Genomic DNA, 576,716 nt, shown 5'->3' with positions numbered 1-576,716 from the left:
AAGGGTCTAATTCTTACTTTCTTCTCCGAATACAGTTTGTAATGCTTTTGGGAAAGGGTGAATCTACCATTGTCTTATGGGAGACTATCATTACCTACATGTTATAACAGGGTCCACTTCCAGGTGCAGGGCGGGAAAACACCAGAGTAAAGGGAGACAGCTTCATTAAAGTGACAGCGTACTGCTGGCTAACAGAGGAGCTCTTGACAGCAACGACTCCATCCTTCACCCAGGCTTCTCTCTGAGGTCCCAAACTCTGTCCCAACCTTGCTGAAGGATGAAGCAAGGTTGGGTCAAATAGCCTTCTGAAAGACAGAGGAGTGTCCATGTCAGTGGCTGGAATGAGGACTCAGCTAACCCCTTGTCTTTTAAGATGCCTCGACTCGACGGCAGCGGGTATTTAGCGGGTACGGCACCTCTAAAGAGACAGCAGCAAGAATTCATTAAAACATGTTATCACAAGAGAACAAGAGAAGTTCAATTAGTTCTCTATAAAAAAAAATTTTTTTTTTTTATTAAGAAATGGTGGGCCATGCCACTTATTTTGCTCTTTGAGTCATCAACCATGAAATTCAGCCAACACTGATTTAACAAACTAGGCTATTCTGTCTACCAACCCTCAAACTCAGCATCCATGCAAGGTATCAAAACTTATGATCCTTGATTCCCCGGAAGACTCTCACGAAAGGATCCAATTTCTTCACCTATTCTAAGAGACAGTTGTATCAGGTAATGTTATTGCCAGGAGCAAATGGATCACAGCTTTTTATTAGATTCAGTAGTCTTCTCTTAGTGCTTACAATATTTTCCAGCTTGAAATTTACACTCACTTTTACGCTGGATTCTGGGAAACAGATTCAATCTTTTTGCCTGTGTAGAACTTTTATTACATATAAACAAAAACAGGCTGATGAATCCACGCCCCTTAAGAAAGTAAAGCATCTGCAGGCCTCTAGCGGCAATTATCTTTGTTTAATAGGACACTATATGGATCCTGTGCTGTTTTATGTTAGTCAAGAGTTTGTTTATATTTTAATGGCTTATTGTTGGAGCTTTTTTGGTTGTTAAGGATTTCAGTGTTCCTATTTGTTAGCACTGTTTCCAGCACATTAAATTTTATCATTAAGTTATGTATGTGAATTTGGAACTTGGCATAATCATTTTTATCTTGGGTATTTCTTTTCTTTACAATATCTAATTTCAGTAACTTTTTCTGTTTTTAATTGGAAACTTCTATACACAAAATCTTAAACTGGAGAGTGTAAGTTCTGTAAGTGATTTATGTAAGTCTGAATAAAACATGAATGAACTGGAATTATTTGGGAGCAGGGAGATTTTGCAATTGAGTCTTACAGTGGGACATTAAATTAAGAAGGCAGGCTCAACGTTCATGAAAAATTGGAATCCAGAGTGTTAAGCACCAGTGTTTCACATGATTATTTGTATTATATGTACAGATCCAAACTATTACTCTCTGTACGATGATATTTACATTATAATTTTGCTACCGAACTCAGAAGTTCATGTCCATAAAATTATGTGCTGTTAATATTAAAAAGATCCACAAAGATGTATATTTATGGCAAAAAAAATTTTTTTAACATCAGTGGTAAGTGGATTCAAAAGGAGGGTGTTAACGTGTGTTGCGTCTATAACCTGTAACCAAACCCGTTGCCGTGGAAAGGATTCTGACTCATAGTGACCCTACAGAACACAGCAGAACTGCCCCATACGGTTTCCAAGGAGCGACTGGTGGAATTGAACTGCCGACCTTTTGGTTAGCAGCTGTAGCTCTTAACCTCTAACTCATGAGGGTTAAAAAAAAAAAAACCTAACTCTTTACGTTTAGGCTCCTGCAGGTCTATTTTATAAGCCAGATGAATGTAATGGAATGACACCTCAAGCATTCCCAGAAGAATGAGGGCTAAAATGTCAGGCTTTTCCAGCAGATATTCATAGTACAGTTACCTGGCATGTCTACATAATTTGGTTTTTTCAGATGAGTTGGGCTTATTCTTACCCCAGCCGCCATGATGATGCTAATAGAAGTGGCTGACAAACAGCACAGGGTATCCCAGATTCCTGGTCAGCTTTAGTCTAAAGGGGTTCCTGGTCATTCTTCACTCTCCCCCTACATCACTGGTAATTAGAGGACATTTTATTAAAAGCATCAGGGCAGCTGGAGTTCTGACTCCAGTAGTGAAAAGGAGAGAAGGAAAGGGTTGGTATTTCCACTTCCTTTTTGACACTCCCAGTCTTAAGTATCCTGCCCAGATGGAATCAAGCCCCTGAACTCAACCTTGTCGGTGACAAGATTTCAACAGTTTGTCCAGCTTTTGGTGGTGGTGGTGGTGGTGGTGGTGGGATGAGCAAGGGCAGTGCCGAATCCTTCAATCCTTCTAAGCTGACAGAAGCATTCTCTGCCAGTCCCAGCAGTGCACCTGTCTACCTCGGGGAGTACATTTCTCAGCTGCAGCCCCTGGAGGTCAGGAGCCTTCAGGTCGGATCCTGGGGCTGGGAATGTGGATCCAGGGTCTGAGGGGAGCTAGGGAGGCCCGGATGGCCAAACCCTGGCGCTGGCTCTCCCCAGACCAAACCTAACAGGAAAGTCCGAGGTTTGGAAGACCGACCCCTGCGGGAGGGCGGCGGCCACCTTGTCCTGCGTACCCCACAGACACACCCCCGGGGGTCGGTGCTGCAGCCCCTCACCCCTCTCCAGGGTGGGGAGCAGCGCCCGCCTGGGCGCCGTCCACAGGGGAAAGTAAACAACACCCCCAAGTGTCTGGGAACAAAGGGCAAGTTGTCTTTACGCGGTGCGGGAGCCGTGTGCCTCTTCTGAAGAATAACAGCTATTATTTTTCTTACTCTCTTTATTTTCTTTCTTTCTTCTTCCCTTTTTTTTTTTTAAGACAAGTTTTCTTCTAAGGGAAATAAACAGCAAAGGTAGAATTCCAAGGAAATGACTCACGGCGTTGGCAGGGCTCTGGCGAGGCTGGCCCGGGCCCCGCGCTCCAGTCCGCAGCAGACGCCGGCCCGGCCCTCCCTCCCTTGCCGGCCAAGTCCACTCAGAGTCCGCGGCCACGGGAGCGCCCTTCGCGCCCGGAGAACCGGGGCCCGAGGAAGCTGCCCGCGCCGCCCGCGGGCATCCGTCCTGTCCCCGCCACCCGCAGCCCCGGCCGCTCTCCCCCCATCCCCGCGGCACCGGCGGGCATTCCGGAAAGTTGCTGAGACCGAGGAGGCGGGAGGGAGGAAGGGAGGAGAGAGGCGGAGGCGTGGACCGGCGGGCAGCAGCCTCAGCCCGCCGGGGAGGTGAGCTGAGGACAGAGAAGCCGCCGCCGCCCGCAGCGCGGCTCGGCTGACGGGGAGGAAGGTGCGGGGGCGGAGGTGGCGGGGGACAGAACGTGTCAGCTTCTGCAGCGATTCCTTTTTCTTGCAAACGCGCGCTCCTGACATCGACCATCCCTCCCTCCCCACCTGCTAATCGCCGCGGCGTCCAGACCTAGGGGCATCCCGGATACGGGCCCCCGTCCGCTAGGATGGGGGACTAGGGAGACCGAGGTCCCACCAGAGGTGCGGTTTCCACCCGCCCCTAGACTCGGCTATGTCCGCGCGGGCAGCAACCGAAGCAGCCCTCAAGGCGGCGGCGACTCCTGCCCGGGAAAGGCGCCACGGCGCGCGCCGGCCCAGGGAGAAACCCAGGCCGCCCCCGGCCCCGCCCGGGCTGGTGCGAGTCCACGCGGTGTCTCCGGCGCAGCGCTGGGGGCAGGCGCGCGGGAGGCCGCGTGGATGTCGGTCGGCACGAGCCCTCACCCCGGGGACCGGCCCTCGCCCTCCGCCGCTCCGGCCTCCTGCCCCCGCGGCCCGCTCCCGGCCTGTCTCTTACCGCGGGGTCAGCGAGGAGGCGGCGGCCGCAGCGCTCCAGCTCCCGCTTGTCCGCTCTGGGCGCGGCACCAGCCGGCCGCCCGTGCGCTCGCGCCAGTCCCCGCGCGGCGGCCGGGTAAGAGGTGGCGGTTGGTGCGCCCAGGCGAGCGTCCCGGCAGGTCCCGCCGCCGCGTCTGGGGCGCCGCGCCGCCGTCGCTGCAGACGGTTACGGTAATGAGCGGCTCTGTCTAGCGAGGAGCATGTGAAACCCGTCAATCCTGTTTGCCATTTCCCCGTGGATTTCCGAGGAGAGGTTCTGCAGGATGCCCCCAGGGCGAGAGAGGGAACATGACAAGAGAGCCCGCTCTCCCTCCCTCCCTCCGCTCCCGCCGCCGCCGCCGCCGCTCCTCAGGCAGCACACCGGGCGCCTTCCCCTCACCCCCACCCCAGCCCGCCCCCTGCCTCCTTCCCGCCCTCCCTCCTCTCTCTCCTCCCCTCTCCTCCCGGTGCCCGGGGACACGCCGGCCCAGCTCCAGCCCGCAGACCAGACCCCACGCGCTCCAGGGCTCCAGCCCTAGCCCTGAAGGCTTGGCCTCAGCCAAATAATGTGTTCACTCTGCAACCTTCTGGGATGTCTTTTTTTAATTTGGTCTAGTTTTGGGCCGTGTGTGTGTGTGTGTAAAAAACTGGTGTGTGTGTGTGTGATTAAAAAAAAAACTGTGCCTTTCCCACCCTTTGCAAAAGACTTTTCTTCTCCTTCGCCACAGCAAACGGAGATGAGAAACAGATGTCTTTGCAGGACCAAACAGTTACTCTCCCCTCGCCGCCTGCCCTCGCCTGCTCCCCTCCTGAGCTGCGTTTGTATAAAGAAGCAATCTTGGTCCTGCTGCAACTTGAATTGGCAAATCTTTCTGGGTGGGGAGCCTCCAGGGAAAACCGCCCCCCCCCAAAAAAAAAGTAATAAAGGAGGTTGTCTTTTGTCAAGGGAAGTGTAATTTAAGCCCTGGGATCACATTAGTTTGCAAATAGTTATTCTCCCTTGAACTGGGCTCAACTGGGGTTTGTTTTCTGAAACATTAATTCATAACTTCTGTCTAGGGACCCCTCCATAGTCGAGATGGGTCATTTCAGGTGTAATGAATGCAGAGGCTTAGAAGGCATAAAAAAAAAAAAAAGAAGGCATAGACCTAATAAAGTCAGGGGAAGACACCTGCGCAGAAGTGTTTCAAAGACTATAATGTTTGTTTACTGCTACTATGCCAGATGTGCTAAATATAACACTTCTTTAAAACAGTGATCCTCCGACTGTGAAAAATCCAACCTCTTGCTGCCTGGCACCCTAGGAATCAAGGAGACACACAGACTGAAAACCAGGGAGGAAAGGAATGAGATCAAGGATGAGGATTAGCATCTGCAAATTGAACTCTATCTAATTTGCATGTTTATTTCTTAGAATTGTAATTAAATTTGCGTAATAAATGTTTTCCATTTCATTTGTACACTTAAAATTTGGGAGACTGACATACAGTTAAGTGAATTTTTTTTTAAAGCACGTGGTTTATTCAATAACACAGCAAACAAATATTAAACGTAATTAGAACTAATCTGTTTTGAAGTTATTTTTGTTGAACTTTGTACATTAAAGACTCTCAAAGGTTTTCTGGGTATTAGAAAGCTGAGAAAAGGCAATTATGCTGCAAACCGACTAACCCGACAGACTTTCAGAAGCATTATTTCATTTTTTCCAGAAGACATTCCAGGGTTGCATGTCTAAAATTGGGAATTGGGCATCTTGACTTTATTCTGAGCCATACTAAATTGCATTGGCCCATGCACCATGTAGGCTGATGGATTAAGAATTGCAGTGATGCCATTTTGTGCAATCAATGGGAACTCCGTGCCCTGATTTAGGGTAGAATACAATCCTCATATTGTGGGTAAGGAGGGTAAGAAAGGGCACAAGGGCATTTAAAGCAGGGCAAGTACTTGAAAACCAAAATCAGTATCTAAAACTAGTTAGTGTCTAACTCAAATAAGGAAGTAAATATTTGGGCTTAGAGGCATGGCTTATTACTGTTTTTATCTCTCTATATTAAAGTTTTATGGCATTTAAAGGACTATGGGGGACATCCCCACATACACTTACTTGGCTATGTCAAAATACATAAAACCAAAAGGAGCAAATTAAGCATAAAATTGAGAAATAAGATGAGACTAAGTAACAGCATGGGTTGCACTGGCATCTTTGCAGCTTTGGCTCTGAGAAACAAGCCTTCTGGGAAATTGCATTGCCCTTGGGTGGGAGGACTCTGCGCTTTAATGTTATACAAAATGACATCATAACACAAGTATCAAATCATTGTACTTCACAGCACCCTTGTGGATCTGAGTATGAACTTGACCCTATCCTGTTTGGATACCTTAGGTTAGCATGTTTTATTGATAGCTTTCCCTGCCCTGCTTTTAATCTCAGGCTTAATGTTTTCTGAAATTCAATGCCCAACTGTTGACATCATGAACCCGTGTCTACAAGTAGAAAAGGCAGTTAAGTTTTCACTGAATGAGAAACATCATTTAAGCATTTAAGGTGAGTTGGCAGTGGTTATGGCACAGGAAAAGAAATAACTAAATCAATAATGAAATGTTTGAAATGAGTGAATGCAATTTATAATGAAGTTACGATATCCAACCTGAGAACTATGAGGTCATTACCTTGGGATATGTTTGCATATGTGTGTGTAGGAAGTTCTGAGATAGAAGTTTGATTATAAAACTTAAAATAACTTGATCTGCAGATTCACGGAAGGTAGTGATTGTTTTTCTTCAGTGAACAGAGTGCCAGACTTAAAACTGCTGAAATACATTTTGCAAAAATGTTTTATCATTGGAAAGGGGCATTTAACAAGAAAAATTTTACGTAAGCAGACTGATGAGGACATGATGCCCATTTGGATTAATGAAAAGCCTGAATTTCTAGCTTTTTATTTGAAAATGTGCAACCTCTTTACAGCAAAAAGAGTCATCTATACTCAATCTCTCTTATTCCTCTTCTCCCCATTCTCGGACCCTCTCCATTTAGGCTTTCATCCACCACTCCATCGAACCTGCCATTGTCAATGTCACCAATGATCTCAATTTTGCTAAATTCAAAGGTCATTTATTGGTTCTCATCTTACTTGACCTGTAAGCAACATTTGATCCAGTTGATCATTCCAGTCAAAACAGTGAACTCAAGCATACCATTGATCCTGAAGATGGTGCAGGACCAGGCAATGTTTTGTTCTGTTATATATAGGGTCACCATCATAGCTGATTCAGTGGCAACTAACAACAACCTACCTATCCCATTGCCACTGAGTCAATTCCGACTCATAGCAACACTATAGGACGGAGTAGAACAGCCCCTTAGGGCTTCCAAGGCTGTGATCTTTACAGAAGCAGACTGCCACATCTTTCTCCTGTGGAGCAGCTAGTGGGTTCAAACTGCTGACCTTTCAGCTAGCAGCCAAGGGGTTTAACCACTATGCCACCAGGGATCCCTAACAACAACGAACTCCTTGAAACACCTTTTACTCTTGTTTCCAGGCCAGCATACCTACCTGGGTTGCCTCCCACCTTACTGGTTGTTCCTGCTCAGTCTCCTTTGCTGGTTCCTCCTCTTCTCTGGAACCTCTTAATGCTGGCATGCCTCCAGCTCAGACCTTGAACCTTGCCTCTTCTTTATAGAATGCTGATACCCATTCTTATGGCTTCGAACACCATCTATATGTTGCTGACTCGCAATTTGTATGTCTAGCCCAGACCTCTCTCTGGATCTCCAGGCTCCTCTGGGATGTCTAATAGGTATCACAAGTTTCACAGACCTAAAATTGAACTCCTGACTACCTATGTCTCCTTCCACCCCCAGCCTGTGCTTTAATATTCTCCATCCCAGTCAATCAACCACACTATTTTACTAGTTCCCCAGGAAAAAAAAACACCTTGAGTTATGCTCAACCCTCTCTCTCTCTCTCTCTTTTTCTTCTTCACACCCTGCATCTAATACATCAGAAAATCCTAAAGTCTCTACCTTTAAAAATTTTCCAGAACCTGTTCACCTCTTCACATCTCTACTACCACCCTGGTCTAAGTCACTATCACCATCCCTTGCCTGGATTATGATAAGAGCTTCCGAACTGAGCTCCCTGCTTCAGCTTTTGGCCTCCTCTACACTTCAATCTCAGGCACCCCTGGGGGGTGTAACTGGTTAAAAACCAAAAAAACCAAACCCACTACTGTCGAGTTGATTCCAACTCATAGCAACCCTATAGGGCAGAGTAGAACTGTCCTGTAGAGTTTCCAAGGAGCGCCCGACAGATTTGAACTGCCGACCTTTTGGTTAGCAGCTGTAGCACTTAACCACGACACGACCAGGGTTTCCGTAACTGGTTAAGCACTCAAGAAATGTTGGCTGTTGGAACCCCTTCAGAGGTGCCTCAGTGAAAGGCCCAAAGGGTCACAGCTTTGAAAACCCTGGGGAGCTCAGTTTTGTCCTACATACATTGGGTCACCACGAGCTGGAATCTATTAGGTGCCAACTAACAACAACAACCTTAAGTCTACAGTTTATGTGTTTATGTTACTTACCATTTATCTTCTCCCTCTTGAAAGTAAGAGCCACAAGGGAAGGGATTTTTGTCTTTTTTATTCATCTCTGTATCCCCAGCACCTAGCACAGCGCCTGGTACTCTGAAAGCATTCAATAAATATGTGTTGATTGATCAGTTGACCTGATAGTTTCACATACGTACAGAAATCGAAACAAGACTAAAATAGACCAACCCCAGCCAAGCACACACAGAATGGTGGAGCAGGTGGTTAGTTTTATCACCACTCATTTGCCTGTTCTAGAATTCCCTGGTCCAGTGTTCTGATCAGCCCTGCAGCATTCCTGGACCTGAAGACATTTCCAAGATCCCCAGGCATCCAGTGGTTTCATGCTGGCTGCCCCTGCCTGCCTGAGAGTCCTTAGGACAAGATTTCATCCAAGTGAGTGCTGATACTCTGGACCAGCCCTCCTTTTCCTCTTTCCTGGATTTCCATTCATTGCCAAGATGCTTTTCCCAAGCTACGGTCAGAAAAAATTATAAACTGTGTAAAGTTTCTCTCCAGGACCCTGTAATGTTATATCTTGGCAAAACCAACCTTTCACTTCCTCACTGTCTTTCCCATCCTCCTTCAAAATTCCTCTGAGACACTTCAATAATTATGTGCACTTTATATGCAAGACTTGAGCTAGACACTGCAGGTAGAGATAAATAAGACACTTGAGTAAGTCATCTCCATTGACTTAGGGAGTTGTCAATATAGTGGGTAGCATAAGACAAGCATAGGAACAACGGTACTATATAATAATTCAGAGCATAGTAGGTACCATGGGAGTTCATGAGGGTTCAGTAGGACAGGTCACATCCCACTGAGGCGGGGGGGAGGTGGCAGAGACAGAAAGACTAATTTAGGAAAGTAAAATTGAAGCTGGTCTTGAGGGGTAGGTAGGCTCTGAATAGGTGGAAATGGAGAGTGGATGGAAAGTATTACAAGTGGAGGAAACAGCGGGAGGGAAAGTGCATAGGCTGGGAAGCAGAGACTGTCTTTAGAGAACAGTGAGTATCCCAGTTTTGCTAAAGAGCTAGGATATGTGAAAGTAGAAGGTAGATGAGGCCTTGACATAATCAACACTGAAGAACACAATGAGTTTGTTTTGTTAAGCAACGAGGAGCATTAAAGGTTTTTGAACTGGAGAATGACAAATCAAAGCCAAGCTTTAGGAAGAGTAACATGAAATGGAGATGCTGATTGGTTTAAAGTCAGGAAAGGTGTGCACCAGGGTTGTATTCTTTCTCCATACCTATTCAGTCCTCACAACTGGACCAGTGAGCAACATCATGATAAACGGAGAAAAGCTTGAAGTTGTCAAGGATTTCGTTTTACTTGAATCCACAATCAACAGCCATGGGAGGAAGCAGCAGTCAAGAAATCAAAAGACGCATTGCATTGGTTAAATCTGCTGCAAAGGACCTTTTTAAAGTGTTGAAGAGCAAAGATGTCACCTTGAAGACTAAGGTGCGCCTGACCCAAGCCATGGTATTTTCAATCGCATCATATGCATGTGAAAGCTGGACAATGAATAAGAAAGACCAAAGAATTGACGCCTTTGAATTGTGGTGTTGGGGAAGAATATTGAATATACCGTGGACTGCCAAAAGAATGAACAAATCTGTCTTAGAGGAAGTACAACCAGAATGCTTCTTAGAAGCAAGGATGACGAGACTGTGTCTTACATACTTTGGACATGTTGTCAGGAGGGATCAGTCCCCGGAGAAGCACATAGTGCCTGGCAAAGTATAGGATCAAAGGGAAAAGAAGAAGACCCTCAATGAGGTGGATTGACCCAGTGGCTGCAACAATGAGCTCAAGCATAACGATTGTGAGGATGGCACAGGACTGGGCAGTGTTTCGTTCTGTTGTGCATAGGGTCGCTATGAGTCAGAACCAACTCAACAGCACGTAACAACAACAAGGTAAAGGCAAATGCCAATCTGTGTTAGGTGGTGACAGCTGGATGGGAAGAAGGAGAGGTATAAGATACTACCTACTTGAAATCCTTGGGATATAATCACTGCTTGGTTGTGGGCAGGCAGGTAAGAATGAAAGATGACTCTGAAGTTTCCATTTGAGTTCATATGCAAGCAAGTGAGCCCATAAGAGAGAAGATGCAGGTCTGAAGAGAATATTAATATGTTTGTTCTGCGTATATTGAGGATGAGCTGTTTATGGGACAGGTGCAGATGTCTAATAAACAGCTGGATATTTTGGTCTAGTTTAGGACAGAATTTGAAAGCAAATTATAAAAATTTAGGATTATTTCAATAAATATCGAGGTCGAAGTCTTAGGGCTTAATGGAATTATGGAAGATATTACAAAGATAGAAGAGTGAAGGACTTGGATCAGGACTTTGAAGAATCTGACAAATGCATTTATTAAGAGGTGAAAATACGTTTTAGGCTAACATATGACCTCTTTCATGGGTATTGTACAAAGACCCTTTTGGAGTAAATATAAGAGAAAAATGTGGAATGGTGGGGTGGGTTTTTGGTAGCAGCAGTCTCTCCTAACTGTTCTGTAATCACAACACAGAAGTGGTTATGGGCTCATGGGGCTGAATTTACCCATTTACTTTCCCAGGTGAAAAGCATTTGATATTTCATCAGATATTCTGAGATAATCTCTGAAAAGAAATAAGTCATTGATAAGGAGCTTGCAGTGTTAGCCCTCATAGGGATATTTGTATTTTAATAACAGTCTCCTAAATGCCACAAAAATTTTAATCAAAGGAATTAATAATTCGTGACATTTCAACATAATGCAAGCCAATAAGTATTATTTCTGGATGGATGTGTTTTTGGAGTCCCTGAAATTACTTAACATATATGGCCCCTTGTTCAGGGTACTATTTGAGGGGGGGAGTACCTCTCATTAGTGAATAGGTAGGATTGCTTTGTAGTAAACAACAATTATTGTAAGTAGATGTTATTCTGACAAACTTGATATTTTTTTTTCAATTTAAAAATAATTGCCATTGAAATATTTTTATGCTATTAATCTTGAATTAGCTAAAACAGTGTGGTAACCAGGTGCCCATCAACTCCATCCTGTACCCAAAGTCTTCAGGCAAAAGATAGGTCATAAATTAGGCATGAATGTTGGGGTGGGATATGGGTAACCAGAGGGGAGGAGAGAGAGAACGCTTCATGGGGGGAGTTGGGGGATAAACTCATTGTCCGTAAATTCATTAGTACACATGTGGGCAAAGGCGTGGAGTCCTGTGGGGATGGATGAGGGCGCTGGATGAATCGACACTAACTCTAAGGCTTAAAATCTAGATATTTGGGATGATGGCAGTGCTACTGTCAAGCACAAAAGGTGCAAGGAAGAATGGGAATTCCAGAACACTTAATTGTGCTCATGTGAAATCTATACATAGACCAAGAGGCAGTTGTTCAAAGAGAACAAGGGGATACTGCACAGTTTAAAACCAAGAAAGGTGTGTGTCAGGGTTGTATTCTTCCATCAAACTTATTCAATCTATGTGCTAAGCAAAAAATCCTAGAAGCTGGACAATATGAGGAGTGGGACATCAGGATTGGTGGAAGACTTATTAACAACCTGCGATACGCAGATGACACAACCTTGCTTGCTGAAAGTGAACAGGACTTGAAGCACTCACTGATGAAGATCAAAGACCACAGCCTTCAGTACGAATTACAACTCAACATAAAGAAAACAAAAACCCTCACAACTGGACCAACAAGCAACATCATGATAAATGGAGAAAAGATTGACATTGTCAAGGATTTCATTTTACTTGGATCCACAATCAACTCCTATGGAAGCATCAGTCAGGAAATCAAGTGACATATTGCATTGGGCAAATCTGATGCAAAGGACCTCCTTATAGTGTCCAAAAGCAAAGATGTCACTTTGAGGACTAAGGTTCACCTGACCCAAGCCATTATATTTTCAATCACCTCAAATGCATGTGAAAGCTGGAAAATGAATAAGGATGATCAAAGAAGAATTGATGCCTTTTAATTATGGTGTTGGGAAAGAATATTGAATGTACCGTGGACTGCCAGAAGAACAAACAATTTTGTCTTGGAAGAAATACAGCCAGAGTGCTCCTTGGAAGCGAAGATGGCGAGACTTCGTTTCACATAATTTGAACATGTTATCAGGGGGACTAGTCCCTGGAGAAGGACATCACACTTGGTAAGGTAGAGGGTTAGTGAAAAAGAAGATGACCCTGGACAAGATGGATTGACACAGTGGCTGCAACTATGGACCGAACCATAACAACGATTGTGGGGATGATGCAGGACTGGGCAGTGTTTCGTTCTGTTGTACATAGGATCACTATTAGTTGAAACCAACTCGACACCACTTAACAACAACAGAGCAAGATAGCACATGTATTCCTGCTAGCCTTAAGCCTAACTAAAAATTTCACATGTAACAAGGGCAGGCTTCAAAAACCAAAATGTTTCCATCCTATTAAATAAGGACATAACCCAAGGGAAATGGGACCCCAAAGAAAGGCAGTCTGTGGAGAAACTGTAAACTCTAAGTCAGTCTATGTGTGTCAGTGTAGAACTCTGCTTCACAGGGTTTTCAATGACTGATTTTTCCACAGTAGATCACCAAGCCTTTCTTCCAAGGCACCTATAAAACCCATATAGGTAGACTCAAATCACCAACCTTTCAGTTAGCATCCAAGCATGTTAACTCTTGGCACTACCCAGGGACTCTGGAGAGACTGGAGCTACTCCTAATTTGATTTCAAAATCCTTTTCCTGCCCCATTTGCCTGTTCCATCTATTATTATGAAATAGGTATTTTATGACGTCAATATCAGAAGGGCAGGGTATATTTATGATACTGAGCTTATCGGCACAATCAGGAAGCACTTAATACCATGTGCAAGTGAAACGCGTGTACTTTTCATAAGCATGTTTGATTTTCACAGGTCAAACATCTTATAGTGGAGATCGCGGACAAGTAAATTCCTATTGTGAAGCATAAAGCCGTAATTAGAATGACAATATAAAGGAAACCTAGCACTGGCTAAGCGTTCTTCCCATCTGTGAGCATTAGCCTTGCCTTGACTTAGAGCCACCTGATAAGTGCACAGGCAGACAATGGAAATGCAGCCAGCACCTACTGTCAGGAGAAGGGAGGTACCGGGAGAAAAATTCATTTTCAAGCATTTCATTTTGTATTTCTATCTTCTGAGGAGTATAAAGTGTGTAGGCATATCAAAGTTCATAACAAAAACTTCGTATACCACTAGGAAGATGTATTTATTTTCAACAATGTAAAGGGAAACGCATAAATTGGGGTGGGGAAAAAAAGGGAGAGCAGGAGAGAGAGCCCTGTGGCAGACATCACCTGAGTGGGAAATTACACACCCTGCACACACACGCACGCCCGGCACACACACGCGCGGAATTCATCTCTGACAATTTAATTGTTTAATGGTAGGACTAACAAGGAATTCTTTCTAAAGTAATGGCATATAAAGGCTTCCTAGTGAAGTTAATATTCCTGCTGCATTTGATGGGTGTTTCCCATTTGTGCAGTCTGCCCTCTCAGACTCCTGGTGTTTGATGGGGGGAGGCAGGAGACGCGGTGGTGTCTGTATTCAAGAACAGAATCTGGAGAAGGCCTTAGCCTGTGACCTTAGCCATTAAAGCAATAAATCCGAGGCCACGATTGGCAGCAGTGCAATTGCGCACATCGGTTGTAATGCCTTGGCTTACAGTCCTAGATCTGGTCTCCTGGGCGGGAGGCTGGAGGTTTTCAGTACACAGTCCTTGCTTGCATAGTTGTCTGTTTTCTCTTAGCTCACTAGAAGCAGGGTTTGGCAGCCATTTGTGCTGAGGTGGCAGGACTTCAATTTGACCAGACTCCTAGATGAGGAAATGCATGATGTCTTTGAAGCTATCTTTTGAATTCTCACCCTGGGGTGCAGCCTCCTCATATTTCCTTATCTCTCAACCTTGCTCATATCTGGGCTTTAGTTGGACCCCTGTGTGGCCTGCCTGGTACAGCAGTGCACATATGTTTCTTGGAAGAATAGCTATGTCTCAAGAAACAAAAGTTCTCAACACAGACCCTACAATGTTCTCAGTTTGTATTTTCCATTGTTAATACGTTTTACATTTATTACTCTGATTACTTAGCTTTGGGGGAAAAGCTTCATTGCCCGCATCAGAGTAACCCAGTGGAGGTGCTGCGATGGAGTTTGACCACAATGGAGAAGTTCATTTGCTCGGGAGCACAATTTGCCTTTGTCGTGGAGTGGCCCCCATGTGGCAGCTGCTCCTCTCACCGAAGCAGCATCTGTGTCTTTCCATCTAGGAAAAGGCTTAGTAGACAGAGTTGAAAATGACAGACTATTTTTAACACAAGCTTTATATCCCACAATTCTGGTTCTTACTTCTATTATCATTACTTATTCATAGACTTTTATTCCCAAATATCATCACCCTTTACAGTAATAGGATCAGAAAAGCAGCCACTTAAAACAAACACAGGAATCCAAGTCCCGCGCATGGAAGCTTTCTCCCCACAATCTGCCAGCTCTCTACCTCTCGTTGACTAGCTGGGAGGGAAGTAGTTCTTATCAGTCACTTAGAAACCCTGCTGCTTCAGAAAGGGCAGTGTAAGGACAGGGGTTTGGCAGTGGGGAAGGCAGTCTAAGAGGACAGGAAGGAGGTAATGAAATCCAAGAGAAAACAAGGGTGGAAGAAGACAGGAGGAGGGAGAAAGACTAAGGGGAAGATATACAGTATGCATTCCCTAAGTTCATTGTCACCAGAGGATAACTCATCTAACAGATCCCATTTAATTTACAGTGACACTAAAGTGGGCCCTTAGTTATTGCCTGTTAATAACAATAACTATGACTTATTGAGAACCTTCTATGGCCCAGATGTTTTCTGTATGTTACTTGACTTTCACAACCTTTAATATTGGGTATGATTATCTCAAGGTCCCTGGGTCACACAGTTTATGCTCAACTACTAACATAAAAATTGGCATTTCAAACTCATCCTGCAGCACTGTGGAAGAAAGGCCTGGCAATCTGCTTCTATAAAGATTACAGCCAAGAAAACCTATGGAACAGTTCTATTCTGAAAACATGGGGTTACCCGGATTCAGAATTGACTTCACAGCATCAGGTTTAATGATCGTCAGCATTGTAATGATAAGGGAACTGAAGCTTAGAATGGCTAAGTGACTAGTCTAAAATCATATGCCTTGATTTGATGGAGCTGGAACTTAAACTTAGCTCTTATGGGTCCAAAAATTGTGCTCATAATCATTACAATTTTTTCATACTGACTCCCATGGTGTTACACTGGCTCGTGTTTTATTCACTCGTTTGTCTCTCCATTCATGTATTTATTTACTTATACTCGTTTGACTCTCCATTCATGTATTTATTTACTTATACACCATCTTGCTCCACAAATGATATCAGATGGTGTAAATGCCTTGCAGCTATACACATAGCTAAGCAACTAGCACATGATTAGTACTTTCTACGCATTTGTTGATTGACTGAGCTGTAGAACATCAGTAGACAAGAGTTCAGAATACTACACTGTGGAGACTCCTTCATTTTTTTCTTAATTTTTGAAAGTAGACCAGACAGAAGCCCATCTGTGCAGTATGGTTGGGAGCAGAGACAGGACTAACTCATTTCCCCAAATTTCTTCAAAACCAATGCTTCATAAAGCACTCTGCTTTATGAGAATTATTTAGAAAGATAACAGTGAGTAGGCAGGGGTAAAAAAGCAACTTTGTAGTGGAGAAACCTGACAAACACAACGTGATAGCCAGGCTGTAGAGGTCAACATCACAGTGATGAGTCATACTGATAGCATGTACCCTTGATAAGATGTACTGAAAATGGCACTTCACCTCTGCAGTGTTCTTCCCCAAAACCCATAACCCCAGTCTAATGATGATAAAGAAAAACGCCAGGCAAATTCCAATAGAGGAATATTCTACAACATACCTGACCAATACTCCTCAGAACTGTTGAGATCATCAAAAACAAGGAAAGTCTGGGAAGCTGCCACAGCCAAGAGGTGCATAAGGAGACGTGATGACTAAATGTAATATGGAGTCCTAGATGGGATCCCAGAACAGGAAAAGGGTATTAGGTAAAAACTAAGGAAATTTGAATAAAGTGTTTACTTAATTACAATCTATCAATATTGATCATTAATGATAACAAACATACCATATTAATGTAAGACATTAATAATATGGGAACCGGCTGCAGAGTGTATGGGAACTCTTGGTACTATTTTTACAATTTTTCTTTAAACCTAAAACCATTCTACAGGAATAAAATACATAAAAATATTTTGGCACATGTGTGCGTGTGTGTGCATGCACACGCACATGTAAGTAAACTGGCCAAGAAAGACCCAATGGCATGACTAGAAGTAGAATACTTGTCTCTGTCTTGAAAGGCCTGATCCAACAATCAAGATGAGTAGCTTTGTCTGACTCAACGTAATTTTGTTTCCCATCTGTCTCTGGATTTTTATTCTCGTCTTTTGAATACCTGAGGATAGCCCAAAGCTGCTGAGGAGGGTGTCCACTTAGCTCCTGGCTCCTAGCAGATTATGTTTGTCTACTGAATAAACATCACTGCAACATACACTTATAGATCTTTCCAGGCTTTAAGATGCATATAACCCAGAGGGATTTCAGACTTTCTGTGATGATAGCCCCTGTCCATTTCCAAACAACCCCAAGGTTTTAGTCTAGCTCTTCAGATCCCCACAAGAATTCCTCAATCATTCCAGAAACTGATTATATAATTACTTCAATTTGAAACTCAAATGACAATGCTGTTTGGATTAGTATTTATTGGGAACTCCCAGTGTCTTATCTGTGCGATACTAGTGACTTTGTCACCAACAGGAAGCACAGATATTTGCATATCACATCACAGTTGTTGCAGATATCTAGAAATATCACTGCTTCGAAAGTATGGTAGTCAATAGATCTGCTACTGAATCTTGTTATTTAATGCATTAATAAAGAAGCACCTTACTACTGTATCACAGACTTAAAAATATTTTAATAATTGTATTTTAGTATAGTAGATATCCTTTTCAATCCTATGCTGTTTTAAAAATACATTTAAAAACATTAACTGAGAAGGCTTCCAAAGACTTCCCCAGATTCTCAGAGAGGCTTATGGCACAAAAAAGGTTAAGAATCCCCTAATGTAGTAGAAGGAAGTCCGAAGAAGTGTGGCACGAATGGTCAAGTGCTCAGCTAGTAACCAAAAGGTTGGTGACTCAAGTCCACGTGGAGGCAGCTTGGAAGAAAGGTCCACCAGTCTACTTCAGCTATTAAAAACTGTATGGAGCACAGTTCTACTCTGAAACACATGGAGTCACTGTAAGACTGAATTGATCTGACAGCAATTGGTTTGGTTCGGGTTTTGGTAATGTGGTAGAAAGAGCAGTAAACCAGGACTCCTGAGTCCAGGGTTGCATAATCTCCATCCAGCCCCTTGACCTCTAGGATCCTCATTTTTCTCACTGTTGCCCACTTCAAAGTGGGGGGCAGGGAGAAGAAGCAGAACAGATCAAATCAGAGAATGCTTGGGGAAATCTCTGGACACTGCAAAACTACGTAACTGTAAGAAATTACTACTATTATTTGTTGTTTGGCCATTAGATAAAAATGAGTTTTTCCAAGATTTTAAGTGCAGTTTATTGCTAAGAATATTTCTCACCAAATGATTTAGACCATGATTACATGAGAAAAATGAAATAGAAATTCGAGTCAATTCTCTGGATAAAAATTCATGTTAATAGGTCCCTACATTTTCCTACAACTTCCATATAATCAGAGAAAATGTGTTTCTAACTTGAATTATCAGCACAGCTTACCACAATTCTCAACTGTACTTTGAAGGCATAGAGTCAAGTGCCAGAATTGAATTCTTCTTAATACGAAGAGGAACAAAACTTTTTCAGGGCCCTATTCTAGAGATACTCCGAATGTGCATATTGAGATAGGTCCTGTATTCTAGAGACATCTGTGATTGATGTGCATCAAGACTCGTACATACCAGTGATTAGAGATTTCGTCTGTGTTTGATAAATTTTGTATTCATCTGTCCTTAAATCACCTAAAATTATGTGTAGTATACATGCCTTAGAACAGAGAATGTTTTAAATGGAAAGGCAGATTTACTCTTCCGTTACTGAGTCCCTGGGTGGTGGTGGTGTTGTTGTTAGGTGCCGTTGAGTCAGTTCCGACTCATAGCGACCCTATGCACAACAGAACGAAACACTGCCCGGTCCCGCGCCATCCTTACAATCGTTGTTATGCTTGAGCTCACTGGTGCAGCCACTATGTCAATCCACCTCGCTGAGCGTCTTCCTCTTTTCGCTGACCCTGTACGCTGCCAAGCATGATGTCCTTCTCCAGGGACTGATCCCTCCTGACAACATGTCCAAAAGTACATAAGACGCAGTCTCGCCATCCTTGCTTCCAAGGAGCATTCTGGTTGTACTTCTTCTAAGACAGATTTGTTCGTTCTTTTGGCAGTCCATGGTATATTCAATATTCTTCCCTGACACGACAATTCAAAGGCATCAACTCTTCTTTGGTCTTCCTTATTCATTGTCCAGCTTTCACATGCATATGATGCGATTGAAAATACCATGGCTTGGGTCAGGCGCACCTTAGTCTTCAGGGTGACATCTTTGCTCTTCAACACTTTGAAGAGGTCCTTTGCAGCAGATTTGCCCAATGCAATGCATCTTTTGATTTCTTGACTGCTGCTTCCATGGCTGTTGATTGTGGATTCAAGGAAAATGAAATCCTTGACAACTTCAAGCTTTTCTCCGTTTATCATGATGTTGCTCATTGGTCCAGTTGTGAGGATTTTTGTTTTCTTTATGTTGAGGTGTAATCCATACTGAAGGCTGTGGTCTTTGATCCTCATTAGTAAGTGCTTCAAGTCCTCTTCACTTTCAGCAAGCAAGGTTGTGTCATCTGCATAATGCTGGTTGTTAATGAGTCTTCCTCCAATCTTGATGCCCCGTTCTTCTTCATATAGTCCAGCTTCTCGTACTATTTGTTCAGCATACAGATTAAATAGGTATGGTGAAAGAATACAACCCTGACGCACACCTTTCCTGACTTTAAACCAATCAGTATCCCCTTGTTCTGTCTGAACAACTGCCTCTTGATCTATGTAAAGGTTCCTCATGAGCACAATTAAGTGTTCTGGAATTCCCATTCTTCGCAGTGTTATCCATAGTTTGTTATGATCCACACAGTCAAATGCCTTTGAATAGTCAATAAAACACAGGTAAACATCCTTCTGGTATTTTCTGCTTTCAGCCAGGATCCATCTGACATCAGCAGTGATATCCCTGGTTCCACGTCCTCTTCTGAAACCAGCCTGAATTTCTGGCACTTCCCTGTCTATATACTGCTACAGCCGTTTTTGAATGATCTTCAGCAGAATTTTGCTTGCGTGTGATATTAATGATATTCTTCTGTAATTTCCACATTCGGTTGGATCACCTTTCTTGGGAATAGGCATAAATATGGATCTCTTCCAATCGGTTGGCCAGGAAGCTGTCTTCCATAGTTCTTGGCATAGACAAGTGAGCACCTCCAGCACTGCATCTGTTTGTTGAAACATCTCAACTCATATTACATCAATTCCTGGAGCCTTGTTTTTTGCCAATGCCTTCAGAGCAGCTTGGACTTCTTCCTTCAGTACCATCGGTTCCTGATCACATGCCACCTCTTGAAATGGTTGAATATTGACTAATTCTTTTTGGAATAATGATTCTGTGTATTCCTTCCATGTTCTTTTGATGCTTCCTGCGTCATTTAATATTTTCCCCATGGAATCCTTCACTATTGCAACTCAAGGCTTGAATTTTTTCTTCAGTTCTTTCAGCTTGAGAAACGCCGAGCATGTTCTTCCCTCTTGGTTTTCCATCTCCAGCTCTTTGCACATGTCATTATAATACTTTACTTTGTCTTCTCCAGAGGCCCTTTGAAATCTTCTGTTCAGTTCTTTTACTTCATGAATTCTTCCTTTTGATTTAGCTGCTCAACGCTCAAGAGCAAGTTTCAGAGTCTCCTCTGACATCCGTCTTGCTCTTTTCTTTCTTTTCAGTGACCTCTTGCTTTCTTCATGGATGATGTCCTTGATGTCATTCTACAACTTGTCTGGTCTTCGGTCACTAGTGTTCAATGTGTCAAATCTATTCTTCAGATGGTCTCTAAATTCAGGTGGCATATACTCAAGGTCATATTTTGGCTCTCGTGGACTTGCTCTGATTTTCTTCAGTTTCAGCTTGAACTTGCACACGAGCAATTGATGGTCTGTTCCACAGTCGGCCCCTGGCCTTGTTCTGACTGATGATATTGAGCTTTTCCATCGTCTCTTTCCACAGATGTAGTCAATTTGATTTCTGTGTGTTTCATCTGGTGAGGTCCATGTGTATAAAAAAAAAAAAAAATAGTCGCCGTTTATGTTGGTGAAAGAAGGTATTTGAAATGAAGAAGTCGTTGGTCTTGCAAAATTCTATCATTCGATCTCCAGCATTGTTTCTATCACCACGGCCATATTTTCCAATTACTGATCCTTGTTCTTTGTTTCCAACTTTTGCATTCCAATCACCGGTAATTATCAATGCATCTTGATTGCATGTTTGATCATTTTCAGCCTGCAGCAGCTGATAAAAATCTTCTATTTCTTCATCTTTGGCCCTAGTGGTTGGTGCGTAAATTTGAATAATAGTCGTATTAACTGGTCTTCCTTGTAGGTGTATGGATATTATCCTATTACTGACAGTGTTGTACTTCAGGATAGATCTTGAAATGTTCTTTTTGACGATGAATGAGACACTATTGCTCTTCGAGTTGTCATTCCCAGCATGGTAGACTATATGATTGTCTGATTCAAAATGGCCAATACCAGTCCATTTCAGCTCACTAATGCCTAGGATATCAATGTTTATGCGTTCCATTTCATTTTTGACAATTTCCAATTTTCCTAGATTCATACTTCGTACATTCCAGGTTCCGATTATTAACGGGTGTTTGCAGCTGTTTCTTCTCATTTTGAGTCATGCCACATCAGCAAATGAAGGTCCCGAAAGCTTTACTCCATCCATGTCATTAAGGTCGACTCTACTTTGAGGAGACAGCTCTTCCCCAGTCATCTTTTGAGTACCTTCCCACCTGGGGGGCTCATCTTCCAGCACTATATCAGACAATGTTCCGCTGCTATTCATAAGGTTTTCACTGGCTAAAGCTTTTCAGAAGTAGACTACCAGGTCCTTCTTCCTAGTCTGTCTTAGTCTGGAAGCTCAGCTGAAACCTGTCCTCCATGGGTGAACCTGCTGGTATCTGAATACCAGTGGCATAGCTTCCAGCATCACAGCAACACAGAAGCCCCCACAGTATGACAAACTGACAGACATGTGGGGGCCCTGGGTGTTACAAATAGTTAATGTGCCCAGTTGCTAACTAAAAGGTTGGAGGTTTGAGTCTACCCAGAGGTGCCTCAGAAGAAAAGCCTGGTGATTTACTTCCAAAAAACAAGCCACTGAAAACCCTATGGAGCACAGTTCTATTTTTACACATGTGCTGTCCCTATGAGTAGAATCACCTTTATTGTAACTGTTTTTTTTTTCACAGTGTATAGACCCTAAGCAATCTATACATAACTATGCAAATTCATTGATCTTGTAAGAAAACTTACAAACCAAGTGTAAACTGAAACGACTTGAATTAGAAAATCAGATAAGTAATGCAACTGAAAAATTTTCAAGAGTTTGATCCCTTCCACTCACTGATATAAAAATAAATTTATTTATTCAGTCTAAGGAAATCAGGAATCACAGTTTCTTTCTCTGCTATCTCCTTCCAAAGCTTTTTGTACACAACTATGCAAATATAGCTATTACGAGGAATTTAATTCAAATGATGACATAACTATACTGGGAAGAAATACTACAATTATATTGACCCTCTGGATAGTATTTGCAAGGAAAAAAATATTTTCTGAGGAATAGCCCATCACTTAGTAGAAAAATCACATTGCACACACATTAAGTGTTTAAGGGGACATTGGTGGTTCAGTGATGGAATTCTTGCCTTCCAAGCAAGAGACCCGGATTTGATTTCTGGCCAATGCACCTCATGCACAGCTGCCACCTGTCATTGGAGGCTTGCATGTTGCTATGATGCTGAACAGGTCTCAGTAGAGCTTCCAGATAAAGACAGACTAGGAAGAAAGGCCTGCAAAACTACTTCAGAAGTCAGCAATGAAAACCACATGGATCACAACAGTCTGATCTAATGATTGTGGGGATGGTGCAGGACTGGGCAGTGTTTCGTTCCATTGTGCATGAGTTGCCATGACTGGGGATGACTCCACGGCAGCTAACAACAAGTGTATTTGACACAGTGCACTGAAAGGTAATACACCTGTGAAAAGCTGGAGAGGCATGCGCTCCATAAAAGGAAAGACAATGCCTACAAGGCTCTAATGCTCGCATAACCACCTGGAACTTCAGCGGCTGAAGTGACCCAAATATCTTTCCACCCTTAAAGTAACTTCTCCTAGCAGCAGTTCTTCATTTTTATTCTGAAATATGTCTAACAGCTGAGAAAAATGAGCACATTTCCTGAAGTTTCATCTAGAAATGTGTTTGAATGCTCCACTACCCTCCATAATGTAGGTCAGTTTTCTAAGATAAAGGGGAGATTTAAGTTAGTCACCCATGGGTAACATGAACTCCTGCAACAGTGGGTGATGGTTATATTGTATTTTCCCTTTCTTTCTGACACACTGTGGTTTTGCTTATTATACAATTTGAGGAGTGTCCAAGGACCTCGTGCTTGTGGGAGAATGCCAAAGCACGGAACTTGGACCAACTTTTAATTGAAATAACACATTAAAATAAAGTGTTTAACATGGTGAAAGAATGTGTTTAACCTAGACCTAAGTTCCCACTCAAGCTTAAGAACTTCTCCTTTACTACTTATTTTTTTCCAAATTTTTATTGAAAATATCTCTAGACATAGTTTAAAAAATCAAAATCCTGTAAGTCTTATGACTAAAACCAACAATCCTCATCCCGTGACTCCCCATCCCAATTAATGCTACCCAGAAACAATCATTTATGACACATTTAGTTCTTACTTTGGTACACCTTCATATTTCTAAACAGCTTTTTCATAATGTTACTTCATTGTATTTCCCATTTTGGTCATTATCTATTGACATTTGAACATGTAAGGCAAGGCTTTGATTCTCTCTTATCTCCTTTCATTCTTCCCTCATTCTCACTTCATCTCCTTAATACAGCACGGTTTTTGCATAGTTGAATATTCTATGTTTGGATTTTCATGATGATTTGAACAGATTTCACAACTAGCCTTGTAGTGAACTACAATTACTTTTCCATTTTTTGTAAAATGTTTTGTTTTCTCTGGGGTTAATAATTGTGAGTTTTTTTATTTGTTTAGTTTTCTACGTACCTATCAGTAACTCTCATTCCCATTCTAGAATGGGAATTCCGGAACACTTAGCTGTGCTCATGAGGAACCTTTACATAGGTCAAGAGGCAGTTGTTCGGACAGAACAAGGGGATACTGATTGGTTTAAAGTCAGGAAAGGTGTGCGGCAGGGTTGTATTCTTTCACCATACCTATTCGATCTGTATGCTGAACAAATAATACAAGAAGCTGGACTATAATAAAGAACTACAGGGCTTCAGGATTGGAGGAAGGCTCATTAACAACCTGCGTTATGCAGATGACACAACCTTGCTTGCTGAAAGTGAAGAGGACTTGAAGCACTTGCTAATGAAGATCAAAGACCACAGCCTTCAGTATGGATTACACCTCAACATAAAGAAAACAAAAATCCTCACAACTGGACCAATGAGCAACATCATGACAAACAGAGAAAAGCTTGAAGTTGTCAAGGATTTCATTTTCCTTGGATCCACAATCAACAGCCATGGAAGCAGCAGTCAAGAAATCAAAAGATGCATTGCATTGGGTAAATCTGCTGCAAAGAACCTCTTGAAAGTGTTGAAGAGCAAAGATGTCACCTTGAAGACTGAGGTGCGCCTGACCCAAGCCATGGTATTTTCAATTACCTCATACGCATGTGAAGGCTGGACAATGAATAAGCAAGACCGAAGAAGAGTTGATGCCTTTGAATTGTGGTGTCGGGGAAGAATATTGAATATACCATGGACTGCCAAAAGAATGAACAAATCCGTCTTAGAAGAAGTACAACCAGAATTCTCCTCAGAAGCAAGGATGGTGAGACTGCGCCTTACATACTTTGGACATGTTGTCAGGAGGGTTCAGTCCCTGGAGAAGCACATCATGCTTGGCTAAGTATAGGGTCGGCGGAAAAGAGGAAGACCCTTAACGAGGTGCATTGACCCAGTGGCTACAACAACGAGCTCAAGCATAACAATTGTGAGGATGGCGCATGACCAGGCAGTGTTTCGTTCTGTTGTGCATAGGGTCGCTACGATTTGGAACTGGCTCGATGGCACCGAACAACAACAACATCATTAACTCATCTTCAAATTCTCTGTCAGAGTATAAATGTCCTTTCAATATGTTCAAACATATTCTCTTTCTTTTCTTTTATTCCTCCCTTCCTCCTCTTTCTCTCTCTCTCTTTCCCTCTCTTTCAGCATTGCTCCTGGAGTCCTCTCTCTTCCTGCTCCAATCAGATATCAGTTGCTCCCTAGGCCTTCTTTACCCAGCTGTCTTCCTGGATCTCCCATTATTATCATCCTAGGTAGAGGGTCAGTGAAAAAAGAGGAAGACCCTCAACAGGATGGATCGACACAGTGGCTGCAACAGTAGGCTCAAGGATAACAATAATTGTGAGGACAGTGCAGGACTGGGCAGTGTTTTATACTGTTGTACATAGGGGTCAGTATAAGTGGGAACCAACTCAACAGCACCTAACAACAATAGGATTCATTTTACCTCTCTCCTGTGATAGATCCCCTATCTCTTCCTTTGGAATCCCATATAGCCTTCTTTCCTAATTTAATTTACTTCCTTTGGGTGGATCACAATTTGAAAGGGCATATAGGAAGTAAATTTTCTAAGCACTTGTGTGCCAGTTATCAACTTATCGTCTCTCCACTCTCTTGTCCTTCTTAATGATACTGGTGCTGGACCCCATAAACCTTTGTCCCTTGCCAGCTGGAATGATATTAAAGCCATGCAGTCAAGTGGATTCCAACTCATAGCCACCATATAGGACAGAGTAGAGCTGCTCCATAGGGTTTTCAAGGAGTGGTTGGTGGATCCCAACTGCCAACCTTTTGGTTAGCAGCCGAACTCTTAACTACTATGCCACCAGGGATCCGGAATAATATTAGGCTTTCTCAATAGAGGGCCTGGAAAGACACTGCAGGGCACAGCAGAGAAAGGGCTTCTCTCTCTTTTTTTTTTCTTTTTTTTTAAGAAAAGGTAAAGACAGATTTATTATGTACACTGCCTAAACACACGAGCCGAGTTCCCGGGGTCCCATTTAACGGAGAGTGTTGAGAGTCCTAGTCCCAGGCCTCGTCATCTGATATGTCAGTGCCACTGGCATCTGCCTCTGCGTCCTCCAGTTCAGCTGCACACACGCTCCTCCAAGGAGAGAAGGGGCTGGAGCTGCGGCCCTGGGAGAAAGGCTTCTCTTTTTTGCTCCAGTGTGCCTTTTTTTCTTCCTTCCGTAGCACAGCTGCTTACAGGCATGCAGGGGAGTCAATGGCTTTTGCCCTCCAACAAGTTACTCTGCTCAACCTCCAGTGGCTTTCTCTAGTTCTCCAAACAGTGAGTCATGTGAGCCAGCTCCAGTTCACTCCATTGGGTGGGCCCCCTGCCCACTGGCTCCAGTTCACAGCACTCCAGCGGGCACCTTCCTGTGGACCAAGCTCTGGTGGCGTGGTGGTGAAGCTTTCAGCTACTAACCAAAATGTCGGTGCTTTGATCCCACCTACAGTTTTGAGGGAGAAAAGAGCTGGCGATCTTCTCCTGTAAAGATGACAGCCTAGGAAGTTCTATGGGGCAACTCTACTCTGTCATATAGGGCTGCTATGAGTCCAAATTGAATCAATAGCCCACAACAACAACAAAATATTCTTCAGGGTCCTCTTTTGCCCCTTTTGTCCTGGGTGGTGCAAAGGGCTACTGAACTTAGATGTTAACCAAAAGGTTGGTGGTTGGAGTCCACCCAGAGGCTCTTGGAAGAAAGGCCTGACAATCTACTTCTGAAAAACCAGTCATTAAAAACCCCATAGAGCACAGTTCTACTCTGACACACGTGGGGCTGCCATGAGTTGGAATCATCTTGACAGCAACTGGTTTGCCCCTTTTAGTAATTAATCATCTTTTACTAACTAAACATTCTTCACATTACATTTTCCCCGTATCAGTCAGTATACTTTTCATATCTCAAAATGCCTTTATTCTATCCTCTTACTTGGATGAACTTTTGGCCTGCTAGAGCACTCTGGGTTGAAAATAATTTTCCTCAGAATTTTGAATACTGTTATTTTTTAAATGCTATTCTGACTCCTGACCTAATGTATGTATATATATAAAATAAATATAAAATCTTTGGACGGTTTTAGGGCCTCCTATTTATTTCAAAGGGTTCTGATGTTTCATGATGTGCCTTGGAATGGATTTTATGCTGGGCATAATCTGTAAACTCATATCCTTTAGTTTTAATACACTCTCTTGTATTATTTCTTTAATAACATCCTCCCCTTCTGTTATGGGTTGAATTGTGTCCCTCCAAAATGTGAATTCCTGGCCTTTGTGCCTTTGGAGCCCTGGTGGCACAGTGGTTAAGGGCTCGGTTGTTAAATATAAAGGTTGGCAGTTTGAATCCACTAGTAGGTCATTGGAAACCCTATGGGGCAGTTCTACTCTGTCCTATAGAGTCGCTATGAGTTGGAATTGACTTGGCGGCAAGGATTTGGTTTTTGATTTTGGTGCCTGTGGATATGATCCCGTTTGGAAATAGGGTTTTTCTTTTGTTATGTTAACAAGATTATACCAGTGCAGGGTAGATTGTAAACATAGTCACTTCTGAGTTATAAAAAGACCAGAATAGACACAGACACACACGCACAAGGAAGGACAGACACCACATGAGGACCTTCTGTAAGCCAAGGAGCCAAGGAATGCCTGGCTTACCAACAAGGAGGGAAATCTACACAGCGGAGACCCTGATTTGGAATTTTGGCATACAGAACAGTAAGAAAATAAATTCCGTTTTTTCAAAGACACTTACTCGTGATATTTGTGTTACAGTGTTACAGCAGCACTAGGTGCCTAAGACACCTTCATTTTCTTTCTTCATTCTTTTTGGAGTTTCTATACATGGATATTGGACATCCTACATTGGTAGGAATCAACTAGACAGCTATGGGTATACATTGGTACTCTAGTTTTCTAAATTTGCTTTCCCATTTTCCATCTCTTTTTATTGCTTTTTTTTTTTTTTACTGGTAAATTAACACAACTATATCTTACAAGGAAACCCTAGTGGTGTAGTGGTTAAGAGCTACTACTGCTAATCAAAAGAGCTACGGCTGCAGTTCAGATCCACCAGATGCTCCTTGGAAACCACATGCGGCAGCTCTACCCTGTCCTATATGTTCGCTATGAGTCGGAATCAACTTAACGGCAGCAGGTTTCGGTTTTGATATCTCACAAAGGAGACCTGGTGGTACAGTGGTTAAGTGGTAGGCTGCCAGGAACTTTCCTTGAAGTTACAGTTTTCTCTCAGTATTTTCCCACCCACATTCCAAGCACAATTGTGAAAGTTCTCGGTTGCTGACCGAAAGGCCAGCAGTTTGAATCCACCAGCTACTCCGTGGGAGAAAGATGTGGCAGTCTGTTTCTGTAAAGATTACAGCCTTGGAAGCCCTATGGGGCAGTTCTACCCTGTCCTGTAGGGTTGTTATGTGTAGGAATTGACTCTACAACAATGGGTTATATCTCACAATCTTCATCTGGTATTGTGTATTTAATTTCAGAGCAACGCATTAAGAAAGGGAGTGGAAGCCTTTGTGTGAGTGGTTGGGATGTTTGGAATGGTGGTCTTCACCAGAGGGTGGCATGGCTGGGCCTTGTCGTAACAGCCCTCAATAGCCAGTGTCTGGGAGTCTTTTCTTCTGGGCTGGTCAGTTTCACCAGAAAGGAATCTTCCAACCTTCTGCTTGGGGATATATGCCTGGCTGCCAGCATTCCTGAGAGCCAGAAGAGGGAAGGGAAGTAAGATTGTCCTCATTCATATGTAGACTTTCATTTTCTGTCCTTGGCTGTTCCTGGTGACTTGTGTTTGAGCCAGTATGGTGCAGCTATTCAGAGAGTATTTTATGGTAATAGAGAGGTAGTTGCTATGTGGCTGGGGGAGGGGAGTCTAGGGGTTCTAACTGCTTCTTATACAGATTTACCCTACCATTCCATGCTTAGCCCTATCTAACCAGCTAAAAAGATAGATGATAATTGCAATTTCTGAGCCTTTCTGGGATCCTGTAGACTTAATTGTCTTGCTTCTGGCCTACCCCTCTTTGCCTCACTGCAGCTTAAGTTTTAGCTTTCTCTTATCCAGTAACTTATCACTCATCCATCTGCTTTCTAAATTCTAACATGTTCTGCTGTCATCTCTTTCTTTCTCGTTGCGCTATGGGTTTATATCTTTTAGGGAATCTCTTTATATTCACATTAGTGAGGTTCGGGAAAAAGTGGACTTAAACATATGTGCTCAATCTGTCATGTTTGATCAGAAGTCTGTCGTTTCGTAAAGTATCATTCTAAGGTTCGAGAAAGAGGAGAAAAATCTGCCATTAGGCCTATGGGATGATCTAGGCTACTACATTTTCCACATGCAAAGCCTACTACTCGGACAACATAAAATTTGAACCCAGATATCCTATATGAACATAGATATCCTGTATGAACATAGACTTTTAAAATCATAACCATCAACATTTACAGTAAATTAGAAATTCATTAAGTTTATAGAGTAAAAAAAAATACAAAGGATTGCCAAAAATAAAAGGAATAAATATATCTCATAATAAGTAGAAAATATATTTTTTGATATCGATGGAATACATGAAACATTAAAACTCCTGAAAGATGATATTTGGAAACAGGGAGTTATGCCCTTGATGTATTTGATTCAGTTTATAATTTCAATTATTCATCAAAGAGAAAATTGGCTCATAAACAAATTTCTTCCTCAATATTCTTCATATTTGGAGAATTTCTATCTGTTATCGTTTCTCTTAATTTTAAGACAAAGAGAGGAGCAGAGAAGTAGAGATGAACAGAAGGAAAAAGGTTACAAGCATAGTAGACACACTTAAACCTTAGATTTACTCAACAAATTTATATAGCCATCAGCAATATATGAAAACAATGTATGGTGAAGTCTACATTTCCTTACTCTCTTCAGTAGCCTAAGCTAATTTTAAATTCCTTAATTCTTATTTTTTTTAATTTTTATTGTACTTTATTCTCATAAAAAGACCAGACTTAATGGTCTGACTGAGACTAGAAGGACCCTGGTGGTCATGGCCCCCAGACCTTCTGTTGGCCCAGGACAGGAACCATTCATGAAGCCAACTCTTCAGACAGGGACTGGACTGGACAATGGGTTGGAGAGGGATGCTGGTGAAGAGTGAGCTTCTTGGATCAGGTGGACACTTGAGACTATGTTGACCTCTCTTGCCTAGAGGGGAGATGAGAGGGTAGAGGGGGTTAGAAGCTGGCGAAATGGACATGAAAAGAGGAAGTGGAGGGAGGGAGCAGGCTGTCTCACTGGGGGAGAGCAATTGGGAGTATAGCAAGGTGAAAGTTTACAAATCAAGTCAGTCTGTCACACAAAAACTTATATACACCTTGCTATACTCCCAATTGCTCTCCCCCAGTGAGACAGCCTGCTCCCTCCCTCCACTTCCTCTTTTCATGTCCATTTCGCCAGCTTCTAACCCCCTCTACCCTCTCATCTCCCCTCTAGGCAAGAGAGGTCAACATAGTCTCAAGTGTCCACCTGATCCAAGAAGCTCACTCTTCACCAGCATCCCTCTCCAACCCATTGTCCAGTCCAGTCCCTGTCTGAAGAGTTGGCTTCATGAATGGTTCCTGTCCTGGGCCAACAGAAGGTCTGGGGGCCATGACCACCAGGGTCCTTCTAGTCCCAGTCAGACCATTAAGTCTGGTCTTTTTATGAGAATTTGGGGTCTGCATCCCACTGGTCTCCTGCTCCCTCAGGGCTTCTCTGTTGTGTTCCCTGTCAGGGCAGTCATTGGTTGTAGCCAGGCACCATCTAGTTCTTCTGGTCTCAGGATGATGTAGTCTCAGGTTCATGTGGCCCTTTCTGTCTCTTGGGCTTGTAATTACCTTGTGTCCTTGGTGTTCTTCATTCTCCTTTTCTCCAGGTGAGTTGAAACCAATTGATGCATCTTACATGGCCACTTGCTAGCATTTAAGACCCCAGATGCCACTCTCCAAAGTGGGATACAGAACGTTTTCTTAATAGATTTTATTATGCCAATTGACTTAGATGTCCCCTGAAACCGTGGTCCTGGAACCCCCGCTCCTGCTATGCTGGCCTTTGAAGCATTCAGTTTATTCTAGAAGCTTCTTTGCTTTTCTCTTAGTTCAGTTGTGCTGACCTTGCCTGTATTGTGTGTTGTCTTTCCTGTCACCTAAAGTAATTCTTAATTAAAAAAAAGTTCTTATCTACTATTTAATTAGTGAATACCCCTCTCCCACCCTCCTTCACTCCTCACTGTCACAACCATCAGAGAATATTTTCTTCCCTCTTTAAGCTGTTTCTTGAGTTCTTACAATAGTGGTCTTACACAATATTTGTCTGAATAATTTAACTCAGCATAATGCCTTCCAGATTCCTCCATGTTACGAAATGTTTCACAGATTCATCACTGTTCTTTATTGACGGGTAGTATTCCATCGTGTGAATATACCATAATTTATTTATCCGTTCATCCATTGGTGGGCACATTGGTTGCTTCCATCTTTTTGCTATTGTAAACTGTGCTGCAATAAACATGGGTGTGCTTATATCCATTCATGTAAAGGCTCTTAATTTCTCTAGGATATATTTCAAGGAGTGGGGTTGCTGGATCATATGGTAGTTCTATTTCTAGCTTTTTAAGGAAGCGCCAAATCGATTTCCAAAGTGGCTGTACCATTTGACATTCCCACCAGCAGTGTATAAGTGTTCCAACCTCTCCACAGCCTCTCCAACATTTAGTGTTTACTGTTTTTTGGATTAATGCCAGCCTCGTTGGAGTGAAACGAAATCTCATTGTAGTTTTGATCGGCATTTCTCTAATGGCTAACGATCGCGAGCACTTCCTCATATATCTGTTAGCTACCTGAACGTCTTCTTCAGTGAAATGTCTGTTCACATCTTTTGTCCATTTTTTAATTGGGTTATTTGTCTTTTTGTAGTTGAGTTTATCCAGTATCATGCAGATTTTAGAAATCAGGCACTGATCGGAAATGTCATAGCTAAAAACTTTTTCCCAGTCTGTAGATAATCTTTTTACTCTTTTGGTGAAGTCTTTGGATGAGAATAGCTGTTTGATTTTTAGGAGCTCCCAGTTATCTAGTTTTTCTTTTGCATCGTTAGTAATGTTTTCTATACTATTTATGCCATGTATTAGGACTCCTAACTTTGTCCCTATTTTTATTTCCATGACCTTTATTGTTTTAAATTTTATATTTAGGTCCTTGACCCATTTTGAGCTCGTTTTTGTACATGGAGTGAGGTATGGGTCTTGATTCATTTTTTTGCAGATGGATATCCAGTTATGCCAGCACCATTTGTTAAAAAGACTGTCTTTTCCCCATTTAACTGTTTTGGGGCCTTTGTCACATATCAACTGCTCATATGTGGATGGATTTATTTTTCTGGATTCTCAGTTGTGTTCCATTGGCCTATATATCTGTTGTTGTACCACTACCAGGTTGTTTTGACTACTGTGGCAGTACAATAGGTTCTAAAATCAGGTAGAGTAAGGCCTCCCACTTTGTTCTGTTTTTTCAGTAATGCTTTACTTTTCCGGGGCCTGCTTCCCTTCCATATGAAGTTGGTGATTTCTTTCTCCACCTCATTAAAGAATGTCGTTGGAATTTGGATCGGAATTGCATTGTATCTATAGATTGCTTTTGGTAGAATAGGCAGTTTTATAACGTTAAGTCTTCCTATCCATGAGCAAGGTATGTTTTTCCACTTATACAGGGCTCTTTTGGTTTCTTGCAGAAGTGTTTTGTAGTTTTCTTTGTAAAAATCTTTTACATCTCTGGTAAGATTTATTCCTAAGTATTTTATCTTCTTGGGGCTACTGTAAATGGTATTGATTTGGTCATTTCCTCTTCGATGTTCTTTTTGTTGGTGTAGAGGAATCTAACTGATTTTTGTATGTTTATCTTGTACGCAAGTACTTAACTTTTGCTGAGAGAACTGTTTTTCTCTGTTTCCGGAGATGTGAGCCTGCTGTGCAGCTGGTTGTTTCTCCCTGAAGAAACGGCAGCTGAACACTAGTACCAGCCTGCCACCATGGCTCCCAGGAATGGTGCCTGAGGGCTCCCCACGATTCAGGTCTGGTAACTCCTCTCTACTTCTGAACTGTCTCTTCCTTCCCCTGCCCCTCAGTTCGTTTTCTAAGCTTGCCTTTGATGCTCAGGGCTCCTAGCTTGTCATAAATATACTCGTTTCACTTGTTTTTTCGGGTCTTTGCTGTAACGAGGGCTCGCTGGAAGCTTCTGTCTATTCCACAATCTTGGCTCTGCCTCTAAATTCCTTAATTCTTTTTGTTTAAAATTGGCTTTTTAAATTTTCATATTAATAAGAGATATAATAACTTAAAATTATTAAACTAATGTAGTTTTTAATTTCCCTTAATTTCTGTGGTTTTTATAGAAGCAGTATTTCATTGCTTTAGAAAGGCGGCAAATGCCAGGTAGGATAACAAAGTTATTGCTTAGTTCTGACTGTCAATTTTTTTTTTTTTTTTTTTGAGTCCTCAATGAGAAAAGTCTTGAAAGTCAGGCTTTATTGGGGAATTTGTCCTCTATTTCACTGAGTCTGTCTTCTTTTGATTCAGTTCTACTCTTATGTCTTTCCACTGAAATTTTCAAAAATTTCCAAAGTTTTATTGTTAATCTTCTCGATTTCTAGTTGCTGTTTTTGTATAGTTTCTAATTATCGATTTTTTTTTTCATTTTGTTCTTGTATTGTTTTCCTGAATTATTCTAGAGATTTTTATGTATTTTCCTTGATTTCTTTCATGACCTCTTGGAGGATCCTATATACAAGTCTTTTTAATTCCTTATCAGGTAGTTCCATTACCATTTCTTCTCCAGGAAGGTTTTCTAGCCTTTTATTTTGTTCACTTGCTTGAAGCGTCATGTCCTGCTTCTTTACGTGATTTGATATTGTTTGTTGTTTCCCAGGCATTAAGCTGTTATTTTATTTATTTACTGATTGTATGCTTCTTTGCTATATCCTGGTTTTTTGTTTTGTTTTGATATATTTGGGTGTGTGACCTGGGCATGCTATGTTGGTCGCTAGTCTGGTAGCACTGGGGCATGCTTCATCTGGTTCCAGGTGGGCAGGGCAGTGGCAGTCAGGCTTTATTAAAAGAGAAAATGCCAAACCTTCCCTTCATAAATCAAAATCAAAGCTTGGAGATCTGAACATAAAGTTCTGCATAAGAGAACTGGAAATACAACATTAAGCAGTGTCGCCTCACCTAGAAAGGAAGTGGATGGCCCTGTCAGCTGAAGGATGGAATGGCAGGGAAGGAGGAAGGCTCAGGAGCTGTGAGGCTATGGTGAAGACACTACTGAATCCCTGAGGAAGGGCCCAACAATCACACTCCCCTGCCTTGGCAGAAGGTAGGAGGTGTGCATGAGATATCATAGAAACCTTCAGAGAAACTCCAGATGGGTTGAAGGAGACTCTAATAATCTCCACTGTGGCACTTTGGGTTATGAAGGATAAAGATCAATCTCTTTCCCACTGAGAGTAAATAAGGCACAACCAACAACCAGTTGCCATCTAGTTGATTTTGACTCATGGTAACTCCCACATATGTCAGAGTAAAACTGTGCTCCACAGGGTTTTCAATGGTTGATTTTTTGAAAGTTGATCACCAGGCTTCTCCCCTGGGTGGACTGGAACCTCTAACCTTTCAGTTAGCAGCCCAGCACATTAACTATTTGCATCACCCAGATAAGCTACACCATCTGCAAATAAGTGGTGCCTTGCAGTTTTGTCTTGTATTCACAATCTCCTGTTTTAAATAATAACAGGTAATTTTTCAAGCTCTTTTTATGGGTCTGGCATTATGCCAAATACATAGATTACCTATTTTTTCACAGTAGTCCTATGAGAGATATCCTTTCACAGAGGGGATGTGAAGATTTAAAGAAGATAAATACCTTGTCCATGACTACATGTTAGTGTTGGAGCTGGGATAGGAACCAAGATCTGGCTGTCCATGCTTTTAATACCTATGCATTGCTACCTCCCTCCTGCATCTTCCTCTTCTCTTCTACCCATATACCAAGCATCTAATGCCTTTCTGGTGTCCTCATTTTCTTCCCAAACAAAAGACGTTAAGTTCTATAACCATTTGTGCTAGTTCAGAGATTGATTGATGGTCCTTAGCTTGAAACTCCTTCATATTAACCTGTTCCCTCAACCAGGCACTGAAATTGTTTTAAAATTTATTAGGATATTATTCACATACCATGAAATTTAGCCATTCTAAGTATACAATTTAATGATTTTTAGTAAGTTTACTGAGTCATGCAACTATCCCCACAATCCAGAGAATATTTATTTTTATCACCTGCATAAATCCCTCCTGCCATGTACAGTTAATCCCAATTCCCATCTCAGTCCCAGACAACCACTAATAGACTTTCTGCCTCTGTAGTTTTCTTTTTCTAGATTTTTCATAACATGAAATCTCAATGTATGATCTTTTGTGTATGAATTCTTTAACTTATAATATTTTTGAGATGTTATAGCACGTATTAGTTCATTCTTTTTTATTGCTGAATAGTATTCCATTGTGTGGATGTGCTAGATTGTTTATCCATTCTCCAGTTGATAGACACTTGGGCTGTTTCCATTTTTAACCTATTATGAATAATGCTGCTATGAACATTTGTGTGCTAGCCTTTGTGGACATATGTTTCTATTTCTCTTGAATAGATACCTAGCAGTAGAATTGCTGGGTCATATGTTTATGTTAAACATAAATTTATGTTTAATTTTTTAAAAAACATGTACTTACATTTTAATATAATGTAACTGTAAAGTTTTTCTCCTTAATAATTTCAACCATCATTAGGCAACTGAAAGATTTATAAAGTTGTAGGGACAGTAGTTTCCCACTGAAGAAAACTCTGACTTCATTCTTTCAGGGTTATCTGGAGCATGCCTGCAGTCCTCACAGAAGATGGGCCATGTTCTTTTGGTACAAGATAGTTCCTTTGTTTTAAAAAAATAATATTTTATTGTGTTTTTGGTGAACATTTATACTGCAAGTTAGATTCTCATCTGACAATTTGTACACAAATTGTTCAGTGATATTAGTTACATTTTATACAATGTGTCAATATTCTCTCTAATTGCATTCTGATTATTTTGTTTCCAGTGCTCTAGTTTTCCTGCCACCTTATCTTCTCATATTTGCTTTAGAGTGATTGTTGATCTTTTGGTCTCACACAGATGGTTTTTTAATGGAGCACTGTACTCATTGGTAGTATCCTTTATTTTGTGTGCCAATCTGTTACTTTACTAAAGGCGACCTCAGGGGATAGTTTTGATTCAAAGTTTAAAGGGTATCTCAGGGTGATAGTCTCAGGGGATCCTCCAGCCTCAACTGGTCCAGTTTGGACTTTTTAAGAATTTAAGTTCTGTTCCGCATTTTTTTCCTGTTCTATGAGGGTTCATCTTTTGTGGCCTTGATCAGAACGGTAGGTAGTGATAGCCATGCGCCCTAGTTCTTCTGGTCTCAGGGTGGATCAGGTCGTGGCTTGTGTGGCTATTAGCCCTGTAGACTGGTTTCTTCTCTGAGACTTTGGGAAATAGTTCCTTTTTATTTTGGAAAAATTGGCACATCCTGCTAGAGGTCAAGCCCTGGGCATTGTGAGGATTGAAGAAGACTTTTCTATAAGGGTTAGCACTCTGCAAGAGATCTGCCAGGAAGACCTCCTAGACAAACTGGAAGCCTACAAACTGAATTCAGCCAGCAGATATGTACTGTCAGCCTACACGAAATTAAAAAAAAAAATGACCAAGTGAGATTTATCTTGGGAATGCAAGGCTTAGTCAAAATTTGAAAACAATCAGTGTAATACACTATGTCCTTGAGTGGCACAAACTATTAAGTGCTCAACTACTCGCCAAAAGATTGGTGGTTTGAAAACTCACAGAGTCACCTTGGAAGACAGGCCCACCAATCTGCTTCCAAAAGGTTACAGCCTTGAGAACCCTATGGAGCAATTCTACTCTGCACACATGGGGTCACCATGAGTCAGAATTTGCTCAATGACAACTAACAACAATAATTCACAATGCCAACAAATTAAAGAAAAATAAAACAAAACTATGTGAAAGTTGCCTTTGCTACCTAATGCTGCCAGAACAAAAAATACCACAAGTGGATGGTTTTGAAGAAAAGAAATTTATTTTCTCACAGGTTCAGGAGGCTAGAAGTCCAAATTCAGAGCATGGCTTTAGGAGGAGGTCCTTTCTTTTCAGTAGCTCCTGGTGTACTTTAGTGACTGTCTTCCCTCTGTGTCTATTCTGGTCTTTTAATAACTTAGTAGTGATTATATCTGGGATCCACCTACTCAGGTATGACCTGTTTAACATAACAACAAATCCTGTTTCCAAACATGATCACATCCACAAGTGTAAGGGCCAGAACTTAAATGCATATTTTTGGGGGACACAGTTCAATCCATAACAACCAGATGCAGAAAAAAACATTAGAAAATATTCAACATACATTCATGATAAAAACTCTCAGCAAACTAGGATTAGTGAAGAACATCCTGAACTTGATAAAGGGCATTTTAAAAAAACCTACAGTCACTTCATATTTAATGGTGAAAGACAAATGCTTTCCCCCTGAAATCATGTACAAAATTAGGGTCTCCCCTCTCACTACTCCTATGCAATGTAATACTGGAGGTCCTAGCCAGTGGAGTCGGGCAATAAAAAGGAATAAAAGGCACACATGGGGCAGATTAACCAGCAAGCAGGACCTGTGGGCTGACAGTAAGCAAGGTACACAGGGGTTTAATTGTGTTTATTTACTAATCTGCAGTGAATAATTTCACATCTTTGATGTGCTGAAAAACAGATGAAATTGTGCACTACAGATTAGGAAGTAAGTACAAGTAAGCCTGTGCATACCTTACTTATTGGGTAATCCATCCCTGGGCATACAGATTGGAAAGCAAGAAATACAACAGGGATGACATGATTATCCACACTGAAACTTTCCCAGAATCTACAATAAAGCTACAAGAATCAATAAGTGAGTTTAGCAAGCTCACAGGATACAAAGTTAATATACAAAAATCAATCATATTTCTATATATTAGTAATAAACAAATAGAAATTTATTTTTTGGAAGTACTGTTTACAATAGCACCAGAAAATATGGAACACTTAGGTATAAATCTAACAAAATATGTATAAGATCTGTGTTGTGAAAGCTATAAAACCCTGATGAAAGAAATACAAAAGATCTTGTAAATGGAGATATACACTCTGGTCACAGAGTGGAAGACTCAACGCTGTTACAGTATCAGTTCTCCTCAAACTGACTTATAAGTTCAATGTGATCCCAGTAAAAATTCCTGTAGAATTAAAAAAAAAAATTGATAAACTGATTTTAAGAACATAGAATTAGAATAAAACAATTTTGAAAAAGAACAAATCACACTACCTGATTTCAAGACTTACTATCAAGTTACAGTAACCATCTTAGGCTGGGTTCTCTAGAGAAGCAAAGCCAATAAATTGTATACAAATATATACAAAGAGAGATTTATAGCAAAGAAATGGCTCATGTGGTTGTAGAGGCTGGAACTTCCCTAATCCATGGGTCAAGATAGAAGCTTCTCCTAATTCATGTAGCCTCAGGAGCTGGTGAACCCAAAATCAGCAGGTCAAAGAGCAGGGCTCTTGCTCACAGGCAGAGAAGATCAAAGAATCCCAAGATCGGCAGGCAAGACCTCAGGTTAGCTGCAAGCTCAAGTCCTAGGAACCAGAGGTCAGATGAACAGGAGCCAGCTGCAGGATACAGAGGGAGTAAAAGCCTACAAGCCTTGCCAGAATGTCCACTTATATTTGATGCAAGCCACACTCCCAAGGAAACTCTCTTTCAATTGATTGGCTACTCACAGCAGATCCCATCATGGAGGTGATCACATTATATCAAATCTCATCATGGAAATGATCACAACATCATACGACTGTCAAAGTAGATCATAACTGTGAAACCACTAAGAATCATGACCCAGTCAAGTCAAGGCACTGAGAATCATGACCCAGCCTTAACCATCACAGTTCACCCTATGTCAGCTTGGCACCTGTACACATCTCCTTAAATCATACATAATCTCTGAATAAAGACAATTATAAAGTCACACTTGTGCCTAACATGATACAATGAACACCCATACAACCAAAAATGCACTAGCCCAGTTTACATCTTATATTTTATAAGTGAAGAAAACAAAGATATTTTATGCACACATATGAAGCAGAAATACTCATAACAATTACAGTCCTTGTTTCTGCGACTGATCACATGGCCATAACTGGTATTTAGAACTACCTTCCTCCACCATCCGTTCTGTATTCCCTTTGCCCTCAGCAAGCACTTCTGCTGGACATGGTTCTTTGCCTGGTGGGGTGACCCAAACCTTCATTCTTGAAGGGTCTGGGCCATTAGTAGTCATGTCAGAATTGGGTTGCTGTAGTTTTCCATTGACTTTAATCACAGAACAGGGTAGTACTAAGAGATACCCTAAGGGATCTCCTGCATTCCACACATACTCTTCTTTACCTCTATTAAGTAATATCAATCTGATTTCCTTTTGGTAATCAGTGCCAATCACTCCAGCCAATATGGTAACTCCCTTCTTTGTCTGTTGATCCAGAGGTATGAGGAGCCCAAGTGGCCAGGTGGCATTCTTAACTTTCAGTTCAGTGGAATCATGAGTGTGTCTCTAGGTGGAAGTATTCCACCCTTTGGAACTAAGACCTCTAGACCTGCAGAGTATGGGGTAGTGGAGAGAAGAAGGAAAAATTTTGCGAGTGGGTCACTCCTGGCTATGGGAGAAATGAATCCTGGCTATGGGAGAAACAGCACCATACATTGGTCACTGGTTTAGAGCATATACAGCCTCTTGGAGAACATTGCCCCAACCCTGAAAGGTTTTTCCACCTAGCTGTTCCCATACCTACGTCTTTTGAAGGTCATTCCATCATTCTATCAAGTCAACTGTTTCAAGATAATGGCGAACATGATAAGACTAGTGAATTTCATGAGCTTGGGCCCACTGTCGCACTTTATTTGCTGTGAAGTGAGTCCCTTGATTCAAGGCAATGCTGTGTGGGATACCATGACAGTGGATAAAGCATTCTGTAAGTCCACAGATGGTAGTTTAGGCAGAAGCATTGTGTGCAGGGAAGGCAAATCCATATTCACAGTGTCTATTCCAGTAAGAACAAACAGCTGCCTTTCCATGACAGAAGTAGTCCAACGTAATCAACTTGCCGCTGGGTGGTGGCTGATCACCTTGAGGGATGGTGTTATATCAGGGCTCAGTGTCGGTCTCTACTGCTTGCAGACTGGGCACTCAGCAGTGGCTGTAGCCAAGTTGGCCTTGGTGAGTGGAAGTCCATGTTGCTGGGCCCATGCATAACCTCAATCCCTGCTATCATGGTCACTTTTTTCATGAGCCCACTGAGCAATGACAGGAGTGTCTGGTGAAAGAGGATAACTGGTTTCCACAGAATGCATCATTCTATCCTCTTGATTGTTAAAATCCTCCTCTGTGGAAGTCGCTCTTTGGTGAGCAGTCACATGGCACACAAATATCTTCACCTCTTTGGCCCATTCAGAGAGGTCTATCCACATACCTCTTCCTCATACCTCCTTGTCTCCAATTTTCCAATCATGTTCCTTCTAAGTCCTTGACCATCCAGTCAAACCATTGGCCACAGCCCATGAATCAGCATACAATAGCACATCTGGCCATTTCTCATTCCGAGCAAAGTGAACAACCAGTTGCACTGCTTGAAGTTCTGCCCACTGAGAGGATTTCCCTTCACCACTGTCCTTCAGGGAGGTCCCAGAAAGGGGCTCACTTTTGAGAGGTGCCTGTATATCGTGCAGAACCATCTGTAAACCAGGCACAAGTTTTCTCTTCTTCAGTCAGCTGATCTTAATGAACTCCTCATGAGGCCATAGGTGCAGACTGGGAGGTGGAAGGTAATATGACAATGGGCATTTGGGCCACTTCCTCAAGCAACTTACTTGTACCTTCAGACCCTGCTGAGGCCCAATCTCGTATATACCACTTCCATTTAATGATGGAGCGCTGCTGTGCACGTCCAAATTTATGACTCTGTGAGTCAGACAACACTCAGTTCATGATGGGCAGCTCAGGCCACGTGGTGACTTTGTAGTCTATGGTTAAGTGTTCAGTCTCTGCTAAGGCCCAGTAACAAGCCAAAAACTGTTTCTCAAAAGGAGACTAATTATCTGCAGAGGATGGCAGGACTTTGCTTCAAAATCCTAAGGGTCTGCACAGTAATTCAGGAATAAGGACCTGCCAAAGACTCCAAACAGCATCTGTATGTACCACTCACAATTCAAGCACTGCTGGATCAGCCGGATCATACGGCCCAAGTGGTAGAGTGACTTACACAGCAGCCTGAACCTGTTGCAAAGCCTTCTGGGTCTCTCTCAAAAATAGCAGCTTTTCAAGTCACTTGATAAATAGGCCGGAGTAGCACACCTAAATGAGAAACATGTCACCTCCAAAATGCAAAGATGTCCACTAGGTGTTGTGCCTCCTTTTTAGTTGTGGGAGGGGCCAGATGCAATAACTTATCCTTCACTTTAGAAGGAATATCTCTACATGTCTCACACCACTGGACCCATAGAAATTTCACCGAGGTCAAAGGTGCCTGAATTTTTGTGGGATTAATTTCCCACCATCTAGCATACAAAGTCATTGAAACATCTTCCATACTAGGTCCAATCAGCATAATGTCATCAGTGTAGTGGACCACTATGACATCTTGTGGAAGAGAAATGTGATCAAGGTCCCTGCGAACTAAACTGTGACATAGGGCTGGAGAGTTGATGCAGCCCTGAGGTAGGCAAGTGAAGGTGTATTGCTTGCCTTGACAGCTGAAGGCAAACTGTTTCTGATGGTCTTTTGAAACAAATATGGAGGAAAGGCATTACCCAGATCAAGAGCTGCATACCAGGTCCCAGGAGATGTATTAATTTGCTCAAGCAATAAAACTACATCTGGAACAGCATCTGCAATTGGAGTCACCACCTGTTTAAGCTTTCAATAATCCACTGTCATTCTCCAAGATCCATCTGTTATTTCCACAGGTAAATAGGCAAGTCGAATGAGGATTTGGTGGGAATCACCACCCCTGCATCCTTCAAGTCCTTGATGGTGGCAATAATCTCTGCAATCCCTCCAGGAATACGGTATTGCTTTTGGTTTACTATTTCCTAGCTAAGCATAGTTCTAATGGGTTCCATTTGGCTTTTCCTTCCTTAATAGCCCTTACTCCATTTGTCAGAGATCTAATATGGGCGTTCTGCCAGTTGCTGGCTCTATCTACTCCAATTGTGCATTCTGGAACTGGGGAAACCACTACAGGATGGGTTCGCGGACCCACTGGACCTACTGTGAGATGGACATGAGTCAAGACTCCATGAATAACCTGACCTCCATATACCCCCCACTTTGATGGGTGGGCCACATTGATGTTTTTTGTCTCCTGGAATTAATGTCAGTTCAGTGCCAGTATCCAGTAACCCCCAAAAGTCTGATTATTTCCTTTTCCCCAATGAATAGTCGCTCTTGTAAAAGGCCACACATTCCTTTGGGGAATGCTGGGAGAAAGATTAACACTATAAATTTTGGGGAGTGTATTGTAGTCCTCCCTCAAGGGGACCTGGCCTCCCCTTCATTCAAGGGTTTGTGGGTCTTTAAACTTGTTCAAGTCTTGGAATTGACTGAGGTGCCATGACTCTCTATTCTGACTACCAGATTTAGACTGCTGTTCACTGGACCTAGAATTCATCTGCTTGTACAGATTGACTAATTATTTAGTAGATTTCCTATCTATTTCTCTATTTCACTCCTAGGAACATCATGACTAAGTTGCCAACGCCGTGAGTCCATACAAGTCAGGCTATGCTGATTACTGCTTTGATTCTACTCTCCATTAAGGTAATGATGCCCACCTTGCCTTTGTCAATTGAGTGCCATGACTTGGCCCTACCACAACAGGATCCAATCAGCCACACTGTAGTTAGGTGTCTTAATTCAGTTAGGGCAGCTCCCACTGTCAAGTCTGACTTACATAAACTAGCAATCACAGCAGTCTTCAAGGATGTTGAGGCTCCCTTCACAAATTTGTTCCTCACAGTAGGTCCAGACAGAAGAGTCCAGAAATAGACATATTTTTTTATGGTTAATTAGGCTTTGACAAGCTGCAAAGACAATTCAATGAAGGAAGGATAGTCTTTTCAAGAACTGGTGCTAGAACAATTGAACAACGATATGCCAAAAAAAAAGAAAAAAGAAAATGAAAAGAAAGCCACAGATTGGGAGAAAATATTTATGAAACATATCTGCTAAAGGACTAGTAACCAGATTACATATATAAAGAATTCTAAAAAAAAAAACTCAATAATAAGACACAAATAACCTAATAATAGGCACTTGACTGAGGGCTGTGGGGACCATGGTCTCAGGGAATATCCAACTTAATTGGCATAACATGGTTTATAAAGAAAATGTTCTACACTCTCTATGGTGAGTAGTGTCTGCAGTTTTAAAAGCTTGTGAGCAGCCATCAAAGACACCCCACTGGTCTCACCCTTTCTGCAGCAAAGAAGAATGAAGAAAACCAAAGACACAAGGGAAAGATTAATCCAAAGGACTAATGAACCACAGCCTTCACCAGACTGAGTCCAATACAACTAGATGGTGCCTGGTTACTACATCGACTGCTCTGACAAGGATCACAATAGAGGGTCCTGGACAGAGCTGGAGAAAAATGTAGAACAAAATTCTGACTCTCTCTCTCACACACACGCACACAAAAGATTACACTTACTGGTCTGACAGAGACTGGAGAAACCCCAAGAGCATGGCCCCCAGACACCCTTTTAGCTCAGTACTGAAGTCACTCCTGAAGTTCACCCTTCAGCCAAAGATTAGGCAGGCCAATAAAACAAAATGAGACTAAATGGGCACACAGCCCAGGGGCAAGGAGTAGAAGGTAGGAGGGGACGGGAAAGCTGGAAATGAGGAACACAAGGTCAAGAAGGAGACAGTGTTGACATATCTTGGGGTTGGCAACCAATCTCACAAAACAATGTGCATATTAATAGTTTAATGAGAAACTAGTTTTCTCTGTAAACTTTCATCTAAAATGCAATAAAATATAAAGTACAAAAAAAAGAAAACAGGCAAATTATGTGAACAAAAACTATACAAAACAAGATATACAGATGGCAAATCAGCACATTAAAAGATGCTCAACATTATTACTCATTAGAGAAATGCAAATTAAAATCACAGCAAATTACCACTATACAACTTTTAGAATGGCTAAAGTTGAAAAAAAAAATTTTAATACCAAGTGCTGGCTAGGAACTTTCATACACTGCTGGTAGGAATGTAAAATGTTACAGCCACCTTGGAAAACAGTTTGGCAGTTTCTTATAAAGTTAAATACTTACTATATGACTCAAAAATTCCACTGCCAAGTATTTCCCTAAGAGAAATAAAAATTTATGTTCATACACACAAAGAATTGTACATGAATATTTATAGCTGTTTTATTTAAAATCATCTCAAGAGACTTCCGGTGAATGTGGCGCCATAGACAGAAGCACCACGCAGTCCTTCCAGAGGCAGTCCCTCCAGAGCAAAGACCTGAAAAACTAAGTGAAACAGAGATAAACAACATTCCTGGAACCCAAAGTGCCAAATGAAGAGATAAAGAACTCAGCCAAACACTGAATGGAATAAGAAACTGACAGAGAACAGAGAGTAAGGAGGGATACATGTGGAGTTCCCCTATCAGCTAATGCAGCACAGATTTGCCATCTTAGATTCCTGTTGGCAAGCCACAGACGGGGGCATGGGAAAGCAGCTTCATGGAGCTCCCAGTATAAGACAGAATACCTGGTAACCAGCGGTATACACTTTCCCACCCCCATTCTCTCCCTACTGCTCTACCTCCAAGCTTCCTGGCTGGCAGTGGTGGCTTGGCTGGGTGGGAAGTGCGTGTCTGTGCTGCTTGGATTTGCCCTGACCACACTGGAGATCGGTGGACAGGGAGTATGGGAAAGCAGCTTCACGAAGTTCCCAGCAGGAGACAGAGCACCTGGTAACCAGTGATATATGCTTTCCCACAGCCTACTCTCCATCTCCCCTCCAGGCCTCCTCTTCTTCCCACCAGCCACAGTCTCTTGGCCAGAAGGCAACGGCTTTGGCCCCAGGCCGCTTGGATTCATCCTGCCCACACTGGCCAGCTCCCTGAGTGTCATTTGTCTGTTGATGATATTGCTTTTTTCCTTTTCTTTTCATTTCTTCTGTGCCTCCCACCACCTCCCCCTCCTTTCTCTTGAACACCTTGCTCCATGTGAGATCTTCGCTTCTTCTTAAAAGGCTGTGAAGCACCACTCAACTGGGGTACCACTCCCCCAGCCTGCAACACCACGGTGGTAGGATCCCTGGGACTTTAAAAATTTTTTTCTGTTTTGTTTTGCTTTGCTTTGTTCTTTTCTGTTTTGTTTGTTTTCTTTTTCCTTTCATGGCTTGGAAGCCCCTTCTAGCTGGGCTGCACTGCACAGCTTAGGAGCTACTTCCCCAGTTTGCACAGCCCCTGGGGGCATTTCTCTTTTTCTTTCTTTTTATTTTCATTCTCTTTTTTCCTTTCTGTCTTTCTTCATTTCTCAGTTCTTGTCTCTCTATACTTACCTTCTTTTCCTGTCTCCTGAATACCTGGCAGTGTGTGACATCTATACCCCCTCTGGCCAGGCTATACTGCACAGCCTGGGAGCTACTTCTCAGGTCTTCACAGCCACACCAGTGGGATCCCTAGGGGCTTTTCTTTTCTTTTTTTTTCCAAATTTTTATCTAGTTATTTTTTCCCTTTTTCTTTTTGTTTTTCTCCATTTCTCAGTTTCTCATCTCTTCATTCCAACAGAAGCTCCCTTAGCACTCTTTTGTTTGCTTGTTTGCTTTTGGTTTAAAATGATGGAAGACAGGATCAGCAATATTGAAGACAAATACTTAGATAAAACTTTGAGGAAAAATCAGAAAAAAGAATGAAGAAACACAAAACTCTGAGAATTATGTGGCATACAATCAAAAGCAAAAATATGTGAGTGATCACAGTTCCAGAACAGGGGGAGAAAATGGAAAACACAGACAGGATCATTGAAGAATTGCTGACAGAAAACTTCCCTAATAACATGACAGATGAAAACCTGACCATCCAAGAAGCTCAATGAAACCCATATAGGATAGACCCCAAAAGAAAATCACTGGGGCATATCATAAAAATACTAACTAAAACCAAAGACAAAAAAAAAAAAATCCTGACAGTAGCTTGAGAAAAACAAAAGTCACACACGGAGCAGGAACAATAAGACTAAGCTCTGATTATTCAGCAGAAACCATGCAGGCAAGAAGGCAATGGGATGACATATAAAGAACCTTGAAAGAAAAAAATTGCCAACCAAGAATTGTTTATCCTGTAAAACTCTCATTCATATATGATGGTGAAATTAGGACATTTCCAGATAAACAGAATTTAAGGGAATATGTAAAAACCAAACCAAACTTACAAGAATTATTAAAGGGAGTCATTTGATCTGAGAACAAACAACATCAGACCACAGCCTGAATCTAGGATGCAAGATTGTACCAGCCAGATACCAACCTAGGAAATGAACTCTCAAGGACTATTGAAAACTGAAAGAATTGCAACAGGGAACCAGACAGGTTAATCTGTAAATGACAACAACATCAGAACAATAAAAGAGGGAATAAACATTGTAGGTATAGAACTTTCTAATGGAGAGGAAGGCAAGGTGATAAAATATATATATATATATATTTTTTACCAAGTAATAATAGACTGGTTCAAACCTAGGAAAATAAGGGTAAATTCCAAGGTAACCACAAAGAAAGTTAACAAACCTTCATCAAAATAAAGAAGAAAAACAGCAAGTCTCAATAAAAACAAAAGAAATGAAATACACACACACAAAAAAGGAACTCAGTACAGGAGAGTAAGGGAAACAAAGAAAATGTCAGCACCACACACACAAAAAAAGCACTACAAAATGACAGCAATAAACTCGCACCTATCAATAATCACACTGAATGTAAATGGCCTAAATGCACCCATAAAGAAACAGAGTGATGAAATGGGTACAGAAATAGGATCCATCAATATGCTATCTACAAGAGACACACCTTAGAAAGAAAGACATAAATTTATTAAAAATCAAAGGATGGAAAAATATATATTAAGCAAGTAACTACCAAAAAAGAGCAGGAGTGGCAATACTAATCTCAGATAAAATAGACTTCAAAAAAAAAAAAAAAAAAAAATCCACCATAAAAGGCAAAGAAGGGCACTATGTAGTGATTAAAGGAATGATCAGTTTTGAAGACTTAACCGTAACAAACATCTACACACCCAATGACAGAGCTACAAAATACATAAGACAAACACTAACAGCACTAAAAAGAGAAATTGACTGTTCCACAATAAGAGTAGGAGACTTCCATACGCCACTCTCGGTAAAGGACAGAACATCTAGAAAGAAACTCAGCAAAGATACAGAAGAGCTAAAGGGCACAGTCAGGCAACTTGGCCTCATAGACATATATAGAACACTCCACACAACAGCTGCAAAGTACACATTCTTTTCTAATGCGTATGGAACATTCTCCAGAATAGACCATATCTTAGGCGACAAAGCAACCCTCAATAATATCCAAAACATTGAAATAATACAAACTATCTTCTCTGACTGCAACACCATCAAAGTAGAAATTAACAACAAGAAGAGCAAGGAAAAAAAAATCAATTACATGGAAACTGAATAACACACTGCTTTAAAAACACTGGGTAGTAGAAGGAATCAGAGATGGAATAAAAAAGTTCTTAGAATCAAATGAGAATGAACACACGTCATACCAAAATCTTTGGGACAGAGCAAAGGCAGTCCTCAGAGGTCAATTTATAGCAATAGATGCACACATCAAACAAGAAGAAAGGGACAAAATCAAAACATTAGCCACACAACTTGAACAAGTAGAAAGACAAAAGCAAAATAAGACCACAGCCACGTGAAGAAAGGAAATAGTAAATATCAGACCAGAAATAAATTTAAATAGAGAATAGAAAAACAATAGAATCAACAAAACCAAAAGATGGCTCTTTGAAAGAATCAATGATATCGACAAACCAAAAGCCAAATCGACAAAAGAAAAATGGGAGAGGATGCAAATAACCCAAATAAGAAATGAAATGGGGGACATTACAACAGACTCAACTGAAATAAAAAGGATCATAACAGAGTATTATGACAAACTATACTCCAACAAATTTGAAAATCTAGAGGAAATGGACAAATTTCTAGAAACAGACTACCTACTCAAACTAACACAAAATGATGTTGAAAATCTGAACAGACCCATAACAACAGAAGAGATTGAAAAGGTAATAAAAAAAAATCCCAACCAAAAAAGCCCTGGCCCAGATGGCTACACTGGAGAATTCTATCAAACACTCAGAGAAGAGCTTACACTAGTACTACTCAAACTATTTCAGAACGTAGAAAAGGAATCAATACTTTCAAATTCATTCTATATAGCCAGCATAACCCCGATACCAAAACAAAGCAAAGACACCACAAAAAAAAGAAAATTACAGACCAATATCTCTCATGAATATAGATGCAAAAATTCTCAACAAAATTCTAGCCAACAGAATTCAGCACCATATCAAAAAAATAATACACCTCGATCAAGTAGGATTCATATCAGGTATGCAAGGATGGTTCAACATTAGAAAATCAATCAACATAATCCACCACATAAATAAAAGGAAAGAATCACATGATCATCTCAATTGACGCAGAAAAGGCATTTGACAAAGTTCAACACCCATTCCTGAAAAAAACTTTCAATAAAATAGGTATAGAAGTGAAATTTCTCAACATAATAAAGAGCATATTTTTTCCACATGCAAAGCCAATGGCCAACATCATTCTTAATGGAGAGAGCCTGAAAACATTCCCCTTGAGAAACAGGAACAAGACAAGGATGCCCTTTATCACCACTCCTATTTAACATTGTGTTGGAAGTCCTAGGTGAAGCAATAAGGCAAGAAAAAGAAATAAAAGGCATCCAAATTAGTAATGAAGAAGTTAAACTGTCCCTATTTGCAGATGATCTGATACATAGAAAACCCAAAAGACTCCACAAGAAAACTACTGGAACTAATAGAAAGATTCAGCAGAGTTGCAGGATACAAGATAAACAAAAAAAAATCAGTTGGATTCCTATACACCAATAAAGAGAACGATGAAAAGGAAATCAGGAAAACAATACCATTTATAATAGCCCCTAAAAAAAAAAAATAAAATACTTAGGAATAAATCTAACTAGGAACGTAAAAGAGCTATAGAAAGAAAACTACAAAACACTACCGCAAAAAACCAAGAGAGATCTACATGAATGGAAAAACGTACCATGCTCACGGATAGGTAGACTCAACATTGTGAAAATGGCAATTCTACCCAAAGTGATTTACAGATACAGTGCAATACTGATTCAGATACCAACAACATTCTTTAAAGAGATGGAAAGGCTTATCATTAATTTTATATGGAAAGGGGAGAAGTCCAGGATAAGTAAAGCACTACTGAAGAAGAATAATGTAGGAGGACTCACACTACCTGACCTCAGAACCTGCTATACAGCTATGGTAATCAAAATAGCCTGGTACTGGTACAATGACAGATACATTGATCAATGGAACGATTGAGAACCCAGATGCAAATCCATCTAACTTTGGTCACCTGATCTTCAATAAGGGTCCAAAGTCCATCAAATAGGGAAAAGACAGCTTTTTTAACAAATGCTGCTGGCAAAACTGGATGTCCATCTGCAAAAAAAAAAAAGAAACAGGACCCATACATCATACAATATACAAAAACTAATTCAAAATGGATCAAAGACCTAAATATAAAACCAAAAACTATGAAGTTCATTGAAGAAAAAATAGGATCAACCCTAGAGGCCCTAATACATGGCAGTAACAGGATACAAATCACAACCAACAATACACAAACTCCAGAATATAAGCTAGATAACTGGGATCTTCAAAAAATTAAACACTTCTGCTCATCAATAGACTTCACCAAAAGAGTGAAAAGAGAACCTACAGACTGGGAAAAAATTTTCAGCTATGACAAATCAGACAAAGGTCTAATCTCTAAAATCTACGAGAAAATCCAACACCTCTACAACAAAAAGACAAATAATCCAATTAAAAAATGGTCACGTCAAATAATGTCACCAAAGAAGACATTCAAGTGGCCAACTGACATGTGTGGAAATGCTTGTGATCAGTAGCCATTAGCAAAATGCAAAATCAAAACCACAATGAGATGCCATCTCACCCCACCATTACTGGCATGAATCAAAAAAACAGGAAATAACATATGCTGGAGAGGCTGCATGGAGATCGTAACTGTTATGCACTGCTGGTGGGAATGCAAAATGATACAACCATTTTGGAAAACGATATGGTGCTTCCTTAGAAAGGTAGAAATAGAAATACCATATAATTCAGCAATCCTACTTCTAGGAATGTATCCTAGAGAAATAAGAGTTGTCACAGGAATAGACGTATGCACACCCATGTTTATTGTAGCATTGTTCACAAGAGCAAAAAGATGGAAACAACCTAGATGTCCATCAGCAGATGAAAGGATAAACTGTGCTACATACACACAATGGAATACTATGCAACAGTAAAGAACAAGGATGAATTTGAATTTGTGAAGCATCTCATAACATGGATGAATCTGGAGGGCATTATTCTGAGTGAAATAGGGACAAATATTGTATGAGACTACTACTGTACTTAAAAGGTTTATGCACAAAAAGAAACAATCTTTGATGGTTATGAGGAACGGGAGGGGTGGGAATAGAAGAACGCTAAATAGACAATAGGTAAGTGGTAACTCTGGTGAAGGTTAAGACAGTACACGATACCGGGGAAGCCAGCACAACTTGTCCAAGGCAAGGTCATGGAAGCATCCAAACTCCCTGAGGGACCAAATTGCTGGGCTGAGTGCTGTGGGGATCATGGTCTCAGGGAACATCTAGCTCAATTGGCATAACATAGTTTATAAAGAAAATGTTCTACATTCTCCTTTGGCGAGTGGTGTCTGGGGTCTTAAAAACCTGTGAGCTGCCATCTAGGATGCTCCACCGGCCTTACCCCTTTGGGAGCAGGGAGGAATGAAGAAAACAAGAGATACAAGGGAAAGATTAGTCCAAAGGATTAATGGACCACTTCTACCATGGCCTCCCCCATACTGAGGCCAATACAACTAGATGGTGCCTGGCTACCACCACTGACTGCTCTAACAGGGATCACAGTAGAGGGTCCTGGACAGAGCTGGAGAAAAACGTAGAACAAAATTCTAGCTCAAAAAGAAAGATCAGACTTGCTGGCATGACAGAGACTAGAGAAACCCTGAGAGTATGGCCCCTGGACACCCTTTCACCTCAGTAATGAAGTCACTCCTGAGGTTCACCTTTCAGCCAAAGATTGGGCAGGCCCATAACACAAAACAAGACTAAATGGGCACACCAGCTCAGGGGCAGGGACTAGAAGGCAGGAGGGGACAGGAAAGCTGGTAATAGGGAACTCAAGTTTGAAAAGGGAGAGTGTTGACATGTTGTGGGGTTGTTAGACAATGTCATAACCATATGTGTACTAGCTGTTCAGTGAGAAACTAGTTTGTTCCGTAAACCCCCATCTGAAGTACAAAAAAAAAAAAAAAGTTACCTCAAACTGGAAACGACTCAAATGTCCATCAAGCAGTGATTGGATAAACAAATTGTGGTTCATCCATGCCGTGAAATACTAAACTCTTTGCCCTGGAACTGAGTTTGACTTATTGTGACTCTACAGGACAGACGAGAACTGCCCCGTATTGTTCCCACGACTATAATCTTTACAGAAGTAGGCTTCCACATCTTTCTCCCTTGGAGAGGGTTCAAATCGCCAACATTTCTGTTAGCAGCCGAGGGCTTAACCTCTGTGTCACTAGGGTTCCTTAATACTACTCCACAATAAAAAGGAACAGACTACTAATAAACACAAAAACATGGGTAAATCTAAAATGCATTTTGCTAGGTGGAAGAAACTGGACTCAAAAGCTTAGATACTATATGATTCCATTTATTTTACATTCCTAAAAAGGCAAAACTATAGAAAAGATTTTGGCAGTTACCACCGGCTGAGAGTGGGGGAAGGGGTTGAATACAAAGGGAACTTTCTTGGGGTGAGGGAGTTGTTCTATATCTTGATTATAATGGTGTTTAGTGACTGTATATGAGTTTGTCAAAACTCATAGGGCTGTACCAGACCAAACCAAACCCATTGTTATCTAGTCAATTCCAATTCCAGCACCGCAGGTTTTACAAGAGTAGAACTGTGCTCCATAGGGTTTCTTGGCTGTAATTTTTTTTTTTTTTTGAGAATATACACAGCAAAACATGCACCGATTCAACCATTTCTACATGTACGATTCAGTGACATTGATTGCATTCTTGAGTTGTACAACCATTTTCACCCTCCTTTTCTGAGTTTTTTTTCTGAGTTGTTTCTCCCCCATTAACATAAACTCACTGCCCCCTAAGTTCCTATCTAATCTTTCAAGTTGCTGTTGTCACTTTGATCCCATAAAGATAGTTCTTAAAAAAGCATAATGCTCAAGGCAGACATTTTTTACTAGTTAACCTAAACTATTGTTTGGTTTTCAGAAGACTTCAGGGGATATTTTTGGTTCAAGTTTTACATATTATCTCAGGTCAATAGTTTCAGGGGTTCAACCAGCCTCCGAAGGCTCCAGAAATTTTGGGGTCCATGAGAAATGGAAATTCTGTTCTATACCTTCTCCCTTTTGATCAGGATTCTTCTATAGAACCTTGATCAAAATGTTCAGAAGTAGTAGCTAGGCACCATCCAATTCTTCTGCTCTCATGGCAAAGGAGGCAGTTCTTTATGGAGGCAATTAGCTACACACATTCAATACCCTTCTCCTATTCCTCAGTCTCTTCTTCCTCTGTTACTCCAGGTGAATAGAAACTAATTGTCCTGCCTTGGATGGCCACTTGTAAACTTTTAAGACCCCAGGCACTACACAACGAACTAGGAGGTAGAACAGAAGCAATAAAGACGTTATTAGGTCAATTAACTGGAATGTCCCATGAAACCATGACGTTAAACCACCAAATCAAGGAACCAAATCCTTTATATAAGCAGTGTCAGCAGCTACTCTTTTTTTTTTTTTTTTTTGGTCTTTGTTGTAAATAAATTTATCACACAACTTCTTCAATTCAACTTTTTGCAGGTGTACAACTTATTGACAGCAATTACAAAAATAGGCTGTGCAAACCTACCCTTAGATCAGTGCGATTTTTCCTTTTCTGCTAACCCTCCCTTCTCTCCCGGTTCTCCTTCCCTGATAACCATAATAAACTTTGGCCTCTATACATTTGCCTTTTCTTGTCTTTTTATACAAGTGAGGTCACACAATATTCGTCCTTCTGTGATTGACTTATTTTACTCAGCGTAATGTCCTCAACGTTCATCCATGTTGTAACACATGTCAAGACTTCCTTTCTCCTATTGGCTCAGCAGTATTTCATTGTATGCATATACCACATTTTGTTTATCCATTCATCTGTTGATGGGCATTTAGGTTGTTTTCACATTTTGGGTATCGTGAATAGTACTGCAGTGAACATTGGTGTGCAAGTCTCTGTTCGAGTCTCCGCTTTTAAGTCTTTTGGGTGTATATCCAGGAGTGGAATTGTTGGGTAGTTCTATATTTTTCTATTTTTGGTTTTTTGAGGAACTGCCACACTGTTTTCCACAACAGCTGTACCATTTTGCATTCCCACCAGCAATGGATGAGGGTTCCAATTTTCCCACATCCTCACCAATATTCGTTATTATTATTATTTTTTTTAATCTTAGCCATCCTAGAGGAAGTGAAATGGTATCTCATTGTGGTTTTGATTTGCATTTATCTGATGGCCAGTGACGCTGAACATCTTTTCATGTGTTTAGTGGCTATTTGAATTCCTTCTTTGGTGAAATGTCTATTCAAGTCCTTTGCCCATTTTATGATTGGGTTGGCTATAATCTTTATGGAAGCAGGTCACCAGGCCTTTCTTCCATGGTGCCAATGCGTGGGTTTGAACTGTTAACCTTTCAGTTAGTAGCCAATCGCAAACCATTTGCCCCACCTAGGGACCTGGTAGGACTTACACACTATACACTAAAAACAACTAATTTTACTGTATGCAAATTTACCTCAATAAAACTGAAGGAAAAAAAAAAAGCCTAGAGTGTTGCGTTCAGCTTTGGGATGTATAAGATAGTAACCCTATTGTTCCAGGTAATCATATAATATGGAAAAGGTATGCCCTTTTTTTGACTGATTATTAAGTATTCGGTTTGAGAAGAGGGAGTTTACCAAATTCAGCTTGTACAGAAGCAGCTCACAATTGGGAAGTATTCTTTCAGCAGAAATCTAAATGAAGTTTTCTGGCCATATTTATAAACATGCTTGCATTTTTGCCTCCCTAATATTTTAATATATATATATTTTTTAATATTTTAATATAGCTGTCGATGGCACTGGGTTAATACAGCTGTTAAGAATATGAAATCTTTCCACTTTCCACTTCAACTGTAATTATTTTTCATTTAAGTTGCCTAGTGTGCATGCAGTGTAAATTCTGTTGCGTCATTTTACACCTTTTGTTGCTTCTGACTGCTGCATTTGCAAATCATGTTTAATTTTGTTTGCCCAGAATAACAATGAAATGCTAATATATATACACACACACACATTCTATTCACATATCACACTCTTATAGTAACAGAAGAGCCTTAACGCACTTTTTGCCGTCCTCTGAGGAAGCGTAGAGTAAAACAAGAGAAACATTATGAATAATTAAAAATATGATATTTACTCCAGGAGAAAGATAAATCTTTGAACAATCTCTGCTGGCAGAAAGCTTTACAGTCAGGTTCCATATCCTTAAAAATAAATTGCTAGTCTTTTCAGGCATCAAGGGATTTCACAGTCAGATATTAATGAAATAAAGACGCTCAACTTGATCATTAAGGAGGGGGGAAGAATGAGGATTGAGTTACTTCTGGTTAATTCTTATCATTCTTCATTATTACCTAACAAGTAGGTACCAGATGCTTAGCACTGTCTCCAAGCTAGAGCTATATAAAAAAAAAAAAAAAACCTGGTTGCACAATGGTTAAACACTCGGCTGCTAACAAAAAGGTTGGCAGTTCAAACTTGCCGAGCCTCTCCATGGGAGAAAGATCTGGCGATCCGTTCCCATAAAGTTTACAGCCTAGAAAACCCTACGGGCAGTTCTGTCACTTGGGGTCCCTGTGAGTCAGAATTGACAGTACCCAACAACATGGATCAACATGGTAAAATTTCATATTTAGTGATAAAAAAGGGGGAAAAAGTACACTGCATTGCATAAAAATAAATAAATAAATAATTTTACAATAAGTGGGAGCCTGGACTAAAGGAGTTTATTCTGAGAGATTCTATAACAAAATAATCAGACCTCGGGAAAATTAATTTTTCTTCCTCATAGAAATCTGATATTTTTTAAGTGACTGGCCATTGTTTTACGTATTATTCAGAAAAATCTATTCTCCAGGTGAGGAATTATGATCAGTTGAAGAAAGGAAGTGGTCAGCAGTCAATTCATTCAATCAGTGGATATTGAAGTCAGCTGAGATTCGATAGACTTGGACTCCAGCTCCAGAGATGATGTTAACTAGCCGTATGACTCCGGACAAGGCACTTAACCTATCTGGGGCCTCAGTTTTCTCATGTGTACAAAGATGCACTAGAATTTGATAACCTCTAAAACCAACTACAGCTCTAAAATCATTACTGACTCTGCATGCAACTCCTTTTGCAAATTACATGCATATAGCATACTAAAAGTGTATTAAATATAATTAAATCTTTGATAATTCAGAATGCATTTCAAAATACTGCATGCTTTAGAGCCATCTTGATGAACAGCATGGCGAAGTTCTGGCTAAATAGAAGTTCCAGACTGATGAAATCCTGGTTAGATTAGCTTTTAAGAGTGTTTTTCAAATATAAAATTTCAACCATATTGAAAAATTTACCCTCATTTTAATAAAATAAAATATAACTCTGCAAATTACCAGGAAAGAAAGAGAGGTAAGTCCCATGTATATGGGTTGAAGTGGTTTACATATAACATTTTGACAACTGTCAACTTGTCCAGGCCCTTTAATAAAGTACGTATTATTCTCTCATATTTTTTAAAAGTTTAAACAACAAAGCATTTTCTGAGGGACTCCAGGCATCTGCAACGTGTTCTATGTGGGTTTTTATTATAGCCAATTGATTTAGAATTCAACAAATTAATAAAAAATAACGAATACATTTAATACGATTGCGTTAATTGAAATTTGTGATACTTCCGCTAACTACCAAGCTGTTTACATTTTCTTCGTTCCTTTCATTAACTCCAGCCTTCCTTCAAACGGCGTTTATTGAATGGTTACAATACCAAACTTTGCTTGCAAGATATTAAAAACCAAATAAAACAAAAATCCCTATCCTTAATGAGGGCCACAACCCAGCAGGCAAAACAGATAAATAATTTGATAATTATAAAATAATGTGACAATTTAGTGATGGAGATACAAACAGGCTCTTAGGGGAGAACTTGTTTACTCTGGCACTGCCACCCACACAGAAGGGTCTGAAATGACCATTCCATATCAAATTTCGAAGAAAATCTTTCAACCATTCTTAAGCATTAGATTTACATACAAATAATTCTTGTCGTTTTTTTGAAAGCAGATACAAGAACCCATACTTTAAAAAAACTTATGCTTTTGTAGTTGCTATTAGTAGCAGACATTGAAAGTAACAAAACCACATTTCTATTTTACATAGAATGGTCGTTTGGTTTTGGTGACAATGAAGAGAGGCAGGCATTATCCAGGGATTTCTGGTTAAGAGTATAAATTGGTACAACTTTTCTGGGGAGCAACAGAGCGTGACATATCAGAAGGTTTAAAAATGTACATCTGTACATTGTTGTTAGGTGCCATGGAGTCAGTTCCGACTCACAGCAACCCTATGTACAACGGAACCAAACACTGCCTGCTCCTGCACCATCCTCACAATCTTTGCTAAGTTTCTGCTCATTGTTGCATCCACTGTGTCAATCCATCTCACTGAGGGTCTTCCCTTTTTCAGTGATCCTCTACTGTACCAAGCATGATGTCCTTCTCCAGGAACTGGTCCCTTCTGATAACGTGTCCAAAGTGTGTGAGATGAGTTCTCACCATCCTTGCCTCTAAGGAGCATTCTGGCTGTCGTTCTTCCAAGACAGATTTGTTTGTTCTCCTGGCAGTCCATGTTACATTCAATATTCTTCACCAACACCATAGTTCAAAGGCATCAATTCTCTTTTGGTCTTCCTTATTCATTGTCCAGCTTTCGTATGCATAAGAAGCAATTGAAAATACCATGGCTTGGGTCAGGCACATCTTAGTCCTCAAAGCGACATCTTGGCCTTTTAACACTTTAAAGAGGTCTTTTGCAGCAGATTTGTCCAATACAATGTGTTATTTGATTTCTTGACTGCTGCTACCAGGGGCATTGATTGTGGACCCAAGTAAAACAAAAGTCTTGACAACTTCAATGTTTTCTCCTTTTATTGGAGTTTATGGTCCAGTTGTGAGGATTTTTGTTTTCTTTATGTTGAGGTGTAATCCACACTGAAGGCTGTGGTCTTTGATCTTCATCAGTAAGTGCTTCAAGCCCTCTTCACTTTCAGCAAGCAAGGTTGTGTCATCTGCATAACGCAGGTTGTTAATGAGTCTTCCTCCAATCCTGATGCCCTGTCCTTCTTCGTATAGTCCAGTTTAGGATTTTTTGCTCAGCATACAGATTGAATAAGTACAGTGAAAGTATATACCCCTGACCCACACTTTTCCTGAATTTAAACCATGCAGTATTCCCTTGTTTTGTTTGAACGACTGTTTCTTGGTCTATGTACAGATTTCACACAAGCACAATTGAGAACTCTGGAATTACCATTCTTCACAATGTTATTCATAATTTGTTATGATCCACACTGTTGGATGCCTTTGCATAGTCAATAAAACACAGGTAAACATATTTCTGGTATTCTTTGCTTTGAGCCAAGATCCATCTTACAATTTTTCTGAGTGCAGCTTGAATTTCTGGCAGTTCCCTGTCAATGTATTGCTGCAATTGCTTTTGAATGGTCTCCCACAAAATTTTACTTGTGTGTGATATTGTTAGATAATTTCCACTTTCTGTTGCATCACCTTTCTTTGGAATGGGCACAGATATGGCTCTCTTCTAGTTGGTTGGCCCAGTAGCTGTCTTCCAAGCAGAATCACACCGACTGTCGCTGAATAGCGTCGAATCACAGCGTTTTGTGTCAAACCGTGTCGAATCGCTTCATATCGTGTCGAATTGCGTCGAGTGTCGTCGAATCACAGCGAATCGCGTCCTGTCACGTCGAATAACTTTGAATGGCGTCCAATCTCATAGAATTCTGCTGAATCTCACTTGGCATAGACAAGTGAGCGCCTCCAGTGCTGCATCCCTTTGTTGAAACATCTCAATTGGTATTCCATCAATTCTGGAGCCTTGTTTTCACGAATGCCCTCAGTGCAACTTGGGCCTTCAGTATCATTGGTTCTTGATCATATGCTACCTTCTGAAATGGCTGAACGTCAACCAGTTCTTTCTGGTACAGAGACTGTGTATTCCTTCCACCTTCTTTTGATGCTTCTTGCATTGTTCAATATTTTCCCCATAAACTCCTTCAAAATTACAACTTGAGGCTTGAATTTTTTCTTCAGTACTTCCAGCTTGAGAAATGCCGAATATGTTCTTCCTTTTTGGTATTCTAACTCCAGATCTTTGCACATTTCATTATAATATTTTATTTTGTCTTCTTGAGCTGCTTTTTGAAATCTTCTGTTCAGCTTTTTTACTTCACCATTTCTTCCATTTGCTTTAGCTACTCTACCTTCAACAGCAACTTTCTGAGTGTCTTCTAACATTCATTTTGGTCTTTCTTTCTTTCCTGTCTTTTTAATAACCTTTTGCTTTCTTCATGTATGATGTCCTTAATGTCATCCTACAACTTGTCTGGTCTTTGGTCATTACCGTTCAATGCATCAAATCTATTCTTGAGATGATCTCTAAAATAAGATGGGATATATTCAAGGCCGTATTTTAGTTCTCATGGACTTGTTCTAATTTTCTTCAACTTCATCTTGAACTTGCAAAAGAGCAATGGATGGTCTGTTTCGAAGCTGGCCCCGGCCGCGTTCTGACAGATATTGAGTTTTTTTTGTCATCTCTTTCCACAGATATAGTCAATTTGTTTCCTCTGTATTCTGTCTGGTGAGGTCCATGTGTATGGTAACTGTTTATGTTGTTGAAAAAAGGTATTTGCAGTGAAAAAGTCGTTGGTCTCGCAAAATTCTATCCTGCGATTTCTGGTGTTTCTATCACCAAGGCCATATTTTCCAATTACTGATCCTTCTTATTCATTTCCAGCTTTTGCATTCCAATCACTAGTAATTATTAATGTATCTTGATTGCATGTTTGACCAATTTCAGACTGCAGAAGTTGAAATCTTCAATTTCTGCATCTTTGGCCTTAGTGGTAGGTAGGTGAAAATGTTCTTTTTGACAATTAATGAGACGCCATTCCTCTTCAGTTTGATATTCCCAGCATAGTAGGCAGATTGTCCAATTTAAAATGTCCAATACCAGTTCATTTCAGCTCACTAGCATATAGATCTTTATGCTTCCTTAGATTCAGCAAAGTTTCAGCTATAAGTGCATACATGTGTCAGATTTTTTTGTGGGTGTGTGTGAATCAACCCTTTTATGATTATGTAATGTCCTGCTTTATTCCCCAGCACAGTGGGCAGAGTTAAGATTCTGACAGCTGGTCAGTGGAGGGATACAAATAAACACTGTGTTAAAATGTGGAAGTCTGGAAAATAAAATTTTAAGCTACTATTGGAAACAGTTGCTTAGATTCTGCTTTAGCCTATCAGGTACGTGTTAAGGATAACGTGTTTGGAGAAATAATTTTTGATTATTAGTAGTTGACTTGCAAGAATTTTTAATTAGGTATGAAAGAAGCATTAGTAAACTTCTCACATTGTTCCTAATCATACATGGGTTGACTATGATCTAAATTGTTTCTGTAAAATTCATATCATTTATCATATAATCCCATTGGTTAAATTTTATCACTTCCCTGTGATTTTGTACTTTGTTTGTCTTAATATTTTTGAGGACCCCTTTGGGTTTATGGATACCCTGTGCGTAGTGGTTAAGTGCGACAGCTGCTAACCAAAAAGGTTGGTAGTTCAAATTCACCAGGCGCACCTTTGAAATTCTATGGGGCAGTTTTACTCTGTCCTATAGGGTCACTATGAGTTGGAATTGACTCAACAGCAATGGGGTTTTGGGGTTTATATCACAGCATTTTAAAATCATCAGTACTAAATGACTAAGCAGAATTCCTAACATGAGATAAACTAAGTTACCTCGCTGTCTTTACAGCAAATTCTGCCTACCCATTATCTGTATGATGAGAATTAATTGAGTTCAAGGTTGTGCTGACACCTGGTGTCTAAATATACTTGATAGAAATTTTGCAAAGTTAAAAAGAATCCACATATGATACCTAATGTGTAGCTAGATCTACTGCTTCACTGCAGAGTTCTATCAATCTTTCAGAGAAGAGTTAACACCACTACTACTAAAGGTATTTCAGAGCATAGAAAAGGAAGGAATACTATCAAACTCATTCTATGAAGCCACCATATCCCTGATACCAAAATCACGTAAAGACTCCACAAGAAAAGAAAATTATAGACCTATATCCCTCATGAATGTAGATGCAAAAATCCTCAACAAAATTCTAGCCAATAGAATTCAAAAACATCAAAAAAATAATTCACCACGACCAAGTGGGATTCATACCAGGTATGCAGGGATGGTTCAACATTAGAAAAACAATTAATGTAATCCACCATATAAATAAAACAAAAGACAAGAACCACATGATTTTATCAATTGATGCAGAAAAGGCCTTTGACAAAGTTCAACACTCATTCATGATAAAAACTCTCAGCAAAACAGGAATAGAAGGAATATTCCTCAACATAATAAAGGGCATTTATGCAAAGCTAACAGCCAACATCACCCTAAATGCAGAGAGCCTGAAAACATTCCCATTGAGATCGGGAACCAGACAAGGATGCCCTTTATCACCACTCTTATTCAACATTGTGCTGGAAGTCCTAGCCAGAGCAGTTAGACTAGACAAAGAAATAAAAGTCATCCAGATTGGCAAAGAAGTACAAGTATCTCTGTTTGCAGATGACATGATCTTATACACAGAAAACCCTAAGGAATCTTCCAGAAAACTACTGAAACTAATAGAAGAGTTCAGCAGAGTATCGGGTTACAAGAGAAACATACAAAAATCAGTTGGATTCCTCTACACCAACAAAAAGAACATTGAAGAGGAAATCACCAAATCAATGCCCTTTACAGTAGCCCCAAAGAAGATAAAATACTTAGGAATAAATCTTACCAGAGATGTAAAGGACTTGTACAAAGAAAACTACAGTACACTTCTGCAAGAAACCAAAAGAGACTTATATAAGTGGAAGAACATACCTTGCTGGTGGATAGGAAGACTTAACATTATAAAAATGTCAATTCTACCAAAAGGGATCTATACATTTAATGCAATTCTGATCCAAATCCCAAGGACATTCTTTAATGAGATGGAGAAACAAATCACCAATTTCACATGGAAGGGAAAGAGGCCCCGGATAAATAAGGCATTACTGAAAAAGAAGAACAAAGTGGGAGGCCTTACTTTACCTGATTTTAGAACCTATTATACCCCCACAGTAGTCAAAACAGTTGGTACTGGTACAACAACAGACACATGGACCAATGGAACAGAATTGAGAATCCAGATATAAATCCATCCACATATGAGCAGTTGATATTTGACAAAGGCCCCAAAACAGTTAAATGGGGAAAAGATAGTCTTTTTAAAAACAAATGGTGCTGGCATAACTGGATATCCATCTGCAAAAAAATGAAACAAGACCCATACCTCACACCATGCACCAAAACTAACTCAAAATGGATCAAAGACCTAAATATAAAATCTAAAATGATAAAGATCATGGAGGAAAAAATAGGGACAACGTTGGGAGCCCTAATACATGGCATAAACAGTATACAAAACATTGTAAAGAATGTAGAAGGCAAACTAGATAACTGGGAGCTCCTAAAAATCAAACACCTATGCTCATCCAAAGACTTCACCAAAACAGTTAAAAGATTACCTACAGACTGGGAAAAAGTTTTTAGCTATGACATTTCTGATCAGCGCCTGATCTCTAAAATGTACATGATACCGCAAAAACTCAACTGCAAAAAGACAAATCACCCAATTAAAAAATGGGCAAAAGATATGAATAGACACTTCACTAAAAAAGACTTTCAGGTAGCTAACAGATATATGAGAAAATGTTCACAATCATTAGCCATTAGAGAAATGCAGACCAAAACTACAATGAGATTTCATGTCACTCCAACAAGGCTGGCATTAATCCAAAAAACACAAAATAATAAATGTTGGAGAGGCTGTGGAGAGATTGGAACACTTATACACTGCTGGTGGGAATGTAAAATGGTACAACCACTTTGGAAATTGATTTAGCACTTCCTTAAAAAGCTAGAAAGAGAGCTACCATACGATCCAGCAATCGCACTCCTTGGAATATATCCTAGAGAAATAAGAGCCTTTACACGAACAGATATATGCACACCCATGTTTATTGCAGCATTCTTTACAACAGCAAAAAGATGGAAGCAACCAAGGTACCCACAAATGGATGAATGGATAAATAAATTATGGTATATTCACACAATGGAATACTACACATTGATAAGGAACAGTGATGAATCTGTGAAACATTTCATAACATGGAGGAACCTGGAAGGTATTATGCTGAGTGAAATTAGTCAGTTGCAAAAGGACAAATATTGTGTAACACCACTATTATAAGAACTTGAGAAATAGTTTAAACTGAGAAGAAAACATTCTTTTGTGGTTACGAGAAGGCGGGGTAAGAGAGGGGCATTCACTAATTAGATAGTAGATAAGAACTACTTTAGGTGAAGGGAAAGACAGCACACTATACAGGGGAGGTCAGCACAATTGGACTAAACCAAAAACAAAGAAGTTTCCTGAATAAACTGAATGCTTCGAAGGCCAGCATAGCAGGGCAGGGGTCTGGGGACCATGGTTTCAGGGCACATCAAAGTCAATTGGCATAATAAAATCTATTAAGAAAACATCCTGCATCCAACTTTGAAGAGTGGCATCTGGGGTCTTAAACGCTTGCAAGCAGCCATCTAAGATACATCAATTGGTCTCAACCCACCTGGATCAAAGGAGAATGAAGAACACCAAGGACACAAGGCAATTACAGGCCCAAGAGACAGAAAGGGTCACGTGAACCAGAGACTACATCATCCTGAGACCAGAAGAACTAGATGGTGCCCGGCTACAATCAATGACTGCCCTGACAGGCAGCACAACAGAGAGCCCCTGAGGGAGCAGGAGAGCAGTGGAATGCAGTCCCCAAATTCTCATAAGACCAGACTTAATGGTCTGACTGAGACTAGAGGGCTCCCAATGGTCATGGCCCCCAGACCTTCTGTTGGCTCAGGACAGGAACCATTCCCGAAGCCAACTCTTCAGACAGGGATTGGACTGGACAAGGGGTTGGAGAGGGATGCTGGTGAGGACTGAGCTTCTTCAATCAGGTGGACACTTGAGACTATGTTGGCATCTCCTCCCTGGTTAGAAGCTGGAGAAATGGACAGGAAAAGGGAGAGTGGAGGGAGGGAGGGGGCTGTGTCATTAGGGGAAGTGTAACTGGGGGTGTGTAGCAAGGTGCACTTGGGTTTTTGTGTGAGAGACCGATTTGATTTGTAAACTTTCACTTAAAGCACAATAAAAATTATTTTTTAAAAAGTTAGCAGTCTTAATAGAGAGAGCGAAGAAATAAAACTGAGGATGATGCAAGGGCAGCAGCACAATATAGGCAAGGATCAATGGAGGTGGACAGGCCTGGTTTTAATTTTGGCACTACCATTTGCTAGCTTCTTAGGCTTTGGCAAGTTTACTTAATCTCTGAGTTCCAGTTTCCCCTTCTGTAAAATGGGATAATAAATACCTTTATTTGAAGAACCTATAGATTAAGTGAGAGAGAGGACAAGAGAGGGTGACTTGAAAGATGTATCATACAATCACAATGGATATACTTTATTTTGATCCTGATTCAAACAAGGACACTTAAAAAGAAATGACAGCAGTCACACACACAAAATTATGAGACTGTCAAGGAAACCTGAACACTGCCTTGATGTTTGAGATTAACAAATAATTTTACAATAATTTTTGTATGACATGACCATGTTAAAAAATGTACTCTTTTTTTCTTAGAGACACTGAACTCTTCATGAAAAAAATTATACCATGACTGAGATTTGCTTCAAAATATGGCTTGGAGCTGGTTTGTTCTGGTTTGAACCACTTACTGAGAATTTGCATTTCTACCCCAGATACACTGAATCAGAATCTACTTTTGAACAAGATCCCCCACATAGGTGATTCTTATGTATAACTTCCTGGGAACTTGTTAAAAATGCAAATTCTCCACAAGGAACTTGTTAGAGATGCAAATTCTCATCAGGAATTCAAACCCAAATGAATCTGTCTGAAGCCCTGCTTCAAAATAATCATCAAAAATGTTTAAGCATACATTGACAATTATTGACCCTGAGTGACAGGTACATGGGCGTTTTAATGGCATTTTACCTGTGCAACTGTATATAAATTATGTATTTTCTACAATAAAAAGTTTAAAAAAATTCTTAAAAAAAAAGTAAATCACTTAACATATTTGAAACAAAAGGTGTTACAAACACTTCCCACTTTTTCTCTTTCTCTTGAACTCAATAACTATTTAGGAAATAACCATTTCAAAAGTTCATCTGCTGGTTTAGAAGCTCATTGAGAGTAGGAATCACATCTTTTATTATAATTCTGTACAAAATTTAGCAAAGTTTCACACGTATGTAATTAGTTTTGTAAAAAAAGTTTCAGAGAACTAACATTTACTAAGAATCTACTGTATAATAAGCACCATTCAATGTACTTTTCAAACTTTATCATTTAATAAATAACATTTGTATTATATATGAACCCTCCATCAGGCACCAGAAGGTGTCTGTACCTTTGCTACATTTTGAGCTAGCTCAGAAGCAACATACAGGCCTAATCTGTCTCTATTTGAGGTCTTTGACTTTGACTGCTAAATCTTTGAGAGTTCATTCTTTAAATACTCTTGAGAAGCTTCAAGAGTAATTATATATACAGTAAAACCTGTGAAAGCCAGAGCTTGTGTAAGGCAGAAACCTGTCAGAGAAGGAAAACTCGCTGGGTGTTTTTGAGGTAGGATTCTCAATAGAGAGCAATAGAAAAGTGGTAAGCACCCTCTGAAAGGCGGAAAATTTGTATGACCCAGAAAAAGGCAGTCCTGGCTTCCACAGGTTTAAATGTATAACTGACACTTGGTCTTAGTTTTCACTTACCTCTGTGGGTAGATGGGAAATGACACCATTCTTCTGGAAGATCAATTTAATACCTATTATCCATCTGATACAGGGTCCCTGCTGGCACAAACTGTTAAGTGCTCAACCACTAGCCTAAAGGTTGGTGGTTTGAACACACCAAGAGGCGCCTCAGAAGACCTGGCAATCTGCTTCCAAGAGGTCACAGCCTTGAAAACTCAATGGAGCCATTCTACTCAGTACACATGGGGTTGCCACAAGTTGCAATCAATTCTGTGGCAACTAACAATTGTATAGCTCTTTTAGTTCATAAATACACAGACACGTTACCTCAAGGTGGTATCAAGCACTAAGGAAAAGTGGTTTGGATGATTTCCTTTATCAGCTGTACTAACCAGCAGCTTTCCCACTGAACTCTGGGCCTTGGTGCTGAGTAGCGATTGTGGGTTCAAACAACCTTATTAGTCAAATGCAGAGAACAAAATTGACTCTTGCTTATAGAACTTGTGGAAGAACTGAAGAAAGAGACTCTAGGGTGAGCTTCTAGAAATGACCTCAAATCCACCACGGAGCTGGCTACCAAGGGACCACCAGCCTCTGCCAAGATCAAGAAGCTGTCACTCAGAAACCTTCTGTGCTACAGCTTTTGGCTCTAGAATCACTCGGCCTTGGCCACAAATCAAGAAGCTACCTGCTAAACTGCCTTGCTGCCCAAATTGGTTTTCTAATGCTGCATAACAAAGTTCCACAAACTTAGTGGCTTAAAGCAGTATTTTCTCTCAGCAAAAATCTCAAAGTAAGAAATGGCATCAAAGCAAAGGAATTGTTGATATGGGTCTGGCTGGATTTCATAATTATTTAGCACCAGTGATGGCTCTGAACGTTTTGTTCTTTCCTTCCTGATTCTGAATCACAGCCCATATTGCTGTTATCCTATCTCTGTGTCACCTTTGTATGATAATATATATTTTTTATCATACAAAGGTGACACAGAGATGGAGGGAGGTATTGTGTATGTGGGGAGAGGCAGATAACTTGTATCTTTGTTTCACAGGTCTTCGTACCTGGAGGATCTGAAACAAGGAAATGCAACATGGAGCCTCATCCCAATTTATGTGATGAGATCCTGAACTTTGGCCCAATGCTGAAATAGGATAAGACTTTTGGGAGACTTGGGAGAGGGCAAGTGTATTTTGCATGTGGGATAATATAATTTGTGGCCAGAGGACAACCTGCAGGGGATTGAAGATGGCTGCAAATTCTTTGCTACTCCTCCCATTGAGAGGCAGGGTCTAATCTCCATCCCCTTAAATCTGGGCTGGCCTTAGTATTTACTTGACTAATAGAATGTTTCAGAAGTGATGTTCTAGGAATTCTGGGTTTGGTCATAAGAATCCTGCAGCTTCCACATAGACCTCTTAGAACACTTGCTTTTGGAGCCCTGACTGCCACGTAAGAAGTCTGACAACTCTGAGGCTGTCATGCCTTGAGGATGCTCATGTTGCTACTGGAGAGAGAGATAGAGAGATGGCTGGGCAGCCCCTAGGTGTTCCAGCCCCATAAATTTGTGAATTCCAACTGAGACCCCAGATACTGCAAAGCATAGATGAGCCATCCCCCACTGTGCCCTAACCCAATTCTTGATTCACAGATTCATGAGAAAAATGACTACTGTTGTTTCAAGTCACTTAGTTTTATAATTAAAACATCACTTTTTCCTATTTCTTAATATCCAGTCTTAGTTTGGCCCTACCCCAGTTCATCAGGAACTTTATTTTTACATCTCACTGGAGGGTAGAGTTATACTCTCTTCCCATTTTCCATCAAGAGAAACTCTTCAGCCCACATATAAGTCACTGGATGCAAAGAGATACAATAATGGAAGTTAAGATGACTGAATTCAAAGTTCAGTAGCTCTGAACTTCATCTCAGCCCAAAGAAGATTCTAGCAGTGACAGAAGAGAATACTAACTTGTCATGGATTGAATTATGTCCCCCTAAAAATGTATCAACTTGGTTAGGCCGTGATTCCCAGTATTCTGTGGTGGTCCTCCACTTTGTGATTGTAATTTTATGTTAAGAGGATTAGGGTGGGATTGTAACACCACCCTAACTCAGGTCACCTCCCTGATCCAGTGTAAAGGGAGTTTCCCTGGGGTGTGGCCTGCACCACCTTTCATCTCTCAAGAGATGAAAGGAAAGGGAAGCAAGCAGAGAGTTGGGGACCTCATACCAGAGTATGTCCTTTGGACCTGGGGTCCCTGTGCCTGAGAATCTCCTTGACAAGGGGAAGATTGAAGACAAAGACGTACCTCCAGACCTGAAAGAGAGAGAAAGTCTTTGCCTGGAGCTGATGCCCTGGATTTGGACTTTTAGCCTACTTTACTGTGAGGAAATAAATTTCTCTTTGTTAAGCCATCCACTTGTGGTATTTGTTATAGCGGCGCTAGATGACTAAGACATTACCCTAGAAGAATATGAGTTCCAGCCCAAATAAATGTCCTATTATAAACAATTATATTAAATGAACACACACATAAATTACTGGAAAAAAAATTACTGGAGCAATCTTTAAATGATATTCAATGTATAATAAATTTATTTTAGGTCTACAGTAACATTAAAGCCAGGCAACATTTTTTAGACCTCCTGAGATGACATATTAATTCAAAGCCTTATGATTCTTGAGAGTAGATTCTGCACTTGTCTACGTCCAAGCTACTTCAGAAGAAAGATTTATAGTGATTTTTTTCAGACGAAGGATTCAAGAAGGGTAACGTTACAAAGTCGAGAAAGCTGATGCATAGATTCAATCATGAGTTACTCTGTTGGCCTTAAAGGTAAATATAACTGAAATGTAGGGGTGCCTTCAGATGTATCTGTGAGGATGAAGCCTGAAAATTTGTATATTTTTCAAGACCCTCTTTCCAGGTGACTCCTAAATATATGAAAGTTTGAGAACCTCTGTGACAAAAATCGAAAAGTCTGAGTTTTTTACCTACCCACCCCCCCGGAACCTGTCCTCCCAAATGACCTTCAAGACATTTTACTCTGCTGCTGTGAAGGAGAGATTCATTTAGAACAAAATCAAAATCAAGGAGAAAAACAGAAATAACTTAATTGGGAACAAAGTGATTACATTTGTAGTCGCAATAGAAAGCAAGGATGATCATTTACTGATAGGTTTCAAGAAACAAAGACTAAAACACCTTGGGTAGTCCAGATGGTTTTCCTGCTTTTTCTTTGCTCAAGCCCTAATCATATCGCTATAGTGTTTAGTGAATTTGGCATTATTTTAATTAGCATTTAATTTTCATACCATGAGGCCCCATGTGACATCTTAAAATGTTTAGCCCTGTGACTCATATATTATTTCATCCAAGGATTTTTACAGAAGATACCTTTTTCACTTAATATTACTACATTCAGAGCCCCCATGAATACAATTTGCCAGGCATTTTATTTCAAAATTATCATATGGGGCAATTTGCCCTTTAAGACCCTGTTGCTGTCAAAGAGACCCATTTAGAGTAAAATAAAAATGAAGAATCAGAAATAACTTTATTGGGATCAAAGTGATTGTGCTTTTAGTGGCAATAAGAAGGCAGTGTTAATCATCCACTAATGAGTTTCAATAAATAAAGACTAAAAACCTTGAATAACAAGAATAACCAAATTCATTTTCACCTTTTAAGGTTTCTTATATATATTTTTATATATTATTGATAATATGTACAGTGCCAAAGAAGTTTTCTTAGCTGGAAAATGTTCTCAGTAATAAATAGAATCAAGTGAAGAATCAATGAAAAGAGAAGACCATATGACTTTGAAAACTAGGTTAACGCTTAAAGGTAGGGGAGAAAGACGAGGTGCTGTAGCAACTTTCTGAAGGACAGCTCACAAAACGTAAATAGGAAAATCTCCTTTCTGTTTTTCTCTAAAATAATGCTTAAATTGTATTTTTAAAAAAATTACTCATGAACCTTTCTAAGGATTAGCTTTGCAAGTATGATACTCAAAAAGTTGTGTGTTTCTTTCCTTCGGCAACTGGGGTAGAGCAACACAAATGGTAGTGGTGTCTTGGTGTCTTTGTTACCTATTGCTGCTGTAACAGAAATACCACAAGTGGGTGGCTTTAAATATGACAAGAATGTATATCCCCAATAATTGATGATTAATTTGTAGTTCAAAGGTTTCAAGAGAAAAGGCATTTTCTCTATCCATAAAGAATATTCTTTTTAATAATTTATTTTATTTTGTTGTTTATCAATAATTCAAGTTTCTACGTGTACATTTAAGTGACAGTGATTACATTCTTCGAGTTGTGCAACCATTTTCACCCTCCTTTTCTGAGATGTTCCTTCCCTATTAACATAGAACCACTGCCTCTTAAGGTTCCTGTCTAATTTTTGAGTTGCTGTTGTCAATTCGGGAAACCCCGGTGGCGTAGTGGTTAAGTGCTACGGCTACTAACCAAAAGGTCAGCAGTTTGAATCCACCAGACGCTCCTTGGAAACTCTATGGGGCAGTTCTACTCTGTCCTATAGGGTCGCTATGAGTCGGAATCAACTCGATGGCAGTGGGTTTGGTTTGGTGTTGACAATTTGATCCCATAGAGATACATCCTAAAAAAGCATAATGTTCAAGGCAGCCCACAGATATCTTTAATACAATTGGGTGCCTTAAATATAACAGAAAGGATTACAGATTAAGTACTTTTCAGGGATTTCCTTAAAAGTCTGTGTCAGTTATGGCCTCCTTTGTATATAGAGTACAGCAAAAGAGCTCCTTAGAATCAACATTTAAAAGATGATTTCTTGAAAGAACTAAGCATACAATTAGATTGTTACATACCTCTGGATTATATTCACTGGAGAGCATATAGGATTTGATTATTTTCATAGAAATATGCTAGTGGGAAAGAAAAATCAAGCATGTTAATAATACCAAAGGTTTCATAGTATTTTCATAAAATTATTGGAAAGCGTTGGGGAGCTTGAGGAATCAAGTAGTCTACCCTTTGCTGCAAAGTTTAATTCTCGTCTTGATAAGTAATCTAATTTTGTACAATTTGTACATATAACCTAACCATTATAATTCATAGTCACAGTGGATAGTACATTCAATTACACATATAATGATCTATTTTAAAGGGCTAATCATTAAAATTATACACAAGTTCAAACAGTCTTGCTAATGATGATTTCTTTGTTTAAAATATTTTCAAAATTCTTTTGGAATTTGAAAGCCTCTACCTCATTCTTTTCACCCAGAATTAGACAAACTGCAAAGTTAGAGGTCACAGTCCCTAAGATTGCCCTCAATTCTGATACCGACTGCAAGTTCAGGGGTTCTGAAAACCATTCTCAGGTTTAATAATTTGCTAGATGTACTCATAGAACTCACTAAAAGCTATCACAGTCATGGTTAGTTTATTATAGTGAAAGGATAAGGATTAAAAATCAGGCAAAGGAAGAGACGTGTAGGGCAGACTCTGGGAGGGTTCCAAATGTGAAGCTTCCCTTGTCCTCTCCCCATGGAGTCAGGATGCATTGTCCTCCAGGAACTGATATGTGACAATACACATGGAGTATTGCCGACCAGGGAAGTTTGTCTGAACTTCTGTGTCCAGAGTTTTTATTAGGGCTTTATTACATAGGCATGATTGATTGCTCACTTATGTGGTTAAACTCAATCTCCAGGTTGACTGATACCATGTGATCAAAAGCCCCCACTCTGAATCACATGGTTGGTCCTTCTGGGGTGGCCAGCTCCCAGCTTAAGACTATCAGGTATGGGACAGGCAGGCCAAGATGGAATAGTCAGAAGTTTCATGTCTTCCCTTTGTGTCAGCCCAGCTGAAGCCTACTTATTACAGCCAAGTGGGGGCTGCAGACCTGTGGCATTCAACATTGCCCTGCTGCTAAGATGGTAGTTCTCTGCCTGGTCCGAGATGCCTGCCCTATCAGCAAGCCACTAGTGCAGGGGATTTGTGGACTTGCAGTGCCCTCCATCCCATGATCAGCCACATCAGCACCTTTCTGGTTGAGCCAGCACAGCACGTCCACACTGGGGCAAGGCAGGCAGTGCACCCAATTGAAGCCCACTTCATCTGCAAAACCCAAGCAGGAGCTGAAGACCTATGGCATTCACTAGTACCCCACATCCTAAGAGGGGACCTCAACCACCCATGCCAGGAGCCTGAGGGCCAGTGTTACTGCTCACTCTATCAAGCTGCCCATGACAGGGACCTGAGGACAAGTGGCACCACTCAATCCCTCCAACGAGTGGCACTGGCACCCGAGGACCAGCTGCATTACCCCCCTCACTATGTGCTCTAGTGGACAGGGGCACATCCTACAACTGGGCACCTGTGAGCAGCCAACAGCCCCCTGACTTACCCCCCAAATCACGCCCACTGCAACGAGAGACTTGTGCCTGCTCCGAATATCCCCATTAAACCCTGCCCACCTAGGACCATAGATGAGAGTCTCCACATCGCACACTCTGTGACCGACGACCCAGGCAACTTCATGCTGATCATCCGGCAAGTTTTGTCAAAGCGCACACACAACACCCAACCCAATGACCAGAGAGAACAGCAGCTGCACCCATGGCCAGGTGACTAACAGGACAGATACATTACCTCAGAAAAAATGCCAACTATATCCTCAGCAACCCCACAACAACAGTGAACAGAGTCCTGTACTCACACACTTAGTACCTGCTCCACCCACCCAGACACCAGAGGTGAAAGCTTCAATGTGGCCAACCGGAGTAGCATACACACCCAGCCTACTCAGATATATCAAAACAGAACAAAACATAATTCAGGACACAGTGAAGAAACATACAATAAACAAATAAATATAATAACCTCTTGATGCCTCGGAGACAACAGTCAATATCAAAACACTAAAGAAGCAGGACAGGAAGGCTTCAGCAAATGAACAAAATAAAGAAACAAAAACCTTCCAGAGGAAGATTAGGCAATGGAACTACCTGATAAAGAATTCAAAAGACTAACATACAGAGCTCTCCAAGAGATCAGGGAAAAAACAAACGATATCAAGGAAAATACAAAGAAACAGAAAAATTCAGAAAAACAATAAAAGAACAAAACAACAGAATAAATAGGCTACTAGAAACCATACAAAAATAGCAACTATAAATCCAAAAGATTAACAATAAAATTTCGGAATTAGACAACTCAATAGAAGGACATAGGAGCAGAATTAAGACAATGGAAGACAGAATTAGTGAGTTTGAAGACAAATCACTTGACACCAATTTGTTTAAGGAAATTTCAGAAAAAAAGAATGAAGAAAAATGAAGAAAGCATAAGAATTATGTAGGATACTATTAAGAGGAAAAAACGTACGTGTGATCAGAGTTCCAGAAAAAGGGGTGGGGGGTAGTAATGGAAAACACAGAGAGAACTGCTGAAGATTTGCTGGCAGAAAACTACCCTGTCTTCATGAAAGATGAGAAGATATCTATCCAAGAAGCTCAGTAAACCCCATAGAGGACAGACCCCAAAAGAAAGTCACCAAGACATATTGTAATCAAACTTGCCAAAACCAAAGACAAAGAAAGAATCCTGAGAGAGGCTAGGGAAAAACAAAAAGTCACCTGCAAAAAAGAACCAGTAAGACTAATAAGATTACTCAGCAGAAAATATGTGGGCAAGGCAGCAATGGGATGACATATGTAAAGCCTTGATGGAAAAACACAGTCAGCCAAGAATTATATATCCAGCAAAACTGTCTCTGAAATATGCTGGCAAAATTAGGTCATTTCCAGGTAAACAGAAAATATGGGAGTATGTAAAAATCAGACCAATATTACCAGAAATAATAAATGCAGTCCTCCATTTCGATAGCTAACAACATCAGACAACAATCCACAACTAGGACTCAGGACAGATCAACCAGATACCAACCCATATAGGGAATTCTCAAAAACAAAGCCAAACTAAAAGACTGGAAATAGGAAATCAAAGATGTCAATACGCAATGACAATGTCAAAACAAAAAAGAGGGAATACATGGTGTAGTTATAGAACTTCCATCTGGTGAGGAAGTCAAGGAGATATCAAGAAATAAAAGACTTGTTTAAACTTAGGAAAATAAAGGTAAATTTCAATGCAACCACAAAGGAAGAAGAAAAACACAAAATCAGCAATAATGAAAGAAAAGAAAACTCATAAACAAAAAGAACTAAGTTCAGAAATTAAGCAGAACAAAGACACTGTCAACACCACACAGACACTCAAAAATATAACAAAATGACAGCAGTAAACTCAAATCCATCATTACATTGAATGTGAATGGCTTAAATGCACCAGTAAAGAGAGAGTGGCAGAACGGATAAAAAAGCATGATTCATCTATATGCTGTCTACAGAAGACACACCTTAGACACAAAGACATAAATCAAAACTCAAAGGATGGGAAAAAATATATCAAGCAAACAATAACCAAAAAAGAGAAGGAGTGGCAATATTAATCACCAATAAAATAGATTTTAAAGCAAAATCCACCACAAAGGATAAGGAAGGGAACTATATAATGATTAAAGGGTCATTACACCAGGAGGACATAACCATAATAAATATATAAACATTCAATGACAGGGCTTTAAAATACATAAACCCTAATGGCATTGAAAAGAGAAACAGACAGTTCCACAACAATAGTAGAAGATTTTAACACACCACTTTCAGTGAAGGACAGAACATCTACAAAGAAATTCAGTAAAGATGCAGAAGATCTAAATGCCACAATCAACCAACTCAACCTCCTAGACATATACAGAACTCTCCAGTCAACAGCAGCAAAGTATACATTTTTTTCCAATGTACATGAAACATTCTCCAGGATAGACCAATTTTAGGCCACAAAGCAAACCTTAAAATCCAAAACAACAAAATAATATAAAGCATCATTTCTGAGTAATAGAATAAATCAAGGATGGAATAAAAAAGTTCATAGAATTAAATGAGAATGAAAACACATCTTACCAAAACCTTCGGGACACAGCAAAATCAGTGCTTAGAGGTCAATTTATAGCAATAAATGCACACATCAAAACAGAAGAAAGGTCCAGAATAAAAATATTAGCCCTAGAACTCAAGCAAAAAGAAAGAAAGAAACAAAGGAGCCCAGAGGCACCAGAAGAAAGGAAATATTAAAGATTAGAGCAGAAATAAATGAAATAGAGAACAGAAAAACAACAGATTCAACAAGATGAAAAGTTTGTTCTTTGAAAAGATCAACAATTGACCAACCGTTGGCCAAAATGACAAAGAAAAACAAGAGAGGAAGCAAATAATTCAAATAAGAAGTGAGATGGATGATTACACAACAGATTCAACTGAAATAAAAAGATCATAACAGAATACTATGAAAAATTGTACTTGAACAAATTTGAGAACCTAGAGGAAATGGATAAGTTTCTGGAAACACACTACCTGCCTAAATTAACACTGAGGTAGAAAAACTAAACAGACCCATAACAAGAGAAGAGATTGAAGAGGTAATAATAATAAAAAAAAAAACTCCCAACAAAAAAATAACCCTGGCCCAGATGGCTTCACTGGAGAAGTCTATCAAACTTTCAGAGAAGAGCTCACACCAATAGTACTCAAATTATCTACCAAAAAAAAAAAAAACAAAAAACAAACCCAGTGCCATCAAGTCAATTCTGACTCATAGCGACCCTATAGGACAGAGAAGAACTTCCCATTAGAGTTTCCAAGGAGCACGTGGCGGATTTGAAATGCCAACCCTTTGGTTAGCAGCTGTAGCACTTAACCACTATACCACCAGGGTTTCCTCAAACTAAGAACATAGAATAGGAAAGAATACTCCTGAATCCATTCTAGGAAGCCAGCATAACCCTGATACCTAAGGCAGACAATGACACCACAAAAAAGAAAACCACGTGCCAATGTCCATCATGAATACAAATGCAAAAATTCCAGATAAAATTCTAGCCAATGGAATTCAACAGCATTTCAAGTAATAATAATAATACATCATGACCAAGTGGGATTCATACCAGGTATGCAAGGATCATTCAACATTGGAAAATGAATCAACATAATCCACCACATAAATAGAACAAAAGAAAAGAATCACATGATTGTCACAATTGATGCAGAAAAGACATCTGACAAAATCCAACACCCAGTCCTGATAAAAACTCTCAGCAAAATAGAAAAAGAAGGGAAATTCTTCGACATAATAAACAGCATTTATACAAAACCAACAGCTGACTTCATTCTCAGTGGAGTGAGACTGAAAGCATTTCCCTTGATCATGGGAACCAGACAAGGATGCCCTTTATAACCATTTTTTATTTAACATCATGCTGGCAGTCTAGAGCAAGAAGGCAAGAAAAAGGAATAAAGGGCATCCAAATTGGTGAGGAAGAGGTAAAACTATCCTTATTCACAGATGATATGATCTTATATGTAGAAACCCTCAAAGAATCCACAAGAAAGCTACTGGAACTAATAAAAGATTTCAGCAAAGTAGGAAAAAACAAGATTAACATACAAAACTTAGTTGGATTCCTCTACATCAACAAAGAGAACTTTGAAAAGGAAATCAGCAAACCAATACTATTTACAATAGCCTCCAAGAAGACAAAATCTAACCAGGGATGTAAAAGAGCTATACAAAGAAAACTACAAAAAGCTACTGCAAGAAACAAAAGGAGACCTTCATAAACTGGAAAAATGTACCACGCCCACAGATAGGAAGACTCAACATTGTGAAAATGTCACTACTACCGAAAGTGATCTACAGATACAATGTAATCCTGATCCAAAATTCAACCACATTCTTTAATGAGATGGAGAAAAAAATCATCAACTTTATTTATTTATTTATTTATTTATACAGATTTTTGGTGAGGGTTTACAGAGCTAGTTTCTCATTAAACAATTAATACACATATTGTTATGTGACAATGGTTGCCAAACTCCTGACATGTCAACATTCTCCCCTTTTCAACCTTGAGTTCCCTGTTACCAGCTTCCTGTCCCCTCCTACCTTCTTTTCCTTGTCTCTACGCCAGTATGCCCATTTAGTCTCATTTTGTTTTATGGGCCTGTCTAATCATTGGCTGAAGGGTGAACCTCAGGAGTGACTTCAGTGCTGAGTTAAAAGAGAGTCCAGGAGCCATTCTATTGGGGTTTCTCCAGTCTCTGTCAGACCAGTAAGTCTCGTCTTTTTTTTTTTTTAGTTAGTTAGAATTTTGTTCTACATTTTTCTCCAGCTCTGTCTAAGACCCTCTATTGTGGTCCCTGTCAGAGCAGTCATTGGTAGTAGCCAGGCACCACCTAGTTGTGCTGGATTTAGCCTGGTGGAGGCTGTAGTACTTGTGATCCATTAGTTCTTTGGACTAATCTTTCCCTTGTGTCTTCAGTTTTCTTCATTCTCCCTTCCTCCAGAGGGGGTGAGACCAGTGGTGTATCTTAGATGGCTGCTCACAAGATTTTAAGACCCTAGACGCTACTCACCAAAGTGGGTTGTAGAACATTTTCTTTATAAACTATATTTTGCTGGTCGAGCTAGATGTCCCCTGAAACCATGGTCCCCAGCCCTCAGTCCAGTTATTCGGTCCCTCAGGGAGTTCGGATGTGTCTGTGGAGCTCCATGACCATGCCTTGGTCAAGTTGCTCTGGGTTCTCCAGTATTGTGTACTGTCTTACCCTTCACCACAGTTACCACTTATCTACTGTCTACCTGGTGTTTTTTCCTCCCCGCCCCTCCCCTCCCTCTTAACCATCAAAGATTGTTTCTTATTGTGTGTAAACCTTTTATTGAGTTTTTATAATAGTGGTCTCAAACAATATTTGTCCTTTTGCAAATCACCAACTTTATATGGAGAGAGACCCCGGGTAAGTAAAGCGTTGTCGAAGAAGAACAAAGTGGGACACCTCACACTACCTGATCTCAGAACCTATTATACAGCCATGGTAGTCAAAACAGCTTGGTCCTGATGCAACAACAGACACACAGACTAGTGGGACAGAATTGAAAACCCAAATGTAAATTATTCCATCTGTGAGCAGCTGATATTTGACAAAGGTCCAAAGTCTATTAAAAGGGGAAAAGGCAGTCTCTTTAACAAATGGTGCTGGCATAAATATGCCATCTCTAAAAAAATTAAACAAGATACATACCTCACATCATACACAAAAACTAACTCATAATGTATCAAAGACCTAAATATAAAACCTAAAATGATAAAGATCATGGAAGAAAAAAAATAGAGACAACGTTAGGGGCCCTAATTCATGGCATAAATACAATATAAATCATAACAATGCACAAACACCAGAAGACAAACTAGATAACTGGGAGCTCCTAAAAATTACGCACTTACGTTCATCAAAGGCTTCAGCAACAGGGTAAAAAGAGAACCTGCAAACTGGGAAAAACTGTTTAGCTAAGATATATTTGACAAGGGTGATTCTCTAAAATCTATGGAATACTTCAACATGTCAACAATGAAAAGACAAATAATCCAGTTAAAAAATGGACAAAGGATATGAACAGATATGTTACCAAAGAAGACATTTAGGTGGCTAACACCATGAGGGAATGCTCGAGATCATTAGCCATTAGAGAAAATGCAAATTAAAACTACAATGAGATACCAGCTTACCCCAACAACACTGGCACTAAAAAAAAAAAAAAAAAAGACAGAAAACAACAGATGTTGGAGAGGATGTGAGGAGTTTGGAACTCTTACACATTGCTGGTGGGAACGTAAAATGGTACAACCACTATGGAAAACAATATGGTGCTTCCTTTAAAAGCTAGAAATAGAAATACCATAGGATCCAGCAATCCCACTGCTTGGAATATATCCTAGAGAAATAATAGCCATCACATGAATTGACATATGCACATCCATGCTCACTGCTGCGCAATTCACAATAGCAAAAAGATGGACACAACCTAAGTGTCCCTCAACAGGTGAATGGATAAAACAGTTATGGTACTTACCACAATTGGACACTATGCAAAGATAAAGAACAATGATGAATCTGTGAAATATCTCACAACATGGATGAATCTGGAGGGCATTATGCTAAATGAATAAGTCAATCACGAAAGGGCAAATATTGTATGAGACCACTATTATAAGAACTCAAGAAAAGGATTACACACAGAAAAGACATTTTCTGATGGTTACAAGGGTTGGGCTGGAGGGGTAGGGGAAAAAAACTATATAGTAGATAAAAAAAAAAAAAAAGAAGTGTCAACTTTGGTGAAGGGAAAGACAATGCATAATACAGGGAAAGTCAGCACATCTGGACCAAGGTAAAGTCATAGAAGTTTCCTAGACTCATTTAAACACCTTGAGGGATCAAGCTGCTGGGGCTGAGGGCTGGGGACCGTAGTCTTGGGGGACATCTAGGTTAATTGGCATAACATAGTTCATAAAGAAAATATTCTACACCCTACTTTGGTGAGCAGTGTCTGGGGCCTTAAAACCTTGATAGTGGTCAGCTAAGATACATCTGTTGGTCCCATCCTGTTCCAAGCAAAGGAGAGTGAACCAAAGGCAGAAGGAAAACATTAGCCCAAAAGATTAAAGGATTACATGAACCACAGCCTCCATCTGCCTGAGCCCAGAAGAACTAGATGGTACCACTGATCTCTCTGACAATGATCACAACAGACAGTCCAGGACAGATCAGGAGAAAAATGTAGGACAAAATTCAAATTCACAAAAAAAGACAAGACTTACTGGTTTGACAGAGACTGGAGGAACCCCTGAGACCATGGCCCCCCAGATACTCTCCTAACTCAGAACTGAAACCACTCCTGAAGCCCACTTTTCAGACGAAGGTCAGACAGACCTGTAAAACAAACAATAACACACGTAAGGATCGTGCTTCTTAGCTTAACCAAATATAAAAGACCAAACAGACAACTCTTGCCCAAAAGCAAGACAAGAACGCAGGAAGGGACAGGAACTGGATGAATGGACACACAGAACCCAGGTTAGAAAGGGAGAGAGTGCTGCCACATTGCAGGGATTGCAACCAATGTCACAAAACAATATGTGTATAAATTTTTGAATGAGAAACTAACTTGAGCTGTAAACTTTCACCTAAAGCACAATAAAATTAAAAAAAAGAAAAGACTTTTAGGTATGGCATGTCTCACCCTAAAATCCCATGTGGCCAGCCCCCACCCAAAACAAAGACACTCCTATCAAGTATGACAAAAATTACCTTCCAGAAGCCTAGGGCAAAGTCCAGACCTCTCTTTGGGCAAGGAGAAATGTGTTTATATTTTCAATTATGGTTTATTGAAAATGAGTTTGATCTTCAAAAATAGCGAAAAACAAAACCAAAAATTGGAACCTAGTCTTTTGAATAACATAAAGGTTAAAATAAAACTAAACAAAGCACTTAATAGGAGTGTGGCAGATTTTATTTCACAAAGATATCCACCACAATATAACCCATCTCCAGACTCTTACAATGTGACATGAACATTCTTCTCACCATTTGTCTCCTCCACTTGTATCTGGGCAAACCTTTCTGTCAATCAATAGAGAATGGAGGAAGTGACACTATGTGACTTCTGAAGCTAGGTCATATATCATGGATTGAATTGTGTCTCCCAAAACTATGTGTCAACTTGGCTAGGCCATGATTCCCAGTAATGTGTGGTTGTCCTCCATGTTTTTATCTGATGTAATTTTCCTATGTGCTGTAAATCCTAATTTCTGTCTGCGGTTAATGAGGCAAGATTAGGTATTGTTAACGAGGATTCGAGTGGGATGTAACACCCTTACTCAGGTCGCAGCCCTGATCTGATGAAAGGGGAGTTTCTCTGGGGTGTGGCCTGCATCACTTTTTATCTCACAAGAGATAAAAGGAGAGAGAAGGGAGCAGAGAGATAGGGGACTGGATACCACAATGAAAGAAGCACCAGGAGCACAGCGTGTCTTTGGACCTGGAGTTCCTGTGCTGAGAAGCTCCTAGACCAGAGGAAGATCAATTAAAAGTACCTTCCCCCACAAGTGACACAGAGAAAAAGCCTTCCCTAGGAGCTGGCACCCTGAATTCAGACTTCTAGCCTCTTAGGCTGTAAGAGAATAAATTTGTTTGTAAAAGCCATCCACTTGCAGTATTTCTGTTATAGCAGCACTAGATAACTAAGACAGAATTTGGTACTGGGAGTGGGGTGCTGCTCTAACAGATACCTACAATGTGGAAGCAGTTTTGGAATTGAGTAATGGGTAGAGGCTGGAAAAGTTTTAAAGTGCCTAATAGTAAAAGCCTAGATTGTCTTGAAGAGACTGTTGGTAGAATTATGGACATCAAAGACAATTCTGGTGAGGGCTCAGAAGTGAAGAGAGCTGTAACACTGGAGACAGCACAGACTGAGAAAAGCAGCAGCAGAACCAGGAAACTGGTGTGAGATGACACAGGAGCCAATCCTTGCATTGAGAGAGCTGAGTGCCTTTAGGTGGAGGCTTACTGGTAGAGTGGGGTTCTTCCAGGGACTTACTGGTAGAGCTGAAGAGCTTTGGAACACTTGCCCAAGCAGGGTAGACAAGGCTGGCCCAAGAGGCCCAAGGGCCAGAGGAGCTGAGAGGCCAAGAAACCAGGAAGCAGAAGCTGAGGAGATAAGGAGCTCAGGAAGCAGACCTGCCTCAGTCCCAAAGGTAGGGCCACGACCTCTTGGGGTCTCAAAGGGTGGAACCACAACCTGCTGGGCCTCAAATGGTGGACCACAGCCTCCTAGTTTTCAAAAAGATCTTCACCAACTTGGTCCTGAAGTGTGGGGCTGCCTTTCACAAGTGTCGGTGTGATGGGGCTGGATCTGCTGCCCAAAGCTGAGGAGGTGGGGCTTCCATGCCCAAGAAGCAGAATGATGGGGTCTGCCAGGGCCAAGGGGGTAGGGTTGCCACTCAGACAGATTAGGAGAATGGGGCCACCCAAATCTGAGGGAGTAGAAGTCCCAGTGAGCCTGGAAGGTGGAACTGAAGCTTAGGGCTGAGGGGCCTCCACCCAGAATCCAGAGAGTGTGGCCAACACCCAGAGTCTGGAGGACAGGGCCATTACCTAAATGGTCTCAGAGAACAGAGGACTATTTTCAAGCCTTGAGAGTTAATGGAATGTGCTATGCTGACTTGCTTGGTGACTGTTATTTTTTCTTTCCCTCTAATTTCTCCCATTTGTAATGGAAATATCTAGCTTGTGCCTGTTCCACCATTGTACTTTGGAAGCAGATAACTTGTATTCTAAATTTCACAAATGAAGAGCCATTTTGACCCAGGATGGAATTTGGACTTGGAGTTGACTTAAGACTTTTGTGGTGATATGATGGGGTGAATGTGTTTTACATGTGGTAAGGACATGAATTTTGGGGGGGCCAAAGGGTGGGATGTGATGGATTGAATTATGTCCCCCTAAAATATGTGTCAACTTGACTAGGCCATGATTCCCAGCATTGTGTGGTCATCTTCCATTTTGTGATAAGATGTAATTATCCTGTGTTTTATAAATCCTGACCTCTGCCTGTGGTTACTGAGGCAAGAGTAGGTTATGTTAAAGAGGATTAGGGTGGGATGCAACACTCTTAGGTCACAGTCCTGATCTTATGTAAGGGGAGTTTCCCTGGGGTGTGGCCTGCATTACCTTTTACCTTACAAGAGATAAAACGAGAGAGACTTGAGCAGAGAGATAGGGGACTTCATACCACCACAAAAGAAGGGCTGGGAGTGGAGCGTGTACTTTGCACTGAGAAGCTCCTAGACCAGGGGAAGATTGATGACAAGGACCTTACCCCAGAACTGACAAAGAGATAAAGCCTTCCCTGGGAGCTGGTGCCCAGAATTTGGACTTCTAGCCTCCTGAGACTGTGAGAGAATAAATTTGTTTGTTAAAGCCATCCACTTGTGGTATTCCTGTTATAGCAGCACTAGATAACTAAGACATCACATAAATATTATTTACTTCCTTGTTTTCTTGGGATGTTTCCTTTGGAACCCAGCCACTACACTGTGGGGACACTAATAAGGAGAGTTCATGCGTCGATGTCCCAGTCGACAGCCCGTATCAAGGTATGCAAGCTTTCAGGTGATTTTAGCCCTTACTCATGGAGTCATTTCCAGCCTTTGAGTTACCACAGTTGATGCTGAGTGGGGAAGAGATAAGGTGTCTCTGCCAAGCACTGCCCAAATTGTAGATTCATGAGAAAATTAAATGAATGTTGGTGTTTTAAGCCAATAAGTGTGGAGAGGTTTGTTATTCAGCAATAGAGAACTAAAACAGGTTCCGGTATTGGAGATAGAGTGCTGCTGAAACAAAAACCTAAAATATGTGGATGTGGGAGTGGGTGGTGGGCAAAAGCTAGAAGAGCCTAGAGGAAAGTATAAGCAGAGGCCTTCAGGACCTGGAAGCAGCTGTCACTGAGGGCTGAAAAGAACTGAGAAAAATGTTATTGGAAGCTGGAGGAAAAAATATTTTTGTTTTATAGTGGTGGAGAGTTGTCACTACTCTCACCAGCAGTAATGTGAAAAATAGGAGATATACCTAACGAATTCAATAATCTAGTTACGAAGATTTGTAGGTAGAATATTGCAAACATCACCTGGCTTCTCACTGACTACAACAAAAATACAGGAAAAGAGAGATAAGAGAAAGAACAGTTAAACGTAAGAAGTCAGGACTTGTTGGATTCAAAAATCAAATGGTTTCTCATTTTCAGCCTCTCCAGATGGTAAATGATGCTCAAATTAAGAAATGGCTTCTAGGCAAATCAATGGATCTGCAGAAAAATGTGGTCTTAGTATGAAGCCAAGGGAGTGACTGGAAATCTCTTTGTTAAGATCTCAGAGAGATTTAAAGTGGTGTTGTACAGTCCTTTTCAAATAAAACCTTTCCAAGGATCTTAAGCTAGTGCTTCACAGAGTGTCCCTGTTAAATAATGGGGCATCCAAAGATCTTAAAGGTATTGTCCCATAGCAACCCACAGAGATTGCTTGGTAGAGAAGGACTTATCTTGAAGAGATTTGCAGGTCAAATGGACTGGCTTGAAAATTGATACACAAACCTACAAGATTAAACAAAAATTATACTCTTGGACCAAAAGGAACAAAGGCAATACAAAATGAAATGAGAACATTGGTCCTCCAAACTTCTATGGAAGGAAGTAGTCTGATAAAATTACTTGGCTGAAAATATGGGCTGTTTTTTATGGAAAAGGAAGGAATACTTGGAGGGCAGAACCATTTTTGGACAGCAGTGACTACAATGGTTATATTTTGCCTGTCCCATCATTGTATGTTGCATGTATATGGGGCACATAAATTGTTTCTTTAGTTCACAGTTCTTCCAATCTCAACTCAAGGAGCTGAATTCAAGGGATTTCACCGAGGGGCCTCATGCACATGTAGACATGATTTACGTGATGAGATCCTGGACTTTAAGTTAATGCCATAATGGTAAGAGATTTAAGGCTCTTAGAAATTGAGTGTATTTTACATGTGAACTATGGTGGTCAGAGTGTGGACTGTAGCAAATTGTATTGTCCAAGGATGGTGACGATAATATATCCTTCCATATGTTCTTACAAAGTGACATTGACGTTCTCTGCATCAAATCATGGAGTCTAGGCTCTATTACTCTGAACCTAGACAAACTTTGTGACTGTTGACCAATAAAACATAAAGGAAGTAACACTATGTGACATCAGAGGCTATGCCATAAAAACGCCACAAACTTCTGCCTTGTTCTCTGGTGATGCTTGTTCTTGGAATCTAGCTGCCATTCTGTGAGGAAGCCAAGAATCTGACAGCCAGCATCAACAACCAGACATGTAAGTGAGTCTTCAGATGACTCTAGCCTCTCACCATTAAGTCACCTCTAGCCTTTGAGCCACACCAGTTGATGTTGTATAGAACAGAGAGATGCCATCTCGGCCATACCTTGCACAAAGCACAGATTCAAAATAAATGGTTGTCATTTTCTTAAGGGACTTAATTTTGGTGGGTTTTATGCAGCAGTAGAATACTGATATATGCAACAATATGGATGAATCTCACAGGTCCTACGCTGAGCACAGGGAGTTGGACACAGGGTACATACTGTATGATTCCATTATCTGAGTTCTAGAACGGGTGAAATTAATCTCAGATAATAAATTAAATAGTGGTTGCCTCTGAGTGCAATAGATCAAGAAGGGACACAAGAAAACTTTCTGGGTAGTTGGAAATAGTCTATAACATGATAGAGGTGTGGGTTACAAAGGTGTGTCCATTTGTAAAAATTGCACAGCTAACATTAGTGCATTTCAACATGTGTATATTTGTTCTATGTTTCTGTAATGATCTCGAATCCCATAAGGTATAAGTCACTATATGCTTTCAAAATATGTATGTATAAGCACTCCTAATATGAATTTAGAAATAGAAATATGTATACCTTTGTGAGACTCTCTGATGTTAACTGTAAGTCACTAGTAACCTGCAAATCGTAAGAAAGTTATTTAGAAAATTTCTGAACTTAGACATAGAAGCATGTGAAGTATGTAAAGAATGTAAACAACTTTTAAGCTCACTTTGACCTGGCCTGCCTGACACAAGAAAACATAACATAAATCTAAACAACCTCCCTAATCTCTAAACTGGCTAATCTCTAACCTTGCAGAAAAGACACAACATACTAGGCTTTGACATCACACTGGCCTTCACGTGTGGATCCAAGGTGACAAATTCACATATAAATCCTAAATTTCTGCCAAATGCAGTTCCTAACACAGAGTAAGCATCCAATAACTATTTGCTAAATGAATCAAAATCTAAGAAAATATGGCTATCTTTGATACTCTACGTTTATGAAAGCAAGCAAAAAATAAATAATAATAAAAATCAGAGCAGAAGTCAATGACATTAAAAATAGGAAATCAATTGAGAAAATCAATGAAACACAAATCTGGTTCTTGGAAAAGATTGGTAAAATTGACAAACCTCTAGCCAGTCTAACCAAGGTGAAAAGAAAGAAAGCTCAAATTACCATATCAGAAATAAAAGAGGGTCCATCACTACTGATTCAATGGACACTAAAAGGATAATAAAGAAATTCTAAGAACAGATTTAAGGGCATCAAATCTATGGGTTATCAAATTTGATAGCCTAGATGACGTGAACCTATTTCTTGAAAGACTCAAGATAACAAAACCCACAGAAAAAGAATAGATAATGTAAATAAGCCTAAATCTTTTTAAAAATGAATGAATAATTAATAACTTCCCCCCAAAAAAGCACCAGACTCAGATGGTTTCACTGATGAATTTTACCAAAAACTTAAGGAAGATATTATACAAATTCTCCACAATCTCTTCTAGAAAATAGAAGCAGGGGAAATATTTCTTAACTCGTTCTATGAGGCTAACATTACCCTAATACCCAAAACCAAAAACACCTCACAAGAAAGGAAAACTACAACCAATATCTCTCATGAATACTGATGTAAAAATCTTCAACAAAATATTAGCAAATTGAATCCAACAATGCATAAAATGGATTACATGCCACAAACAAGGGTAATTTATTCCAGGTATGAAATGCTGGTTCAACATTTGAAAATCAATTAATGTAATCCACTGTATCAACAGCCTAAAGAAGAAAAATTATTTAATCATTATCAAATACTGCAGAAAAGGCATTTGACATAATTCAACATCCATTCATGGTAAAAACTCTCAGCAAACTAGGAATAGAAGAAAACTTTCCTAACTTGATAAAGGACATCTACAAAAAGCCTACAGCTAACATCATACTTAATGTTGAGAAACTAGACACTTTCTCCCTAAGACTGGGGAAAAGGTAAACGTGTCCTGTTACCACTCCCATTCAACATCATAATGAAAGTCCTTGCTAGTCCAATAAGTCAAGAAAGGGAAATAAAAGGTATACAGATTGGGAACAAAGAAATAAAATTGTCTTTGTTCACAAATTACATGATTGCCCATGAAGAAAACTCCAGAGAATTAACAACAACAACAAAAACTCCTGGAATTAAGAAGTGAGTACAACAAGGTCAAAGGATTTAAGGTAAATATACAAAGGTCAATTGTTTTCATATATATATAGCATATATACTCAAATTTGAAATCTAACAAAATATGTACAGGATCTATGTGGAAAAAAAAACAAAACTATTATGAAAGAAATAATCTAAAGATCCAAATACATGCAGAAATATTCTACATTGCTGGATTAGAAGACTCAATATTGTTAATACAGCAATTCGTCCTAAATTGACCTATAGATTTGACATAATCCCAATTAAAGTTGCAACAAACTCTTTTGTAGATATCAACAAACTGATTCCAAAGTTTATATGGAAAGGCAAAAGACCCAGAATAGCTAACACAATATTGAAAAAGAACTTTTCAGAGGATTGATAATACCAGACTTCAAGACTTACTGTAGACGTAAAGCAATTAAAATGGTGAGGCATTGATGAAAGAATAGACAAACAGATCAATGAAACAGAATACAGGCCAGATATAGATCTATACAAATAGAGTCAACAAGTCTTTGACAAAGTAGCAAAAGCACGTCAGTAGAAAAAGTATAGTCTTTTCAACAAATGATACTGGAACAAATGGACATCCATATGCCAAAAAAAAAAGAACCTAGACACAGACTTAATTCTAAAAATTAACTCAAATCAATCATAGACAAAAACATAAAATGCAAAACTATAAAACTTCTAGAAGAAAACATGGGAGAGAATCTAGATGACATTGGGTTTGGTGATGAGTTTTGTTTTGTTTTTAGATACAACATCAAAAACATGATCCATAAAAGAAACAAATGGATAAGTTGGAATGTATTAAAATGAAATACTGCTCTGTAAAAGATATTGTTAAACAAATGAAAAGGCATGCCATTACTGGGAGAAAATGATTGCAAAATACATATCTGATAAAGGACTTGTATCCAAAACATACAAAGAACATTTAAAACTCAGCAATAAGAAAACAAACCAACCAATTAAAAAATGGGTGAAGAGCTGAACAGACAACTTACCAAAGAAAATACACAGATGATAATTGTATATCACATCTGTAGGGAACAACAAAGTAAAACAACAGTGAGATACCAATACATACCTCTTAGAATGGCTAAAATAAAAAATTAAAACAACTGACAATATCAAATACTGGCAAGATGCAGAGCAACAGGAACTGTCATCCATTGCTGGTGGGAATGCAAAATGTGCAAACACTTTGGGAGACAGCTTGGCAGTATCTTACAAAGCTAAACATAGTGTTAACATACAACCCAGCAATTGCTCCTAGGTATTGACTGAACTGCCATGAAAATTTATGTCCATATAAAAACCTGCACATAAATGCTTACAGCAGATTTATTCATAATCAGCAAAAACTAGAAACAACCAAGATGCCCTCAAATAGGTTAATGGATAAACAAACTGTGGTATACCCACACAATAAAATATTACTGAGTGATAAAAAGAAATGAACTATCAAGCCAAGAAAAGACATGGAGGAATCTTAAATTCATATGGCAAAGTGAAAGAAGCCAGTTTGAAAAGGCTGTACACTGTGTGACTCCTCCTTACATGACATTCTAAAAAAGGGGGAAAAAAAAAAGTGATGGTGAAAAGATCAGTGATTGCCAGGGTCTTGGAGAGAAAGGGGAAGGTTTACAGGTGAATCACAAGTCCTTTTTTTTTAGAGTGGTGAAACTATACTGCATGATGCTGTAATTGTGAACACATGACACTATGCATTTGTCAAAGCCCATAGATCTTTATAGCACATACAATGAAACTTAAAAGTATAAATTTTTTCTTAAAGTTTTTAGGAGGCAGGGGAATTGGATGGAATGCAGAATGTGACAAAACAATCTGACTTACAAATGTAAACAGCCTCACTGGGGCAGGGGGTGGGGGAAAATGTGTTGACCTAAGTAACTTTGGAAATTAGTGGAGACTATATGGATGAAGGCAAAAAAAAAAAAAAAAAAAAAAAAAAAAACTGTAGATAAGCACAAAGTTGTTTCCCAAAAGACACATAGTTAACAATTCTGGTATTACACTTATACGGAAATTGAACAATTAGTAAATGAAACCAGGTTTCTCACAGTTGGAGCAGGAGTTTACAGATATGCAAGGAAAAGAGGCTAGAATGATCCATGTGGCAATACATTAGAGTGGGAGACATAAGTATGAACTCATGTTTAGCTTAATATAGAAACAGATTATTACATATAGAAGTATTTATAGATATGTGTATATACACAGCTAAGTATACACATGTATTTCTTTGCTGTCAACTGTGAGGGCCTAGAAGTAATACTATGCCAGTGGCAATGAGAACACCTAGATCAATCAACCAAAAGTAGCCTACCATAAAACGAAACGAGACTAAAGGGGAGCAACAGCCCAGGGGCAAGGACTAGAAGGCAGGAGGGGACAGGAAAGCTGGTAATAGGGAACCCGAGGTTGAGAAGGGAGAGCATTGACATGTCATGGGGTTGTTAACCAGTGTCATAAAACAATATGTGTACTAACAGTTTAATGGAAAACTAGTTTGTTCTGTAAGCCCTCATTAAAAGTATAATAAAAAGGGGGTGGGAGAGGGAAAAAAGAGGAGCCTAAAGATATATTTACAACAACTGCAAAAAAAAAAAAAAGAGTAGTTGATGAGATTGCCTATGTACAACCAAAAGCCTCATGGGATTTTGTTCCTAGATGCTGGTTTCTAATACAATTCTCCAATAAAAGGAAACAGGGCTCCTTGGAGGAATGGCTGATTCTAGGACTGGGGCAGTCAACAATACACCAGTTGAGTCTGAAGCTTCTTGTAGTACTAGGAAGTAAAAAAAAGAAAAAGGAAGTAAACAAGTGATAAAACAATACAAAAACAAGAACATACAAAGATATGTCAAAAGGACACAGAAGCCAAATGAAAGAGCTCCCAATGGCCAAAGTTGAATAATTTGAGTAACAAAATAAATACAGTAGTATCCCAAAGTATAAAATAACCATGAGTTCATACTGATACAAATAAATGTTCAATAAATAAGAAAATGGGGGAAAAGAGACAAGTCTCCCATGCAAAAGAATTCCAAATAATTTTGTAGACACTCTGCCCACTCGCCACTCCTTAAGTGTGGGCTGCACAGAAATGACTTCCTTCCAAAAATACAGTATACAAAAAAGAGTAACTTTGGAGTGGAAATACCTGACAAATACCACCTCGGCCAAATGACCAAGGTCAACATCAGCAGTGATAACTCATGTCAATAGTCTGTACACTTGGTAAGATGTGCTGAAAATGGCACTTTACCTCTGTGGTCTTCCATCCACAGTTTAATCATAAGAAAAAGATCAGACAAATCTCAATTGAGGGACATTCTACAAAAAACTTGGCCACTACTCCTCAAAATTGTCAAGGTCATCAAAAACAAGGAAAGTCGGAGAAACTGTCACAATCAAGAGGAGCCTGAAGATACATTAACAACAATGGCAAAAAAAAAAAAAAAAAGTAGCCGCTGAGACTGCTTCTTGTTGTTAAGCGCCTTCGAGTCAGTTCCGACTCATAGTGACCCTATGTACAACAGAACGAAATACTGCCCCACCATGCCATCCTCACAATCATTGTTATGCTTGAGCTCATTGTTGTAGCCACAACAATTCATCTTGTTGATGGTCTCCCTCTTTTTCACTAAGCCTCTACTTTACCAAGCATGATGTCCTTCTCCGGGAACTGACCCCTCCTGATAAGATGTCCAAAGTATGTGAGACATAGTCTCACCATCCTTGCTTCTAAGGAGCATTCTGGCTGTATTTCTCCCAAGACAGATTTGTTGGTTCTTTTGGCAGTCAATAGAATATTCAATATTCTTTGCCAACACTGTATTCAAAGGTGTCAACTCTTCTTCCATCTTCCTTATTCATTGTCCAGCTTTCGCATGCATGTGAGGCGATGGAAAACACCTTGGCTTAGGGCAGGCGTACCTTAGTCTTCAAGGTGCCATCTTTGCTTTTTAACACGTTAAAGAGGTCTTTTGCAGCAGATTTGCCCAATGCAATATGTCGTTCTGATTTCTTGACTGCGGCTTCCATGGGTGTTGACCGTGGATCCAAGTAAAATGAAATCCTTGACAACTTCAATCTTTTCTCCATTTATCACAATGTTGTTTATTAGTCCAGTTGTGAGGATTGTTGTTTTCTTTATGTTGAGGTGTAATCCGTGCTGAAGGCTGTGGTCTTTGATCTTCATCAGTAAGTGCTTCAAGTCTTTTTCACTTTCAGCAAGCAAGGCTGTGCCATCTGCACAATGCAGACTGTTAATGAGTCTTTCCCCAGTCCTGATGCTACGTTCCTCTTCATATAGCCCAGCTTCTCAGATATTTGCTCAGCATGCAGATTGAACAAGTTTGGTGAAAGAATACAACCCTGAAGCACATCTTTCCTGACTTTAAACAATGCAGTATCTCCTTGCTCTGTTCGAACAACTGCCACTTGATCTATGTACAGATCCTCATGAGCACAATTAAGTGCTCAGGAATTCCCATTCTTCGCAGTGTTATCCATAGTTTGTTATGATCCACACAGTCAAATGCCTTTGGATAGTCAATAAAACACAGGTAAACATCCTTCTGGTATTCTCTGCTTTCAGCCAGGATCCATCTGACATCAGCAATGATATCCCTGGTTCCACGTCCTCTTCTGAAACCGGCCTGAATTTCTGGCAGTTCCCTGTCTATATACTGCTGCAGCCGCTTTTGAACGATCTTCAGCAAAATTTTACTTGTGTGTGACATTAATGATATTGTTCAATAATATCCACTTTTGGTTAGATCACCTTTCTTTGGAATAGGCACAAATATGGATGTCTTCCAGTCTGTTGGCCAGGTAGCTGTCTTCAAAATTTCTTAGCATAGACAAGTGAGCATTTCCAGTGCTGCATCTGTTTGTTGAAACATCTCAGTTGGTATTCTGTCAATTCCTGGAGCCTTGTTTTTCGCTAATGCCGTCAGTGCAGCTTGGACCTCTTCCTTCAGTACCACCAGTTCCTGATTATATGCTACCTCCTGAAATGGTTGAACGTTGACCAACTCTTTTTGGTAGAGTGACTCTGTGTATTCCTTCCATTTGTTTTTGATGTTTCCTGCATTGGCCAATATTTTCCCCGTAGAATCCTCAATATTGCAACTCAAGGCTTGAATTTTTTCTTCAGTTCTTTCAGCTTGAGAAACGCCAAGTGTGTTCTTCCCTTTTGGTTTTCTAATTCCAGATCTTTGCACATTTCATTACAGTACTTAACCCTGTCTCCTCGAGCTGCCCTTTGAAATCTGTTCAGCTCTTTTACTTCATCATTTCCTCCATTTTCTTTAGCTACTCTACACTCAAGAGCTAGTTGCAGAGTCTCTTCAGACATCCATTTTGGTCTTTTCTTTCTGTTCTGTTTTTTAATAACCTCTTGCTTTTATCAGGTATGATGTCCTTGATATCATTCCACAATTTGTCTGGTCTTTGGCCATTAGTGTTCAATGCATCAAATCTATTCTTGAGATGGTCTCTAAATTCAGGGGGGACATACTCAAGGTTGTACTTTGGGTCTCTTGAGCTTGTTCTAATTTTCTTCAGGTGCAACTCGAACTTTTGTAAGAGCAATTCATGGTCTATTTCACGGTCAGCCTCTGGCCTTGTTTTGACAGATAATATTGAGCTTTTCCATTATCTCTTTCTACAGATGTAGTTGATTTGACTCCTATGTATTGCATTTGGAGAGGTCCACATGCATAGTCGCCATTTATGTTGGTGAAAAAAGGTATCTGCAATGAAGAAGTAGTTGGTCTTGCAAAATTCTATCATTCGATCTCTGGCATCGTTTCTATCACCAAGGTAATATTTTCCAACTACTGATACTTCTTTGTTTCCAACTTTTGCATTCCAAACAGCAGTCATTATCAGTGCAGCCTGACTGCATGTTTGGTTAATTTCAGACTGTGGAAATTGGTAAAAATCTCCAACTTCTTCATCTTTGGCCTTATTGGTTGGTGCATAAATTTGAATAATAGTCATATTAACTGGTCTTCCTTGTAGGCATATGAATATTATCCTACCACTGACGGTGTTGTACTTCAGGATACATCTTGAAATGTTCTTTTTGACAATGAATGCAACACTGTTCCTCTTCAAGTTATCACTCCCAGCATAGTAGACCATATGATTGTCCAATTCAAAATGGCTTATACCAGTCCATTTCAGCTCACTAATGCCTAGGATATCTATCTTTATGCAATCCATTTCATTTTTGACAATTTCCAATTTTCCTAGATTCATACTTTGTTCATTCCACATTCCAATTATTAATGAGTGTTTGCAGGTGTTTCTGCTCATTTTGAGTCATGTCACATCAGCAAATGAAGGTCCCGGAAGTTTGACCCCATCCACATCATTAAGATTGAATCTACTTTGAGAAAGCAGCTCTTCCCCAGTCGCCTTTTGAGTGCCTTCCAACCTGAGGGGCTCATCTTCTGGCACTATATCAGACAATGTTCCACTGTTATTCATAATGTTTTCACTGGCTAATTTTTTTCAGAAGTAGACTGCCAGGACCTTCTTCCTAGTCTGTCTTAGCCTGGAAGCCTAGCTGAAACCTGTTCACCATGGGTGACCCTGCTGGTATTTGAATACCTGTGGCATCACTTCTATGCTTCTAGCATCACAGCAACATGCAAGCCACCACAGTACAACAAACTGTTAGGCATGCTGTTGTTATTTGAGACTGCTTATGTATAACCAAAAACCTCATGGAATTTGGTTCCTTTGTTTAGTGGTTTAGGGTCATGATTTCATGGGACATCCCAGGTAATTGGCTTAATATTGTGTTTAGTGCTTCTATTCTAGTTCCTAGTTCATTGTGTAGTGGCTATGGTCTCAAAAACTTGCAAGTGGTCAACCAAGGCATGACAGTTGAACTATATTTGCCTGCAGCAACAGAGGAAAAAGGAGAGTCAGGAATAGGAAGATATGGAATGTGTGGCCAATTGCCTCCACGAACAACTGCCTCCTTTATCATGAGACCAGAACCAGATGGATGGTGCCTGACTACCATTACTGAACACTTTGATCAAAGATTCCGTAGAAGAATCCTGATTAAAAGAAGGAAAATGCAGAAGAGAATTTCAAATTCTCATGGATTCTTGACTTTCTGGAGCACTGGATGTTGGATGAATCCCTGAAACTATGGCCCTGAGATAATCTTTAAAACTTAAACTAGGTGGCACAGCCGACATGTCATTACAGACGGAAGTACTATACTGTCCGTCTGCAGCAAAGACCTGAAAAACTAAGTAAAACAGATACAAATGTCAATCCTGGAACCCTAAGCATCAAATGAAGTGATAAAGAGCTAGACCAAGTACTGAATGGAAGACAAAACTGACAGAGAACCGAGAACAAGGAGAGCTATGAGCAGAGTCCCCTGCCAGCTAACATGGCACAGCTTCACCACCTTGGAGCACAGCCAGCAACAATCCCACACAGAGAGTATGGAAAGGTAAGTTCATGGAGCTCCCAACAGGAGACAGAGGACCCAGAAACCAGGGATACAAGCTTTCCCACCCCTAATCCTTCTGCTTTGTGCGCTGCCTCCACCACTTCCCAATGGATCACAGTTACTTGGCTGGAGAGACAGTGTGGCTCGCTGCCGCCCCGAGTCTACCCCACCCCCACCAGCCAGATCTCTCTGTCATGTTTTTTTTCTTTCCCTTTTTCACTTTTCCTTCTTCCTCCCACCTAGCCCCCTGCACTGTCTCTGCCCCTTCCTAACAGGCTGTGCCATACAGCCTGACGAAACAAACTCCAGCTCACCATCACCCTGGTCCTGCACTGCACCAAAGGTCAGTTCCCTCAGTGCTATATTCTTTTGTTTTTGTTTCTTTTCTCTCTTTCTCTTCTTTCCTTTCCTTTCTCCCACCCACCTATCTCTGTGCACCGCCTCCATGCCTCCTCGATGGGCTGTGCCACACCACTCGGTTACAGAGCCACCAGCACACAGCCTCTCCAGTTCTGCCCTGCCCTGCCCTGCCCCTCCACCAGCTCCTGTTGTGCCACCATTTTTTTTGCTTTCTTTTTTTTCTTTCTCCCCCCCACCTAGCCCCACACATCACATCCTGTCCCTTACCTCCTGTCTCTCTGCACTGCCTGCCAATTGCCATGCACCTGAGCCATACCAGCACAGACTTCTGGACCCCCCAGCACCCACCCCATTCTACCCCCGGCCCCACCCTGCTAAGCACTGTGCTTAGTGGCACTGGCACAGACCCCTGGGCTCCAATTTGTGTCACACTCTAGCCCCACCCCACCTAGCACCACACACTTGAGTGACACAGGTGTGGACCTCCAGACTCCCAGACCCTATCTTGTGCCACCTCCGACCCCACTCCGTTGGATGCCACACTCCTCAGCCATACTGGCACTTACCTCTGGACCCTGCCCCCTGTTGCCCCCTAACACCACTCTGATGAGCACCGCACCCCTGAATGGGATGAGCACAGACCTCCGGACCCCTGGACCTCACCCTCTGCTGCTCCCTGGCCGCACCCCACCGAGGGGTGCACCCCACACTGCTGAGTGCCATACCCCTGTGCAGGACTGGCGTGGACCTCTGGAAGCCTGGGCTGCCCTGCCACAAGGCCAGCAGACCTGCACTGATGGCCATGGTTTGTGCTGAAGACAAATGACCCACCCCTGCCCCTCCCCAATGCTGGATGTGTCCTGCTGTACCCTAGTTGAGCAACTGGCCCTGCCCATCTGGACAAGATGGTGAGAAATATCGTGCCTATAGATGAGCAAGCAACAAAACATGGCCAGCCCACCTGCCCAGATATAACAACAACAAAAAGTCAGATGAAACAAACCTACAATCAATAAATGAAGAAAATAATTCCTGAGTGTCTCAGAAACAGAAGACAATATCAAAATATACAAAAAACAGGACAGGATGGCTCCAGTAAGTGACCAAAATAAAACAACAGATCGCCTTCCAGGAGAAGAAAAGACACTGGAACTACCTGATAGGGAATTCAAAAGTCTAATAACCAGGGCTGTCCAAGATATTAGGGAAGAGATCAAGAAAAACACAGACAAAACTAAGGAAAAAATAGACAAAATCATGGAAAATACAGACAAAATCAGGGAAAACACAGACAAAGCAATGGAAGAACTCAGGAAAATAATACAAGAACAAAATGTCAAAATAAATAAAATGATTAGGAATCACACAAAAACAGCAATTAGAAATTCAAAAGAACAAAATTTCAGAAATGGACAACACAATACAAGGTTTTAGGAACAAATTTGAAACAATGGAAGTCAGGGTCAGTGAAATTGAAGACAAATTTGTGGATACTACTTTGAGAAAAAATCAGGAAAAGAATGAAGAAAGCCTAAGGACTATGTGGGATACAATCAAGAGCAAAAATTTATGTTTGATCAGAATTCCAGAACAGGGGGAGAATATGGAAAACACAGAGAGGATCACTGAAGATTCACTAAGAGAAAACTTCCTTAATATCATGAAAGATGAAAAACTGACCATTCAAGAAGCTCAAAGAACCCCATATAGGAAAGACCCCAAAAGAAAGTTGCAAAGACATATCACACTCACCAAAACCAAATACAGTGAAAGAATCTCGAGAGCAGCTCGAGAAAAATGAAGTCACATACAAAGGGGAAACGATAAGACTAAGCTCTGATTACTTGGCAGAAGTCGTACAGACAAAAAAGGCAATGGGATGACATACATAAAACCTTGAAAGAAAAAATTGCCAACCAAGAATGCTATACCCTGCAAAACTTTTGCTCAGATATGATGGCAAAATTAGGACATTTCCAGATAAACAGAAATTAAGGGAATATGTAAAAACTAAACCAAACTTACAAGAGTTATTAAAGGGAGGCCTTTGGTTAGAGAACCAACAACATCAGACAACAAGCTGAGTCTAGGACACAGGACAGCATCAGCTAGACACCATCCTATGTAATGAACCCTCAGGGATAAAACAAAACTAAAAGATTCACAATCAGGAAACAGAGAGGTCAATGTGTAAATGACAACAATGTCACAACAATAAAAGAGGGAATAAATGGCATAGGCATAGAACTTTCAAATGGAGAGGAAGTCAAGGCAATATCCAGAATAAAAGACTGGTTAAAACTTAGGAAGATAGGAGTAAATTTCAAGGTAACCACAAAGAAAGTTAACAAAACTACTCATCAAAATAAAGAACAAAAACATAAAGACGCAGTAAACACAAAATCTAAAAAAACCAAAGAAATGAGAAGAAATTCCACAAACAAAAGGAACTCAGTCCAGGGGAATAAGAGGAACAAAGAAAACGTCAGCACCACACACACAAAAAAAAGGACTACAAAATGATAGCAATAAACTCAGACCTATTGATAATCACACTGAATGTAAATGGACTAAATGCACCTGTAAACAAACAAGAGAGTCACAGAATGGATAAAAAAAGACATGACCCATGAACATATTTCCACAAGAGACACATCTTAGAAATAAAGACATAAATACATTAGAAATTGAAGGATGGAAAAAAAATATATCAAGCAACCAAAAAAGAGAAGGACTGGGAATACTAATCTCAGACAAAATAGACTTTAAGGCAAAATTCATCATAAAAGACAAGGAAGGACGTTATATAATGATTAAAGGGACAATCCACCATGATGACATAAGCATAATAAAAATCTACACACCCAAAGACAGAGCTCCAAATACATAAAACAAACTCTAACAGCCCTGAAAAGAGATATTGACGGTCCCACAATAATAGTAGGAGTCTTCAATATTCCACTCTTAGTAAAGGACATAACATCTAGAAAGAAGCTCAACAAAGATACAGAAGATCTAAAGGTCACAATCAACCAACTAGATCTCATAGACGTATATAGAACACACCACCCAACAGCAACAAAGTATACATCCTTTTCCCACGCACATGGAACATTCTCCAAAATAGGCCACATCTTAGGTCACAAAGTAACTCTCAAAAAAGTCCAAACTCTGAGATAATACAAAGCATCTTCTGTGATCACAACACCATAAAAGTCGAAATGAATAACAAGAAGAGAAAGGAAAAAAAACCAAATACATGGAAACTGAAAAACACCTTTCTTGAAAACCACTGGGTAATAGAAGAAATCAAAGATGGAATAAAAAACTCCTAGAATCAAATGAGAATGAAAACAAATCATATCAAAACCTTTGGGAAACAGCAAAAGCAGTGCTCAGAGGTCAACTTGTAGCAATAGATGCACACATCAAAAAAGAAGGGATAAAATCAAAATGTTAGCTTTACAAATAGAGAATAGCAAAAGAAGCCCACAGCCTGCAGAAGAAAGGAATTAATAAAGATCAGAGCAGAAATAAATCAAACAGAGAATAGAAAAACAATAGAAAGAATCAACAAAACCAAAATTTGGTTCCTTGTAAGGATCCACTAAAATCAACAAACCATTGGCCAAACTGACAAAAGAAAAACAGGAGAGGAAGCAAATAACCCTAATAAGACACGAGACAGGCAATATTACAACAGACAGAACTGAAATTAAAAGAATCATATCAGATTACTATGAAAAACTATACTCAAATTTGAAAATGTAGAAGAAATGGATGAATTCCTAGAAACACACTACCTACCTAAACTAACACAAACAGAGGTAGAAAAACTAAATAGACCATTAACAAAAGAAGAGATTGAAAAGGTAATCAAAAAACTCCCAACAAAAAAAAGCCCTGGTCCGGATGGCTTCACTGCAGAGTTCTACCAAACTTTCAGAGAAGAGTTAACACCACTACTACTAAAGGTATTTCAGAGCATAAAAGAGGACAGAATACTCCCAAACTCATTCTATGAAGCCACCATATCCCTGATACTGAAACCAGGTAAAGACACCACCAGAAAAGAAAATTATACACCTATATCCCTCATGAATGTAGATGCAAAAATCTTCAACAAAATTCTAGCCAACAGAATTCAAAAATATATCAAAAAAATAATGCACCATGACCAAGTGGGATTCATACCAGGTATGCAGGGATGGTTCGACATTAGAAAAACAATTAATGTAATCCACCACACAAATAAAACAAAAGACAAGAATCACATGATTTTATCAATTGATGCAGAGAAGGCATTTGACAAAGTTCAACACTCATTCATGACAAAAATTCTCAGCATAATAGGAATAGAAGGAAAATTCCTCAGCATAATAAAGGGCAGTTATGCAAAGCCAACAGCCAACATCACCCTAAATGCAGAGAGCCTGAAAACATTCCCACTGAGATCCAGAACCAGACAAAGATGCCCTTTATCACCACTCTTATTCAACACTGTGCTGGAAGTCCTAGCCAGAGCAATTAGGCTCAATAAAGAAATAAAGGGCATCCAGATTGGCAAGGAAGAAGTAAAAGTATCTCTATTTGCAGATGACATGATCTTATACACAGAAAACCCTAAGGAATCCTCCAGAAAACTACTGAAACTAATAGAAGAGTTCAGCAGAGTATCGGGATACAAGAGAAACATACAAAAATCAGTTGGATTCCTCTACACCAACAAAAAGAACATCGAAGAGGAAATCACCAAATCAATGCCATTTACAGTAGCCCCCAAGAAGATAAAATACTTAGGAATAAATCTTACCAGAGATGTAAAAGGCTTATACAAAGAAAACTATAGTATAGTTCTGCAAGAAACCAAAAGAGACTTACATAAGAGAAAGAACATAACCTTGCTCGTGGATAGGTAGACTTAACATTGTGAAAATGTCTATTCTACCAAAAGAGATCTATACATTTAATGCAATTCCAATCAAAATCCCAAGAACATTCTTCAATGAGATGGAGAAACAAATCACCAACTTCGTATGGAAGGGAAAGAGGCCCCGGATAAATAAGGCATTACTGAAAAAGAAGAACACAGTGGGAGGCCTCACTCTATTTTAGAACCTATCATACTGCCACCGTAGTCAAAACAGCCTGGTACTGGTACTACAACAGATACATGGACCAATGGAACAGAATTGAGAATCCAGACATAAATCCATCCACATATGAGCAGTTGATATTTGACAAAGGCCCCAGAACAGTTAAATGGAGAAAAGACAGTCTTTTTAAAAATGGTGCTGGCATAACTGGATATCCATCTGCAAAAAAATGAAACAAGACCCATATCTCACTCCATGCACAAAAACTAACTCAAAATGGATCAAAGACCTAAATATAAAATCTAAAACGATAAAGATCATGGAAGAAAAAATAGGGACAATCTTAGGAGCCTTAATACATGGCATAAAAAAGTATAGAAAACATTATAAATAGTGCAGAAGAAAAACTAGATAACTGGGAGCTCCTAAAAATCAAACATCTATGGTCATCCAAAGACTTCATCGAAAGAGTAAGAAGACTACCTACAGACTGGGAAAAAGTTTTTAGCTATTACATTTCTGATTAGCGCCTGATCTCTAAAATCTACATGACACTCCAAAAACTCAACTGCAAAAAGACAAAACAACCCAATTAAAAAATGGGCAAAAGATATGAATAGACAGTTCACTAAGGAAGGCATTCAGGTAGCTAACAGATATATGAGGAAATGTTCACGATCATTAGCCATTAGAGAAATGCAGATCAAAATTACAATGAGATTTCATCTCCAACAAGGCTGGCATTAATCCAAAAAACACAAAATAATAAATGCTGGAGAGGCTGTGAAGAGATTGGAACACTTACACACTGCTGGTGGGAATGTCAAATGGTACAACCACCTTGGAAATCGATTTGGTGCTTCCTTAAAAAGCTAGAAACAGAACTACCACACAATCCAGCAATCCCACTCCTTGGAATATATCTTAAAGAAATAAGAGCCTTTACACGAACAGATATATGCACACCCATGTTTATTGCAGCACTGTTTCAATATAAAAAAAATGGAAGCAATCAAGGTGCCCATCAACAGATGAATGGATAAATAAATTATGGTATATTCACATGATGGAATACTACCCGTTAATAAAGAACAGTGATGAATCTGTGAAATATTTCATAACATGGAGGAACCTGGAAGGCATTATGCTGAGTGAATTTAGTCATTTGCAAAAGGACAACTATTTTATGAGACCACTATTATAGGAACTTAATAGTTTGAACTGAGAAGAAAACATTCTTTGGTGGTTACGAGAGGGGGGAGGGGTTGAGGGTGGGAGAGGGACATTCACTAATTAGATAGTAGATAAGAACTACCTAGGTGAAGGGAAAGACAGCACACTATACAGGGGAGGCCAGCACAATTGGACTAAACCAAAAGCAAAGAAGTTTCCTGAATAAACTGAATGCTTCCAAGGCCAGCGTAGCAGGGGCATGGGTCTGGGGACCATGGTTTCAGGGGACATCTAAGTCAATTGGCATAATAAAATCTATTGAGAAAACATTCTGCATCCAACTTTGAAGAGTGGCGTCTGGGGTCTTAAACGCTTGCAAGCAGCCATCTAAGACGCATCAATTGGTCTCAACCCACCTGAAGCAAAGGAGAATGAAGAACACCAAGGACACAAGGCGATTATGAACCCAAGAGACAGAAAGGGCCACACGAACCAGTGACTACATCATCCTGAGACCAGAACTAGATGGTGCCCGGCTACAACCGATGACTGCCCTCACAACAGAGAACCCCTGAGGGAGCAGGAGAGCAGTGGGATGCAGTCCCCAAATTCTCATAAGATCAGACTTAGCGGTCTGACTGAGACTGGAAGGACCCCGGTGGTCATGGCCCCCAGTCTTTGTGTTGGCCCAGGACAGGAATCTTTCCCGAAGCCAACTCTTCAGACATGGATTGGACTGGAGAATGGGTTGGAGAGGGATGCTGGCGAGGAGTGAACTTCTTGGATCAGGTGGACACTTGAGACTATGTTGGCATCTCCTGCCTGGAGGGGAGATGAGAGGGTGGACGGGGTTAGAAGCTGGCAAAATGGACATGAAAAGAGAGAGTGGAGGGATAGAGCGGGCTGTGTCATTAGGGGGAGAGTAATTGGGAGTGTGCAACAAGGTGTATATGGGTTTTTGTGTGAGAGACTGACTTGATTGTAAACTTTCACTTAAAGCTCAATAAAACTTATACAAAAAAAAAAAAAAAACCCTTTGAGTACTGCTGGCAGGCAGTGTTCTTGAGATCTATTACATTGCTTCGTTTTTTCCCTCGAACATTTACTTTTCAGACCTTGTCTTTTCTAATACTGTTCAGAAGTTTTGTTCTTTTGCTATAGTAGTAGTACATAGTGCCATCAAGATATTCCTCCATTGCTAACTTGGAATTCAGAAGCTTACCTATTAGTATAGGCAATGTGATGCAGGAACAAAATAGACCCAGAATATCTAATAGCTCAAACACTCAATGGAAGTTTATTTCTTGCTCAGATAACACTCTGAAGAATATTGGCTGGTGTGCAGATGATGTCTAAGCAGTGATTAAAGGACCCAGGCTCCTTTCAGTTTGTGGCTCCACCATCCCCTAGGGTACTCATCATCATCTGTAACCAGCTCCTGGTTGGAGAAAGAACATGAAGGAGGTGTTTGGCCTACAAATGGTGTATATCACTTCTACTCACATTCTGGTTGGCTAGAACCGTGCCACATATGTAAAGTGTTTGCAAGAGAGACTGGAAAATGCAATCTAGCTGTGTGTTCGAGAAAAGGAGAACAACTTTGTTAAACAGCTTACATTTTCCCTAAGGAAAACAATCTCAAATGCTGTCCAGTGACTCAGTTACTGCAACCATTTCAGTCCATTGTCTCTGGTGATGCACTGTCCTTTCCATCATGTCCAGAGACCTGTGAACTTAAAAATGAATTATCTGCCTCCCACCTTCCACTGAATATACAGCATAGAGCAGGAAGATGGTAACTGCAATTAAAATCACCACCTGAAAAGGGGTAATGTGTGAAACACGTAGCAATCATTGATTCATAACAGTGAAAAATGTCACCTCCCTCTCAACAGAGGCAGTGTTTGATTCTGGATCCACTTTCTAAGAGGAGCTTCCTCAGCCATTATTTTCCATTGTCTTCTGTTCTGACTTCTGGGAGGTTTTTCCTTGTCCATTATATTCTATGGTCTCATTTGAGGTAAGTTTTGAGAATTATGTCCTTCTTGGGCACTACACAGCTTTCACAGTTTGCTTACGAACCTGCAAGTTTACCTTGAGTTCCTCTGAAATGAGAGGCAACCCCTCTGAAGATCCGATCTTTACCACACGGCGGAGTCCCTCTGTTTAGTTCAGCAGTCTTAATGGGCTTTTGCTACTCAAAGGCTTTTTCAGTCTTGCATCTTAATTCTTGGGGTTTAGAAGGGTCTCCAAGGAGCCCTGTGGTGCAGTGGATAAGCACTTGGCTGCTAACTGAAAGGTTGGCGGTTCAAACCTACCAGCCGCTCCGTAGGAGGAAGATGTGGCAGTCTGCTTCCGTGAAGATTACTGCCTTGGAAACACTATGGGGCAGTTCTACTCTGTCTTAAGGGGTTGCTATGAGTTGGAACCGACTTCACAGAGTTGGAATTGACTCAACAGCAACTAACAACAACAGCAGCAGTAGACTCTTCCCACACTTAAAGCATTTAATCTCTGGGTTCTCTCCATTGCTTTCTATCTCTGGTTGAAAACCATTAAATTCTTGCCAGAGTTCACTGCTTTCTCATGATACCTTTCAGCAAAAAGCATCTCGAATACACTGTAACTGTCTCTTTTCTAACCATTTCCCTAAACTACAGGTTCAGTAGTTATAATGACTGCCTTCCAAGTATAACAAGCAACTGTTTTATCAAATGTTATGCCACTGCATAATAAGGATTATAGTTTTTCAGCCAGCTATATCTATTACCTCACTACTGGCTGCTTGGCTGCTAAGTGAATATAACACGTTTTAGGTTTTCATTCTGACAAAATCCCATTTCAAGTTTCCAATATTTGTTTTAATTTCAACTGTCTGCAGTAACAAATGGACTCCAAAAGTTATAATGGCTCAAAAACAAGAGAATGTTAACTTCCCAAGGCGGATATAGCTGGTTCTCTTTTTTGTGTGAGGCAGTTCAATGACCCAGGATCTTTATAGCTTGTGGCTCTACCATCCCCTAGCTTTTCATTTGCCTTTGTATCTAGCCAGTGGTAACCAATTACAAAGACACATTTCTTTCTCACAAGCCTTCTGGAATCACCTCTGATCATATTCCATTGGCTAGAACTTAGTCATATGGCCTTCCTAACTTCAAGGGAGCCTAAGAAATATAACCTAGCCGTATGAACAAGAAGAAGAGAAAAAGATAGGTTTTGGTGATGAGCTGGCAGTATACACCACATACTAAAAGTATTGTTTGGAAGGTTTCCTCTTAGATATATTTTGCTGTTAACCAGGAATATACCTTTTTTCTTTTCATCATTAATGTAAGTTTATAAGATACTTAATTTGTCTCCATTTGTTTGACATTTATGTAGAAGCATTTAGTATATTATTATACTATTATAATTCACTACAAAGTACTAATCTAACAAAATTTTCCACATATTTTACTGAGATATTTTACTTTTAAATGGGGAATGACTGTATTTTTAAATGTGAAACATCATCGAATATTTTGATAATCTATGGGAAGAAAAAAATTGTATATTATTTTGCATATCAGAGATCAAAAGAGTTACAATAAATTTCAATTTAAAAATAATCTTAAGTATAGTAACAGGGCGTGATGAGAGTCCTTGTGTAACAATAGGAAATGGTCACAATGATTTGGCAGCGAGAATGCAGACATGCCTGCTTTCTGCTGTCATTTCCCTTCACAGCAATTGTAATTCTGTGAAAGACAAGAAACCAAGACCTAGATGAAAACTACTTTTTTCAGAGTAAGTACGAAATAACTAGAAAATCCTCCATAATTCAATGCATTGTGACAATACAGAATAATTTTTTTGTGAACACTCATAAGCAATCTGTTATTTTTGCTTCTTCAAACTTAAATATCTTCATAATGCAAGCAAAAAGCATTTGAGAGAAGGGGAAGAAACCAGCAGCAGAAACTGGGAAAGGACACATTTCCACGCTGTGGCTGAAGACGAAATTATGAACCAATTCATTTTAAGCAGAAGTGTTTCATGTTTTCATTCTACCTTTCAGTAGGGACTCACTGTTTTTAAAAAGAAAAAAACAATTAAAACTGACCAATTGGCACTGGTGTTTCATTCTTATAAGAAAGTTAGCTAAACTTTTATGTTGATACTTGTGTTAATTTATGGAACTAAGGATTCAATGACAGAGATTAGACAACGTAGCAACTTTAATTTCTGTCAGTTTTAGAGTACCAAAAGTTTAAATTCTTTTTCATCTGCAAAATATTATTTGTGAAGTCTGTTATTATAATTTTTTGTTGCTGGAAATAAGAAATGGACAAGGTAATGAACTATGAAAAATACCTAACCTCAAGGTCTCTGGAAAACAATTACCTAATTAAAAATAATTAAAAATCAATAAACTACTCTTACCAAATAGAAAATGATTTGATAAACAGAATGACAATGCAGGTATGAATTATGACAAATTTACATAACTGAAAGAGCTAGACACATAAGTGTGTACATATTCATATTCCAGCTAAAGATGTTGAGATCATTTTAAAACTACTTAGTTTCATTCTTGATTTATGAATTTTAAAGATTATCTTAAAATGTTTAAATCTGTCTGCAGTCTATGATACAAACATTTTGATAGCAACATTTTTAGCACATTTAAATGAGATCCCTTTCAAGCCTGAGATCTTAGTAACACTGAGATACATACATTCGATATTTGCTTATGTAACTGGCAGTCTTGTCTTACTGTGTAACAGTCATGCTAACACCTACTTGTCAATGATGAGAATTAGGACTACTTTTTGTGTGCCATCATCAGAGAAGTCAGATGCTGACCCATTCCAGGTGAGTACTAACAATGTGAAGAGACTTCTCATAGGAGGTGAACAAAAGTAGCTTTTAACCGACACAAAAATTTATTCTTTGAAAAATTAAACTGCCATTTTGGAACAATAATTTTCACATTTTTTACACTGTTTACACAGAAGTCAGCAATTTCTTTATGTAATACAATTATACAAAAGGAAAAAGGCACCGAGACAATCGATGTATAGATAGTAGAAAAGTTAGAATTCTAAGTAAAATGCAACATACAGCACATTGTCAATTGCATGAAAATGATTAGATATATGCCCCTTCTAAAAAATGGATTTCTTCACACACATCTGTTTATATTTTTGACTAAAGATGCAAATTAATATGTGACAATAATACAATACTACTAATAACCAGACAGACACTTGTATATATTAGTAAGATCCATTAATGGTTTTAACCAGCAAATATACTGGAGACAATTTAAGACTAAGAAAAATGTTAATCAGCAGTATATTTCTTCAGGTTGTTTGAGAGAGTTTTGCTCACAGAGCATTTAAACTTCATCATACTGTTATATCCATTATTAGAAAAATAAGTAAGAAAGCTCTGTAGAAACTATACTATTAAGGAAGCTTCTTGCCTCAAAAAATATGAATGAAATAAGGGAAGGAAGGAAGGAAGGGAAGAAGGGAGGGAGAGAGGGAGGGAGGGAGGAGCAAGCAAAATAAGGAAATATTGAATATAAGATTATACTAATTGTAATGAAAATCACATTATTTTGAGAAATAAAACACAATGCAAGAGTACTGAAGCAGTAATGAGCTTCTTAAGTTTTAGAAAAACAGTAGATCCCAATATTTATCAAGACCTTTAAAATCATATAACTGTTCATCCTCAAGACTAATGTTAACTGAAAAGTAATACTCATACTTGCTTATTTCAAAATTCTAGTAAAATTCTAGCCAAAGTGGTTGGCCCCTCTATGACAGCTTTAAAGATTCCTCAAAATTGTTGTCACTATATTATTTTCACCACCAAAATAAGTCATTGCAATAAAATCATGCAGAAACATTATAAATTGTGTAATGCAAGCTGCTGATGGAATTTTTCTCTTGATAAACTTAAAATAATATTTATAATATCAAAATGCTGTTGGAAGTGTCACCATTAATTTCCAGTTGTGCTTCAAATAATTGTTCAAGTATATTGGAGTACTAAGACAACCAATTTATATGCAAAAGCTACCCTGGACTTCTCAGACAACAAAGCTGACATAATTACAGAATACTGCAAATATTCTCAGTATTTATCTGAAAAGACTGCCCCAAACAAACAAATAGCACTGCCCCCTCAAAAAAAACACAAACAACAAAAAACCCTCCTGCGACTCTGTGGTATTTATGTCATTTTTCTATTTTGTGAAATTGCCTGGTTAAATCAACATGTGAAAAAAAAATTAAAACCAGGCTTTTTTTTTTTTTTTTAGATCTTCTTACAAAATTAAACAACAACAACAAAAGAGCCAGAAGGATGGGGGGAGACCAAAGGAGAGACTGTGACACAATGACCTACCATTCTTCATTCCCAAGAAAGTGGCTTCTACCCCATTATGACTGAAATCACATGTAGGCACTGCAGGTACCATCCTCTGTCAGGACTCTGAGACACTGACCCTTTTTACACTTTAGGGTCTTTTCCCCTATCAGGGCTTATGTCTGACTTTCATCAATGTTAATGGGGGTACTGACAGGAATCACCATGAGGATCTACCTTTGAGGGTATAAAAGGTTTGGCAGTTACTGAAAATGACACCATGAGGAGGAAGGTCGCACACTCAGAAGCTGACAAATGAAGTGTTATTAACAGGTTCACAGCCAACTTCCTTCATCCCAATAGGAAAAACAAAAAGAAATAATAAATCACAGACAGAAGAAAAAATTCCTATTTCTGCACTGAATAAAATAGTTTATATTTAATATTGACTGCTTAGATTTATGGATATAAGCATGCTAGCAATATAAACTAATTTCAGAACATTACTTTTGCAGCATACAATGTAGTATTATATTTCATCTGTTGGGTATTCATTTTAAACACAGTGTCAGGTGAGACATCACATGCTGAGGAATAAACTGAAAAGTATTTAGGGCTTTTCAAGTAACCTTGAATACTTAAAAGACAAACTGAAATATCAAATAGTAAAAGTAGGTTTATTGACAATCGTAATCATACAGAAGAGGGGAAAGAAGGGCCCCAAAATAATAAGACAGTTTCAGATACAGACTGTCAAACTGATACTGAAAAAATGTCAAAAATCTCACACAACTATTGCCACAGCAGTGACTTTGTTCTCATAATTATTTATAAATTTTATGTACTAACTGAAATTCTACAATAAAATTATGTCAAACTTTTGCTAGATTAACAGTCAGTTCCCTAATTTGCTCCCACCCATACAACGTGATTTGAAGGTACTTCACACTGTTCAGGATAAGTGTATAACAAAGATAAGTGTATAACAAAACCAGGCACAACTGTAACAATAAACCTTTCATGATTAAAGAGTATTATGCACTGTTTTTTCTACAAAGTCTCCAAGAAAGCCAATCTGTCTGCCCTACCAACCAGTTCATATGATTAAGGTAAAACGTCAGGGTATCACTTGACAGGTATTATTCAGCTTTGATGAACTAATTCTGAGAACTTGTGTAAATGTGTACAGACAGGAGTGCCGAGAAAAGGCAGGGAAGAATAATATTAACCAGACCTCGAGCCATGACCAGATCAAACAGTGATACAGCACCAGCCACGAAACAGCCAAATTCTGTAAGCACATTCGTTCAGATACCCAAATAACTTCATTTTTCAGTGGATTAATTTAGTGATCTCTGGCCTTAGTGGGGTGGGGAGGGGGGGAACCTTTCAAAATGCAAAATATTACACCAGAGAAGGAAGTATGGCTACATTTGAAATGAGTGAAAACAGAAACTCAGGGCTGCCTTATCTACAGCACCTATCTTTAGAGAAGAGGAGGACCTCAGGCTGCGGTATTAACTTGCTATTCTAAATAAAGGACCCCCCTGAAAGAACAAAGCAATCAAGGAAATATAGATTAGAGCAGAGATGACAGAAATACTGTGTTGCTAGTGAAGAATCCAGGACTGAAGTTCATCTGTTGAGTGTGATGACAATGAAGCCATTTAGAATAAGGAGAAAGCAAGAAAGCTTACTACACACAAGATTGCAAAAATGCTACTGCCTGTGGCTGCTGCTATACCTTTGCTCAAAGGTCAGGCTTATTTCATTAAGAATATGACAGGGTTACACTGATCTTGTCAGCCCATACTTAGTTTGTCAGTGTGGACCTGGACGCCATGGTTTTCCCAATAATCTTTCCTACTTTTGACCAGGATTTTCCATTTTGGTGAGGGTGAGGGGAGAGAAAGGGAGAATGAACTGACATAATGTACCTTTGCTTTGCTAGCTCATTTCAGAAATTTTGGAAGCTATAAAGGAGGCAATATGACTCTAGCAAGACCGAGTTGTTTACCAACAATTTTTCCATCTCTGTACTATGAAAAGCATTACAGGCTTTCTTTGTGTGTGTGGAGAAATGACAATTGTTAAACCAAGTACTGAGCATCCAGGATTGTGCCAAACACTGAAGGGAATACAAAGAAGTACATGCCACAGGTTCTTCCATTAATGTGATTTTATGTGCAACCGCTTCAAAAACAAAAACAAACCCACTGCTGTTAAGTTGATTACAACCCATAGCGACCTTATAGGAAAGAACAGACCTGCCCCATAGGGTTTTCAAGGAGCACCTGGTAGATTCAAACTGCTCAGCTTTTGGTTGGTAGCCGAACTCTTAACCACCATACCACTAGGGTTTCCAATGTTTCTTCAATGAGCATGTGGAAATACATTCAATTTTCGAAAGCCTTCTAAGATAGGAAGGAATTCTGATTCCAAATTTGGAGGATTTGTTGGGGTTTGATAATATGTTCTTGGGCTTTCTATTATTTTAGAATTGGCTTCCCTCAATCTTTTCCTCCAAATAAAGCTACTATTAAGGTGCTTTGTCTTGTTTGATCTTCATTGCCGCTCAGTGAAGAGGCAATTATCATCCCCATTTTATAAATGAGAAGGTGGCCTGAGAGAGATTATTTGGCTATTGAGCGGCACAATTTTAAAGCAGAGCTGTGATTCAAACCCTGCCATTTGGTATCATACTTCATTGTGGTCTTTTCCTGACAAGAAGCAGCTTAGTTATAAAAGTAACATCTAGATGACAAAACTATAGGAACTATAACAATACATCTTGACTTGAATATAAGAGATGAATTAAGAAAATAAAAGAGATTACCCAAATACCTTTAAATTTGGTGAGGTGTGCTTTCCCCCTCACCCCCCCAAAATTATGATAATCTATATGCTTACAAAAGAATTTCAAACCAAGGTTTTTAACTCTTCATTTGGTATGATTCATCTGAACTCATAAACAGTAGGGGGCAGAAACCTCACTAAATGATTCAAATAGAAAGCAATGTTGAAAGCATCAATGAAAATAAAAGTTCTTTTTTAAAAAAAGGCCTAAATCACAACCATACTATGAGCAGTGTTTTCATACTATGAGTAGTGTTCATTTTCACACTATGAGTAGTGTTGGCTGACGAGAATAAGTGACGGGGGAGGAATAGGGGTGTCTGCCATTACTTCGTTTTTAAAAAATGTATTAAAAATCTCCTACCTAAAAGGTAACTTTTTTCCCTTCATGGTAAAAAAAAAAAAAAAAAAAAAAAAGATGTACTGTAGTTTATTGGAGCCCTGGTGGTGTAGTGGTTAAGAACTTCACTGCTAACCAAAAGGCCAGCAGTTCCAGTCCACCAGCTGCACCCTGGAAACCCTATGGGGGAGTTCTACTCTGTCCTATAGGCTTGCTATGAGTCCTAATCAACCTGATGGCAAGCGGCTTGGTAGTTTATTGTTAAAGCACTTTTAGAGTGATCCTTTTTCTCTTTCTTCAACATGGAAGATGTGACTCTGCTACGGGACTTGTCTTTTAGATAAATATCTTCTCAGACACTATTTGCTTGTATACCTATCATCGTAAAGACAAGCTGGAAGGAAATATTTGACAACAATCCAGAGAAACTTTCAGGAATCATAAAATCAACATCATATGGTTATTACATCAAAGAACACTTTGAAAAAGAGTTATGTTGAATACGAACATACAGGAGCTTGTAATTAAATATCTTTTTCTTTTTTCATTAAAAAACTTTTTAAGGAAGCACAAGAATAAGACCAAGGACACTAACTCTAGGCTTAATCTCTTTCTTCTTATCAGAGCAGCATGTAAATGTTTGCTCACAGGGGTGGTGGCTGGGCTTGAGGAGCTGTGGCTGGGAATCAAACCTGGGTCTCTAGACTCTCTTATTTATCACTATAACTCACTGTAACACTCAAAGATACAACTTATGGACACTAGAACACTGCTATAGGTAACTCTATACAATGAGCCCAATATTCTCTACCAACATATCTCAGACAGCATTTTCTGGGGAAATTAAAGAGATTCTTGAGCTCCACCCCAGACAAAAGGAAATAGAATCTCTGGAGGTGGATCTGTGGAATACAAATTAAGTTCTCAAGATAATTCTTTCAGCACACAAAAATTTGGGAACCACTGTTTTATATTTTGCCCTTAGAAAGAATATGTGTTCTGGAGTTTTATGGGCGTCTAACCTGTTTTTTTCTTTAAGACCCAGTTCAGCTTGTCTCTTCCAGGCGGATTTTTCTGAGCTCTGTGTTGTATTCCTGTCCTAAATTCCCTGAGTGATCTGTGCAGGCCTTTATCCTGACACTTAGTTATTCTAGACTGAATGACATCATTCTGTGGCTATCCTCCCACCTTAGAACATAAACTCCACGAGGGCAAAGACATCTATCAAATTTATTATCTCTGCATCTCTAGTGGAAATCCTGGTGGTGTAGTGGTTAAGAGCTACGGCTGCTAACCAAAAGGTCAGCAGTTCGAATCCACCAGGTGCTCCTTGGAAACCCTATGGCGCAGTTCTACTCTGGGATAGGGTCGCTATGAGTCGGAATCAACTCGACGGCAGTGGGTCTGGTTTTTTTTTGGTTTGGGATCTCTAGTATTTAGAGCAACACAACGCACATAGTAGGTACTCTTAAATATTTATTAAACAAAGGAATGAATAAATCCACGCATAACACAGGATTCATAGAAATTAAGACTCGTACAAAAATATTATTGATTTCTTCCACAGAGAATTTGGTTCAATATTTATTGTGTGCCTACTATGAACAAAAGGGCGCATAAAGATAAGACAAGGAATTTACTACTACCTAGGGGGAAATATCCTAGGTAGTAGTAAATTCCTTGTCTTATCTTTATGCGCCCTTTTGTTCATAAAAAAAAAAAAAAATTTTTTTTATGTTGGGGGAAATATCATAGTTGCCCTATAGGACAGAGTAGACAGGGTTTCCAAGGCTGTAATCTTTATGGAAGCAGATTGCCACATCTTTCTCTCAGAGGGGCTGGTGGATTCTAACAATGACCTTCGGTTAGCAGCCAAGCATTTTAACCACAGTGCCACCAGGGCTCCTCTATAAGGTCAGTATGAGTCAGAATTGACTTGATAACAGCAGGTAGGACAGTTGTCATGGAGTCCATTCTGACTCCTAGCAACCCTATAGGACAGAGAACTGCTTCATAGGGCTTCCAAAGAGTGGCTGGTGGATTTGAACTGCCAGCCTTTTGGTTAGCAGCTGTAGCTCTTAACTACTGGTCCACTGCAGGGCCAGGGGAAATAGAGAACTATGTAATCAAACTAGCTGTAATTCCAGTCCAATCTTACAATGGGTATAGGAGAAACATAAATAAATAGCAAAGGGAGCACAGAGGAAAACGAGAGTCTTCCCTTGCCACTGACAGGGGTAAGCTATGGGCTAACAGGCACCAGCTATCCAATTCACAGGGTAGAAAGGTGATCATGTACAATTAAAATATCCTGGACTCAGAAAAGCGGTCAAGGAACAGAACAAATTGATTAATATACTTTCAGAATATAAATTAATTGAATAAATTAATCCCCAACCTTTGAAAATCAAAGTCATCTACAAAGTATGACACAAAAGTACATTTGTGCCCCAAAGGGAATCTCTGATCTTTCTTCTCTTTTATTGCTCATTCCCAGAGCTCTGTTTTGTTGTCTTCTTCTTTTTCTAGCTCTGCCATGCAATGTTGTTTATGGTGGGGAGGATCATTAATGACTACACTGTTGCTCTAAGTGTTTTTCTTGCAGTTTGTAAAGCTGGACACAACTGCACTAGCAGAGTGGGCAGGGGCGTGGGTATTAAGGCAGTCTCCACCGTGTTCTAACCCTAGCCCCACGACTTACTTTCTGGACAACCTCGGGCAAGACAGGTTAGCCTCTCCATGCTGCAGTTTCTTCATCTGCAAAATGTTGATGATATTATACCAACTACAGGGTGTTGTGAGAATTAAATAAAACAGTGCATTAATGTGCCAGATCTCAGTAAATGATGGCTGCTACCATTATGATAAACTTTGGTGGGCACAGGTAATGTTTTAAACACCCTTAAATGACTTTGTGCTCAATATTAAGTTCACTTGATGATGACAACACTGATGCCTACCTTTAGTGTAGGCCATGGATGAACTGGGGATGGTGAATGGAAAGGAAAAAAACCCAAAAAACACTTGTGAACACGTAATACCAAAACTGTTGCCGTGGAGTCGATTCCGACTCATAGCAACCCCATAGGACAGAGTAGAACTGCCCCCACAGAGTTTGCAAGAAGCACGTGGTAGATTCCAACTCCTGACCTTTTGGTTAGCAGCCATAGCTCTTAACCACTATGCCATCAGTTACTATGCCAACTTGTGAATAGTAACTATCAATGTGCGAATTCTCTATGAAATGACTATCTAGTTTACCTAGGCAAATGACAATTTTATGCAAATAAATTTTTCCTTTCTATTTGTATCTAGATATGAATCTTGAAAAAAAAATGGTTGGTGCCTACTCTTCTCACTATCTCCCACTAAGCATACACCTTCAATGTACAGCCTCTGTCTCCTCTCGCTTGAAAGGCCACGCTGTCCGTCGGCCACCATTTGCATCCTGAAGAACACACTCACTTGTACACTCCTTTCTGTCTTAGTGCTAGCTCCCTTTGCGATCATTGATTCTGCTGCTGATTCACTTCATAAGAAAAATGAAAATGATGGTAATAAAAAAATCCATTTAGTTTGTAGCCCTTGGCATCTGCACTAGGCTAGAAGAAATTGCCTATAAAGCCCTACATTTAAACATGTATATATTAACCAGGGGGGCAGGTTGGGGTTTAGTGGTAGAATTCTTGCCTCCCGCGCAGGAGATTGGGCTTCGATTTCCAGCCAGTGCACTGCATGGGCAGCCACCACTCATCTGTCAGCTTATGTGTTGCTATGATGCTGTACAGGGTTCATGGAAGCTTCCAGACCAAGACAGACTAGGAAGAAAGATCTTGTTATCAATTTTCCAAAAATCAGCCAATGAAAATCCTACAGATCGCGACAGATCCTGCTGTGCGTGGACTTGCCATGAGTCTGGGCTGACCGGATGGCAGCTAACAACATATTAATTGGGGTAGTTCAGATACTTTCTCACGGGTTTTTCCTTTTTTAAATTGTGATCCAATTTATTATTTTTGTCATTAAATACAACATTATTGAGGATTCAGTGAATGCCTAGTAAGATAATATGCAAATTTCACATAAAATGTAGACAGTGCTGAAGACACAAAGTTATGTAAAAAAGCTTCTAGAAGGTAAGAGGAATATTATACTGAACAAATTCTTTACTGATTTGAAATACTGTTTCCTGGACAGTAATAAACTACATTTCGCAGCTCATCTGGGAGACAAAGCCTGTAATTCCAGGCTCAGGAGCTCACATAAATCCTAGTCACTTGCCATGTTTGGACTATCTTATTTTATTATAAAACTTAGAGGATTTTCACAGAACAATAAGAAAGTGGGTTGTCTTTCTCAAGTTTCTGAGCCAACACCTGCTGCCCACCAGTGGGCCCCTATTTGCTATAATTACTGAAATACAGGATTTTGCCTCTAAGCTTTCATGCAAATTCAAGCACACAAAAGCAGTAGTACCGTCTTGTACATTAGATTCAGTAGAGTGACGTGAGTCTCTTGAGCCCTATTTAATCCTTTTCTAAAAGAACATTTTTTGGGAGTAATTACTCTAAGTTGTGTCAATCCACAGGATAAAAAGAAGTGTATTTTGCTGTGTGTGAAGGAGATGGCAGCAGATAGCACCCCAAACCAAATACAATTCCTAAGTATAAAAAAAGTATACAGAGGAGAAAATGATCCGTAAACTGAAAAGCCAGGGCATCTTCACTTAAAAAAAAAAGTCTTTAAAAAATATGTTGTGTGTATACATGTGTGTGTGCATCTCACTGTACACACACACGTACATACACAAAGACAGATAATTCATAATCACTGAGGACTTGGCCGCTGGGGTGGAGGTAGGGTCTTTCTTCGTTTTTCTTTAATTGTTGATTAATTTTTAAGCCTAATTGGATTGGATTCTTATTCCAGATAAAACCCTAAGGATACAGCAAAGCACACACACAGTTCTGGGCATAACTGGAAGAAAAGTAGTTTAACAAATGACATCAGTTGCGTCTTCTTCTCACTAAAGCTGAAAGCACCACACTCATCTTATTAACATGTTTGATTAGGCTTTGTTACAGCTACAAATAAGACTGATAATTCTTTTTAAGAGGATCCCAGTTGTTAGCAATGTAGTCAGTGGTCTCAAAGCCAGAAAAGGTACTTGTAGCGTAAAACACCTAAATCCAATTTCTCACTAAATTCTGTATCTCTTCCTTCAATCTTTTTCCATGTTGTTGCTAAAAATGCTTAAATAAGGCATTACGCCTTTTGATTCATATTTTAACTCTATTAACTAACTCATGTATAAAAAACTCTGGAAAAAGCTCATTGGTGTAACAATAAAAGAATAGATTTTCCCCTTTAATGTAACTCCTTAACCAACATTCTTAAACTTCACGTCACCCAACATAGCACTTGTATTTTTTCTTATAATTTATGGGTATGAATGTGTAGAGCTGCCGTTTTTAAACTAAAAAACATTAGGAGCTCACTGTCTTTTTGGATTTCTCTTTAAGGCCTTTTAGTACAGCCGAGCTAAAGTGATAGTATCTATGCATGGTTTTGTTACTATGATAATAACAAGTTTCAGCTTAGAATAATATACAGGACTTAGCTGGGACTAGGAAAAAAGATAGGCTGCTTTTTCGTAATTGGTAAATAGAACATTTTAGTCTAGTTTAACTAGAAAGGAGAAAGAGAAAAAAGAAAATATTTTTCATATATATAAAAGATAGACTAATAAAGTATATGCATAAAATTATATATCGGGTAAGAAGCAAAATTAAAAAGAAAGTAGGTTATAATATTTCTGGTTCATCAGAGTTCCTAAATACAAAGCGACAAATGAAAGTACCATTAAAAAAAATCAGTACATTATACAGCTTCTACATAATCCTGAGGAAACAAAAACACTGGGACACTGTTATAATCTTTACATTTATAAAAATTGAAGGCCTGATTTTGCAAATACAACTTTCAAGCTGTATGAGCAAATTCAACTTACATGAAAGGCACAGGATGACATCACGTTGAAGAACGTACCTGTAAATTTCATAAAATCTAGTCACAAGTCACTAGAAGCTTCAGAAGGATTTTCAGAACTGTTTTTATCATAATGTTCTGACTCAAACTGAGAACTGGGTAGTCTTGATATTACAAATATAAATTGTTTGAAGTAAGAGTGAGTAAGATTTAGAGAGAGAACAATTTATTTTGAATGCTATCTGCATTATGTCGTGCTGGTTACTAAAAATACTCAGAGCAGATAATTAAAATTTTCTTTAAATTGTTTTCAATTTTCAGCAGCTCAGCTACTGTATCTTTCAGTTTGTAAAAAACGTTATTTTTACATTACCACAATTTTAAAGAGTCAATCATTCAAAGAAATTGTAAAGTCCTGCTCTGTTAGCTTCCTACATTGGAATACAAGAATACAGGAAGTGCTTTCAACAGAAAGTTACATAGTCCTACAGTACAACCTGTCTAACAGACTTGCAAGGGACCAGTACAGTGACCTGGTCTCTTTGGATCAAGCAAAAGCGGAAGCAAATAAAGAAATGGACTTTTTTGATAACATGTAAAAAATTTCCTTTGTGAAAATGAAGACTTGCTTGCACTTAGATTTAGTGCCACTGTGAAAGACAATGAAACTGAGAGCACAGAGGGGAGACATCTGAAATAAAACAACGTTCAACATGTTTGAAACTCTTAGATGTGACATCTGATGATAAAATTGGAGAACTGCTTTTTCATATTAAAGAAGATTATAAACATCAGGGACTGGCCGGTCAGAACATGTTCTATGGAGGGTGTAGAGTGGTACTAAAATAGTGTTTTACAACTAAAATTATGATTTTTTTTCACTTAAAATTTTGATTTTTAATAAAATTACCAGACCTTCCAATAAAGTGAAATAAACCTCAAACCATGTTATTAAATCTCTGAAGGACTGTTAACTGAACAATGATGATATAAGTTTCTCATTTTTCCCAAACAGGCTCTGACAGAGACATATCTTTTCTTCATGTATGTAAGCATTAGATGTTCTTTCCACAAAATTTAAAGCATTTTGGTAGAATGTTGAAGATGATTCTTCAAAGAGCAGATCTTTGAATGGTAGCTAAATAAAAACAGTGGTGTTGTGATCAGAAACAATGCTGCCTTGGATTGCGATTGCTCCTTTATCCTATTCATCACGACTCCAGTAATGCATGCCATCTACAGATTTGCTGTCCTTTGGACTCTTTCATTTCAGTCCAGTGACTGAGTTCCTCTTCTCCAGAACTGTTCAGACCTAATGCAATCCAGCCTACCATCTCTTTTCTTTTCATGCTGCGTTTGTTGTACACAGATAGTATGAGTGTCACATCAGAAAGTTGAAATAGGGCCACTTGGAAAACAAAGGTTTCCTTGTATACCGGATTGGGCTGCCCTCTGCGGATGGATGTCTTGCATTTGGACATCTCTTGGCCCATGGAATTCAGTAGAGTTAACTTAACATATGTATCTACAGAAAAAAACAACAATATACCACAAACGTCATTTGAAACAAGCTCAAAACAACTCTCTTGCAACATTTCCTAAGAAGATTAAGTATTTACACTTGATAAGGATATGGTGTATACCATGCTTAATGGAAATTCAACCAATTCCATTTTGATGTAGTTGCTTAAAAAAAGGTGACCAGTACAGAGAATGCTAAGTAGCCAGATAATATTTTGGGGATAATAATACCTTAACCTCACTATTTCTACATCATAGTTAGAATTTAAAGGTATACCTCATAATCCTTCCTCCGCCCTCCACCCCCATCCTTGACCTCCCACTCCCACTCCCACCCCTGCCCATTCCCGTTTAGCTTCACTAAGCGGACATCAGAGCATTAATAAACACTTAGCAAGCTTAATTAGCCACAACACTGGAAAGCATTCCACTGTGTTTTCAGAGAATAAGAATAAACAAACAAACAGAAATGATGGCAAATGGTGAGGAGGAACAGAGGACGACAAGGATGCAGTGACGTAAAACAGCTCAGGATGAGATGTTAAAACATCTCTGCATGGATGTGGTTTTTAAGTACATTTTTAAAACAATTAAAGGGCCCAAATGAAGCCAAATACATTAAGGGCTCAAAGTTTAGCAAACCAAGTAAAACTTTCTCCTGGTTTCATGTAAGAGTACATTTACTGTGTTTTTTGGCAAATTAAAATAAATAGTATAGGGTTTCTTTTTGGCACAATTTAAAGTGAAGTTTTAAATATGACATCTTGAGTATTTTCATGAAGTATTAAAAAAAACTGATGTGATGTTTAGTGTACAAAGTGAAATGTAAAAGCTCATTGTCTCATTTTTTTGGAGATAAATCCTCTTTAAGATTACATTTGCAAGTTTTGTAGACTCACGCAAATGATATTCAGCACTTTGATCCATCATATGTACTTCATTGCAAGATTTCAATTAATTTTAAAGAAAATTGCAATATTTCTCAAGAAATAGCTCCTTTATTTCTGTTGTATAAATCAAAATATAATGAATGAAAAAATAAAAACTTTTATTTTAAAAAGTTTTGCTTGTTTTATAGATATTCTGAATACCATCATCCATAATCAGAGATAAATTCTCAGTTAGTTTTATTTAAAGTACCACAGATAATAAATATGCAGTTTTTAGGAAACCAACATGGTGGACAGCTTCGCTGCTGGCAAGTTTTAGGGTATCTTGTTTTTGCATGAAAAGACAACATCCAATTAGCCTCTACAGGAACTCACCTCGGATTATATAAACCTGTCCACCTATCAAGTGTTTTAGACAACAGAACAGTCCATCTGACAACAGGGGGTGGAAAGCAGTAAAAGAAATAATGACCAGATGTCAATCGTTGGGTGAGAGAGGGTCAAAGGTTAGAATTAAAGAGGAAACGCTGCTCACTGGAGTGGAAGAACACAAAACTTTAGCATTTCAATTCAGGTAGAGGGTTGAACAAAAGGATTGTTGAGTAAATTTCATGGAATGAGAATTTTTAAGGTCATTGTGTAATCTTAAACAAAAATTACTTTTTAAAAGGGGACTTCTTTATAATGATATCCTCTTGGTCTAAAGCACATTGAACATGAATCAGGCAAATTATCAGGCTATAAAAGACTGAATAAAAATCATTATAGGATCGTTCTTCTAAATTTTAATTTTATCCATATAATATTTAATATTTTAAATACTTTTGTTATTCACAATGTAATATAAAATTAAGTTATACAAAATAAAATATAACTATCAAAATTTTTGCTCTTAAATGTTGCTATTGTTTCTTTGGATAAAATTGGATTATTCAGTATATAACACAGTTCAAAAACTTACAATCTAGGTATATACAAAGGGTCACAATCTTAATATACACAGTTTAGAACAAATTGATAAGCTCGTCTTATATGTTACTCTATAAAGACTCCACATTCATACAATCATTTTTAAAGCTGACTTACATATATTCACTAGTTACCTTCCAGACAACACCATTAACCATTTGATACTGAAGATCTCATCCCAAAATAATGGTGATTGTGATAACCTACTCTTTAACCTGAAAGATCCATTCCATGTTGTATGTGTTAAACCTTCTAATGTCTTTATCACAGCTTAGTGAATTCTTGGGTATTTGGGATAATATTATCTATTCCTGTGACAAGTCATTCTTCCTTTACTGGCTTATTATCTGCCACTCCCCCTTCCCATTTTAGTTCTGATTAGCATTTCTCTGTTTCCATCAGAGTGGCTACAGTAGGGGCAAAGGGGCAAACATACCATTTCTTATCTATGTTTTAGCATATTCAGTTAAATATTTAGTCATTTAAAAAAAATTAAACTGTAGCTAAAGCAAGAGTGGCAAACTGCTAGAGCCTGTGGCTAAATGTGACCCCAAATAATGTTTTATCTGGTACAGTGTACAAATTTTTTTTACTCTGAATGTCTTCAGGCAGTCTACACTCTTGAGTTTGTCAGATGCCTCACAGCACTACTTATTTTTCATCTGCAAATTTTGCTCATTTAAGTTGCCTCCCAGGCCAATTGAGCTTGCATTCTAAGTGTGTGTAAATGAAGAGAATCAAGTCACTGTCAAATCTGTTTATTACAGTAACTGCTTCTTTTTCTTCCTCTGAATTTTTCCTTCTGAAATGAGAAGGGGGACAGTAAGAATTCATTCTTGTTTTATGTACCTTTATCTGATTTGAGTCACATGATAATCCTGGAGAGACATGGCCTTACTTTTACACATAAAAAACAGACTTAGGTCACTTGTCCAAGGGTAGAACTATGAATATAGTTTTAGCCTTCTGACTTGTAATTCAGGTACAGACACATTCCATGAGGTATGTAAGAGTAAGGCTTCTGATATTACTTGGGGCAAACCAAATACATTTTTTGACTTTTCATCTTTATTGAATAAAGGACAATTTACACCTAGAAGTTTTAGGATGCTTGGATGTAAGTAGGGTAATTTTATTTCAAGAGTGGAAAAAGTTTCCCCTCTTTCAGTAATTATTTGATACCTGGACTAAAAGACTGCTTTACCCAAGTCTGTGAGAAATCTTTAAGCAAACTTAAAGGACATTATTATTCAAGATTTTCTTTAAAATTTTTAGTTTAGGAAATTAGCAGCTTTGATTTTAGAGAAGTATAAAGAAGTGGCTACTTTCCCATTTTCTCTCTCACAGGTATCAAAAGTTTTGGAAGTACACTGGGTCACAGTTTCCTTATATGTCCATAATCCACTCCTCATTCCCCCTGAGCTGAGAGAAACATAAGGAGAGTGACACACAGGGTGGGGCCTATCATCCAGCTTTCCCTTCCTAGCATCCAGGGGAAGCAGCACATGTTCCTTGCTCCATCCTGGCAAAGGCAAAGGATACTCCATTTAGAAGTCTCTGCTGGTAGTGCTGGTTTATAGTTTTAAAGTAGGAAAAATGTGAAGAAACAGTTTCTTCTTAAAAATTGTTAAAGAAGGAAAATATAGAAGTAAACACATTAGATCACAGCACTGCAGGCAGACAGGAAACAGCAACAATCTTCAGTCAACAAGAGTCAGCCACATTCCTGTTAACATTTGAGGAATATTATTCACTTTTTAAAAACACTAACTTTTTCTAACATTCGAATGTAATGGCTAGATGGGGGCAACTTATTCTGCAGTCACCATGAAAAATTAAAAGTTCTGTCACCTTACAATTAAGATTTTGAATTCCAAGTTTTTCTACTTTCCAAATGACTGGAAATAGAAAACATGAAATGGATTAGCTGATTATTACACCATTTCATTTTGCCTGATTCAGACTAAATGACAGAACTGAGGCCCATAACTCTCAGAGCCCCACAAGGCAGAAAACAACAGAATTAAAAATTTGTTTTCACTCACTGGGTGGTCTGTTTGCTGCCAAGTTTTTGAAGTGGCTGCCTTTTATCACTTCTGTCGAAAGTCTTCCAGTCGTGGCATTATAAAGCAAGCCAATGAGAATTTCTGGAACTGAGCCGTGTTCAAGAGACTGACATGAGGAGGTACTTTCACTACAGGACATTTCTGACATGCTCATCTGGGAGCCACAGCCCTGTAAGCAAAAACAAAATTTTATAGTATCTTGCAAGAGAGGTATATTAAGAGATGCGTGGTTTATTGGCATTAGATAGGTAAATCACAATAAAGAGAGTTGCAAGCCAAATTCCCCAAACACCAGATTAGAAATATTTCCCTTAGTGTATTTTAATCCCTGGATCTCTATTCATTATACAGCAGTCACAGAAATAATAGAAGATGGAAGGTTTCATAAATCTCTGCATACTTATAGTCACATAAGAGAGGATAAACTCAAAGCTGTTAATAAACTGTTTACTTTCTGAATTCGAAAGCTTATTATTTAAAGAATGACCTTAAAACACTGATATAGATTTAAACTCAATTACTTTAAATGTAAATGTCCTAACCTTGCCTTAAAGAAAAAGACTGCTACACGTGATTAAACAATATAAAGGTATCTGCTATTTAAATGCCAACATGTAAAACACAGAGATACAGAAAAGTTGAAAAAAAAGGGTTGGAAAGATATATGCCATGCAAAAAACGGGACGGGGAGGAGGGAGGAAGGAGGACATTACTGCATATTCTATAGACATTGAAAAGATAAAGGGGTAGCACGAACAACTTTCTTCCAAAAAAATTTTGAAAACTTGGAAGAAAAAAACATATTCCTACAAAAGTAAAAGTAGCCAAAACAAGCATAAGTAGAAAGAGAAAATATGAAGTTTTATAATAACTACTGCAGAAACTGAATTTGTAATTAAAAACATTTCCAAAACAAAACAAAACAAAAATAAAATACTTCAGTCCAGTTGACTTCAGTAAATTCTAATAAATAATGTTAATCTACACAAACTCTTCCAGATAGTGGAAAAATAGGAAACACTCCTCACCTTCCTCTAAGAATCTAGCAAAACCCAACAAGGACATTACAAAAAAGAAAAATTACAGAATGCTGTTGGTCATAAACTAGACTCAAAAATCCTAGCCCGAAATGAACTATTAGCAAACCAAATCCAGCAGTACATAAAAAGTGTATTATATCACAACTGTCAGTTGCCGTCAAGTCAATTCCAACTCATGGTGACCCCATATGTGTCAGAGTAGAATAGAACTGTGCTCCATAGGGGTTTCAATGGCTAATTTTTCAGAAGCAGATTGCCAGGCCTTTCTTCTGAGGTGTCTCTCGATGGACTTGAACTTCCAACCTTTTTGTAGCCATGTGCGTTAACTATTAAATTGGGGTAATTATAGAAATGCAAAGCTCATTTAAGATTTCAAAAATCAATCAATATATTCACCACATTAACTGGAAAAAAGGAGAACAAAACATGATTATCTCAGTAAAAGCAGATAAAATTCAACATTCACTCATGAAAACAGGAATAGAAAAGAATGTCCTTAGTATAATGAACAATGCCTTCAAAAACCCTTTAGCAATGTGAAACACACTAACAGAACCAAATAGAAAACCCCACACATAGGTCTACTGTACTTTTACGTAAATAACGCGCACCACCTGCATTTGTTTGCCAACTGTACCCTCGGTATTTTTGTAAGTTCCACAATGCCAATTTTTTTTTTTACATGTTGCTGTAAAAAATTCGCATAGCCTGTTTACAAAAATACCTCTCGGAGGGAGGGCACAGTTGGCAAACAAATGTAGAAGGTGTGTGTTAGTCTTGTAAAGATAAGGTATATATATATATGGATACGTGATTTACAACAAAGGTGAGGCTACAATGCAGTGAGGAAGGACAGTCTTTTTAAAAAATGGTGCTAGAATAATTGGTTATCCACACAGAAATAAATGAAAACTAACCCCTACCCCAAAATACACCAAATACTCGATTCTAGATATAAATGTAAAAGGTAAAACAATAAATATCCTGTAAGTTAACCAGCAGTAATATTTTTATATTCTCAGAGTAGTGAAAGACTTCCTAAAAAGGACACAAAAGAACTGATCATAAAGGAAAAGGTTGGTTAATGTTACAACATTAAAATTAAGAATTTCTGATCTTCCACAGAAACTTTTAAGACAGTGAAAAGGCAGACAACCATGTAGGAGAAGATATCTGTAATACACAATGAGCTCATATCCAGAATATGTAAAGAACACTTACATATCAATAAGAAAAAGACAACACAGCTGTACCAGCTACTTCAGTCAATAAACATATGAAATGATACTTAATCTCATTAGTAAACAGGGAAATGGAAATTAGAACCATGAGAGAATCCTACACAACAAATGGATGGGCTGAAATTAAGAAGTCTGGCAATACGAGCTGTGGTGAGGACACAGCGCAACGGGAACTCTCATATTCCCCTGGTGGGAACATGACGTGGTACCACTTTAAAAAATGTTAAAACAGACATACCCTATGCTACTCTGCACACATGGGGTTGTCAAGAGTCAGAATTGACTCAATGGCAACTAAGAACAACAACAAAATGACCTGGCAATTCCACTCCAAAGTACATACCCATCAAAAATATGTGCAGTGTTTATCAAGAGACATGTAAAGGCCGTTCATAACAGCATTATTCAAAATGACCCCAAACTGGAACAACCCACATGTCCATAAACAGTAGGATGGGTAAATAATTGTGGTCAGTTTATCATGGAATACACCACCAGGGTTTCCCATACAGCAAAATAAAAGCCAATTACAACTACATTTACAAACATGACTGAGTGAAAAATGCTGGACCCAAAAGGATACCTAGTTGAATAATTCCATTTATTTAAGGTTAAAAAAAAAAAAAAGGGCCTGGCAAAAGAAAACCATAGTGTTTGAAATGCACAAATAGGTGGTAAAACTACAAAGAAGAGCAAGAAAGTAATTGACATAAAGGTCACAGTTCTGGTTACCTCTGGGGGTGGGGAGAGAATGAATGGTGACTGGGAAGGGGCATGAGGGTGCTCCTGGAGATGTTGATGGTGTTCCATTTCTTGACCTGGATGGTAGTTACACGCCCTTTGTTTTGTGATAAATAAATGAACTGTACATTTCCATTTCTTACTTTCCTGATGTGTGTTGGGTTTCGCAAGAAAAAAAAGTTTTAAAAGAATTACATGACGCAAAGGCACAATACACACAAATAAACACACAGTGATAAGAATAAATATTTGCCTTTGAAGATTCCTCAAGGGATTCACTGGGTTTTAAAAAAAAAATCTATAACATTATTCCCTGATAGGACATGTAATTTGAAATTTAAAAATGATTCATACAAATATTCGAGTTTAAATCTACTGTTCGCTATACAAGTGACGAAGAATTACTACATATCTGGGAACTGAATTAACTCATTGGACTTATATTCAGAAAGATGAAATCTTGTATTTTCAAATCTATCTCAACCAAAGAGTAGAAAGCCAAAAGGAACATGCGTCTTATATTCCTAAATCAGGGGTACACAGAACACTTAGTGTGGTATGTTTTCATGAGAGCTGGGGGAGAGACCATCATTTTAGTAAGCTTCAGTTAGGATACACTGTCACGTAGGAAAACAGTGTCAAAAAGCTGCGCGGGCACACTTGGTACGTTTGTTCCATCAGGATACTCTACTGGCAGCACGTTAGAAAACTGTGAAATACATTTTTCATAATGTTGTATTTTGCAAATTCAATAATTTAACTTACTGTCAGGTAATAGGATGTGAACCTAATACTTTCTTATGAACACTGAGGATAAAATGCCAATTTTGAGCAACAAAGCGATGCCCCAGCTCAGGGAAAGGCCTTCCTTGCTTGTGGGAAAAGAAGGTCACTTTTCTCCCCACTTCACGGAAAAATGCACTCCTCTCCAAGTTCAACAAGAAAACAAGAGTGATAAGATCCTTGGTAATCATGTTCTTTTTTTTAAACAAATCTTTGATTTATTTGAAGCAATTTGGTTTCAAAAACTTTAAGTTACCACAGTCACGGAAAAAACAGGGAACAGTCAGAAACAGTGAAATAATGATCTAGAGTACTGCTTTTTTCTCTGTTTTTAACACTGTCACAGCTTGATTCAAATCACAGTTGCACAAAAGTACTAAATTCAAAGTTTTTTAAGGAGAGATTCTTGAGGAACTTAATACACTATATACACACTGCCATACAATAAGACACATCCTATTTTAGTAAGCCTTGAGGAAATAGAGTAAGGTTTCAGTGACAGGAAGAGAGAGTGGTGGGGGCTTGGCAGGAGTAGACCCTGCTGGTGAGGACCTTCTGGAGAGTGGGTGCATCCTGAAGGTACAGCTCCCCAGAACCTTAATGGCTCCCAGCCCCCAAGAGCATTACCGGTCACCAAATAGATTCCATTACTGCTTTTTCTTGGTGTACTGGTGCTACTTGGCTACTTTGCAGTTCATCCATTCCTCCCGAATTAAAAACAATAGAAGGATAGTTTGATTAATATTCAAATACAAAAGGAAAAGCCCAAAGTGGTGAATGAAATAAACTTTGAAGATTTGTGTCTTAGTAAATCATTTTATTTTAAGTGTTGGCGTTCTAAGACGGTTTCTGCTTGCGATGATTCCCATAATAATAAACACAGTGAACTGGCAGGAGACAACGTGGGCCCACTGAGAGTAAAGAAGAAAGAAGTGTCATTGTATAGAATAGTAATGAATTAGGGTCGAATTCAAGTGTGTGCTGTAAAATCCTGTAACAATATTTTCATATTGTGTATAGAAAATCTTTGAAATGGTGGTCTTAATTGTTATAACTGAATAATTATTTCTGCCAATTTACTTTCTTGTTACACTACTGTTTATATTTGGTACTTTGTGTAAGTCATTTATATATAAAGTTGTGCAAGTCTCTCATTATGACTTCTGAAAATTAATGTATCTTCCCATAATAAAATCAACCCTTCTCAACACTTAATGAGAAAACCTAAATTACTGGCAATGGGTCCAAAGCTCTTTGTTTGAAAATCAATATTTTCAACAAAATGTATACTTAGATTTTCACCTCCCACATTGTTAAATATATTATTTTTCAGATCTCTTTTGATCATTTGAAGTGATTTTCCTCTTTTGGCCTTTCATATGCCATTTTTTTTTTGGAATAAGAAAAATATTGTTATCAATAATTACATGAGTTTTCACAGAGGTAAACTCAACTTTATACAGATTATTGTCTAATTAATATGAATATCCCAATTTCAGGAAAGAAGTAAACTGAATATAAAAATTTCCAGGAGGAGCAGGTATTTACATTATAAAAGATTTGTTTAGTTTACAAAGGCTTGATTATATCTGTTTAAGTGTGCTTTCGTGTATGTGTGTGTGTGTATCTTGAGCTGTTTGACTCAGTAATGGGGTGGGGCAGGGTGTGGCGGCAGCACTAAGAGCTGAACTCACAGGCTGCTGCAATCTGAGGATCAACTGGAAATCAACAAAGTATATCTAAATTCATATTAAAATGATAATAGTTTGGTATTCAAAACTGTAGTTATACGAACATTTTTTCTGTTTAAAGCAGTATAAACCATAAAAACATAAAATAAAAAAAACTTGGAAGCCAGAGCCAAGATGGCGGAATAGACAGATGCTTCCATCAAGCCCTCTTTACAACAAAGACCTGAAAAAACAAGTGAAACGAGTATATTTGTGACAAGCTGGGAGCCCTGAGCATCAAAAGCAAGCTTAGACAATAACCTGAGGGGCAGGGGAAGGAAGAGACCATTAAGAAGCGGAGAGTTGTTGCCGGACCTGATTCGGGAGGAGCCCTCAGGCACCATTCCTGGAGCGGCAGCGGTGGCAGCGGGCTGGTACTAGCTTTCAGCTGCAGTTTCCTCAGGGAAAAGCAGCCAGCCACATGGCCCATTCACACCTCTGGAACCTGAGAAGAACGGTGTTCTCGGCAAAAGCTAAGTACTTGTGTGTATTTTACTGCGCCCCCCCCACCCCCAAGCCAGCATCAGTGGCTGAATCCCTAGGCCTGAGATAGACTCTGGTGAGCACCTGGAGCTGTCCTCCCAGCCTTGGGGAAGGAAAAATTTGCAACTGGGGGGAAAAGATAATTTGCTAGCTCCATTAACTGGGGGAGCTCAGGACAGAAGCGGCACCTGTCCAGGCATAAACCATGCATGGACCTTGAGCACCTTTCCCTTCTGCGTGGACCTCTGTGGGCCTATTTCGGGAGAATAGGCCCTTGTTGGCAAACTCCAACCATTTCAGTGGTGCGGTGCAGAGGTGGGTGTTTGATGTTTGACATTGCTTTGCCTATTAAACAAGGTCCTCACCTACCCACAACAGGCGCCTAAGGAATGGTGGCTCCACTTGGGTCACCCAGCAACCCATGACAGGGGTCCAGGGATAACTGGTACCTCCCAGTCCTTACAAAAACAACTTTGAGTGCCAATGGTCCCTCTGCAGAGCCCACCCACCAGCATGCTCTAGGGAACAGAGACGTGTTTTCCTCAGAGACACCTGGGGGTCGGTTCTCAGCCCCCCGCCTTGTTCAGAAAGTGACCGCCTGCTGCAATTGGATATCGGTATATACACCAATCACCCCTGCCCCTCTAAGACTGTTGGACAGAGCCTGTACCACAAACTTGATATCAGCTACCTGGAAACTTGAGCTGAAGTCATACAAGAAAACTGAATGGACTCCTAGACTGATATACCTGATAACAGCTCTAGCCAGCTGGGGACAGGACACCAGAGCTCCAAAGGCAAAAATAATCAAGCTAGCTCACTCAAGCAACCCATGGGGTATACCAAAACAAAACAAAGTAAGCAGCTATGACACAGTAAGCAAGCATAAACTAATACAATAACTTATAGATGGCTTGGAGACAACAGTCAATATCAAGTCACATAAAGAAACAGGCCATGATCACCTCAACAGGCTCTCAAAACAAAGAATCCAGGGATCTTGTAGATGAAAGTGCATTCCTGGAATTCTCAGATGCAGAATACAAAAGTTTAATATACAGAACCCTTCAAGACATCAGGAAGGAAATGAGGCAATACGCAGAACAAGCCAAGGAACACACAGATAAAGCAACTGAAGAAATAAGAAAGATTATTCAGGAATATAATGAAAAGTTTAATAAGTTGGAAAAATCCATAGACAGACAGCAATCAGAAATTCAGAAGATTAACAATAAAATTACAGAATTAGATAACTCAATAGAAAGTCAGAGAAGCAGAACTGAGCAAGTAGAAGCTAGAATTTCTGAACTCAAAGAAAAATCACTTGGCACTAATATATTTGAAGAAAAATCAGATAAAAGAATTAAAAAAAATGAAGAAACCTTAAGACTCATGTGGAACTCTGTCAAGAGAAATAACCTACGAGTGATTGGAGTACCAAAACAGAGAGGGATAACAGAAAATACAGAGAAAAATGTTGAGGATTTGTTGGCAGAAAACTTCCCTGATATTGTGAAAGATGAGAAGATATCTATTCAAGATGCTCATCGAACTCCACGTAACGTAGATCTTAAGAGAAAGTCACCAAGACATATTATAATCAAGCTTGCCAAAACCAAAGATAAAGAGACAATTATAAGAGCAGCAAGGGATAAAAGAAAAGTCACCTACAAGGGAGAGCCAATAAGAATAAGCTTGGACTACTTGGCAGAAACCATGAAGGCAAGAAGGCAATGGGATGACACATTTAAAAAAATTGAAGGAAAAAAATTGCCTACCAAGAATCATATATCCATTAAAACTGTCTCTTAAATATGAAGGTGAAATTAAGACATTTCTAGATAAACACAAGTTGAGGGAATTCGTAAAAACCAAACCAAAAGTACAAGAAATGCTAAAGGGAGTTCTTTGGTTAGAAAATCAATAATATCAAGTATCAACCCAAGACTAGAACACTGGGCAGAGCAACGAGAAGTCAACCCAGACAGGGAAATCCAAAAAAAAAAAAAAAAAAGCCCAATACAGGGTAACGGAAATGTTATTATATAAAAGAAGACAACATTAAAATAATAAAGAGGAACTAAGAAATGTAATCATACACCTTCCATATGGAGAGGAAGATATGGCGATACAAAGAAATAAAAGTTAGTTATAAATTTAGAAAAATGGGGGTAAATAATAAGGTAACCACAAAGGAGACAAAGTATCCTACTCTTCAAAATAAAATACAAGGGAAAAATACATACTCAGCAGAAACAAAACAACAAATTTGACAAAAGGATAATATACAAAGAAAACCTACTCAGCACATAAAATCAAGTGGGAAAAAGAAACTGTCAACACAGAAAAAAAGACATCAAAATGATAGCACTAAATTCATATCTATCCATAACTACCCTGAATGTAAATGGACTAAATGCACCAATAAAGAGACAGAGAGTGGCAGAATGAATTAAAAAACAAGATCCATCTATATGCTGCCTACAAGAGACACGCCTTAGACTTAGAGACGCAAAGAAACTAAAACTCAAAGGATGGAAAATAACATATCAAGCAAAGAACAATCAAAAAAGAGCAGGGGTGGCAATATTAATTTCTGACAAAATAGACTTTAAAGTTAAATCCATCAGAAAGGATAAGGAAGGACACTATATAATGATTAAAGGGACAATACACCAAGAAGATATAACCATATTAAATATTTATGCACTCAATGACAAGGCTGCACGATACATAAAACAAACCCTATCAACATTGAAAAGTGAGATAGACAGCTCCACAATAACAGTAGGAGACTTCAACACACCACTTTCGGTGAAGGACAGGACACCCAGAAAGAAGCTCAATAAAGACACGGAAGATCTAAATGCCACAATCAACCAACTTGACCTCGTAGACATATACAGAACACTCCACCCAATAACAACCAAGTATACTTCCTTTTCTAGTGCACATGGAACATTCTCTAGAATAGACCACATATTAGGTCATAAAGCAAGCCTTAGCAGAATCCAAAACATTGAAATATTATAAAGCATCTTCTCTGACCATAAGGCCATAAAACCGGAAATCAATAACAGGAAAAGCAGGGAAAAGAAATCAAACACTTGGAAACTGAACAATACCCTGCTCAAAAAAGACTGGATTATAGAAGACATTAAGGATGGAATAAAGAAATTCAGAGAATCCAATGAGAATGAAAACACTTCCTATTAGAACCTTTGGGATACAGCAAAAGCGGTGCTCAGAGGCCAATTTATATCAATAAATGCACACATACAAACAGAAGAAAGGGCCAAAATCAAAGAATTATCCCTACAACTTGAATAGAAAAAAAAGAGAGCAAAAAAGAAATCCACAGGCACCAGAAGAAAACAAATAATAAAAATTAGAGCTGAACTAAATGAAATAGAAAACAGACAAACAATTGAAAGAACTAACAAGACCAAAAGCTGGTTTTTTGAAAAAATCAACAAAATTCATAAACCATTGGCCAAACTGACAAAAGAAAAACAGGAGAGGAAGCAAATAATAACCCGAATAAAAAATGAGAGGGTCGATATTACCACAGACGCAACTGAAATTAAAAGAATCATATCAGATTACTATGAAAAACTATACTCAAACAAATTTGAAAACCTAGAAGAAAGGGATGAATTCCTAGAAACACACTAACTACTTAAACTAACACAAACAGACGTAGAGCAACTAAATAGAGCCATAACAAAAGAAGAGATTGAAAAGCTAATCAAAAAACTCCCAACAAAAAAAAGCCCTGGTCTGGATGGCTTCACTGCAGAGTTCTGTCAAACTTTCAGAGAAGAGTTAACACCACTACTACTAAAGGTATTTCAGAGCATAAAAGAGGACGGAATACTACCAAACTCATTCTATGAAGCCACCATATCCCTGATACCAAAATCACGTAAAGACACTACAAGAGAAGAAAATTATAGACCTACATCCCTCATGAATGTAGATGCAAAAATCCTCAACAAAATTCTAGCCAACAGAATTCAAAAAAATAATGCACCATGACCAAGTGGGATTCATACCAGGTATGCAGGGATGGTTCAGTATTAGAAAAATAATTAATGTAATCCACCATATAAATAAAACAAAAGACAAGAATCATATGATTTTATCAATTGATGCAGAAAAGGCATTTGACAAGGTCCAACACGCATTCATGATAAAAACTCTCAGCAAAATAGGAATTGAAGGAAAATTCCTCAACATAATAAAGGGCATCTGTATTTCTTTACAGAAAGCCAACGGCCAACATCACTCCAAATGGAGAGAGCCTGAAAGCATTTTCCTTGAGAATGGGAACCAGACAAGGATGCCCTTTATCACCACCGCTCTTATTCAACATTGTGCTAGAGGTCCTAGCCAGAGCAATTAGGCTAGATAAAGAAATAAAGGGCATTCGGATTGGCAAGGAAGAAGTAAAATTATCTCCATTTGCAGATGACATGATCTTATACACAGAAAACCCTAAGGAACCCTCAAGAAAACTACTGAAACTAATAGGAGAGTTCGGCAGAGTCTCAGGTTGTAAGATAAACATACAAAAATCACTTGGATTCCTCTACATCAACAAAAAGAACATCGAAGAGGAAATCACCAAATCAATATCATTCACAGTAGCCCCCAAGAAAATAAAATACTTAGGAATAAATCTTACCAAAGATGTAAAAGACCTATACAAAGAAAACTACAAAGTACTACTGCAAGAAACTAAAAGGGACCTACATAAGTGGAAAAACATACCTTGCTCATGGATAACAACATGGATAGGAAGACTTAACATAGTAAAAATGTCTATTCTACCAAAAGCCGTCTATACATACAATGCACTTCCGATCCAAATTCCAATGACATTTTTAATGTGATGGAGAAACAAATCACCAACTTCATATGTAAGGGAAAGAAGCACCGGATAAGTAAAGCATTAGTGAAAAAGAAGAAGAAAGTGGGAGGCCTCACTCTACCTGATTTTAGAACATATTATACAGCCACAGTAGTCAAAAAAGCCTGGTTCTGGTACAACAACAGGCACATAGATCAATGGAACAGAATTGAGAACCCAGAGATAAATCCATGCACATATGAGCAGCTGATGTTTGACAAAGGCCCAGTGTCAGTTAATTGGGGAAAAAATAGTCTTTTTAACAAATGGTGCTGGCATAACTGGATATCCATTTGCAAAAAAATGAAACAGGACCCATACCTCACACCATGCACAAAAACTAACTCCAAGTGGATCAAAGACCTAAACATAAAGACAAAACGATAAAGATCATGGAAGAAAAAATAGGGACAATGTTAGGAGCCTTAATACGAGGCATAAACAGAATACAAAACATTACTGAAAATGATGACGACAAACCAGATAACTGGGAGCTCCTAAAAATCAAACACCTATGCTCATCTAAAGACGTCACCAAAAGAGTAAAAAGGCCACCTACAGATTGGGAAAAAATTTTCAGCGATGACATCTCCAGCCAGCGTCTGATCTCTAAAATCTATATGATTCTGTTAGAACTCAACCACAAAAAGACAAACAACCCAATCAAAAAGTGGGCAAAGAATATGAACATGCACTTCACTGAAGAAGATATTCAGGCGGCTAACAGATACATGAGAAAATGCTCTCGATCATTAGCCATTAGAGAAATGCAAATTAAAACTATGATGAGATTCCATCTCACTCCAACAAGGCTGGCATTAATCCAAAAAACACAAAATAATAAATGTTGGAGAGGCTGCGGAGAGATTGGAACTCTTATACACTGCTGGTGGGAATGTAAAATGGTACAACCACTTTGGAAATCTATCTGGCGTTTTCTTAAAAAGTTAGAAATAGAACTACCATACAACCCAGAAATCTCACTCCTCGGAATATATCTTAGAGAAATAAGAGCCTTTACACGAACAGATATATGCACACCCATGTTTACTGCAGCAGTGTTTATAGTAGCAATAAGCTGGAAGCAACCAAGGTGTCCATCAACGGATGAATGGTTAAATAAATTATGGTATATTCACACAATGGAATACTATGCATCAATAAAGAACAGTGATCAATCTGTGAAACATTTCATAACATGGAGGAACCTGGAAGGCATTACGCTGAGTGAAATTAGTCAGATGCAAAAGGACAAATATTGTATAAGACAACTATTATAAGATACCGAGAAATAGTATAAACTGAGAAGAACACATTCTTTTGTGGTTACGAGAGGGGGGAGGGGGGAAAGGGTTATTTACTGATTAGATAGTAGATAGGAACTACTTTAGGTGAACGGAAGAACAATACTCAATACAGGGAAGGTCAGCTCAACTGGACTGGACCAAAAGCGAAGAAGTTTCTGGGATAAACTGAATGCTTCGAAGGTCAGTGGAGCAAGGGCGGGGGTTTGGGGACCATGGCTTCAGGGGACATCTAAGTTAATTGGCAAAATAAATTCTATTAAGAAAACATTCTGCATCCCACTTTGAAGTGTTGCGTCTGGGGTCTTAAATGCTAACAAGCGGCTATCTAAGATGCATGAATTGGTCTCAACCCACCTGGATCAAAGGAGAATGAAGAACACCAAGGTCACAAGATAATTATGAGCCCAAGAGACAGAAAGGGCCACATGAACTAGAGACTTACATCATCCTGAGACCAGAAGAACTAGATGGTGCCCGGCCATAACCGATGACTGCCCTGACAGGGAGCACAACAGAGAACCCCTGAGGGAACAGAAGAACAGTGGGATGCAGACCCCAAATTCTCATAAAAAGACCAGACTTAATGGTCTGACTGAGACTAGAAGAATCCCAGGGGTCATGGTCCCCAAATCTTCTGTTGGCTCAGGACAGGAACCATTTCCGAAGACAACTCATCAGACATGGTATGGACTGGACAATGGGTTGGAGAGAGATGCTGATGAGGATTGAGCTACTTATATTAGGTGGATACTTGAGATTGTGTTGGCATCTTCTGTCTGGAGGGGACATGGGAGGGTAGAGACGGTTAGAAACTGGCAAAACGGTCACGAAAGGAGAGACTGGAAGGAGGGAGCGGGCTGACCCATTAGGGGGAGAGTAAATGGGAGTATGTAGTAAGGTGTATATAAGTTTATAAGTGAGAGACTGAGTTCATTTGTAAACTTTCATTTAACAAAAAAAAAAAGGACTGGATTACAGAAGACATTAAGGATGGAATAAAGAAATTCATAGAATCCAATGAGAATGAAAACACTTCCTGACAGACCCTTTGGGACACAGCAAAAGCGGTGCTCAGAGACCAATTTTTATCAATAAATGCACACATACAAACAGAAGAAAGGGCCAAAATCAAAAAACTATCCCTACAACTTGAACAAATAGAAAGAGAGCAACAAAAGAAACCCACAGGCACCAGAAGAAAACAAATAATAAAAATTAGAGCTGAACTAAATGAAATAGAAAACAGAAAAACAATTGAAAGAATTAACAAAGCCAAAAGCTGGTTACTTGAAAAAATTAAAAAAATTGATAAACCATTGGCCAGACTGACTAAAGGAATACAGGAAAGGAAACAAATAACGCGAATAAGAAATGAGATGGGCCATATCACAACAGACCCAACTGAAATGAAAAGAATCATATCAGATTACTATGAAAAACTATACTCAAACAAATTTGAAAACCTAGAAGAAATGGATGAATTCCTATAAACATACTACCTACCTAAACTAACACGAACAGAGGTAGAACAACTAAATAGACCATTAACAAAAGAAGAGATTGAAAAGGCAATCAAAAAACTCCCAACAAAAAAAAAAAGCCCTGGTCCGGATGACTTCAATGCAGAGTTCTATCAAACTTTCAGAGAAGAGTTAACACCACTACTACTAAAGGTATTTCAGAGCATAAAAGAGGACGGAATACTACCAAACTCATTCTATGAAGCCACCACATCCCTGATACCAAAATCACGTAAAGACACCACCAGAGAAGAAAATTATAGACCTACATCCCTCAAGAATGTAGATGCAAAAATCTTCAACAAAATTCTAGCCAACAGAATTCAAAAACATATCAAAAAAATAATGCACCATGACCAAGTGGGATTCATACCAGGTATGCAGGGATGGTTCAGTATTAGAAAAACAATTAATGTAATCCACCACATAAATAAAACAAAAGACAAGAATCACATGATTTTATCAATTGATGCAGAAAAGGCATTTGACAAAGTTCAACACTCATTCATAATAAAAACTCTCAGCAAAATAGGAATAGAAGGAAATTTTCTCAACATGACAAAGGGCATTTATACAAAGCCAACAACCAACATCACCCAACATGGAGAGAGACTGAAAACATTCCCACTGAGATCCGGAACCAGACAAGGATGCCCTTTATCACCACTCTTATTCTACATTGTGCTGGAGGTCCTAGCCAGAGCAATTAGGTTAGATAAAGAAATAAAGGGCATTGAGAATGGCAAGGAAGAAGTAAAAGTATCTCTATTTGCAGATGACATGATCTTATACACAGAAAACCCTGAGGAATCCTCCAGAAAACTACTGAAACTAATAGAAGAGTTCAGCAGAGTATCGGGACACAAGATAAACATACAAAAGTAAGTTGTATTCCTCTACACCAACAAAAAGAACATTGAAGAGGAAATCACCAAATCAATGCCCCCAAGAAGATAAAATACTTACGAATAAATCTTACCAGAGATGTAAAAGACTTATACAAAGAAAACTACAGTACACTTCTGCAAGAAACCAAAAGAGACTTACATAAGTGGAAGAAAATACCTTGCTCATGGATAGGAAGACTTAATATTATAAAAATGTCTATTCTACCAAAAGCGATCTATACATTTAATGCAATTCCGGTCCAAATCCGAAAGACATTCTTTAATGAGATGGAGAAACAAATTACCAACCTCATATGGAAGGGAAAGATGCCCTGGATAAATAAGGCATTGCTGAAAAAGAAGAAAAAGTGGGAGGCCTTACTTTACTGATTTTACAATCTATTATACCGCCACAGTAGTCAAAACAGCCAGCTACTGGTACAACAACAGATACATGGACCAATGGAAGAGAATTGAGAATCCAGACATAAATCCATCCACATATGAGCAGTTGTTATTTGACAAAGGCCCCAAAACAGTTAAATGCGGAAAAGACAGTCTTTTTAAAAACAAATGGTGGCCAAGATGGCGGACTAGGTGGACGCTACCGCGGATCCCTCTTGCAACAAAGACTCGGAAAAACAAGTGAATTGATCACATACATAACAATCTGTGAACCCTGAACAACAAACACAGATTTAGAGACGGAGAATGAACAAATACGGGGAGGCAGCGATTGTTTTCAGAGCCTGGACCCAGCGTACCAGTCAGGTGACCTTCGGCGCCCGATTTGGGGCAGAGCCCAGGGGGGCAGACGGCACAAACAAGGGGCCCAGTCCTGGCCCCTGAACTCATTCCGAGAGAGGGCCCAACCGGTTCGCGTGGGCGGCGTGGGGGCGCAGCCGGTGGGAGAAGTCCCCGGGAGGCAGTGACTGGTCTTGGAGCGGGGAGAGCAGCGTCCCAGCCGGGGAGCCGTCCCGCCGGGATTTTGGCGGGGCGCGGGCACGGCATAAGCCCGGAGAGCTGCTCCATCCCCCTGAACTAACCCCGGGAGGGGGCCCAGCCGGTACGCACAGGTGGCATGGCGACGCAGCCAGTGGGAGAAGTAACCAGGAGGCAGTGACAGGTCTTGGAGCAAGGAGAGCAGCGTCCCAGCTGGGGAACCGTCCCGCCGGGATTTTGGCGGGGCCCGGGCACGGCATAAGTGCGGGGAGCAGCTCCACCACCCTGAACTGACCCGGGGGGGGGCAGCCGGTTCGTGCAGGTGGCGTGGTGACGCAGCCGGTGGGAGAAGTCCCCGGGAGACAGTCACAGGTCTTGGTGCAGGGAGAGCGGCGTCCCAGCCAGGGAACCGTCCCGCTGGAATTTTGACTGGGCGCAGGCACGGCATAGGCGCGGAGAGCTGCTCCACCTCCCTGAACTAGCCCCGGGGGGGGGCTCAGCCAGTTCGCGCGGGCGGCGTGGTGACGCGGATGGTGGGGGAGATCCCCGGGGGGCAGCGACTGGTCTTGGAGCGGGGAAAGCGGCGTCCCACTCGGGACGCGCGGTCACGGCGCAGGCGCGGGGAGCTGCTCTGCTCGCCTGAGCTGACCCCGGGGGGGGCCCAGCCGGTTCGCGGAGGCGGCGCGGCGACACGGCCGGCGGGACGGGGAGTCCCCAGGAGGCAGCAACTGATTTTGGAGTTGGGAGTGCACCGTCGCAGTAGGGCAACCTTGACGTTGGGCGTGGTGCTGGCAGCGGAGGATCGGACCATGACTCCAGCGGGCCAGACCCCCCGGGGGCAATCTCCACACAGCCAGCACACATAGGCGACGCGCCCGCGGGAATCTCAGATATAATAGTCATTCCGAGCAAGACAAGCAACTCTGGCTATATTCTGAGGTGCTACTCTCCTATCTCTCTGATCGGTCCCCCAACCTCCCCAGGCGGCTTCATTAACATCTGAATAACCTGAGCCAGAGGGAGAACTCTGATAGGGATCTGACTGCATTTTTTTTTAGCGGATTTTCTGGAAAAACTAGTTTCCCAGTGATGGCTCGGAGACAGCAGTCCATATCAAACCACATAAAGAAGCAGACCATGACAGCTTCTCCAACCCCCAAACAAAAGAATGAAAATCTTTCCCAAATGAAGATACAATCTTGGAATTATCAGATACAGAATATAAAAAACTAATTTACAGAATGCTTCAAGACATCACAAACGAAATAATGCAAACTTCAGAAAAAGCCAAGGAACACACCGATAAAACCGTTGAAGAACTCAAAAAGATTATTCAAGAACATAGTGGAAAAATTAATAAGTTGCAAGAATCCACAGAGAGACAGCATTCAGAAATCCAAAAGATTAACAATAAAATTACAGAATTAGACAACGCAATAGGAAGTCAGAGGAGCAGACTCGAACAATTAGAATGCAGACTGGGACATCTGGAGGACCAGGGAATCAACAACAACATAGCTGAAAAAAAATCAGATAAAAGAATTAAAAAAAATGAAGAAACCCTAAGAATCATGTGGGACTCTATCAAGAAGGATAATTTGCGGGTGATTGGAGTCCCAGAACAGGGAGGGAGGACAGAAAACACAGAGAAAATAGTTGAAGAACTCCTGACACAAAACTTCCCTGACATCATGAAAGACGAAAGGATATCTATCCAAGATGCTCATCGAACCCCATTTAAGATTGATCCAAAAAGAAAAACACCAAGACATATTATCATCAAACTCGCCAAAACCAAAGATAAACAGAGAATTTTAAAAGCAGCCAGGGAGAAAAGAAAGGTTTCCTTCAAGGGAGAATCAATAAGAATAAGTTCAGACTACTCAGCAGAAACCATGCAGGCAAGAAGGGAATGGGACGACATATACAGAGCACTGAAGGAGAAAAACTGCCAGCCAAGGATCATATATCCAGCAAAACTCTCTCTGAAATATGAAGGTGAAATTAAGATATTTACAGATAAACACAAGTTTAGAGAATTTGCAAAAACCAAACCAAAGCTACAAGAAATACTAAAGGATATTGTTTGGTCAGAAAACCAATAATATCAGATACCAGCACAACACAGGGTCACAAAACAGAATGTCCTGATATCAACTCAAATAGGGAAATCACAAAAACAAACAAATTAAGATTAATTAAAAAAAATAATAATACACATAACAGGGAATCATGGAAGTCAATAGGTAAAAGATCACAATAATCAAAAAGGGGGACTAAATACAGGAGGCATTGAACTGCCATATGGAGAGTAATACAAGGCGATATAGAATGATACAAGTTAGGTTTTTACTTAGAAAAATAGGGGTAAATAAAAAGGTAACCACAAAAAGGTATAACAACTCCATAACTCAAGATAAAAGCCAAGAAAAACGTAACGACTCAACTAACATAAAGTCAAACACTATGAAAATGAGGATCTCACAATTTACTAAGAAAAACGTCTCAGCACAAAAAAGTATGTGGAAAAATGAAATTGCCAACAACACACATGAAAAGGCATCAAAATGACAGCACTAAAAACTTATTTATCTATAATTATGCTGAAAGTAAATGGACTAAATGCACCAATAAAGAGACAGAGAGTCACAGACTGGATAAAGAAACACGATCCATCTATATGCTGCCTACAAGAGACACACCTTAGACTTAGAGACACAAACAAACTAAAACTCAAAGGATGGAAAAAAATATATCAAGCAAACAATATGCAAAAAAGAAGAGGAGTAGCAATATTAATTTCTGACAAAATAGAGTTTAGACTTAAATCCACCACAAAGGATAAAGAAGGACACTATATAATGATAAAAGGGACAACTGATCAGGAAGACATATAATGATAAAAGGGACAACTGATCAGGAAGACATAACCATATTAAATATATATGCACCCAATGACAGGGCTGCAAGATACATAAATGAAATTTTAACAGAATTGAAAAGTGAGATAGACACCTCCACAATTATAGTAGGAGACTTCAACACACCACTTTCGGAGAAGGACAGGACATCCAGTAAGAAGCTCAATAGAGACACGGAAGACCTACTTACAACAATCAACCAACTTGACCTCATTGACTTATACAGAACTCTCCACCCAACTGCTGCAAAGTATACTTTTTTTTCTAGCGCACATAGAACATTCCCTAGAAAAGACCACATATTAGGTCATAAAACAAACCTTTGCAGAGTCCAAAAGATCGAAATATTACAAAGCATCTTCTCAGACCACAAGGCAATAAAACTAGAAATCAATAACAGAAAAACTAGGGAAAAGAAATCAAATACTTGGAAAATGAACAATACCCTCCTGAAAAAAGACTGGGTTATAGAAGACATCAAGGAGGGAATAAGGAAATTCATAGAATGCAACGAGAATGAAAATACTTCCTATCAAAACCTCTGGGACACAGCCAAAGCAGTGCTCAAAGGCCAATTTATATTGATAAATGCACACATACAAAAAGAAGAAAGAGCCAAAAGCAGAGAACTGTCCCGACAACTTGAACAAATAGAAAGTGAGCAACAAAAGAACCCATCAGGCACCAGAGGAAAACAAATAATAAAAATTAGAGCTAAACTAAATGAATTAGAGAACAGAAAAACAATTGAAAGAATTAACAAAGCCAAAAGCTGGTTCTTTGACAAAATTAACAAAATTGATAAACCATTGGCTAGACTGACTAAAGAAATACAGGAAAGGAAACAAATAACCCAAATAAGAAACGAGAAGGACCACATCACAACAGAACCAAATGAAATTAAAAGAATCATTTCAGATTACTACGAAAAATTGTACTCTAACAAATTTGAAAACCTAGAAGAAATGGATGAATTCTTGGAAAAACACTACCTACCTAAACTAACACATTCAGAAGTAGAACAACTAAATAGACCCATAACAAAAAAAGAGATTGAAACAGTAATCAAAAAACTTCCAACAAAAAAAAGCCCTGGCCCGGACGGCTTCACTGCAGAGTTCTACCAAACTTTCAGAGAAGAGTTAACACCACTACTACTGAAGGTATTTCAAAGCATAGAAAATGACGGAATACTACCCAACTCATTCTATGAAGCCACCATCTGCCTGATACCAAAACCAGGTAAAGACATTACAAAAAAAGAAAATTATAGACCTATATCCCTCATGAACATAGATGCAAAAATCCTCAACAAAATTCTAGCCAATAGAATCCAACAACACATCAAAAAAATAATTCACCCTGATCAAGTGGGATTTATACCAGGTATGCAAGGCTGGTTTAATATCAGAAAAACCCTTAATGTAATCCATCACATAAATAAAACAAAAGATAAAAACCACATGATCTTATCAATCGATGCAGAAAAGGCATTTGACAAAGTCCAAGACCCATTTATGATAAAAACTCTTACCAAAATAGGAATTGAAGGAAAATTCCTCAACATAATAAAGGGCATCTATGCAAAGCCAACAGCCAATATCACTCTAAATGGAGAGAACCTGAAGCATTTCCCTTGAGAAAGGGAACCAGACAAGGATGCCCTTTATCACCGCTCTTATTCAACATCGTACTTGAAGTCCTTGCCAGGGCAATTAGGCTAGACAAAGAAATAAAGGGTATCCGGATTGGCAAGGAGGAAGTAAAGCTACCACTATTTGCAGATGACATGATCTTATACACGGAAAACCCTAAGGAATCCTCCAGAAAACTACTGAAACTAATAGAAGAGTTTGGCAGAGTCTCAGGTTATAAAATAAACATACAAAAATCACTTGGATTCCTCTACATCAACAAAAAGAACACCGAAGAGGAAATAACCAAATTAATACCATTCACAGTAGCCCCCAAGAAGATAAGATACTTAGGAATAAATCTTACCAAGGATGTAAAAGACCTACACAAAGAAAACTACAAAGCTCTACTACAAGAAATTCAAAAGGACATACTTAAGTGGAAAAACATACCTTGCTCATGGATAGGAAGTCTTAACATAGTAAAAATGTCTATTCTACCAAAAGCCATCTATACATACAACGCACTTCCGATCCAAATTCCAATGTCATATTTTAAGGGGATACAGAAAGAAATCACCAATTTCATATGGAAGGGAAAGAAGCCTCGGATAAGCAAAGCATTACTGAAAAAGAAGAAGAAAGTGGGAGGCCTCACTCTACCTGATTTCAGAAGCTATTATACAGCCACAGTAGTCAAAACAGCCTGGTACTGGTACAACAACAGGCACACAGACCAATGGAACAGAATTGAGAACCCAGATATAAATCCATCCACATATGAGCAGCTGATATTTGACAAAGGACCAGTGTCAGTTAACTGGGGAAAAGATAGTCTTTTTAACAAATGGTGCTGGCATAACTGGATATCCATTTGCAAAAGAATGAAACAGGACCCATACCTCACACCATGCACAAAAACTAACTCCAAGTGGATCAAAGACCTGAACATAAAGGCTAAAACGATAAAGATCATGGAAGAAAAAATAGGGACAACCCTAGGAGCCCTAATACAAGGCATAAACAGAATACAAAACATTACCAAAAATGATGAAGAGAAACCCGATAACTGGGAGCTCCTAAAAATCAAACACCTATGCTCATCTAAAGACTTCACCAAAAGAGTAAAAAGACCACCTACAGACTGGGAAAGAATTTTCAGCTATGACATCTCCGACCAGCGCCTGATCTCTAAAATCTACATGATTCTGTCAAAACTCAACCACAAAAAGACAAACAACCCAATCAAGAAGTGGGCAAAGGATATGAACACACATTTCACTAAAGAAGATATTCAGGCAGCCAACAATACATGAGAAAATGCTCTCGATCATTAGCCATTAGAGAAATGCAAATTAAAACTATGATGAGATTCCATCTCACACCAACTAGGCTGGCATTAATCCAAAAAACACAAAATAATAAATGTTGGAAAGGCTGCGGAGAGATTGCAACTCTTATACACTGCTGGTGGGAATGTAAAATGGTACAACCACTTTGGAAATCTATCTGGCGTTATCTTAAACAGTTAGAAATAGAACTACCAAACAACCCAGAAGTCCCACTCCTCGGAATATACGCTAGAGATACAAGAGCCTTCACACAAACAGATATATGCACACCCATGTTTATTGCAGCTCTGTTTACAATAGCAAAAAGCTGGAAGCAACCAAGGTGTCCGTCAACGGATGAATGGGTAAATAAATTGTGGTATATTCACACAATGGAATACTACACATCGATAAAGAACAGTGACGAATCTGTGAAACATTTCATAACATGGAGGAACCTGGAAGGCATTATGCTGAGCAAAATTAGTCAGAGGCAAAAGGACAAATATTGTATAAGACCACTATTATAAGATCTTGAGAAATAGTAAAAACTGAGAAGAACACATACTTTTGTGGTTACGAAGGGGGGAGGGAGGGAGGGAGGGAGAGGGTTTTTTATTTATTAATCAGTAGATAAGAACTGCTTTGGGTGAAGAGAAAGACAACACTCAATACATGGAAGGTCAGCTCAATTGGACTGGACCAAAAGCAAAGTAGTTTCCGGGATAAAATGAATGCTTCAAAGGTCAGCGGAGCAGGGGCGGGGGTCTGGGGAACATGGTTTGAGGGGACTTCTAAGTCAATTGGCAAAATAATTCTATTATGAAAACATTCTGCATCCCACTTTGAAATGTGGCGTCTGGGGTCTTAAATGCTAACAAGCGGCCATCTAAGATGCATCAATTGGTCTCAACCCACCTGGAGCAAAGGAAAATGAGGAACACCAAGGTCACATGACAACTAAGAGCCCAAGAGACAGAAAGGGCCACGTGAACCAGAGACCTACATCATCCTAAGACCAGAAGAACTAGTTGGTGCCCGGCCACAATCGACTGCCCTGACAGGGAGCACAACAGAGAACTCCTGAGGGAACAGGAGATCAGTGGGATGCAGACCCCAAATTCTCATAAAAAGACCATACTTAATGGTCTGATTGAGACTAGAAGAATCCCGGCGGCCATGCTCCCCAGACCTTCTGTTGGCACAGGACAGGAACCATCCCCGAAGACAACTCATCAGACATGAAAGGGACTGGTCAGCGGGTGGGAGAGAGATGCTGATGAAGAGTGAGCTAATTATATCAGGTGGTCACTTGAGAGTGTGTTGGCAACTCTTGTCTGGAGGGGGGATGGGAGGATAGAGAGAGAGGGAAGCTGGCAAAATTGTCACGAAAGGAGAGACTGAAAGGGCTGACTCAATAGGGGGAGAGCAAGTGGGAGTACGGAGTAAGATGTATGTAAACTTATATGTGACAGACTGATTGGATTTGTAAACGTTCACTTGAAGCTTAATAAAAGTTAATAAAAAAATACATAGTTACAGATAAGATAAACTCAGGAAAAAAAAAAAAACAAATGGTGCTGGCATAACTGGATATCCATCTGCAAAAAAATGAAACAAGACCCATACCTCACTCCATACACAAAAACTAACTCAAAATGGATCAAAGACCTAAATATAAAATCTAAAACGATAAAGATCAGGGAGGAAAAAATAGGGACGTTAGGAGCCCTAATACATGGCATAAACTGTAGAGAAAACATTATAAAGAACGTAGAAGAAAAACTAGATATCTGGGAGCTCCTAAAAATCAAACACTTAGGCTCATCCAAAGACTTCACCAAAAGAGTAAAAGGACTACCTACCTACAGACTGGGAAAATGTTGTTAGCTATGACATTCCTGATCAGCGCCTGGTCTCTAAAATCTACATGATACTGCAAAAACTCAACTGCAAAAAGACAAATCACCCAATTAATAAACGGGCAAAAGATATGAATAGACACTTCACTAAAAAAGACATTCAGGTAGCTAACAGATATATGAGGAAATGTTCAAGATCATTAGCCATTAGAGAAATGCAGATCAAAACTACAATAAGATTTCATCTCACTCCAACAAGGCTGGCATTAATCCAAAAAACACAAAACAATAAATGTTGTAGAGGCTGTGGAGAGACTGGAACACTTACACACTGTTGGTGGGAATGTCAAATGGTACAACCACCTTGGAAATCGATTTGGCGCTTCCTTAAAAAGTTAGAAATAAAACTACCATACGATCCAGCAATCTCACTCTTTGGAATATATCCTAGAGAAATAAGAGCCTTTACACAAACAGATATATGCACACCCATGTTTCTTGCAGCACTGTTTACAATAGCAAAAAGATGGAAGCAATCAAGGTGCCCATCAACGGATGAATGGATAAATTATGATATATTCACACAACAGAATACTACGCATCGATAAAGAACAGTGATGAATCTGTGAAACATTTCAGAACATGGAGGAACCTGGAAGGCATTATGCTGAGTGAAATTAGTCAGTTGCAAAAGGACAAATATTGTATTAAGACCACTATTATAAGAACTGGAGAAATAGTTTAAATTGAGAAGCACACATTCTTTTGTGGTTACGAGAGGGGGGAGGGAGGGAAAGTGGGAGAGGGGTATTCACTAATTAGTAGATAAGAACTACTTTAGGTGAAGGGAAAGACAGCACACAATACAGGGGAGGTCAGCACAATTGGACTAAACCAAAAGCAAAGAAGTTTCCTGAATAAACTGAATGGTTTGAAGGCCACAGGGGCAGGGGTCTGGGGACCATGTTTCAGGAGACATCTAAGTCAATTGGCATAATAAAATCTATTAAGAAAACATTGTGCATCCCACCTTGAAGAGTGGCGTCTAGGGTCTTAAACGCTAGCAAGCAGCCATCTAAGATACATCAATTGGTCTCAACCCACCTGGATCAAAGGAGAATGAAGAACACCAAGGACACAAGGTGATTACGAGCCCAAGAGACAGAAAGGGCCACATGAACCAGTGACTACGTGATCCTGAGACCAGAAGAACTAGGTGGTGCCTGGCTACAACTGATGACTGCCCTGACAGGGAACACAACAGAGAACCCCTGAGAGAGCAGGAGAACAGTGGTATGCAGACCCCAAATTGTCATAAGACCAGACTTAATGGTCTGACTGAGACTGGAAGGACCCCTGTGGTCATGGCCCCCAGACCTTCTGTTGCCCCAGGACAGGAACCATTCTCAAAGCCAACTCTTCAGACATGGTTTGGACTGGACAATGGGTTGGAGAGGGATGCTGCTGAGGAGTGAGCTTCTTGGATCAGGTGGACACTTGAGACTATGTTGGCATCTCCTGCCTGGAGGGGAGATGAGAGGGTGGAGGGGGTTAGAAGCTGGCGAAAAGGACAGGAAAAGAGAGTGGAGGGAGAGAGCGGGCTGTCTCATTAGGGGGAGAGTAATTGGGAATGTGTAGCAAGGTGTATATGGGTTTTTGTGTGAGAGACTGACTTGATTTGTAAACTTTCACTTAAAGCACAATAAAAATTATTTAAAAAAACAAGTTTGCAAAATAAACTAAGTGTAAAATCTTAAAAACCAACAAACGAACAAACAAAAAACGCAACAGAAAAAACTATTCTCTAAAAGAGTTCATTCTGAATTTTTGCCTTAGGAAAAGTGCTGATCTCCTGGCCTCTCCTCTGCCATCTGCGAACTGCCAATCCCAGGTTGGTGAGTCGAGGCAGTCCAAGGAGATCACTGAACACAAGGAAACCAGTACAGAAATCACTGCACGAACAGAGTCAACTGCAGCAAGGCCAAGTTACACGCAGACATGATACACTCCGGTGGCACCTCTCCGCAGACGACTCCTCAGGGCATGCTGCTCAGTTCAGTGTGTATCTGGGTATTTCTACCTTCTCCCTCTGCAGACTCCATCATTAATTTATAACTGTGGCTTGCCTGGGTAGCAGTATCTGTGGGTGATTAACCCAAATTCCAATCACAGCCAGGTCTACTTAAAGGAAGAGTCCCACAGGCTCTTGGAAGTAAAATTCTATCCTCTTCCCATTTAGCATAGTATTCCTTTTGAGCACTACCCCCCTTCTCTCTGAGTCCTTCATCCTAGGGTGAAGGATCATAAGCAATTCTGCAAAAGTAGAGAAAAATCTATTTACTTTTTCAGAGAAAAGGATACTTTCTATATAATAATGTTTACCATAACCAGAATTAGTGCTTATGAGAGGCATTAAATTTCCTCAGTGATGCTAACAGTTAAAATAAAGTGGGAACCTATAAATGTGTAGAGAAAAACAAGATCAGAGTACAACAGAACTCCTATTAAGTAAACATACTAACATACTGGGATTTTTATTAATACTGACTGATTTCAGCTCATGGGTAACCACTTACACTCAATATTTTTAAGGTGAAATTACTGAACTGTACAATGATAATGACTGTAAATTTGAATAGTTTCTGTGAACATATTTTAACTATGGCTGGAAGATCCTTTGCAGTTTTTAGTTTGACTTGCATAAGGAGTGCTTCCATTGTGCTTTTCTGAAATGGGCGATGAGGGGCGAAGGGTGCTGAGGCGTGCAGCAGGGACGTCACCTGCTGCAGTGTCGGTGCTGCGGCTAATGGTGGTCTCATCTCCTGGGCAGCGCTCTCTCCACAGAGCCCCTTCCTAGCCCCAGGTAACGGAACACCTGTCAGGCAAGGAAGGCGGAAAGCGCCAGAGGCAACTGCAGCAGAGAGAAAGCCACAGCAGCATAACTGCACCGAAGCCCTTTCCCCCAGCAGAAAAAGAGCCATTCTGTATATTGGCAGGGGTAAAACCCCCGAGTCAATCCAAAGGATAGTCTACTGGAGTGAGCAGGGGATGGGAGCCCTGGTGGCCTGACGGTTAAGCACTTGGCTGCTTATTGAAAGGTTGGTGGTTTGAACTCACTCAGTGGCTGCATGGGAGAAAAACTGTTCTCCTAAAGATAACAGCCTAGAAAACCCTATGAGCGGTTCTACTCTGTCACATGGGGTCACTACGAGTCAAAGTTGACCTGGCAGTACCTAGCAACAATTGGAAGCTAGTCTGCTTAAAATAGTAAGCTTTATCATTTAGGGTACTGTTGGTTACAAGTGACAGAACATCCAACTTCAGCTGGCTTAGACAACGAAGGGTATTTAATGACTTACATAATGCAACAGTTAGTACAGAGGTAGCTTCAAGCACTCGTGGTTCCAGTGCTCAATCCATGCCACTAGGAACCAGTTCCCCTTTCTCTATTTCTCCAGTTTGTTACCCAACTGGCTTCATTCTTTGGCAGCCTTTTCCCTCCTCATTGCCAGATGGCTTTCAGCAGCTTTGAGTGCTGTGGGAAAGAGGAAGACAGCTTCCTGATTGCTCAAACAAAACCCAAGGACTGGCTAGTTAGGGCCCATGGCATTTAATTCCAGGGCTTTGGAATGAAGTCCATTTTTATCAGAAGTACATAGGGCAGGAAGGTCCCTCAAGCAACATCTGATACTGTCACCACAAGAAGGAGATATGGATGCTAGGCAGAAAAGATAGATGTCTGCTCCAGAGTCTGTTCAACTGAGTTGTCTGTCCTCACTTTCTTCCCTGGGCCTTCAGTAAGGACTGTTATCCATGTTACGGAGAAGCTACTATTGCTACTGTTGTTCCAGTTGTGACTCCCTCCCTAACGCTCTTTGCTGGGTTGGGTCTGTAGTCGTTATCCTTGCAGGAGCCACAGAAGAGGAAAAGGTGGTCAAAGGCAACGTCACCATATTCATGGAGTATAGCGATGACATTTGGGTTAGGGGGAGTTAAAGAAAAAAGTAGAAAATGTTCACTTTTTCTTTCATAAGAACACTGAAAACTTAATGGATCTGACAAGAAACTTAAGATGCAAGAAAAATGAATTGTAAAACAAAAACATACAATATTTTACATCACTAATACCTGACTATATAGCATCATGTGGAAATGGTGATGAAACATTCCTGCTCTGAAGAAAATGTATGCATGTCTGTATATATGTATATGCACACACATACTTTTTTTGTGCATTCAGTATGAAAATATTTAATTTGGGGTTTCTGGATATGTGTGTATAAGCAAGATGGGTTTATAAAGTTTTTCTTTTCCATGCCCTCCCAGAATAATACCTATCTGATGAATATATACACACACATATACATGCATGTAAGGATATATTATATATATATATATATATTTTTCCCTGAATTCAATTTGAAAAACACTCAATTTGGGATTTCTGCATATATGTTTGTAAGCGAGATTGGTTTATAATTTTCTTTTCTCATGCTCTTCTTGTCCCGCCTGTCAAAATTACACAGGCTTCAAAAGCCAAATTGGGTAGCTTTTCTTTAATTCTCTGAAATAGTTTATATAACCATAGGAGTTATCTGTTCCTTAAAGTTGGGTAAAACTTGCCTGTGAAACTCAATCTTTTTTTCCCCCCTTTTTTCTTTTAAGGGGATCCTTTCAACTACTGATTGGATTTCTTTAATGGTAATACATCTTTTCAGGTTTTCTACTAATTACTAAGTCTCTTTTTGGCAATTTAGATTTTTCTAGAAAACTGTCCATTCCTCCTAGGTTTTCAAATTTATTTCCCTACAGTTATCATTTTATGATTATGAAATTTCCACTGAATTGGTAGTTACTCCTTTTCATTTGTTTGTTGTTGTTAGGCTCTATTGAGTCAGTTCAGACTCATAGAGACCTGACGCACAACAGAATGAAACGCTGCCTGGTCCTGCACCATCCTCACAAACTTTGCTATGCTTGAGCCCACTGTTGTAGCCACTGTGTCAAACCATCTCAACGAGGGCCTTCCTCTTCTCTGACCTTCTGCCTCAACAAGCATGATGTCCTTCTCCAGAGACCAGTACCTCTTGATAACATGTCCAAAGTACGTGAGACAAAGTCTTGCCAGCCTCACTTCCAAGGAACACTCTGGCCGTACTTCTTCTAAGACAGATTTGTTTTTCTGGCAGCCTGTGGTAATCAGTATTCTTCATCATAATTCACAAGCATCAATTCTTCTTTGGTCTTCATCGCCCAGCTTTTGTATGCATATGAGTTGACTGAAAATATCATGGCTTGCGTCAGGCAAACCTTAATTCTCAAAGTGACACCTTTGCTTTTTAACACTTTAAAAGGGTCTTTTGCAGGAGATTTGCCCTATGCAATGAGTTGTTTGATTTCTTTACTGCTGCTTCCACGGGCACTGATTGTGGATCCAAGTAAAATGAAATCCTTGACAACATCAACATTTTCTCTATCATAATTTTCCTAATTGGTCCACGGTTGTAAGGATTTTTGTTTTATGTTGAGGTGTAATCCATACCGAAGGCTGTGGTCTTTAATCTTCATCAGTAAGTGCTTCAAGTCCTCCCTTTTCATTTAACACATTGGTTTTTTTTTTTTGTTGTTCCTGAACAATGTCTCCAGCGGTTTATTAGTTACTCCAAAGCACCAGCTTTTGTTTTTGTTAAACCTCTTTACTATCTTTCCTTGATTTCTACTCTTCACTGGTGTCTTTTTTCTAACTTCTTAAATTGAAGAATGCTTAGCTCATCAATTTACACTCATTCTTGTCTTCTAACAAATATATTTATGGCTATACTTTCCCTGTAACACTGTTACAGTGGCGCCCCACAAACTTAATAGTATTTTCATTTTTATTTGTTTCTAAATATTTCTAATTTCCATTTTGCTTTTTTTCTCCGACCCTGGGTGTAATTCAGAAAGATTTTTGCTTGCTGTTTGAGTATCAAACACATACATAGATTTCTTTCGTGGTGGAGTGCGGAGAGAATGTTTCTTTTACTTCACCTCCTACTACTCTACCCCTCACTCGTGGAGTTCTAGCTACGCGGCCTCTTTGCTACTCCTTAAATACACCCCCCTCCACACCCCTCTGGGCCCTTGTGATTGGCAGTTCCATTTGCTTGTAGTGTTCTTTCTCCAGAGATGCACAAGGCTACCTACCTCCCTCACTTCCTTTGTTGGTGTTACATTCCCAATGAGTCAACTTACCCTGATCTCTTATTTAAAATTACATCCCCTTCCCCACTAGCATTCTTGGTCCTGCTTACACAGTTCTTTTCTTTCCCCCATAGTACTTACCAACTTCTCACATACCATATAATTACTGTATTTAATATGTTTATTATCTTTCTCTCTCCCCCCCAACTAGAATGTAAATTTCATGCAGGTCCAAATTTATTTCTGCTTTTCACTAATACATACTAAGTACTTAAAACAATGTCTTGTATGTAGTCGGTGCTTGGTATTTGTTGAGTAAATTTCTGATTTAATTGCAACGAGGTCAAAGAATGAAGTTTATATGATAGTGATTCTTTGATATTTGTGGAGACTTACTTTGTGTCTAGCACACAGCTGATTTTTGTAAATGTTCTGTGTATGGTTGAAGAAAGTACGTATTTTTTAATTTATTGGGTGGAGGATCCACACATATCCATTAAATCAAACTTGTTAAATGTTATTCAAATCTTCCATATCCTTACTAGTATTTTTCTGCTTGATTTATTTATCTTTATTTAGGTATTCTACATGTTTTTCTACATGTTTAACAATCTCTTGGCTCACCATCACTTCCTTTCATCTCAATTCTTTTGAGTTCAATATTCTTCCTACAGAAGTATATTTTTTTAGTAAATACACTAAATAGTAAATAATAAACAGTAAATATATTCTAGCAATGATCTATGAGTGGTAAAGTTTCTCGCTTTTTCTGAAAATATCCTGAGTTTGTACTCTCTCTTAAGTGATAATTTAGGTGACTGTACTATTTTTACTAAACCCTGGTGGCGTAGTGGTTAAGTGCTACGGCTGCGAACCAAAGGGCTGGCAGTTCGAATCCGCCAGGTGCTCCTAGGAAACTCTATGGGGCAGTTCAACTCGGGTCGCTATGAGTCGAAATCGACTTGACGGCACTGGGTTTGGGTTACGGGGTACTACTCTAAGTTAGTAGCTACTTTGCCTCAGCACCTAAAAGATACAATACCATTGTCTTCTGGGCTTTATTGTGGCTGTTGAGAATTCTGCTCTTAGTCAAACTGTTGTTCTCGTATATTTTCCTCTGTTGTTGCTTTTATCATTTTGTCTTTGCTGTTTTGTATTTTTGCTACCATTTTTATAGGTGTGCATTCATTGTTAATCATCCTGCTTAGAGTTTGTCCTTTTCCAACCTGGTGATCTATTTTAATTGCCTCTTATTTTCTTCAGTCTCTCATTCTGCAGTTCTTATTAGGAAATATGCTGAATATTTTCATTCCACCCTCCATTCTTCTTACCCTCTTTTCCATATTTTTCATTGATTCTATTTTTCATTCTAGAAGTTCCATAATGTTATTACTTAAGTCTGCCTCCTTTCCAATAGTTTTATTTTTTCTTGCAGTTTCTATTCGTTTTTGCTCTTTTTCATTTAAAGCGCACTTATTTTATAATCTCTTTAACAGTGTTGTACTAGTTCATATTCCAGAGATGCCAATACACTATTCATTTGGATCTTTTGGATTCATTCATGGCGAATTGTTCCTTAGTTTTTTTTTTTCTTCTTTTTTTTTTTAACTCGAGTTCATTTTCAGTGGGGATTATTTTCTCTGTGGGAATTATGTATGGCCTAGGTTTGAACATCTGAATAAACCTGGGTGGAACACTGGTGGAAAACCAACGGTGTCCATTATACCTTAGTACATAATATAATACCTTCTCAGTTTATTTAGTAATTCTCAGAAACACTTAACTTGGATTCTTCTCTTAATTCTGATCTAATTTATCCTATTTGTGACCAGACTTCAGGTTGTTTGCAAAAAGCAATTAATAGGCCACATACTGTTTTATCTTACTGAAGGAAACAGAATAGAATAGAAATAGAACAGCTATTTGGAAACTTAGCACTATAAAAGTTTATTGAATGTCTGTTTGTGGGGACCGTTTTGTCAAGCCAATTTGTTAGTGCCAAGAATTTAATCTAATGTCAATTTTTTACTCATCGTGTCAGAGTGCCCATGCCCACTATGGGATATTTTAGGGCAACAGGTGCTATGATTATGGGGAATTTAGGAAAGGCAATAGCTTTTTCTTTGTTTTTTTCAATGTCTGGAACTGCACCACGGGATAGATTTCAAGGCAGACAATGATAAAATACATAGGTGGGTGTGATTAACTCTGGGATAACTAAAGAATATTTTCCTGAGAAGAAGTATTTGAAGTTAGCTCAAAAAGGATTTAAATAGGCATAGGGAAAGGTATTTCATACAGAGAGTATGAGCTAAGGTCCCAAAGTGGGTAGCACATTGGCAAATGTAAATTGATCTGGCGTGGCTGGTGTATGTGGGGAGAAGGGTAGAACATGTAGCTAGAAAGGAAGGCTGAAGCCAAATTTTACTCACCCAACACTATGTGAATATTACTATTAGACACTGTACTGCATTATAACCATTGCTCTAGTTGTCTGTCTTTCCCAGTAGACTGTAAGTCTTGTGAGGGCAGTGCATTTGTTTTATTCATCTTTGTATGTTCCAAATTAGTACAATACCTATTACTCAGCAGGCACTTAATAAGTACTGCTAAATGAAAAGAATAAATTGTGAAAGACATGAAATTCCATGGTACGAAAACTGGACCTATTCTGTAAGCAGTGGAAAGCAAGAGAGACATTTTGAAAAGAGGAGTAACATGCTCAGGTCTGTGACTTAGAAAAGTAATGTAAGACCAGACATGTGGCGTGACTAAGTGTGTATGCAGGGATCACAACTTACTTAGTTATGGTAGTGATAGATAAGTCTTTTCTTGGGATGATACTCATAATCTGCTGTAACCTGCTAGTGTCAGAAGCCATCTAAATTCATAAGAGGGGAGGAGAGTCACCATCAACCCAAAGCTGATTCCTCTGAGGTGGAGGTCAGACATACCTCCATTCTCCAGCTTTTTCACCATTTCTGCTGGGCTTGATAATTTGTTGCAGTGGCCACACAGAACTCACAGACTATACTCACAATTATGTGGTTTACTGGGGAAGTAACAGGCTACAAACCAGGATCAGGATCAACTTGGAGGTAACAGGATCCAACTCAAGAGACAGGATACAGTTTCTCAATCACGACTGCTTCCAACCATGACAGCTCTCAGCCTGGCCTTTGCTACTAATCTTATCTCTCAGCCTGGCCTCTGCCACCAGGTCTTGCTCGGGCAAGTGTTACAGCTCTTTAGCTTCACCAACAAGTGCCTGGAGGCACTCCACTCCGACAGCAAGCCTCCACCAAAGGTGCTCAGGTCTGTCTTGCTTTGTAGGTTGGCAAGCCCACTGCAGCTGCCTCACACTGGTCTCCTGGCTCCTACTGCTCATGCCACCGCCACGCCGTTTCTCACCGTTTTCAGCATTACAGCCTTTTCTCTCCTGTGTCTAGGAGGTTCTCAGCATAGGGACCCTGGATCCAAAAGATGCCCTCTTCTTCCTGATGGTAGTGTGAGCCCCCTCATCCTCTGTAGGACTGGCCCTTTTATAATCCTACTCCTCCCACCAAGACCAAAAATTGACCAATCTCCTCAGTAGGCCAGTTACCTAATTTACATGGTAACTGACCAATCCCTGCAAAGGTTTTAGGCACCTTATTTGCCACATTTGCAGTAAATTGTCCAATCCCTGAAAGGTATGTAAAATCAACCAATTACAGGGCAGGCTGTGCCCCAACCGTTTTTGGCAGAATTATAAACCCAAGGCCAAAAAGCCATATATACGAGAAACCCACTGCAATGCATCTGTCTTTGTGTATGTTTCACATCTTGACTAAAAACATTGCAATTTTCTTTACCCTGCAGTAAAATATAGGCTTTAAAAATATGTTTTATTATAATCAGTCTTGGAGATCTAGACACATGCTATGGTGGGAGTAAACATACTGTTTAAGAACAGCTTTTGCACATATCAAGAACTACGATTTTTGTTTCAAAATTAACGTAGCTGACTTTTTTACTGTTCTATCACATTTCTTGAAAATTGCAAAAGCTTTCTTCTCTGCGGTGCTGTGCTATTTCAGACACTTGTGACAAATACTGAGTTGCTAAGGTAGTAAAGACGCTGCAGCCCAGAAATGCTCTCACTTATACATTTGGGGGAGGTGTGAGCCTTTTAAATTGGTCATTAAATTTAAAGAGTGCTATATTTTACAGTCACAGTTATTCCTATGAAATTGGGTGTACGTCAAAGGTGTTAAATGTTTTGTTTAAGTGAAATTATTTCAATCTGTGTTTTTACTATAAATATATATTATACTATTGCAAAACTAAATAGAATGCTCATTAGAAAATACTCCAAAATTATTTTTAAATGTCCTCTAAGTTTTGGGTTATACTCTATCGTCTATAGATTATTGGTTTTCTAACTATGGTTAGTGGAATCCAGTGAATTTTATTTTTAAAATACAGTGTTAACAATTTAAAAGCTCAGAACAATAAAACTATACATGCATGCAAATAAATGATAGAATAGAGAGACAGTACAGCATAAAGAAATCAGATTACTAGAGTCTGCCAGTGACAGGAATGTGACTTTGGGCAAGGTATTTACATGGTCCCTGCTTCAGCTTCTTTACCTAAAAGATGTGGAAAACTATATCTGCCTCCTTATGGGAGCCCTGGCGGTACAGTGGTTAAGAGCTGGGCTGCTAACCAAAAGGTCAGCAGTTCAAATCCACCAGCTGCTCCTTGGAAGCCCTATGGGGCAGTTCTACTCTGTGCTATAGGGTCGCTATGAGTCGGAATCAACTCGACAGCAACAGTTTTTTTTTTTTAATTTTATTTTGACTTCCTTATTAGTTATTGTTGTTAGATGCCAATGAGTTGGTTTTGATTCACAGCGACTCTATGTACAACAGAATGAAACACTGCCCGGTTCTAGGCCGTCCTCACAGTCGTTGCTATGTTTGAGCCCATTGTTGTTGCCACTGCGTCAATTCATCCCATTGAGGGTCTCCCTCTTTTTTGCTGACCCCTCTACCTTACCAAGCATGATGTCCTTCTCCAGGGACTGGTCCCTCCTGATAACATACATGTCCAAAGTACACGAGGCGAAGTCTCGCCATCCTTGTGTCTAAGAAGCATTCTGGCTGTACTTCTTCCAAGACAGATTTGTTGGTTCTTCTGGCAGTCCATGGTATATTCAATATTCTTTGTCTAACACCATATTAAAAGGCATCGATTATTCTTTGGTCTTCCTTATTTATTGTCCAGCTTTCACATGCATATGAGGTGATTGAAAATACCATGGCTTGGGTCAGGCACACCTTAGTATTCAAAGTGACACCTTTGCTTTTCAACACTTTAAAGAGGGCTTTTGCAGCAGATTTGTCCAATGCAATGAGTCATTTGATTTCTTGACTGCTGCTTCCATGGGCATTGATTGTGGATTCAAGTAAAATAAAATTCTTGACAACTTCACTATTTTCTCTGTTTATCATGATGTTGCTTATTGGTCCAGTTTTGAGGATCTGTTTTCTTTATGTTGAGGGGGGAGCCCTGGCAGTGCAGTAGTTAAGAGTTTGGTTGCCAACCAAAAGGTCGACAGTTCGAATCCACCAGCCTCTCCTTGGAAACCCCATGGGGAAGTTCTACCCTGCCCTAGACAGTAGCTGTAAATTGGAATCAACTCAACGGCAATGGGTTTTTGTTTGTTTGTATGTTGAGGTGTAATCCATACTGAAGGCTGTAGTCTTCGATCTTAATCCGTAAGTGCTTCAAGTCCTCTTTCCTTTCAGCAAGCAAGGCTATATCATCTTGCATATCACACGTCGTTAACAAGACTTCCTCCAATCCTGATGCCTCGCTCTTCTTCATATAGTCCAGCTTTTTGGATTATTTGCTCAGCACCAAAAACAAACAAACCCGTTGCCATCGAGTCGATTCCGACTCATAGTGACCTCACAGCATAAAGACTGAATGAGTATGTTAAAAGGATACAACCCTGATGCACACCTTTCCTGATTTTAAACCAGGCAGTATCCCCTTGTTCTCTTCGAACAACTGCTTCTTGGTCTACGTACAGGTTCTGCATGAGCATAATCAAGTGTTCTGGAAGACCCATTCTTTGCAATGTTACCCATAATTTGTTATCATCTACACAGTCAAAGGAACCCTGGTGGTGTAGTGATTAAGTGCTTAGCTGCTAACCAAAAGGTCAGCAGTTCGAATCCACCAGCCACTCCTTGGAAACCGTATGGGGCAGTTCTATTCTGCCCTATAAGTTTGGTATGAGTCGGAACTGACTTGGTGGCAACGGGTTTGGTTTTTATTGTTTTTCTTTTGGTTTGCACAGTAAAATGCCTTTGCATAGTCGATAAAACATAGGTAAACATCTTTTTGGTATTCTCTGCTTTCAGTCCAGATCTATCTGACAAATGCAATGATATCCCTCATTCCACGTCTTCTTCTGAATCCGACTTGAATTTCTGGAAGTTCCCCATCGATGTAATGCTGCAACTGTTTTTGAATTCAGCGAAATTTTACTTGCGTGCGATACTATATTGTTCAATAATTTCCACTTCTGTTGGATCACCTTTCTTTGGAATGCGTACAAATATGCATCTCTTCCAGTCAGTTGGCCAGGTAGCTGTCTTCCAAATTTCTTGGTATAGTTGAGTGAGTGCTTCCACCATTGCATCCGTTTGTTAAAATGTTTCAATTTGTACTCCATCAATTCTTGGAGTCTTGTTTTTCACCGTCTTCACCGCAGCTTGGACACCTTCCTTGAATGCCATCTGTTATTGATCATACTTTACCTCCTGAAATGGCTGAATGTCAACCAAGTCTTTTTGGTACAGTGACTCTGTGTATTCTTTCCATCTTCTTTTGATGCTGCCTGTGTTGTTCAATATTTTGCCCATAGAATCTTTCAATATTGCAGCTCAAGGCTTGATTTTTTTTCTTCAGTTCAGTTTGAGAAATGCCGAACATGTTCTTCCCTTTTGGTTTTCTAACTCCAGCTCTTTGCACATTTCATTATAATACTTTGTCTTCTCAAGCTGCCCTTTGAAATCGTCTGTTCAGCTCTTTTACTTCATGATTTCTTCTTTTCGCTTTAGCTAGTCTACATTCAAGAGCAAGTTTCAACATCTCTTCTAACATCTATGTTCTGATAATTAATGGATGTTTGCAGCTGTTTCTTCTCATTTTTGGTCATGCCACATTAGCTAATGAAGGTCTCAAAAGCTTGACTCCATGCATGTCATTAAGTCTGACTCACTTTGAGGAGGCAGTTCTTCCCCAGTTGTATTCTGAGTGCCTTCCAACCTCAAGGGCTCATCTTCTGGCACTATATCAAACAATGTTCTGCTGCTATTCATAAGGTTTTCACTGGCCAGTTTTTTTAGATGTAGATTTCCAGGCCCTTCTTCCTAGTCTGTCTTAGTCTGGAAGCTCTGCTGAAACCTGCCCAGCATGGGTGACCCTGTTGGTATTCAAAATACCAGTGGCAAAATATCCAGCATCACAGCAACATGCAAGCCACCACATAGGACAAACTGACGGGTAAGTTCTGCTTATTACTTATACCACTTGTTGGTATAACTTAGAGAATACCAATAACATCCGTGTATTGCAGTTTTCATTCATTATTGTTTGTATCTTGGACTAAAGATTCACCTGCCATTTCTGTTTATTTGTGAGGTATCTGGAGATTGCACAGCAAGCTATTTAATACAAGAGTTATTATTTGTAACCCTTCATGTGAATCAGAATTTTCCCCATATTATGTAATTAAAACAAAAGGAAGTAATAAATTGGATTGGATTTGGAAGACGAAGTAAGACTAAGATGTATTATCAGCAATTGTGTAATGTAGGAGCTTATGCTTTGGAGTAAGACGTTTGGGTTTATATGTGCGCTCTGACTTTTTGCCATATTTGTGACCTTGGGTATGTTTTTAAATTTCCTTGAAACTCAATTTCCTCATTTGTAAAAGGAAGACAGTAATAGTACCCTTTTGAAATACGTACTCTAAATGTTTTGTTCATCTAAACAGCCCCGTTATTCTCCATGTTTGATGTTATTAGTAAATAGTATAAAATAAGATTTCTGTTAGTAAGATACGACTTTTATCTGCTTTAAATATTTGTGTTACAAATGACATTTCCTTTGAAATGGAGAGTTCATATGTTTTAAAAGGTTGAACAACGTGCACCACGCTATTCAAATATCTGTTTCTTAACGGTCATTCTAATGATCAGATTTTAAAAACTGTAAGATTGTGCTGCCCCCTGCTGACCCAGTTTCTCCACAGTATCTTGAGTCTTCTGAAAGGTCAAAACTTACACTTTAGTTAAGTAACCCTACAGAAGGCATAAAGACTGTAATACCGCAGATGGTAAATACTGAATGCAGCTCTAAATAATACATGAAATTAATCAATATACTACAGTACAACCTGACGGTGGGGATGAATGCATATAATAATATACTTCTGCCTGTGTAATATTTAACAAATTTAGATAACCCATTCCAAATAACCACTTCACTTGTTATCGTTTAAAGTGCTGCTAACATCTTGCAGAAAATTAGCAAAATATATAATTTTTTTGCTTAAATTAAATCTTTAGTAATTATTTTTCAGATTCTTTCCCTGAATTAGTAGCAACTTGATCTTTATTTTACCACATTAGAATAACATTTCTTTCTTGGTTGGTTGTAATGACCTAAAATTACATTTTGCACTCCAGAAATATGAGGCCTTTTTCTTTTTTCTAATTTCACATATCCAGTCAGGTACATTCTGGTGATTTTTCCTCCAGAGAGCATCTCAAAATTGGCTCTTCTTTACTATTAAAACTCCCCTAGTAAAAAGTCTTAACACCTAGTAGTGCTAAGAGTACTTGACAAGAAATCAAAAGATCCAGGAGCAACTTTACCAATTGCTGGTCCTAAGACTTTGAGTAACTTACCTATAGAGAGCCTCTTTTTCTCCATTATAAAATTGGGATTCTTATTCATGGTCTAGTTATAAGATTACATGAACTAACATATGACAACAGCTTTGAAAATAGACAACTAGAAGACAACTCATCTTAGTTAGATTTTCTCCATTCTAACACTTCCCGTACACCACTACCTATACACTTAGCATGGATGTATGGAGTAGGAAATGGAAGATGGGAGGGATAAGGAGAGAACAGCCATAGGAGAGGTCTCCTCTGTTGAATCAGGTCTTCTTTCTTGTCCACTCAACCTGTTACTTACTTCTGATTCTTTGAACTTCTTGAGTGCTTGGGATCAGCTTACCATGCTGTCTCACCAACTTCCATGTCATGGGAGGGAGTATCACATACTAGTTAGTTAAAAAACTTAGACTTCCATAAAATTGGCTTTGATAGTGACACACCTTCACTCAAAAATACTTAAGGGTGGAATGGTGAAGTAAGGACCTCTAAAAATATGCTCCTCCATAACAGCAACAAGAACACTGGCAAAAAATGTAAAAAAATCAACCTTTTCAGAAGAAAACCAAAGACTCAAAGAAGAAACTAGTCTGTAGGACTAATACTTTACATGAAGCACAGCCTCACCTACCTTGAGACCAGAAGAAACAGATGGTGCCTGGCTGTAACTACCAACCATTCTGACCAGGGACATAATAGTTTGTCCCAGATATAATGGAAGAAAAATGTAGAACATAACTCAAATTCGTAAAAAAGGGCCAGACTTACTGGACCAGTAGAGATTACAGGAACCCCTGAGACTACCACTCTGGTATACACTTTAAGCTTGGAACTCGAACAACTCCCAGTGGTTACCCATCAGCCAAAAGACAGAATAGCTCATAAAATAAATATCACCCGTGAGTACTCTGCTCCTCTAAACAATCATCTAAATGAGAGTTAAAGGTCAACATTTACCCTAGACCAAAGATAAGAAGGTAAGGGGGGGCAAGGAAGCTAGATTAATGGAAACAGAACAACCAGAATGGAAATAATGAGAATGCTGACACATTGTGAAAAGTGTAACGAATGTCACTGAATAATATGTATAAACCCCCCTAAAAAAAATCAAACCTATTGCCATCGAGTTGATACCAACTCATAGCAACCTTATAGGACAGAGCAGAACTGCCCCATAGTGTTTCCAAGGAGCGTGTGGTGGATTTGAACTGCTGACCTTTTGGTTAGCAGCTGTAGCTGTTAACTACTACGCCACTGGGGTTTCTGAATGATATGTATGGAAACTGTGAAATAAGAATCTGATTTGTTATGTAAATTTTCTCAAAAAACACAATAGAGTATTATTTTTTAAAATCAGCCTTTTCAGAACTCTGAAAACTAACCAAAGGCTTAAAACAATCTGAGGCGTGTCTATTCAAGAAAAATGGATGAATATCAAGAAGAACAACGACCTCTGTAGCATTTTATTTTTTTTTTAACTCAGTGATCTGTTTTATTATTGAAATATAATTAATTCACTTGTCATTTCTGCTCCTAAATGGGAGCCTTTCAAATTCGATTTGACAAAGTTTGAGAATTATGTGAATTCTATTAGTGAACTTCTTCAAAATATGCATCAAAGAACTTCTTATATTTCTTAGACAGTGAGGTTTTTAGCCAGATTTTGAAGACATATAATTCCTGCAAAGATACTAGCCATATTCTGGCAGAAAGCAATAACATTATTCCAGCTAATTTTAGTTAGAAATGTCTTAGAAACCCACACAATTAAAATAGTCATACTGTTATTTTTCTACAAATTGTGCAGAATGCTACAACTTCCCAATCACTTGGGTGACTGAGGTGATGAGCTGGGGATGGCAGAGAGAGAATGGTATAAATGCCATACTCTTAGTTTTCAAAATATGGCAACAACAAGGAACACATTAATTCCACCCTTTATTTCTGGGCAATTCAGCCATGATTTAAAAGAGAATTAATTTATAGTGTAGTCTACAAGATTACTGATAATATGTCATTAGCATAATAAAAGCACTAATTTTTTTCAACAGAGTAATATATAATCCAAGTTCTGGTGGCAAAATCAGAGCTACATGTAAAATTATGCATTATTCAAACACGGCATTTATCACAGTGTAAATCGACTCAAACAAATCCAACACCAACATGAAGTATCTCAGGTATTACACAGCACTTTCATTAGTTACCCAATAGAGCATGAAGTTCTCACTGGATTTTACACAATGAAAAATATTATATTCCTATGTTAGTTTCTATCTACAATTAGTTTTAACTATTTAAACCTATCTTATAAAATAAGTGATCATCCCCTATTACAAAGGGCACAATTGTCTTGAATTCCACTGAATCAATATAGTATCTATACTTTTAAAAGGTAGTTTCTTCTAAGACATGAGTCCAATTCTTTAGTACTAATATTAGGATCAAATTTCCATTTAGTTAAAAAATAAGTAAAGACAAAGCAACTAAGGAGAGCTTGTTACTGCTTCTTGCAAATAAATAATTTTCCTATTTAGGGATCTATCACTCTTCTACTTAGCAGAGTATTGTATTAGAAAGCCAACTAACTGTAAGTTTGAAAAGATGAATTTTACATATTCTTGCTAATTTTGCTTTTGTTATACCTTTAAGGAACTGTGACTGAAATCCATGAATATATTCTGTACTTTTAGCAGAAATGGGAACTTGTGGGTGTATATACATTTACTGTACTTTACACAAATAACGCTGCCTTCTGCATTTGTTCTTGGGTTATGCCCTTCCCCTCAAGGCACCCTCACAAGAATGTGGCATTTTAAATTTACTTCATTCCCATATCCCTCTCTACAGTTCCACAGCAGCTTAGCAAACCAACAGCCTCACAACTATGGTAGCTGTGAATGCCAGCAGCTTAGCAGACACTACAGGGGGATGAATGAGTGTACACCTCCCCAAAAGCCCTATCCCCATAAAAACGTCATTATTTGACTTTTCTGACTATCCTAAAAAGATCCATTCTCAGAATTTGTCTTTGACATGACTCCGAGCTTGCTCTGTGGGAACAGCAGAACTATATCCTTAGGGAATTTGCTCTGTGGGAACAGCAGAACTATATCCTTAGGGAATTTATTAGAAACAATCATTAGAAATGTTTAATATAGCAGCTGTCTGAGGCAGCAATATCAGTTGAGGCTAACATGAAACTGATTTAAAAAATTTAGATTTGGGGAATGAGATGTCCACAGGAGGCTTTGAAAAGCTAGGACATATTTCTGGGCATCAAGAAGGTTATGTGTATGTTCAAGGCTATCAGCATGCCCAGGAAAACCTGAGAAGGTCCTAATCTTTCATCTGTGGCTGACCTTGAGACTTTACATACAGGAAGTGAGAGCTAAGGCACAGTTGTAAACTGGCTGCTGGAGCACTAAAGGCATGCACAAACACACACACAGAGCCCTTCAACAAAGGCAGGGAGACTTGTTGGTTCAAGGCATTTATGGAAATTTCTGTCCAATCATTAGCTGACCACTGATCTAACTGAACAGAGGATTCAGTGGCTGCACATGACAAAGAATACAGACTTTATATAATTAATGCAGGAAATTCACTAAACAAAGAAGGAGAATAACAAATAGCAATAACAGAAAACCCTGGGGAAAAGAGGATTTGATTTCCAGAACTGCCACAATATTTAAAATGTTCAATTTTCAACAAAAAATTGTGAGGCATGCAAAGAAAGAGTAAATTATAGCTCATACATGGGGTGGGGGGACAGTCAATACAAACTGTCCTGAAGAATCCCAGATATCAGGCTTATTAGATAAGACTTTAAGTCAGCTATTTCAAACACCGGAATTGACTCAATGGCACTGGTGGGTTATTTCAAACATGCTCAAAGAACCCAAGGAAATCATGCCTAAAAACTCAAAGGACAGTATAAGAACAATGTCTCACCAAATAGAAAATATCCATAAAGAGAAATTATAAAAACAAACAACAAATAGAAATTCTGGAATTGCAAAGTATAACTGAAATAAGAAATTCAGTAGAGGGGGTTAGAAGCAAATTTGAATTGGCAGAAGAAATAATCGGTGAATTTGAAGACAGGTCAATTGTGATTATCCAGTCTGAGAGCCAGAAGGGAAAAGAATGAAGAAAATAAAGAGAGCCTTAGAGACCTGAGAGATATTGTCAAGCATACCAAAATATGCAGAGAGTCTCAGAAGAGAGAAGAGAGAAAGGGGCAGAAAGAGCAACTGAAGAAATAATGGACAAAACATTCCCAAATTTGATAGAAGATATTAATGTGCACATTCAAGAAGCTCAACAGATTTCAAGTAGGATAAACTAAAAGATATTCACACCTAGACACATATAATCAAACTGTAGGAAGCTAAAGACAAAGAATCTTGCAGGTAGCAAGAGAAAAGCAACCCATCATATACAAGTGATCGTCAATAAGATGAACAGCTGACTTCACAGCAGAAATCATGAAGGCTAGGAGAAAGTAACATGACATATGCAAAGTGCTGAAAAAAAAGACTGTCAGCCAAGAACTCTATATCCAGCAGTACTATCCTTCAAAAATGATAAATTACACATTCTCATGTAAACAAAAAAAATGAGAGAATTTTTCACTGACAAACCTGTCCTATGAGAAACATTAAAGAGGCTGAAATGAAAGGACATTAGAGAAAAACTTGAATTCACACAAAGAAACAAAGACCAGTAAAGCTAACTACATAGGTAAATACAGAAGACAGTATAAATGCATTTTTTTTTCTTTTGTAACTCGTGGCAGGTTGAATAATGGCTCCCCAAAGATGTCCACATCCTATCCTCAGAACCTGTGAATATGTTACCACCTGTCAGCTTGTATTGTGGTGGCTTGTGTGTTGCTCTGATCCTGGAAGATATGCCACTGATATTTCAATACTAGCAGAGTCACCCATGTTGGGCAGGTTTTAGCAAAGTTTCTAGTCTAAGACAAAAGAGGAAGAAACGCCTAGTGATTTGCCCAAAAAACCCAAGCTCATTGCTGACGAGTAGATTCCAATTCACAGTGACCCTACAGGACACAGAAGAACTGCCCCATGGGGTTTCCAAGGCTGTAATCTTTATGGAAGAAGACTGCCAAATCTTTCTTCCACAGAGTGGCTGGTGGGTTTGAACTGTTGACTTTTTGGTTAGCAGTCAAGCGATTAACCACTGCACCACCAGGGCTCCTTCCTGGTGATCTACTTCCAATAATTAGCCAGTAGAAAACTTAGGAGTCACAACAGAACACTATCTAACTCACCTACTTTGGACGCATCATCAGGAGGGATCAATTGCTAGAGGAAGAGATCAAGTTTGGTGAAGTAGAGGGCCAATGAGGGTGATGGAGACCCTTGGAGAGACAGATTAGCACCGTAGCCATAATGACTGACTCAAACATGCTGGTGATCATGAGGATGATGCAGGACTGGTCAGCATTTTTTTTTTTTTTTAATTTTTATTGTGCTTTAAGTGAAAGTTTACAAATCAAGTCTCTCATACAAAAATTATACACACCTTGCTATATACTCCTAATAGCTCCCCCCCAATGACACAGCACACTCCTTCCCTCCACTCTCTCTTTTCGTGACTACTCGGCCAGCTTCTGACCCCCTCTGCCCTTCTATCTCTCCCCAGACAGTAGATGGCAACAGTCTCATGTGTCTACTTGATCCATGAAAGCTCACTCCTCACCAGTATCACCTTCTATCCTATTGTCCAGTCCAATGCCTGTCTGAGGAGTTGGCTTTGGAAATGGCTCCTGTCTTGGGCTAACAGAAGGTCTGGGGACCATGATCTCTAGGGTCCTTCTAATCTCAGTCAGACCATTAAGTCTGGTCTTTGTACGAGAATTTGAGGTCTGCATCCCACTGCTCTCCTGTGTTCCCTGTCAGAGTAGTCATTGGTTGTAGCTGCCACTGCCTAGTTCTTCTGGTCTCAGGACGATGTAGTCTCTGGTTTATGTGGCTCTTTCTGTCTCTTGGGCTCATAATTACCTTGTGTCCTTGGTGTTCTTCATTCTGCTTTGATCCAGGTGGGTTGAGACCAATTGATGCATCTTAGATGGCTGCTTGCTAGCATTTAAGACGCCAGATGCCACTCTCCAAAGTGGGATGCAGAATGTTTTCTCAACAGATTTTATTATGCCAATTGACTTAGATGTCGCCTGAAACCGTGGTCCCCAAACCCTCGCCCCTGCTATGCTGGCTTTCGAAGCGTTGTTTATTCAGGAAACTTCTTTGCTTTTAGTTTAGTCCAGTTGTGCTGACCTCGCCTGTATTGTGTGTTGTCTTTTCCTTCACCTGAAACAGTTTTTACCTACTATCTAATTAGTGAAAACCCTCTCCCTCCCTCCCTCCACCCTCTCATAACCATCAAAGAATACTTTCTTCTCTGTTTCTCGAGTTCTTATAATAGTGGTCTCATACAATATTTGTCCTTTTGCAACTGACTAATTTCACTCAGCATAATGACTTCCAGATTCCTCCATGTTATGAAATGTTTCATGGATTCATCATGGTTCTTCATCGATGTGTAGTGGTGCATTGTGTGAATATGCCATAATTTATTTATCCATTCTTCCATTGATGGGCACCTTGGTTGCTTCCGTCTTTTTGCTATTGTAAACAGTGCATGTATCTGTTGGTGTAAAGGCTCTTTTTTCTCTAGGATATATTCCAAGGAGTGGGATTCCTGGATCATATGGTAGTTCTATTTCTAGTTTTTTAAGGAAGTGCCAAATCGATTTCCAAAGTGCTTGTACCATTTTACATTCCCACCAGCAGTGTATAAGTGTTCCAGTCTCTCTACAACCTCTCCAACATTTATTATTTTGGGTTTTTTGGATTAATGCCAGCTTTGTTGGAGTGAGATGGAATCTCACTGTAGTTTTGTTTGCATTTCTTTAATGGCTAATGATCGTGAGCATTTTCTCCTGTATCTGTTAGCTACCTGAGCGTCTTCTTTAGTGAAGTGCCTGTACATATCCTTTGCCCATTTTTTAATAGGGTTATTTGTCTTTTTGCAGTTGAGTTTTTGCAGTATCATATAGATTTTAGAGACCAGATGCTGATCGGAAATGTCACAGCTAAAAACTTTTTCCCGTTCTGTAGGTAATCTTTTTACTCTTTTGGTGAAGTTTTTGGATGAGTATTGGCGTTTGATTTTTAGGAGAGCCCAGTTATCTGACTTCTCTTCTGCACTGTTAGTCATGTTTTGTAACTGTGTTATGCCATGCATTAGGGCTCCTAGTGTTGTCTCTATTTATTCTTCCACGATCGTTATCATTTTAGGTTTTATATTTAGGTTTTTGATCTATTTTTGGTTTTGGTTGTTAGTTTTGGTGCATGGAGTGAGGTATGAGTCTTGTTTCATTTTTTTGCAGATGGATATCCAGTTATGCCAGCACCATTTGTTAAAAAGACTGTCTTTTCCCCATTTAACTGACTTTGGAGGACTGGCCAACATTTTATTCTGTCGTTAATATAGGGTCACCATGAGTAGGAGTTAACTTGATGGCAGCTATCTATCTGTCTATGAATGACAAAAGGATTTTGCAGATCTGATGAATTTAAGGATCTTAAGGTTGGGAGATTATCCTGGATTATTCAAGTGGGCCCAACGTATTCACAAGGGTCCTTATAAAATGGAGGTAGGAGAGTTAGAGTCAGAGAGAGAGAGAGAGATAGAAAGAGAGACAGAAGGAGGGAAGGAGAGAGGTAGGTGTGAAGGTGCTATGCTCTGGCTTTGAAAACAGAGAAAAAGTTGGGAATAATTCACATCCTGAAGAGCCGAAGTGGAGAAAATTCATATGGGGCATTGAGTACACAGAAGTGTATTGCCTGAACCAAACCAATAAGCCAAATCCATTGCCATCGAGTTCATTCCAACTCATAGTGACTCTGTAGGACAGAGCAGAACTACCTCACAGGATTTCCAAGGCTGTAGTCATCACGGAAGCAGATTGCCACATCTATCTCCTGCAGAGCAGCTGGTGGGTGCAAGCCACCAACCTTTCAGTTAGCTGGCAAGCACTTCACAACTGCGCCACCAGGGTTCCTTATTGCCTGAACAGTGGGGCCAAATTGGCCTTTGATGAAAGAACGTCTGGTCTTGTCTACCAAAGCTTAAAAGCAAAGCCTCAAAAGGATCAAACAGTTTTCTGGTAACTTGACTACATCCAAGAACAAACCCAAGAACAAAGCTCAAAAATATTTAAAGGAATTGAATGTAAAGTCCACAATTTCTGGCATCCAATAAGGCATTACCAAGCATGTAAAAAAGCAGTAAAATGAAACTCATATAAGGAAAAAAGTCAATCTATCAAAACAGGCATAGAAATTACATAGACAATAGAATTTGTAAACAAAGACATTAAAACAGCTATTACAAATATACTCCATTGTTCAAGACAATGAAAGAAAGCATGAGAATGTTAAGGAGAGACAAGGAAGATACAAACAAAATCCAAATCTAACTTTGAAAACTACATCTGACATGAAAAATACAAATACACTGGATTGAATTACCAAGAGAAGTAGACACTGCAGAAGAAAATATTAATGAACCTGAAGACACAGACCTTTTCACCCACAAAAAGTAACAGAATTTTTCACCAGAAAATCAGCACCATTAAGAAATGGGAAGAAAATAATACTACATGGAAATTTGGATCTACACAATGGAATAAAGAGCACCAGAAATGGTAAATGTGTCAGTAAATATAAAAGGCTTTTCCTATGCTTTAATTCTCTCTAAAATATAATTGGATGTTTGAAGCAAAAATAGTAACAATGTATCAGGACAGTCCTATGACAGGTGGAAGTCCTATGACATGTGACAACAGCAGCACATGGGTAAATACAAATGAACTGGTACATATTACTGAAAGAACAGTGTGATAAATAAAGATGTAAACTATAAAGCTTAAAGGAGTCACTAAAACAACAACAACACAACAAAATAAAGAAGTATAAGTAAGAAGCCAGGAAAGGAGAGAGAATGAAATAAATTTAAAAAAAAATACACATTTGTTTCAAAGGAAGACTGAAAATGAGGAAAAGGGAATACAGACAGGACAAACAGGAAACAAACAGCAAGATGGTAGCACAGACAAGATGCTCAACATCATGAGGGAAATGCAAATAAAAACACAATGAGATACCACTTCATACCCACCAGGATAGTTATCAGAAAAACACACACAAAAAAACAAGTGTTGTCGAGATGTGGCAAAATCAGAACTCTCATGTATTGCTGGTGGGAATGGTATAGCTGTTATGGAAAACAACTGGGCAGCTCGTCAAAAAGTTAAACATGGAATTACCATAAAAACATAAAAAAACCAAACCTGTTGCCATGAAGTCGATTCCTACTCATAGCAACCCTATAGGACAGAGTAAAACTGCCCTACAGGGCTTCCATGAGCAGCTGACGGTTTCGAACTGTTGACTTTTTGGTTAGCAGCCGCGTTCGCAATCATGGTGCCACCAGGACTACTGGAATTATCATATGACCCAGCAATTCAATTGCTACGTATATATACTCAAGAGATTTGAAAACAGTGACTCAAACAAATACCCACACATCAATGTCCCTTACAGCATTATTTGCAATAGACAAAATATAGGAACAACCCAAGTGTCTATCAGCAGATGGATAGATAAACAAAATGCCATACACGCACAGGATGGAATTATTCAATGTCTTTGAATGCAGTGCTTATTTCTCTGGGTTCCCAGCTTTTCCCTAAATTCCTCTTCAATGATAGGATATTTTTCCATGTTTGATCTAGCTTTCTTTATAGTTAACTGCAGCAGGAAGATTAATCCCAGCCACCCTACTCCACCATTACTCATCACAATTGCTGCTATAATTTAGAAACAATACCCTTAAATCTCCCATGAAATATAAATGTGCAAAACAGCCTGATGCTGAAAGTTTTAGGATTTGTACATTCAAGAAATTAAATCTAGGATGGAAATTAATCTGACAGATTTGCAATAGGCTCATATCAGAATTGCAAAATTTAAAATTATACTGTTGTTGCTGTTAGATGACCTCTAGTGGGTTCCAACTCATAGCAACCCAGTCCTGCACCATCTTCACAATCGTTGTTATGTTTGAGCCCATTGTTGCAGCCACTGTGTCAATTCATCTAGTTGAGGATCTTTCTCTCTTTCGCTGACCTTCTACTTTACCAAGCATGATGTCCTTCTCCAGGAGCTGGTCCCTCCTGATAACATGTCCAAAGTATGTGAGGCGAAGTCTTGCCATCTTTGTCTCTAATTAGCATTCTGGCTGTACCTTCTTCAAGACAGACCTTTTCATTCTTCTGGCAGGCCAGGGTATATTCAACATTCTTCACCAACACCATAATTAAAAGGCATCAATTCTTCTTTGGTCTTTCTTATTCATTGTCCAGCTTTCACATGCATATGAGATGACTGAAAACACCTAACTTGGGTCAGATGCACCTTAGTCCTCAAAGTTACATCTTTGCTTTTTAAAACTTTAAAAAATTCTTTTGCAGCAGACTTGCCCAATGCAATGCATCAATTTTTTACTGCTGTTTCCATGGGTATTGACTGTGGATCCAGTAAAATGAAATCCTTGATAACTTCATTATTTTCTCCGTTTATCAAGATGTTGCTTATTGGTCCACGGTTGTAAGGATTTTTGTTTTCTTTATGTTGAGGTGTAATCCAAAGGCTGCGGACTTTGATCTTCATCAGTAAGCGCTTCAAGTCCTCTTTCTTTTCAGCAAGCAACGCTGTGTTATCTGCATAATGCAGGTTGTTAATGAGTCTTCCTCCAATCCTGATGCTACATTCTTCTTCATATAGTACAGCTTCTAGAAATTATTTGCTCAGCATATAGATTGAGTAAGAATGGCAAAAGGATGCGACCCTGATGCACACCTTTCTTGACTTTAAACTGTTAAATATGTAGTATCCCCTTTTTCTGTTCAAATGACTGCCTCTTGGTCTAAGTACACTTTCCTCATGAGCACAATAAAGTGTTCTAAAATTCTCATTCTTCTCAATGCTATCCATAATTTGTTATGAACCACACAGTCAAATGCCTTTGCATAGTCAATAAAGCACAGGTAAACATCTTTCCAGTATTCTCTTCTTTTAGCCATGATCTGACAACAGTGATGTTGTTCCTTTGTTCTGTGTCCTCTTCTGAATCTGGCTTGAGTTTCTGGCAGTTCCCTGTCGATGTACTGCTGCAGTCGCTTTTGAATGATCTCCAGGAGAATTTTACTTGTGCGTGATAATAATAATATTATTCAATAGTTTCCACATTCTGTTAGATCACCTTTCTTTGGAATGGGTACAAATATAGATCTCCTCCAGTTGGTTGGCCAGGTAACTGTCTTCCAAATTTCTTGGCATAGATGAGTGAGCATTTCCAGTACTGCATCCGTTTGCTGAAACACCTCAATTGGTATTCTGTCAATTCCTGGAGGGTTGTTTTTGCCAATGACTTCAGTGCAGCCTGGACCTCTTCCTTCAGTACCATTGGCTCTTGATCATATGCTACCTCCTGAAATGGTTGAATGTCGACCAACTCTTTTTGGTACAGTGACTCTGTGTATTCCTTCCATCTTCTTTTGATGTTTCCTGTGTCATTCAATATTTTCCCCATAGAATCCTTCAATACTGCAACTGAAAGCTTGAATTTTTTATTTCAGTTCTTTCAGCTTGAGAAATGCTGTGTTCCTCCCTTTGGTTTTCTAACTCCAGGTCTTCACACATATCATTATGATACTTTACTTTGTCTTCTTAAGCCACCCTTTGAAGTCTTCTGTTCAGCTCTTTTACTTCATCATTTCTTCCTTTCACTTTGGATACTCGACGTTCAAGAATAACTTTCAGAGTCTCTTCTGACATCCATTTTGGTCTTTTCCTTCTTTCCCGTCTTTTTAATGACCTCTTGCTTTTATCAGGTATGATGCCCTTGATGTCATTCCACAACTCATCTGGTCTTTGGTCATTAGTGTTCAATGTATCAAATCTATTCTTGAGATGGTCTCTAAATTCAGGTGGGATATACTCAATGTTGTACTTTGGTTCTCGTGGACATGTATTTTCTTCAACTTGAACTTTCATACAAGCAAATGATGGTCTGTTCCACAGTTGGCCCCTGGCCTTTTTCTGACTGACATTATTGAGCTTCTCCATCATCTCTTTCCAAGATTTGATTCCTGTGTATTTCATCTGGCGACGCCCACATGTATAGCTGCCATTTACATTTTTCTGTTGATGAAAAAGGGTATTTGCAATGAAGAAGTCCTTGGTCTTGCAAAATTCTATCATGCGATCACCAGCATCGTTTCTACCATCAAGGCCATATTTTCCAACTACCAGTTCTTCTTCCAACTTTCACATTTCGATCATCAGTATTTATCAATGCATCTTGACTGCACGTTTGATCAATTTCAGACTGGAGAAGTTGGTAAAAATCTTTAATTTCTTCATCTTTGGTCTTAGCGGTTGGTGCATAAATCTGAATAATAGTCATATTAACTGGTCCTCCTTACAGGCATATGAGTATTATTCTATCAATCACTGACAGAGCTGTATTTCTGGATAGATCTTGAAATGTTCTTTTTGATGATGAATGCAACACAATTTCTCTTCAATTTGTCATTCCTAGCATAGTAGACCATATAATTGTCTGATTCAATTCCAATTTTCCTAGATTCATACTACAATTAAATTAAAAGTACTTTACAATTATACCTGAAGTACCTTTAAACAATATTTGCTAAGTCTTCAAAAAAAGCTATATTTACTGGATAAACATTGACAAAATTATTCATAAAATCAGTCATGATATTAACAATGAGATGATCCTAGAAACAGATGTAATAGGTATGGCCTTCATTCAGAAACTGATTCTCTTTTAGCACTAAGCACTAATCTTATCTTTGATGGAACACTGTAATATTTTAAAATTCTGTCATCATGGCAAAATATGAAGAATCCAATGAACATAAAGTAAACTTTATAGATGGGTCTACTGAGGAAGTCTGAAATATCTTCATGCTATTAGTTTAAGGCAAATATGTACATCAAGGTTATCAGCAAATGATTTTATGTGACAAACTTGTTAATCTAATTACAGTAACAAATAGGTACTGGTTCAACTTGTTAGCTGCAGGAGCTAGCCATTACTGGCACAGCAGCCAAGGTCCTGGGTAAAAGAGCATGAAGGAGTAAAGAGGAATTAAAAGGAAAGATAAGTTTTTTCCTACAGTTCTCTTAGGTTATTTCCACTTTATTTCTTTTCTATTTCAATCATGAAGACTGTTCAAGAGGGATAGTTTCCCTGTGTCTTAGTTACCTAGTGCTGCTTTAACAAAAGATACCACAAATGGGTGGCTTTAAAGAAACAAAAGCGTATTGCCTCACAGTTTTGGAGGCTAGAAGTCCAAATTAGGGAGGGCATGGGCTCTAAGGGAGGGTTCTTCTTTGTCAGTAGCCCTGGGATTTCCTTGGTGTCTGTGTGTCTTCCCCCAGTATGCCTGTATCTGGGTCTATTCTGGCCTTTTTATAACTCAAAAGTGATTAGGTTTAATATCCACCCTACTCTGGCGTGACCTCATTAACATAACAAAAGAAGGCCTCTATTTCCCAAAAGGGTTGTGTTTACAGGTACAGGGACACAACTTTTGCTGGACACAATTAAATCCATAACACATGCTTAAACCTTACATGTTTAGAGACCCACCTTGTCCCTAACGTGCTGAACTGCATTTCAGTTATTTCCTGGGTACTTGTACATAGTTTTCCTACTGGCACTTTTGAGTCTTAAAGACAAAGCCAAACTCATCATCTCACTGAAACCAAATAAATTTTGATTCCCTTTTAGTTACTAATACCACCATACTCACAAGTGTCTATGTGAATGCTTTTGGGCTCTTCCCTTTTCCTTGACCACTGCATCCACTTAAGAAATTCCTTAACTTCTACATGTTATATCTTTTGCACTCATCTTCTATTTTTCATCCCCATTGCTACACAATGATTTAGCTTGTATTGTTCTCATTTGACAATACCTCCTAAGTAGTCTCTCTCCAATTTCTACTTTCACAGTGCTGTTATAATATTGTTAAAATGGAACACTGATCATGGCATTGGCCTATTATTCCCTGACAACACCTGGCCTCCCACTCATGGCCATCTATCAAAATCCAACTCATCCTCTAAGACCTAACTGAAGGGCTATTCACTTTGCAAGTCTTCCTTAATTTTCTCAAATAGAAACAATACCACCACTTAGTATATCTTTCTTCTGTTACATAACATTTTAGACCGCATTAGAATTATCATTTTATTCCTCTACTAAAGTATAAGGTTACTGAAATCAAAGACCATGATTTACTTATCTCTATTTCTTCTAATATTCCAATTACTCAGTTCTTTGTTCATTAAACTTCTAAGGAACAAATGATATTATGGCTGCTTAATTTGGTCTTGTGATTTTAACTTCTGTACAAAAAATCTCAAGTGGCAACAAAGGTTCTATCTCGTCATTTTCTATGTAAGAACTTGCTCTGCCTAATCTCAGATGCAAGTAACCTAAGACAAGTGCTAAGGTAACACACACAAAATTTAGACACAGATGTGCAAATAAACAAGAGTAGGGCTTTTTTTTTTTTTTTTTTTTTTTTAGGGCTTAGTCAAGAGCAGAATAATTAAATGAGAATAAGATAACTTTTGGGCTGGGATCACAGGGATAAACAACCAGGCAGTTGTCAAAAAGTCAAAATTAACACCCAATCCTAGGATTCCTACAAATCTTTTCCCTTCTTCCTTTTTTCAAGCAAGAAGGCAAAAATAGAGGCGGAGCCAAGATGGCGGAATAAACAGATGCTTCTGTCAAGCCCTCTTTACAACAAAGACCCGAAAAAACAAGTGAAACTAGTATATCTGTGACAAGCTGGGAGCATCAAAGGCAAGCTTAGACAATGAACTGAGAGGCAGGGGGAGGAAGAGGCCATTCAGAAGTGGAGAGGAGTTATGGGACCTAAGTCGCGGGGAGCCCTCAGGCACCATTCCTGGAGTGGTGGCGGCAGTGCCAGGCTGGTACTGGCGTTCGGCCGCAGTTTCCTCAGGAAGAAGCAGCCAGCCACATAGCCCATTCACACCTCCAGAACCTGAGGAGAACAGTGCTCTTGGCAAAAGCGAAGTACTTGCCTATATTTTACCGTGCCCCCCACAACCCCCAAGCTGGCTTCAGTGGCTGAATCCCTGGGCCTGAGATAGACCCTGGTGAGCACCTAGACCCATCTGCCTGGCCTTGGGGAAGGAAAAAATTTGCAATTGAGGGGAAAGATAATTTGCTAGCTCCATTAATCGGGGAAGCTCAGGACAGAAGCTGCTCCTGTCCAGGCATAAACCATCTGTGGAGCTTGAGCACCTTTCCCTTCTGCATGGACCTGTGTGGGCCTATTTTAGGAGAATAGGCCCCTGTTGGCAAACACCAACCATTTCAGCTGTGCAGCGGAGAGGTGGGTGTTTGACGTTTGACATTGTTTTGCCTAGTAAACGAGGTCCTCACCTACCCACATCAGGGACCTAAGGACTGGTAGCTCCACTCAGGTCACCCAGCCACCTGTGACAGGGGTCCAAAGATAACTGATGTGTCTCAGTCCTTAACTGATGTGTCTCAGTCCTTACAACCAAAAACTTTGGGTACCCATGGTCCCTCTGCAGAACTCACCCACCAGGATGCTCTAGGGAACAGAGACGCATTCTCTTCAGAGACACATGGGGGTTAGTTCTCAGCCCACTGCCTTGGTCAGAGCGTGACCCCTGCTGCAATCAGATACCGGTATACATGTCAATCACCCCTGCCCCTCTAAGACTGTAGGACAGAGCCTATACCACACATTGATGATCAGCTACCTGCAAACCTGAGCTGAATTCATACAAGAAAACGGAATGGACTCCTAGACTGATATGCCTGATAACGGCTCTAGCCAGCTTGGGACAGGACACCAGAGCTCCAAAGGTGAAAATAATCAAGCTAGCTCACTCAAGCAACCCATAGGGGCATACTAAAACAAAACAAAGCAAGCGGCTATGACACGGTAAGCAAGCATACACTAAATACAATAACTTATAGATGGCTCAAGAAAATAGTCAATATCAAGTCACATAAAGAAATAGACCATGATCACCTCAACAGGCTCTCAAAACAAAGAATCCAGGGACCTTTTAGATGAAAGTGCATTCCTGGAATTCCCAGATGCAGAATACAAAAGTTTAATATACAGAACCCTTCAAGACATCAGGAGGGAAATGAGGCAATATGCAGAACAAGCCATGGAACACATAGATAAAGCAACTGAAGAAATTAGAGAGATTATTCAGGAACATAAGGAAAAGTTTAATAAGCTGGAAAAATCCATAGACAGACAGCAATCAGAAATTCAGAAGATCAACAATAAAATTACAGAATTAGATAACTCAATAGAAAGTCAGAGGAGCAGAATTCAGCAAGTAGAAGCTAGAATTTCTGAACTCGAAGATAAATCACTTGGCACTAATATATTTGAAGAAAAATCAGATAAGATAATTAAAAAAAATGAAGAAACCTTAAGCATCATGTGGGACTCTATCAAGAGAAATAACCTACGAGTGATTGGAGTACCAGAAGAGGGAGGGATAACAGAAGATACAGAGAAAATTGTTGAAGATTTGTTGGCAGGAGACTTCCCTGATATTGTGAAAGATGAGAAGATATCTATCCAAGATGCTCATCAAACTCCACATAAGGTAGATCTTAAGAGAAAGTCACCAAGACATATTATAATCAAGCTTGCCAAAACCAAAGATAAAGAGACAATTATAAGAGCAGCAAGGGATAAAAGAAAAGTCACTTACAAGGGAGAGCCAATAAGAATAAGCTCGGACTACTTGGCAGAAACCATGCAGGCAAGAAGGCAATGGGCTGACATATTTAAAAAACTGAAGGAAAAAAATTGTCTGCCAAGAATTATATATCCATCAAAACTGTCTCTTAAATATGAATGTGAAATTAAGACATTTCCAGAAAAACACAAGTTTAGGGAATTTGTAAAAACCAGACCAAAACTACAAGAAATACTAAAGGGAGTTCTTTGGTTAGAAAATCAATAAAATCAGGTATCAGCCCAAGACCAGAACACTGGGCAGAGCAACCAGAAGTCAACCCAGACAGGGAAATCCAAAAAAAAACAAAGCAAGATTATAAAAACAAAAACACCCCAAAACAGGGTAACGGCAATGTTATTATATAAAAGAAGACAACATTAAAATAATAAAGAGGGACTAAGAATTCTAATCATACACTTTCCATATGGAGAGGAAGATACAGCGATACAAAGAAATGAAAGTTAGTTTTGAATTTAGAAAAATAGGGGTAAATAATAAGGTTAACCAAAAAGGAGCCAAAGTATCCTACTCATCAAAATAAAATACAAGGAATATACATACTTAGCAGAAACAAAATCAACAACAACAAATATGAGCAAAGGACAATATATAAAGAAAATCTACTCAGCACATAAAATCAAGTGGGAAAAGAAACTGTCCACACACAAAAAAGACATCAAAATGATAGCACTAAATTAATACCTACCCATAATTGCCCTGAGTGTAAATGGACTAAATGCACCACCAAAGAGCCAGAGAGTGGCAGAATGGATTAAAAAACAAGATCCATCTATATGCTGCCTACAAGAGATACACCTTAGACTTAGAGACACAAACAAACTAAAACTCAAAGGATGGAAAAAAATATATCAAGCAAACAACAATCAAAAAAGAGCAGGAGTGGCAATATTAATTTCTGACAAAATAGACTTTTAAATCCATCAGAAAGGATAAGGAAGGACACTATATAATGATTAAAGGGACAATATACCAAGAAGATATAACCATATTAAATACTTATGCACCCAATGACAGGGCTGCAAGATACATAAAACAAACTCTATCAGCATTGAAAAGTGAGATAGACGGCTCCACAATTATCGTAGGAGACTTCAACACACCACTTCTGGTGAAGGACAGGACATCCAGAAAGAAGCTCAATAAAGACACGGAAGATCTAAATGCCACAATCAACCAACTTGACCTCGTAGACATATACAGAACACTCCACCCAACAGCAATCAAGTACACTTTCTTTTCTAGTACACATGGAACATTCTCTAGAATAGACCACATATTAGGTCATAAAGCAAGCCTTAGCAGAATCCAAAACATTGGAATATTACAAAGCATCTTCTCTGACCATAAGGCCATAAAACTGGAAATCAATAACAGGAAAAGCTGGGAAAAGAAATCAAACACTTGGAAACTGAACAATACCCTGCTCAAAAAAGACTGGATTATAGAAGACATTAAGGATGGAATAAAGAAATTCAGAGAATCCAATGAGAATGAAAACACTTCCTATCAGACCCTTTGGGACACAGCAAAAGCGGTGCTCAGAGGCCAATTTATATCAATAATGCACACATCTAAAAAGAAGAAAGGGCCAAAATCAAAGAACTATCCCTACTACTTGAACAAATAGAAAGACAGCAAGAAACCCACAGGCACCAGAAGAAAACAAATAATAAAAATTAGAGCTGAACTAAATGAAATAGAAAACAGAAAAACAATTGAAAGAATTAACAAGACCAAAAACTGTTTTTTTTTTTAACAAAATCAACAAAATTGATAAACCACTGGCCAAACTGACAAAAGAAAAACAGTAGAGGAAGCAAATAACCTGAATAAGAAATGAGATGGGCGATTTTACAACAGACCCAACTGAAATTAAAAGAATCATATCAGATTACTATGAACAACTATACTCAAAATTGAAAACCTAGAAGAAATGGATGAACTCCTAGAAACACACTACCTACCTAAACTAACACATTCAGAAGTAGAACAACCAAATAGACCCATAACAAAAAAAGAGATTGAAAAGGTAATCAAAAAACTCCCAACAGAAAAAAGTCCTGGTCTCGACGGCTTCACTGCAGAGTTCTACCAAACTTTCAGAGAAGAGTTAACACCAATACTACTAAAGGTATTTCAAAGTACAAAAAAGGATGGACTACTACCTAACTCATTCTATGAAGCCACCATATCCCTGATACCAAAACCAGGTAAAGATACCACAAGAGAAAAAAATTATAGACCTATATCCCTCATGAATGTAGATGCAAAAATCCTCAACAAAATCCTAGCCAATAGAATTCAAAACATATATAAAAAAAAATTCACCATGACCAAGTGGGATTCATACCAGGTATGCAGCGATGGTTCAACATTAGAAAAACAATTAATGTAATCCACCACATAAATAAAACAAAAGATAAGAACCACATGATTTTATCAATTGATTCAGAAAATGCATTTGACAAAGTTCAACACTCATTCATGATACAAACTCTCAGCAAAATAGGAATTGAAGGAAAATTCCTCAACATAATAAAGGGCATTTATACAAAGCCAACAACCAACATCACCCTAAACGGAGAGAGCCTGAAAACATTCCCATTGAGGTCCGGAACCAGACCAAAAAAAAAAAAGAAAAAACCAGACAAGGATGCCCTTTATCACCACTCTTATTCAACATTTTGCTGGAAGTCCTAGCCAGAGCACTTAGGCTAGATGAAGAAATAAAGGGCATCCAGACTGGCAAGGAAGAAGTAAAATTATCTCTATTTGCAGATGACATGATCTTATACACAGAAAATCCTAAGGAATCCTCCAGAAAACTACCGAAACTAATAGTTCAGCAGATTATCGGGATACAAGATAAACATACAAAAATCAGTTGGATTCCTCTACACCAACAAAAAGAACATTGAAGAGGAAATCGCCAAATCAATGCCATTTACAGTAGCCCCCAAGAAGATAAAATACTTAGGAATAAATCTTACCAGATATGTAAAAGAGTTATACAAAGAAAACTACAGTACACTTCTGCAAGAAACCAAAAGATTTACATAAGTGGAAGAACATACCTTGCTCGTGGATAGGAAGACTTAACATTATAAAAATGTCTATTCTACCAAAAGCGATCTATACATTTCATGCAATTCTGATCCAAATCCTAAAGACATTCTTTAATGAGATGGACAGACAAATCACCAACTTCATATGGAAGGGAAAGAGGCCCTGGATAAATAAGGCATTACTGCAAAAGAAGAACACAGTGGGAGGCCTCACTCTACCTGATTTTAGAAACTATTATACAGCCACAGTAGTCAAAACAGCCTGGTACTGGTACAACAACAGATACATGGACCAATGGAATAGAATTGAAAATCCAGATATAAATCCATCCACATATGAGCAGTTGATATTTGACAAAGGCCCCAAAACAGTACAATGGGGAAAAGACAGTCTTTTTAACAAATGGTGCTGGCATAACTGGATATCCATCTGCAAAAAAATGAAACAAGACCCATACCTCACTCCATGCACAAAAACTAACTCAAAATGGATCAAAGACCTAAATATAAAATGTAAAACAATAATGATCATGGATGAAAAAATAGGGACAACGTTAGGTGCCCTAACACACGGCATAGACTGTATACAAAACATTTTAAAGAATGTAGAAGAAAAACTAGATAACTGGGAGCGCCTAATAATGAAACACCTATCCTCATCCAAAGACTTCACCAAAAGAGTAAAAAGACCCCCTATAGACTGGGAAAAAGTTTTTAGCTATGACATTTCTGATCAGTGCCTGATCTCTAAAATCTACATGATACTGCAAAAACTCAACTGCAAAAAGATAAATAACCCAACTAAAAAATGGGTAAAACATATGAATAGACACTTCACTAAAAAAGACATTCAGGTAGCTAACAGATATATAAGGAAAAGTCCACGATCATTAGCCATTAGAGAAATGCAGATCAAAAATACAATGAGATTTCATGTCACGCCAACAAGGCTGGCATGATTCCAAAAAACACAAACTCATAAATGTTGGAGAGGCTATGGAGAGATTGGAACACTTACACACTGCTGGTGGAAATGTAAAATGGTACAACCACTTTGGAAATCGACTTGGCGCTTCCTTAAAAAGCTAGAAACAGAACCACCATACAATCCAGAAATCCCACTCCTTAGAATATATCCTAGAGGAATAAGAGCCTTCACACGAACAGATATATGCACACCCATGTTTATTACAGCACAGTTTACAATAGCAAAAAGATGGAAGCAACCAAGGTGCCCATCAACGGATGAATGGATAAATATATTATGGTACATTGACACAATGGAATACTATGCATCAATAAAGAACAGTGAGGAATCTGTGAAACATTTCATAACATGGAGGAACCTGGAAGGCATTATGCTGAGTGAAATTATTCAGTTGCAAAAGGACAAATATTGTATAAGACCAGTATTATAAGAACTTGAGAAATAAAAAAAAAATTTTTTAATTTTTATTATAAGAACTTGAGAAATAGTTTCAACTGAGAAGAAAACATTCTTTTGTGGTTACGAGAGGAGGGTAGGGAGGGTTGGTGGGATAAAGGCATTCACTAATTAGATAGTAGATCAGGACTACTTTAGGTGAAGGGAAAGACAGCACACAATACAGGGGAAGTCAGCACAATTGGACTAAACGAAAAGCAGTTTCCTGAACAAACTGAATGCTTCAAAGGCCAGCGTAGCAGGGGCAGGGGTCTGGGGACCATGGTTTCAGGGGATATCTAAGTCAATCGGCATAACAAAATTTATTATGAAAACATTCTGCATCCCATTTTGAAGAGTGGTGTCTGGGGTCTTAAATGCTAGCAAGCAGCCATCTAAGATGCATCAATTGGTCTCAACCCCCTGGATCAAAGGAGAATGAAGAACACCAAGGACACAAAGTGATTACGAGCCCAGGAGACAGAAAGGGCCACATGAACCAGAGGCTATATCATCCTGAGACCAGAAGAACTAGATGGTGCTTGGGTACAACCGGTGACTGCCCTGACAGGGAACAGAACAAAGAACCCCTGAGGGAGCAGGAGAGCAGTGGGATGCAGACCCCAAATTCTCATATGACCAGACTTAATGGTCTGAGACTAGAAGGGCCCCAGTGGTCATGGCCCCCAGACCTTCTGTTGCCCCACGACAGGAACCATTCCTGAAGCCAACTCTTCAGACATGGATTGGACTGGACAATGGGTTGGAGAGGGATGCTGCTGATGAGTGAGCTTGCATCAGGTGGACACTTGAGACTATGTTTGCATATCCTGCCTTGAGGGGAGATGAGAGGGTGGAGGGGGTTAGAAGCTGGCAAAATGGACACGAAAAGAGAGAGTGGAGGGAAAGAGCGGGCTGTCTCATTAGAGAAGGAGTATTAAGAAAAAAAAAAATTTTTTTTTCTTAATTGGGAGTGCGTAGCAAGGTGTGTATGGGTTTTTGTGTGAGAGTGACTTGATTTGTAATCGTTCACTTAAAGTACAATAAAAAGTATGAAAAAAAAAGAAGGCAAAAATAGTATTTCAGAAAACACAGGTTTTGGTCTGTTTTGACAGTCCACTTTGATATGCGTAAGTGAATACATTAATAGTTTACGGAAGGCAAAAGAACTATTGAATAAATACAGAGGACACCATAATCGGGTTGACCATTATTGGTCCCACTATTAGGGAACTCCAGTTGCCCATTCATGTTTAGGTACTTCCCAGTGTGCTCAGTTATCAAATGAAATAAGCTCAATTGCTATACAAATTCTGTTATTCTTTTCTTGTCATATTCTCAGTATATATGAAGAATGAGATACAAATCTGAGGATATCTCCAATGATATAAGCTTGAGGTTCACTGTCACAGCAGCTATGGGAATACTGTTGTTGCTAGCTGCCATCATGTTGATTCCAACTCATAGTGACCCCATGTGTACAGAATAGAACTGCTCCATAGGGTTTTCTTGGCTATAATCTCTACAGAAGCAGATTGCCAGGCCTATCTTCCAAGGTACCGTTGGGTGGGCTTGAACTGCCAACCTTTAGGTGAGCAGGCAACTGCAAACTTTGCACCACCTAGGGACCTACAACAAGAATAACAAGACTTAAAGAACCTCCATCCCAGCGAAGCAGAACAAAAACAGCCATTGTCTCCCGAACTGTGCCTGACTTTCCAGGGAACCTGGATGTGGTGAACTGCTAAGATGTTTCACTAAAAATATCTGTCCAATTTTAGAAATTTCTCCCCCTGGAAGGGTGTATAGTTGCAACATTAGGACAAGGATATACTAAGGCTGCATGTCCCCTAATTAAAAGAAAAAGTTACCACCTTTTTCAACCACCTATGCTCCTGCTGGCTCATAGGAAGGTCCTTTGACCACTATGATTCCTACTTTTCTGAATAAAGGCCCTAAGAAGATGTTATAATAAATTCAGAGAATGGTATTATATATTTAAAAATTTTATACAAGCTGCTAGCAGTAAAGCCATGGGAGTGAAGTTAGATTTAGTGGGGCTTAAGACTGATCAAGGAACAGGTAAGAGGTATCAAAACATAAAATAAAAAAATAAATAAACCAAACCCATTGCTGTTGAGTCGATTCTGACTCATAGCGACCCTACGGGACTGAGCAGAACTGGGGTTTTCAAGGTTGTAAATCTTCACAGATGCAGGCTGCCACAACTTTCTCCCATGGAGCAGCTGGTGGGTACAAACCACTGACCTTCTGGTTAGCAGCCAAGTGCTTAGCCACTGCACCAACAGGTCTCCTGGTAAGAGGTATACCAAACCTATTGCTGTCAAGTTGATACAGACTTGTTGTGACCCTATAGGACAGAGCAGAACTGTCCCATAGGGCATCCAAGGAGTGGTTGGTGGATTTGAACTGCCGACCTTTTGATTAGCATCCATATCTCTTAACCACTGCGCCTCCAATCTAAAACAGCAGGCAAGATTCAAGATGGTTAGATTCAAGGCAGCTACCCTAGAATCCAGAAGAGAGGCCAGGGACTTGTCAGTACCAAGGACAGTTCCACTACTGAAAGAGTTTCTGTCCTTGATCCCCGCCCCTCAAAAACAAAACCTATTGTCTTCGAGTGGATTCTGACTCATTATACCTAGTTATGATACTCTAAAGTTTATAGCTGATGGTCATTTTATAGACTCCTAGAAAAGGTAATGTCCCTTAATTAACTGTGACATACAGTTTGGCCACCTCTGTATTAGTGGTTATAGGTTTGCTGCGCTATTAGCAGCATAAGCATATCATCAGCATCTTTGACCTCACTGAGGGTCTGAGGGACTGTCAAGGGGCCATTCATTTACAAAACTAAGACTACAAGCAGGGTGACGGCATCCCCATAAAGGAGTGGCACATCCATGGTGTCAAAGGCTCAGTGTCCATGCTGGGGGTGAAAGGAGGAGAGGAGGTGATGACTCCATGCGAATGGGCAGAGCCGGGATGGGCAGCCCAGTAGGGGATTCAGAGCCTGTGTAAGGTGAAGAGAGTGTCCTTGCAGGGCTGGTGGGGAGAGACTGGGTTGGGCTGTCAAAGGCCAAGCATAATGAGGATGAGCTGTCAGAGGCCACACATGATGAGGACTTCCATGCAGGAAGCACAAACTGAGAAAGGGAGTTGGAACCTGAGTTTGAGGAGGAGGGTAGCTATGTGGAGATGGTGGATGTAATGGAAAATTGGCTACGTATAGAGGGATGGATTATGTATGTTAACACATTAAGGATAATAAGAGCTGGGCTTCTCACTATCAAAGGAGGTAGCTACAAATGTAAAAAGGGAGAAAATTAGAATGACCCTTGTGCTGGATTAGAACTGGCTGTCTCAGTGTGAATGGGTGGTTTTCAGTACATAGATAGGTAAATACATGTATGTATGTATATACACATCTATACTGTAATAAACTAGTAATACATAAAAACAAATATTTCGTAAGTCTTGATTCTGTAAAAAAGAGGTATAAGACATGAAAGATATAGTGTAAAATTAATACTTCAAATTCTACTTTTTCTTTCATATTTTATAACAAGTTGTACTTTTCTATTAGTAAGACAACCCATACAAATGGGAGAAATATTTTTTAAGAAGTTATCCATGTAATATGTTAGTAGGGACCAAATGGATTCTGCAAATAATGACCTATGAATTTCCATCAATAGGAAACCAAAGTGCACTATTGTTATGGCAGAAATGGGCCGAAGGTGGTAGCAGCAGTGCTGATGGTAGCAGTAACAGGAGCAGCGACAATGACAATGATGGTGATAGCACCACCAATACTTACTGAGTGCTTACGAACCACACAACACAAACTGTAATCATGAAAGTAACAGGAAAGATGATTTCAGTTGAAATTTATAAAAACCTTGAGTTTCAAATTTCCTTTCTTAACCTTTAAAATGGTAATAAAAATTCTCTTATGCCACAGACTATTTGAAGATTACTTTGGATACAAATTTTGAATGTTAAAAGTAACTTGCTGATGAATTAAATGGCAAAATATGATTTATATGTTCATTAAAATATGAATATAGAAACATTTCTGAGTCGTAATGCAACTTCACAGTGAATTCTCTAGCTACCTGAGTTATTTCATACAATGTTATTATGATTGTTTTTGTATATATCCTCATACGACATTCAAAGTAGGTCCTAGGAAATAGCTATAAAAGCTGCAATGCTGTTTATTTCATGTTATCACAATCTGTACTCTTTTGGAATAAAACTTTTAATGCTATCTTCATTCCCTATGTCATCTGACAGTGAGAATTTCAAGATAGTTCAAGTGGGGTTCCACTACAAAGACAGCCTTCAGGGCTGTTAATGGGTCACTTGGCATGTTTTGACAGACTCATGTTCCTAACAGAACAATGAAGCCCAGGAAAGCCTGAATTTGTGAATTCCTAAATTCAGTTCTCATGTCTTTAGTGCCACAACAAAATTTGTTTAAATAAACTGAATTAAAAAAAAAAAAATCTAACATACATTTTTCAAGGTTATATATAATGAACACTGGTTAAAAAAAATACCATTTTCTTATGGCTAAAATTCCTTTGAAAATGTTTTAAATCTTTTTCAAAATACACCAAGCTTCTGATGAATCAAAGAGATAATTCTTATATTTTACAATACATCTGAAATAGAAAGTTTTGCAAGAAGCCAAAGGCAATGAAAGCGTTAGTTTAACACTTACTAGTATGCATTAACCCTGTTGGTGTAGAGGTTAAGAGCTACGGCTGCTAACCAAAAGGTTGGCAGTTGGAAACCACCAGGCGCTCCCTAGAAACTCTATGGGGCAGTTCTACTCTGTACTAGAGAGTCGCTATGAGTCTGAATTGACTCAACAGCAATGGGTTTGATTTTTTTTTGGTTTAGTGTGCATAACCATTTCTCCCCATGCAGAACTATTTCAAATAAATAAAAAGAAAAGAAAAAACCCAATTCCCAATACAAGTGTTTTAGATGAAACTGATTGTACTAGAGATGATTTGTAATACTTAATTGGTTGCAATTTGAGCAGATAGTTTTGGAAAAAAATATATATATATTTTAAAATAATTTTTATTGTGCTTTAAGTGAAAGTTTACAAATCAAGTCAGTCTGTCACATATAAGCTTATATACACCTTACTACATACTCCCATTTGCTCTCCACCTGATGAGACAGTCTGCTCCCTACTTCCAGTTTCTCCTTTCATGACCATTTTGCCAGTTTCTAACCCTCTCTACCCTCCTTCTCCCCTCCAGACAAGAGATACCAACACAGTCTCAAGTGTCCATCTGATACAAGTAGCTCACTCTTCATCAGCATCTCTCTCCAACCCATTGTCCAGTCCATTCCATGGCTGATGAGTTGTCTTTGGGAATGGTTCCTGTCCTGGGCCAACAGAAGGTTTGGGGACCATGACCGCTGGGATTCTTCTAGTCTCAGTCAGACCATTAAGTCTGGTCTTTTTATTAGAATTTGGGGTCTGCATCCCACTGTTCTCCTGCTCCCTCAGGGGTTCTCTGTTGTGCTCCCTGTCAGGGCAGTCACTGGTTGTGGCCGGGCACCATCTAGTTCTTCTGGTCTCAGGATGATGTAAGGCTCTAGTTCATGTGGCCCTTTCTGTCTCTTGGGCTCATAGTTATCGTGTGACCTTGGTGTTCTTCATTCTCCTTTGATCCAGGTGGGTTGAGACCAATTCATGCATCTTAGCTAGCCGCTTGTTAGCATTTAAGACCCCAGACGCAACACTCCAAAGTGGGATGCAGAATGTTTTCGTGATAGAATTTATTTTGCCAATTGACTTACAAGTCCCCTTAAGCCATAGTCCCCAATCCCCCGCCCTTGCTCCACTGACCTTCGAAGCATTCAGTTTATCCCAGAAACTTCTTTGCTTTTGGTCCAGTTCAGTTGAGCTGACCTTCCCTGTATTGAGTATTGTCCTTCCCTTCACCTAAAGTAGTTCTTATCTACTAACTAATCATTAAATAACCCTCTCCCACCCCCTCCCTCCCCCCTCTCGCAACCACAAAAGAATGTGTTCTTCTCAGTTTATACTATTTCTCGATATCTTATAATAGTGATCTTATACAATATTTGTCCTTTTGCATCTGACTAATTTCACTTAGCATAATGCCTTCCAGGTTCCTCCATGTTATGAAATGTTTCACAGATTCGTCACTGTTCTTTATGGATGCGTAGTATTCCATTGTGTGAATACACCATAAATTGTTTAACCATTCATCCGTTGATGGACACCTTGGTTGCTTCCAGCTTCTTGCTACTGTAAACAGTGCTGCAGTAAACATGGGTGTGCATATATCTGTTCCTGTAAAGGCTCTTATGTCTCTAGGGTATATTCTGAGGAGTGGGATTTCTGGGTTGTATGGTAGTTCTATTTCTAACTTTTTAAGGAAACGCCTGATAGATTTCCAAAGTGGTTGTACCATTTTACATTCCCACCAGCAATGTATAAGAGTTCCAATCTCTCCGCAGCCTCTCCAACATTTATTATTTTGTGTTTTTTGGATTAATGCCAGACTTGTTGGAGTGAGATGGAATCTCATCGTAGTTTTAATTTGCGTTCTCTAATGGCTAATGATCGAGAGCATTTTCTCATGTATCTGTTAGCAGCCTGAATATCTTCTTCAGTGAACTGCGTGTTCATATCCTTTGCCCACTTCTTGATTGGGTTGTTTGTCTTTTTGTGGTTGAGTTCTAACAGAATCATATAGATTTTAGAGATGATGTGCTGGTCGGAGATGTCATCGCTGAAATTTTTTTCCCAATCTGTAGGTGGCCTTTTTACTCTTTTGGTGAAGTCTTTAGATGAGCACAGGTGTTTGATTTTTAGGAGTTCCCAGTTATCTGGTTTCTCTTCATCATTTTAAGTAATGTTTTATATTCTATTTATGCCTTGTATTAAGGCTCCTAACGTTGTCCCTATTTTTTCTTCCATGATCTTTATCGTTTTAGCCTTTATGTTTAGGTCTTTGATCCACTTGGAGTTAGTGTTTGTGCATGGTGTGAGGTATGGGTCCTGTTTCATTTTTTTGCAAATGGATATCCAGTTATGCCAGCACCATTTGTTAAAAAGACTATCTTTTCCCCAATTAACTGACACTGCGCCTTTGTCAAATATCAGCTGCTCATATGTGGATGGATTTATATCTGGGTTCTCAATTCTGTTCCATTGGTCTATGTGCCTGTTGTTGTACCAGTACCAGGCTGTTTTGACTACTGTGGCTGTATAATAGGTTCTAAAATCAGGTAGAGTGAGGCCTCCCACTTTCTTCTTCTTTTTCACTAATGCTTTACTTATCCGGGGATTTTTTCCCTTCCATATGAAGTTGGTGATTTGTTTCTCCAACACATTAAAAAATGTCATTGGAATTTGGAGCGGAAGTGCATTGTATGTATAGATGGCTTTTGGTAGAATAGACATTTTTACTATGTTAAGTCTTCCTATCCATGAGCAAGGTATGTTTTTCCACTTATGCAGGTCCCTTTTACTTTCTTGCACTAGTACTTTGTAGTTTTCTTTGTATAGGTCTTTTACATCTTTGGTAAGATTTATTCCTAAGTATTTTATCTTCTTGGGGGCTACTGTGAATGGTATTGATTTGGTGATTTCCTCTTCGATGTTCTTTTTGTTGATGTAGAGGAATCCAAGTGATTTTTGTATGTTTAATCTTATAACCTGAGACTCTGCCGAACTCTTCTATTAGTTTCAGTAGTTTTCTTGAGGATTCCTTAGGGTTTTCTGTGTATAAAATCATGTCATCTGCAAATGGAGATAATTTTACTTCTTCCTTGCCAATCTGAATGTCCTTTATTTCTTTGTCTAGCCTAATTGCTCTGGGTAGGACCTCTAGCACAATGTTGAATAAGAGCGGTGATAAAGGGCATCCTTGTCTGGTTCCCATTCTCAAGGGAAATGCTTTTGGGCTCTCTCAATTTGGAATGATGTTGGCCGTTGGCTTTGTATAGATGCCCTTTATTATGCTGAGGAATTTTCCTTCAATTCCTATATTGCTGAGAGTTTTTATCATGAATGCGTGTTGGACTTTGTCAAATGCCTTTTCTGCATCAATTGATAAGATCATTTGGTTTTTGTCTTTTGTTTTATTTATATGGTGGGTTACATTAATGGTTTTTCTAATATGAAACCAACCTTGCATACCTGGTATAAATTCCACTAGTTTGTGGTGGCTTATTTTTTTGATATGTTGTTTTATTCTATTGGCTAGAATTTTGTTGAGGACTTTTGCATCTATGTTCATGAGGGATATAGGTCTGAAATTTTCTTTTTTTGTGGTGTATTTACCTGGTTTTGGTATCAGGGATATGGTGGCTTCATAGAATGAGTTAGGTAGTATTCCATCCTTTTCTATGCTTTGAAATACCTTTAGTAGTAATGGTGTTAACTGTTCTTTGAAAGTTTGGTAGAACTCTGCAGTGAAGCCATCCGGGCCAGGGCTTTTTTTTCTTGGGAATTTTTTGATTACTTTGTCAATCTCTTTTTTTGTTATGGGTCTATTTGGTTGTCCTACTTCTGAATGTGTTAGTTTAGGTAGGTGCTGTTTTTCTAGGAATTCATCCATTTCTTCTAGGTTTGCAAATTTGTTAGAGTATAATTTTTCATAGTAATCTGATATGATTCTTTTAATTTCAGTTGGGTCTGTTGTGATATGGCCCATTTCGTTTCTTATTCGGGTTATTTGTTTCCTTTCCTGTATTTCTTTAGTCAGTCTGGCCAATGGTTTATCAATTTTGTTAATTTTTTCAAGGAACCAGCTTTTGGCTTTGTTAATTCTTTCAATTGTTTTTCTGTTCTCTAATTCATTTAGTTCAGCTCTAATTTTTATTATTTGTTTTCTTCTGGTGCCTGATGGATTCTTTTGTTGCTCGCTTTCTATTTGTTCAAGTGGTAGGGACAGTTCTCTGATTTTGGCTCTTTCTTCTTTATGTATGTGTGTATTTATCGATATAAATTGACCTCTGAGCACTGCTTTTGCTGTGTCCCAGAGGTTTTGATAGGAAGTGTTTTCACTCTCATTGCATTCTATGAATTTCTTTATTCCCTCCTTAATGTCTTCTATAACCCAGTCTATTTTGAGCAGGGTATTGTTCAGTTTCCAAGTATGTGATTTCTTTTCCCTGATTCTTCTTTTATTGATTTCCACTTTTATGGCCTTGTGGTCTGAGAAGATGCTTTGTAATATTTCGATGTTTTGGATTCTGCAAAGGTTTGTTTTATGACCTAATATGTGATCTATTCTAGAGAATGTTCCATGTGCACTAGAAAAAAAAGTATACTTTGCAGCTGTTGGGTGGAGTGTTCTGTGTAAGTCTATGAGGTCAAGTTGGTTGACTGTAGCAATTAGGTCTTCCGTGTCTCTATTGAGCTTCTTATTGGAAGTCCTGTCCTTCTCCGAAAGTGGTGTGTTGAAGTCTCCTACGATAATTGTGGAGGTGTCCATCTCACTTTTCAGTTCTGTTAAAGTTTGTTTTATGTATCTTGCAGCCCTGTCTTTAGGTGCATAAATACTTAATATGGTTATATCTTCCTGGTCAATTGTCCCTTTAATCATTACGTAGTGTCCTTCTTTATCCTTTGTGGTGGATTTAACTTTAAAGTCTATTTTGTCAGAAATTAATATTGTTACTCCTGCTCTTTTTTGATTGTTGTTTGCTTGATGTATTTTTTTTCCCATCCTTTGAGTTTTAGATTTTTTGTGTCTCTAAGTCTAAGGTGTGTCTCTTGTAGGCAGCACATAGACGGATCGTGTTTCTTTATCCAGTCTGAGGCTCTCTGTCTCTTTATTGGTGCATTTAGTCCATTTACATTCAGCGTAATTATAGATAAGTATGTGTTTAGTGCTGTCATTTTGATGACTTTATGTGTGTGTGTTGTTGACAATTTCATTTTTCCACTTCCTTTTTTGTGTCGAGACCTTTTTCTTTGTAGATTGTGTGTTCCTGATTTTCACAGTAGTCGAATTTATGTTTGCTGAGTCGTTATGTTTTTCTTGGTTTTTTTTTTTGAGTTTTGGAATTGTTAGACCTCTTTGTGGTTATCTTAATATCTACCTATTTTTCTAAGTAAACACCTAACTTGTATCGTCCTATAGCACCTAGTTTTCCTCTCCATATTGCAGTTCTATGCCTCCTGTATTCAGTCCCTCTTTTTGATTATTGTGATCTTCTACATAATGGCTTCAATGATTCCCTGTTTTGAGCATTTTTTTCTTTTTAAAATTAATCTTAATTTGTTTTTGTGATTTCTTTATTTGAGTTGATATCAGGATGTTCTATTCTGTGACCCTGTGTTGTGCTGGTATCTGATATTATTGATTTTCTGACCAAACAATTTCCTTTATTATTTCTTGTAGCTTTGGTTTGGTTTTTGCAAATTCTCTAAGCTTGTGTTTATCTGGAAATGTTTTAGTTTTACCTTCATATTTGAGACAGAGTTTTGCTGGATATATGATCCTTGGTTGGCAGTTTTTCTCCTTCAGTGCTGTATATATGTCATCCCATTGCCTTCTTGACTGCATGGTTTCTGCTGAGTAGTCTGAACTTATTCTTATTGATTCTCCTTTGTAGGAGACCTTTCTTTTATCCCTGGCTGCTTTTAAAATTTTCTCTTTATCTTTGGTTTTGGCAAGTTTGATGATAATATGTCTTAGTGATTTTCTTTTGGGATCAATCTTATATGGGGTTCGATGAGCACCTTGGATAGATATCCTTTCATCTTTCATGATGTCAGAGAAGTTTTCTGCCAACAGATCTTCAACTATTCTCTCTGTATTTTCTGTTATTCCTCCCTGTTCTGGAACTCCAATCACATGCAAGTTATTCTTCTTGATAGAGTCCCACATGATTCTTAGGGTTTCTTCATTTTTTAAAATTCTTTTATCTGATTTTTCTTCAACTATATTGGTGTCAATTGCCTTATCCTCCAGCTCCCCCACTCTGCATTCCAATTGCTCGATTCTGCTCCTCTGACTTCCTATTGAGTTGTCTAATTCTGTAATTTTACTGTTAATCTTTTGGATTTCTGAATGCTTACTCTCTATGGATTCTTGCAGCTTATTAATTTTCCCACTATGTTCTTGAATCATCTTTTTGATTTCTTCAACTGCTTTATCAGTGTGTTCCTTGGCTTTTCCTGTAGATTGCCTTATTTCATTTCTGAGGTCATCCCTGATGTCTTGAAGCATTCTGTAAATTAGTTTTTTATATTCTGCGTCTGGCAATTCCAGGACTGTATCTTCATTTGGGAAAGATTTTGATTCTTTAATTTGGGGAGTTGTAGAAGCAATCATGGTCTGCTTCTTTACGTGGTTTGATATCGACTGCTGTCTCTGAGTCATCTATAAGATATTGTAATGCTTTATTTTATATTTGCTCACTGAGTCTTATCTTGTTTTGTTTTCTTTCCATGTACGTAGATGGGCTAGTAGATTGCTCTGTCTTGATGTAGCCTTTGAATCACTTACGTCCTACTACCACCTGGTTTGGGCTGTTACCAGATATATAAGCCTAAGAGTGTATTCACTATTCTTGAGTAGAATCTGATTTGGGGTTACTAAGTGTGTGGTGTAGACTGTCACCTATTCACTTAGAGGAGTAGTGGTGATAGTTGTGTGCACCAGATTCTAGTAGCAGCAGGGGGTCACACTTGGGGGGGGGGCAGGATGCTGACAGGCTTCCCCCAAGTGCTAGTGAGGTAGGTGTGTCTTTATTCCTAAAGCACTTTGGTGGGTGGGCTCTGCAGCTGTACCTGAGGCACCCAATGCATGTACCTCTACAGATTGGTAGGTGTCAGTATCCTCAGACCCCTATGGCAGGAGGCTAGGTGTTTTGGGTGGAGCTTCAGCCCTCAGTTCCCCGTTGTGGGTCAGTGGGGGCTCTGTTTAATAGGTAGAGGTATCAGACCTGGGAAACTTCTCTTGGAAAAATATTTTATGCCAGCAACAAATCTTATAATAGAGTTTTCTGAATGATATGGTTAGTTTCATGCTAAATCTTATGGTCAGAACCAATAGTTGTTTCAGAATTTGGCAATTCCTCATTTTAGTCTTTATGGCTATCCAGGAAAGAACGGTGAAGATTGAGATGTGGAGAGGAGACAGATTCTATAGGGCAATGGCAGTCAGTGTGGTTCCAACATTAGATTCATGTGTAGAACATTTTAAAGATACACATACTCACGTTCCACTCTTAAATTTTTGATTCCACAGGTTTAAGTAGGGGTATGGCCATCTTTATTTTAAAAACTCCCCAAGTCATTCTAGTGTAATCAGGATGGGAAACCAGTCTTTAGTACTTAGCTCGCAGCCAATTAAGCATATCAGGAAGACACTGTGATGTGAAACTCAGAATGCAAGGTTCCTAAAGTGATGTGCAGAAAAATCTGCCTAGTTCTGATGTATAATAAAATCGGCTAAAAGAGGAACTCACTTATTGTGTGTACAATCATGAAAGCTGGAGTTAATTTTATTTCACATTTAGCAAATTTAAATCAACCTTTCATTAGATGTTAGTTGGTTATCTCCCTAGCATCCATTCACCACTTCCTTCCAGTAGTGGCACCCTAAACTTACTCCTTTCCATCTCTTATCTAATGTGGTTTGAGAGGTGACCCATCACCCAGATCCAGGGTTTAAACTAATCAGTGCAGGCCATTCCTGTAGCCATGGTGATTGGTGTGGGGATGGGCAGGTAACCCCATGAGACACACGAAATTTCAAGAGGGCTATTACGTGAAACCTGATTATGCAGTTGACTCTTGGAAGGCAAGGAGGTGGGAGTGCAGGGCAGTAGAAAGAGCGAGAAACCAGGAGCATGATGATACTATTTAAGTCACCAGATCAAGCCAAGTCTGAAGAAAGGGATACGCTCTGGATCTTCTAGTTGCCTGAGCAAAAAACTCCCCTTACTGTTTAAGCCATTATGAGTTGCATTTCATTCACTTGAAACTGACAGAATCTTAACTGTTGCAAATATTTACTCAATACAGTCTCTGGCTCTTTACTGGTAAACTGCCAATCAGTTGTCCTCAACCTGATTCTGACTCCTGGTGGCCCCATGTGTGTCAGAGTGGAACTCTGCTCCATATGGTTTTCAAAGGCTGATTTTTTAGAAGTAGATCACCAGGCCTTTCCTTCAAGGCATTTCTGAATGGTAGAGCTCACTCTGAGAAATTCTGCTTTTTAAACTGCAGGAGAGGAGACGGTTTGGTAGTGAATCCATTTCAGAATATACAGTTTTTAATTTTGCATTTTAAATATTGATCTATGTAACAAATATAAAAGTTAAAAAAAAAAAGCCCGAGTTCTTATTAAAAGAGGATGAACACTATTTGGGGTGTTGTTATTGACTGAATTGTAACCTGCCCCCAATATGTACTGAAATCCTAGCCCCTATACCTGTAAATCCCCCACGTCTGTCAGTTTGTCATACTGTGGGGGCTTGTGTGTTGCTGTGATGCTGGAAGCTATGCCACTGGTATTCAAATACCAGCAGGGTCACTTATGGTGGACAGGTTTCAGCTGAGCTTCCAGACTAAGACAGACTAGGAAGAAGGGCCTGGCAGTCTACTTCTGAAAAGATTTAGCCAGTGAAAACCTTACGAATAGCAGCAGAACACTGTTTGATACAGTGCCGGAAGATGACCTCCTCAGGTTGGAAGGCACTCAAAAGACGACTGGGGAAGAGCTGCCTCCTCAAAGTAGAGCTGACCTTAATGACGTGGATGGAGTCAAGCTTTCGGGACCTTCATGTGTTGTGGCACGACTCAAAATGAGAAGAAACAGCTGCAAATATCCATTAATAATTGGAACATGTAATGTACGAAGTATGAATCCAGGAAAATCGGAAGTCGTCAAAAATGATAAGGAATGCATAAATATTGATACCCTACGTATTAGTGAGCTAACATGGACTGGTATTGGCCATTCTGAATCAAACAATCATATAGTCTACTATGCTGGGAATGAAAACTTGAAGAGGAAGGGTGTTGCATTCATCGTCAAAAAGAACGTTTCAAGATCCATACTGAAGTACAATGCTGTCAGTGATAGAATAATATCCATATGCCTGCAAGGAAGACTACTATTCAATTATGCACCAACCACTAAGGCTAAAGCTGAAGAAATTGAAGATTTTTACCAACTTCTGTCTGAAATTGATCAAACATACAATCAAGATGCATTGATTATTACTGGAGGTTGGAATGTGAAAGTTGGAAACAAAGAAGAAGGACTGGTACTTGGAAAACATGGCTTTGGTGACAGAAAGGATGCAGGAGATTGCGTGATAGAATTTTGCAAGACCAATGACTTCTTCATTGCAAATACCTTTTTTCACCAACATCAGCAGTGACTATACACGTGGACCTCACCAAATGGAATACACATGAATCAAATTGACTACATCTGTGGGAAGAGATGATGGAAAAGCTCAGTATCATCAGTCAGAAAAAGGCCAGGGACCGATTGTGGAACAGACCATCAACTGGTCATATGCAAGTTCAAGCTGAAACTGAAGAAAATTAGAATAAATTGATGAGAGCCAAAGTACCACCTGAATTTGGAGATAATCTCAAGAATAGATTTGAAGCACTGAACACTAATGACCAAAAAAAATACATATAAATTTTTTTTTTTTTAAAGACCATACAAATTGACATCAAGCACATCATACATGAAGAAAGGAAGAGGTCATTAAAAAGACAGGACAGAAAGAAAAGACCAAAACGGATGTCAGAAGAGACTCTGGAAGTTGAACTAAAACATTGAGTAGCTAAAGCGAAAGAAAGAAATGATGAAGTAAAAGAGCTGAAGAGAAGATTTTAAAGGGTGGCTCGAGAAGACAAAGTAAAGTAATACAATGACATGTGCAAAGAACTGGAGATGGAAAACCAAAAAGGAAGAACACGCTCTGCATTTCTCAAGCTGAAAGAACTTAAGAAAAAATTCAAGCCTCACATTGCAATACTGAAAGATTCTATGGGGAAAATATTAAACGATTCAGGAAGGATCAAAAGAAGATGGAAGGAATACACAGAGTCATTATACCAAAAAGAACTGGCTGATATTCAACCATTTCAGGAGGTACCAATGGTACTGAAGGACGAAATCCAATCTGCACTGAAGGCCTTGGGAAAAAACAAGGCTCCAGGAACTGACAGAATACCAACTGAGATGTTTCAACAAACGGATGCAGCACTGGAAATACTCGTGTATGCCAAGAAATTTGGAAGGCAGCTACCTGGAAAACCGACTGGAAGAGATCAATATCTATGCCCATTCCCAAGTAAGGTGATTCTATCAAATGTGGAAATTATTGAACAATATCATTAATATCACACACAAATAAAATTTTGCTGATTATCATTCAAAAGTGGCGGCAGCAGTATATTGACAGGGAACTGCCATAAATTCAAGCCGGATTCAGAAGAGGACATGGAACCGGGGTATCACTGCTGATGTCAGATAGATCCTGAAAGATGTTTACCTGTGTTGTATTGACTACGTGAAGGCACTGGACTGTGTGGATCATAACAAATTATGCATAATGTTGCAAAGAATGGAATTCAAGAACACTTAATTGTGCTCATGAGGAATCTGTGCATAGATCAAGAGGCAGTCGTTCAAACTGAACAAGGGGATACTGTGTGGTTTAAATTCACGAAAGGGTTGTATCCTTTCACTATACCTATTCAATCTGTATGCTGAGCAACTAAGCTGAGAAGACGAACTATATGAAGAAGAATGGGGCATCAGGTTTGGAAGAACACTCATTAACAACCTGTGTTATGCAGATGACACAACCTTGCTTGATGAAAGCAAAGATGACTTGAAGCACTTATTGATGAAGACCAAAGACCACAGCCTTCAGTATGAATTACACCTCAACATAAAGAAAACAAAGATCCTCACAACTGGACTAATAAGCAACATCGTGATAAACAGAAAAGACTGAGGTTGTCAAGGATTTCATTTTACTTGGATCCACAATCAACATCCATGGAAGCAGCAGTCAAGAAATCAAAAGACACATTGCATTGGGCAAATCTGCTGCAAAAGATCTCTTTAAAATGTTGAAAAGTAGAGATGTCACCTTGAAGACTAAGGTGCACCTGACCCAAGCCATGATGTTTTCAATCGCATCATATGCATGTGAAAGCTGGAGGGTGAATAATGGAGACAGGAGAAGAACTGATGCCTTTGAATTGTGGTGTTGGAGAAGAATATTGAATATACCATGGACTGCTAAAAGAACGAACAAATCAGTCTTGGAAGAAGTACAATCAGAATGCTGCTTAGAAGCAAAGATGGCAAGGCTACATCTCACATATTTTGGACATGTTGTCAGGAGGAACCAGTCCCTGGAGAAGAACCCCTTGCTTGGTAAAGTAGAGGGCCAGTGAAGAAGAGGAAGACCCTCAATGAAATGGATTGACACAGTGGCTGCAAAAATGGGCTTAAGCATAACAACGATTATGAGGACGGCACAGGACGAGGCAGTGTTTCATTCTGCTGTACACAGGGTCACTATGAGTCAGAGCCAACTTGACAGCACCTAACAATAACATACTTGTAAATAAGATCCTGTTTGGAAATAGGGTTTGTTATGTTAATCAGGACATACCTGAGTAGGGTGGGTTCTAAATCTAATCACTTTTGAGTTATAAAAAGAGCAGAACGGACACATAGATATACACAGGGAGAGACAGATGCCATGTGGGGATCACTACGAGCCAAGGAATGCCAAGGAACCAAGGAACATCCAGGGCTACTGACAAGGAAGGAATTGACACAGCCAAGACCCTGATTTGGACTTTTAGGATCCACAACTGTAAGAGAATAAACTCATATTCTTTAAAGCCACCCACTTGTGGTATTTGTGTTACCACAGCAATACGTAACTAAAATAGGTGTAGAAAGGAAAAAAGCATGATATATGAGTTGTAAACTTTTGATAGCTTTTACAGTACAAGACAGCTGTTTACTAGTAAGTAAACTACATATATAAATCTACCTTGAAAATAATTAATGGTTATATATTGAATCTAATTATTTTAAATATGAAATATTGTATACTGGGAAAAAAAGAAGAGAAATTTAAAGGAGAAATCATTCATTTTATGCACATTCTTCCAAAAAAGTATGTCTATGTTAAAAGCATAAATATGGACTCCTGAACATACAAACTTGAAGCCTGCTACCAAAATGCCTGGTAGTAAAGCCACAGTGAATACTGCTGGTTATCCACTCCACAGCCATTCTTTAACCTCTTTATTTCTTGTTATAAGGGTTCTCCTCTTCCAGGCACTTGGATTTCTAGTCTCTCTTGCATGGATCATGGGCATGTGACCAAATCCTAGCCAATGAAATCTGAGAGGAAGCCTGCTGAGGGCCTCTTTTGCAGCCATCAAAATATCACCTCCTCTGCAGATTCCTCAATGGAAGGTCTCCCGATCAACTCCTCATCTCCAGGCTGCTAGAGCCACTGTCATGGGAATGAAGGTGATGACGGGAAATACTTTATTATCCAATGGAAATAAAGTCAAAATGGTATTTAAGTTACACTAGAATCTTCAGTGCTTTTGTAATATTTAGCCTTAGTTGCAACTCTCAAACAATGTTCAAACACTGCCTTGGGGAACACTGCGTTGGAGACTACCCATAAAAACACAATTACTTCTCTTTCCCACTTCAACATTCAAACTCCTACTCTGAAAACCCCACTCATTAAGGAGCATAACATCATCAAATGCTTCTACTTTTATATATGTAACCAACATAATTTAGTAAACTATTATAAACTGATGTGAGCTATGAGATTTTAAGATTGTTGGAATTAATACATTCTGTAAAACATTCTAGGGTATAAAACCATAAAAGATTCAAAAGGAAATGATGGGAAACATCAAATAATTTTAACAGTTGCAGAAGAACCAAAATTTAAAAACAAGTGGCACAAAGCAATAAAGAGGAAATCTAGCAGTTTTTCATGAAATTATTTTGGTCATAATATATTAGGCAATTCACAGATTGAGCATTACCCACATGTGACATTTTTAAGTAAACAGAATTTTATTTTCTGCAGCATACCAGTGTTGGATATGAAAGAACACTCTTATCTTTCATTTCTGGATCTACCTTACATTGTATTTTTTTGTCCTAAAAAAAAAACTCATCTTAGCATTTTTGGAATTCTGTAAGTTTTCACATCTAACAAAAACAAATTACATGGGAGCAAAGAAATGTTCATACTTTAAACTTGGTTTTATCAACATTCTGAGACAAACTTAGTATTATAAGATGTGATGATAAAGTAAAACCCACTGCTGTTGAGTCGATTCCAACTCATGGTGAACCCGTGCATTACAGAAGAGAACTGCTCTGGGTATTCTTGGCTGTAATCTTTATGGAAACAGACTGCTAGGTCCTTCTTCCATGGTGCTGCTGAGTGGGTTCGAACTGCCAACCTTCGGGTTAGTATTTGAGCGCAAACTGCTTGTGCCAACCAGGTAGCTAAAGGCACGGGCTGTGGAGACAGATGGACTTAAATCCCTACTCTGTTACTTACTGCACAGCCCTGGACATCTCAGTTAATCTTTCTACGTCTGTTTTCTCAGATATAAACTGAGGGTACTAGTACCCATCTCAGAGGATAAGCGTGAGGATTAAATGTGTTAATGTATGTTAAACATTTAAAATTGTACCCAACACATGGAACCACTAGATAAAAGTAGAGGAAAGCAAGTAAATGTAGCTTTTCTTTTACTTCTTCCTACTAATGTAACTTCCCTCAGAAATCATACGTTAAAAAACAATTTTAACTAAAATCAAACCCTACTTATGATTGACAGAATAGCACAACTGCCCAGATTTAAATTTTAAAGTCTGAAAAATCTTAGATTTTTTTTTTTTTATTGTGCTTCAGGTGAAATTTTATAGCTCAAGTTAGTTTCTCATAGAGAAATTTACATGCATATTGTTATGTGACCCTAGTTGCTCTCCATATAACGTGACAGCACACTTTTCTTTCCCACCCTGAATTTCCTGTGTCCATTCAACCAGCTCCTGTCCCTTTTGCCTTCTCATCTCACCTCTGGACAGGAGCTGCCCAATTAGTCTCTTGTATCTACTTGAACTAAGAAGCACACTCTTCACAAGTATCACTTTATATCTTATAGTCCAGTCTATTCTTTGTCTGAAGAGCTGGCTTCAGGAATGGTTTTAGTTCTGGGAAAAATCTCAGATTTCTTATTCTAAGGTTAACACTGAGCATTTACTGTGAACTGTGTCAGTCATGGTTCAGTGAAAAAAAGGGAAATCACTTTAGGTATTTTAAGAAGAAAGGGATTTAATTCAGGAAATCAGGGACTTACAAAATTGCTGGAAAGGCTAGAGGAGCAAGGTCTAGGCTGTGTCTCCAGGGTTGACTTCCAGAACACTGAGAAACTGATCCACCCAAAGGAGCTACTACCACCTTTGCCAAAAAGGTGGGGCGGCGGGGAGGAGGGGAGGAAACTTCTAAGTTAAAACAACATGCTTGATCAGGGATCAGGAAGTCATCATTGCCATTGCCATGACCTCTTGATACCCAGGAAGCTGGGAACTAGCTATTATATCGGAATGTTTACTGAGAGGGAAAAGCATCTCTCCTTGAACTTGCCTGCCTGAAGCAGAAGAAGGAAGATGGCGTTGCCTCACTCACACCTTGTAAATATTCATGAACTCACATAATTGATAGAACCTGATTAACATCCAGAATTCTAGGAAACACACTCCTCTTGAAGTACAGAAAAGACACTAGAAAAGGTTGGGAATACCTGCAGATTTCAAAGCAATAAAATATAACAGTAACTTTGGAGAGTCAGTCGCTGAATATTTTTCTCATCTGTAAAATGGGGATAAATAATACCTATTTCCTAATGTTGTGATGAGGATTTAAGGAGATAATACATACAAAACATTTAATATAGTAAAAAAAAAAACCGAAAAAAAAAAAAAATCTGCCTTCAATGTTGTAGCCTCTTTGCTTTTTCTAGCATCAAGCTTCGTAGTTGAGAAGTTTGATACCATGCTGGTCTTTATTCCTTTGTGTTACCTGGTTTTCCTCTCTGGGACCTTTTGGAATTTTCTCCTTGCTCCCTGTGTTCTGAAATTTCACAATGACATGCCTAGGTGTGAACTTTTTGTTTATTGTTTAGGTCTTTTATTTGAAGACTCAAGCCTTTCAGCTTTGGCAAATTTTCTTCTATTTTTAATACAATTTCCTCCCTTCTGTTTTCTTGTTGTTTCTTTATGAAATATCTTAGTCATACATTAGACCCTCCTGGATTGTCCAAGTCTCTAATCATTTTTTTTTTTTTCTTTTTTGTCTTTCCATCTGTCTGTCTTTTTTCTCTATTTCCTGGAGTTTTTTTTTTCCTACCTCTATCTTCCAACCAAGAGGTCAACAAACTTTCTCTGTAAAGGACCAGAGAGTAAATATTTTTGGCTTCAAGAGCCATCTGATCTTTGTCATACCTATTTACTATGCTGTTGCAGCGCAAAAGCAGGCATAGATAATATATAAACAAATGAGTGTGGCTATGTTCCAAAAAAACTTTATTTTCAAAAATATATATACTGGATTAAGCGTAAGTACATTTACTCTCTTCTTTTCCAACTGCTATGTTTTCCTGATTCTGGAACTTGAAAAACACAATGAAAGAATTTTTTACTTATGGATTAGTATCTAATTAAGATTACCATAAAACTAGAACATTAAATTCGTTCATACATGAATAACACCAAATGACTATAGATAACATTTATCAAGTTCTTACTCTGTGCCAGATGATGTTCTAAGTACTTTATGTGCATTATCTCCTTTAATCCTCATACAAATTTTATGAGGCAGCTATTATTACTACTCTTTTTTACAGATAAGGAGAATGAAGCACAAAGAGGCTGAATATTCACCTAAGGCTACACAGCTGGGAAGGAGTAGGGAGCCAAGAAGATAAACTAGGCTTTGACTAAGGAGTCTGCACTCCCAACCTCTGGGCTCCCTTAGCCTTCCTAACTACAAATATAAGCTTGGTCTTGAAAGTCTAATATTTTAGGTATTAATTTTTTAGATTTCTACTTATTAATTCTTTAGTCTTTTGGGACAATCACAAATGAGTTGGTATGAGTAAATTATTTTTATAACTTGGACACAGTTTAAGGGATAATGCCAGCTTTCATTTCAGGGAAAAATACACAGGTATTCCCCAATTTATGATGTATTCAAGTTATGACAAACTGCACTTATGACCATTCCTTTTTTCTAAGTCAATAGGCAGATTCAGGAAGCAGTGAGGTATTACCACAAAATATATGAAGAAAAAAAGAAAAGGGTCATACAGACAACTTCCACTAATTTTCTGACTAAGTAACGCTATCCACACTCCCAAGGAAAATCCAGATGATCCAGAACCTTTCACAACTGGAGTTATTACTGCAACCAACAAAACGTCAACATTGTCCAACTCTTCTTCATTCTCAGAGTAAATTTTTAGGATTTGTGTATTTTTTATGTATGTATTAAAATATATCTGTAAGTTTATCTGTAATGTTTACAATGCCTAAAGACAAATAAAGATTGGGTTTATAAAGGTACTGATCATAAAAGGCAGTAATTATGGGCAAAAAAAGAGGTATTCAATTGATGCCAGAAGTGATTGACTCTGGAGTCATTGGAATGGAACCCATTGTAAGTTGGGTATTACCTGTACACCAAAAATAAGTTGACTAACATGAAAAATGTATGTATAATAATGCTGCTTTCTACGAACTAAAATTATAATTTATTCCCTTAAAAATGTGCCAAATTGAAATCCTATCACTTTACTATTTATTTTTTTACTATAAAAAATGAAAAAGAAATAAATATTCCCTTTAATTGCACAACATCAGATAATTCTAAAATATAACAAAGCACAACTATGTGCACCAAACTTACCAAGTCTTCAGGCTCTATTAGCTTTTTCTAGAAAAAAAGTACAGTTTAGTATCATTCTAATAATTGTTGTCAATTTGGTTGTGACTTATAGCAAACCTACATACAAGAGAATGAAACACTGACCGGTCCTGTGCCACCCTCACAATCGTTGTTACGCTGGAGCCCATTGTTACAACCACTGTGCGTCAATCCATTTTGTTGAGGGTCTTCCTCTTTTTCACTGACCCTCTATCAAGCACGATGTCCTTCTCTAGGAACTGGTCCCTCCTAATAAAATGTCCAAAATATGGGAGAAGAAGTCTCGCCATCTTCACTTCTAATGAGCATTCTGGCCATGCTACTTCCAAGGCAGGTTCATTCATTCTTCTGGCAGTCCATGGTATATTCAATATTTTTCACCAACATCATAATTCAACAGCATCAATTCTTGTTTGGTCTTCTTTATTCACTGGACAGCTTTCAAATACATATGAGGTAACTGAAAACATCATAGCTTAGATCAGAAGTTCCTTAGTCCTTAAAGTAACCTTTTGATTTTTAACACTTGAAGAGATCTTTTGCAGCAGATTTGCCCAATGCAATACGTCATTTGATTTCTTGACTGCTGTTTCCATGGGCATTGATTGTGGATCCAAGTAAAATGAAATCCTTGACAACTTCAATCTTTTCTCAGTTTATCATGATGTTGCTTACTGGTCCAGTTGTGAAGATTTTTGTTTTCTTTATGTTGATGTGTAATCCACACTGTAGGCTGTGGTCTTTGATCTTCAAGTTCTCTTCACTTTTCAGCAAGCATGGTTGTGTTATCTGCATAACACAGGTTATTAATGAATCTTCCTCCAATCCTGATGCCACGTTCTTCTTCATATAGTCCAGCTTCTCACGCACTTGTTCAACATACAGGTTGAATAAGCATGAGTATGCTGAATGGATACAACCCTGACACACACCTTTCCTGACTTTAAACCACACAGTATCCCCTTGTTCTGTCTGAATGACTGCCTCTTGGTCTAAGTACAGGTTCCTCATGAGCATACTTAAGTGTTCTGGAATTCCCATTCTTTGCAATGTTACCCATAATTTGTTATGACCCATGCAGTTGAATGCCTTTGCATAGTCAAGAAAACACAGGTAAACATCTTTCTGGTATTCTCTGCTTTCAGCCATGATCCATCTGACATCAGTGATGATATCCCTTCTTCCATGTCTTCCATGTGTCCTCCTCAAAACACCTCAAAACAACCTCATTCCTTGAGGACAATGATCCTTGGCTCAATCTCTTTTTTATTATTTCAACTTCTGCCATCATCTTTTGTGACTTCAGTGTCCATGTGGGTCACCCATCCAACAACCTGGCTTCTCTTTAACTAACTTATCCTTCTCCAATGTCTTTACTTTTTGCTTCCTCTCAGATAGTAACTTCCACAATCACATTCTGTACCCTGTCATTACAACTCATTAACCGAAAAGATTCCCTTCTCCAAGCACAGTCCTCCATCCTTCCATGCTACTGCTCAACTATTCCTCTCTGTTCCTTGACATCCTTGGGACTTTGACTCCTTTAATCTTTCTACTTTCTCATGCCATCAGCCCTTTCTATCTTCGCTTCTATCTTTATTCAGCTTAGATTTCATGGTCCACCATTTAAATAAACCTCTTGAAAATATTGTTTTTACCTCTGTGTTCAATATAGATACATCATTTAATGTCTTTACTCAATTATATCTTCCATATTTCACATGCCATCTTTTTACCAAATCATTTTCATTAGTATTTTAACATGACCAAGTATCTCCAAAAATTAAAAACCTCCTCCCTAGACCCTTACTTTCCAAATATTCATCTCTCTTCCTATCTTCACAGCCAAACTTAGTGAAAAAGTTATCTATGTGATTGTCACTTCAGTATGGATTCTGGTCCCACCACCTCAATAGAACTGTTCCTCTAAGGCTACCTGGGACCTGCATATCCTAAATCCAATCAACAGATTTCTATACTTACATTATTTGTTCCATCAGCAGCATCCAACAAAGTTGATTATTCATTCCTTCATAAGATTCATTTTTTTAAATTCTGCTTTGGATGAAGGTTTACAGAAAAAAACAGCTTCTCATTAAAGAGTTAGTACACATATTGTTTTATGACATTGCTTAACAAACCCATGACATGTCAGCACTCTCCCTTTTTGACCTTGGGTTCCCTATTACCAGCTTTCCTGTCCCTTTCTGCCTTCTAGTTCTTGCCCCTGGGTCGGTGTGTCCCTTTAGTCTCGTTTTGTTTCATGGACCTGTCTAATCTTTGGCTGAAGGGTGAACCTCAGGAGTGACTTCATTACCGAGCTAAAAGGGTGTCCAGGGGTCATACTCTCAGGGTTTCTCCAGTCTCTGTCAGGCCAGCAAGTCTGATCTTTTTTTGAGAGTTAGAATTTTGTACTATCTACATTTTTCTCCAGCTCTGTCCGGGATCCTTTATTGTGATCCCTCTCACAGCAGTCACTGGTGGTAGCCGGGCACCATCTAGTTGTACTGGACTCAGTCTGGTGGAGGCCATGGTAGATGTGGTCCATTGTCCTTTGAGCTAATCTTTTCCTTATATCTTTAGTTTTCCTCATTCTCCCTTGCTCCTGATGGGGTGACACCAGTGGAGTATCTTAGATGGCTGCTCAGAAGCTTTGAAGACCCTGGACGCTACAAACCAAAGTAGAATGTAGAACAGTTTCTTTATAAACTATGTTATGCCAATTGAGCTAGATGTGCCCCGAGATCACGGTCCCCACAGCCCTCAGCCCAGCAATTTGGTCCCTCAGAGAGCTGGACGTGTCTATGGAGCTTCTGTGACCTTGCCTAATACAAGTTGTGCTGGCTTCCCCAGTGTTGTGTGCTGTCTTACCCTTCACCAAAGTTACCACGAAACCTATTTAGTGTTTTTCCATCCCCACCCCTCCCCTCCCTGTGATCATCAAAGATTGTTTCTTTTTGGGTGTAAAACTTTCATGAATTTTTATAGCAGTGGTCTCTGACAATATTTGTCCTTTTGTGATTTCCTTATTTCACTCAGCATGATGCCCTCCAGATTGATCCATGTTGTGAGATGCTTCACACATTTGTCATTGTTCCTTATCGTTGTGTAATACTCTATTGTGTGTATGTGCCACAGTTTATCCATTCATCTGTTGATGGGCATCTAGGTTGATTCCACCTTTTTGCTGTTATGAACAATGCTGCAATGAACATGAGTGTGCATATGTCTATTAGTGTGACTAGTACGATGACTCTCATTTCTTTAGGATATATTCCTAGGAGTGGGATTGCTTGATCATATGGTATTTCTATTTCTAGCTGAGGAAGCGCCATATTGTTTTCCAAAATGGTGGTATCATTTTGCATTCCCACCAGCATTGCATAAGAGTTCCCATCTCCCCCACAGCCTCTCCAACATTTGTTATTTTCTGTATTTTTTTTTTTTTTGTGCCAGTAATGCCTGGGTGAGATGGTATCTCATTGTGGTTTTGATTTGCATTTCTCTAGTGGCTAGTGATCACCAGCATTTCCTCATGTGTCTGTTAGCCCCTTGAATGTCTTCTTTGGTTGAAATGTCCATTTCCTTTGCCCGTTTTTAATTGGATTATTTACCTTTTTGTTGTGTAGGTGTTGGATTTTCCTGTAGATTTTAGAGATCTGTCTGATTTGTAATAGCCATTTTTTTTTTTTCCCCCAGTCTGTAGGTTGGTTCTCCTTTCACTCTTTTGGTGAAGTCTATTGATGAGCTTAAGTATTTGATTTTTAGAAGATCCCAGCTATCTAGCTTAACTTCTGGAGTCTGCATGTTGTTAGTTATGGTTTGTATCCTGTTAATGCCATGAATTAGGGCCTCTAGTGTTGATCCTATTTTTTCTTCTATGATCTTCATAGTTTCTGGCTTTATATTTAGGTCTTTGATCCATTTTGAATTAGTTTTTGTGTCTGGTGTGAGGTATGGGTCCTGTTTCCCTTTTTTGCAGATGGACATTCAGTTTTGCCAGCCCCATTTGTTAAAAAGACTGTCTTTTCCCCATTTGATGGACTTGGGCCCTTGTCAAAGATCAGGTGACCACAGGTGGAGGGATATACATATGAGTTCTCCATTCTTTTCCACTGGTCAATGCAACTGTCATTGTACCAATACCAGGCTGTTTTGACTATTGTAGCTGTAGAGTATGTTCTAAGGTCATGTAGTGCAAGTCCTCCTACCTTATTCTTTTTCAATACTGTTTTACTTATGCAGGGCTTCTTCCCTTTCCATATAAAATTAATGATTAGTTTTTCCATCTCTTTAAAGAATGCTGTTGGTATTTGGATTGGGATTACATTGTATTTGTAATTGTTTGGGTACAATTGTCATTTTCACAATGTTGAGTCTACCTATCCATGAGGCTGGTATGTTTTTTCATTTATGTAGATCTCTTTCGGTTTCTTGCAGTAATGTTTTGTAATTTTCTTTGTATAGGTCCTTTACATCCCAGTTATATTTATTCCCAATTTTTTTTCTTAGGGCTATTATAAATGGTATTGTTTTCCTGATTTCCTTTTCATCATTTTCTTTATTTGTGTATATGAATCCAACTGATTTTTGTATGTTTATCATGTATCCTGCCACTCTGCTGAATCTGTCTCTTAGTTCCAGTAGTTTTCTTGTGTCGTCTTTTGGATTTTCTATGCATAGCACCATATCATCTGCAAATAGGGACAGTTTTACTTCTTCATTACCAATTTGGATGCCCTTTATTTCTTCCTCCTGCCGTACTGCTCTAGCTAGGGTTTCCAGCACAATGTTAAATAGGAGTGGTGATAAAGGGTATCCTTGTCTTGTTCCTGTTCTCAAGGGCAAGGTTTTCAGCATCTCTCCATTAATAATGATGTTGGCCATTGGTTTTGTATATATGCCCCTTATTATACTGAGGAATTTCCATTTCATACATATTTTACTGAGAGTTTTTATCAGGAATGGTGTTGCACTTTCTTGAGTGCCTTTACTGCATCGACTGAAATGAACATGTGATTCTTTTCTTTCCTTTTATTTAAGTGGTGGATTACAGTGATTGATTTTCTAATGTTGAACCATCCTTGCATACCTGGTATGAATCCTACTTGGTTGGGGTTTATTTATTTTTTTTTATGACACTGAGTATTATTGGCTAGAATTTTGCTGAGAATTTTTGCATCTATATTCATGAGAGATACTGGTCTGTAATTTTCTTTTTTGGGGGTGTCTTTGCCTAGTTTTGGTATCAGGGTTATGCTGGCTTCATAGAACAAATTTGGAACTATTGCTTTTCTATGTTCTGAAATAGTTTGAGTAGTACTGGTGTAAGATCTTCCCTGAATGTTTGATAGAATTCTCCAGTGAAGCCATCTGAGGCAGGGTTTTTTTTTAATCTTTTCAATCTTTTCTCTTGTTATGGGTCTGTTCAGGTTTTCAGCATCATTTTGTGTTAGTTTGGGTAGGTAGTGTGTTTCTAGAAATCTGTTCACTTCCTCTAGGTTTTCAACTTTGTTGGAGTATACTTTTTCATACTACTCTGTTATGATCCTTTTTATTTCAGTTGGGTCTATCGTAATGTCCCCCATTTCATTTCTTATTTGGGTTATTTGCATCCCCTTGTTTTTCTTAACGTCAATTTGGCCATTAGTTTGTCGATTTTGTTGATCCTTTCAAAGAACCAACTTTTGGTTTTGTTGATTTTATTGTTCTTCTTTTCTCTATTTCATTTATTTCTGCTCTGATCATTATTATTTCCTTTTTCTGATGGTTGTGGGCTTCTTTTGCTGTTCTCTATTTGTTCGAGTTGTATAGCTAATGTTTTGACTTTTTCCTTTATTCTTTTTTGATATACGCATCTATTGCTATAAATTGACTTTCTGAGCACTGCCTTTGCTCTGTCCCAAAGGTTTTGGTATAATGTGTTTTCATTCTAGGAATTTTTTTGACTCTGTCTTTGATTTCTTCTATTACCCACTGGTTTTTCAGCAGAGTGTTATTCAGTTTCCATGCAATTGATTTTTTTGCCTTGCTCTTCCTGTTGTTAATTTTTACTTTGATGGCACTGTGGTCACAGAAGGTACTTTGTATTATCACAGTGTTTTGGATTGTGTTCAGGGTTGCTCTGTGGCCTAAGATGTGGCCTACTCTGGAGAATGTTTTGTACGTGTTGGAGAAGGATGTGCACTTTGCAGCTGTTGGGTAGAGTGTCCTATATGTGTCTATGAGGACAAGTTGGCTGATGTATCCTTCAGATCTTCCGTATCTTTTCTGAGTTTCTCTCTAGATGTTCTGTCCTTTATCAAGAGTGGTGTGTTGAAGCCTCCTGCTATTATTGTGGAACTGTCACTTTCTCTTTTCAGTGCTGAGTTTATGTATTTTGGAGCCCTGTCACTGGGTAAGTAGATATTTATTATGGTTATGTCTTCATAATGGACTGTCCCTTTAATCATTATAGAATGTCCTTTTCTGTCTCTTAGGATGGATTTTGTTTTAAAGTTTATTTTATCCTCCGAGATGAAATAAACTCTTTTTGGTAGCTGTTTGCTTGATATTTTTCTATCCTTTGATTTTTAATAAATTTATGTCTTTGTTTCTAAGATGAGCCCTTCATAGACAGCATATTGATGGATCCTGTTTTTATTTTTTTTTAACCCATTCTGTTACTCTCTGTCTCTTTATAGGTGCATTTAGAATGTTTACATTCAGTGTAATTATTGATAGGTATGAGTTTATTGCTGTCATTTTTAGTGATATTTTTTGTGGTGCAGACTTTTTTTTGTTCCTCTTACTCGCCTGTGCTGAATTGCTTTTGTTTTGGATTTTTTTTTCATTTCTTGTGCTTTTGTAGATTTTGTTTATACTGAGACTTTATGTTTTTCTTCTTTATTTTGATGAGTAAGTTTGTTAACTTTCTTTGTGGTTACCTTGAAATTTACATTTACCTTCCTAGGTTTGAACTATTCTATTTTTTTATTATTACTTGGTATCACCTTGCCTTTCTCTTCATTTAGAAAGTTCTATACCTACACTGTTTATTCTCTCATTGTTTTGACATTGTTGTCATTTGCAGATTAACCTCTCTGGTTCCCTGCTGTAAATATTTTGGTTTTGAATAGTCCTCAAGAGTTCATTTCCTAGGTTGGTATCTGGCTGGTGCTTCTTGTGTCCTAGCTTCAGGCTGTGGTCTGATGTTGTTTGTTCTCAAATCGAAGGACTTCCTTTAATAATTCTTTTAATTTTGGTTTGGTTTTTACATATTCCCTTAATTTCTGATTATCTGGAAATGCCCTAATTTCACCATCATATTTGAATGAGAGTTTTGCAGGATATATTATTCTTGGCTGGCAATTTTTTTCTTTCAAGGTTTTATATATGTCATCCCATTGCCTTCTTGCCTGCATGGTTTCTGCCAGATAATCACAGCTTAGTTTTATTGTTTCTCCTCTGTACGCGACTTTTCTTTTTACTTGAGCTGCTCTCAGGATTCTTTCTTTTCCTTTGTTTTTAGTGAGTGTGATTATGATATGCCTTGGTGATTTTCTTTTGGGGTCTATCCTATATGGGGTTCACTGACCTTCTCGAATGGTCAGCTTTTCATCTTTATGATATTAGGGAAGTTTTCTGTCAGCGATTCTTCAATGATCCTCTCTGTATTTTCCGTTTTTTCCCCCTGTTCTGGTACTCTGATCACTTGCAAGTATTTGCTCTTGATTTCATCCCACATAGTTCTTAGGTTTTCGTTTTTCTTCATTCTTTTTTTCTGATTTTTCCTCAAAGTTTTATCCAAGTATTTGCTTCAATTTCCTTGATTCTGTCTCCCATTGTTTTAAACCTGCTCCTCAGCCCTCCTGACACTGTCCATTTCTGATATTTTTTTGTTTATTGTTTGGATTTCTAATTGCTGTTTTCATATGATTTCTCGTTCTAAATTAATTTTGTTCCTGTATTATTTTCAATTTTTCCATTTTTTGTCTGTATTTTCCATGAATTTGTCTGCCTTTTCCATGAATTTGTCTATTTTTTCCTCATTTTTGTCTGCTTTTTGCTTCAACTCTTGGATAGTTCTGAATATTAGAGATTTGAATTCCCTATCTGGTAGTTCTAGTGCCTTTTCTTCTACTGGAAAGTCATCTGGTGTTTTATTTTAGACGCCTACTAGATAAATCTTCTCCTTTTTAAAAATGTTTTGATATTGTCTGTTGTCTTCCATACATTCAGTAGTTATTTTCTTTGTTTACTGACTGTAGATTTGTTTGTTTCATCCTGCTTTTTTAATTTATTTGGTTATGTCTGAGCAGGTGGGTTGTGCATTCTTTGTCGTTTGCTTGTCTGTGGGAATGATACTTTCACCTTCTCAAGTGGGCAGGGCCACTTGCTCAGCTATGGTGCATCAACGCAGGTCCACCTGAACTGAGAGAGGCTGGGATGGGTTGTTTTTGGTACAAACTGGGGCCAACAGGGTGGGTCAGGGGTCACTGTAGGGCAGGTCCTGGTAGGCTGTGCCTGTGCTACTCGGGAGTGTGATGTTCAGCACACGATGCAGGTAGGTGGTATGAGGAGGTTGTGATGTGTGGGGTTAAGACGGGTATGGCAAAGAAGAGAGAAACAGGATTCAAGGAAACAGACAAAAAAGAAGTGCTGAGAGAGCTTGCCATTGGAGTGCTGAAATGAGAACCCAAGAAATGAAGAAAACTTAAAAGGGAAAAAGAATAACAGAAAGCATAAATAAAAATAAAGAGAAAAGAAAAAGAAATGATTCCTGGAATCTCACTGGCAATTGGGGAAGCAGTTCCCAGGCCTTGGGGCACAGCCCATCTAGAAGAGGTGGGATGGCACACAGCACCAGGTATTCAGGTGACAGGAAAAGGAAAGCAGAGAGGGATGAAAAACTGAGAAATAAAGAAAAACAAAAAGAGAAAATAAATAAATAAATGAGAAAAAAGAAAGTAAAAGAAAACAAACAAAAGAAAAAACAAGGCTCCCAGGGATCCCACTGGCATGGCTGTGCAGACTAGGAGATGGCTCCTAAGACTCACCATATAGCCTGGCTAAGGGGCAGAGATGGCACACATCACCAGGTATTCTGGACAGGAAAAGAAGGTAAGTAGAGAGATGAGAAACTGAGAAATGAAGAAAGACAAAAAGGAAAAACAGAAAAAAATTAAAAATAAAAAAAAGTGGAAAAAGTCCCCAGGGACCCCACCAGTGCAGCTGCATAGACTGGGGGAGTGGCTCCCAGGCCACACAGTATGGCCTGGCTACAAGGGGTAGAGATGGCACACAGCACTAGGTATTGAGGAGATAGGAAAATAAGGTAAGTAGAGAGATATGAGAAACTGAGAAATGAAGAAGGATACAAAGGAAAAAAGAAAAAGAAAGAAATAAATAATAAAAAATAAGAAGAAAGGAAAGTCCCCGGGAATCCCACCGGTGCGCCTGTGCTGACTGGAGAAGTGGCTCTCAAGTCTCGCAGTGCAGCCTGGTTCTAAGGGCCAGAGATGGCACACAACGCCAGGTATTCAGGAGACAGAAAAAGAAGGTAAGTAGAGACAGACAAGAAACTGAGAAATGAAGGAAGATTTAAAAAAAAAAAAGAAATGCTGTCATGGATTGAATTATGTCCCCACAAAAATGTGTGTATTAACTTGGTTGGGCCATGATTCCTAGTATTGTGCGGTTGTCTTCCGTTTTGTGATTGTAATTTTATGCTAAGAGGATGAGGGTGGGATTGTAACTCCACCCTTACTAAGGTCACCTCCTGGATCCAATGTAAAGGGAATTTCTCTGGGGCGTGGCCTGTACCACCTCTTATCTCTCAAGAGGAAAGGGAAGCAAGCAGAGATGGGGACCTCATACAACCAAGAAAGCAGCATCGGGAGCAGAGTGGATCCTTTGGACCCAGAGTTCCTCAGCCAGGGGAAGACTGAGGACAAAGACCTTCCTCCAGAGCTGACAGAGAGAGAAAGCCTTGCTCCAGAGCTGATGCCCTGAATTTGGAATTCTAGCCTACTAGACTGTAAGAAAATAAATTTCTGTTTGTTAAAACCATACACTTCTGGTATGTCTGTTATAGCAGCACTAGATGACTAAGACAAATGCCACCAGGGATCCAACTGGTGCAGCTAGGCAGACCAGGGAGGTGGCTCCCAAGCTGCACAGTACAGCCCAGCTGGGTTCCCAAGCTGGGAAAAGAAAAAGAAAACAAACACACAAAACAAAACAAACAAAAAAAGCCCTAGAGATCCCATCAGCGTGGTGGCACAGACCGGGGAAGAAGTTCCCCAGCTAAGCTGCGTCTCACAGCCTGTGAAGAAGAGGCAAAGATGGCACATGGAACCAGGTGTTCAAAAGAAAGGAGGGGGAGGAGGTGAGAGGCAGGGAAGAAACCAAAAGAAGCTGGAAAAAATAACACCAGCAAAAACTAAACAGCACTGAAGGAACCAGCTGGTGTGGGCAGGGTGAATCCAAATGGCTCAGAGCCTGCAGCTCCTGGGCTGTGGTCACTAGGCCTACTGGAAAGCAGAGGAGGCACAGCAGGGAGAGGAGGGGTGAGAGGTAGAAGAGCTTATACTGCTGGTTACGAGGTGCTCTGTCTCCTGCTCCATGAAGCTGCTTTCCGTATTTCCTGCCCACTGATCTCCAACAGGAGTCCAGGATGGGGAATTCATGCTGCGTTAGCTGATAGCGGACCTCTGCTTGTATCTCTCCTTACTCTCTGTTCTGTCAGTTTCTTATTCCATTCAGTGCTTGATTGAGTTCTTTATCTCTTCATTTGATGCCTAGGGTTCCAGGATTGATGTTTGTCTCTATTTTACTTAGATTGTGGACTTTGCTGTGAAGGGACAGCATGGTGTTTCTGTATGCAGTGTCATGTTGGCTCTGCCTATTCCATAAAATTCATTCATTTTTTTTTTTAAATAATTTTTATTGTGCTTTAAGTGAAAGTTTACAAATCAAGTCAGTCTCTCACACAAAAACCCATATACACCTTGCTACACACTCCCAATTACTCTCCCCCTAATAAGACAGCCTGTGCTCTCCCTCCACTCTCTCTTTTTGTGTCCTTTTTGCCAGCTTCACCCCCTCCACCCTCTCATCTCCCCTCCAGGCAGGAGATGCCAACATAGTCTCAAGTGTCCACCTGATCCAAGAAGCTCAGTCCTCACCAGCATCCCTCTCCAACCCATTGTCCAGTCCAATCCATGTCTGAAGAGTTGGCTTCAGGAATGGTTCCTGTCCTGGGGCAACAGAAGGTCTGGGGGCCATAACCACCGGGGTCCTTCCAGTCTCAGTCAGACCATTAAGTCTGGTCTTAGGAGATAAAATTCATTCTTGACTTTTCTAATATTTTATTGTCTTTTTCTTTCTACCCTACCCCTCTTTTCTCCAGTCTTCCAACTTAGGTGTACCTGAGGATCTTCCCTTGTGATCTCTGAGATAATCACAACCACTCCCATGTCTACTTTGTAAAACTGCTATGTATTCACATAGAAATATAATATAGAACAAAATTTAATGAAATATAGACATCGAGGCACAGGTTAGGAAACCAAGTGGCACAGTATAAGAGCTCGGCTGCTTACCAAGAGGTTGGAAGTTTGAATCTGTCAGCCACTCCTTGGAAACCCTATGGAGCAGTTCTACTTTGTCCTATAGCGTCGCTATGAATCGAAACGGACTTGATAGCAATTGGTATCATGATTTTGGTTTAGGAACATATTCAGTACCTGTATCATTAGAATTTAAGAAAACTTCAATTTTCTGCTATGGCCTTATCCTTCTTCTCATCTTTTTGCTTACCCTAAAGAATCTAGCTAGGAACTGATCTATTTATTCATTCTACCACTTGAGTATCAAAAATCTTCCCTCCTTTCTGACTCTCTATTATTTTTTTTTAAAAAACTGACAAATGGTTATCAAAAGTAATTCAAATGATACAGAAATAAACAAAGAAAGATGTAAAAAAAATTCACACCAAACTTTACATCCATAAATTATTATTAGGTAAACTTCTTACAGATATCATTCCATGAATACAGATCAACAGAAACAGGACTAGAAACACTTTTTATAAAAATGATATCAAACTATTTTATTAAAAAAAATCCATTTTTTCATTGAAAAATTGCGACAGAAAACTTCCCTAATATCATGAAAGATGAAAAGCTGACCATTCAAGAAGCTCAGTGAACCCCATATAAGATAGACCCCAAAAGAAAATCACCAAGGCATATCATAATCACACTCACTAAAAACAAAGGAAAAGAAAGAATCCTGAGAGCAGCTCGAGTAAAAAGAAAAGTCACATACAGAGGAGAAACAATAAAACTAAGCTGTGATTATCTGGCAGAAACCATGCAGGCAAGAAGGCAATGGGATGACATATATAAAACCTTGAAAGAAAAAAATTGCCAACCAAGAGTAATACATCCTGCAAAACTCTCATTCAAATATGATGGTGAAATTAGGGCATTTCCAGATAAACAGAAATTAAGGGAATATGTAAAAACCAAACAAAACTTAAAAGAATTAGTAAAGGGAGTCCTTCGGTTTGAGAACAAACAACATCAGACCACAGCCTAAATCTAGGATGCAAGATTGTAACAGCCAGATACCAACCTAAGAAATGAACTCTCAAGGACTATCCAAATCCAAAAGAATTACAACAGGGAACCAGAAATGTTAATCTGTAAATGACAATAACATTAGAACAATAAAAGAGGGAATAAACTATGTAGATATAGAACTTCCTGTTCTATATCTACATAGTTTAGAAAGGCAAGGTGATACCAAATAATAATAGACTGGTTCAAACCTAGGAAGGTAGGGGTAAATTTCAAGGTAACCACAAAGATCGTTAATAAACCTACTCATCAAAATAAAGAAGAAAAACATAAAGTCTCAATAAAAACAAAATCTACGAAAATAAGTAGAACTGAAAAAGAAAATCATGAACAAAAGGAATTCAGCACAGGGGCATAAGAGGAACAAAGAAAACGTCAGCACCACAAAAAAAGCACTACAAACGACAGCGATAAACTCACATCTATCAATAATTACACTGAATGTAAATGTTCTAAATGCACCCATAAAGAGACAGAGATGGACAGAATGGATTAAAAAACAGGATCCATCAATATACTGTCTATAAGAGATACACCTTAGAAACAAAGATTTAAATTTATTAAAAATCAAAGGATGGAAAAAACACATCAAGCAAACAACTATCAAAAAAGAGCAGGAGTGGCAATACTAATCTCAGATAAAATAGACTTTAAAACAAATTCCACCTTAAAAGATAAAGAAGGGCTCTATAGAATGATTAAAGGGATGATCGATCATGAAGACTTCACTATAATAAACATCTACACACCCAATGACAGGCCTCCAAAATACATAAAACAAACTCTATCAGAACTGAAAAGAGATAGTGACAGTTCCACAATAATAGTAGAAGACTTCAGCACACCACTCCCAGTAAAGGACAGAACATCCAGAAAGAAACTCAGCAAAGATACAGAAGAGCTAAAGGGCACAATCAGCCAGTTTTGCCTCATAGACATATACAGAACACTCCACCCAACAGCTGCAAAGTACACATTCTTTTCCAAAGCACATGGAATGTTCTCCAGAACAGACCACATCTTAGGCCACAGAGCAACCCTCAATAAAATCCAAAACACTGAGATAAAACAAAGTATCTTCTCTGACTGCAACACCATCAAAGCAGAAATTAACAACAAGAAGAGCAAGGAAAAAAGATCAATTACATCGAAACTGAATAACACCCTTCTTAAAAACCACTGGGTAATAGAAGAAATCAGAGATGGAATAAAAAAAAATTCCTAGAATCACATGAGAATGAAAACACATCATACCAAAACCTTTGGGACACAGCAAAGGCAGTGCTCATGTCAATTTATAGCAATAGATGGACATATCAAAAAAGAAGAAAGGGACAAAATCAAAACATTAGTTGCACAACTCAAACAAATAGAAAGAGAATAGCAAAAGAAGCCCACAGACACCAGAAGAAAAGAAAGAGTAAAGATCAGAGCAGAAATAAATGAAACAGAGACTAGAAAAATAATAGAATCAACAAAACCAAAAATTGGTTCTTTGAAAGGATCAAGAAAATTGACAAGCCACTGTCCAAATCGACAAAAGAAATACAGGAAAGGGAGCAGATAACCCAAATGAGAAATGAAATGGGGGACATTACGATAGAACCAACTGAAATAAAAAGGATCATAACAGAGTATTATGAAAAAGTATATTCCAACAAATTTGAAAACCTAGAGGAAATTAGCAAATTTCTAGAAACATACTACGTACCCAAACTAACACAAAACAATGCTCGAAAATCTGAACAGACCCAAAAGAAGAGATTGAAAAGGTAATTAAAAAACTCCCAACCAAAAAAAAAAAAAAAAGCCCTGCCTCAGATGGCTTCACTGGAGAATTCTACCAAAAATTTGGAGAAGAGCTTATGCCAGTGCTACTCAAATTATTTCATAATACAGAAAAGGAAGCAATACTGACAAATTCATTCTATGAAGCCAGCATAACCATGATACCAAAACCAGGCAAAACCAAACCTGTTGCTGTCAAGTCGATTCTGACTCACAGTGACACTATAGGACAGATTAGAACTGCCCCACAGAGTTTCCAAGGAGCACCTGGTGGATTCGAACTGCCAACCTTCTGGTTTTCAGCCGTAGCACTTAACCGCTATGCCACCAGGGTTTCCAGGCAAGGACACAGCAAAAAACATAATCACAGACCAATATCTCTCATGAATATATACGGAAAAATTCTCAACAAAATTCTAGCCAATAGAATTCAGCATCATATATATATATATATATAAATAAACCCTGACCAAGTAGGATTCATACCAGGTACACAAGGATGGTTCAACATTAGAAAATCAATCACTGTAATCCACCAGATAAACGAAAGAAAAGAAACCTGTGATCACCTCAATAGACGCAGAAAAGGCATCTGACAAAGTCCAACACCCACTCCTGATAAAAACTCTCAATAAAATAGGTATAGAAGGGAAATTTCTCAACATAATAAAGGGCATCTATGCAAAATCAACGCCCAACATCATTCTTAATGGAGAGAGGCTGAAAACATTCCCTTTGAGAACAGGAATAAGACAAGGATGCTCTTTATCACCCCTGCTATTCAACTTTGACCCTGAAGTTCTAGCTAGAGCAATAAGGCAAGAAAAAGAAATAAAGGGCATCCAAACTGGTAATGAAGAAGTTAAACTGTACCTATTTGTGGATGGTATGATACTTTACACAGACAACCTAAAAGACTCCCACGAGAAAACTACCGGAACTAATAGATTCAGCAGAGTTACAGGATACAACATAAACATACAAAAATCAGTTGGATTCCTATACACCAATAAAGAGAACGATGAAAAGGAAATCAGGAAGACAATATCATTTACAACAGCCCCTAAAAAAATAAAATATTTAATAGTAAATCTAACCAGGGATGTAAAGGACCTATACAAGGAAAACTACAAAACACTCCTGAAAGAAACCAAAAGAGATTCACATAAATGGAAAAACATACCATGCTCATGGATAGATAGCCTCAACATTGTGAAAATGACAATTCTACCCAAAGTGATTTGCAAATACAATGCAATCTCAATCCAAATACCAACAACACTCTTTAAAGAGATGGAAAAACTAACATTAACTTTATATGGAAAGGGAAGAAGTCCCAGATAAGTAAAGCACATTAAAGAAGTAGAATAAAGTAGGAAGACTCGCACTACCTAACCTCAGAAACTACTATACAGCTACAGTAGTCAAAATAGCCTGGTAGTGGTACATCGACAGATACACTGACCAATGGAACAGAACTGAGAAGCCAGATGTAAACCCATCCACCTATGGTCACCCGATCTTCGACAAGGGCCCAAAGTCCATCAAATGAGAAAAAGTCAGTCTTTTTAACAGATGGTGCTGGCAAAACCAGAGGTTCATCTGCAAAAAAATGAAACAGGACCCATACCTCATACCATATACAAAAACTAACTCAAAATGGATCAAAGAGCTTAAAAATAAAGCCAAAAACTGTGAAGTTCACAGAAGAAAAAATAGGATCAATGCTAGAGGCCCTAATTCATGGCATCAACAGGATACATACTACAACCAACAACACACCAACTCCAGAAGATAAGCCAGATAACTGGGATCTTCTAAAAATCAAATACTTATGCTCACCAAAAGACTTCACCAAAAGAGTGGAAAGAGAACCAACCTACAGACAGGGGGAAAATATCTGGGTATTACAAATCAGACAAAGGTCTAATCTCTAAAATCTACAAGAAAATCCAACACCTCTACAACAAAAAGACAAATAATTCAATTAAAAAATGGGCAAAGGAAGTGAACAGACCCTTCACCAAAGAAGACATACAAGTGGCCAACAGACACATGAGGAAATGCTTGTGATCACTAGGCACTACAGAGATGCAAATCAAAACCACAGTGAGATACCATCTCACCCAGCCATTACTGGCACAAATCAAGAAAACAGGAAATAACAAATGTTGGAGAGGCTGTGGGGAGATTAGAACTCTTATGCGCTGCTGGTTGGAATGCAAAATGATTCAACCATTTTAGAAAATGATATGGCGCTTCCTTAGAAATCTAGAAATAGAAATATATGATCCAGCAATCTCACTCTTAGGAATAAATCCTAGGGAAATAAGAGTCGTTACACGGATAGACATATGCACACTCATGCTCATTGCAGTTCACAATAGCAAAAAGATGGAAACAACCTAGATGCCCATCAACAGAAGAATGGATGAACAAACTGTGGTACATACATACAACGGAATACTACTCAACAATAAAGAACAAGGATGGATCTGTGAAGCATCTCACAACATGGATGAATCTGGAGGGCATTATGCTGACTGAAATAAGCTAATCACAAAAGGACAAATAGTGTATGAGACCACTACTGTACTGAAAAGGTTTACACACAAAAAGAAACCATCTTTGATGGTTATGACGGAGGGGAGGGGTGAGGAAGGAAAAACACTAAATAGACAATAGATAAGTGGTAACTTTGGTGAAGGGAAGACAGTACACAATACTGGGGAAACCAGCACAACTTGTACAAGGCAAGGTCACGGAAGCTCCATAGACACATCCAAACTCCCTGAGGGACCGAATTGCTGGGCTGAGGGCTGTGGGGACCACGGTCTTGGGGAACATCTAGCTCAACTGGCATAACATAGTTTATAAAGAAAATGTTCTACATCATACTTTGGTGACTAGTGTCTGGGGTCTTAAAAACCTGTGAGTGGGCATCTAGGTATCTAGATGGTCTCACCCCTTCAGGAGCAAGGAAAAATGAAGAAAGCTAAAGATACAAGGGAAAGATTAGTCCAAAGGACTAGTAGACCACATTTACCACGCCTCCACCAGACTAAGTCCAGTACAACTAGATGTTGCCTGGCTACCACCCACCCCTGACTACTCTTGACAGGGATCACGATAGAGGGTCCTGGACAGGGCTGGAGAAAAATGTCAAACAAAATTCTAACTCAAAAAGAAAGACCATACTTGCTCGCCTGAGAGAGACTGGAGAAACACTGAGAGTACCGGCCCCAGATGCACTTTCTGCTCAGTAATGAAGTCACTCCTGAGGTTCACCCTTCAGCCAAAGATTAGATAGTCTCATAAAACAAAACAAGACCAAAGAGGCACACCAGCCCGGGGACAAGGACTAAGGAAGCAGGAGGGAACAGGAAAGGTGGTAATACGGAACCCAAGGTTGAAAAGGGAGAGTGTTGACATGTCGTGGGGTTGTTAACCAATATCATAGAACAATGTATGCACTGACTGTTTAATGAGAAAGTAGTGTGTTCCATAAATCTTCACCTAAAGTACAATAAAAAATTTTTTTAAATCCATTTTGCTTTATATAAATAGAAGAAAATAAAACGAAAGGAATGGAACTTCACATAAATATGTCTTCTCACAAAGAGATTATTTTCTAAATGATTCTTTTCTAATTTCAATAAGGAGAGATGACAAACATTGAGACTAGTAATTTTTTAACTACATTAGGATATAAGCTTTGTCACCACATTTCCTCCCATCTACCCTATGCTCACCTTCTAATTGTTGAAAATCAAATATAGTATTACTTTTATATTATATAGGTTAATAACTGACATGGACACTGGTACACCAACAAGGTTCCCCATTAGTGAAGAAACTGTTGCTTTAGCTGCTGGAAGAACTGTCAGGAGGCAGAATCAGCTGTGAGTCTCTTCAGGAATATAAAGAGCTACCTCACTCAAGGTGAGGTAGCTCACATTCAGTGACTGACTGATGTGTGGGTATAAAGGCCTGGCCATTTCGGCCCACCTAGGGACAACTCTGAAGGGCTATTTTAGCTCCAGAATTCCTTGTGGGGTTGGCCGAGGCTGTGACTTGGCATGCCCCACAGCATAACTTCTCCCTTTGTCCAATTTTGCTTCCTTCTCCTCCTGCCACAAGTATTAATCCCAAAGGCACTCCTTAATAAACACACAGCACACTAAACTCCATCTCATAATCTTCTTCCCAGGGAATTGCACCTGTGACTCATATGGAATCTTTGATTCTTTCACAAATAGTCAACTTCATTACTCAGTTTCCCTGCTTCATGGGATTCTTTGCCATAGAGGTCAATACACTCTTTGGTCAAAAGAGCAAATATTCTATCAGTCAGGCTAGGTTATGCCGCAGTAACAATACCTCCAAATCTCAGCAAATTAATATAACAATTTTTTATTTATTAGTTATACTATATATCTATTTTGGATTGGAAAGGAAGGTTCTGCTAATATAGAATTAGTCTCAAAGCTAAGAGAGGCTCCATTTCCACACATGCTTCCATAATCACAGAGGCATTATTCTGGTTCTTCAAAGTTATGATCAGAAGATAAAAGCGAATCGCATGGTCATACCTGAGTACAACATGGCTCTTCTGCAGGGAAGAGCAATAGGATATGTAGCCAATCACAAAGGCCACTAACACCTGTTCCAGTGGACATCAAACATTTGGTGCCCTTATTCTCCCACATGCAGAACAACCTCAGCCTTCCCCAAGGAAAATAACCCCCAAATTCTATTCAGCCATTGTTTTTAACCCAAAGTCAAGGATCTCTAGGTGTTAAATGCTAGTCTCTAAATTAAGTGCAGATGTGGTTCTTCTTGATCTGGAGATTCAAGAACTAAAACGATAAATTATTTGTCATACAAACACCCAATGAACAATTGTGAGCCAGCAAAAGGGTAAATGCCATCAACATTTCCATTCACAAAGAAGAAGGCCGCACAATAGTAACTGGTCTGTTGCAATTCTGAAACCACACTAAGAAGACACTTTGTCCTTCATTCTCTCTCCTCTCCCTCTCCTGCCCGTCAGGTGAGAGCTGCACCTTTAGTACCTTTTCCTAGAGCCATTTTGCCCAACAGGAATGATTAACTGGGTGACACATTAATCTATGTAGAGTTTTAACACTGGATGTGGTTGTTGGTCACACCCTTGATTTAGTCCTTGAGGCTGCTGAAGCCCTTCTAGCTCATAGTTCTCGGTTTTATCTTATATGGGGTAGAGATGACCCATTTGTACTTTCCAATCCTATAAATTCCTTGAATTGTTGGATTCCCTCTATTCTCCTTCACCCTTGCTTGCAAATTTGCCTTTCCCCCCTGAGCTCTTATCTTTCTAATAATACTTTGCCAAATGCAGCCAAAAGAAATTAATTCATGAGCTACTATCATTCTGTTTTCCTACCCCTTTGCCTAGAGCTACAAGCTCATTTGTCTATAAGTTGTTAGTATAGGTGGCAGTTTTACCAAATACTTTCTCACTGCACAACATGAATCACCATTCTTCGAGCTTGCCCACTGCCTCCAAAAATCACATAATTTTTTTTTTGATATAGCAGCACCATATTGCTTGTACCAAGTTATCAATCACAAACGGTTTATTTATGCTGAGATAATCAACACAATTTCAACAGGCATAGATTTAAAATCTTCCTACAGGAAGAGGCCCCCATGCATCTGTCAGTTTGTCATACTGTGGGGGCTTGTGTGTTGCTGTGATGCCGGAAGCTATGCTACCGGTATACTAATACCAGCAGGATCACCCATGGGAGATGGGTTTCAGCTGAGCTTCCAGACTAAGACAAAGAAGAAGGACCCAGCAGTCTACTTCAGAAAAAAATTAGCCAGTAAAAACCTTATGAAGAGCAGTGGAACATTGTTTGATATAGTGCTGGAAGATGAGCCCCTCAGGTTGGAAGGCACTCAAAATACAACTGAGGAAGAGCTACCTCCTAAACGTTGAGTCAATCTTAAAGACGTGAATGGAGTACATCTTTTGAGACCTTCATTTGCTGATGTGGCATGCATCAAAATGAGAAGGAACAGCTGCAAACATCCATTAATAATCGGAACCTGGAATGTATGAAATATGAATCTAGGAAAATTGGCAATCATCAAAAATAAAATGGAACACGTAAAGATTGATATTCTAGGGATCAGTGAGCTGAAATGGACTGGTATTGGCCATTTTTTTTTTTTTTAATTTTTATTAAGCTTCAAGTGAACATTTACCATTCCAATCAGTCTGTCACATGTAGGTTTACATACATCTTACTCCCTTCTCCCACTTGCTCTCCCCCTATTGAGTCAGCCCTTCCAGTCTCTCGTTTCGTGCCAATTTTGCCATCTTCCCTCTCTCTCTATCTTCCCATCCCCCCTCCAGTCAAGAGTTGCCAACACATTCTCCCGTGTCCACCTGATTTAATTAGCTCACTCTTCATCAGCATCTCTCTCCCCCGCACTGACCAGTCCTTTTCATGCCTGATGATTTGTCTTCGGGGATGGTTCCTGTCCTGTGCCATCAGAAGTTCTGGGGAGCATTGTCACTGGGATTCCTCTAGTCGCAATCATGGTATTGGCCATTTTGAATCGAACAATCATATGGTCTACTATGCTGGGAATGACAACTTGAAGAGGAATGGTGTTGCATTCATCATCAAAAAGAACACTTCAAGATCTACCCTGATGTCCAATGCTATAAGTGATACTATCCATACACCTACAAGGAAGACCAGTTAATACGACTACTATTCAAATTTATGCACCAACCACTAAGGCCAAAGATGAAGAAATTGAAGATTTCTATCAACTTCCGTGGTCCAAAACTGAACAAACATGCAATCAGGATGCACTGATAATTACTGGTGACTGGAATGCAAACATTGGAAACAAAGAAGGATCAGTAGTTAGAAAATACGGCCTTGGTGATAGAAATGATGCCGGAGATCACATGATTCAATCTTGTAAGACGAATGATTTCTTCACTGCAAATACCTTTTTTTATCAACAAATAGGGTGACTATACACATGGACCTTACCAGATGGAATACACAAGAATCAAATCGACTACATATGATGATAGAAAAGCTCAATATCATCAGTCAGAACAAGGCCAGAGGCTCACTGTGGATCAGACCATCAATTGCTTATATGTAAGTTAAGGTGAAACTGAAGAAAATTAGAACAAGTCCATGAGACCCAAAGTATGACCTTGAGTATGTCACACCTGAATTTAGAGACCATCTCACGAAGAGATTTGACCCACTGAACACTAATGACTGAAGACCAGATGAGTTGTGGAATGACATCAAGGACATCATATATAAAAAAAGCAAGGGGTCATTAAAAAACCAGGACAGAAAGAAAAGACCAAAATGGATATCAGAAGAGACTCCTAAAGTTGCTCTTGAACGTCAAGGAGCTAAAGCAAAAGGAAAAAATGATGAAGTAAAAGAGCTGAACAGAAGATTTCAAAGGGCGGCTTGAGAAAACACAGTAAAGTATTATGATGACATGTGCAAAGACCTGGAGATAGAAAACCAAAAGGGAAGAACACGCTCAGCATTTCTCAAGCTAAAGAACTGAAGAAAAAATTCAAGCCTCGAGTTGCAATACTGAAGGAGTCTACCAAGGAAATATTAAACGATGCAGAAAGCATCAAAAGAAAATGGAAGGAATACACAGTGTTACTATACCAAAAAGACCTGGTGGATGTTCAATCATTTCAGGAGGTAACATATGATCAGGAACCGATGGTACTGTAGGAAGAAGTCCAAGCTGCACTGAAGGCACTGGTGAAAAACAAGGCTCTGGGAATTGACTGAATCCCAACTGAGATGTTTCAAGAAATGGATGTAGCACTGGAAGTGCTCACTAGTCTATGCCTAGAAATTTGGAAGACAGCTACCTGGCCAACCGACTGGAAGAGATTTATATTTATGCCTATTCCAAAAGGTGATCCAACTGAATGTGGAAATCACCGAACAATATCATTAATATGACATGCAAGCAAAATTTTGCTGAAGATCATTCAAAAGTGGCTGCAACAGTATATCAACAGGGAACGGCCAGAAATTCAAGCTGGATTGAGAAGAGGATGTGGAACCAAGGATATCATTGCTGGTGTCAGATGGATCCTGGCTGAAAGCAGAGAATACCAGAAAGATGTTTACCTGTGTTTTATTGACTATTCTAAGGCATTTGACTGTGTGGATCATAACAAATTATGGGTAACATTGTGGCGAATGGGAATTACGGAACACTTGTGCTCATGAGGAATCTGTACATGGATCAAGAGGCAGTTGTTCGAACAGAAAAAGGGGATACTGCATGGTTTAAAGTCAGGAAAGGTGTGAGTCAGGGTTGTATCCTTTCACCATACCTATTCAATCTTTATGCTGAGCCAATAATCTGAGAAGCTGGACTATATGAAGAAGAATGGGGCATCAGGTTTGGAGGAAGACTCATTAACAACCTGCATTATGCAGATGACACAACCTTGCTTGTTGAAAGTGAACAGGACTTGAAGCACTCACTGATGAAGATCAAAGACCACAGCCTTCAGTACGAATTACATCTCAACATAAAGAAAACAAAAATCCTCACAAATGGACCAGTAAGCAACATCATGATTAATAGAGAAAAGACTGACGTTGTCAAGGATTTCATTTTACTTGGATCCACAATCAACAGCCATGGAAGCAGCAGTCAAGAAATCAGAAGATGTATCACATTAGACAAATCAGCTGTAAGAGATCTCTTTAAAGTGTTAAAAAGCAAAGATGTTACCTTGAAGACTAAGGTGGGCCTGACCCAAGCCATGGTGTTTCCAAACGTCTCATATGCATGCAAAAGCTAGACAATGAACAAGGAAGAACTGACGCCTTTGAACTGTGGTGTTCACGAAGAATATTGAATATACGACGGACTGCCAAAAGAACAAATAAATGTGTCTTGGATGAAGTACAACCAGAATGCTCCTTAGAAGCAAGGATGGCGAGACTACATCTCACATACTTTGGACATGTTATCGTTGAGGGACTAGTCCCTGGAGAAGGACATCATGCTTGGTAAAGTAGAGGGGTCAACGTAAAAGAGGAAGACCCTCAATGAGATGGATCGACACAGTGGCTGCAACAATGGGCTCAAGCATAGCAACTATTGTGAGGATGGTGCAGGGCTGGGCAGTGTTTCATTCTGTTGTGCCTAGAGTCAGTATGAATCAGAACCAACTTGACGGCACCTAACAACAACAACAGCAGGGAGGGGCACCAAATACTTGTGAATGGTAATACAATCACAATAAGGATGCCTGCTCAGAGTCTGCCTCTTTACAGACCTAAAAGTATTACAGAAAATTCCCAAGATATTTGTTGACTCAGCAGCTTGGATTTTAGTGAATAGAGCATGGAATCAGGTGCTGTGTGTATTCTTTGCTACTTGTCTCTTCATGCTACTCCAGAATTTTTGATTTCTTTCTTTGCCAGTAAATTTTATGGCTATCGTTACTCGACATCAAGTTGCCTCTGACTCATGGTGACCCCATGTAAAAAGAATGGAATATTCTCCAGCCCTGTGCCACCTTCAAGATCACTCGTATGCTCTAGTCCATTGCTGTGGCCACTGTGTATTTTGAGTGCCTTCCAACCTACGGGGCTCATCTTCTAGCACTGTACTGGACAATATTCTGTTGTGATCCATATGATTTTCATGGGCTAATTTTTGAAGTAGATTTCTTCCTAGTCTGTCTTAGTCTGGATGCTCCACTGAAACTTGTCCACTATGGTGATCCTACTGATACCTGAAATACTGGTAGCAGATCTTCCAGCATCACAGTAACATGCAAGCTATCTCAGTACAACAAACTGACAGATGGGTGATGTCTTAGTCATCTAGTGTTGCTATAACAAAAATACCACAGGTGGATGGCTTCAACAAAGAGAATTTTATTCTCTCACAGTCCAGTAGGCCAGGAGTCCAAATTCAGGGCATCACCTCCAGGGGAAGGCTTTCTTTCCTTGTTGGCTCTGGAGGAAGGTCCTTGTCACCAATCGCCCCCTGGACTAGGAGCTTCTCAGTGCAGGGACCCCAGGTCCAAAGGACATACTCTGCTCCTGGAACTATCTTCTTGGTGGTATGAGGACTCCATGTCTCTCTGCTTGCTTCTCTTTTTTATATCTCAAAAGAGATTGACTTAAGATACAACCTAATCTTGTAGATTGAGTCCTGCCTCATTAACATAACTGCCCTTGATCCCACCTCATTAACATCATAAAGATAGGATTTTCAACACATAGGAAAATCATATCAGTTGATAAAATGGTGGACAATCACAAAACACTGGGAATCATAGACTAGCCAAGATGACAGATATTTTGGGGGGACACAATTCAATCCATGACAGGTGGTAGAAGTTTTATGGTAATTTTTATATTTTTACTCTTCACTAGGTATTTGGAGAGAAAGATTCTGTGAGGGAGATTCAATTCAACATCTTTCACTCCCTTCTTTGGAACTAGTTTGTATATAAGAGAGCTTGCACAGAATGATCTAGGATTCTTCTTGAACTAAACTGAATTTTACAAATTGATTCTTCTAAAATATCTGGCTTTGGAATTAGAAAATTTACATTGTAGCCCAGGCTCTTGAACCAGGTGGCCATGAGAAATTAGCCAAGAAGTCTGATCTCTCTAAATATCTATTTCTAAGTTGTACAATGAGAAGCTGAACTTTCAACTCAAACCAAAAAACCAAACCTGTTGCTGTCCGTTCTGACTCAGAGTGACCCTGTAGGACAGCCCCATAGGGTTTTTGTTTTTTTTTTAAACTGTACTTTAGATAAAGGTTTACAAAACAAACTAGTTTCTCATTAAACAGTTAGTATACACATTGTTTTATGACATTGGTCAACAACTCCATGACATGTCAACACTCTCCCTTCTCAACCTCGGGTTCCCTATTACCAGCTTTCCTGTTCCCTGCTGCCTTCTAGTCCGTGCCCTTGTGCTGGTATGCCCCTTTAGTCTTGTTTTGTTTTAGCCCCATAGGGCTTCTAAGGCTGTAATCTCTAAGGAAGCAGACTGCCACATCTTTCTCCTGCAGAGCAGCTGGTGGGTTCAAACTGCCAATCTTTCGGTTAGCAGCCAAGTGCTTAACCACTGTACCACTAAGGCTCCTTTCAGCTCTATATTTTATTATTCTATTTTTTAAAAAGTCAATTGCTTTCTTTCTACATATTTTAAGATGAAATTTAGACATAAGTTTAAAAGTTTAATTACATAGTGATTTCCTCACAGCCGTGTGTTGGAATCAATTCAATGGCAACCGTAAACAACAGTTTTCTCAGATTGCTTCCTAACAGTGGAATTCTGGAGGTCTAGTCACCTTCTTTCATTTTGTAGTCTCTCTGTTTCTTTCAGTCCAAGCAGGTAGCGTTTGTGCTGATACAAGTTCTTCAAGAATCTTGTGAATTTTACAGAGGTTCACTCCATTAGACTAAAGTCATGTCCACAAATCTTTTCAAGATAATCCCTTCTCTGACTTTAGCTTCTACTGAGATGGCTGAGGCACAATTCTCTTAAGCTTCCTAGAGGCTCTCTGGTTTGATTGAGATGATCTTTGAGGAACATCCTCTATCTCCCTGAAGGGTCCTTTGTATGGCAGAATACTCTGGTCTTCTATTAATCTTTACTAGGTTTCAGGAAAAGTTGTACAGCCACACCCTCAGCCTTTTCTCTATACCAGTTTTAAGCAGCTATTTTTTAAATTTAGCATCTTTTGCCATCTGGGTAGGCTCAGAATTTCCCAATTCATCAAGTCTTGGTTCTTTTTTAACAGTTTTTCTCAATTTATCTCTTTCCTCTTGCATTTTACTATAAACACGAAGAACAAATCAGGCTATGCCTTCAACACTTTGGAAAATCTCCTCAGCTAAATATATAAGCCTTCAGTATGGATTACACCTCAACTAAAGAAATAAAAATTGAATAGACCATTTGGCCTTCCAGAAGAACAAACAAATCTGTCTTGGAAGAAGTACAGCCAAAATACTCCTTAGAAGTGAGAACAGCAAGACTTCATCTCACATACTTTGGACATGTTAACAGGAGGGATCAGTCCCTGGAGAAGGACATCATGCTTGGTAAAGTAGAGGGTCAGTGAAAAAGAAGAAGACCCTCAACGAGATGAACTGACACAGTAGCTACAACAATGGGCTCAAATACAGCCACGACTGTGAGGATGGTGCAGAACCTGGAAGTGATTCACTATCATTCAGAACTGACTCAAGGGCACCTAATAACAACAGCAACAAATATATAAGTTTATCATTTACAAGTTCTGCTTTCCACCTAACTGCAGGAGATAATGCCGCTCAGCCTTCTGACACTATATAACAAGGATCCCCTTTCCTCAGGTTTTCAAGTACGAGAATAATAAGTAATTTATTCAAAGGCTACTAGAATAAATGTTTGACTATGAACGTTAGCTTTCATATATATGTGTGTGTATATATATCTTACAAATTTAGAGCTAAACTCACTCAAGTAAACTATACTCATAAGATTTTTCCATATAGTTAATATCAAAGCTCCAGAAAAGACAACATTAACACTACAGAATATATATAATGGGGGCAGCGGTGGTTCAGTGGTAGAATTTTTGCCTTCCATGCGGGAGACAGAGGTTTGATTCCCAGCCAGTGCACCCCATGCGCAGCTACCGCCATGTCGGTGGAGTCTTGAGTGTTGCTAGGATGCTGAACAGGTTTCAGTGGTGCTTCGAGACTAAGATGGACTAGGAAGAAAGGCCTAGTGATCTACTTCCCAAAAAATCAGTAAATGAAAACCCTATGGATCACAATGGTCTGATCTGCAACACATTATGGGGATGGCACGACAGATCGTGGCAGAATGTTTCCTTCTATGGTACATGGGGTTGCCATGAGTTGGGATGGCAATGAGATGGCAGCTAACAACATACAGAATATATGGGTTCTTTATCTGTATTACATTTTTATGAAGACAAATGGTAGACAGAATTATGAGTGGTAACTTCACATTTTTATGAAGACAAATGGTAGACAGAATTATGAGTGGTAACTTCATAATCATAGTGTGCCAGGTTGTTTTTGGCACAGAAACCTAAAAGTAAGGAGGCAATGATATTTTGAGGAGGTGGAGAAAGAAGGAAGAGAAAGGACAATTATTTAAGAAATATGTTAATGCAGAGAAAAAAATTCTGTAAGAGAAGGTGGATAGTTTTGTTCAGATCTAAACTTCATGTTTTAGAAACTATCTAGCACTTTTTTACTTTTTGTGAATACTCCTCAGAAATTTATCATACTGGCTGGCAAAACTAGATTACAAAATCAATTACTATAAACCAGCACATGTAACTGAGGTACATATAAAAATGGAATTATTTAGTTTGACCAAAGATAAAATTATGTTGTTTTCTATGGCTTCATTTTCTTTATGAAATAAATACAGTAAATACAGAATTGGGAACACGTAATTTGAAGTAAACAAAGCAATGCAGAATACATACCTTTTGATGACACCGTCATTTTCTCTTAAATTTGAAGTAAACAAAGCAACGCAAAACACATACCTTTGATGACACCGTCATTTTCTTTTAATTTACACCAATGTTATTTCTACACAAGGATGTATTTTCCACAGATGAACTAGTGATCACTCAGACCGAATACTGAGAACACTTTAAAATCACATCAAGAATTGCAGAACGTTCAATTTCTCGAAAAAAAATTTCTTTCTTTTTCCCTCTGACATGTTACCTGTACTTTTTATTTTTCACTCCTCTGAAAAACTACAAATGTCATTTTAAAAAGGCACTTATTCATGGTTGTAATTCTAAAAATTCAAAATTATAACAAGTTATCAATTCTCTCCCTAAAGGGTTAATCTTATCTAGAAACTCATATGGATATATTATATTTACTATCACCTTTTCCTTTTAAACATGCTGAAATCACCTGGCTAAAATGGTATGGTTCCATGATAAATGAAGGTTCCACAAGATCAAATGCTCTCTGGTATAAATTCGATGCAATTTTAACCTTGGTCTAATAAATTTAAAAACAACCATAAAATAAAATACTATATCTTCATTTTAAAATATGAATCTACTCCAAAATCTATGTATTTATATTATTAAAATGCTTTTTATTCAGTGTAACTTAGAGATAATTATAGAACATAACTTACATCATTTCACAGATTTTCTCAGAATCTAAACAGCTATGTGGCATAATGCATCCCCCGTGTTTAAATAAACAGTGCAGACATTTATCTCCTGTGATTTGCAATGCCTTGGAAACCCTGGTGGAATAGTGGTTAAGTGATACAGTTGCTAACCAAAGGCTTGGCAGTTTGAATCCGCCAGGTGCTCCTGGAAACTCTACAGGGCAGTTCCACTCTGTCCTATAGGGTCGCTATGAGTTGGAATCGACTCTACGGCACTGGGTTTTGGTTGTGGGAATTAAGCCACAAATATGGACAAAGGGAGAATATCTCAAAGTACTAAGGTTAAGAATTCTCCCAGAAATACTTGAAAATCTTTAATTAAAAAGGATGGAAAGTATAATGAGGCCAGGTTACTTTTTGAACCTTTAAAATAATCTCATAGCAGGTCTGGAAAGGTACTTAGTCATGACTTAGGCAGCAGCACATATTCTCTAAGAGCCAATAATTTTTAAATATGTCAATAGGGTATAGGACTAGATGCTTCTTAATGTGTCACCTACTTTTAACCTGGAGAGAAAAAAATTAAATTCTATAAGGAGTTTGGATGACATCATGATCAATCATCTAATAAATGTTCAACACAGGAACAAATGTGTAGGATCCCAGGTCAGACCCTGTGAAGATTAAAATAGAATGCACAAAATAAATCATATATCATCTTCAAGGGCAACTTTAACAGATGAGAAAAAATTATACCTAGCTATTTAGGGCTTAGACATTTTGTAAAGGCATTATTACTATGTAAAAAATAAACAAAGAAAGTTACTGGGTTGATTATAGGTTAAAAACTGTGTATATGATATGCTATGAACATAAAGTGAACTTAGGCTATTCGATGAGATACTCACAGATTGATTGTAAGAAGGTTCCAGTATCACAGGTAACGACATTTTTCCTTGAAGATTCAATTTGGTTAAATAAAAAATCTTTTCCCCCACGATTTTTTCTTTTTTCATGCGATGTACACCATACAGTCTAAACCGAACTGCATAATTTCCAATCATCTCAGATTCAACATGATGAAATTTGAATGTTTCTGTGAAGACTGGGCATGGTCCTCTCTGGATGCTGGTTTTTGCTCTCTGTTTCTTTATAGGTAGAAGAACAAGGTGTACTTGCCATGAGTTGCCACCTGTCCTGTTATATGTTGGGATGTCTGTGACAGCTGTCACTGTTACCAGAAGCTTCTGTTCTTGTGAATCATAGTCAAAAGTCACATCCAGTGTACCATATTTAGCTTCTGGCTCAGGATCAAAAGTTTTAGGAAGCTGTGAAGACGATCCTTGAGCTGACATATCCTAAGAAAAGCAAATTTAAATATTTTAAGTTTTTAACACTATTATTTAATCTAGTAAGTAAATAAATAACTGATATTTCATTAGGAGGTCATATGAAAACAATTTTGAATCACTTCCACAAAGAAATTAACAGCAAACTATAATCAAAAGCTATAACTAAAGGGGCAAAGCAGTTTAAACAGGTAAGTAAAACTCAAAAACTTAGTATAATAAAGACAAATTTATAATTTAATATTCACATCACAATTTTAGAAACTTGTATATATATTTTTATAAATAAAAATTGAAAATGTGTACTCCAATATATATCTGTTTCTTTTATAATAAAGGAAACCACTAAATTTTAGTTTCAACATTATAAACAATGCATCTGATAACACGATATTAGGCTGGAGAAAAAGAAAACATAAATAAAATTAGAATGCTATTAAAATTTTTGTTCCCATTTTCACGGTCGGTTCTAAAATGACCCCATCAGTCACAGAATGTAACCGCACTTGGACTCAAAAATCAATGGAAATATAAAATATGGAAGTATAAAGGTCTCAAGATACCAGCAGCCAAATATTTATTCTCCACAACACAGATCGTATTTACTTCAATTCTTAACTGAATTTAAAACTACATATTTTTTTCTAATACTAATTACTACTGAAAGTAGAAGAATACATATTTTTTGAAAAGATTAAAAAGACTGCAGCTATATGTTTTAATTATGGGATTAAAAGAAATTGTACCTATTTTACCTGCAACTGTCTCAATCCACCTATCTGGAATATAATGGGGTTTTAGCTAGTTACTGACAGTGTCAAACCCAGGTCTCTGACCTTTCAACTACACTACTTCGCCCCTCTAAGCATTTTAATAAATCGTAAATGTTTGTCATTTTAAAATATGGACCAATTTTTTAATTTGGCCATTATTCATTAATTTTCTAAATTTTTATTTAGTGTTGGGTTATGGCACTTACTATTACTGACTCCAGTATCTTCCCTTCATCCATTTAGTCAACAGAACTCCCTGTGTGTTAGTTAGAAAAGCAATGCCTAGTAAGAGACTATACTTTCCAGTCTCCCTTATAGCTGACATGCCCATGTGACTCTGCTTTGGTCAATGGGATGGAAACAGAAGTTCTGTGTGAAACATACAGATCAGCTTTTACAAAGAAATTGCTTGCCCTCCACTCTCTCTTTTGCACTTGCCACAAGCAGATACACAGCTGGGATGGTGTCTTCGGCTGGGTTCTCTAAAGAAGCAAAACCAGTAAAGCATATAAACATATAGAGAGATTTGTATTAAGGAAACGGCCCACACGATTGTAGAAGCTGGAAAGGCTCAAGTCTGTGGGCCAGACTAGAGGCTTCTCTTGACTCATGTAGCTGCAGGGGCTGGCAAACCCAAGATCAGCAGGTCAGATAGCAGGCCTCTGGCTCACAGGCTACAGAGACTGACAAATCCCATGATCAGCAGGTAACCTGGCAGGCCGTGGCTCACAGACTGCAGATGCTCATGAATCCCAAGGTTGGTAGGCAAGATGACAGGTAAGCTGCTAGCTCAAGTCCCAAGAACCGGAGGTCAGATGAACAGGAACCAGCTGCAGGGTCCAGAACGAGCAAAAGCTCATGAGCCTTGCCAGAAAGTCCACCAATATTGGATGCAGGCCACACCCCCAAGAAAATTCTCTTTCAACTGATTGGCTACCCACAGTATATCTCATTATGGAGGTGAACACGTTGTATTAGATCTCATCAAACTAATTGCATCGTTATACAACTGCCAAACTATATCACACTGCCAAACCACTGAGAATCATGGCCCAGCCAAGTTGATACACAACTTTCACCATCACAGTTCACCCCATGTCAACCTGGCACCTGTAAACATGTCCTTAAACCATACATAATCTCTGAATAAAGGCAATTTTAAAGTCATACTTGTGCAGAACATAATACAACGAACACGTATACAACTGAAAATGCTCTAGCCCTTATATTTTGTAAGTGAAGAAAACAAAAATATTTGATGCACACATACAAGGAAGAAATACTCATAACGACTACAGTCCTTGTTTCATGTGCTTGTAACTGGTAATCAGAACTACCTTCTTCCACCATTCATCCCGTAATTGCTTTGTCCTCAGCAAGCACCTCAGCTGATCGTGGTTCTTTGCCTGGTGGGGTGACCCAAACTTTCATTCCTCCAAAGGTCTGGGCCATTAGTAGTTATGTTGGAATTGGGTTGCTGTAGTTTTCCACTAACTTTAATCACGAGGCATGGTAGGGCTAAGAGACACCCTAAGGGATCTCCTGTATTTCAGACATACTCTTTTTTGCCTCCATTATGCAATATCAATCTGATTTCCTCTTGGTAATTGGAATCAATCACACCAGCCAGTATGGTAACTCCCTTCTTTGCCTGTTGATCCAGAGGCATAAGGAGCCCAAAGTGGCCAGGTGGCATTCTTAAATTCCAGTTCAATGGAATCAGTGATGTGTCTCCAGGTGGGAGCATTTCTCTCTTTGGAACTAAGACCTCTTGACCTGCAGAGAATAGGGTCATGGGGACAGGAAGCAAAAACTGTGTGAGTGGGTCTAGTAAGGTAATAATGAGTGCTGCCCAGCCTCTCCTTCATTCAAGGGGTTGTAGGTCTGTAAACTCACTCAAGTCTGGGAATTGATTGAGGGGTCGTGACTCTCTATTCTGGTGATTCGAGTTAGACTCTGGGTCTCTTTGGATTTTGGAGGTAACATATCTCTCATTTGAGTGTGCTTCTCCAGCCTATTTATCAAGTGACTCGAAAAGCTGCTAGATTTGAGTGGGGACCAAAACAAAAGAAGACTCTACAACAGGTTCAGGCTGCTGTGCAAGCCACTCTGCTGCTTGGGCCATATAATCCAGCTGATCCAAAGGTGCCTGAAGTGTCCTACTCTTTTGAGAAATAGCTTTTGGCTTGTTACTGGCCCTTAGCAGAGACTGACTGCTTAACCATGGGCCACCAGGTCACCATATGGCCTGAGCTGCCCATCATGAACTGGGTATTGTCTGATCCACAGAGCCATAAAGTTGGACGTGCACAGCAGTACTCCATCATTAAATGGAAACGGTACATGGAAATGCTACATACAAGCTCACACCTGAAGGCACAAGTAAGTTGCATGAAGTGTCCCAAATGTCCATGGTCTCCACTTCTGTCACATTACCTTTCACCTCCCAGTCTACACCTATGGCCTCATGGGTTGTTCCTTATGATCAGCTAACTCAGGAAGAGAAAACCCGTGCCTGGTTTACATATGGTTCTGTGCAACATGCAGACACCACTTGAAAGTGGACAGCTGCAGCACTACATCCCCTTTCTGTGACCTCATTACCACCAAGCAAGAAGAGAGCCAGGAGCAAAGCACATCCTTTGAACCCAGGGTCCCCGCACTGAGAAACTGCTAGACCCAGAAGAAGACTGATGCCAAGATCTTCCTCCAGAGCCAAAAGAGACAGAAAGCTATCCCTTGGAGCTGCCACCCTGAATTTGGACTTCTAGCCTCCCAGGCTGTGAGAGAATAAATTTCTCTTTGTTAAAGCCATCAATTTGTGGTATTTCTGTTACAAGAGCACTAGATAACTAAGACAGATGGTGTGGGTCAGCTTGAGACCATGTGAACTATGACAACACCCTAGGGCATGGCAGAGTGACAAAAGAGAAGGAACTGTGTCCCCAAATAATGCCATAGCGCAAAGGTATCTACTCACCCTGGGCTACCTGCTCATCTGTGGACTGTTGTTAAATGAAAGAGAAATGTTTCTGTGTTTTTAGCCATTGTATTTGGGGGTCTCTTTGTAATAGCAGCTTAACATGTACTCTGGCTATTGTACCTACTATGTACCAGGTCCTATTTTAGGGGAGGGATGCAGTAGAGAATCAAAAACACAAAGTCTTTGAACTTCATAAAGCTTATCCACTAATGTCTATTGTGATCCATTTAGTTTCATGTGGGGAGAGGAAAAAAACCCTCAGGGAAGAACGTACACTTTTTAATGCAGTATGACTAAGTCAGGTAAATACACTCTTGTTTTGTAAAAAAACAAAACAACACCCAAACCAAAACCAAACCTTACAGTGTAGAATAAAATGTTTTAATGTATTTCACTTCACAACTGGTAATTAAAGATTTTTAATAGCATGGCCGAGATATTTCAATTAAATAATTTCTAAAATACTGCAATAAGGTTAAGATTTTTATGGCAGTAAAATTTTTTGTAAGGTCCTAGCTAGTATTTCTGAATTTTGTTTCTCTTGGTGCTACCCTAATTTTTTATTCCCTGGGAAATCTGACAATTCTTATGAAAGCAGGTAAAAAAATCAAGCCAAATCTGCTGCTGTTGAGTCAATTCCGACACACAGCAACCCTACAGGACAAAGCAGAACTGCCCTATATGGTTTCTAAGGCTGGAATCTTTACGGAAGCAGACTGCCACATCTTTTTCCCATAGTGTGGCTAGTGGGTACAAATTGCTGACCTTTCTGTTATCAGCTGAGCCCTTAACCATTGACCTGTTAGGGCTTCTGGTGAAGCCAGATAAAAGCTACTGATAAAAATAAAGCTACTTATAAAATGCAAATAGTAGCCTTTAGCTGTTTCCCTTTTTTAAACCAGATAAAGGCTACTATTCGCATCTGCACATAGGCAATAAGAAAACAATCCTTCCTTTCAAGGTGCCCAAATCAAAATTTTAAATGATCTTTAGCTAGCTGAACGTCATCAGTAGAGATTATCAACTTGCCATGGATTCTGTGAACCCTCTCTGCTCTTCTAGTCCAATCACATATGTGGACAGGCTCTTACAGCTACATGTTAGATTAAGCCAAGATGAATGTAAGGATTTTCTATTTGAAAAATGATATCTGTTACAAAGAATTTAGAAAAATGCAGGAGTGAATCTTACACTAACAGGCTATTTGCAGTCCACATCTCGGTATTTATGTAATACGCAGTTGCTGCACTGTTTGAACATATTCAATGTTTCTACAGTGGACATCAAACCGAGTAGGACAGAAGAAACTCATGAGAAGGGTTAACAGAGACAGCAAATTAGTAACTTATAAAATATGGACAAAATGCATAACTACAGATAATGAGTAAGGGGGTAGCCTGTGAGTCACAGGCAGAGTTAAGAAGATGTGTTAAAGACAGATAGTAACTGGAGGCGGAGCCAGGATAGCGGAACAGACAGACGCTTCTGGCAAGCCCTCTTTACAACACAGACCTGAAAAAACAACTGAAACGAGTATATTTATGACAAGCTAGGAGCCCTGAACATAAAAGACAAGCTTAGAAAATGAACTGAGGGGCAGGGGGAGGAAGAGATGGTTCAGAAGTGGAGAGGAGTTACCGGACCTGAATCTTGGGGAGCCCTGGGGCACCATTCCCAGGAGCAGTGGTGGTGGGCTTCTACTAGCATTCGGCTGCAGTTTCCTAAGGGAGACGCAGCCAGCCACACAGCCTACTCGCACCTCTGGAAGCAGAAAATTACAGGGCTCTTGGCAAAAGCAAAGTACTTGTGTATATTTTACACCCCCAACCCCCTGCTCCCAAGCCAGCTTCAGCAGCTGACTTCCCTGGACCTGAGATAGGCCCTGTTGAGTGCCTAGAGCCATCCTCCTGGCCTTGCAGAAGGAATAAATTTGCAGTTGGGGGAAAAGATAATTTGCCAGCTCCACTAAATTTTTTCTTTTTATACTAACTGGGGGAACTCAGGATAGAAGAGGCTGCTGTTCCAGCATAAACAGTCCGTGGACTTTGAGTATCTTTCCCCTCTGCATGGGCCTGTGTGGGCCTATTTTAGGAGAATAGGCCCTTGTTGGCAGACTCCAACCATTTGACCTGTGCGGCGGAGAGGTGAGTGTTTGATGTTTGACATTGTTTTTCCTATTAAAGGGTCCTCACCTACCCACGTCAGCAGCCTAAGGACTGGTAGCTCCACTCAGGTCACCCCGCCACTCGTGACAGGGGTCCAAGGATAACTGGTACTTCCCAGTCCTTACAACCAAAAACACTAGTTGCCCACGGTCCGTCTGCGGAACCCACCCACCTGTATGCTCTAGGCAACAGGGACAAGCTTTCCTCAGAGACAAGTGGGGGATGATTCTCAGCCCCCTGCCTTGTTCAGAGTGTGACCCCCTGCTGCAACCAGATGCCGGGTACACCAATCACCCCATCCCTCTAAAATTCTAGGACAGAGCCTGTACCACACACTTGATGATCAGCTACCTGGACACCTGGGCTGAATTCATACAAGAAAAGTGAATGGACTCCTAGGCTGATATACCTGAAAACAGCTCTAGCCAGCTGGGGACTGGACGTCAGAGCTCCAAAGGTGAAAATAATCAAGCTAGCTCACTCAAGCAACCCATCTGCACATATCAAAATGAAACAAAACAAAGAAGCTACGACACAGTAAGCTAGAACAATATAATAACTTATAGATGGCTCAGAGATGACAGTCAATTTGAAGTCACATAAAGAAATAGATCATGATCACCTCAACAAGCTCTCAAAACAAAGAATCCAGGAATCTTCTAGATGAAAGTGCATTCCTGGAATTACCAGAGGCAGAATACAAAAGATTAATATACAGAACCCTTCAAGACATCAGGAAGGAAATGAGGCAATACGCAGAACAAGCCAAGGAACACACAGTAAAGCAACTGAAGAAATAAGAAAGATTATTCAGGGATATAATAAAAAGTTTAATAAGCTGGAAAAATCCATAGACAGCAATCAGAAATTCAGAAGATTAACAATAAAATTACAGACAAAATTAGACAACTCAATACAAAGTCAGAGGAGCAGAACTGAGCAAGTAGAAGCCAGAATTTCTTAACTTAAAGATAAATCACTTGGCACTAACATATTTGAAGAAAAATCAGATAAAAGAATTAAAAAAAATGAAGAAACCTTAAGAATCATGTGGGACTCTATCAACAGAAATAACCTACAAGTGATTGGAGTACCAGAACAGGGAGGGATAACAGAAAATACAGAGAGAATTGTTGAAGATTGGTTGGCAGAAAACTTCCCTGATAGCGTGAAAGATGAGAAGATATCTATCCAAGAAGCTCATCGAACTCCACATAAGGTAGATCTTAAAAGAAAGTCACCAAGACATCATAATCAAACTTGCCAAAAGCAAAGATAAAGACAGCATTTTAAGAGCAGCTAGGGATAAACGAAAAGTCAACTACAAAGGAGAGCCTATAAGAATAAGCTAGGACTACTCCGCAGAAACCATGCAGGCAAGAAGGCAATGGGATGACTTATATAAAAGATTGAAGGAAAAAATTGCCATCCAAGAATCATGTATCCAGGAAAACTGTCTCTTAAATATGAAGGTAGAATTAGGACATTTCCAGATAAACAGAAGTTTAGGGAATTTGTAAAAACCTAACCAAAATTACAAGAAATACTAAAGGGAGTTCTTTGCTTAGAAAATCAATAATGTCAGGTATCAACCCAAGACTAGAACACTGGGCGGAGCAATCAGAAGTCAGCCCAGACAGGGAAATCAAAAAATAAATGAAAAAAAAATTTTTTAAAATGGTAACAGCGATCTCATTATGTAAAAGAAGACAACAATAAAACAATAAAGAGGGACTAAGAAATGTAGTCATTGATCTTCCATATGGACAGGAAGATACGGCGATACAAAGAAATAAAATTTAGGTTTAAATTTAGAAAAATACAGGTAAATAACAAGGTAACCACAAAGCAGACAAACTATCCTACACACCAAAATATAATACAAGAAAAAAATAGAAACTCAGGAGAAACAAAATCAACAACAACGAATATGAGGCAAGGACACTATATAAAGACAATATACTCAGCACGTAAAATTAAGTGAGAAAATGAAACTGTCAAGAAAGCACAGAAAAAGACACCAAAATGACAGCACTAAATTTATACCTATCCATAATTACCCTGAATGTAAATGGACTAAATGCACCAATAAAAAACAAAGTGTGGCAGAATAGATTAAAAAACATGATCCGTCTACATGTTACCTACAAGAGACATACCTTAGACTAGAAACACAAACAAACTAAAACTCAAAGGATGGAAAAAATACATTAAACAAACAACAATCAAAAAAGAGCAGGAGTGGCAATATTAATTTCTGACAAAATAGACTTTAAAGTTAAATCCATCATAAAGAACAAGGAAGGACACTGTATAATTAATAAAGGGACAATATACCATGAAGTTATAACCATATTAAATATTTATGCACCCCATGACGGGGGCAAGATACATAAAACAAACTCTATCAGCATTGAAAAGTGAGACAGACAGCTCCAGAGCAACAGTAGGAGACTTCAACACACCACTTTTGGTGAAAGACAGACATCCAGAAAGAAGATCAATAAAGACATGGAAGATCTAAATGCCGCAATCAATCAAATTGACCTCATAGACATATACAGAACACTCCACCCAACAGCAACCAAGTATACCTTCTTTTCTAGTGCACATGGAACATTCTCTAGAATAGACCACATATTAGGTCATAAAGCAAGCCTTAGCAGAATCCAAAACATTGAAATATTACAAAGCACCTTCTCTGACCATAAGGCCATAAAAGTGGAAATCAATAACAGGAAAAGCAGGGAAAAGAAATAAAACACTTGGAAACTGCATAATACCCTGCTCAAAAAAGACTGCATTATAGAAGACATTAAGGATGGAATAAAGAAATTCACAGAATCCAATGAGAATAAAAACACTTCCTATCAAAGCCTTTGGGACACAGCTAAAGCCATGCTCAGAGGTCTATTTCTATCAATAAATGCACACATACAAAGAGATGAAAGGGCCAAAATCAAAGAATTATCCCTACAACTTGAACAAATAGAAAGAGAGCAACAAAAGAAACCCACAGGCACCAGAAGAAAACAAATAATAAAAATTAGACCAGAAATAAATGAAATTGGAAACAGAAAAACAAGTCAAAGAATTAACAAGACCAAAAGCCGGTTCTTTTTAAAAATCAATAAAATTGATAAACCATTGGCCAAACTGACAAAGAAAACAAGGAGAGGAAGCAAATAACTCGAATAAGATATGAGATGGGCGATATTACAACAGACCCAACTGAAAATGAAAGAATCATATCAGATTACTATGAAAAATTGTACTCAAACAAATTGGAAAACCTACAAGAAATGGATGAATTCCTAGAAACACACTACCTACCTAAACTAACACAAACAGAGGTAGAATAACTAAATGGACCCATAACGAAAGAAGAGATTGAAAAGGTAATCAGAAAACTCCCAACAAAAAAAGCCCTGGCCCAGACAGCTTCACTGCAGAGTTCTACACCAAATTCTCAGAGAAGGGTTAACACCACTACTGCTGAAGGGATTTCAGAGCATAGAAAAGGACAGAATACTACCAAACTCATTCTATGAAGCCACCATACCCCTGATACAAAAACTAGGTAAAGACACTACAAAAAAAGAAAATTACAGACCTATATCCCTCATGAATGTAGATGCAAAAAACCTCAAGAAAATTCTAGCCAACAGAATTCAACAACATATCAAAAAAAAAATCCACCATGACCAAGTGGGATTCATACCAGTTATGCAGGGATGGTTCAACATTAGAAAAACAATTCATGTAATCCATCATATAAATAAAACAAAAGACAAGAATCACATGATTTTATCAATTGATGCAGAAAAGGCATTTGACAAAGTTCAACACCCATTCATGATAAAAACTCTCAGCAAAATAGGAAGAGAAGGAAAATTCCTCAACATAATAAACAGCATTTACACAAAGCCAATAGCCAACATCATTCCAAATGGAGAGAGCCTGAAGGCATTCCCCTTGAGATTGGGAACCAGACAAGTATGCCCTTTATCAACTGCTGTAATTCAACATTGTGCTGGAGGTCCTAACCAGAGCAGTTAGGCTAGATAAAGAAATAAAGGGCATCCAGATTGGCAAGGAAGAAGTGAAAGTATCTCTATTTGCAGATGACATGATCTTATACACAGAAAACCCTAAGGAATCCTCCAGAAAACTACTGAAACTAATAGAAGAGTTCAGCAGAGTATCGGGATACAAGAGAAACGTACAAAAATCAGTTGGATTCCTCTACACCAACAATAAGAACACAGAAGAGGAAATCACCAAATCAATACCATTTACGGTAGCCTCCAAGAAGATAAAATACTTTGGAACAAATCTCAGCAGAGATGTAAAAGACTTATTCAAAGAAAACTACAAAACACTGCTGCACGAAACCAAAAGAGACCTACATAAGTAGAAAAACATACCTTGCTCATGGATAGGAAGACTTAACATTATAAAAATATCTATCCTACCAAAAGCGATCTATAGATTTAATGCAATTCTGATCCAAATTCCAATGACATTTTTTAATGAGATGGAGAAACAAATCACTGACTTCATATGGAAGGGAAAGAGGCCCCGGATAAGTAAAGCATTACTGAAAAAGAAGAACAAAATGGGAGGCATTACTCTATCTGATTTTAGAACCTATTATACCGCTACAGTAGTCAAAACAGCCTAGTACTGGTACAACAACAGATACATGGACCAATGGAACAGAATTGAGAATCCAGACATAAATCCATCCACATATGAGCAGTTGATATGTGGCAAAGACTCCAAAATAGTTCAATGAGGAAAGACAGTCTTTTTAACAAATGGTGCTGGCATTATTGGATATCCATCTCCAAAAAAATGAATCAAGACCCATACCTCACTCCATGCACAAAAACGAGCTCAAAACGGATCAAAGACCTAAATATAAAATCTAAAACAATAAAGATCATGGAAGAAAAAATAGGGACAACGTTAGGAGCCCTAATACATGGCATAAACAGTATACAAAACATTATTAACAATGCAGAAGAAAAACTAGGTAACAGGGAGCTCCTAAAAACCAAACACCTATGTTCATGCAGACTTCACCAAAAGATTAAAAGATTACCTACAGACCGAGAAAAAGTTTTTAGCTATGACATTTCCTATCAGCGCCTAATCTCTAAAATCTACATGATACTGCGAAAACTCAACTACAAAAAGACAAATAACTCAATTAAAAAATGGGCAAAAGATATGAATAGACACTTCACTAAAGAAGACATTCAGATAGCTAACAGATATGTGAGGAAATGCTGACAATCATTAGCCATTAAAGAAATGCAAATCAAAACTACAATGAGATTGCATTTCACTCCATCAAGGCTGGCATTAATCCACAAAAACAGAAAACAGTATATGTTGCAGAGGCTGTGGAGATATTGGAACACTTATACACTGTTGGTGGCAGTGTACAATGGTACAACCACTTTGGAAATCAATTTGGCACTTCCTTAAAAAGCTAGAAATAAAACTACCATACGATCCAACAATCCTACTCCTTAGAATATAACCTAGACAAATAAGAGCCTTTACACGAACAGATATATGCACACCCATGTTTATTGCAGCACTGTTTACTACAGCGAAAAGATGGAAGCAACCAAGGTGCCCATCAATGGATGAATGGATAAATAAATTATGGTATATTCACACAATGGAATACTACCCATCAATAAAGAACAGTGAAACATTTCAGAACATGGAGGAGTGTGGAAGGCATTATGCTGAGTGATATTAGTCAGCTGCAAAAGGACAAATATTGTACAAGACCACTATTATAAGAACTGGAGAAATAGTTAAAAAAGAGAAGCAAATAGTCTTTGATGGTTATGAGGCGGGGAGGGAGCGAGTGTGAGAGGGGGTATTCACTAATTAGATAGTAGATAAGAACTACTTTAGGTGAAGGGAAAGACAACACACAACACAGGAGAGGTCAGCACAATTGGACAAAACCAAAAGCAAAGAAGTATCCTGAATAAACTGAATGCTTCGAAGGCCAGCATAGCAGGGGTAGGGGTTTGGGGACCATGGTTTCAGGGGGCATCTAAGTCAACTGGCATAATAAAATCTATTAAGAAAACATTCTGCATCCCACTTTGGAGAGTGGCGTCTGGGGTCTTAAACACTAGCAAGTGGCCATCTAAGATTCATCAATTGGTTTCAACCCACCTGGATCAAAGGAGAATGAAGAACACCAACAACACAAGGTAATTACGAGCCCAAGAGACAGAAAGGGCCACACAAGCCAGAGACTACATCAGCCTGAGACCAGAAGAATTAGATGGTACCTGGCTACAACCAATGACTGCCCTGAGAGGGAACACAAGAGAGAACCCCTGAGGGAGCAAGAGAACAGTGAGATGCAGACCCCAAATTCTCATAAGAAGACCAGACTTAATGATCTGACTGGGACTAGAAGGACCCTGGTGGTCATGGCCCCAGGAACCACTCCCACAGCCAATTCTTCAGACAGGGATTGGACTGGACAATGGGTTGGAGAGGGATGCTGCTGAGGAGTGAGCTTCTTGGATCAGGTGGACACTTGAGACTATGTTGGCATCTCCTGTCTGGAGGGGAGATGAGAGGGTTTAGGGGGTTAGAAGCTGGCGAAAGGGACATGAAAAGAGAGAGCAGAGGGAGGGAGCAGACTATCTCATTAGGGGCAGAGCAATTTGGAGTATGTAGCAAGGTGCATGTAAGTTTTTGTGTGAGAGACTGTCTTGATTTGTATACTTTCACTTAAAGCACAATAAAAATAATAATAAAAAAACGACAGTAATTAAGTCAATAATTTGTGAGATGTGCTGAAGATATACAGAATAAATAGAAAACATGGTGGAAAGCCCAAGCAATCATCATGTCCCCTTTGGGCTGACAGCGGTCAGTCATGTGCTCTCCCTGAGAAATGCAGGTAAACCCATGTCTGTTCAGCAGGCTAACTGGTGTTCTTGGCAGTGGCCAGGTGCACCTGCCCCTGCGCCTATCCCATAAACTGAGTGTGTATTACTGGCCAAAGGAACTCTTCTTCAAATCTCAACTCTGGTCCTTGTTACCACACCATAAACAGAGAAGGCTGATGAAACAGAGGGAGTAAGACGACATACAAGCACTGTATAAACCAGGATTCACATAGGGTGGTCCTTCCACCCTCCTGCATCCTATCCTAAGTGTATTAACCCACCTCATCTTGCTCTCCTTACTTCTTGCTTTATATATGGAATAGATTCACACACACGCACGCACACACACACCTAATTTGAGTACTTTAATATGGCCTGAGTCCTCTAACACAGCTTGCCTCGTAGTGTACTTGGAGGGTACCACTAACTTCCCACACAACAATTCAGATCAGGAAGGGCAATACAGCATAGTTAAGAACATTGTTTTTGCAGTTAGGCCTGGACTTGAATAATACTTTCACCATTGAAGAGCTGCTAGTGCTTTGGTATGTTGCTTAACTCTCTGAGTCTCAATGTTTTCATCTGTAAAATGTAAATAATAACTTCCTGAAGACATGATTGTTAAAATTAAATAAGCTGCACAACACAATTCCTGGTATAATTCGTGATAGCTATTATTGTCGTTGTTAATTACACAATCTAGGTGTCACTGTTAGTTTGTTGGCTATCTATATAGTTTGAAAATCTACAAAACAGTTAGTCAAACTTGTTCAGATGATAGAACACTGAGAAATATTCTTTGTGGAACATCATGAAAAGACCAACATATTAATATATCCATGTAGGATGTTCTTCTAGGTCAGGTACTATATTATACTACTAGAAATAAAATAGAAGAAAAACTTAAAATTGAGGAAATTCTTTCCCTAGTTGAAGTGTTCTATACTTTGGGGAACTATGTCCATTATCGGCAGTGGGTAGTGGGTTATGTCCATTATTCAATTTTGACAGCAGATCAGACAATTCACCTAGGAAGAGCACGGACATACTACAGTATTATGAGATGTTGCTAAGAGGAAAGTTGTGAAACTTGAAAGGAAACTAAATCCTAAAAGTAAAGACTATCTTATGAAAACCTCTAGGATACGTTTGTAATTTTCATCATTATAGAAAGGTTAAAACAAATCCTTTCTAGCACAGGGCAAGACTTCAAAGGTGCAGAACAATTACTTTTATTGTTTTCATATTTTTGCTCCAAAAAATAAATAACTCAAAACCCAGGTACTAACCATTCTCAATGTATGATGTCACGAACGGAAATTTTAGTAGTTAAGCTGATCACCACTTATCCCCTTCAATTCTATATATGAAAATGCAACATTATTTTGAAAGATCTGTGAAACGATATTAATCAACACCTTCCCAATAATAAAAAATAACAATACTTTAAAAGCCCCAAAAATATAATAACCCTAAGATGAAACAAATAGGTAAAAAATGCCAGAATGTTACTTATAAAGTGGTACACAAACAAAACAACCTATCTTGAGGTTGAAAACTGACGGAAGATTACTCTTCAGTCTTGTCTGCTGCTGTCATTTTTAGCTACCCGTTTTCCTTTTGGGAGGAGTTGAGGACTGGAACAGCCCTATATGTTTGTTGGATAAAGAATAGATCAAGGATGAAAACTGGAATCACAGCCACAAAGAAAAAGACAGTGACGAAGCCATTGCGTTTACCTAGAGGAGAAGCAAAGGATTATCCTCCTCCCAATCACATTCATTTAAAACATTCTATGTGCTTTTACTTACTTCAGGGCTCAGGACTGCAGTACTGTCACTTGGGACATCTTCTTCATATCCTTTATTATGAAAACTTTCTACTTCATGACCTGTGCTTCCTTCACTTGGGCACTTGTTATATGAGCATCTTGGGCTGTTGCTGCAGTGGGAGTGTTCACATTTGTTGTCCCCGATTTCTGAGGGTGTACATGAGAGATGGGGAGAACCACTGTCATCCTGATACGGTGGTGGCTGCAATTCATCCAGTGGGGGTGTTCTTCTCATTCTCTGAATGCAGTTCCCTGATAATGATTAAGAACCTGGTCACTGTTTCCAATTAGCCTCAGATGAACTACAGCTTTAATAACTATATATACATTGAAAAACTGGACGAAAGTTTGCAGGAATGGAGCTATTAGATTTACTAGTGAGTTTTCTTCTTCTCTAGCTTAGAAACAAAAATGAAATAATCTGGTTCCCCACCCCTCTCTTTACGCATAATAAGATTAGGAAAAATAAAAGTCATATACTAAAAGAGATCCTGTGGTTATGTACCACAAAAAATGGGAGAATGACAAGCATTAGTAAAACAGCGTATTTATTCGGTTTTCCCTTTCAGCATACATACTTTGTCATTTATTCCCCTGTGCTCTGCAGCCTATCTAAACAAAATAATAAAAATATCGTTTGTAAAATAGACATAAAGACCTCTTTTGCTTTTTTTCCAGTTACTGAGATGAACTTAAACTAGTATTCAGCTTAGCAGGGTCAGAAGCTATTTTTCTACATCTATCCTGGATCTTTTTTATCCTGGATCCAGAATCCGAAATGAGATGCACTGTAAATCTAGCCCTAATCCCTGCTTGCTAACCTGCATTGGTCAGCAAAGACTGAAAGACATATCATGTCTCTTCTCCATAAGGTTAACCCCCATTCCGTTTCACATCCGTGTCTGTGTTCCATGTAAAGTATGGCTCCGTCTTGTCTACAACAGGCATCTCTACCTCTAACAGCTAACTGAAACCATATTTTCTTTCAGTCTCAAATAATTTTTTGAATTTTTACTGTGATGATGGAGAATAAACACATCTGTGAACGAGGATGCAAGTGCAGGTCGGAGGTGGGTAGATGCAAGGAAATATAGTTCAGTGTACAATTTAAGAATAGCTAAGTTTGTGCAGGTAAATTCTGAATGCCGTATCAGATATTAAATTTAAACACTGCTAATTTTTTTCTTTTAATGGACTGTGTATTTCCTTTCTCCAAAAAAAAAAAACCTCTGAAAAAGGTAGTTTGTATTATAATTCTTATAATAGAGTTCAATTCAAATATTCAATAGTTCTTCTGTCCTTCTTAAGAAAGAAAAACTTTACATAAGAACTACAGGCTCTTTTAAAAATTACCACAATGGCTGGTTCAAAAGAAAAATATTAATTTGCATAAACTTAGCACAAATTTACATATTTGCTCAGGAGTCCTAATTTTGGAAAAAGAAAATTAAATGTCATACCTAGTAAGTCTGATATACTAACTCTAGTTTATAAAACATAAATAAAAAGTAGAGAAGATACTGAATTAATAGAAAAAAAAAGCTAAATTAGAAAAGATAGATTAAATAGACACATCACAAGTAGTAGCTAATAAAACACAAAATTACAGACTAATGAGGAGACAAGTAGCCTTAAGTGACTATCTGGCTTAATCAATTTCTGTGGGGTAGGGAAGCATGTGTGGCTGGCACAGCTGATTGGCTGACCTAATCAAATCCATAATCTCCTTCTTTCCCTAGATGCATTCCAATTAGGGCACTTGTTATATGAGCCAATGAGACCTAAGCAGAAGGTTTCAGGGTGGGGCTTCTTGGAAAACTTGTTTTCCTGATAAAAGCTGGCAGACTCAACTGGCATCTCCTTTTGTCCCCTTCATATTCCCCCTTTCCCTTGCTTGTATGTGCAGAACCCAAGAAGCAGCCACCTTATACTCATGAAGTGACAAGCATGAGAATGAAAGCTAAGGATGGAGAAGCAGAAAAACAGAAAGAGCCTGGATCTCTGAAGCATCACTGAGTAGCTACTCCCAAAGTTCTTGATGCCTGAGACATATAACTATTTGTTAAAATAACTGGACCTTGGATTTTCTGTTATTTCCAAATATGTTCATCACTGACACAGTTTACGAATCATGAAACCAACACCCCCCATTTAAAAATGTACATTTTACCAGCCAGTGAATTAAATTAGATGGTAATACCTAAATACTTGCTGTAACATCAAGTCAATTAAATATTTCCCAATGTTGTATTTCTAGGAGTCATCATGCCATCTTTTCCTTTATCTTTTTTCTTAAAAGAGAGGTAATATTTTCCAGAAGTCTCTCAGCATACTGCCCCACAGATCTCATAGGGCAGAATGGGTCACATGCCTATTCTGAAACCCATTTCTGGTAAGGGAAATGGGATTACCATAATCAGAAGCACCAAAATTCGAAGATGGGAATGGAGCCAGCTTCACTGCTCATAATATATGGAGAAGTACATGCTTGTACAATATAGGTCCAGGGAGGATGAAGGTAGGAAAAGGGTGTTGGCTAGAAAACCAACATGTCCAGCCCTTGTCTTCCTTATCCTCCAAGGTGTCAACTCTCTCTGTTTTCATCTTTATTAGACCACCTTCCCTCTCTGTGGCTCTTTTTTCCCCAGTAGACTTTCCACTACAATATCCTTCTCTGAACTTCTTTTGATGTGACCAGTACAATATAATTTCTGCCTGGTAATAATGTTATGCCTTATTTTCTTTGGTTTACTTTTTGTATATTAGGTCCCTGCCAGCCAACTAGGGTATTTATACAGAAATACAGACAAAATAACTAGAGATTAAAATATACTTCTAAAAAAACCATGGATCAAAAGAAAAATTACAACAGAAATTAGAAAATGTACTGAAGAGAATAATAATAAAAAGAATCTATATAAATACTTGTGGAAAGCAGCTAAAGCCATGCTTGGAAGGATATTTATGGGTCAAAGTACATACGTTTGGAGCCCTGGTGGTGCAGTGATCAAACACTTGGTTGCTAACCAAAAGGTCAGCTGTTTGAACCCACTAGTTGCTCCACAGGAGATAGATGTGGCAGTCTGCTTCCATAAAGATTTACAGCCTTGGAAACCCTATGGGACGGTTCTACTCTGTCCTGTAGGATTGCTATGAGTCGGAATCGACTCGACAGCAACGGGTTTGGTTTGTAAGTATATATATTTATGGGGAAAGGGGAAAATCAATTATCTAAATCCTAAATCTCCATCTCAAGAAATTAAAAAACAAACACCAAAAATTAAACCCCAAAACATAGGAGGAATAATAAAGAATAGAAATTAAATAGAAAACACACACGCAACAGAGAGCACCAACAAACAAAACAAAATTCACTGAAAACACTAATAAAAATTGATAAGCTGCTGGAAAAGATTGGTCATGAAGAAAATGATGCGGCAAACTTATTAATACCAGGAATAAAAAAGTGACATCTTTTCAAATACCACAGACATTAAAAGGATAACAAACTTTTCTTTTGCCCTCCCCTTTCTGAAAATTCCAGGCCTAAAGCCATTCGGTGGGGCAGAGGATGGTAGGGGTCTGCCCTGGTGGTGGTGAGGAAAGCTGCAGTGACCCAGACTGATATATCAGAGCCCAAGTGGAACGACATAAGAAGGGTGTCCATGTCCATGTGGAGGTGCAGCCCAGTACACAGTGTCAGAGCCCAAGTGGAGTGAGAAGGGCCTTCATTTCAGGAAGTGACCAGGAATGAGGTGCAGAGTCACACCACGATGAGGAGGGCATCCACCCCTGGGGGCAGCGCAACATAGTGTGTTGGAGTCTGACCAGGATAAGAAAGGCCCAGTGTGAGCCTCAAGAGGAAAAGGAGGATTCCTCAAGGAGCAGTAGCCTGGCCTGGGGCAAGAGCCCATACAAGGTGAGGAGGGTGTCCACATGGAGGGAAGAGGAGGAGCCTGGCAAGTGGAGTTGGAGTGTGAGGATCTGAACCATGGAGGGATGACTAGTGTGGGTTGTTGAAGCCCGTGTAGGGTAAGGAGGGTGTCCACACAGAGGGGTGCCTGGTGAGAGATATCAGGCAACGAGCAGAGTGAGGAGTGCATCCACGCAGGCAGGAGGTCAGGCACAGAATGTCAGAGCCTAAGAGGCTATGGGGAAGGTATTCATATGTAAGAGTGGCCTGGAGTGGGGTATGGTAAGGCCAAGTGAGGTAAGGAAAGCAACTATGTGGGGGGGAAGAGGGAGTTCTGAAACAGGGTGTCACAACTCAAGCAGGGTGATGAGTGTATCCGTATGTAGGGCAAACTGGAATTGGGGTGTCAGAGCCCATGCTGTGAGGGTCACAAGGACATCTACAAGTGGGGGAGGCTGCATGGGACATCAGAAGAAAAATAGAGTGAGGGGGCACGCATGTGTGGGGGGTGACTGATCAGATAGTAAATATATTCAAGTTAATGGGTGCCAGGCCACTCACTGTTAGAGAGCTTCAAATGTTTAAAAGGGAAAAAATTAGAACAAATTCTGTATTGAATTAGAATTGGAGATAATGTGAGCTCATAGTTTTTAATATATAGATAGAAATAAATACAGCGTAGATATAATAAATATAGTATAAATATAGTATAAATATATCATATGGGTGCATTTATACATAGAGGCACACCCATACATAAATACTGTAGCTCTGCCCACTGACAGGGTTTGGGAACATCAACACCTTGAGAGCAATGAGCACATCTAATACCTAGATCTTGGCTTCTAAATCTATTCTCCACTAAAAGGAACCAGAACTCCTTGGAGAAATGATTCATCCAGGGCTGGGACAAGATGAATAAGATGAACCTAGAAAAACTTGCTGCATTAAAAGTAAAGACATGCTCAAAGCATGATGGGGACATGTTAACAGCACAAAGAAGCCAGCTTGAAGGGGCTCCTGTTGACCAAATCCCACCAACAATTTGAGTTTCAGAATAAATTATTACAGTAACTGATTATATAACATATTGAAGAAAACAGGAAACTGTAAGTCTATACATATATAAATAAATATATGAATAATTTTTTTTTGAGGAACAGTGTATCTTCACAGTTACAAAGAACCTTCCTATAAATACTTGTTAATTACAAAGAGAAAAAGAGTAATTTTACACTGGAAAAGTCTCACGGATACCACCTCAATGAAAAGATCGAAGTGAACACTATAGGTAATGGGGCATATAAAAATGGTGCACTGTGGTTAAGAGGCAATGAGAAGAACATAGCACCACTTCTGTGCTATTACAGCCAAAGGTGCAAAACCTGAATCTAATCATGAGAAGTATCGGGCAAACTCAGATATTTTACAGAATAACTGACCTGTAAAAAAAAAAAAAAAAATCAAAAGAATATAACCGAAGAATTGTTTTAGACTGAAAAGAGACTAAAGAAACGTGACAACTAAATGCTAAACATAATTTTGAAATGGATCCTTTTGTTAAAAGGAACATTATTTGGACACTTGATGAACCCTGAGTAAAGCCTGAGGGTTATATGGTAATAATAATCAATGTTAATTTCCTAATTTCATTTGTTGTATTGTGGTTCTGTAGGAGACTTTCCTTGTTTTTGTATTTGGATGTAATGAAGTATCAGGTCAGCCATTTATTCTCAAATGGTTCAAGGGGAATAAAAGTCTTTGTACTGTATTTCTAACTTTCTTTAATTTTGTAACTGTTTTTAAAAAGTCATCTCCATAAAAAGATATCTTCATAATTTATGAAAATAAATTTTAAAATTAGATTATATAGACAAATTCCCAGAGAAATACAACCTATCGAAGCAGATCCAAGAACAGGAAAATTATGTAATATTAAAGCTATGGAAGAAATTGAATCCATATTTTAAAACCCTCCCAACAAAGAAAATTCCAGGTCTACAAAGCTTCATAGGCGAACCATATAATTTAAGGAACAAAAAACACTAATCTTACACAAAATCATTCAGATAATATAAAGAGAGGGAACATTACTGAAATTGTTTTATGAGGCCAGTATAACCTTGACACCAAAGTTTGAAAAAGAAAATTATAACCAAATCCTTCTTATGAACACAGATAGAAAAATTCTGTACAAAATATTAGCAAACCAAATCCAGAGTTATATAAACAGAGTACTATATCACAACCACTTTAGGTTTATACTAGGAATACAAAGTTCTTCATCAAATTCAAGGTGGGTTTAACATTCAAAAATCTATATAATTCATTGTATTGAAACAATAAAGGTGAAAAGTAATGTGATAATCTTAATAGATTAAATAAACTTGATAAAATTCACTATTCATTCATGATAAAACCTCTGAGCAAACTAGGAATAGAAGGCGTCTTAGTCATCTAGTGCTGCTATAACAGAAATACCACAAGTGGACGGCTTTAACAAAGAGATTTATTTTCTCACTGTTCAGTACAAGTCCAAATTCAGGGTGTCAGCTCCAGGGGAAGGCTTTCCCTCTCTGTCGGCTCTAGAGGAAGGTCCTTGTCATCAGTCTTCCCTTGGTCTGAGAGCATCTCAGCACAGCAACCTCCGGTCCAAAGGATATGCTCTGTTCCCAGCACTGCTTTCTTGGTGGTATGAGGTCCCCATGTCTCTCTGCTCACTTCTCTCTTACATATCTCAAAAGAGACTGGCTTAAGACACTATCTAATCTTGTAGCTCTCATCAATGTAACTGCCACTAATCCATCTCATTTCATCATAGTAATAGGATTTACAACACCTAGAGAAATCACATAAAATGGTGGATGATCACACAATGCTGGGACTCATGGCCCAGCTAAGCTGACAAATATTTTGGGGGACACAATTCAATCCATGACAGAAGGCAACTTTCTTCATCTCTCATAAAGGGTATCTACAAAAGTCCAAAGGCAAACATCATATTCAATGGTGAAATGTTGAAATCTTTACCTCTGAGATCAGGAATGAGAAAAGGATGACTATTATCACCACTTCTATTCAACAATGTACTGGCGGTCCTAGCCAGTGCAATAAGGCAAGAAAAAGAAGATGTAAAAGGATTGGAAAGAAAAAATTAAAACTTTCATTACTCTCAGAGGACGACTGTGAAGTAGAAAATCCAAAATAATCTAGAAGCAATCTACTAACGATAGTAAGTAAACTTAGCAAGATTATTAGATATGAGGTCAATATAGCAAAATCAACTGAATTTTCATACACATGCGATGAATAATTAGAAAGTAAAATTTAAAACTAATCCCACATATAATAGCATCAGATAACACTGAACACCTAAGAATAAATCTAAGAATTGACCTTACTGTTATTTTCCTAGTTCTTGGATTTATAAGAATGGATACTCTTAGTAATTGGCAGAACCCAAACTTTGGCTTTCTAACCAGTAGCCACCATTGGTTAATACTATAGCATAGGAAGGAGCCCTGCTGGCGCAGTGGTTAAGAGCTTGACTGCTAACCAAAAAGTCGGCAGTTCGAATCCACCAGCTGCTCCTTGGAAACTCTATGGGGCAGTTCCACTTGGTCCTACAGGGTCACTATGAGTCAGAATTGACTCGACGGGTTTGGTTTTATTTTGGCTTATTGGAAGGGACCGGTGGAAACCATTTGCAGTTTGCATTCTCCAACAACAAGGCATTCTTAGAGAAAAAGTTAGAGACTTGAAAATTGTAGGTTTGGTGATATTCTTCACTAGTTTGGCCCCTGCAAAAACTAATAGCCTTGAAAAAAGATGACAGATTATCATAAACTTAATTGGAAGATTAGTTCAACTGCAGTTGTCACACCAGATGGAATCTCCTTATTGAGCAAATTAATACAGCCTTGGTATTTGATATGTAGTTTAACCTCGCAAATGCTTTTTCTTTCATAACAACTCAGAGAGAATGACAGTAACAAGTTGTTTTCACCTGGCGATGCCAGCAATACCTCTGCTGTCCAGGTTCAGGTAAACGTAACGCTTTTGGTCTACGCCACAACCTGCTCTGCAGAGACCTTGGCTATTTTGACATTACACACTATATCTCCTTGATCCTGCTCTTGATGAGAGCAAGCTATTAGGACCTGGGGAGTAAAACAATTGATAGATGAAGTACCTCGGTAAGCTATACAGTGTGACAGAATTGAAAACTAAATCCTACAAAAATATAGAGACTTGCCGCCTCAATACACTTTTTGTGGATCCAGGGGCATGAAGGGATATTCATTCCAAAGTCAAAGATAATTTACTACCCCTTGTGCTGCCTCCCACTAAGAAGACAAAAGGCTTGGTTGGTTTCTATACATGTGGACAGCAGCATACTCTTTGAGTAGGTATACAGCTCTGACCCATTTATAAGATGAACTGAAAGGCTACTGGCTTTGCATAGTGCCAGAACAAAGGAAGTCTCTCCAGATGACCAAGTGCATACCAATAAAACAGTGTTACAAAATTTTGTTAAATAAAGGAAAAAAATTTTTTTTGCAGAGATATTTCCTCAATGTGAACCAACCTTGACTGGCAGGGCAGAGAACTTCTAAGTTCACAGATCATGAACTCACACTTTATTTTTGTTTGACATTAAGGAAATAAAAGAGCAGACAATATTAAAAGATGTTACTAACTGCTGTAGGTTTTAGCACTCTTCTAATTAAAACATGTCATAGAAATACCACAACGTACATAAGAGAAAAAGCAGAACAAAACACTATTTTCAAAATTGCCTTCCAAAAACAAATGTGACAAAGTCTAATAAGAACAGTTAAAATAATCTGACTAGACCTGAAAATAAGATTTCTTTCAGGAAATACTGGAGGCAGTTTTGTTTACAAGATTGCCTAAACAACTAAATGACATGACATACAGCAAATTTCTACCATAGTTTTTGTCCTATAGTAGGCACTCAATAAATATTTTAAGAAGTACAATAATAAATCAGTGGAAATATTTAATATACAACACATGTGCTTTGATTGCCTACATTAGAGATTACCATTAAAATATTTAATATAATTCAAGATCACAAATATTAAGATATGAGAGCAATATTATTCCATTGGATAATCAATAAAACTAATTTTTACCTAGAAAAACATGCACACAAAGGGAGGAAGGGGTAAAAGGGTGATTTGACTTATAAACAGAGTAGATATTTCAAATTCATTGCTACAAAATTCACTGAATTATCCTAAATAATACAGCAATTTTCGAGGACAAAATAAAATTGATGGACTTATTCCTCATAAAAACTTACAGGCAGGGAGGCCAACATGCCAACATGGTGGCTTAGTCAGATACACCATGCCATCCCTCTACAGCAAAGTCCCAAGAAACCAAGTGAAGCAGATACAGATGACAATCCTGGAACCCTGGCATCAAATGAAAGGAAAAAGAGCTAGATCGAACACTGACTGGAAGAAGAAAGTGACTGACAACTACAAACAAGAAGAGGGAGTAGAAGGGCCCTGCCAGCCAGCCTGGCACAACGTGGCCACCTTGAGACAAAAACAGCAGCAACCTCCAGTGAGGAGGAGCACAGCAGGCAACTGCACAGAATTTCCCGACAGACACAGAGTAACTGGGTAGATATACCTGGAGTGAATAAGATCCTGATTGCTTGCTACAGCCAACAGGAAGAGCCCAGGTACTGTTGCCCAGTGACAAGAACACATGCTCCCCCCTCCCCCCTCCTGGTGATTAGCAGCACAAACTGACCCATTTCTGCAGCCCCAACCACTGGGAAACAAGATACAAGCCCCTCCTCTCCCACCCACCCAGCCCTGACTGCCACCCTACTGCCTGAGGACCCCGACCCCGCTGAACAACACTGGGCACTCCATCTGCCCCCCTTCCCACCTGCTGACCCAGCCAAGCTTCTTCCCTCCTCCCCCAGTGCTGTGTGGTGAGAGGCTGCGGTGGCAGTGCGAACACACCAGCACCCACTCACCGTTCGCCCCCTCAACCCCTCCCAGTAAAGGGCAGTGTCTTAGGCTGCGTTCTCTAGAGAAGCAAAACCAGTAAAGCATACATATGTATATATAGAGGGAGATTTATATCAAGCAAACAGCTCATGCAATTGCAGAGGCTGGAACACCCCAAATCCATGGATCAGGATAGAAGCTTCTCTTGATTCATGTAGCTGCAGGGGCTGGTGAACCCAAAATCAGCAAGTTGAAGGGCAGGGCTTCTGCTCACAGGCTGTGAAGATGGATGAATTCCAACATTGGTAGATAACCTGATACCTCAAATCCCAAGAACCAGAGGTCAGAAGAACGGGAGACAGTCGCAGGGTCCAGAGTGAACATAAAACCTAGAACATCTCCTTATATTCGGATGCAGGTCACCCCCCCCAGGAAACTCCCTTTCAACTGATTGGCTACTCACAGTTGATTCAATCACGGGAGTGATAACATATAAACACTGAAAATCATGGCCCAGCCAAGCTGACACACAATCTTAACCATTGCAGTGAATCCCTCCCTTGTCAACTTGGCACATGTACACATTTCCTTAAACCATACATAATTTCTGAATAAAGACAATTAAAAAGTCATACTTATGCCTAACATGATACAACAAACATACAACCAAAAACGCACTTGCCCTGTTTGCATCTTACATCTTATAAGAAAATAAAAATATCTGATGCACACATACAAAGCAGAAATACTCATAACAATTACAGTCCTTGTTTCTGCAGCTGGTCACGTGGCTGTAACTGGTATTTAGAACTATCTTCTTCCACCACCCAGTCCGTATTCCCTTTGCCCTCAGCAAGCACCTCAGCTGGTCGTGGCTCTTTGCCTGGTGGTATGACCCAAGCTTTCATTCCTGAAGGGTCTGGGTCATTAGTAGTCATGTTGGAATTGGGTTGCTGCAGTTTTCCATTGACTTTAATCACAAGACATGGTAGTACTAGGAGACGTCCTAAGAGATCTCCTGCATTCCAGACATACTCTTCTATACCTCCATTATGTAATATCAATCTGATTTCCTCTTGGTAATCAGGATCAATGACACCAGCCAGTATGGTAACTTCCTTCTTCGCCTGTTGATCCAGAGGCATAAGGAGCTAAAAGCGGCCAGGTGGCATTCTTAACTTCAGTTCAATGCAGTCAGTGATGTGTCTCCAAGTGGGAGCATTCCTTCCTTTGGAACTAAGACCTCTAGACCTGCAGTGCATAAGGTCATGGGGACAGGAAGCAAAAATTGTGTGAGTGGGTCACTAGGAGTAATAGTGAGTGGTGCCACTCCCATTTCCACCCCTTGATCCCTGGACCCATGAATCCTGGCTATGGGAGAAACAGTACCACATATTGGACACTGGTTTAGAGCATATACAGCCTCCTGGAGAACATTGTCCCAATCCTGAAAGGTACTGCCACCTAGCTGGCACTGTAATTGTATCTTTAGAAGGCCATTCCATCATTCTGTTAAGCCAGCTGCTTCAGGATGATGGGGAACATGGTAAGACTAGTGAATTCCATGAGTGTGGGCCCACTGCTGCACTTCGTTTGCTGTGAAGTGAGTCCCTTGATCAGACACAATGCTGTGTGGGATACCATGACGGTGGATAAGGCATTCTGTAAGCCCATGGATGGTAGCCTTGGCAGAAGCAATGTGTACGTGGAAGGCGAATCCATATCCAGAGTGTCTATTCCAGTAAGGACAAATCGCTGCCCTTTCCATGATGGAAGTGGTCCAATATAATCAACTTGCCACCAAGTTGCTGGCTGATCACCTTGAGGGATGGTGCCATACGGGGGACTCAGTGTTGGTCTTTGCTACTGGCAGACTGGGCATTCAGTAGCAGCTGTAGCCAAGTCAGCCTTGGTGAGTGGAAGTCCATGTTGCTGGGCCCATGCATAACCTCAATCCCTGCTATCATGACCATTTTGTTCATGAGCCCATTGAGCATTGACAGGAGTAGCTGGGGAAAGAGGATGACTGGTTTCCACAGAATGCATCATCCTACCCACTTGAATGTTAAAATCCTTCTCTGCTGAGGTCACTCTTTGATGAGCATTCACATGAGACACAAATATCTTCACTTCTTTGGCCCGTTCAGAGAGGTCTATCCACATACCTCTTTGCCATATATCCTTGTCTCCAATTTTCCAATCATGTCCCTTCCATGTCCCTGACCATCAAGCCAAACCATTAGCCACAACCCATGAATCAGTGTATAATCACATATCTGGCCATTTCCCCTCCCAAGCAAAATGAATGACCAGGTGCACTGCTCAAAGTTCTGCCCATTGAGAGGACTTCCCTTCACCACTGTCCTTTAGGGAGGTCCCAGAAAGGGGCTGTAGTGCTGCCACTCTCCACTTTTGAGTGGTGCCTGTACATCATGCAGAACCATCTGTAAACCAGGTACGAGTTTTCTCCTCTTCAGTTAGCTGATCATAAGGAACTCACCCATGAGGCCATACGTGCAGACTGGGAGGTGGAAGGTAACATGACAGAAGTGGAGACAATATGCATTTGGGCCACCTCCTCGTGCAACTTACTTGTACCTTCAGGTCCTGCTCAGGCCCAATCTTGTATATACCACTTCAATTTAGTGATGGGGTGCTGCTGCGCACACCCAATTTTATGACTCTGAACCTTCAGTTCAAGATGGGCTGCTCAGGCCACATGGTGACTTGGTATCCCAAGGTTAAGTGTTCAGTCTCTGCTAAGGCCCAGTAACACGCCAAAAGCTGTTTCTCAAAAGGAGAGTAGTTATCTGCAGAGGATGGCAGGGCTCTGCTCCAAATTCCTAAGGGTCTGAGCTGTGATTCACCAATAGGGCCTGCCAAAGACTCCAAACAGCATCCCTACCTGCCACTGACATTTCAAGCACGATCTGATCAGCTGGATCATGTGGCCCAAATGGCAGAGCAGCCTGCACAGCAGCCTGGACCTGTTACAAAGTCTTCACTTGTTCTGGACCCCACTGAAAACAAGAAGCTTTTGGAGTCACTTGATAAATAGGCTGGAGTAGCACACCCAAATAAGGCATACATTGCCTCCAAAATCCAAAGAGGCCCACTAGCATTGTGCCTCCTTTTTAGTTGTGGGAGAAGCCAGATGCAATACCTTATCCTTTACTTCAGAAAGAATATCTCAATATACCCTCTGCCACTGGACTCCTAGAAATTTCACTGAGGTGGAAGATGCCTAAATTTTTGTGGGACTAATTTCCCATCCTCTAGCATGCAAACGTTTTACCAGTAAGTCCAGAAGTCATTGACACCTCTTCCTTACTAGGTCCCATCAGCATAATGTCATCAATGTCATGGACCAGTGTGCCTTCTTGTGCAAGGGAAAGGTGATCAACGTCCCTGTGGACTAAACTATGACATAGGGCTGCAGAACTGACGTAGCCCTGAGGTAGGCAAGTGAAGGTGTATTGCTTGCCTTGCCAGCTGAAGGCGAACTGGTTTCTGATGGTCCTTTGAAACAAATATGGAGGAAAGGCATTACCCAGATCAACGGCTGCACACCAGGCACCAAGAGATGTATTAATTTGCTCAAGCAATGGAACTGCATCTGGAACAGCAGCTGCAATTGGAGTCACCACCTGGTTAAGTTTTTGATAATCTACTGTCATTCTCTAAGACCCACTTGTTTTTTGCACAATCCAGATAGGAGAGTTGAATGGAGATGTGGTGGGAATCACCACCCCTGCATCCTTCAAGTCCTTGATGGTGGCAGTAATCTCTGGAATCCCTCCATGGATGTGGTATTGCTTTTGGTTTACTATTTTCCTAGGTAGGGGTAGTTCTAATGGCTTTCACTTGGCTTTTCCTACCATCATAGCCCTTACTGTATTTGTCAGGGATCCAATGTGGGGGTTTTGCCAGTTGCTGAGTATATCTATCCCAATTATGCATTCTGCAACTGGGGAAATCACTACAGGATGGGTTCAGGGAACCACTGGACCAACTGTGAGATGGACAAGAGCCAAGACTTCATTAATAATCTGACCTCCATATGCCCCTACTCTGACTGGTGGGCCATAGTGACATTTTGGGTCTCCCGGAATTAGTGTCAATTCACAGCCAGTATCCAGTAATCCCCCAAAAGCCTGATTATTTCCTTTTCCCCAATGAACCGTCACTCTCGTAAAAGGCTGTAGATTCCTTTGGGGAAGGCTGGGAGAAAGATTAACAGTAAACATTTCTGGCACTGTATTGGAGTCCTTCCTCAAGGGAATCTGGCCTCCCCTTCATTCAAGGGGCTGTAGGTCTTAAAACTTGCTCAAATCTGGGAATTGATTCAGGGATTGTGACTCTCTACTCTGGTGATTCAAGTTGGATTGCTATTCAACTAACCTAGAATTCACGGTTTGTACAGATCAAGTAAATATTTAGTAGATTTCTTATCAACTCCCAGGGACACTATGACTAAGTAGCCAACACCATAAGTCCATACGAGTCAGACTATTCTGTTTACTGCTTTGACTCCACTGTCCATTACTGTAACCACACCCACCTTGTCTTTGTCAACTGTGTGCAGCCACTTGGCCCCTACTACCACGGGGTCCAATCAGCCACATTGTATTTATGCATCTTAATTCAGTTACAGCAGTTACCACTGTCAAAACTGATTCACATCAAGTAGCAATCACAGCAGTCTTCAAGGATCCTGGAGCTCCCTTCATACATTTGTTCCTCACAGCTATGGTAAAAGGTATGTCCTCTGGGCAATCCATGAGTGGGTCTGTGAGTCTAACCTGATAAGTCTACTCTAGCATGCCAACTTCCCTGAGCCTTTGGATACCATCTTCTAAAGTATACCAAGGCAGGTCTGGTATTTCAACTTGATTTAGTGTAGGCCACCTTGTAATCCATGCTTCAGCAACCCAACCAACCAAACTCTTAGATCCTTTCCTAACTTCTCGAGCTGAAATACTGAATGAAGAATCTGTGCTTAGTGGACCCCTATCAATAAAGTCAGACTGAACCAACTTTGTGTTCCTTGCACCATTATCCCACACCCTTAATAGCCATTCCCACACATATTCCTCAGGCTTCTGTTTGTACATATTAGAAAAGTCAAGCAATTCTTTTGGAGTGTAGTGTACCTCCTCCTAGGTCACACTTTTTACTTCACCTTTTGGGGCTCACTGGGACTTAAGTCTAGTTACAGGTCTAGAAGCCAGAATCGGTAGCGTGGACTTGTTTTGAGAACATTCAGCATTGTCTGGTAAAGCATCTACCTCAGGCAATGCCCCAGACAACTACTCAGGCAAGGGCTCTTTAGAGGCAGCTGGGATAGGGCTAATCTCATTAGATGGGAGTGGAGGGGACTCATGGTTTTTCTGTGCAGGGTGGTTTAGCAGACAAACATGAAGTAATTTCTTCAGATGAGAGCGGTTATTCTGGAAGAAGTGATTCAATGGAATTTAGGGGTTCAGTGTCCCCAGCTTCCTGATTATCTGCTTGTTTGTCCCCATTCCAAGTTTCAGGATACCATTTCTTCCCAATCAATGCCCTTACTTTAACTTCAGACACCTCTCAAGGTTGGCAATTCAGCTGGTGGTGTAATTCAGCCACTCTTACAATAAAGCTCTGGGTCTGGTTTTCAGCAATTTCAGCTCTGTTACTACAGGAAATAAGGCTTGCTTTCAAAGCATAAAAGGAAGACTTGAGGTCATTTACGCAGCACTTGAGCTTTGACTCTGAAGCCCTGAGTGCATCTCTTTCTTTTACCAGTTTGGCTAGCAAAAGTAGGACCAACCAACCAGCAACTTCATACTTCTCATTCTGATAAAACTGTAGAAAGATATCACACATGTGTTCACCTGGAGCCTCGCTTTTCACCAATACCTGATCTACTGGTGGTGATATTTTGCATATTTGTACTGTCGCCTCACCCCATGGATTAGCAGTGCCCTCTTTACTGCTGGAAACAGAGTCATCAGCATCATTAAGACTAGCCAGGCTTGAGAGCCAATTTAGAAGACTTACCCTTACAATTTTGTTTCTCTAGAACGCTCTCAGTACCGTCTTAGGCTGGGTTCACTAGAGAAGCGAAACCAGTAAAGTGTATAAATACATATATATCCCACTACCATCGAGTTGATTCCGACTCATAGCGACCCTATAGGACAGAGTAGAACTGCCTAATAGAGTTTCCAAGGAATGCCTGGCGGATTAGAACTGCTGAACTCTTGGTGAGCAGCCATAGCACTTAACCAGTATGCCATCAGGGTTTCCAATACATATATAAAGAGATTTATATCAAGGAAACAGCTCATACAATTGTAGAGGGTGGAATGTCCCAAGTCCATGGATCAGGATAGAGGCTTCTCTTGATTCACAAAGCCGCAGGGGCTGGCGAACTCAAAATGAGCAAGTCAGAGAGCAGGGCTTCTGTTCACAGGCTGTGAAGATCGATGAATTCCAAGACTGGCAGATAAGCTGATAGCTCAAGTCCCAAGAACCAGAGATTAGACGAAGAGGAGACAGCCGCAGGATCCAGAGTAAGCAACAAAGTCAGAATATCTTCTTGTATTCGGATGCAGGCCAGGCCTCTAAGGAAACTTTCTTTCAACTGATTGGCTACTCACAGCAGATTCGATCATGGTAGTGATCACATATAAACACTAAGAATCATGGCCCAGCCACGTTGACACACAACCCTAACCATCACAGACAGCAACCACACATGTGCATGAGTCCTGCCTGTGAACCATGCCCCACCTGGCCCTGTGAGAGGCAGCAGTAGTGCAGCCACATAACAGTCCACTGCTCCCTCTCCCTTCCATCCTTGCCCTGCAAGATGTAGCAGCAGTGCAACTGTGCACATACCTGCCCACTGTTCTCTCTCCCCTCCCCTTGTCTGGTGAGAGGTGGCAGCAGCATGACACCATGTGGACCCACCTGACGCTCCATCCTGCCTCCCCCTGCCAAGTGCTCGTCCTGCCCCTTCTGCCTGCCAAACCAGTCAATCTCCTACTCCATCCTCTGCTTGGTGAGAGGCAGCGGCAGCATGACTATGCACACACCCACTTGCTGCTGCCTTCACCTTCCCCCTGACTGAGGAAAGGTGGAGGTAGCATGACCATGCACGCAGCTGTCCATTGCTTACCCCCTTACCCTCCCACCTGGTGAGGGGGCAGCATCTGCGACTGAGCACGTGCCTGCCTGCTGCTCCCTACCCAAATCCAGCAAGAGGAGGCAAGCACATGACTGCGCATACACCAGTCGACCACTCACACCCCCCATACCATGTAAGAAGTGGTGGCAGCATAATTGTGTGTACACCTGCCTGCCACTCACCGCGCCCCCAATCTGGCAGGAGCCAGTGACTGTGCCCACATTAGCCAGCCATACCTGCCACACCTGCTGCCCCAACCATTTGGTGAGTGTCACTGCCTGCTGCTGCACCAAAGAACCGAAGACGGACTGTGGACAAGGCCTGCCCAAGTCAGCCTCAGCTGCCCCACAATACCAGCAAACAGAGACCTGCGCTCACACACCCAAACTCTACCTGACCCATCTGGACATAGATGGCAAGCACTCCAGTATGGCCAGACTGGCACACTCATTCACCTGCCCAGATACATCGAAACAAAACAACAACACATCAGGAAGCAGGAAGCAAACATGTAATTAATAAAATATAATAATACCTTAAAACCTTGGAAACAACAGATAACATCAAATCACCTAAAGAAGCAGGAAAAGATGGCTCCAGCAAGTGAGAAAAGTAAATAATGAGGAATCTCCCTGAGGAAGAAATGTTAACAGAATTGCCTGGTGAGCAATTCCAAAGACTTACAGAGTCCTCCAAGAGATCAAGGTAAACACAGACAAAATCAAGGAAAACAGACAAAAGCCCAGAAGAATTCAGGAAAACAATACCAGAACAAAACGACAAAATAGACAATTACAAACTATACAAAAACCCATTCCATAAAAAACCATTACCTTTGAGTCAATTCTAACTCATAGTGACCCTACAGGACAGAGTAGAACTGCCCCACAGAGTTTCCAAGGAGTGCCTGTGGATTTGAACTGCCAACCTTTTGGTTAGCAGGTGTAGCACTTAATCACTATGCCACCAGGGCTTCTCATACAAAAACAGCAACTAGAAATTCAGAAGTTAACACTAAATTTTAAAAGATATAGATAATGAACTAGAAACACAAACGAGTAAAACTCAATCACTGGAAGACAGAATCAATGAAACCAAGGACAAATCCTTGATACCAATCTGTTAGAGGAAAAATCAAAAAAAAAAAAAAAAAATGAAGAAGAATGAAGAAAGCCTAAAAGTTATTTGGGACACTAGCAAGAGGAATAATTTATGTATGATTGGAATTCCAGAACAGAAAGACACATACACAAAAAGCACAGAAAAACTTTCAAAGATTTACTGGCAGAAAACTTCCCTAATATCATGAAAGATGAGAAGATATCTATTGAAGAAGCTCAACAAACATCCAATCGAAAAGAAAATTGCCAAGACATATCATAATCAAACTTTCCAAAACCAAAGACAAAGAATCCTGAGAGCAGCTCAGGAAAAACTAAATGTTACCTACAAAGGGGAACAAGTAAGGCTAAGCTATAAATTCTCGACAGCAATCATACAGGCAAGAAGGCAATGGGATGACATATATAAAATTGAAAGAAAAAAACTGCCGAACAAGAATTATATATCCAGCAAAATTGTCCCTAAAATACGACAGTGAAATTACGACATTTTCAGACAAACATAAATTAAGGGAATTTGTAAAAATCAGACCAAGAAATACTAAAGGCAGTCCTTTGGACAGAGAACCAATGATGTCATACAACAACCTGAGATTAAGACACAAGACAACATTATCCAGGAACCAATCCAGACAAAGAATTGTCAAAAACAAAATAAAGCTACAAGAGTGAAAATAGGGAATCAAAGATGTCAACCTGTAAATGACAACCTCAAAACAGAGGGAATAAACTTCCATATAGAGTGGAAGTCAAGGTGATACCGAGAAAGAATAGACTGTTTTAAACTTAGGAAGATAAAAGCAAATTTCAGAGTAATCACAAAGAAAATTAATAAACCTTCTCACCAAAATAAAAAAGAGGAAAATCATTAAGACTCAGTAAACAAAATTAACAGCAACAAAGAAAATGAAAAGAAAATCTGTAAACAAAAAGAACTTAGCACAGAAAAGTATATGGAACAAAGGAGTCATCAGCACCATATAAAAAAGCACAAGAAAATGACAGCAGTAAGTTCTTACCTAACAATAATTACACTAAATGTAAATGGATTAAATGCATCAATCAAGAGACAGAGTGTGAGAATGGATAATATAACACAACCAATCAACATGCTGACTGCAAGAGATGCACCTTAGACACAAATATAAAAATAAGCTAAAAATCAAAGGATAGAAAAAAACATATCAAGCAAATGGCAACCAAAAAATAACAAGAGTGGGAACAGTAATCTCTGATAAAATACGGACTATAAGGTAAAAACCTGCATAAGAGACGAGGAATGACATTATATAATGATTAAAAGGTCAATCCAACAAGAGGACATAACCATAATAAATATCTATGCACCCAAGAGCTCCAAAACACGTAAAACAAACTTTAATAGAACTGAAAAGAGAACAAAATAGTAAGGGACTTTAATATACCACCTTAGATGAAGAACAGAACAACTAGAAAGAAACTCAACAAAGAAACAGAAGATCTAAACAACATAATCAACCAACTTGATCTTACAGAACACTCCACCTAACAGTAGCACAGTACACATTCTTCTCCAGTGCACACATAGGTCATCCTCCAGAATAGCCCATATGTTATGCCACAAAACAAGCCTCAATAAATAAAAAAAATTGAAATAATGCAAAGCATCTTCTCAAATCACAACAGGATAAAACTGGCAGTCAAGAAAAGGAAGAATAAGGAAAAATATCAAATGCACGGAAACTGAGCAACACCCTGCTTACAAACCCCTGAGGAACTGAAGAAATAAAAATGAAAAAAAACTTCCTAGAAATCAAAGCAGAATGAAAACATACCAAAACCTTTGAAACACAGCAAAAGCAGTATTCAGAGGTAAATTTATGGCAACAAATGAACATCTCAAAAAGAGAGAGCCAAAATCATCACTTTCACCCTAAAATTCAAACAAGTAGAAAAAGAGCAGCAAAAAAAACAATAGGCACCAGAAGAAAGGAAATAATGAAGATCAGAGCAGAAATAAATGAAACATGAAACAGAAAAACAACAGTAAGAATCAACAAGACTACAAGTTGGTTATTAAGAGAATTAATAAAATTGACAAACCACTGGTCAAATTAACAAAAGGAGAAGATGAAAATAACACAAATAAGAAATGAGATGAGTGACAATTCAACAGAACCAACTGAAACAAACAGGATAATAACAGAATATTATGAAGAATTGTCCCCTGTTTTTGTTGAAACATCTCAATTGATATTTCATCAATTCCTGGAGCCTTGTTTTTTGCCAGTGCCTTCAGAGCAGCTTGGACTAATTCCTTCAGTACCATCGGTTCCTCATCATATGACACCTCTTGAAATGGTTGAATATTGACTAATTCTTTTTGGTATAATGACTCTGTGTATTCTTTCCATCGTCTTTTGATGCTTCCTGCATCATTTAATATTTTCCCCATGGAATCCTTCACTATTGCAACTCGAGGCTTGAATTTTTTCTTCAGTTCTTTCAGCTTGAGAAACCCTGAGTGTGTTCTTCCCTTTTGGTTTTCCATCTCCAGTTCTTTGCACATGTCATTATAATACTTTACTTTGTCTTCTCGAGAGGCCCTTTGAAATTCTCTGTTCAGTTCTTTTACTTCATCAATTCTTCCTTTTGCTGTAGCTGCTTGACGCTCAAGAGCAAGTTTCAGAGGCTCTTCTGACATTCATCTTGGTCTTTTCTTTCTTTCCTGTCTTTTCAGTGACCTCTTGCTTTCTTCATGGATGATGTCCTTGATGTCATTCCACAACTCCTCTGGTCTTCAGTCACTAGCGTTCAATGCATCAAATCTATTCCTCAGAAGGTCTCTAAATTCAGGTGGGATATACTCAAGGCCGTATTTTGGCTCTCGTGGACGTGCTCTGATTTTCTTCAGTTTCAGCTTGAACTTGCATATGAGCAATTGATGCTCTGTTCCACAGTCAGCCCCTGGCCTTGTTCTAACTGATGATATTGAGCTTTTCCATCGTTTCTTTCCACCGATGTAGTCAATTTGATTTCTGTGTGTTCCATCTGGCAAGGTCCATGTGTATACCTAATATAGGCACCGTTTATGTTGGTGAAAGAAGGTATTTGCAGTGAAGAAGCATTGGTCTTGCAAAATTCTATCATTCGATCTCTGGCATTGTTTCTATCACCAAGGCAATATTTTCCAACTACTGGTCCCTCTTCTTTGGTTCCAACTTTTGCATTTCAACCGCCAGTAATTATCAATGCACCTGGATTGCATGTTCGATCAACTTCAGACTGTAGCAGCTGAGAAAACTCTTCTATTTCTTCATCTTTGGCCCTAGTGGTTGGTGCGTAAATTTGAATAATAATTGTATTAACTGGTCTTCCTTGTAGGCGTATGGATATTATCCTATCACCAACAGCGTTGTGCTTCAGGATAGATCTTGAAACATTCTTTTTGACGATGAACGCAACACCATTCCTCTTCAAGTTGTCATTCCCAGCATAGTAGACTATATGATTGTCCGATTCAAAATGGCCAATACCAGTCCATTTCAGCTCACTAATGCCTAGGATATCGATGTTTATGCATCCTATTTCATTTTTGATGATTTCCAATTTTCCTAGATTCATGCTTCATACATTCCAGGTTCTGATTATTAATGGATGTTTGCAGCTGTTTCTTCTCATTTTGAGTCGTGACACATCAGCAGATGAGGGTCCCGAAAGCTTTACTCCATCCACGTCATTAAGGTCGACTCTACTTTGAGGAGGCAGCTCTTCCCCAGTCATCTTTTGAGTGCCTTCCAACCTGGGGGGCTCATCTTCCAGCACTATATCAGACAATGTTCTGCTGCTCCAGGAATTGATAGAATATCAATTGAGATGTTTCAACAAACAGATGCAGCACTGGAGGTGCTCACTCGTCTATGCCAAGAAATATGGAAGACAGCTTTCTGGCCAACTGACTGGAAGACGTCCATATTTATGCCTATTCCCAAGAAAGATGATCCAACCGAATGTGGAAATTATAGAACAATTATCATTAATATCACATGCAAACAAAATTTTGCTGAAGATCATTCAAAAACGGCTGCAACAGTATATAGACAGGGAACTGCCAGAAATTCAGGCCAGTTTCAGAAGAGGACATGGAACCAGGGATATCATTGCTGATGTCAGATGGATCCTGGCTGAAAACAGAGAATACCAGAAGGATGTTTACCTGTGTTTTACTGACTATGGAAAGGCATTTGACTGTGTGGATCACACTGCGAAAAATGGGAATTCCAGAACATTTAATTGTGCTCATGAGGAACCTTTACATAGATCAAGAGGCAGTTGTTCGTACAGAACAAGGGGATACCAATTGGTTTAAAGTCAGAAAAGGTGAGTGCCAGGGTTGTATTCTTTCACCATACCTATTTAATCTGTATGCTGAACAAATAATATGAGAAGCTGAACTATATGAAGAAGAATGGGGCATCAGGATTGGAGGAAGACTCATTAACAACCTGTGTTATGCAGATGACACAACCTTGCTTGCTGAAAGCGAAGAGGACATGAAACACTTACTAATGAAGATCAAAGGCCACAGCCTTCAGTATGGATTACACCTCAACATAAAGAAAACAAAAATCCTCACAACTGGACCAATGAGCAACATCATGATAAACGGAGAAAAGATTGAAGTTGTCAAGGATTTCATTTTACTTGGATCCACAATCAACAGCATGCAAGCAGCAGTCAAGAAATCAAAAGACGCATTGCACTGGGCAAATCTGCTGCAAAGGACCTCTTCAAAGTGTTAAAGAGCAAAGATGTCACCCTGAAGACTAAGGTACACCTCACCCAAGCCATGGTATTTTCAATCATGTCATATGCATGTGAAAGCTGGACAATGAATAAGGAAGACCAAAGAAGAGCTGATGCCTTTGAATTGTGGTGCTGGGGAAGAATATTGAATATACCATGGACTGCCAAAAGAATGAACAAATCTGTCTTGGAAGAAGCGCAGCCAGAATGCTCCTTAGAGGCAAGGATGGCAAGACTGCGTCTTACATATTTCGGACATGTAGTCAGGAGGTATCAGTCCCTGGAGAAGGATATCATGCTTGGCAGAGTACAGGGTCAGTGGAAACGAGCAAGATCCTCAACGAGGTGGGTTGACCCAGTAGCTGCAACAATGAGCTCAAGCATAAGAACGATTGTGAGGATGGCGCAGGAACAGGCAGTGTTTTGTTCTGTTGTGCACAGGGTAGCTATGAGTCGGAACTGACTCCACGGCACCTAACAACAACAACAACAACATGAAGAATTGTACTCCAACAAATTTGAAAACCTAGAACAAATGGACAAATCTCTAGAAATATACTACCTACCTAAACTAACACAAACTGAGGTAGATAATTTGAACGGACCCATAACAGAAGAAGAAACTCAAGAGATCATTTAAAAAACTTCCCTCTGTACCCCCACAAAAAAAACAGCCCTGGCCTGATGACTTCACTGAAGAATTCTACCAAATGTTCAGAGATGAGCTGACACTCATTCTACTCAAACTATTCCAGAACATAGAAAAGGATGGAATACTACTGAATTCTTCTATGAAGCAAGCATAACCCCGATACCAAAGCCAGGCAAAGACACCACTAAAAAAGAAAATTATGGGCCAATACCCCTCATGAATATAGACACAAAAATTCTCAACAGAATACTAGCCAGTAAAATTCAGCACCATATGAAAAAAATAACACATCATGATCAACTGGGATTCATGCCAGGTATGCAAGGATGGTTCAACATTAGAAAATCAATCAACATAATGTACTACATAAATAAAAAGAAAGGAAAAGAACCACTTGATCACATCAATTGATGTAGAAAAGTCATTTGATAAAATCCGATACTCACTCCTATAAAAATTCTCAGCAAATTAGGGGTAGAAGGGAGATTCCTCAACATAATTAAGGGCATATATACAAAACCAACAGCCAACATTATTCTCAATAGAGAGAGACTGAAAGCATGTCCTTTGAGACTGGGAACCTAATCAGGATGCCCTTTATCACCACTCTTATTCAGTACTGTATTGGAAGTCTTAACCAAAGCAGTAAGGCAAGAAAGGGAAAGAAAAGTCATCAAATCCTACTTTGGTGAGTAATGTCTGGGGTCTTAAAAGCTTGTAAGCAGACATCTAAGATACAACTATTGGTCTCTTCCCATCCTAAGCAAAGAAGAGTGAAGAAAATCAAAGACTCAAGGAAACAATTAGTCCAAAGGACCACACCCAAACCACAGCCTCTACTAGCCTGAGACCAGAAGAACTAGATGGTACCCAGCTACTACTACCAACTACTCTGATTGGGATCTCAACAGAAGGTCCTGGACAGAGTAGGAAAAAATGTACAGCAAAATTCAAATTCATAAAAAAGACCAGACTTACTGGTCTAATAGACTGGTGGAACCCTCAATACCATGGCTCTTAGACATCCTTCAAACCTGGAAGGGATCTCACTCCCAGATATTGCCTTTCATCCAAACAATAGAGAGGCCTAAAAAGTGAACAGTAACATGTTCCTCGGAACAACCAACCATACAAGAGCAATAGGGCAGTATTTGCCCAACCCAAAAGCAAAATTCAGAAGGCAGGAAGTGGCAGAAAAGACAGGCAAACGGAAACAGGGAATCCAGGGAAAAAGGGGGTAGAGTGCTGTCACATTGAGGGGATTGCAACTAATGTCCCCAAACAAGATATGCATAAATTGTTGAACGGGAAACTAATTTGCTCTGTAAACTTTCACCCAAATCACAATAAAATATTTTTAAAAAAAAACCTACAAAATAAAACTAGAAAAATCTAGTCGTAAATTTAACAATACATATTTTATCACCTTTAAAATAATGAGGACACCTCAATAGCAAAACAGTAATCGGTAGGATTTTTTCTTTCACTTTGGTCAACTATACTGAAACTATAACATATTAAACTCTCAGTTGAATTTTAAAGCAAGCAAGCCTAAATTTAAAACGTTAATTTCAATCAATATTTTATATATCCTTGTATCTTTCTGTTCAATGTTACTAAACTTTACCATGCAGAAAACATCTAATATTAATGAATGATTAAAAAGAATATCTAAGAATTTGTCTTCATCCATGAAGAAGTAAATGACATTAGATTAGACCTTTTGCTAAAAATAACTATAAATCTGGACAAAATATATGAAGTAACTGTTTCCAGGCACTGGACAACATGCAGGGCAAGAAGGGAAACTCAAAAGGTGCACCTCCTGATTGACCAGCTCTCTGTCTAGTGACAAAAGCCTGACTATATAACACAGAAAACTAAAATCTGAGCAGGGCACAACAGTTCACCTGAGCTGAGAAGGCAGACATCAAGGTGTGGGGAAGCTGAAGTGGCTGGAAATTGTGGAAAGGTGTTGTCTTAGTCATCTAGTGCTGCCGTAACAGAAATGCCACGAGTGGAATGGCTTTAACAAAAGAAATTTATTCTCACAGTCTAGTAGGCTAGAAGTCCGAATTCAGGGTATCAGCTCCAGCAGAAGCCCTCCTCTTTTCTGTCAGCTCTGGAGGAAGGTCCTTGTTATCTATCTCCCCCAGTCAAGGAGCTTCTCAGCGAAGGGACCCTGGGTCCAAAGGACGTTCTATGCTCCTTCCCAGTGCTTCTTCCTTGGTGGTTTGAGGTCCACCTGTCTCTCTGTTTGCTTGTTTCTTTTATATCTCAAGAGATTGGCTCAAGACACAATTAAATCTTATAAATTGAGTCCTACCTCATTAACATAACTGCCACCTATCCCACCTCATTAACATCATAGAGGTAGGATTTACAACACAGAGCAAAATCACATCAGTGACTAAATGGTGGATAATTACACAATACTGGGAATCATTGCCCAGCCAAATTGATACACAAATTTTTGAGGGATACAATTCAATGCATGACATTCTACCCTTCGGTTCCCCAAAATTCATGTCCTTGCCATGTATAAACCATATGCACCCCATATACCATAGCAAAAATCTTAAATCAACTCCAAGTCAAAAATTCAAAAATTCCTCTTCATCTATGAATTCTAGAATACAAGCTATCTGCTTCCAAAGTGTAACGGTGGAACAGATACAAGCTAGGGATTTTCATAGCAAATGGGAGAAATTGGAGGGAAAGAAGGCATAACAGGCACCAAGCAAGTCAGCAGAATGCATTACTTTAGCACTCAAGGCTTGAAAGTAATCCTCTGTTCTCTGAGACCATTTACACAGTGGCCCTGCCCTCCAAACTCTAGGTAATGGCCACACTCTCCAGATTCTGAGTAGAGGCCCCTTGGCTCCGGGCTCCAGCTCCACTTTCCAAGCTCATTGGAATGGCAACTCCATTCCCTTGGCTTTAGGCACACCATTCTCCTAGTCCATCTGAGTGGTGACTCCGCCCTTAGAAACACCAGAGGCCCTGGCTCCACCCTTTGAAACCCCAGAGGTTGTGACCATGCCCTTTGACACTGAGGCAGCTCAGCTTCCTGTGTTCCTTGCCTCTTCAGTTTTTAATTCCTGGTTCCTTGACCTCTTGGGCCCTCAGGCCTTTTTGCTCACGCCTGCCCTGCTGGGGAAAGTGTTCCAAAGCTCTGCAGCTCCACCGATAAGTGCCTGGAGACACCCCACTTCACTAGTAAACTTCAGCCAGAAGGCACTCAGCTTTCTTACTCCATGGGTTGGCAAGCCTAGCTCTACTGATAAGTGCCTGGAAGCTCCTCACTCCACCAGAAAGCCTCCTGTGCAAAAATGCTCAGCTCTCTCACTCTGTGGGTTGGCTCCAGCACTCTCTGGCGCTGGTCTCTTGGTTCTGCTGCTGTCAGTTCTCTGCTGCTGCCTCTTTTCAACATCTGCACCATCTTCGGTGTTAACAGTTCTTCTCTCTTCCTTCTGAGTCGTCTATCCATTCACAGTTTCAAAACCACTTCCACATCTTAGGTATCGGTTATAGCAGCAGCCCACTGTCAGTACCAAATTCTGTCTTAGTCATCTAATGCTGCTGTAACAGAAATACCACAGGTGGATGGCTTTAAGAAAGAGAAATTTATCCTCACAGTCTAGTAGGCTAGAAGTCCAAATTCAGGGCATCAGCTCCAGAGGAAGGCTTTTTCTTCTCTTTCAGCTCTGGAGGAAGGTCCTTGTTATCAATCTTCCCTGGCTGAGGAGTTTCTCTGTGCAGGGATGCCAGATCCAAAGGACGTGTTATGCTCCCAGTGCTTCTTTCTTGGTGATTTGAGGTCCCCTGTCTCTCTGTTCAATTCTCTCTTTTACATCTGAAAAGAGATTGGCTCAAGACACAAACCAATCTTGTAAATTGAGTCCTGCCTCATTAACATCATAGAGGTAGGATTTACAACACATAGGAAAATCACCTCAGATGACAGTCACACAATGCTGGGAATCATGGCCTAGCCAAATTGATACACACATTTTTGGAAGATACAATTCAATCCATGATATGTGTGCAGAGAAATGGCCCCCCCAGAAGTCTGTGTGTAAGACTCCCATGAATCTGTATCCAAGAGCTGGTAGGTACAGAGAGACCACTCAAGTGTTACCAGAGACCATCTGTTATGGGTTGAGAGAATCAAAGAGATGAATAAGGTCTATGATCTAAAGCAAAACTTATTTTAAACCCATCCTAATGGAGCTGACAAGATTTGTCTACAAGGGTAGACAAAGTCTGGGGGTTGAGTTACCCAGGCCCTTCTAATTTGATAAAATATTTTGCATCATATATATATGTGTGTGTGTGTGTGTGTGTGTGTATATACATATATATACACACATATACTAATAATGCATGAGGCTGAGCCTATACATGCTCAAAGTAATTAGTTCGTAATGGAGATATCTTATAAAACAAGAATTAACACTGTTCAGAGAAAGGAAAGAGACTTTATAGAGATTCTGCATTCTACTATCCATAATTTGGATAACTACATTAAACATAAATGGAACTAATGCCCCAACTAAAGTTCAGAGATTGTCAGGCAGGATTGAAAAAGCAATATCCAATTATACTGCTGTGCACAATATAAAAATACAGATTGAAAGTAAAAGGATAGAAAAATACATATCATGCCAAAAAATTAAAAAGCTAATGTAACTACACTAATGTAAGAGAAAATAGGCATAAAGACAAAGATGTTGCAAGACACACTGATGAAACTCTGTAATGATTAAATAAAAGAGCAACTCACCAAGAAAAATCAACAACAGATACCTATGCACCTAATAATCATCAACTTTGAAAAGCTAAAAAGTCAACAAATAAATCTACAAAGATAATAAAGGATTTTGATGTAATAAATAAAACAAATAGACAAAATGCATTAAGGACACAGAAGATCCAAATAACACTATCGATCAGCTTGACCTAACTGAGTTACAGAACACTACTCAAAACAAATATGAAATATACATTCTTTAGTGCACAGAGACTTACCAAGATAGACCACAAATAAATTAAACTAGGTGTTGTTAACACTAAGATATCTAGAAAACCCCAAGTATTTTGAACTTAAAAAGAAGTATCTAAATAACCTATAATTCAAAAAGAAATCACAAGATAAATTTGAAAATATTCAGAACTGAATGATAATGTAAACATATAAAAATCTGTGAGATGCAGCTAACACACTGTTTTGAGGAAAATGTACACCTTTAAATGCTCATGTTACAATGAAAAAAGGATTAAAATTAATAATCTAAGCTTCTAATTTAAGAAACTAATAAAGGCAAACAAAGCATAAAGTGTAAAGAAAACAAAGACAAGAGCAGAAATCAAAGAAATAGAAAATAAAGAAAAACAGAGAATCAGCAGAGCCAAAATTCGGTTCATTGAAAAGAATAATAAAACTGAGAATCAACTTCTCAGTAAAAAAGAGAGAGAAAGAAAATGAAGGGCCTGATATCTCTGGTATCACTACATATTTGACTGATACAGAAAGTAAACATGTAAACATTTAAAAGTAGAAGCAAATAAAGAAACAATCTTAAGAAAATAAATTTGACAACCTGCAAAATGGACAAATCTTTTAAAAAATACAACCTAACAAATTGATTTCAGAATAAACAGAAAATCTGAATATCTCTGGCTATTAACTATCCTCTATCTTTTATCATTCCAATGGAAACCCTGGTTGCGTAGTGGTTAAGTGCTACGGTTGCTAACCAAAATGTCGGCAGTTCGAATCCACCAGGCACTCCTTGGAAACTCTATGGGGCAGTTCTACTCTGTCCTGTGGGGTCACTATGAGTAGGAATCGACTCAACGGCAGTGGGTTTGGGTTTTTGGGTTATCATTCCAATACCTTAAATCTTCTAAAGAAACTTCCTACAGAAAAAACTCCCAGTCCAGATGGATTCCCTGGTAAAGCTTATTAAATAATACTCAAAGAAGAATCAGTACAATCTTACACAAACTCTTCAATAAAACACAGCGGGAAGAAAATATCTCCCAATTCATTCTTATGTAACCAACACGCTTCAGACACGCAAATCTGACAAAGACGTTACAAAAAAAAACTATGAACACCTCTCATAACACTAAAAAATCCTCAACAAAATATTAGTAAAGCAAATTAAGTAATATATGAAAACAATAAAATACCATGACAAAGTGGAATGCAAGGACAGTTTAATGTTAAAAAATTAATCAACGTAATTGATCATAGGATAATGGCAATATAGGCAGAGAAAACATGCAGTCATGATAAAACTCTCTGCAAGCTAGGAGTAGAAGAAACCTTACTCAATCTGATAAAGTGCATCTCGGTAGGTCTTACCACTAATAGCAAACTTAATGGTGAAGAACTCAACACTCTCCCCACTAATATCCACTAATATTCAACACTGTATTGGAGATGGAGATCCTGCCAATAAAATAAATTCAGAAAAAAGAATTTGAAAGGGAGTCAAACACTTTTATTCACAGATGGTGTGACTATGTAGAAAATTCTAAAATATGTAAGAAAAAATACCAAAACAACTGCTACAACTAATAAGTGAATTTAAGAACTTTGTAGGATACACAGTCAATACACAAAAATCAAGTGTATTTCTATAATCTAGCAACAAACTATTGGAAATGAAATAAAGAAACACAATATTATTTACAAGAGCATTAATGAACACAGAATTTTTAGGAATAAATTTAACAAGAGATATGCAAGATGTTTACTCTGAAAATTATAAAACATTGTTGAGAGAAATTAAAGACATAAATAAATGTAGATATATATACCATGTTCATGAACTGCAAGACTATCATTCATATGTACAGCCTCCATAATTGTTTATAGATTGAACAAAATCCAAATAAAAATCTAAGCAGAGCTTTTTTTTTTAATTGAGAACCTGCTTTTCAAATTCCTATAGAAATAAAAAAGACAGAGAATAACAACAATTCCGAAAATGAAGAAAAAAAGTTGGAAACCTGATTTTAAAATTTATATAGAAATGAAAAGGACACAGAATAACACAAACGATGCTGAAACAGAAAGAGAAAAAGTTGGAAAATGAACACTATCTTACTTCAAAATGTTACTGTAAACCTATAATAATCAAGGCACCGTGATGCTGGCATAAAAGGCTACACACACAGATCACTGGACCAGAATAGGGAGTCCACAGACAGATCCGAATGAATATAACCAATCGTTTTCTTTGGAAAAGAAGGTAGTCTTCTCAAAAAGTGGTACTGAAACAACTGACAATCCATATGGAAAACAGTGACCTTCAATCCCTACCTCACACAATATGAAAATTTAATTCCAGCTGGATCACAGATCTATATATAAAAGCTAAAACTATTAGATTTATGGAAAAAAACACAGAAGAATATCTTCACGACCTTAGGATAACAAAAGGTTGATTAGTCATAAAAAAAAGCACAAACCATTAAAAACAATTTTATAAAAAGAACTTCTTCAAACTTAGAGAAACTTATTCTCCAAAACACATCATCAATCAATAAATAAATGAATGAAAAGGCTGGGGAAAAATTCACAACACGTAAATCTTATAAAGGCTTTTTATCTAAAATATATAAAGAACTCTCGAAACTCAATAATAAAAACATAGCCAAATATTTCAAATACAGTTAACAAAAGAAAAAATACAAACAGCCAAAAAGCACATGAATAGATGTTCAATATAATTAGTCATCAAGGGAATCCAAACTAAAATCTCAATGATATCTAACATCATACTCACTAGAATGGCAAAAACTAAACAGACCGACAGCATTTATTGTTGTCAAGACTGGGGATTAACGAGAACTCTCAGACATTGCTGGTGGGTGAGTAGAAAATGGTACAATCACTTTGGAAAAATTTAACAGTTTCTCATAAAGAAAACCTACCATATAACTCAATAATTCTGCTTCTGGGAGATATCCACAAGAAATAACAACATATGCCCACAAGAAGACTTACCCAAGTGATAATAGCAGCTTTATTTATAGTAACCCCAAAGTGGAAAACAACTCAAATGTCCATCAACAGATAAATGGATAAAACATACAACAGAAAACAACTCAAGAGTAAAAAGAAATAAAATATGAACACACATATCAATATGGATGACTCTCATGGGCATTATATTAAACAACAAAAAAAAAGATGAACACGGTAAGATTCCATTTCCATGAAATTCTAGAACAGGCAAAAAAACTAACCTATAATGACAAAAATCAGATCCGTGGTTGCCTAGGGTAGAGGGTGGTGGGTAGGACTGACTGCAAAGAGGCACGGACTACCTTGACGAGGATAGCAGTTTTTAGAAATATTACTTTGGGGAAGGAGTAGGATGAACTGAATTTTTAAAAGATATTATTGTTGTCAGCTGCCATCAATTTGGCACCCGACTCATGGAGACCCCATGCACAACTGAACAAAATGCTGCCTGGTCCTACACCATCCCTATGATCAGTTGGTGATCCAGCCATTGTGAATCATAAGGTTTTCACTGGCTGATTTTCAGAAGTAGATCACCAGGCCATTTTTCCTAATCTTAATCTGGAAGCTCTGCTGAAATCTGTTCAGTATCATAGCAACACACAAGGCCCCACTGACGGATGGGTGGCAGCTGCACGTGAGGTGCACTGCCTGGGAATTGAGCCCAAGTCTCTCACATGGAAGGTAAAAATTCTACCACTGAACCACCAATGCATCATAAAAAAGGTACTAAAACCAAAACAGCAGCTGTTGAGTAGATTTCAACTTATGGTGACCCCATCTATGTCAGGGTAGAACTGCACTCCTTAAGATTCTTGATGGCTGTGACCTTTCAGGAGTAGATCTCCAGATCTTTCTTCTGAGGTGCCTCTGAGTGGCCTCAAATTGCCAACCTTTTGGTTAGTAGCTGTGTTCTTAATCATCTGCGCCAACTAGTGACTTGAAAAAAAGAAACTGGTGTGGTTAATTACTTTTGTATGCGGCCTTTCTACCCATTGTCTTGTAACTCCCTCCCAGATGACTGGGTAGGTAGGGCTGTGTGACAGGGTAACTGTGGCCCACCAAGGGGATTGGTCAGTTTTGCCATAAAAGAAAGACAGTTCCAGGGCAGAGGGGAGGATCCTACCACCACCAAGGAGGAACAGCCAGGAGCAGAGAGCACATCTTTGGACCCGGGATCCCTGTGCTGAGAAGCTCCTGGAAGCATGAGACAGAGAGAGAGAGAGGAGAGAAAGAACAAGCTGTAACCCTGAAAATGGTAAGAAGCCACGGCAGGAAAGACCCAGAAGCGGAGACCCAGCAGCAGGAGATGGCCAGGTGGGGTTCCTGGCCCATGGCGAGAGAAAGCTGAGTGCCTTCCGGGAGAGGCCTAGGGTCAGGGGGAGGCATGCCTACGCGCATAGTTGGAAAGAGGCTGTCTTGATGGAAGTGCTGTCTTGATGGAAGTACTGTATTCTGAGCGTTCCTGAGCCTGAATTGTAACTGTTACTTCCCTCATAAACTCTATTATCATGAGTACTGTCTGTGAGTTCTGTGCGGCCAATGCAATGAATTATCAAACCCAGCAGAGAAGTAGAGAGTACTGTGGGGGGGATGGTTGGTGTCAGAACTGGTACAGATGGTGGAGAAAGGAGGCAAGTCTGACCTCAGCCTCACAGGAATCAGCCTTGGGCTGTTTATATTGGTTCTCTTTCTCCACCTCCAATCTGATGACTACCCCCTAAAACTAATTTCTTTGCAATGAAGATTCAGACTCTAAGCATAAAAAAGCAATAAATTAATGTGGATGAAATAAATCTTAAAACCAGAGAACACTTTGGTGGACAGTTCATCATGCAGAAGTGATAAAAAAAAAATGCTGTTATTCAACAGGTATGTTTTGTAGAAGTCCTGCATTTCTGCATTGACTGCAAGAAGTAGAAAGCAGAACAAACAAATGAGACAAGGAAGAAAAGTGAAGTGAGGAAAAAAATGATAATAGTTACAATGGGCTTTGGAACCAGTACATAGTAGCCATTAGCCACAGCAGATTTATAGCACATGGGGGAGGGGGGCGGGGGAGGCAGTGAACAGACACCTTTTCTGTTATCATTAGATGCAACCATATGAAACTGCCATTTTTGACAGGTCAAAAATTATTGAATATTAGCAGTTTCATATGGTTCGAGCAACAAACTAAGCCAAAACACCATGTTGGTTACAAATAAGCAGTGCCTTAGAATGAGGAGTTTGGGAGAAGCGATCCTATCATATATACTTCGGTCTTACTTTAATGAAAAGCAAAATGTTTAAGTGTGTTTAGATTAAAATAAGTTAATGCGGGTATAAACAAAGCTGACAGATCAGTGTAATACTGGTTCACTGACTCATACACTAACAACTCAGAAACAGCAGCTATTAACATTCTTTTCATACAAGATTCATCTAAAACTATGAAGTAATACCATGTAACACCTAAATTAGAAAAACCCTAATCTGTCTTAAAAAAAAACCAAACCTGTTGCTGTCGAGTCGATTCTGACTCATAGCAACCCTATAAGACAGATAACTGCCACACAGGGTTTCCAAGGAGCACCTGGTGGATTCCAACCGCCGAACTTTTGTTTAGCAGCCGTAGTATTTAACCACTACGCCGCCAGGGTTTCCCCCCTGTTTAAATATGAGGTTTTAAATCAGTGAATCATTAAAGGAGTTATTTTCGCTCTAATACTCACTGAAAGACAAATTAGTTTTTACAAAAAGGTAGCTTAGGGTGTATTTTCAGAAAGGAAGCCTTAGAGAGTCTTAATTTTCAATGTTGAAAGTGGAGTTCTGAAAAAAGCCAGTAAATCAAAATGTGCCAATACAATTTTGTAGCTACTTCAGAGAACCCATTTCTTTTTTGATTCTTGTTTTTATTGAGGTGAAAAGTACATAGTAAAATACACAGATCATAAGTGTACAACTTGCTAAGTTTTTTCAGACATGATAGAGAAACAGAGAGATCCATGTAACGGCCACTCAAGAAGCAGAACATGTCCAAAATGCTAGGAAGTTTTGACCCCTTTTAAGTGAATCCCAACTCCCCACTCAGAATTACTACCACTGTAGATGAAGTCCGCTTGATTTCGAACACTTCTGTTCTGGCTTCTTTTTTTTTTAATTGTATTTTAGATGAAGAGCAAATTAGTTTCTCATTAAACAATTAATACACATATTCTTTCGTGACACTGGTTGCCAACTCCAGGACATGTCTACACTCTCCCTTCTCACCTTTCCTGTCCCCTCCTGCCTTCTTGTTCTTGCCACAGGGCTGGTGTGCCCCTTTAGTCTTGTTTCATTTTATGGACCTGTCTAGTCTTTGGCTGAAGGGTGAACCACAGGAGTGACTTCATTATTGAGCTAAAAGGTGTCTGGGGGCCATACTATTGGGGTTAGAGAACTCATTTAATACAGTTTTACAATGCCAATGAAACCAGTTTATTTGGCTTTATTTATCAATTTATGCATGACAATGAATTAACTCTGCTACTTTATTGAGGTATAATTTATATACAATAAAACCCACCCATTTTCAAAGTACTCTGCAACAAGTCTCGACAAATGTGTAAGTCCTGTAACTACCACCACAATTAGGATATAGAACGTTTTCATCTCCCCAAAACTACCTCGTGTCTACGTCTCCCCAGAAACCCAGCCCCAGGCCAACCGTGATCTGCTCTTCTTTCACTATAGCTTTGCCTTTTCTAGAACTTCTAGTCTTTTCAGTCTGGCTTCTTTCACTTAGTGTAAATGCTTAAAAGATTCAAGTTTGTTGTTACATCTCTAAGTAGTTTGTTACATTTCATTGCTAAGTAGTAGTCCACTGCAAAAATACCAGTTTATCTTTTCACTAGCTGATGAATATCTGAGTTGTTTCAAGTTTGGGCTACTACAAATAGTGAACATTCGTTTGTGTTCCAGTTTTTATTTCTCTTGGCTATAACCTACAAGTGAGATTGCTGGTCACATGGTAGGTAGGTATATGTCTGACTTCATAAGAAACTGCCAACTGTTCTCTAAGGGGCAGTACCATTTTTCACTCAAACCAGAAGTGTGTAAGAGTTCTATCTGTTCCACACCCTCATCAATATTTGGTATCATCAGTCTTTGTAACGATTCCACTAAGTGTGTAATGATACCTCATTGTGCTTTTAGTGCATATTTCCCTAATGACTAATTATTTCAGCATCTTTTCATGCATTTAATTGGGCATCTTAAGTTTTCTCTGGTGAGCACATTTTTAATCAAGCTGTTCACTTCTTATTACTGACCTTTAAGAGTCCCTTGGTGGTGCAAACAGTTAAGCACCCAACTACTAACTGAAAGGTTGATGATTTGAACTCACCCCAGAGGTGCCTCAGAAGACGGCTGGCAATCTGCTTCCAAAAGGTCACAGCCTTGAAAAGCCTATGGAGCAGTTAGTTCTACTCTGCATTTGACTTGATGGCAACTAACAACAAGAGTTCTTTATAAATTCAAATACAGATCCTTTAGAAAACATAGGTTTTTCAAATATTTTCTCCTAGTCTATGGCTTGCCTTTTCTTTTTCTTAATAGTGTCTTTTGAGGAACAAATTTTTAACGCAGTCATAGTAATTCAAATTTTCTTTTATGATTCAGGTTTTTTTTTTTTTTGTACTAAGAAATCAGTGCTTAACTCAAAATCACAAAGATTTTCTGTCTCCTCCTAGTAACTGTAAAATTACAGCTTTTACATTTAGGTTTATGTCCCATCTGGAGTTAATTTTTTGTGCACGGTGATTATTTTGCCATATGAATATCCTGTTGTTCCAGCACCACTTGTTGAAAAGAGTATTCTTTCCCCATTGAATTACCTTGCACCTTGTTGAAAACAACTGACATATTATGTATGTGGGAAAATAATTGACATATGTGTGCAAAGGCCTGGAGACAGAGAACCAAAAGGGAAGGAGGTGCTCAGCATTTCTCAAGCTGAAAGAACTGAAGAAAAAATTCAAGCCTCAATTTGCAATACTGAAGGATTCTACGGGCAAAATATTGAACAAGGCAGGAAGCATCAAAAGAAGACAGAAGGAATAGAGAGAGTCACTGTACCAAAAAGAACAGGTTGAATTGTTTTCTAGGCTCTCTTTTGTATTCTATTGATCTATATATCTGGTCTTATGCCAATGCCACAGATTCTTGATTACTTTAGCTTACAGTAAGTGTTGAAATCAGGCAGTGTAAGTTCTTTAATTTTGTTCTCCACTTCAAAATTGTTTTGGCTATTCTACGCCCTTTTCAATTCCACAAAAATTTTACCTTGTCACCTTGTCAAATGCTACCAAAAAAGCCTGCCAGGAAATTGATTGGTTTTGTCTTGAAGCTATAATTAATTTGGGGAGAACAGGTATCTTAACAATATTGAGTCTTCCAACTCATGAACGTGGTATACCTCTACATGTCTTTAAATTCTCCCAACAATGTTTTGTAGTTTTCAGTGTAAAACTTTGCTTATTATTCTTATTTCTCAGTATTCTGCTGTATGATGCTATTATAGGAATCCCTGGATGGCACAAACAGTTAAGCACTGGACTACTAACCAAAAAGCTGGTGGTTTGAAACCACCCAGAGGTGCCTCAGAAGAAAGGCCTGGTAATCTACTTCCAAAAGGTCACAGCCTTGAAAACTCTACGGAGAAGTCTACTCTGCATACACAGGTCACCATGGGTCTGAACTGACTCAGTGGCAACTAACAACAGCAACAACATAAATGGTATAGTTTTTAAAATTGCATTTTCCGTATGTATTTGCTAACATATAGAAATATAATGTTTTTGTATACTGATCTGGTATCCTAAAAATTCTTGGTAGATGTTAGAAATTTTTACCTGAACGATCATGTTGTGTGCAAAAGAAAGTCTGACTTCTTCCGCCCTGATCTCTATGACTTTAATTTGCATTACTGCATTGGCTAGACACTCAATTAAAACAGAGAATACAAGTGGTGAGGGTGGACATCTTACCTTGTACAGGATTTTACAGGAAAACATTCAATATTTTGCATTAAGAATAGTGTTAGCCTTATGTTTTTTGTTTGTTTTGGTAGATGCCTTTAATTAGGTTAAGGAAGTCTGCTGGGATTTTTATCACAAATGGGAACTGAAATTTGTCAAACAGCTTTCCTCAGCACGCGGAGTGGATAATCATGCAATTTTCCACTTTATTCTGTTAGTGAGGAGAAACGCACTGATGAATTTTCAAACGATAAACTAAACCTGCATTCCTAAGATAAACACAACTTGGTTATAGTAAATGATCCTTTTTTAATTGCTGGGTTTAATTTGCTAATATTTTTAAAGAGTTTTGCCACTAGGCTCATAAGTGACATTGATCAATCCCCCCCCACCCCCTTTAATGTCCTTGTATGGTTTGTTATCAGGGTAACTCTGGCCTCATAAAATGATTGGGAAATGTTCTCTCCTCTTCTGTTTTTGGGAAAAGCTTGTGCAGAACTGATATTTCTTTCCTAAATGTTTGAAAAAATTTACCAATGAAATCATTTGGGCCCAGAGTTTCCTTTGTGGAAAGGTTTTTAACTATAATTACAGGACAACTGAGGTTATCTTTCTTCTTGAGTGAAGTTTCATCAGCTGCATTGATCAGGGAATTTGCCTATTTCAGGTTGTCACGTTTACTGGAATACAATCCTTTTTAACATCCACAGGATCTACAGTGATCTACCTCTTTATTCCTGATGTTGATCATTTGTGTTTTCTCTTTTTTTCCTGGTCAATATGGCTAGAAATTTATCAACTGTATTGATCTTTCCAAGAACCAGCTTTTGGTTTCAGTGATTTTCACGTTTGTTTCTCTATTTACTTATCTCATTGATTTCCATTCTTACCTTTATTATTTCCTTTCTTGTGCTTACTTGGCTTTCTAATTTCCTAGTTTCTTAAGGTGGAGGCTTCCATGGCTGATCTCTGACCTTTTTCCCTTTCTAACAAACAATGGATGTTATAAATTTCCCTTGAAGCATTGCTATAGCTGCATCCCACAAATTTTGATATGCTGTACTTTCATTTCCTGTAAGTTCAAAATACTGTTAATTTTCCTTGTGATTGCTTCTTTGGCTCATATGTAGAAGGCTGTGTGTTTGTGTGTTTTAATAGCCAAATATTTTCAGATTTTCCAGGTATCTTCCATAACTAATTTCTAATTTAATTCCACCATGGCCAAAGAGCATCATCTATGGAATTTCAATAATTTAAAATTTACTGAGACTTGTTTTATAGCCCAAAATATGGTGCTCCTTGAAAAATGTCCATGTGGACTTGAAAAGTATGTGTATTCTGCTATTGCTGAATGGAGCGTTCTACCAATATCACTTAGGAACAGCTAGTTGATACTGCTGCTCAGGTCTCTGTATCCTTATTGATATTCTGTCACTTCTATGACATTACTGAGAAAGAAATAGGGAAGTACTACTGAAATTTCTGACTATGACTGTGAATTTGTCTATTTCTTTGCTTCAAGTTTTTTTTTTTTTTTTTTTTTTAATTTTAGCTGTGTTATTTAGGATTGTTATGTCTTCTTGATGTAATGGCTCTATTTTTATGGAAATGTTACTCTTTATCCCTGGTAATATTTCTTGCTTTGAAGTCTACTTTGTCTTATATTAATATAGCCATTTCAGATTTCTTTACATTTTGTTTGCATGGTGTATCTTTTTCTATCATTTTACTTTTAATGTATCTATGCCTTTCTATTTAAATTAGGTTTCTTTCTTATATGTGTAATCTTGATTTTTAAAAATTCCATCTGACAATCTATGACTTTCAATTGTCATGTTTAAACAATTTACATTTAATGTAATCTTCTATATCAGAGATTGGCAAACTATCTGTACTAGACTACCTAGTAAATATTTTAGGCTTTGCAGGTCACATACAGTATCTATCTTATAGTCTTCTCTGTGCGTGTGTGTGTTTTAGAACCCTTTAAAAATGTTAAAAAAAAAAAAAAAAGCATTCTCAACTCACAGGTTATATAAAAACAGGCTATGGGCCAAATTTGGCCCATAGGCCATAGTTTGCTAACACCTGATCTAGATCTATACAGTAGAATGTAAATCTGTCTTCATGCTATTTGGTTTTTATTTATCCTAAATGCTCTTTGCTCCATTTTCCCCTCTTTTTCCACCTTCTCTTAAACTGAGTATTTTTATGATTCTGTTTTCTCTCCACTATTAGCTTATTACCTACAAAGTTTTGTTTTACTTTCTAGTGGTTCCTCTAGGACTTACAGTATCTTCAATTTTTCAGTCTTCAAATAATTTAATACATAATGTAAAAATCTTACAACAGTACATTTCCCCTCCTGTCCTTTGTGCTGTCCTGGGTGGTGCAAATGGTTAATGAGCTCGACTGCTAACCAAAAGGTTTGAGTTCACTTGGTGGCGCCTCAGAAGAAAGGCCTGGCAATCTATTGCCAAAAAATCAGCTATTGAAAACCCTATGGAGCATAATTCTACCCTGACCCATATGGGGTCACCATGAGTTGGAACTGCCTCAACAACAGTTGGTGGTTTTTTCTTGTGCTATTGTCACGTATTTTTACTTCTATATATTTTTTAAACTTGATGATACATTGCTATTATTTTGAGGAAAAAATGTCTTATATTTACTCACATTTCTTCATGTAGATCCACAATCTCCATCTAATACAATTTTCCTTCTACTTGAAGAACTTCCTTTAACATTTACTGTAATTTAGGTTAGCTGGCAACAAACTCCCTCACTGCTCTTGCTTGTCTGCTTTATGTTTTAAAGGTTTGCCTTTATTTTTGAATAAATGTTTTCTGCTGCGTATAGAATCCTAGCGTGATACTTTCTTTTCCCCCTCCCCTTTTCAGCATTTTAAAGATGGTATCCCATTGCCTCTGGCTTTTATAGTTTCTGACAAGAAGTTTGGGATCATTTTTACCTTTATTCCTCCTAAATACTTTTTGTTTTTCCTTTGGCTACTTCTGGTTTTTCTCTTTATCATTTTTTCCCACGTTTTCATTAAGATGTGCCCTGGTGTGGTTTTCTTTATGTACATTCTGCTTAGATTTGTCAAGTTTCTTTGATCTGTGGGTTTATTGTTTTCTTCAAGTTTGGAAAATTCCTGGTTATTATATATTTTTTTATTGAGGTGAAACTCATATAACATAACATAATATAAAGTGAACAATTTAGTAGGATTTAGTACATTCACAATTGAGGAGCCATCACTTCTATCTAGTTCCAAAACATTTTCATCACCCCAAAAGAAAACCATTAAGCAGCTGTTCCCTATTTCCTCCTCCCCAAATCCCATGACAACCACTAATCTGTTTTCTATCTCTATGGATTTGCTTATTCTGAATATTTCATATAAATGGAATCATACAATATGTCAACTTTTGTGCCTGGCTTCTTTACTTAGCATAATGGCTTTTGATGTTCAGTTACACTGTAGCATGTATCAGTCCATCAGTCCTTTCCATGGCTGAATAATATTCTACTGCATGTATATATCATAGTTTGTTTATCCATCCATCTGGTGATGGACACTTGGGTTGTTTCCACCTTTTGGCTACTGTGAAAAAATGCTGCAATGAACATCGATGTATCTGTTTGGTTCCCTGCTTTCAAGACTTTGGGTATATACCCGGGAGCAAAATCACTGGGTCATATGGTAATTTTATGTTTAAAATTTTGAGGAATTGTCAAACTTTTCCACAACATAGTCATTATGCTTGCAAATACTTTTTTGTTCCCTCCCTTGTGGGTTTCCAATTACACATATGTTAATGGTCTCAAAAGAATGAGGAAACATGTTTCCCCAGGATGTATTCTAGAATTAAGTAGTTGAAGAGAAAGTCAGAAAAAAGTATCATTGACTATCTTTGTATAATTTGTGATACATATATGAACTTTTTTTTTATATGAACGCCTTAATGCTCTAGGATTATGATTTTTTTTAATCCTGTTTTTTTGTAACCTGAGTAGGAGACTTGGTAAAACTATCTAGGTTAGTGCTTCTCAACCTTTTTCATTATTACTCTCCTGAGGAGAAAATAATAATAACTAATTGAATTGAATTTCTACCTAATGAGAGAAGTTAAATACCGAGTAGTAAGATTTTTTTCAGGTACGGTTAAGTTTTGTAGGGCCAGAAAACACTGTAATATACGAGATATTTTTTGCCCCCTACCCTATGAACCAATTTTTGCCCTTTTGGGGATTAAAAAAACAAAACAAACAAAAAAATCCTGTTGCTGTCAAATCGATTTGACCCTTAGTGACCCTATAGGACAGAAAAGAACCGCCCCATAGGATTTCAGAGGCTGTATTAGAGAAGCAGATAAGCACTTAACCACTGTGCCACCAGGGCTCCTTTGGGGATAATACTGCCCCAATATTGTTTAAAGTTAGAAGATTTAGAATTTCGACTTTTGCACATGAAGGAGTAACTGCTATAGGAATTGCTTTCCTGCTATAAATAACTAGAAAACCAGAAAGAAAAAAAAAAGACACAACTGTTTTTAGACATTACGCAACAGATAGGGCAGGACTGTAACCCCCCGAGAAAAGGCACACAAATGAAGTAATATTTATGATAACCCTAACTGATTGCCTGGAGGCAGTTCTCAGGCTACAGTACAGGAAGGGGAAACCAAAATGGACCCTGACAGTTTTCTGAATTGAAGAGACAGAGATTCAAGTTCAGGGAGACTGAGCCAGCTAGACTTTGTGGAGCAGTGTTGAACATGAGAAAGCTCCAAAGATCTTCAGAGTAGTTCTCTCAGGTTGTTGACTGCACAGTGTTCTCTGCATATATGTGAGGAAATTACCCTAAGCCGAGTAAACAATCACCAGAAAGCAGTAGGCTAAATGATTCCCAGAACTTACACAGGACTGGGAATAATTTGCATTCCTACTAGTGAGAGTAGAGACCTTGTAATACACAAGGCTTTAAGTAGAGTCCTCATAAGGGTCACACCTTAGAAATGGGGCTAATTTAGCATTAAAGTTAAGGTTTCTTTGGACCCACTCTAACAAATCTTGACAGCAAGTCTCGAAAGGATTAAACTAATCCTCAAGAAACTTAACTGCATGCAGAACAAAGTCAAATACTCTTTAGTGGAATACAACAATACCCACCACTCAACAACACAAAATTCACAATGCCCATCATCTAATTAAACTGTTTCAAACTGTTGAACCAGGATTTACACAACAAATATATTTTACAAACATATGCTTTATATCGTGGAAAGAAAAGCAACACTAAGTAATCTTAACTGTCATGGATTGAATTGTGTTCCCCTAAAATATGTGTTGTAAATCCTAACCTCTAAACCTGTGGTTATAATCCCATTTGGGAATGGGTTGTCTTTGTCACGTTATATGAGGTAGGATTAGCGTAGAGTACATTTTGAGTCAATCTTTATAAAATATAAAAGGGGCAGATTAAGCAAGCAGACATGGATAGATGCCAAGATAGAAAGTAGATGTCAAACCATATGAAGATCTCCAAGAACCAGAAAACAGAAGCTGAAGAGACAAGGACCTTCCCCTAGAGTCAACTGAAAGAGAAAGCCTTCTCCTAGAACCAGCACCCTAAATCAGACTTCTAGAGCTTCCTAAACCGTTTGTTTGTTAAAGCCATCCACTTGTGGTATTTCTGCTTTACTAGCACTAGGTAATTAAGACAATTATCCTTACTATGTGTAATAACTATGTTTTATATTATATTCAATTTCATTATTTAAATGTTTATCATGATCCAAAGAATTGACTTAATAACACATACGCAATTTGAAAACCATGACATCAGCTTTATTGAACTACTTATGTTGTTGTTGTTGTTGTTGTTAGGTGCCACGGAGTCAGTTCCAACTCATAGCGACCCTATGCACGACAGAACAAAACACTGCCTGGTCCTGAGCCATCCTTACAATCATTGTTATGCTTGAGTTCATTGTTGCAGCCACCGTGTCAATCCACCTTGTTGAGGGTCTTCTTCTTTTCCACTGACCCTGTGCTTTGCCAAGCATGATGTCCTTCTCCAGGGACTGATCCCTCCTGACAACACGTCCAAAGGATGTACGACGCAGTCTCGCCATCCTTGCTTCTAAGGAGCATTCTGGTTGTACTTCTAAGACAGAGTCATTCGTTCTTTTGGCAGTCCATGTTATATTCAATATTCTTCGCCAACAGCACAATTCAAAGGTGTCAATTCTTCTTTAGTCTTCCTTATTCCTTGTCCAGCTTTCACATGCATATGATGTGATTGAAAATACCATGGCTTAGGTCAGGCGCACCTTAGTCTTCGAGGTGACATCTTTGCTCTTCAACACTTTAAAGAGGTCCTTTGCAGCAGATTTACCCAATGCAATGCATCTTTTGATTTCCTGACTGCTGCTTCCATGGCTGTTGATTGTGGATCCAAGTAAAGTGAAATCCTTGACAACTTCAATCTTTTCTCTGTTTATCATGATGTTGCTCACTGGTCCAGTTGTGAGGATTCTTGTTTTATGTTGAGGTGCAATCCATACTGAAGGCTGTGGTGTTTGATCTTCATTAGTAAGTGCTTCAAGTCCTCTTCACTTTCAGCAAGCAAGGTTGTGTCATCTGCATAACACAGGTTGTTAATGTCTTCCTCCAATCCTGATGCCCTGTTCTTCATATTGTCTAGCTTCTCTTATTATTTGCTCAGCATACAGATTGAATAGGTATGGTGAAAGAATACAACCCTGATGCACACCTTTCCTGACTTTAAATCAATCAGTACCCCCTTGTTCTGTTCGAATGACTGCCTCTTGATCCCCCACGTATCTGTCAGTTTGTCGTACTGTGGGGGCTTGCGTGTTGCTGTGATGCTGGAAGCTATGCCGCCGGTAGTCAGATACCAGCAGGGTCACCATGGAGGACAGGTTTCAGCTGAGCTTCCAGACTAAGACAGATTAGGAAGAAGGACCCGTCAGTCTACTTCTGAAAAGCATCAGCCAGTGAAAACCTTATGAATAGCAACCGAACTACTTATAGTTCCCTGAAGTTAATGTACATTTTCATGCTCCACTGATTTTGTACATGGTATGCCCTCTACCAGCCCCTAGAGAAGGACATCATGCTTGGTAAATCAGAGCATCAGTGAAAAAGAGGAAGACCCTTGAAACCCTGCTCTGCCATCTTTGCAAACCCAGCTTCTAACCGAGGTTTGTTTTGTGTGGTAGATCTCTGCACATGCATGAACAAAGATCTTGATGCATGCGCAAATCAAAGGAATCATGTCCTTTGCTATGCTTTCCCTCTCCCCTCAGCTTTGCATTTGGATCCTGCTTTTGCTTTTTTTTTTTTTTTTGCTTGGAGGTGACATGTAAACCCCATTGCGCCTGAGTAGTATGATTAAGAATGTTGCTGTATGAACTGCCTTTAAAAGTAACTGGCCTTCCTGCCCTTGGTGAGCAGTCTTGGCAGCAGCAGTTCCAACTGACTTACCTTCCTTGTACAATGAAATAAACGTGCCTTTCCTGTTCTCCCACCTCGGGCTCTCGCTTATTGGTCAATATGAGTCATCCCAAGCAAGAACCTGGGGTCTCCACCTGGTAACATGCAGACTAACTTTGCAAAAATTCTACCTTGTAAACTGTATAAAACATTATTTCAACTTTATAAGAAAGAAGCCTTAACAAAAGTATGTAAACAAAGGATTTTTCAAAAAGCAAGATACAGGATTACTGCATGCACCAGGTGTTATTGAGAATATATTCCATGACATCTATATTAGCCTGAGCATCTTAATTTACAGCTTCCACCTGTCAATATTAATCATGACCCTAAATTACCTTAAAGATTATAATTAAACTCAGTACAAAATATAAATCGGAAATATCTTCATAAACATCTAAAGATTTTCACATTTAAGGAATTCCCAGTTATCTTTGAGATATATAGATAGCCAGAGGTTTACAGTATTAACATGACATTAGAGAAGCAACAAAACTAATACAGTATTAGATGTGCCATTAATAAAAGTAAAAATTGATAAAATTATATTAAGTCGTATCTATTTTTCCCACTGCTCTATTTTATTCATGTCAAAGAAGATAAATATTTTCATATGCCTATGAGTTCTAATTTAAAATAATTTGAAATAAATTTCAGCTTTACCTTATTTCATGTACCAAATGAGAAAGTAAAATTTTATATCATATGCAAATAACATACTGTAATTCATACTATAACACATACCAAAGATCTAATTTTAGAATCAGCATAATTCCTGTTCAGTTTTTACATATATATCTTACATTTTTTGCTATGAATAATTTTGTGAGAAGTTTCTGCTATATAAAATGGAAAAGAACCAATGTTCTTAGACAAAAAATATAATTCAGTTCTGGCCTGTAAAATATACACAGATTTACACTGGATGATGTCAACACTACAGCTTTAACGGGGATATATACCAATAAAGGCAAGAACGAGAGCAGCTAATTTGCCTTTACATATGACGTAAATTGGAATGCATTCTCAATTTTTTGAGGATAAAACAATGGGGCAGTTTTTATTCCCATTTTGTGTTAAAAGACTTCAGGCATTCTTGAAGACTTTTTTCATTTTTATAACATCAAGTGGCCAGACACTTAAAAAATAGAAGAATGAAATAGTAGCAATTTAGGATTATGAAGCAGTTAAGTGCTTCACAATGTTGATGTAATATAGCAATTACAGACCTTTGTAATTCAGAAAAAAGGCTTTGTTTTCTTTGTTATTCATATCGAAACTATACAACAATACCTCTTTTTTTCACAGAAAAGGACTCAAATAAAAAAACTTTGCATTAATATTTTGACCATTGTTATGAACTCACTGTTGAAATTTCTTATTTTGTAACTAAAAATAAAACGAAGCACTAAGGGGGAAAAAGGTTGTATAATGTTAGAATTTTGATTAGCAATCACAGCTGCACCAGAATTAGTTTCTATAGCAACAGGAAGAAATAATGTGTTGAATTGCAATGAAATACAAGATTATTCTTTATAGACTACAATTCAAAAGGTAATCTTTAAAAAAAAATTGTCTTAAAAGTTATTAATCTTTTTATCCATCATAATTCTCTTACAGAAAATAATTATTTTAGTCTACTTTTCCTGAATTGTTTCAGCTCATTCAAATTTAAAATGTTCCAAAAAAGATAGAAAATTTAATATACCTGAACAATAAGAATTTCTGCTACTGCCTCCTTTGCATTTTAAAATAAAATGCACAGTATCATCCCCCCATGTTGTGCAGATACAAAGTGCTCTTTCTAAGAAATTATATAGGCTACAAGAAAAGGCCGAAAAGGTCTGTCCTGAATAAACTGTCGCAGGGATAAGAATTTAAAATAATAAGCAAATCCTACACATGTACTGATGCGAAGCTAAGCCTCCCTTCATCAGCGTGCACTCCCATGCCAATCTGTGGTTCAGAAACTACACTACTGTGAGTATGTATACGTCCCTTACATTAGTAAAAAGCAATCGTTTCATTTCAAACGCTGCCCATGCTATTTTTAACAGTAAAAAATATAATTTCACTGTATCCTTTCCAGTTCCAGCTATTCCTGGCAACGAATTAAAAGCATATGCCTGAACCTTTTATGTATTTTGCCCTCCTGAGGAGACCTATCATGATGGCTTACTCTATCCCTCTGAGTTCCAAAGTATCTTTGGAGTTCCCATGGATACCAGTGACAAGCATTCTCCCACAACTGCTTTGTCTGTCTCATCAAACACAAGAAAACTGACATGGCAGGAATCTAAGCCACTGAGACAGCTTGAATATCTAACTGTTAGTGCCTTAAAAAAATTAAAATCTATATGTATAAATAAACAAATCAGCTGACCAACAGGGTGTTTTAAAAAATATGAAGACAACGAATCACTAGAATAAATGAGAAAATATATTCAAGGTTAAGTGCTAGCTTGTAACAAAAATATCATTGTGAAAATGCAGTAGAATTTTAATTATCTCAGAAATCATCTCACTCCATCTATACTTTCTCCCTGTAGTAACTGACTTTTTAATTATTTACAATCCTTCTATGACAAATGAGATCTTCTTTAAAAAATCAGAAATTAAATATCAAACAGGCCTTCTAAACAAAATATTTTTCAGCAACCACTTTTGTGACTCACAGTTTTAAGAATAGTATAAATATATATAGGGTAGTGAGGAAGACTTCCTATCAAAACCAAAAAACCAAGCCCTTTGTCATTGAGTCAATTCTGACTCATAGGAGCCCTACAGGACAGAGTGGAACTACCCTATAGGGTTTCCAAGGCTGTAATCTTTATGGAAGCAGGCTGTCACATCTTTCTTACGTCGAGCAGTGAGTAGGTTTGAACTGCCGTCTGGTTAGCAGCTGAGCGCTTAACCACTGTACCACTAGGGCTCCTGTGCAAAGCACTTAAAACCAGAGCAATTCCAAGTTTATCTACCTCCCCCAAGATGTGACAAACAACATACATTTCTTTAGTTTCTATTTTTGTGCTAGGCACTAGGCATGGTGCTGAAATTCCACAGGCCCTTAGAAAAAACAATTTGTAAAGCTTTTAAGTCTGGGATAAGAAGAATAAGTTAAGAGCATTGAATACGAAGGGAGAAAACCTGGGTTTGAGCCCAAGGTCTGCGAAATCAGCTGCGGTCAGACAGACTCAGACTCATGGTGATTTCACTTGTGTCAGAAAAGAACTAAGCTCCAAACAGTTTTCAGTGACTGATTTTTTAGAAGTAGATTGCCAGGTCTTTCTTCCAAGGCACTTCTGGGTGAACTCAAACCTCCAACCTTTCAGTTAGCAGATGAGCACATTAACCAGTCTTTTGCTTCAATGCTTCTAAATTCCTACAGCTGTTTAGAACATGATCTTTCCTGAGGATACTTCCAGAGAAATAAATGTCATCAAATGTGGAGGTGAAGGCCATCAAAAAGTTTTCAATACTACATTATACCCATAAGAAAATCACTATACAAGAGCCCAAGAGACAGAAGGGGCCACATGAACCAGAGACCTACATCATCCTGAGACCAGAAGAACTAGTTGGTGCCCGGCCACAATCGATGACTGCCCTGACAGGGAGCACAACAGAGAACCCCTGAGGGAGCAGAAGATCAGTGGGATGCAGACCCCAAATTCTCATAAAAAGACCATACTTAATGGTCTGACTGAGACTAGAGGAATCCCGGTGGTCATGGTTCCCAAACCTTCTGTTGGCACAGGACAGGAACCATCCCCGAAGACAACTCATCAGACATGAAAGGGACTGGACAGTGGGTAGGAGAGAGATGCTGATGAAGAGTGAGCTAATTATATCAGGTGGACACTTGAGACTGTGTTGGCATCTCCTGTCTGGAGGGGGGATGGGAGGATAGAGAGAGTTGGAAGCTGGCAAAATTGTCACGAAAGGAGAGACTGGAAGGGCTGACTCATTAGGGGGAGAGCAAGTGGGAGTATGGAGTAAGATGTATATAAACTTATATGTGACAGACTGACTTGATTTGTAAACGTTCACTTGAAGCTCAATAAAAGTTAATAAAAAAAAATCACTATACAGTTATTCATTCAAAAAGTATATTAAAAACAAGGTAGAGTTGAAAATGTGTTTACAAAATTATAATTAACTTGACTAAGTGAAAAGAAAAAAAAAATGAGAAATTACAGAGGAATGAAAAAAAATCTAGGACAAAAAGCCTAGAATGTGAAATAACTCAAAACCACTAATTTTACAGACAATTCTTTAGCAATAAATTGAAAAACAAATCAACTATTGGAAATTTCAGCTAAGGGGTTTGTTTTTATCCATTAAGAGAGGCTTTCTAAACAAAGTATTGCTTGAGTAGAGATCTGCAATTAAAGCTCAAAAAGTTTACTGACCTGTTACACTCAGATTTCTTATATGGTGTATTTTATAATTAAAACAGCTGCAACTTTATTTAGCAATCAGAACTATGTGTGTCAAATAAAGGCCTCTTAAAAATTAATCAATGAAATAAAAAAAAACAAATGAAAAAGCAAGCCTGGGTCCCTTTTATTACACACAGGTATATAATATGGAAGAAAACATTGATATTAGAATATTTTGATCTTCAAAATACTTTTGTTTTTCCATTCCTGAATCTTTAATCAAGAGTTCAACCTTCAATTCAATTTGTGAATGATTCAAAGTAAAAAAAATTTTAACATCTGATCATAAATCACATTGCCATCTAGTAAGTTGATAATGTAACGAGAAATTTTCTGGGAAGATATAAATCATCATATTGAATGAAAAACAGGCAAAAATCCTTAATTAATCACATAATCAAAGATTAAATTGAATAATGGTTTAAAAAAAAGTCAGCTTCGAAAATCCCAAAAGGAATAAGCCTGCCCCCAAATTTAATAGGTAGGCATTACCATACCTTCAAAACAGTTAACTCATATAATTGCTAAACTGTTTCAGAGTAGAGAAATGTGAAAATAGTCCCAATTCATTTTATGAAACTGGCAAAACATAAGTGAGAATAAAAGTAGAAAAATATAACTAAAATTTATATTGTTGTCGTTGTTGTCTGGTGCCATCGAGTTGGTTCTGGCACCTAGCGGATCCATGCACGACAGGATGAAACACTGCGCCATCCTCACAATCGTTGTTATGCTTGAGGTCATTGTTGCAGCCACTGTATAGATCCACCTTGTTGAAGGTATTCCTATTTTTTGCTGGCCCTCTACTTTACCAAGCATGATGTCCTTCTCCAGGGACTGGTCCCTCCTGATAACATGTTCAAAGTATGTGAAACGTGGTCTCACCATCCTTGCTTCTAAGGAGCATTCTGGTTGTACTTCTTCCAAGACAGACCTGTTTGTTCTTTTGGCAGTCCATGGTGTATATTCAATATTCTTCACAAACACCACAATTCAAAGCATCAATTCTTCTTTGGTCTTCCTTATTTATCGTCCAGCTTTCACATGCGTATGAGGCAAATGAAAACACCACGTCTTGGGTCAGGCATGCCTTAATCTTCAAGGTGACACCTTTGCTTTTGAACACTTTAAAGAGGTTTTTTTTGCAGCGGATCTGCCCAATGGAAGGTGTCTTTTAATTTCTTGACTGCTATTTCCATGGGTGTTGATTGTAAAATTTATAATATATATATACACACACACATATAAATATAAGATTAAATTCATAACTAATATGTAAATACTGTTAAATTAAACATGATCAAATTAAAAGGTAAAACCCATGTGATCATTTAAAAAAATAACCACAAAGAATCTGATTTAAAAGCTTAAAATAGACAAATGATATCTATCTGAAACCACTAATATGACATACTGTGGGAAAAAAACATGAGTAATATGAATGTGATTAATACTATTATTTACAATTGTTCTGGGCAATTTAGCCGCAACAATAAGACATGAATACACATTTTTTTATACAAGTGATACTGGAAAGGAAAACGCAAATTAGTCAGTTTTGCAGATGGCCTAATTGTTTTTTCTGAAAAACTCTACATAATCTACTGAAAAAACATTGTGCAAAAAAGAGTCTATTACACTGACCACTTACAAAAGAGAAATATAAACCATTTCTCTGTATGTAAAAAACAAACAAACAAGAACCATGTAGTGAAGTGTGGAAAACTACAGCGAATTAGATTATCTGAGAACTCTTCTTCTATAAAATCCCTAGAAATGCTCGATAAAATGTAACAAGAGTCTTTTTAAATGTACAGCTGAGCTCTCAAGAAAGCAAAAGAAATTCCAGGGAGCAAATAAATGAAGGGAATTGAAAACCAGAGCAGAAAGAGAGTAATTCAGTACTGCAGCAAGCAGGTAAAGATAGAAAAAAAAAACAAAAAAAACAAAAACCCACTGCCGTCGAGCCAATTCCAACTCATAGTGATCCTATAGGACAGAGCAGAACTGCCCGATGGAGTTTTGAAGGAGAGCCTGGCAGATTTGAACTGCAGATCTCTTGGTTAGCAGCTGTAGCACTTAACCACTACGCCACCAGGGTTTCCCAAGGAGAGGGGTAAAAGGTGAGTGTGTGGTATTTGTAAAGAAGGGATCTGACTTTATGTCCCTGTCATGGATTGAATTGTGTCCCCCAAAATATGTCTCAACTTGGCTAGGCCATGGTTACCAGGATTGTGTCACTGTCTACCATTTTGCGATTTTCCTACGTGTTGTAAATCCTACCTCTATGATATTAATGAGGCAGGATTAGAGGCAGTTATGTTAATGAGGCAGGGCTCGATCTACAGGACTACCTTGTGTCTTAAGAAAATCTTCTGAGATATCAAAGAAGTGAACAGAAGGACAGGGGGACTTCATACCACCAAGAAACAAGAGCCAGGAGAATAGTGCGTCCTTTGGACCCAGTGTCATTTTGCTGAGAAGCTTCTTGACCAGGAAGATTGATAACAAGGATCTTCCCCCAGAGCCGGCAGACAGAGAAGGCCTTCCCCTGGAGCTGGCACCCTGAGTTTGGACTTCTAGCCTCCTAGACTGTCAGAGAATAAATTTCTTTTTGTTAAAGCCATCCACTTGTGGTATTTCTCCTATAGCAGCACTAGATAGGTAAGGTAGTCCCCCCAGAAGCAGCAAAGTTTTGGGCCAATGCCAGTGGGGATTAGTACTGAAATCCTGAATAGATCTGGGGCTTTCAAACATCCCTCAGGGAATAATGGCCTACAAAAAATTACATTCACTGGCGCCAGGAAGCTCTTCCACCTGAGTTTAAAAAATGCGGAAAAAAGGTTGTTGAGAATCTTTAACCATAGACCTACTTTTACAGTTTGTGGATATGAGCTTATATTATCCATGCTTTTTGTGAATGCCAGGAAAATGTATTAACATAAAAAAAAAAAAAGGCTGCCATGCTGGTGATATTGACTATCCCTGGGCATCTAAGGGAAATACATAAATGTAAACTATTCTGAAAGCATATGCCCTTAGCACAGACTACACAGGATTCCTAGAGATAAAGCCCTTTTGAAGGTGAGCTCGTAATGACCAAATTAAAGGTGAAACCCATGTGATCATACTGGGTTTACTCATAAAATACTGAATATTCAAAATTTATTAAATGGGAAAGAGTAATCAGAATTGAAGGATTCAAAAGTCTGTCTAGTAGAGAATAGGAGATATCGATTAACTATGGACTTTAGATAAAATATTCATATTTAATAGAGAAATCAGAAAATATAATTTCCAAACCACTGTAATTGTTACTGTATGCCATCAAGTTGATTCCAACTCATATGGACCCTATAGGATAGAGTAGAACTGCCCCATAGGGTTTTCTAGGCTATAATCTTTATGGAAGCAGAGTGAAACATCTTTCTCCTGTGGAGTGGCTGGCGGACTGAACTGCCAACCTTTTGGTTAGCAGCTTAGCGCTTAACCACTGGGCCGCCAGGGCTCCTTTGCAAAACAAAGGCAAAAAGAAGCACAGAAATAATGGGGTATATGTGTCAAAATAAGCAGTTGAAATAAATTCATACATAAATACTTACAATAAATATTGTAATAGGTACATAGAAACTAAATATTTAAGAGACACACGTAAAACTAAGAACACAGAAAGGCTGAACATTAAAGCATGAAAAGGGTGCATTCTGCACATATCAATCAAAAGAAAGCTGTATAGAGGCGGGGCCAACATGGTGCTGTAGACAGAAGCACCATGCCATCCCTCTGCAGCAAAGAACTGAAAAACTAAGTAAAACAGACACAAACCTCAATCCTGGAACCCTAAGCATCCAGTGGAGGGATAAAGACCTACATCAAACACTGAATAGAAGAAGAAACTGACAGAAAACAGAGAACAAGGAGAGACATGGAGAGGAGGTCCTCTGCCAACTAACATGGCACAGCGTTGCCATCCTGGAACACAGACAGCAAAGATCCCAAACATGAAGTATGGGAAGGCAACTTCATGGAACTCCCAAAAGGGGACAGGACACCCAGTAAATAGAGAAATACGCTTCCCCAACCATCACCCTTCTGCCCCAAACACCACCTCCATTCCTTCAAGACAGGCCATGCTGTGCCACAAGGCTAGAGAGCCACTGGCCACCACAAGCCTGAGTCTTCTCCACCTCCCACCCCAGCCTCCACCGTGCCACTCTTTTTTCTCTTCCTCCTTTTCTTTCTCCCTCTCATCTAGCCCCATATGCCAACACCACCCCTTCCAGAAGAGCCACACCATGTTGCTCAGCTAGCAAGCCAACAGCCTACCAACAAACCAGGTCCACCTTGCCCCCACTTGCTGGCTTCTGCCAAACCATTTATTTTTTTTCTTTTGTACCACTCACCTACCCCAGATGCCACCTCCCCCACTTCCTACCAGCACCCAAGTCTTCCCCATGCCCACCAACCAGCTAAAATTTTGTTTCTTCTTTTTCTTCCTTTCCTTTTCTTTACACCCCCACTTATTCTCATATACCACCCACTCTTTCCCACCAGCCCTGCTGTGCCACTGCAGCTAGAGTTTCCCGGGCACTCAGCCCCACTGCCACACTGGGTCCACACTGTCCCTACCCTCCTGCCACTCGACCAACTGCTGAATAGTGGGAAGAGAGTCTGTTCCATTCCCTGTTCGATACCCCCAACAATCTAGTGAGGGGCTGTGAACACTCTGACATCATTGGACCAACATCAAGAGGCAGACAGCAATCCCCAAGTCTGCCCTCAGATAACTCGCCAAACCAGTGTACGGTGAAGTGGGCTTGCCCTACCTGCTGCTGCACTGCCAACCATACAAACAGCATGTAGTGAGAGCTATCGCGCCCACAGACAAGCAAGCAGCAAAGCACACCTGGCCTGCTTACCCTGACATATCAAAACAAAAAACAAGGATGAAATAAATGAACATACAATCAATGAATAAAGAAAATGGTATCTTAATGTTTTGGAGCAGCAGACAATATCAAAACAAAAAAGCAAGACAAGATGGCTCCAATGAGCAAACAAAATAATCAAATAACCTTCAAGTAGAAGAAAAGACAATTCAACTAATTGATATGGAGTTCAAAAAATATTTAGGGCTCTAAAAGAGATTAGGGAAGAGATAAGGAAAACACAGAAAAAATTCAAAAAGTAGACAAAATCATGACAAACACAGACCAAACCAACAAAAACACAGCCAAAATCAAGAAAAACACAGACAAAGCTACAGAAGAATTCAGGAAAAGAATATAAGAAAAAACATCTAAATAAACAATTAGAAATCATACAAAAACACAACTAGAAATTCAAAAGATAAATAACAAATTTTCTGAAATGAACACTGCAACAGAATGTTTCAGGAGCAAATCTGAAACAATGGAAGACAGAATAAGCGAGACTGAAGATAAATCCATGAACATCACTTTATTTGAGGAAAAATCAGATTAAAAAAATAAAGAAAACCTAATAATGTGGGACACAATCAAGAGGAAAATTTGAGTGTGACTGAAGTTCCAGAACAGAGAAAATGGAAAACAGATTGTTGAAGATTTCCCAGCAAAAAAACTTTTCAAATATTATGAAAGACAAAAAGCTGACCATCCAAGAAGCTCAACCAACCCCATATAGGACAGACCCCAAAAGAAGTCACCAAGACATATCATAATCACACTTGTCAAAACCAAAGGCAAAGAAAGAATCATGAGAGCAGCCTGAGAAAAAGGAAAAGTCACTTATAAAGGGCAAACACTGAAACTAAACTCTGATTACTGAGCAGAAACTATGCAGGCAAGAAGACAATGGGATGATGTATATAAAACCTTGAAAGAAAAAAAACTGCCAACCAAGAATAACATATCCTGTAAAACTCTCTCTCAAATATGATGATGATATTAGGACATTTTCAGATAAATAGAAATTAAGGAAATTTGTAAAAAACCAAACCAAACTTACAAGAAATAATAAAGGGAGTACTTTGGTTAGACACCCAAAGACATCAGACAATAACCGGAGTTTAGGACACAGGACAGTATCAGCCAGTTACCAAAAAATTAAAAAAAAACTCAACCCATTGCCATCGAGTCAATTCTGACCCATAGCGACTCTATAAATAACTCTCAGTAATAAAACAAATCTAAACAACTTAAAACAGGGAAACAGAGATGTCAATCTGTAAACGATGACAATTTCCAAACAATAAAAGAGGGAATAAACAGTGCAGGTATAGAATTTTCAAAAGCAGAAGAACTCAAGGCAATATCAAGTAATAGAAGACTGGTTCAAACTTAAGAAGACAAAGGTAAATTTCAAGGTAACCACAAAGAAAGTTAACAAACCTACCATCAGAATAAAAAGAGGAAAAACATAAAATCTCAGTAAACACAAAATTTATAATAACAAAAGAACAGAAAATCTACAAAGAAAAGGAACTCAGTACAAGAAAGTAAGAGGAACAAAGAAAATGTTACCACCACACACACACACACACACACACACACACAAAGGCACAAGAAAATGACAGCAATAAACTCATACATATCAATAATCTCATCGCCAGTAACTGGCTTAAATAAACCCACAAAGAGACAAAAACTGGCAGAAGGGATAAAAAAGCAATATTCATCAATATGCTGTCTACAAGAGACACACCTTAGACACAAAGACATAAATATATTAAAAAATAAAAAAAAAAGAAAAAATACATCGAGCAAACATTAACCCAAAAAAAGGCAGGAGAGGAAATGCTAACCTCATATAAACCACCCCCCCAAAAAAAATCTCATATATAATAGTCTTTAAGGCAAAAATGGACCATAAAAGTCAAGGACAGACATTATATAATGATTAAAGAAACAATACACAGAGAAGACATAACCTTAATAAATATATACACACCCAACAACAGAGCTCCAAAATACATAATACAAACTCTAAAAGCACTAAAAAGAGAAACAGTTCCACCATAACATTAGGAGACTTCAATACAACACTCTTGCTAAAGGACAGAACATCTAGAAAGAATTTCAAAAAGATACAGAAGATCTAAAGGCCAAAATCAACCAACTCAACCTCACAGAAATATATAGAACACTCCACCCAAAAGCAGCAAAGTATAAATTCTTTTTCAATGCACCTGTAACATTCTCCAGAACAGACCACATTTTAAGCCACAAAGCTACCCTCAATAAAATTCAAACAATGAAATAATACAAAACATTCACTCTGATGACAATGCCACAAGAATAGAAAAAAATAACAAGATCAAGGAAAAAAAAATCAAATACACAGAAACTGAATAACACTTTGCTAAAAAAAAAAAAAAAACTTACAGGGTAGTAGGAAAAATCAAAGAGGGAAATAAAAAAATTCCTAGAATCAAATGAGATGAAAACATATCATACAAAAACCTTTGGGACACAGCAAAGACAGTGGTCTGAGGTCAATTTATAGCAATAAACGCAAACACCAAAAAAAAAAAAAAAATGCCAAAACCAAAACATTAACCCTAGAATTTGAAAAAATAGAAAGACAACAGCAAAAAAAAAAAAAAAAAAAAATCACCGACACCAGAAGGGAAATAATAATTATTAAAAAAAAAAAAGGTTAGAGCACAAATAAATGAAATAGAGAACAGAAAAACAATAGAAAGAATCAACAAGACTAGAAGTTGGTTCCTTGAAAACACTGACAAAGTCGACAAACCACTGACCAAACTGACAAAAGAAAAACAGGAGAGAAAACAAATAGTCCAAATAAGAAATAAGATGGGGGACATTACAACAGACTCAACTGAAATAAAAAGGACCGTAACAGAATACTATGAAAAACTGTACTCCAACAAATTTGAGAACATAGAGGAAATGGAAGCCTGGGGATGTAGTGGTTAAAAGTTGGCTGCTAACCAAAGAGTCGGCAGTTCAAATTCACCAGCCACTCTTTGGAAACCCTACAAGGCAGTTCTACCCTGTCGTATAGGGCCACTATTTGTCAGAACTGACTCGATGGCACCTAACGACAGAAGAAATGGACAAATTTCTAGAAACACACTACCTACCTAATCTACCACAAATTGAGAAACAAAACCTGAACAGGCCCATAACAAGAGAAGAAAATGAAGAAGTAATAAAAATTAAAACAAAACTCCCAACAACAGCCACAAAAAGCCCTGGCCTGGATGGCTTCACTGGAGAACTCTACCAAACATTCTGAGAAGAACTCACACCAGTACTACTCAAAATATTTCAGAGTATAGAAAAGGAAGGAATACTTCTGGATTCATACTATGAAGGCAGCATAACTCTGATACCAAAGCCAAAGACACCACAGAAAAAGAAAATTACATGCCAATATCTCCCATGAACATAGATGCAAAAATTCACAACAAAATTTTAGCCAATAGAATTCAACATCATATTAAATATATACATTAAAAAAATATATATACATACATACATACATACATCCCATGACCAAATAGGATTCATACCAAGTATACAAGGATGGGTCAATACTGGAAAGCCAATCAACATAACCCAATACTAAAAAAAAAAAACAAAAAACTAAAGAATCTCAATCAATGTAGAAAAGGCATTTGACAAAATACAACACCCATTCCTGATTTAAAAACTCTCAGTAAAATAGGAATAGAAGGGAAATTCCTCGACATAATAAAAGACATCAATACAAAACCAACAGCCAATATCACTCTCAATGGAGAGTGGCTGAAAGAATTCCCCCTGAGAATGGGAACAAGACAAGGATGCCCTTTAACACCAGTCCTATTTATTATGCTGCAAGGCCTAGCTAGACCAATAAGGCAAAAAAAAGAAATAAAAAGCATCTGAATTGATAAGGAAGAAATAAAACTATTCCTATTCCCTATGTATAGGGTCGTATACATACAGAACGCCAAAGATTCCACAAGAAAACTACCGGAACCAATAAAAAAATTTGGTAGAGTACCAGGATACAAGATCAACATACAAAAATCAGTTGGATTGCTATAAACCAACAAAGAGAACTTCAAAAAGCAAAGCAGGAGAACATAGCATTTATAAGAGCCCTCAAAAAGATAAAAAACTTAGGAATAAATCTAACCAGAGACGTAAAAGACCTATACAAAGAAAACTACAAAACACCATAGCCAGAAACCAAAAAAGACCTACATAAATGGAAAAAAAAAAAAATGTTCATGGACAGGAAATGCAACATTGTGCAAATGTCAATTCTACCCAAAGCTATCTACAGATATAATGCAATCCTCATGCAAATACCAACAGCAATCTTTAACAAGATTGAAAAACTAATCACCAAATTTTTACAGAAAGGAAAGAGGCCCAGGATAAGCAAAGGATTATTGAAGACAAAGAACAAAGTAGAAGGACTCATACTACCTGATCTCAGAACTTATATGGTCATGGTAGTCAAAACAGCGTGGTACTAGGGCAACCACAGACACATTAAGCAATGGAACAAAATTGAGAACCCAGACATAAATTCACCTTCCTATAGCCAGCTGATCTTTCACAAAGGATCAAAGTCCATTATATGGGGAAAAGACTGTCATTATAACAAATGGTGCTGGCAAAACTGGATGTCCAAGTGTAAAAAAATAAAAGAGGGCACATGCCTCAAATCACACATCAAAACGCATCAAAGACCTAAATGTGATAAAGATCATGGAAGAAAAAAAATATAAAAAATGCTAGAAGAGCTAATACATGGCATAAAGAGAATATAAACCATAACTAAAAATGCACAAACACCAGAAAATAAAATAGATAATTGGGAGCTCCTAAAATTACAGTTGCTGAAGATCATTCAAAAGCAGTTGCAGCAGTATATCAGCTGGGAACTATCAGAAATTCAAGCCGGATTCAGAAGAGGATATGCTAGAGGGATATCACTGCTGTTATCAGATGGATCTTGGCTGAAAGCAGAGAATACAACAAAGATGTTCACCTGTGTGTGTGTCTGTGTGTGTGTGTTTTTTAATTTTTATTGTGCTGTAAGTGAAAGTTTACAAATCAAGTCAGTCTCTCACACAAAAACTTATATACGCCTTGCTACATACTCCCAATTGCTCTGCCCCTAATGAGACAGCCCACTCCCTCCATCCACTCTCTCTTTTCGAGTCCATTTCTTCAGCTCCTAACCCCCTCCACCCTCTCATCTCCCCTCCAGGCAGGAGAAGCTAACATAGTCTCAAGTGTCCACCTGATCCAAGAAGCTCACTCCTCACCAGCATCCCTTCCCAACCCATTGTCCAGTCCAATCCCTGTCTGAAGAGTTGGCTTTGGGAATGGTTCCTGTCCTAGGCCAACAGCAGGTCTGGGGGTCATGACCACCGGAGTTCTTCTAGTCTCAGTCAGACCATTAAGTCTGGTCTTTTTATGAGAATTTGGGGTCTGCATCCCACTGCTGTTTACCTGTATTTTACTGACTATGCAAAAGCATTCGATTTTGTGAATCATAACAAATTATGGATAACATTGCAAAGAATGGGAATTCCAGAACGCTTAACTGTGCTCACGAGGAATCTGTACGTAGACCAAGAGGCATTCATTTGAACAGAACAAGGGGATACTGAGTAGTTTAAATCACAAAAGGTGTGCGTCAGGGTTGTATCACTTCACCACACTTATTCAATCTGTAAATTAAGCAAATAATCCGAGAAGCTAGACTATATGAAGGAGAGCGCAGCATCAGGATTGGAGGAAGACTCATTAACAACTTGCGTTATGCAGATGACACAACCTTGCTTGCTGAAAGTGAAGAGGATGTGAAGTACTTACTGATGAAGATAAAGACTACAGCCTTTGTTATGGATTACACCTCAACTTAAAACAAAAATCCTCACAACCAGACCAATAAACAACATCAGGATAAATGGAGAAAAGACTGAAATTGTCAAGAATTTCACTTTACTTGGATTGACAATCAACACCCATGGAAGGAGCAGTCAAGAAATTAAATAACAGATGGCACTGGGCAAAGCTGCTGTAAAAGACCTCTTTAATGTGTTAAAAAGCAAAGATGTCACTTTAAGGACTAAGGTGCGCTTGACCCAAACCATGGTGTTTTCAATTGCTTCATAACCAAAAAAGTCAAACCTGTTGCCCTCGAGTCGATTCCATTCCCTGTATGCCTCATACGCATGCCATAAACTGGACAATGAATAAGACCAAAGAGTTGATGTAAGACCGAAGAACTGATGCATGTGAATTAGAGTGTTGGTAAAGAATACTGAATATACCATGGACTGCCAGAAGAACAAACAAATCTGTCTTGGAAGAAGTATATCCAGAATGCTTCTTAGAAGCAACGATGGCAAGACTTCATCTCACATACTTTGGACATGTTTTCAGGAGGGACAAGTCCCTGGAGAAGGACATCATGCTTACTAAAGCAGGCAGTCAGTGAAAAAGAGGAAGACCCTCAACAAGATGGACCGACACAGTAGCTCCAACAATGGGCTCAAGCATAACTACGATTGTGAGGATGGCTAGGGACTGGGCAGTGTTTCATTCTGCTGCACACAGCGTCACTATGAGTTGGAATCAACTCGACGGCAGTTAACAACAACAAAAATTAGACAATTACGTTCACCAAAAGAATGAAAAAAGAGCCTACAGACTGGGGAAAAAATGTGGCCACAATACATCCAACAAGGGTCTAATCTCTAAAATACAGAATATTTCAACACCACAATAACAAAAAGGCAAATAATCCAATTAAAAAATGGGCGAAGGATATGAACTGACATTCAGGCAGCTAACAGACACATGAGGAAATGCTCACAAGCATTAGCAATTAGAGAAATGCAAATCAGCACTACAATGAGATACCAGCTCACCCCAATACTATTGGCACTAATCAAAAAAAGAGAAAACAAAAAATGTTGAAGAGGTTGTGGGGAGATTGAAACTCTTATGCACTGCTGGTGGAAAAACAAAATGGTACAACCACTACGGAAAATGATATGACGCCATCTTAAAAAGCTCAAAATATAGCAATCCCACTCCTAGGAACATATCCTAGAGGAATAAGAGCCATCACACAAATAGACATACACACAATGTTCATTACAGCATTATTCACAATAGCAAAAAGTTGGAAACAACCTAAGTGACCGTCAACAGATGAATGGATACACAAATTATGTTACATACGCACAATGGAATACTATGCAACAGTAAAGAACAATAATGAATCTGTGAAACATCTTAAAACACAGATGAATCTGGAGGGCATTATGCTGAGTGAAATATGTCCATCACAAGAGAACAAATATTGTATGAGATCATTATTATAAAAACCCAAGAAAAAACTTACACACAGAAAAAAAAAAAAAATCTTTGATGATTATGAATGAGGGGAGGGATGCAGAGGAGAAAAATCACTAAACAGATAGTAGACAAGTGTTAAATTTGGTGACGGGAAAGAAAACACACAATAAAGGGGAAGTCAGCACAACTCGACCAATGCAAAGCCACAGAAGCTTCCTAGATACATCCAAACACCTTGAGGGACCAAGTTACTGGGCAGAGGGCTGGGGACCATGGTCTTGGGGGACATCTAGGTCAATGGGCATACCAGTTCATAAAGAAAATATTCTGCATCTTACTCTGATGAGTAGCATCTGGGTTCTTAAAAGCTTGCGAGGGGCCATCTAAAATACATCTGTTAATGTCATCATGTTCAGAGCAAAGGAGGATGAAGAAAACCAAAGACACAAAGAAAATATTAGCCAAAGGGCTAACGGACCACGAGAATCACAGCTTCCACCAGCCTGAGCCCAGAAGAACTATACGGTGCCTTGCTACCATTACCGACCTCTCTGACAAGCAGGTATCACAATAGAGGGTCCCAACAGAGTGGGAGAAAAATGTAGAAAATTCAAATTTGCAAAACAGACCAGACTTGACTGGTCTGACATACTGGAGGAACCTCTGGGATTACAGTACAGCCCCAGACACCCTGCTAACTCAGAACTGAAGCCACTCCCAAAGTCCACCTTTCAGCCAAAGATTAGGCAGGCTTATAAAAAAGAACAACAGCACATGTGAACATGCTGCTTAGTTCAATCAAGCACACGAAGCCAAATGGGCAACACCTGCCCAAAAGCAAATGTGAGAAGGCAGGAAAGGACAGGAAGTTGGACGAATGGACATGGGATACCCGGCGCATAAAAGGGGACAGTGTGGACACATTGTGGGCATTGCAACCAATGTCACAGAACAATTCGTGTATAGGCTTTTCAATGAGAAACTAATTTGTGCTGTAAACTTTCACTTAAAGCACAATCAAATTAAAAAAAAAGAAGTTGCACAGTTATATCATACCAAATGAAATAGTCCATGAGGCCAAATTTTATTAAAAAGGCATAAAAATGAAAGAATAACATATTTTCACAGAAATAATTATCAATGTTTGCTTGCCAACTGCACCCTCCCGCCATGAAGTATTCTCATAAGCATGCTATGCTAACTTTTTTTAACAGCAACATGTGAAAAAAACTGGCATAGCGGTGCTTCTGAAAATATCTCACTAGGGGAGGGTGTAGTTGGCAAACAAACTTAGAAGGCAAGCATTATTTGCATAAAAATACAGTAAAGAAGGTCACTATAGAATGATAGACGGGACAATTCATCAGGAAGACATAAATTTGTAAACATGTAAGTCCCTAATGGAGCCCTGGTGGAGCAGTGATTAAGAGCTTTGCTGCTAACTAAAAGGTCAGCAGTTTGAATCCACGAGCCCCTCCCTGGAAATCCTATGGGGCAGTCCTAAGAGTCACTATGGGTTAGAATCGACTCAATGGCAATGGGAAGTCCCTAATAACATAAGTTTAAAATATGTAAAGAAAAATGACAGAATTACAAGGGGGGCAGGGAACCTGACAAATTTACAATCATAGTGGAAAATTTAATGCATCTCTCCCACAAGATAAAAGGTAAAGCAGAAAAGTATTCAGGAAGGATACAGCAAATCTGAAGACAATTAATAAACTTGATCTAAAGGACATTCATAGAACCCGGCAACCAAGAATTAGAAAACAAATAGTATTTTGATAGATACATTGAACATTTATACCCCCTCCTTCACACACACAAATAACCAAACATTCGTCATAAAAACCAAGTCTTAAAAAATGTCAGGAGTCAGTGACACACAGATTCTGTTTCTTGATCACAATACAATTCAATTAGAACTCAGGAACAAGAAGAGATTATTTCTCTAAACCATACACAATCTCTAAATGAAGACAATTATAAAGTCATACTTGCACCTAACATGATAAAACTAACACGTGTACAACTGAAAACACACTAGCCATGTTTACATCTTATATAAGTGAAAAAAAAAATGTGATGCACACAGACAAGAAAGAAAGACTCATAACAATTACACTCCTCATTTCTGCAACTTGTTATGTGGTCGTAAACGGAATTCAGAACTACCTTCTTCCACCACCCATTCCATACTCCCTTAACCCTCAGCAAGCACCTCAGCTGGTCATGGTTCTTTCATGGTGTGGTGACTCAACTGTCATTCCTGAAAGGTCTGGGCCATTAGCAGTCATGTCAGAATTGGGCTTTTGTAGCTTTCCATTCTCGGAACCCTGGTGGTGCTGTGACTAAGAGATCAGGCTGCTAACCAAAAGGTTGGCAGTTCTAATCCACCAGCTGCTCCTTGGAAACCCTATGGGGCAGTTCTACTCTGTCCTGTAGAGTTGCTGAGTTGGAATCTACTCGATGCCAACAGGTTGCTGTCGTTTGTTATTTTTCCATTGACTTTAATCATGGGGCATGGTAGTGTTAAGAGACGCCCTAAGGAATCTCCTGCATTTCAGACATTCTCTACTTTGCCTCCATTATGTAATATCAATCCAATTTCCTCTTGGTAATCAGAACCAATCACACCAGCCAATGTAGTAACTCCTTTCTTTGCCTGTTGATCCAGAGGCATAAGGAGCCCAAAGTGGCAGGTGGCATTCTTAACTTCCAATTCAATGGAATCAGCAACATGTCTTCAGGTGGAAACATTCCTCTCTTTGGAACTAAGAACTCTAGACCTGCAGGGCATAGGGTCCTGAGGACAGAAAGCAAAAATTTTGCAAGTGGGTCACTAGGGGTAAAAGTGAGTGGTGCCACTCCCATTTCCACTCCTTGATTCCTGGATCCACGAATCCTGGCTATGGGACACACAGTATCATATATTGGATGCTAGTTTAGAGCATATACAACCTCCTGGAGAACACTGACCCAATCCTACAAGGTATTGCCACCTAGCTGGTGCCTTAATTGTGTCTTTAGAAGCCCATTCTATCGTTCTGTCAAGGCAGCTGCTTCAGGATGATGGGGAACATGGTAAGACCAGTGAATTCCACGAGCATGGGCCCACTGCCATACCTCATCACCTATGAAGTGAGTTCCTTGATCTGAGGTGATACTGTGGGGACACTATGACAGTGGATAGCGCATTCTGTAAATCCACAGATACTAGTTTCGGCAGAAGCACTGTGGGCAGGGAATACAAATCCATATCCAGAGTAAGTGTCTATCCCAGTAAGAAAAAAACACTGCCCTTTCCCCGATGGAAATGGTCCAATGAAATCAACCTACCACCAGATTGATGGCTGATTACCTTTAAGGAATGGTGCCATATCGGGGCCTCACTGTTGGTTCCTGCTGCTGGCAGATTTGGCACTCAGCTGTAATTGTAGCCAAGTCGGCCTTGGTGAGTGGAAGTCCATGTTCTGACCTCCATCCCTACCATCACAGCTACCTTGTTCGTGAGCCCATTGGGTAATGAAGGAGGGCTGGGGAAAGATGATGACTGGTTTCCATATAATACATAATCCTATCCACTTGACTGTTAAAATCCTCCTCTGCTGAGATCACCCTCTGGTGAGCATTCACATGAGACAAAAGTATCTTCACTTCTCTGGCCCATTCACTGAGGTCTGTCCATATACCTCTTCCCCATACCTCCTTGCCTCCAGTTTTCCAGTCATGATTCTTCCAAGTCCCTGACCATCCAGCCAAACCACTGGCCACAGCCCACGAATCAGTACAAAATTGCATATCTGGCCATTTCTCCTTCCAAGCAAAGTGAACAACCAGGTGCACTGCTTGAAGTTCTCTACCCATTGGGAGGATTTCCCTTCATCACTGACCTTCAGGTACGTCTCAGAAAGGGGCTGTAGTGCTGACACTCTCCACTTTCAAGTGATACCTACATATTGCGTAGAACCATCTGTAAACAAGACACAAGTTTTCTCTTCCTCAGTCAACTGATCATTAAGGAACTCCCTATGAGGCTGTAAGTGCAGACTGGGAGATGTAGGTAATGTGACAGAGGTGGAGACTATGGGCATTTGCGCCACTTCCTCATCCAACTTACTTGTGCCTTCACGTCCTTCTCTGTCCCAAATTCTTATATACCACTTTCATCTAATGATGGGCCCATACCAACTTTACATTCCTTGGATCATTATCTCACACCTTTAACAGCCATTCCCACATATATTCCTCAGGTTTCTGTTTGTACATATTAGAAAAGTCAAGCAGGTGTTTTGGAATGTAGCATACCTCCTCCTGGGTCACACTTTGTATTTCACCTTTTGGGACTCACCAGGATTTAAGTCTAGTTTTTTTTTTTTTTTTTTTTTTATAGGTCTAGAAGCAAAAATGGGTGGTGGGGATGTGTTTTGGGAATATTCAGCAAAGTTTTGTAAGGCAACTACCTCAGGTGATGCCCCAGGCAATGACTGAGATGCTGTCCCAGATGATATCTCAGACAAAGGCTCTTTAGACACAGCTGGATTAATCTCATCAGAACAGGGTGGAGGGCCTAATGGTTTTGTTGGCAGGGGCAATTCGATGGAACTTAGGGACTCAGTGTCATCAGTTTTCAGAATATCTACTCATATGTCTCCATGCCAAATTTCAGAATCTCATTTCCTCCCAATCAATGCCCTCACTTTAACTTCAGACACCATTCGAGGTTGAGAATTCAACTGGTGTTGTAATTCAACCACTCTTACAATAAGACTCTGGGTTTGTTTTCTGGCAATATCAGTTCTGTTACTACAAGAAACAAGGCTTTCTTTCAAGGCACAAGTGGCAACTTTGAGGTCGTTTGTGGGGGGCCTGAGATTTAACTCTGAAGCCCTATTCAACCTTTGTTTTCACTATTATATATTTTTTCTAATTTCTTACATTGGAGGTTATGGTGGGTAATATGGATTATCTCACTCAACATCCATTCTAACTTTCTTTCTTTGTGTGTTACCACACTACAAAAAGTAGAGAACTAAAATTAGATATCCTAGATTGCCTTGTACTTGAGGTAAGCGAAGCAGAGTGTAAAGCATCAATTTGTTAGTGTGCATTGTAACAGAGGGCAATGTAGATATGGAGGACGTAGTTATAGCAGTGACTTCCCACTAAGAAAGGCAGCTGCCTGATTGTGGAAGAAGCAGCACCTCCCCCTGATAGCCCAGTTCTGTGGTATGGCTTTAGGAGCAGTTACTAAAAGCTCAGTCTAGACCAGTACTGTTCAACAGAAGTACAATGGAACCACAACTTAAGCCACAGGGTAATTTTAAATTTTCTAGTAGCCACGTTAAAAAAAAAAAAAAGGCTTTTAACAAATATGCCAATTAAAAAATGAGAAAGGAAATGAAGAGACACTTCACCAAAGAAGACATTAAAGCAACTAATAGACAATCGAGGAAATGCTAGCGATCACTACCCATTAGAGAAATGCAAATTAAAACCACAATGAGATACCATCTCATCCTGGCATTACTAGCACAAATTTTAAAAAAACAACAGAAAATAATAAATGTTGGAGAGGCTGTGGGGAGACCGGAATTCCTAAGCACTGCTGGTGGGAATGCAAAATGGTACAACCATTTTGGAAAAGGATATGGAGCTTCCTTAGAAATAGAAATACCATATGATCCATCAATCCCACACCTAGGAAGGTATCATAGAGAAATAAGAGCCGTCACACAAATAGACATACGCACACCCATGTTCACTGTAGCCTTGTTCACAATAGCAAAAAGATGGAAGCAACCTAGATGCCCATCAACAAATGAATGGATATACAAACTATGGTACATACACACAATGGAGTATTACAAAATGATAAAGAAAAATGATGTATCTGCAATGCATCTCATAACATGGATGAATTTAGAAGGCATGCTGAGTGAAATAAGTCAATCACAAAAGGACAAATATTGTATGAGATCACTACTATAAAAACACATGAAAAGGTTTACACGAGACAAAAAAACAATCTTTGATGGTTACGAGGGAAGGGTGGGTGTGGATGGAAAAACACTAAATAGACAATAGATTAAGTGGTACCTTTGGTGAAGAGTAAGATAGTTCACAGTACTAGGGAAGCCAGCACAACTCGTATAAGGAAAGGTCAAAGAAGCTCCATGGACACATCCAAACACCCTGAGGGACTGAATTGCTGGGCTGAAGGCTATGGGGACCATGGTCTCAGGGAACATCTAGCTCAACTGACATAGTTTATCAGGAAAATGTTCTACGTTCTACTTTGGTGAGTAACGTCTGGGGTCTTAAAAGCCTGTGAGCAGTCACCTAAGATACTCCATTGGTCTCACTCCTTCAGGAGCAAGGGATAATGAATTAAACTAGACACAAGGGAAGATTAGCTCAAAGGGCTAATGGACCACAACTACCACGGCCTCCACCAGACCAAGTCCAGTACAACTAGATGGTGCTTGGCTACCACCACTGAGTGCTCTGACAAGGATGACAATAGAGGGTCCCAGACAGAGCTGGTAAAAAATGTAGAACAAAATCCTAACAAAAAAAGACCCAACTTACTGGTCTGACAGAGGCTGGAGAAACTGAGAGTATGGCCCCTACACACCGTTTCTGCTGAGTAATGAAGCCACTCCCTAGGTTCACACTTCAGCCAAAGATTAGACAGGCCCATAAAACAAAACGAGACTAAAGGGGTACACCAGCCCAGGGGCAAGGACTAGAAGGCAGGAGGGGACAGGAAAGCTGGTAATAGGGAACCCCAGGTCCAGAGGGGAGAGTATTGACATGTTGTGGGGTTGTTAACCAATGTCATAAAACAAAGTGTGTCTAACTGTTTAATGAGAAGCTAGTTTGTTCTGTAAACCTTCATCTAAAGTACAGTTAAAAAAAAAATACAAAACCTGAAAAAAATTATTAAAAAAAAAAGAGGTAGAAGGATGGACATTATTGGGATAGGGAGACCTAAGAGTATGTAAGAATAGAAGGAAGTAAATCATGGAGCACAAAGTGTTAAGCTGCACAACAAAAAGTCATAACTGAGAGCTGAACTGATCCCCAACTAGTAACAAATGCCATTGAGTCAATTCCAAAGCATAGCGACCCTACAGGACAGAGCTGAACTGACCCATAGAGTTTCTAAGGAGCACCCGGAGGATCTGAACTGCTGACCTTTTGGTTAGCAGCTGTAGCACTTGACCACTATACCATCAGAGTTTCCTGATCCCAGAGAGGCCAAATGAAGAAATCAGTAACAGCACAGGAAAACTACTCGATCTTTTAAATGAAAGGATAACCGATAATAAACTATTTTGAAATGGGAAAGAGGAACATTGAAAAACCTCACATCACTGTAGTAGATGGAGAAATTAATTGAAACAGAATAAAGTCTAGAAAAACATCCAAGTCCAAAAATAAATTTAGTATATGATAAAAGTAGTATTTAAATCAGTGGTTCAAAAATTATCCAGTAAGTAACATAGTGATAAAAGGATAGCAATTTAGAAAAGAAGAAAGTTAAATCTCAACTTCAGTCCTTGCAGCAAAATAAATCCCACCTGGATCAGAGATTTACAGGTAAAAAATAAAAATGTAAATATGCTGGGGGGGGGGAACTCATAATCTGGAAATGGAAAAGGTCTTTTTAAACACAGTATAAAATCCAGACCCCACTTGTCTGTCAGTTTTTCATACTGTGGGGGCTTGCCTGTTGCTGTGATGCAAGAAGCTATCCCACCAATATTCAGATAGTAGCAGGGTCACCCATGGAGGACAGCTTTCAGCTGAGCTTCCAGACTAAGACAGACTAGGGAGAAGGACCCAGCAGTCTACTTTTGAAAAGCATTAGCCAGTGAAAACCTTATGAATACCAGTGGAACACTGTCTGATATACTGCTGGAAGATGAGGCCCCCAGGTTGGATGGCACTCAAAAGATGACTGGGGAAGAGCTGCCTCCTCAAAGTAGAGTCAACCTTAATGATGTGGATGGAGTCAAGCTTTCGGGACCTTCATTTGCTGATGTGGCATGACTGAAAATGAGAAGAAACAGCTGCAAACATCAATTAATAATTGGAACCTGGAACATACGAAGTATGAATCTAGGAAAATTGGAAATCATCAAAAATGAAATGGAAGGCATAAACATCGATATCCTAGGCATTAGTGAGCTGAAATGGACTGGTATTGGCCATTTTGAATCGGACAATCATACAGTCTACTATGCTGGGAATGACAACTTCAACAGGAATGGTGTTGCATTTATTGTCAAAAAGAACATTTCAAGATCTATCCTGAAGTACAACGCTGTCAGTGATAGGATAATATTCATACACCTACAAGAAAGGCCAGTTAATACGCCTATTATTCAAATTTATGCACCAACTACTACAGCCAAAGATGAAGAAACAGAAGATTTTTATCAGCTGCTACAGTCTGAAATTGATCAAACATGCAATCAGGATGTATTGATAATTACTGGTTACTGGAATGCGCAAGTTGGAAACAAAGATGGATCAGTAGTTGGAAAAGATGGCCTTGGTGACAGAAACAATGTGGAAGATCAAATGACAGAATTTTGCAAGACCAACAACTTCACTGCAAATGCCTTCTTTCACCAACATAAATGGTGACTATACACGTGGACCTCGCCAGATGGAACAAACAGGAATCAAATCAACTACATCTGTGGAAAGAGACGATGGAAAAGCTCAATATCACCAGTCAGAAGAAGGCCAGGGGCCGGCTGTGGAACAGACCATCTACCGCTCATATGCAAGTTCGAGCTGAAACTGAAGGAAATCAGAGCAAGTCCACGAGAGCCAAAATATGACCTTGAGTATTTCCCACCTGAATTTAGAGACCATCTCAAGAACAGATTTGACACACTGAACACTAGTGACTGAAGACCAGACAAGTCGTGGAATGACATCAAGGACATCATCCATGAAGAAAGCAAGAGGTCATTAAAAAGACAGGAAAGAAAGAAAAGACCAAGATGGATGTCACAGGAGATTCTGAAACTTGCTCATGAATGTCGAGCAGCTAAAGCAAAAGGAAGAAATGATGAAGTAGAAGAACCGAGCAGAAGATTTCAACGGGCAGCTCGAGAAGACAAAATATTATAATGACATGTGCAAAGAGCTGGAGACAGAAAACCAAAAGGGAGAACACGCTCAGCTTTTCTCAAGCTGAAAGAACTGAAGAAAAAATTCAAGCCCCGAGTTGCAATACTGAAGGATTCTATGGGAAAAATATTAAACAATGCAAGAAGCATCAAAAGAATACACAGAGTCATTATACCAAAAAGAATTAGTCGGTGCTCAACCATTTCAAGAGGTAGGAACCGATGGTAGTGAAGGAAGAAGTCCAAGCTGCTCTGAAAGCACTGGCCAAAAACAAGGCTCCAGGAATTGATGGGATATCAATTGAGATGCTTCAACAAACAGTTGCAGCGCTGGAGGTACTCACTCATCCATGCCCAGAAATATGGAAGACAGCTTCCTGGCCAATTGACTGGAAGAGATCTATATTTTATGCCTATTCCCAAGAAAGGCGATCAAACCGAATGCGGAAATGATAGAATAATATCATTAACATCACACGCAAGCAAAATTTTACTAGAGATCATTCAAAAATGGCTGCAGCAGTATATTGACAGGGAACTGTCAGAAATTCAGAATGGTTTCTGAAGAGGATGTGGAACCAGGAATATCACTGCTGATGTCAGATGGATCCTGGCTGAAAGCAGAGAATACCAGAAGGATGTTTACCTGTGTTTTACTGACTATCCAAAGGCATTCGAGTGCGTGGATCATAACAAATTATGGATAACATTGCGAAGAATGGGAATTCCAGAACACTTAATTGTGCTCATGAAGAACTTTTACATAGATCAAGAGGCAGCAGTTGTTGGGACAGAACAAGGGGATACTGATTGGTTTAAAGTCAGGAAAGGTGTACATCAGGGTTGTATCCTTTCACCACACATATTCAATCTGTATGCTGAGCAAATAATATGAGAAGCCGGACTGTACGAAGAAGAACGGGGCATCAAGACTCATTAACAACCTGTGTTATGCAGATGATACAATCTTGCTTGCTGAAAGTGAAGAGGACTTGAAGCACCTACTAATGAAGATCAAAGACCACAGCCTTCAGTATGGAGGCTCAACATAAAGAAAACAAAAATCCTCACCACTGGACCAATGAGCAACATCATGATAAACAGAAAAAAGACTGAAGTTGTCAAGGATTTCATTTTACTTGGATCCACAATCAACAGCCACGGAAGCAGCTGTCAAGAAATAAAATTACCCCCCCCAAAAAATTTTTTTTTTCTTTTTTTTTATCGCATTGGGCCAACCTGCTCCAAAGGACTTCTTTAAAGTGTTGAAAAGCCAAGATGCTACCCTGAAGGCTAAGGTGTGCTTGACCCAAGCCATGGTGTTTTCAATTGCATCATATGCATATGTAAGCTGAATGGTGAATGAGGAAGACAGAAGAAGAACTGCCACCTTTGAATTGCAGTGCTGGCGAAGAATACTGAATATACCATGGACTGCCGGAAGAATGAAAAAAAAACTGTCTTGGAAGAAGTACAGCCAGAATTCTCCTTAGCAGCAAGGATGGCAAGATCACATCTCACAGACTTTGGACCTGTTGTCACAGGGGATCAGTCAGTCCCTGGAGAAGGACATCATGCTTGGTAAATTACAGGCTCAGTGGAAAAGAGGAAGACCCTCAACGAGGTGGACTGACACAGCAGCTGCAGCAACGAGCTCAAGGATAACAACAATTGTGAGGATGGCACAGCATCGGGCAGTGTTTCATTCTGCTGTGTATGGGGTCGCTGCGAGTCGGAACTGACTTGACGGCACCTAACAACAACAATAAAATCCAGAATCCATAAATGAAAAGACAGAAAAAAACTGAGTACAAAATATTAAAATTCCGAGTTGGGAAATCATCATCAATAATATAAAAATGCCATTAGGAAAAAAATCATAACACCCATAAGCTCTTTTTAATTAGTCAAAATAATATTATCAACCCAAAAGGAAAATGGTCTAAGTTTATCAACATTCAAAAACATACACATACAATATCTGAACATTAAGTATAAAAATCAAAACATTTACTATCAAGCTCTAAAACTAGCAATTATTTTGAAAATCAAATTAAGGAGCTATTGTAACTTTGGGGGTAAATATATATTTAGAAATGTAAATGAAAATATAGGTGTCAAAGAGACAAAACTGTACTCATAATTGCCTGTTTCTCCAATTAGAAATGGGAGTGAGAGATAAAAGATTTTATGAGGGCAGAATGTCAAATTTCATCTGTAAATCTAAAATGGTTAGTACCCACTGCAATGCTAGAATTCAAAATGGATGTGTTGATGGCAAGGTGGTATAACTAGCAACAGAAAGCTTCCTATCTATTCAAAAAAATATTAGGAATGGCATGCCCGAGAATCAACTAATAAGCTGTAAAAGGCAGTCCTTCTTCACTTGTCCATTATTGTTTTTATTTTCTACTGCCAAAGGCTCAACAAACTAGAAAAGAACATTACTGACCTAGTATAGTTATCAGACAGCATTTTCTTTTTTACTTGTAGAACACAAAACAAGTTATTATATTGGCAGTCAACCACTAGCAGAGATCATCTCTGTATAGTTTTACACGGTAAGAATCAAATTTCCAAATACACACTTATTAGTTCTATTTTTAAACTGCCACTCATATATTGTCATGTACTTAAAATTCAGAACGTGTTTACATTATCCATCCAGCAGGCTAATGCAACTGCACACCAGACAGTCATGCATAATTCAAATCAATATCCTCAGGCTTGCAACTCTCAGTCAAAACTGCCTTAAAAAAAGCTACGGTGTGACTATAACATGAATAAAGTGTATCTAATTTTTCTTTTTATCTGACAAATTGATACTTTCTGCAGTGGAATGTCAAAAATGCAAACCCACTGTATAATAAACCTTTATACCATTGAAAAAAGAGATAACTGAGAAAATAAATAAGGCAACTATAATAGTTTAAGGAAATTAATTTTAAGTAGCGAAAGAGACAAAGCTGAGCAAGAGTCAAATAGCAAAGCTCACAAGATAACAATAGGTTACATGAAGTTTTGTCAACAACCAAAATGTACATAAATGTTACAAAATCAAGGATCTAGGTTATAATGTGAGTTGGGAGTTATTTTTGTATTTAAATTCAGATTATGGTTTTGATATCGCTAAAATGTTTCATTTAGATTTCTTAAATAAAACACCTCCTACTGAATTTCTCTAACTAGAAATATATCTAGAAATGGCCCATGTCTAGAGTAACTTGAGTTTATCAAATTTAAATTGAGGTTCATTGGCAAAGCATGTCAAGATACAGTATTGACTATCTACTACACCAGAATCTAGTCTCTGTCATTTTTATAGTGGATATTTGCTTTTAATAACATAAAAAAAGAAATTAAGTGGTCTTAATGTATAAAGGTTTATCTTTGACACTACTAAAAACATAAATGTTTAGTAATGACTTGGAATATGACACATAATTGATTAGTCCCTGGATTAAAATTCTCATAAGCAAAAATACATGTATATAAAGTTCGATAATTTTCCCCATAAAAGCTTCAAATTTGACTCGTCATTTAAAGAAACCCTCCAGACATGAGTGACATCATTGCTCTGGCAAGTCAACTCAATTACGAAAATTTTATATTGGTCCTATTCGATATTACAGACATACTAAACATAATATCCTCTACAATGACAGTCCATTAATGTCAAGGTACAATAATATGAAGGATGAAATTAATGGGATAGAGAGAAAGGATTCAATGATATCTGAGATAATGAAAAAAAAGATTAAATGGCAGACCTTTGGGAAACTGAGTAAAGGCACAGAACCAATCTTTCATTGAAGACAGAAAATCTAGTTCAGGCACACAGCATATATCTTTCTGTTTTCTTGTACAAACAGAAAATTTAAACAAAAATTCAGATGACAAAGTGGATAAATCAAAGATGTTCATTGATTAAGACCTGACTGTAATTAGAAGCTTCTAGATAATACTGTTGGCCACATCTGTTCAACGATTATTCTGTAAGAAAATAACTTTCATAGCAATTCAACCATCAACAGTGGAGAAACTGAAGTACAGAAATTCAAAATCATAACAGCAATAACAAATGGAAAGCTATCCTTAAAATAGAAAGTTCAATCTCACCTAGCAATAATAGCGGCATGGAGAGAAAAAAGGGATTGAATATATTTTTTCCTTTCTTTACAGGAATAAAAAAAAAAAAAATTTTTTTTTCTTTTATACTTCCCCTTAACTTTCCATACTCTTTGCTTTGCCCAATTACAACCAAGCTCTCTAAAAATAAACCAATTGTTAGCTCAGAGTGTTCTTTCTTTATTTACAAACCTACTTCAGAGAACATTTGTAGCACCAAATTCCAAGAGGATTATTATTTTCATATTCATTCTGACAGACAGACAAGTTTTAGAAAATTAACCAATGAAAAAGAACTAAAAGGGAGACTGCAAAGTATAACATGTATATTATAAATATTTTTCATGACTAAATTTTCTTATTGGAACCTATGAAGGCAATAAAATGAATTTTAATAGTTTTACTTAGGAATATAGGAACTCGGAAGGCAAGAATTGGATGAACTTCAGATCACACTGCCCAACTCTACCATTTCTGCACAAGGAACACAGAGGGCCTGTGACAGTTTTCAGAAAAGGTTAGACTAGTAGCCACATCTGGCACTCACAGGGCTGCTGAGTCAGACCTGCACAACCAAAGGTGGTGGCTCTACCCACTCACCTTAAGTGGCTTTAGGCAAAAATAAATAACAAAGTTGCACAGGAGGTTTTAATGGAAATACAGATGTAGCAGGGGCCAAATCTAGACCGCAGCTGAGATTCAGATACATCTTATACATGGAATTAATGACACACTTACCCAAATGTTTCACCTCCTACCCAGCCTCCACCCCCACTTCCATACTGAATGAGACAATTCCAATTTCTAAAGGAGCAACGAGACTCTTGACATTCACAAGAAGGGAAGGAGGTATCTGTCACAGAAAGCCATTCTAAGCTACAGGGCCTGAGGACAGAAAAGAGTAGCAGCTCCAATATGAGGAAATGGCTGGTAAATGAATCCATCCTGCCAAACTATTCTGGCAATGGATGCACAACCTGGGAAGAAAACATGCTGTGTGAACTGAAAGAACAGGCTCTTTATACTGTATTAACACTTTGGAGCCCACCACTCCTATAGAGGATTCCTAAAAACTAATCAAACCAAGAACTCTTTTTCTCATTTGCAAAAGAATGCTAAGCTGTCATGTCTAAGCAATAACTGATGCCAAGCAGTATAAATATGGTTGCAGAAGCCAGTTGGTGCAGTTAAGAACGTTGTCAACAACGTCTCTTGGGTGGCAGAACCGGCCGGAGAAGCACAGGTTAGAGCAACAGAAGTCAAAAAGAGAGTAGCAGCCTGGCCGTATTTGTGAGTTAACAAATAGCACCCTTTGAGACCTCTCTAAAATAGCTGAAGGCATGAGAAGTGCAAGTGATCAGACTCAATGTATGAGTAGGTATAGCTATTAAGATTTGGGCATTATAAAGTATTCCTATTCACACCCACATGCTGGAAAAACTTGGCATGTTTGCGTTATATATCTCTATATTCTATTTTATATACGTGCACATGTGTGTATGTGTGTAGGAGTCCCTGGGTAGCACAAACGGTTAAGCACTTGGTTGCTAACTGAAAGACTGATTGTTCAAGTCCACCCAGAGGGACCTTGGAAGAAAGGCCTGGTAATCTACTTCTGAAAAGAAAAGTCACCCGTTGGAAACGCTATGGAGCATAGTTCTACTCTGATACACATGGGGTCACCACGAGTCAGAACTGACTCAACAGCAACAGGTTTGGTTGTTTTTTTTTTTAATATTGTATGTGTACATGTCTGTATATGATTATAAATATACATACACACAAACACACACATAATTTCACTCAATTTAGCATGGGGGGAATTTATCACCTTTAACCACTAAATTCATTCCCATATTACTAAAGATTATACACTCTGTATAAGACTAATGCTGGTCTTCAATATTATTATACAATATAGTTAGTATTTCATGATATACTATATATGTTTATATTTATTACATAGTTTACTAAAGCTGAGACCAATTGATTTTAAATATGCAAATGGTTTATTAAAAATTGTTTAATTTTTTTCTCTAATCACTATCTACAAACTGTGTGCTATTAAGTTTCCCCATTTTGCCCTTCATTTGATCTTAAGGCAGAGTTTATAAATTCCTAGTCACCTTCTGTTAGTAAAGAATCTCAGTCTAGCAGAATTTAAAATTTCATTCTCAGATCTGACTCAAATCTCATCTCTACACCTAAGGGTTTCTAAGGAGTGGATGGTAGATTTGAACTGATGACCTTTAGGTTAGCACCTGAGCTCTTAACCACTGTGCCACCAGTGCTCCATATAAGTATTAGCTTTTATTATTACCTCCCTCTGATGCTGACTAAGTTTCTGCTCATGGAACTTTGAGTGGGAGAGCAAATGTGACCTGCACTTTTATTCCTCCCCTATCCCAGCATCTTGTAGTGCAGGGAGGATGGTGATTTAGTGCTGAGACACCTACTTCCCCTTTCTCTTCCATCTCTAATTGGAATAATGAAAAGGAATAGCAGAAGTTGCTACGATTGCCTTTCTGGCAGCCTGCAGGTGATAGGGAGGTTCCCTGAACCTCACTCTGGTTCTGGTCAGCTGTGGTAGCCTTTGCCAATGTAGAGGTCCCTTCAAAAATATGTGTGTAATTCATCTAGGTAATGTTAGCTTCATCTCAGCCTCTTCTGTCACCAAGGACCTTCTCAAAATAAGACAGTCAAATCTCCCTTGCCCTGTGCCAGCATTCCATGTCCCCAGTCCCCTTAACAAATAGGGCATCTCTTGGCTTGCTGGCTGACTCATTAGTTCCATATCACTTATCTCCTTCTCTATTTTCTGTGCTCCTCCATACGCAGCCTCAAAAACATGTCCACGCCCTTCAAAGATTTCAAGTGCCTGTGTGAAGTGGGATGGTGTAAGACAGCCTTTAGCATACCATCTCCCAACCTTTAAACTCTGACTCTCTTTTGTTTTCCTTCTCCAGTCTTCTGCTTATTTGACATACGGTAGTAGTGGGGGTGTGGCAGTTAGAACAGTATTTGGGGGTAAAAGAACCAGTTTGGTTGTCTTGTAATAAACGCCCATTGTCACTGACTTTTAGCTCTAGACTTGGGACAGGGAAGGAGGTGGGTTGGAGTGCTTTATCACCTCCTCATTCCACCTTTAGGACCCTAGTCACTAATTCCAGAATAACAAAAGTTCCAAGAAAAGTTGCCTTAACTGTCCTGATGCAAATACAATTAACATAGGGATCATCTATTTTCCTTAAACAGCACTGTAACCTGTTGTAGGCACAAGTCTTGATAAACAACCTAACAAGATGAAATGCCTACGTGAGAGCATATAAGGACAGAAAGTGTATGTATTTGACATATTCTGAAGGATGAGCCTCTTTACCCTCAAACAATCACAAGAAATCTGCAAATGTGAAGGAGTGTAGCTAACAATCAGATACGAGTGACTTATTATTCCCTTTTTTTCAAGAATATTAGTATAAATGCAAAATAAGAGGATAAAACATATTAAAGAATCAAACTCAAGAGGCCCAAATACATAAATCATTAATAAAATTAATGTTTCATGGTAACAAAACAAACAAAAAGCTTTTAACTGGAAAAATCCAGGCTCATAACTTCATTTCAATTAAATACAAAATTATTGATTTATTAAATTTGTACCCAGCAAGCACTCTGTGAGATACTGGGAATTCACACCGAAGGAAAATGAAGTAAGTTAATGTACGTAACAAAAGAACAATCCAACACAATAAAATCAACAGCTACAGAAATTCTGAGAACAGAAAGAATAACTTATAGGAATGTTAGTAAGAAAGCTCATGGCAGGGTCTTGCCTTAACTTTGTCTTGAAATACACAGCTAAATAGGTAGAAAGCAGATATAAGGCTTCAAATTGGGGTCCAGTATTTTATCAATAAAGGTACAATATCAGGAATACGCATGATGACCATAGAAAACAATGAGGAGGCGGGGCCAAGAAATGCCGAGTAGTCAGATGCTTCCTGTGGGCCCCTTATAACAAAGACCTGAAAACACAAGTGAATCGATTATATATGATAATCTAGAAGCCCTGAATATCGAAGACAAAGTTGAGGAGTTAGACTGCACGGCAGAAAGTGGAAGACATGGTTCAGAAGCAGCCAGGAATTGCCGGACCTGATCTGGTTGGCATGGGCACCCTGCAGGCTGCATCGGCTGGCGCTCACGGTGAGGCAAGTGATGTCACTTGGGACACGTTTTCCACATCAGGAGAGACCTAGTGGTGGAGAGTCCACTCGAACTGCCAGAACCAGTGAGAAACATCACTCAATCGGCATAAGTAAGTACAAGCATCCAACCTACTGTGCAGATTAAAAAAAAAAAAAAAAACCCTTTTGAGAACTACCTTTCTACCATTCACCTGCCCCCTTCCCGCTTTGCTCCAGGTCCCTGTCTGGCTTCAGAGACTGCTGCACTCCCTGGGACGGAAGTAGGACCCATGACATGCCCTGAGGCATTCTCCTGGCTTTGGAGAATGGACAAATTAACAAACACAGAAAAAATCATCTGCTAGCTCCCCTAAGCCAGGAACTCAGGGAAGGCACAGCCCCTTTGTCTAGAAACAGGCATAAAGGGTCCACAGACTTTGAATGCCTTTTACACCTGTCTGGAAAACCTGGTGGCGTAGTGATTAAGTGTTACGGCTGCTATCCGAAGGGTCGGCAGTTTGAATCCGCCAGGCGCTCCTTGGAAACTGTGGGGCAGTTCCACTCTGTCTTATAGGGTTGCTATGAGTTGGAATCAGCTCAACGGCACTGGGTTTTAGACCTGTCTGGGCCCATTAAAACAGCATACACCCTCATTAGCATGGTATAACAGGGTATATAGCTGAAGCCTATTTTCAACTATATCTGCTACAAGAGGGATAGGAAGATTCGTGACATTTAACACTGCCCTGCCCATTAAGCAGGGTACTCACCTACTCACATCAGGGGCTTGAACTGCTGACTCCACCCATTCCACCAAGCCACCTGAGACAGGTGACCATGAATAAGTGGTGACTCCCAGTCCTTACAGCCAATACCATTGGGTGCCCACAGTCTGGCTGCAAAAACCACTACCTATGTGCTCTAGGGAACAAGGCAATGATTTCTGCACAGACACTCAGGGGCAGGAGTCAGCACCCTACCTCGATAAGTACATGACCCCCTATTGCAGCCAGATATCTGTGCCTACTCTGATCACCCCTGCCTGTCTACGATTGTAAGTGAGAGCCTGTACCACATGCTCGGTGGTCAATAACCTGCACCTAGGGTGAATCCACACAAGAAAAGTAAATGGACTCCTGGGCTTACACATCTAATTTCTTAGTCATCTAGTTCTGCTATAACAGAAATTTCCACAAAGAGAAGTTTATTTTCTCACAGCAAAGCAGGCTAAAAGTGCAAATTCAGGGTATCGCCTCCAGGGGAAGGCTTTCTCTCCACGTTGACTCTGGAGAAAGGTCTTTCTCATCAATCTTTCCACGGACTAGGAGCTTCTCAGGCACAGGGACCCTGGGGCCAAAGGACATACTCTGCTCCTGGTGATGCTTTCTTGGTGGTAGAGTTAGAGGTCCCCAACTCTCTGCTTACTTCTCTTTCCTTTTATCTCTTGAGAGATAAAAGGTGGTGCACGCCACACCCCAGGGAAACCCCCTCTACAATGGATCAGGGAGGTTACCTGAGTAAGGCTGGTGTTACAATAGCACCCTAATCCTCTTAACATAAAACTACAATCACAAAATGGACGACAACCACCCAATGCTGGGAATCATGGCCTAACCACATTGACACATATGTTTGGGGAGACACAATTCAATCCATGACATGTTGTAACGACTCTAGCCACCTGGGGACATAACGTGAGAGCTTCATAGATGCCAGTAATCAAATAAGCTCACACAACCACCCTATTTGGGCATATCAAAATAAAACAAAACAAGAACCTAGGACACAGTAAGCAAACATAAAATGAATAAATATAATAATTAATCGATGGCTTGGAAACAACAGTCAATCTCAAACCACCTAAAGAGGCAGACAGTGATAGCAAGCCACCAAAACAAAGAATCAAAGAACATTCTGGAGGAAGAGAACTTCTTGGAATAACCAGAGGTAGAATACAAAGGACTACTATACACAACTCTTCAAGAGATCAGGAAGGAGATCACGCAAAATGCAGAACAAGTCAAGAAACACACAGACAAAGCAACAGATGAACTTAAGAAGGTTATACACAAGCATAATGGCAAATTTAACAGGCTGAAAAGAATCCATAGAGAGACAGAAAACAGAAATCCAAACAGTTAACAATAAAATTTCAGAAACAGACAACTCAAGGAGCAGAAATGAGGAAATGGAAGTAACAATTAGGGAGATAGGAGATAAAGCACTTAACACCAACTTACTTCAGGAAAAACTATATAAAAGAATTAAAAAAATGAAGAAACCCTAAGAATTATGTGGGACTCTATCAAAAGGAATAACCTATAAATGACTGGGAATGTGAGAATGGGGGGGGATAACAGAGAATACAGAGAGAACTGGTGAAGATTTGCTTGCAAAAAACTTCCCTGAAATCATGAAAGATGAGAAGATATCTAGCCAAGAAGCTAATCGATCCCCACACAAGAGAGATCCCAAAAGAAAGTGACCAAGACATATAATAATCAAACTTGTCAAAACCAAAATAAAGACAGAATTTTAAGAGTACCTAGAGATAAACAAAAAGTCACCTACAAAGAAGAGTAAATAAGACTAAGATTGGAATACTCAGCAGACCATGCAGGCAAGAGGGCAATGAGATTACATATATAAACATTTGAAGGAAAAAAAATGCCAGCCAAGAATTATAAATCCAGCAAAACCGTCTCAAAAATATGTTGGCAAAATTTGAGCATTGCCAAATAAACAGAAGTTTAGGGAATTTTTACAAACCAAACCAAAATTACAAGAAATACTAAAGGGAGTCCTTTGGTGGGAAAATCAATGACATCAGATAACAACCCAAGATGAAAACACAGGACAGAGCAAAAAGTTATCAACCCAGATATGTAAATCACAAAAATAAAGCTAAAACACTGAAAACAGAGATGTCAGTATGTAAAAGCTGACAACATTAAAACAAAAAAGAGGGACTAAAAAATGCAGTAATAGATCTTTCATATGGAGAAGACGCCAAGACGATACAGAGAAATAAAAGATTGATTTGAACTTAGAAAAACAGGGGTAAATATTAAGGTAACCAAAAAGGAAACTAGCAATCCTACACATCAAAATAAAAAAACAAGAAAAACATACTCTGCAAATACAAATTAATAACAATGAAAAAGATGAAAAGAAACACATTAAAAAACTGACGGCACAGAAAATTAAGTGGAAAAAAGAAACTCAACAACAACAACAACACACACACAGGCAAAATGCATCAAAATGACAGCACTAAATTCATATCTACCAATAATTATACCGAATGTACACGGACTAAATGCACCAATAAAGAGACAGAGAACGGCAGAATGGATTAAAAACACAATCCATTTTTATGCTGCCTACAAGGGCCACACGTTAAAGACACAAACAAACTAAAACTCAAAGGATGGAGAAAAATACACCAAGCAAACAACCATCAAAACGAGCATGACTGACAATATTAATCTCTGACAAAATAGACTTTAAAACAAAATCCACCACAAAGGATATGAAAAGACACTATATAATGATTAAAGGGACAATACACCAGGAAGCCATAACCATAATAAATATTTACGCACCTAATGACAGGGCTCCAAAATACACATAACAAACTCTAACAACAATGAAAAGATAAACAGCTCCACAATAATAGTAGGAGACTTCATCACACCACTTTGGGTGAAGGACAGAACATTCAGAAAAAAGCTCAGTACAGACACGGAAGATCTAAATGCCACAATCAACCAACTTGATCCCGCAGACATATATAGAACACTCTACCCCAAACCAGCCAAGTATACTTTCTTTGTCAACGCACACGGAACATTCTCCAGAATGGGCCACATATTAGGCCACAAAGCAAGCCTTAACAGAATCCAGAACATCGAAATACTACAAAGCATCTTTTCTGACCATAAAGCCATAAAAGTAGAAATCAATCACAGAAAAAGCAAGGAAAACAAAATCAAACACATTGACACCAAACAAGATCTTGCTCAAAAACTACTGGGTTACAGAAGAATTTAAGGACGGAATAAAGAAGTTCACAGAGTCAAATGAGAATGAAAACACATCCTACCAGAACCTTTGGGACACAGCAAATGCAGTGCTCAGAAGTCAATTTATAGCAAAAAACACACACATTCAAAAAGAAGAAAGGGCCAAAATCAAAACATTAACCCTACAACTCGAACAAGTAGAAAGAGGGCAGCAAAAGATGCCTCCAAACTCCAGACAAAGGAAACACTAAAAATTATAGAAAAATTACATGAAATAGACATTAGAAAAACAATTGAAAGAGTTAACAAGATAAAAGCTGGTTTTTTGAAAAGATCAACAAAATCGATAAACCATTGGCCAAACTGACAAAACAAAAACTGGAGAGGAAGCAAATAATCTGAATAAGAAAAGAGACCGACGATCTCACAACAGACCCAACTGAAATTAAATTTCAGATGACTATGAAAAATTGTACTCCAACAAATTTGAAAACCTAGAGGAAATGAGCAAATTTCTGGAAACACACTACATATGTAAACAAACACAAAAAGAGGAAGAACAACTAAATAAACCTATAACAAAACAAGAGACTGAAGAGGTAATTAAAAAACTCCCAACGATGATGGTTTCTCTAGAGAATTCTACCAAACTTTCAGAGAAGAGTTAACACTGCTATTACTAAAGGTATTTAAGAGCAGAGAAAGGATGGAATACTCCTAAACTCATTCTACGAAGCCTGCATAACCCTGATACAAAAAGCAGGTAAAGATACCACAAAAAAAGAGTATTACAGGCCTATATCCCTCATGAACACAGACACAAAAACCCTCAACAAAATTCTAGCCAAAAGAATTCAACAACATATAAAAAAAATAATTCACCATGACCAGGTGGGATTCATACCAGCTTATGCAGGAATGGTTCAACATTAGAAAAACAATCAATGTAATCCATCACATGTTGTTGCTGTTGTTAGGTGCCATCGAGTCGGTTCCGACTCATAGTGACCCTATGCACAACAGAACGAAACACTGCCCGGTCCTGCGCCATCCTTACAATCGTTGTTAGGCTTGAGCTCACTGTTGCACCCACTGTGTCAATCCACCTCGTTGTGGGTCTTCCTCTTTTCTGCTGACCCTGTACTCTGCCAAGCATGATGTCCTTCTCCAGGGACTGATCCCTCCTGACGACATGTCCAAAGTACGTAAGACGCAGTCTCGTCATCCTTGCCTCTAAGGAGCATTCTGGCTGCACTTCTTCCAAGACAGATTTGTTCGTTCTTTTGGCAGTCCATGGTATATCCAATATTCTTCACCAACACCACCATTCAAAGGCATCAACTCTTCTTCGGTCTTCCTTATTCATTGTCCAGCTTTCACATACATATGATGTGATTGAAAATACCATGGCTTGGGTCAGGCCCACCTTAGTCTTCAGGGTGACATCTTTGCTCTTTAACACTTTGAAGAGGTCCTTTGCAGCAGATTTGCCCAATGCAATGCGTCTTTTGATTTCTTGACTGCTGCTTCCATGGCTGTTGATTGTGGATCCAAGTCAAATGAAATCCATCACATAAATAAAAGACAAGAACCACATGATCTTATCCACTGATGCAGAAAAGGCATTTGACAAAGTCCAACACCCATTCATGATAAAAACTCTCAGCAAAATAGGAATAGCAGACAATATGATTGTCTGATTCAAAATGGCCAATACCAGTCCATTTCAGCTCACTAATGCCTAGGATATCAATGTTTATGCGTTCCATTTCATTTTTGACAGTTTCCAATTTTTCTAGATTCATAGTTTGTACATTCCAGGTTCCGATTATTAATGGATGTTTCAGCTGTTTCTTCTCATTTTGAGTTGTGCCACATCAGCAAATGAAGGTCCTGAAGGCTTTACTCCATCCACATCATTAAGCTTGATTCTACTTTGCGGAGGCAGCTCTTCCCCAGTCATCTTTTGAGTGCCTTCCAACCTGGGGGGCTCAACTTCCAGCACTGTATCAGACAATGTTCTGCTGCTATGCATAAGGTTTTCAGTGGACAATGCTTTTCAGAAGTAGACTGACAGGTCCTTCTTCCTAGTCTGTCTTAGTCTGGAAGCTCAGCTGAAACCTGTCCTCCATGGGTGGCCCTGCTGGTATCTGAATACCGGTGGTATAGCTTCCAGCATCACAGCAACACACAAGCCCCCACGGTATGACAAACTGACAGACACATGGGGGTTAATGAACATAAGCATATGCAAATAAGCCATTGGGTACTGATCTATACCAATATTATAAGTAAGCTTTAAAGATGCAAATTTTGCCTCCAACTGTATAATTACAGAGCTTTTACCTAAAGGCAGTGTTAATCGTAGGCAAAAGAGTTAAATGCTCTTGAAATATAAAGTAAAAATTTTATCTAGATGGTGTTTCTAAATGTTCTGTACGAAGAGAAACATGCTTGTTTAGAAGTAATTTCTAAAAGATTTGGTAGAGCTAAATATGGCAATGGTAAAGGGAACTTATTTTAATTAAATTTTTAATTGTTATCTAACCAATAACTATAATTGGAATTAACTTTTAACACAGAAGATAAATCTGTTTTTAAGAATAACACACTGATAGGTGTTATTCTTGTTATCTTGACCAAAATAAAAAGCAGCTGTTCCAATTTTTCTAGATACTGCCAAGTTTATGAACTCTTCTTTTTTTAAACAAATTACATTAACCGCCACATGTCCATCAATTTGTCATACCATGGTGGCTTACGTGTTGCTGTGATACTGGAAGCTTTGTTACTGGTATTTCAAATATCAGCAGGGTCAACCTTGCTGGGCACGTTTCAGCTGAGCTTCCAGGCTAAGAAAGACTAGGACGAAGGACCTGGCAGTTGACATCTAAGAAAATTGGCCAGTGAAAACCTCACAAATGGCAGTGCAACACTGATATAGTGCAGGAACATGAGCCACTCAGGTTGGAAGGCACTCAAAATACAACTGGGGAGGAGATGCCTCCTCAGAGCAGAGTCTGTGTTCAAAGTAGAGTTAACCTTAATTGAATTACATGGATGGAGTCAAGCTTTCGGCACCTTCATTTGCTGACATGGCATGACCCAAAATTTGAAGAAACAGCTACAAACATCCATTAATAATTGGAACGTGGAATGTACCACATATGAATGTAGGAAAATTGGAAGTCATCAAAAATGAAATGGAACATATAAACATTGATATCCTAGGCATTAGTGAGCTGAAATGGAATGGGATTGGCCATTTTGAATCAGACGATCATATGGCCTGCTATGCTGGGAATGACAAATTGAACAGAAATGGTGTGGCATTCATCGTCAAAACAACATTTCAAGATCTACCCTGAAGTACAACGCTGTCAGTGATAGGATAACATCCATATGCCTACAAGGAAGACCAGTTAATATGACTATTCAAATTTACGCATCAACCACTAAGGGCAAAGATGAAGAAATTGAAGATTTTTACCAGCTTCTCCAGTTGGAAATTGATCAAACATGCACCCGAGTGCATTGATAGTTACTGTTGATTGGAATGAGAAAGGTGGAAACAAAAATACAGCCTTGGTGATACAAACAATACAGGGGACTGCATGGTAGAATTTTGCAAGACTTCACTGCAAATACCTTTTTTCACCAACATAAATGGTGACTATACACAAGGACCTTGCCAAATGGAATACCCAGGAATCAAATTGACTACGTCTGTGGAGAAAGACAATGTAAAAGCTCCGTATTATCAGTCAGAACAAGGCCAGGGGCCCACTGTGTAACAGACCATCACGTGCAGGTTGAAGTTAAAGTTGAAGAAAATTAGAATAAGTCCATGAGAGCCAAAGTACAATCCTGAGCATATTCCACTTGAATTTAGAAACCATCTCTCGAGAATAGATTTGACGCACTGAACAGTAATGACTGACGACCAGATGAATTGTGGAATGACATCAAGGACATCACACATGAAGAAAGCAAGAGGTCATTAAAAAGGCAGGAAAGAAAGAAAAGACCAAAATGGATGTCAAAAGAGACTCTGAAACTTGCTCTTTACTGTTGAGTAGCTAGAGCGAAAGGAAGAAATGATGAAGTAAAAGAGCTGAACAGAAGATTTCAAAGGGGGCTCTAGAAGACACAGTAAAGTATTATAATGACATGTGCAAAGAGCTGGAGATAGAAAACCATAAGGGAAGAGTGTGCTCAGCATTTCTCAAGCTAAAAGAATTGAAAATTCAAGTCTCAAGTTGCAATAGTGAAGGATTCTACAGAGAAAATATTAATGCAGGAAGCATCAAAAGATGAAAGGAATACACAGAGTCACTGTACCCAAAAGAACTGGTTCATGTTCAACAATTTCAGGAGGCAGCATATGATCAAGAACCGACAGTACTGAAGGAAGAAGTCCAAGCTGCACTGAAAACGCTGGTGAATAACGAGGCTTCAGGAACTGATGGAACACCAATTGAGATACTTGAACAAGTGGATACAATGCTGGAAACACTTACTCATCTATGCCAAGAAATCTGGGAGACAGCTATCTAGCTAACTGACTAGAGATCCATATTTGTGCTTATTCCAAAGAAAGGCGATCCAACAAAATGCAGAAATATTTGAACGACATCATTAATGTCACACACAAATAAAATTTTTCTGAAGATCACTCAGAAGTGGTTGCAGTAGTACATCGACAGGGCACTGCCAGAAATTCAGACTGGATTCAGAAGAGGATGTGGAACAAGTGAGATCACTGCTGACGCCAAATGGATCCTGGCTGAAAGCAGAACATAACAGAAACATGTTTACCTGTGTTTTACGGACTATGCAAAGACATTCAGCTCTTTGGATCATAACAAATTATGGATAACACTGCAAAGAATGGGAAGTCCAGAACACTTAATTGTGCTCATGAGGAACCTGTACTAAGACCAAGAAACAGTTGTTCGAACAGAACAACGTGATGCTGCGTGGTTAAAATTTTAAAAAGTGTGTGTCCCTTTCAGCTCAGTAATAAGCTCATTCCTGAGGTTCACCCTGAAGCCAAAGATTGAACAGGCCCATGGAAAAAAACAAGACTAAAAGGGTGCACCAGCCCTGGGGCAGGGATTCGAAGGCAGGAGGGAATAGGAAAGCTGGTAATAGGGAACCCAGGGTTGAGAAGGGAGAGTGTTGACATGTTGTGGGGTTGTTAACCAATGGCATACAATAACATGTGTACTGTTTGATGAGAAACTAGTGTGTTTTATAAACCTTCATCTAACGTTTGATAAAAAAAACAAGCAAAATTAAATAAAAAAGGTGTGTGGCAGGGTTGTATTCTTTCACCGTATTTTTCAATCTCCATAAAAAAGTGAGCAAATAATCCAAGAAGCTGGACTATATGAAGAAGAATGGGGCATCAGGATTGGAGGAAGGCTCATTAACAACCTGCAATACTGCAGATGACACAACCTTGCTTGCTGAAATGGAAGACGACATGAAGCACTTACTGAGGAAGACCAAAGACTACAGCCTTCAGTATGGATTATACCTCAACATAAGGAAAACAAAAATCCTCACAACTGGACCAATAACAAACACCATGATAAACGGAGAAAAGACTCAAGTTTTCAAGCATTTCATTTTACTTGGATCCACAATCAACAGCCATGGAAGCAGCGGTCAAGAAATCAATGCATGGCACTGGGCTAATCTGCTGCAAAAGATCTCTTTAAAGTATTAAAAGGCAAAGAATGTCATCTGAAGTACTAAAGTGCGCCTAAGGCAAGCCATGGTGTTTTCAGTCACCTTATATACATGTAAAAACTAGAAAAAGAATAAGGAAAACTGAAGAAGAATTGATGCCTCTGAATTATGATGCTGACAAAGAATACTGAATATACCATGGACTGCCAGAAGAATGAATAAATCTGTCTTGGAAGAAGTACAGACAGAATGCTCCTTCAAAGCAAGGATGGCAAGATTTTGTCTCACATACTTTGGACATGTTATCAGGAGGGACCAATCCCTGGAGAAGGACATCATACTTGGTAAAGTAGAGGGTCATCGAAAAAGAGGAAGACCTTCAACGAGATGGATTCACACAGTGGCTGCAACAATGGGCTCAAGCATAGCAAAGACAGTAAGGATGGCACAGTACTGGGCAGTGTTTCACTTGGTTGTGCACAGAGTTACTATGAGCTGGAACTGACTCAGCAGCACCTAACAACTATATGGTTTAATTTTGTACTTTTAAAGATCTTTTATATGTAAAAATAAATTAATAAAAAAAAAATTAATACCTACCATTTATTCAGAATCATTATTGTATCAAAGACATGTATTTCTACCTATCACAATAACTCTTTATGGTAGGTATTGTTAGCTACATTTTACATATAAAAAAAAGAATCAGAAAAACACAGATAATAATCAGCAAAGATGCAATCTGAATTGTTTGTCCACAGCTTATTCATTTGCACTTATTCATTTGGCCAAATCAGAATATGATGACAAACAAGCTTCAGAAAGACTCTGGAATCGGAGGCATCAGATAGTATGGGAGGTGGTAGGTGAGATGTGCACTGAAAACAAGAGAAGGCAGATGAAAGCCTACATAATAAGCAATTAAGAACCAACCCCCCAACTGAGTCACCCCTCCCCCCATGCAAATGATCACGTCCTCCTTAGCATTCAAGCTTCCAATTAAGGGAGGAGAGGGAAAGGCATCATTCTGAAAGCAGATAATTAAATGAAAGCCTATGTGATGAATGATGAAACTCTCAGCTACCTTTCATTACTCAGTTCCAAGAACACTGACAGTCAAACATGTTCTTCACCGAAAGCAGAATAATGGAGGATTCTTCTGAAAAACTGAGTAAACTCAGAAAAATACCTATAAATACATGAGGGTGGCCCAAAGGAAACGGTCAGGTTCATTCCTAATTGCCTGACAATAAAGCCCACTGCTGACAACCCCAGCCCATGCACAGTTTCTAATTTGCATTTGTATGTATCACTCTTGAATAAGACAAAGAATCTCCATAAAAGTGAGAAAATTTCCAACATGACAGACAAGAAACCAAACCAAAACAAAAAGGAAACAGAACATAAGAGACAAAAAAGAAAAACAGTTTCAGAGAGATGAAAGGAAGGATGGAATATCCTTGGTGATGAAAAGACATTACAATTCATAAATAAGTGCAAAACGCTATATAAGAACCAGCAGAGACTAAGAAAGAATTCATGAAAATTTAAAATGTGAGAGCAGAAAGTCAGCAAAAAGTACAAAATACAGAAAATAAAAGTATGGGAACAATCTAGAACATCTGACATAAAGGTAATTAAATTGGCACTTCAAAATGAGGAAAAAAAGAAAATGGAAGGGAGGAAACTACGAAAGAAATGATTCAGGAAAATTTCTCTTATCTGAAGAATCTAAGAATTCAGACAAAAAGGACCCACACCAAGCGCCTGGCACTAAGAATGAAAAAGTCATACACAAGACACATAACTACAAAATTTCACAATATAAGAAGGAGAATATTCTAAAAACTTCTAGAAAAAAAAAAAAAAAACTTCTAAAGGAAAGAAAATATATCATCTGAAAATGACGGAGAACCAAAATGGCCTAGGCTTCTGACGGCAACAATGTAAGCAGGGCTTCAAACTGGTACAAACAAGTTCAGTCACGGCTGACAAAGCAAAATTGGAACAGATCCAAATTTTCACAAGGTGCTCCAGAACGATCACCAGAATGGAAAAATTACGGATTGAAGCCCAGGCTTGGAAGAGGCATAGTGAGCCCTTTCATGAACTTGATGCATATGACTGGATTATCGCCAGGACTGTGAAGAGTGACACACATTCAAAGCAGCGCGGTCAGCCGCCATCTTTGAGCTGGGGACCACCGTCAGAGACTCTGCTCAAAATCCAATGAGCAAGAGATTTGGCTGTTTTGCAATGCATTAAAAAAAGCAGTGCCGTTGAGTCGATTCCCACTCATAGTGACCCTATAGGACAGAGTAGAACTGCCCCGTAGATTCTGCCCTTATTTTCAAAGAGGGTTCTTAGGTTCCTAGCACAGCTTCTATCCTTAATTTTTCCCACTCTGGTTGCCATTCCTGTTCACCCAAATTCTAAAAATTTGGGTCTGTTCTAGTTTCACTTCCTTGGCCACGATGGAACTGGGAAGAACTAGTTCGAAGCCCTGTACATAAGTGAGAAGACAATGGAGCAATGCTTACAAAATTCTAAAAGAAAACAAATTCCAAACTAGTATTCTGTAGCCAGCCAAACCATTATTCAATTAAGAAATTAGAATAAAGATATTTTCAGATGTGCAGCACCTCAAAAAGCTCTCCTCCCATACACCATTTTCCTGGAAGCTATTGGAAGACATGCCCTACACCAAAACGAGGAAGTAAACAAACAAAATAGACTGTTTTTTTTTTTTTTTAATTACAAGCCTTATAGTATTCATTGGTTTTAATTACTTTCATAAAAACTAAAAGATACTCTAATAAGACCAAGCAAGGTTAAAATAATGGTTAGTGGCTTTAGAAGTTAGTGATATTGGTACCAGAAGTTCAACATCTAAGCACTCATTCTACAGGCAGAATCCAAAGAACTGCCTAGTGAATATTAGCATTTAGCTACTTGATAAAATTCCTATAATTGCTGCCCTAATTCAAACCATAAAATTTTCTTGTCTGAACAGTTAACTTATCTTCCTAGCTGTAATTTCTCACATCTCCAACCCATTCTTTATAGGCTTTATGGTGTTATCTTCCTAGAACAAAGGCCAGGTCAGGTAACACTCCTACTTAAGTCTTCTAATGGTTCCTCATTCCTAAAAGAAGTCCAAATTGCTTAGCCCAGCAACCAAGACTTGAAATGATCTACATCAACTTTTCAGTTTCATATTTTACTACTACTACTTCAGCTGTACAAGACCACTGCTGCTTCTCAGACTGAGCAGAAAGAAGTTCAATTTCTTTTACAAAGCTATTCTTCTATCTCTGTGCATAGCAGAGCAGGCAATATCATGGCATAAATTAGTGATGAGCTCTAGTAAAAGAGCAAAGGAGAGTTGACTACAATATTACCATAGCCTTTGTATATGAAAATAAAAAGTTAAAGTTAAATAAAAATGTTTATATTTATATTGTATATATGGAGATCAAATTTCCATGTTTTGGTGCAGAGTGGCCTTCTCTAATGTGGGATATGTCTTTGTGTACATATATGAGAGTAAAAAATTGTGTAGTCATGTAGCAGACAGTGTGTAAAATTGTAATATTAGAAATCATAAGAAAATGTGGAGAATATTGCAGAATGCCCTTGGCATTTAATAACACACCTAAAACTGAAAGGGAACGCATTTTGGATTGAATTTTAATAAAAGGAAAACTCATAAACTTTTAATAAACATGTGGAACTATTTTTTATTTAAAAATTTAATTAAAACACCTCATTAATTTCCTGTTAGCAACCTGCTGAATGGACCCTTAACCATTCCTGTCTGTCAGCTCTTCATTATATATTAAAATTGCCTTAGAATGTCATTGTTTCTGTGCTTAGGGAGCTTTTAAATAGTTTATGGTGGGGGGGGTCTGGAAATACTAAAAATTCTATAATTAGAGTAAAAATAAATTGTTCTTGAAGAGGCACTTAATAGACATGAGCTTTAAAGGAGTTCAATAAGTAATTGCAAGCAATTTGTTTTAAAAAAAGTGCTTCTGACTGATTTCAATTCAGAATACAAGCCAATAAATTTGATTTTATATATATATGTACATATGTGTGTGTGTGAATATACACACACACACGAATAGAATAAGGGTCCAAAAGTAGAAGACAACTAGAAGTAGCAGACAACTAGAAAGTTCAATAATCTGTTAAAAACTACTAAGGTATTTATGATAAAGAAAAAAAATAAGATAGAGTCAACAGTCTTAATCACATGAAGTCTAAAGCAAACAAAACTAGCACAGATATAAAGACAATTAATCTTTAAAAAAAATCTGATACTAACATTCTATAGAAAATAGTCTAAAGGTATCTCTCCTATATATAAAGAAGATTGGTAGAATAAACTATGATATATGCGCCTAAAAAAGTACCCTGTGGATGTAAAAATGAAGGGAGAAGATCTCTATGAACCAGCATAGAGTCAATCTCAAGATACACTGCAAAGTGACAAAACAAAGATGCAAAATAAAAAAATACATACAACATACACATATAAATACATATACACAGTATGCTACCTGTGATCATTAAAATTGTGTGTCAACTTGGCTGGGCCATGATTCTCAGTGTTGTAGCAGTTGTATAACACCGTGATCACTTCCCTGTTGAGATCTGATATGCGATCACCCCCATGATGGGATCTGCCGTGGTATCGGCAGAGCTCACCACCCTGTCAGCCTTCATCTCTCTACCCCCATCACCTAGCTCCTTCTGCTCACCTTGCTGGGGCTTTTACTGGTTCTGGATCCTGCAGCTGGCTCCTGTTCATTGGACCTCCAGTTCTTGGAACTTGAGCTAGCAGACTACCTGCAGTCTTTGCCTGCCAATCTTGAAATTTATCGATATTCACAGCCTACAACAGCCCTGCTCTCCCACCTGCCAATCCTGGGTTTGCCATCCCCTGCAGCTAAGTGAATTAGGAGAAGCCTCCTTCCTGGCCCATGGACTTGGGATATTACAGTCTCTAAAAAATGTGTGAGCCATTGCCTCGATATAAATCCCTCTCTCTATGTACATATATATTTATATGCTTTACTGGGTTTGTTTCTCTAGCGAACCCAGCCTAAGACATTACCTTTTACATGACAATATGCGGAAATAAGACACAGATTTATCTTTCCAAAACAAAACACAGGAAGTATAATTCAGAAACTAATGAAAGTGGTTACTAACAGAGGTGACTGGCAATAAAGTTGAAGGAATAAAAGAGGGAATGGGATTTCTTTGAGTAAAACACATGACCGTCGAGTTGATCCCAACACAGCAAACCTGTAGGACAGGGTACAACTGCCCCATAGGGTTTTTCCAAGGCTGTAAATCTCCATGGAAGCAGACTGTCACGTCTTTCTCCTGTGGAGTGGATCGAGGGTTTGAACCACCGACCTTGTGGTTAGTGGCCAATGGCTTTAACTACTGTGCCACTAGGACAGTGTGTATGCCTTTTTATTTAGCTCTTACCTTTAAACTATGCTAATTTTTTACAAATTCAAAAACAGAATTAAATCAACAAAGATGGAAAACAACCCAAATAAAACAGAAAAAATGTAAACTGAATTTTATAGCAAATAGATAACTAACCATGAAGAAGAAAACAAAAATAATTAATCCAGGTAAATTCTGAACACAGTACTCTGTATACTTTCAGTAAGATATAGCCTAAGGATAAATGGAATGCAAGAAATTTGTAAACTTTATTTAATGTTTGTTGTTGGTACTGGTGCTTACGTACCAATCCTCAAACTACTAAGTATGTACTGTAGGATTAAGCAATTGAATATCTACATGAATTTTGTTGGAAACCACAGTTCTTACTATGGGTGAAGGGAGATACATTGAACTTTGAACGGGGAAAGGAGAAGAAGGACTCCGTGGTGCTGAAATCGAATTAGTGGTATCGGAATTAGCTCTGTCCACTGAAGGGCCTAAAAGCAATGTCAGCCAGTAGTAAAAAGTACACCTATATCTTGGTTTCTAAATGCCATTCCTCACAAAATGGTGTCAGGGCTCCTTAGAAAACTGACTGATTCCTGGGCTGAGCAGAAAAAATAAAGGATTAGTCTGGAATTTCTTCTGCCAAAAAGTACTCAAAGTTAGGAAGTTCTCAAGATCTGATGGGTTCACATAAAAAAGATATAGGGGTCAGCTTAAATGAACAACCAAAAGTCAAATTTGGGACAATCTGAGTATCAAAATTAAAAATGACAGGAATGGATAACAGATTGATCTATAAGTTCATACCAATACTAAAAAAAAAAATTTAATGGGAGTTGAGAAAAAAAAATCTTTTCTTTATAGAAGAATGCCAGCTTAATAATACATGAAGGAAGAATTATAGAAAGAGAAAATCATGATTATACAACCACAACAGTAATAATTCCACCACCCATCTGTGTGTCATAATATGGTAGACTATGGGTGCTGCAAGGCTGGAAGACTCTGCCACCAGTATTTCAAATATCAGCAAGGTCACCTATGGTGGACAGGTTTCAGCACAGCTTTCAAACCAAAACAAATTAAGAAGAAAGGCCTGGAGATCTACTTCCAAAAATGAGTCAATGAAAATACCATGGCTCACAATAGAACACTGTTCAACTTGCTTGCTTTGGTCACATCATCAGGAGAGATCAATCTCTGGAGGCCTTGAACATGCCAACAATCTCGAGGATGACGCAGCACTGGGTAACGTTTCATTCTGTTGTACATAGTATTGCCATGAGTTAGAGTCGACTCAATGGCAGCTCTCTCTCTCTCTCTCTCTATCACAATCCTTGATTTAGGCAACAATCACTAACGCATGCTAAAATCATCAAATACTGGAGAGTAGGATATTCTCAAAGTGTCAAGGTGTCAACCCACAGATTATAAAGTAGAAAAGGATCCTTTAAAATGGGGCAATCCAGAGGACACCAAAATCAAAGTTATTAACAATCAAAGTTATTAAATAACTGAAGTTACTGACACCAATAATGAGACAAACGGAAATCGTGTGGCCCCTGATGTAACACACTGAGGACAGTTCACTCATGTAGCATTCCTGCCAAAAATGATAACCTGAAAAAAGGTGACATTGTTGCTATTCATATTTTGTATTATATGTAACTTGCAACCTACGCTTCCCAATTATAGTATAAAATAATATTGTATACAATACAGCTGCAATACTCTCAGGATATTTAATCAGAGATACTTTGAAAATTTGATCTACATTAAATTCTTCAAATTAGGATATATAGGAAAAGGACAAATTAACAATGAAAAAACAACAACTCGCTATACCTAAAGCAAGAAAACACAACTTTTTTTCATTCTTCAGATACATTAATCCAACCAACACTTACTGGCTACTTTTCCACATGCTACACCCTTTGATACGTGCTAGGCAAACAAGGATGAATAAAGCAAAATACCTGCCACATCTATCTTTTTCATAAAAATGTCTAGTCACGATAAACCCAATGGAAAAGCAATATTTACCTAAATTACTATTTAATAGGACTATATAATGTTGGACCTAAATTAACTGGAGTCATCATTTCACTATATGTCAATATGATAAAGCTAAATTAATGTAAAATAAATATTATTATATTAATTATAGAAGTGAAAATACAGTGATTACAAACAGGGGCTCTGGAATCAGACTCTTTGTTTTATCATTTACTAGTTGTTATTGTAATTTACATTTCCCCATCTGTAAAATGGGGATGATAATACTGCTTAACTTGTAGACATGTTCTGAAGATTAAATGTGTTAAACGTACAAAGAACTTACTGACAACCACACAAAGATTTGCACAAGAGATTGCTCCATTTTAAAGGATGCTTTTCCACTTTCTAATCTGTGGGTTGGTACTTTGAGACTGTGAGAATATCTTGCTCTCCAGGATATCAACATCATTCATAATAGTAGAACACTGAAGACGTTCTAAATGTTCATAGGCTGGTGAACGGGCAGGCAATATGTGGTATATCTATCTATTACAATAGAGTACTCTTGAGTAATAAAAAGGAACAAACTACTGACACATGCTACATCAGTGGGTAAACGTTATGCTAAGTAAAAGTAGTCAGATACAAGAGACCTCACAGTGTATGACTCCACCTATACAAAGTGCCCAGAATATGCAGATTTTAGAGACAGCCGGATTACTGAGGCTGAGGGTGGGAGTGGGGATGACTAAATGGGCATGTAAGATCTTACTGGGGATGAAAAGGTTCTAAAGCTGACTGATGGTGATCATTGGGCCACTTGGTAAAATTACTAAAAGTCACTTGAAATTACTAAATTTTATAATATGTAAAATACCTCAATAAAGCTATTTAAAAAGTACTGAAAATTTTACTCAATACACTGTAGCAACTGTTGTTACTAAGATGTTGTTGTTAGGTGCCTTTGAGTTGGTTCTGACTCATAGCAACCCTATTCACAACAGAACGAATCACTGCCCTGTCCTGCACAACTCTCAGGATTGTTGACACATTCAAGTCCATCACTACTGTTAAGACAAATCAAGTAATCTTCTGCATACTATTTTTTTTTACAATTTTTTGTATTATCAAATAAGATATAAAAATAATATATTTCCCAAGGACAAACAGAACACACAATAAAATGTGCTAAACATTTGAGAATTAATTATACTAAAATAATAATTTCTTAGCAAGCAGGCATCTAAGATGCATCAATTGGTCTCAACCCACCTGGAGCAAAGGAGAATGAGGAACACCAAAGACACAAGGTAATAAGGAGCCCAAGAGACAGAAAGGGATGCATAAAGCAGAGACTACATCAGCCTGAGACCAGAAGAACTAGATGGTGCCCAGCTATAACCAAGGACTGTCCTGACAGGGAACATAACACAGAACCCCTGAGGGTGAAGGAGAGCAGTGGGATACAGACCTCAAATTCTCGTAAAAAGACCAGACTTAATGGTCTGAATGAGACTAGAAGGACCCCAGAGGTCATGGTCTCCAGACCTTCTGTTTGCCCAAGACAGGAACCATTCCCAAAGCTAACTCTTCAGACAGGGATTGGACTGGACTATGGGATAGAAAATGATACTGGTGAAGAGTGAGCTTCTTGGACCAAGTAGACATAGAGACTATTTGGGCAGCTTCTGTCTGGAGAAGAGATGAGAGGGCAGAAGGGGTCAGAAGCCAGCTGAATGGACACAAAAATAGAAAGTGAAGGGAAGGAGTGCGCTGTCTCATTAGAGGGAGAGCAACTAGGAGTACATAGCAAGGTGTATATAAATTTTTGTATGAGAGATTGACTTGGTTTGTAAACCTTCACTTAAAGCACAATAAAAATTAAAAAAAAATAATAATTTCTTGAAGATTTAGAAGCTCTAAAGTCACACTGAAAATGTTCTATCTAAAATAGAAATAACAAATATAGATTAGGCCCTGAAGACTTATAAAACCTAATTTTGTAATTTCTGTTTTAACATATGATGATTTTACTCACTTATTACTAATATTTCATTTGACTGCACATATGCAGAGTCTACTGGTTATTACTGATGAATACACACAAACCTAATGACACCTCCAAATGCTATTCTAAACCAAAGCAGCAAGAGGAGAAATCACATTTCATCTGGTAAGAATCCTTCTGTTCATTAACAGAGGTTCACTACTACTTCAGAGACATAAAATGGCTACAGGAGATTCTTTTTAAAGCTTTCATCTCATAGGAGAGTGTTCCTTCAAAAATGCTGGTAGCATTATTCTGATTTTAAAGTTCATTTTATCTGACTGAAAAAAAAATGTTTTCCCTTAATGTGTACTATACTTATAAATTTTAAACATGATAATTTGAAATGTAAGGGTCTGAAATAAATAAACTTCAAATTAACTGCATTCAAAGTATCTCATTTTTTTACATAAATCTAATTAATTTAGGAAAGCACTTACTTTGAATTAAGCACTCTTTAGAATAAACAGATCTTGATTTGACAAGGTTTTACAATACATTAGGAAAATATTCTGCTGACTAATTTACACTGATGAAATTAACTTCCACATTTTTCACTGTATTAGAAACTTTCAATTGAATGTGTATAGCACTGATTGCTTCTTTAATATTCAGATACACGGGAACAGTTTATAAATACACGATAGAAAGATGTACTACTATTAAAGAGAATCACTTCCTGGAAATCCCAAGAAAGGGAAAACCTTTTAAAATACTTTCATCCTTAGAAGAAAAATGTCTAAGCAGTAAGATATCTTTACTATCAAAGCTACTGGATCCAAAAAGAATAAACTCGTTACAAGTGCTGGAAGAAGAACCCTTATAAGCTTTGAAATTGAAACAAAAGATTCCTATGACATTAAGTCATTAAAAGATTGTTGCAAGCAAGAAAGATACCAGCAATGGCTTAAATGGAAAAAAAAACAAAAAAATTGAGGTAAAAAATTTTAAAGGGCCTCAAAAAATGATCTGAATTCATTACAGAACTTCAGATAGTAAAACCCAAATGTCTGTACAACACATTTCTCTATTAGTTAGCAATATAAACCAAATAGAGTTAACTTAAGTCAAAGAAAACAAATGCGCAGGAAATATATAAGGATATATATATCATGTAATCTAAGAAATTAAATAACTAAGCCTCAAAAAAAGGCATGAACCCGGACTTCCCCATGGATCCAAAAGCAGACACTCACGCACCTTCTCTTCAGAACCCTGATTCAGGCAGCTGGGGCCACAGCAGTAAGGTCGTGAAATACAGACACAACTGTTGGGCCACTGCTAGGAATCAGTTAGTGCCCAGAGAAAAGGAAATAGCTTTAAGCTGAGAAGTTACTACAAAAGGAGCATAACGTTTCATAACATTTTTATAAATGCGCTCCATGTCCACAGAACTGAAATTTATCTTGTCGAAATAATCCTAATCAAATCACATAAAAATCTGGAATAGGCTGTGAGACAGATTTAATTAGTTTGTTGTTAGCTATTGTAGACCCACGGTGACTCTATGCACAAGGAAGGAAGAGCTGCCAATTCCTGCACCATCTCCATTATCAATTATGGTGCAGTATGTAATATGTAAGGATCACTAAAATAGAATACCTGGAACAATTAGGCAAGGAAAAGATACCAAATCAAGGAGGAAGAAGTAAGACAATCTCTAATCACAGATGACATGATTCTATGTATAGAAAATCACAAAGAATTCACAAGAAAGCTAAAACCAAAAAACAAACCAGTTGCCATTGAGTAGATTCTAACTTGTATGTATCACAAGAGAACTGTGCTCCATAGGGTTTTCCGTGGTTGATTTTCAAGAAGTAGATTGCCAGACCTTCTTCTGAGGTCCCTCTGGGTGGAGCTGAACCTCCAACCTTTGGTCAGCACCTAAGTGCTTAACAATTATTCCACAAAAAAGCTACTAGAGCTAATAAATAAATTCAGTAAAGCTGCAGGGTACAAGATTAACACACGAAAATCAGCTGGGTTTCTACACATCAGCAATGAGCAATCTGAAAAAGAAATCATGAAACCAATTTAATCTACAACAGTATCTGAAAGAACAAAATATGCAGGAAAAAATTTAACCAGGGAGGTAAAAGGCATGTACACTGAAAACTATAAAACATTACTGAAAGAAATTAAAGAAGAATAAATAGAAAGATATTCCATGTTCATGGATTGGAAGACTTAACATGGTTAAGATGTCAATACTACCCAAAGCAATCTATAGATTCAACACAATTTTTATCAAAATTCCAACAGTCTTCTATGAAAAAATGGAAAAGCCAAACCTCAAAATTTTTAATTTATTTTTTATTGCGCTTTCAGTGAAAGTTTACAAATCGAGGAAGTCTCTCATACAAAATCTTACACACATCTTGCTATGAACTCCTAGTTGCTCTCCCCCTAATGAGACAGCACACTCCTCTCCACCCTGTATTCCATGTCCATTCAGCCAGCTTCTGTCCCCCTCTGCCTTCTCATCTCCCCTCCAGATAGGAGCTGCTCACATAGTCTCATGTGTCTACTTGACCCAAGAAACACACTTTTCACCAGTATCATTTTCTATCTTATGATCCAGTCCAATCCCTGTCTGAAGAGTTGGCTTTTGGAATGGTTCCAGTCTTGGGCTAACAGAAGGTCTGGGGACCGTGACCTCTGGGGTCCTTCTAGTCTCATTCAGACCATTAAGTCTGGCCTTTTTATGAGAATTTGAGGTCTGCATCCCACTGCTCTCCTGCTTCATCGGGGATCCTCTGTTGTATTCCCTGCCAGGGTGGGCATCAGTTGTAGCTGGGCACCATCTAGTTCTTCTGGTCTCAGGCTAAAGTAGTCTCTGCTTTATGCATCCCTTTCTGTCTCTTTGGCTCATAATTACCCTGTGTCTTTGGTGCTCCTCATTCTCCTTTGCTCCAGGTGGGCTAAGACCAGTTGATGCATCTTAGCTGGCCACTTGCTAGACACCACTCACCAAGGTGGGATGCAGAATGTTTTCTTAAGAGATTTTATTATGCCAATTAGCCTAGATGTCCCCGTAAACCATGGTCCCCAAACCCCCGCCCCTGCTACTCTGGTCATTGAAGCATTCAGTCTATTCAGAAAACTTCTTTGCTTTTGGTCTAGTCCAGTTGTGCTGACCTCTCCTGTATTGCATGTTGTCTTTCCCTCCACCTAAAATAGTAATTGTCTACTATCTAATTAGTGAATACACCCTCCCTCCCTCCTTCCCCATTCTCATAACCATCAAAGAATATTTTCTTCTCTGTTTAAACTATTCCTTGAGTTCTTATAATAGTGGTCTCATACAATATTTGTCCTTTTGCAACTGATTAATTTCACTCAGCATAACGCCTTCCAGATTCCTCCATGTTATGAAATGTTTCATGGATTCATCATTGTTCTTTATCGATGCAAAGTATTCCATTGCGTGAATATACCATAATTTACTTATCCATTCATCCACTGATGGGCATCTTGGTTGCTTCCATCTTTTTGCTATTGTAAACACTGCTGCAATAAACATGGGTGTGCATATATCTGTTTGTGTAAAGGCTCTTATCTCTCTAGGATATATTTCAAGGAATGGGATTGCTGGATTGTATGGTAGTTCTATTTCTAGCTTTTTAAGGAAGTGCCAAATCAATTTCCAAAGTGGCTATACCATTTTACATTCCCACCAGCACTGCATAAGTGTTCTAGTCTCTCCGCAACCTCCCCAACATTTATTATTTTGGATTTTTTGGACTAATGCCAGCCTTGTTGGAGTGAGATGGGATCTCATTGTAGTTTTGATTTGCATTTCCCTATAGGGTCACTATGCGTCAGAATCGACTCGATGGCACTGGGTTTGGTTTGGTTTTTGGTAACTGCTAACAATTGTGAGCAATTTCCTCACATGTCTATTGGCCACCAGAATGTCTTCTTTAGTGAAGTGCCAGTTCATATCCTTTGCCCATTTTTTAAATTGGGTTGTCTTTTTGTAGTTGAGTTTTTGCAGTATCATGTAGGTTTTAGAGATCAGACGCTGATCAGAAATGTCATAGCTAAAAACTTTTTCCCAGTCTGTAGGTAATCTTTTCACCCTTTTGCTGAAATCTTTGGATAAGCATAGGTGTTTGATTTTTAGGAGCTCCCGGTTATCTAGTTTCTCTTCTGGTGTTTGTGCATTGCTAGTAATGTTTTGTATGCTGTTTATGCCATGTATTAGGGCTCCTAGAATTGTCCCTATTTTAATTCCATGATCGCTATCATTTTAGATTTTATATTTAGGTCTTTGATCCATTTTGAGTTAGTTTTTGTGCATGGTGTGAGGTATGGGTCATGCTTCTTTTTCTTGCAGATGAATATCCAGTTATGCCAGCACCATTTGTTAAAGAGACTGTCTTTTGCCTATTTAACAGACTTTGGGCCTTTGTCAAATACCAGCTGCTCACATGTGGCTGGATTTATGTCTGGATTCTCAATTCTGTTCCATTAGTCTATGTATCTGTTGTTGTACCAGTACCAGGCTGTTCTGACTACTGTGGCAGTATAATATATTCTAAAATCAGGTAGCATGAGGCCTCCCACTTTATTCTTTTTCAGTAATGCCTTATTTCCAAATCTTAAATTTATATGGAATTCCTGGGGGCCCCAAATAGCCAAAGCAATCTTGAAAAAGAACGAAGTAGGTAGATTTCTCAATTTCAAAATGAACTATAAAGCTACAGTAATTAAAACAATCTGGTACTGGTATGAGGACAGATATATAAACCAATGGAATAGAATTAAGAGTCCAGAAATAAACCCATACTTATGCAGTCAATCAGTTTTTGACAATGGTGCTAAGTCCATTCAATGGAGAAAGGATGGTCTCTTCAATAAATTGTGTTGCGACAACTGGATTTCTACATGCAGAAGAATGAGGTTGGATCCATACATCACACCGTATATGAAAATTAACTCAAAATGAATCAATGACTTAAATATAAGAACTAAGACCATAAAACTCTTACAACAAAACATAGGGATAATGCTTTGAGACCTAGTTTTTGTCAATGAATTCTTACATATAACACAAGAAATAAAAGAAAAATTAGACAAATGGGACTTTGTCACAATTAAAAACATGTGCATCAAAGGACTTTATCAACAACAAAGAGAAGAGACAATCTGCAGAACTGGAGAAAACATTTGGGATTCATATATCTTATAATGGTTTTATATTCAGAACATATATAGAAATCTTACAACTCAACAGCAAAAGACAAACACCTAAATCAAAAATGGGCAAAAGACCTGGATAAACATTTCATCAAAGAAGATATACAAACAGCCAATAAGTACATGAAAAGATGCTCAACATCATTAGTCATTAAGGAAATGCAAATCAAAACCACAATGAGACATCGCTTCACACACACCATGATGACTACTATCAGTAAAATGGAAAATAGCAAGTGTTGATGAGAATGTGGAGAAACTGGAATTCTCATCCATTGCTAGTGGGATATTAAAGTAGAGCAGCACTATGGAAAGCAGTTCAGCGGTGCCTCGAAAAGTTAAACATAAGATTTCCACATGACCCAGCATTTCCACTCCTAGATATATATCTAAAAGGCTGAAAACAGGGGTACAGATATGTGTACTCCAATGTTCGCTGCAACATTATTCACAATAGCCAAAAGGTGGAAACAACCAAAATGCTCACCAACAGATGAATGGATAAACAAACTGTGGTATATTCATATTATTCAGCCATAAAGACAAAGAGTTCTGATACATGCTACGACACAGATGAACCTTAAACATATGCTAAGTGAAACAAGTCAGACACAAAAGGACAAATACTACATGATCCTAATTATATAAAATATCTTGAATAGGCAAATGTATAGAGGCCAAAGGCGGGAATGAGGAACTATTGCTGAAGGGGTACTGAGTTTCTGAAAATATCTTGAATAGGCAAATGTATAGAGGCCAAAGGCGGGAATGAGGAACTATTGCTGAAGGGGTACTGAGTTTCTGATAAGGGTGATGAAAAACTTTGGAAATAGTGGCGATGGCTGCACAACATGGGGAACTTAATCAATGTCACTGAACTGTACACATTAAAATAGTTGAAATGATTAATGTGTTGTTATATATATTCTACCACAATAAAATAATAAAAAAAGAGTACCTGATTTTAAAGGTCGTCTATATAGTTATGATTCCCAGTTCCTATCTCTAGCCTAGACCCCTCTTCTGGGCACTACACTCATACAATGAACTGCCAACTTCGTATCTGCAGGCAAATATTTCAAACGTGTCTTAACCTATCCACAATGTCCTTATCCTACCCTAGCCTTTTTCGTCCCATCCTCTCTCATTTCTCAATCCAAAACCCAGGAACCTATCCTAAATTTCTTTCTATTGCCCCTTATGATGAGTTCAAAATTTGTTGGTTCTCATTCCAAAATGTATTTCAAATCTCCCACTTCTATCTCCACTGCTACCAATGCAGTGGAGACAACTATGACATTGTCACTTTGATTAGCGTAACATCTCCCTATTAACCTAATCTCCATTTAAAAATTTTTTTTTTTTAATTAAACGTCCTTCCCTGTATAGTTATGCTAACTCAATACAAGTTAGATTCATTTGTTACATTGCGCTTTTGGCTTTAGAGAGTGTATCTTTTGATTTAATTGCATCTTAAAATTATGTAAAACAAGATTCTGTCTGAGAAGTCTAGTTTCTAACCCTGTCTCCTCCAGCCCACACCTTCCCTTAGCTATTTTTTATGTATTTTTGTTTTTTCTTTCTTTGTTTTTAAATATAAGCAAATAACTCATTCCTCCTCTGTTAAATAAAAAGTAGCATAGAACACACATTGCTCTGCACTTTGCTTTTGTCACTTAATACATGCTAGACATTTCTCAATAGCAGTGTAAATGTTAAACATTCATGTATTACATATACTCAACCACCCTCCCCCCACCCCACTCACACACTTCATTTAGGAAGGAATTTTATACTAAATTATAGGCTTTCACCTATCTCATTAACAATCAAACCATAGTCAGTGATCGGTCTGGGATGACATTCAGCCAGTAAAGCTTCATTTCCTCATTTGGATCCTGCTCCATCCCTTCTTTCAGTTGGCTGTTGCCCAAGTGAGTGGCCCAGACAAGTCCCACCTCATAAACACCACAAGAACTGCAGAGTGTTGACCTGAGATCGCCTATGTGGCTCCCCCAGAGCTCTGCATAGGAGCTGCCTTGTAGCCCACCGTCCTCTAAGCCTTGTCACTACATGTTCCCACAGATACCAGAGGAAGAACTAGCTTTGGCATGGCTCTCCAGTAGACAAATGCTCAATGTCCATCAGGTCCACCCAGACTGTGGCCACTTGCTGCCTGCCTACCTTCTCCTTATGGGAACTGTAGCTGCTACAGGACTGCTCTGAAAGAACTAAGGAGAGCAGAGGGGTAGGTGGTAATGAGGTAACTGCAGGCTTGATCTTGATGTTGCACTATAGGCACTCCCACAATAGGAGAAGCCCAAAAATGTGGGTCTGGGGAGATGTTCTGAGAAGTGAATCTCTTTGTAATGCTCTGCTGTGTTTCACAAATTCAGTGAACACTGGTTGCGCCAGCCAACACTGGCATAATCGCATTAATTTTATTAGTAAAAATAAGTTAACTCTTACCTAACGTTTGTTTGGTATTAATAACTGTTATTAACAAATATTAACTCATTTTTATACTGTATTATCATCATGCCCATTTACCAGATAAGAAAGCATCAGCATAGAGAGAAAAACGGGAGGATTCAACCTAGGCAGCTGAACAATGGAGCCCAAGTTCTTCACCTCTTCATCTCTCTCTCTCTCTCATATTTATCCTGAGGAATTAAGTTTAACCTTATTATGACAACCCAGTAATTTATTTTTGTGATTTAGCTGGTAGTCGAGATAGTGAATATCTAAAAATATATTTAAAAAAACCAGTCAACTCAAAGAAGTGTTGCAGCAGAAACCTCAGCCCTGACATGATTACTGACTATGGTTTGACTGTTAACGAGAAAGGTCAAGTCCTACAATTACTGCAAAATTTGTTCCTAAGGGAATGTGTGTGTGTGCGTGGCGGGGGGTGGGGGGGAGTATATGCAATACATGAATGTTTAATATTTATACTGCTACTGAGAAATGTCTAACATATATTAAGTGACAATACAAACACATAAAGTGAATACAGGTAGTCCCCGACTTACAACAGGGTTCCGTTCTGACAACTCCGTCGTAAGTCAGTTCTTATGTAAGTGGAATACCTCATTTTCTTCTAGTTTTCATTATTATTGCCTTTTATTATCAATATCTTTATAAATCTGATCTTTGTCTCTGGGGTGTTGGAACCATTACATCTGAGAATAACATCAGCAAATTACACATTGCAATACTGTATGCAGTACATACTACTAAAGATAAGATGTACCAAAAAAAAAAAAAAAGGTAAGTGTGATTTCTCACAACCCCAAATACATCGTAAGTCAAGGACTACCTGTACATAAATAGTATAAAAAGATTGTAAATACATAAAAACATTTTAATATAATTGATTAGTTCAGAAGAAGCTGAAGGACTCTGTATCATGAACATCATTCATATTAAGCAAAAGTTTCCAGTTTTTGAGACTACAAGTCAAATAATGGCTATAAATTTAATGAGGAAATAATTGAAAGAGTCTGAGGTAGTTCCCAAAGTCAAATAATGGCTCAGAAAAGCATACCATTTAGCCAGTAGTGAGAGCATCAAAAAACAGATCACATGAATAATTTCTAAAAGTAATTTGGAAATTACTAGAATAATTTGATAAATGATTTTTACTACCACTTAGTAATTAGTTTTACGATGTATACATCTATGAGGTCAAGTTGGTTGACTGTGGCATTTAGATCTTCAATGTCTTTATTGAACATCTTTCTGGATGTTCTGTCCTTCACCAAAAGTGGTATGTTGAAGTCTATCTCGCTTTTCAATGTTGTTAGAGTTTATGTATCTTGAAGCCCTGTTGCTGGGTGCACAAATATTTATTATGGTTATATCCTCCTGGTATATTGAGTTTAATCATTACATAGTGTCCTTCCTTATCCTTTGGTGGATTTTACTTTAAAGTCTATTTTCTCAGAAATATTACCACTCCTGCTCTTTTTTGATTGTTGTTTGCTTGACGTATTTTTTTCCATCCTTTGAGTTTTAGTTCGTTTGTGTCTTTAAGTCTAAGGTGTGTATCTTGCAGACAGCCACTCTCTCTTTATTGGTGCATTTAGTCCATTTAAATTCAGCGTAATATTGATAGGCATGAGTTTAGTACTGTCATTTTGATGTCTTTTTGGGTGTGTTGTTAACAGTTTCTTTTTTCAACTTAATTTTCTGTGCTGAGTCGTTTTTCTTTATATATTGTCTTTTCCTCTCATTGTTGCTTTTGTTATTTGGTGAGTCTTTATGTTTTTCTTGTTTTTTATTTTCATGTGTGGGATTATTAGTTTGTGTGGTTACCTTAATATTTACACCTATTTTTCTAAGTTTAAACCAAATTTCTATCTCTTTATATTGCCTTGACTTCCTCTTCATATGAAAGATCTATGACTACATTTTCTAGTCCCTCTTTTATGATTTAATGTTGTAATTTTTTACATAATGACATCTCTGTTTTCCTGTTTTAAACATTTTAGCTTTGATTTATTTTTGTGATTTCCCCTATCTGGTTGCTCTGTACTGTGTTCTAGTCTTGGGTTGTTATCTAATCTTACTGATTTTCTAACCAGAGGACTCAATTTAGTATTTCTTGTAATTTTGGTTTGGTTTTTGCAAACTCCCTAAACTTCTGTTTATCTGGAAATGTTCTACTCTGTCCTATAGGGTCGCTATGAGTCGGAATCGACTCAACGGCACCGGGTTTATTTGAGAGACAGTTTTGCTGGATATATAATTCTTGGCTGACAGCTTTTTTCCTTCAAGTCTTTATACATGTCATCCCATTGCCTTCTTGCCTGCATGGTTTCTGTTTAGTAGTCAGAGCTTAGTCGTATTAACTCGCCTTTGTAGGTGGCTTTTCATTTATCCCTAGCTGCTCTTAGAATTCTCTATCTTTGGCTTTGGCAAGTTTGATTATAATATGTCTTGGTGACTTTCTTTTGGGATCTACCTTGTGTGGTATTCAATGGGCATCTTGGATAGGTATCTTCTCATCTTTCACGGTATCAGAGAAGTTTTCTGCCAAAAAATCTTAAACAATTCTCTCTGTATTTTCTGTTATCCCCGCCCTGTTCTGGTACTCCAATCACTTGTAGGTTCCTTCTCTTGCTAGAGTCCAACATGATTCCTAGGATTTTTTCTTCTCTTTTTAATTCTTTTATCTGATTTCTCCTCAAATATGTTGGTGTCGAGTGCTTTATTTTTCAGTCTCACTAATTCTGACTTCCATTTCCTCAGTTCTGCTCCTATGACTTTTGAGTTGTCTACTTCTGAAATTTTCTTGTTAATCTTCTGAATTTTTGTTTGCTCTCTATGGATTCTTGCAGCTTATTAAATTTGTCATTATGCTCTTCTCTAATCTTCTTATGTTCCTCTAACGCTATATCTGTGCATTCCTTGGCTTGTTCTGAGCTCTACCTGATCTCCTTCCGATCTATTGAAGAGTTCTGTATATTAATCTTTTGTATTCTACCTCTGGTAGTTCCAGAAATTTCTCTTCATCTGGAAGGTTTCTTGATTCTTTGCTTTGGGAGCTTGCTGAAACCATCATGGTCTACCTCTTTATGCGATTTGATATTAACTGTTGTCTCTGAGCCATCTATAAGTTACTGTATTTATTTATTTGATGCTTGCTTACTGTATCCTAGCTTCTTGTTTTGTTTTGATATGCCCAAATAGGCTGCTCGAGTGAGCTAGTTTGGTTATTGGTGCCTTTGAAGCTCTAACGCCCTCTCACCATGTGGTTACAGCTGTTACTAGGTATATGTGCCCAGGAGTGCATTTACTTTTCTTGTATGGATTCGGCCCAGGTGCCCAGGTAGATGGTCACCAAGTATGTGGTGCAGGCTCTCACCTACAGTCTTAGATGACTGGTGTAGGCACAGGTATCTGGCTGCAGTAGAGGATCACGCAGTGAACAAGGCAAGGGACTGACAACCGCCCCCAAGTGTCTATGAGGAAGGCATGTCCCTGATCCCTAGAGTGTGTAGGTGAGTGGTTTTTGCAGCCGGACTATGGGCACCCAGTGCTGTTGGTTGTAAGGACTGGGAGGTACCACTTATCCTTGGACCCCTGTCGAGGGTGGCTAGGTGGTGTGGGTGAAGCCACCAGTCCTCAGACCCCTGATGTGGGTAGGTGAGGACCCTGCTTCATAGGCAGAGTGGTGTCAAACATGACAAACCTACCTCTCCACCATATACCTGAAACAGCTGAAGTTAGACTTCAAGTATATACCCTGTTGTACTGTGCTAATGAGGGCCTATGTTGTTGAAATGGGCCTACACAGGTCTACGAAGGGGTGAAAGGCATTCAAAGCCTGTGGACCCCCTATGCCTGAACCTAGGCAAAGGAGCTGTTTCTGCCCTGAATTCCCAGCTTAGGGGACCCAGCAGATTATTTTTTCCCCATTCATTAATGTGTTCCTTCTCCAAGGCTGAGAGGATGACTCAGGGCACATGATGGGGCCTACTTCCATCTCAGGGAAAGTAGCTATCACTGAAGCCGGCTCGGGGCCCAGTGCTGAGCGGGGAGGGGTCCGTTAAATGGGAGAGTTTTTTCCAAAGGGGTGTTTTTTGGTCTGCACGGTAGATTAGATGCAAGTACTTATCTTTTGCTGAGAGTGCCGCTTTTCACTGATTCTGGAGGCATGAGTGAACTCTCTGCTGCTTGGTCTCTCCTGTTGTGGAAAATGCGTCCCAAATGCCACTGCTTGCCTCAGTGAACCTGTGCCAGCAGATCTGGCCTGCAGGGTGCCGGTTCCCACCAGGTCAGGTCTGGTAATTCCTTGTTGCTTCTGAACCATCTCTCCCTTCCCCTGCTATTCAGTCTGATTCCTCAACTTTGTCTTTTATGTTGAGGGTTCCTAGATTGTTATATATAATCAATTCACTTGTTTTTTCAGGTCTTTATTGTAAGAGGGGCCACAGGAAGTGTCTGACTACTCTGCCATCATGGCCCCACCTCCTCAGTTTTACGATATTAAGATTTTAATTTATCTAGAGAATAAAATGAATATATTGTTTAATTTTAATTTATTCTTGATTCCTACATTAATTTATATTATTTTACCAGTTGTTAAATATTTCTAATATCACCACTACGTCAGTGTAATCCTCCTACAGATGTATGGCCTCTTGACTTATTTATAGCACAATACACAAACATGCACAGATCACATCTAGATCTCTTATTAACAACAGAAGCGCAGAAAGAAGAGAGCATCTCTGAGCAATGAAGTCTAAGCACGGAGTCTTGAAGAAACAAAGAATGCCAAGTAATATGGGAGAAGTCAAGTTTTAGGAAATTATTAACAACTTTATCCATAACGGAAAATAAGACCAATATCAATGACTAGAAACTGCTAAATAAACATGGTACACCCACCTGATAAAACACTGAGACCTGTGAGAGCCAGAACTCGATGGGACTACCTTGTTTTTCCAGTTCTTGCGAGTTTTCTGCTTTCGACAGGGCGATCTCTCTTAAGGATCCTACCTCATTTTACTGCTAAGTTTTCCATTTCTGACAGGTTTCCACCTTACACAGGTCCCACCTTTCAAAGGTGTTACTATATATTGTACATTGCAAGCTTTAGAAGTATACAGATCAGTATGGAAAGCTGTATTGTTGAGTGCAACAAAAAAGCAGAGTACAACACACTGTGTCAAGAAGAAACTCATTTTTATGTAAAACATATACGCAAAGAAAAATGTCTGGAAAAGTATATAGCAAAATGGTGAGAATATAAGTAAGTACTCTCAATTTTTTTTTTTTAATAATATTTTATTGCGCTTTTGGCCAAGGTTTACACAGCAGTTTAGGTTCTCGTTGAGCAATTTCTACAATGTGAATGAATATCTACAATAATGAGAATGTGAACATTCTCATTATTTCCATTCCGGTTGTTCTGTTTCCATTAATCTGGTTTCCCTGCCCCCTTCCATTCTCCTTTTTGTAAAGTAATTCTTGATCTTTGGTCTCATGTAGGTGATTTTTTTTTTAATTAACTTTTATTAAGCTTCAAGTGAACATTTACAAATCCAATCACTCTGTCACATGTAAGTTTACATACATCTTACTCCCTTCTCCCACTTGCTCTCCCCCTATTGAGTCAGCCCTTTCAGTCTCTCCTTTCGTGACAATTTTGCCATCTTCCCTCTCTCTCTATCTTCCCATTCCCCCTCCAGTCAAGACTTGCCAACACACTCTCAAGTGTCCACCTGATTTAATTAGCTCACTCTTCATCAGCTTCTCTCTCCCCCCGGCTGACCAGTCCCTTTCATGTCTGATGAGTTGTCTTCGGGGATGGTTCCTGTCCTGTGCCAACAGAAGGTCTGGGGAGCACTGCCGCCGGGATTCCTCTAGTCTCAGTCAGACCATTAAGTATGGTCTTTTTATGAGAATTTGGGGTCTGCATCCCACTGATCTCCTGCTCCCTCAGGAGTTCTCTGTTGTGCTCCCTGACAGGGCAGTCATCGATTGTGGCCGGGCACCAACTAGTTCTTCTGGTCCCAGGATGATGTAGGTCTCTGGTTCATGTGGCCCTTTCTGTCTCTTGGGCTCTTAGTTGTTCTGTGATCTTGGTGTTCTTCATTTTCCTTTGCTCCAGGTGGGTTGAGACCAATTGATGCATCTTAGAGGGCCGCTTGTTAGCATTTAAGACCCCAGACGCCACAATTCAAAGTGGGATGCAGAATGTTTTCATAATAGAATTATTTTGCCAATTGACTTAGAAGTCCCCTAAAACCATGTTCCCCAGACGCCCGCCCCTGCTCCGCTGACCTCTGAAGCATTCATTTCATCCCGGAAACCTCTTTGCTTTTAGTCCAGTCCAATTGGGCTGACCTTCCATGTATTGAGTGTTGTCTTTCCCTTCACCCAAAGCAGTTCTTATCTACTGATTGATCAATAAAAAACCCTCTCCTTCCCTCCCCACCTCGTAACCACAAAAGTATGTGTTCTTCTCAGTTTTTACTATTTCTAATGATCTTATAATAGTGGTCTTATACAATATTTGTCCTTTTGCCTCTGACTAATTTCGCTTAGCATAATGCCTTCCAGATTCCTCTATGTTATGAAATGTTTCACAGATTCGTCACTGTTCTTTATCGATGCGTAGTATTCCATTGTGTGAACATACCACAATTTATTTACCCATTCATCCATTGACGGACATCTTGGTTGCTTCCAGCTTTTTGCTATTGTAAACAGAGCTGCAATAAACATGCGTGTGCATATATCTGTTTCTGTGAAGGCTCTTGTATCTCTAGGGTATATTCCGAGGAGTGGGATTTCTCGGTTGTATGGTAGTTCTATTTCTAACTGTTTAAAGTAACGCAAGATGGATTTCCAAAGTGGTTGTACCATTTTACACTCCCACCAGCAGTGTATGAGAGTTCCAATCTCTCCGCAGCCTCTCCGACATTTATTATTTTGTGTTTTCTGGATTAATGCCAGCCTAGTTAGTTGGTGTGAGATGGAATCTCATCGTAGTTTTAATTTGCATTTCTCTAATGGCTAATGATCGGGAGCATTTTCTCATGTATCTGTTGGCTGCCTGAATATCTTCTTTAGTGAAATGTGTGTTCATATCCTTTGCCCACTTCTTGATTGGGTTGTTTGTCTTTTTGTGGTTGAGTTTTGACAGAATCATGTAGATTTTAGAGATCAGGCGCTGGTCTGAGATGTCATAGCTGAAAATTCTTTCCCAGTCTGTAGGTGGTCTTTTTCCTCTTTTGGTGAAGTCTTTAGATGAGCATAGGTGTTTGATTTTTAGGAGCTCCCAGTTATCTGGTTTCTCTTCATCATTTTAAGTAATGTTTTGTATTCTATTTATGCCCGGTATTAGGGCTCCTAGGGTTGTCCCTATTTTTTCTTCCATGATCTTTATCGTTTTAGTCTTTATGTTTAGGTCTTTGATCCACTTGGAGTTAGTTTTTGTGCATGGTGTGAGGTATGGGTCCTGTTTCATTCTTTTGCAAATGGATATCCAGTTATGCCAGCACCATTTGTTAAAAAGACTATCTTTTCCCCAATTAACTGACACTGGGCCTTTGTCAAATATCAGCTGCTCATATGTGGATGGATTTATATCTGGATTCTCAATTCTGTTCCATTGGTCTATGTGCCTGTTGTTGTACCAGTACCAGGCTGTTCTGACTACTGTGGCTGTGTAATAGGTTCTGAAATCAGGTAGAGTGAGGCCTCCCACTTTCTTCTTCTTTTTCAGTAATGCTTTGCTTATCCGGGGCTTCTTTCCCTTCTATATGAAATTGGTGATTTGTTTCTCTATCCCCTTAAAATATGACATTGGAATTTGGATCGGAAGTGCGTTTTATGTATAGATGGCTTTTGGTAGAATAGACATTTTTACTATGTTAAGTCTTCCTATCCATGAGCAGGGTATGTTTTTCCACTTAAGTATGTCCTTTTGAATTTCTTGTAGTAGAGCTTTGTAGTTTTCTTTGTATAGGTCTTTTACATCCTTGGTAAGATTTATTCCTAAGTATTTTATCTTCTTGGGGGCTACTGTGAATGGTATTGATTTAGTTATTTCCTCTTCGGTGTTCTTTTTGTTGATGTAGAGGAATCCAAGTGATTTTTGTATGTTTATTTTATAACCTGAGACTCTGCCAAACTCTTCTATTAGTTTCAGTAGTTTTCTGGAGGATTCCTTAGGGTTTTCTGTGTATAAGATCACGTCATCTGCAAATAGTGATAGCTTTACTTCTTCCTTGCCAATCCGGATACCTTTTATTTCTTTGTCTAGCCTAATTGCCCTGGCTAGGACTTCAAGTACGATGTTGAATAAGAGCGGTGATAAAGGGCATCCTCCTCTGGTTCCTGTTCTCAAGGGAAATGCTTTCAGGTTCTCTCCATTTAGAGTGATATTGGCTGTTGGCTTTGCATAGATGCCCTTTATTATGTTGAGGAATTTTCCTTCAATTCCTATTTTGGTAAGAGTTTTTATCATTAATGGGTGTTGAACTTTGTCAAATGCCTTTTCTGCATCAATTGATAAGATCATGTGGTTTTTGTCTTTTGTTTTATTTATGTGATGGATTACATTAAGGGTTTTTCTGATATTAAACCAGCCTTGCATACCTGGTATAAATCCCACTTGATCAGGGTGAATTATTTTTTCGATGTGTGGTTGGATTCTATTGGCTAGAATTTTGTTGAGGATTTTTGCATCTATGTTCATGAGGGATATAGGTCTATAATTTTCTTTGTTTGTAATGTCTTTACCTGGTTTTGGTATCAGGGAGATGGTGGCTTCATAGAATGAGTTGGGTAGTATTCCGGCATTTTCTATGCTTTGAAATACCTTCAGTAGTAGTGGTGTTAAGTCTTCTCTGACGGTTTGGTAGAACTCTGCAATCAAGCCATCCGGGCCAGGGCCTTTTTTTGTTGGGAGTTTTTTGATTACCGTTTCAATCTCTTTTTTTGTTATGGGTTTGTTTAGTTGTTCTACTTCTGAATGTGTTAATTTAGGTAGGTAGTGTTTTTCCAAGAATTCATCCATTTCTTCTAGGTTTTCAAATTTGTTAGAGTACAATTTTTTGTAGTAATCTGAAATGATTCTTTTAATTTCATTTGGTTCTGTTGTGATGTGGTCCTTCTCGTTTCTTATTCGGGTTATTTGTTGCCTTTCCTGTATTTCTTTAGTCAGTCTAGCCAATGGTTTATCAATTTTGTTAATTTTTTCAAAGAACCAGCTTTTGGCTTTGTTAACTCTTTCAATTGTTTTTCTGTTCTCTAATTCATTTAGTTCAGCTCTAATTTTTATTATTTGTTTTCTTCTGGTGCCTGATGGGGTCTTTTGTTGCTCACTTTCTATTTGTTCAAGTTGTAGGGACAGTTCTCTGCTTTTGGCTCTTTCTTCTTTTTGTATGTGTGCATTTATCGATATAAATTGGCCTCTGAGCACTGCTTTTGCTGTGTCCCAGAGGTTTTCATAGGAAGTATTTTCATTCTCGTTGCTTTCTATGAATTTCCTTATTCCCTCCCTTGATGTCTTCTATAACCCAGTCTTTTTTCAGGAAGGTATTGTTCATTTTCTAAGTATTTGATTTCTTTTCCCTAGTTTTTCTGTTATTGATTTCTAGTTTCATTGCCTTGTGGTCTGAGAAGATGCTTTGTAATATTTCGATCTTTTGGACTCTGCAAAGGTTTGTTTTATGACCTAATATGTGGTCTATTCTAGAGAATGTTCCATGTGCGCTAGAAAAAAAAGTATATTTTGCAGCAGTTGGGTGGAGAGTTCTGTATAAGTCAATGAGGTCAAGTTGGTTGATTGTTGTAAGTAGGTCTTCCATGTCTCTATTGAGCTTCTTACTGGATGTCCTGTCCTTCTCCGAAAGTGGTGTATTGAAGTCTCCTACTATAATTGTGGAGGTGTCTATCTCACTTTTCAATTCTGTTAAAATTTGATTTATGTATCTTGCAGCCCTGTCATTGGGTGCATAAATATTTAATATGGTTATGTCTTCCTGATCAATTGTCCCTTTTATCATTATATAGTGTCCTTCTTTATCCTTTGTGGTGGATTTAAGTCTAAAGTCTATTTTGTCAGAAATTAATATTGCTACTCCTCTTCTTTTTTGCTTATTGTTTGCTTGATATATTTTTTTCCATCCTTTAAGTTTTAGTTTGTTTGTGTCTCTAAGTCTAAGGTGTGTCTCTTGTAGGCAGCATATAGATGGATCGTGTTTCTTTATCCAGTCCGTGACTCTCTGTCTCTTTATTGGTGCATTTAGTCCATTTACATTCAGCGTAATTATAGATAAATAAGTTTTTAGTGCTGTCATTTTGATGCCTTTTCATGTGTTGTTGGCCATTTCATTTTTCCACATACTTTTTCGTGCTGAGACGTTTTTCTTAGTAAATTGTGAGATCCTCATTTTCATAATGTTTGACTTTATGTTAGTTGAGTCGTTACGTTTTTCTTGGCTTTTATCTTGAGTTATGGAGTTGATATTCCTTTTTGTGGTTACCTTATTATTTACCCCTATTTTTCTAAGTAAAAACCTAACTTGTATTGTTCTATATCGCCTTGTATCACTCTCCATCTGGCAGTTCAATGCCTCCTGTATTTAGTCCCTCTTTTTGATTATTGTGATCTTTTACCTATTGACTTCCATGATTCCCTGTTATGTGTATTATTTTATTTATTTATTTTTTAGAATTAATCTTAATTTGTTTGTTTTTGTGCTTTCCCTATTTGAGTTGATTAATCAGGACGTTCTGTTTTGTGACCTTGTATTGTGCTGGTACCTGATATTATTGGTCATCTGACCAAACAATCTCCTTTAGCATTTCTTGTCTCTCAATTTTGTTTAACTGTAATTTCAGATTTTTCTACACTGAACATGTATTACTTACATAATAAAAATAGCAATAAAGGAGGAAAATTTAACTAGGTGTAAAAAGACAGATTTTCTCACATTACACTATCTATTGCAGTGGAAAGGATCAGGGCATTAGCTTTGAGGCCACACAGCTGGTATTTGAATTCTTGCTGTCCCGTGTACTTTTAATGTAACCTTGGACAAGTTACTAAACCTCACTGTGCTTCAGTTTCTTCATCTGTAAAACAGGTGGACTAACAGGGAGCCCTGGTGGCACAGTGGTTAAAAGCATAAGGCTGCTAACTGAAAGGTTGGTGGTTTAAACCCACCAGCCGCTCTGTGGCAGAAAGATGTGGCAGTTGGCTTCCATAAAGATTACAGCCTTGGAAACCCTATGGGGGCAGCTCTACTCTGTCATATAGGGTTGCTATGAATCGACTCAATGGCAGCAGGTTGGCTGCTGGCTGGAACGGAACCTATCTCTTACGGTTATTCTGAAGATTAAAAGAGAGTCTATAGTATTAATATTTATAAAACTGTAATTAATTTTTTATCAATGTAAAGAAAATAGATATTTTTAAACTTCCAAAATATTTTAGTCTTTAATCTTTAACCTTAAAAGGGCTTTTCACTATGAACTTATAAAAAAGATTTACAGTATAAATATTGTCCTCAAAGGTAACCGATGCTTAAACTTACAAGAGGCTTTTCCAAACTTACCAATGACCAAAACATCATCTTATGTTTTTCATTTAACTACTAAAACAAACCACAATGACTAAAAGATTGTTAAATTACAAGATGCGAAAGGACTTCTTCATAACGATTTACATCTTAAATATGTGCCATACTAATTCGCAAAATCTACTTAAATTATCTCATTTTGGTTGAGAGCACTTCTGAAGAACTCAGAGATTTAAATGTAACCAAATTTCTAAGAAAATCTTTATCCTTATGAGTACATACCAAGTACAAGGAATGAGACATGCCGAGGCATCAAAACACCTCTCAGCTCCTCTAGTAATTTCTGACTCATACATCAGAGATTTCAATATATTTTTCAAAGGCAAGAAGTCTCAAAAAGAAAGCTCCACATCAAGATTGTTTAAAGGAGAGATTTTTCAAAACTTAAAATTACAATAAATAGAACCTCAATTTCATTCTAGCAAAACCCAATAATTCAGGTAATATTCACCTCTTTGAGATAGCTCAGGAATTATTCCACGTGAAAGAAGCTGGAGGAGTAGCTCCATTGCCACAATGTATAATTTGTATAGTTATATCCCTGATTCAACTCAGCAGTCTAGCCCCAAGGCCCAATAAATGTTTCCATCCAGTCAGGTCTCTCTTCTTTTTGCTTCTCAAAACTCAAACCATGATTAATGTTTGCCCAAACATGGAACATATAAGACATGACCTTCTGGCATTATTATCTAAACAATTTATTTAGTTTGTGTGTTTGTGGTCATAACTGCCTTTTTTCCCCTCTTTCTCTTCAATCAGTTCATATGCATGCAAAAGCTAGATACTAAGAAAGGAAGACAGAAAAACTGATATTAGACTTGTGGTGTTGACAATGAATACTGATAATGCCATGGACTGCCAGAAGATCAAACAAATCAGTCTTAGAATACCACCAGAATGCCCCTTAGAAGTGAGAATAGACACTGGCTTTGCTTACTTTAGACACGTCATCAGGAAAGAACAAAAACTGGAAAATGTCATCCTGTTTGGTAGAGTGTCAGTGAAAAGGAGGGAAACCTTCAGAGAGATGGGCGGACACAAAAGCCACAACAATGGACCCAAACATTCCACCCTGAAGATGGCACAGGTCCGGGCAATGTTTTGTTCTGCTATACCTAAGGTCACAATGAGTTAGGGCCAACTCAACAGCAAGCAATAACAACAACAACAACAAAATTTATTCTAGCTTGTACTCTAGCAGAAAGTGGAAAGAAAAGGTAATTGAATGATCCTTCCCCATACTAAGGCTCATTTTCAAGGCAAGCTCTTTTTTTTTTTTTTTTTTTTTAAAGTATTATAACTGCAGGGACTTAGGCAGAAATGGTTTTAGCAGCATGCTTGTCCGTTTTTGCACTCTTGCTTATTCTGTAATATTTCCTTGAACTCAGGTAGACATGGCTTTAACGTTATGGTTGTTTGCTTCCAATTTCTGCCTTTTTGAATAAATGCCAAATAAAACTTTCTTTTTGTTGTAATAAATTTTGTGATTTTTTTTCCTAAAACAGTTAAAGGCATAGTCGTCAAGAATTTCTGAAGCCACAAATTCAGTCCAACTAGAAGAGGCTTGGACTTCAGAGCAGAAGCTGGCAAAGAAAGGTCCTATCTCTGGATTCAAGCGTTCGCACTCTATGTCCCTTCAACATCAACAGGATAAGTGCTCTTGGAAAACAAGCCTTTGCTTATTCTCTTTTGTGCTCTTTCTCATGTTTTCTTAGGCATATTTGTTTGAAAAACCGGTTGTTTGATTAAGGAGAACCTTTCTTAGATTTTTGCTTGATTGTTTGGTTAACAGTGATACCTAGTAACTCTTTTGGTGAAACATTGAAGAGGTAATTCTATTTTCAAAGAGCTCTGAGTCACTGTAAGCCACAAAATCTGAGCATGGGTCGACCAGTAAAAGCCATTAGTGTGGTTGCCAGTGCTCATCACGACTGTTAAAGTCTCCTGTGACAGGATAAGGTGGTCGTAAGACAGACTAGAGCACTAGGCTGCCCAACACCCAAAAGCCAGCTCTCGCACAGCACAGGTACACATGGTCTAAGTGAAACGCTGTTCAAACCCTGCAGCATTCCTCGTTGGGGTTCTTTTTGTGGCTCAGAGAAAACCTGGAAAACAGTGCTCTGTTCTGCCAAATTTGCAGGGGAGGTGGCAGCTTCTGACCTGTTCTATGAAATTTAAGGGAGAAGTGGTTGCTCCATACCTGTTTTATGAAAGAGTTTTTCAATAAAGAATCACAATGATAAAATTAAAACCATCAGTAGCTAAAGTACTTTCCCATTGAAGGAACTAGTATATTTAAGGTCTAAAATAAGAGGCTAGGTCTCTAGCCACCAGAATGAATTAAGTTCAAAAAGAAGGAAACCAAAAAGCTTGAACCTTACAGCTTAACATTTTGATAAATGTACCGAGGCACTGGTTTGGGGTTCATACTCAAAAACACTATAAAATGAATATACTAGAAGTTACCCAGAATTTCAGTGACTACTTTGGGAAAATCAGCTTTCATTTGTGTTGCCCTTTCTTTCCTTTTTGGGGGAACTTTTGTTTGATGGTTATGTTTTGTCTGCTGCTCTGACAAGTTAGTCTTATTTAGAATCTGTTTTTTTCCGCTGAATTGAGTCAATCTTACCAAAAATTGATTTATATATTTTAAGAAACTAGGATCCCCATAGCCTTGTTTTGTGTGGTATCGTTTAAGGCTGCCTTACCAAAACCAAAAAACCAAACCCGTTGCCACTGATTTGATCCCGACTTATAGTGACTTTACAGGACAGAGTAGAACTGCCCCACAGAGTTTCCAAGGAGCTCCTGGTGGATTCAAATTCACAACCTTTTGGTTAGCAGCCACAGCACTTAACCATTAGGCCACCACAGTTTCCTAGGCTGACTTACTTTTTTCCTTGTCCAGAAAAACTGCCTTGTGTCTGTTTTATTAGATTTTTAGTAGCTACTTGGAGAAACTTTGATAAAAATTGGTCCATTTAAAAAGTACACTAAGATTTTCATATTCTGTGTGTCAATCTTAAAAGTGAAACCTTTCTAAGTAACTTAAGCTAGGCATTATATGACATGTGTTTTATTTAAGGAAAAGGGATAATTTTGTCTTAAAATAAAACTAGCAGTTCCAGAGTAGGAAAAGGGAGGCACAGGACAAGCCTAGGGAATAAGGAGGAAAAAAAAAAAAAAAAAGCACTAGCCAAGAATTGATGGATTCATTTATAAAACTCCTAAAGAGCTTTGGTATTTACTGGGTAGATAAAAGGTTGTGATAAAGAGAAAACAAAAATTCTTACCAAGAGAACAGTAAAAGGAAAAAGGGGTCACTTATCTCTTGCCTTTCAAAATGCCTAGGTCAACTTAAACTTACGTAAATGAATTAGAATAACCTAATTTTGTCTTCTACCAGGAGTCAAAAAACAGGGAGGGCAGGGCAGGATCAGGCTTCCCCAGCCCCAGCTCTGAAGTCCTATAGCTCTAGGGAAGCTTCTCAATGACCCTTTTAAGACAAAAAGAAAACAAGAAGAAATTATTGTCTTATTTTTTTTTATACTTATAAGAAATTGGGTGGATTCCAATCATAAAAGAACTGTAAACAAGTTTTCTCTACTGTAGGGGAATTTTAAGAAGCCAAAAAATAGAAATCATAATGAGACACATTGAAATAGTAGTAGCCAGCAGTAGCCAGCAACTTAAAGATTATATTCGTATGAATGAATTAGTCGAGCACTCTGTGATTTCCAAAGCAAAGTGATAAAATCTTTAAGGGCTAAATTTAGATTGGGAAAAATATGGGAAATAGTAAAAGCTGAATGAAAATTTGGAATGTTTAAACAAACTTTATTTTAATTACAGTTACGTTTTATAGCATACAGGCTTAAATTAATTTCCAAGACCTTTTAGGGAACTTATTAAATTGAGTAATTAGATATTTGTCATAATTTAAGTTAGTATATTTTTGCTTCTTAGGCCACAAGAGAAAGAACATATATATATATTTAAGTCTGCTAATGAGTGTTCATTTTTACTACTTAAAGGAATGTACTATAAAAGATATGCAACAAAGACAACATTTAACAGGTTTATTAAAAAGAAATGTATTTGATATGATCAAAGGTTTTATCAGTCTGACTAAAGTTTAATGGTTTAACTTAGGAAATTTTTGGGAGATTTAATGTTAAATGGCATATAAAACAAAGAATTGCGTTTCTCACTGTTAAAATAACAAAATTTTCTTGGACTTCTGTGTTGAATGGTTAATTTATTCTTTGTGTAATCTGCCTTGAAGGCAAAGGTTTGGTCTCTCATTAGAATAAGATTCCAAAAACCAAGCCGTATGATTTAGAAAAAAAAAACTAAAGTTTTTACCTTTAAGATCTTTGGTAAAATAACAAGTATTGACTCACAATGACCTATAATAAACTCCTGAGAACTCTGAAAGTTTAAGGAAAGCAACAAAAAATTTTTTTAATGGAAAGGTGCTAAAAAGGTTTATATGTTATAAATTACATGGAATGTGTTCTCAAAATCAAGAGAAGCATCTCATTCTCTTTGGGTTAAAATTCATGTTAGTGTTTCGTCTTAGTCTTTGGCTAATATTAGACAACAAATGCATAATATTATGTCAAAATTTTATTATTTTTTTAATTGATAACTTGGTCACAACTTTATTTTTTGAACCTAGGATCACCAATGCCAATAGTTTGATTGGAGAATTCATGTCATTTACCTATGAAGTTTTCTTTTTTTTTTTTTAATTACCATTCAGGTATTTACAGACTTGTATGTTCTTGGTATATCCTGACTATATGGTATTATGTTTCAAGATAACTATATATTATATCTGAAGCTCTTTGAAAATAAAGTTAGTCATTATATATAGAAATGTTTTTATCTAAAGTTTTTTTTAACAGACTTTATTTGGCCTTTACATTATGCTTGTAATTAATTTCTATCAAGTCTTTCACTATTCACTATTAAGCATTATTTTTATAATTGTGGCCATATTAAGTTTTGTCATTTGCAGGTAAGTTTTTACGTTGCTGATTTGCTGAAAACATTTGACCAAAACATCTCAACAAAAAGATGGACTATTTATTGAATTTATGAAAAAGAGTGTGACTAGGCTCAACTGGGATTTTTGCAACTATTATGCAGAAGTTGATGAGTTAACAGACTGTGGCTGATCCAGAATCATGCAGAAGAGAAATTAACTACATAAGACTGAGTAAACTAAAGAATTGGTATAGGTTTTATGTGGGAATACTGCTGATGTTTTAAGGGCCTACTTTCTGAATATAAGCAAACATTTTCCTCTTTTCTCCTACATTATCTAACTAATGGGTTTAGGTATTATAACTCTGGAATTAGAAGTTCTTGTTGGTAAACTCAGCAAACTTGTAACTATCATAACCAGATAAGTGTCTGAAGTTCGAGCTATGATTTTACAAAATAGACCAGCATTAGATTTCCTGTTAGTCTCTCAGGGAACAGTTTCGTGACACAATGGATAAATGTTGCTGTATTTATATTAATACCCAATCTGAGGCTTTGCATAATGGAGTTGCTGCTGAGGCACATGAAAAGCAGTTACTAATGCTGCTTATGCATAAACAAACACCTCATGAGATTTGTTTACTTGGTTCAAAGACCTTAGGGTCATGGTTTTGTTGGTTATTTCAGACAACTGGCCTAATATTATTTTTAGTGTTTATATTCTACCTCCTACCTTGCTGTATAGGATCTTAAACACCAGATGGTGGCGGGGGGGGTGGGGGGTGGTGCAAGATGGTGGAGTAGTCAGATACTTCCTGTGTCTTACACCAAAGACCCAAAAAAGACAAGTGAATCAATTATATATGACAATCTAGGAGCCCTGAACATCAAAGATAAAGTTGAGGAATCAGACTGAGCAGGATGGGGAGGGAAAAATGGTTCAAAAGCAGCGAGGAGTTGACAAGCCTGACCTGGCTGGTACCACCAATCGGGCTGGCAAGACCGGCTAGTGCAAGCAGTGAGGCAAGCAGTGCCACTCAGGAAGAGTTTTTCACATCAGGAGAGACCGAGTGGCGGAAAGTCAGCTCAAATCTCCAGAGAAAAACGGTGCTCGATTGGTGAAATATAAGTAAAACTGTCTAACCTACCACGTGCATCAAAAAAACAAAACCACTCCTTTTCGGAAATACCTCTCTCTCATTTGCCTGCTCCCTCCCTGCTCTGCTAGGGTCCCAGGCTGGCTTCAGCAATTGCTGCATCCCCTGCGCCTGAAGTAGGACCCATCGAGTGTCCTGGGCCATTCTCCCGGCTTTGGAAAGGGAACAAATTAACAAACAGGGAAAAATAATATGCCATCTCACCCAGGCTGGGAACTCAGGGGCAGATACAGTCTCTTTGCCTAGGCACAGGCATAAGGGGTCCACGAACTCTGAATGCCTTTCACTCCTGTGTAGAACTGTGTAGGCCCATTTCAACAGTGTAGGCCCTCATTAGCACAGTATACCAGGGTATGTACTTGAATCCTATTTTCATCAGTATCTGGTGGGAGTGGCAGATTTGTGACATTTGATGCTACCCTGCCCATTAAGCAGGGTCCTCACATACCTACCTCAGGAGCCTGACGACTGGTGGCTCTACCCACTCCACCAAACCACCCATGACAAGGGCCAAAAATAAGTGGTGATTCCTAGTCCTTACAGCCAACAGCACTGGGTGTCCATAGTCTGACTAAAAAACCTACCTACCTACACACTCTAGGAAACAGGGACATGCCTTCCACCCAGATACTCAGGGTTAGCAGTGAACCCCTGCCTTGATCAGCGTATGACCTCCAACTGCATCCAGATACCGGTGCCTGCTCCAATCATCCCAGCCCATCTAGAACTGTAGGTGAGAGACCTGCACCATGCACTCAGTGACCAATGACGTGGACACCTAAGCTGAATCCACACAAAAAAAGTAAACAAACTCCCAAGCTCACATACCAAGTAACAGCTCTAGCCCCCTGGAGATAGGACATGAGAATTTCAAAGATACCAATAATTAAACTAGCTCATGCGACTAGCCTATTTGGGAATATCAAAACAAAACAAAACAAGAAGCTGGGACACAGTAAGCAAACATAAAATAAATAAATATAACAACTTATTGATGGCTCGGAGAAAAGTCAATAACAAATCGCATAAAGAGGCAGACCACGATGCCTTCAGCAAGCACCCAAAGCAAAGATTCCAAAAACATTCCAGAGGGAGAGAACTTCTTGTAATTACCAGAGGCAGAATTCAAAAGACTAATAAACAGAACTCTTAAAGAAATCAGGAAGGTGATTAGAGAAAACACAGAGCAAGCCAAGGAACACAGAGACAAAGCAATAGGGTAACTTAAGAAGGTTATACAAGAGCAAATGACAAATTTAACAGGCTGCAAGAATCCACAGAGAACACGAAACAGAAATCCAAAAGAGTAACAGTAAAATCACAGAATAAGACAACTCAATAGAAAGTCATAGGAGCAGAATTCTGGCAATGGAAGCCAGAATTAGTGAGACTGAAGGTAAAGCACTTGACACCAACTGTCTTAATCATCTAGTACTGCTATAACAGAAATACCACAAGTGGATGGCTTTAACAAAGAAATTTATTTTCTCACCGTCTAATAGGCTGTAAGTCCTGATTCAGCACGTCGGTTCCAGGGGAAGGCTTTCTCTCTCTGTCAGCTCTGGAGGAAGGTCCTTGTCATCAATTTTCCCTTAGTCTGGGAGGATCTCAGCACAGGATCCTCAGGTCCAAAGGACACACTCTGCTCCTGTTGCTGCTTTCTTGGTGGTATGAGGTGACCATGTCTCTCTGCTCATTTCTCTCTCAAAAGTCTCAAAAGAGACTGGCATGAGACACTGTCTAATCCTGTAGACCTCATCAGTATAACTGCCACTAATCCATCTTATTACATCATAGTGATGGGATTTACAACACATAAGGGAAATCACATCAGATGATAAAATGGCAGACAATCATACAAGGGAATCATGACCTAGCCAAGTTGCCAGACATTATTGGGGAACATAATTCAATCCATGACACCAACTTATTTGAGGAAAAATCGGATTTAAAAAAAAAAAAAAAAAGAAAGCCTAAGAATTATGTGGGACTTTATCAAGAGGAATAACCTAAGAGTGACTGGGGTACCAGAACGAGGGGCAGATATCAGAGAACACAGAGAGAATCGTTGAAGATTTGTTGGCAGAAAAGTTCCCTGATATTGTGAAAGATGAGGAGCTATCTATCCAAGAAGATCACTGAACTCCCCACATGGCAGATCCCCAAAAAGAAACGAAAATATATTATAATCACACTTGGGAAAAGCAAAGATAAAGAGAGAATTTTAAGAGCAGTGAGGGATAAATGAAAAGTCACCTGCAAAGGAGAGTCAATCAAACTAAGCTCCAAATACTCAGCAGAAATCATGCAGGCAAGAAGGCAATGGGATGACATATATAAAGCCTTTGTCATGGATTGAATTGTGTACCCTCAAAACATGTGTCAACTTAGATAGGCCATGATTCCCAGTATTGTGTGGTTATCCTCCATTTTGTGATTTTCCTATGTGTTATAATCTCTGCCTATGGTTAAAGAGGATTATGGTGGGATGTAACCCTTGCTCAGGTCACATCGTTGATCAAATTTAAAGGGAGATCCCCTGGAGTGTGGCCTGCACCACCTTCCATCTTATAAGAGATAAAAGGGAAGAGAAGTAAGCAGAGAGTTGGGGACCTCATACCACCAAGAAAGCATCGCCAGGAGCAGAGCACGTCCTTTGGACCTGAGGTTACTGTGCTGAGATGCTCCCAGATCAAGGGAAGACTGATGACAAGGACCCTCCTCCAGAGCCAAAGGAAAGGGAATGCCATCCCCTGGAGCTGGGGCCCTGAATTCGGACATCTAGCCTACTGGACTGTGAGGGAATAAATTCTTTCTTAAAGCCATTCACTTGTAGTATTTCTGTTATAGCAGCACTTGATGACTAAGACAGCCTTGAATGAAAAAAATTGCCAGCCAAACTGTCTCTCAAATATGATGGGGAAATTATGGTATTTCCAGACAAAAAGAAGCTTAGGAAATTTGTAAAAACCAAACCAAAACTACAAGAGATACCAAAGGGAGTCCTCAAGTTAGAAAATCAATAACATCAGATACAAACCCAAGACTAGAACACAGTACAGGGCAACCAGATACCAACCCAGATAGGGAAGTCACAAAAATAAATCAAAGCTAAAATACTGAAAATAGGGAAACAGAGACATCAATAAGTAAAAGATGACATTAAAAAGCAGAGGAACTAAAAAATGTAGTCACAGACCTTTCATATGGAGAGGAAGTCAAGGTGATATAAAGAAATAAAAAGTTTGGTTTAAACTTTGAACAATAGGGGAAAATACTAAGGTAACCACAAAGGAAACTAACAATCCTACCATTGAAATAAAAAGCAAGAAAAACATAAAGATTCACCAAATACAAAATCAACAACAAGGAAAAAGATGAAAAGAAAATACATAAAGAAAAACAACTTGGCACAGAAAATTAAGTGGAAAAAAGAAACTGTCAACAACACACAAACAGTACATCAAAATTACCTCACCAAACTCGTACCTATCAATAATTACGCTGAATGTAAGTGGACTAAATGCACCAATAAAGAGACAAAGAGCAGCAGAATGGTCTATATGCTGCCTTACAAGACACACAACTTAAAGACACAAACTAAAACTCAAAGGATGGAATATATCCAGCAAATAACACTAAAAAAACAGCATGAGTGGTAATATTAATTTCTGACAAAATAGACTTTAAAGGAAAATCCACCACAAAGGATGACGAAGGACACTATGTAATGGTTAAAGGGTCAATACACCAGGAGGACATAACCATGATAAATATTTATGAACCAAACAACGTGGCTCCAAAATACATAAAACAAACTCTAACAATATTGAAAAGAGAAACAGCTCCACAATACTAGAAGAAGACTGCAACACACCACTCTCGGTGAAGGACAGAACATCCAAAAAGAAGCTCAAGAGAGACACGGAAGATTTAATGCCATAATCAACCAACCTGATTTCACAGACATACAGAACGCTCCACTCAACAGCACCCAAGTATAATTTCTTTTTCAAGGCACATGGAACATTCTCCAGAATAGACCACATACTAGGCCACAAAGCAAGCCTTAAAAAAATCTAAAACATTCAAATATTACAAAGAATTTTTTCTAACCATAAAAAAAAAAAAAACCATAAAGCCATAGAAATAGAAATCAATAACAGGAAAAGGAAAAAAAGAAATACATGGAAACTGAACAACACCTTGCTGAAAAACTACTGGGTTATAGAAAAAATTAAGGACAGATTTAAGAAATTCACAGAAATAAATGAGAATGAAAACACATCCTACCAGAACCCTTGGGACACAGCAAAAGCAGTGCTCAGAGATCAATTTATAGCAATAAATGCACACATCCAAAAAGAAGGATCAATATCAAAACATTAACCCTACAACTCGAACAAGTAGGAAGAGGACAGCAAAAGAAGCCCTTAGGCACCAGAAGAAAGCAGATAATAAAAGTTAGGGCAGAATTAAATAAAATATAGGACACAGAAAGAATTGAAAGTGTTAACAAGACCAAAAGCTGGTTCTTTGAAAAGATCAACAAAATCGATAAACCACTGGCCAAATTGACAAAAGAAAAACAGGAGAGGAAGCAAATAACCGATAGAAGAAAACAGATGGGCGATCTCACAGCAGACCCAACTGAAATTAAAAGAATTATAACAGAATACTATGAAAAACTGTACTCTAACAAATTAAAAAACCCAGAGGAAATGGACAAATTTCTAGAAACACACTACCTACCTAAACTAACACAAACAGAGGTAGACCAACTAAATAAACCTATAACAAAAGAAGAGACTGAAAAGGTAATTTTACAACTCCCAACAAAAACGGTCTGGCCCCAACAGCTTCACTGGAAAATGCTACCAAACTTTCAGAGAAGAGGTAACACCACTACTACTAAAGGTATTTTAGAACACAGAAAAGACGGAATAATTCCAAAGTCATTCTAAGAAGCCAGCATAACCCTGATACAAAAACCAAGTAAAGACACCACACAAAAAAGAAAATCACAGACATGTATCACTCATGAACATAGATGCAAAAACCCTCAACGAAATTCTAGCCAAAAAGAATTCAACAACGCATCAAAAAAATAATTCACCATGACCAAGTGGGATTCATACCAGGCATGCAGGGATGGTTCAAAATTACAAAAACAAGCAATATAATCCATCACATAAATAAAACAAAAGACAAGAACCACATGATTTTATCAACTGATACAGAAAAGGCATTTGACAAAGTCCAACACCCATTCATGATAAAAACCCTCAGGAAAATAGGAATAGAAGGGAAATTCCTCAACATAATAAAAGGCATTTATACAAAGCCAACAGCCAACATCATCCTAAACGGAGACAGTCTCAAAGCATTTCCCTTGAGAACTAGAGCCAGACAAGGATGCCCTTTATCACCACTCTTATTCAACATTGTTCTGAAAGGCCTAGCCAGAGCAATTAAGACTAGAACAAGAAACAAAGGGAATTCAAATTGGTAAGGAAGCAGTTAAAGTATCCCTATTTGCAGATGATATGATCTTATACACAGAAAACCATAAGGAATCTATATGAAAACTACTGGAACTAATAAAAGATTTCAGAAAATATCAACATACAAGATAAACATACAAAAATCAGTCGGATTCCTGAACACCAACAAAGAGAACTTTGAAGAGGAAATCACCAAATCAATACCATTCACAATAGCCCCCAAGAAGATAAAATCCTTAGGAATAAATCTAACCAGAGATGTAAAAGACCTATACAAAGAAAACTACAAGATACTACTGCAAGAAAACAAAGAGAACTTTCCAACATAAGTAGAAAAACATACCTTGCTCATGGATAGGAAAACTCAACACTGTGAAAACATCTATTCTAACCAAAGCGAAGTACAGATACAATACAGTCCCAATCCAAATTCCAATGATATTTTTTAATGAGATAGGGAAACAAATCACCAACTTCATATGGAAAGAGAAGAGGCCCCGGATAAGTAAAGCATTACTGAAGAACAAGAACAAAGTGGGAAACCTCATACTACCTGATTTTAGAACCTATTATACTTCCAGGAAACCCTGGTGGCGTTGTGGTTAAGAGTTGCTATGAGTCAGAATTGACTAGAAAGCAACTTTTTTTTTTTTTTTTTGGTATTATACTGCCACAATAGTCAAAACAGCCTAGTACTGGTACAACAATGGATACATAGACCAATGGAAAAGAATTGAGAATTCAGATGTAAATTCATCCACCTATGAGCAGCTAATATTTAACAAAGGCCCAAAGTCAGTTAAATGGGGAAAGACAGTCTTTTTAACAAATGGTGCTGGCATAACTGGATATCCATCTGCAAAAAAATGAAACAAGAACCATACCTCACATCATGGACAAAAACTAACTCAAAATGGATCAATGACCTAAGTATAAAATCAAAAATGATAAAGATCATAGGAGAAAAACAGGGACACTGCTGGAAGCCCTAAAATATGGCATAAACAGAATACAAAACATAGCCAAAAAACCAAAACAACAACCTCACTGCCGTCGAGTCGACTCCGACTCATAGCGACCCTATAGGATGGGGTAGAACTGCCCTATAGAGATTACAAGGAGCACCTGGTGGATTCAAACTGCAGACCTTCTGGTTAGCAGTCATAGCTCTTAACCACTACGCCACCAGGGTTTAAATGTAGCTAACAATGCACAAACACTGGAAGAGAAACTAGATAACTGGGGCAGCCTAAAAATTACTCATTTATGTTCATCAAAAGACTTCACTAAAATAGTAAAAAGACAATCTACAGACTGTGAAAAAAATTTTGGCTAGAACAAAACTGATCAGGGTCTAAACTCTAAAATCTACAAGACACTGCAAAGCTTCAACCACAAAAAGACAACCCAATTAAAAAAAGGACAAATGATATGAACAGGCACTTCAACAAAAAAAAGCATTCAGGCAGCTAACTGATACATCAGTAAATGCTTAACATCATTAGCCATTACAAAAATGCAAATCAAAACTAAGAGATACCATCTCACCCCAACAAGGCTGGCATTAATGCAAAAAACACACAAAAAATAAATGTGGAGAGGTCGTGGAGAGACTGGAACACTTATACACTGCTGATGGGAAAGTAAAATGATACAACCACTTTGGAAATTGATTCGACGCTTCCTTAAAAATCTAGAAATAGGAGGGCCATAAGATCCAGCAACCCCACTTCTTGGAATACATTCTAGAAAAATAAGAGCATCACATGAATAGATATATGCGCAACCATATTCGCTGCAGCACTGTTCACAATAGCAAAAAGGTGGAAACAACCTAGGTGCCTATCAAATGATGAATGGTATACAAATTATGGTATATTAACACAATGGAATACTACGCAAAGATAAAGAACAACAATGACCCTGCAAAACATCTCATAACATGGATGAATCTGGAAGGCATTAGGCTGAGTGAAATCAGTCAATCACAAAAGGACAAATACTATATGAGATCGTTATTGTAAGAACTCAAGACAATGTTTAAACACAGAAGAAAACATTCTTTGATGGTTATGAGGGTGAGGAGGGAGGGAGAGAGGAATTTAATAACTAGATAGAAGAAAAGAGTTATCTTAGGAGGAGGGGAGAACAACATCCAACACAGGGGAAGTCAGCACCACTGGAATAAACTAAAACCTAAGAGCTTTCCTGAATACAACCAAACACTTCGAGGGACAGTGTAGCAGGGACAGGGGTCTAGGGACCATGGTTTCAGGGAACATTTAGGTCAATTGGCATAACAAAGTTTATTAAGAAAATGTCTCTGCATCCCACTTTGTTGAGTGGCATGTGGGGTTTTAAAAGCTAGCAACCGGCCATCTAAGATGCATCAATTGGAACCAATCCACTTGGAGCAAAGGAGAATAAAGAACACCAAAGACACAAGGAAAATATTAGCCCAAGAGACAAAAGGAGACTCATAAGCCAGAGACTGCATCAGCCTGAGACCAGAACAAGACAATGCCTGGCTCCCATCTATGACAGCCCTGATAGGGAACATAACAGACAGTCCCTGACAGTGCAGGACAAAAGTGGGGTGCAGAACTGAAATTCTAGTAAAAAGACCTGACTTAAAGGTCTGACTGAGACTGGAGGAACCCCTGAAGACATGCCCTCGGACTCTCTGTTAACCTAGAATAAAACCCTTTTGGTACCCAACTCTTCAGACAAAGAAAAGACTGGAGTATAAGACATAAAATGATACTCATGAAGACTGTGCTCCTTAGTTCAAGTACATACATGAGACAAAATGTGCAGCTTCTGCCTGAAAGTGAAATGAGGAGGCAGAAAGGGATAGGAGCTCGTTGAATGGGTACAGGAAACTTGGGGTGGAAAGAAGGAATGTGTGGTCACATTACAAGGATAGCAACTAGGGTCACACAACAATGTGTATATACATTTCTGTATGAGATGCTAACTTAAGCTGTAAACTTTCACCTAAAGCACAACGAAAAAATTAAAAATAGGAGGCAAAGCCAAGATGGCGGAATAGACAGACGCCTCCGGCGAGCCCTCTTTACAACAAAGGCCCCAAAATACAAGTGAAACAAGTATATTTGTGACAAGCTGGGAGCCCTGAGCTTCAAAGGCAAGCTTAGAAAACGAACTGAGGCGCAGGGGGAGGAAGAGACCACTCAGAAGCGGAGAGGAGTTACCGGACCTGAAACGCAGGGAGCCCTCAGGCACCATTCCCGGAGCGGCGGCGGTGGGCTGGTACTAACATTCCGCCGCAGTTTCTTCAGGGAGAAGCAGCCAGCCACACAGCCTACTCAAACCTCCAGAACCAGAGAAGAACAGGGCTCTCGGCAAAAGCTAAGTACTTGCGGATATTTTACCACGCCCACCCCCAACCCCAGGCCAGTTACAGTGGCTGAATTCCCTGGGCCTGAGATACGCCTTGTTGACCACCTAGAGCCATCCTTCTGGCCTTAGCGAAGGAAAACATTTGCAGTTGGGGGAAAAGATAATCTGCCAACTCTACTAACCGGGGGAGCTCAGAAAAGAAGAGGTTCCTGGCCAGGCATAAACGGTCTGTGGACCTTGAGCACTTTTCCCTTCTGTATGGACCTGTGCGGGCCTATGTCAGGAGAACAAGCCCTTCTTAGCAGACTCCAACCATTTCAGCTGTAGGGTGGAGAGGTGGGTGTTTGATGTTTCAGACTGATTTGTCTATTAAACAAGGTCCTCACCTACCCACATCAGTGAATGACTTAAGGACTGATAGCTCTACTCAGGTCACCCAGCCACCTGTGACAGGGGTCCAAGGATAACTGGTACCTTCCAGTCCTTACAGCCAAAAACGTTGGGTGCCCATGGTCTGTCGGCAGAACCACCCACTTACAAGCTTTAGGGAACAGGGATGCGCTTTCCTCAGAGACACTTGGGGGTCGGTTCTCAGCCCCCTGCTGCAACCAGATACCAGTACATATACGAATCACCCCTGCACCTCTAAGACTGTAGGACAGAGCCTATTCCACAGACTTGATGATCAGCTACCTGGACACCTGAGCTGAATTCATACAAGAAAAGTGAATGGACTTCTAGACTTATACACCTGATAACACCTCTAGCCATCTGGGGACAGGACATCAGAGCTTCAAAGGTGAAAATAACCAAGCTAGCTCACTCAAGCAACCCATGTGCACGTATCAAAACAAAACAAGAGGCTATGACAAAGAAAGCAAGAATAAACTAATACAATAATTTACAGATGGCTCGGAGACAACAGTCAATATCAAGTCACATAAAGAAACAGACCATGATCACCTCAACAAGCTCTAAGAACAAAGAATCCCAGGTACTTCTAGATGAAAATGCATGCCTGGAATTACCAGAACCAGAATACAAAATTTTAATATACAGGACCTTTCAAGACATCAGGAAGGAAATGAGGCAATACGCAGAACAAGCCAAGGAACACAAGGATAAAGCAAATAAATAAATTAGAAAGATTATTCAAGAACATAATGAAAAATTCAGTAAGCTGGAAAAATCCATAGACAGCAATCAGAAATTCAGAAGACTAACAATAAAATTACAGAAGTAGACAACTCAACAGAAAGTCAGAGGAGCAGAACTGAGCAAGTAGAAGCCAGAATTTCTGAACTTGAAGATAAATCACTTGGCACTAATACATGTGAATAAAAATCAGACAAAAAAATTTAAAAAGATTAACAATTATGTGAGACTCTATCAAGAGAAATAACCTATCAGTGACTGGAGTACCAGAACAGGGAGGGATAACAGAAAATACAGACAGAATTGTTGAAGATGTGTTGGCAGAAAACTTCCTTGATATGATTAAAGATGAGACGATATCTATCCAAGTCGCTCATCGAACTCCACATAAGGTAGATGTAAAAATAAAGTCACCACGACATATTATAATCAAACTTGACAAAACCAAAGATAAAGAGAGAATTTTAAGAGCGGCTAGATTTTTTTTTTTAGGGATATACAAAAACTCACCTACAAAGGAGAGTTGATAAGAATAAACTTGGACATCTCGGCACAAACCATGCAGGCAAGAAGGCAATGGAAACACTCATATAAAAAACTGAAGGAAAAAAATTGCCAGCCAAGAATCATATATCCATCAAAACTGTCTCTCAAATATGAACGTGAAATTAGGACATCTCCAGATAAACAAAACTTTGGGGAATTCGTAAGAACCAAACCAAAACTACAAGAAATACTAAAGGGAGTTCTTTGGTAAGAAAATCAATAATATCAGGTATTAACCCAAGATTAGAACACTGGGCAGGGCAATCAGAAGTCAATCCAGACAGGAAAATCAAAAAAACAAAGCAAGATTATTAAAAAAAAAAAAAAACTCAACACGGTAACAGCAATGTTATTATATAAAAGTCAACAACATTAAAACAATAAATAGGGACTAAGAAATGTAAACATAGATCTTCCATATGGAGAGGAAGATACAGTGATATAAACAAATAAAAGTAAGGTTTAAATTTAGAAAAATACTGTAAATAATGAGGTAACCACAAAGGAGACAAACCATCCTATTCATCAAAATACAATACAAGAAAAAAATAGAGACTCAGCAGAAACAAAATCAACAACAAATATGAGGAAAAGACAATATATAAAGATTACCTACTCAGCACATGTAATTTAGTGGGAAAAAGAAACTGTCAACACACAAAAAAAGACATCAAAATGACAGCATTAAATTCATACCAATCCATATTTACGCTGAATCTAAATGGACAATACGTCTATATGCTACCTACAAGAGCCACACCTTAGACTTAGAGACACAAACAAACTAAAACTCAAAGGATGGAAAAAATATATCAAGCAAACAACAATCAAAAAGAACACGAATGACAATATTAATTTCTGACAAAACAGACTTTAAAGTTAAATCCATCAGAAAGGATAGGGAAGGACACCACATACTGATTAAAGGGACAATAAATTTTTTTTTTATACCAAGAAGATATAACCATATTAAATATTTATGCACCCAAAGATAGGGCTGCAAGATACATAAAACAAAATCTATCATCATTGAAAAGTAAGATAGATAGCTCCACAATAATTGTAGGAGACTTCAACACACCACTTTCGGTGAAGGACAGGGCATCCAGAAAGACGCGCAATAAAGACACGGAAGATCTAAATGTCACAATCAACCAACTTGACCTCACAGACAAATACAGAACGCTCCACCTAACAGCAACTAAGTATACTTTCTTTTCTAGTACACATGGAACATTCTCTAGAAGAGACCACGTTAGGTCATAAAGCAAGCCTTAAAGCCTTAGCAGAATGCAAAACACTGAAATATTAAAAAGCATTTTCTCTGATCATAAGGCCATAAAAGTGGAAATCAATAACAGAAAAAGCAGGGAAAAAAATCAAACACTTGGAAACTGAACAATACCCTGCTCAAAAAAGACTGGATTATAGAAGACATTAAGGATGGAATAACGAAATTCATAGAATCCAAAGAGAATGAAAACACTTCCTATCAGAACTGTTGGGACACAGCAAATGCACTGCTCAGAGGTTAATTTATAACAATAAATGCACACATCCAAAAAGAAGGGCCAAAATCAAAGAATTATCCCTACAACATGAACAAACAGAAAGAGAGCAACAAAAGAAACCCACAGGCACCAGAAGTAAACAAATAATAAAAATTAGAGCAGATCTAAATAAAACAGAAAAGAGAAAAACAATTGAAAGAATCAACAAGGCCAAAACCTGGTTCTTTGAAAAAATCAAGAAAATGGATAAACCACTGGCCAAACTGACAAAAGAAAAACAGGAAACAAAATATAACCGAAATAAATGAGATGGGCGATATTACAACAGACCCAACTGAAATTAAAAAAAATACATCTGATTACTATGAAAAACTGTACTCTTAACAAATTTAAAAACTTAGAAGAAATGGATGATTTCATAGAAACACACTACCGACCTAAACTAATACAAACAGAGGTAGAACAACTAAATAGACCCATAACAAGAGATTGAAAAGGTAATCAGAAAACTGCCCCTCCCCCCCAAAAAAGCCCTGACCTGGACGGCTTCCCTGCAGAGTTCTACCAAACTTTCAGAGAAGAGTTAACACCACTAATACGAAAGGTATTTCAGACCACAGAAAAGGAGGGAATACTCCCAAACTCATTCTATGAAGCCAGCATATCCCTGATACCAAAACCAGGTAAAGGCTCCACAAAAAAAGAAAACTACAGACCTATGTGCCTCATGAACATAGATGCAAAAAACCTCAACAAAACGCTAGCCAATACAATTCAACAACTTATCAAAAAAATAATTCACCATGACCAAGTGGGATTCATACCAGGTATGCAGGGATGGTTCAACATTACAAAAACAATTAATGTAATCCATCACATAAAACAAAAGAATCACATGATTTTATCAATTGATACAGAAAAGGCATTTGACAAAGTCCAACACCCATTCGTGATAAAAATTCTCAGGAAAATAAGAAGAGAAGGGAAATTCCTCAACATAATAAAGGGCATTCATACAAACCCAATAGCCAACATCGTCCTAAATGGAGAGAGCCTGAAAGCATTTCCCTTGAGAACAAGAACCAGAGAAGAATGCCCTTTATCACCGCTCTTATTCAACATTGTGTTGGAGGTCCTAGCCAGAGCAATTAGGCTAGATAAAGAAATAAAGGGCATCCAGACTGGCAAGGAAGAAGTATCTCTATTTGCAGACGACATGATCTTATACACAGAAAACCCTAAGGAATCCTCAAGAAAACTACTGAAACTAATAGAAGAGTTCAGCAGAGTACCGGGATACAAGATAAATATACAAAAATCAGTTCGATTCCTCTAGACCAACAAAAAAGACCATCTGGCGTTATCTTAAACAGTTAGAAATAGAACTACCATACAACCCAGAAATCCCACTCCTCAGAATATACCCTAGAGATACAAGAGCCTTCACACAAACAGATATATGTACACCCATGTTTATTGCAGCTCTGTTTACAATAGCAAAAAGCTGGAAGCAACCAAGGTGTCCGTCAATGGATGAATGGGTAAATAAATTGTGGTATATTCATACAATGGAATACTACGCATCGATAATGAACAGTGACGAATCTCTGAAACATTTCATAACATGGAGGAATCTGGAAGGCATTATGCTGAGTGAAATGAGTCAGGTGCAAAAGGACAAATATTGTATAAGACCACTATTATAAGATCTTGAGAAATAGAAAAAACGGAGAAGAACACATACTTTTGTGGTTACAAAGGGGGGAGGGAGGGAGGGAGGGAGAAGGCTTTTTATTGATCAGTGTGTAGATAAGAACTGCTTTGGGTGAAGGGAAAGACAACACTCAATACAAGGAAGGTCAGCCTAATTGGACTGGACTAAAAGCAAAGAGGTTTCCGGGATAAAATGAAAGCTTCAAAGGTCAGTGGAGCAGGGGTTGGGGTCTGGGGAACTTGGTTTGAGGGGACTTCTAAGTCAACGGGCAAAATAATTCTATTATGAAAACATTCTGCATCCCACTTTGAATTGTGGCGCCTGGGGTCCTAAATGCCAACAAGCGGCCATCTAAGATACATCAATTGGTCTCAACCCACCTGGAGCAAAGGCAAAGGAAGAACACCAAGGTCACACGACAACTAAGAACCCAAGAGACAGAAAGGGCCACATGAACCAGAGACATACATTATCCTGAGACCAGAAGAACTAGTTGGTGCCCGGCCACAATCGATGTCTGCCCTGTCAGGGAGCACAACAGACAACTCCTGAGGGAGCAGGAGACCAATGGGATACAGACCACAAATTCTCATGAAACGACCATACCTTAATGGTATGACTGCGACTAGAGGAATCCCAGAGACAATGCTCCCCAGAACTTCTGATGGCACAGGACAGGAACCATGCCCGAAGACAAATCATCAGGCATGAAAAGGACTGGTCAGTGGGGGGGAGAGAGATGCTGATGAAGAGTGAGCTAATTAAATCGGTGGACACTGCAGAGAGTGTTGCCAACTCTTGACTGGAGGGGGGATGGGAAGATAGAGAGACAGGGAAGATGGCAAAATTGTCACGAAACGAGAGACTGAAAGGGCTGACTCCATTGGGGGGAGAGCAAGTGCGAGAAGTGAGTAAGATGTATGTAAACCTACATGTGACAGACTGATTGGAATGGTAAATGTTCACTTGAAGCTTAACAAAAATTAATTAAAAAAAAAAAAAAGACCATCGAAGAGGAAATTACCAAATCAATACCATTTACAGTAGCCCGCAAGAAGCTAAAATACTTAGGAATACATCTTACCAGACATATAAAAGGCTTATACAAAGAAAACTACAATACACTTCTGCAAGAAACCAAAATCCACGTAAGTGGATAAACATACCTTGCTCATGGATAGGAAGACTTAACATTATAAAAATGTTTATTCTACCAAAAGCAATCTATACATTTATGCAATTCCTATCCAAACTCCAACGACATTCTTTAACGAGATGGAGAAACAATTCACCAACTTCATATGGAAGGGAAAGAAGCCCTGTATAAGTAAAGCATTACTGAAATAGAAGAACAAAGTGGAGGCCTTACTCTAGCTGATTTTAGAACCTATTATACCATCACAGTAGTCAAAACAGCCTGTTAATGGTACAACAACAGATACATAGACCAATGGAACAGAATTGAGAATCCAGACGTAAATCCATCCATGTATGAGCAGTTGATATTTGACAAAGGCCCCAAAACAGTTAAATGGTGATAAGACAGTCTTTTTAAGAAATAGTGCTGGCATAACTGGCTATCCATCTGCAAAAAAATGAAACAAGACCCACACCTCACTCCATGCACAAAAACTAACTCAAAATAGATCAAAGACCTAAATATAAAATCTAAAACAATAAAGATCATGGAAGAAAAAATAGGGACAATGTTAGGAGCCCTAATACATGGCATGAACAGTATACAAAACATTATAAAGAATGCAGAAGAAAAACTAGATAACTGGGAGCTCCTAAAAATCAAACACCTATGCTCATCCAAATACTTCACCAAAAGAGTAAAAAGACTACCTACAGACTGGGAAAAAGTTTTTACCCATGGCATTTCCGAACAGCACCTGATCTCTAAAATCTACATGTTACTACAAAAACTCAATTACAAAAAGACAAATAACCCAATTAAAAAATGGGCAAAAGATATGAACAGACACTTCACCAAAGAACACATTCCGGTAGCTAACAGATACATGAAGAAATCTTCACCATCATTAGCCATTAGAGAAATCAAAACTACAATGAGATTTCATCACACTCCAGCAGCAAGGCTGGCTTTAATGCAAAAAACACAAAATAATAAATGTTGGAGAGGCTATGCAGAGATTGGAACACTTATACACTGCTGGTGGGAATGTAAAATGGTACAACCACTTTGGAAATCGATTTGGCACTTCCTTAAAAAGCTAGAAATAGAACTCCCATATGATCCAGCAATCCCACTCCCTGGAATATATCCTAGAGAAATAAGAGCCTTTACATCAACAGATATATGCACACCCATGTTTATTGCAGCACTGTTTACAATAGCAAAAAGATGGAAGCAACCAAGGTGCCCATCAGTGGATGAATGGATAAATAAATCATGGTATATTCACACAATGGAATACTACGCATCGATAAAGAACAGTGATGAATCTGTGAAACATTTCATAACATGGAGGAACCTGGAAGGCATTATGCTAAGTGAAATTTCTCAGTTGCAAAAGGACAAATATTGTATAAGACCACTATTATAAAAACTTGAGAAACAGTTTAAACTGAGAAGAAAACATCCTTTTCTGGTTACAAGAAGCAGGGGAGACAGGGTGGGAGAGGGGTATTCACTAATTAGATAGTAGAGAACTACTTTAGGTGAAGGGAAAGACAACACACAATACAGGGGAGGTCAGCACAACTGGACTAAACCAAAAGCAAAGAAGTTTCCTGAATAAACTGAATGCTTCGAAGGCCAGCAAAGCAGGGGCAGGGGTTTGGGGACCATGGTTTGGGTGCCATCTAAGTCAATTGGTATAATGAAATTTATTAAGAAAACATTCTGCATCCCACTTTGGAGAGTGGCGTCTGGGGTCTTAAATGCTAGCAAGTGGCCATCTAAGATGCATCAATTGATCTCAACCCACCGGGATCAAAGGAGAATGAACACCAAGGACACAGGTAATTACGAGCCCAGGAGACAAAACGGGACACATAAACCAGAGGCTACATCAGCCTGAGACCAGAAGAACTAGATGGTGCCCAGCTACAACCGATGACTGCCCTGACAGGAAACACAACAGAAAACCCCTAAGGGAGCAGGAGACCAGTGGGATGCAGACCCGAAATTCCTGTAAAAAGACCAGACTTAATGGTCTGACTGAGACTAGAAGGATGCCAGTAGTCATGGCCCCCAGGCCTCCTGTTGGCCCAGGACAGGAACTATTCCCGAAGTCAACTCTTCAGACATGGATTGGTCTGGACAATGGGTTGGAGAGGGATGCTGGTGAGGATTGAGCTTCTTGGATCAGGTGGACACTTGAGACTATGTTGGCATCTCCTGCTTCGAGGGGAGATGAGAGGATAGAGGGGGTTAGAAGCTGGCAAAATAGGAAAAGAAAGAGTAGAGGGAGGGAGGAGGCTGTCTCATCAGGGGGAGAGTAATTGGGAGTATGTAGCAAGGTGTATATAAGTTTTTGTGTGAGAGACTGACTTGATTTGTAAACTTTCACTTAAAGCACAATAAAAATTATTAAAAGAAAAATTAAAAAAGAATGTGTTCAATATTTCAGCCAAAACACTAAACAAATAAAAGTGAGGTGTAACGCTGAAGGCATCATTTTTCGTGGCAGTTGTGGCATGCTGCCTAAATAGACCCTTTTGTTTTTGCTGTGGTACCCTTAATATAATCATACCCTGAGGTGACATGAGGCTAGTTCTAGATTCCTGTACCTGGATAACCAGAATACTTCACATGGGAACTGACTTCTAAAATCTCTCACCTTATCTAAGTGAGTTCTAGCAAAAATCTGTCATGGACAAACTCCTGGCTTTCTTTTCAATAAATCTAGCAGGTAAAATGATATGCCACTAGCATTTTCCCAAACTTTTTTTTATTGGGTTCCAAGGATAACAAGTCTGCATACAAACTTTAGGGTCTTATTGCTCTGTACAGTTTGCAGAAAGGTTGCCCCATGTTTTTTTGCTGAATACAGAAGACATTATAAGCTCTCTACGAAAACTCATATTGCCATTTGAGACCAAAAACCAGTTGCACGGTTCTTTCTTTTCCTAGGTGGCCAAAGGCTTCATGAAAGTCTCCTGGAACAGGAACAATGACATACATTGTAGGGTAAAAGCCTATGGTTTCCTTACTCTTATACTAGGTAGGAGAGGACCTGGTATAGATTATTACAGTGGTTTTCTTGTTCGTCTAGTGCTGCTATAACAGAAATACCACGGGGGATGGCTTTAAGAAAGGGAAGTTTATTCTCTCACAGTCCGGTCAGCTAGAAGTCTGAATTCAGGGTGCTGGCTAGAGGGGAAGGCATTCTCTCTGTGTCACCTTTGGAGGAAGATCCTCGCATCAGTCTTCTCTTGGTCTGGGATCATCTCAGCGCAGGAACCTCAGGTCCAAATGACCCACTCTGCTCCTGGAACTGCTTTATTGGTGGTATGAAGTCCCCAACTCTCTGCTTGCTTCCCTTTTTCATCTCTTGTAAGATAAAAGGTAGTGCGGGCCACACCTCAGGCAAACTGGCTTTATACTCCATCAAGGATGTGACCTTAGTAAGGTTGCTACAATACCACCCGAATGCTCTTTAACATAAATTTACAATAACAAAATGGAGGAAACCATACAATACTGGGAATCATGGTCTAGCCAAGCAAACACATATTTTGGAGGGGACACAATCCAATCCATGACAGTGGTCAAGCTCCTAGGCTCTAGAATCAGCCAAAACTGGATTTGCATTCCATCTTTTACAGCTGTATAAACTTGGCCAAGTCAAAGTACCTCTCTAAACTTCTGTCTTCTCAATATTGGGATGATAATGGTACCTATATCAGAAGATTATTGTGAGGATAAAACTAAATATTCCATGTAATAAATTTCATGTAAAGAATTATTCTGACAGTGTATTACTACAGTGACATTAATAAGCATCCCTCTGGCTTGAGGGCTCCTTTGTTTTAGGACCAGGCTTTGTGCCATCCTCCAAGTCTCCACTTCACCTTAAAGCGGTAAGGGTTTGCCCATAGCTCCTGAGTTGACAGTTGTTAGGCACAATCTTTGGAGGTAGTCTCAAGTTTTCCATTGTAAAAGAGATGACCTCACATCCTATAGTCCCAGATAGACTTGCCTCCCTCATTAGGAATGGTTTCTCATGAGACCTAACCTACTGGTTAGCTTGGACTTTTAGTGAATACAGATGTTCTAGTCAACAAAATCACCCACTGTTGCTTCATAAAATCTAGCTAGTTATCGGTAAGCACAAAGACAGTAAGATAATTCTCAGTTCATTTATGGGTGATCATTCTATATACCCAGAAGAATCCACTGCTTATAACACTCCCCAAATGTGTCTGAGACTGACTACTTTTTTGCCTTTGCTAATGGAAACCTGTGGATAAAGCGTTAGGTCCTAGAAATGACAGATTTCTGTCAGTATCATTCTATCTATCAAACATATCTGAACCATACCAATGGAAACAGCCTATGCTCAACTTACACTTAGCCCTTATCTACTCACTTGATTACTGAACAGTTTTGTTTAAAAGCACTGACCTGCTGTGAAACACCTACACTTACAGTTTTGCGACTAAGGAGTTGTGCGATCTTAGTAAAGTCACTTAACCTCTCTAAGCATCAGTTTTGTTATCAATAAATTAAGGATATCTTTAATTTCTATCATTCTAGCTATCTGCTCCCAGAGAAGTATCTCAGACAAAAAAAAAAAAAACTTTTTTTCTTTGAAAGATCTATATAGATTCACCATGGAAAAACACAGTTTTATCAATTGAACTGTGCCCGCCAAAAATACATGCTATAAATCCTAACCCCTACACCTGTGGGTATAATCCCATTTGGAAACAGGGTTTTCTTTGTCATATTAATGAGGTCATACCATGTAGGGTGTGCTTTAAGTGAATCACTTGAAATATACAAGAAACAGATTAGGCACAGAAGCAAGAAAGCATAGATGGAGGAAGACAGATGCCACACCACAAGAGACCTCCAAGAAACCAAGGAACAAAAGCTGAAAACAGACAAGGATTTTCCCCCAGAGCCAATAGAAAAAGTCTCCCAAATACTGCCGATGCCCTGAATTAGGACTTCCAACCTCCTACCAAGAGAAAATAAAGTTCTGTTTGTTATAGCCACCTACTTGTAGTACTTCTGTTACAGGAGCACTAAGAAGCTGAACACAGCAATCTCACCAATTTATATTAAGATTGTTGTTAGGTGCCGTTGAGTCGGTGCCAACTCATAGCGACCCTATGCACAACAGAACGAAACACTGCTGGGTTCTGTGCCATCCTTATAATCGTTGTTATGCTTAAGCTCATTGGTGCAGCCACTGTGTCAATCCACCTCGTTGAGGGTCATCCTCTTTTCTGCTGACCCTGTACTCTGCCAAGCATGATGTCCTTCTTCAGGGACTGATCCCTCCTGACAACATGCCCAAAGTACGTTAAGACGCAGTCTCTCCATCCTTGCCTCTAAGGAGCATTCTGGCCGCACTTCTTCAAAGACAGATTTGTTCGTTCTTTTGGCAGTCCATGGTATATTCAATATTCTTCACCAACACCACAATTCAAAGGCGTCAACTCTTCTTCAGTCTTCCTCATTCACTGTCCAGCTTTCACATGCATATGATATGATTGAAAATACCATGGCTTGGGTCAGGCACACCTTAGTCTTCAGAGTGACATCTTTGCTCTTCAACACTTTGAAGAGATCCTTTGCAGCAGATTTGCCCAATGCAATGCGTCTTTTGATTTCTTGACTGCTGCTTCCATGGCTGTTGATTCTGGATCCAAGTAAAATGAAATCCTTGACAACTTCAATCTTTTCTCCGTTTATCACAATGTTGCTCATTGGTTCAGTTGTGAGGATTTTTGTTTTATGTTGAGGTGTAATCCATATTGAAGGCTGTGGTCTCTGATCTTCATTAGTAAGTGCTTCAAGTCCTCTTCACTTTCAGCAAGCAAGGTTGTGTCATCTACATAACGCAGGTTGTTAATGAGTCTTCCTCCAATTCTGATGCCCCGTTCTTCTTCATACAGTTCAGCTTCTCGGATTATTTGTTCAGCATACAGATTAAATAGGTATGGTGAAAGAATACAACCCTGACTCACACCTTTCCTGACTTTAAAACAATCAGTATCCCCCTGTTCTGTCTGAACAACTGCCTCTTGATCTATGTAAAGGTTCCTCATGGGCACAATTAAGTGTTCTGGAATTCCCATTCTTCGCAGTGTTATCCACAGTTTCTTATGATCCACATAGTCGAATGCCTTTGCATAGTCAATAAAACACAGGTAAACATCCTTCTGGTGTTCTCTGCTTTCAGCCAGGATCCATCTGACATCAGCAATGATATCCCTGGTTCCACGTCCTCTTCTGAAACTGGCCTGAATTTCTGGCAATTCCCTGTCGATATACTGCTACAGACGTTTTTGAACGATCTTCAGCAAAATTTTGCTTGCATGTGATATTAATGATATTGTTCTATAATTTCCACATTTGGTTGCATCACCTTTCTTGGGAATAGGCATAAATATGGATCTCTTCCAGTCAGTTGGCCAGGAAGTTGTCTTCCATATTTCTTGGCATAGATGAGTGAGCACTTCCAGCAATGCATCTGTTTGTTGAAACATCTCAATTGATATTCCATCAATTCCTGGAGCCTTGTTTTTCGCCAATGCCTTCAGAGCAGCTTGGACTTCTTCCTTCAGTACCATCGGTTGCTGATTATATGCCACCTCTTGAAATGGTTGAATATCGACTAATTCTTTTTGGTATAATGATTCTGTGTATTCCTTCCACCTTCTTTTGATGCTTCCTGCATCATTTAATATTTTCCCCATGGAATCCTTCACTACTGCAACTTGAGGCTTGAATTTTTTCTTCAGTTCTTTCAGCTTGAGAAATGCCAAGTGTGTTCTTCCCTTTCGGTTTTCCATCTCCAGCTCTTTGCACATATCATTACAATACTGTACTTTGTCTTCTCGAGAGGCCCTTTGAAATCTTCTGTTCAGTTCTTTTACTTCATCATTTCTTCCTTTTGCTTTAGCTGCTCGACGCTCAAGAGCAAGTTTCAGAGTCTCCTCTGACATCCATCTTGGTCTTTTCTTCCTTTCCTGTCTTTTCAGTGACCTCTTGCTTTCTTCATGGATGATGTCCTTGATGTCATTCCACAACTCATTTGGTCTTCAGTCACTAGCATTCAATGCATCAAATCTATTCTTCAGATGGTCTCTAAATTCAGGTGGGATATACTCAAGGTCATATTTTGGCTCTCGTGGACTTGCTCTGATTTTCTTCAGTTTCAGCTTGAAATTGCATATGAGCAATTGATGGTCTGTTCCACAGTCGGTCCCTGGCCTTGTTCTGACTAATGATATTGAGTTTTCCCATCGTCTCTTTCCACAGATGTAGTCAGTTTGATTTCTGTGTGTTCCACCTGGCGAGGTCCATGTGTATAGTCACCGTTTATGTTGGTGAAAGAAGGTATTTGCAATGAAGAAGTTGTTGGTCTTGCAAAATTCTATCATTCGATCTCTGGCATTGTTTCTATTACCAAGGTCATATTTTCCAACTACTGATCCTTCTTCGTTTCCAACTTTCGTATTCCAATCGCCAGTAATTATCAATACATTTTGATTGCATGTTCGATCAATTTCAGACTGTAGCAGCTGATAAAAATCTATTTCTTCATCTTTGGCCCTAGTGGTTGGTAAGTAAATTTGAATAATAGTCGTATTAACTGACAGCATTGTACTTCAGGATAGATCTTGAAACGCTCTTTTTGGCAATGAATGCAACACCATTTCTCTTCGAGTTGTCATTCCCAGCATAGTAGACTATATGATTGTCCGATTCAAAATGGCCAATACCAGTCCATTGCAGCTCACTAATGCCTAGGATATCGATGTTTACACGTTCCATTTCATTTTTGACGATTTCCAATTTTCCTAGATTCATACTTCATACATTCCAGGTTCCGATTATTAATGGATGTTTGCAGCTGTTTCTTCTCATTTTGAGTCGTGCCACATCAGCAAATGAAGGTCCCGAAAGCCTTACTCCATCCACGTCACTAAGGTCAACTCTACTTTGAGGAGGCAGCTCTTCGCCAGTCGTCTTTTGAGTGTCTTCCAACCTGGGGGGCTCATCTTCCAGCACTATATCAGACAATGTTCCGCTGCTATTCATAAAGTTTTTACTGGCTAACGCTTTTCAGAAGTAGACTGCCGGGTCCTTCTGCCTAGTCTGTGTTAGTCTGGAAGCTCAGATGAAACCTGTCCTCCATGGGTGACCCTGATGGTATCTGAATACCGGTGGTATAGCTTCCAGCATCACAGCAACACACAAGCTCCCACAGTATGACAAACTGACAGACACATGGGGGACTTTGAGACTGGGAGTCTATAAACACAGGTGTTCAGGGCCACTATGTAAGGTGGTATGATTTACGCCTACCAAAAAGTATTTTGCAGAGGGAGGTGCTGAAATATAACCTGTGTTCAGTTTGCCAAGTTTTGCACCTGAAGGAATGACTTTCTCTTCTTACACAGGTGCTATTTGCTTGCTGAACTGTATTCTCATGGGTGAAGTCTGCCCAAAGGTGGTACCTTTTTCTAATTTGTTCACCTAGTGAGAATACCATCATGTGTCTGTCAGTTTATCGTACTGTGGTGGCTTGCAAGTTGCTGTGATACAGGATCACCTTAGGTGGACGGGTTTCAGCAGAGCTTCCAGACTAAGACAGGCTAGGAAGAAGGATCTCGGAGTTTATTTCTGAAAACATTGGTCAGTGAAAACCTTATGAATAAAAAACCAAAACCCACTGGTGTCAAGTTGATTCTGACTCATAGCAACCCTATAGGACAGAGTAGAACTGCCCCATAGAGTTTCCAAGGAGTGCCTGGCGGATTCGAAATGCCGACCTTTTGGTTAACAGCCGTAGTACTTGACCACTACACCACCAGGGTTTCCAACCTTATGAATAAGAGCGCAAAACTGTCTGATACAGTGCTGGAAGATGAGCACCTCTTGTTGGAAGGTACTCAAAATACCACTGGGGAAGAGCTGCCTCCTCAAAGTAGAGTCGACTTTAATGACATAGATGGAGTAAAGTTTTCAGAGCTTTCATGTGAAGATGTGGTACGACTCAAAAGGAGTGGAAACAGCTACAAACATCCATTAACAATCAGAATTTGGAATTCTATCACATGATAGAATTTTGCAAGACCAACGACTTCTTCATTGCAAATACCTTTTTGTAACAACATAAATGGCACTATACACATGGACATCACCAGATAGAATATACACAAATCAAATCGACTACATCTGTGGAAAAAGACAACAGAAAAGCTTAAGATCTTCAGTCAGAACAAGGCCAGAGGCTGACCGTGGAAAAGACCATCAATTATTCATGTGTAAGTTCAAACTGATGTTAAAGAAAATCAGAACAGTCCACAAGAGTCAAAGTACAATCTTGAGTATATCCCAGCTGAATTTAGAGACCATCTCAAGAATAGATTTGATGCTACAGATCTGTCTAATCTTTGGTTGAAGGGTGAACCTCAAAAGTGACTTCACTACAGAGTTAAAACGTTCCCCACAGGCCATACTCTTAGGGTTTGTCCAGTCTCTGTCAGACCAGGAAGCCTGGTGTGTGTGTGTGTGTGTGTGCGCGCGCGCGTGTGCGTGTGCATGTGTGTGAATTTGAATTTTGTACATTTGAATTTTGTACTACATTTTTCTCCCACTCTGTCTGGGAACCCCTATTGTGATCCCTACCAGAGCAATCGATGGTGGTAACTGGGTATCATCTAGTTGTTCTGGACTCAGTCTGGAGGATGTTGTGGTCCATTAGTCCTTTGGACTTATCTTTCCTTTGCGTCTTTGGTCTTCCTCCTTCTCCTTTGCTCCAGCTGTGACCAGTAGATGTATCTTAGATGGTCTCACCATAGCCATATGTAGAACATTTACTTTATACACTATGTTATGCCAATTGAGCTAGCTGTCTCCCAAGACTACGTTCTCCAGCCGATAACACAAGTGACGGATGTGCTTTATAGTTCAATCATGTATATGAGACTAATGGGCAAACCAGCCTAAAAGCAAAGAAGGCAGGAAGGGACAGGAAAACTGGACAAATGGAAACAAGGAACCTGGTGTGGAGAAGGGGAAAGTGTTGACACATCTTGGGGTTGGCAACCAATGTCACAAAACAATTTGTGTAATGAGAAACTATTTTGTTCTATACACTTTCACCTAAATCATAATTTTTTAAAAAAATCATCAAAAAAAGGGGAGGGGGAAGCACTTGAACATTCATTTTACCAAGGAAAAAACTGAAACAGCCAATAAGCACATGTAAAAAAAAAAAAAGAATACATTTCACACTTTGAACACTAATGAACTAAGACTAGAGAGATGTGGGAGAATATCAAGGACATCATACATGAAGAAAGTAAGAGGTCATTAAAAAGGCAAGAAAGAAAGCAGCAGCCAAAATGGATGTCAGAAGAGATTCTGAAACTTGCTCTTGAATGTCATCAAGTAGCTAAAGCGAAAGGAAGAAATGATGACGTACAAGAGCTGAATAGAATATTTCAAAGGGCTACTTGAGAAGACAAAGTAAAGTATTATAATGACATGTGCAAAGGCCTGGAGTTAGAAAACCAAAAGGGAAAAACACGCTTGGCTTTTCTCAAGCTGAAAGAATGGAAGAAAAAATTCAAGCCTTGAGTTGCAATATTGAGGGCTCCTACGGGGAAAATATTAAATGATGCAGGAAGCATCAAAAGAAGATGGAAGGAACACCCAGAGTCACTGTATAAAAAGAACTGGTGGACGTTAAACCATTTCAAGAGGTAGGATATCATCAGGAACTGACAGTACTGAAGGAAGACGTCTATCGTACCTATCTAGTACTGCTATAACAGAAATACCACAAGTGGATGGCTTTAACAAAGAGAAATTTATTCTCTCACAGACTAGAAGACTAGATATCTGAATTCAGAGCGCCAGCTCCAAGGAAAAGCTTTCTCACTCTGCTTGCTCTGGGGAAGGTCATCAATCTTCCCCTAGTCTAGGAGCTTCTCAGCACAGGGGCCCCTGGTCCAAAGGACGAGCTCCCCTTCTGGTGCTTCATTCTTGGTGGCATTAGGTACACCTGAAGCTCTGCTCCCTTCTCTCTTTTACATCTCAAAAGAGATGGACTCAAGATACAACCTAATCTTGTAGATTGAGTCTTGACTCATTAACGTAACTGCCTCTAATCCTGCCTCACTGACATCATAAAGATAGGATTTAAAACACATGGAAAATCACATCAGATGACAAAATGGTGGACAATCACATTAATACTGGGAATAAAGGCTTACGCAGGTTGCCACATTTTTTTGGAGAACACAATTCAATCCATAACAAGGTCCAAGCTGCACTGAAGGCTTTGGTGAAAAACAATGTTCCAGGAATTGAAGGAATACCAATCGAGATGTTTCAACAAATGGACACAATGCTGGAGGCACTCACTCATCTATGACAAGAAACATGGAAGACAGCAACCTGGCCAACCAACTGGAAGAGATCCATATTAGTACCCGCTCCAAAGAAAGGTGATCCACCAGAACGCAGAAATTTTTGAACAATGCCATTAATATCACACACAAGTAAAATTTTGCTGAAGATCACTCAAAAGCAGTTGCAGCAGTACATCGACAGGTAACTGCCAAAAATTCAAGCCAGATTCGGAAGGGGACATGGAACAAGGGATATCGCTGCTGAGGGCAGATGGATCCTGGCGGAAAGGATACCAGAAAGATGTTTATCTGTGTTTTATTGACTATGCAAAGGCACTGGACTGTGTGGATCATATCAAATTATGGATAGCACCGTGAAGAATGGGAATTCCAGAACACCTAATTGTGCTCATGAAGAATCTGTACTCAGGCAGTTGTTCGACAAAACAAGGCCATGTGGCATGGTTTAAAGTTAAAAAAGGTGTGCATCAGGGTTGTACCCCTTCACTATACTTATTCAGTCTGTATGCCAAGCAAATAATCCAGGAAGCTGGACTATATGAAGAAAAACCCAGAATCAGGATTGAAGGAAGACTCACCAACAACCTGCGATATGCAGACAACACAAACTTGCTTGCTGAAAGTCAAGAGGACTTGAAGCATTTACTGATGAAGACCAAAGACCACAGCCTTCAGTATGGATTACATCTTAACAATGAAAAAAAAATCCTTACAACTGGAACTATGAGCAACATCTCAATAAACAGGGAAAATATCGAAGTTGTCAAGATTTCATTTGGATCCACAATCAACAAAAGCAGCAGTAAGGAAATCAAATGATGCGTGGCAGTGGGCAAATCTGCTGTAAAAGACAATAAAGTTTTCAAAAGTAAGGATGTCACTTTAAGGACTAAGGTGCACCTGATCCAAGCCATGGTATTTTCCATCGCCTCATATGCATGTGAAAGCTGGACAATGAATATGGATGACCTAAGAAAATTGATGCCTTTGAATTATGGTGTTGGAGAAGAGTACTGAATATACCATGGACTGCCAGGAACAAATCTGTCTTGGAGGAAGTACAGCCAGAGCACTCCTTAGAAGCAAGGATGGTGAAACTTTGTCCTACATACTTTGGACATGTTATCAAGAGGGATCAGTCCCTGGAGAAGGACATTATGTTTGATAAAGTAGAAAGTCAGCAAAAAAGAGGGAGACCCTCGAGAAGATGGATTCACACAGTGGCTGCAACAATGGGCTCGAGCATTACAAGGGCTGGAAGACGGCGCAGGACTGGACAGCATTTCATTCTGTTGTACAAAGGGTCACTATGAGTTGGAACCAAATTAACAGCATCTAACACAACAACAACAGTGAGAATGTCTTTATCTAAACTGCATGAAGAGGATGGAGCTAACACGGGACCATAGACAGAAGCATAATGCCATCCCTCTGCAGCAAAGACCAGAAAAACTAAGTAAAACAGATACAAGTGCCAGTTCTGGAACCCTAAGCATCAAATGAAGGGATAAGAGCTAGATCAAGCACCAAATAGAAGAAGCAACTGACTGAGAAGAGTTACAGGTTGGAGATGCCCTGCCAGCTAATGCAGCACACCTTCACAATCTTGAAGCACAGCCAGCAATGACCTGGGACAGGCAGTATGGGAAAGCAACTTCACGGAGTTCCCAACAGAAGACAGAGCACGTGGTAACCAGAGATACATGCTTTCCCACCACTCACCCTTCTGCCCTGTACTCTGCCTTCACCACTTTCCAACAGGCCATGGTCACTAGTCTGAAGAGTCACTGGCTCATTGCTGCTCCAGCTGGCTCCCTCAGCACCATAATTTTTTTTCCTCTTTCCCTTTCTCCTTCCCACCTGGCCCCTGTGCTACCCCTGCCTCTTCATGACGGGCCACGCTGAGCTGCCCGGCGAGAGAGACACCAGCTCTCTGCCACCTTAATTATGTTCTACGCCCAACAGCTGGTTACTTCAGTGCCCTTTTTTTGTTATTGTTTCTTCTCTCTCTTTCCCTTCCTTACTTTCCTTTCTCCCATCCACCTAGTCCCACGTGATGCCTCCATCCCTCTTCAATGGGCTCTGCCTCACTGCTTGGCTAGAGAGCCACTGGTACACAGCCTAGCCGGTTCTGCCTCATCCCCAACTGCTGGCTCCCACCATGCCATCTTTTTTCTTTTTGCTTTTATCTCTCTTCTTTTCTTTCTCCCTCCCACCAAGCTCTGCACATCACATCCTCTCCCCTTCCTCCTGCCTCTCTGCACTGCCTGCTGAGTGCCACATCCCCAAAAGGCACCACCGGGGACCTCTGGACATCCAGTCCATGCCCCACATCGCCCCCGCCCCAGCCCCACAGAGCGTTGTGCCCTGTGCAGCACCAGCACGGACACCAGGACTCTGCCTTGCATCACCCCCCCTCCGGCCCTTCCCTGATGAGCATTTTACCCGAGTGGCACTGGCAGAACCTCCAGACTCCCAGCCCCCGCCCCACATCGTCCCCCTTACTCTCTGCCACCGAGCACCACTAGTGCAGGCCTCTGGAACCATTACCGAACCACTACCCAGCCACACCCCAATGAGCACCATGCCCCAGAGCTGCACCGGTATGGACCTTGGAACCCTCATACAACAGACCCATAACAACAGAAGAGATTGAAAGGTATAAAAGCAATAAAAAAAAAAAAACTCCCAACAAAAAATTCTTCATCAGAGAATTCTACCAAACATTCAGAAAAGAGCTCACAATAGCACTAAAACTATTTTAGAACATAAAAAAGGAAAGGATACTTCCAAATTCGTTCTATGAAGCTAGCATAACCCTGATACCAAAATCAGGCAAAGACACCACAAAAAAAAAAACAAAAAACTAAAGACCAATATTTCTCGTAAATATAGATACAAAAATTCTCAACAAAATTCTGACAGAATTCAGCATCATATAAGAAAAAAAAAATACACCACAATCAAGTGGGACTCGTACCAGATATGCAAGGATGGTTCAACATCAGAAAAATCCATCAACGTAATCCATCACACAAGTAAAACAAAAGAATTACATGATAATCTCGATAGAAACAGAAGAGGCATTCGATAAAGTCCAACACCCATTCCTGATAAAAATTCTCAATAAAATACAAATACAAAAGAAATTCCTCAACATAAAAAAAGGGCATCTATATAAAACCAACCCTAGTGACACAGGGGTTAAGAGCTATGACTACAAACCAAAAGCATGGCAATATGAATCCACCAGCTGCTCCTTGGAAACCCTACTGGGCAGTTCTACTCTGTCCTATAGGGTAGCTATGAGTTGAAATTGACTCCACGGTAATGGGTTTGGTTTCCTTCTTTTTTTTTTTTTTAATACAAAAACAGCAGCCAACATCATTCTCAATGGAGAGAGGCTTAAAACATTCCCCCTGAGAAAACAAATAAGACAAGGATGCCCTTTATCACCACTCCTATTTAACACTGTGCTGGAAGTCCTAGTTAGAGTGAAAAGGCAAGAAAAGAAAATAATAGGTATCCAAATTGGTAAGGAAGAAGTAAAACTATCCCTACTTGCAGATGACATGAGACTCTACATAGAGAACCGAAAGAACTCCACAAGAAAACTACTGGAATAGAAAAATTCACCAGAGTAGCAGAATACAACATAAACATGCAAAATCAGTTGGGTTCCTATACACCAATAAAGAGAATGATGAAAAGGAAATCAGGAAAGCAATACCATTTATATTAGCCCTTAAAAAAATAAAATACTTCGGAATAAATCTAACCAGGAACATAAAAGACCTATACAAAGAAAACTACAAAACACTACTGCAAGAAAACAAACAAAAACTACATAAATGGAAAATATACCATGCTCATGAATGGGTGGACTCCACATTGTGAAAATGTCAATTCTACCCACAACAAACTACAAATACAATGCAATTCTGATAAAAAGATGAAAAAACTAATCATTAACTTTATATGGAAAGGGAAAGATACCTCAGATAAGTAAAGCACTACGGAAGAAGAAGAATAAAGTAGGAGGTTTTGCACTGCTTGACCTCAGAACCTACTATACGACTACAGCAGTCGAAATAGCCTGGTACTGGTACAACAACAGACACATTGATCAATGAAACAGAATCAAGATCCCAGATGTAAATACACCCACCTACGGTCACCAGATTTTTGACAAAGGCCCAAAAGCCCATTAAGTAAGGGAAAAGACAGTCTTTTTAACAAACAGTGCTGGCAAAACTGATGTCCATCTGTAAAAACATGAAACAGGGCTGTCTTAGTTATCTAGTGCTGCATAACAGAAATACCACAAGTGGATGGTTTTAACAAAGAGAAATTTATTTTCTCACAGTCTAGTAGGTGTAAGCTCCACAGGACAGCTTTCTCTCTCTATGGGCTCTAGAGGAAGATTTCTTGTGATGCATCAGTCTTCCCCTGGTCTGGGAGCATCTCAGCGCACAAACCTCAGGTACAAATGAGGAGCTCTGCTCCTCGCACTGCTTTCTTGGTGGTAAGAAGCCTCCCACTCTCTGCTTGCTTCCCTGTCATCTCTTGAGAGATAAAAGGTGGTGCAGGCCACACCCCAGGGCAACTCCCTTCATATTAGATCACAGATGTGTTACAATCCCCACTAATCCTCTTTAACATAAAACTACAATCGCAAAATGGAGGACCACCACAGAATACTGGGAATCATGACCTAACCAAGTCAATACACATATTGTTTGGGCGACACAATTCAATCCATGACAAGGACCCATACCTCACACCACACATAAAAGCTAATTCAAAATGGATCAAAGACCTAAATATAAAACCAAAAAGTATAAAGATCATAGAAGATAAAATAGGGTCAATGCTAGAGGCCCTAACACATGGCATAAATAGCACACAAACCATAACTAACAATACACAAACACGAGAAAATAAGCTAGATAGCTGGGATCTTTTAAAAATTAAACACTTAAAAATGCACATCAAAAGACTTCCACAAAAGAGTACAAAGAGAACTTACAGACTGGGAAAAAAGTTTTGGCTAGGACATAGCTGGTAAAAGTCTAACCTCTAAAATCTATAGTAAAATTCAAAGCCTCCACAACAAAAAGACAAAAAATCCAATTAAAAAATTGGCAAAGGATATGAACAGACACTTCACCAAAGAAGACACTCAGGCGGCTAACGGACACATGAGGAAATGCTCGCGATCACTGGCCATTCAAAGCAGAAAGCAAACCTGTTGTCAAGTCGATTCCAACTCACAGCAGCCCTACAGAACAGAGTAGAACTCCTCCACAGGTTTTCCAAGGAGTGGCTGGTATATTTGAACTGCCAACCTTTCAGTTAGCAGCTGAGCTCTTAACCACTGAGCCACCAGGGCTCCCACTAGCCATTAAAGAAATGCATATCAAAACTACAATGAGATACCATCTCGCCCCAACATTACTGGAACTGATCAAAAAAACAGAAAATAACAAATGTTGGAGAGGTTGTGGGGAGATTGGGATCCTTATGCACTGCTTGTAGGAATGCAAAATGGTACAACCATTCTGGGAAACAATATGGTGCTTCCTTAGAAGGCCAGAAATAGAGATACCATATGATCTAGCCGTCCCACTCCCAGGAATATATCCTAGACAAATAAGAGCCTTCACACAAATAGACATATGCATATCCATGTTCACTGCAGCATTATTCACAGTAGCAAAAGGATGGAAACAACCTAAGTGTCCATCAACAGATAAATGGATAAACAAACTATGGTACATACACACAGTGAAGTACTACTCAAAGACAAAGAACAATGAAGAATCTGTGAAACATCTCACAACATGAATGAATCTGGAAGGCATTATGCTGAGTGAAATAAGTCAATCACAAAAGGACAAACACTGTATGAGGCCACTATTATAAAAACTCATGAAAAGGTTTACACACAGAAAGAAACAATCTTTGATGATTATGAGGGAGGGGAGGGCTGAGGAGGAAAAAACACTAACTAGACAATAGATAAGTGGTTCAACTTTGGGGAAAGGTAATATAGTATACAATACTGAGGAAGTCAGCACAACTTGTACAAGGCAAAGTCATAGAAGCTTCATAGACACATCCGAACTCCCTGAAGAGCTGAGTTACTTCACTGAGGGCTGAGGACCTAAGTCTCGGGGGACGTCAAGTGCAACTGGTGTAACACAGTTTATCAAGAAAATGTTCTACATCCTATTTTGGTGAGAAACATCTGGGGTCTTAAAAGCTTGTAATCTAAGATCCATCTACTGGTCCCACCCCATCTGAAGCAATGGAGAATGAAGAGAACCAAAGAAACGAGAGAAAGATTAGTCCAAAGGACTAATGCACCACAACGACCACAACCTCTACCAGACTGAGTCCAGCGCAACTAGATGGTACCCAGCTACCACCACCTATGCTATGACAGGGATCACAATAGAGTCCCAGACAGAGCTGATGAAAAATGTAGAACAAAGTTCAAACTCACAAAAAAGGACCACACTTACTGGTCTGAGAGTGACTACAAAAACCCTGAGAGTAAGGCCCCCGGACACACTTTTAACTCAGTACTGAAGTCACTCCTGGAGTTCGCCCTTCAGCCAAAGATCAGGCACGCCTATAAAACAAATAATAACACAAGTAGCTGAACCATTTATATCAGACTAAATGGGCGCACCAGCCCAAAAGCAAAGACAAAAAGGCAGGAAGGGACAGCAAAACTGGACAAATGCAAATGTGGAACCAGAAGCCGAGAAGGGGAGAATGTTACACATCGCGGGGTTGGTAACCAATGTCAAAAAACAATTTGTGTATTAATTGTTTAATGAGAAACCAATTTGCCCTGTAAACTTTCACCTAAAGCACAACAAGTAAATAAAAATAATATAAAATAAATTGCGCGAAGATATCTCATAGGCTGGAGGAGCTCTACAAAAGCAACACTATAAAGAATTCTATACTACTGGGAGCAATCTATCTCATCACATAATAAGATCTTCAAAACAAAGATGTAGTAAAAAGTCTTCAAGATCAATTTCCCACCAAACTGGCCATATTAAATAAAATATAATACAGAATTTTTCAAAGAAGACATGTTCATGAACAAAAATCTGAAATCAAAGAAAAAGTTCACCAGAAATGTAAGTAGATAAGCCATGGGATAATTTTAACTTTCACTATTCTAAGTCATTAAACATTTCTGCGTCTAAGGCATCTCGAAAATAAAGACAGAATTTTTTGTACTTACCCTCCTCATGGAAACCCTGGTGGCATAGTGGTTAAGTGCTACAGCTGCTAACCAAAGGGTCGGCAGTTTGAATCAGCCAGGCACTCCCTGGAAACTCTATGGAGCAGTTCTACTCTGTGCCATAGGGTCGCTATGAGTCGGAATCGACTCAGTGGCAGTGGGTTTGGTTTTTGGTTTGACTCTCCTCACAGAGAAATTATGTAAATTAATAGAACAATCTTTATAAAGGAGTTGAAATGAACTTAAGGCAAATGTAAAAATATTTTATTGCTCTTAAGTAACAATTTATTTTAAAAGTAACATTTAAATAAAAAAATAAGTTTTAGTGTTCCTAATTTTAAAATAACATCAAAATTAGTAGTATGGAGCTCCTGATGTAGCCATAAAGGAAAGAGAATGACAGGTACATGTATGTATATGGGCTACATACCCTAGGACATAAATGATACTGGAAATTATAGCACTTTACATTAACTCACCGAAAAAATAACATCATATGATTTTAATAATATAGCTATGCAACAATAAATAAACATAGCTTGGTAATCTCTATGGTGAACTAACAATGAAAAGCTACAAATAACAGAAAGACGTTCTAATAATTTTACACCATATTTGCTCTTTATATAAAATCATCTTTAATAGACCTCTCCTGTCTAATACAAAAATGGAAAGCATTAATTAGCATGAACAGAATTGCAGACGTTCGTCTGTCCTATCAATTTAAACAAAAAATCCACAATCTAGTATTTGACTCTGAAATCATTTTAAAATAAGTGATTATCAGAAAATGCCCTTAATTTTAACAGCCACATAGTAAAAATTAATTAAAATCATGAACCAAAGTAATGTGATAAATTGTTTTAATGTTTACTTTTCCTAGAAAATTTTCTTTTAGATGCCATCCTTTTTCTGGTAGTTGTAGAAAATGGAAGATTAATATGGCCACCTAGAGGAGAAAACACGATCAGCAAATACGTCATCACATTTTCTTATTTTTCTAGAATGTTGATATTGCAATTTCAGATTCATGATATATAAACTGCCCTGAAGGGCCAGTAGAAGAGGTTAATCATGTATGAAACAGGGCAGATTTACTAAAGTAACCACGATGACCTAATGGAAGCTACACAACATTAATTTTGCAGTGGGACTGACAAATACATTTTTTCTAACCTGCTGTGTGACAGGCTAAAAATTCCTTAATTGATCTAAAAAAAATCTTTTCTTGGTTCAGTAAAATGGGGATAATCTTACCTACTAAGTGTGCTGCAATGATAATTAAATGTGACAATGTATATAGAAACTGACAGTGTCAGGCACAAAGCAGGACTCCTATAAATGGTAGTTCTTACTGCCTGGTCACAAAGTTCTCCTGCACCGGTCTCTCTTATATTCTACCCAGACCCTTCCTAACCTCTTCCACTCCTGCCGATTTGTTTCCAATATTGACTGTTTCAAAGCTTCTCTACTGGAATTCACCAGGCCATTAAGAAATGGACTAAACGTACCTTATCAACACTAATAAGGTAATACCATGTCATGTAAAAATGTACATTTTAAAATATTTTTCCTTTTACCTTCTAATTCCCTTTAGTTATCTTAACAAAATTAGTCAAGTCTGACCTTCATAAACTTGTGTGGTGTAATACGTGGAGGAAAGGGTGAGAGCAGCTGAGAGAAGTGTACCCTCATCCACTCATCCCTTTACTTGTACCTCAGAGAAATGAGCCTAGTCCCACCAAGAGAACAGCACCTAGCAGTCCCCTTAGATGGTCAGTCATGAAGTGAGCAGTGTTTCAGCAGAGAAGCATCAGCTATGCAGAGGAACAACCACCTGGTGGAGACTCCAATGCGTATTTGAGGTAGATCACCTTCCTTCACAAATATATACCAGAGGGTTACCATTGATGGGTGGGAGAGAGAAAGTGAACACTTGGGTTACAAATCCCTTCAACTATCTCTTTTTCTTGATTATGAAAGTTGATAAAGAAAGGGTTAGGTGAGGAGGTGGTAAGAAAGTGTAGGCAACAAACATTCACTTTCTTACCACCTGCTCTCTCCTTAACAACGTTCACTCTGACTTCTTCCTTACTACTCTACTAAACTTTAACTGAAAGTCAGTCAGCAACTTCTGCTGGACAAATACAAAGAAACTTATTTGAATTCTCATCCACGCCAAACCCTGACACACACTGTCCTCCTCCTTCTTAAAACTCTCCTTCCATAGCTGATAAAATACAACATTCCTTGATTCTCTTCTTTATCTCTTTTACTGTTTCTTCTGTTTTTCAGTAGCACCCTTCATTCTCCTGCCAAAGAAAGAAAATGATCCTTTGATCTTTCCTCTGCATACAATCTCCCTCATCAATTGAATCCATTCTCATTGTTTCTACCCCCTAAGCATATATGATCTGTAAACCTCTCTCCCTAACCCTGTTTATTACAAGCTGAAAAGCATTTCCAATTGCTTAAATATTCTGCTATCTCACATATCTACAACCACTTATTAAATCTCTTACCACACCCATCCATCAGACTTCCAACAAAATAAACAGACTCCTCTCCGGACTTCCTATTTGTATTAATGACTTCATCATTTTTCTAGTACTATATGCTGGAAGCCAGCATCATCGTTGACACTTCCTTCCTTCTTTCTAATGTTCCAAATACATTCAGCTACTAAATCCAGTAAACTCTACCTCCATAATGTCTCTCTTGTCCTCCTATATTGCTATTGCCACTAGTGTAATTCAGATTTTTATCATTTCCTGCATAGACTACTTCAAAGGCATCCTTAATTGGTATCTTTTCCTGTAGTCTTCCTGCTGCTAAATTAATCTTTTTAAAGTAAATCCCTGATCACAGTTACCTGCTGAAAACTTTCATTGAGTTCTCACCAGCTAATAAATTAAATCTAAACTTCTCAGTCAGGGAAGCACTCCAGGCTTTATACCTTATCTCTCTTTCCAATTTTATCTCATATTTCCCCATATATATGTATTTTTGGAAACCCTGGTGGCATAGTGGTTAAGTGCTACAGCTGCTAACCAAAGGGTCGGCAGTTTGAATCTGCCAGGCACTCCTTGGAAACTCTATGGGGCAGTTCTACTCTGTCCTATAGGGTCGCTATGAGTTGGAATCGACTCGATGGCACTAGGTTTTGGGTTTTTATATGTATTTTTAAATCTCTTATTTCCCCATATGTTGCAGCCAAGTGGCCTTTTTTTCTTCTGTTCCTGAAATATTGCCTACATTTTACCAGTTTATATTTTGGGGTTTATGAAGTTCCCTCTATCTGAAATACCTCTACTTATTCTTTTCATCAACTTTCTATCTGTTCTTTAAAACTGATCTCAAAGATCACTTTCTCTCTGAAGCTCTCTCATACCTTCCCTGATGGATGGTATTTCAGCCCCTCCCTGAAACCTGCTAGCATTTCTGTGTACTTCTGCATCTTAGTCTGTGTGCATGTTGTGAACTTATTGTCACCTGAAACTGCTTTCCCCCAAGATCCTAAGCTCTGAAATCTCCCACTCTAATCAAATCCTCCTGTCTTTCTCACACTCCACTGAACCTATTTTGGGCTTATATATGGTCATTCAATAATCTTTGGTCTTTCAGTAATCAATAACCTATGATATACCTTTTAATAATCAATAACCTCCTACACTTCCGCCACATCCCTACCTCCGGAAGTCCATTGTTATCTTATATACTCATCTAGTCCCCTCCCCAACCTAAATTCCCATGATGGCATTTTAACAAGGATATTCATTCCCATGTTCATTCCAGTCACTTCAAACTCAGCATGGCCCACACTAAATCCCCTCCTCCCGCAAACTAACTTCTTTAATGCTCTCTTAGTTAACTAAAACTATTGATTCCTCTCTCACTGAACACATTCAATCACTCACAAAGATATACTGATTCCACCCCTAAACTTACATATTCTTCATCTCTAAATCCATTGCTACTGCCTCTAGAATCTCCTACCTCCAACTCATCTTCTTTTATAACAGCTAAATAATCTTCCTTAAAAACATTGATCTGATAGTGCCACACTCTCCTGCTTTAAAACTTTTCATGGCTCTACAGTTTCAGGAAGATAATATCCAAACTCCTGAGCATGGCATGCAGTCCCTGCCCCTTCTCCAAACACAGGTGCAACACCATCTATTCTGTGAAGCCTCCATTACACATCCCCTATATGCCTACCTCCCAAACAAAGTCTGAGTCATCTCCTCTCTGCACTTCCACAGTACCATGTCCATGGAACTGAGAGACCTCTTAGCACACTATGTTACACAGATACTCACTAGTTTTCTTACCCCAGACTGTGGGCTCTTCGAGAGAAACAAACTTGTTTTCTTCATATTTAGATCAATAGTATCTAACATAGTGTTTGGCACATAAAAAGTTCTCAACAAATGTCTGTGAAATAAATGAAATCTAATTTCAGAATATCTAAAATCAATCTACCTTAGGTGTTTTATCAAATAATTTAGGGTCAAAATGTCTAGAAAACATGTGATGGGCACTAAATAAATGGCTAAAAAGAGATGAGAAGATGATTCCAGGATATGCGCACCAGTTCCAGGGGTTAGGGCCAGAATGTAAGAGCCATCAAGGTCACCCTTCCCTCCTCACTGTTTGTACCCTTCCCACAGGCTATACAGCCATGCTAAAGAAACAGGACCACTGTGAAGAAGGAATCAAGGAGCAATCAAGTACAGAGGATAAAAAGGAAGGAGTGAGTAGGAAAAAAATTCTAAATTGCAGCTACAAAAAGGGAACTTTATAAGGTCACAGATTACAAACTCAGGGTTGGGTCATGATCGTTCATTTTCATCACTGTTGTCACTATCCGTATCAACAACTACCATTTACTGATCACCTACCTATTTAGCACAGTATGCTAAAAGCCGTACCATATATATCATCTGGCAAATGTATCAGGCAGGTATTACCCACGTGGCTTTACTGCTTTGCATTAGTTATCTTTGTAAGTACATGTCTTACTTTTCCTAATACTAGAAAGGCACTTTTGAAGGTAGAGTTCATGTTTAGTTTTTTTTTTATTTCCTCCCTAGCACCTCATAAGGAGCCTCATACATAGTAACTGCACAGTATTTGATTAATTTATTGTCACACCTATGTACTAGTAGAAGTAAAAAGCAATCACACCAATCTTTGGTTAGCATACAGCCAAATACAAAAACAGATGATTTAGCCCCTTTGAGAACTCTGTGCTGAGGTAAGACCTTAAGTCATTACTAGTAACAGACCTTAAAACACAAACCACAGCCACGAAAACAATGTGTGTTTGTGTGTAATAATAATAAAGATATCTAGGATATATTGCTCTTTCTTCACATCTGGGTACAAACATAGTAACTACTATGAGTAGTCATACATTGTATCAAGCAAGTAAACATTTTACTGAAGTGTGGAAAAATATGCTTCAATGAATGGCAGTATCTTTTTTTTTATTTCTCTTACAGAAAGATGTAAAACATGTTAACAGTGGACTTGCATCTTCTACACAGGTTGAGTTCTGAAGTCAATATCAGTACATAAGGCAAATATCAATTAAAGGCAAAATAATATTTGAAAATTCCTTAAATTGCTTTTAAAGCACAGTACAATACAATATTAGATGTCAATAAACCCATCTCAGCCAGTTTTCCCCCTCCTGCATGGGAGAGATTATGTTTCTTCTGCTGTGTGTCACATACTGTGTATTTGGCTCATGTTTCAAGGCCATGCTGAATGAAAGAGCATATATTTACAGATTGGAAGCATATTCAACATTGTGAGACTCTTAGACTACATCAGTTCCTATAACAGGTCTATAGGAATGGATTCTATTTAGGACAACAGCAGATTCTTGTTTCCCACCTATCTCATGCTTGCTAGGGCATATGGTCATTGCGGAACGAAAGCTAGAATTACCACGGTATTTAAATTATTTGGTGTTTTATTTTGTTTATTTTGTTCTTGGCTTGAGCCCAGAGATTTTAATTTGACTAAGTTCTATTCCCAGAAATGTGACTCTACTATATGTACTATCTCTTGTTTACTGTGCAACCACAGATGCCTCAAGTTTTAGGCACCAACAATCTATATTCTAATACTACAGTTTCTGCTTAAATAAAACAATTAATTTATCTTACCTTCATCTATTGATGCTTCACTACTGTATCCATCATACTCTGCAGAGAGCGGACTGTATTTCTGTCTTGTTTCCCAAGCATAGCTCTTCTGTCTAGAATCTGCCAGTGGTAGTCTGGAATTGTGTGTTCTGGACAAGGCCTCATGATATCTACCCAGGGCTTCATCTTCACTTTCAGAGGAGGAACCATGTTCATCTTGATCCATGTATGAATTATCTATTGGAAATGAAAGGGAGAGCAAATGATAATTTCAATGCAGTAAAATATCACAGATTTGCTCAAGTTTTTACGTATATATAATAGCAACTAAGAACAACATATATCTACATATTTATATAGATATATACACAAACTATATATACATACATGTATTATCCGTACTTGTAACTTTAAAAAAACATAATCTTTTCATGTAAAGATTTCTGCATTGTTAAGTTTTAACAGAAAAAGTTATATACATACACGTATTATCCGTACTTGTAACTTTAAAAAAACATAATCTTTTCATGTAAAGATTTCTGCATTGTTAAGTTTTAACAGAAAAAGATTAATTTTGCACATTCTAATTACATCAATAATGTTAGTCACATGGATTTTTTAACGATGAAATTACAGTGCTCATCATCTTATAATGTTTTTTAAAAAAATTAAAATATATCTTTTGGGCCATACCACATATATATATATGCATTTTACATTAGCACTCAATGTCTGTTTGTATCTCTCATACATAAACATTAAAGGGAAAACATATAAGTTGGTCAAAGAAAGCGATCAGGTTTTTATTTTTTAAAAAAGGTAGCGCATGAAGGAAGTTTTAAGTATTTGCAAGTTAACAAATAAACCTGATTCAAGTAATCAAAATCTGTTATCCAGAGACATTTTTGGTTATCATTCTGGCCAAATTTTTCAAAACCAACGATACGCAGTACTAGAAGGGGAACACAGAAATGCGCAAGATGTATATACTACTGGTGTAATTATAACTCATACAACTTTTCTAGACAGCAATTTGGCAACGTATATCAAATTTTTAAATCTACATAATATTTGATCTATTTCCAAGAATTTGTCAATTTCGTTTCTAAGAATTCAGCCTAAGAAGATAATCACTGTGAACAGACATATGGTTGAGACAATTCACTGCAGAATTCTTTTTAATAACAAAGGAAAATATTTTAAAAAAATTATAATAACCTAAATGTCCATCAGTGGGCTCTGGTTAAGCCAATGGTGATGTATGTATACAGTGGTATACTAAAAAAAGAAAAATTTTCTTTATTTTTTTTTTTCTCATGAGGAGGTGAACTTACACAGGTTCTGACAGGGAAAGGATAGTTACACCACCATGTTAAGAGAAAAGAGGTTACAAAATAATAGATGTATGCACAGCCCTATTTAAAACACACACACGCTACATGTTTACAAGAATATACAAGAAATGTCTGGAAGGAAAGACAACAAACAATACTAAAACCTGTGAAAGACAGGGTTACTAGGAAAAATTTTACTTAAAGTTTTACCTAAATTTCACATAAAATTTTCAGAATCTATACATTTTATAGTATTTTAAAAAGCACTACTTATCTTTTTTTTTTTTAAAGCTAACACAGTTTGAAACTGTACTATGCTGAGATTCATTTAAACCATGAAGCAACCTTATTAGAATTATTAAATCACTCTAGAAGGGTGAAGAGGCCACAATAGTTAGAAATGACTAGCTGAATCTAATTATTTTTCTCTTTAAACTCAGTTAAGATCATCTGTACTAAAGGAATCAAAGTTTGAAGTTTGGATGGGGAGGCATAGAATAAGTGATTTTAAAATATGGGGAAAAAATTTTTTTTAATATAACAATAAAAAACACAAAGAGGCATGAAACAGCTTTTGGAGATAATGGATATGTTCATTATCTTTGATTGTGATGAAGGTTTCATGGTGTATACATGTGCCAAAACATCATATTCTACACTTTAAATATGTGAAGTTTACTGTATGCCAATTATACCTCAAGAAAGTGGGAAAAAAATGGGACAAAATTGGAATGTTTAGAGTTAGAAGTAAGGGAGTTTAGAAAAATCACTAGATAGTACACAAGTGTTAACTTTGGTGAAGGGAAAGAAAACACACAATATAGGGGAAGGCAGCATAACCTGACCAAGGCAAAGTCATAAAAGCTTTCTAGACACATCCAAACACCTTGAGGGACCAAGTTACTGGGGCTAAGGGCTAGGGCTATGGTGTCTGGGGACATCTAGGTCAAGTGACATAACATGGTTCATAAAGAAAATGTTCTACACCCTACTTTGGTGAGCAGGGTCTGGGGTCTTAAAAGTTTATGAGCAGCCATCTAAGATGCATCTATTGGTGCCATCACGTTTGGAGCAAAGGAGAATGAAGAAAACCAAAGACACAAGGAAAATATTAGTCCAAAGGACTAATGGACCACATGAACCACAGCGTCCACCCAGCTTGAGCCCAGAAGAACTAGATGGTGCCCGGCTACCACCACCGATTGCTCTGTCAGGGATCACAATAGAGGGTCCAAGACAGAAAGAGAGAGAGAGAAATGTAGAACAAAATTCAAATTCACAAAACAGACCAGACTTAATGGCCTGACAGAGACTGGAGGAACCCCGAGACTATGGCCCCCAGAGACCCTGCTAACTCAGAACTGAAGCCACTCCAGAAGCCCACTTTTCAGTCAAACATTAGACTATAAAACAGTTAACACACACGAGGAATGCTGTTGTTAGTTCAATCGAGTATATGAGACCAAATGGGCAACCAATGCCCAAAAGCAAAGATGAGAAGGCAGGCAGGGACAGGAAAACTGGACAAATGGACATGGGGAATCTGGGATGTAATGGGGAAGAGTGCTGACACATTGCGAGGATTGCAACCAAAATCACAAAACAATTTGTGTATAAATTTTTAAATGAGAAGCTAACTTGCACGATAAATTTTCATCTAAAGTACATACTGTATTGAGCAATGCAGATAGAATGCTTCCATTATTGCAGAAAGTCAGGTTGGATAGTACTGAAAGATGGCAGAGCCAGATTAGAATTCATGCCTTCTGCCTCCCAGTTCAGAGCTTTTACACCCTGTGGAATACCACTGTGGTGGCTTAAGGCAGTAGGAAGGCTTTCAGACTCTTGCAGAAGGTAACTAGAAATTCTATAGTCAAACTTCGCCTATTACAAAATATTACCTAAAGTAGCAATAGATAAGGAAACTCTTCCCTCTTCTTTCTATACCTTATAACCCCTACGTCAGAACCTAGAACACAGGTTGTATTAATATTATGTCATTGTTGTTAGCTGCCGTCCAGTTGGTCTCCAGCTCATGGCAACTCCATGCACAACAGGATTGGACTGTTGTGATCAATAGGATTTTCATAGGCTGATTTTTCAAAAGTAGATAGGCAGGCCTTTCTTCCTAGTCTACGTTAGTCTGGAAACTCTGCTGAAACCTGTTCACTACTATAGCAACACACAACCCTCCGCTGACACACAGCTGGTAGCTGCAATGGCTGGGAATCAGCCCTGAGTCTCCCGTGCAGAGGGGAAGAACTCTACCACTGAACCACCACTAATCCCTGTTAATACTGCAGTTCAGCTAAATGAGGGTTAATCTATGGGTCAAACAACTTTCAAAACAATGTTTGCCACATATCACGTTCAAGTTTAGTACTGGTGATATTCTGGAATACTGGAGAGATATTTGGCTTCTTGAGGTATCAGCACGCTTCTTAATGAAAACAAATCAAAACAAACTTTCAAACCCTATACTGCTACTTGTCCATGGATAAACCATTCCACTATGTCATGTTTTGAAGAGAAAAATATGTAAGCTATTCTCTAAAACTTGCTCTTGAACATAGAGTAGCTAAAGTGAAGAAAAGAAATGATGAAGTAAATGAATTGAACAGAAGATTCCGAAGGGCAGCTTGAGAAGACAAAGTGAAGTATTACAATGAAATGTGCAAAGACCTGGAGTTAGAAAACCAAAAAAGAAGAACACATTCAGCATTTAAGCTGAAAGAACTAAAGAAAAAATTCAAGCCTTGAGTTGCAATACTGAAGGATTCTATGGGCAAAATATTGAATGATGCAGGAAGCAACAAAAGAAGATGAAAGGAATACACAGAGTCATTGTACCAAAAAGAATTGGTCAACGTTCAACCATTTCAAGAGGAAGCATATGATCAGGAACCAATGGTACTGAAGGAAGAGGTCCAAGCTGCACGGAAGGCATTAGGGAAAAAAACATGGCTCCAGGAATTGGTGGAATATCAATTGACATGTTTCAACAAATGGATACAGCGCTGGAAATGCTCACTCATCTATGCAAAGAAATTTGGGAAACAACTACTTGGCCAACCGACTGGAAGCGATCCATATTTATGCCTATTCCAAAGAAAGGTGATCCACCAGAATGCAGAAATTATCAAACAACAGCATTAATATCACATGGAAGTACAATTTTGTTGAAGATAACTAAAAAATGTTGCAGCAGTACATCAACAAGGAACTGCCAGAAATTCAAGCTGTATTCAGAAGAGAACATGGAACCAGGAATATCATTGCTGATATCAGATGGATCTTGGTTGAAAGCAGAGAATACCAGAAGGATGTTTACCTGTGTTTATTGACTATGCAAAGGCATTCGACTGTGTGGATCATAACAAATTAATGGGTAACACTGCGAAAAATGGGAATTACAGGACACTTAATTGCGCTCCTGTGGAAACTGTACTTAGACCAAGAGGCAGTTGTCTGAATAGAACAAGGGAATACTGCCTGTTTTAAAGTTAAAAGGTATGTGTCAGGGCTGTATTCTTTCACCATACTTATTCAATCTGTATGCTGAGCAAATAATCCGAGAAACTGAACTATATGAAGAAGAGCGCGGCAACAGGATTAACAATCTGCGTTACATAGACGAAACCACTTTGCTGGCTGTAAGTGAAGAGGACTTGAAGCACTTACTGATGAAGATCAAAGACCAGAGCCTTCGGTATGGATTACATCTCAACATAAAGAAAAAGGAAATCCTCAGAACTGGACCTATAAGCAACATCATTTTAAACAGAGAAGAGATTGAAGCTGTCAAGGATTTCATTTTACTTGGATCCACAATCAATGCCCACGGAAGCAGCAGTCAAGAAATCAAGTGATGCATTGCATTCGGCATATCTGCCGCAAAAGACCTCTTTAAAGTGTTAAAAAGCAAAGATGTCACTTTAAAGACTAACGTGCACCTGACCTAAGCCATGGTGTTTTCAGTCACCTCATATGCATAAGAATGCTGGATGATGAATAAGGAAGGCCAAAGAAGAATTGACGTATGTGAATTATGATGTTGGTGAAGAATACTGAATATACCATGGACTGTCAGAAGAACAAACAAATTTGCCTTGGAAGACGTACAGCCAGAACGCTCCTTAGAGGTGGCGAGGGCAAGACTTCGTTTCAAGTACTGTGGACATGTTATCAGAAGAGACCAGTCCCTGGAAAACAACATCATGCTTGGTAAAGCGGAGGGTCAGTGAAAAAGAGGAAGACCCTAAATGAGATGGACTGACACAGTGGCTACAACAATAAGCTCAAACACAGCAGCAATGATTGTAAGGATGGTACAGAACCAGGCGGTATTTCATTCTACTGTACATAGGGTCACTGTGGGTCAGAACCAACTCTACAGCACCTAACAACTATTCTACTTTATTTTATTTATTTATTTTTGCTACTTCAAGAAATAAAGCTATCAAAACAAAACAATACAACAACAACAAAAAAAACCCACTGCCGTGGAACCACTGAATCTAACATTTGAAAAACTGCTAGAAGAATAGATTCCAAAACGGAGTATATTCTGAAAAATTTGGCATTCCTCTTTAGGTAGCTCATTCATCCTGCATCAGCCTCTACTATATCACTTAGAAATCACTTATATACTCGATAGACAGCAGATCCCTATTACATATGTAATCACGTGGCAGAACTGAAAAAGTCTTACTCATTTCTACTACCCCTCAGTTTCTGTTATTTTTAATGAGAATATGAATTTATAGAAAAATTGCAGATATGTATTTTGTAAATAAATGCCAGGGTACTTTTGGCCTTGTGATCAGATCAGCAATAAATGGAAATGATTGAGAGATTCACCAGAAGCAATTACTAGTAGTAGGAAGCAATTCTGCCACCAAAAGAAATTATCTGTCAGCTAATTGTTTTGAAAATTATCACAAATATTGTGGTTGAAAACTCTTAAGTATTTAGTTTAAATCTTAATTATAGAAAGAGAACTCATAAATTGTTAACAGACTGTTTGTATATACTCATTGTAAACATAAAGGAGTCATATGAAATTCATAACGTATGGATAAATGAATAAAAAGACAAACCCTAAAGCATGTTAATCAATAAAATCTATTGCTCTCAAGGAAAAATATATAAAACATTTGATATTTGATTCTTACTAGGCATGAAGAGTTACACTGTACAGAGAACTCAGGGGTTAGTCATAAAAATTGAAAAATGCTACCACAGCACATCGAACATACACAAGCTGAAGTCTGCACACAGCTTCAGGAAACCACAGAGTTTCTGGTTGTAAAATAAGTGGAATGTAGAAAAATTAGGGCCACTGAAAAATTTGCCAAAAACACAGGGTCAATACTTTACTTATGGTTGTATGAATAGCATGAATGCTCTTGAAACGAGTGTGAGAAAAAACTACATGCTCTCAGTAAGAAAATTCAAAAAAGTAAATTAGATATACAGACGTGTAGGAAAGTTGAGAAATTTGGAAAATGCCTTGCTAATTAAAAAAAAAATCAACAGAAAATTTAATCACTCAAACCAACATTAGGAGACCTCACCTTTTTCTGGTATTATCTTAGAATATTTTTCATCTTTACTTTGTGCTGTCCCTTTCTTGGCCCAAATGGCTTCATTTTTCTTTGTTTTTGTGGGTCCTTTCACTTTGTAGTATTTTGCTGGATTTATTTGCTCTTTGATTTTTCCGTGTAATCTATCTTTAGAGTTAGTTATTTTACATCTGTCAGTACTTTCAAGTGCTTGACAAGGAGATCCGGCCCATGTACTCTGCTTGAGAGCTGATGTCCCATTACCTACGTGGCCTTTCAAAGAAGAATCATCAGCATTACTAGTTTCTTGATATTTTGATAGAGTCTGTTGCCTACAATTAACACGTTCAAGTACTCCTTCTTCATGCATAGCTTCATGCTTTTGTGAAAATGAAGTAAAACAATTTATTTGCTTTGCTCTGTGCTCTGAACTGGATTGTGTTTTCTGACAATTGGCATCTTTGGTGACTTCTGGTAACATAGCATTTTTTTGTTTAGAATTATCTATGACTTCTTCTGCTGCAGAGTTTTCCTCTTCTGGGCGAAAACCATTTATCATACTTGTCACCTGCTCAGCGACAGAGTCAGTTAAAGCACAGCTGACATCCCCAACAGCAGTGGTCAAGTCTTCTACAACACTACTAATTGTGCCCACCAGAGAGGACACTGAAGGCAGGTGCTGCTGAAAATTTTTGAAAAATGCCATTTTCTAATTCTTTCTTCCTTAATTCTTAATTAAAATATCAACCATTTGGGAACTTGAATTTAGTACTTATTTAAATGTTGCTACTCATCAGCTCAATACTAGTATTTCACACAGTAGCTTTTAATCTTTCTGTAAATTCATTATAAACTGGAAGAAATATGTTGTAGTAAAGCCTCTTCGTTCAGGAAAAACAAATCAAACCACTTGGTTTAAAGGTAATGACATTTTCCCACTCCACAGCTATCATAATAGCAGCAAAACAATATTTTCCCCTCAAATACTATTGAGTTTTTATTCTATACCTGCAACGAAGAAGTATAAAAAGGATTTTTATTACGTGCTTTTACTTTCCATGTTAATAGTCTATGCTGGGGAACTACTCTATCTTATTAACATACTACTAGTATTGTTTCAAATTATAGAAAAATATTAAGAAGAAAAGAGTATTCATTTTAGAGAAACTAAAGGGGGAAAAATCGATCTTACAATGAATTCTAGGAAGTAAATATTATTCCTCTTATTTAATTAATGAAAGTAAAACCAAAGTTTAGAAAGTTTTAGAAGGCCCCAAGATACTTTGAAGGGACCTTCCAGGTTAAACTATTTTTATAATATTAAGCTGATATTCAACTTTTTCACTCTCATCTGCTCCCAAGTGAACATGGGTTTTCCAGAGGCTACATGGCAGGCTGAGTATAGAAGCAGATATGATAATCCAGCTATTGTCTATAACATAAGACATTAAAAAGGTTTGCAAAAAATGTAAGACACTACTCTTCTTACCAAAGTTTTCTGGTTTTGGAAATATACAGCTTTATAGTTTTAAAATACATTATTTACATTATTATGTAATAGGTTTATTGTTTTTTAAATAAGTTGATATAAATATTTTAAAATTTTCTCAGTTCTAACTTTTAACTGTAAATATCAACAGATATGTGACCCACATAAACAAATGCCCTTTGAGATCCTCAATAATTTTTAAGACTGTAAAGGGGTCATTAGACCCCCAAAAATGAGAGCTGCTGAGGCAGAGAATTACTGGAGGCTGCTAAAAGAGGTATCTTTAACCAGTCATTCTACACAATGATCAGAAAGTAGAACTGGAATGGAGTATGAGAAACACTGAACTTAACCAAATCAAAACCACATAGAGTTTCCTAGCCCAAAAGTAAAAGAATGTAATTAAATTAACAGATTTTTATAAATAATGGGGCTATTAACTTTTAAGTTATGTAAGAGAAAAGCATCTTTCTAACATATGTACATAAAGAAAAGGTTTCTCAAAATCCTAAATTAACACCTTGCTTTTATAATTCTCAACTTGTTCCTGCTATCATTTATACAGAAACAACAAATTAATAACTCTTATAAGAAAAGCAAAACTTATTCACAAGAGAAAGAACAGTATCAAAACCCTCATAAATGACTGTATCTAGTAACATTAAAATTATATAATACGTATGATGCCAAGGGAAGAAGTAGAACACTGCTTTTTATAATCAGACTCTACATACTAAATTACTTAGAAAAACCACATTCTCTAAACAATAAAATTATCTATCAACTGGGAATTCAAAAGCAGGTAAACAAAAAGCATGGACATTTGAAAACAGCTGTCTAGCTCTTTCAAGGGCACTGGTGCCTATATTTTCCTGCTATATTTTCTACCCCTGGAAAATGGCATTCGAGCCATGATGCTGGTCTGCACCACATTTGAGTGCTGAGAACCATTCCTATAAGGGGATGCTCCTAAGAGGAGTGATTGTGGAAACTTTTGTATCTTTTGGCTTCTGTACAGGAAGATAAGTCCTGCAAGTATGTTTATTGTTTCCTTTGTGTTAGTGGGAAGGTACAGTTAACCAGCATTCAGAAATATTCAAGTAAATAAGTTATTTTTGGGGTGCAAATAGTTTGTGATGTGCTTCCTGGGGCATGGGGCTGGTATGTAATGTGCTTCACAGAGCATGGGTCCGATATGTGCACCTGCACTAGTCAACTCCCTGGTGGCGGCTTTTATAAAGCGCTCGCCTCCCTGATGGAGAGCATCTCCTAGTCAAGACACCCAGTGGGTGGTGCAGGGAATGCAGCACTCAGAAGAACCACACTCCAACAACAATTATGTGCAACAAATGCAAAATGCCTTTACATGTCACCCCATGTTTCCTAAAGTTTCACTCAAAATCAAACTGATTACAATTATCTGCAGTAAGTGCAATGTTTACTTAGTGATTCATGTGTATTTTGGGAACACCGAGAAAGACATTTTATGGCTTAGTGTAATGCACTTCCAGGGCCATGGGACCGACAGGTACCCTGTTTGTGATGTACTTCATGGAACATAGAACCGATATGGCCAGCTTGCAACTGGCACCTCAATTTTTCAGATAACAAAAAACTACCCCAAATAATGATTCAGCATCCATCCCAATATTGAAAAAACATGGCATCACAAAAAAAAAAATTCCAAAAATAATAATAATTCATACTTTAAAGGGCTAGAGAGCTATCTGGACAATGGATTTAAGCTGTGTATGCATCAAGGCACATTCTTCTTCCTAAAGCATATCTGTTCATATTATAGACTCGAAAGCACACACTACATATAAAAAATTAAAAAGTCATTTTTTTTTAACAGTAGACAGTTCACCTGGATCCAGTACACTGGCAATTTGTGGGCAACAGGAGTACAACTGGCATAATTTACTTAATAGTAGATCTTCTAATCTCACAGAACAGTGGCTCAAATGATAGCTTACTATATGTTGAAACCAACCTTTTTATTATATATATATATATTTAAAACCACAGAAAGTAATAGAAAAGCAGAGATTAAAAAACAAACAGAGAAGCAGTAATATGATACTTACAAATTTTTTCCTGTGAATTCTTCCTTGTACTGTATTCTGAACCAAGATCTGGAAACCCTCCAACATTTTCAAAACAGAACTTCTTATTAATATAGAGAAAAAGGAGCAGCATCAAGATAATAAACACCCCAACAGCTGACAAAAATCCAACTGCCTCTGGAGATACTAGAGAAAAAAAAGTCACAGCTGTAAGCATTTCTTTCTTTTAAACTACAAATAAAAGGAAACCCCATACATGTGTTAAGTTACTGCCATATATGAATTATAGTCTTTGTCATAGTTTAAAATAGTTTCATTTATAACAAAAACAAACTGTATTTAATGACACTTGATTAATTCAATCAACAGCATTCATTCAAGTCTTCTAAAAGTTTCCCTATAAATTATGTTGGAAACAAATAATCTCAAAGACAGAAGTCTGTAAAATAAGTATTTATCATATGTATCATCCAGTGAAGAGTACTACAAAAATTTTGACTTAAGAATTAAAAAATAATAATTCCCAGGCACTGGTGTATTACTCAATCAAACTTCTGGTAAAATATATTATTATTATCATCTCTAAAAGCTTCAATACCCCTTTCTTTTTAAATAAATTCTGGACGCCCTAACCTCGCATTCAAAGCTCTAGCCTCTTTTCAGTGTTACACTCCAGTTACACAGTTCCACTCATTGGCTTGAACTGGCTGTGTGCATTTCCACACTCCTTGTTTTTGTTCATCCTCTTCTCCTTCCTGGAACAAACAAGTCTTCTCTCCCATATCACAGATTCACTCAGGCACCAAATATTTCTGCAGCATCAGCCTTACACCAGGCACTGATAGAAATGTAATAAAAGCTATGACTAGGGAAGAACAGAACTATGAGAACCACAGGAACACAACAAATGCTGAGAGATCAAGACAGCTTTTCTGAAAATTATAACATCTGTGATTATATATCAAGACTTAGTAAGAAGTAGCCAAGTTAAGACTATTCTAGGCAGAAGAAACAGCATGTGCAAAGGCCCAGAGACAGGACATCACTGTACATACCAGAAACCGAACAAAACTTTGCTACGATGACCTACCAGATATACAAATCTTGAGAGAACAGATGAAATCACCCAAAGAGATTGTGTATAGCGAGGAGAGACAAAATCGTCTCCATCTATTCCAATCATCTATCATTCCTTCCTTCCAAGTTTTTGCACTACTGTCATGACACTAGTCATTTAGAGTTAAATAGGAACTAATTCTGTGTATCCCCAGTGCCTTACAAATAATATTCAAATATTAGCTGACAGTGACTCCTAAGCCTCAAACACTCCGGCATCTACAACTTACCCTTTCTTCCTCCATCGCTCACTCAACAACTAAAATGCCATATCCTGCAAGACTTCTTCTCTAATCAGAAGAGCTGTACTAGTAAGTATCTAATTCATTTGCTAAAAATGAAGTCACCAACTGCTTAATGATGAGTGCTTTATCTATTAATCTTTCATTATTTGTGAAAGCTACACATCTCAGGTATAGAATTAGGTATGACATTATAGTCTACTCAAAGCAGGGTCAATAGTGTCATGGTAGAGGACAGGGAGGGGCAATGAGAGTGAGGGGAGGGGGTGGTGAGAACAGCAGCAGTGCTATATGGATATCAGATTCAGGGACAGGTGCTAGAACCAAGAAGTTATACCTAGGCATCAGTCCTACCTATCTCAGTCTCTGTCTGGAGTACAGCTAGGGAAGAGAACAATATTTTAATAAAAGAAGCCAAGGTAAATAACGTAAAAACAATGGTGTGCTTCAAGCCTCAAGGATGAGGTAAGAAGGAAAACAGAAGACTATCATCAGCATTACTTGTGGCCAGGAAAGTCTGAAGTTGGACAGAATCAGTTGTGAAGACGTAGAAGAGAGCAGTACTTTAACAAAACATTGTAAACAGCACCTATATATAGAAGATGCCCTTTTATCCCTGAAACAAAACACACTCAGAAGTTTGATGCTAAGTGGCAGCCTGAATATCTCCCATCTTGAAGACTAGATGAGAGAGAAAACCTAGCTCACCTCATTTAAGAAAGAAAGAAGAAACCTAGTTATTGCTAATAACAACAGTAGCATGCACATATAGCATAAATTAAGTATCATTCACCATTTTAAGCACTTTACATATATCAGCAACCTTAATTTTCACCATGGCCCCATTATAAACTGAGATTGAGATACTGAATAAACAGATTATTAAACTACATGCCAGCTAGCAAGCAGAAAGTCAGGATTCAAACTCTGTCTGGCTCCAGAGTCCGCGTTTTTAACCATGCTCATAACTGCTGCTCCTGTTTCCCCTCTCCTCTTCTTGTTTCTTCCTACTGGCTAACTCAATCCTATTTCTGTGCTCCTCTTTCATCTTCCTCCTTTCATCTGTAAATCTAATTTAATGGGAAACATCAACTATAAACAAATAGATATAATGCAATATAATAAGTACTATAATAGAGGTATGAATGTAAAGTATTACTGGAGCACAAAGAAGAACACTACCTGGAGAAGTTACAAAAAGGCTTCAGAAAGGAGATGACACTTGAGCACAACTGGAAGGATTAATAGAAACTTTATAAAGAGTAAAAGGGCAGATCAAATAGCATAGTCAATACACAGAAACAATGTGTGTGGCATCCTATAAGCACTAATGGGCAAGAGTCATGGTTGCCTTATATATCTGTATCCCCAAAGCACAATGTCTAGCACATAAGTAAAATCATAGCTGATTTTTAATACACATTGTGAATGAATGTATGTTCAGGAAAGAACAAGAATACATTAGAGGACATGAGGCTGGAGATGCAAGTGGAGTCCAGATTGTCAAAGAACCTTTAATACATCCTAAAAATTTAATACTTAGGGAACATGATTGCAGGTTTGCCCTGCGGAATTTTAATGCCTTAAAACAATCAGAAAACCGAATATAGTAGGGAGTGAATGGTGGCAAGTAAGCCAATTGTGAGGTAGATGAAAAGTTCCAAGAAAATATAATGAGTTTGCTCATGATCATTAGCCACGAGAGAGACACAATCAAAACTACAATGAGATATCATCTTAACCCGGCAATCATAGCACTGATTAAAAAAAAAAAAAAAAAACCCCAGAAAAGAACAAATGCTGGGAAGGTTGTAGGAAGATTGTAACTCTTATACACAGCTGGTGGGATGTAGAATGGTACAACCACTATGAAAAATGGTATGGCACTTCCTTAAAATGCTAGAAATAGAAATATCATATGATCCAGCAATCCTACTCCTAGGAATATATCCTAGAGAAATAAGAGCCATCACACAAATAGACATATGAACACCCATGTTCACTGTAGCATTATTCACAATAGCAAAAGGATGGAAACAGCCTAGGTGCCCATCAACAGATGAATGGATAAACAAATTATGGCACATACACACAATGGAATACTATGCAATGATGAATCTGCCAAACATCTCATGACATGGATGAATCTGAAGGACATTATGCTGAGTGAAAAAAATCACAAAAGGACAAATGTTATATATACGCAACTATTATAAACAGACAAAAAAAATAATTATACAAAGAAAGAAACATTTTTTGATTGTTACCAGGGATGGGAGGGGGAGGTAGAGAAAATCACTAACTAGAGAGTAGACACATTAACTTTGGTGGAGGGAAAGGCAGTGCATAATATGGGGTAAGACAGCACATGACCAAGGCAAGAAAAGACACTGAGAGGTGCACAAGAATAAAAAGGCAACAAAGGTAAATAGTACAACATATAGCAACCCTGCAACAACAATAATAACAAACAATAAGTTATGAGTGGATACACAGGTAGATATGTATGCTGAACAGATGTGGGAGGGCATATGGGAGTACACCCATGTGCATATATAGGTTTGGCTGTGCGTATTTCTACATACATATTCATATATGCTGCATGTATGTTCATATATATAATAGAGCACACGGGAGCACAGTCATGGAAACATCCTAGACATAACCAAACATCTCATGAGACCGAGTTACTAGGGCTGGGGCTAGTGGTCACAGTCTCGGAGGACATCTAGGTCAATTCGCATAGCATAATTCATAAGGACAGCATTCTACATCCTATTTTTGTGAGTAATGTCTACGGTCTTAAAGCTTGTGAACAGCCATTTAAGATAAAACTATTGGTCTCTCTCCATCTGGAGCAAAGAGTGAAGAAAACCAAAGACTCAAGAAAACAATTAGTCGAAAGGACTAAAGGACCACACTAGCCTCCACGAGCCTGAGACCAAAAGAACTAGATGGGGCCCAGCTACCACTACCGATCACTCTGACCAGGATCACAATAGAAGGTTCTGGTTAAAGTGAGAAAAATTGTAGAACAAAATTCAAATTCATAAAAAAGACCAGATTTACTGGTCCAAGAGAGACTGCAGGAATCCCAAGACTATGGCCCTTAGATACCCTACTAACTTGGAACTGAAGCCATTCCTGGAGATCATCTTTAGCCAAATTAATAGACAGGCGTATAAATAAACAATAACACCCATGAGAAAAGTGCTCATTAGAACAATCATCTATATGAGACCAAAGGGCGACATCGGCTGAAAAGCAAAGGTAAGAAGGCAGGAAGGGGCAGGAAAACAGGATGAATGGAAATCGGGAACTCGGGGTGGTAATGGGGAGAGTGCTGACATGTTGCAGGGAGTAGAACCAATGTCACGGAACAATTTGTGCATAAACTATTGAATGGGAAACTAATTTGCTCTGTAAACTTTCACCTAAAGCATAACTAAAAAAAAAAAAAAAAACATGTTGAGTTCTTAAACTAAGCAGTAACACTGGTGACAAAGCAAAAGGGGTAAACTCTAGAGTCTTTGTTCAAAGAAAACTGGTAATGACTTGATCAAGTAGAAGTAGAGGAGGAGGAAAAAGAGAAATTGAGGATAACTCTACCTTAAGTGACGGGGTGAATAGCAACACCATTACTAAAAATGAAAAATGTAAGAGGAAAGGCAAACTGAGTTTAAGACATGGAGGCTAAGGGCGAGGGGAAGCAGAAGGAGTGAGGCGGAAAGTAATTCCGTTTTTGACATTTTACTTTAGAAACGTCAGGAGAATACTTCAGTGTGAGTGTCTAGTACACAGCAGGAGATATGGGCATGGTGCTCTGGTGAAGGTGAGCTACATATGAAAGATTTGGGAATTTTCTCTTTTACTCTTCTTAATCCATATGAATGATACATAAGACTTTACTCACTAAATTACAAATCAAACTGGCAAATGATATACAGTGCTAGGCTTTATTAATGATCCCATTTCTTACATTCCAAATTTTTATGTAAGTACTGTGACTTTGGACTAATTAAAAATCTTTCACCACTAGAAGTTGAAAGATGCCTAAGTAAATATACTGTTCACACAACTCCTTTTTGCCCATCACCTGACTAAATGCTCATTTTCCCCATTCACTGTAAATATTTTATATATTTAAATTTTTTAAATAGTAATAAAGTCATGGTCTAGAAAATTAAGTAACAAATTTTCAAATAGAAGATATTAAAAAGCTTTACCTTCTGTTTTTCATCCTTATCTTAGAATTAAAATATTTATTATTTCAAATGATATGATACCAGGAATTGTCTAATAATGATTCTAAATATAAAAACATTTGACAAATCCTACCTGCATATAAAACTATAATAGAAAATACACTAAAATTAAACTAAGGATATGAATGCTGTATACTAACAATAAAAACAATTAAATAAAATTTCATTAACTTAGACTTCACTAAGGAGCCCTGGTGGTGCAGTGGGGTTAAGTGCTCGGCTGCTAACCGAAAGGTTGGCAGTTCAAATTCAGCAGCCCCTCTGCGGAAAAAGATGTGGCAATCTGCTCCTATAAAGATTTACAGTCTTGGAAATAAGTGCTATTTAAAAATGCATCTCTCCTCTTAAGGAGGACCTTCAGAATTTCCATTTAACAGCACACAGTGATTAGTTTAAGTTAATATATACATTTGAAGAACTGAATTTAAGAATAACTCAAAATTCACTAATGTGCTGCTTCCCCACAATCCAAATTTTCTAAATTTTAATGTGGTAAACTATAAAAGCAAGACTGACTAAAACACTATTAACAATACCAAACAAAAGTGCTTATTATTTGTCAGCAGTTAACTGTTTTAAGTGCTTTACAAGCATTAACTCATTTAATCCTCACAAGAACCCAATTATACAGATATGGAAATCGAAACTCAGAGTAAGTAAATGTTCTCGAATCTTAAAATTATTACTAAGTGACAGAATCTGGACCGAACTCTGGCGCACGGACTCCTGAGCCTAAGCTCTTCTCCACTAACCTGTCACCTCCCGTTTGCTAGATACTGTTAAAACTGCTTCCATCATAAAATTCAATCCCCCAAGCAATTTTATGATACATAAGTAGTATATTATTATCATCTTTGTCTTTAGATCAGTAAGCTGAGGCCTGAAAGTAATTAACTTGGTCAAGGTCACATATCTAGGAAGTGGTAGAACCTGGATTTAAGCCCAGATAGTTTGACTCCAGAGCCCATGGTCTTAAACACCAAGCAATACTGCTTCTTTATATGTCAACCTGTAATATAAAAAGAAAGGAGAGCTATGTGACCAAAGTAACATAGCCCACTACATGTATTATGAGAAAGTATTTTATGGTCTAGCTTTTACATATGTTAAAAAAAACTGCAACTGATTTCAGCTTTCTCAAAATAAATACATAAATTATAAAACTAGAATAGCATTTTTCCTATCCAAGGCACTTTTCAAAATATTTTAAAATTAATTTCAGGATTATGCTTAGAAACCAAAATCAATGATCCATCTTTATGTTATAAGCCAAAACTAAAGGTATTCTACAGAATAATAAGCTTGATATTCATTAGTAGTGCTCAATAAAGAAGAAAATTATCCTCTCTGTGCACTGTATGATCTTGTATATGAAGATAAGACTTCAAAGTGAAAATGAGTACCAAACCAAAACCACCACTGCCATCAAGTTGATTCCAACTCACAGCGACCCTAAAGGACAGAGTAGAGCTGTCCCAGAGGGTTTCCAAGGCTGTAATCTTTACAGAAGTACTGCCATATCTTTCTTCTACAGAGCAGCTAATGAGTTGGAACCACTGACCTTTCAGTTACCAGCTGAGTGCTTAACCACTGAACCACCAGGGCTCCTTAAAAGGAGCACCAGAAATGGGAAAAGTTCAGCTTGTCCAAGGTTAGCGATTATGTATACTGAATCGGTTGTAGTAATTATCTTCACTACATATTTAGAAATGGAAATATATACATATGTATGTACATATATACATATTTACAAAGAGACAAACTTAAAAAAATTACTTACCAAAATTAAAGCCTCAATAATAGTGAAAAAAATCATTTTTAATTTCTACAGACACATTGGCCACTGAAAGAAAATGACAACTACTTGCCAAAGTAAAAGTAAATACATTTTGACTTTGAAAGTATTACAGAATTCACTTAAATTCTACTTCACATTTTCTCATAAAAATTTCTATATAAAGTTTATGAGGAATATATTAGGACACACATACAAATAATTACATATACATCTTTGGCACTATGTCAAAGGAGATATTTAGTAAACCAAAATATTTTAAATTCTGAATCATTTGTACCACAATCATAATTACTCCGCCATAAATAAAATGCATTTGTATCAAGGCAAATTAATTTTAACTTCGAAAATAAACTTTACAAAACTATTCTATTCATTACATTTTAAATAAAAAATTAAACAAAAAGTACCTAAGCATCTATTAATTCTTTAAAAATAAAAAAAGGGTAAAAAGAAAGTACTTACTATTTGCAGTGCAAGGGCTGTATTGCTCATCTGTCCTGCTGGGTAATGCAACTTTAGTTCTCTGACCACTTGTCATGGATACTTTAATAATTCATTTCATAGATGCAATTCTATCTCTCGACCCAAAATGTGAACTACGTAAGAAATCAACTTGTATATAAAAAGAATACTTTCTATTTAATAAACCTTAATATTTCTTCTAGTATCTTAATCAGGAAAACTTCTCAACTTGCTCTGCCTTAGTCTAGACGTAAAACAGAGAGTTTACCTGTGACTCCAAGAAACAATTCACCAGCATAAAAGATTAACGTGGTAATTCTAACCTTCCTTTTGTAACATCTCAATTACCTGCACAAGTAAACTCTCCCTTGAAATTTTTATGTTACAATATAAATTATGCAAAACTGGAAAGATGACGTACAAATCAAAAAAAGGAATATAGTAATACTTAACTACTAATCCTAGATTTTATCAAACAACCAGTAAAAAGAGCACTTACTGATATGTGGTATAGCTCACTGCTCAGTACCTTAAAGAACCTACAAGGGAAGGTATAGATGACAGTGGTATGGGGCACTGCCTCCAAACACAGAAATAAAACTCCCTCTGAGAGAAATACTTACCTGAAGCAGACACAACCTGACTCATTGCCCATGCCAAATCATCAATGGATTGAACCTATATTTCAGTATCATTAATAAATTGAAATTCCATTCATATAGTATAACAAAAAAATACTAAAATCGGTCTTGAAAAATATTGAAAATTTAAAAAAAAGAAAACCTAAACATTAATTGTGGAAAAACAAACACTTAACAGGCTTGATAATTAGATGTAATAATATACTTAATATATATTTAAACCAAATACTGAATAGAAAAGCTCTGGCAAACATTCTCTGGGAGAGATTTTTCTTCAGGGACAGTCATGGTTGAGGCTTCAAAATTACGATTCCAACAAAGTTCAGCTTAAGACAAACTTTATAGCAAATTTCCCTACAGCAAAGCAGAGCTATTCTTTTGAACTACAAATTAGAGTTAACTGTCTCAAAAAATTTCAGTGCATATTCAATGTATATTAATTCCTCCAAAATTATTTCAGTTATAAATACTAGGGGTAATATCTAAGTATCCTACTTCCTCCTCCTTTACGTTCTCAGTGTTTCTTTGTTCTTTTCAGTTAGGTTTTATTGCTGAGGTACTATAAATAAGATTCTAAAAATTCAACCCCAACTGCAAGAGAATTTTCTAGTTAAAGCCAATGTGTGATGTCAGCCACAGTGTGATGTCAGCCACAGTTTCAGATATGTTTATTTCAGGATTTAGTTCAAAGCCATCAAATTTCAGATAAATTCAAGGCAGTTTCTTTCAAATCCTTTAGAGAGACAACACCTTCCTACTAAATTTTAATGTTATGTCAGCTAGTTATCTTCTTAAAGTAATTAAACCATCCTTTTGTTGTTATTGTTAGTTGCCTTCTAGTGGATTCCTACTCACTCTTTGCTTACCCTAAAAACATCTTTTACCCCCTAATCCTGCTTGGCTTTGAAGCGACCAGGCCTTTGCTGCAAACACTGCATGGCTGAAGGGCACACGGAGTCACTGTATCTGAGCACATACATATGTAATCTGGAGTCCTTCTACCCTGACAGCATATCGTGTTTTCTCATCACCACTAAACAAACAGGTCCAGCACACTTTAGTTAGCAGTGATGAGAGCACCATATAATATTGTGCTCCTACTTTAATAGGGATGCTATACGGGGAATCAACTTGAGGGCAATGGGTTTATGGGTACTTGAATACAGCAATTTATATGTTTAAGGATTATTCACCTGCATTCTAAACTCATATTGAATAAAAAATGTACGGTCCTATTTACAAAGTGATGTCTTTCTACTCTTTGACATAATACATGTATTAGATGTAAACCTGTTGCCATCATGTTAATTCTGACTACAGATAGCAAAAATTACCCCATAAAGTATGTTATTGTTACGTTGCTGCAGAGCTGGCTCCAACACATGTTGACCTTGTTGCCCAGTCCAAAAAGTATAGTTTTGCAAAAGTGATACATCTCAATTACAGACAGTTACTGAGCAACCACTGAACAAGCCTACCAGTGTTAGGGATGTCAAGTGGGAAGCAGTTTTTTGAGTCTTGGTCCTTAAACGTAAATAAAAATTTTAAATCATTAAAGTAGAAAGAATTTCAATAAGAAGGTATTATAAGGTAATGGAGTTGTGCTACAAGTTATGCATCACCAGTAACTAAATCCACACTAATCACATGGCTGAAGAAAGAATTTCTCAATCAAAAAGATGAAAGATAGGTAATAGAAGGATGAACTGAAAGAAGTAAAATTTGGTGGTGTACCACGACTCATCTTTCGGGAGTGCCCGTTTCAGTAGAAGACTTAGGGAGGTGTTATACAACCTAGCTAATTAGTAAACTTTCTTTTTATATTTGAAATAGATAAAAATAAAACAAAATTTAAAATTTGCTGAAGTTTTAAAAATATAAAATAAAACGAAGGAAATTTCATGTTTTGGTGCTACCCCTATGGGATGGGAGCTCTCTTTCTTGTGAGCGAAAAGTCTAAGAAGTACTAAGCGCACATTAATTTACTCAGTAAGTACACTAAGCAATAGGAGTGCAACCCTGAACAAGATAAATGTGGTTTCTGAACTCATGGACTTAGGAAGCTATTACAAGGACACCTAGCCCTGACTTGGGAGCTCAAGAAGACTTCCCAGAGAAAGTGGCTCCTACATTGAAATCTAAAGAATTAACAGGAGTGAAAAACAGAAGAAGAAAGGAAAAAAAAAAAAAGAAAGAAAGATGAATATTTATGGCAAAAAGGCCCAGAGGCAAGAGCTAATGAGACATTAAGGAAAAAGACGTAAAGTGGCAAGAGAAAATGTTCGAGGGTAAGGGGTGGCAAAATCACGAGAGACCTTATAAAAATTATTAAGACATTTGAATTTTATCCTCAAGGCAATGGGGACTCCATGAAGTATTTTAGGCATGCAAGTGGTGAGACTACTCTGGCGTAGAAACAAGAATGGGAGTGGAGAACTAGTCAGAGACAGTTTTGAAAATCACTTCAACATTCCAGGCAGGAAATGATGACGGCTTGACAGGCTAAGATGCCCCAATTGAATAGGCTGGAAGAAAAAGGGTATTTTGGGAGCCTACCTTTCAGGCTGCCTGACACGTACAAACTAGGAAATGTATATACACACACAAAGAATGCCCTATATTAATTTTTAAAACACTTTTACTCCACTAGTGCTTCTATTTCCCATGACACAGAACTTCCAGTCCATGCATTACATCATAATCAGCTAACAAAATATAAATAATTTATTGACTTTATGACTACATAAATAAGGTAGTAGCTCACACACATGCTTTACCAAATGATCTTCCTTCTATAAAGGTTATATTGACATTAAAGTTAATGAAATAAAGACTGTGGGTTAAATGCTAATTATTTGTTAAGAATCACTATAGTTACACAGGAAAATATTAGTGCAAGTTATCAAAATACCAACCTCAATCATCAATTATCTAGAAATGATTAGAAAACATGTGACACCAAGGAGCAATCTTTATGTCTCAGTGATAACGTACTAATTTTTCCAAAAGGCTAGTTACATGGACAAGGAAAACAGACATCTAGCTTCCTTGAATAAACATAATAATTTTCTCTAAAATGAAACTTCAGTTTAATCAACAAACTCAGAGATAGGATATAGATTCTAGATGAATACATGAAAGCACCAACAACTAAGTCATTAGGCTTCATGGTGATCCTGTGCATATCAGAGGAGAACCATGCTCCATAGTGTTTTGATATTCTCGAAGCAGGTTGACAGGTCTTTCTTCCAAGTGCCTCTGGATGCACTTGAACTTCCAGGCTTTTGGTTAGCTGCCGAGCACATTAACTGTGTGCACCACTCAGGGATACAGAGGGTCGCCAGGAAGTCGACATTGTAGTCAACTTGACAGCAATTGGTCACTGGTAGGCTTCATGGTAGGGCATACCACCCAGGACACCTCTTAGGCATGAACTGCCAATAATGTCAGTTTTGCTTTTTGCTTTATGCCATCCACTCTGGTTTGTCATATTTGCCCTTATTGGTGAATAAGTCCATTGCTAAAGAGGCCACACGAGTCATTCCCTCTCTAACTGAACAGCAGGTGTTGTCATTGCGTGCCTTCGAATCGATTCCAACTCATAGGGACCCTATAGGACAGAGCAAAATTTCCCCATAGGGTTTCCCAGGAGTGGCTGGTGGATCTGAACTGCCGACCTTTTGTTTAGCAGCCTGAGCTCTAAACCACTTCACCACCAGGGCTCCAGGGCACAGCAAATAGTTGTTTATGTGACTGAGTGTTACGACAGATTGTTACATAGATAGGTAATACATGAAAGAATGACTCTGAATCAGCTTAAAGAGAAGCATTCCATAGAACTGTGTTATTTAATATCTTTGTCAATGACCTGAATGAAGAAATTGAGAGCCTGTTCATTAATTTTGCAAAAGGTCCTAGGAATACTAAGTTGGGTATGGTTGTTAATTCACTGAAAGAAAGATACACTAAAGACCTTGATATAGTAAAGAAACAATACACCAAAACACAATGAAGTTCAATACAGATAACTGCAAGACTGCTACCCTATTAAGACCCAAACACTGATAAAGGTTAACAAAAATGGTGGCTCAGTAAAATGCAGCAGAAAAAGATTTAAAAAAATTATATAATACAAGTCAAATAAAAACCAGCAATTACTGTTTCTAATAAGTAAAAACTAAGTCTTTATGCTATAGGGTTCGTATTAAAGCAGTCATGGTCTCCCATTTCAAAAGAAAACTGAGAACAGTAAAAACAGTTCAGAGAGGAATTAAATTTACTAAACATATGTAAAAAGACACTATTCCAAAGGTGAAATTAAACAACAGAATTAACCAAGTTTTCACTATACACAGATTAGTTAGACCACTTACTGCAGAACTCTTAAGAATAGAAAAAAATAGAAAATGATCTGTAATGATATCCAAAAATCATGACCACAGCAATATTATTTAACCGTAAAGATTAAACACTGAAACAGACTACTAAGAAAAGCTAGAGGAATATAAAATTTAGAAGATTAACAATTTGCTTGAGAGAAAGGCTAAGAAGATCCTATTTTAACAAGTTCCAAATGTTTAAAGTTGTTGTGATTAAGACATTTAGAAAGTTCATATTCAGAAGGAATCTTTGGAATTTTTAATATACAGAAATAAATTAATGGTGACAGGTAATAAGATACAATTGGGTAAAAACTCTATGGTTGATCCAGTGACTGAGAAGTTAAACTATGTACAAATAAAGGGTGGATCTGGAGACTATTTCACAATAAGGAACAAAATAATAAAGAAAAAGAACAAATAGAATAAAGCATTCATCACTGAATCTAAGTTTATAAAAGAAAAAATTATTAACAAAAAATTTGGTATGTGTAAAGATTTAGCATTATTTAATGAACACTTTACAAGGGAAATCAGTTTGGATGTTATCGCAGGGTAAAAGAATGGGAAAACATACAGCATTTTTTCCATTAAAGAAATTTTTAGGACACTACTAAATAAATCCTACAGCATCTCCTTCCTCATGCCACCCTTGGGTAATTCAGAATAACTGCTGCTGAAAGCCTGAACTTAATAGAGTTCTAGGTCATTGTTACTGCAAACAAGAGCCTATTACAGCTCTGATCATTAGATTAAAGAGAGGGAATCAAGTCCTCCTGCCTCATATTCTTTCCTCCTTATTTAAGTCTTTCCCCTTCACATTTCTCTAAATTTCGGCGGGTTGTAGACAAACCTCTTGAAATCATTTGAAAACTATTCTCCCATGTTATTTCTCCTTTCGTGACACAAAGAAATATATTCTTCCACTTGGCCTTTAGCTTCAAAGCAGTGAAACATTGATGAAGAAAGGAAAGTATTTCTGAGAACTAGATTTCAATTTGATTCTTACCACAGTGTAACTTTGGGCAAGTCACTATCTTTTAGTTAAATGACAAGTGAAGTCAATTGTCAATGAAGTTTACCACCTTATCCCCCTAGATCTTTTAGAGTGAAAATATCAAGGAAAAGTCATTAAATAATAATATAATAATTGCTTTGTATGTTTTATATATAATTAGTCTTTTACAATTGAAAGGAATCAGAGCCTCCTGAAAATAATTGTTAAAAAATGGAAAGAGCTTTTACCCATTGTACAAGTTTAACTGTTGAACACTTCCATAAAAATCAACAATGATAATTTGTAAAGCAGAGTTGCTAATTTATAAGAAGTGTTATAATATTTCCATTCAGTCCCTAGCTCTTCTTTCACTCCAAGTCTTTTTGCATCCTTGATTGAACTTCCCTTCTCTGCCACCCTACACTCTTCACTTGACTGGGCCAATTCCTCTTACTTTCCCAGCTCTGCTCAGATGTGTCCTCCTACATACAGCCTTCTCTGACTTTAAGGATGGGTTCCAAAAAACCAAACCCATTGCCACCCACTTGATTCCCACTCATAGCGGCCCAGTAGGAGAGAAGAAAATTTTCAATCAGATTTCCAAGACTGTAAATCTTTACAAAAGCATACTGCCACTTCTTTCTTCCGTGGTTTGAACTACCAACCTTCTGATTAGCAGCCAAGCTCTTTAACCACTGTGTCCCCAGGGCTCCTAAGGACAAGTAAGAACCCCTAATGATAAGCTCCCATGATGCCCTGAACATGCCCCTTTCATAGGACTTACCACAATAGAAGAGAAGAGGCAGTTTGTCTGCCTCCCCCAAAAGATAGCTCCCTGACAGCAGGGTCTCTCAAATATTTCACTGCTTCCGTCAGGAATGCCCAGTACAGCACCCAGAATATGGTGGTAGTTGTTGTTAGGTGCCACTGACTCAGTTCCGACTCATAGCAACAAAATGCACAAAAGAATCACAAACTGCCTGGTCCTGTGCCATCCTTACAATCATTACGCTTGAGCCTATTGCTGCAGCAACTGTGTCAATCCACCTCACTGAGGGTCTTCCTCTTTTCTGCTGACCCTACACTTTACCAAACATGACGTCCTTCTCCGGGGACTGATCCCTCCTGAAAACATGTCCAAAGTATATAAGACACAGTGTCTCGCCATCCTTGCTTCTAAAGAGCATTCCAGTTGTGCATCTTCTAAAACAGATTTGTTTATTCTTTTGGCAGTCCATGGTATATTCAGTATTCTTCTCCAACATCGCAATTCAAAAATGTCAATTCTTCTTCAGCCTTCCTTAGTCATTATCCAGCTTTCACATGCGTATGATGCAACCAAAAATACCATAGCTTTGGTTAGGCACACCTTAGACTTCGAGGTGACATCTTTGCTTTTCAACATGTTAAAGAGGTCCTTTGCAGCAGATTTGCCCGATGCAATGCGTCTTTTAATTTCTAGACTGCTGCTTCCATGGCTGTTGATTGTGGATCCAAGTAAAATGAAATCCTTGACAACTTCAATCTTTGCTCTGTTCATCAAGATGTGGCTTATTGGTCCAGGTGTGAGGATTTTTGTTTTCTTTATGTTGAGGTGTAATCCATACTGAAGGCTGTGGTCTTTGATCTTCATCAGTAAGTGTTTCGGGTCCTCTTCACTTTCATCAAGGAATATGGTGTCATCTGCATAATACATGTTGTTTATGAGTCTTCCTTCAATCCCGATGCCCGTTCTTCTTCATATAGTCCACCTTCTCAGATTATTTGCTTGGCATACAGATTGAACAGGTATGGTAAAAGGATACAACCCTGATGCACACCTTTCCTGACTTTAAACCAATCAGTATCCCCTTGTTCTGTCTGAACAACTGCCTCTTGATCTATGTAAAGGTTCCTCATGAGCATGATTAAGTGTTCCGGAATTCCCATTCTTCACAATGTTATCCATAACTAGTTATCATTCACACAGTCGAATGCCTTTGCATAGTCAATGAAACACAGGTAAACATTCTTCTGGTATTCTCTGCTTTCAGCCAGGATCCATCTGACATCAGCAACGATATCCCTGGTTCCACGTCCTCTTCTGAATCCAACCTGAATTTCTGGCACTTCCCTGTCACTCTACTCCTGCAGCCACTTTTGAATGATCTTCAGCAAAATTTTGCTTGTGTGTGATATTAAAAATATTGTTGTAGGGGTGGGGGCCAAGATGGCGGACTAGGTAGACGCTACCTCGGATCCCTCTTGCAACAAAGACTCGGAAAAACAAGTGAATCGATCACATACATAACAATCTACGAACCCTGAACAACAAACACAGATTTAGAGACGGAGAACGAACAAATACGGGGAAGCAGCGACTGTTTTCGGAGCCTGGAGCCAGCGTCCCAGTCAGGTAACCTTGGCACCGGGCTTAGGTCTGGGCCCAGGAGAGCTGAACTCAAAAATCTTGTGACGGTGCAAACAAGGGGCACAGCCCTACCCCCCTGAACTGACCCCAGGAGGGGGCCCAGCCAGTCCGCACGGGCGGCGTGGCGACGCGGCTGGTGGAAGAAGTCCCCGGGAGGCAGTGACTGGTTTTGGAGCTGGGAGTGCAGCGTGCCAGCCGGGGAACCTTGGCGCTGGGCATTTGACTGGGCGCTGTCATGGCGCAAGCACAGGGCGCAGCCCTACTCCCCTGAACTAACCCCAGGAGGGGGCCCAGCTGGTCCGCAGAGGTGGCACGGCCACATGGCTGGCAGGACGAGAAGTCCCCGGGAGGCAGCGACTGATTTTGGAGCTGGGAGTGCAGCATCCCAGCAGGGGAACCTTGATGCTGGGCTTTGGACTGGCAGCGGAGGATCTGACTGGGGCTTCAGCGGGCTAGACCCTCGGGGGCAATCTCCACACAACCAGCACACATAGGCGACATGCCCCTCAGGAATCTCAGATAAAATAGTCATTCCAAGCAACATAAACAACTTTGGCTATATTCCGAGGTGCTACTCTCCTATTTCTCTGAGCCCTCCCCCACCCTTCCCAGGCGGCTTCATTAACATTGGAATTTCCTGAGCCAGAGGGAGAACAGCTCAGGCTCCGCGGCGGCTGTGCTTTTCCCCCTTTTTTTTTTTTAGTCTTTTCCTAACCCATTCTTCCGGCCTGAGAGAAGGAGCCACAAAAAACCCAGGGACCAAAAATCCATCCCTAATTGGACTAAAAACACAGAACCAGCTCCAGCCAAGCATATATGATCCAAATCTCGGACTTTCATCCTTACAGGGAACAAGGTGGTGGTTATAATCCAAAGGCAGTTCTGATAGGGATCTGACTGCATTTTTTTTTTTAGCGGATTTTCTGGAAAAACAAGTTTCCCAGGTCTGATATCTCTGCTTATTCAACAGAGCCCTAACTGACCCACAACAGGGAACTGAGGGCTGAAGCTCCCCCCAGACCACCTAGCCTCTTGCCTTAGGGGTCTAAGGAGGGTGACATCTACCAATCAGTAGAGGTACTTGCACTGGGGGCCTAAGGTACAGCTGCAATGCCCTCCCACCAAGGTGCTATAGGAATAGAGACACACCTACCTCACTGACACTTGGGGGAACCCTGTCAGCATCCTGCCCCCCCTGAAGGGTGAACCCCAGCTGCTAATAGAATCTGGTACACACAACTATCACCACTACTTCTCGAGGTGGATAGGGGTTAGGGTGCAGCACACATTTGATGACCCAAAATCAGATTCTACTCAAGAATAGTGAATAGACTCAGGCATATATATCTGGCAACAGCCCAAACCAGCTGGTAACAGGTCATAAGTAAGTCAAGGGCTACAACAAACAAGACAGCACAATCTAGTAGCCCATCCACATATATTGAAAGAAAACAAAACAAGACTCAGTGAGCAATTACAGAATAAACCACTACTACATCTTTTTTTTTTTTATCTTAGTGATGGCTCAGAGACAGCAGTCGATATCAAACCACATAAAGAAGCAGACCATGACAGCTTCTACAACCCCCCAAAAAAAGAATCAAAATCTTTCCCAAATGAAGATACAATCCTGGAATTATCAGATACAGAATATAAAAAACTAATTAACAGAATGCTTAAAGACATCACAAACGAAATAAGGCAAACTGCAGAAAAAGCCAAGGAACACACTGATAAAACAGTTGAAGAACTCAAAAAGATTATTCAAGAACATAGTGGAAAAATTAATAAGTTGCAAGAATCCATAGAGAGACAGCATGTAGAAATCCAAAAGATTAACAATAAAATTACAGAATTAGACAACGCAATAGGAAGTCAGAGGAGCAGACTCAAGCAATTAGAATGCAGACTGGGAAATCTGGAGGACCAGGGAATTAACACCAATATAGCTGAAAAAAATCAGATAAAAGAATTTTAAAAAATGAAGAAACCCTAAGAATCATGTGGGACTCTATCAAGAAGGATAACTTGCATGTGATTGGAGTCCCAGAACAGGGAGGAAGGATAGAAAACACAGAGAAAATAGTTGAGGATCTGCTGACAGAAAACTTCCCTGACATCATGAAAGACGAAAGGATATCTATCCCAGATGCTCATCGAACCCCATTTAAGATTGATCCAAAAAGAAAAACACCAAGACATATTATCATCAAACTTGCCAAAACCAAAGATAAAGAGAAAATTTTAAAAGCAGCCAGGGAGAAAAGAAAGGTCTCCTTCAAGGGAGAATCAATAAGTTCAGACTACCCAGCAGAAACCATGCAGGCAAGAAGGCAATGGGATGACATATACAGAGCACTGAAGGAGAAAAACTGCCAGCCAAGGATCATATATCCAGCAAAACTCTCTCTGAAATATGATGGCAAAATTAAGATATTTACAGATAAACACAAGCTTAGAGGATCTGCAAAAACCAAACCAAAGCTACAAGAAATACTAAAGGATATTGTTTGGTCAGAAAACCAACAATATCAGATACCAGCACAACACAAGGTCACAAAACAGAACGTCCTGATATCAACTCAAATAGGGAAATCACAAAAACAAATTAAGATTAATTAAAAATATATATATATATATTGTCATATAATTTCCACATTTGGTTGGGAATAGGCATAAATATGGATCTCTTCCCATATTTCTTGGGACTAGGCATAAATATGGATCTCTTCCAGTCAGTTGGCCAGGAAGCTGTCTTCCATATTTCTTGGCACAGATGACTGAGCACTTCCAGTGCTGCATCCATTTGTTGAAACATCTCAACTGATAATTCTGTCAATTCCTAGAGCCTTGTTTCTCGCCAGTGCCTTCGGTGCAGCTTGGACTTCTTCCTTCAGAACCATTGGTTCCTGATCATATGCTATGATAGCACTCAGTATGTATTTGTTCTATGAATTAGCAATAACTTAGCTTTATAAAAAAAAATTATATTCTACACTCAAAAAACTCATGTTCAGACATTTTACTTACAGGTTCTAACACTGCCCAGGAGTATAACATAATGGTTTAAAGGGATCAAGTTAAGAAGCTCTGCCAACACACACGACTGACCAGCAAGCAGCTTCTGAGAATAGCATTATCTTTGATGAATTCATTCCTGTACAATGTCTTTTTCTCACCTTTAAAAGTCCAGAAACTTTTCTTTTTTCAGGACGCCAAGGGCCTGTATGAGGAAAAAAATGATTCTAGGCAGAGAGGTGATCAAGTGATCTTTTAGATACTACACAGTAGCCAAGTTTGAATGAAGGAAGATATATAAACACTGTTACATTCACACTAGAAAAAACCTATTTAGAATAACAAAAATATTAATAGGCTCTCAAACCAGGATACCCATCTTCCTGGTATTGGAGTACCTAAAAGGCTGAGACAGTAATTAAAAATTGCTCAGCCAGCAAAAATAAAAACTAATGGGAAAGAACTGCTCTATCAAGAGCCATCTTAAAACTAAAGCAATTAAACTGAGGAGATACAAGTGAAGAAAACATGGCGCTACAGAAAGAAGCACCATGCCATCGCTTTGCAGTAAAGGCCCCAAAACTAAGTAAAACAGATACAAACATCAATCCTAGAACCCTACGTATCAAATGAAGGGATAAAAAACTAGATCAAGGGATAAAAACCCTGAATGTTAGACTTTTGAATCCCCTACCAATAGTTTCAGTGCCTGTTTTCCTACCAGAAAGTTAGCAGTTTTTTTTTTATTTGGTCACTTCCTGGAGGCATCCTGTCTCTTTTTTTTAATGTCATTATATTGTTTTCTGTCTCTGAGACGTTCAGGAATTATTTTCTAGAAATAAACAATTATAAATCATACAAAAAAGGCAATTAGAAATCCAAAAAATAAACACAAGATTTCAAAAATGGGCAATGCAAGAGATCATACAAGCAAATTTGAAACAATGGAAGACAGGATCAGTGAAACTGAAGAAAAAAAAATCTTCGCATACAACCTCGAGGAAAAAAATTAGAGAAAAGGATAAATAAGAATAAAAGAATAAGGAAAAATAGAGAAAACATAAGTACTACGTGGGATTTCAAGAGGTGGCATATGATCAGGAACTGATGGTGCTGAAGGAAGTCCAACCTGCAATGAAGGCATTTGGCAAAAAACAAGGCTCCAGGAATTGACAGAATTATCAATTGAGATGTTTCAACAAAAGGATGCAGTGCTGGAAGTGCTCAGTCATCTGTGCCAAGAAATATGGAAGACAGCTTTCTTGCCAACTGACTGGAAGAGATCCATATTTACGCCTATTCCCAAGAAAGCAGATCCAACCGAATGCAGAAATCATAGAACAATATCATTAATATATACGCAACCAAAATTCTGCTGAAGATCATTCGAAAACAGCTGCAGCAGTATATCAACAGGGAACTGCCAGAAATTCAGGTCAGTTTCAGAAGAGGACATGGAACCAGGGATATCATTGCTGATATCAGATGGATCTTGTTGAAAGCAGAGAATACCAGAAGGATGTTTACCTGTGTTTATCGACTGTGCAAAGGCATTCGAATGTGTGGATCATAACAAATTATGGATAATACTGCAAAGAATGGGAACTCCAGAACACTTAATCGTGCTCATGACGAACCTGTACGTAGATCAAGAGGCAGTTGTTCAGGCAGAACAAGGGGATACTGAGTGGTTTAAAGGCACGAAAGGTGTGCGTTAGGGTCATATCCTTTCACCATACCTATTCAATCTGTATGCTAAGGAAATAATATGAGAAGCTGGACTATATAAAAAAGAAAGGGGCATCAGGATTGGAAGAAGACTCATTACACTGCATTATGTAGATGACACAACCCTGCTGGCTGAAAGTGAAGAGGACTTGAAGCACTTACTGATGAAGATCAAAGACCACAGCCTTCAGTACAGATTACACCTCAACATAAAGAAAACAAAAATCCTCACACCTGGGCCAATAACCAAAATCATGATAAATGGAGAAAAGACTGAAATTGTCAAGGATTTCATTCTACTTGGATCCACAATCAACACCCATGGAAGCAGCAGTCATGAAATCAAAAGATGTGTTGCATTGAGCAAATCTGCTGCAAAGGACCTCTATAAAGTGTTGAAAGGCAAAGATGTCACCTTAAAGACTAAGGTGCGCCTAACCCAAGCCACGGTATTTTCAATCGCATCGTATGCATGTGAAAGCTGGACAATGAACAAGGAAGACTGAAGAATTGACACTTTTGAACTGCAGTGCTGGAGAAGAATATTGAATAGACCATGGGCTGCCAAAGGTAGAAACAAACGTGTCTTGGAAGAAGTACAACCAGAATGCTCCTTAGAAGCAGGGGTGGTGAGGCTATGTCTTACATACTTTGGACATGTTGTCAGGAGGGATCAGTCCCTGGAGAAGGACATCATGCTTAGTAAAGTAGAGGGTAAGCGGAAAAGAGGAAGACCCTCAGTGAGGTGTATTGACACTGTTGCTGCAACAGTGAGCTCAACCATAACAACGATTATAAGGATGGTGCAGGACTAGGCAGTGTTTCATTCTGCTATGCATAGGGTCACTAAGAGTTGGAACTGACTCAAAGGCACCTAACAACAACAGCCCAAAGCAATCTACAAATACAATGCAATCCCGATCCAAATACCAACAGCATTCTTCAAAGAGATGGAAAAATTAATCACTAACCTCTTATGGAAAGGAAAGAGGTCCCAGTTAAATAAAGCATTATGGAAGAAGAACGACAGAGTAGGAGGCCTCGCACTACCTGGTCTCGGAAGTTACAATACAGCTGCAGTAGTCAATACAGCTTGGATCTGGTACAACGACAGAAACATTGACCAGTGGTAGACAATTAAGGACCCAGATGTAAATCCATCCACCTTCAGTCACCTGGTCTTTGACAAAGGCCCACAGTCCATTAAATAGGAAAAGACAGTCTTTTCAATGAATGGTGCTGGCAAAATCGGATGTCCATCTGCAAAAAAAATGAAACAGGACCCGTGCTTCACACCATACACAAAAACTAATCCAAAATGGATCAAAAACTTAAATATAAAACCAAAAACTATACAGATCATGGAAGAAAAAAGAGTTAACGCTGAGGGCCCTAATACATGGCATAAATAGGATGTAACACACAATACCGTAACTAAAAATACACAAACACCAGAAGATATCTGGGATCTTCTAAAAATTAAAACACTTATGCTCATCAAAAGAGTAAAACGAGAACCTACAGACTGTGGAAAAATTTTTGGCTAGGACGTATCTGAAAAAGGCCCAACTTCTAAAATCTATAGGAAAATCTAATATCTCAAAAACAACAAAATAATCCAATTAAAAAAATGGGCAAAGGATATGAACAGACATTTCACCAAAGAAGACATTCAGACAGCTAACAGACACTTGAGGAAATGTTTGCAATCACTAGCCATTAGAGAAATGGAAATCAATCTACAATATCATTTCACTCTGACATTCCTAGCACAAATCAAAATAAGCTTGTCCCCTGAGGGACCCTGAGGGACCCTGAGGGACCAAGTTACTTGCCTGAGGGCTGGGGACCATGGACCGTGGGGACATCTAGCTCAATTGGCATAACACAGTTTATAAAGAAAATGTTCTATATCCTACTTTGGTGAGTCACATCTCGGGTCTTAAAAGCTTGTGAGCGGCCATCTAAGATACATCTATCAATCCCACCCTGTGTGGAGCAAACAAGAATGAAGAAAACCAAAAACACAAGGCAAAGATTAGTCCAAAGGACTAAGTGACCACAACTATCACAGCCTCCACCACACTGAGTCTAGCACAACTAGATGCTGCCCATCTATCAGCTCCGATCGCTCTGAAGGGATCACAATAGAGGGTCCCAAACAGAGCGAGAAAAAAAAAAAAGTAGAACAAATTTCAAATTCAGAAAAAAGATCAGACTTACCGATTTGATAGAGGCTGGAGAAACCCTGACGGTATGGCCTCTAGACACCCTTTTAACTCAGTACTGATGTCACTCCTGAGGTACACCCTTCAGCAAAGATTAGACAGGCCCATTAAACAAACAATAATACATGTAGCTCAACCACGTATACCAGACTAAATGGGCACACCAGCCCAGAGGCATGGACGAAAAGGCAGGAGGGGACAGGAGAGCTGGACAAATGGAAACAGGGAAACCCAAAGTCAAAAAGGAGAGAGTACTAACACATGGAGTTGACAATCAATGCCACAAAACAGTATGTGTATTGTTTAATGAGAAACTAATTTGCTCTGTAACCCTTCACCTAAGGAAAAAAAAAAATCTGGTATCAGTAGAACAGAAAAGAAATCATGGTATATTCATAACTGGAACATTATGCAGCCATAAAAAGGAATGAACCAAAGATACATGGAAAAAATGAGCCTTTAAAACTTGAGCCTTAACAAAAGAAGCAAAGCATAAGAGTACATATTGCAAGATTCCATTGATACAAAACTCAAAAACAAGCAAAACTAAACTAGATCTTTCAGGGATACCTATTTAGGTAGTAAAACTATTAAAAAAAAAATAGAGAAGGAAGTAATTACCATAAAAGCAGGGAAAGAAGGTGTTATAATCAGGAAGTGATACACAGTGGGCTTCTGGAGGAATGGCCAACATTCTACTTCTTTACCTGGGTAGTAGTCACGCAAGTATTTGCTTTAAAATACTATTCTTTATCTGTATAATGTTAAAAAAAAAAAAAAGAAAGAAAGAAATAGATAATATCAGAGACAGTTTATATAGATTATGGTGATGACTGATGAAATATTCTAGCTCTGCAAGAGTTCCTATCTGGACTACCTGCGTTAATTTTCTCCCTCTCAGACTATTCTCACCACAGGATCAAGAATAACCACTTTGAAATGTAAACGGGAAATGACTGCCCTCTGCTCAAAATCTTCCAATGCCCTCCTATTTCCTACATGATCTGGCTCTCCATTACTCCTGTGAACAAATAAACAAAATGTGTTATATACCCAAAACCCAAACCCACCGCCATCAAGTTGACTGCAAGGCTGTAAATTTTTATAGAAGCAGATCACCACATCTTTCTCCCACAGAGCAACTGGTGAGCTTGAACCACTGACCTTTTGGTTAGCAGCTGACAGCTTTAACCACTGTGCCACCAGGGCCCACTTTTTAACCATGAGAGCATAAAAATTATGAAACATTCAATTAAAGAATTTTTTTAAAGGAATAAAATGGTAGTAGGAAGAAAAAGAAAAGCAGCAATGAATTAGACAGAAACAATAGAAGAGTCTAAGAACTGTTTTTTGTGGGAAGTTGTTGCTGTTGTTGTTGTGTGCCTTAGTTGATTCCAACTCACAGCGGCCCTATATATTCAACCAAACTCACTGCTGTCAAGTTCATTCCCACTCCTAGTGACCCTCTAGGAAGACGGAACAGCTGTTGGGTTCGAAATATAGACCTTTCTGTTGCAGCTGAGTGTTTAACTGCTGTGCCACTGTAACTGAACACCGCAAGCCTCCCTACATATTTTTTCTGGAATCTTCCCCTCATGGCGTGCCTGCACGAGGAAACCCCCCTGGTGGGCCTGCACAGCTCCCATCTTGCTACGTAATCACATACGTAATCACATAAAAGCCCTGCCTCCCTGCCGTTTGGGGAGTTGGATCTGAGAAACTTCGTCCCCGCTCCTTGCTCCGTGCATTGCAAATGAAGTTACTTTCTTTTTCTCAAAGGCCAGCATCCAGATTATTGGCAGGTATGAGCACGCCAGACAAGGACTCACCTTCCTGGGTTCAATAACAATTTTGGCAACCCAGAATGGATATTAGAGTGTCACGGAGACCCTCTGTCTGGAGCCTGGCACCCCCTTGACCACAAGTGGGACCTCCATCACCCTTCACCACGCACCAAGCCTCTTATATGGGAGGACTGGGTGAGTCTCCTAACTGTAACTGACTCAGCGACTGGCCTGAGGCGCTTTTACTTTGAGAATTAGAACGTAGCTCAGGTTTGGATGTCCACAACATAAGTGCCCTTGAGATTTCTCTTCTTAAGTGTAAGTGCTTAGGGACTTGAAGTAGGAGTATATCTGGAGGATTAGAGGTGGGACTAAGACATCCCCATTTAGAGGAACTGAGGCCCCACTAAGACATCCTCGTTACTTGTCTTCGCCCACTCCCCCTAGCCAATGGCACAGAATGGGCACCCTAGTTTCTGGTTGACTGTGGTCCTGGTTCTAGTTCTGTTTCTGAGTGAGAGTGCGGGATATGGGAAGTAAACATAGTGTCCCGGAGTGTTCCTTTAGGCTGTATACTTAAAACATTTGTCCTTTTCTAGTTAGAAGCCTATGAAGAGGAAGAAACTAATCTTCTTCTGTAACACTTCCTGGCCACAATACCAGTTGCGGTCCAAAGAAAAGTAGCCTAAGAACGGGTCACTGAGCAAAAATACCATCTTACAGTTAGATCTGTTTTGCAAAAGAGAAGAAAAATGGGATGAAATCTCCTACGTACAGACTTTCATGTCTCTCTGGCAAAATACTTACAAAAACAGTGTAAGCTGATGCTGCAGACTGCAGTGGAAGAGGGAGGCAGAGATTGGAAACCCCTGGTCCTTCTAGACTCAGAAAGCAATCCATGCCCCTTCAGCCCTTTGCCTCTGCCTGTGCCGCCTCCTCCTTATCCACCCGGACTGGTTCCTGGCCCAGCACCGGCCCCTATAGCCCAGCCAGCTGCTACACAGGCAGCCCCTGCTACCTCACCAGCCTCCGCCACTACTCCTTTGTCAAAACCCTCCACCACCCCTCCAGCTCACTGCTCACTGGCCCCTCATAAGTCAGAAACTCCCAATCCTACCCTGTAAATAGTCTCCCCAGCACACACCCATACCCATTGTAACCACTGCTGTCGAGTCGATTCCGACTCTTAGCGGCCCTAAAGGACAGAGTAGAACTGTCCCATAGAGTTTCCAAGGAGCACCTGGTGGACTTCAACTGCCACCCTTCTGGTTAGCAGCCGTAGCGCTTAACCACTACACCACCAGGGTTTGCACTACACACCCATAGTGGGGTGCAATTTGGCCAAGTTTCCTCACGGCAATTTCTGCTGAGACAAATGCCTGCTTAACTGGATCACAATGGTGAGCCTAGAGGGTTTGTCCGGGTTCACACACCATACAATTGGAAGAACAATCTCCCAGCATATAGAGATGAGCCAAAATGCACCAAAGCTCTGATTGTGACGATTTTTGCTACACATCACCCTAACTGGGCTGTCAGTTGCTCCTAAGTAGTCATCTAGCTCCAGAGGAACAATATTCAGCTCCTAGTTGCCCAAGCTATACCTGCCATTCATCCAAACTGGAACTCAAATGACTGGGTAGGGGCAGAAGAGCTAGAACATTACTACAACTGTCTAACAGTACGTTTGCAACAAGAAGCCCAAAAACAAAAGAGCTTTAGAAAAGTTCATGACGTACAGCAAGGTCCCAAAGAGAATTCCTCCAGTTACCTAGAATGGATATGCAAGGCCTACCAACAGTTTACTGGTATAAATTGAGGACCCAGGGAACACTAGGTTAATAAATATGACTTTCATCAGCCAGAGTACCCCTGATATCAGGTGAAAACTTCAAAAGTTAAAAGGTTTGGGAATAAATACTTCACAAATTGTTGAGATTGCTTTAAGTTCTTCAGTAATCAAGGCCAGGAGAAGGAAAATCAGAAGATGAAACAACAAGCTGCATTCCTGGCAGTGGCTCTTGAAGGTAACCCACCACTCAGACAAGCCTCAAGTGGAATAATCTGCTGGGTAAATTCCCATGGGTCCCAGAAGGGCAGGTGGCCAAACCAAGCCCCCCAAAAGCTAGGCCACCAACAGCGTACCTACTGCAAACAAGAAGGCCACTAAAAACAGGAGTGTCCCTCATGGCTGGCCCAACCTGAGCAAGAACCTAAAACCTATAATACAGCTCCTACTGTCAGCCAAAGACTCAGACTGACAGGACCCAGGGCCTCCCCTACAGCCCATTCAACCAATTCCACATCCCATGAAGAGCCCCGGGTTACAATGACTGTGGGCGGACAACTTACTGAATTTTTGATGGACATGGGCACAACCTACTTGGTTTTAAACACCCTAAAAAGTCCCATTCCTAAAAGAAACATGCCCATTACTGGGATATTTGAAAAACCTCCCAGTTAACCATTCCTTCAACCTATGGGCTTTCAAGTCAGAGGTACAGAATTGATCCACAGCTTCTTGTATGTGCCTGAATGTTCCATTCCCGTTTTGTGGAGAAATGTATTAACCAAGCTGAATGCTCAAGTCACCATTTCAGCAGATCACCTCCAAGTAGGAATGGGATCGGATAAGGCCTGTGCTCTACAGGCGGCCCTTTTGCAGCTGGCTGCCACTACAGAGTCCCTATTCCTATCCCAGCGCATCCAGGACCAAGTCAATCCCCAGGTTTGGCCCACCAGAATCCCTGGTAAGGCAAAGACGGTGATGCTGGTCCAGGTAAACCTTAAACCACACCACACAGTCTCACATCTCAAGCAGCGCCCTTTGAAGCAGGAGGCTAAACTAGGCTTGTGGCCTCTGATAGAAACCTTCTTGGTACATGGACTTATTTGTCCCTGCAAATCTGCTTGTTGTTATTGCTGTTGTTAGGTGTCATCGAGGCAGTTCCTTCTCAAAGCAACCCTATGTACAACAGAATGAAACACTGCCCAGTCCTGTACCATCCTCACAGTCATTGCTATGCTTAAGCCCATTGTAGCAGCTACTTTGTAAATCCACCTCATTGAGGATATTTCTCTTTTTCACTGACCCTTTACTTTGCCAGACATGATGTCCTTCTCCAGGGACTGATCCCTCCTGACAACATGTCCACAGTATGTGAGATGTAGTCTTGTCATCCTTGCTTCTAAGGAGCATTCTGGTTGCACGTCTTCCAAAACAGATTTATTCGTCCTTTTGGCAGTGCATGGTACATTCAGTATTCTTCTCCAACATCACAATTCAAAGGCATCAATTCTTCTTCAGTCTTCTTATTCATCCTCCAGCTTTCACATGAATTGGCAGTGATTGAAAACGCCATGGCTTCGGTCAGGCGTACCTTAGTCTTCGAGGTGACATCTTTGCTTTTCAACACTTTGAAGAGGTCCTTTGCAGCAGATTTGCCCAGTGCAATGCGTCGCTTGATTTCTTGACTGCTGCTTCCATGGCTGTTGATTGTGGATCCAAGTAAAATGAAATCCTTGACAACTTCAATCTTTTCTCCATTTATCATGATGTTGCTCATTGGTTCAGCTGTGAGGATTTTTGTTTTCTTTATGTTGAGGTGTAATCCATATTAAAGGTTGTGGTCTTTGATCTTCATCAGTAAGCGCTTCAAGTCCTCTTCACTTTCATCAAGAAACATGTGTCATCTGCATAATGTCTTCCTCCAATCCTAACACCCCACTCTTCTTCATATAGTCCAGCTTCTTGTATTATTTGCTCAGCATACAGACTGAATAGGTATAGTGAAAGGATACAGCCCTGACACATACCTTCCCTGACTTTAGACCATGCAGTATCCCCTTGTTCTGTTTGAACGACTGCCTCTTGATCTAACTCATGTTCCTCATGAGCACAATTAAGCGTTCTGGAATTCTCATTCTGACAATCCGCTTACAACACTTCCATTCTGCCCATAGTAATGCCAGGCACTAAAAAGTAGATTTATGCAGGACCTATGGGCAGTAAATCAGATAATAGGGAACATTCACCCAGTGGTACCCATTCCATACACTCTACTGACAGTCCTCCCAGGGGAATGTGCATGGTTTACAGTTTTCGACTTAAAGGATGCCTATTACTGTGTCCCTTTGGAGGAAAAGTCTCAAGAGATATTTGCCTTTGAGGGAGAGGATCCCACCTCAGGAACTAAGACTCAATACTTCTGGACTGTTTTACCCCAGGGATTCAAGAATAGCCCCACTCTCCTTGGGGAGGTACTATCCAGGGAACTCCAGAACTTGCACCTTGAGGACAGCACAGTCCTCCAGTACGTACACAATATTCTAATTGCCAGTCTCACCAAGGAACTCTCTGGCAAAAGTACAGTTACGATACTGAACATTCTGGGAGATCAGGGGTACAAGGTCTCACAGAAAAACGCCCAGATCTGTGCCCCTAAAGTAAAAGACCTTGGGTTCAAATTACCACAAGGGAAAAGAGAGCTGTTACCTGACCAAAAAGAGGCAATTGCCCAGGTGGCTTCTCCGCCACTAAGAGACAGTTCCAAGGGTTCCTTGGGATGGCAGGGTTTTGTACAATCTAGATTCCTAATTTTGGACTCATCATCAAACCCTAATACCAGGCTGTCCAAGGGAGTGATTCAGAATCCTTGGTATGGATGCCAGAATGTCAGATAGCTTTTCAACAAATCAAGGTCAAGCTGAAGTCCGCCCCTGTCCTAGGGTTGCCAGACCTCAAGAAACTTTTCGAGCTATACACTCAAGAGAGGCAAGGAGTTGCCCTGGGGGTGCTTACTCAGACTCTAGGGTCATGGAAATAACCTGTTACATACTTCTCCAAACAACCAGACCCTGTGGCCCAGAGCTGGCTCACCTGCCTTTGGGCAGTCACAGCTACATGTGAACTCCTGACAGAGGCGGAGAAGTTCACTCTTGGCCAACCTACCAGAGTCCTAACCACCCACTGTGTGCTTCCCTTAACTGAACAGAAATGTGGTCTATGGTCAACGAAGGGGGTACTCAGCAAGTACCAGGCTATCCTACTCGACAATTCCGCTAAAGACTCTCCACCCTCAACCCTGCTACCCTCATCAGAGGATGAGAACCTCAAACATGACTGAGTCCAGGTAACTGAAAAGGTATATTCCAGCAGGCCTGACTCGTCTGATCAGCCTCTCACTAACCCTAATTTAGAGCTGTTCAAAGATGGACTCACCTTTTTTGCTTCCCTGATACCAAATCCAGATGAAAAAACTAAAAATGAAAAGAAAACTACAGACCAATATTTTTCATGAATGTAGACACAGTAATCTTTAATAATATAGTCCAAAACCAAAACCCGTTGCCGTCGAGTTGATTCCGACTCATAGCGACCCTAAAGGACAGAGTAGAACTGCCCCATTTGGTTTCCAAGGAGTACCTGGTGGATCTGAACTGCCAACCTTTTGGTTAGCTGCCGTAGCGCTTAACCACTATGCCACCAGAGTTTCCAATAATATAGTAGGAAATAAAATTCAGCACCACATAATGTGATGGTTAAGACTGCATGTCAACATGCTGGGCATTGATTCCCAGTGTTTTGGCAGTTGTATAATGTTGTGATCACTTCCCTGTAAAGATCTGATATGTGATTACCCCCATGATGGGCTCCACTGTGAGAAGCCAATCAGTTGAAAGGAAGTTTCCTTGGGCATGTGGCCTGCAACCGAATATAAGCAGACCTTCTGGCTTTTGCCTGCTCTGGATCCTGCATCTGCTTCCTGTTAGTCTGACCTCTGGTTGTTGGGACTTGAGCTAGCAGCTTACCTGCAGTCTTGCCTGCCACTCTTGGGATTCATCGATCTTCACAGCCTGTGAGCAAGAGCCCTGCTCTCTGACTTGCCAAACTTGGGTCTGCCAGTCCCTGAAGCTACGTGAATTGAGAAAAACCTTGCAGTCTTGCCTGCTGATCTTGGGATTCATCAGTCTTCCAAGCGTGTGGGCAAAAGCCCAGATCTCTGACCTGCCGATCTTGGATTTGCCAGCTCCTGCAGCTACCTGAATCGGTAGAAGCCTCTATTCTTATCTACAGACTTGTAACACACCAGCCTCTACAACCATGTGAGCCATTTCTTTGATATGAATCTCTCTCTCTATATATGTTTTACTGATTTTGTTCTCTAGAGAACCCAGCTTTAAAAACAGAAAAAGAATTATACACCATTACCAAGTGCAAAGCTGGTTCAAGATTTAAAAATCGATCAACATAATTGATACTATTAATAGACTAAAGAAGAAAAATTACAACCGTATCAGTTGATGCATAAAAAAACACCTAACAAAATTCAGCAACCATTCATGATAAAAACTCTCAGAAAAGTAGGAGCAGAGAGGAACTTCTTCAACATGGTAAAGCACATCTAAAAAACCCTACAGCTAAAAACCACACTTAACAATGAAAGACGGAATACTTTCTCCCTAAGATTGGAAGAAAGCAAGGAGTCCACTCTGACCACTCTTAAAACTCTTGTTTAACATAGTACTGGAAGTCCTAGCCAGTACAACAATGCAAGATAACGAAATAAAAAGCATACAAATCAGAAAAGAATAAAATTACCTCTATTTGCAGATGACATGATTATCTAGTCAGAAAGATACTAAGGAATCCACAAAAAACTCCTGGAACTATGAAGTCAATAAAGTCTCAGGATACAAGGTCAACATTCAAAAATCAATTGTATTTCTACATATGGGCAACAAACATAGGCAAATAAAAACAATACCATTTATAGTTGCTCCAAAGAAAATTAAATACTTATAAATGTAATAAAACACAAAAAGGACTTGTATTTTAAAAACTACAAAATGCTGATGAAAGAAATCAAAGAAGATCTTTAAAAATAGAGACACACTGCTGTTCATGAAATGGAACATTCAACTTAGCAAAAATATAAATTCTTCCCAAATTAACATACAGGTTTAACATAATTCCTATCAAAATCCCAGCAAGATTTTTATAGATATAGACAGGATTATTTTAAAATCTGTATGGTAAAGGAACTGGAATAGCTAAAACAACTTTGAAAAATAACAGTAAAGCAGGAGGAATCTCTCTACCAATTTTAAGACTTATTATATAGTTACAGTAATCAAGACCTCATTGTACTAGCAAAGTGGCAGCCATGCAGATCACTGGAACAGAAAAGAACCGAAACCAAACCAAACCTGTTGCCATCAAGTCGACTCTGACTCATATAGGACAGAGTGGAACTACACATAGGGTTTCCAAGAAGCAGCTGGTAGATTCGAACTGCCGACCTTTTGGATAGCAGCTGAGCTCTTAGTAAACCCAGAAATAGACCCGCACCAAGTACAGCCAACTGATTTTTGACAAAGATGTAAAATCAATTCAGTTTGGAAGGATAGTCTTTTAAAAACTGGTACTTGCTGGAGAAACTGAATATAAATAGGCAAAAAAGACATAAACCTTGACCTAAACCTCACATCTTATATAAAAATTAACTCAAAATGAATCACAGATTTAAATGTAAATAAACATAAAACTGTAATACTTTTGGGAGAAAATCTCTATGAAATATGACTTGGAGAAGAGTTCTTAGAGATGATACCAAAATTACAATTCATAAAAGAAAAAATTCAATAAATTGTACCGGATAAAAATTAAAAATGTTCGCTGTTTGAAAAACCCTAAGAAGATGAAAAGACAAGCAACAGACTGCAAGAAAATAAGTACAAATCATATTTTTGACAAAGGACTTATATTTAAAACATATGAAGAATTGTTAAATTCTCAATAAAAAATTCTTAAAACTCAATAAAAAATCTAATTAGAAAATGCATAAAGGACATGAAGAAACACTGCAGTGAAGAGGATATGGACATACAGATGACCAAAAAAAAAAAAGAAAAGGTGTTCAACATCACTAGCCATCAGGGAGATACACAGTAAAATCACAATGAGATATCACTATTAGAATACCTAAAATTAAAAAAAAAAGACTATATCAACTGCTGGCAAAGATACAAAGAAACTGGATCTCTCATAGATTGCCGGTGGGAAGGTAAAGTGGCACAACCACTCTGGAAAACAGTTGAGCAATTTCTTTTGAGAACTAAACATATATTTACCATATGAAGACTACAAAATGCTGATGAAAGAAACCAGAGAAGATCTAAATACATGAAGAGACAAAATGTGTTCATAAAATGAAACACTTAACACAGTAAAAATACGAATCCTTCCCAAAGTGATATACATTGCATACCTGGGCATTTATTCCAGAGACATGAAGGTTTACATTCATAGAAAAATCTACACATGAATCTTCATAGCAGCTATATGTATAACATCAAAAGCTAGAAACAACCCAAATGCCCTTCAACAGGTCAAAGGTTAAACATCCACACTATGGAATACTCTTAGCAAAATAAAAGGGAAAAGAAGGTCTTGATACATGCAACAACTCGGGTAGATCTCAAGGATATTATGCTAAGTGAAAAAAAACGATCTCAAAAGGTAAGGTACTATATGATTCAATTTACATAATACTCTTGAAATTATAACATTATGGACACAAAAATGGGCTAATGATTGCCAGGGTTTAAGGATGAACTTTCAAGTCACTATGAAGATATACTGTCAACATAAGACATTTATTTGCAAAACTCATAGTGAGAAATTTTTAAAAAATGATTTAGGTTTACTAAATCAGATAGTAAAATGTATTACCAAGTTGCCCTGAAACAGTAAAATATTAGTGTAAAAATGATATTGAATAATGAAAGACTATATAAGTTCACAGGAAAATTCAATATGTATAGTTATTTGATATATGATAATGCATTTTAAATCAGTAAAGAAAAAATAAATTTGCTGGTTGTTCAATAAATGGTGTTGTCACCCTGGATACATGAAGTACAGGTGTCTTTGAATTTTTCCTTAATCTCTGTCTTCCAACTGTTCAAAGTGAACATATACTTCTTTTCAAACCTGATGATGATGCAACCATCTGAGACACAGGTAAATAAGAGGAAATCAAATTTTAAGATAAAAATTTATAAATATAAAATAAAGAAAGCATAAAGAAAAATGATTAATAATTTTTCTAAATACAAATGGTGGTGGTGCAGTGGTTAAGTGCCCAGTTGCTAGCCAAAAGGTCGGTGGTTAGAACCCACTAGCTGCTAGACAGAAGAAAGATGTGGCAGTCAGTTTCCGTAAGGATCACAGCCTTGGAAACCCTATGGGGCATCGTTCTACTCTGTCTTATAGGGATGCAATGAGTTGCAATCAACTCCATGGCAATGAGCCTGGTATTTTTTTAATATGCAGAATAAAAACACTGACAATATTCAATGCTTAACAATAAAAAGGAGGGCAAATTTTTGTATGGCAAAAAAAGTTATCACCCTTAAAACACCACCAATATTTTTTAAATGAAGGGAATTAATAAATTTACATGACTAATTTTCAAAGGACATTCCCAAAGAACAATTATAAATCACCATAAAACATGAAAAAATATCCAGAATCAATATAAAACAAAAATATATCAATTTAGCAAAGTTTTTTTTATAACCAAAAGATGACAAGAATATAAGGGAAATAAATCTTATAGGTGACTATCACCACTGTACATTATCACAAATTTGATAAAATGCCTTAACAATGAGGACATGTTTTAACCCATACAGTCTACTTCTAGAAATTATTCTAAGGAAATAATTAGAGCTTTTAACCATTATGTTTTGCATTCACTGCAGCATATTAGTAATAGTACAAGAATTTCTACATCTAAAAATCCAGGAACTGCAGATTCGTTAATAAACAGTAGTCCATATAATGCAACGGCATACAACTATAAAAAATAAGACAATAAGGAGAGGTGGGGCCAAGATGGCGGAGTAGTCAGACACTTCCAGTGAACACTCTTACAACAAAGACCCAAAAAAACAAGTGAAACGATTATATTTATGACAAGCCAGGAGCCCTAAGCATCAAAGGCAGATTTAGAAAACAGACTGAGTGACGGGGGAGAAAGAGACGGTTCAGGTGGGGAAAGGAGTCGCCGGACATGAATCACAGGATCCCTCAGGCACCATTCCCAGGAGTGACTGTGGCAAGCTGGTAGTAGCGTTCAGCCGCAGCTTCCTCAAGGATAAACAGCCAGCCGCACAGCCTACTCACACCTCGGGAACCAGAGAAGAACAGCGCTCTGGGCAAAAGCTAAGTACTTGCGTATATTTTATCATGCCCCCAGCCCCCAAGCTGGCTTCAGTGGCTTTCAGTTTCCCTGGACCTGAGATAGGCCCTGCTGACCACCCTGAGCCATCCTCCTGGCCATGGAGGAACAATAAATTCACAACCAGGGAAAAGATAATCTGCCAGAACCACTAAACTGGGGAACTCAAGACAGAAGCAGCTCCTGTCCAAGCATAAGTGGTCCATGGACTTTGAATACCTCACCTCTCTGCATGGACCTGTGTGGGCCTATTTCAGAGAATAGGGCCTTGTTGTCAGACCGCAACTGTTTCAGCTGTGTGATGGGGAGGTGGGCGCTTGATGTTTGACACCACTTTGCCTACTAAATAGGGTCCTCACCTACCCACATCAGGGGCCTAAGGACTGGTGCTCCCACTCAAGCTACCAGCGACGGGGGTCCAAGGATAAATGGTACCACCTAGTTCTTACAACCAAAGCACTGGGTGCCCATGGTCCATCTGCAGAACCCACCCACCTGTGCGTTCTAGGAAACAGGGACAGGCTTTCCTCACAGACGTTTGGGGCATAGCTCTCAGCCCCCTGCCTTGTTCAGAACGTGATGCCCTGCTGCAACCAGATACCGGTAGCTATGCCAATCACTCCAGCCCATCTAAGACTATAGGACAGAGCCTGTACCACACACTTGATGACCAACTACCTGGACACATTAGCTGAATCCATACAAGAAAAGTGAATGGACTCCTAGGCAGATATGCCTGATAACAGTTCTAGCCATCTGGTGACAGGATGTGAGAGCATCAAAGACGAAAATAATCAAGCTAGCTTACTCAAGCAACCTATTGGGGCAAATCAGAACAAAACAAAGCAAGAAGCTAGGATACAGTAAGCAAACATAAAACAAATAACTTACAGATGGCTCGGAGCAAACAGTCAACATCAAATCACATAAAGAAGCAGACCATTATCACTTCAACAAGCTCTCAAAAATCAGATTGAAGGGATCTTCTGGGTGAAGGTGCCTTCCTGGAATTACTGGATGCAGAATACAAAAGATTAATATACAGAACTCTTCAAGACATCAGGAATGAGATGAAGAAGGAGATCAGGCAATACGCAGAACAAGCCAAGGAACACACAGACAAAGCAGTTGAAGAAATCAAAAAGGTTATTCAAGAACATAAAGAAAAATTTAATAAGCTTCATGAATCCACAGGGAGACAGCAAACAGAAATTCAGAAGATTAACAATAAAATGACAGAATTAGACAACTCAGTCAGAGGAACAGAACTGAGCAAGTGGAAGGCAGAATTGGTGAGACTGAAGATAAAGCACTTGGCACCAATACATTTGAAGAAAAATCAGATAAAAGACTTTTTTTAAAAAATGAAGAAACCTTAAGAATCATGTGGGACTCTATCAAGAGAAATAACCTACGAATGATTGGAGTAACAGAAGAGGGAGGGGTAATAGAAAACACAGAGAGAACTGCTGAAGATTTTTTGGCAGAAAATGTCCCTTATATCATGGAAGATGAGAAGGCATCTATCCAAGATGCTCATCGAACCCCATGTAAGGTAGATTTTAAAAGAAAGTCACCAAGACATATTATAGTCTAACTTGCCAAAACCAAAGATAGAGAATTTTAAGAGCAGCTAGGGATACATGAAAAGTCACCTACAAAGGAGGTCAACGAGAATAAGCTCGGACTACTCAGCAGAAACCATGCAGGTATGAAGGCCATGGGATGACTTATATAAAGCCTTGAAGGAAAAAAATTGCCAGCTAAGAATCATATATCCTGCAAAACTGTCTCTCAAATATGAAAGCAAAATTAGGACAGTTCCAGATAAACAAAAGTTTAGGGAATTCATAAAAACCAAAACTACAAGAAATATTAAAAGGAGTTCTCTGGTTAGAAAATCAATAATCTCAGGTATCAGCCAAAGACTAGAACACTGGACAGAGCAGGCAGATGTCAACCCAGATAGGGAAATCACAAAAACCAATCAAGATAAAAAAAACTCAAATAAGGGAAACAACAATGTCATTATGTAAAAGGAGACAACATTAAAACAATAAAGAGGGACTAAGAAATGTAGTAATAGATCTTTCATAAGGAGAGGAAGATGAGATACAAAGAAATAAAAGTTAGTTTTAAATATAGAATAGGGGTAAATACTAAGGTAACCACAAAGGAGACTAACAATCCTACTCATCAAAATAAAAAGAAGAATAAAAGAGAGACTCAGAGGAAATAAAATCGACAAAGGATAAGAGATAAAGACAATATATAAAGACAATCTAAACAGCACATTAAGTGGGAAAAAGAAACTGGCAATAGCACACAAAAAAATACATCAGAATGACAGCACTAAACTGATAAAAAAATAATAAATGCACCAATAAAGAGACAGAGAGTGGCAGAATGAAAAAACAAACACGATTCATCTATAAGCCATGTACAAGAGACATACCTTAGACTTAAAGACAAAAACTAAAACTCGAAGGATGGAAAAAATATACACATAAAGCAAACAACAATCAAAAAAGAACAGGAGTGGCAATATTAATTTCTGACAAAATAGACTTTAAAGTTAAATCCACCACAAAGGATAAGGAAGGACACTATATAACGATTAATGGGACAAGATACCAGGAGGATATAACCATATTAAATATTTATTTACCAAATGACAGGGCTGCAAGGTACATAAAACAAACTCTATTAGCTTTGAAAAGTGAGATAGACGCCTCCACAATTACAGTAGAACACTTCAAAATAACACTTCCAGTGAAGGACAAAACAGCCAAAAAGAAGCTCAGTAAAGACAAGGAAGATCTAAATGCCACAATCAACCAACTTAACCTCATAGACATGTACAAAACACTCCACCCAACAGCAGCCAAGTATACTTTCTTTTCTAGTGCACATGGGACATTCTCTAGATTAGACCACATATTAGGTCATAAAGCAAGCCTTAGCACAATGCAAAACACTGAAATATTAAACCATCTTCTCTGACCATAAAAGTAGAAATCAATAACAGAAAAAGCAGGGAAAAGGAATCAAACACCTGGAAACTGAACAATATCCTGCTAAAAAAGACTGGGTTGTAGAAGACATCAAGGATGGAGCAAATTCATAGAATCTAATGAGAATGAAAACACTTCCTATCAGAACCTTTGGGACACAGCTAAAGCCATATTCAGAGTTCATTTTATATCAATAAATGCACACATACAAAAAGAAGAAAGGGCCAAATCAAGGAATTATCCCCACAACTTGAACAAATAGAAAGAGAGCAACAAAAGAAACCCTGAGGCACCAGAAGAAAGCAAATAATAAAAATTAGAGCAGAATTAAATGAAATAGAGAACAGAAAAACAACTGAAAGAGTTAACAAGACCAAAGCACAGTCTTTGAAAAAATCAACAAAATTGATAAACTGTTGGTCAAACTGACAAAAGAAAAACAAGAGAGGAAGCAAATAAGCTGAATAAGAAATGAGATGGGTGGTATCACAACAGACCCAACTGAAATTTAAAGAATCATATCAGATTACTATGAAAAACTGTACTCTAAAAAATTTGAAAACCTAGAAAAAATGGGCGAATTTCTAGAAACACACTACTACCTAACCTAACACAAACACAGGTAGAACAACTAAATGGACCCACAACAAAAGAAGAGATTGAAAAGATAATCAAAAAACTCTCCCCCCCAAAAAAAGCCCTGGCCCCAGGTGGCTTCACTGCAGAGTTCTATCAAACTTTCAGAAAAGAGTTAACACCACTACTACTAAAGGTATTTCAGAGCATAAAAGAGGACGGAATACTCCCAAACTCATTCTATGAAGCCAACATATCCCTCATACCAAAAGTAGGTAAAGATATCACAAAAAAAAAAAAATTGCAGACCTATATCCCTCATGAACTTAGATGTAAAAATCTTCAACAAAATTCTTGCCAATAAAATTCAACAACATATCAAAAAAAATGATTCACCGTGACCAAGTGGGATTCATACTAGGTATGCAGGGATGGTTCAACATTATATAAACATCATATAAATGAAACGAAAGACAAGAACCACATGATCTTATCAGTTGATGCAGAAAACACATTTGACAAAGTTCAACACCCATTCATGACAAAAAACTCTCAGCAAAATAGGAATAGAAGGAAAATTCCTCAACATAATGAAGGGCATTTAGACAAAGCCAATAGCCAACATCATACTAAATGGAGAAAGTCTGAAAGCATTCCCCTTGAGATCAGGAACCAGACAAGAATGTTCTTTATCACCACTCTTATTCAACATTGTGCTGGAGGTCCTAGCCAGAGCAATTAGGCTAGATAAAGAAATAAATGGCATCAAGACTGGCAAGGAAGAAGTAAAAGTACCTCTATTTGTAGATGACATGAACTTATACACAGAAAACCCTAAAGAAAATTACTGAAACTAATAGAAGAGTTCAGCAAAGTATCAACATACAGGATAAACATACAAAAATCAGCTGGATTCCTCTACACCAACAAAAAGAGCATTGAAGAGGAAACCACCCAATCAATACCATTTACAGGAGCTCCCAAAAAGATAAAATACTTAGGAATAAATCTAACCAGAGACGTAAAAGACCTATACAAAGAAAACTACAAGACACTACTGCAAGAAACCAAAAGAGACCTACGGAACTGGAAAAACATACCTTGCTCATGGATAGGAAGACTTAACATTGTAAAAATGTCTATTCTACCAAAAGCCATCTATAGATAAAATGCAATTCTGATCCAAATTCCAACAACATCTGTTAATGAGATGGAGAAAGAAATTACCAACTTCATATGCAAGGGAAAGAGACCCCAGATAAGTAAAGCATTACTGAAAAAAAAAGAACAAAGTGGGAGGCATCATTCTACCTGATTTTAGAACCTATTATACTGTCACAGTAGTCAAAACAACCTGGTATTGGTACAAAAACAGATATACAGGCCAATGGAACACAATTGAGAATCCAGACATTAATCCATACACATATGAGCAGCAGATATTTGACAAAGGCCCAAAGTCAGTTAAATGGGGAAAAGACAGTCTCTCTGACAACTGGTGCTGGCATAACTGGATATCCATCTGCAAAAAAATGAAACAAGACCCATTCCTCACACCATGCACAACAACAAACTCAAAATGGATCAAAGACCTAAATATAAAATCTAAAACAATAAAGATCATGGAAGAAAAAATAGGGACAACACTAGGAACCCTAATACAGGGCATAAACAGTATACAAAACATTACTAACAATGCACAAACACCGGAAGAGAAACTAGATAACTGGGAGCTCCTAAAAATCAAACACCTATGCGCATCCAAAGACTTCACCACAAGACTAAAAAGATTACCTACAGACTGGGAAAAAGTTTTTAGCTATGACATTTCCAATCAGCGTCTGAGCTCTAAAATCTACACGATACTGCAAAAACTCAACTACAAAAAGACAACCCAATTTTAAAAAATCGGCGAAGACATGAGCAGGCATTTCACTAAAGAAGACATTCAGGCAGCTAACAGATACATGACGAAATGCTCACGATCATTTCCCATTAGAGAAATGCAAATAAAAACTACAATGAGATTCCATCTTACTCCAACAAGGCTGGCATTAATCCAAAAAAAATCCACAAAATAATAAATGTTGGACAGGTTGTGGAGAGACTCGAACACTTACACACTACTGGTGGGAATGTAAAATGGTACAACCACTTCGGAAATTAATTTGGCGCATCCTTAAAAAACTAGAAATAGAACTACCATACGATCCGGCAATCCCACTCCTTGGAGTATATCCTAGAGAAATAAGAGCCTTTACATCAACAGATATATGCACACCCATGTTCATTGCAGCACTGTTTACAATAGCAAAAAGTTGGAGACAACCAAGGTGCCATCAATGGGTAAATGGATAAATAAATTATGGTATATTCACGCAATGGAATACTATGCATCAATAAAGAACAATGATGAATCCGTGAAATATTCCATAACATGGAGGAATCTGGAAGGCATTATGCTGAGTGAAATTAGTTGCAAAAGGACAAATATTGTATGAGACCACCATTATAAGAACTCAAGGAACAGTTTAAACAGAGAAGAAAACATTCTTTGATGGCTATGAGAAGGAGGAGGGAAGGAAGAAGAGGGGTTTTCACTAATTAGATAGCAGATAAGAACTATTTTAAATGAAGGGAAAGACAACACACAATACAAGAGAGGTCAGCACAACTAGACTAAACCAAAAGCAAAGAAGTTTCCTGAACAGACTAAATGCTTGGAAGGCCAGTGTAGCAGGGGCAGGGGTTTGGGGACCATGGTTTCAGGGGACATCTAGGTCAATTGGCATAATAAAATCTATTACAACATTCTGCTTTGGAAAGTGGCATCTGGGGTCTTAAATGCTAGTAAGCCACCATCTAAGATGCATGAATTGGTCTCAGCCAACCTAGAGTAAAGGAGAATGAAGAACACTAAAGACACAATTATGAGCCCAAGGGAAAGAAATGGCCACATAAGCCAGAGACTACATCAGCCTGAGACCAGAAGAATTAGATGGTGCCCAGCTACAACCCATGACTGCCCCAACAGGGAACACAACCACAACCAGGAACCCCTGACGGAGCAGGGGAGCAGTGGGATACAGATTTCAAATTCTCGTAAAAAGACCAGACTTAATGGTCTAACACTAGAAGGACCCCAGAGGTCATGGTCCCCAGATCTTCTGTTAGCCCAAGACAACGACCATTCCCAAAGCCAACTCTTCAGACAGGGATTAGACTGGACTATGGGATAGAAAATGATGCTGGTGAAGAGTGAGCTTTTTGGATCAAGTAGACACATGATTCCGAGAGCAGCTCCTGTCTGGAGAGGAGATGAGAGGGCAGAGGAGGTCAAAAGCTGACCAAATCAACACAAAAATAGAGGGTGGAGGACAAAGTGTGCTTTTTCACTAGAGCGAGAGCAACTAGGAGTATATGGCAAGGTGTATGTAAGACTGACTTGGTTTGTAACTTTCACTAAAGCCCAATAAAAATTTTTTTGAAAATAAAAAATGGTCAATAACATGGGAAGATATTTATGATGTAATATTGTTGCTGCTCTTAGGTGCCGTCGAGTCAGTTCAAACCCATAGTGACCCTATGTACACCAAAACGAAAAACTACCCAGTCCTGCACCATACTCACGATCGTTGTTATACTTGAGCCTATCAATGCTGCCACTGTGTGAATTCATCTCATTGAGGGTCTTCCTCTTCTTTTCTGACCCTCTACTTTACCAAGCATGATGTCCTTCTCCATGGACTGGTCCCTCCTGATAACATGTCCAAAATATGTGAGATGAAGTCTCATCACCCTCACTTCTAAGTAGCATTCTGGCAGTACTTCTTCCAAGAGAGATTTGTTCATTCTTTTAACAATCCATGGTATATTCAATATTATTCGCCAACACCAAAACTCAAAGGTGTCAATTCTTCTTTTGTCTTCCTTACTCATTGCCCAGCTTTTGTGTGCATATCAGGCTGCCGAAAATACCATGGGTTGGGTCAGGTGCACCATAGTCTTCAAGGTGACATCTTTGCTTTTTAATATTTTAAAGAGGTCTTTTGAAGCAGATATGCCCAATGTAATACATCCTTTGATTTCTTGACTGCTGCTTCCACGGACGTTGATTGTGGATCCAAGTAAAATGAAATTCTGACGACTTCAATCTTTTCTGTTTATCCTGATGCTCCTCATTGGTCCAGTTGTGAGGGTTTATGTTGAGGTGTAATCCATACTGAAGGCTGTGGTCTTTATCTTCGTGAATATGTGCTTCAAGTCCTCTTTACCATCAGCAAGCAAGGTTGTGTCATCTGCATAGCGCAGTTTATTAAGAAGTCTTCCTCCAATTCTGATGTTCTGTTCTCTGCATATATCCAGCTTCTCAGATCATTTGCTCAACATACAGATTGAATAGGTATAGTGAAAGGAAAACAACCCTGACGCACGCCTTTCCTGACTTTAAACCGATCAGTATCTTCTTGTTCTGTTTGAACAACTGTCTCTTGATCTACATACAGGTTCCTCGTGGCACAATTAAGTGTTCTGGAATTCCCGTTCTCTGTAATATCATCTGTAATTTGTTATGATCCACACAGTTTAATATCCCTGCACAGTCAAGAAAACAGAGGTAAACATCCTTCTGGTATTCTCTGCTTCTAGCCAAGATCCATCTGACATCATCAATGATATCCCTGGTTCCACATCCTCTTCTGACTCTAGCTTGAATTTCTGGCAGTTCCCTGTCAATGTACTACTACTACTACTTTTAAATGATCCTCAACAAAATTTGACTTGCATGTGGCATTAATGATACTGTTCAATAATTTCTGCATTCGGTTGGATCACCTTTCTTTGGAATAGGCATGAATATGGATCTCTTCTAGTCAGTTGGTCAGGTAGCTGTCTTCAAAATATCTGGGCATAGATGAGTGAGTCTGTTCAGTGCCGCATCCTTTTGTTGAAACATCTCAGTTAGTATTCTGTCAATTCCTGGAGCTTTGTTTAATGTCTTCGGTGCAGCTTGGACTTCTTCCTTCAGTACATCAGTCAATGATCATATGTTATCTCCTGAAATGGTTGAACATTGTCTTAGGCTTGGTATTCTAGAGAAGCAACTACATGGATCAAGATAGAGCCTTCTCCTAATTCACACAGCCAGCAGGTCAGAGAGCAGGGCTCTTGGTCAAGGGTTGTGAAGATCGATGAATTCCAAGGTCAAAAGATAAGCTGCTAGCTCAAGTCCCAAATACTGGAGGACAGAAGAACATGGGCCAGCTGCAGGATCTAGTGCAGGCAAAAGCCAGAACATCAGCTTACATTCAGATGCAGGCCACATGCCCAAGGAAACTCCCTTTCAACTCACATCAGATCCCATTATGGGGGTGATCACCTATAAACACTGAGAATCATGCCTCAGCCAAATTGATACAGTCTTAACCATCACGAACGTCAACCAAATCTTTTTGGTACAGTGACTGCGTATTCCCTCCATCTTTTTTAAGGCTTCCTCCATCATTCAGTATTTTGGCCACAGAATCTTTCAATATTGCAACACAAAGCTTGAATTTTTTTTTCAGGTCTTGCAGCTTGAGAAATGCTGAGGCATTCTCATTTGCCTTCTTAAGCCACCCTTTGAAATCTTATGTTCAGCTCCTTTACTTCATCACTTCTTCCATTTGCTTTAGCTACTTGATGTTCAAAAGCAAGTTTCAGAGTCTCTCCTGACATCAATTTTGGTCTTTCCTTTCTCTCCTGTCTTTTAATAACCTCTTGCTTTCTTCATGTATGATATCCTTGATGTCATTCCACAAATTGTCTGGTCTTTGGTCATTAGTGTTCAATGCATCAAATCTATTCTTGAGATGGTCCCTAAATTCAGGTGGCACATACTCAAGGTCGTACTGTAGCTCTCGTGGACTTGTTCTAATTTTCTTCAGCTTCAACTTGAACTTGCATATGAGTAACTGATGGTCTATTCTGCCATCAGCCCCCGGCCTTGTTCTAACTGATGATATTGAGCTTCTCCATTATCTCTTTCCACAGATGTAGCCCATTTGATTCCTGTGTACTTCACTGGGCGTGGTCCACGGGTACAGCCGCCATTTATGCTGTTAAGGAAAGGTATTTGCAATGAAGAATTCATTGGTCTTGCAAAATTCTATTATGAGATCTCCATCATTGTTCCTATCACTATATTTCTATCACTATATTTTCCAAATACCAATCCTTCTTCTTTGTTTCCAACTTTCACATTCCAATCACCAGTAATTAATGCATCCTGACTGCATGTTTGATCAATTTCAGATTGCAGAAGTTGGTAAAAATCTTCAATTTCCTCATTTTTGGCCTTAGTGGAAGCCCTGGTGGCGTACTGGTTAAGTGCTATGGCTGTTAACCAAAAGGTCGACAGTTTGAATCCACCAGGCGCTCCTTAGTGGTTGGTATGCAAATTTGATCTTCCTTGTAGGTGTACGGATATTATCCTGTCACTGACAGCACTGTACTTCAGGATAAACTAGGAAATGTTATTTTTGACAACGAATGCAATGCCATTCCCCTTCAATTTGTCATTGCCACCATAGCAGACCATATAATTATCCAACTGAAAATGGCCAATACCAGTCCATTTATGTTCACTAATGCCTAGGATATTGATGTTTACCCATCCCATTTCATTTTTGACAAGTTCCAATTTTTCTAGATTCATACTTTGTACATTCCACATTCTGATTATTCATGGATGTTCGCAGCTGTTTCTTCTCATTTTGAGTCATGCAACATCTACAAGTGAAGGTCCCAAAAGCTTGACTTCATCTAAGTCATTAAGGTTGACTCTACTTTAAGGAGGCAGCTCCTCCCCAGTCATCTTTTGAGTGCCTTCCAACCTGAGGGGCTCATCTTCCAGAACTATATCAGACAAAGTTCCACTAATATCATAAGGTTTCTACTCACTGATTTCTTTCAGAAGTAGGCCACTGGGTCCTTCTTACTAGTCTGTCTTAGTCTGGAAGCTCAGCTGAAACCTGTCTACCATGTGTGACCCTCCCGGTAGGTATTCGAAATACCAGTGGCAAAGCTTCCAGCATCACAGCAACATGCAAGCCACGGTAGTACAACCAACTGACAGACATTTGGGCAGCTGAAATATTAGGTAAGTTAAAATTCAGGATACAAAACAATATATAATATTTGATCTCCATTTTGTTTAAAATGTGTATATATGTATATTAAAAGGCTATATGTTATTATATTAAATATGAATCATTATAATCTGTGGGTAGTTGAATTAAGTGTGTTCTGCATGGGTGATGCAAACAGTTAAATGCTCGACTACTAGCCGAAAGGTTGGTGGCTCAAACACACTCAGAGGCATCAGAGAAGTCAGGCTTGGTGATCTGCTTCCAAAAGGTCACAGCCTTGAAAACCTTATGAAGCAGTTCTACTTTGTACACATGTGGTCACCATGAAAGAGAACAGACTCAACGGCAACTAACAATAACAACACCAGCAACAACATACCTTAATGCTTCTCTGCATTTTCTAAATTTTTTATAATGAACAACTAGTATTACAGGACCAGAAAAAAAATTTTTATTAAAACAAAAAATTACAAAAAGTGTCCCTTTATCCTTAAAAAGGGGATGTAGAATATTTCCCAAAGGTCTGAGGAACAATAAATTGACAAGTATTACCAGGTGTTATCAAAAGCAGAAGAGGAGGTCCTACAGTAAAATATATTTAGGAAATACTTGGCTCAACAAAGTTCAACAGTTTTCTTCAGTGCAAGACTTCTATAGCCTTCAATATGCTTATTTTCCAACCCTAGTGACCTCCATGCCAGCCTCTGAGGTGGCTCCACGGAACCCCTAAGAATCTAGAAACACCTTTTAAAAATGACTTACGTAACCAAACATTTTCATGTTTTGGATATATTTTGTAAAATGTACAAAGAGAAAGAGAGGAAAGGAGGAGGAAGGGGAGAGATGCAGGAAGGAAGAAAGAATGAATTCTGTTCACAACACAACTGCAGTTCAACAGGCAGAAATTAGAACTACACATTGGAAATAGTATGATGGAACAAGGACTTGAAAAGATAGCAGATGTGAAGGTTTGTGAAGTTGACTTCCTCATTAAAATTGGTTTTACATTCAAAATTGCATTGAATATACTTTTAAATATGCTAAACATATATACATGCCCTTTATGTGATATAAAATTATCACACATTGATGTAGCTGAATTTTAGAAAGACTATAAAATGAAAATATAAATGTTTAAATAAAAACTATCTTAGACATTAAAAGCATCAAAGATTTCTGTGTTAAATTTAATGAGCATATAAACATCTTGGAGCTCCGGTGGTGCAGTGGTTAACAGATTGGCTGCTAACCAAAAGGTCAGCAGTTCAAATCCACCAGCCACTCCGTGGAAACCCAACAGAACAGTTTTACTCCGTCCTACAGGGTTGCAATGAGTTGGAACCGACTCGACGGCAATGAGTTTGGTTTTGGTTTACAAACACCATGCTAAACATTATGCAATTTATTAAATAGATTTTTATATTAGCCATTAGATGGCACCATATACCTACTAGCTAATGTAAGTGTATACTGAGCTCTAATCTTTCCCGCACACGTAAAAGATAATAGCAAATTTATTTAACTTTTAGATAAATATAACACACATTATCTTTCATGACTGTTAAAATTTAAGCTTTAAATTGAAAATGATTTATATTTTTTGTTTTTAAGTAACTAGATTTGTATCGCCATTCCTGGGACATTAAAACCTGCAATAAGTTATCCTATCCAGGAATCAGGCTGGAGTGTTCTAACCAGCTTGATCTACCGTTCGATGTTAAATTTAGATGACTTCAGAATGCCTTTCCTTAAGCTAAAACTAGGTAAAACTTATTTTCTACCTTAATAAACTTTCTTTTGTTTTTTAACTTCTTTTCACATTCATAAACAAGACTGCCCAGTTTCTAATTCTTCTCAATGATTAAATTTCTGTTTCCGGTTCTTAGCTGATTTTTATCACATCTTGTTTTCTACTCCAGGTATCTCTCCTCTGCCTTCCATTTAAAGTGTAGTTCCCCTTTCTCTACCCTGAAATCCTTTGCTCTAGATTTTTGTACAGTCTACTTTACATATCAAAAATGACCCCATTCTGATAATCCTCTTCCCACTTCCAGTTAAGATAGAGTAGCAGGAATCAGATTTTCCCTATCATTGAGACAATAAAATATGTGAAACAATGGAATTCAAGACAATGAATATCAGGCAACAAAGGACAGTGATCACTGAGAGGAAGAAAAGGGAAAAAATAAACTGAGATGAGCCTTATAATTACAATTCCCAAGCTTAGCGCTTGGAGAAAGTTTCCAGGCTGCAGCAGAGAGAGAGAGAGTCAAGCAGAGTTCAGTGGTCTCCAAGTTGAGGAGATAAACCTGTGAGTCCAAAGAAGCCAAAGCTGAGCATACAGAGAACTCCAGAAATTTGCACTGAATCACCCATGATTAGAGAGTGGAGTATTATTAAGCACAGTCACGTGAGGAAAATATCAGAGGCTGAGAAAAGAACTCCCTCACAAAGATAAGGGGGTGCAGTGACCAAATCTCACACAGGGCAAGAAACAGTGCTAACAGGCAGAATGAAGACCCTCAAGAATCAGGAGGCACTGATCAGAGTACTAAGAAGGGTCTTAACTCTAAAAAAAAAACTCAGAGTGGGAAAAATTAAACCCAGGCTAAATGCAGGTCTGTTACCACCCGACAAAGTTTAAAAGAAAGACCTGAAGAAAACAGGCTGTTTCCAAGTAACTTTATCTCAGAAAAAAGCTCCAGAATTAAACAAAAATATCCAACATTCGACAAGAGAAACATCACAATGTCTAGCCTCCAATAAAAAGTTATCAGGCATGCAAGCAAACAACAAAAAATAACAACAAAAGCCAATAATGAGAAAAATCAATGAACCAAAAATGACTCAGACAGAGGGTAGCATTAGTAGACACGGGTATTAGTAGTTAGTATCGGAGCCCTGGTGGGGCAGTGGTCAAGAGCTACAGCTGCTAACCAAAAGGCAGGCAGTTGTAATACATCAGCCACTCCTTAGAAATCCTACTGGGCAGTTCTGCTCTGTACTACAGAGTCACTATGAGTCGAAATTGACTCGATGGCAATGGGCTTGGTTTGGTTTTTTGGTGTCACTGTACTACATGTTATCAAGAAGCTAGAGAAAAAAACTGAATGTGTTAAGGAGAGACATGGAAAACACATGCTTAAAAACCTGTATCAAGCTTCTAAAGATGAAAAGTACAATGTCCAAGATTAAAAAAAATAACACTGGGTAAGATCAATGACAGGTTGGACATGGCAAGAGAAATGATTAGTGAACCTGAAGACATACCAATACAAACCATACAAAATAAAACAGAAATTAAAAAAGACTATAAAAAAATAAACAGAGACAGAGATTGATTCAAGCTCGTGGCTTAAGAGACAAGCACCACACCGTTCCTCTACAGTAAAGATCCAAGAAACAAAGTATAAAAGGTATAGATAACAACCCTGGAACCCTGAATATCAAACGAAAGGATGGAGAATTAGATCAAACATTGATTGGAAAAAGAAACTGAAAGACAACAGTGACTGGGTAGAGATACGGAGCAGAGGTGCCCTGCCTGCCAGTCTGGCACAGCGGGGCCATTTTAAGACAAAGATAGCAGCAACCCTATATGAGGAAAACAGGAAGAGAACATGTTGGAACTCCCAACAACAGGAGACAGAGAAACCGCAAAGATATACCCAGAGCAAAGGCAGGTGAACAGGATGTGACCTGAAGCTAAGGAGAGAAAAAGTACAAGGAGAAGGAAAAGAGCTTCAGGGAGCCCGGCTTACACAGAGCAGGGAGAAAATCAGAATCCAGAGGAAGAACAACTCTCCAGCAGTGGTACCTAACCCATAGGGCATGAGGGAAACATGGAATAACAGAGATTCCTCCCCTGCCCCTGCTACTGCTGGCCATTTTTTTTTTTCTTTTTCTCTCCCTCCCTGGCCACCCAACCAGCCCCATCCCCTTCCAGAGAGAGCCCTGCACCTACCGTAGCCACCCACCCACATCTCCCTGGCAGGACAGAGAACCTGGGTATCCTCTGGCTACCTGCCCCACCCCTCCTCTGCTACAGAGAGTACCTGTGCACTTCCCAGCTGCACACTTACCCCTCCCCCCCCAGAGAGAGTACCTGTGGGACACCTGGTTGCCACTCTGCTCCTCCCCTACAGGGAAGATACCCAATCCTGCCTGCCCTGACCCTCCACTGCCAGAAAGAGTGCCTGAGCACCCACCCTGCCACCCACCAGCACCCTCCCCTGCCAGAGATATCATCTATGTGAGCCTCGGCAACTTGACTAGCCCCTTTCCCTTCTAGAGTAGCTGAAAGACACCTGTTTTCCCACACTGCTCCTTTCCCACCAGAGACAGCACCTATGCAACCCCCAGCCACCCACCCCACCACTCCCCTGACAGAGACAGTGCTTGCTCTGATAGACCAGGACGCAATTAAACTAAAAAAAATAAAATCATAAATAACTAAAATAACACCTTAATGCCTCAGAGACAGCAGATGACAGCAAAACAGATAAAGAAACAAGACAAGATGACTCAACCAAGTGACATAAATAAAGGGGTAGAAAACCTTCCTGAGGAAGAGATGGTAATGAATGGCCTGATAATGAATTCAAAACCTTAAATACAGGGTCCTCAAAGAGATTAAGGAAAATATAGGCAAAACCGTAGAAGTATGCAGGAGAAAAATATGATGCAACAACAAATTAGACAGTTAGAAATCACACAAAAACAGCAACTAGAAATCCGTAAGATTAACAACAAAATATCAGAATTGGACAACTCAATAGAAGGACAAAGTAGTAGAACTGAAACAATGGAAGAAAGGATTAGTGAAATAGAGGACATATTCCTTGATCCCAATTTGAGGAACAATCAGAAAAAAAGAATGAAAAAAGTCTAATAGTTATGTGAGACACTATGAAGAGGAATAATTTACACATGGTTGGAGTTCCAGAACAGGAAGAGAGAAAAAAAAAACACAGGGAGAATTTCTGAAGACCTGCTGGCAGAAAATCTCCCCAAAATCATGAAAGACAAGAAGTTTTCCATCCAAGAAGCTCAATGAACCTCATACAGGATAGACCCCAAAAGAATGTCACCAAGGTGTATCATAATCAAACTTTCCATGTCCAAAGATAAAGAGTAGTTATATGAGACCACTACTGTAAAAAGTCATGAAAGGTTTGCATACAAAAAGAAACAATATTTCATGGTTACAAGGAGAGGGATGGGGATGGAATAACACTTAACAGACAAAAGATAAGCAGTAACTTTGGTACAGGGTAAGGCAGTACACAATACTGGGGAAGCCAGCACAACCTGTACAAGGCAAGCCCACGGCAGCTCCACAGACACACCTAAACTCCCTGAGGGACCAGATTGCTGGGCTGAGGGCTGTGGGGACCATGGTCTCAGGGAACATCTAGCTCAATTGGCATAACAGAGTTTATAAGGAAAATGTCCCACATTCTACTTTAGTAAGTAGCATCTGGGGTCTTAAAAGCCTGTGAGCAGCCATCTAGGGTACTCCATTGGTCTTACCCCTTCAGGAGCAAAGAGAACAAAGAAAACTAAAGACACAAGGGAAAGATTAGTCCAAAGGACTGATGGACCACATCTACCATGGCCTCCACCAGACTGAGTCTAGTGCAACTAGATGGTGCCCAGCTACCACCACTGACTGCTCCGACAGGGATCACAATAGAGGGTGGTCCTGCACAGAGCTGGAGAAAAAGGTAGAACAAAACTCTAACTCAAGAAGAAAGACCAGATTTGTTGGTCTGACAGAGACTGGAGAAACCCTGAGAGTATGGCCCTGGAAATCCTTTCAGCTTAGCAGTGAGGCCACTCCTGAGGTTCACCCTTTAGCCAAAGATTGAACAGGCCCATGGAATAAAACAAGACTAAAGGGGTGCATCAGCCCTGGGGCTGGGACTGGAAGGCAGGATGGAACAGGAAAGCTGGTAATAGGGAACTCAGGGTTGAAAACGGAGAGTGTTGACACGTTGTGGGGTTGTTAACTGATGTCATACAATAATGTTTGTACTAATTGGTGAGAAACTCATTTGTTCTGTAAACCTTCATCTGATGTTCAATTAAAAAAAATCAAATGATGCATTGCAGTGGGCAAATCTGCTGCAAAAGACCTCTTTAAAGTGTTAAGAAGCAAAGATGTCACTATAAGGAGTAAGGTGAGCCTGAACCAAGCCATGGTATTTTCAATCACCTCATATGCATGTGAAAGCTGGGCAATGAATAAGGAAGACTGAAGAAGAATTGATGCCTTATATTATGGTGTTGCTGAACAATACTGAATATACCATGGACTACCAGAAGAAAGAACAAATCTGTTTTGGGAAGAGTACAGCCGGAATGCTCCCTGGAAGCAAGAATGCCAAGCCTTTGTGTCACGTACTTTGGACATGTTATCAGGAGGGGTCAGTCCCTGAAGGACATCATACTTGGTAAGGTGGAGGGTCAGCGAAAAAGAGGAAGACCTTCAACTAGTTGGACTGACATAGTGGCTACAACAATGGGCTCAAATATAACAATGAATGTGAGGATGGCACAAGGCTAGACAGTGTTTTGTTCCGTTGTACATGGGGTGGCTATGAGTCAAAATCCACTTGATGACACCTAATAACAATGCTTTGCTTACAAAAAAATATATACATATATATAACAAAAGATTTAATTATTAAGAAAAGAAAGATACAGAAAGAGCAATAATAATCCCACGATAATAGCAGGAGACTTTTAACAAACCACTTGGATGAAGGACAGAACAAATGGAAAGAGATTAAACAAAGATAGAGAAGATCTAAGAAATATAAATTATCAACTTCAGAGGCATATACAAAAAATTCCACCCAACAAGAGCACAGTATACACTCTTCTCCAATGTACAAGGATCATTCTCCAGAATAGACCATATTTTAGGCCAAAAAGCAGGCCTCGATATATCCAAAAACACTGAAATACTACTAAGCATCTTCTCCCAGTATAAGACTATAAAACAAGAAATAAGTAACAGGAATAACGGGAGAAAATCAAATACATGGAAACTGAATAACACCTTGCTGAAAAAACCAAAAGTTAATATAAGTTTGTCACACTGTAGTGGCTTGCGTAATTTTGTGATGCTAGAAGCTATGACACTGGCACTTCAAGTACCAGCAGAGTCACCCATGGTGGACAGGTTTCAGCTGAGCTTCCAAACTAAGACAGACAAGGAAGAATGACCAGGTGTTCTACTTCTAAAATATGAGTCAATGAGAACTCTATGAATAGCAGCAGAACATTATCTGATATAGTGAAGGAAGATAAGTCCCTCAGGTTGGAAGGCACTCAAAATACGACTTGAAGGGTTGCCTCCTCAAAGTAGAGGCGAACTTAATGATGTGGGTGGAGTAAAGCTTTCAGAACCTTCGCTTGCTGATGCAGCATGACTCAAAATGAGAAGAAATAGTTGTAAACATCCATTAATAAAAAATGTGGAATGAAGGAAGTACAAACCTAGGAAAATTGGAAGTTATCAAAAATGAAATGGAATGCATAAAGATAGATATCCTAGGCACTGGTGAGCCGAAATGGACTGGAAAATGGCCATTTTGAATCAGACAATCATATGATCTACTATGCCCAGCATGAAAAATTAAAGAGGAATGGCATCACATTCATCGTAAAAAAGAATATTTCAAGATCTATCCTGAAATACAATGCAGGATAAGATAATATCCATACGCCTGCAAGGAATACCAGTTACTATGACTATTATTCAAATTTACACACCAACCACTAATGCCAAAAATGAAGAAATTGAACATTTTTACCAACTTCTGCAGTGTGAACTAGATTAAACACGCAATCAAGATGCATGGATACTTACTGGTGACTGGAACTCAAAAGTTGGAAACAAAAAAGAAGGATCAGTAGTTGGAAACTACGGTCTTGATGACAGAAACGATGACAGATATCACACGACAGAATTTGCAAAACAAACAACTTATTCATTGGAAATGCCTTTTTCAACAACACGAATGCCAACTGTACATGTGGGCCTCACTAGACGGAATACACAGGATCAAATTGATTACATCTGTGGAATGAGACAATGGAGAAGCTCAACATTATCAGTCAGAACAAGGCCACGGGCCAACTATGGAACAGACCATGAATTGCTCCTATGCAAATTCAAGTTGAAGCTGAAGAAAAGTCCATGAAAGCCGAAGTACAACCCTGACTATATCCCACCTGAATTTTAGAGACCATATCAAGAATAGATTTGACACACTGAACACTAATGAATGAAGACGAGATGATTTGTGGGATGATATCAAGGACATTTGCCTTAGTTATCTAATGCTGCCATAACAGAAATACCACAAGTGGATGGCTTTAACAAAGAGAAGTTTATTTTCTCACAGTCTAAAAAAAAAAAAATTTTTTTTTTTTTTTTAGTAGGTTACAAGTCCAAATTCAGGGCGATGGCTCCGGGGGAAGGCTTTCTCTCTCTGTCAGCTCTGGAGGAACATTTTTGTCCTCAATCTTCTCCTGGTCAAGGAGCTTCTCAGGTGCAGGTACCCCGTGTCCATAGGATTAGCTCTGCTCCTGGTGCTGCTTTCTTGGTGGTATGAGGTCCCCAACTCTCTGCCTCCCTTTCCTTTTATCTCTTGAGAGATAAAAGGTGGTACAGGCCACACTCCAAGGACACTCCCTTTACACTGGATGTGGGAGGTGACCTGCGTAAAGGTGCTGATAGAATCCTAGCCTAATCCTCTTAACATAAAAATTACGATCACAAAATGGAGGATAACCACACAATACTGGGAATCAGCCTAACCAAGTTGACACATATTTTGGAGGGGACACAATTCAATCCATGACATACATCATACATGAAGAAAGCAAAACGTCATTAAAAAGACAGGAAAGAAAGAAAAGATCAAATTCAATGCTAGAAGAGAGTCTACAACTTGCTCTTGAACGTAGAATAGTGAAAGAGAAAGGAAAAAATGATGAAGTAAAAAAGATGAACATAAGATTTCAATGGCCAGCTTGAGAAGACAAAGTGTTATAATGAAACATGCAAAGACCTGAAGTTAGAAAACCAAAAGAGAAGAAGATGCTTGGCTTTCTAAAAATGAAAGAACTGAAGAAAAAATTCAAGCCTCAAGCTGCAACACTGAAGGATTCTATGGGCAAAAAATTGAACAACAGAGGAAGCATCAAAAGAAGATGGAAGGAATACAAAGAGTAACTATACCAAAAACAACTGGCCGCCATTCAACCATTTCAGGAGGTAACATATGATTAGGAACTGATGGTACTTAAGGAACTAGTCCAAGCTGCACTGACGGCACTGGCAAAAAACAAGCCTCCAGGAACTGACAGAATACCAATTAAGATGTTTCAAGAAACAGATGCGGCACTGGATGCTCATGTCTCTATACCAAGAAATCTGGAAGACAGGTACCGGGCCAAACTACTGGAAGAGACCACATTTATGCCCATTCCAAAGAATGGTGATCCAACAGAATGCAGAAATTACCAACAATATCATTAATATCACATGCAAGTAAAATTTTGCTGAAGATAGTTGCAGCAGTACATTGACAAGAAACTGACAGAAATTCAAGCCAGATTCAGAAGAGGATGTGGAACCAGGGATATCATTGATTATGTCAGATAGATCTTGGCTGAAAGCAGAGAATACAAGATGTTTACGTGTGTTTTACTGACTACGCAAGGACATTCAACTGTGTGGATTCCAACGTATTATGGATAACATTGCAGAGAATGAGAATTCCAGAACACTTAATTGTGCTCATAAGGAAACTACATAGACCGAGAGGCAGTTGTTCAAACACAACAAGGGGATACTGCATTGTTTAAAATCAGGAAAGATGTGCATCAGAGTTGTATTCTTTCACCCTACTTATTCAATCTGTATGCTGAGCAAATAATCCAAGAAGCTGGACTATATGAAGAAGAACATGACATCAAGATTGGAAGAAGACTCATTAACAATCTGCAATACATATATGACACAACCTTGCCTGCTGAAAGTGAAGGAGACTTGAAGCACTTACCGACAAAGATCAAAGGCTACAGCTTTCAGTATAGATTACACTTTAACATATAGAAAACAAAAACTCCTACAACCAGACCAATAAGCAAGAACATGATAAAAGGAGAAAATAATGACATTTTCAAGTTTTTCATTCTACTTGGATCCATATTCAACACTCATGTAAGCAGCAGTCAAGAAATCAAACAAGGGCAAAACCAACACGGCGCTATAGACAGATGTGTCACACTGTCCCTCATAGCAAAGACCTGAAAAACTAAGTAAAACAGAGACAAATGTCAATCCTGGAACCCTAAGAGTCAAATGGAGAGATAAAGAACTCAACCAAGCACCAGATGGAATAAGAAACTGACAGCGAACAGGGTGAGGAGAGAGAGAGTAGAGATCCCCTATCAGCTAATACAGCACAGATTCATCATCTTGGAGTCCTGTCAGAGATCGACAGACAGGGAGTACAGGAAAGCAGCTTCACAGAGCTCCCAGCACGAGACACAGCACCCAGTAACCAGGGATATAAGCTTTTCCACCCCCCACTCATCCAACCCGTTCAGCCTACCCAGCTTCCTGGAGGGCCTCGCACGCTCGGCTGCGATAGTACCAAATCCGTGATGCCTGGATTCACCTTGTCCACACTGGCTGGCTACTTCAGTGTAATTTCTTTGTCGCTGTTGTTACATTTTTTGACTTTTTAGTTTCCTCTCTCTCTCTCAGCTCCTTTCCTGCCTTTCTCTCAAACACCTGGCTCCATGTGCAATCTCTACTTCTTCTTGACAGTCTGTAAAGAGTCACTCAACTAGGCAACTGCTTCCTTGGTCCACATCGCCATGCAAGTGGGGTTCCTGGGACCATTTTTTTCTTTTTCATTTTCTTTTTCGTTTTTCTTCATTTCTCAGTTTCTCATCCCTCTCTACTTATCCTGAACACCCTTCGAGAAAGACTGTGCCCCGAGGCCTGGGAGCCACTTCCCCATTCACCAGTGCAAAACCTGAGGGCATTTTTTTCTTTTTTCCTTTTTGTTTTTCTTGATTGTTCGGTGTCTTGTCTCCCTTTACCTCCCTTTCTTTCCTTCCTCCCAAAAATCTGGAATCTCTTTTTTCCCCCTCTCACTTCCATGTCTCTCTCTACATTCCTTCCATTTCTTTCCCCCAATCACCTAGATATGTGTGCCTGTCTCCCTTTTTTTTTCTTTAACATAGTTTATCTCTCTCCCTTCCTTCCTTCCTTTCCTTTCTTCTGCTCATGTATCTGTGTGTGCCATATCTGTCCTTTATTCACAGACTATGCCTCATTCCTAGCTAGAAAGACACTAACACATGATTTCCCCAGGTCTGCACCACTCCAATGAAAGGCTCCTTCAGCAGTTCTTATTTTTTTGGCTCCCATTTCTCTCTATGCTTTCCTTCTTTTCCATACCCACTTAGCTCCACACATCACAACCTCCTCCCTCCCTCCTGCCTATCTGCATCATGCACTGAGCTCACACCCCTAAGCAGAACATGCGTGGTCTGCTGGAACCTGCCCTGCACTGACCATCGGCCCCGCCCTGTTACCCCCAGTACATGCCACAAAAAACCCATCCCAGGCCCTTCCTTTCAGCTGGACTGGCCCTGCTGCACCATACCTGTGCGACCGGCCCTGCCCATTCAACAAAGTGGTGAGAAGTGTCATACCCACAGATGAGCAAACAACAACGCACAGCCCACTTACTCAGACATAACGAAACGAAACAAAACAAAAAAGCAGGATGAAACAAATCAACAATCAACAAAAGAAAACTACTGAATGTCCCAAAGACAGCAGACAATATTAAAGCATATTAAGAAAAGGATAGAATGGTTCCCTTAGGTGCCTAAAATAAAAAAAACCAGGTGAGTTTCCAGTAGAAATAAAGGCACTGAAACTACCTGATAGGGAATTCAAATCTCTAATATTAACCGGTATCCAAGAGTTGAAGGAAAACGCAAACAAAAATGAGGAAAATAAACAAATCATGGAAAAGGCAGACAAAACAAGAATTCAGGGAAATAATATAGAAGCAAAACGTCAAAATCAATTCACAACCAGAAATAATACAAAAGCAGCAATTAGAAATGCAAAAGATAAAAAACAAGATTTCAAAAATGGACAATGTTACGGACTTGTCTGAGGATCAGGTCTGAAACAATGGAAGGCAGGATCAGCAAAACTGAAGACAAATATTGGTTACCACTTTCTTTGAGAAAAATCAGAGAAAAGAATGAAAAAACATGAGGAACCCCTGACGGTGATATAGTATACAATCAAAAACAAAAATGTGTGAGTGATCCAAGTGTCAGTACAGGGAGAGAAAATGGAATACACAGAGAGGATCACTGAAGAACTGCTGACAGAAAACTTCCCTGATATCATGAAAAGATAAAAAGCTCATCATCTGAGAAGCTGAACAAACCCCATATACAATAGACCCCAAAAGAAAATGACCAAAGCATATGACAATCACACTCGCTAAAAACAAAGCAAGAATCCTGAGAGCAGCTTGAGAAAAATGAAAAGTCACATACAGAGGGGAAACAACAAGACTGAGCTCTGATTACTCAGTAGAAACCATGCAGGCAAAAAGGTAATGGGATGACATAGAAAACCTTGAACGGAAATAAGAAGAAAAACATAAAGTCTCACTAAACACAATCTACAAAAAGAAAAGACATAAAAAAAAAATCCACAAACAAAGGAATTCAGCACAGGAGAGTAAGGGGAACAAAGAAAATGTTAGCACCACAAAAAAAAAGCAGTACACCACAACAAAAAAGCCCTACAAAATGACAGCAATAAACTCACACCTATCAATCACACTGAATGTAAATGACCTAAAAGCACCCATAAAGAGACACGGAGGGACAGAATGGATTAAAAAAAAAACAGGACCCATCAATATGCTGTCTACAAAACACACCCCTGAGAAAAAAGATCTAAAATTATTAAAAAATCAAAGGATGGAAAAAAATAAGCAAATAGCAACCAAAAAAAGAGCAGGAATGGCAAAACTAATCACAAATAAAATAGATGTAAACCAAAATTCCCCATAAAACACAAACAAGGGCATTATATAATGATTAAATGGAAATTCCATCATGAAGACATAACCATAATAAATACCTATGCACCCAATAACAGGGCTCCAAAATACATAAACTCTCCATGTGTCTATCACTGTGTTATACCGTGGGGACTTCGATGTTGCTGTGAGGCCGGAAGCTATGCCACTAGCATTCAGATACCAGCAGGGTTGCCCATGGAGGACAGGTTTCAGCTGAGCTTCCAGGATAAGACAGACTAGGAAGAAGGACCTGGTAGTCTACTTCTGAAAAGAATTAGCCAGTGAAAACCTTATGAATAGCAGCTGAACACTGTCTGATATAGTGCTGGAAGATGAGCCCCTCAGGTTGGAAGGCACTCAAAACACGACTGGGAAGAGCTTCCTTCTCAAAGTAGAGCTCACCTTAATGACACGGATGGACTAAAGCTTTTGGGACCTTCATCTGCTGATTTGGCATGACTCAAAATGAGAAGAAACAGCTGCAAACATCCATTAATAACCAGAACCTAGAATATACAAAGTATGAATCTAGGAAAATGGGAAATTGTCAGAAATTAAATGGAACACATAAACATCAATATCCTTGGCATTAGGAGCTCAAATGGACTGCTATTGGCCATTCTAAATTGGATAATCATGTAGTCTACTATGCTGAGAATGACAGCTTGAAGTGGAATAGTGTTGCATTCATCGTCAAAAAGAACATTTCAAGATCCATCCTGAAATACAACTCTGTCAGTGATAGGGTAATATCCATATGCTTACAAGGAAGACCAGTTAATATAACTATAATTCAAACTTATACACCAACCACTAAGGCCGAAGATGGAGAAATAGAAGATTTTTATCAGCTGCTGCAGTCTGAAATTTATCGAACATGCAATCAGGACACAGTGGTAATTACTGGAGATTGGAATGCAAAAGTTGGAAAGAAAGAAGAAGGATTGGTACTTGGAAAATATGGCCTTGGTCACAGAAACAATGCAGAAGATAGAATGACAGAATTTTCAAGACCAACGACATCTTCATTGCGAATACCTTCTTTCATCAACATAAATGGCGACTATACACATGGACCTCACCAGATGGAACACATAAGAGTAAAATTGACTACATCTGTGGAAAGAGACAATGGAACAGTTCAATATCACCAGTCAGAAGGCCAGGGGCCGACTGTGGAATAGACCATCCATTGCTCAAATGCAAGTTCAAGCTCTATCTGAAAAAAATCAGAGCAACTCCACGAAAGCCAAAATATGGCCCTGAGTATAACCCACCTGAATTTAGAGACCATCTCAAGAACAGATCTGACACACTGAACACTAGTAACCAAAGACCAGACGAGTTGTGGAATGACATCAAGGACATTGTACATAAAGAAAGTAAGAGGTCACTGAAAAGACCGGAAAGAAAGAAAAGACCAAGGTGGATGTCAGAGGAGACTCTAAAACTTGCTCACGAACGTCGAGCAGCTAAAGCAAAAGGAAGAAACGATGAAGTAAAAGAACTGAACAGAAGATTTCAAAGGTGGCCCAAGAGGACAAAGTGAAGTATTATAGACATATGCATAGAGCTGGAGATAGAAAACCGAAAGGGAAGAACACGCTCGGTGTTGGTCAAGCTGAAAGGACTGAGGAAAAAATTCAAGCCTTTAGTTGCAATAGTGAAGGATCCTACAGGGAAAATACTAAACGATGCAGGAAGCACCAAAAGAACATGGAAGGAGTACACAGAGTCATTACACTAAAAAGAATTAGTCGATGTTCAACCATTTCAAGAGGTAGCATACGATCAGGAACCCAATGGTACTGAAGGAAGAAGTCCAAGTTGCACTGAAGTCATTGGCGAAAAACAAGACTCTAGGAATTGATGGAATATCAATTCAGATGTTTCAACAAACAGACGCAGCACTGGAGGTACTCACTCGTCTAAGCCAAGAAAAATGGAAGATAGCTTCCTGGCCAACTGACTGGAAAAGATCCATATTTATGCTTATTCCCAAGAAAGGTGATCCAATCAAATGTCGAAATTACAGAACAATATCATTAATATCACACGTAAGCAAAAGTTTGCTGAAGATTATTCAAAAACAGCTGCAGCAGTATATCGCAGGGAACTTGCCAGATTCAGGTTGGTTTCAGAAGAGGACGTGGAACCCAGGATATCATTGCTGGTGTCAGATGGATCCTGGCTGAAAGCAGAGAATACCAGAAGGATTTTTACCTGTGTTTTACTGACTATGCAAAGGCATTTGACTGTGTGGTTCATAACAAATTATGGATAACACTGCGAAGAATGGGAATTCCAGAACACTTAATTGTCCTCATGAGGCAGTTGTTCAGACAGAACAAGGTGGATGCTGATTGGTTTAAAGTCAGGAAAGGTGTGCGTAAGGGTATCACCATACCTACTTAACCTGTATGCTGAGCAAATAATCTGAGAAGAGGGACTATATGAAGGGATCAGGATTGGAGGAAGGCTCATTAACAACCTGCGTTACAGAGATGACAGCCACAACCTTACTTGCTGAAAGTGAAGAGAACAATGAAGATCAGAAACCACAGCCTTCAGTGTGGATTGGACCTCAGCATAACGAAAACAAAGGTCCTCACAACTGGATCAATGAGCAACATCATGATAAATGGAGAAAAGATTGAAGTTGTCAAGGATTTCATTTTACTTGGATCCATAATCAACAGCCACGGAAGCAGCAGTCAAGAAATCAAATGACACATTACATTGGGCAAATCTGCTGCAAAGGACCTCTTTAAAGTGTTGAAAAACAAACACGTCACCTTAAAGACTAAGATGCGCCTGACCCAAGCCATGGTATTTTCAATCGCATCATATGCATGTGAATGCTGGACAATGAATAAGGAAGACCAAAGAAGAATTGATGCCTTTGAATTGTGGTGCTGGGGAAGAATATTGAATATACCACGGACTGTGAAAAGAACTAACAAATTTGTCTTCGAAGAAGTGCAACCAGAATGCTCCTTAGAAGCAAAAATGGCGAGACTGTGTCTTACATACTTTGGGCATGTTGTTAGGAGGGATCAGTCCCTGGATAAGGACATCACGCTTGGTGGAAAAGAGGAAGACCCTCAACGAGGTGGAGTGACACAGAGGCTTCAACAATGAGTTCAAGCATAACAATGATTGTAAGGATGGCACAGGACTGGGCAGTGTTTCATTCTGTTCTGCATAGGGTCACCATTAGTCAGAACTGACTCCACAGCACCTAACAACAACAACACTGAAAAGAGAATTTGACTGCTCCACAATAACAGTAGGAGGCTTCAACACACCACTCTCAGTAAAAGGACAGGACATTTAGAAAAAACTGAACAAAGATACAGAAGACCTAAAGGGCACAATCAGGCAACTTGACCTCACACACATATACAGAACACTCTAACAACAGCTGTAAAGTACACATTCTTTACCGACGCACATGGAACATTCCCCAGAACGGACCACATCTTAGCCCAAAAAGCAACCCTCAAAAAAATCCAAAATACTGAGATAATACAAAGTAACTTTTCTGACCAAAATGCCATCAAAGTAGAAACTGACAAATGGAAGAGCAAGGAAAGACATCAGTTACATGGAAATGGAATAACACCCTGCTTAAAACCACTGGGTAATAGAAGAAACCAAAGATGAAATCAAAACATTCCCAGAATGAAATGGGAATGAAAACACATACACCAAAACCTTTGGGACATAGCAGTGTTCAGAGGTATATTTATAGCAATAGAGGCACACATCAAAAAAGAAAAAAGGGACAAAATCAAAATATTAGCTACACAACTCGAACAATTAGAAAGAGAACAGCAAAAGAAAATGACAGCCACCAGAAGAAAGGAAATACTAAAGATCAGAGCAGAAATAAATGGAATAGAGAAGAGAAAAACTATAGAAGAATCAACAATAAATAAAACCAAAAGTTGGTCCTTTGAAAGGATCAAAAAAACAAACTCGACAAGCCACTGGACAAACTGACAAAAGAAAAACAGGACAGGATACAAATAACCAAAATAAGAAATGAAACGGGGGACAATACAACTGATCTAACTGAAATAAAAAGGATCATAACACAGTACTATGAAAAACCATACTCCAAAAATTTAAAAACCTAGAGGAAATGGACAAATTTCTAGAAAAACACTACCAAACCAAACTAACACAAAATGATGTTGAAAATCTGAACAGACCCATAACAAGAGTAGGGATTAAAAACATATTTGAAAAAAAAAAAAATTCCTCTAAAAAGAAGCCCTGGCCCAGATGGCTATACTGGAGAATTCCACCAAACATTTAAAGAACAGCTTCAATCAGTAATACTGAAACTATTTCAGGACATAAAAAAGGAAGGGATACCTTCCGATTCATTCTATGAAGCCAGCATAACCCTGATACCAAAACCAGGCAAAGACGCCACAAAAAAAGAAAACCACAGCCCAATATTTTCATGAATAGAGATGTAAAACTTCTCAATAAAATTCTTCCCAACAGCATTCAGGATCATATCAAAAACTGATACACCATGACGAAGTGGGATTCATACCAGGTATTCAAGGATGGTTCAATATTAGAAAGTCAACATCATCCACCACAAAAATAAAACAACCACATGATCATGAAAATCAGTATAGAAAAGGCATTCGACGAAGTCCAACACACATTCCTGATTAAAAAAAAAAAATCTCAATAGGTATAGAAGGGAAATTCCTCAACATAATAAAGAGGATCTATACAAAAGTTTGGAGGTAAAGTGGTTAAGAGCTACAACTGCTGACCAAAAGTTCAGCAATTGGAATACATCAGGCGCTCCTTGGAAACCCTATGAGGAAGCTATACTGCGTCCTATAGGATCACAATGAGTCAGACTAAACTTCAAGGCAAATGGTTTGGTTTCTTGGTTATACAAAACCAAAAGCCAAAATCATTCTTTTTTTTTTTTTTTTTTTGTCTAAAGAGATGCTTCTCTTTAATATTAACACTTTTTTAAAATTATTGTGCTTTAAGTGAAAGTTTATAAATCAAGTCAGTCTCTCACATAAAAACTTATATACGCCCTGCTACAAACTCACAATTGATCTTCCCCTAATAAGACAGCCTGCTCCCTCCCCCCATTCTCTCTTTTCCTGTCCATTTCGCCAGCTTCTAACCCCCTCTACCCTCTCATCTCCCCTTCAGGCAGGAGATGCCAACACAGTCTCAAGAATCCACCTGATCCAAGAAGTTCACTCCTTACCAACATCCCTCTCCATCCCATTCTCCAGTCCATTCCCTGTCTGAAGAATTGCCTTTAGGAATGGTTCCCGTCCTGGGCTAACAAAAGGTCTGGGGGCCATGACTACCAGGGTCCTTCTAGTCTCAGTCTGACCATTAAGTCTGGTCTTTTTAAGAGAACTTGTGGTCTGCATCCCACTGCTCTCCTGCTCCCTCAGGGGTCCTCTGTTGTGTCACCTGTCAGGGCAGTCATCAGTTGTAGCCGGGCACCACCTAGTTCTTCTGGTCTCACGCTGACGGAGTCTCTGGTTTATGTGGCCCTTTCTTTCTCTTGGGCTCATAATTACCTTGTGTACATGGTATTCTTCATTCTCCTTTGGTCCAGGTGGGTTGAGACCAATTGATGCATCTTAGATGGCCACTTGCTAGCATTTAAGACCCCAGACAACACTCTCCAAAGTAGGATGCAGAATGTTTTCTTAATAGATTTTATTATGCCAATTGACTTAGATGTCCCCTGAAACCATGGTCCCCAGACCCCTACCCAAGATACGCTGGCCTTTGAAGCATTTAGTTTATTCAGGAAACTTCTTTGCTTTTGATTCAGACCACTTGTGCTGACCTCGCCTGTACTGTGTGTTGTCTTTCCCTTCACCTAAAGTAGTTCTTATCTAATGAGTGAATACCCCTCTCTCACCTTCCCTCCATCCCACCTCTTGTAACCATCAAAGAATATTTTCTTCTCTGTTTAAACTATTTCTCAAATTCTTATAATAGTGGTCTCACACAATACTTGTCCTTTTGCAACTGACTAATTTAACTCAGAATAATGCCTTCCAGACTCCTCCATCTTATGAAATGTTTCACAAATTCATCACTGTTCTTTATCGATGCATACCATTCCACTGTGAATATACCATAATTTATTTACCATTCATCTGTTGATGGGCACCTTGGTTGCTTCCATCTTTTTGCTATTGTAAACACTGCTGCAATGAACATGGCTGTGCATATATCTGTTCATGTAAAGGCTCTTATTTCTCAACGATATAGTCCAAGGAGTGGGATTGCTAGATCTTATCGTAGTTGTATTTCTCCTTTTTAAGGAAGCACCAAATCAATTTCCAAAGTGGCTGTACCATTTTACATTTCCACCAGCAATGTGTAAGCATTCCAGTCTCTCCAAAACCTCTCCAACTTTTATTATTTTGTGTTTTTTGGATTAATACCAGCCTTGTTGGAGTGAGACGGAATCCACTGTAGTTTTGATTTGCACTTCTCTAATGGTCAATGATCGTGAGCATTTCCTCATTTACCTGTTAGATGCCTGAATGTCTTCTTTACTGAAGTGCCTGTTCATATCTTTGGCCCAATTTTTACTTGGGTTATTTGTCTTTTTGCAGTTCAGTTTTTGCAGTACCATGTAGACTTTAGAGATCAGGTGCTAACTGGAACTACCTTACCTAAAAACTTTTTCCCAGCCTGTAGGTAATCTTTTTAGTCTTTTGGTGAAGTGTTTGGATGCACATACGTGCTTGATATTTAGGAGCTCCCAGTTATCTAGTTTTTCTTCCTCAATGTTAGTAATGTTTTGTATACTGTTCATGCCATGTATTAGGGCTCTTAACATTGTCCCTATTTTTTTCTTCCATGATCTTTATGATTTTAGATTTTTTTTTAATTAACTTTTATTAAGCTTCAAGTGAACGTTTACAAATCCAATCAGTCTGTCACATATAAGTTTACATACATCTTACTCCGTACTCCCACTTGCTCTCCCCCTATTGAGTCAGCCCTTTCAGTCTCTCCTTTCGTGACAATTTTGCCAGCTTCCCTCTCTCTCTATCCTCCCATCCCCCCTCCAGACAAGAGTTGCCAACACACTCTCAAGTGTCCACCTGATTTAATAAGCTCACTCTTCATCAGCATCTCTCTCCCCCCGGCTGACCGGTCCCTTTCATGTCTGATGAGTTGTCTTCGGGGATGGTTCCTGTCCTGTGCCGACAGAAGGTCTGGGGAGCATGGCCGCCGGGATTCCTCTAGTCTCAGTCTGACCATCAAGTATAGTCTTTTTATGAGAATTTGGGGTCTGCATCCCACTGATCTCCTGTTCCCTCAGGAGTTCTCTGTTGTGCTCCCTGACAGGGCAGTCATCCATTGTGGCCGGGCACCAACTAGTTCTTCTGGTCTCAGGATGATGTAGGTCTCTGGTTCATGTGGCCCTTTCTGTCTCTTGGGCTCTTAGTTGTCGTGTGACCTTGGTGTTCTTCATTTTCCTTTGCTCCAGGTGGGTTGAGACCAATTGATGCATCTTAGAGGGCTGCTTGTTAGCATTTAAGACCCCAGATGCCACATTTCAAAGTGGAATGCAGAATGTTTTCATAATAGAATTATTTTGCCAATTGACTTAGAAGTCCCCTCAAACCATGGTCCCCAGACCCCCGCCCCTGTTCCGCTGGCCTTTGAAGCATTCATTTTATCCCGGAAACTTCTTTGCTTTTGGTCCAGTCCAATTGAGCTGACCTTCCATGTATTCAGTGTTGTCTTTCCCTTCACCCAAAGCAGTTCTTATCTACTGATTAATCAATAAAAAACCCTCTCCCTCCCTCCCTCCCTCCGCCCTTCATAACCACAAAAGTATGTGTTCTTCTCAGTTTTTACTATTTCTCAAGATCTTATAATAGTGGTCTTATACAACATTTGTCCTTTTGCCTCTGACTAATTTCGGTAAGCATAATGCCTTCCAGGTTCCTCCATGTTATGAACTGTTTCACAGATTAGTCACTGTTCCTTATCGATGCGTAGTATTCCATTGTGTGAATATACCACAATTTATTTACCCATTCATCCGTTCACGGACATCTTGGTTGCTTCCAAGTTTTGCTATTGTAAACAGAGCTGCAATAAACATGGGTGTGCATATATCTGCTTGTGTGAAGGCTCTTGTATCTCTAGCGTATATTCCGAGGAGTGGGATTTCTGGGTTGTATGGTAGTTCTATTTCTAACTGTTTAAGATAACGCCAGATAGATTTCCAAAGTGGTTGTACTGTTTTACATTCCGACCAGCAGTGTATAAGAGTTCCAATCTCTCCGCAGCCTTTCCAACATTTATTATTTTGTGTTTTTTGGATCAGTGCCAGCCTTGTTGGTGTGAGATGGAATCTCATCGTAGTTTTAATTTGCATTTCTCTAATGGCTAATGATCGAGAGCATTTTCTCATCTATCTGTTGGCTGCCTGAATATCTTCTTTAGTGAAATGTGTGTTCATATCCTTTGCCCACTTCTTGATTGGGTTGTTTGTCTTTTTGTGGTTGAGTTTTGACAGAACCATGTAGATTTTAGAGATCAGGCGCTGGTCTGAGATGTCATAGCTGAAAATTCCTTCCCAGTCTGTAGGTGGTCTTTTTACTCTTTTGGTGAAGTCTTTAGATGAGCATAGGTGTTTGATTTTTAGGAGCTCCCAGTTATCTGGTTTCTCTTCATCATTTTTGGTAATGTTTTGTATTCTGTTTATGCCTTGTATTAGGGCTCCTAGGGTTGACCCTATTTTTTCTTCCATGATCTTTATTGTTTTAGTCTTTATGTTTAGGTCTTTGATCCACTTGGAGTTAGTTTTTGTGCATGGTGTGAGGTATGGGTCCTGTTTCATTTTTTTGCAAATGGATATCCAGTTATGCCAGCACCATTTGTTAAAAAGACTATCTTTTCCCCAATTAACTGACACTGGGCCTTTGTCAAATATCAGCTACTCATACATGGATGGATTTATATCTGGGTTCTCAATTCTGTTCCATTGGTCTGTGTGCCTGTTGTTGTACCAGTACCAGGCTGTTTTGACTACTGCGGCTGTGTAATAGCTTCTGAAATCAGGTAGAGTGAGGCCTCCCACTTTCTTCTTCTTTTTCAGTAATGCTTTGCTTATCCGGGGCTTCTTTCCCTTCCATATGAAATTGGTGATTTGTTTCTCTATCCCCTTAAAATATGACATTGGAATTTGGATCGGAAGTGCGTTATATGTATAGATGGCTTTTGGTAGAATAGACATTTTTACTATGTTAAGTCTTCCTATCCATGAGCAAGGTATGTTTTTCCTCTTAAGTATGTCCTTTTGAATTTCTTGTAGTAGAGCTTTGTAGTTTTCTTTGTATAGGTCTTTTACATCCTTGGTGAGATTTATTCCTAAGTATTTTATCTTCTTGGGGGCTACTGTGAATGGTATTGATTTGGTTATTTCCTCTTCGGTGTTCTTTTTGTTGATGTAGAGGAATCCAAGTGATTTTTGTATGTTTATTTTATAACCTGAGACTCTGCCAAACTCTTCTATTAGTTTCAGTAGTTTTCTGGAGGATTCCTTAGGGTTTTCTGTGTATAAGATCATGTCATCTGCAAATAGTGATAACTTTACTTCCTCCTTGCCAATCCAGATACCCTTTATTTCTTTGTCTAGCCTAATTGCCCTGGCAAGGACTTCAAGTACGATGTTGAATAAGAGCGGTGATAAAGGGCATCCTTGTCTGGTTCCCATTCTCAAGGGAAATGCTTTCAGGTTCTCTCCATTTAGAGTGATACTGGCTGTTGGCTTTGCATAGATGCCCTTTATTATGTTGAGGAATTTTCCTTCAATTCCTATTTTGGTAAGAGTTTTTATCATGAATGGGTCTTGGACTTTGTCAAATGCCTTTTCTGCATCGATTGATAAGATCATGTGGTTTTTATCTTTTGTTTTATTTATGTGATGGATTACATTAATGGTTTTTCTGATATTAAACCAGCCTTGCATACCTGGTATAAATCCCACTTGATCAGGGTGAATTATTTTTTTGATGTGTTGTTGGATTCTATCAGCTAGAATTTTGTTGAGGATTTTTGCATCTATGTTCATGAGGGATATAGGTCTATAATTTTCTTTTTTTGTAATGTCTTTACCTGGTTTTGGTATCAGGCAGATGGTGGCTTCATAGAATGAGCTGGGTAGTAATCCGTCATTTTCTATGCTTTGAAATACCTTCAGTAGTAGTGGTGTTAACTCTTCTCTGAAAGTTTGGTAGAACTCTGCAGTGAAGCCGTCCGGGCCAGGGCTTTTTTTTGTTGGAAGTTTTTTGATTACTGTTTCAATCTCTTTTTTTGTTATGAGTCTGTTTAGTTGTTCTACTTCTGAATGTGTTAGTTTAGGTAGGTAGTGTTTTTCCAAGAATTCATCCATTTCTTCTAGGTTTTCAAATTTGTTAGAGTACACTTTTTCGTAATAATCTGAAATGATTCTTTTAATTTCATTTGGTTCTGTTGTGATGTGGTCCTTCTCGTTTCTTATTCGGGTTATTTATTGCCTTTCCTGTATTTCTTTAGTCAGTCTAGCCAATGGTTTATCAATTTTGTTAATTTTTCAAAGAACCAGCTTTTGGCTTTGTTAATTCTTTCAATTGTTTTTCTGTTCTCTAATTCATTTAGTTCAGCTCTAATTTTTATTATTTGTTTTCTTCTGGTGCCTGATGGGTTCTTTTGTTGCTCACTTTCTATTTGTTCAAGTTGTAGGGACAGTTCTCTGATTTTGGCTCTTTCTTCTTTTTGTATGTGTGCATTTATCGATATAAATTGGCCTCTGAGCACTGCTTTTGCTGTGTCCCAGAGGTTTTGATAGGAAGTATTTTCATTCTCGTTGCATTCTATGAATTTCCTTATTCCCTCCTTGATGTCTTCTATAACCCAGTCTTTTTTCAGGAGGGTGTTGTTCATTTTCCAAGTATTTGATTTCTTTTCCCTAGTTTTTCTGTTATTGATTTCTAGTTTCATTGCCTTGTGGTCTGAGAAGATGCTTTGTAATATTTCGATCTTTTGGACTCTGCAAAGGTTTGTTTTATGACCTAATATGTGGTCTATTCTAGAGAATGTTCCATGTGGGCTAGAAAAAAAAGTATACTTTGCAGCAGTTGGGTGGAGAGTTCTGTATAAGTCAATGAGGTCAAGTTGGTTGATTGTTGTAAGTAGGTCTTCCACGTCTCTATTGAGCTTCTTACTGGATGTCCTGTCCTTCTCCGAAAGTGGTGTGTTGAAGTCTCCTACTATAATTGTGGAGGTGTCTATCTCACTTTTCAATTCTGTTAAAATTTCATTTATGTATCTTGCAGCCCTGTCATTGGGTGCATAAATATTTAATATGGTTATGTTTTCCTGATCAATTGTCCCTTTTATCATTATATAGTGTCCCTCTTTATCCTTTGTGGTGGCTTTAAGTCTAAAGTCTATTTTGTCAGAAATTAATATTGCTACTCCTCTTCTTTTTTGCTTATTGTTTGCTTGATATATTTTTTTCCATCCTTTGAGTTTTAGTTTGTTTGTGTCTCTAAGTCTAAGGTGTGTCTCTTGTAGGCAGCATATAGATGGATCGTGTTTCTTTATCCAGTCCGTGACTCTCTGTCTCTTTATTGGTGCATTTAGTCCACTTACATTCAGCGTAATTATAGATAAATAAGATTTTAGTGTTGCCATTTTGATGCCTTTTCATGTGTGTTGTTGGGAACTGCATTTTTCCACATACTTTTTTGTGCTGAGACGTTTTTCTTGGTAAATTGTGAGATCCTCATTTTCATAGTGCTTGACTTTATGTTAGTTGAGTCGTTACGTTTTTCTTGGCTTTTATCTTGAGTTATGGAGTTGTTATACCTTTTTGTGGTTACCTTATTATTTAACCCTATTTTTCTAAGTGAAAACCTAACTTGTATCATTCTATATCGCCTTGTATCACTCTCCATCTGGCAGTTCAGTGCCTCCTGTATTTAGCCCCCCTTTTTGATTATTGTGATCTTTTACCTATTGACTTCCATGATTCCGTTATGTGTATTATTTTATTTATTTATTTATTTATTTATTTTAATTAATCTTAATTTGTTTGTTTTTCTGATTTCCCTATTTGAGTTGATATCAGGACGTTCTGTTTTGTGACCTTGTGTTGTGCTGGTGTCTGATATTATTGGTTTTCTGACCAAACAATATCCTTTAGTATTTCTTGTAGCTTTGGTTTGGTTTTTGCAAATTCTCTAAACTTGTGTTTATCCGTAAATATCTTAATTTCGCCTTCATATTTCAGAGAGAGATTTGCTGGATATATGATCCTTGGCTGGCAATTTTTCTCCTTCAGTGCTCTGTATATGTTGTCCCATTCCCTTCTTGCCTGCATGGTTTCTGCTGAGTAGTCTGAACTTATTCGTATTGATTCTCCCTTGAAGGAAACCTTTCTTTTCTCCCTGGCTGCTTTTAAAATTTTCTGTTTATCTTTGGTTTTGGCGAATTTGATGATAATATGTCTTGTTGTTTTTCTTTTTGGATCAATCTTAAATGGGGTTCGATGAGCATCTTGGATAGATATCCTCTCGTCTTTCATGATGTCAGGGAAGTTTTCTGTCAGGAGTTCTTCAACTATTTTCTCTGTGTTTTCTGTCCCCCCTCCCTGTTCTGGGACTCCAATCACCCGCAAGTTATCCTTCTTGATAGAGTCCCACATGATTCTTAGGGTTTCTTCATTTTTTTTAATTCTTTTATCTGATTTTTTTCCGGCTATGTCGGTGTTGATTCCCTGGTCCTCCAGATGTCCCAGTCTGCATTCTAATTGCTCGAGTCTGCTCCTCTGACTTCCTATTGCGTTGTCTAATTCTGTAATTTTATTGTTAATCTTTTGGATTTCTACATGCTGTCTCTCTATGGATTCTTGCAACTTATTAATTTTTCCACTATGTTCTTGAATAATCTTTTTGAGTTCTTCAACAGTTTAATCAGTGTGTTCTTGGCTTTTTCTGCAGTTTGCCTTATTTCGTTTGTGATGTCTTTAAGCATTCTGTAAATTAGTTTTTTATATTCTGTATCTGATAATTCTAGGATTGTATCTTCATTTGGGAAAGATTTTGATTCTTTTGTTGGGGGGATTGGAGAAGCTGTCATGGTCTGCTTCTTTATGTGGTTTGATATGGACTGCTGTCTCTGAGCCATCACTGGGAAACTAGTTTTTCCAGAAAATCCGCTAAAAAAAATGCAGTCAGATCCCTATCAGAGTTCTCCCTCTGGCTCAGGCTATTGGGATGTTAATGAAGCCGCCTGACTGGTACCCTGGCTCCAGGCTCTGAAAACAATTGCTGCCTCCCCGTATTTGTTCGTTCTCCATCTCTAAATCTGTGTTTGTTGTTCAGGGTTCGTTGATTGTTATGTATGTGATCGATTCACTTGTTTTTCCGAGTCTTTGTTGGAAGAGGGATCCGCAGTAGTGTCCACCTAGTCCGCCATCTTGGCCCTGCTCCTGATTTTAGATTTTATATTAGGTCTTTGATCCATTTTGAGGTTGCTTTTGTGCATGGAGTGAGGTATGGGTTTTCTTTCATTTTTGTGCAGATGGGTATCCAGTTATGCCAGCACCATTTGTTAAAAAGACTGTCTTCCCCATTTAACTCCTTTGGGGCCTTTGTCAAATATCAACTGCTCATATGTGGACAGATTTGTGTCTGGATTCTCAATTCTCTTCCATTGGTCTATACTGCTTTGGCAGTATACCACCAACCACCAAGTGGCAGTATAATAGCTTCTAAAGTCAGGTAGAGTAAGGCCTCCCACTTTGTTTGTCTTTTTCAGTAATGCTTTACTTATCTGAGGCCTCCTTCCCTTCCATATGAAGTTGGTGATTTGTTTCTCCATCTCATTAAAAAACATCACTGAAATTTGGATCGGAATTGTATTAAATCTATAGATTGCTTTTGGTAGAATAGACATTTTTATAGTGTTAAGTCTTCCCAACCATGAGCAAGGTATGTTTTTCTACTTGTGTAGGTCTCTTTTCATTTCCTGCAGAAGTCTTTTACAGTTTTCTTTGTATAAGTCTTTTAAATCTCTGGTAAGATTTATTCCTAAGTATTTTAACTTCTTGGGGGCTACTGTAAATGGTATTCAATTGGTTGTTTCCTCTTCGATGTTTTTTTTTTGTTGTTGGCATAGAGGAACCAACTGATTTTTGTATGTTTATCTTGTATCCCAACACTCCCCTGAGTTCTTATATTAGTTTCAGTAGTTTTCTTGAGGATTCCTTGGAGTTTTCTCTGTATAAGATCATGTCATCTGCAAATAGAGATACTTTTACTTCTTCCTTGCCATGCCCTTTATTTCTTCATCTAGCCTAATTTCTCTCTAGGACCTCCAGCACAATGTCGAATAAGGGTGGCGATAAAGGGCATCCTTGTCTGGTCCCCGATCTCAAGGGGAATGCTTTCAGCATCTCTCCATTTACGATGATGTTGGCTGTTGGCTTTGTATAAATGCCCTTCATTATGTTGAGGAATTTTCCTTCTATTCCTATTTTGCTGAGAGTTTTTTTATCATGAATGGGTCAAGCTGAACTTTGTCAAATGCCTTTCCTGCATCAATTGATAAAATCTTCTGATTTTTCCCTTTTGTTTTATTTATATGATGGATTACATTGTTTTTGTAATGTTTTGAACCATCCCTGCATACCTGGTATGAATCCCAGTTGGTCATGGTGAATTATTTTTTTGATAAGTTGTTGAATCCTATGGGCTAGAATTTTGTTGAGGATTTCTGCATCTAAGTTCATGAGGGTTATAGGTCTGTAATTCCCTTTTTGGGGGTGTCTTTACCTGGTTTTGGTATCACAGATATGCTGTCTTCATAGAATGAGTTTGGGAGTATTCTGTTTTTTTCTATGCTCTGAAGTATCTTTAGGGGTAGTGGTGTTAAATCATCTCTGAAAGTTTGGTAGAACTCTGCAGTGAAGCCGTTTAGGTCTGGGCTTTTTTTGTTGGGGTTTTTTTCATTACCTTTTCAATCTCTTCTTTTGTTATGGGTCTATTTAGTTGTTCTACATCTGTTTGTATTAGTTTAGGTAGGCAGTGTGTTTCTAGGAATTCATCCATTTCTTCTAGGTTTTCAAATTTGTTAGAGGACAATTTTTCATAGTAATCTGATATGATTCTTTTTATTTCAGTTGGGTCTGTTATAATATCGCCCATCTCATTTCTTATTTGGGTTATTTGCTTCTTCTCCTGTTTTTCCTTTGCCATTTTGGCCAATGGCTTATCAATTTTGTTGTTTTCTCAAAGAACCAGCTTTTGGTCTTGTTAATTCTTTCAATTGTTCAATAGTTCAGCTCTAATTTTTATTATTTGTTTTCTGCTGCTGACTGAGGGTTTCTTTTGTTGCTATCTTTCTATCTGTTCAAGTTGTAGGGATAATGCTTTGATTTTGGCCCTTTCTTCTTTTTCTACTTGTGCATTTATTGATATAAATTGACCTCTGGGCACCGCTTTCACTGCGTCCCAAAAGTTCTGATAGGAAGTATTTTCCTTCTCGTTGGATTCTCTGAATTTCTTTATTCCATCCTTAATGTCTTCTACAATCCAATCTTTTTTGAGCAGGGTATTGTTCAGTTTCCAAGTGTTTGATTTCTTTTCCTTGCTTTTTCTGTTACTGATTTCCACTTTTATGGCCTTATGGTCAGAGAAGATGCTTTGTAATATTTCAATGTTTCGTATTCTGCTAAGGCCTGCTTTATGACCTAATATGTGGTCTATTGTAGAGAAGGTTCCATGTGCACTAAAAAGAAAGTATATTTGGCTGCTGTTGGGTGGAGTGTTCTGTATATGTCTATGAGGTCGAGTTGGTTTATTGTGTCATTTAGATCTTCCATGTCTTTACTGAGCTTCTTTCTGGATGTTCTGTCTTTCACCAAAAATGGTATGTTGAAGTCTCCTACTACTACTGTGGAGCTGTCTATCTCACTTTTCAACGCTGATAGAGTGTTTTATGTATCTTGCAGCCCTGTCATTGGGTGCATACATATTTAATATGGTTATATCTTCTTGGTATATTGTCCCTTTAATCATTATATAGTGTCCTTTCTTATGCTTTCTGATGGATTTAACTTTAAAGTCAATTTTGTCAGAAATTAATACTGCCACTCCTGCTCTGTTTTGATTGTTGTTTGCTTGATATATTTTTTTCCATCCTTCGAGTTTTAGTTTGTTTTTGTCTCTAACTCTAAAGTGTGTCTCCTATAGGCAGCATATAGACGGATCGTGTTTTTTAATCCATTCTGCCACTCTCTCTCTTTATTGGTCCAGTTAGTCCCTTTACATTCTGCGTAATTACGGATAGGTATGAATTCAGTGCTATAGTTTTGATGTCTTTTTCTGTGTGTTGTTGAGTTTCTTTTTCCCACTTAATTTTATGTGCTGAGTAGACTAGCTTTATATATTGTACTTTCCTCATATTCATCGTTGTTGATTTTGTTTCTGCTGAGTATTTTTTCCTGTATTTTATTTTGATGTGTAGGATAGTTTGTCTCCTTTTTGGTTACCTCATTATTTAACCCATTTTTCCAAATTTACACCTAACTGTTATTTCTTTCTGTTGCCTTGTCTTCCTCTTCTTATGGAAGATCTATGGCTACCACTTCTTAGTCCCTCTTTATTGTTTTAATGTTGTCTTCTTTTACATAATAACATCACTGTTTCCCTTTTTTGAGCATTTTTTGTAATGATTCATTTTTGTGATTTCCCTGTCCCGGCTGACTTCTGATTGCTCTGCCCAGTGCACTAGTCTAGGGTTGGTACTTGACATTGTTCATTTCTAACCAAGGAATTCCCTTAAGTATTTCTTATAGTTTTGGTTTGGTTTTTATGAATTCCCTAAACTTGTGTTTATCTGGAAATGTCCTAATTTCACCTTCATATTTGAGAAACTGTTTTGCTGGATATAAGATTCTTGCTGGCAATTTTTTTCCTTCAATTTTTTTATATAAGGCACCCCATTTCCTTCTTACCTGCACAGTTTCTGTAGAGTAGTTCGAGTTTATTCTTATTGACTCTCCTTTGTAGGTGACTTTTCATTTATCCCTAGCTACTCTCAAAATTCTTTATCTTTGGTTTTGGCCAGTTTGATTATAATATGTTTTGGTGACTTCCTTTTAAAATCTACCTCATGTAGAGTTCCATGAGCATCTTGGATCGATATCTTCTCATCTTTCATGATATAAGGGAAGTTTTCTGCCAAAACATCTTCAACAATTCTATGTTTTCTGTTATCCCTGCCTATTCTGGTATTCCAATCACTCATAGGTTATTACTCTTGATAGACTCCCACATGATTCTTAAGGTTTCTTCTTTTTTTTTTAATTCTTTTATCTGATTTTTCTTCAAATATATTAGTGCCAAGTGCTTTATCTTCAAGTTCAGAAATTCTGCCTTCCACTTGCTCAATTCTGGTCCTCTGACTTTCTATTGAGTTGTCTACTTCTGTAATTTTATCGCTAATCTTCTGAATTTCCAATTGCTGCCTATGGATTTTTCCAGCTTATTAAGTTTTTCACTATGTTCCTAAATAATCTTTTTAATTTCTTCAATTGCTTTATCTGTGTGTTCCTTCGCTTGTTCTGTATATTGCCTCATTTCCTTCCTAAAATCTTGAAGGGTTCTGTATATTAATCTTTTGTATTCTGCCTCTGGTAATTCCAGGAAGGCCCTTTCATGTAGAAGATCCCTTAATTCTCTGTTTTGAGAGCTTGTTGAGGCGACCATGGTCTGTATCTTTATGTGACTTGATACTGACTGCTGTCTCCGAGCCATCTATTCATTAATTTATTAGTTTATTTTATATTTGCTTACTGTGTCATAGTTTCTTGCTTTGTCTTGTTTGATATGCCCAGATGGGTGGTTTGAGTGATCTAGCTTGATTATTTTCACCTTTGGAGCTCAGATGTCCTTTCCCCAGATGGCTAGAGCTGTTATTGTGTGTATCAGTCTAGGAGTCCATTCACTTTTCTTGTATGAATTCAGCTCAGGTGTCTAGGTAGCTGATCATCAAGTGTGTGGTACAGACTCTGTCCTACAGTGTTAGAAGGGCCGGGGTCATTGGTGTAGTTACTGGTATCTGGTTGCAGCAGGGGGTCACACTCTGAACAAGGCAGGGGGCTGAGAATCATCACCCACACGTCTCTGAGGAAAGCATGTCCCTACTTTCTAGAGTGTACAGGTGGGTGGGTTCTGCAGATGGACCATGGGCACCCAGTGTTTCTGTTTGTAAGGACTGGGAGGTACCAGTTATCCTTGGACCCCTGTCACAGGTGGCTGGGTGACCTGTGTGGAGCCACCATTACTTAGGCCCCTGATGTGGGTAGGTGAGGACCCTGTTTAATAGTCAAAGCAATAGCAGACATCAAACACCAACCTCTCCACCGCATAGCTGAAACGGCTGGTGTCTGCCAACAAGGGCCTATTCTCCTGAAACAGGCTCACACAGGTCCATGCAAAGGTGAAAGGTACTCAAAGTCCACAGACCCTTTGTGCCTGAACAGGAGCCACTTCTGTCCTGAGCTACCCCAGTTAGTGTTATCTTTTCCCCCATTTGCAAATTAATTCCTTCTCCAAGGCAAGGAGGATGGCTCTGGGCACGGTAAAATATGTGCAAGTACTTAGCATTTGCTGAGAGCACCGTTATTCTCTGGTTCTGGAGGTATGAGTAGGCTGTGTGGCCGGCTACTTCTCCCTGAGGAAACGGAGGATGAACGCTAGTACCAGCCTGCTGCCGCCGCTCCCGATAATGATGCCTGAGGGCTCCCCGCGATTCAGGTCCAGTAACTCCTCTCTGCTTCGGAACCATCTCGTCCTCCCCCTGCCCCTTATTTCATTTTCTATGCTTGCCTTTGATGTTCAAGGCTCCTAGCTTGTCATAAACATACTCGTTTCACTTGTTTTTTTGGGTCTTTGTTATAAGAGGGCTCACTGCAAGCAACTGTCCATCCCACCATCTTGGCTCCACCTCCTCCCAACATCATTGCTAATGCAGAGAGGCTGAAAATATTTCCCTTGAGAACAGGAACAAGACAAGGACACCCTGTTTTACCAGTCCTATTTAACATTGTGCTCGAAGCCCTAGCTAGAGCAATAAGGCAAGAAAAAAGAAATAAAGAGCATCCAAATTGGTAACGAAGTAGCAAAACTGTCCCTATTTGTGGATGACATGATTTTATACACAGAAAACCCTAAAGAATCCTCTAGAAAACTACTGAAACTAATAGAAGGGTTCAGCAGAGGATCAGTATACTAGGTAAACATACAAAAATCAGTTGGATTCCTCTATACCAACAAACAGATCTTTGAAGAGGAAATCATCAAATCAATGCCATTTACAGTAGTCCTCAAGAAGATAAAATACTTAGGAATAAATCTAACTAGAGATTTAAAAGACCTATACAAAGAAAACTACAAGACACTACTACAAGAAACCAAAAGAGAACTACAAAAGTGGAAAAACATACCTTGCTCATGGATGGGAAGACTCAACATTATAAAAATGACTATTCTACCCAAAGCAATCTATAGATACAATGCAATCCCAATCCAAATACCAAAGACATCTTTTAATGAGATGGTAACACAAATCACCAATTTCATATGGAGGGGACAGAGACCTGGATAAGTTAAGCATTACTGAAAAAAAACAATGTGGGAGACCTCACACCACCTGATTTTAGAACATATTATTCCACCACAATAGTCAAAACAGCCTGGTACTGGTATGAAACAGGTACATAGTCTAATGGAACAGAATTGAGAGTCCATCCACCTATGAGCTGCTGATATCTGACAAAGGCCCAAAGACGGTTAAATGGGGAAAAGACAGTCTCTTTAACAAATGGTGCTAGCATAACTGGATATCCATCCACCCAAGATCAGTAGGTCAGAAAGCAGGGCTCTTGCTCACAGGCTACAAAGACTGATGAGTCCCAAGATCAGCAGGCAAGACCTCAGGTAAGCTGCTAGCTCAAGCCCCAAGAACCACAGGTCAGATGAACAGAAGCCAGCTGCAGGATCCAGAGTGAGCAAAAGGAAATGATCCCTGTAAGAATGTCCACGTATATTCAATGCTGGCCACATGCCCAAGGAAACTCCCCTTCAGCTGACTGACTACTCACAGAAGATCCATCATGGAGGTGATCACATTATATCAAATCTCAGTATGGGTGACTTCCGGCCAACATGGCACCACAGACAATAACACCACGCCATCCCTCCACAGCAAAGATCCAAAAAACAAAGTAAAACACAGATCCTGGAACCTGAAGTGTCAAATGAAGAGATAAAACACTCAGCGAAGCACCGAATGGAATAAGAAACTGACAGAGGACAGAGAGTGAGGAGAGATACATGCGGGGGGCCCTATCAGCTAACGCAGCATAGATCCGCCATCTTGGGCTCTTGTCAGGTATCGGAAGACAGGGAGCACAGGAAAGCAGCTTCACAGAGCTCCCAGCAGAAGACACACCACCTGGTAACCGGTGAAACATGCTTTCCCATCCCCTATCCTCTCCCCACTGCTCTACCTCTGAGTTTCCTGGCTGGCTGCGGTAGCTCAGCTGGCCGAGAAATGCAGCATCGTTATCGCTTGGATTTGCCGCACACAACACCGGAGACTGGTGGACAGGGAGTATGGGAAAGAAATTCACAAAGTTCCCAGCTGGAGACAGAGCACCCGGTAACAAGAAATATACGTTTTCCTAAACCACATCTTTCTTCACCCTCCTCCCCAGTGTCCTCCTCTGCTTTCCACCAGCTGTAGGCTCCTGACCAGGAGGCAACTGCTTTGGCCTCAGGCTGCTTGGATTCACCTCATCCACACTGGCCGGCCCCCTGAGCTGGTGTTGCTTCTTTCCATTTCTTTTGGTTTCTTCCATGCCTCCCACCACCTTCCCCTCCTTTCTCTCGAACACCTGGCTCCATGTGCCATCCTTGCTTCTTCTTGAAAAGCTGTGAAGCCCTGCTCAACTGGGGAGCCAATCCCCCAGCCAGCGATACCATGATGGTGGGATCCCTGGAGTTTTTTTCTTTTTTTCGCTTGTTTTATTTTGTTTTTCTTTTTCCTTTCATGGCTTGGGAGCCACTTCTAGCTGGGCTGCGGTGCACAGCTTAGGAAACACTCCATCAATCTGCACAGCAACAAAGGTGGGATACCTGGGGGCATTTCTTTTTTTCCTCTTTCTACTCTCTTTTTCCTTTTTCTTTCTTCATTTCTCAGTTCTCATCTCTCTACATTTACTTTCTTTTCCTGTTTCCTAAATAACTGGTGCTGTGTGACATCTATACCCTCCTAGCCAGGCTATACTATGCAACCTGGAAGCAACTTCCCCAGACTTCACAGTCCCACCTGTGGGACTCTGGGACTCTTGGATTCTTTTTTCTTTTCCAAATTTTTATCTAGTTATATTTTTTTCTTTTTCCCTTTTTCTTTATTTTTTTTCCTTTTCTCTATTTCTCGGTGTCTCCTGTCTCACTCCAACAGCAAGCTTACTTAGCATTCTTTTTTGGTTTTGTTTTTCTTTTGTTCGCTTGTTTGGTTTTGGCTGCTGTTTCTCTCTCCTCTCCTCTTTCCTATACCCCTATTAGCTCCACATATCACAGCCTCCCCCCTCTTTCTTGCCTATCTGCACTGTGCACTGAACATCACACCCCTGAGCAGCACAGGCACAGCCTACTGAACCTGTCCAGCAATGATTCCTGGCCCACCCTGTCGGTCCTAATACATGCCACGAACAACCCATCCTAGTCCCTCCAATTCAGATGGACATGCCCTGCTGCACCATAGCTGAATGACTGGCCCTGCCCATTGGTCAAGGAGGTGAAAAGTATCATGACTACAGATGAGCAAACAACAAAGAACAAACAGCCCACCTGCTCAGACATAAATAAAATGAAAAAGGAGGACAAAACAAACAAATATACAATCAAGAAACAAAGAATATAACCACTGAATGTGCCAAAGAACAGCAGACAACATCAAAATGTATTAAAAAAAAATAGGAGAGGATGGTTCCAGTAGGTGTCCAAAATAAAACATCAGATGACTTTTCCATTAGAAGAAAAGGCACTAGAGCTACCTGACAGGGAATTCTAAATCTCTAATATTCAGAGCTATCCAAGAGTTGAAGCAAAGAGCACACAAAAATGAGGAAAAAATAGGCAAATTTATGGAAAAGGCAGACAAATTCACAGAAAATACAGACTAAAAAAAAAAAAAAACGGAAGAATTCAGGGTAATAATACAGGAATAAAATGCCAAAATAAATTAAAAACTAGAAATCATACAAAAACAACAATTAGAAATTCAAAAGATAAGCAACAAGACTTCAGAAATGGACAGTGTCATAGAAGGGCTGAGGAGCAGGTTTGAAATGACGGAAGACAGAATCAGTGAAATTGAAGATAAACACTTGGATACAACTCTCTTTGAGTTAAAATCAGAAAAAGGAACAAAGAAAAATGAAAAAACCCTGACAATTATATGGGATACAATCAAAAGCAAAAATCTGTGAGTGATCAGAGTTGCAGAACAGGGAGAGAAAACAGAGAGGATCATTGAAGAATTGCTGACAGCAAACTTCCCTAATATCATGAATGATGAAAAGCTGACCATCCACGAAGCTCAACAAATCCCATATAGGACAGACCCCAAAAGAAAAACACGAAGGCATATCATAATCACACCCGCTAAAACCAAAGCCAAAGAAACAAATCCTGCAAGCAGCTCGAGAAAAACAAAAAGTCACATAGAGAGGAGAAACAATAAGACTAAGCACTGATTATTCGGCAGAAATTAGGCAGGCAAGAAGGCAATGAAATGACATATATAAAACATTGAAAGAAAAATGTTGCAAACCAAGAATATTATATCCTGCAAAACCTTCATTGAAATATGATGCTGAAATTAAGACATTTCCAGATAAACAGAAATTAAGGGAATATGTAAAAACCAAACGAAACTTACAAGTATTATTAAAAGGAGCTCTTCGATTTGAAAACAAACAACATCAGACCACAGCCTGAATCTGGGATGCAAGACTGTACCAGCCAAATACCAACCTAGGAAATGAACTGTCATGCATTGAATTATATCCCTACAAAAATGTGTACTTCAACTTGGTTAGGCCATGAGTCCCAGTATTCTCTGGTTGTCCTCCATTTTGTGACTGTAATTTTATGCTAAAAGGGTTAGGGTGGGATTGTAACATCTCCCTTACTCAGGTCACCTCCCTGATCCAATGAAAAGGGAGTTTCCCTGGGATGTGGCCTGTACCACCTTTTATCTCTCAAGAGATAAAAGTAAAAGGAAGCAAGTAGAGATTTGGGGATCTCATACCACCAAGAAAGCAGTACCAAGACCAGAGAGTGTCCTTTGGACATGGGGTCCCTGTGCCTCAGAAGCTCCTTAACCAGGGGAAGATTAAGGACAATGACCTTCCAAAGCCAACAGAGAGAAAGCCTTCCCCTGTAGCTGACAGCCTGAATTTGGACTTGTAAGCTACTAGACTGTGAGAAAATAAATTTCTCTTTGTTAAAGCCATTCACTTGTGGTATTTCTGTAATAGCAGCACTAGATAACTAAGACATGAATGCTCAAGGACTATCGAAAACCAAAAGAACTGCAACAGGGAACCAGAGAGGTTAATCTGTAAATGACAATAATGACCAAACAATAAAAGAGGGAATAAATGGTATAGGTATAGAACTTTCTAATGAAGAGGAAGGCAAGGCAATAACAAGTAAGAATAAACTGGTTTAAACCTAGGAAGATAAGGGTAAATTTCAAGGTAACCACAAAGAAAGTTAATAAACCTACTCATCAAAATAAAGAAGGAAAACAAAGCCTCAATAAAAACAACATCTACAAAAACAAAAGAAATCCACAAACAAAAGGAACTCAGCACAGGAAAGTAAGAGGAACAAAGAAAATGTCAGCACCACAAAAAAAGGCAGTACAAAATGTCAGTAATAAACTCAGACCTAACAATAATTACACTGAATGTAAATGGCCTAAATGCATCCATAAAGAGACAGAGAGTGACAGAATGGATTTAAAAAAATAGAATCCATCAATACGTTGTCTACAAGAGACAAACCTTTGAAACAAAGACGTAAATTTATTAAAAATCAAAGGATGGAAAAAAATATATCAAGCAAACAACTACCGAAAAGACCACAAGTGGCAATACTAATGTCAGGTAAAATAGACTTTAAAACAAAATCCACCATAAAAGACGAAAAAAAGCACTATATAATGATTAAAGGGATGATCCATCATGAAGACTTAACCATAATAAACATCTACGCACCCAATGACAATAGATAAATGGTAACTTTGGTGAAGCATTAAGACAGTACACAATACTGGGGAAGCCAGCACAACCTGTACAGGGCAAGGTCATGGTAGCCTCATTGACACATCCAAAGTCCCTGAGGGACCCAACTGCTGGGCTGAGGGCTGTGGAGACCATGGTCTCAGGGAACATCTAGCTCAACTGGCATACCATACTTCATAAAGAAAATGTTCTACATTCTACTTTGGCGACTAGCATCTGGGGTCTTAAAAACCTGTGAGAGGCCATCTAGGATACTCCACTGGTCTCACCCCTTCGGGAGCAAGAAAAAATGAAGAAAACTAAAGATACAAGGGAAAGATTAGTCCAAAGGGCTAATGGGCCACATCTACCACGACCTCCACCACACTGAGTCCAGTACAACTAAATGATGCCCAGCTATCACCACTGACTGCTCTGACAGGAATCATAAAAGAGGGTCCCAGACAGAGCTGGAGAAAAATGTAGAACAAAATTTTAACTCAAAAAGAAAGACCAGACTTGTTGGCCTGACAGAAACTGGAGAAACCCTGAGATTATGGCCCCCGGAAACCCTTTCAGCTCAGTAATGAGGTCACTCCTGAAGTTCACCCTGCAGCCAAGGACTGAACAGGTCCATGGAATAAAACAAGACTAAAGGGGTACACCAGCCCTGGGGAACAGTCTGGAAGGGAGGATGGAACAGGAAAGCTGGTAATAGGGAACTCAGGGTTGAGAAGGGAGATCACTGATATGTCGTGCAGTTGTTAACCAATGTCAAAGAAAAATGTGTGTGCTATTTGATGAGAAACTAGCTTATTCTGTAAACTTACATCTAAAGTTCAATAAAAATAAAAAACTGAAAGAAATCTCATTATGGAAGTGATCGTACGACTGCCAAACCACTGAGAATCATGGCCCAGCCAAGCTGACACACAACCTTAACCATCACATTGGCTATGGAAAAAGTCATACCATATATACATCTGACGCTGATTTATACCATATACAACCTCCTGGAGAAAATCACACCAGCCCTGCAAGGTACTGCCACCTAGCTAGCACAGTAACTGAGTCTTCAAAAGGCCATTCAAGAGGGAGAGGGTTTTTTATTGATTAATCAGTAGATAAGAACTGCTTTGGGTGAAGGGAAAGACAACACTCAATACATGGAAGGTCAGCTCAATTGGACTGGACCAAAACCAAAGAAGTTTCCAGGATAAAACGAATGCTTCAAAGGTCAGCGGAACAGGGGCGGGGGTCTGGGGAACATGGTTTGAGGGGACTTCTAAGTCAATTGGCAAAATAATTCTATTATGAAAACATCCTGCATCCCACTTTGAAATGTGGCATCTGGGGTCTTAAATGCTAACAAGCGGCCATCTAAGATGCATCAATTGGTCTCAACCCACCTGGAGCAAAGGAAAATGAAGAACACCAAGATCACACGACAACTAAGAGCCCAAGAGACAGAAAGGGCCACATGAACCAGAGACCTACATCATCCTGAGACCAGAAGAACTAGTTGGTACCCGGCCACAATCGATGACTGCCCTGACAGGGAGCACAACAGAGATCTCCAGAGGGAACTGGGGATCAGTGGGATGCAGACCCCAAATTCTCATAAAAAGACCATACTTAATGGTCTGACTGAGACTAGAGGAATCCCGGCGGCCATGCTCCCCAGACCTTCTGTCGGCACAGGACAGGAACCATCCCCAAAGACAACTCATCAGACATGAAAGGGACTGGTCAGCAGGTGGGAGAGAGATGCTGATGAAGAGTGAGCTAATTATATCAGGTGGACACTTGAGAGTGTGTTGGCAACTCTTGTCTCGAGGGGGGATGGGAGGATAGAGAGAGAGGGAAGCTGGCAAAATTGTCACGAAAGGAGAGACTGAAAGGGCTGACCCAATAGGGGAAGAGCAAGTGGGAGTACGGAGAAAGATGTATGTAAACTTATATGTGACAGACTGATTGGATTTGTAAACGTTCACTTGAAGCTTAATAAAAGTTAATAAAAATATATATATATTATTAACTAGATGGTGCCTGGCCACAACCGATGACTGCCCTGACAGGGAGCACAACAGAGAACCCCTGAGGGAGCAGGAGAACAGTGGGATCCAGACCCCAAATTCTCATAAAAAGACCAAAAAAAAAAATTTTTTTTTTTTTAATGGTCTGACAGAGACTAGAAGAATCCCAGTGGTTGTGGTCCCCAAACCTTCTGTTGGCCCAGGACAGGAACCAACTCCTCAGACATGGATTGGACTGGACAATGGGTTGGAGAGACATGCTGATGAGGAGTGAGCTACTTGCATCAGGTGGACACTTGAGACTGTGTTGGCATCTCCTGTCTAGAGGGGAGATGGGAGGGTAGAGAGCAAAACAGTCACGAAAGGAGAGACTGGAAGGAGAGAGCGGGCTGACTCATAAGGGGGAGAGTAAATGGGAGTACGTAGTAAGGTGTATATAAGTTTATATGTGAGAGACTGACTTGATTTGTAAACTTTCACTTAAAGCACAATAAAAATTATTTAGAAAAAGGCCGTTCAACTATTCTATCAATCCAGCTGCTTCAGGATTCGGAGGAACATGGTGAGACCAGAGAATTCCATGAGCATGAGCCCAATGACAGACACGATTTGTTGTGAAATAAATTCTCTGATCAGAGGGAATGCTGTGTGTAATATCATGACAGCAGACAATTCATTCTGTAGCAGTTTTGGTAGACGCACTGAGTAAGGGAAGGTAAATCCATATCCAAAGTGTCATTCCAGTAAGAACGCTGCCCCTTCCATGATGGAAGCAGTCCAATGTAATCAACCTTCCACCACGTTGCTAGTTGATCACCCTGAAGAATGCTGCCATATCGGGAACTCATTGTTGGTCCCTGCTGCTGGCAAATTAGGTGCTCAGCACAGGCTACAACCAGATCAGTATTGGTGAATGAAAGTCCCTGCTGCTAAGCCCATAACCTCTATCTCTGATACCATGGCAACTTTGTTCATGGGTCCACTGAGCAATAACAGAGTGGCTGGGGAAAGAGGCTGATTGGTATCCACCGAACACATCATCCTATCCACATGATTATTAAAATCCTCCTCTGCTGAGGTCATCATTTGATAAGCATTTGCATGGAACACACATATCTTCCTCTTTTTTTTTCCCATTAAGAGAGGTCTACCCACATACCTCACCCCCGAATCTCCTTGTCATCAATTTTCCAATCATTCCAAGTCTCTGCTCATTCACCAAATCATCAGCCACAGGCCACGAACCAGTACACAACTGTGCATCTGGCCATTTCTCCTTCCAAGCAAAATGAACAAGCAGTTGTACTGCTCAAAATTCTACCCATGGGTAGGATTTCCCTTCACCACTGTCTTCATGGATTGTCCGAGAATAAGGTTGCAAGACTGCAGTTGTTCACTTTCAAGTGGTACCTGCATATCATGCAGAACCATCTGAAAACCAGGGCCAAGTTTTCTCTTCTTCAGTCAACTGATTGGTTGTCCATGGTTAAGTGTTCAGTCTCTACTAAGCCAAAAGCTGTTTCTCAAAAAAACAGTAGTTATCAGTGGATAATACTAGTGCTCTGCTCCAAAATCCTAAGGCTCTGTGCTGCGATTACCAACAGGGGCTAGCCAAAGGCTCCAAACATCTCTGTCTGCCACTGACACTTCAAGTACCTTTGGATCTAACAGGTCATATGGCTCAAGTGGCACAGTAGCTTGCATAGCAGTAAAGCCTTCTCTAATTCTGGACCCCACTCAAAAATAGCAGCATTTTGATTCACTCAACAAATGAGGAATATGTTGCCTCCAAAATTCCTAGAGGCCCTCTAGGAATTGTGCTTCCTTTTTAGTTGTAGGAAGGACCAAAAACTACAACAAAACCTTTACCCCAGAAGAGATACTTTGACATGCTCCATACCGCTGGGCCCCTAGAAATTTCATTGAGGTGAAAGGCCTCTGAATTTTTATAGGGCTTATTTTCCACCATCTGGCAAACGAATGTCTTATCGATAAACCTTGCTCACTAGGGCCAATGAGCATGATGTCATCAATGTAATGGACCAGTGTGATGTCCTGTAGAGGAGAAAGGTGATCAACGTCCCTGAGGACTAAATTATGACATAGGGCTGGAGAGCTGATATACCTCTGAGGTAGGTCAGTAAATGTGTATTGTTGCCCTTGCCAGCTGAAAGCAAACTGTTCTGGTGGTCTTCCCTAACGGAAATTGAGAAAAATAAAATCTGCCAGATCAATAGCTGCATACTAAGTACTAGGAAATGTATTAATTTGCTCAAGGAATGAAATCACATCTGGAACAGCAGCTGCAATCGGAATTACCACCTGGTTAAGTTTACGATAATCCATTGTCATTCTCCAAGATCCACCTGTTTTCTCCACAGGCCAACTAATGAATGGGAATGTGATGGGAATCTATATCCCTGCATCCTTCAAGTCCTTAAGGGTGGCACTAACTCTGCAATCCCTCCACAAATGTAATATTGCCTTTGGTTTACCATTTTCCTAGGTAGAGCTAGTTCTACTAGCTTCTACTTGGCCTTTCCTATCATAACAGTCCTCACTGTACAGGCCAGAGAACAAATGAGTAGGATTCTGCCAGTTGCTGAGTATATCTATTCCAATTACACATCCTGGAACTGGGAAAGTCACTACAGAATGAGTTCAGGGACACAATGGACCCACTGTGAGGTGAACCCGAGCTAAAACTCCATTGATCACCTGACTTCCATAAGCCCCTACTCTGAGTGGTAAATCAAAATGGTGTTATGGGTCTTCTGGGATTAGCATCAGGTCAGAGCCAGTGTTCAGTAATTCCTGCAAAGTCTGATTATTTCCTTTTCCACAATACACAATTACACTGATAAAAGGCTATAGATCCTTTGAGGAAGGCTGGGAGAAAGATTAACAGTACAAACAGTTTAGTGGGGTCCCTCTTCAAGGAGATCCAGCCTACCCTTCATTCAAGGAGTTGTGGGTCTATATAATGGCTCAAGTCTGAGAAGTGACTGAAGGGCCATGACGCTCTTGTTTTGGTGATTCAAGTTAGACTTATGTTCACTTGACCTGGGACTCTTCCACTTACACAGATCAAGTAAATATTTTGTAGACTTCCTGGCCAATTGGCCAATGCCATAGGTTCATCCAAGTCAGACTATTCTGATTACTGTCTTTACTCTGCTGTCCATTATAGTAACCATGTCCACCTTGTGTTTGGCAATTAAATGCTGCCACTTGGCCTCTGACTTACGGAGTCCAATCACCCCCACTGTTCTTAAGGTTTTCCAATTCAGTGGCAATAGCTCCCAGTGTAATATCTGACCTACAGAGAAGAAAGATGAGAGTGCTCTTTAAGGATGCTGGGGCTCCCTCACAAATTTATTCTTCACAGTCGTGGTAAAATTTGTGCCTGCGAGACACTCCCGGGCTGGATGGGTGGATGGGTGAGACATAAATCCACTCTAACATTCCAATTTCCCTAATATTTTGAATACCTTCCTCTATAGTATACCAAGGCAGTTACAGCATTTCAACCTCATTTAATGCAGGCCATCTTTTGATATATGTTTTGGTAAACCAACCAAACTTTTTAACCCCTTGAACTGAAACACTCAATGAAGAGCCTCTGCTTAGCAGGCCCAAAGCAATAAATTCAGCCTAATCCAATTTTATGTTCCTTCCACCATTATGCCACATACTTCATATCCATTCCCACACATATTTCCTGGATTTCTGTTTGTATAAATTAGAAAAACCATGTAGTTCTTTTAGAGTGTAGCACACCTCCTTGCTGGTCACACTTGTTACCTCACCTTTCAGGGCCTGCTGGGACTTCAGCCTGGTTACTGGTGTAGATGCAAATATGGGTGGCAGGGGTATGTCAAAAGAAGAATTAACGGTGTCTTGGAAGGCATCTGCCACAGGGATAGGCCATTACAGGTTCCATAGGCAAAGCTGGGTTAATTTCACATGGGGGTAGAAAGACTGCTTCTGCTAGCAAAGAAGTTGCAGCAGAATTTAGGGGCTTCATCAATATCTTCCTTCCATATGTCTCCACTGATTTGAGGACCCCTTTTTGGTACAATCAATGCTCTCAGTTTAACTTCAGACACTTTGTGGGGCTGGTAATTAAATATGTGCTATAATTTAGACACTCAAAGGATGAGACTCAGGGTTTGGTTTTCAGGAAATCTTGGCTATGTGGCTACAGGACACATGGTTTTCTTTCAGGGCACACAAAGTAACTTTCAGGTCATGTATGTAGTGCCTGGGCTGAGAATCTGAAGCCCTGAGCTCTTCCCTTTCTTTCCACTTACCAAAAAAACCAACCTTGTCGCCATTGAGCCGATTCCAAATCGTTGCAATCCTACAGGACAGAGCAGAACTGCCCCATAGGATTTCCAAGGCTATAAATCTTTAAGGAAGCAGACTGCCACATCCTTCTGCGGCATGCATGATTGCTTCAAACCGTTGACCTGTTGGTTAGCAGCCGAGCACTTAACCACTGCACCCTACTTAGTCCAGCAAGATCAGGAGCAACAAGCCAATGTCATTATATTCGTCAGTGTGGCAAAAACAATGTTCTAACATAATAAATATGCAATTACCAAAACTTTCTTTTCAAAACTATTCGATTAGGAGTGTTCAAAGGTGAATATTTTACATATTTCCATTACCACACCACCCTATGGTCTATCGGTGCCCTCTTTACTACTGGAAATAGAGTAATTAATGCCCTTAAACCTGACTAGATTTGAGAAGCAATTTCAGAAACCCCAAAACCAATTTTAAAAATTCATCCTTCTTAAGGTTCAGTTACTCTAGAACCACTTCCAGTACCAAAATGTCTTAGTCACAATTCTCTAGAGAAAAAGAACCAGGAACACATATATATACACATACATACACACACACACACACACACACACACACACATAGACAGATTGTTGTTGTTAGGTGCCATCAAGTCAGTTCTAATTCATAGCAGCCACAGAACAAAACACTGCCCAGTGCTGCACCACGCTCACAATCGTTGTTATGCTTGAGCCCATTGTTGAAGCCACTGTGCCCATCCATCTTGCCGAGGGTCTTCCATTTTTCCACTGACCCTGTACTTCACCAACCATGATGTCCTTTTCCAGGGACTCATCTCTCCTAACAACATGTCCAAGTATGTAAGATGCAGTCTCCCCATCCTTGCTTCAAAGGAGCATTCTAGTTGTACTTCTTCCAACACAGATTTGTTTGTTCTTTTGGTAGTACATGGTATATTCAGTATTCTTTGCCAACACCACAATTCAAAGCTGTCAGTTCTTCTTCAGTCTTTCTTATTCATCGTCCAGCTTTTGCATGCATATGATGCAAACGATGGCTTGGGTCAGCTGCACTTTAGTCTTCAAGGTGACATCTTCACTTTTCAAAACGTTAAAGAGGTCCTTTGAAGCAGATTTGCCCAATGTAATGCGTCTTTTTATTTCTTGACTGCTGCTTCCATGGGTGTTGATTGTGGATCCAAGTAAAACGAAATCCTGGACAACTTCAATCTTTTCCCTGTTTGTCATGATGTCGCTCGTTGGTCCAGTTGTGAGGATTTTTGTTTTCTTTATGTTGAGGTGTAATCCATAGTGAAGGCTGTGGTCTTTAAACTTATCATTAAGTGCTTCAAGTCCTCTTCACTTTCAGCAAGCAAGGTTGAGTCATCTGCATACTGCAGGTTGGTAATTAGTCTTCCTCCAATCCTGATGCCACATTCTTCTTCATATAGTCCAGCTTCTTGGATTATTTGCTCAGCATGCACACTGAATAGGTATGCTGAAAGAATACAACCCTGACGCACACCTTTCCTGACTTTAAACCCATCAGTATCCCCTTGTTCTGTGCGAACAACTGTCTCTTGATCTACGTACAGGTTCCTCACGAGCACAATTAAGCGTTCTAGAATTCCCATTCTTCACAATGTTATCCATAATTGTTATGCTCCACACATTCGAATGCCTTCGCACAGTCAATAAAACACAGGTGAACATCCTTCCGGTATTTTCTGCTTTCAGCCAGGATCCATCTGACATCAGCAATGATATCCCTGGTTCCACGTCCTCTTCTGAATCTGGCCTGAATTTCTGGCAGTTAGATAGATAAACAGAATGAGAGAGATTTTAAGGAACTGGCTCATGCAACTGTGGGGACTAGCAAGTCTAAACTCTGTAGGTCAAGTGACAGGCTGAAGATTCCATCAGTCCTGTGTCTAAACTCTGTAGGTCCGATGACAGGCCAGAGATTCCTGCACTCTCGTGTTCCAAAATCCACAGGTCAGGCAACAGGAAGAGTGGAGCAGTTCAAGCAAGATGTCTATTTATAGTCTGGAGGCAGAATACTCCCTAGGGATAACTCACTTTTTACTCTTAAGGCCTTCAAGTGGATAAGGTCCACTCACATTATGGAATGTAACCTGATTCACTTCAGGCCAAATGATTTAATCACATGAAACTACTTCATAACAGCATCTAGACTAGGGCTTCACCAAACAACTAGGTACCATAAAATAGCCAAATTGATACATAAACTGACCACCATATCCTGGGTAGCATGTCCTCGGGTCTGTAATATCCTGCATTCCATGGTAAAAGTAAAATAATCTGATACACTGTGATAATGTGTTTAGGTGAAAATGCTGCAGGATCAAGGAGTAACTCCTCACCCTCCTTCCCCAAGTAATATTTTGAAATGAGTTTCTAAAGATCAGAAGAATCCTAACTACAGCAAATGCCAGGTAATGACAAACCAGAGAACACTGATGGAAGACATATTTCAGGAGAAGCAGACCCTTTTGGGGTACTTCAAATCATACCAGGCTAACATTTGTGTATTTTACAAACACATATAACTGGTCCTGCTAGAAACTGATAAGAAAAGAACTAGAGGTTATACTCAACCTCACATATAAAGGAAATAAAAATTTAAATGATGCTGAGATAAAATTTCTTATCCACCAGATTAACAAAAAAAACCAAAATTTAAGACATACTCTGTTGACAGACCAGCAATTCACTTACATCTGGTGGGAATGCAAATTGGTATTATCCAGAAAAAAATTTGTAATATCTAACACAATAACGTAAAAATTATCCTTTGACCCAACAATCTCAATTCACAAAATCTATCTAAAAATATACATTCACTGATAACATGCACGTTATTCACTGTAATATTATTTCTTAATGATTTTTCTAAGTTTATTTATTTTGTTGTTGTTGAGAATATACACAGGAAAACCACTTAGTCACACTGATCACATTCTTTGAGTTGTGCAACCATTCTTTCCTTCCTTCTCTGAGTTATTCCTCCCTGTTAACATCACTTCACTGTATCCTAAGCTTTCTACCAAATTTTTTGAGTTGCTGTTATCAATTTGATCCCAGATAGTTTTTAAAAGAGTATAATGTTCAAGGCAGTTTTTACTAGTTAAGCTAAACTACTGTTTGGTTTTAAGAAAACATCGGGGATATTTTTGGTTTAAGGTTTAAGGATTATCTCAGGGCATAGTTTCAAGGGTTCCTCCAACCTTCATAGCTCCAGGGAGTGTGGAGTCTATGAGAATTAGAAATTCTGTTCTGCATTTTCCCACTTTTGATCAGGATTCTTCTATAGGCCCTTTGATCAAAATATTCAGTAATGGTAGCCAGGTACCATCCAGTTCTGGTCTGACAGCAAAGAAGGCAGTCGTTTACAGAGTCAATTAGCCACACATTCCATATCCTCCTCCTATTCCTGACTCTCCCTATTCCTCCGTCGCTCCAGGGAAGTGTGGAAGATTTTCAGACCCCAGGCACTATGCAATGAACTGTGAGGTAGAACAGAAACACCAAACATGTTATTAGGCCAATTACTGGGATGTCCCATGAAAGATTGACCCTAAACCTCCAAACCAAGGAACCAAATCACATGAGGTTTTTGGTTGTACATAAGCAGCCTTAAAAGCTACACTTTTTTTTGTTGTTGTTGTAAATATATCTATCGCATAACATTTGCCAATTACATTTTTTACAGTCGTACCAGAAATATATTTTTAAAAGCAAAAATTTGAAAACAGAGCAATTTTCATTGGTAGGAAATTGGCTGAATAAATTATGATATATTCACATAATACAGTACAATGCAGCCAGAATAAAGAATAAGAAAGATCTCTATCTCCTGATATGAATTTAACTCCAGGATATTGTGTTACATTAAGAAAACATCAAAATATAAAACAAGAGGGCAGGACCAAGATGGCATGGTAGTCAGATGCGTCCTGTGGTCCTTCTTACAACAAAGACCCGAAAAAACAAGTGAAATCGATTATAAATGATAATCTAGAAGCCCTGAACATCAAAGGCAAAGTTGAGGAATCAGACTGAGCAGCGGGGCAGGGAGAGATGGTTTAGAAGCAGCGAGGCACTGCCATACCTGACCTGGCAGGAAGCAGCACCCTGTAGGCCAGGTCCACTGGCACAAGTGCAGTGAGTCAAGCAGTGCCACTCAGGATGCGTTTTCCTCATCGGGAGAGAATGAGCAATGCAAAGTCCAGAATCAGTGAAAAACAGCACGCAATCAGCAAAAGATAAGTACTTGCGCCTAATCTGCCATGCAGAGCAATAAAACATCCCTTTGGGAAAAAACGCTCTCACTTAACTTACCCCTCCCCGCTCTACACCAGGTCCCGAGTCAGCTTCAGTGAAGCTGCTTTCCCTGGGCTGGAAGTAGGACCTGTAGAGCACCCTAGGCCATTACCCCAGGCTTGGAGAAGGAACCAATTAACAAACAGGGGAAAAAATAATCTACTGGCTCCTCTAAGCTGAGAACTTAGGGCAGAAACAGTTCCTTTGCCTAAACACAGACGTAAGGGGTCCACGGACTTTAAATGCCTTTCACCCCTGCACAGACCTGTGTGGGCCCATTTCAACAGCGTAGGCCCTCATTACCACTGTACAGCTTGGTATATACCTGAAATCTAACTTCAACTGTTTCAGCTGTATGGTAGAGAGGCATGTTTGTGACATTTCACACCACTCTGCCTGTTGAGCAGGGTCTTCACCTACCCACATCAGGGGCCTGAGGACTGGTGGCTCCCCCCACACCACCTACCCACCCATGACAGGGGTCCAGGCATAAATGGTGCCTCCCAGTCCTTACAGCCCGCAGCACTGGGTGTCCACAGTCTGGCTGCAAAACCCATCCACTTACGTGTGCTAGAGAAGAGGAACACGTTTTCGTCACACACTCTCAGGGGTGGTTGTCACTGCCCTGCCTTGCCCACCGCATGACCCCCTACTGCAGCCAGATACCTGTGCCTACACCAATCACCCCTGCTTGTATAACACTATAGGTGAGAGGTTGCAACACACACTTGATGATTGACTACCTGGACACCTAAGATGAATCTATACAAGAAAAGTAAATGGACTCCTGTGCTCACATACTAGTAGCAGCTCTAACCACCTGGTGACAGGACATTGGAGCTTCAAAGGCACCAATAATCAAACTAGCTCATGCAAGCAGCCTATTTGGATATATCAAAACAAAACAAGAAGCTAGGACACAATAAGTAAACATAAAATAAATAAATACATTAACTTACTGATGGCTTGGAACAACAATCAATATCTAGTCACATAAACAGGCAGACAATGATGACTTCAGCAAGCTCATAAAACAAAGAAACAAGAAATCTTCCAGATGAAGAGAACTTCCTCGAATTATCAGAGGTAGAACACAAAAGATTAATATACAGAACTCTTTAAGAGATCTGGAAGGAGATCAGGCAAAACACGCAACAAGCCAAGCAGCACACAGACAAAATATTAGAGGAATTTTAGATTAGAGACGAGCAGAATGACAAGTTTAACAGGCTGCAAGAATCCATAGAGAGGCAGCCGACAGAAATCCAAGAAGATTAACAATAAAATTTCAGAATTTGACAACTCAATAAAAAGTCATAAGAGCAGAATTCAGGAAATGGATGCCACAATTAGTGAGACTGAAGATAACTCACTTGACATCAATATATCTGAGGAAAGTTCAGGTAAAAGAATTTTAAAAAATGAAGAAACCCTAAGAATTATGTGGGTCTCTACTTTTTCACCTATGAGTGACTGGAGTACCAGAACAGAGAGAGATAACTGAAAATAGAGAGAACTGTTGAAGATTTGTTGGCAGAAAACTTCCCTGATATTGTGAAAGATGAGAAGATATCTATCCAAGAAGCTCCTCGAATCCCACATAAGGTAGATCCCAAAAGAAAGTCACCAAAACATATTATAATCAAACTTGCCAAACCAAAGATAAAGAGAATTTGAAGACTGCCTAGGGATAAACAAAAAGTCACCTACAAAGAACAGTCAATAAAACTAAGGCCTGACTATTCAGCAGAAACCATGCAGGCAAGAAGACAATGGGATGACATATAGAAAGTCTTGAAGGAAAAAAAAACTCCCAGCCGAGAATCATATATCCAGCAAAACTGTCTCTAAAATATGAAAGTGAAATTAGGACATTTCCAGATAAACAGACGCACTGGGTGGGTTTTAGGAAATTTGCAAAAACCAAACCAAAACTACAAGAAATAATAAAGGGCATACTCCAGTTAGCAAATGAATAACATCAGGTAACAACCCAAGGCTAGAACGCAGGGCACAGGACCAGATATCAACCCAGATAGGGAAATCACCAAAATAAATCAAAGCTGAAACACTCAAAACAGGGTAACAGCGATGTCATTATGTAAAAGATGACAACATTAAATCAATAAAGAGGGACAAGAAAATGTAGTCATAGATCTTTATGTGGAGAGGAAGTCAAGGCAATATAAAGAAATAAAAGATTGGTTTAAACTTGGAAAAATAGGTGTAAATACTAAGATAACCACAAGGAAACTAACAATCCTACACATCAAAATAAAAAACAAGAAAAACATAGATACTCAGCAAAAAACAAAAACACCACCAATGAAAAAGAAGAGAAGAGAATATATAAAGGAAAACGACTCAGCACAGAAAATTAAATGGAAAAAAGAAACAGTCAACAACACAGACACAAAAAAAGACATCAAAATGACAGCACTAAACTGATACCTATCAATAATTATGCTAAATGTAAACGGACTAAACGCACCAATAAAGAGACAGAGAGTGGCAGAATGGATTAAAAAAACAGGATCTGTCTATATGCTGCCTACAAGAGACACATCTTAGACTAAAGGACACAAACCAACTAAAACTCAAAGGATGCAAAAATATACATAAAGCAAACAACAATCAAAAAAGAGCAGAAGTGGTAATATTACTTTCCAATAAAATAGACTTTTCAGTAAAATCCACTACAAAGGATAAGGAAGGACACTAAATAATGGTTAAAGGGTCAATATACCAGGAGGCTATAACCATAATAAACATTTATGCACCTAACGATAAGGTTCCAAAATATATAAAACGAACTCTAACAACACTGAAAAGAGAGATAGACAGCACCACAATAATAGTAGGACATTTCAACACTCCACTTTCGGTAAAGGACAGAACATCCAGAAATAAGCTCAATAAAGACGCACAAGATCTAACACCACAATCAACCAACTGGACCTCAAAGACATATACAGGACACTCCACCCAACAGCAGCCAAGTATACTTTCTTTTCCAACGCACATGGAACATTTTCCAGAATAGACCACATATTAGACAATAAAGCAAGCCTTAACAGAATCCAAAAGAGCCATAAAAGTAGAAATTAATAACAGAAAAGGCAAGGAAAACAAAACCAGACACATGGAAACTAAATAACACCTTGCTCAAAAACTACTTGGTTACTGAAGAAATTAAGGAGAGAATAAAGAAATTCAAAAAATCAAATGAGAATGAAAACACTTTCAAAGCAAAAGCAGTGCTCAGAGGTCATATTATAATAAATGCACACATCAAAAAAGAGGAAGGGGCCAAAATCAAAGAACTATCCCTACAACTCGAATAAATACACAGCAGCAAAAGAAACCCTCAGGAACCAGAAGAAGACAAATAATAAAAATCAGAGCAGAATTAAATGAAATGGAGAACAAAAGAAACAACTGAAAGAGTTAGCAAGAACAAAAGCTGGTTCTTTGAAAAGATCAACAAAATCGATAAACCACTGGCCAAACTGACAAAAGAAGAACTGGAGACGAAGCAAATAACCCGAAAAAGAAATGAGATGGCCACTACCACAACAGACCCAAAGGAAATTAAAAGAGTCATACCAGAATACTATTAAAAACTGTACTCTAACAAATTTGAAAACCTAGAAGAAATGGACAAAAAGAAGCTCTGGCCCAGACGGCTTCACTGCAGAGTTCTACCAAACTTTCAGAGAACAGTTAACACCACTACTACCAAAGGTATTTCAGAGCACAAAAAAGGACGGGATGCTCCCAAACTCATTCTGTGAAGCCAGCATAACCCTGTTACCAAAACCACGTAAAGACACCACAAAAAAAAAAGAAGAAGAAAATTACACACCAAAATCCCTCACGAACTTAGATGCAAAAATCCTCAACAAAATTCTAGCCTACAGAATTCAACAACTTATCAAAAAAATAACTCACCATGACCAAGTAGGAGTCATACCAAGTATGCAGAGATGATTTAAAATTAAAAAACAATCCATGTAATCCATCACATAAATAAAACAAAAGACAAGAACCACATGATCTTATCCACTGTTGCAGAAAACACATTTGACAAAGTTCAGCACCCAGTCATGATAAGAACTCTCAGCAAAATAGGAATGAAAGGGAAATTCCTCAACATAATAAAGAACATTTATACAAAGCCAACAGCCAACCTCATACTAAATGGAGACAGTCTGAAAGCATCCCCCTTGAGAATGGGAACCAGGTAAAGGATGCCCTTTATCACCACTCTTATTCAACATCGTGCTAGACATCCTAGCCAGAGCAATTAGGCTAGAAAAATAAATAAAGGGCATCCAAATTGGTAGGGAAGAAGTAAAAGTATCTCTGTTTGCAGATGATAAGATCTTATACACAGAAAACCCTAAAATATTCACAAGAAAACTAATAGAAAATTTCAGGAAAGTATCAGGATACAAGATAAACACAAAAAATTAGTTGGATTCCTCTACGCCAACAAAGAGAATGTCAAAGAGGAAATCACCAAATCAATACCATTTACAATAGCCCCAAGAAGATAAAATACTTAGGAATAAATCTAACCAGAGACGTAAAAGATCTATACAAAGAAAACTGCAAGACACTACTGCAAGAAACCAAAAGAGACCTACGTAAGTGGAAAAACATACCTTGCTCATGGATAGGAAGACTCAACATTGTGAAAATGTCTATTCTACCCAAAGCGATCTACAGCCACAATGCAATCCCAATCCAAATTCCAATGGCATTTTATAACGCGATGGAAAAACAAATAATCAACTTCATATGAAAAGTGAAGAGGCCCCAGACAAGTAAAGCATTACTGAAAAAGAAGAACAAAGTGGGAGGCCTCACACTACCTGATTTTGGAAACTATTATACTGCCATGGTAGTCAAAACAGCCTTGTGCTGGTCCAACAGATACATAGACCATGGAAGAGAACTGAGAATCCAGATGTAAATCATCCACTCATAAGTGGCTGAAATTCGACAAAGGCCCAAAAGTCTGTTAACTGGGGAAAATAGAGTCTCTTTAACAAATGGTGCTGGCATAACAGGATAGTCATCTGCAAAAAAATGAAACAAGACCCATACCTCACACCATGCACAAAAACTAACTGAAAATGGATCAAAGACCTAAATATAAAATCTAAAACAATAAAGATCATGGAAGAAAAAACAGGGAAACACTAGGAGCCCTAATACATGGCATAAACAGAATACAAAATATTAGCAACAATGCACAAACACCAGAAAAGAAACTAGATAACCGGGAGCTCCAAAAATCAAACAGTTAAGCTCATCTAAAAACTTCACCAAAAGAGTAAAAAGATAACCTACAGACTGGGAAAAAAATTTTGGTTATGACAAATTCGATTAGTGTCTGATCTCTAAAATCTTGAAGATACTGCAAAACCTCAACAAAAAAAAAAGACAATTAACCCAATCAAAATATGTCAACGGACTAATGGACCACATCTGCTTGGCCTCCATCAGACTGAGTCCAGTATAACTAGATGGTGCTCAGCTACCACCGACTGCCTGTCAGGGATCATAACAGAGGGTCCTGGACAGAGCTGAAGAAAAATGTAGAACAAAATTCTAACTCAAAAAGAAAGACCAGACTTGCTGGCCTGAGAGACTGGAGAAGCCCTGAGAGTCTGGCTCCCAGACACCCCTTCACCTCAGTAATGATGTCACTCCTGAGGTTCACCCTTCAGCCAAAGATTGAGCAGGTCCATGGAACAAAATAAGACTAATGGGGTGTACTAGCCCTGAGGCAGAGACTGGAAGGCAGGAGGGAACAGCAACGCTGGAAATAGGGAATCCAGGGTTGAGAAGGGAGAGTGTTGACATGTCGTGGGGTTGTTAACCAATGTCATAGAACAATGTATGTACTGTTTGATGAGAAATTAGTTTGTTCTGTAAACCTTCATCTAAAGCACAATTAAAAAAAAATTTTTTAATGGGCAAAGGATATGAACAGGCACCTCACCAAAGAACACACTCAGGTGGCTAAAAGATACATGAGGGAATGTTCACGATCATTAGCAATTACAGAAATGCAAATGAAAACTACAATAAGATACCATCTCACCCCAACAAGGCTGGCAGTGGTCCAAAAAACACAAAATAATAAATGTTGGAGAGGCTGTGGAGAGGCTGGAACACTTACACACTGCTGGTGGTAATGTAAAATGGTACAACCACTTTGGAAACTGATTTGGCACTTCCTTAAAACGCTAGAAATAGAACTAACATACGATCCATAAATCCCACTCCTTGAAATATATCCTAGAGAAATAAGAGCCCTTACACGAATAGATATATGCATACCTATGTTCATTACAGCACTGTTTACAACAGCAAAAAGATGGAAACAACCAAGGTGCCCACCAACGGACGAATGGATCAACAAATCATGGTATATTCACACAATGGTAAATGCAATGATAAAGAGCAACCACGAATCCATGAAACAACTCATAACATGGATGAATCTGGTAGGCATTATGCTGAGTGAAATTTGTCAGTCACAAAAGGACAAATATTGTATGAGACCACGATTATAAGAACTCAAGAAAGGGTTTAAACACAGAACAAAACATTCTTTGATGGTTATGAGGGTGGGGAGGGAGGGAAAGGGGTATTCGCTAATTAGATAGCAGACAAGAATTATTTTAGGGAACTGGAGGGTCAACACACAATACAGGGGAAGTAAGCACAACTGGACTAAGAAGTTTCCTGAATACAGCCAAACACTTCAAGGGACAGAGTAGCAGGGGCAGGGGTCTGGGGACCATGGTTTCACAGGACATCTAGGTCAGCTGGCATCACAAAGTGTATTAAGAAAATGTTCTGTACCCAGCTTTGTTGAGTGGTGTCTGGGGTCTTAAAAGCTACCACACGGCCATATAAGACGTATCAATTGGTCTCAACCCACCTGGGGTAAAGATGAATGAAGAACACCAAAGACACAAGGAAAATTAGGCCCCAAGAGCCAGAAAGGGCCATATAAACCAGAGACTGGAAGAATTAGATGGTGCCCAGGTGCCACCAATGACCGCCCTGACAGGGACCACAACAGACAATCCTTAATGGAACAGGAGAAAAGTGGGGTGCAGAACTCAAATTCTAATAAAAACACTAGACTTGATGGTCTGACTGAGACTGGAGGGACCCCAGAGGACATGGCCCCTGGACTCACTGTTAACTCCAAACTAAAACCATTCCCAAAGCCAAGTCTTCAGACAAAGATTAGGCTGGACTATAAGACATAAAATGATACTGAAGAGGAGTGCACTTCTTAGCTCAAGAAGACACAGGAGACTATGTGGGCAGCTCCTGTCTGCAGGTGAGATGAGAAGGCAGAAGGGGAGAGAAGCTGGTTGAATGGACAGGGGAAACACAGGGTGGTGAGGAGGAGTGTGCTGTCACATTACAGGGAGAGCAACTAGGGTCAGGTAAGAATGTGTGTATATATTTCTGTATGGGAAACTAAGCTGAACGGTAAATTTTCACTTAAAGCACAGTAAAAAAAAGAAAAAAAAAAGCACCTCCGCCCCCAAGATACAAAGGAAGATAGGAGGCGAGGGAGGGAGAGAAGGAAGGAAGTAGGTAGGTAGGGAGATGGATAAATATAGTATGCTACCTCTTGTAAAAAGGAGGGGGAATAAGAACATATATATATTATTTCAATATTTATATAAACAAGACAAATCCGGGATGTAGGGTATTCTGAAAGCAACTAAATTATTTATCTCTCCATTTATATGTTTTCTTCATCTCTCTATATTAAGTTTTCTCTATAAAAGTCATATATATCTTAATCAGGATCCATGCCTCACACGATACATAAAAACCAAAGCAAAATGAATCAAGACCTAAATGTGAAAATTAAAACCATAAAATTCATAGATGAAAATGTAGAGGCCAGGCTGTGAAGCCTAGAGTTAGTGATTATCAGATATGATAACGAAAACTCAGGCAGCAAAGGGCAAAACTGATAAAAGGGACCTCATAAAAATTAAATACTTTGGTACCTCAAAGGTCTTTATCAAAAAGTGAAAAGGCAAGCTACAGATTGTGAAAAAAATTTTGGAAACCATATATTGAATAAAGGCCTAATAGCCAAAACATATATAAACCTTCCACAACTTAACAACAAAAAGACAAACAACCCAATTAAAATATGGGCAAAGGACTTGGTCAGTTCACCAAAGAGGATATTCAACTGGACAACAAGTATATGAAAAGATGCTCAACATCATTGTCTGTTAAACAAACAAATTTAAAAAAACCAAACTCACTGCCACAGAGGCGATTTTCGACTCACAGCAACTCTACGGGACAGAGTAGAACTGCCCAATAGGGTTAAGGAGCAGCTGGTAGATTCAAATGCCGACGTTTTGGTTAGTAGCCATAGCTCTTAACCACTGTGCCACCACGGCTTCAAGGCTCCATCAGGGAGATGCAAATCACCACAGTGAAACGTCACCTCATCCACATTAGAATGGCAACAGGCGTTGAGTAGGTTGTGGAGAAACTAGAACCCTCATCCACTGCTGGTGGGAATGCCAAACTGTATAGCTGCTGTGGAAAAAATTTTGTCAGTTTCTCAAAAAGTTGAACATAGAATTACAATATGACCCAGCAATCCCAATCTCAGTTACATAATCAGAAGTAGTGAAGGCAGGAACACAAACAGAAACCCATACACTAAGGTTCACTGCAGCACTTTTCACAGTAGCCAAAAGGTGGCAACAACTGAAATGTCCATTAGCAGATGAGTGGATAAACGAAATGTGATATACACATATAATGAACTATTAACAGCTATGAAGAGAAATGAAGATCTGATACTTGCCACAATACGGATAAACCTTGAAAACATTATGCTGAGCAAAAATAAATGAGTCGTACAGGGACAAATATATGATTTCACTTAACATTAAATTTTTTTACCAGGGGTGGGAGGTATGCGGAAAGGGTGAGTTTCGGTTTGGAGGGGACTGAGTTTATGTGAATGATTACAGAATATTTTGGAAAAAGATAGTGATAATGGTGGCACAACATGAAAAGTGTAATCAATGTCACTGAATTGTAAACATGGAAGCTGTTCTATTGACAAATGCTTTGGTGCATATATTTTCACCACAAAAAAATAAAAAGTCATATAAATCTTTCATTCAACTTATTCCTAGGTGTCTTAGTTATCTAGTGCTGCTATAACAGAAATACTGCAAGCGGGTGGCTTTAACAAAGAGAAATTTACTCTCTCATAGTTTAGAAGGCTAGAAGTCCAAATTCAGGGTGCCGGCTCCAGGTGAAGGCTTTTTGCCTCTGTCAGCTCTGGGGGAAGGTCCCTGTCATCAATTTCCCCCTAGTCTTAGAGCCTCTCAGTGCAGGGACCCCAGGTCCAAAGAACATGCTCTGCTCCCGGCTCTTCTTTCTTGGTGGTAAGAGGTCCCTGTTCTCTCTGCTTGCTTCTCTCTTATATCTCAAAAGAGACTGACTCAAAATACAACCTAATCCTGTAGATTGTGTCCTGTCTCATTAAGGTAACTGCCTCTAATTCTGCCTCATTAACATCACAGAGGCTTGAATTTACAACACATCAGATCACAGACTGGAGGACAACCACACAATACTGGGAATCATAACCTAGCCAAGTTGACAAATATTTTTGAAGGCCACAATTCAATCCGTGACACTGGGTATATTCCAGATTTGTCACTACTCTACAAGATACCTTCTTTTGTCGTATTTCCTAATTGTATGCTGCCCACTACATAGGAATGCAATCAATTTTTATTACATTGATCTGGTTTTCATCATGTTTGCTGAACTCTTCTATTAATTTGTGTATAGAATCTCCTGGATCTTCTATGTAGATAATCAATGTCACCTATGAATAATTAGCTTTATCCCTTTCTTTTCAACTATATGCTCTTTATTTTTTTGTGCTGACTTACTGTACCAGCTATGATCTTCAATACTGAATAGAAGCATTCATGCTTCTAATGTTTGATCATTAATGATTTATAGTTTATTCTCTATTTTTAAATAAATATTCTTTATTAAAGAAGTTTGCTGTGATTTTTTATTTGAATAAGTAATAAATATCATCAAATACTTTTTTTGCTGTTGAGCTGATCACATGGTTAACTTAAATTATTAAGATAAGCATGTATTTCCCTCTCTCATAATATATATGCCTGGTTTTAGTATCAGGGTTATACTACGGCCTCATGAAATAATTCGGAGTAATGTTTCATTTCTTCTAATCTCAGGAACAGTTTTCATGATTGGGTCTTTTTTTCTTTGAAGGACAGTAGTTGTCCCCCCAAAATAATTAATGGTTAATTGACGTTTTCTATCAGTTTAAATTAAATTTTCTCAAAAATTGTTCATTTCATCTATGATTTCATATTTATTATCAAAAAGTCATTAAAGCTCCTACAACTTCTTAAATCTTACTTGTAACTCTAATTACATTCTCTTTTACATGCCTAATGTTTATTTGTGGCTTCTGTCTTTTTTTTTTTTTTGATTAGTCATACTAGTGATATTTTTGTTTCATAAACCTATTCAATGGAAACCCTGGTGGTGTAGTGGCTAAGTGCTACGGCTGCTAACCAAAGGGTCGGCAGTTCAAATCCGCCAGGCACTTCTTAGAAACTCTGTGGGGCGGTTCTACTCTGTCCTATAGTGGCGCTACGAGTCAGAATCAACTCAGCACCGACGGGTTACAAGTTAATGACCCTCTAACTTTCTAAGCAGAAAGTTTCAGATTATCTAGTTCATAATATTGCTGGGGGAACAATCCCTGTTTATCAGTCATTATATTTAGAACAATGCTTTCATAGAAAAGTATTCAATAAATACCTCCTAATTAAATGGTAGGCATTAAACAACATTTTTAGTGATTAATTCAGTCAAATCTTATTCAATTATTCATTTATTAATTTCACAAACATTCATTATCTACCTTATGCCTATGCCTATTTTAGGCACTAGGGATATAGCAGTGAACAAGTCAAAGTCCCTGCCCTCTTCGAGCTTATATTCTAATGGGGGAGACATACAGCTCCCCTCCAAAAAGTAAATAACTATATAAATAATTGCCAACTAATATAGTTGTTTTTAAATAAATACGGTCATATAAAGGAAATTAAAGAATAGAGGAATGGGAGGGGCTACTTTAGATAGAAAATGTGAGATTGAGGAAGTGATACTTGGGATGGTATTTGAAGGATTAGAGGAGTTAGTCACTCAAAAAGCTAGTGGGGGAGAGATTTCTAGGCAGAGAAAACAGCCTGTAATAAATTGAGCCAGAAACAAGCCTGGTACAATTAAATGAAGACAAAGAAAACGAACGTGGCCGAAGTAAAGTAAGAGGGAGTACACATGAAAACGGAGGGTGAAGTAGGCGAGGTCAGATCATACAGGTGTGTAAGCTGAACAGTGGCCCCCGCAAAGGTCTCTACCCCCTAATCTCCCAGAACCTGTAAATGTAACTTTATGTGGCAAAAGGGACTTTGCAGATATAGCTATATTACAGACCTTGAGATGGGAAGATTATCCTGGATTATCCAGGTGAGTCTGATGGAATCACAATGGTCTCTACATAATAAAAGGGAGGCAGGAGATCAGGGTGAGGAATAGGAGACGGACAAGGAAAGCAGAGGTTGGAGTGATATGCTTTGGAGATGGAGGAAGGAGTAACTAAACAAAAAATGCAGGCAGCCTGCAGAAGCTGGAAAAGATAAAGAAAGACTCTCCCCTGAAGCCTCCAAAGGCAAGGCTGCCAATCAATACCTTGACCAGTTTAGACTAGTGAAACTGATTTTGGACTTCTGGCTTCCAGAACTGTAAAGGAATAGACGTGTGTTTTTTTAAGCTATCAAGTTTGCAGAGATTTTTAACAGCGGCCACAGGAAACTAATACAGATTTTGATACCCGGAAGCAGGATGCTGCTGTAACAAGTACCTAAAGACGGGGTAGTGGCTTTAGAGTTGGGTAATGAGTAAAAGCTGGAAGAATATTGAGGTGTGTGACAGAAAAAGCCAAGATTGCCCTGAAAAGGCTGCTTGTAGAAATATGGATGCTAAAGATTCTGCTAGCGAGGACTCGGAAGTGAGGAAGATGGCAGAGAAAGTCTGTAACATCCTAGAAATTTCTTAACTCATAAGCAGACCACTGGCGTAAATGGGGATGTTAAAGGTGCCGCTGCTGAGGGCTTAAAGGAAATGTTGCTGTTGTTAGATAACTGAAAACTCAAAGGAGATCCTTGTTAAGTAGTGGTGGAAAGCTTAGCTGAATCGTGTCCTACAGTCACATGGAAAGCATAATTCATAAATGCTTTGCTATTCCGTGCAAAGTGCTGGAGGCATAGCCTGGTTTCTTCTTGCTTACAGTAAAATGTGCGAGGAAAGAGATAAATTGAGAGAAGAATCGTTAAGCAAAAAGCAAATCAAAACCAACCAAACCAAACCCATTGCCAATGAGTCAATTCTGACTCAAAGCAACCCTACAGTACAGAGTAGAACTGCCCCACAGGGTTTCCAATGAGCACCTGGTACATTTGAACTGCTGACCTTTTGGTTAGCAGCTAAACTCTTAACCACTACAACACTAGGGTTTCCAAAAAGGAACTAGGACTTGATTATTTGGGAATTTCTCAGCCTACCTAGATTACAAAAGACACCAAAATTTGGATATTCACTGTCAACAAAAGGAGCTCTGACAGGAAAGCCAAGGATGTGCCTTGACAATCTTTTGTTAGTGCCTCAGGACAAAGGTCAGTATTCAGTGGTACAGAAGGTTCTTTGAAGACATTAGGTGTGTGATTCACCACGTATCCCCTCTGCCATCTCAACAGAAGACAAAAAATTGAAATGGAGTTATGTACAAAAGATCTGTGGAAGAGACTCTTGTCTAATGAAGTGAATCCCTATGACATACCGGGAAGACCCACTGACTGAAAGGGAGGAAAGAAGGCTCCCAACACTCTACAGGCAATAAACAGACTGATACAATTATTCAGCTGCAAATGCGTGCTACCCTTCGTGAACAAAGAAAGGAAGATACAGGCAAAGCCTTGAGCCCTTAGTGCAGAACTTCAGCAGAGCCCAAGAGTATATTCCAAGGCTTAAGCCAACCTGGACTTCAAAATTGCTTGGGACCAGTGATTCCTTTCTTTCTCCCACTTTCCCCCTTTTGGAATAGGAATGTTTATAGCTGTTCTCCTATCCACTGTATTTTGGGAGCCGGTAACTTGTTTTCTAGTTCCACAGGCTCGCAGATGGAGAGGAATTTTGCCCCAGAATGGATTATACCCAGAGTGTCGCTCACATCTGATTTAGATTTTCAGATAATGAGATTTGGGATTCTTGAGCTTATGCTATTTAGATGGGATTTTGGATTTTGAATTGTTGCTGTAAAGTAATGCTTTGTAGATCTGGATAAGGTATTTGGTTTTATTCCAAATATAATGAGAATCCTGGTGGCATAGTAGGTAAGTGCTACGGCTGCTAACCAAAGGGTTGGCAGTTCAAATCCACCAGGCACTCCTTGGAAACTCTATGGGGCAGTTCTGTTCTGTCCTATAGGGCTGCTATGAGTTGGAATCAACTCGACAGCACTGGGTTTGGTTTTTTTGGTTTATAATGAGAATCCACAGAAGAATCCCAACCAGCAAAGTGATGTGGTCTTATTTACATTTTAAAAAGATTACTGGCTATTTGGAAAATAAACTGTAAGGAGGTAAAAGTGGGAGCGGGAAAAACAGGAACTATTACAGTGGTTTAGGCAAGAGATGGTAGGGACCCAGGCTACGATGACAGCACCATGATGGGAAAATGGATTCAAATATATTTTGAAGGTAGAACTGACAGAGGAGCATCGTAAGGACTAAATGTGGAGGGCGGGAGAATTAGAGAAATGTAGAATGATTCTTAAATTAGAACTTGAACAACTGGGTAGATGATGCTATTTAATAGCTGAGATGTGGAATGTGGAAAACTGAAGAAGGTATAAACTCATGTGAGAAAATTAGGACCTGCATTTTAGATGTCGAGTTGATATTCTAAGAGATATTCAGAGAGATGTATCAAGGAAATAGTTTGATATAAGGGTAGGGAGCTCAAGGATAGACTAGAGCTGGATTTATAAATTTAAAACAATAGAACGAGATCAAATCAAACAGAGGGAAAGAATGAATAGGAAAACAGTGTAAGCCCAGGACCAAACTCTGGTACATTCCAATATTCAGAGGTCTGAGAGAGGAGACAAGCCAGCAAGAGACAGAAAAAGAACAGCCAAGCAGGTAAAAAGAAATTGAATGTGATGTCAGAGATGCCATTTTACTAGAATCATTGCTACTAATAATTAAAATTTGAACAAAAGTCACCATGCCAAGACTATATATGCTGAGTATATATATTCTACTTCGTATAACCTTCACATGCTCTACTCTAGTAAAGTCCAGCCTAAAACATAAAAACTTTAGCCCTCAGCATTACATTTAAAAATATTCAAATACTTATGAGACGATGATTAGAAATATGACGGTATACTAAATGCTGAGGATACACAGAGATTCAGAAACTCTGTCATGATATGCTAGAGCATGAATTTTTTTTTTTATATCATATATTTAAAAGTCTACAGAATAATGGTAGGAAGAACTGGACTAATATAGAAAAATGTGGACAAGGTATGCTTGAGCACTACCTGGGAATGTATGGAGACAGCAATAGAGAAGAGCAAGAAAAGCCACAATGAAACTGTGTTCAGATCATAATCTATCCTTATTTATTCTAGTGTTGTCTCCACTGCAGCTTTCTGTTCTCACTGTAACCACAGAAGACCCTCTGGGCACTTTAATTCTTCCTTCTAAGGGTTGGAATCGACTCAAGGACAACGGGTTTGGTTTTGGGTTTTCCTATCTCTATTCTTGTCTTGGTTCTCTCTTCACCTGACCTCAGCTTTAATAGCTTTTGATTTCAACTGATTTGTACAATATCTTGTTGCTGTCCAGTCAAATGAATTCGGTATTTAGTGGAAAGTAATGGGTATAAAATCATTTAAAATATTTTTAGCAATTCTAGCTTACTATATTATAGTAGAAAACTAAAATTGTTTACGAAGAGGAAGAAATCAATATATAGATTTGCCCCTTCGACCCTCCAATTTTAGGTAAGAAATACAAATCGACAATGGTTATAATGTAAGATCATGACTCTAAATTTGAAATTTCAGGGAACTGACTTCAATTTCCTCATTTTGGTACCAGAGGAAAGGTATATAGATAAACTATACCTTAATACAGGAAGGAGAGTGTTTTTAAACTAAAAGCAGTCACAGGCAGTGACAAACAGATAAGATAGCATGACCATGTCAATGATGGTCAAACAAATTTATTTAATAAGGATTAAAAAAAAATTTTTAACTCTGTAAGAAGCAGAGGCTTTTTAGAGCTGTTGAAGGCTTACTGAAAATATGCTGACATTTCCCTGGCATGCCAATCATACTCAGGTACCACAAATACTGACAATGCCCCAAACCTCCTCAGGGTGAAGTATAATGGAGGGGTACTGCTGGTTGGCCAGACTCAGGAGGGCCAAGTCAGTCTTCAGGAGAGATGCAAGAAAAAGAAAGGCCCCCAAGTTTAAAGACAGATAACAGCTGATCTACATATGTTCCGTAAAAATTTATGAAGATTTCTTCCCCTGACCTCCCCAGGTACATCTTCTCCTTTCTTCACACCATTTCACAGATTTGTGATTATTTATAAGGAGTTGTGGGGACGCCCAAGGGTTCTCCTGATTCTTCGAAATCTAGAGAATACCTGGCTCCTCGCCTCCCACCTAATAACTGAATTACCTTTCCTGGGGCCACCTTCCTGAACCACCCAGTTGTCAGGTGGCTCCTTCTAAGGAAGCATAGACAGTCATTGGTGTCAAAGGATGTTGTGGTCTTCGGACACGTTCCCAAATTAAATTTTGACTACCTCCTCTACATCTCTCTGATTCGGAATAGTAATAGAACAGAAGTCAATGGGAGATCGGCATGCACTCAGATTCCAGATTCTGAAAGGGAACAAAAATCAAATCCTCCACTCTTTGCCTCTTTACCACGTCTGATAACCAATATGCTAAAAACCAGGCTTTATCAGTCCATCTAAATTAAATATAAAATAGCAACTCTCAATAACCGCATAATAAGCAATATGTACTTTATGGATGATTAAGTGCATAACGGAGCCCTGGTAGCACGGTGGTTTAGAGCCCAGCTGCTAACCAAAAGGTCGGCAGTTCAAATCCACCAGCCACACCTTGGAAACCCTATGAGGCAGTTCTACTCTGTCCTACAGGGTCACTATGAGTCGGAATAGAATCGACGGCAAAATGGGTTTGGTTTGGTTTTTTTTTTCAAGAGTATAATAAAATAACAAAGGTAATATTTATTAAACTTTATGTTATATAAGTAAATCATCTGTCATCTTACTAAACTTTATTATTCACTGTGAAACATTCGTTTAGTATTTAAATGTTCACATGGAGCACTTACTTACCTTTTCTAATACAGATAAGTTCATGTACTCCACAGGTTCTTTCTCCACCTGTTAAGAAAGTTTTAATAGTTAAGAACACAGAAAATAACCTGAACTTGTTACAAAGTATAGTTTAAATTAACTGCCAAACATGACCTCAGGAAAAAAGTTCCCAAGTCTTCTCTTTAAGCTTAACCACCATATTTTCATGGAAATAACGCACACCTCCTATGTTTGTTTGACAACTATGCCCTCCCCCGCAAAGTATTTTTGTAGGCGTACTATGCTAATTTTCTTTTTTACAGCAAAGGGTAAAAAAAAAAAAAAAATTAGCATAGTGGCACTTATTAAAACATTGGGCGGGGGGACGCGGTTGGCAAACAAATACAGAAGGCACGTGTTATTTGCGTAAACATTCAGTTTATGAATAAGACAGCCTGATATCCAGAATCCACCTGAACGACCCAGAAAATAAAGTCTTGGAATAACGAAGCTTCATTCAAGTAAGCTGTTTTAAATGCCAAGCTTCTCCAGAACAGAAATCAATCACATCACAATATCCTAAGCCCCTCTTTGCACCATCTGGATGGAAATACTGCAAGGGAAGACCCAATTCTGCATCTGAGCCTTACCATACACAGGTAAGTTATTATTGAAGGATCAACCCTGTAAAGGCACTTTTATATTTTACCATATATACTCATACTGGATAAAAAGAAATGTGACCCTTTCCCCATTCTCCAGCTACCCAGTCCTATAAACTCATAATGATAAAACAAATTTAATAAACAGATAGTATGAGATGATAAAAACTAAAAAAGTTAAAGAATTCTAATTTATCGTAAAAAATTTTTTTATCATAAGAGTAATAAATACATATCCCCTTCAGTCTGAAGCATACTGCCACTACTTTAAATAAATGTAAGCTGAATAAAATTTTGTAATCTTCTAAATACAGCATGACCTTATAATTATACTGTGAATTACCTTTAACCTTTCCATAATAAAAATATTAAACAATTTAATCATCTGGTTTATTACAGTAGCTTGTTATGAACACGTCAGTTATAAGAAACAAAATTTCCTACAATAACAAAGCATAAAAACAACAATATCCACTAAAAAAGTAGGTCATCTTGGAAGCAAGCTAAAAAAACAGGAAACAGTATTTCTATCACTAACGTAGATTAGGTCTACATGCTAGTTTCGTTATAGCAATGCCATAGCTTCGTTATTATCAACAATACAGATCAATCTCTACTTATCAGGAAGACAGACTCAATACGACAAAACACCTAACTTAAAACAATTATGATTATAAATGAATTATTATTCAGCAAAACCAAAATGTAAAATACAGCAAAATCTTATTAACTGGAATATTATCAATGAGCAACCACTGATCATTTGCTGAAGGGCTAGAATTAAGTATACTTATATGCTATGCATTTTAAAAACTGAGGAGAAAGCAGTCAAATAACTGGAAGAAGAGTACCGATCATATTATAAGAAACTAATTTCAAGACATTTTGAAGAATCACATAATAACAAAAACATAACTACAATGTATATTGAGGTCATCACTGATGTTTTCATAAATTACTCCAGAGCCCTGGTGGCACAGTGGTTAAGGGCTTAGCTACTAACCAAAAGGTCTGCCATTCAAATCCACCAGCCACTCTTCGGAAACCCTGTGGGCAGTTATACCCTGTCCTGTAGAGTTGCTTTGAGTCAGAATCAAAGCGTAATTAATCATTAAGACATGTACTCCAGAAGGTAAGACTTATAACTTAGTTTGAGTTATGTACTTAATTCATGTAAGAAGGCTATACTTTTTCAAGACTGTAATTACAACTGGACTTACCCCCATATTTAATACAAATTAGTTAAGTTTTACTATACACATCTAATCTGAAATATAGCTGTATAATTTTCACAAGGCTTAGTATTAGTAGTAACAACAAAAACTATTAAATTCTCTATAAGGCTTCTCAAAACTGCAAAATGTCAAGGAAAGCTAACTCCTACTTTAAAAAACATTCAATTTAACTATATTAAATAAAAGAGCCTCATAAGCAAAAAAGCCAAATCAAGTATCTATGCTATTTAAGTATACAGAATCAATTGATCATTGTCAAATTTGGCAGAGTACTTGCAAAAATCACACACCACAAACAAGCAAATAAGACTGTGCTTTACTATTACTGGTATTTGTTTCCAAAATCCCAAACAACAAAAAACATTTCACTGAGGTATATATGGAACTCAAGAGCAATCACTATTATTACTGAAATAGAATGGATTATTAAGGATAAATTAATACCAGCCAATAAATTAATTTTTTTTAAGTATAAAAGAAGCATGAAAAGTTAAATAAGTTGTATTATATTATCAGTCACCAGTATTTAATATCAGCGGTAAAGTGGTTAAGAGCTTGTCTGCTAACCAAAAGATTGGCAGTTCAAATACACCAGCTGCTCCTTGGAAACCTTGTGGGGCAGTTCTACCCTGTCCTATACAGTCGCTACGAGTCAGAATCAACTCGATGGCAACAGGTTTGGTTTTTTTGGTTTTATCAGGCACTGATATTCAATATCTTTTTGTCCCCAATACTTAAGATCAAAAAGAATGTAAGAAAAAAATGCATTACATATGTCAAAAGTGTATGTTTTAATGTATAGGTTTGTTTAAGAGTGAAAAGGCTTACAGTAAGTGCTTTTCAATCAGGTAGAGGGTGAATGCTGTACAAATTTTATGCTTTATATCTCTAAAAGTTTATATGAGAAGTTTCCAAGAGAAATGTCAACTTTGTCAACAAAAAGCAAGTCATTGCAGGCATACCTTGACTTAGACATGGTGGTAATCCAAAAAGGGGTTTACAAGGAGGAATAATTAAAAGTATGTAAACATTTAGTCAATCTCTTTATAAAATGAGTCTTCTGTTAAAATAAGTAACAGCCCCCAAAATGAACCCTTATATAAATACAACTTTTCACATGTCAAATTTACTTCAAAAGACATGATAATGCATATTTGAAGACCGTATTAGAATGACAGAATATCAGGGGCTGGAGCCCAGAATAAAGTTGTCTGGCCCATCCTAACAGAGAGAAACCAAGTGAGGCACTGAAAGGTTAAACAAAGCTACCCAGGATCACTAGGTAATCACAGTCAGAGGAAAAACACAGAGCACTATATTTATGATAAGAAAGTAAAGACTGATTTATATTTGTTTTTATGGAAAAGACTAAAATTATGAAATCATTTTCTGATCCTTTAAGCTAATTTACATAAAAGTGAAATCATAAAAAAATTACACTTTGAGATAATACTAGTGCTGCTCTTGAAATAAGCATCTCAGCAACATGGAAATGAGAAATAGATATAAAATGACAAGCTTAGTCAAAGTTACCTCCTTTTCCCTCAGGCAAACCCATGTAGGAGCACAATGTGAACTGGCATAATCCTCTACAGCTGGCATCACTATGGAGATAAAGGGAAACGGGTATGTGAGTGCATGCCCACATGTGTGGTGAATGTGTGCATGTGTGTTTATGTGTGAATGAGCACGTAACTGTGAGGGAGACTGGGAACAGGGAATTTGAAAAAGGAGAGGGAGATCATTATAAAGCATGTACTTTTCCACATACTTACAGAAGGAGAATCTGTAGTAATGCTGTGTTCCCATCAAAACAGGCCCAGGTATTCAAACAATAGAATTAAACTCAAAGATTTAATTCCTTTACAATGGATGAAGATTCCTTTTTTTTAAAATTAACTTCATTTTCTCTACCATGATTATGTTGACCATTAGCCTAAACCACCACAATCTCCAGGCTCTATTTCTTGAGGGCATTGGTGGTTTGGGGGTAGAAGTCTCACCTTCCACAGAGACCCAATTTCAATTCCTGGCCAGTGCATACCATGAACAGCCACCACCCATCCGTTGGTGGAGGCTTTAGTGTTGCTCTGATGCTTGTCTCAATTATCTAGTGCTGCTATAACAAAAATACCACAAGTGGATGGCTTTAACAAACAGAAATTTATCTGCTCACAGTTTTGGAGGCTAGAAGTCCGAATTTAGGGCACCGGCTCTACAGGAAGGCTTTCTCTGTTAGCTCTGGGAGAAGGTCCTTGTCTCTTTAGCTTCTGTTTCCTGGTTCCTTGGAGATCTCCATGGGGCTTGGCATGTTTTCCCCCATCTCTGATTGCTTAATCTGCTCCTTTTATATCTTGTAAGAAATTGACTCAAAACACAGCCAACACTAATCCTGCCTCATTAACACAATAAAGCCAACCCATTCGCAAATGGGATTATAGCCACAGGCATAGAGGTTAGGATTTACAATAGATATTTGGGGCGGCACAATTCAATCCATAACAAAAACCTCTTCATCTGTGAACTTGTAAAATCTATACTACAAGTTATCTGCTTCTAAAGTACAATAGCGGAACAGGCACGAGGTAGACGTTTCCATTATAAATGGGAGAAGGTGGAGGGAAAGAAGGAATAACGGGCACCAAACAAGTCCAAAACACAGCAAAACAATTTACATCAGCTCTCAATGCTTGAAAATAATCCTCTGTTCTTTGAGATCAACTGAGAAATGGTCCCTCCCTCCAGGCTCTGGGTGTTGGCCATGCTCTCTGAATTCTGGGTGCAGGCCCCTCAACACTGGGTTTCAGCTCTGCGTTCCGGGCGCCCCGGGATGGTAATTCTGCTCCCTTGGCTTTGGGTGGCCCCATTCTTCTAGTCTATCTGAGTGGCAACCTCAACCCCTTAGCACCAGCAGGCCCTGTTCTTCTGTCCCTTGGGCATGGCAACCCTGCTCCCTCAGCTTTGGGCAGTGGCTCCATTCTCTTGGCATTCGTGAATGGCAGCCCCTCACTCCCACACCTAGTTGGTGATGATATGACTCTTTGAAATGTAGGAAGCCGTAACTGCAACCTTTGAAACCCAGGAGGCCATCGCCCCATCCTTTGAAACCAAGACAACTCTGCTACCCGTGCTCGTTTGAACAGCTCTGCCGATCTCCAAACTTCTCCAAGGACGATCCTTTTCTTTTCTTGGAGGACAACAGATGTAGCTCTTTTGGCCTATTTTCCACCTGTAGAATTCCAAAAGGCAGACAGCTTTCTGTCCTTTCATGCTGTTTCTGTCCCTTTCAGTATAAGCTGATGGGTTTTCTGCTGTGGTAGTTAGTTAGATCCATCATCAGGCACAGGCTTAATCTCTTCAAGAAAACATTGTGTAGCCATGTCCTTGGTGAGAATTCTAGAACACGTGTCCTCAGTTTGTACAACAGAGTTTTCCAAATCTTTAAGTTCTGTGTTCCTTTTGCACAGCATTTTTAAGTCCATCTCTTAACTCTCACATTTTACTGTAATCCGCAAGGAGAAACCGTGTGGCACCTTTAAGATCTTGCTTAGGAATCTCCTCAGCCAAATATCCAAATTCATTGCATACAAGTTCTGCCTTCCACCCAACACCTGAACATAATCCAGACCAGTTCTTTGCCACTGCATTCTTCTACTGTCCAAGCACATGGTCATCACTTCCTTTTAAAGCCTCACCAGAAGCACATTTCTAGCAACATTCTGTTCATGACAGAAGCTGATCGCAGCTCTCAATTCTTTCTGAGCTCATCAGAATCATCTTTGATGGCCATAATTCTCACAACAGTTTCTTCAAGGCAATCTACGGCCTTACTGTGAAACACATTAAAATTCCTCCAGCCAGAACGAACAACACCAAAGACACAAGGAAAATATTAGCCCAAGAGACAAAAGAGCCACATAAACCAGAGACTCCATCAGCCTAAGACCAGAAGAACTAGATGATGCCTGGCTACCACCAATGACCACCCTGACAGGGAACACAACAGAGCCCCTAATGGGGCAGGAGAAAAAAGTGGGGTGCAGAACTCAAATTCCAGCAAAAAAAAAAGACCGGACTTAATGGTCTGACCCAGCCTGAAGGAACCCCAGACAACATGGCCCCTGAACTGTGTTAACCCAGAAATAAAACCATTCCCAAAGCCAACTCTTCAGACAAAGAATAGACTGGACTGTAAGACATAAAATGATACTCATGAAGAGTGAGCTTCTTAGTTCAAGTAGAGACAGGTGACTAAATGGGAAACTCCTGTCCAGAGGCAAGATGAGAAGACAGAAAGGGACAGAAGCTGGCTGAATGGACACAGGGAATCTGGGGTGGAAAGGAGGAATGTGAGGTCACATTACAGGGATAGCAACTAGGGTCACATAACAATGTGTGTATAAATTTTTGTATGAAAAACTAACTTGAGCTGTAAACTTCACCTAAAGCACAATTAAAAAAGGCAAAAAAAAAAAAAATCCTCCAGTCTCTCACATTACCCAATTCCAAAACCACTTCCACATTTTAATTATCTGTTAAAGCAGCACCCCCACTCCCAGTACCAAGTTCTGCCTTAGTTATCTAGTGCTGCTATAACAGAAATACCACAAGAGGATGGCTTTAACAAACAGAAATTTACTTGCTCACAGTTTAGGAAGCTAGAAGTCTGAATTCAGAGTACCAGCTCTAGGGGAAAGCTTCCTCTCTCTGTCAATTCTGGAGGAAGATCCACACCTCTTCAACTTCTGTTTCCTGGTTCCCTGGAGATCTCCATGTGGTCTGGCATATGTCTTACTTCATCTCTGCTTACTTAATTTACTCCTTTTATATCTTGTAAGAGACAGACTCAAGACACACCCCACCTAATCCTTCCTCATTAACATAACAAAGACAACCCATTCCCAAATGGGATTATAACCACAGGCATAAAGGTTAGGATTTATAACACATATTTTTGGGAGCGCACAATTCAGTGGAGTTCCCAGACTAAGATGGACTAGAAAGAAAGGCCTAGCAATCTACTTCACAAATGCAGCCAATGAAAACCCTAAGGATCACAACAAATCATGGAGATGATGCAGGACTTCTCTCCATTGTGCATGGGGTTGACATGAGTAGCCTGACTCATTCGCAGCTAAGAACATTAATCTCTTAATGCCCGCAAAGATTTTCCTCCCAAACACACTGTTAATGTAGTCACAACCTTTAATGTCTAGCTTCCATTGATAAACTCTTGTTACAGCTAATTGCTAAGCAGACGCATATACTATACATAATAAGCCCAAAACTTAAAATATTTCTAATTAATGCTGCCAACCCCTCCTCCCAACCAATTTAACCCATTTAGACCATAGTCACTAACCTCTCTTGACATCTTTTAGTCTTCTCCCTAAGTCATTCACCCAATGATGTACAATTTTGGTTCCTAATTGAAAATCATAGTGTTGTGGAAAGGTCATGGTCTCTGAATGGAATAAGACTTCAATTCTAAAGGCAGTATCATTTCATACTGTCTTTGGAAACTTGTACTTGTTACTTAATCTTTGGAGTAAGAAAAAAGATAACTAAAATCATTTGTAAAATAGTAATAACATGTATACCCCAGGACAGAAAATAAGTTTCACCTCATATACCAATTCCGCTGGATATTATTAGTAGCTTTTGGAGTGGAGGTGGAGGGTAGTGTTGAAAAGGATTCTGAAACCAAGTCTACAACTGTTAAGAGAAAAGACGCCTTAACAGAAGACATGTCTGCTATAGCTGTTGGGAGGATGGTCTGCCTATGTGCTTCCCATTCAGGCCCTAACCAGAGGCCTTGGGCCCAGAACTTTCTCTGATAAGGAGGCTGAGAATTGGGTCTCTCTTCTGCTCGCACAGTAACTATCTCTTGCAGGTGCACAGGCACCACGTGGTACCCGGCTAACCCCACTTCTGTATCTGTTCCCAGTGGGGAGGTAATGGGGTTTCTCAGTCTGCAGCATAGGAGAGTGTACTTAGAGCAAACACCCTGCACCAGCTGTAAGAAGCAACTCCCTCACTGGCCACGGAAGACCAGCACCCACAACTGAAGCTGATCTTGCTCTGTCTCTTCTCTTGTGAGTAAAGTGTTGTCCCATGTGCTAGTAAAGCATGTGGTTCATGTCTTTTGTTGGTAACCTCGAAGCCTGGTACAAGAGTCAAGGGAGAGAGAGGTGGTCCCATGCATTTGCTACTCGCCACTAAGAGAAACAGTGGATATATGACGCCAGGCCCAAGGTAAGCACCCAAAATATGTTCATTCCCTTTGTGTTTCTCACAAATAGAATATAAAATTCAAGGAAAACCTAAAACTCATGGCCTAGGAACACAGAAGGCTCCTGTATAATACTTTTTTCTCTTTTATAGCATCAGTTATTTAATTTCAAACACTCTCCTCTGTAAATATTCCGGAATAAACACTAATCTCGTCATACTTCTTGTCCACCTCTTAGAATTTTTCTTAAAAAAACCTTCAGGCCTGAGTGCTATCCTCCAAACTGGCATTCTTTAACTTTATGTTGTTGCTATGCAATTACTGTAGAGTTAAAATAGTCTGAAAAAAGTCAAGTCCTTTCTATATTTACTTTTACAAACTCATTTATAACAGTCCTATCCAAAAGCAGCCTAAACATTGAGACACATGCTCATCACCACTCCAGATCAAAAAAATAATCAATTACATTTCTTTTCATATCAATGTCTTATAGAACTTTATAATTTGGAAAGCACACTAAATACATTTCATTTGATCCACCTAAGTTCCTATGCATTTACTCAATATTTTTTTCTAAGAGGTTTTTTTTTTTTAATCTTAGAGAATTAAATTAACTGTCCACAAATGTAATTCGTTTTCCCAGCTTTTGATGCATTTTTCATTTGGTTTGTTAGTTACTTATATATTTGATTGTTAGACGCTCATTAACATAATAAAACCATGAATATGCACATGCTCAAAAAATTGTTCTACTTAATTTCATTTTCTAGTTAACTGAAAACAGCTTTCTGACGACTGCGGCTGATCATTCCTAACATGTACCACCACGTTAGTTACTAACAGGCACCATCACGTTAGTTACTAACAGGCACCACCACATTAGTAAGTTCAGAGTGAAGGTTACCTAATGTTTCATTAAAATCCTTTATCTCCTGATGACTCAGAATATTATTGTGAGCATCAATGCAAAACTAAGACATTGTTCTGAATATACGTGACTGTTGAGAAGTTTCTTTTTAAATAAATTCCTAAGAATAGCTTGCTCTGTTGACCCTATTTCCTCTTTCTAAAAAAATGGATAATCAAAAGTTTTGATTTCTTAGGTTTAATTTAAGACTGTAATACACAGATATACAAAATATGCATACCATCATTTTACTCAAAATCTTAAAATGTTTTATTTATCATAGCTTATTCAATCTTTCATTATCCCTATAGGCACTTATACTTTAGGTACTGACTGGCTAGCACTTGTTGGGGAAACAATGTAGGCAGCTGACTGAAAACCAAATCTATGGAAAAACAAACTAGTGCTACATAGGTATGGTGTATACACGGTACAAGCTTTTTAAAAAATGCAAAAAGTATTACTCACAAATTGTATAAATAATCCAATGTATAGTTCTCCCTGTTTTCTACACTGGCACACCCTGCTGAAGTCTAATATTGCTTCAGAACAGTAAAAAAACGAAATGCTTCTTAATACATCTATTTCTCTAATTTCCACACGTTTCTATTTTTATGTGGTGAGCTAGAAAAGGAACCTGGGAGAAACCGTAAATTACTTCAAAATTACTCACAGAGGTCTCTGAATAAATCTACCTAATTATCTGAACATGTTTTAAATCTGTGACATATGGTCTCTACAAAACATCAGAAAGTCTATCCCTGCCATAAAATCAAGGTATCCCTTCCAAGAATACCATTAATTAAACTGAACTGTAATGCCCCTAAGAAAAACGCTGTCTCGCTCTGTCTCATAATAACAACGTCTCTCTAACAATAGTACAGAGAGCAGGAAAGGGCTGTGATGCATTCCCTCAAGACTAAAATAACATGTTTCTACTGAATTTTTTAAATCTGGTATTTGAAACAGCTTTCAAGAGTCCAAATTCTGTCTTAAAATCTTAGGGCCAAAACAAACCTTAAAGAACATCTCAGAACTGTACTGATGACTTTAAAAATACGATACATGTGAAAGTGTATGGCAAACTATAAGGTACACTATGAATAAAAATCATATATACATATATAGGTTCTTTCTAGTTCAACCTTCTCTTACAATTTAAAATAATGCTGCCCAGAGAGGTTAAGTAGCTAAAGTCAATACAGCAAATTAACAACAAGGGTAAATATCTTTACTTCAGTAAAACATTTTGCAAAGTCTTCTGATAGTCTTAAGAAACAGACAGAAAAATTGGACTGAACGAAGGAAAGGCATGGACCAGATGATCAAAGACCAGCTTTATCGTTAGGTTTCGAATAATTCATATTTGCATTTTGGAAAGATAATTAGCAATAGTTTGGAAAAAGGATTGGAAGGAAACTTAAGACTGGAAATAAGACTGGTTAGGAAGCTAATGTTAGTCTCTTAATGAGAGACAGGGCATAAACTACAGCTGTAGGAATCATTAATTTGAGATGCAGGCTTGACAGAACTCAGTGATTAGGAGCATGCAGGGGTGAAGTATAATAACTCAGGGTTGATTTCTAGGTTTCAAGCTTGGATGTTTGGCTCATTAAAAATACCATTCAGGTGATGAATCCACTTGAAGTAGGGGAGTGTGGAGGGTGGATTTGGTGGTTACAGATGACAAATTTAGGACATTTTTAACATCCCAAACTAAACACTTTGGATTGCTGTGGGACATCCAAGTAAAGCTATGTAGACAGTATTTAGAAATATAAATCAGAAAAAGTCTGAGTATCTGGGCACTGATGCAGAACAAGGCCACAGCAATGGACGCAATCCGTGAATAAGAATGCACAGAACCCCATACGACAGTTCAGGAAACATGTGTTGAGTATATACCATATTTAGGCATTGCACAAAATCTAAGGGGTACAAAGTGAATAAGTCATTATCTCCAGGAGTTTACATTCTGACTGAACTTCTACTCTGACTGAGGAGAAAGACATAAACATGTGATGATAAAATTGTTTGATGCGTGCAGTTACAGCAGCTCGTGTAGTTATATATACGAAAAGGGCCAAGAGCGGAAACATGAAGAACATAAAGTCGGGTAGATGAGGAAAACACTGAGAGGTAAGGCGTGTAATCATGAGGGAGAAACCCCAAAAAACAGTAAATAGTGAACCCTAAAAAAGCTACTATGCTGGATAACAATTACATGTCTTGACAGGCTAGACTAGAACAGTGATTCCCAACCTGCTATCACCAGATCTCTCAGGATCTGAAAAGGTAACCATGAAGACCTGAAAACTACTCTTAATATTTCAAAATACATTAGAAAACTGCACCTTTACCTAAGATAGAGATAATTATATAAACTCAGTGTGGTAACACAATCATATTTGTGTGAAGTCCTAATTAGCAGTTATATGTCTGGCTGATAAAAGGAGGAAATGAATTTTTACTTAGTAGATGTAATTTGGTATTGTAAAGATAATCCTTAGCACTTAAACTAGACTCAAGGGATAAAATATTGGGCCCAGAGCTAGTAAGAGCATGCCTAACAGAAATAAATGCCCTGTTCAATTCAAAACGCTGCTTAGCTATGTAAGGTACTGCAGACACATGACTGGAGAGTAGTCCAGGTAAAAGAGTCTTGATTATGACTTCACCCTAAGCCAGCATGAACTCCAAAAAGGCTATGCTAATGTTGTTGTAAGTGCCATTGAGTAGCTTTTGATTCATGGTGACTCCATGCATGTCAGAGTAGAACTGCACTCTATATGGTTTTCTCAATGGCTAATTTTTTGGAAGTAGACTGCCAGAACTTTCTTCCAAGGCACCACTGGGCAGACCATTTGAACCACCCTGGGACTCCATTCTAACATTCTAATACTAGGCTAAATTAACAGCTTTATACCCCAGTCAATTAAGCACCACAACAGTTTTAACATGGGCTATTCAAGATTCTAAATCTTCCAATAGGTTGGCCAGGTAGCTGTCTTCCAAATTTCTTGTGCTCCTAAGGAACCTGTACATAGATGAAGAGGCAGTTGTTTGAACAGAACAAGGGGATAAGTGTGGTTTTAAAGTCAGGAAAGGTATGCGTCAGGGTTGTATCTTTTCACCGTATTTATTCAGTCTGTATGCTGAGCAAATAATACAAGAAGCTGGTCTCTATGAAGAAGAATGGGGCATCAGGATAGGAGGAAGACTCAATAAGAATGTGTGATGTGCAGATGACACAATCTTGCTTGCTCAAAGTGGAGAGGACTTGAAGCACTTATGATGAAGATCAAAGATCACAGCCTTCAGTATGGATTACACCGCAACATAAAGAAAACAAAACTTCTCACAATTAGACCAATAAGCAACGTCATGATAAACAGAGAAAAGATTCAAGTTGTCCAGGATTTCACTTTACTTGGATCCACAATCAACACTCATGGAAGCAGCAGTCAGGAAATCAAAAGACACACTGCATTGGGCAAACCTGCTGCAAAAGATCCCTTTAACATATTAAAAAGCAAAGATGTCACTTTAAGGACTAAAGTGCACCTAACCCAAGCCATGGTGTTTTCAAACACCTCACGTGCATGTGAGAACTGGACAATGAATAACGAAGACTAAGAAGAATTGATACCTTTGAATTATGATGCTGGCGAAGAACAACGAATATATCATAGGCTGCCAAATGAATGAACAAATTTGTCTTGGAAGAAGTACAGCGAGAATCCTCCTTAGAAGCAAGGATGGTAATACTTCGTCTCACATACTTTGGATATGTTATCAGAACAGACCAATCCCTGGAGAAGGACTTTAAGTTTGGTAAAGTTGAGGGTCAGCGAAAAAGAGAAAGGCCCTCAACAAGATGGACTGACACAGTGGCTGCAACGATGGGCTCCAGCATAACAACAATCAAGAGGATGGCGCAGAACTGGGCAATGTTTGTACTGTTGTACACAGGGTTGCTATGAGTCAGAAGCGACTCAATGGCACCTAAAAACAACACAGCATTCAAGGTTACATCTGAATACAGTGCCCACCACTTAATTCAAAATTTCAAAATATATAACTACAGATCATCCACAGGAGAAAACCTGATGGTTTTTCTAGAAAAGGGACCACTCAAGAGTTGTCTTCAAACAGTAGAAAGTTACGTACAAACGAATAATGGGCTTTTAATTTATTGTTCCAGAAACCAGAACTAGGATGGGTAGATAGGTAGAAGTTACTAAGTAGCAGATTTGGCACCAAATCACAAAGACCTTATGAACTACAAGAATTACTGCCTCATAAAACTGTTGAACTCATTGCCATTGAATGTTTTTATACAAAGGAAGAATGATCCGTCTCTTGGTCTTCACACTATATATAATTGCATGTTTAAAATTATCTGCCCTTGAGGGCAGGAATGTGATCTTATTCATCTTTATGGCTCCACAGAGCCTAGCACAGAACACTGTGTAAAGCTGGTGCTCAGTAAATGTCTAGTGAATTAGCACGTGGATGCATGAATTAAATGTTTTAAGAATACTTCATTGGGAAGAATGTTGGATGAGACACCCTCTTGGGCCCCTAATATTATAAAGTGTTCTGAGTACAGAGTCCACATCCAGAGCTCATTTTACTCCATAGCACAGCCTGGGAACGGTGTACATAAACAATCTGCTTTAGTTGTGATAAATAGCACAAAAGACTCACCTGCTCTGACATCTCCATTTGAAATAGTAGTTTCTTCACTAAACTAGAAAGAATATAATTTCAGCCCTGATCTTTTATTATGGAACCTCTCTACCAAATGTTTATATCTGAAAATATTTACAAGAACATTTCAAACACAGAAGAATCTCTAGAACATGAGGATTAAAAATCTTGTTATTTAAACACACAAGTTGTATACAAAATATCAAATCATGGCAAAAGGATCAAATCAAATTTAACTGCTAAGGATCAAAAGGAACAACTAAGAAGAAGAAGAAAACCCGGAAAATACCTTAAGAAATTAAAAGCTATAGGATCTTCTCTGAATACTCTTTGGCTAATTCTTCTTCACCTTCTGAATAAAACTTTTTACCTTTACCACTTTATAAGCAATTCTACCACAATTTGGATGGGGAAATAAAATACAAAATGTCAATCAGTGAGTTGATTTCTTGATTTTTCACCCTTAGCAAAAAGTAAAGTGAGGATAAAGAGGCTGAAAGTACTGCTGGGATAACAAGAGTATCAAAAGTATAAATAGATCATATTCTCAGTGCTCATCATCTTAGCTACAGCAGATATTTGAAGCTGTCTGAAATGTGTGTCTTGCATACAACAGGTACCCAAGTAATCTCTTAATAAGAGAAACACACAGCTAAAGCCATTTTGGAGTCCACAAGCTGGGGGAAGAAAGAGTCCCCCAAAATTTGTGCTATCAGTGATTGGTCACCTAGATGGGAAGCACTTGGAAAAGTTTCACTTAAGAGGAACACATAAAATTTAGACTAACAAAGATGTAGCTACAGGTACCTTGCACACCTGTACAGATGCATACACACACAGGAAAATTACACAATATTTCCACTGACTTAACCTAGAGTGAGAAGTTAAAACCTAAAGGTGGAAAATGCTGTGATCTTTCACACAGTATCCTAGACCTATGACTGTAATTTTCTCCTTTTAAAAGCTAAACAGAAACAGACACTTCATTCCAGTGACATGTTTTGGGAACAAGAGAAAAACACACTTTTAGTACCAACTACTTTGAATTTTATTTAGCTACTTTTTAAAAACGAGTATTTCTGACAATCCAACACTTAATAGGCGCAAATATGCAGCATTCAAAGAGTAAGTTTGTTTTAAAGGAGACTTACTCTCTCACAGAGAAAGGCAATTCGGAGTGTCGGGGGAAAAACCACTTGAGGAAATTAACCGCGCCCCAAATTTCCTGGTCCCCGACAACAGCGAATAGAAGGGGACGGACGGAGACACAGCCTCAGCTTCTGGGTAGGGACGGGAAGGGTTAGGACCAGGACACAAAACTGACCCTCAGCCTGGAAGGGGCGTGGGCCCTGCGGGATGCCGGGTGCCGGAGCGACCGAAGGGGCGCGCGGTCCCTGCCCCGGGCCGCCCGCGGGGCCGCAGGGCCGCAGCCGGAGCCTCGCTCGGCGCCGGTGAACCGCCAGCTCGCCCAACTCTTCCCGCGCCGGCCCCGGGGCCGAGGCCGCCAGAGCCGCTAGAGCCGAGGGGGGCGGCCTGCAGGGAGGGCGAGTCCGGCTTCCCCGCGCCGCGCTCCGCCACCCGCCGCCCGGCCGAGGTCGGGACCCCGCGCCTCGTTCCGGCTCCCCGCCCTCCGGAGCTGCCCCGTCCGCGCCGCAGCCTCCGGGCGCCTCCGGCCCACCGCTCCCCAGGCGTTCGCCCCGCCTCGCGGACCGCGCCGGCCTCTACTTACCTTCAATCGCCATGATGCGCTCGCCATGGACCGCACCAACCGGCTGGCGGGGGCCGCGCGGGCGAACGGCGGCGCGCGAGGCCGCGAGCGAGAGCGGCGGGCCCGGCCCGGACGGCGGGCTGCGCGGCCGGGAGAAGGTGGCGGGCGCGCGGCGGGCGGGGCGCCGGGCGTGCGGGGCGCCGAACGACGGAACCTTCCCGGGTCGCAGCGGTGGCCGCCGGCATGTGACGGCGCCCCGCCCCCGCCCCTCCGCCCCGCCCCCGCCCCTCCGCCCCGCCCCTCCGCCCCCACCGCGGCTCGCGCGGGGATTCAAAACAGGCGCCCAGCCCGGGAAGCCCGGCACCAGCGCCCGCCAGCGCCCGAGCCGCACTGAGCATGTGCACCCGCGTGGCTGGGGCCTGGTGGTTTCCTAGGCGTCGGTACATCCTCACTGCTTGCAGCCTCCCAAATCGATGGGGCGGAAGTGGGACCAGGATGCGGTCAGCACCGTGGACAGGTCCCCTGACAGAGAGTTGGGCTCAGTAATTCCCTCAAAATCGCTAATCTGAAAGTCTGTTTTGTTTTGTTTTGTTTTCCCTCAATCAGCCAAATACTCGCCTCAGATCTCCGCTGTAGGATGGAGAGACATCTAGCTGGCAAAAAGCAAATAGGAGAAAGGGATCCTGAGGACAGCAGCTTCCCTTTCCCTATCTCTCTGTCACACACACACACACACACACACACACACGTCTGCCCACATTTCATCCCCTAAGACCCCGTCTTGATAAGTCTGGCCACCAGTGTGAGTTTGGTTTCCCCCTTGAAAACATGAGCTGGCATTTGACTTACACTTTGTAAATACATTTAAAGCCACACAAAAGTACAAGTCAGGCAGACATTTTGACAACGGGTCTGAAAAAGCATGTCACGTCCAGGGTTTTTTAATTTGCAAGCCTTGATGGAGGCTTGGTGGCGCAGTGGTTAAGAGCTCGGCTGCTAACCAAAAGGTCGGCAGTTCGAATCCATCAGCTGCTCCTTGGAAACCCTATGGGGCAGTTCCACTCTGTCCTATAGGGTCACTATGAGTCAGAATCGACTCGATGGCAATACATTTGGCTTTTTGGTTTTTATGAGCATTATGAACAGTCACAGACCAACCCTGAACATGACAGCAAATGACTACTTAATTTTTACCTGAGGTACTTGGACCACTCAACCATTTACCCAAACTCTCACCTTCACTTGGTAGTGGAGAACGTACACAATTCAGGCGATAAATAACTAAAGGAATAAGGAGTTAGTGATTCTCCCTTTCTGAGAAAATGCTATGTCCTAGTGCAAAATCACTGTATTGGGCACTGAGAAGGAAGAAAATATTTGGAGTTTACAGAAGTGAGGTTAGACTTAAATTCACAGCAGAAGCCATCTTACAATGCTTTTATATAGTCTCTTCCCAGTCAGTTTATGTTCAGTAGACATTCATTCTTTAAAATTTTCATTGGTTCAGTAAATACCTATTGAGCAAGGTGCTGTGGTGAAAACTAACTACAAATGAGAACTGCTATTGAAGGATCAAATGAGATACTGTTCTATCTAAAAACATTAAACGACTACACTGTAGTCTAGGAAAGTTCTGCATGTGTCTGTGTGTGAAGGGGGGGGAGAACCACAGATAACTATGGGATTCAGATAAAATGTCTCGTTCTAATGACATTTTCCTTAAGCAATCTCCGTTAAAAGAGAAGCCTGAACTCCCAAGACATTGGTTTGAACTTGAAACCACTGTTCTGTGTTTGTGGCTTCTGGCTGGATCTGAGTAATCCAATTGTTCAACTTTTTTTTAAGAATTTCTGATTGAAAGCCAGAAAAAACTTAATATCATTTCATCACCAGTTACACAAGTCATATATACATGATCAAGTTATGTAAGTTTCCATGGTCCAGGTTAATATCATTACAGTTGCTTAGAAAATTTATTTGCGTGTATGTGTCTGTGCGTGTGTTGAACATGAACTTCAGACATGTCAATCAGGGAATATAGGCCAATGCTATTCAAAATTGATGATATTTTCCCCCAGATTATTTCTTGAAAATACGTAAGCTTAGTCAGGATGCAGAATTATCCCTACCAACATTGCCTTTTTTTTTAATTGTGCTCTCCAAATACTAGCTGGAAAATTGCTATGAGACTAGTGTTGGAATATACCGTATGGATACATCAGCTTCACAGTATTTCATATAGTTTGAAATGTATTACAAGTTTAATAATTCTAATTTAAGACAATATCAATTATTTATAATTTTAATGTTTTATGAAAATGTAATTATACACCCTACCCAATGACACAGCCTGTTTCTAATCTTGACCTTATACCTCCAAATTATCTTTATTCTATATACCTTTATTCACCAATAGATGTTCTTAATTTTAATCCTCTTTCTTCTTTATTAATGAATTACTTGTAAAAAAAAAATAGTTACCAAATGTATAAGTCAAGCAGTTACCTAATTTTCCACTCATGCATTGTGGAGATAGTTAGGGGCTCAGATGGGAAAAGAAAAAGAAATCAAAATAATTCTCTTCTTCTGACTATGCAATGGAAATGTTTTTCTGGTTGGCTTAGTCATCTAGTGTTGCTATAACAGAAATACCACAAGTGGATTGCTTTAACAAAGAGAAATTTATTTCTTCAGAGTAAAGTAGGCTAAAAGTCCAAATTCAGGGTGTCAGCTCCAGCAGAAGGCTTCCTCTCTCTCTGTTGGCCTTCTCATCAACCTCCCCCTGGACTAGGAACTTCTCCACGCAGGGACCCCAGGTCCCAGGGATGCACTCTGCTCCCAGCACTGCTTCTTGGTGGTATGAGGTCCCCAACTCTCTGCTTGCTTCGCTTTCCTTTTATCTCTTGTGAGATAAAAGGTGGTGCAGACCACACCCCAGGGAAATTCCCTTTACATTGGATCAGGGATGTGACCTCAGTAAGGGTGTTATAATCCCACCCTAATCCTCTTTAACATAAAATTACAATTAGTTTCAGCTCAACCTTTTGTAGAAGTATTATTTTAAATGACAGTTTGATTTCCAGAAGGGCCACAAAAAAAGTAAGAAAGTGAGCACTGGAGGGAAATCATGTGGAAAGATAAGCCCAAGAGGAAAGTGAAAAGTAATTTCACTTACATTAGTCTAGTAGTTTTCATGTGTGAAACAAAATAACTAACCACCATTAATAGAAATACCACCTGATGGAAAAGTATGTTCCAAGTTACAAGAGTTACCAACATAGTTTTAAGAAATAACCCATTTTTAAAGTTGGAAGCTTCTTGTATTCAATTTAAACTATTCAACTGAAAAACAACAAAGGTACTAAAGGAATGAAACCAACTACTATACAGCAATGTACAGCAATACAGTGATTTCTCTATACAGCATATATAGGAATTAAAATGTAATCTTTTACACACTTTGAGAATTTACAAATTACTAAATTTTGGAAAATCTAGTAGGTATTAAATTGTTATCCAGGGATTCTGAGTCTTTGAGTAAGAGAGACATTTTTAAATTTTAAGATTTGTTGACAATTGCAATTATCTGGAAAGATATAGCTAGATATAAGGATCCAGTGAAAATCATTAATATTCCATTTATTTCATGAATTATAGTCCCATGAAAACAGATATATTATTTGTTCTGATAGCTTCGTCTTTTTTCTGGCTCTCATCAATTTAAATAAAAGCCAGGAAAGTGTAAAATCATACGGCCTCTTTTTTGCATTTATAAATTAGTTCCTGTTTAAAATAAATAATTATTTTCAGATCTTTATAAATGTATATATAATTAACTTGTTTTGTTTATATCTGGTATGTTACAAACCTGAATTACACTTGCCTCCCTGAACCCATAAATTCTAAGAAACTCTATGTTTCCAATTAGTTCTGCATTAGTTAGGACTCTTTTGGTTGCAAATGAGAGCAACTCAATTTGAAATAGCTTAAGGTAATTGGAAAGTTAATTATAGAGATACGAGGACAGAAATAAAGCTGGGCCTTAGGATAACTTATACATGGGAACTTCAATGATATCAGTCTACTTTCAGCCTTTTGTCTCTACTTGTATCTACATGTTGGCTTCATTTGCCCTGCTCACCACAGGCTAACTTTCCCCCTGTGGTGGAAAATTTGACCCCTGAGCACTTCCAAGCTTTACAGCTTACAGGTTCTGCCAACTTTCTGGGCCCCAAGGTCACAAATTCCAAAAAAGGTGGGTGCCATTGGCTCAAGTTGAGTAAGATGCTCTACTCCAGACCAATGAGGAGGCCAGATACTAAGATTGGCCAAGCTTGGGCCAGGTACATACCTCTGAGCAAACCCTCCGTGGCAGGGTCATGGAGGAACACGGCAGCCCTCATGGTGCTCACATGGATGAACTAGGGAGAGCAGAGGATAGTCCCCAAAAGGAGTTTGTTGGACAAAGAAAACATAAGTGATGATTACAAGGGTACTGCACCTTAGACATCCACCTCGACGTGTCTGTCTTCTAATACTTTTCCAAGCACTTGCCTCTCAGCACATTTCTCTGAAGTTCTCTGAGAGCAGAGATGTCCAAAAGAATTTTCTTGCAATGATGAAAATATTCTATATTTGTGCTGTCCAACATGGGTGCCACAAGCCACTTGTGGTGGCTTTTGAGCACTTGAAATGTAGTTACTGCAACTGAGTAACTGAACTTTTAATTTTATTTAAGTGTAATCAATTTAAAGTTAAATAGCCACATGTGGCTAGCAGCTACTACAGCACAGCTACAGAACTGACATTGTAGTGTTTAGGGAGGGACCGACAAAGAAGATTACTTAATGGGACTTAGTGGGATAAACCGTAACGTCTCCGTGGGACGAGAACAGTAGAAATTTCCCATGCGTGGCAACTACCTGATGACATGGTACAGTAAGAAATATATCCATCATGCTGTGTGGAGGTAGTTAAAGACTGAGATGAGAAGAAATTAAAAATAAACAGAAATCAGAATTCTTTTTCGTCTTCCATTTCCTCCAACAAGTATCTTCCTCAAGACTTGTGAATTACCCCACTACAAGCATCACAGTGATAGGTGAGGAAAAACTAAACATGGAGCATTCTATAATTATTTTTATTCACTTAGATCAAATGGTAGTTTTAGTTTTTACCACCTAAAGCTCTAGAGGTAAAACAAGCTCACCAAAGAGAAAAGAAAAGAAAAAAAACCCATTGCCGTTGAGTTGATTCTGACTTACAGCAACCCTATAGGACAGAGTAGAACTGCCCCACAGGGTTTCCAAGAAGCAGCTGGTGGATTTGAACTGCCGACCTTTTGGATATCAGCCATAGCTCTTAACCACTGTGCCATCAGGGCTCCAAAGAAAAATAAAGAAGGGAGCAAACAGCGCAGACATTTATTACCCTACGCTTTCCTTCTATGATACTTTCTAAGCCTTCGATGCAGACAGAAGGGCCACCTTCACTTCTCTCCCTTTTCCTTAGTAAATATGATGTGCTTCTGCATAACGTCTGTTACAATTTTCTTTTTGTTCAATGGGGTTATGGCTATTGGCTCCATGCATGAAGAAGTACACTGGTTAATTGAGAAAACTATGACACAGCACGATCCTGGTCTGTTAGCATGAAAGAGGGAACAGAGCTTCTAAACGTAAAAAAAAAAAAAAAAAATACAGACCAGTTTAAAACAAGATGACCAACAAGCACATGCTTAGTAGAATATAGGCAGCAGTAGCTAAACCTTACAACAAAGAAATATATTATTTTGTTCTAGGCAGGAGTACTTGACTATACTTAAAACCTTTTTTCACAGCTGGATGTTTCTATAATACTGACAACTGACATTTATATAATGACTTTCATTCAAAGGTCAAAAAGTATGCCACAAACCTTTTAATTGACATGAATATGTCACCCACCAGTAAATGTGGAGGCAGGAAGCAACTTGTGGAAAGCCCAATAACATACATATATGGGCAGAGATTGAATTAGACACATGAGAAAATTGGTAATTTGTGTTAGATGAGAAAATGATCTTCTGCTGGAAAAATAAGTCAAGTCTTAGTTTATATAACTATAAATGTGTGATCCTGACTTAGACCAAAATTCTGTGAATGTAATTAAAGGTTTTACTGCTTACACTCATCAAATATGAGAATGTTAAACATAATTCTCCATACGCAGTAGATGCTCAATAAATTTTTGCTAAATGAGTAAATAAATGGCAATAGCCTTAAATGTCAAGGATCTCTTATACTAGCTGTTCTTAAACTTTTATATACACATCTCCACAACAGTAAGATAAAATAGTCATTGATGATTGTGATAGAGAAACCTAAAATGGACAAAGAATGCTTGTCTGGAATAGTATTTCTCATTATTGTCTTCCTAATTATTTTTTCGTAACATAAAATGTCCTACCTATATTTGCATAATTATTGTTATGGATTGATCTGTGTCCCTAAAAAGATATGTTGAAGTCCTAACCTCCAGTACCCTGTGGATGTTTGGAAATAGGGTCTTCGAAGATGTTATTAGTGAAGTGAACATGAGGTCCTACTGGAATAGGGTGGGCCCTAATCAATTATGTCTCGTGTCTTTACAAAATGAGTAAGAAGACTTACTGTTCACAGCAGTGTAAATATCAGGGAACTTGACAATATCAAAGTAACCTATCAGAATCGGATGGAAGAGAAGCGGAAATTTTACAATGTTTCTAAATTGATAAAAAATTAACAAAAGAAGAAGAAATATACGTTTAGGAGGAGAACAGAAAGGAAGAAGAGGTAGGCAATAGTGTGTATGAGCAAAATTCCTCTTCTTTCATAACCTGTAGTTAATAGATGTCATCTAAACTTATAAACAGAAAAATAGAATTTGGGCCCATACTTCACACCATATATAAAAATTAAAACGGGGCAACAACCTAAATATAAGAAAGCATAGGGGTAATCCTCTCAACCTTGTATTTGGCAATGTATTCTTAGATATAATATTAAAGGCATGAGCAATAGTAGAAAAAGTAGATAAATTGAACTTCATGGAAATTAAAAACTTCATGAATAGACATTATTAAGAAAATGAAACGACAGTGGTTAATGTGCTCAGCTGCTAACTAAAAGGTTGGAGTCCACAGAAAGGCACCTCAAAAGAAAGGCCTGGCAAACTAGTTCTGAAAAATCAGCCATTGGAAAAACATACACAGCACAGTTTTACGCTGGCACATATGGTCTCCGTGAGTCAGAACTGACTCAATGGCAGCTGGCTAACTGGTACCAGGTTTGGGAACAGGGGCTTTCTTTTGCTGGATTAATGATTTCATAGTAGAGTAGGGCAGATCCTAAACCTAATTACTTCTGGGGGTGCCTTATAAAAATAGCTGAATAGACACAGAAACACACACACAGGTCGGGGAGGATATATGCCAAGGACGCCAAGGAACTTCCAGGGCTACCAACAAAGATCCTCCCCTAGAGCAGATGCCCTGACTGGACTTCTAGCTTCTAAAACTGTGAGACAATAAGTTCCTGTTCTTTAAAGCAGCCCACTTGTAGTATGTTTTGTTATGGCAGCACTAGGTAACAAAAACAATTGCCATATAAAATATCCATGATAGGTCCTTTTTTTTTTTTTAACTCTAGCATTTGAAGGCTCTCTACTTTATTTGCAACATTTCATTTAATTTTTATCCCAACTCTGTAAGGTATATTGTTATTAGACCAGTATTACAGATAAGGAAACTGAAGTTCTGAGCCATTTGATGACTGAAACCCAGGCTCACTGACTTCAGACCCCATATTCCTAACCTCAATGCTGCAATGCCTGCAGGTATTAGGTCAGTTCACACAGTATGCTCCATTTATTACACATAATAAATATATGTAATAATACATTTGTAAGTCACAAAAGTGTTGGATGGATATATATCAAGCTATTAACAGTTTTCTCTGGGACCTGAAATATGGAATAGATTTTTACTTTATATCTCTTTTTGTGGTCTTCAAATTTTTTGCAAGTAGCAATAATAGCATTTAAAGATAAAAATATATAATTAAATTCTGAAAATAAAACTTCCCTCTTCTGTGGTGCCTCCCAACCCCACCCCCCATCAGAGGTAAGAACTTCTCATAACATTTTGCATTTATATATATTTAGAATTTAGAGAGTATGATGGTTAAGATTGTGCATCAACTTGGCTGGGCCACGATTCTCAGTGTTTTGGCAGTTGTATAATGTTGTGATCACTTTCCTGTTGAAATCTGATATCTGATCACCCCCATGATGGACTCTGCTGAGTGGTACCAGCGGGAGTAGGGCCTGTGGCAGCTCACCACCCCTTCGGCCTTCATCTCTCCACCCTCTGCCGCCTACTTCCTTCCTCCTCGCCCTACAAAGGTTGTTGGCTTGTTCTGGATCAAGTAGCTGTCTAAAACCTCTGGGTTTGGGGACTTGAGCTAGCAGCTTACCTGTCCATTTTGGAATTCACTGATTTTCACAGCCTGTGAGCAAAAGTCCTGCTCCCCAACCTACCTTTCTTGGGTTTGCCAGCCCCTGCAGCTAAGTGACTCAGGAGAAACCTTGTAGTCTTGCCTGCAGACCTTGGGGATGCCTAGACCATCACAACCTGTGAGCAGGATCCCTGCACTCCAACCTGCTCATCTTGGGTTCATCAGCTTCTGCAGCTCCGTGAATTGGGAAAGGACTCTGTCCTGATCCAAGGACTTGGGACATTCCAACCTCTACAATCGCATGAGCTGTTTCTTTAATATAAATCTATCCATATATATTTATATGCATTACTGGTTTTGCTTATCTAGAGAACCCAGCCTAAGACAGAGAGTCTCCCCATAGTTAAATAAGCCCTAGACTGAGCTCTAAATTAGTAACCCTGTTTCATTCATCCTTATGGTCCCCCTTTCACTGAGGAGGCTTAAGTGGGGAATTCCTCAAATAAAATTGTTATGAACTAGATAGGCAACCCAGCCCCAGGGTTGAGGTACACATCCAACCCAACTTCACCTGTACTCTTCCCTTTGTTTTCCTGGATAGGGTTGTACTGCTCTCTCTTGCCGGATCAGGTTGGTCATTCCCTTTTTATTTAGCCTCCTTTTATGCCTGAGGTTTAGTTATGTAATTAGAGCTGAAATTCTTAATTTTCTCCAAATTTTCTATGTAGGCTTTTCTATTGGTGCTAGACATTGGGAAGTCATTTAATGTCCTGAACTATATCCCTGCAGATGGGGGAATCTGAACTCTAGTGATAGTTTTAAACAAAAAAAAAAAAGGACAATAATATCAAGGAGCCACAGACCAAAGAAGACTCCTGAGGATAAACACCTCCAAATTAGGGGCAAAGGTTGGATTTGTAGACTTTTCTCTCCTTATAGTGCTGTCATGGGAAACTCTAGGAAAAATCCTAGTCTTATTCTCTGAACTCCCTCACCCCAGCTGTGATGGTTAAGGTTATGTGCCAACTTGGTTAGGCCATGATTCTCAGTGGTTTGGCAGATACTATGTAATCATCCTCCATTTTGTGATCTTATGTGAACAACAATCAGTTGAAAGGGGAGTTTCCTTGGGGGTGTGGCCTACATCCAATATATATATGTATGTTATGGCAAACGTACTCTCTCAATCCTGCATTTGTCTTGTCATCCTCTGACCTCTGGTTCTTGGGACATGAGCCAGCAGCCTACTGCCTGACCTGCAGATTTTGGATTCACTAGCTCCTGCAACCCCATGAGTCAACAGCCTGCTGCATGACCTGCAGATTTTGGGTTTGTCACCTCCTGCTACCATGTGAGTCAGGAGAAGCATTCAGCCTGTCACAGATCCAAGGATTTGGGTCTTTTCAGCCTCCACAACTGCATAAGCCATTTTCTTGAAATAAATAATTCTATATGTATTTGTATATATGCTTCACTGGTTTTGTTCCTCTAGAGAACCCAGCCTAAAACACCAACCATACACCATATATAACGACTGTCAAATTTCCCACTGTGTGTTAAATAAGGGTAGAAGCTTATGAGATCGCTTGTGCAGAACATAGCAGTAGTAACTCTAAAACTTTGTTTTGTAGTTAAAATGGCCAACACCTAAACTAACCTACCTGATTTACGTTCTCAGCTTTTCCAAAGCAATAACCTACAGAGAGCACTGGACAAGAACTCTGTCTAGAATGACACACTATTTGTGCTATGCTTGTATGGATCTGAAAGTGAATGCTTCCTTAAATTTCACACCCTATGCACCTCACTTACTTTACCCTTTGTCTGCACCCTGGATCCCTGCCATCTCTACCCCTCCTGGATCACCAGCAATGGGACAGGATCCTGATAGTGGTAAATCCTTCCCCATGCCCACTGCCAGTAACTACAGTGTTTCCTCATTTGTAAAAATTATTTAATTAATGAGAAGTCCTCGATAAAGCCCTACAATAAAATAATGAGAACTGTATAGTGAATACCTAGGCCAGAAGCATTACAAGTGGAGAAGACCTGGAGTTTTAGTTGAGAGTAATATAAGGTGCCAACCAAAATTATTAATATAATTTTATGCTGCAATTTTAGATGCTTATAATTTATCACAAAGAAGAGGGAACCTCACTCTTCTCTGCTTTGGTAAGAAAATACCTAAAACGAATTCAGCAGCAAGGTATTCCTAATTATGGTCTACAAAAAAAGGTTAAAAAGCTGATAATGTTTAAACACCCTGAAAAAGAAATGACTCAGGGGCTCCATGATAATTGTTTTCAAATATTTCAATGGCTGCAATATGAAAAGAAATCAAGCTTATTCTCTACTATCTCAAGGGTTAGAGCCAACACCAGTGTGCAGCAGCTGCACAGAAACAGATCTAGGTTTCTTAAATGCCCTGGTGCCCAGATTATTGTTATAAATAATCCCTCTTGGTTTAGCATACATAATAATTGGATTCTTACCACAATAAAACAGATTGTAATAATACCCTACACATAAGCTCTCTTGGAACAGAATTATACTAACAGGCTGTGATGTGTCAACTTGGCTGGGCCATGATTCTCAGTGGTTTGCCAATTATGTAATGATGTAGCCTGGCAGTTATATAATGATGTAATTTGGCAATTATGTAATGATGTAGTCATCCTCTGTGATGTGATCTGATGTCATCAGCCAATCAATTGTAAGGGGAGTTTCCTCAGGGGTCTGGCAAGCATCCGATATACATATGGATGTTCTGGCAAAGCCCGTTTGCTTGCTCTGGATCCTGCATTTGACTCATCATCTGATCTCCAGATCTTGAGCCAGCAGCCTGCCATATTGCCTGCCAATCGTGGGATTCATTGGCCTCCACAGCCCGCAAGCCAGCAGCCTACCGTCTTACCTGCCAGTCTTGGGTTTGTCAGCCCTTGAAGCTGGGTGAGTCAGGAGATGCCTCCAGCCTAAGACACAGGCCTAGTCAACAAAAACATTAGGTGCACAGCAGATTTCAGAAGCTGCCACCCCTTTCCTTTATTCTTCACATGGCCTTTTGCCAAGCACTCTGTGTTGGTGGAGGCACCTGGGGTATTTGAAGATGATGGAGTCTTCCCAGGTGGGCTTTCGTCTCACATCAAGACCCTTTCTGGGACCTGCACCATACTCTCTCCATCCTTCCCTCTCCCACAGTCCAGCTCACCAGAAGCCTTCATTTTATGCCAGTCACCAGCTCTCAAAATCCTAAGGACTGAGAAAAAAGTAGTCTATGGGAATAATAAACTACACAAGCCACAGCCTCATCTATCCTGAGACTAGAAGAAGTAGATGGTGCCCAGCTACCACTACTGACCATTCTAATCAGGGCAATAATAGATGGACCCTCACAGAACAGAACTTAAATTCTTAAAAAGTCCAAACTTACTGGACCACTTGAGACTAGAAGACTCCGTGAAGCTATCACCCTGAGATATGCTTTAAACCTGGAGCTGAAACAATTCTCTGAGGTCACCTTTTAGTGAAATAATAGATTGGCACACAAAATATTATCCATGATTACCGTGCTCTATTAAAAAACCATCTATATGAGACCAAAAGATCGATGGTCACTCCAAAGCAAAGATGAGAAGGTAAGGGGGTGGGAAACTAGAGCACTGGAAAGGGAACAACCAGAACACAATTAAAGAGAATGTTGACACATTGTGAAAAATGTAACTAACGTCACTGAACAATTTGTATAAAAAAAAAAATTTTGTGTAGACATTGTCAAATGGGAGCTTAATTTGGTGTTTAAATATTCATTGAAAACACAATAAAATATTATTTTTAAAAAATTCTAAAGACCACACACTGGTTTTATCTGAGGGACGAGACTTCAAGATCTTAGATTCTCTCTCTGTCTCTCTCACGCACCCACACACACACATCTCCCTCCTCCTCACTTGCACTTTTGCCTTAGTTCCCAAAGACTCACCTCCAGTCTCCCTAAGATTAAAAAGCTAAGATGGAGAGCTACTGATACTCATTGTAAGGACTTTTCGCCTCTAACAGCCTATGATTATAAGACAAGCTTGAGTTAAGAAGGAATGTGGTATGTTGAAGGACAGTGATACTTACATTGAGGAACAGCAAGAGTCATATAAGAGGGCCCTACATTTGAGACTGAGAAAATGAGACCCCTCAAAATCTTTTAGAGATTTGAGCAAGAAAGTGATATATTCAAAGTGATATTCTAGGCAGAAAATTATACGGTGGGGTATAGGATTGGTTGGAGAAAGTAGAGAATAAAAAAAAAAAAAAGAGAGAGAGAGAGAATAAAAGCATAGGCTAATATAAGTTGCTGTGGTAGTCCAAAAGTAAGATGATGAAAGCATGGGGAATGGCCGCAACTATAGGAATGGAGAGGAAGAGCTGGATTGGAGAGGCATGTTAGAAGAATTGTGACAATACTTAGTGTACTAGAAATTATTGCTTTATCTGTCCAGAACAATATATCTTTTCTTTGGGGGAACTGTTCCTCTCCCACTCCACCCACACGATTCTGGAGGGCTCTGATGTGCAGCCACGAGATGCCCCTGGCAGACATCCTACTACAGAAAGCAAAATTGACAAGGGCCCCAAATGCTGAACTTTGAAATCCATTTCCATGTTTGCACTGAGGCCATGCCCTCCACTGGCTGCTCCCACCAATGACTAAGTGTGAGGGTGACTAAGGCAGAACCATTCCTGGGAGACACAGGCCCCCTTCATCAGCCAATATTGGTTCAATGGCTTATTGACAGCTTTGCCCAACCTTCCACAGGTGGCACAGCTATCTAGAACACTCCCACCCAACCTTCTCTGTCTCTCTCTTCCCTTCACTTAGGGGCAGTTTGATGGCTTCCCAGCCTTTTCTGCTCTTCCCTATTTTCTTTCATACATGCATTTCCCCTGATATAACCCTTGCTCATTTAATCCTGTTTTGGCATCTGCTTCTTAGAAGACACAGACTAATACAACTGCCAATCCCCGGACACCTCTCTCTCTCCCTTTCTCACACACGCATATACACACGCACACACACATGTACACCAGAGGGATACTACTGCAAGTGATCCAGGCTAAGCCATGACCCTACTAGCCACAGTGACTGGTCTAAGAAATAGGCACATGCCTCAAGCTGGACCAATAGCGATGCTTCCTTGAGACTGACTGAATTTACACTGGAGGTTGTTGTTGTTATTGGGTGTCCTGGAATCAATTTAGACTCACAGCCATCCCATGTGACAGAATAGAGCGGGCCCATAGGGTTTTCTAGGCTGTAATCTTTACAGAAACAGATTTCCAGGCCTTTCTCCCACAGAACCACTGTGTAGGTTCGAACCACCAACCTTTCGGTTAGCAGCGGACTGTTTAACCTTTGTGTTATCAGGGCCCCTACACCGGAGGTAGAGCTATATGGAGCTGTAGGGGTATGACCTCAAATCTGCCACTGGCCATAGCCCTGTCATGGGGACTACATGCAGACAGTCTAGCTATCTTACAGATAGAAAGAGAAGGAGCACATTCTGGTAGCACCAGTTCCCCAGTTCCAGCTCCTGAGGTTCCTGGACATGCCCTGCTTCCTGTAGCTTTTTAAACTCTGCAAGCTAACCCAAGGCTCTTTCAATAAATCCTCTTTTTTCCTTAAGCTAATTGGAGTTTCAAACTCTGCCCCTTGCAGCCAAAAGAAGCCCAACAAACATATATATATATGACAACACAGATATAGGGTTAAGTAGAGGACAAAAAGCAAAGGCAATTCTAAGATTATAGGCATAGGAAACCAAAACGATACTACACACAGAAATATGGGGATTACAAACATCTGATGGGAGATGAGTCGCACAGGATACCTAAATAAAATGTAATGTAATGCCCTGTAAGTAGAAATGTACTGTGAGTTTAGTAAAAAATTGGTGCCTTAGTGAGAGGTTTTAGACATGAGATATAGACACGACATAGGACCTGATACATGAAACTAAAATGTAAAATCACCCTACCAAGGCAGTATATTGGGCTTGTGCAATGTGATGAGATGATCTTTTGCAGTACTTTTATTTTGCATTCTTGTACATAACCTATGTGAAATTCTTGCCTACCATACATGCGTTTCATTAACTTAATTTGGTAATTTGTTCACATTAATTATTTTTACTTGTTGTAACATAGCTTAAAATCAAAATAATGAGTTAAAAGAAAAAAAAAAACATTGCTGTTGAATTGATTCTGACTCATGGTGACCCCATATGTTACAGAATAGAACTGTCCATAGGGTTTTCTTGACTGTAATCTGTACAGGAGCAGTTCACCAGATCTTTCTTTCACAGAGCAATTGGGTGGGTTCAAATCACAAACCTTTAGGCTAGCAGCCGATCACAAACTGCTTAGTTAGGCACGCACTATAAATGTTTTCTAACAACATTTCTTCTGTGACTTCCAAACAGCAACAACAAAAGCCAAGTTATAATTACTTTAAATAACGACCTGGTATAATTTGAATAGATAACAAGAAAATATCCTATTGATGTGCCATTACGGTTTTAAAAAATAGGGGAAAAAATTGAAAAAATAACTAATTCTGAAAGCTAAGGCAACAACGGGTTAAGCTTTTTAAGAAAAATTTCCTCCATGAGTCACATTCCCTGATCACATGATAAAATATCCTATACTTAGCTTAAGAAAAATTAAGTCCAATGTCATTGTATACCAGTGATCCACTTAAGAATACAGAGAATTTTAAAAATACAACTTCTTTTTGCAAGATAAAAAAAATCTCTTTCCCAGAAAACTGATTAGGCCAGCCAGTAATGAGGTGGCTGTGATAATTATGGCATTATGCCATGCCCTCAGTGATCTGAACTCTCGATTTACATCTTTCACTAAGAACTTTTGGCAGCAACTTCATAACCCTTGCGAAGAATTTATTCTGGTGGCCATACAAACTAGTAAGTTAACCAAGATGTTTCCCACCAGGGTATTAAATACCTATGTCTTTCTTTTAATGGTCTGCCCTTACGCACTCAGGAGCCCTGGTGGTACAGTATTTAAGGGCTTGACTGCTAACCAAAAGGTTGGCAGTTCGAATCCACCAGCCACTGCTTGGAAACCCTATGGGGCAGTTCTACTCTGCCCTACGTGGTCGCTAAGAGTCAGAATCGACTTGAAAGCAATGGGTTTAGTTTCATTTACGCACTCATGTGTTTCCTGGGCTTTAAAATAAAATCAGAGGTTTTTTGTTTGTTTCTTGCTGTTGTTGTTAGGTGCCCTCAAGTTGGTTCCGACTCATAACAACCCTATTATGCACAACAGAACGAAACACTGTCCAGTCCTGTGCCATCTTCACCGCTGTTGCTATGCTTGAGCCCATTGTTGCAGCCACTGTGTCAATCCATCTCATTGAGGGTTTTCCTCTTTTTCGCTGACCCCTACTTTACCAAGCATGATATCCTTCTCCAGGAACTGATCTCTCCTGATAACATGTCCAAAGTATGTGAAATGTAGTCGTGCCATCCTTGCTTCTAAGGAGCATTCTGGATGTACTTCTTCCAAGATACATTTGTTCATTCTTTTGATAGTCCGTGGTGTATTCAATATTCTTGCCCAACACCACAATTCAAAGGCGTCAATTCTTCTTCAGTCTTCTTTATTCACTGTCCAGCTTTCAGTTGCATGAGGCAATTGAAAACACCATGGCTTCAGTCAGGAGCACCTTAAGTCTTCAAGGTGACATCTTTGCTTTTCAACACTTTAAAGAGGTCCTTTGCAGCAGATTTATCCAATGCAATGCATCCTGTGATTTCTTCACTGCTGCTTCCATGGCTGTTGATTGTGGATCCAAGTAAAATGAAATCCTTGACAACCTCAGTCTTTTCTCCGTTTATCATGATGTGCCATATTGGCCAAGTTGTGAGGATTTTTGTTTTCTTTATGTTGAAGTGCAATCCATACTGAAGGCTATGGTCTTTGATCTTCATCAATATCAATAAGTGCTTCAAGTCCTCTTCACTTTCAGCAGGCAAGGTTGCATCATCTGCATACTGCAGGTTGTTAATGAGTCTTCCTCCAATACTGATGTCCTATTCTTTTCGTACAGTCCACCTTCTTGGATTATTTGCTCAGCATACAGATCGAATAGGTATGGTGAAAGAATACAACCTGATGAACACCTTTCCTGACTTTAAACAATGTAGCATCCCCTTGTTCTGTTCAAACAACTGCCCCTTGATTCATGTACAGATTCCTCATGAGCACAATTAAGTGTTCCAGAATTCCCATTCTCTGCAATGCTTTCCATAATTTGTTATGGTCCATGCAGTTGAATGCTCTAGCAGTCAATAAAACACAGGTAAACATCTTTCTGGTATTCTCTGCTTTCAGCCAGGATCCATCTGAGATCAGCAGTGATATCCCTGGTTCCACATCCTCTTCTACATCCAGCTGGAATTTCTGACAGTCCCCTGTCGATATACTGCTGCAGCCACTTCAGCAAAATTTTGTTTGCATGTGATATTAATGATATTGTTCGATAATTTCCACATTCGGTTGGATCACATGTCTTGGGAATATGCGTAAATATGGATCTTTTCCAGTTAGTTGACCAGGTAGCTGTCTTCCAAGTTTCTTGGTATGGATGAGTGAGCACTTCCAGTGCTGCATCTAGTTTTTGAAACATCTCAGTTGGTATTCTATCAATTCCAGAGGCCTCGTTTCTCACTAATGCCTTCATTGCAGCTTGGACTTCTTCCTTGAATACCATCGGTTTCTGATCATATGTTACCTCCTGAAATGGTTGAAAGCTGACAAATTCTTTTTGGTAGAGTGACTCTGTGTATTCCTTCCATCTTTTCATGCTTCCTGTATCACTTAATATTTTCCCCCATAGAATCCTTCAGTATTGCAACTCAAGCCTTGAATTTTTTCTTCAGCTCTTTCGGCTTCAGAAATGCTGAACATGTTCACCCCTTTTGGTTTTCTACGTGCAAGTCTTTGCATAATACTTTACTGTACTTTGTCTTCTCGAGCCACCCTTTGGAATCTTCTCTTCAGTTCTTTTACTTCATCATTTTTTCCTTTTGCTTTAGCTACTTGATGTTCAAGAGCAAGTTTCAGAGTCTCTTCTGACATCCATTTAGGTCTTCTCTTTCTCTCCTGTCTTTTTAACGACCTCTTGCTTTCTTCATGTATGATGTCATTCCACAACTTGTCCAGTCTTCGGCCATTAGTGGTCAAGGCACCAAATCTATTTTTGAGACGGTCTCTAAATTCAGGTGGGAAATACTCAAGTTTGTACTTTGGCTCTCATGGACTTGTTCTAATTTTCTTCCGTTTCAACTTGAAATTGCATATAAGTAACTGATGGTCTGATCCACAGTCGGCCCCTGGCCTTGTTCTGTCCGATGTTACAGAGCTTTTCCATCATCCCTTTCCACACATTTAGTCAATTCGATTCCTGTGAATTCCATCTGGCAAGGTCCATGTGTATAGTGGCCATTTATGTTGATGAAAAAAGGGTATCTGCAATGAAGAAGTCACAGGTCTTGCAAAGTTCAATCATGGGATGTGTGGCATTGTTTTTATCATCAAGGCCATATTTTCCAACTACTGATCCTTCTTCTTTGTTTCCAACTTTTGCATTCCAAACATCAGTAATTACCAATGCATCCTGACTGCATGTTTGGTCAATTTCAGACTGCAGAAACTGATAAAAATCTTCTATTTCTTCATCTTTGGTCTTAGTATTTGGTATGTAAATTTAAATAATAGTCATATTAACTGGTCTTCCTTGTAGGTGTATGGATATTATCCTATCACGGACAGCGTTGTACTTCAGGATAGATCTTGAAATGTTCTTTTTGATGATGAATGAAACGTCATTCCTCTTCAAGTTATTCCTGGCGTAATACACCATATGATTAGCTGATTCAAAATGATCAGTACCAGTCCATTTCAGCTCACTAATGCCTAGGATATCAATCTTTATGTGTTCAATTTCATTTTTGGTGGTTTCCAATTTTCCTAGATTCGTACTTTGTACATTCCATGTTTGTATTATTAATGGATGTTTGCAGCTGTTTCTTCTCATTTTGAGTCATGCCACATCAGCAAATGAAGGTCCTGAAACTCGACTCTATCCATGTCATTAAGGTCGACTCTACTTTGAGGAGGCAGCTCTTCCCCAGTCATATTTTGAGTGTCTTCCAACCTGAGGGGCTCATCTACTGGCACTATATCAGACAACATTCCACTGCTATTCATAAGGTTTTCACTGGTAATTCTTTTCAGAAGTAGACTTCCGGGTCCTCCTTCCTAGTCTGTCTTAGACTGAAAGCTCAGCTGAAACCTGCTTACCATAGGTGACCCTGCTGGTATTTGAATACTGGTGGCATGGCTTCCAGCATCACAGCCACACAAGCCCCCACAGTATGACAAATTGACAGATGCATGGTGGTTATTTGTTTTTTTACATAGCATAAAAAAGGCCTGAATAGTGGCCGAACATCGTTTGATATAGTGCTGGAAGATGAGTCTCCCAGGTTGGAAGACACTCAAAAGATGACTGGGGAAGAGCTGCCTCCTCAAAGTGGAGTAAATTTTAATGATGTGGATGGAGTAAAGCTTTCGGGTCCTTCAATTGCTGATATGGCATGACTCAAAACGAGAAGAAACAATTGCAAACATCCACTAATAATCAGAACCTGGAATCTACAAAGTATGAATCTAGGAAAATTGGAAATCATCAAATATAAAATGGAACACATAAACATCGATAGATATCCTAGGCATTAGTGAGCTGAAATGGACTGGTATTGGCCATTTTGAATCAGATAATCATCTAGTTTACTACTCTGGGAATGACAACTTGAAAAGGAATGGTGTTGCATTCATCATCAAAAAGAACATTTCAAGATCTATCCTGAAGTACAATGCTGTCAGCGATAGGATAATATCCATACACCTACAAGGAAGACCAGTTAATATGACTATTATTTAAATTTACATACCAAATACTAAGGTCAAAGATGAAGAAATAGAAGATTTTTATCAGTTTCTGCAGTCTGAAATTGACCAAACACGCAGTCAGGATGCATTGATAATTACTGGTGATTGGAATGTAAAAGTTGGAAATAAAGAGGAAGGAATGGTAGTTGGAAAATACGGCCTTGGTGATAGAAACAATGCCGGAGATCGAATGATAGAATTTTGCAAGACCAACGACTTCTTCATTGCAAATACCTCCTTTCACCAACATAAACGATGACTATACACATGGACCTCGCCAGTTGGAACACACAGGAATCAAATGGACTACATCTGTGGAAAGAGACGATGGAAAAGCTCAATATCATCAGTCAGAACAAGGCCAGGGCTGACTGTGGAACAGACCATCAATTGCTCATACGGAAGTTCAAGCTGAAACTGAAGAAAATCAGAGCAAGTCCACAAGAGCCAAAATATGACCTTGAGTATATCCCACCTGAATTTAGAGACCATCTCAAGAATAGATTTGACGCACTGAACACTAGTGACCGAAGACCAGAGGAGTTGTGGAATAACATCATACATGAAGACAGCAAGAGATCATTGAAAAGACAGGAAAGGAAGAAAAGACCAAGATAGATGTCAGAGGAGACTCTGAAACTTGCTCACGAATGTTGAGCAGCTAAAGCAAAAGGAAGAAATGATGAAGTAAAAGAACTGAACAGAAGATTTCAAAGGGTGGCTAAAGAAGACAAAGTGAAGTATTATAATGACATGTGCAAAGAGCTGGAGATAGAAAACCAAAAGGGAAGAACATGCTCAGTGTTTCTCAAGCCGAAAGAACTGAAGAAAAAATTCAAGGCTTGAGTTGCAATACCGAAGGATTCTGTGGGGAAGATATTAAACGACGCAGGAAGCATCAAAAGAAGATGGAAGGAATACACAGAGTCATTACACCAAAAAGAATTAGTCGATGTTCAACCATTTCAAGATGTAGCATATGATCAGGAACCGATGGTACTGAAGGAAGAAGCCCAAGCTGCTCTGAAGGCTTTGGTGAAAAATAAATTTAAAAAAAAAAAAACCCAAACCCACTGCCGTCGAGTCAATTTCGACTCATAGCGACCCTATAGGACAGAGTAGAACTGCCCCATAGAGTGTCCAAGGAGCGCCTGGAGGATTCGAACTGCCGACCTTTTGGTTAGCAGCCGTAGCACTTAACCAATACCCCACCAGGGTTTCTGGCGAAAAATAAGGCTCCAGGAATTGATGGAATATCAATTGAGATGCTTTAACAAACGGATGCAGTGCTGGAGGTGCTCATTTGTCTATGCCAAGAAATATGGAAGATAACTGACTGGAAGAGATCCGTATTTATGCCTATTCTAAAGAAAGGTGATCCAACCAAATGGGGAAATTATAGAAAAATATCATTAATATCACACGCAAGCAAAATGTTGCTGAAGATCATTCAAAAACGGCTGCAGCAATATATCAACAGGGAACTGCCAGAAATTCAGACTGGTTTCAGAAGAGGACGTGGAACCAGGAATATCATTGCTGATGTCAGATGGATCCTGGCTGAAAGCAGAGAATACCAGAAGGATGTTTACCGGTGTTTTATTGACTATCCAAAGGCATTCGACTGTGTGGATCATAACAAATTATAGATAACATTGTGCTCATGAGGAAACTTTACATAGATCAAGAGGCAATTGTTCGGACAGAACAAGGTGGATGCTGATTGGTTTAAAGTCAGGAAAGGTGTGCCCCAGGATTGTACCCTTTCACCATACCTATTCAATCTGTATGCCGAGTAAATAATCCGAGAAGCTGGACTATATGAAGAAGAATGGGGCATCAGGATTGGAGGAAGACTCATTAACAACCCGTGTTATGCAGATGAACAACCGTGCTTGCCGAAAGTGAAGAGGACTTAAAACACTTACTAATGAAGATCAAGACCACAGCCTTCAGTATGAATTGCACCTCAACATAAAGAAAACAAAGATCCTCACAACTGGACCAATGAGCAACATCATGATAAACAGAGATAAAATTGAGGTTGTCAAGGATTTCATTTTATTTGGATCCACAATCAACACCCATGGAAGCAGCAGTCAAGAAATCAAAGGACACATTGCATTGGGCAAATCTGCTGCAAAGGACCTCTTTAAAGTGTTGAAAAGTGAAGATGTCACCTTTAAGATTAAGGAGCGCCTGACCCAAGCCATCGTATTTTCAATCGCATAATATGCATGTGAAAGCTGGACAATGAATAAGGAGGACGGAAGAAGAATTGATGCCTTTGAATTGTGGTGTTGGCGAAGAATATAGAATATACCATCAACTGCCAAGAGAACGAAGAAATCTGTCTTGGAAGAAGTGCAACCAGAATACTCCTCAGAAGCAAGGATGGTGAGATTGCATCTTACGTACTTTGGACACGTTGCCCGGAGGGATCAGTCTCTGGGGAAGGACATCATGCTTGGTAAAGTACAGGGTCAACAGAAAAGAGGAAGACCCTCAACGAGGTGGATTGACACAGTGGCTGCAACAATTAATTTAAGCATAACAGCGATTTTAAGGATGGTGCAGAATCGGGCAGTGTTTTGTGCTATTGTGCATAGGGTCAACTTGAGTTGGAACCGACTCGACGGCACCTCACAACAACACCATACAGATGTACCTTAAATGTGGTCCTTAGTGCTGAGCCATTATATCACCTGGATTTTGTTAAAAATACAAATTCCCAGGCTCCATCTCAGATCAAATGAATCAGAATCTCTGAGGGTAGGGCCTGAGGATCTGCAATTTTAAAAAGCAGCCCTCAACATGATTCTGAAGTACACCAAACTTAGAAATCACTCCATAGAGAACGACTTAAAATGCAGAATATTTGCCCCTCCAGAGAATACTGAATATACCATGGACTGACAAAAGAACGAACAAATTTGTCCTGGAAGAAGTCCAGCCAGAGTGCTCCTTAGAAGCAAGGATGGCGAGACTTCATCTCACATACTTTGGACATGTTATCAAGAGGGATCAGTCCCTAGAGAAGGACATCATGCTTGGTAGAGAGTCAGCCAAAAAGAGCAAGACCCTCAATGAGATGTACTAACACAGCAGCTGCAACAGTGGGCTCAAGCATAACAATGATCATGAGGTTGGCACAGGGCTGGGCACTGTTTCATTTTATTGTACATAGGGTCGCTATGAGTCGAAACAGACTGAACAGCAACTAACAACAACAGATAATTTTGGTGCAGTGGTAGTTTAGTGGTAGAATTCTTGCCTTCCATGCAGGAGAGCCAGGTTCAATTCCTGACCAATGTACCTCATACACTAGTGTGCTGCTGTGGTACTGAAGAGATTTCAACAGAGCTTCCACACTGAAGTGGACTAGAAGAAAGGCCTGGTGTTCTACTTCCAAAAATCAGCCAGTGAAAACCCTATGGATCACAACATTCAGATTGACAACTGATTATGAGGATAGCTCAGGATCAGGAAGCGTGTCTTTTTGTTGTGCATGGGGTCTCCATAAGTTAGGGGCCGACTGGACAGCAGCTTACAACAGCTTGTTATGATTATTACCATGGGAAAGACTGCAGTCAGGGAGACCTGTGGACAACAATTGTGAAGACAATTGTAGTAGCACAAGATTTAGGATTAGGAGTTAAGATTAAAGCCAATTATGTTAATGAGACAGGACTCAGTTTACAGAATTAGGTTATATCTTGAGTCGATCTCCTTTGAGAATGAAGCAGAGAGGAGAGGGACCTCATACTTCCAAGAAAGAAGTACTGGGAGTGGAGTGTGTCCTTTGGACCTGGGGTCTCTGTGCTGAGAAGCTCCTGGACCAGGGGAAGATTGATGACAAAGACATTCCCCCAGAACCAAGAGAGAGAGAAAGCCTTCCCCAGGAGCTTGCACCCTGAATTTGGACTTCTAGCATGCTAAACTGTGAGAGAATAAACTTCTGTTTGTTAAAGCCATTCACCTGTGGGATTTCTGTTACAGCAGCACTAGAGAACTGAGATATTTTGACAGTCATTCTCCAAGACCTATCCAGTTTCTGCATAGGTTAGGGCGTGAAAATAGGACATGAACTACCAACCCTACATCCTTTAGATTTTTAAGAGTAGTACTAATCGCTGCTATTGCTTCAGAATGCAATTTTGTTTTTATTTACTATCTTGGCCCTGGGGGAGAGGAAAGGTGTAGGTAGTTTCAGAGCCTTCCATCTGGCCTTTCCTACTATTATAGCTCTGACTCCACAGGCCTAGGACTCAATGTGGGTATTACTCCAACTGCCAACTATATCAGGCCCAATTTATACTAAGAGATGAGGGGAATAACCATCAAATGGGTCCACAGACCCAGTGGACCCACTGCGAACCAAACATTAGCCAAGACTCCATTTATTATCTCTCGTCCCCCCTCATCCGCATATTCAACCATTCTAGCAGAAGGGCCTTGATAACACTTCAGGTCTTCAGGTCAATTTAGTCGCTGTATTCAACAGTTCTCAAAATCCCTGGTCATTCACTTTCTCCTGTATGTAGTCATCCAAATAAATAGCCATAGGTCCCTTTAGAGAAGGACAGGAATCTTTACTGGGGACCCATTCACCTTTCCTGTCAATCACTTTAGGATCTGAAAATTGGCTTAGGTCCAGTTGGCTTAGGAATTGAGCAAGGGATCACAACTTTTTTTTGGAGCAACTGCCCTCAACCTTCTGCTCATTCATTCCTGTTTTCTATTGAATATATGAAGTGCATCCTTGTTGGCTGCCCTTTTATTTTGCCCCCCGGGAAGCCACGTTCACATAACCATCTCCACAGTTCCCTGTAGATTCTGTCCCTCCAAATTTACCTATTGCTATGGTAGTTTGGTAGTTGTTTTCCCTGCCTTCTGGCAGTTAAGTGCCACCAACTGGTCTCTATTTTTTCAGAAGCTCTTCATGCCCATTACTGTTAATGAACTCAATTCTGTGACTGCCTTTCCTACCACCAGCCCTGCCCTGCAGAGAAGAGACAACACTGATCTTGCTGTTTCTGCCCCTCTCACTAGCACATTCCTGGTGGTTTGTCTTCTAGACCCTCCTGTGGAACATAATCTCTGGTGGGTCTGCTGGCCTTAACTGATATGTTTATTCCAACATGCCCATTTCCCCAAGCCTTTTAATCCCTCTTCTACCATCTGCCATAGCCACTCAGGCATTTCACCTGCACTCAGTGTGTACCATTCGCTTCACCAGGCTTCTACGACCCACCCCTTCTTCCATGGAGAAGTTCCCCCAAGTCAATGAATTCTTGCCTATCTAGTCTGGCTCCTGCAGTACATGCTAGCTAATTCTTGAAGCTTCTTTGGGGTATAATCTCTTTCCTCCCTTCCCAGGCTCAGTATGTCCACAGCTAGGCATCCTGAAATTTATGCATAGTTATCAACTTACCAAGCAGCCCTTGTGGTCCAATGGTTAAGCACTCAGCTGCTAACTAAAAGGTCATAGGTTCAAATCCACCAGCTACCCCACAGGAAAAAAGACCTGGTGACTTGCTCTTGTAAAGGTTCCAGCCTTGGAAACCTTACAGAGCAGTTCTACTCTGTCCTACAGTATCACTATGAGTTGGAATTGACTCGACAACACACACCAACAACATTATCAACCTAGCAGCCAGGAGAAGAAGTAGTAGCTTCTGAGGGGTACCAGCTGGCTTATGGGAGAGAGGACGCCATACTGTCTTCTCACAAGTGGGAAATTCTAGCTTTTAAAAGCTGAGTGGGACACTTCAGTGGGACACTTCTCAGTTCCCTTATGAGTTTTTTTTTAATAATAATTTTCTCTAAAATATTGATGCTTCTAAAAGTCCTGTCCATAAACTTACTTCATTACAACCTATACACTTTACATGTAAAGAAATTTTTAAAACCACCATCAGGTTAAGAGTAGAAGGAATATTTGGGGACTATATTGGCCTTGCAAAATGTATCATAAAGATATGTTCCCTGTCAATAAAGGTTTTTCTAACTACTTGAATGCTCTACTAACTGCCGTTATCATACACTACAACTGACAAACTGATACACCCTTCTTGGAAGGACATCTTTATCTTTTTTCCTTAGCAATTTACATTATAACCCTGAGAAAAAGAGAGTGCATTGGTACCAAGTTTTCCCTGTCCTCATTCTGCTAACTTTCACAACTCTCCAGCAAATACAAATCAGATACTTTGCCACAGAAATAATGAACCAAAAACTATCCTAATGTGCGGTCACTGGGGATTTTTACAAACTGTCTTACAAATGTGTGCAGCTATATTCTAAATCAAGGATAAGCTATTAGAAAACCTTCCAATCATATTCATTGGCTGTACTTCCCTGGCCCCTATATTCCACTTTGCTTGTTGGTACAATAGCCCTACTAATAACAGACTGAATTACCCTGGTTCATTCTCTCTCTTGTTGGTCATAGTCCTTTCACCAGTGTAAGCCCTAGGCCTTGTGGATTTCTATTCTGAATTACTTATTTTCAAACTATGTATAACATAGGTATAACTTTTTAAGCACTATGATGAGCACCTAGCATATCATTTAGTTTTCCCAACATTATACAGATATTATTACCCGTATTGTACTGATGACGAAATGGAGGCTAAGAAAAAGAAAGTAACTTACTTGCCGTATGTCACTCAGCTAGTAAGGAGCAGTCTGACTAAAAAAGCCTGTGCTTTGTGCACCATGTTACTGCACATTATGAATGCTGCAAAAATAACCTGGTTTGGCCAATTCTTTCTTTTTTTTTTTTTTTTGTACTTTAGATGAAGGTTGACAGAGCAAATTAGTTCTCTTTAAACAATTAATACACATATTGTTTTGTGACATTTGTTGCCAAACCCACGACATGTCAACACTCTCCCCTTCTCCACCTTGGGTTCCCTGTACCAGCTTTCCTGTACACTCCTGCCTTCTTGTCCTAGCCCCTGAGCTGGTGTTCCCATTTAGTCTCGGTTTGTATACAGGCCTGTCTAATCTTTGGCTGAAGGGTGAACCTCAGGAGTGACTACAGTACTGAGTTAAAAAGCTGTCTAGGGGCCTTATTTTCAGGGTTTCTCCACTCTCTATCAGACCAACAAGTCTGATCTGTTTTTGTGAGTTTGAATTTTGTTCTGCATTCTTCTCCAGCTCAGTACGGGACTCTATATTGTGATCCCTGTCAGAGCAGTCAGTGGTGGTAGCCAAGCACCATCTAGTTGTGCTGGACTCGGTCTGATGGAGGCTGTGGTACTTGTGGTCCATCAGTCCTTTGGACAAATCTTTCCCTTGTGCCTTTGTGTTTCTTCATTCTCCATTGCTTCAGATGGGGTGAGACCAGTAGGTGCATTTTTAGATGGTCACTCACAAGCTTTTAAGACCCCAGACACTACTCAACAAATTAGGATGCAGAATATTTTCTTTATAAATTATGTTATGCCAGTTGAGCTAGATGCCCCTCAAGACCGTTGTCCCCAGCTCTTGGCACAGTAATTTGGTTCCTCAGGGAGTTTGGATGTGTCTATGGAGCTTCCATGACCTTGTCTTGGTCAAGTTGTGCTGACTTCTACAATATTGTATACTGT

At 39.1% G+C, this 576,716-nt stretch overlaps 2 protein-coding genes across 6 annotated transcripts in view; both read right to left on the bottom strand.

Moving 5' to 3' along the window:
* Positions 1-4,230, bottom strand: part of SERTAD4 (SERTA domain containing 4) — a 12,885-nt gene extending 8,655 nt beyond the window's left edge. The window contains exons 1-2 of the mRNA XM_049858284.1: positions 3,884-4,230; positions 99-305 (exon numbers count right to left, since the gene is read on the bottom strand). The gene's annotated coding sequence lies outside the window, so the exon portion shown is untranslated. The remainder of the gene's footprint in view (positions 1-98; positions 306-3,883) is intronic.
* Positions 4,231-117,133: 112,903 nt separating this feature from the next.
* SYT14 (synaptotagmin 14) lies at positions 117,134-549,715 on the bottom strand. Of its 5 annotated transcripts, XM_049857726.1 has the most exons (9): positions 549,641-549,715; positions 534,202-534,249; positions 423,346-423,510; positions 419,782-420,042; positions 412,893-413,108; positions 248,899-249,170; positions 233,785-234,234; positions 122,181-122,370; positions 117,134-118,280 (listed from the first exon to the last, which is right to left on the bottom strand). In XM_049857726.1, exons 1-9 carry the CDS (start codon positions 549,651-549,653, stop codon positions 117,967-117,969), a joined length of 1,929 nt encoding a protein of 642 aa, XP_049713683.1. In that variant the 5' UTR covers positions 549,654-549,715; the 3' UTR covers positions 117,134-117,966. The 5 variants fall into 5 exon arrangements, with proteins under 5 accessions (XP_049713683.1, XP_049713684.1, XP_049713686.1 ...); XM_049857727.1 differs by lacking the exons at positions 419,782-420,042; positions 549,641-549,715 and adding an exon at positions 537,593-540,037; XM_049857729.1 differs by lacking the exons at positions 419,782-420,042; positions 423,346-423,510; positions 549,641-549,715 and adding an exon at positions 537,593-540,037.
* Between the last annotated feature and the right edge of the window lie 27,001 nt (positions 549,716-576,716).

The sequence above is a fragment of the Elephas maximus genome, chromosome 18, assembly GCF_024166365.1.
Source record: "Elephas maximus indicus isolate mEleMax1 chromosome 18, mEleMax1 primary haplotype, whole genome shotgun sequence".
Classification (NCBI taxonomy): domain Eukaryota; kingdom Metazoa; phylum Chordata; class Mammalia; order Proboscidea; family Elephantidae; genus Elephas; species Elephas maximus.
The sequence above is the reverse complement of the archived record's forward strand: the minus strand, read 5'-3'. Positions and strand labels throughout refer to the sequence as shown.

Excerpts from the sequence above, each read along its gene's own strand:
- SYT14 (XM_049857725.1), bottom strand. The coding sequence starts at position 420,475 with ATGGCATTTTTCAAAAATTTTCAGCAGCACCTGCCTTCAGTGTCCTCT. Across the intron at positions 413,109-419,781 it reads TAAGATAATACCAGAAAAAG|ATAATTCATACATGGATCAA; the intron begins GTGAGGTCTCCT and ends CATTTCCAATAG. Across the intron at positions 118,281-122,180 it reads GGCAGCAAACAGACCACCCA|ATACATATGTTAAGTTAACT; the intron begins GTGAGTGAAAAC and ends TTTTTTCTGTAG.